The 576716-nt window shown below is 40.9% G+C and overlaps 4 protein-coding genes across 19 annotated transcripts; 2 read left to right on the top strand and 2 right to left on the bottom strand.

Annotated features, from left to right (window-relative positions):
• Positions 1-217706: 217706 nt before the first annotated feature.
• On the top strand, positions 217707-253674 carry LOC140730006 (NADPH oxidase 3-like). Its single transcript, XM_073050164.1, has 13 exons — positions 217707-217766; positions 224433-224649; positions 229225-229320; positions 229412-229522; positions 232205-232289; positions 233337-233482; positions 238292-238473; positions 241512-241641; positions 248839-248931; positions 249517-249770; positions 251520-251682; positions 252161-252307; positions 253546-253674. Exons 2-13 carry the CDS (start codon positions 224461-224463, stop codon positions 253672-253674), a joined length of 1725 nt encoding a protein of 574 aa, XP_072906265.1. The 5' UTR covers positions 217707-217766; positions 224433-224460.
• An 11292-nt stretch (positions 253675-264966) lies between these two features.
• On the top strand, positions 264967-341081 carry tfb1m (transcription factor B1, mitochondrial). Of its 10 annotated transcripts, none has more exons than XM_073051129.1 (9): positions 264994-265051; positions 272815-272965; positions 276172-276323; positions 276874-276982; positions 298655-298806; positions 299638-299757; positions 319465-319592; positions 320913-321190; positions 337368-341081. In XM_073051129.1, exons 2-8 carry the CDS (start codon positions 272833-272835, stop codon positions 321148-321150), a joined length of 1032 nt encoding a protein of 343 aa, XP_072907230.1. In that variant the 5' UTR covers positions 264994-265051; positions 272815-272832; the 3' UTR covers positions 321151-321190; positions 337368-341081. The 10 variants fall into 10 exon arrangements, with proteins under 10 accessions (XP_072907225.1, XP_072907230.1, XP_072907231.1 ...); XM_073051130.1 differs by lacking the exon at positions 337368-341081 and adding an exon at positions 327791-331896; XM_073051131.1 differs by lacking the exon at positions 337368-341081 and adding an exon at positions 331780-331887.
• On the bottom strand, positions 309009-309903 carry cldn20 (claudin 20). The gene is made up of 2 exons (XM_073050080.1): positions 309832-309903; positions 309009-309739 (listed from the first exon to the last, which is right to left on the bottom strand). Exon 2 carries the CDS (start codon positions 309669-309671, stop codon positions 309009-309011), a length of 663 nt encoding a protein of 220 aa, XP_072906181.1. The 5' UTR covers positions 309672-309739; positions 309832-309903.
• Positions 321516-573783, bottom strand: LOC140730534 (rho guanine nucleotide exchange factor TIAM2-like). Of its 7 annotated transcripts, none has more exons than XM_073051118.1 (27): positions 573556-573783; positions 508982-509037; positions 501341-501644; positions 427013-428233; positions 426323-426758; positions 423562-423734; positions 421938-422162; positions 406205-406390; positions 405596-405742; positions 396447-396605; positions 388392-388496; positions 386038-386116; positions 378999-379091; positions 377757-377993; positions 372393-372493; positions 351012-351191; positions 340622-340690; positions 338034-338159; positions 336270-336378; positions 333433-333612; positions 331763-331881; positions 330950-331058; positions 327397-327455; positions 327192-327297; positions 324280-324367; positions 323455-323612; positions 321516-323056 (listed from the first exon to the last, which is right to left on the bottom strand). In XM_073051118.1, exons 4-27 carry the CDS (start codon positions 428225-428227, stop codon positions 322455-322457), a joined length of 5061 nt encoding a protein of 1686 aa, XP_072907219.1. In that variant the 5' UTR covers positions 428228-428233; positions 501341-501644; positions 508982-509037; positions 573556-573783; the 3' UTR covers positions 321516-322454. The 7 variants fall into 7 exon arrangements, with proteins under 7 accessions (XP_072907219.1, XP_072907216.1, XP_072907218.1 ...); XM_073051115.1 differs by lacking the exon at positions 501341-501644 and adding an exon at positions 440700-440791; XM_073051117.1 differs by lacking the exon at positions 501341-501644.
• Between the last annotated feature and the right edge of the window lie 2933 nt (positions 573784-576716).

Genomic DNA, 576716 nt, shown 5'->3' with positions numbered 1-576716 from the left:
TAGATGCTCTCGATTTTGGAGGACTGTGCCCATGCTGCTTTGCAGCATCCTAGCATCACGTGTTTGCTTGAAAATCATATTCTTATAATTGAATACTGTCCTTTTAATATGCATATTACAGATTCTACAGTGTCATTTCCAACTTGTACCACACACTAGTCTTCAGCAGCTTCAGATCTGTGGCAAAACCCCTGGCTGCAGCTGCTATACTTAACAGTTGCACAATGATAATGGAATCTGGCGCTCATGCTGTTCAAGGTCTTATCTTCTGATCTGGCACTAGCCAGCAGCTTTTTCCAACATGTATAGTATGTCATAGCATCTTTAGAAATGAGGAAAATGGGTTTCTTCTTTTCTTCTACAATGTTTTTTGTGTGACAAGTGTTCCATCCTTTCTATGGATTAAATGGACAATTTCATTTAACCATTGAAGCTAAGGGATCAGCTTTGCCTATCTCAACCTTAATGTTGGGTTTAAACTAATGTGGCAGGGGGCGGGAACTGGAATGATAGAGCTGAGGTTGGAGTTGTCAGTAAAACGTAGATGCTGTGTATATGAGAGTGTCAGGAAGGACAGGCAGATGTTAAGACAAAGCTGAATGTCAATAGGATGAGTTGGAGTGTAATGTGGGGCAAATTGAAAAGGATGATGAATACAGGACTGAAGGTGTTATATTTTGAATGCACATCATCAACAGAATAAGATAGATGATCTTGTAGTGCACTTGGAGATTGGCAGGTATGACACTGTGGGCATCACTGAGTCGTGGCTGAAAGATCATCGTTGTGAGCTTAACATCTAAGGATATAACTTGTATCAAAAGGACAGGCAGGTTGTTGGATGGGGTGGAGTGGCTCTGTTGGTAACAAATGAAATCAAATCCTTCGAGACAGGTGACACAGGATCAGATGATGTAGAATACTTGTGGGTAGAATTAAGAATCTGCAAGGGTAAAAAGATCCTAATGGGAGTTATATATCTTCAAATAGTAACTAGGGTATGGGATACAAATTACAGTGCGAGGTAGAAAGGGCAGTGTTCTGATAGTAATGGAGGATTTCAATTTGCAGATAGATTTGGAATATTGGGTTGGTGCTGGATCCCAAGAGAGGGAATTTGTAGAATGCCTACAAGATGGCTTTTTTGACCCCCTGGTGGTTGAGCCCACTGGGAGAATGGCAATTCTGGACTGGGTTTTGTGAAATGAACCAGATTTGATTAGGGAGCTCAAGGCAAAGGAAACCTTATGAGGCAGTGATCATAATATAATAGAATTCACTGCACAGTTTGAGAGGGAGAAGATAAATTCAGATGTATCAGTATTACAATGGAATAAAGGAAATTACAGAGGCATGAGAGAGGAGCAGGCCAAAGTTGATTGGAAGGATGATGGCAGAACAATAATGGTTGGAGTTTCTGAGGGCAATTCAGAAGGTGCAAGATAGATACATCCCAAAGACGAAGATGTACTTTAAAGGGAAGATGAGGCAACTGTGGCTGACAAATGAAGTCAAAGACAGCATAAATGTAAAAGGGAGGGCATATAATATAACAAAAATTCATGGGAAGTTAGAGGATTAGGAAACTTTTAAATACCAACAAAAGGCAACTAATTTAGCCATAAGGAGAGAAAAGATCAAATACAAAGGTAACGAACACAACGCTGGAAGAGCTCAGCAGGTCAGGCAGCATCCGTGAGATGCTGCCTGACCTGCTGAGTTCTTCCAGCGTTGTGTTCGTTACCTTTGATCCACAGCATCTGCAGTTGTATTTTTGTGTTTTAAATACAAAGGTAAGCTAGCTAATAATATAAAAGAGGATATCAAAAGTTTTTTTTTCAAATACACAGTACTGTGCTAATTCACAAGACCATATGACCATAAGATATAGGAGCAGAAGTAGACCATTCAGCCCACTGAGTCTGCTCCGCCATTCAATCATGGGCTGATCCAATTCTTCCAGTCATCCCCACTGCCCTGCTTTCACCCCATACCCTTTGATACACTGCCTAATCAAGAACATATCTATCTCTGCCTTAAATACACCCAAAGACATGGCCTCCACAGCTGCTTGTGGCAACAAATTCCACAGATTTACCACCCTCTGACTAAAGTAATTTCTCTACATCTGAGTACAATAAGTACATAGAAACATAGAAAACCTAGAGCACAATACAGGTCCTTCGGCCCACATAGCTGTGCCAAACATGTCCTTACCTTAGAACTACCTAGGCTTTCTCATAGCCCTCTATTTTTCTAAGCTCCATGTACCTATCCAGGAATCTCTTAAAAGACCCTATCATTTCTGCCTCCACCACTGCCGTCGGCAGCCCATTCCACGCACTCACCACTCTCTGCGTAAAAAAACTTACCCCTGACATCTCCTTTGTACCTACTTCCAAGCATCTTAAAACTATGTCCTCTCGTGCTAGCCATTTCAGCCCTGGGAAAAAGCCTCTGACCATCCACATGATCAATGCCTTTCATTATCTTGTATCCTCTGTCAGGTCACCTCTCATCCTCCGTCTCTCCAAGGAGAAATGGCCAAGTTCACTCAACCTATTCTCATAAGGCATGCTCCTCAATCCAGGCAACATCCTTGTAAATCTCCTCTGCACCCTTTCTATGGTTTCCACGTCCATCCTGTAGTGAGGTGACCAGAATTCAGCACAGTACTCCAAGTGGGGTCTGACCAGGGTCCTATATAGCTGCAACATTACCTCTCAGCTCTTAAACTCAATCCCACGATTGATGAAGGCCAATGCACTGTATGCCTTCTTAACCACAGAGTCAACCTGCGTAGCAGCTTTGAGTGTCCTATGGACTCAGACCCCAACATCCTACTGATCCTCCACACTTCCAAGAGACTATTTTTCTATGATAGGTTCTTGATTAGCCAGGGCATCAAAGGGTATGGGGTGAAAGCAGGGGAGTGGGGAAGACTGGAAGAATTGGATCAGCCCATGATTGAATGGCGGAGCAGACTCAATGGGCTGAATGGACTACTTCTGCTCCTATATCTTATGGTCTTATGGTCTATTTTCTGGTTGGCTGCTGGTGATGAGTGGTGTGTCACAGGAGTCTCTGTTGTGACCAATTTTTTTTACGTTATATGTCATTGATTTGGATGATGGAATTGATGGCTTTGTTGCAAAGTTTGCAGATGATATGAAGATCGTTGGAGGGGCAGGTAGTTTTGAGGAAATTGAGAGGCTACAAGACTTAGACAGATTAGGACAATGGGCAAATTAATGGCAGATGGAATACAGTGTTGAGAAGTGTATGGTCATGCACTTTGGTAGAAGAAATGAAGGAGGTGACTATTTTCTAAATGGAGAGAAAATGCAAAAAATTGAGGTGCCAAGGCATTTGACAGCCCTTGTGCAGGATTCTCTGAAAGGTTAATTTACTGGTTGAGTCTGTGGTGAGGAAGGCAAATACGATGTTAGAACTCATTTCAAGAGGACTAGAATATAAAAGCAAGCAAAGATAATGTTGAGACTTTGTAAAGAACTGGAGAGGCCTCACTTGGAGTATTGTAAGCAGTTTTGGGCCCCTATCTTAGAAAGGATGTGTTGAAACTGGTGAGGGTTCAAAAGAGTTTCATGAAAATGGTTCCAGGATGAAACAGCTTGTCGTATGAAGAGTGTTTAATGGCTCTGGGCCTGAACTCACTGGAATTCAGAAGAATGAGGAATGAGGTAATTGAATGGTGATGGAGTGGATAGAGTGATAGAGTGGATGTGTCCAATAGTAGGTTTAAGACCGAGGATACAGCCTCAGAATAGAGGGGCATCCTTTTATAACAGAGATGTGGAGGAATTTCTTTAGCCAGAGGGTGGTGAATCTGTGGAATTCTTTGCCACAGGCAGCTGTGGAAGCCAAGACTTTATGTAGATGTAAGGAAGAGGTTGATAGATTATTGATTGGTCAGGGAATGAAGGGATACAGGGAGAAGGCAGGAGACCGGGGCTGAGAGGAATAATGGATCAGCCAAGATGAAATGGCAGAGCAGACTTGATGGGCCAAAAGGCCTAATTCCACTCCTATATGTTATGGTATTATGGTCTTATAGGTGGCTGTGGAGGCCAAGTCATTGAGTAAATTTAAAGTGGAGATTGATAGATTCTTGATTAATCAGGTCATCAAAGGTTGCAGAGAGAAGGCAGGAGAATGGGGTTGAGAGGGATAATAAACAGCCATAATGGAGTCGCCTAATTTTGCTCCTATGTCATATAGTCTTATGTTCTTAATGTTGTGACAACACTGTATGAAACTTTTCATACTTGCACAGTGACACAAATTTGAAAATTTAAATCTGGGAAATCCAAGTTGATTTCAGAAAACCAGAGCTACAAGAGGAGAAATAAAACAATATTTCATGAAAGTCATATAACATCCACTTTTGAAACCATCCTGGTTATTATCATCCTATTTTTGTTATAATTTATAGTCATGGCAATGTTCAATGTGGAAACATTTAATTAAAGCACTCACGTTTGAACAGTTTTCACCCTATGCTTCTCACTGTGGGGAATCATTTAAACGTTTGTCATCATCCTTTGACTAGAGTAAACTTACATCAAAAGAATAACATCAGCTCTTAGTGGACTGAATGGGACTGCCTTGCAAAGTGGTCATCCAATATAGATCACATGGTAAGCATCAAGCGCAGGACACTAAATAGGAAGAAGTGCCAGAGAATTGCTGTTTTGCCTGGAAGGACAACAAGGATTCTTGGATAGCAAGAAGAGACAAGGTAAAGTGCAGGCACTGCATTTCCCATGTTCGTTGGGGAAAGTGCTGTGAGAAGTCAAATGGTTGGTAGAGGTGGAAGAATAACCAGAGAGTGATGAAGGGATTGAGAACAGGAGATTGAGATGTTTGGTGAAATTTTGTTGAAAGTGGCTCTATAAATGACTGTTGAATGTGGAGGCTGGTGGTGTGGAAGGTGAGAAGGGAAGGAACCATTTCTTATTCAGTCTGGTACGGAAGGGAGTAAAAGTAGAGATGTAGGTGATAGTGCAGCTTTGGCTCTGACTCTGTTAACTCTGGTAGATAGGAATCTATGGTTAAGGATGAAAAAGTCTTTGGGCACTGATGTGGAAAATCTCATCATCAGAGCAAGTAGAGTAGAGATGGAGAATGTGAGAGCATGGAATGGAATCCTCACAGGAAGCAGAGTGAGACAAGGTGTGTTTAAGATAGCCATGGTTGTGAATTAATTAAAAGAAAAATAACTGACCGTGGCCAGTTATTGGACACTGGCCAAATCCATTAATATAGCACAGATAAAACTGGGATAAAACTGGATTGTTTTCCCATTCACCCTGAATATTTCATTATTGGCCATTTAACCACAGGAACATCACCTCAAGAAAATAATGTCTCATTTTGATAAATGAGGAGCTCTTATTAAATAGGATTCCTGTTTCAAATTTTATGATGATTGCATCATTAACTGAGGGGAGAAAATCCAATTCAGAAGATGTTCCATACACTTATGATTTGCAATTAATTCAGAACAGTTTGATAACTAGGAAACACAAAATGCTGGCAGAACTCAGCAGGCCAGACAGCATCTATGGGAGGAGGTAATAACGACGTTTCGGGCCGAAACCCTTCATCAGGAGTGAAGTAACATGGGATGGTCGAGGGGGGATAAGAAGTGGGGGGGAGGGATAAAGTAGAGAGCTGGGAAGTGATAGGCTGGAGGGAAATGGGCGAGGGGGAAGGTGGAGACTTATGGGAAATAAAAGAGAAAGAAAGGTAGGGCTGGGGGGAGAGATTATAGTGAGGGGGGAAAAAGAGAGAGAAAGAGAACCAGACTAAAATAATAGATAGGGATGGGGGTAAGGGTGGGGGGCAGGGGTATCAACGGAGGTCAGTGAGTTGGATGTTCATGCCGGCAGGAAGGAAGCTACTTAGGCAGGAGATAAGGTAGCCTAGGCGGGAGACCTGCGTGTGGCCTCATCTTGATGGTAGAGGAGGCCATGGACAGACATGTCGGAGTGGGAGTGGTCTGTGGAATTGAAATGTGTGGCCACAAGAAGATCCCGCCACTACTGGAGGACCGAGCGCCGGTGTTCGGCAAAACGGTCTCCCAGTCTGCGGCGGGTCTCCCCAATGTATAAATGGCCACATTGGGAGAACTGGATACAGTATATCACCCCAGTTGACTCGCAGGTGAAGTGGTGCCTCACCTGAAAGGACTGTCTGGGGCCTGGGATGGTGGTGAGGGAAGAAGTGTGGGGGCAGGTGTAGCACTTCTTCCGTTTGCAGGGATGAGTGCCTGGAGGGAGGTCCGTGGGGAGGGATGGGGGGATGAATGGACAAGGGAGTCGCATAGGGAGCGATCCCTGCGGAAAGCCGAGAGTGGGGGGGGAGGGGTAGATGTGGTTGGTGGTGGGATCACGTAGGAGGTGAAGTTACGGAGGATTATACGTTGGATCTGTAGGCTGGTAGGGTGATAGTTGAGGACCAGGGGGACTCTATCCCTGGTGGGCTGGCGGGGGGATGGGATGAGGGCAGAGGTGCATGAAATATAGGAGTTGCGATGGAGGGCAGAGTTGATAGTGGATGAAGGGAAGCCCCTTTCTTTAAAAAAGGAAGACATCTCCTTTGTCCTAGAATGAAAGGCCTCATCCTGAGAGCAGATGTGGTGGAGGCGGAGGAATTGAGAGAAAGGGATAGCATTTTTGCAGGAGACAGGGTGGGAGGAGGAATAGTCTAGGTAGCTGAGGGAGTTAGTAGGTTTGTAGTAGATGTCGGTGGATAGGCTGTCTCCAGAGATAGAAACAGAAAGATCTAGAAAGGGGAGGGAGGTGTCGGAAATAGACCAGGTGAATTTGAGGTGAATTTGATAACTAGGCATAGCTTTTAATATCCCTAACATATACGGAACACCAGTGCAGTACCTCCTTCAGTTTAATTTGAAGTACCAGCTAATGTCAAAGAATAGACCATATTTTGCCGCATTATTCAATAGAATCTGCTGTTAGTGAGACTTGTTGAATTTTTTTTGTACATTGTCTGCACAACAAGCTATTGAAAGTGTGAGCTGGTATCAGTGCAATGAGCATCAAAAGCCATCGAGTGACTGAGTGACCAGTTGTGCGGTTCCTTGCCCGATCGGTTGAACTGAGAAGAAAGTGTAGATCGGAGTGTGTGAATTCAGTGCAAAGTCAGGCTCAGAGAAAGATAGGCAGGACTGAAACAGGGAAAACAAAAGAGACAGAAAGGGAACAAAAATATTTCAATATGTAAATCTACAGCAAAATCTGAAACCTCACACACCACGCCACTCGGTTTAACTTCCAGTGCCTTTGAGAGAGATTGGCACCAGATAATGTTTATGCGTTGGTTAAAAGGATAATCAGACTAAGATGGACATGTTCACAAAGATGAAGATTGTTACAGGAAGGTAATAAAATAACTGACTAGCTGAGGCTGAGGTCTTGATCTCTTCCCCTTGTGCTGAGCTTTCTGTGAATCGGGCCCAGCAGATCCACATCTGAATCAAACATCATCTTCTGAGATTTTAAAAAGAATCAATACTGTATTATTTTCAGACCATTTGTAATCTATTACTCCAGACCAAAAGATCTTTCAACATGGATGAAACTGAGTTGAAGGCCAGTGCTTACATAAAGGCTGACTTTGTGTCATTTCTTTATTAATATATACTGAATTAATTGGAGCTTTACCCAAGTCAACCAGAAGCTGAACAGTGTTATGCTTAGATGTACAAACTAGCTGGATGAACTCAGCAGGTCGGGCAGCATCCGTTGAAATGAGCAGTCCAGTCCATGAGCAGTGTTATGTTTAGCCTGTACAAATTAACTTATACCTTCTCCCTCACTACTTATCCCTGCAAGCAGAACAAAAGCCATGCCTACCCCTACACCTTCTCCCTCACTACCATTCAGGCCCCCAAGTAGTCCTTTTAGGTGAGGCGACACATCACCTGCGAGTCTGTTGGGGCCATCAACTGCATCTGGTGCTCCTGGTATTGCCTCCTGTATATCAGTCAGACTTCATGTAGATTGAGAGATCACTTTGCCGAGCACCTTAGCAAACTCCACTTGCCAGATAAATCAGAATCTCCTCATGGCAACCTACTTCAATTCTACTTACTATTCCTATTCTGACAAGTCAGTCCATGGCCTTATCTACTGCTGCAATGAGGACTCACTTAGGTTTGAAGGAGCAACACCTTATATTCCGAATGGGTAGCATCCAACCTGATGGCATGAACATCAATTTCTCAAATTTCCGGCAATGGTCCCCCAGACCTCTCCTTCACCATTCCCCATCCCTGCTTCCTTCTCTCACCTTATCTCCCTACTAGCCCATTACCTCCTTCTGGTGCTCCTCCCCTTTTTTCCATGACTTTCTGTCCTTACCTATCAGATTCCCCCTTTCTTCAGCCCTTTATTTATTTCACCAATCAACTTCCCAGCTCTTTACTTCACCCTCTCCCAGTTTCACCTATCACCTACCACCTTGTACTTCTTTCCAAACCCCAACTTCTTACGCTGACTTTTCATCTTCCTCTCCAGTCCCGATGAAGCATCTCAGCCTGAAATGTTGACTGTTTACTCTTTTCCATAGACACTGCCTGACTTGCTGATTTTCTCCAGCATTTTGTGTGTGCTGTTTTGGAAATCAGCAGATTTTCTTGTGTTTGTAACCAGGAGTGTGATTTAGATTTGTCAGGAGATTCAGCACCACATTGCCTGGGTTGGAGCATTTTAGTTATGAAGAGAAGCTTGAGAGGCTAACACGAGGAAATCTGCAGATGCTGGAAATTCAAGCAACACACACAGGTTGGAGGAACAACACCTTATATACCGGCTGGGTAGCCTCCAACCTGATGGCATGAACATTGACTTCTCTAACTTCCATTAATGCCCCTCCTCCCCTTCTTACCCCATCCCTGATATATTTAGCTTTTATCCCCCCCTCCTCCTTTTTTCTCTCTCTTTCTGCCTATCACTCTGCCTGTTTTCCATCTCCCTCTGGTGCTCCCCTCCCCCTTTCTTTCTCCCTAGGCCTCCCGTCCCATGATCCTTTCCTTTTTCCAGCTCTGTATCCCTTTTGCCAATCACCCTTCCAGCTCTCAGTTCCACCCCACCCCCTCCGGTCTTCTCCTATCATTTCAGATTCCCCCCCCCACCCCCTACTTTCAAATCTCTTACTATCTTTCCTTTCAGTTAGTCCTGACGAAGGGTCTCGGCCCGAAACGTCGACAGTGCTTTTCCCTATAGATGCTGCCTGGCCTGCTGCGTTCCACCAGCATTTTGTGTGTGCAGCTTGAGAGGCTAGGTCAGTTTTCCTGGGGTGGAGAATGTTAAGAGAGGACATAATTGAGGTTGGTAAAATTATGAGGTGTTAAGATAGGGTAGAATGCAAGAATCTTTTCCCCTTATCAGAAGTGAATAAAATGAGAGGACATAGACTTAGAGATTCAAAGAGTACTTGAGGAGGAACTTTTTCATCCAGAGACTGGTGAGTACAAAGATTGCTTTGCTGGAGAGAGTGGTGGAAGCATATTTGCTGTCAACATTTAAGGGTTGTCTAAATGAGCACTTGGAACACCTAGATATTGAAGGATACAGTGCAAGTGATGAAAGAGAGGGTTAATATGGATGGGAACCTACCGGTCAGCATGACTATGCTAGGTTGAATGGCCTGTTTCCATGCTGCGCATGCAGTATCTCGATCACTCTACCTTTGGATCTACAAGACTACTGCTGGGTTCATGCTCATAACTGCAAAATAGATCCTTAGCGCTTCTGCATCCATTTAGTTTTCATTGTGTGAAGGCTACTGCAGTGAACTTCTTTTGATGATCTTTAACCTACATGACCACAGATATAATTCACTTTTAGTTTATTTATGTTCAAGTCATTGGTACCGACACATTGTCATAGACAGGTCAAACTGCTGGGATTAACACAGTGTTTCTCCCACCTTTGACATCAGCTCTCAAAAGGTTGCAACTGCATATTCTACCATAACCAGTTGCAAAATTAGGTCAATACATCTGTTAATAAATCAAAAGTTTCAAATTCATATAAAAATCCAAAGATAGAGATATACCATCTTTTTACATTACTTGAATTACTGCAATGAATGGGATGGGCATGAAACGTTCCCTTGTAACCACAAAAAGGAATATAATTTTAATAAGTACAGCAACCTCTTCAACTCTTTTGTCCCAACAACAACAGTAGTAAATCATTAACACAAGAAAGTCTGCAAATGCTGGAAATCCAAAGCAACACACACACACAAAAATACTGGAGAAACTCAACAGGTCAGGCAGTATCCGATGCAGCAAATGAATAGATAGTGTACGTTTTGGGCTGAGACCCCTCTTCAGGACAACAGTAGTAGATTGTTTAGGCCAATTTAGGTGATAGTATTCTAATGTGCTGATTAGGAGGGTCTGGTTAACGGTTGCACAACTCATCCACTCCACATGTTGTAACAGCTCTCTACTTCACTCTTAAGTAAATATTTTTGATGGTGTCTTACAGCAACCCCTGGAAAGATTGTTGTTCAGGCTGAGTGCAAAGGTGGTTTTCCTGGCTCCACTCAACCAGCATCAGCAAGGCTTAGGGCTCAGCTGCCTTGATAAAGGAATCTGCAGAAGGAGTTTCAACTCCATGTGCATGTTTATTTGGCTAAGTACCTATTTCATGCATGGCCCTGAGCTCTCTTTCTTCCTGGCTTCAACAATACCATGGAGTGCACATCTTACATCAAATACTTAATGCACTGACTGCTTAAGAGCTGTTTTTCTTCTTGTTTTAGTTGTATTGCTGCCAACATCATCTTCACTGAAGTTCTGAGAATATGAGATCTAATCATTGCAGACATCCCGGATGCTCTTCATCCTTTTGCCAATGTGCTCTCATTATTCTTTGAGACCAATTTCTGATCTTCAAGGTGAGGTCCCCCAGATGGAATTAGTTTTGAACATTACAACACAATGGGAAATCCTGGGGGAAATTGTTTGGGCTATCTGTGCGAGCAGAACGGCTACCTCTCCACGTTTCAATCAGTCATTAGATTCATAACCTTGATGTCGGGTATGGTAAATATAACTGAAAACATGAAGTAAAAGCCTTCCTTATTAATCTATGGCATTGTTACCTTCAGATGAGCAATATTCATAAAGGAATGGTTAAGTGCCTACCTGCATTTATGATATTCATTGTTAATCTTCCACATTTATCAGCCAAGTCTTATTATTTATGGAGCTACTACCCGACTTACATAACAAATTCCTTGCATCTCTGTGAACTGTTGCTAAACACTGACATCCATTTCAACACAATATTTGAAATGTAACAGTGTAGAACAGAAAGGAAATGGTGAGATCATGTTGAATTATATTTCAAACAAATTGGAGCTGTCAATGATTTGGAATACTCTTGAGATGAGCACCATAATAATGAATCTTGGCACCTTTGCAAGAAAGACACAACAGCTAACATGAGGACTGTATCCTTTGTATTATTGTATAATACCTGACCCATCAATTAATATAATAGACAGTGACATCATGATTACGGCTTCAATTTAGAGACTACTCACACAGGTCAAGATTTAAAAAAGTAATTCCTAGAAAGAACTTAGTGCAGCATGCTGTTTTCTAATCCCTTTTTGGTTTGCCCATTGGATTGTTAGTGGGATCTCAAATGCAGGTTTAATTTTGGTATCAAGCATCAAAGCAATTTTTTAACAGGTGGATGCTGAATCAATCCCTTCCTGGATTGCATTAAGCTTTCAGTATTTGTTACTTATTTGAATATCCAACAGACTTTAGTTAACCCCTGAACTTTATACTATTTTCCATATGTGGAATTACATTCAGGAGAGTCTGCGTTACTCCTGAGACTGCCAATCTTGTGGAACCTATTTCATTTATGATATGCGGTAAATTCCGCATGGAAAAATCAGCAAAGACATCTGCAGATCCTTCAATATTCCAGATAAAAATCTATTTCTAGTCAATGGAAGGCACTTCCATTTGAGGTAGAAGAGGGGGTGGTAAAAGTTTCTACAACTAAAAATTGGAAATATGGCATTTTATCTCTTGACCACTTGTGAAAAATTGCTGGTTAGGGTTATCTAAAATGTTTTGTTGCAACATTTAATAATAAAAATGTAGACTCTTAAAAGATTTACAAAACACTTTTGAACAATTAAAATATTCAAGTAAATGGAATTACTGAAAACAGCGTAACTCAACAACGCTGAAGTCAGAGGATCTGTCAAGTAAAGGGGCAACAGATGTTACTTTTGTTTAAATGATCTGATGATAACTCAAGTTGCTTGATAAATATAATGGCTGGAAAAGGTTGTGTAAAATGGACCACTGATCTTTTTAATGCAAGGGTTCACCACTGCAAAATTCTATGGCAAATGCATCAAATGGCTGTGAGTATTTAGTTCATATTGAAACCAGTTCTCCAGTGGTGTAGTAAGCAGGGAATGTCAAGAAGTTCATGGGAACAAGTCAAAGATAAGAGGTCATGGACCAAAAATATAACCCTGTTTCTCATTCTTTATATGGCAGCTGTCACGGTGAGCACTGGTAATGAATGAACCCAGGTGCGAGGAACGGCAGACTCCCATGTCGAGATGGAAACTAAAGGTTATACGTAGGAATTCCAACAGAGTATCGGTGGCACGACCAAGCAACACTGCGAGACAAGTCATCCTCAAAAGAAGGACTCCGCGATCTGAGCTAATCAGGAGTCCAACTTAAATGATCATAGAAAGCAGAAAACCCATGCGAGTCACAATTAACTTGACAAGATTAAACAGAAAGCATGAAGGCTTAATGACTCCAGTTAAGACAACAATTAGTAAACACAGGTGCTGGAGAAACGCAGAAGCCCAACTCTCCGCAGCACACTGCAGAGGTGACGAGAGATATATATTTAGGGTAGGGCAAAAGATGTTGTCTACTTGGATTTTAGTAAGACTTTTGACAAAGTCTCTCATGGGAGGTGTTGGGCTTGAAATTCTGCCCTGTGTTCGTTTAGGAAGAGAGACAACTTACACCGGAATATTACAAAACGTGGCTTTATTGCAGAATTCGTAACTGGTACAGCGAATCGACGGAGTCGCTGGAGAAGGCGTTCTGACTTCCCCTTACAATCTGCTCTTATTTATACCCCTTTTTCCCCCAGCACAACCCCCCGTTACATATTAGGTAATATCGGGCACTTGTGTCCATCTTATTGGCCTGCAGCCATATGCTCACGAGTTACCTGTTTCTTTTGTTTACTGAATCGCGTGACACTAGTAGTTTCGATGTAGCGGGGTCCCCAGTTTCGCTCCCCCTCCCTCGCATTCCAGCCTCCTAACATTATGTGTGTTACGTGAGCCACTCCTGACCTGTAATGGCAGTCTCGAATTAACCCCAACACTAATTAACCCCGACACAAATTAACCCCGACACAAATTAACCCCGACACAAATTAACCCCAACACTCCCTCCCTTGGCCTCCCAGAGGCCACATCCCCACATCCCTTACAATCTTTTCCGCGGCTGCCGGGATCAGGCAGAGAGGTGAGCGTCCCCCGGCACTCTTTGGCGTGTCCTCCCTATTTGCTTATCCTGATTTGTCCGACCTAGGGTCACAAAATATGGGTAGGGGTTCCCTAAACATCCGCAATTTTTACAAGTAGCATGCAACATTTCAGAAAACTTATTCAATAACAAATTCACAATCCCCCCCTTGCCATGGTCCATTTCAGTCCGTGTCCTCCCATAGCGCATCCGCTTTCCGGGAGGGCCGTGTCCTCCCCTTCCACCGGGAACAAGGGTGCCTGGTACGCCGGTGGAGGTCCATTCTTTCCAGTCAAGGCTCGATCTATAGTCCGGATGACTAGGGTCCTAATACAGGGTATGCAACAACAACCACACGTGATAAAGATAGCAATTTAAATAGACAGTCCTAGAGCCGACTGTCCCAGTAGGACCCCCCATTCCCCAAACGTACGTTTCACCCAATTCAGCACTGGGTTATTGACTCCTGATTGTTGCTTTAGCTCATTGGCCAGGGATCGCAATTTAGTCAAGCCCTTGGTTAGTGATCCGTCCGGGCCTGTATTGTTCGCTATGGTCATACAGCACATGTCACCAAACAGGGCGCACACTCCGCCCTTCTCTGCTAAGATCATATCTATGGCAATTCTGTTCTGCAGGGTCATTAGGGACGTCTGTGATAGCTGCTCGTGGACAGCTTCCGCGATGTCCCTGGTTAGATTAGCCAGCCTCTGAACGTTATAGTGGATCAGGTTGATCCGGTTGACATTTTTATTGGTGGTGATTGGGAATATGGCTGAAAAAAGTGGAAAGCTCTCAAAGCCTGCAGCTACCTCGTCTGCCAGTTTATATTCGTCCGGGATGTTTCTAGCCTGACCGATAGCATCGATCCATATCCCATCGGGGTTCCTTTCCCCCCTTTCAGTGAGCGCCCTCTTGTTCCTATACCACCTCCCGATTTCATCAGGGATTGGGTTGAGGGTGTAGTCCCCTGGATTCTTTGCCGCAATGAAAAGAGGTACATTTAGAGTGATCAGGGTGCAGGTCCCCTCCCAGTTTACAGGTAGCCAATTATATAGGACCCGTTTCCCACAGTACCACCAGAGGTCCGCTCTGCTGACAGTCAGCATGGTGGCGTTTTCGGTGCCAGTAAGACTGATCCAGGTAGAACACGCACTGTCAGGTAGGTTGCCCACTCTGTAGGGCTGATCCGACGGGGACAGGTTAGTAACGCAAGTGATGTTCCTGATCGGGTCCACCCTAAAGGCTGGTGGGGTCACATTGGCCGGGGCCATGGGGAAATAGGTTTCCCAGGACTTACACCCGGCAGAGGGGTTGGTTAGTGACATGAGTTCGAGGGCGCAACGGAAGGTGTCATTTCCTTCCTCGAAGGGGCTGGGACTCATGAGGAGTGTGGGTTTCCCCGTAGCACATACCCAGCAGTCCCCTATCGCTGCCTGGGTGGTGTATTGGACCACTCGGTCAACCCAGGCGTTTGCTTCCACGTACCCTGTCTCAATTGCAATATACTCCCGGGGAGTTATCTTATTCGTGTCCGAACTCTTTACCAGAACAGGGCTGGCTGTGGGACCCAATCCTGGGTCTGTGTGGGTTCCCAGATTGATCCGGATAATTCCCCATGGGTCTCGGCCTGTCACGTCCGCCCTTATGATCAGGTAGAGCACGCCCCCTGCCCCCTGTTCTTTGACCCGCGATGAGTGGAGCAGGTCTGTGACGACCATCCCTTCATACTAAAAGGGTTGTGTATTTCTTCCTTGAGTGTCAGGATTAACTCCCTGCTTTCTTCCCCAAACAGAGCCCCTGTAAAGGCTCACCTTCCTCTTAAACTCATAGTAGGGTTTGGAGGACCCTCGATTGTTTGGCCTCTTATCCAGCCAGGACTGGTCTGGGCCTGTCCACCACCATACATTTATCCATGCGCTACACTCCTTTACCCCTGGGTTCGGGTATCCCAAGGTGAATGGACACATGTAGACATTATACCCAGTCCAGGCTTTCTTGTCGCCCCAACAGTTGATCACATCGCACAGGTCGAACTGGAATGTCCTACCTGTATGAGGGTCCGCATTAAGGATGATATTCGCTCCGCACGCATCTCCTCCCCTTCCCGCTTCGGCCATCGGCGCCTTACCTAGGAGCATTACTCCTACCCATATCAGGGTTTTCCATGGCGTCATCTTCCTCGGCTTCCTCCTCCTCTATGTCGGAATCGGGATCAATCGGTCTTCCTTTCTTTGTCCTAGAGCAGTGCGAGAAATGGTGCCAGTTATTGTCCCCCTCCCTTCCTACCTTGAGTGTATTGTTTGAAATTTCTGTAACAGGGTACGGGCCATGCCATCGCTGCTCGCTCCAGGAGGAGCGCCCTGGCTGCCGCAGGTAGACCTCATCTCCTATTTTTAGCGGCAGCTCGGGGGGTGCGTCCTCAGGGTGGGCATTCCTGACTTGCTTAGCTATGAGCCTCACCATCTGGCCCAGGACTCTCATGTATTGGGTCATGTCCTGATTCATTGTCTCCCAGTTTTCCTCCCACCGTGGTGATGTGCGCGGTCCGGGCATGGAGCGCCCTGTCAGTATCTCGTGTGGTGTTAGAAAGGTTTCCCCATTCTTTTCTTGCCGCATGGACATCAGAGCCAGGGGGAGAGACTCCACCCAAGTGAGCTGGGTGCCTGCCATTACCTTTGCAATTTTGTCTTTTATGGTTCGATTTGCTCTTTCCACTAGGCCCTGGCTTTCTGGGTGGTAGACACTGCCGAACCGATGGGTTATCCCTGGAACACCCTCTACTCTGGCCAAGTGTTCGTTTTTAAAGTGGGTGCCATTGTCTGTACAGACTTTAGTGGGGACACCGTATCGGGGAATCAGTTCCTGGGTAAGGATGTTGACCACCGTCTCACCATCCTCCGCCCTCGTGGGGAAAGCTTCTACCCATCTCGAGAATCGGTCCACTACAACTAACAGGTATCGGTCGTTCTTGGGGGTCCTTAATCTTGCTCCCATGTCCGTGAAATCCATACAAATTTCCTGCCATGGTCCCGTGGGGTTGGGGAATTTGAGCATCGGATGGGGCAGTGGTTTCCGGGCATTGTGTTCATTACAGATTTTACATTCAGCTCTCAAATTTTCCATGTGCTCCTTCAATTTTTGAGCCCACCAGTGATTCTTTATAAGTTTTATTACCTTGGCTATCCCTATGTGGGTGGGCCCATGGATCTCCTTAAATAGTGACGGTAGTAATGCCCTGGGTGCTACTCCCCTCCCTCGGACCGCCATATATGGTGGTCCGTATCTCCCATAGTGAAGTGTTGTCGAGCAGCTCCCTTGTTAATCCACCCCTGACGCTCTGCTTCCGATGCTGCCCCCTGTAACTCAGCAAGGTGGAGCAGAGCATCCGCTTGGAGCAACGGAGCGACCTGTAAACCTCGGGATTCCGGCTGGGCCAGCGGGCGGGGTGAGCCAGGAGGTTCACAGTCTGAGGTGTCCCTCCCTGACCTCAGGGTGGGCATTTGAATTGCGGCTTTCGCCGCCCTGTCGGCTGCATCATTACCTCTAGCCTCGGGGGTGTTTGAGGAGCTGTGGCCTGCCACCTTTATCACTGCGACCTGAGTCGGCAAGCGGACTGCCCTTAACAACCTGCGGAGAGGTCTCTCATGCTTCACCGGGGTACCAGCCGCGGTCCTGAAACCCCGCCGGATCCAAGCTGCTCCCTCTATATGCACAGCCCCCCACGCGTAGTTAGAGTCGGTGTAAATATTGACTCGCAAACCCTCACTAAGCTCTAAGGCGCGCAGGAGGCCGTAGACCTCGGCCAGCTGGGCTGAGGCTGGTTGTGGGATCTCGGTCACCAAATGCTAGTGGCGGCAGCTTTTTTATTAACGTGTCCAGATCAGTACGGGCCCAGGGGACATACTTTACCCCCCCCCCTCCCTGTGTGGCCAATAGGGGACCCTGTAGACCCCGCCAGGAGACACCATCCCCCGGCGTGCTATCCCCGTCCTCCAAGGGGTCGGGTTCGTTAGCCTGACCTATGGACGGGCTGCCTTTTACCAGTGTGGCTCGCAGTCCAGACCCTGTGATTACTACCGAGTCCTCCTCAGGAGGCTCGGTCTGTCGCCGCAGCTCAGGGTCTCTCCTGCCACCTAGAATCGTGAGGGCGGCATGCTGGAATGACTGAGTGGGGAGGTTCGGAGGGCAGGCACCAGTCCGGCCAGTCCTCCCCTACCTTCGGGAGGGCGGCATGGGCTTTGTGTGCCCTCGCCTCCTCCTCTGTCAGGGCAGTGAGTTCGTTTAGTTGCTGGCTGTGCTGCGTTAGCAGGGTGAGCATATGTTCTCGGATGGGGTCCTCTACGTCAATAATATCACCTTTTATTTCCATCATAGGAGCTTGGACATTCTCCTGTGGGGCTGACGGGACTGATGGTGCTAGATCTGCTTTGGGTGGCTGGGGGGCTCTGCATATGGTGGAGGGGCCGTTACTGGGATATTGTGATGCGGGGCATGAGCGGCGTTAGACCATCCGGAGGGAAATGGTGGGTAAAGAGGCTGGTGGTCTATGATCCACTCTGGGTCTGCGGGGTCAGTCTCGGGGTCTGGACACGTGGCTGACTCCCTTGGTGTGGGGCGCGGGAGCACGGAGTTCCCCGGCGGTTTGTCCGCATGCGCCTGGAACCGGGACAGGAATTCCTTGAGATATACATCCTCATCCTCTAATTTGGCTACGGACTTGGATTTCCCAAAAAACTTTCGTTTTGCCTCCCCTCGTCTGTTTTCCATATCATTGAGGACACGAAGTTGAAATTCAGCCAGCAAGGAGAGGATCAGAAATGGTTGGTCATCGGCTGGGAACCATCCTTTGTCTCTCCACGCCTGAAGGCTTTTTTCTAACATGTGTAATTTCTTTTCACCTTCCTTTACTGTATTGTTATGGGAGATCGAGTGCCTGACGCTCTGGAGCACCTCTCCAGTGCGTGGTCTATTTGCAGCGACAGTGGCGGGGGCCACAGTCGCGGACTCCTTTTGGGTGAAGTCTGAATCAGGGGGATACGTGAGATGGACTGCCACAAACCCCAGTTCCGCGGTTGTACTTGCCGGATGGGCGGTGCCCGATAGGGGCACGGTTGTTAAAGGTCCAATGCCACGCGGAAAGTTTGATTGCATTGATCCCTTCTCAGGCCAATCCCGTGACTCCCACTTTGGGGTCAGACTCATTGTGAGCTCCGTCTTCCATTTGTGTGGCGGGGCCTGCTTTATTCCCTCCCAGGCAGGGGGCGGATTACCTAATTTTATCACTGTTCTGGCAAATGCTCGGGGATTCACTGCCAGGTTATCCAAAATTTTAGCCATGTGAACGGGGTCTACAAGGGTGCGTCGAACCTCACTTAGAAGGTGGTCTTTCTGATGGGGTGCCTGGTCTAGTACCTTAAGTACATTGTTGGGGTCCATAATGGCATTATCTAACAATAGCTGCGATGTAAGATTAGTGCCGTGGTTTAGGCTCAGTCGCCACCACGGGACACCAGGTTGTTCAACACGCAGGTGTCTGAGTTTTGGTAACTTAAAGTTGAAGTGTTCCATGGCTCCCCAGTGCACAGAGAGGATCAAAATGTGGGACAGTCGCCTTTCAAAACCTGACCTTCGCGTGGGAGATTTCTCCTCTTAACAACCGGTCTAAGGTAGGCGCAGTCAAAATCCCCGTGCACTAAGGTGTACCACGGAACACTTTCTCCTCCTCACTTCTTACCTTTTAATGCCCTGTTGGAGACCTCGGCGACAGGGTATGGACCATGCCACCGTTTTCCGTTCCAGGTGAGCTTCCCCGGGCCTCGGAGGAACACTTCCACTCCTACCTTGATGGTGTCCGACCCCTGCGGCTGCTCACTGTTAGTTTATTGAACTCGCACAGTTATCAATTTTACCATATTTCTAAAAACTCTCATATACTCTGTTACTCAACACACCAATGTCTGAGTTTTGGTAACTCGAAATTGAAGTGCTCCATGGCTCCCTAGTACACAGAGAGGATCAAATGTGGGACGGTCGCCTTTCAAAACCTGACCTTCGCGTGGGAGATTTCTCCTCTTAACAACCAGTCTAAGGTAGGCGCCGTCATTATCCCTGTGTACTACGGTGTCCGCAACTTAATTCTCCTCACTCCTGAGACTTTTATGCCCATCGTGGGCGGCGGGTACCCTCACTCAGAAGACTTTTCCACGGGCGGAGAATCTTCCTAAAAACAGATTAAGAATTAGTACTTACCAGTCACGATTCTGCACCGGGAATGATCTCTCCCAGGGTAATTTGGGGTTGGTGAGGATCCGTCAGCAGACAAGATCTAACTCAGTGATTTAACTACCTAGTGGAAGTCTTTGATATAACAGGCACTTCCTGACCTTAGTCGAGCTTGCGGCCGCAAGTTGTCTGCCGTCGGACCCGCCAGCCTGTGTTGTCTCTCCCTCCCCACGTCGGGGTCACCAAATGTTGGGCTTGAAATTCTGCCCTGTGTTCGTTTAGGAAGAGAGACAACTTACACCGGAATATTACAAAACGTGGCTTTATTGCAGAATTCGTAACTGGTACAGCGAATCGACGGAGTCGCTGGAGAAGGCGTTCTGACTTCCCCTTACAATCTGCTCTTATTTATACCCCTTTTTCCCCCAGCACAACCCCCCGTTACATATTAGGTAATATCGGGCACTTGTGTCCATCTTATTGGCCTGCAGCCATATGCTCACGAGTTACCTGTTTCTTTTGTTTACTGAATCGCGTGACACTAGTAGTTTCGATGTAGCGGGGTCCCCAGTTTCGCTCCCCCTCCCTCGCATTCCAGCCTCCTAACATTATGTGTGTTACGTGAGCCACTCCTGACCTGTAATGGCAGTCTCGAATTAACCCCAACACTAATTAACCCCGACACAAATTAACCCCGACACAAATTAACCCCGACACAAATTAACCCCAACAGAGGTTAATCCAGAAGATTAAGATGCATGGGATCGATGGAAAACTGGCTGTTTTGATTCAGAACTGGCTTGCACATAGACAGAGGGTTGTGGTTGAAGGGACTTATTTGAGCTGGAGGTCTGTAATTAGTTGTGGTCCACAGGGATCTGTGCTGGGACCTCTGGATGAAAATGTTTATGGGTGGGTTAGTAAATTTGCAGATGATTATTTTCTGGGCCTTTGACAAGGTGCCACACATGAGGCTGCTTAACAAGTTACAAGCTCATGGTATTACAGGAAAGATACTAGCATGGATAAAGCAGTGGCTGGTTGGCAGGAGACAAAGAATGGGAATAAAGGAATTATTTTCCGGTCGGCTACCAGTAACTAGTAGTGTTCCATAGGGATCTGTGTTGGGACTGACTCTTTTTACATTATATGTCAATGATTTGGAGGTTGGAATTAATGGCTATGTTGCAAAGTTTGCAGATGATACAGAGATAGATGGAGGGGCAGGTAGTTTTGAGGAAATAGAGAGGCTACAAAAGGACTTAGACAGACCAGAAAAATGGGTAAAGAAGTGGCAACACACACAAAATGCTGGTGGAACGCAGCAGGCCAGGCAGCATCTATAAGAAGAAGCACTGTCGACGTTTCGGGCCGAGACCCTTCATCAGGACTAACTGAAAGGAAAGATAGTAAGAGATTTGAAAGTAGGAGGGGAGGGGGAAATGCGAAATGATAGAAGACCGGAGGGGGTGGGGTGAAGCTAAGAGCTGGAAAGGTGATTGGCAAAAGGGATACAGAGCTGGAGAAGGGAAAGGATCATGGGATGGGAGGCCTAGGGAGAAAGAAAGGGGGAGGGGAGCACCGGAGGGAGATGGAGAACAGTAGAGGAGGCCAAAGATAGTCATATCAGAATGGGAATGGAACGTGGAATTAAAATGTGTGGCCACTGGGAGATCCTGCTTTCTCTAGTGGACAGAGCGTAGGTGTTCAGCAAAACTGTCTCCCAGTCTCCCCTACTGTCAATATGAAGCCACACTTAGTTTGGAGGAACAACACCTTATATACCAGCTGGGTAGCCTCCAACCTGATGGCATGAACATTGACTTCTCTAACTTCCATTAATGCCCCTCTTCCCCTTCTTACCCCATCCCTGATATATTTAGTTTTTTCCCCCCTCCTCTCTTTTTTTCTCACTCTCTGCCCATCACTCTGCCTGTTCTCCATCTCCCTCTGGTGCTCCCCTCCCCCTTTCTTTCTCCCTAGGCCTCCCATCCCAAGATCCTTTCCCTTCTCCAGCTCTGTATCCCTTTTGCCAATCACCTTTCCAGCTCTTAGCTTCATCCCACCCCCTCCAGTCTTCTCCTATCATTTTGCATTTCCCCCTCCCCCTCCTACTTTCAAATTTCTTACTGTCTTTCCTTTCCGTTAGTCCTGACGAAGGGTCCCGGACCGAAATGTCAACAGTGCTTCTCTCTATAGATGCTGCCTGACCTGCTGCGTTCCGCCAGCATTTTGTGTGTGTTGTTCGAATTTCCAGCATCTGCAGATTTCCTCATGTTTGCTAAAGAAGTGGCAGATTCTATAGATTCTATATTATAGATTCTACAGTGTCAAGAAGTGTATGGTCACGCACTTTGGTAGAAGAAATGAAATAAACAGAGAAAAAATTCAAAAATCTGAGTTGCAAAGGGATTTGGGAGTCCTTGTGCAGGACTCCCTAAAGGGTAACTTGCAGGTTGAGTCTGTGGTGAAGAAGGCAAATGCGATATTAAATTCATTTCAAGAGGACTAGACTATAAAAACAAGGATGTAATGCTGAGGCTTCATAAAGCACTGGTGAGGACTCACTTGGACCTCTTAATCTTAGAAAGGATGTGCTGAAACTGGAGAGGGTTCAAAGGAGGTTCACGAAAATGATTCCAGGATTAAATGGCTTGCTATATAAAGACCGTTTGATGGCTCTGGGCCTGTATTCACTGGAATTCAGCAGAAGGAGGGGTCACCTAATTGGAACCTATCGAATGGTGATGGAGTGGATGTGGAGAGCATGTTTCCTATTGTGGGAGTGCCTAAGACCAAAGGACACAGCTATAGAATAGAAGGCCGTCCTTTTAGACAAGAGGTAAGGAGGAATTTTTTTAGCCAGAGACTAATGAAGGAATATGGGGAGAAGGCAGGAGACTGGGGCTGAGAGGAAAAATAGATTAGCCATGATGAAATGGCGGAGCAAACTCAAATGGTCAAATAGCCTAATTCTGCTCCTACATCTTATGACACCAAGATTGATGGAGTTGTGGAAGCTTTTAGCAGATGTTTAGATAGGCACACAGATGTAAGGAAAATAGAGGGATATGCACCTGGTATAGGTAGGAGAGATTAGGGTTTGGATGTTTTTGATTTGCTTTTTAGCTGGTTTGGCTCAATATTATGGGCTGAATGGCCTGTTCCTGTGCTGTTCTACTGTTCTACGTACTATGTTTGAAGTATATATCTATCTATAAATAAATATACATGTGTGTGAGTGTGAGTGTGAGTGTGAGTGTGTGTGTGTGTGTGTGTGTGTGTGTGTGTGTGTGTGTGTGTGTGTGTGTGTGTGTGTGTGTGTGTGTGTGTGTGTCCCATTTACAGCCCTGAGATTGATTTTCCTGTGGGCTTATTCAGCAAATCTAGAGAATAGTAACTATAACAGGATCAATGCAAGATCAAGTAGAGTGTAGAAGACAAGAAACTGTGAAAATGCAAACATAAAAAATAGTAATAAATAATAAGAACATGAGTTAACAAGATGAAGAGACCTTAAAGTGAGATCATTAGTTGTGGGATCATTTCAAAGGATGGGCAAGTGAGCGTAGTTATTGCCATTTGTTCAAGAGCCTGATGATTGTAGGGTAGTAACTGTTCTTGATCCTAGTAGTCCTAAGTCCTAAGGCTTTTGTACCTTCTACCTGATGGCAGCAGAGAGAAAAAAACATGGCCTGGGTGGTGGGGTTCTCTGATAATGGAAGCTGCTTTCCTACAACAACATTTCATGTAGATATTCTCAATGAGTGGAAGGGCTTTACCTGTAAAGGACTGGGCTGAATCTGTTACCTTTTGTAGGATTTTCCATTCAAGGGCATTGGTGTTGCCATAACAGGCCTTGATGCAGCCAATCAATACACTCCCCACTACACATCCATAGATATTAGTCAAAGTTGTAGATGTCATGCCGAATCTCTGAGACTACTAAGGAAGTAGACGCACTACAGTGTTTTCTTCACAATTCCTGGGTCCAGAACAGAAATAGTAACACCCAGGAATTTAAAATGGCTAATCCTCTCCACCTCTGATCCTCTGATGAGGACTCGCTCATGGAACTTTGGTTTCCCTCTCCTGAAGTCTACAATCAGTTCCTTGGTCTTGTGTGACACCACTCAGCCGAATTTTCAATCTCCCTCCTGTATACTGATTCATTGCCACCTTTGATTTGGCCCTCAACAGTGGTGTCATCAGCAAACTAGAATATGGTATTGGAGCTGTGCTTAGCTCCACAGTCATAGATGTAAAGCAAGGAGCTAAGCACACAGCCCTCTGGTGCACCTGTGCTGACAGAGATCATGGAGATGTTGTCACCAATCCAAAGTGACTGGGGTCTACAAGTGAAGAAAGCAAAGCCAATTTCTTGGAGTTCGTTGATTAGTTTTGAGGGGATGATGGTATTTGATGGTGAGCTGTAATCGATAAAGAGCATCCTGATGTATGTATCTTTGCTGTCCAGATGTCCTAGGATTGAGTGAAGAGCCAATAAGATGACATCTGCTGTGGACTTGTTGCTCTGGTTGGAAAATTGGAGCAGATCCAAGTTACCCCTCGGGCAGGAGTTGATATGTTTCATCACCAACCTCCCAAAACACTTCATCACTGTGGACGTAAATGCAACTGGGTGATAGTCACCACACTCTTCTCACCGGTATAACTGAAGCCTGCTGGAAACAGGTGACTACCTCAGACTGTCGAAGCGAAAGGTTAAGGATCTCAATGAACACACCAGCCAGTTGGTTAGCACAGGTCTTTAGTACGTGGCTATTAGAAGTCTGAAACAGACTTGATGCTCGAGACAGGGCTGGAAAATTTGAAATAGACCATATAACTTGGGAACATTGTGCATATACATAACTTGGGAACATTGTGCATATAATTCAGGAGCTTTGCGCATATAACTTAGAAGCATTGCACGAGGCTTGGAAGCATTGAATACCATGGGAGACATTACAAACTTGGTTGATCCAGAGGACCTCAAAGAAAATCTTGAAGGTAGACCGGAGAAGCTCGGAACATAGACTTGGGACATAAACTGAATAAAGAAAGCATTCCTGCCTCCAGCCAACCGATGTCCAAACCACTGTTGTACCACCGCTGGGTCCATTGGAATGACCAAGTTCTTCTGTCATGGCGATGCTGGCAATGACTGAACCAAGGTGCGGGGGAACAGCAGACTCTATGTGGTGAACTACATATACCTGTCTGGACACGCCCCCCCCCCCTCCCCTGCTGACTGCTCCTGTGGCTCCTCCCACAGACCCCTGCTGACTGCTCCTGTGGCTCCTCCCACAGACCCCCTGCTGACTGCTCCTGTGGCTCCTCCCACAGACCCCTGCTGACTGCTCCTGTGGCTCCTCCCACAGACCCCTGCTGACTGCTCCTGTGGCTCCTCCCACAGACCCCTGTATAAAGGCGATTGGAGGCACTGCTCCTCCCTCAGTCTCCAGGATGTTGTGTGGTGGTCTTTTGCTGCTGATGGTGCTTTCTTCCAGCTAATTAAAGCCTATCTCGACTCACGTCTCCGAGATTTATTGATGGTGCATCACTCTATCACGGTGAGCACTGGCAATGACTGATCTGAGGTGCAGAGGGACAGCAGACTCCCATGTAGAGAAGGAAACAAGAGGTTATACACAGGAAAATCGGTGGCACATCCGAGCAACACTGTTAGACACATTATTCTCAGGAGAAGAAGTCTGCAATCCAAACTAACCAAGAGTCCAAATTAAATAATCATAGGAAGTGGAAAAATCATGCCTGTCACAATTAACTTGACAAGATTAAACAGAAAGCACAAGATTTAACAACACTTGCTGATACAACAATCAGTGAACACAGGTGCTCGAGAAACCCAAAGCTCAACACTCAATGGCACGCCGCAGAGCTTTATGCCAGGCACCTGATCCATTGTATATTTCCAGTATTGTTTATATTTATGATGTAATAATGCCCATTTTTAGGTTCACAAAATCTTTCCATTAACTTCACAGGTCAAGTTATTTCCCAATATTTGAGAACTGATTACAAAAAAAATTACTCCCCATAACTTATATCCTTCCTTTTCCAAGCCTTCCTTGACTGTATTTATTACTCTTCAATACACTATGCACATATTTTTCCCCACATTTCCCTTTATACAGCTGAAAGGACAGAAGATTCTAAGCTGTAGCATCCCAATTTACTCTTGACTGGTAATAAACTGCTTCCTGATAGCATCCACCACTATTCTAAAGTGTGTGTGAGTTGGTGCTGAGCAAGGGAAGCAGCAACAGTGGACGAGCAGAAGGTAAGCAGAAGTGGGGAGATGCTGCTGGTTATGTGTGGTAAAGCAATAACCTTTTGGGAAAGTTTAATACCTCTGGGAAGCTCAAGTAGTTCTAGTAAAAGGGGAGGGTGGAAATTGGTATCATTGATACAGTCATCCGATCTCTTTATAGTTCAGAGTCAAATTTTCTTTGATAAAACTAATATGAACTACTTTGAGCCATCTTTTTGTGTTCAAACTGTTACATATAAGCCAAGTTTGTGTTCTTGAATGTAAAATCCATTCATACACAATTTTCTATCAAGCATATATTATTGTATTTAGCATGGAACTTGCTGAAAAGTACAAACTGAACTTTCATGCTTCAAAAATTAATTTGGTTTTCTTGAATGCCTTTAATTGTTTAAAGGTGTTAAGAATTCCTTTTAAATTTTAATTTTTTAGATTATCAACGTTTCAGAATAATTCTTTAAAAATTCTTCACTGTTTCATTGATTTTGTTTGTGCTTTGAGTGTTTCTGAGTAGCGGTGCTTGCTTTAGCTAACTGAGAGATTCCTTAGCAACACACACAAAATGCTGGAGGAACTCAGCAGGTTAGGCTGCAGCTCTGGAGGGGAATGAATAGTCGACTTTTCAGGCCAAGACTTTTAATTGGGACTGGAGAGGAAAAGGAATGAAGCTAGAATAAGAAGCGGTGGGTGGGCAGAGAGAGGAGTATAAACTGGCAGGTGACACCTGGTGAAGGTGTAGTTGGGGAATGATGTGAGAAGCTGGGAGGTGATAGGTGGAAGAGATAAAGGGCTGAAGAAGGAGGAATCTGATAGGAGAGGACAGTGAAACATGGAATAAACGGAAGGAGGTTGGGAACTGGAGGGAGAGAATGAATAGATCTCAAGAGTGGGGGAGGAGAAAGTAAGACATGAGAGGACCACCACTGTCTTCTTTCAGTGTGTGTTCTGAGTCATTGCATAATTACATCATTCACATTCCAGCTGTGATGATGGGTTCAGCACATAATAATCAACCAAAACCGGCACCGGAGGAAATTTCTGGCCCATGGTATCATATAGAGTCTGGGACTCAGTACAAATGACAGCATTTTCCACCATTTGGATTGTCACTTTACATAAAGATCAGCAGTCATTATTCCTGTGCTCTTATAGCTTGCTGTAGGGATCAAGACCCATTTTGGTGGGCTAACAGTAAGTGCAAATATTTGACCAATATTATCATGCAAAACCAAGGGGAAGTGACACTGTTAGATGAAGTGTTCGAAGAACTCCTGTCTTAAACAAAATGCTGGTGAATTCAATAGGTCAGGTACTATCTGTGACGGGAAACAGATAACCAAATTAGGGCACCAATGTAGCAATACAGTTAGCGCAATGCTCTGACAGTCAGAGTTCGGAATTCAATTCTATAATGACTTTGTATTTTCTCCCTGTGATTGCGTGGGTTTCCTCCAAAGACTTACCAGTTAATAGGTATAGTAAATTGTCCTGTGATTAAGCTATTGTTAAGTAGATGGGTTGTTGGGCAGTGTGGCTCGTTGAGCCAGAAGGCCTGTTCCTTGCTCTATCTCTAGATAAATAGATAAAAATATCTTGGGTTGAGACCTTTCATTTCTCCTGTCTGCCAGGGGGTGTAAAAGACCCAGTCATACTAATTCATTGAAGAATACTGAAACTATTCCAAGGTCAAAAGCAGAAAATTACTCAAATGCTGCATAGGTCAGGCACTATCTGTGGAGTGATAGCAATTGGCTTAATATTTCTTGTCAATGGCCCTTCACAATAATTGGAAAGCAAAGGAAATAAAAGCATGTTTTATGTTGTAGAGAAGAGAGAATATCTGTGGTAGTGAGGAGAGCTGAGATTGGACTGTACCCTATCACAGACATTCCCTTTGTCTTTGACCTCTCGACCCAACTCCCCACTTGTTTGGTCACATTTCCAGTTCTAGCGGAAGGTCAATAATTTGAACTGTTGACGCTTGTTTCTCATTATTCTTGATAATGTTCAACTTCTGTTCAGTCAGTAGAACATGTATTGTGATGAAGTTTTAGTACCCTAGATCATTTTACATTTCATTCAGCATCTTTCATTATTAGTGGTTGGAGAACTTCATCTTCCACCAAATGTAATTCACGCCAATTAAAACTAGACAAAACCTGAATTACATGTCAGTTAAAAGAGTCTGGTTTATGGTAGTTGCTGCAATGCTTGTTTTGCACATTTTTACACAAAGAATTCATCAGGTTTCTAGCTCTGTACTGAAAAAGCTTCATGAAATTTCATATAAACTGGAATCTGCCACAGTGCATGAGGTGGAACATTTTTCAGAGAAAAGATTAAAGATTGTTCTCACTGAAAGTATTCGGGTATTGATTTCATTGGCATGATCTTTTATATGATCTTTTGGCAATCAGATATGAGCATGCATTTACTTAGGAGACAGCTACCAAAGTCTCTCACCCCAGAATTCCATTCCTACACATATCCACCTTTATGTCGCTTGTTCCATCTTGAAGGCATTTTGTAAAACCTCAGCCTTTAACAAAACACTTAGTCACCAGCCCCCTGGACCTCCATGGCCCAGAATCGATCTTTGTTTCATAGGACTCCTTTGAAGTGCTTTGGAGCATTTTGCTACATTATATTAAAGGGAAGTGTTATTAATAAATAGGAAGGACATCAACTAGGTTCTCAAACTCGCATGTGAATGTTTCCTGCAAATATCTTCTCGTGCTTGGCTGTTTAAAACGAAACTACCCGGGGAGCTGACCTGAGCTTTGCTTTCCGGTTCAGCAAGCAGCCGGTGGGATGGATGGAGTAGGTGCAAGATAACATCGAGAAATTAATATATGGCTCTTAAAATGCCATTTCAAGGAACTTTATAAGATAATGGATTTGAAAAGATATGAAAATCACTCTGCATGAACTTAAGACTCATTTCTTATCCACTATTGCAGAACTTTTCTGGTGTGTACATAGGGTTCGAAAGAGGAGCAGCTACTAAAACTGCTGACTCCCAGCAGCAGAGCTCTGGGCTCAGTCTTGACCTTGAGTTATATCTGTGTGCAGTTTGCATATTCTCCCTCACTGCATAGATTTTCCAAGTGTGCTCCAATATCCCCCCACATCCTGAAGCCATGCAGGTTGTAGGTTAATTGGCCACTGTGAGTTGTGTGGGTGAGTGGTAGAATCTGGGAGGAATTGATGAGAATGTGGAGAGAATAGAAGCAAATGGAATTAATGCAGAATCATGATAGATAGGTTGCTACTGCACTATAGAGTGGTTGGCTTGTTTCTGTTCTGTATCTCTGTATCGCTCTGTGAAATAGGAGCAGGAATATGCATTTGACCAGGGCTCATCTTCTTCAAACACCTTTTTCCTCCAACATCCCCATGTCCTTTTATTCCTTTAGCATCTGTTTATCAGTTATTCTCTTCCATTTGTTCATAGCGAGCGAATCAGAGGGAACAGAATTTATGTCCAGAGCCCAAAGTCAGCTTAGAAATGATCCATTCTTTCTCATCAGTTTTGGGGTGGTGCTTAACGTGAAGTTTCATTTTTTTAAAAACTGATTATCCACCAATTTTGAGATGGAAAAGGGCATAAGAGAGCCAGCTGAAAAGCAGGATCCCAATGTTTTGCTGGGTTATTTTTCAGCATGTTATCCTTTTCCAATTTTCACTCATTTGCAGTTCTTCTAGCCTGCTTCAAGGGAGGCACCAATTGTAACTTTGAGGTTTTATAGCCTTATTCGGAGTACTGGTGACTCAACAAATCATCAAATAGATCAGCAGGCAATCCTTACGTTGCAGACTACACCTCACTCTATTTGCACCTTTGTGGAAGGAACCTCACTTTGTGGGGTTTTAAACTCCCTATACCGATGACCTTGCTGGCGAACATACAGTATCTGGTGAATAAAATCGATGATCTCAGAGTTGTGGCGCTGAATCAGAGGAATATTAGGACCGTGTGTGTCCTTTGGTTCATGGAATCCTGGTCAACCCCTTCCATACCGGATGCAGCGATTCAGATTGACGGGTTTACTATACACTGTCAGGACAGATCTATAGTCTCTCAAAAGCAGAGGTGGAGGAGTATGCCTCATGATCAACTCTTAGTGGTGCACAAATATATCAGTGCTGTCCCAGTTCTGCTCACCAGAGCTGGAATATCCAGCAGTAAAATATTCTCCTTTTTATCTATCATGCGAGTTCTCTGGGGTCATTCTGGTAGCAGTTTTCATTCCACCTCAGGCAGGCTTTAGATGATCTGAACAATAGGATCAACATGCACAACACAGCGCACCCTAACACCTTCACCATCATTTTGGGAGATTTTAACAAGGCCAGTCTGAGAAAATCACAAAGCAATTACCATCAACAGATAACTTGCAATACCAGAGGAAACAACACATTGGACTAGTGCTACACCACCATCAAGAATGCCTACCGTGCTATTCCACACCCTCACTTCGGGAAGTCTGATCACCTGGCTGTACTTCTACTCCCTGAGTATAGGCAGAGACTGAAGACTGCAGCACCAGTCGTGTGGACCAAGAAGGTTTGGACAAGGGAAGCACAGGAATGCTTACAGGACTGCTTTGAATCGGTGCACTGGACTGTATTCAGGGATTCATCTTTAAATTTGGATGAATATGCTGCAGTTGTTACCGACTTCAGCAAAGACTACAAAGACTTACTGTGCATTCCCAAACCAAAAGCTGAGGATGAACCAGGAGGTATGTCATCTTCTGAAGGCTAGATCTGTGGCATTCAAGTCTGGCAACCCAGGCCTGTAGCAGAAAACCAGGTATGATTTGCAGAGGGCTATTTCAAGGGTGAAGGGACAATTTCGAACGAGGTTGGAGGCAATATCAGGTGCACAGCAACTCTGGCAGGGACAGCAAGACATTACTTCCTACAAAGCGAAACCCAATAGTATGAATGGCAGCAATGTTTCACTACCAGATGAACTCAACGTCTTTCTATGCCCACATTGAAAGGGAGAACACAACTACAGATGTGAAGATTCCTTCTGCACCTGATGACCCTGTGATCTCTGTCTCAGAGGCCAATGTTAGGCTGTCTTTAAAGAGAGTGAACCCTCGCAAGGCAGAAGGTCCTGATGGATTACCGGGTAAGATTCTGAAAACTTGTGCCAACAAACTGGCAGGAGTATTCAAGGACATTTTCAACCGCACACTGCTATGGGCAGAAGCTCCCACTTGCTTCAAAAAGGCAACAATTACACCAGTGCCAAAGAAGAATAATGTGGGCTGCCTTAATGACTATCGTCCGGTAGCACTCACATTGACAGTGATGAAATGCTTTGAGAGGTTGGTTATGACTAGACTAAACTCCTGCCTCAGCGAGGACCTGGACCCATTGCAGTTTGCCTATCGCCACAATAGGTCAATGGCAGACGCAATCTCAATGGCTCTCCACGTGGCTTTAGAACACCTAGACAACACAAAAACCTATGTCAGGATGCTGTTCATCAACTACAGCTCAGTATTTAATACCATCATTCCCACAATCCTGATTGAGAAGTTACAGAACCTGGGCCTCTGTACCTCCCTCTGCAATTGGATCCTCGACTTCCTAACCAGAAGAACACAATCTGTGCAGTTTGGTGATAACATATCCTCCTCACTGATGATCAACACTGGTGCACCTCAGGGGTGTGTGCTTAGCCCACTACTCTACTCTCTGTATACACGACTATGTGGCTATGCACAGCTCAAATACCATCAGTAAATTTGCTGGCGATACAACCATTGTTGGTAGAGTCTCAGGTGCTGATGAGAGGGCGTACAGGAGTGAGATATGCCAGCTAGTGGAATGGTACCGCAGCAACAACCTGGCACTCAGCATCAGTAAGATGAAAGAGCTGATTGTGGACTTCAGGAAGGGTAAGATGAAGGAACACATACCAATCCTGGTAGAGGGATCAGAAGTGGAGAGAGTGAGCATCTTCAAGTTCCTGGGTGTCAAGACCTCTGAGGATCTAATCTGGTCCCAACATATCGACGTAGTTATAAAGTAGGCAAGACAGCAGCTATACTTTATTAGGACTTTGAAGAGATTTGGTATGTCAACAAATACACTCAAAAACTTCTATAGTTGTACTGTGGAGAGCATTCTGACAGGCTGCATCACTGTCTGGTATGGAGGGGCTACTGCACAGGACCGAAAGAAGCTGCAGAAGGCTGTAAATCTAGTCAGCTCCATCTTGGGCACTAGCCTACAAAGTACCCAGAACATCTTTAGGGAGCGGTGTCTCAGAAAGGCAGCGTCCATTATTAAGGACCTCCAGCTCCCAGGCCATGCCCTTTTCTCACTGTTACCATCAGGTAGGAGATACAGAAGCCTGAAGGCACACACTCAGTGATTCAGGAACAGCTTCTTCCCCTCTGCCATCTGATTCCTAAATGGACATTGAAGCTTTGGACACTACCTCACTCTTTTTAATATACAGTATTTCTGTTTTTGCACATTTTAAAAATCCATTCAATAAACATAATTGATTTACTTGTTTACTTACTATTATGTTTTATTTTATTTTATTCCTCTCTCTCTCTGCTCGATTATGTATTGCATTGAACTGCTGCTGCTAAGTTAACAAATTTCGCATCACATGCCGGTGACAATAAACCTGATTCTGATTCTGAACAGGGCTGCTGAATAGTACTAGGTTCCCACTGCACTTGATTCTTTTACCCCCAGGGGCAATACAGCTGACAATAACCTCACACTTGCAGCCATTACTTTGAGAATTATAAACCACACAAATGGTATGGCCTGGAGGACCACTTGGTCTGTTGAGGTTATGTTAACTTCCTCATTGAGGAATCCCATTGTCACATTCCCTCCACTCTTCTCCTATGACCCCAAGTGCTCTTCGAATTCCCTTTTGAAAGCTCTGGTTATTTCCACCTCCATTACAGGCGGTGGGTTCCAGACAATAACTACTTTCAGCGTGTCCTTCAAGATGCCTGTCTATTTTCAAGGATCAGCAGAAAAGCCCTAGTTGCCCTTCAGAGGGGCTGCCTCATCCATATGTTCTGTACCAAAATAATCAGGGCACTGTGTTCCTGCAAACTCTTCAAAATTGCACTATTTGGTCTACATTTGCCTAGAAATTGGATTTTGCTGTATGCCACGATTGGCCACATTATCCAAAGTTAGTTTTTTCCTGGAATGGTGCATAATAAATAATCATTTATCTTCTATCTGGGTGACAGTGTGCATTTGTGGAACTGGACCCAGAGACTGGATAGTTCCAGTCTCAATCTGCAGTTACCCTCCTGACCTTTTCCCAGCCCCAGACTTGTATCTAATGATATCTATCACCACACGAAACATGTTGTAGTCCATTTTTACAAACACTGGAGCCCAGGCTCCAGTCAAAATCATCATTGAGTAATCATAGGAAAACTAGGAGCACAGCTGGTTAACATGAGAACCTGCTAACTTGAAAGGAGGCCAGCTTCAGAAAATACCCCAGCTCCACTACTGGAGAGTATTTGTTAAGTGTGGCTCTGCACATTCACTGTGTGGCTCAGTGATAACAACGCTGATTGTCGGAAGCCTCAGGAAAGGTACCACAGACAACTGAAAAAGGTCAGAGATGACAGCGCAGGAGACACAGAAATGTCCATCAGTGTGGACCCTGTACACAGAGAGTCTTTCAAGACACCAGATGGTACCCTCTAAGGCAGTACTAAGAAAAAAACAGTGTCAGTCTGTTAGATGACCTTTTCCTGTCTGCATTATACTCCTTCTGAAGCTGAAGACAACATTAACTCTCAGCTTCCTGGCTACTGGATTATCCAAAGTCACTACTACATCTCTGTCAAATTTCTTTCTTTGCTTTAGAAAAGTAACCAAAGCCAGGAACTCCTGGAGGAATACTGATTGATTTCAGGGAAGTGAAGGTTCTATACTGGGGTCTGGCCTATCTCAACATTCCTAGCTTCAGATGATGGCAGGCAGGCTTTGAGGCTTCCCTAACAAATCTGGATCCTGCAGGAATAGGAATAGAAAAGTTTCCTAATCCCTAAATATCTAAGTCATTGTGGAGCATGGGAAGATCTTTATGATGCCCAATGCAATATTTTCCAGCAGCTCCCATGTCTCCTTTATCCTTGGGGAGTCTGCTCTGACTGTCCTGTGAGATGGGTCATAGGCAAGCCTCTCCTTCTGTGGGTCTGACAACCTGATCACACTCCAACTACAGCACAGATACAATGTGCAGGAGTGTGAATTTTGGCAGAGAACACCACCAGGTCCTAAAGATGAGACTCTGTCATCTTCATCAGTCTGAGATGCACTGCCATACAAGCCAAGTGGGTACGGAGATCTCACTGGAGAATGAAGCTACTGTGTGACATGACAAACAGAAAGCAGAAGTCAGCACTTGATGGCGCGCAACCAAGAGGGGCAGCACATGCAGAAGTTCAAGAGAAGCTGGAGCACTATCAGTGACGTGAAGTGTATGTTCCTGCTCTTCAATCTGAGTTCAGGAGGGATGGGTTTAAGCAGTACCCTGTGAGAGATGTTTCTTCTGGATAGTCCCAATGAAAGCCGAGTGACCCTTTCCACACTTCAATATTTTCCACCATCACAAGACACCAGCAAGTAGCCAAGAGCGCTAAGTGACACATATTATTCCATCACATCCTGCTTTGCCAGTGCACTGCTTAAAATAAATCCATAAATTCATCCCTGCTTGCTTCAATGTCTTACTACAACATCTCTGTTCTTCCTGATGAACAGGCCTTGTTTAAACAAGACACACAAAATTCTGGAGGAGCTCAGCAGGCCAGGCAGCATCTGTGGAAAAAAGTACAGTCGGCGTTTCGGGTGTGTTGCATTTTGTGTGTGTTGCTCGGATTTCCAGCACCTGCAGATTTTCTCTTGTTTGGGCCTTGTTTAAAAGCAGTCCAACCCTACAGAATACACTTTACTCAGAGGAATTCCTCTCTGCTGCTGTTAGCAATAATCAACAGCTTTTATACTTTAGCTTGCTGAATAACACTTGCAGTTAATATTCACAATAGTTAATGGAGTTAAAGGTGACGTGTAGTTCTGATTGGCCAGGGAAATGCATTGAAGAGCCTCGCTACTTTGCAAGTCAAGGAGATCTACACGTTCAGAGATGTGAAAACCCAATGCAACTCTGAGTGAGGTTCACTTTAACTCATTGAACTCATTATCCTTTCCAAGATTTAACAATGTGGAAGAAATAATGATGCCCAAATGGTGGGCACACAACATTTCATATCTGTTCATATCAACAGCGATTGTTGCATGCCATGTTCAAGCAAACATCTCTGCCTCATGCTAACTCACTTGTTCCCGTCATCTTGAATCTCAATCATAATAGGGGTTTCTAGATAACAGATGTTAATATCCTTCAGCCACACACAAGACACCCTCTCTTAGAGATTGCCCTGTAAAGTACAGAAAGAGTACACCAAGCAGGACAGTAGAATTGTGCAGTGGGAAACAACTTCACCTTTTCAGGCCATGCTCATTCACTGCCGATGATATGGCGGAATGGCAACGATTTAACCATCATTTGCTATGCTGCTTTATTGCAAGTGTTTTCATTGGAAATGTGCCCGTCACTGCCTGATGCAAATTAAGGGCGAGATAACCTGACATGGCATCCTGACTAACAGGTATCATAAGGGTGAACAACAGTGCTAGCTGCCAGACCAGTAAATCCTCTTTGCCTACATACTGTAAGGTGCTATATCGCCAAAGTGAGAACATATTTGAGTGCTACATATACAGGTAAATCAATTGCAATGGTGTCGAATTAAATAACACATACAATGGAAAAGGGAATCAAGAACACAAGCCATTCTGCAGATGCTGGAAATTCAGAACAACACACTCAAAATGCTGGAGGAACTCACTAGGTCAGGCAGCATCTATGCTGGAGAATAAACGGTCAAAGTTTTGGGCTGAGACCCTTCTTTGGGATGGGAAAGGAAGGAAGTCGAAGCCAGAACAAGAAGATGAAGGGAGAGGAAGGAGTACAAGCTGGCAGGTGACAGCTGAGACCAGGTGAGTGGGTGGGGCAGGGGGATAGAGCGAGAAGCTGGAAGGTGATAGGTGGTAAAGCTAAACACTTTGATCTCTAAAATTGTCAGCTGCCATCTTTAGAAAGCTGAGCTTGGCAAAAAAGAAGAGGTCCCCAGCATAGGAGGTGAATATCCACCTCATTCCTTTTGAGTTCCTGCTGTTGCCCATTATGTCTACAAAGCTGTTTCCAAAGATCTGCCCCAGCCCAATTAGAGGGGCAGACTGGGATAAATAGGGGTGGGTCACATGAGTTGCCAGTGGTATCAGGATGATGATCAATGTTCATAAGCTACAGTCCATACCACCTCTCCAGGGACCAACCAGATGGTCAATTGTGCATTAATTATTTCAACCTTCAGAGAAGGACTGGGCCTGACAGAGAGGCCCCACATCACAGAGGCCTGGTCTCTAGGGTTGTCACTCCCCTTCATCCTACGCAATCTGAGTAGGATTCTTCTCCAAATGAAGAGGTGTGACAGTTGAGATACTTTTGTCTTCCTTCAAAAGAAGAGACGTGTTCACTGATGCCATTATCTCTGCTTGATTAGTCGAACACTTGCTCATCAATTGCATCTGCCCACTTCTTGTAAGGTTACCAAATTGCTTTAGTAGAGACTCTCTCTGAAGGAAGCAACTTGAGTCACTTCCACCTGCCAGGATATTCTTGTGCTTATCTAACTGCTTTGCCGTCTCTTGTTGTGAAGGACAGAACTTCTGTCCTGGCATGTAGCTTACTGTGAGTACGTTAATGCCCTTGACAAAATCTACCAGCTGCTCCTTTTCCCCTGCAGCCCCTCACACCTCCATTGCAGTGATACTGTGTTGCTGGGAAAGCAGACCAGCAAAGTGTCAGTCAGCTGCACTGTGCTTACTGTGGTGCCCTTAGAATCTGCAGGCTGCATTGTAGCATTTAGTTCTAAATGTGTGTCACATTACCACAATTGCACATTTTTTTGAACAATTTCACCATTTTTGGGTAACCCAGTGCAGTGTTAATCGTTCTATGGAGGCGTGCCATTTCATACTTCTCCATACATGGCACACTTCTTTTTGAACAATTTCACCATCTTTGGGTAACCCAATGCAGTGTTAATCGTTCTATGGAGGCGTGCCATTTCATACTTCTCCATCCATTGGCTTTTAGCCTCCCATTCTGCTGGCTTACTGCCCATTATAGCTTCTTCACTGTTTATATCATGTTTCCAAACTTTATGAACAAACAGATTAGAAAATTTTATTCTGAACTTTGTTATTTAGTCCACTAATATTTATATCCCCAAAGTCTCAAAAATACCTAAAAAACTTAGCATTGACAACTAAGTCAATAGTAGTGACTAACAGTGTGGTAGTATGATAAAGGTAATAAAGTTTTAACAAGGCATTCATGTTCTTGGGGCTCCAGGAATAAGCAAAAAAATCACAACTCACATCAGACCATACTCGCCCATTACCACAATGCTCAGTGACCGATATTGTCTGCCAACTGAGCAATATCTTTGTTTTAAAATTTCACAATCAGTCACATTAAAATGCCTAGAGCATCTTTTAAAGAAGCAGTACTGAGATTTGAAACACACAATTGAATTTATGGATGAAACAAATTTTCTGAAGGTACTGTATGTTAACATAACACCTTAATGCAATAAAGCATCTCAAAGGACTTTATTAGTGTGCCTTGATACATTAACAATTTGAAACATTGTTCTACCTTGGGAGTAGAACTTTAACATCACTATAAACTGTTCAGAGCTAAAGACTAAATTGCTGAACACCTCATATTACTTTCATGATGGAAATCCATATAGTAGATTTGAAAGCACAAACTGCATTTATCTGCGGCATCTCAGCCTTATACGCTATGATGTATATTGGTGATAATCCGACTATAATTACTATAGCTGTTTCCAGTGGTTTGTATTCTGGACTTCTCTATGAAAATGAGACGTAAACTCAAGGTTCTGGATCTTTAACACACCATGCTATCCTAAAATCTTCTTCAAAAGAAACCAGAAACTATGATTTCTGTAAGGTAACAGTCCAATTCATTATCCCAGCAGAGACAGCCATTGGATTTTTCTGCAATCTATAGATACGTTCTATTTCCCGATCCCAAGTAGAGCCATAGAGTCATACAGCAGGGAAATGTGCTTTTGTCCAACTGATCCATACCCACCAAGATTCCCATCGAAACTAGGAGTGTCGACAAAAATCGACACCAGTGTAGTTACATTGTAATTACATACAATTTATTGTAGCATGTAATATATACGGCAAACTTAGCCTTTAACAGTCTGGGTGAAATTTCTCTAATGAATTAAGGACCCCCTATACCTGCCCCCCCCCCCCCAGAATTCACCCTCACAAGCAATGTCAAATGAGCAGAGGCCTGCAAAACCCAGCCGAACCTACTCCTGCCTTCACAGGCAGGAATAACAGTCGATGTCAGAAGGTCTAGGGGTGGGCGGCTGTCCCCTCCGCGGGGGTTGTGCCACTTCCACTGGAGGATCCAGATCCAAATGGGCAGGCTTGAGACGATCCACAGAAACACTGTTGGGGTACCTCCAAGGTCCAGTGTAAAAAACTTATCCCCACTTCCAACAGGCCCAACATGACCCACGGCAGTCCGTCCACTCAACAACTGTCAAGGAGGCACGCACGGAGAGCGGCTTTAATTGAATGGTGGAACCACTCGAACAGACCGTTGGCCTGAGGGTGATAAGCCGTGGTCTGGTTCCGTTTGACCCCCAGGTCATGGGCAACTGCACACCAAAGCTTGGATATCAACTGCGTCCCTCGGTCTGAAGAGATATCTGATGGGTTGCCAAACTGAGCAATCAATGACCCAACGAATGCTCGTACCACCTCCGCGGCTGAAATGGACAACAGTGGCACTGCTTCTGGCCAGCGTGTGGTCCTATCAATGATAGTGAGGAGGTGAGTAAATCTGCAGGATGTGGGCATTGGACCAACCAAGTCCACATTCACGTGGTCGAAACGCCACTAAAGGATTGCAAAAGGAGCCTTGGCAAGTCAAAGCATCTTCGCACTTTGATACGCCAAACAAGCACTAGCCCAGTCCCTGACGTTCTTCTTCAGCTTGTGCCACACAAGCTTTTCTGTCACCAGTTTCTGCGATGCCCTATGACTGCATCGAAGACATGCCCCCACCAACTCGCTGGCACAATCAGCCTGGGTCACCCTGTTGACACATCACACACTGGTGAAACACCACTGTCACTGAAAGCAACGTCCACCAATTCCAACCCTGAGTCTGCCTGCTGCTCAGGTCCGAAACCTAGTCCGCTGCCATCTGAGCGTAGTCCACACCCAAACAGACAGCACCAGTGAAGGATCAGGAAAGGCAGTCAGCCACGAGGTTATGCTTCCCTGCGACATGCTGGATGTCCGTGGCGAACTCTGAAATAAAAGAAAGATGGTGCCGCTGTTGAGCAGACCAAGGTTCAGAGTCCTTAGCCATGGCAAATGTTAGAGGCTTACGATCCACAAAAGCCATTAACAAACGGCGCTCTAGGAGAAAACGAAAATGTCGCAGTGCCAAGCTTATGGTTGAATGTGCTGTACTTGCACTCACAGGGGCGAAACTGATGGCTAAAAAAGGCGAGAGGCGAGAGGTGAGAGGCCAAATGCTGTTGACCATCTGCTCATGCAATGTGCCGGCCGTGCAGTCCAACACGTCCGTGGTGAGAGTGAGCAGCGTGTCTGTGAGGAGGTGTGCCAGCAGTGTTGTGTTAGACAATGCCTGTTTAGTGTCCATGAACGTCTTGGACCTTTCCTCTGCCCAGTCCATGACGTGCTTGGCAGCTTTGCCCTTAAGGGCCTCATAGAGGGGGTGCATGAGCTGATCGGCTTTGGGGACAAAACTGTGATAAAAATTCACCATGCCCAAAAACTCCAGCAGGGCCTTAATGGTGACTGGCTGAGGGAAGCACTTAAAGGCCTCAACTTTAGCCAGCGGGGAACTGCCCCTGCTGCACTGACACTGTCTGAGGAAATTGATCACGGTCAGTCCAAACTGGCACTTTGCCGGATTGATGATAAGACTGTGCTGACTAAGGCATTCAAAAAGGATTCTCAAGTGTAAGACATCTTTGTCCCTCGAAGAGCTGGCTACCAAAATGTCATCAAGGTAAACAAACAGGGAAGGCAAATCCCTGAGAACACTGACAATGAGGCGCTGAAATGTCTGGGCCACATTCTTCAGCACGAATGGCATTCGAAGGAACTCAAACAAACCAAACGGTGTAATAACAGCAGTCTTAGGAATGTCACCCGGATGGACAGGGTCCTGGTGATAACCGTGAATGAGGTCCACCTTCGAGAAAATAATTTTCCCTGCCAGGTGGGCAGAGAAATCCTGGATGTGTGGGATTGTGTATCGGTCAGGGGTCGTGGCATCAATGAGGCAGTGGTAATAGCCACGTGCATGCCACCCGCCCCCTGGTTTTTGCACAATGCGGAGAGAGGAAGCCCACGGACTACTGGACCACCTGACAGTGCCAGGGCACTCCATTGTGTCAAACTCAGCCTTGGCGGCAGCAGCTTCTCCAGATCGAGGCACCTGGCGTGGGCGTGAACAAGTGGGCCGGTGGCAAGGGTGTGGTGCTCCACCCCATGTTTAGCAGTGGAGGAGGAGAAAGTGGCCTCGGTCAGGCCTGGGAACTTAACGAGGAGGCGGATGAAGTTGTCGGAGGCGGAAAGGGCGCTGGACAACTTGGAAGTTCCGGTGTCACTGAGTGTGCTGGAGAGGGAGTAGAAAGTCTCTGTGTTGACAAGGCGCCAGTTCAGGACATCAACTAGAAGGCTGTTGGCACAGAGGAAGTCAGCCCTCAGCAAGGGTGTAGACAATGCCACCAACACAAAATTCCAGTGGAACTTCTGCCCACTGAAGCACAATGCCATGTCAGGCTTACCAAAAGTCCAGATGGTGCTGCCACTTGCAACCTCAAGAGAGGGTCCATATTCCCCAGTTTGTATGTCCAAGTTAGACGTGCGCAGGATGCTCATCTGAGTGCCTGTGTCACAGAGGAAAGAGAGTCTGAAACAAACAACAAACTGCCTGACCTGCTGATGCCCATAGCAGCTAACGGGCACTGGTGGTTCCGTTTCCTGGCTCCTTGAACCTACAGGATGGGCAGCACTACTTAGCTCTCAGGCCAAACCTCACATGGTAGAAACACAGGGCGCGAGAGCATCGTTGAGCTGCAGTGATTGTCGTCCAACCGCATGGTCTCACAGGCCCTCTTGGTGATGGAAAACACCTTGTCAGCCTCTCTGGTAGAGCCCGGAGGTCTCTGAGGAGAGAGCCAGCCAGAGCCAACTGCACCTCACCTGGCAGTTGTTGCAGGAAAAGCTCCCTGAAGATGAAACAGAGCTAATGTCCACCAAGGAGGGACAACATGTGGCCCATCAACTGCAACAGCTTGGAGTCGCCTAAGCCGGGCAGTGAGAGGAGTCGATGGGCGAGTTCAGCTCAGAAAGTCTGAAAGTCTCTAGAAGGAGTTGTTTAAGAATCTCGTACCCGCCGACTTCCAGGGCGTGCTGTAGGATGCTCATCGCCTTAGGGCTATCTAACGCTGTGACAACATAAAATACTCCATGTCGTTTTGTGAGATTCCCCACACTGCGAACTGGGCCTCTGTTTGAGCAAATCAAATGGCGGCATGTTCCTGACAGAATTCAGGGAGCTTGACAGCAACGGCATTTGCAGTCATGATTGTAAAATGAGTGAAATCACTCAAGAATCGTCCAGAGAAGCATTGGGCATCCTATATATATAAATAAGGAAAAAACCCACCTCCAAAATGTAATAACATACAATGTAACACGAAACACACACGGCATACTTAACCCTTAACAGTCTGGGTGAATCTACCTAATGAAATTAAGGAGACCCTACTCTTGTCTCGTTTGCCTGCACTTGGCCCATATCCCTCAAAACCTATGCTATCCATTGTATCTGTACAAGTGCCTTTAAAATGTTTTCAATGTATCTGCCTCAACCACTTTTTCTGGCAGATCATTCCGTTTTTGACCACCCCATGAGTGAAAATGTTGCCCCTCAGATTCGATTTAAATTTCTCCTCTCCCACTTTAAATCTATGTGCTCCAATGCATGATTCCATGAATCTGGAAAAAAGATTATACATAATCAACCCTAATAATCCCCGTTAATGTCTTTAAACACTTCTGTAAGATCACAATGAAAAAACCCATATCTACTCAACCTCTCCATAACTAAGTCCCTTGATTCCCAGCAACATCTTTGTAAATCTCCTCTGCAGTTTTTTCAGCTGATGGCATCTTTGTTATACAGGGTGGCCAAAAAAGAACACAACATTTCAAATCCAAATGCAGCCTCATCAGCATCTTGTACAAGTGCAACACAAAATCCAACTTCTGTACTCAGTGCCCTGTCTGAAGAAGGCCAGCAAGAGAAAAGACTTCTTCACTATGTCTAACTGTGATGTCACTTTAAGGGAACCATGCACTCGTACTCCCAGGTCCTTCAACAACAATATTCATATCGAACCTTTTGCTTCAGTAGTTTTGCCTCACATTGAAGAGATACTAAAAATCTAACAAATTATTGAAGGCTATCATTGACTTCCAGACATTGGAGATGGCTATGATGTTACTCCATCAGCTGGTGAAGGATAATAGAAAATGAAGGCTTGACAGAGTCAGCTATTAAGACAGACACAGGGAAAAAGATTAACAAGAGTGTTCTAACACCACAAAGTTTATCCAAGTCTTTTTTTGTATTTGTTGGTTCATTTAGATTGAAACTCCACTGAAAAGATCGTTCCAGAACTCAGTCCATGCACTGGAAACTCATGTTTGTAATTGTCAAGCCTTTTCCATTTAAATAGCTCCTACTAACTGCAATCTCTTTAGTCATGAATTCTTATTTCTCAAAAAATGTTCAGGAAGCCCTTGAACTCTGTCTTTGTAATTGGAGGATTCAGTGAAGATGAAGGTACAATCCTAGGGCAGGTCTCCATAAATAAAGAGGAGGTACTTGATGTCTTAACAAGCTTAAAGGTGGATAAATCTCCAGGAACAGGTGAGATTCATCTCAGTCTGCTATGGGAGAAAGGGAAAAGATAGCTGAGGCTCTGGCTGAGATTTTTAAATCTGAGAGTGAATAGATGACTGGATGACAGCACATGTAATCCCCCCTATTCAAAAAAGGCTGCAGGGGAAAGCCTTCCTATTTATAAAACTAACATCAAAAGTAGGAAAGTCATTAGAAAAAATTCTGAAAGACAGGGTTAATGATCAGGAGGAAAGGTAGGGACTAGTTTGAGAAAGCCAGTGAAATCTTAGCTGACAAACTTGATTTTTTTGTAGAGGAAGCAAACTTTATTAACAGAGGCAGGCAGAAGATGTGGTTTACTTGGATAATTCCCATATGGGTGACTGGTCCAAAAGGTTAGGGGCATGAGATCCAGGGAAAGATGATAGATTGGCTCTGACACTGACTTGGCAACAGGTGACAGAGGTGATGTTAGAAGGCTGATTTTGTGATTGGATTTCTAAAAAATGATTCAGGTAAGGTTTATTCCTTCTAAGATCACTCAGTGGGCTTGGGCCCCTCTGGGCTTGCTTTCCTGTTAATCGCCCACATTGTCAAATGTCTGCTGCATGGCAAACAACATTACTGTTGCACATAAAATACCTTTCATACACTGACACAATGTTCACACAGAAGGATGGAATTTGAAAACACATTTTGTTGAACATACCATGAAACCTGATCACCATCAGCAATTGTTTGCACTTTAGTTCAATCACTAGCACATAACAGCACTCTATGGAATTGATTTTCTAGACCAATGTGTCACATTGAGTTATGTGCCTCATATATTCCATGTCATATCTTTGATCTTGACTGTGCAATTGTGGACAGAGATTGTGTGACCAGGTGTTTTCCCCACAGGAAAGGAAGGTGAAATCGGGTCAGATCTTTTATCTGCCTCCTAACAAGAAACGTCATTGGACCTTTATGTAGTCGGCCATTGAGTCATCTGCTGATCAGGTGAGGAGAAGAAAGTAGAATCATTTAATGGGAACTACACATTAACTGGCCACTTACAGAGGAAGATACAGAAAATGTGATGCATATTGAGGATTGTTCACATTGAAGTTCTGCCACAATTATTTGGACTCAGAAATGCTATTAGTCACAAAATAATTAGTGTAGTGTTTGTTGGTTGGGCAGTATTGGTATCAAGTTGAATCCGTGTGGGCATGAATATTTGTTATTCAAGTTATATAGGGAGGTGTGCTACCATGACACTTAATACTGTCTGCAGTGCTTATTTTACACCAGCATTCCAGATTATAGCTAATGCCATCTGTATGAGGGGCCATAGAAAGTGAATAGTCAATAACCTGTGGTTTTGGATGCTCTTCAGGATGTTGTCTTGAATAGAGTTTTTTCAGACTTCTCCAAGTGTGTTAAGTTAGCAGGTTAAGAAATACACGCTGACTTCAATCCAGAACAGGAGTGCTCCATTCTTCTCAAGGGGCAGTGTGACGGCAGAATGTGGAGAGAGCACAGGGGGCTGGAAGTGAGAGGAAAGGCAGGGAGGTGAAGGGTGTTCAGTAACAAGGATGTACCAGGAGGAAAGCCTCCTTGGTAAGTCATAGTGAGAAATAAGGTCTGGGGCTTCCAACACTCAATATAAAAGTAGTGTGGTACTCAAGGTTGAAATCATTTGGGTTTCAATTCTCAAAGAAAGAGATACTTACTGAAAGGCAAAAAGGATGTGGGAGAGTGTACTATGAGGTGAGATACAGAGGTCTTTCTGAAATTCAGCTGCTTCCCATCTGGAACCATGCTAAATTCACTATCTACCTTATTCCCAGATGGGAAAACTGGAAGCAGAGGTCTACAGCCTTGACACGTTGAGAGTGCAATCCAATGTATAAATGCGCCAGTGTATGAACCACACTCCATTTTTAACTGCTAATCCCTACCTGCTTCCTTTCCATCAGTTACATTGTGGGATTGTAAAAATGGCCCCATATTCCGAGTGGAAAGACTGAAAATGGCAGAAGAATCATGGAGGAATTTTTTGGATGCAATTATAATATCTTCTAATAAGACTGCACTGCTAGATCAGGTTCAAACCAGATTAAGTTCGCTGATGACATAGCAGTGGTTGGTCTTGTCAACAACAACGACAAGTCACAGAGGAGGAAGGGCATTTGGAGAATGGTGTGAGAACAACTTGAGTCTCAACGTGGACAAGATCAAAAAGATAATGGTGGACTTTAGGAAGGTGCAGTTGACCCTTCCTCACTGCACATACATGGCTCCTCTGTGGAGAGAGAGAGGAGCACAAATTCCTGGGAGTGCACCGAAACGTCGATCTCACCTGGCCCTTCAACGCCACCTGCTTGGTCAAGAAACCACAGCAGTATCTCCACTTCCTGAGGGGATTGAGGTGAGTGAGGCTTCCACCCTCCCCCCCCCCCCCCCCCCCCACCACCCTCCAGTCTCACCAATTTTTACAGGAGCACCATTGAGAGTGTCCTGTCCAGCTGTATCACCTTCTGGTACGGGAATTGCAAGGCATCTGAACACAAGTTGGTACAAAGGATTGTGAGGACAATTGAGAGGATCATCAAGGTGTCTCTTCCACCCATTAGAGATACTTAGCAGGAGTGCTGCATTCCCATCCGTCCAACAATCTCTTTGACCACCGCCCCCCCCCCCCCCCCATCAAGTAGGAGGCACCGTAACATTAGGACAAGAACTGGCATGATGAGATACAGGTTCTTTCTCCCAGGACATAAGACTATTGAATTCTCTGCCACCATCCAGCTCTCATCACACAGGAAGTGCCAGCAGACCTTAAGCCATAGGAACAGAATTAAGCCATTTTTGACCCATCGAGCCTGCTCTGCGATTCAATCATTTGGATTTCAATTCTCAAAGAAGGAGATGGCTGATCCTTTCTTTTTCCTTCCTGATCCCCACTCCCCAGCCTTCTCACTGTAACCTTTGATGCTATGGCCAATCAAGAACCTATCAATCTTTGCTTTAAGTACACCCAACACCTGGCCTCTACCGCTGCCTGTGTAACAAAATCCACAAATCCAGTATCCTCTGGCTAAAGAAATTTCTCCACATACTGGTGGCAATGTTACTATATGTGCTATATATGTGAGATATATGCACTGTATTGTGCACTTCTGTCCAGAGAAACATTGTTTCATTTAGCAGTATATATGTGTATGGTTGAATGACAATAAACAAAACTTTCAATTGAGAGATACTTTACAATGGATGTAATTTGGGGAACTAATGGGTTCTTTCATGGTAAAACAGTGTCATTTGTATCATAAATGATTTCCACTTATTCAATATTCTCTATATTCTAAAAATTCCTTAATCTTTTAAACCATTATCATTAAGTACTTAACCACTTTAGGCCACTACCTGGTTGTTGGTGGCCAAACAGGTCCAATTTAAGAAATGCCTGTCTATTATATTGTATTAATATCCGCTGGTTTTAAACTGAATGCAGCTATGCCAGAAACCCCTTTCCAGGGATTCATCAAACAGGTGTATTATCCCTTACATGGAAAATGCCAGTTTCAGTTATGGACCCAGGGTACTTACTTCTTTACTTCCACCACTATGGCTTGGGTTTTTAGGCTCAGGATCTTGCCACATTGTGAGAACAAACGTACACTTTAGGTAATGTTGTGTCCAATCAATAGAGGACACTTTGGGAGCCCTCTGTCTGCCTTGAGGGATTCAGAAATACCAGGAAAACTGGGGCCACAGTGCAAACACAACCAAAATTGAGCGTGTTTACTCTTTTCCGTCAATGCTGCCTGGCCTGCTGAGTTCGTTCAGCATTTTGTATGTGTTGCTTGGATTTTCAGCACCTGCAGATTTTCTCTTTTTTTGTTATCTGATTCTGATGTGGCCTTGTCTGCACCTACATTTAATGAGATTAAAGTCGATGAAGCAGATATTATTCATATAATCTGTAGTGCTTTTATTTCCATCTAAAAATGGATTGTCAAATAGCAAGCAGAACCACCACAGTCTGAAAGGCATGTAGATTGCTCTCTCTAAGTTCTTCTTGTCAAAAAACACTTTATTCTTCAACAATCAATATTAAATATTTACTGGAATGGTAAGCAGCAACATGTAAGGGGATGATTGCTGTTATGGAAAGCTGGATCTTCATGTGAAGAAACTTAATTTGAGTCCCGGTGTAGCCAGTGTGAAGATGCATTAATCCTGAGGCCAATTCATTATTCATAATGCACCAGCTGCACTTGCAAACAAGGACAAGGCAAGAGCATCTTTCCATGCAGCTTCACTGGGAGCTTGCTGGGTTAGGCTGTGGACTAAAACATTCATCTATTGTAAAAAAGTTTGTACAGAACCAAAAATTAATAAGATTTATATTAAAAACAAAAAATGGTGAAAACACACAGTAGAAACGATGGATTGGAAAAGGTTATGCTTAGAAAAATAGGTTGCACAGTGCTTGATTTCTCAGTGCTCAGTGAATCTACTCCGAGTGAATTGCATTAACAATCATTGGATGATACTGTGACACCCCTGAAGTTGGACAGGGGACTTCTGATCAGGATGCATGCTATCATCTGTAGAGCCAGAGGAGCCAACATACTTGACCACTGTTATTCCACCATCAAGAACGGTTTCCATGTCATCCCACACCCACACCTTGGAAGGTCCGATCACCTGCCTGTACTTCTACTCCCAGTGCACTGGCAGAGACTAAAGACTGCAGCACCAGTGGTGAACAGCAAGAAGGTATGGTCAAAGGAGATGGAGGAGCACTTACAAGACTGCTTTGAGTCAGTGGACTGGACAATACTCAGGAATTCATCTTCAAATTTGAATGAATGTGCCACTGTTGTCATCGATTTCATCATGACCTATGTGGATGAATGTGTGCTTTTGAGAACATTGTGGACATACCCAAACTAAAAGCCGTGGATGAACCAAGAGATTTGTACGTAGCCTGCTGAGGGCTAGATCATTGGCATTCAAGACAGGTATGTCCAGAACTATACAAGAAGTCCAGGTACAGCCTAAGAGCTAAAAAAAACAATTCCAATTGAGATTAGACAGGGAATTGGATGTACTTTAGCTCTGGAAGGGTATGCAGACCATTACTTCCTACAAAGCTAAACCTAACATCATGAATGGCTGTGATGCTTCACTCCCAGATGAGCTCAACCTCTCAAAACATGCTTTGAAAGGGAGAATAAAAATACACTTGTGTGAATCCCTGCAACATCTGGTATCTCTGAAAACCTGTGCCAACCAACTGTCTGAAGTGTTCCAGGACATCTTCAATCCCTCACTGCTGCAGGCTGAGGTTCCCACTTGCTTCAAAAAGGTGACCATCATATAAGTGTCCAAGAAGAGCAGTGTGGGCTGCCTCAATGACTATCACTCTGTGGCACTCATATCTACTGTGATGAGGTGCTTTGAGAGGTTGTCCATGGCCAGGATAAGCAAGGACTTGGACCTGCTGCAATTTGCCTTTCGCCACAATAGACAATACAAGCTCACTGGCTCTCCACTCGGCCCTGGATCACCTGGACCATAGTAATATCTATGTCAGGCTGCCGTTTATTGATTACAGCTCAGCGTTCAACACAGTCATTACCTCAGTTTTAATCAATATGCTCCAAAACATGGGCCCCTGCAAATGGATCCTTAACATCCTCACTGGGAGACCTCAGTCTGTGAGGATCAGAAATAGCATCTCCTCCTCACTGACAATCAACACTGGCGCACCTCAAGGGTCCATGCTTAGCTCACTGCTCTACTCTCTCTACACCCACAACTGTGTGGCTAGGCACAGCTCAACACCAACTATAAGTTTGCTGATGACACAACTATTGTTGGCAGGATTTCAGGAGGCGTACAGGAGTGACACAGATCAGCTGGTTGAGAAGTGACACAACAGCAACCTTCTGCGCAACGTCAGTAAGACCAAGGAATGGATTGAGGACTTCATGAAGGGAAAGTACCAGTCCTCATTGAGGGATCATCAGTGGAAAGGGAGAGCATTTTCAAGTTCCTGGGTGTCAACATCTCTGAAGATCTATCCTGAGCCCAACACGTTGATGCAATTACAAAGAAGGCGCGAAAGTGGCTGTATTTCATTAGGAGTTTGATGAGACTTGGTATGTCACCACTGACACTTGCAAATTTCTGCAGATGTACCATGAAGAGCATTCTAACTGGTTGTATAACCATCTGTTTTGGAAGAATCACTGCAGAGAATTGGAAAAAAGCTGCAGAAAGTTCTGAATTCAGTCAGCTCCATGTTGGGCACCAGCCTCCCCAGCATTGAGGGCATTTTTAAAAGGTGATCCCTCAAAAAGGTGACATCCATCATTGGGGACCTCCATTACCAAGGACATGTCCTCTTCTCATTGCTACCATCAAGGAGGAGGTACAGGAGCCTGAAGATACAGTCAATGTTTCAGAAAAGAGCTTCTTCCCCTTCACCATTAGATTCCTGAATGGAAAATGAATTAACCCGTGAACACTACCTCACTATTTTTTCTCCTCCCTTTTTGCACTACTTATTTGATTTGATATATATATATATATATATATATATATATATATATATATATGTATATAATTCTTATTGTAATTTAGAGTTTTTTATTATGTTGAAATGTGCTGCTGCCACTTAACAACAATTTCATGACATATGCCAGTGATATTTCACCTGCTTCTGATTCTGAACTGAGTGATGTCCCATTGCAGTGCACCTTTGATCTCCCTCCAAATGAAATTGCATCTCCCACAAAACACACAACCTGCTCAGATCTGCTCATGTTCTCTGTTATACTTCGATGTTTTGATTACAGCATTGGATGCATGTATTCTGATGGTCGAAGTACTTGTGCAAAAATTGTTCCTTCCTCTATCAGGGAATATTGTGACTTTACTTTCTGCACCTGCATACAATATTCTGTCTCACTAATCAGCCCAAAACTCGCAGTGGTCTGGGGTTATTTGCAGAACAGGACTCTTCAGGGCAGATGGACAACATGGGGCAGGGGAGCCACACACAATGAATCAACTCTGCCCTCTATTTTGCCTCACTGCCTTGCCACTTCTATATGGTTCCACGGCCATGGGTCTTTAAGGTCACTAACTTTTTCTGTGCATTGTTCAGCAAAGATACGGCAATCATGATGTATTGTATCTCTGCATCTCCCACACTCCTCTGTGGTATGAACTTGGACAAATGCTTCCCAATTTTACAAGGATAAACTGGCACTAGTGTGTAGTGTAACAAGTTACTGGCATACCTCAATGGGTCCAATCCAATTTTTGGGCATTTAGGTTTCATTAATTGCCTTTCATTCAGTGCAGTAGATGTTGGAAGTGAACAGCTTTCAAGTCATTGTGAAGCTGGGGGAGGGGCCAGTGAAGGAACTAAAGAAAGTGAAAAATCAGTGATCTAGCAGCCAACCAAGTGACCATCAATGTTGCAAATGTGACAGGCCAGCTCTGGTGATAATAGGGCAATGTATTGATAAAGAGATTGCAAAATGTCATGAGAAAGTGGGACTGGAGTGTAAGACTGACGGCCAGAGGTAGCCCTCCACAGAACTGTCACGTCATACCTATGAAGGAGGCTGGACTGGTGACATGCGATTGACAATATATCAGAAAGAGCGAGATGGGCCTGTCCCCCAAATGTCTGGCAGAATGGCTTTCCTGGCAGACATATAGCACAGATCATTCAGTAGGATGACTGATGAGTCTGGATGGAACTGTCAGCTACTTACAATGGGCTGGACTTCTGGGGTGTGTAAATATAGAGCATACTGGAGGTTTGGTCTTATCTTGTCCTCATCAGTCCTAAGATACTGTAATAACACAAGCCGGGATCGGATGACTCTATGTCTGGTTCTCCTAGTCATGACTAGTGCAGTGAGCCAACCTTCAACAAAAAGTGAAGTGATGAACAACATAAAAAACAGAAAACATGTGGGATAGAATCAGAGTCAACATTTCAGGCCAAGACTGGAAAGACTAAAACAGCTCAACACAATGAGCTGTCAGCGGGCCGTCTGGAGGCTCTGCGGGCGAGGGCTTAGTTTCTGTTGCCAGAGGCTAGTTGCCACTTGAACCTTGTTTCACTACAAGGAAAAGCTCAATGGCATATCCTCAATATCTTTGGGAATGATGCTCCCACTGGTAAGTTCACAGGGGCTACAACAGATAGTGTGCTGAGTCTCACCCAGCCCAGCATATTTATTTCTCATGTTTCATATCAGAGTTCCTTCCATCTATGCCAGCTTTGAGACATCCAATCAGTCAGATTCGTCCAGTTACTTCCCTGGAACCCATTCTCTCTCACATGCCCATCAACTCTGCTAACCTCCGGAATTCTCCCACAAGGGGTGATTGACATGTCCTTAGATGCAGGAGGAAATTGGAGCACACAGGAGAAATCCAAGCAGTCACTGGAAGAACATGCAAGCTCCACATGGTGCCAGAAACTAGGTACTTGGGAGCTGCTTTACATACTGCACATCTGTGTCTCCCCAGTAGTAATTTATGTATGACGACATAAATATGGTGGCATTAAGCATTCTTTTATCTCCCAAAGGGTCTTTATATATCCCGTGGGAGAAATTTAACCCCTCTCCTCTTCCCCTCTAGGAAGATAGTAAATCCACTCTGGAGTTGACTCCCTTTGAAGAGCTGTCATCATCTCAAGGAGACTTAACACCAGCTAAGATTCTTGCAAATTGGCATCAGACTAAAGGAAATCTTACAACTATAAAGTGTCTTTTATGTCCTCAAAGCACATTACTGTAAATGGAGTAAACATTGAACCATTGCCACAGTTGCAATATACAGTGTGAGCTCCATCAAAGTGCTATGCTAATAACCCAATGGTTTGATATTTTGTATTTCAAAGACAAGCTTTATGAAAAGAGATGTATGCAGAAAATACAATACAATCAGTATATTTTTCTCCTTACTTTCATTGTGTAATGAAAGCAATATATTCTCTGTACAAATCAGCAATGCCACACAGGTTGTCCTTTTAGAGTAATACACCCTTCAGATGTTTCAGTGGGTGTTACAGAAGAGCCAGCATCTCAGTGTCTGGTGGTAGCTGGACCTTCGATTCCAATTCTTCCTTACCAAGAGTTTGTGTTGGAGGTACCTAGTATATGTGTTCTTAATAAAGACAAACAGCATGGGTAAAAACACAAGCATGTATTAATTTACAGAACACTCCAGTCATGGCTTCAGCCGACACCTGCTCGTGTGACCAGCTCGCCAACTTCACTTCCGGTCCTGGGTGAACCGCCCATGTTGCACACTGGAAACTGAAGTTCTTTATTCTGTACGCACATAATAACACAGTACCAACACTCACTGCATCCCTTAATATGAGACCTGGCATGAGTCAGTTGGCAGCATTCCCATCTCTTTGTACCTAAATACCAACAAGTTTCAGGCAGACCAAACTGCACCTTTTCACCAAGCTGACGAATTTTCAGCAACATTTCATGTTTGCCCCAGTAAGCATCCTGTGGAATCCCCTATCGATCAGAGAGTCCTCTCTTAGGCGTCTATAGGAAGGACTATTGCATTATTTTCCAGGCATGTCAAATGCACAGCACACAAAAAAGATCATTTCGTCTTGAGGGCTGTGTGAATGTGGACTAGCCTCCAACCGTACAGGAAGAATGTGACAGGGAGGGTCTCTGTCACTGCCAAACAAGAGAGGTCTCAGAGCTTGTGGGTGAGTTCAGGCAGTCAGGTGCTGTTCTGTAAAATGTCAACAGTCTGCTCAGGGAACCAATCTACAGGATCCAGCATGTCCTTGTCCCACAGGGCTTACAGGATGTTCCGAGTTGACCATAGCCTGATGGACTTATGGTCAAAGATGCTTATCTGCAGACAGATTTCTTTACAAAGGACAGATATTTCCCTAAGGTCCCACTATTTCACAACAATACCAGGACAGGCGGGACCTCAGCAGATAGTGACCCGAGTTGATTTTGCATTTCAGTTCTAAGCACTGCTTGCCATATCCACACACAGAGCTGGTCACCAAGATAAGTCAAATTTGGATATGCCTCTGTGGATAGGCCTCTTTTTCCTGGAGACCCATCAGATTCACTCCATCTCGGATCTCCAGATGAAACACAAGATGGCTCAGCTGATACCACACTGCAGCACTGTGAGGTATGTTGCTCAGGAGCTGAAGGTAACTCCACTGCTCTTCTTCAATACACCGTGTACTTTACTTCTGCCTGAGAACACCAGTGCCACCCCTATTTAACACCGCATCAATCAACTGGCATTTAATCTGTGCATAATTACACTTGCTTTAGGCAATGCATGAGAGAGGATTCTTCCTGCCCTAAATGTAACTTTAACACACAGCATCAGCGATATGGCTGAAGCTGAATTGCTTGAATACTTATGCTGATAACTGAGCACAGATATTCCAAAAATATAAACAATGCATTCAAGCACAAAAGAAAGAAACAGGCTGTTTCTTTTTATAAACTGCAGTGGATTCTTCAATTGCAGTGTATCATCTGACTACCATGATTTACAACTTCATTTTCTATTCATTACAACATAAACAATATTATGCAGTATATTAAAGTCAAATTGTTATAACATAGGAAATGGGATTAAGTACATGGGATAGTAACATCTTCCAGTTAGTTTCCTACCCCTCACCCCACCTTTCTATTCTGGCATTTTCCCCCTTCCTTCTCAGTCCTGATGAAGGGTCTCAGCTCGAAACGTCGACTGTTTATTCATTTTCATAGAACCTGCCTGACCTGCTGTGTTCCTCCAGCATTTAATGTGCATTGCTTTGGATTTCCAGCATCTGCAGACTTACTTGTGTTTAGTATAAACATGTGCCTATTGGGAAGGATCAAAAGATTAGAGTATTTTCTAGAAGCTGGAAAGTTGTACAATGAGGTCAAGATATGTTGAACAAGAGTAATTGAGTTACCCTACATGACCAAACCAATAATTTGTCCGTCTATCATGAACACAAATCACCAGCCCATTATCCAAGTGCTGATATCATGAGCAGATTTGATAAGATAGGTGCTGTGAAAATGCTTCCACACTGTCATTGAACAAAACTAGGGTTCATAGATATAGTAAAATTAATTCAAAAAGGAATTCAGGTGAAGTTCTTTATCCAGAAATTAGCTGGTGTAGAACTCAAACCAAAAGCTTTTGTTAAGGGTTGAAAGATGCCCCAGATCATACTACTACCTCACAGACCCAGTGATCTGAGTTGATTCTGATATTGTGTGGAGATAGCATTTCCCCCCGTGACCTTTGAGTGCTCTCACATTCCAATGATATGCAGGTAGGTAGATTATTAATTACTGTCGATGGCCCTTTGTGTAGTTGGTGGAGTTGATCAGCATGGAAGAAGGAGAGTAAGGTATATGCCATCCATGGCAGAATGGGATTCGTGCAATGCTCCGGAGGTCAGCATTGACTTGAAGGCTGAGTGGTCCTTTCTAGAGTTTTGCAGTATGGAGAAAGAACAGTATCCATATCAACCATCAAACACTCGTTTATATTAATCCTACACTAATCCCATTTTATTTTCCCCATATTCCCATTAATTGGCTCCAGATACAACTGCTCACCTACACACTGAGGGCAAGTTACAGTGGTCTATTATGCTGCCAACATGCATGACTTTCAGATATGGAAGAAATCCCATATGTTCATAGGGAAAACATGCAAACTTCACATGGACAGCCTCTGAATTCAGATTCAAACTCTGGTTCCTGAAGCTGAGAGGCAGAAGCTCTCCCAGCTGCTCCACAGTGCTATCCTGTGATTACATGCTGTACATACAATGTAATTCTATGCAATAAACTAGGAGAGTTCTTTCACCTTGACCTTCCTGGACTTCTGTGGGTGAGGAGCTTTTCTATATTGAAACAGATGATCTTAAGGTCATATTTTAGTCCAATCAGCTGGACTGTGTAATTTTTATTTTATTTTATAAATAAACTCAGAAAATGAGGCAAATTATACATTGATAGAAAATAATTATGTATATGAAGGAAATATTTCATTTAAAAGCTGGAAAATGATTTTATATTAAATTCATGAGAGTGACTTTCAGAACTCACTCATCTTCCCTCATACAGGATTCACCTTCATTTACAAGCCTTTGAGGTTGGCCTCTGAGTATTCTCCAGAAAAGTCAAAAGAAATGGAACTGAATACAAATTAAATCAGAACAAAACGAACTGATGGCTTGGTGGGTAAATGTAGCACAGTGGCTGTGGAGGCAGGGTTATATTGATAGCAGATATGCAAAAAATGCAACAGCAGGGGAATGGGAAAAGGAATTGAAAGGACAAAGCAATGAATTCAATTAAAAAGGGGAGAAGCAAAGCAAGTAATTTCCAATTTAAAGCATGAGGTAAAGAAAAGGGCACCTTGTGGAGCTTTTCAATTAGCTGTCCTGACCAGGGCAATAAAATATTGATATAGCTCTCAAATGGTCATCCATTCTTTGGGGAGAGTTTTATCTTTAAAACCAATGGAAATAAATGTATGTGCAGAGGTGGCTACAACCAGTGGCTGACATTCAGAAACGCATATAGTGCCAGCAATCAAAGACAGACTTCTGCCCCCACAGGTCTTCCAAGGCTGAAGGACTCTGACCCACAGAAATAGTTTCTGCAGGATCAATTGATTGTGAGCTACCACCTGCAGAAAATGTCAATCAGTTTCTGAAAGGTTGATGGTGAAATCTGTAAAGCCCATGAAAAGCACTCAGAGAATCGAGCCTATGCGCACGGCGTCAGTTTACTTCATTGTCAGAAGGGCTTTTTTTTGGTCTTGTACCTTGTGCAAAAAGACAAGAACTTAGAACTCACAAATCACACACCAGATGCTACTAATTTACTGAATACCATAGTCTTGCAGAATGAATCATTGCTGATTGCTATCAGGACAGGGGCTCTTAAAGGGGAGTTGACCCCTCAGTCGCACCATTGCCTGAGTGATTGAGTCTGTGGTTCAGCACTGAGTGATGCCTGCATAGGGATGGGAGCAGGCTCCCAGGTTCACAGATGCTGACCTGGTCATTTTGGTCGATGAGGTCTATACCCATTGTCGGAGGATGTATGCAAGAAGCCATAAAAGTGAGACCCTTTCATTTTGAGAGCAAATGAAGGAATTTACAGTGAGGAATGAAGCATCATGCACCTGGCTGCAGAGCGAAAAGTTTCATTGTCTCACTCTTCTGGTCAAAGTTCATGGAATTGGCCACAAATCCCATTTTATAATACAGGAATTATCATACGCTACACCCTCACATCTCTCAGGTCTCAAATACACATGCTGCTGTTCAAATATGCCATCAATTTCATTCGCACAGACAGAACATGCTCATTAGTACTTTGGCTTCTCTTTTGCAGGAGAAGACTGCTCATAGGCAGACAGCCAGTGTGGAACCCCTGTAATCTGAAACACTTTTATCATTTAAAAAGTGTTCCAGCAAACAATGACCCTACAACCAGGCAATAGTGCCCAGAGGAGGACCAGAAACCATAGTACCTGACCATAGACCCAAAGCATTACATGCCTGTTAGCAAAAATATTTCTACTGTATCTGCTTTCCATTATACTTTGCCTCCATTTTCCAATTACACCCTGTTCTTGACTTACAATCATCATCCTCTAGCTGAACCTACCATTTCACTTCTCCCTACTGCATCCAGTGGGTTAGAAAGGTTGAAGGCATTTTGTCAGTGCACTCCTATTCCTAATAACTTTTCACTGACTATGTAAACCAAAGGCAGAATCTCCCTTACAGAGAAACAAGGGATACTGCAGATGCTGGAGTCTGGAGTGAAAAAATAAACGACTGGAGGAATTTGGTGGGTCAATCAGCATCTGTGGAGAGCATGAAATTGTCAATGTTTTGGGTCGAAGCTCTGCATCAGGACTGAGAGTACAGAGGGAAGATAAGCAGTATAACGAGGAGGGGGAAGGGTGAGACAGGACCTGGTAAGTGATAGGTGGACCAAGGAAGGGTGAAGGACAGTGGGCAGAAGGAGTCAGGTAGGGGGAGGAGAGGTGGTGGAGAGCTGAGAGACGAAGGCTAGTGGATGAATGGTGGAAGCAGACAAGGAAACAGAAGTAGATAGAAATATGGGGGGGGGTGAAGGTGGAGACAGAGGTTCAAGGGCAATAAGCCTTCCATTTCTGTTCCTTTTCCCATTTCCCCCTAGAGACTCGCACCACTCGTTTTATTTTCCTCTGCCGTCCATCTATTACCCACATAACTCACCATTGGATCCACTCTCCCATCTAGTTCAATATGCCAGGTAGGGGGAGGAGAAGGGGGTGGGGAGTTGAGAGATGGAGGCTGGTGGAAGCAGACAACAAATAGATAGAGATATGGGGGGAGGGAAGGGTGAGGTGGAAACAGAGGCTGAAGGGTGATAAGCTTCCCACTTCTGTTCCTTTTCCCATTCTCTCCTACAGTCTTACACTACTTGTTTCATTTTCCTCTGCCTCTATCCATCTATTACCCACATAACTCACCCATTGGACCTACTCTCCCATCTCATTCAGTATGCGCTTCAGCTGTTCCTTCATGGCTCCCATTATCACCTCCCTTCCTTATCAGACTCCAGCAATGTGCGCCCTCAGTTATCACCCTGTCTCCACCTTCACTCTTTTCTTCCCACCTTCTGGCTCCATCTGCATTTACCTATCACCCATCTGCTTCTGTTTTCAAGCTCCCCTCCTCCAACTGCTTCCATCTGACCATCATCCTTCACCTCTCCTCACTCCACCTACCAGACAAATCCCCCCTTTCCTTTCCCCACTTTGTACTGGATACTTTCCCTTTCCACTCTCAGTGCTGATGCAAGGCCTTGACCTGAAGTGTTGACAACTTTTTGCGCCCTCTTCCACCCCACCCCACCCAAGATGCTGCTCAATGTGCTGAGTTCCTCGAGTGGTTTGTATCTTTCTCCTTTCTTACAGGGAAGTGGCAGCCCTCGCTATTATCACCGGGAGTAAACTAAATGGGTCTTTTTTACCTTCAGAACCATCAGGCAGAAGACGATTTGGTCCAGTGGAATGGAAGGCCAGCAGGAACATCGATTCCAATCAGCAAACACTGAATTGTGAAGTGCCGATGGTTTGAATCTGTGCCTAATGCTACAGTTACTGGCATGTTTCACTCATGGCTCATTTCCAATTTCCCACAGTAAAACATGAACCAATATTACAGTCACTTCCTGTAAAAGAAACCATCTTGGTCCCCCAGAGAATCATATAAATAACAAACATGGTAAAGATTTTATTCAAATCAAATGATTCATCAGTATTATGGAATGAATGTCAGCACTGGCCCTCAATGGGTGTCAATTATTGAATATATTTAAATATATGGACCAAAGAATGCTCCCAGATATATTAGGAGACCTAACATATGTTTAATGCTTTTAAGCTTTGCTCTCTTTCTCTTTCATAATTCATCATGAATTAATTGTACATATATTTCCCAAGATTCAAGAATATTAAAAAAGCAATATTTATTTTAGGCATACATACAAAAATAAATATGATTCAACATTATTATTGAGTAATATTTATACACGAGTTTTAAAAGTAACTCTCCCTATGGACATTATTTTGTATTCTGTGTGTTTCCTCACTCATACAATCACATAGTTTTTCTTCAGTATTTTTGTATAATACATTCCAGTAAGTCACTTCCTAGTATTGCCAAGATACTTACAATTTGCCCTGTCCACTCTTGATGGATTTGTTCTAACATTTATGAGAATCCAGATTTCTGAAGAGTGTAAGAGTGGATCTGTTGAACAGCTTCTATCATTTATCAGTTGCCATCCCTCCGGGCTCTGTCCTTGGCCTACTTTCTTTTGTACCGTACATAAATGATTTCCCTAACGTTTGATCCAGAGCTAGTGCCTTTAGACTTACAGATGACGCTGTGTGATTTTTCATCTCTATGTTACGCTGGGCACCTTCTCAAATGGAATGTCATATTTCTCAGTGAAAGCTTTCTCCTATTTGCCTTATCGAAAGAAATAACAATGCCCACAATAAATGATTTAAGTTGCCTGCCTGAGTCTTTGAAAATTTATATAAATCCTTTCACAAAATTTTCAGACTTTATACCATATAGTGAAATTCTGTAAAATCATCTTGCTCTAGATATTTTTGACTTGTGTTCCAGACTATTTTTGTAGGAATGTCCTTACTTCCAATGACCTTGGAAGTATTTATACTTGGCACTATACAAGTGTAAAATGCTGTGGTGCCTGATATAATGAACACACAGTCCATTTCAGATTAGTTTAGCAATTGGTTCGATTTTGCATTTCCATGGTACATTTGCCCATTGGTTAAGTTGCAAAGAAGCTGTAATAATTTTGAAATCCTTGTATTACTTCATGCTAATGGCAATGATTTATTTTTATCAAATTAAATATATCATTTTTATCAGCTTCTGAGACCTTGTAGCTTGCTCAAAGGGTTAAACTGCTGTCTCTTGGCTGCATGCTCTAAACTTCACCTTGCAATTATAATTTTCAAATGCTTTCATAAGCCTAGACCTGATTAATAAATTAATTACCTTATTAATAACTCACACATAGTTCATCTGTTCATATTACAAAATTAGATCCAGCTCCAGCCTTAATTGCCTTCTTTCTAAAGTGTATAATAATAATTATAGAAAAATTAACCTTTACGTCTTTTACTGCTGGTCTCTGGGACTCACTGCCCACTGGCATCAAGCCACTTCCATCTTTATCAATATTTAATGTTCCATGCTGGTCACTGTTCAAATCCATATGCAATGATGATTGCGCTTTTGGCGCTTTTCCCATGCCGTTTAGTCTGCTTTATCAGCCCGCTCCATTTGTACCTGGCCTGTAGTATTTTACTGGCTTTGAATTGTGCTTTGTTTATGTGCCAGTCATGTTCACTCTAATGTTGCCAACAAAGGCTTGGTGTAATTTATTTGTTTTCTGCTAAATGGAGCTATCCTTTGGAAACTTTCACATAAATCAACAGGATATTGTTGCCAAGGGAGAAGTGTTGACAGTGGAGCACACGAATACGTGTCAGACAACTTTATGATTGTCAGAACATGGCCCCCTGTTGTGGGCTGCACTCCACTCAGATACTTCCAGTATGATTAGTTATGCCAGTTGCCAGCTGAGCTGCTAAATTTCCTCACTCACGGTGAACTGCATCAATATGAATTGTACTTTACATAGAGCTTATAGACAATGAAATCGCTTGGCATGAGAGGGGACTGTAAATCATTGGCAGTTTATATTTTGAATTGTTTGGGAAGCAGCCATCCAGTGGCTGAAGTACCTTTCCCTGAATTCCAGTGAGAATTCTGTCCTCCAGAGACACAATGAGCATAGTCTTTAACACAAAACTCCAAAGTAAAATATTGGGAGCAGAACTAACCATTATTCAGGAGCTTTTTCAACCTTATTAAAGCCTTTGACTCCATTAACTGGGAGTGACTGAAGTTCTCCATTTCTCAATGGAATGCAAGCCATAATTCTATTGAAGAGATCTACAAAAGAGCCACTCTCTGTAAAGAGCATTATCAACAAAGGCTATGCCATTGCTGTGATACTTTTTTCAGTGTGTCTTGCTGCTTTGCTGCACCTCTACTTTACTCTGCATCTTACTGGGAGAGAAGTTAATCATTAAAACAAGTGGAAGACTGTTCAGCCTCTGTGATTACACTCCAGAACCAAGGTCATCCCAACCCCAAAGTCAAGCTGTTGCATTTGTGTTTGATGATGGTTAAAGGCCATGTCCCAAGCCATCATCAACTCGTTCACTGAAACATCCGAGAGGATGGCCTTACAGCTGACATTGGTGAGTAAAGGTTCTCTAATAACCTAACCCAACTGTATGACACTGACTCCCACAGAAAAGGTCCGTAGTGAGAACTTGGAAAATGTGGGCTATTTCTCACATCTTGGTGGCTATCTCTAGTAAAGAAATTCACAATAATCTTCTATGATTGATTGATTGTTTAATGATCAATATCTTAATCATGGTGAAAACTCAGCAGCTGGATCTGTCCGCTTACATGCTTCAAGACCTAGATTACCCATAGCAGGCATCTTAATGTGCATTCTAATGAAGTAACACACAAAGTGATGGAGGAACTCACTAATTCAGGTTGCAGCTATGGAGGGAAATTGGCAGTCAATATTTCAGGTTGAAATCCTTTATCTAGACTAGTCTATGGAACCAATGAAGCCCCCCAGACTGATTCTAGGATGTGGCCACATTATGAGTATTTAAACACTAAGGGTACTGCATGTCAAGATTCCACTGGTCCCCAATGTTGAGAAATTGATGCATCATCTATCCCTTGTAGGTAAGCTTCTAGAGAGAAACAGCTTTAGAAAATGTTAATCAGCCAGTGGTTTGGACAAAATGTCCTTGGGGTCCACTGGGGAAAAAGAAATATTGAAGCCTCTGGAATATTCCCCCAAGCAAACTGCCAGAGTAATTTGATAGAATACCTGATTGTCAGAACATTCCAACAAGAACCAAGACTTTGTTGGCTGGAAGTGAGATGTTCTTTTTCCATCATATCCTTCACACACAGCATAAGACTCAAAGAAAATGCAAGCTGCTGCTGCAATGGGATGAGACTGTAATCCATCTCCTGCAGGGATGAGTATTTGCCAAGGTCATGAATAGGATACAATGGTCTTTGTTTAGGTTTATTATCATCAAAGGCACCTCTCCAATGTTTACCAATCCATTTTCCCTCCCACACCGACAACTTCCCTAAAGCTCTTTCCATTGCAAAGCATGTAAAGGAAGGGCCTTTCAGTGCACCATGGGAATTAGTTTCATTTATAACTTCAAATACCTTTGTCTTCGCAAGCTATAGATATGCAGTGGGAACAGATGAAGAAATGTTCCCTGTTCATGCTCACATCACCACATTTACAGAGGGTGAAGAATTTTCAGGCAAGCGAAATTGATTGGCACTTATTCATAATTATCTCATCACTAATAGGTTGCTTATTATGTTAATTACAAAGCTTAACTTTCTGGAGCAGTAATATTGTGCAAGTACCAGAAATATTGCAGCATCATGAAACACAGAGAGGTAGGGACAAAATATTGCTTCCACATGATTGTAACAGTGCAGGTTTGGAACTTTGGACCCCAGGATTTCCCAAGCTTCTGAGAGCTTACGAATAAAATTAACTTGAAAGCACAGTGCCATGTAATGGGGATTTAAGATTTGCCAGGAAAGTCAGGCAAGAAATACTGAAGGTGCTGTCCTGGGTGCCTCAATGTACAACACTTTTGTCCTCCAAGTGCCTTTGTCTGACCTCAAGTTGTGCAGTGTCTGGAGTAGTCTGGCTGGGAAGTACATATTTTAACATGGGTGGAGGAAGCCTGGGCTGGCTGACTGCTTGCTAGCACTGATGGCACTGTTGGACTGTGACAGTGAGATCAAAAATGTTGGGCAGAGCTCGTGGGGTCATTGTCACTACCTAGGAAGGTGTTGGGTGCTGTGTTAATTCTAATTGCTGAATACTTGAATAAAGGAAGAATTTGAGGTTGTTGAGATTGATCATCTCAGATAACCCAGTTATCTTCTGTTGTTTCAGCTGGTCAGAAGTGGGCATGTTTGCTGATGATTGAAGCAAGTAATTCCTGCATACTGCAAGATTTAGGCAATATTTGGGTATAGCCTGAGAAGTTGCAAATAACATTCAGGCCACAAACATGCCACATGGTGACTACTTCCAAAAGTAAGAGTCCAGTCCTTGATATTTGATGGCATTACATTGAATTCCACGGCATTGCCATCCGGGTCGTTATTGATGAGAAATTCAAGCAGACCACCCACATACAAAGCAACACACACAAAATGCTGGAGGAACTCAGCAAGTCAGCATCTATGGAGGGTTCTTCCATATCTATGCTGAGTTCCTCTAGCATTTTGTGTGTGTTTCTCAACATTTCTAGCAGCTACAGTATCTTTTGTGCTTATGGTCAGTCACATAACTAGTGCAGCTCTGAGAGAAGGTCAGAGGCTGTGTATCATGTGACAACTGACTGACTTACTGACATCCTGAAACTTTTCCACTATTTACAAGACACGAATCAGGCGTGTGATAGTGTACTTAGTGTACTTTCCATTAGTCTAGATGAATTTAGCTCCAACTACAGTCAAGAAGTCAACACTGATAAGGACAAACCAGCTCGTTTGATTGGTTTTTCATCCAACACTGTAATTATCCATTTCCTTCACTAGCAGTCCAAAGTGGCTGCAATGTGTATAAACTACAGACTCCACTCCAAATAACTGTCCAATCCATCCCAATTTCATCTCCCAAACAGCAAAAAGTTCCACCAAGGACAAGGGCAACAGACGCAAAGGAACACCACCATCTTGGGTTTCCCTTCCAAGTCACATTCACTGTCACTGGGTGTTCTCCTTACCCAACAGCACTGTGGGAGTAACTTCACCAGAAGGACTGCAGTTCATTTAGATGGTTTAATGGAAATTAGATAGGTAAAAATTGTTAGCTTTATCAGATCCTAAAAATTTGTGACTTCTGTATACATCGTTTATGCTATAACTTAGGGAAAAACGGTCTTTTTCATTTCTAGATCTTTGCTTTCTGTTTAAAAACATTGAAAGCTTTGCATGAGTGTTATGGGGTGGGGTGGAGAGAAAAAGGTCACCATCACATTTCCTGAAATTATAAGTCCATATAACTTGCTTAATAAAACAAAAAAATGTAGCTTAAACTAATTAGTTTCATCTTACATGTATTTCAAGTCCATGCTTGCTAATAGCTAAACTCCACATAAATCAAAATTCTTTCAAGGATTCTTAACAAGATGAAGAGACCCTGATGAAGGGTCTCGGACCGAAATGTTGACTGTACTTTTTTCCTTAGATGCTGTCTGGCCTGCTGAATTATCCTGGCATCGTTTGTGTGTGTTGCTTGAATTTCCAGCATCTGCAGACTTTCTCTTGTTTGGGAAAAGAGGCACAAGTTTCAGCTACAGTTTAAAGCTTCGGCATTCTTGACATATCTGTGGCAGCTTTGGGCCATTTAGGATCAAAATAGAATGCTTCTAACAATGAGTCACAGAACTAAGAATCCAAGTTTTCTGACATGAAAACATGAAAGGGTAAAATGGCTTTAAAGTCAAAGTTTTGATGTTGTAAAGAATTATGACCTAGAAATTCAGGAAAGAAGTGCTGATTTTCCAGCACAAATCTGAAAATTGTTCATCTTGATGGTGGAATGTGCAGAATGTGCAGGAAACTTCATCCAAGTAGGCTGCTTTAACATATTACACTATGGGGCTCTCTTCCACCCCATACCCTCCCTCCCAACTGTGCTAGCTCAAACCACTTGATGAAACTCCAGGCTACACCATCCAATCACACCCTACTTTTTTCAGCTTGTACCTCCAAGTTTGCTGCACCCCCTGCTTTGTCTCCCACAACAATGAGTTCTGAACTTTTGGTTGGCATACAGGGCAACGACCCTTTTACATACATTCAATGACACTGAAGATCTTCGAAATCTATGCATAGCTACTGTTCCAATTCTACTGAAGCAGTGAACTCATCACGGCTATGTTAACATGATAAAATGCAAGAACTATTATAATAAATATTCTAATTATGACCTACTGTGTTTCAATTCTGTGCATCTGTCAAAACCCAATTTCAAAATTACTTCACATTCCTTTTTGTTGATATCAAGCTCCAATCCAAGTTCCTTAAATTATTTTTATGCCTTTTTCCATCTGAGGGACCGATACACCCTCATAATGGAGACCTTCAAGACTCTGGCTGCTCACTGTAAGAGGTAATAGCAAAAAACAGCAGATGCCTCATGTCCAAAATACAAGCAAAAAATGCTGAAATGAAACACCAGATCAGGCAGCACCCTGTAGACAGAAAAGGAGCTCACAGTTTGGCTTCACAAGTTTTCATCAATCTTCCATGTGCAGATACTGCTTGACCTGCTGAATATTTCTACCATGTACTGTTTTTAATTGGTGAGCTGAAAATTTATATTAAAAAATAATGAGTAAGAGCTAAGTTAACTTATTTTAATTTTATACCCTAATAACAGTAATTAGTTATTAGCATCATGTAAATGTACTAGGCTGATCCATATTTTTCACTTTTTGTGAAGCACACATTTTTTTTGTCAGATACATGAACTGACAATGATCAAGTAACTGTTCAACAATGAGCTGCCAATGGCCATTTTTGGATTGGAACCTTGTTCAAAACTTCAGTTGTGTTTTGTCCTCAAGACCTCTACAAAACTTGAGCCTGGTGACTAACGGTTAAGTACTTAGCTTGTGTGCCTAAGTACAGCTCCAACCCATATGAAAGTTTGTTGATGACACCACTGTTGTAGACTGCATCAAAGGTGGTGATGAGTCAGCATACTGGAGTGAGATTGAATATTTGGCTGAGTGGTGTAATAACAACAACCTTTCACTTAATGTCAATAAGACCAAGGAACTGATAGTAGATTTCAGAAGAGGGAAACTGGAGGTCCATGAGACAGTAATCATCATCAGAGGATCAGAGGTGCAGAAAGTCAGTGACTTTAAATTCCTGGGTGCTACTATCTCAGAAGACCTGTCCTGCACCCATCATATAAATATAATTACAAAGAAAGCACAACAGTGCCTCTACTTCCTCAGGAGTCTGCAGAGATTTGGCATGTCATCAAAAAACTTGGAAAACTTCTATAGATGTGTGGTGGAAAGTGTGCTGACTGGCTGCATCATGGCCTGGTATGGGACACCATTGCCATTGAATGGAAAATCCTACAAAAGGTAGTGGATTCAGCCCAGTACATCGTGGGTAAAACCTTTCCAATCGTTGAGCACATCTACATGAAACTTTGTTGTTTTAAAGCAGCATCCATCATCAAAGATTCTCACCACCAGGTTCAAGAACACAAGAACAGCTACTGCCCTCAACCATCAGGCTCTTGAACAAAAGGGGATTACTATACTCATTTAAGGACTCTTATATTTTGTTGTGACATGCTCATTATTTATTGATATTTATTTATTATCTGCATTTGCTCAGTTTGTTTACAGTTTTACAGTTCTTGATACTTACAGTTTACAAATCCTGTTTACAGTTATTGTTCTATAAATTAACCAAGTATGCCTGCAGAAAAAGAATCTCAGGGTTGTATGTGGTGACGTGCATGTACTCTGATAATAAATTTTACTTTGAACTTTGATGGTCGAGGACAGGGCTGTGGGTGGGGACTAAATGTTCAGAGTCCCACATTGAAAGACACCTGTAGACTAGTGATTGATTTTCATGGAGGGAAACATTGGAGCTTTGTAAAAAGTGATCAAGGCTCAGGTGGAAGGAGGGGTTGGTATTGGAGTCATATGATAAAAGGACAGTTGGGGTGGAAGCATTGGAGACTTGTGATGAAACGTTTGAGTATGGGATGGAGACAAAAGATAAGCCAACATTACTGCACCTTGGGCAGCCCAGTGGTCCAGTAGTTGATGCTAGTGCTGCATTCCCCAGTGCCCTAGGTTCAAACGTGACCTTTGATGCTGTCTTTGTGGAGTTTGTGCATTCTAGGAACCTTTGGGTTTTTCCCCTGGTGCTTGCATTTCCTTGCACAAGCTAATGACATGCAAGATGGTAGGTTGTTGATTGGCTGAAAGGGAGAGAGATGAGAAAGAATGGTTACAGGAAAATAACTGGGAGAATGAGACTGATGAAAATGCTCTCAAAATTGTCAGCAACTCAGAGGGCCAAACAACCTCTTTCACTGTTATAAAAAATATGAAAATATAATTATAAAAATAGATGCCCTTCCTACAACAGAAATATATCCACTATACAAGAGTAAATCACTTCAAAAATGCTCAGCTAAATTTCTGCAGTGATATGAAACAATACTGGAAATGGTCATCACTTATGAAAAATCAATTTTCAATCACCTATCACAGAAAATAATAGTGTTCCATGATCAAATTTATATCCAATGTCTCTTTTCCTTCCCGACCACTTGTTATGGCAGTTACGTTGAGTGATTAGAAACATCCCAGAGGAGCTCCATTAATTTTCATGGACTAGACTGGGAATTGATTTGAAGCTGAGTGATTCCAGGAAATCATTTCACCAGTTTTGTTATCTGCCTCACTGATGAGAATTCACCCACATTATATGCAGATCATCATCAGATCACTATAATCACATCATACCCTAATACTGTCATAACTTACAAAAGTATTTAATTAAGCTATGTATGATAAAACCTTTATTAAGAAAGCTGCAATATTATACAAGTGATAGTCTAACCAAATGTTTCTCAATTTGCAGTGTCTAGTTGATTTCAGTTCGAAAAGTTGACTTCAGGTACATATACAGATGGAATTTTGGTTTGTTTTATATAACTAAACTCTTCATTGATCTGCAACATTTTCATTATATGAGATAGCACGTATCAAAACATATTTAAAAATAATGTATAATTTGAATTTTAATACCACCTACTCTTGACACTACTGTGTTGTAATCTGTCAAGATGCTGATGCTATCACATGTAATCACAGTAACTTTTAAAATTGATTTATGAGTAGTGTAAGTGAATGCACACATTTTTCCTGCCTCCTTACTCCACTGCAAATGATCATCTAAGTTCTTCTATCTCAAGATCTTACAACTTACACATTAAATGTCAACCAGAGAATTGGTTATCAGTTACATGAGCAATTTTAGATCTGATGATCAAAGACTTTGGCCAAAGAAGTCGGCTATAAAGAACATCTCAAGTTTGAAAACAAAAGAAAGGAAAGTTGGACTCAGCAGAAAATTTAAGAATTTAAGAACTTAAGGGCTTTTGCATCTGATGATACGGTTGTGAGAAATTCTTGGCTTTAACGGCATTGAAATTAAGAATGACTGGTCAGCCTGCTTGCTGCCTCTTGTCTTTCTTTGAGTCTATTTGGCTGAGTTTCCTGGGCTCCCTCCAGCCTTACTCTTTGGCTTGTATATTTCCCCGTCACTCTTCTGTCTCTCTGCATGCCATCTTTGTTTACTGTGTCTATGAGATCCATCATTTGCTCCTTTGATCTAACTCTCACTAACCTGCTAACAATATTTTCAGACTTCCATGACGGCCAACAATATTAATTGCTCACAACCGCCCATAGCCACCTCACTCCTCAATAATTCAACCTTTGACCTATCTGTGCCTGAACCGCTGATCACAATCCTCCCTCATCCATCCAAAGTTCTTGAACATACCGCAGTTTCAGAAATCGCTGTCATCAGACTTTTGTCTTTGCTACAGTACTGAAATGGCTACAATTAAAACCACTAATTTTATCTTTTGTGATGGCTTCAAAGCATAACGTTTGCAATCTCTGACACAGCTTATCTTCCATTTATTTCACAAACTCAACATAGGGAAAATGCTAGTAATGATAACAACAACATCAAACTAATAGAGCACTGCAAATAACTGTAAAGGTAAAATAAAATTTATAACTGTTGTCAACTAATATGGAAACAATTCAGCATTTTATCAACTTTACTTTGTGGTGCTCAAGATCATGTTTCTGGTTTGAACTTGTTTATTACTTAATATCATGTTAGAGTCCTAGAGACATACAACATGGAAACACGCCTTTCAGTCCAACTCATTCCTGTTGACCAGGATGTTGACATAAGCTAATCCCATTTACATGCATTTGGCCCATATCCCTCTAAACCTTTCCTGTTCATGTACCTGTCTAAATGTCTGTTAAATGCATGTTATTATGCATGTGCTCTGAAAGCTCTTTCCATATACTCACTACCCTCTGTGTGAAAAACGTGTCTCTCTGATCCCCTCCAATTCTTTCTCCTCTCAATTATGACCTACACCCTCTGGTTTTAAACTCAACTGTCCTGGGAAAAAGACTACCTATGCCCCTTGTAATTTCATAAACTTCTAAAATGTTACCCCTCAGCTCCGTCACCCCAGGAAAAACAGTCCCAGTGTATCCAATCTCTTAACACAAGACCTGCCATCCAGGCAGTACCTTAGTAAAACTTTACTGCACTCTCTTACTTATTTTATCACATTCCTCAATACTGTGACAATTAGAACTGCACAGAATACTCAGAATGAATAATTATTTCATCAATATTCACAAATAAATCAATCTTGTGGTTGAAGAATTCAGTGAAGGCGTAGGTGAAAATCCAATGCAGGTCTCCATAACTAAAAAGGAGGTACTCAATGCAACACACACAAAACGCTGGAGGAACTCAGCAGGCCAGGCAGCATCTATGGAAAAGAGTGAACAGTCGATGCTTTGAGCTGAGACACTTCATCAGGACTGGCCTGAATTGTTGACCTTTTACTCTTTTCCATAGATGCTGCCTGAACTGCTGAGTTCCTCCAGCATTTTGCGTATGTTGCTTTGGATTTCCAGTATCAGCAGATTTTCTCATGTTTGGAAGTACTCAATCCCTGGGCAGGTTTAAACCCCCAGGGCTAGATGAGATTTTTTCTCAGTCTGACACAAGGAAGGTACCAGATGATTGGAGGGCAGCAAACAAGGTCTTCCTTTTCAAGAAAGCAGGAGAAAGCCTGGTAACTAGAGTCCTGTGAGCCTGACATCAGTAGAAGGGAAGATACTAGAAACAATTCTAAGGTAGAGGATTAATCATTATTTGTAAGGGTAGGGACTTTAACAAGCCCAGTTCCTGTATGATCAATTTGATTGAATTCTTTGAAGAGGCAATAAAGTGTGAGCATGAGGATATGAAAGTCAATATAATTTGCAAGATTCTTGAAGGTGGCATAACAGGTTAACGATATAGCTAGAAAGGCATCTGGGATACTGCCCTTAAGCAATACACACAAAATCCTTTAGGAACTCAACAAGTCAGGCAGGATCTAAGGAGGGAAATAAACAGTTGTTTCGGGCCAAGACCTTTCAGGAAGATTGGAAATTTAGGAGGAACAATACAGAATAAGAAGGTGGAGGGAAGTTGGCAGGTGATAGGTGATGGGGTGGGGGTGATAAAGTAAGAAACTGGGAGGTGATAGGTGGAAAAGGTCAGGGATTGAAGAAGGAGGAATCTAATAGGAGAGGACAGTGAACCATAGGAAAAATGGATTGAGGAAGGGCACCAGAGGGAGGTGATGGACAGGTGAAAAGAAGAGAAGGGGTGAGAGGGAAAAAAGAATGGGGAATGAAGAAAGAGAGTATGGAGAGGGGGAGAAATTATCAGAAGTGAGAAAAATCAATGTTCATACCATCAAATTGGAGAGGCTGCCCAGAGAGAATATAAAGTGTTGGTTCTCCAACCTGTGTGATCTCATCATCACAGTAGATGAGGTCATGGGCCAACATTTCGAAATGGGAATGGGACATCAAGTTGAAATGGGTGGACACCAGGAAATCTTGCCTTCAGTGGCAGTCAGAGCAAAGATGCTCGACGAAGCAGTCTCCTAACCTACAATGGGTCTCAGCAAAGTCAAGGAGGCCATACTGGGAGCACTGGATACAATGGATGACCCCAACAGACTCGCTGATGAAGTGTGTCACTTCACCCGGAAGGACTGTATGGGGACCTGAATGGTGGTGAGGGAGGTGGTGCAGGGACAGGTGTAGCACATCCCACTTACAGACATTAGTACCAGGAGGGAGATCAGTAGACAGGGGAGTCACACCATCTCTGTACTGCATTCCTAGCTCTCATGCAGATAGCCTTGTGGTCAGCGTAATTGAGATTGACAAACCAGAGCAGACCTTTTCATCAATTAAATTAAGATAAGAAGTGGATGTAACCAGCCACAAAAATGCAGCTATTGTTAATTCTGGATCTCTGTCCATTTAGTGCAGCACTTAATTACCTGCTCAGGTTTTCAAGTGATGGTGGAAGTGGATTCATTGTTACATAGTTTAAATCATACAATATGACATGATTTAAATGTACAATTTTCCAGACATTGTACAGCAATTGCCTGAAGTCATAAACATTTCTTATTGATTTTTGATCTCTTCTCAAAGACATACTCAGTTGCTTCCGAGGCTTTGTGGCAAATGCTCTGGTGTATTCACCTGTTTAGAGTGTCAACAATATTTGCACAAAGCATTGTGCAATGAGATTCCTCCTTATGGGCTTTGAAAGAACTAAAGGATATGCACAAGGATATGCAGCAGGTCAAGCTGCACTAGAGGCATTCAGTGCGGTTGCCTAGCAACAAACCCACATACACAACCACAAGCACATGGATTTGTCAGTGGAGCTCTGCTTGCAGATAATCCAAATCATTGGCAATGAGTTCTGTCTGGGGCTGGGGCTCAATGATGATAGTACTCTAAGGACACCTGTAGGTAATGTCTACTATAGCACTGATGCTGCCTGCAGCAATACGATCAGCTACAGGTTGAGTTAATCTCTTTCTTATTCTTTCACTAACTCCATCTCATCGGGCATCAGGTACAGACTGGAGGACCATGTCACATAATACACACCTGATTTCCAAACTCCAAGTATGTTCTGCCAGAAACATCCTTGTCTAATCTTCTGGAAATATTGCACCTTTGTTAAATCTACTTTAAACATATTTTTGTTTTGTCAGCTCTAATTAGGCTTGACAGCTGTTCCACATTTCAGAAATTAAACTCACATTGTCAATCCAAAATTGTCAATACAGCAATGGCCAGGTAATTAAGTTATTACAACACCATCCAACTGACATTTAATCAAAGGCTCCATTGGAAAAGTTGTTCCCTCTTGCCAAATGGTGAATAATTTTGTGTCATATCTTCAAGACTTAGAATAGTTAACTGTATACTACCAAGCATATTAAGGAATTGATCACAAGAACTTTTATTATTTTATCTTTTTGATAGGAATAGAGGCAGGTCTTTTGGTCAAATTACTTCCAGTCAAGATGTCAGTGAGGCGCCATTTTCATCAAAAGTTAGTGCGCTATTTTTAAGTTCGTAGGGATGGCTTTGGGGACAGAGAGGGTAGTTGGGGGTCAGATTAGTGTTAAATGTGGATTAGTTAGAGGTCAGTGATGTTGATGGATGATGAAGAACATCTGTGGATGTCGGGCTGTCCCAGGATCAAATATCCATGTGAGTCAGAGGCATGAGGAGGCATGGGGGTCAGGCAGTCATAGAGCTTGGAGTTCTGGGTCTTGTTATTGGCTAGTCTGGGGGTCGATGCCAAAGACCACATAAAGTCGATTGGAAGTTCAGAAGTTGAAGCCCGATGGCTGAAGCCTAGAGAATGGAGCCCTGTCCTGGAGTTGGAAGACCCTTTGTGGGTGGAAGGGAAGAAAGGGGCTTGTTTTGCTGTTTGTGGTATTCTCTCTTTTTGTGTTTTGTGTTGTTCTGCACACTCACACAAACAAAGAATTTCCCTGTATATTTCAATGTACATGTGATAAATTAATGAATCCGATTCCAAGGTTATCCAAAATGTCTTCCACCATTTGTGCAAAAAGTACTTCTTCATCATACCCATGAGTCATCAAGCTTTATTCATGATATCCACCCTTGCTCTTCACTCCTCACCAGAATAAATTGTTTCCATGTATCTACCTTATTAGCTCTGTTTACCATTTAAAATACCTTGACAAGACAACCATCAATCTCCAAACTCAAAGGACTACAAACCAAGTGTGTGCAACTTACTTCCATTAATTATTTTAATGGGCCTAGCAACTTCATTCCTTGCTGTTGTATGATCATAGACATAGGAGCAGAATTAGGCCATTCTGCGCATCGACTTTGCACTGCCATTCAGTCATGGCTGATTTATTTTTCCTCTCAAACCTGCTCTGCTGCCTTCTTCCGCAGATTACCTCCATGTTCACTCCAATATATAATCTTAATCCACTGGCCGGCTCTTAAAGTGCAAGCAAGGGTTCCAGTATCATTGAGGATTTGCATCAGATGGTGAGTTGGGTTTGAAATTAATGAATTTTAGTATTGGTTGTTTCTTTAGCATTGTTTGTAAGACCAGAATGTGAGAATCCAGAGCCTCTTCAGCCTCTCCTGGCAAGTTCAACAGAAGTAATTTTTGAAGACAAATTTTTGAATTTGTGAGAGTATGGATTCGGCATGGTGAGAGTAAGCGTTCGGCACGGACTAGAAGGGCCAAGATGGCCTGTTTCCGTGCTGTAATTGTTATATGGTTATAAGACAGGCGGACAAGATTAGATGCTCCTCCAACCAGCTTTCAGATTAATTTTCCACATATGCTCAATCTAGCAAGTGTGCCCAGCATTTATTTTTGAATATATTGACTCTTCCAGATACTAACAAACAAACCTCAGAATTTATGCTAGTTGAGCAATTCTTTGTACAGTAATTTTAAAAAGGTTAATAGGTTCAGATCTTATTTCTTCATGTAGCCAGATGTACTTTATCACCACACTTCAAACTCAAGGAAAGAATTGGCATTAATATTGCTAGTTAAAATAAGTTTGGAGATATAAGAAAAGTAATTTCTATATATCTTAGAAATTACTAATACAAGACATTAATCAATCACTGATTTTTTTTCTTTTTGATAAAGAAATAAACTTTAAAACACTTAAGGAGGCTATATAAAATTCAGTATGGAAGATATTTCATCAGCTGACCTGTAAGAGTATTTTTCGGCTCATTAATGTGTGTGTATTTGGTTTTTCAGATATGTAATGATTCTGCAGATGAAGAAGAAAAGTGTAATTTTTTAATAGAACAGTTAAAGCATCGGGCTTGTGATATGCTGTACAAACAAAACACTAAATGGGAACTTTTTTAAAAAAAATGAGGTGAGAATTCCTCATATGCAGCAATATCTTAAACAAATATATTAATATTTCCTTTTTAGCAAAATCAGATAGATCCAGAGCTGTGTGCTCAGTCCACTGCTGTTCACTCTGCTGACCCACGACTGTGCTGCAACACACAGCTCGAACCATATCATCAAGTTCACCGATTACACGACTGTGGTGGGTCTCATCAGCAAGAACAATGAGTCAGCTTACAGAGAGGAGGTGCAGCGGATGACAGACTGGTGCAGAGCCAACAACTTGTCTCTGAATGTCAACAAAACAAAAGAGATGGTTGTTGACTTCAGGAGGGCACGGAGCAACCACTCTCCGCTGAACATCAACGGCTCCTCAGTAGAGATCATTAAGAGCACCAAATTTCTTGGTGTTCACCTGGTCCCTCAACACCAGCTCCATAGCAAAGAAAGCCTAGCAGTGTCTCTACTTTCTGCGAAGGCTGAGGAAAGTCCATCTCCCACCCCCCATCCTCATCACATTCTACAGGGGTTGTATTGAGAGCATCCTGAGCAGCTGCATCACTGCCTGGTTTGGAAATTACACCATCTCGGATCGCAAGACCCTGCAGCGGATAGTGAGGTCAGCTGAGAAGATCATCGGGGTCACTCTTCCCGCCATTATGAACACTTACACTACTCACTGCATCCGCAAAGCAAACAGGACCCCACGCACCCCTCATACAAATTCTTCTCCCTCCTGCCATCTGGGAAAAGGCACCGAAGCATTTGGGCTCTCATGACCAGACTATGTAACTGTTTCTTCCCCCAAGCTATCAGACTCCTCAATACTCAGAGCCTGGACTGACACCTTACTGCCCTATTGCTTTATTTATTGTTTATTGTAATGCCTGCACTGTTTTGTGCACTTTATGCAGTCCTGTGTGGGTCTGTAGACTAGTGTAGTTTTTTTCTGTGTTGTTTTTTATGTAGTTCAGTCTAGTTTTTGTACTGTGTCATGTAACACCATGGTCCTGAAAAAACGTTGTCTCATTTTTACATGTACTCTACCAGCAGATATGGTCGAAATGACAATAAAAAGTGACTTGACTTGACTAACTTCAGTTTCAGTTCCAGGCAGTATATCTACAAGTTTCAATTCAAATTCAAAAATTATATATGTACTATTTAACCCTTCTCATGACAATTCTCCAACATCACAACTCTTTAACAAAGTAAATCTCATTTAGTACACGGAAAGTCAATTCACAAGCTTGTAAAAAACTTGACCAAATGCCTTGGTATAATTTTGCAGAACTAATTCCTGACTGCACAGTAGGGATTTTGGACACTGGTCTCTACCAATATTGTCTCATTATAGCTGCTGCATGTTATAGCTGTAGCTTCAATAAATCTTTTATTGCTATTGTCTCTCCTCCAGGGGTTTCAGCTTGAGGGTTTCAAGTTAGTAGGGTAAAGGTGTTCACTACTAATTCCACTCTTAACAGTCATGTCTTCAGCTTCTAATCGTTGCTGTGTTTCTCTCCTTATCTGTCCTGTGTCCAACCCACCCCTCCCTTGCATAGAGCTTTTTCTCCCAAATTCTTTTTTTTTTAAATCAGTAAACGTTGTTTTCATCCCTTCGCAGGTAGAACTTTCTAACATTACAATTTTGGGTTTAATTAACCTGGGTTACATTATCTTACTCCAAGATCAGTTATTTGAGAGTGATCTCCTCATTCACTCTGTGGGCTGTCTAATGATGAGTTACCTGACTTCAATGGTGCAAATATTATTTTATGTGCTGTATGTGCTATATGCACTGTGTTTTACACCTCGATCAATGAGGAATATTGTTTTGTTTAGCTGTATATATGTGTACAGTTGAATGACAATAAACTTGAACCTGATTGAGGGATTAGCAGTTGAAAGGATGAGCAGCTTCAAGTTCCTGGGCATCAATATCAGAAACTTTCCTTCATCAGACCCTGAGGTGATTTGGTATGTCCAAAGGCTCCAGTAAATTTTTATAATGCGTGATGGAGAGCATTCTGACCGGTATGGAGCCTCAAATGCACAAGAGACTGCAGACAGCTATGGGCTCAGCCAGCTCCATCAAAAGCACAACCACCCCAAACCATCCAGCACATCCTAAGGGCTGGCGTCTCAAGAAGGTAGAATCCATCATTAAGCATCCTCATCAGCCATGGCATAGCCTCTTCTTATTACAAACACCACGGAGAACATATAGGAGCATGAAAACCCTCACTCAATGATTCAGAAAGAGCTTCTTTCCCTCTGTAGCAGATTTTTGGAATGGCCCTTGAATGCATGAACATATCATTATTCCTTTTTTTGCACCACTTATGTTTTGTAATGTATAGATTTTATGGCTTGCATTGTACTGCTGCCACAAAACACCAAATTTTATGTCCTATTACAGTGGTGATAAATCTGTTTCTGATATTCAGAGCCTTAAAACTTTCAACTGCTGATGTTAGCTGCTTCATCAATACTCTCCCTTCAATCATAACATTAGAAGTTAGGACTGATTATTACTCAATGTACAGCACCATTTAGGACTGGTTAGATAATTAGGTAGTCACATGGAAGTGCAGCAAGACCTGGATGCAAAAAGTCTGGGCAACTAAAACACGCACACGCACACCATGCAATGACAATATCCAACAAGAGAAAATCCAGCTACACCCCCTGACATTCAATGGCATTACCACCTCTGTATCTCCCACTATTAATATCCTGGACACTACCATTGACCAGAAGCTGAACTGAATGCGGTATAAACAGTGTGGCTACAAGAGCAGGTCAAAGCCAGGAACCTTGTTGTAGGTAATTCATCTCCTAACTCCACCAAAACCTGTCTACCATCAACAAGGCTCAGATCAAGGCGCGATGATTTAGATTTAGACTTGCCTGGTTGAGTGCTGCTTTAACAACACTAAAAAAACTTGACACCATATAGGACATAATAGCCGTTTGACAGACACCTCCTTCACAAGCGATCACTCAGTTCAGCACCAATGTATTAGAAATTTGTACAACCTACAGTATGTACTAATCAACTCACTGAGACACTTTGGACAGCACCTTCCAAACCCACAACCTCTGCCAGCTAGAAGGACAAGAGCAGCAAAAGCATGAGAACACAACCTCCTGGAAGTTCTCACACCACCCTGACTTGGAAAATATATCACCATTCCTTCATCGTGACTGAGTCAAAATCCTTGAACTCTCTCCTAAACACCTCAAAGACTGCAACGATCAAGCAGTTTCCTACCACCTTCACAAGAGGAATGAGGGCCAGGCAATTAAATGCTCACATCTCTTCAAATCAAAATACCGCTTCAGAGTCGATGACAATGGGATTCAAATATTTCCAGAGTTACAGTGAATGTCCAGAACAGACCCCACAAAATTACAAGTTCAAGATTGCCTTCCCAATGCCACTGTCTCAGCTCTGACAAAGAAAATGGCTGTGGTTGTATCAATGGGAGCTGTGAATGCAAGATACATTGGTTGTCTAATCACCGTAGAACCCATCCAGTTTTCACTTGGTTTATTTCCACATGAGGCTGTTGATCTGAACTGTCAGGTTATCGTGCAGGTGGCAAAGGTGAAAATTATTTGCTGTGAAGTTAAATATTTGTCAAAAAAGTCTTAAAGAACATGCTTGAGATTACTTAAAGCTAGGTGAACAAATTATAGCTGATGTGGAAAAGCAGTAACTCAAATAGAGCAAGGGAACTAGCAATCCTTCCCCGGAAGATTGAAAGGGTACGAATTATACCTCAATGCCTATGTACTTTATTTTCAGAACTTTTTGTGTTTTTATATGAAAAACATACTTATGCCATGGCTATTAGAATTTCAACAATGTTTCATTTAATAGGAAAATTCCTTCTGTTCTGTTCCAATACTGTCCTTCATTCTGTACCTCAGAAGGGTTATACCAGTGTGAATTCTTCCACTCTGTATAATAGCCATATTACTGTTTCTCTGGAAAGATTGCCAATTTAATGCTAATTAGAACCAAATTAAGGCTAGGCTCAGGGGTATGCTTATGCCCATTAGAAACTAGATTAAAGTGACCCAAATTAATTTTGTTCAGGATCGTAACAACCACCAGACAGAAGAAATTTTCATTCCATCGTTAAGAAACTTGAACCCAAATCTGAACTGGGAGTGAGAAAAAAACAAGATTTAAATTCCTCAAATGTCCTTTTATCTCCTGGCACAAGTAAAATCCAAGCAGATCATGAAAGTGTAAATGTAACGGAGGTAAATAAACAGAAAACCACATTGTCATACAGAAATAGAAAATTAAGGGAAACATTTTAAAAGCTGTTCAAAAGAGTTCAGGAGAAATATATTCTGATGAAAATCTAAAAACAACCAGTTCAGTACTATTGGTGAACAAAGAAACAGAGAAAAAGTATACAGTAAATATAAGACAGACAAACAACTGCAAAGAGATGAGGGAAAAGGTTGAAAACTTATGTGAAAGTATGACATGAAATTAAAGAACAGCATTAGCTAAAGTAAATTGTTTCACAGTCACATAACTAACAAAAGGACAATCAGGATAGATTTCCTAAATGCAGAAACATAATAGTAATGATGGGGACAAAAATAGTGTGTATATGACTTTAGAAAGGAAACAAAAATTCAGGACATTTAACATAGGAAGATAAAAATAACTGGTAAACTAGTTCAAAAAGATGAGAAGTCCCTGCTGTGGAAGGATTATATTTGTGTTGACGAAGAGAAGTTTGGAAAGAGACAGAAGGCAGACTACTGTTACAAATTCATTAGGTAGTGACATAATATTTTATTGTTGACAATATAAGAAATAAGAAGCATAAAGCAAGCTAAAATATGAAACAAAGAAGGGAGTTAAGGGTAGTTACTTAGATTGGTGACAGGCAAAAAGAGGTGCAAACAGCGATTGATGTTGGGGCATTGTTACACATCATTAACATAAATAATTTGGATATAAGAGTTACAAATAAAATGATATGATGTGCAAACTTAGAAGTTAAAACCATCAGGAAACATCAAAAGCTCAAAGATTCTTTTTTCTATAAATGTCTAGACTGAAGGATGCCATTATGAAGGTCTCCTAAATTATAAATAAGTTTGGCCTACAGAAATACTTTATCATGTGAGTGAAAGTAAAATTAGAAGACAAAAATGTCAGCTGATCATAAACACAGTTGAAAAAGAATTCAGGAGAAATGCCTTTATTCGAATAATGTTTAGAACATGCAACTTCTTCCTGCAACAAAAACTTAACCAGATAAAATAGTGTCTGGTATCCTTTGGCAGCTTTGGGCTGGACTCACTGGAATTTAGAAGAATGTGTGGGGATCTTATTGAAACCTACCAAATGTTGAAAGGACTAGATAAAGTGGATGTGGAGAGGATGTTCCCTCTGATGAGGTTTTCCAGAACTAGAGGGCACAGCCTTGAAACTGAGGTGCGACCTCTTAGAACAGATGTAAGGAGGAATTCTTTTAGCCAAAGAACGGTGAATCTGCAGAATGCTCTGCTTGAGAATGCGGTGGAAGCCAAGTTCATGGGTATACTTAAAGCAGAAGTTGACAGATTCCTGATTGGTCAGAGTATTAAGGGATATAGTAAGACAGCAGGTGTGATGAAATGGCAGAGTGGGCTTGATGGGTTGAATGGCCTGATTCTGCTCCTAAGCCTTATGGGGTCATGGCTTTATGGTTGTCTAAGTTCAAAGTAAATTTATTATTAAAGTACATATATGTCACCATATACTACCCTGAGACTCATTTTCATGTGGGCATTCACAGTAAGCACAAAGAAACACAAAAATCAATGAAAAAGTGCACACAGTGGACAACCGATGTGCAAAAGACTATAAATTGTACAATACAAAAAGAAGAAAAAAACAAAATAATAACAACAACAAAGTGAGCTATATTTTAACACACCTCCTATATACGGACATTTGAAATTATATGCTTCTTCATCAGTTAAGCAAAAGCAATTAATTCAAATAGTAGAACTATTTTTCAAAAGATATAAACATGAATTTTGGACTGGATAATTGCAGAACATTAAACACAAAGAAAGGCGCAATAGAGCTAATAGAATATAAAACAGAGCAGCAGGATACAATACAACCGATGGATGAATATGAAACATGTAAGTATCTGGGATATCAACAAGCAAATAAAATAGATCCTATTGTGATAAAGGAAAATCCTTTGACAGAATTTACCTCAAGGCTTAAGAAAATCTGCCAAACAGAGCTCAACAGTAAAAATATAACAAAGGCAATGAACATTTTTGCTATACCAATATTAACATATTCTTTTGGCATAATATCTTGGTCTGAAACTGATCTGGAAAAATTATAAAGAAAAATAAATGAAATGACAAATTTCAGAAAACATTATGTATATTCAATGGGCTTAGGTTTACACTACCTAGGACAGAAGGGGGAAGGCGAATAGCAAACATTAAAAATCTACACAACAGTTAGTAAAGATATATTTTCATCAACAAAAATAAGAATCAGCACTCTACGGCGCATATGCAATTCTGATGAGAAGTACACACCACTAAACTTAAATGAGAGCACAACCCAGAAAAATGAAGACCTGATCACTACTGAAGAAAAGGGTGACCCTCCATGGAAGTCATCCCCATGATCTGAGCACAAGATGTCGACAAGGAAGCACCAAAAATCTGGCTCAGAGCTGGAGATTTTTCCCCTGAAATAGAAATATTCCTTGTGGTGATACAGGACCAAGTGGTTAACACATAAATATTAAAAATATATAATGAAAGACTATCAAATTCAAGATGATAAATATAGAAAATGCAGAGAAAAATAGAAACAATCCAACATTACAGGATCCTGTAGCAGTTTAACACAATCTGATTACTTACGCAGGCACAAACAAATGGCAAACATCATTCAGCAAAATCTTGCTTTAAAATGCACTCATAAATGAAATTACTCCTTACTATAAATACAAGCCTGAGCCAGAATACCACAAAATATATTATGACCAATCAGCTATTACAGATAGGACAAGCCATAAAAACGATTCGGATATAATAATACAGAATAAACAAGCAAGAACAACTTATTTTATAGATATAGCCATTCCAAACACACATAACTTACAAAAATAAATAAGTAAAAAACACCAGAAATGTAGAATGTAAGAAGTAGAAATCTACAGCACATTACAGGCCCTTCAGCCCACAATGTTGTGCAGATCAGGTAACCTACTCTAGAAACTGCCTTGAATTACCCTACCACATAGCCCTCTATTTTTCTAAGCTCCATGTACCTATCTAAGAGTCTCTTAAAAGACCCCATTGTATCCTCCTCTACCACCTTTGCTGGCAGTGCACTCTACGCACCCACCACTCTGTGTGAAAAACTTACCTCTGATATTCCCCTTGTGTCTACTTCCAAGCACCTTAAAACAATGCCCTCTTGTGTTAGCCATTTCAAGCAAGAGTACCTTCATTACATCCTCAGACTCCATGCACACATCTCCACTATCACTCCTGATTGGTTGATTCTCGTACGGCTCATCCTCTTGCTCTTCCAACTTGTAGAATGCTTTGGGGTTTTCCTTGATCTTGCTCGCCAAGGTCTTCTCATGGTCCCTTCTAGCTCTCCTAATTTTCTTCTTAATCTCCTTCAATATGCTGATTTAAAAGGGGAAATTAAAAGACTTTGGAACATGAACAAGGTACACATTGTCCTGATAGTAATATCTACAACTGGTATCATCCCAAAGGCATTGTACAATAGCATTAAATAACTAGGGCTACAAGTAAGATCGATGTAAATCTTCAGAAAGCCACGATACTAAGCACCACTAGTATAGTCTGGAAGTTCCTAACAACTGACAACTGAGTGTGCTTGGCTATGCCTGTACCTCAGGTTTTACCTGCTTGAGCTCAGAAAAAATAAATTAAAATAATCATAGTAATATTAATAATAATAATAAAATAACCAGTTACATTAAAATTCATAAATAATAAATATTGAGAGAATGAATTGTAGAGTACTTGAAAGCAAGTCAATAGATTGTGGAATCAGTTCAGTGTTGGGGTGAGTGAAGTTATCCACGCTGGTTCAGGAGCCTGATGATTGATGGGTAATAACTGTTTCTGAACCTGGTGGTGCGAGACCTAAGACTCATGTAACTCCATCCTGATGGCAGCAGCGAGAAGGGAGTATGGCCTGGATGGTAGGGGTCCTTGATGATCGTGCTGCTTTCCTGCAACAGCATGCCTTGTAGAGGTACCCAATGGTAGGGAGGGCTTTGTCTGTGAAGGACTGAGCTGTATCCACTACTTTTTGTAGGATTCTCCATTCAAAGGCATTGATGTTTGCATGCCAGGCCAAGATACAATCTGTCAATATACTCTCCACTGTGCATCTGCAGATGTTTGTCAAAGTTTTAGATGACATGCTGAATCTTCACAAACTTCTATGAAAGTAAAGACATTGCTGTGCCTTCATTGTAATGGCACTTGCATGCTGGACATAGGACAGATCCTCTGAAATTATAATGCTGATGAATTTCAAGTTACTGACTGACCCTCTCCACTTCTGATGCCTGGTTTCCTCTTCTGTAGGCAATAATCAACTCTTTGGTTTTGCTGATGTTGAGTGAAAGGTTGTTGTGGCACCATTCAGCCAGATTTTCCATCTCCCTATTATATGTTGACTTAAATATGGAGCCATACTTAGCCTGGCATGTATAAGTATAAAGCAAGTAGAGCAGGGGATTAAGTATAAAGCCTTGAGGTGCATCTGTGCTGATGATAACTGGGGGATGGTAGATGCTGTTGCCAATCTGAACTGGGAAACAATCTAATAAAAAGTGACAGAAGCCACAGAATGAAACTTAGACAGTTTACTGACTTTAAAACATCCTCTTAAACAGGGTAAAGAAAATTGAGGAGACAAGCTGTAGAAACAGCGAGGTTTAGGGAGGGAAATTTAAAGTTTAGGACCTACTCTTCAATGGTGAATCAATTAAATTTCGGCTTGCACTGGAGCGCTGAAATGGATCATCATTGAATTGGAGGAGACAGACAAATAGGGAGGCTAAGAGATATGAAGAGACAACACTATGGAGTATTCTTAAAGCTAGTTGAGAATTGTGTAATTAGTGTTTTCAGACTAGAAGCTAATGAAGGTCAGTGTGTGAACAGATTCAGTGAGAATTGGGATACAGGCAGCAGAGGTTTGAATGAGCTCAGAAGAGTTGTAATAGAAGGTCAGATACTTGAAATGCAAAGTGACAAATTTGGGATAGTGAAAGGATCACAAGTAGCAGAGATAATGGTAAAACTGAGTTGCACCAATATACAAAAGAAACCTTTGCCCTTGTGAATTCTGCCCCTACGTGACTGGGCCAGGTATTTTGAATACCGAGAATGGAAAAATCATGGAAATCCAAAAATCCTAATTAAAAAAACAAAATTACTTTAAAAAGAAATAATTCACCACTGACATTAATTAAAGTAATACTATTTGGTAAGATGAAGTACAGTTTTAAAATAAACAGGCAGTTATAAATGCAAATAAAAACAGATTCAAGTTCATTTGCAACACAAAACAAAGTTGATAACATTTCAATAATTAGAAGATGAATTAAATCTTCTCGTAAAGTATATATAAATGAACTCCATGAATATGATTAAAAATCTTGTATCCAAGGTGCATAAATAACTTGATACATTTGGAACACAGTCTTAAAATACTATTTTTGAAGTTCATTTCGGGTGTTCCAATTCCACAGGAAAAAAATGCTTACTGTTCAGATTTGTCTGTTAAATTACCCATTAAATTATCCCAACTGATTTAACTGAACAAATGAAGGTATCATTTATTCAGCAAGAAAGCAAAACTGAATAGTTTGTCATCTCAGCTTGGTTTTCAAAATCACTATTCACTACTGAGAAAATAATGCAGAATCAACTCAATTGTTGCAACAATTCTTTACAAGCTTTCACTTTCCATTCAAAAGAACGTATGTGGAAGCAATGGAACTTTTTCCAAAGTTCAAAGTGCCAAGTAAATTTATTATCAAAGTATATACATGTCACTCTACACAACCCTGAGAAACATTTTCATGCAGGCATTCACAGTAAATACCAAGAAACACAATAGAATCAGTGAAAAACCGCATACAACAAACGGACAACCAATGTACAGAAAACAACACACTGCAAATACAAAAACAAAATAATAATTAATAAATATACAATAAATATCATGAAGATGTGATGGAGTGCCCTTGAAAGTAAGTCCATGAGTCGTGGGAACAGTTCAGTGTCGACGTAAGTGAAGTTGAGTAAAGTTATCCTCTCTGGTTCTGGAACCTGATGGTTGAGGAGTAATAACTATTCCTGAACCTGGTGATGTGGGTCCTGAGGATTCTGTACTTCAGCAGCAGTGACAAGGAAGCATTGCTGGATAGTGGGGCTCTTTGATGCTGAATGCTGCTTTCTTGCAACAGCACTCCTTGCGGATGTGCTCTATCCGTGACCGACTGTGCTGCATGCAGTACTTTTCGCAGGATTTTCCATTCAAAGGCACTGGAGTTTCCAATCCAGGCCATGATGCAACTAGTCAATATACTCTCCACCACACATCTATATAACTTTGTTAAAGTTTTAGATGACATTCTGAATCTTTGCAAACTCGTACGAAAGTAGAGGCTCTGCTGTGCTTTTGTTTTTGCAATGGCAGTTACTTGCTGGGCCCAGGACAGATCCTCTGAAATGATGATGCCAAGGAATTGAAAGTTGCTGATCCTCTCCACCTCTGATCCCCTGATGAGGACTGCCTCATGGACCTCCAGTTCCCTCCTCCTAAAGTTAACAATCAGCTCTTTGGTTTTGCAGACACTGAATGAGAGGTTGTTGTTGTGGCACTATTCAATCTCCTTCCTATATGCTAATTCATCAGCACCTTTGATATGGCCAACAACAGTTCACATCATCAGCAAACTTAAATATGGCTTTGGAGCTGTGTTTAGCCTCGTAGTCATAAGTATAAAGTGAGTGGAGCAGGGGACTAAGCACTTGTGCATCTGCGCTGATGGTGATCATGGAGATATTTTGACAGACATCAAAAATACTTAATAATCTGGTTTACAACAAGGGCCCATATGAGGTTTTCAGCAATAGACAAGTTCAGGCAAGGGCAACATAATGAAATGTTATAGAGATAGGAAAAATATTGCATGATGCTTTAGCTATTTAGTCTGAGGTCATCTAGGTCAACGTGACAATAAAATTGCAAATGGTCTGATTCAAGCACACACAATCATTAGTGGGAAGAATGGAGCTAACGGGAAGAAATCATAGTTTAGAGGAGAGACTGAAATGAATGGATTTTCCTGGCACTGGCCAGTGAATCCTGTTGAAATACCCAGCATTCAGCCATTTTAATGGCAGACAGCCATTGATTAATGTGCACCCACTCTAAGTTCAATACTTACTGACCAATGCTGTATCCAGCAGAATTCTCCATTGCTCAACTTGATATTAAATGCAGGACTGAACCCCAGTCTGAGTGAGATTTTGTTGGCGTAATACAGGGGAATTGACACTCTGATCCCGTATCCAGAGTTCTCCATCATTTTCAACAGGAATTATAACCTTGGGAGCAGAAAAGAAAAGGTAAGAAAAGCAACTTTTCAAAGGTATTTTAATTTTAGTTTAATGCTTTTAATTGTTTCAAATGTTTTAACAACATTAACTATATAGTTTTAACTATATTCTCTTGTTTCATTTTCCTTCAGTTTAACTAACTCAATTTTGTTTAATGTCAAACACATTTAAAATGGAATTAAAGCATTACCATAGTTTTACCTTAAGTTCAAACTGTAGGTTTCTCCAATAAGACAAAGTGAGGTGTTTTATCTTTAATGGAACCCCTAACACATTTTATTGAATTCCCAAAACCCACACCACAAAAGCATGCTAAAAACCTCTTACAAAATACACGTCAGATCAGCCTCTTAAACAAAACCCAACTCAATGTTGGTGGCTATGAATTACATACATTTCTTCCAGTTAAGTTACCCATATTGTACTGTCTCAGTACTTCTATATTTGTGTGCTGTAGCACTTACTTTTTATTCGCAGTTATTTTGTAAATAACACTATTCTTTGCATTTCTGGTTAGATGCTAACTGCATTTCATTGGCTTTGTATCTGTACTCGGCACAATGACAATAAAGTTGAATCTAATCTAATCTACACAGGCACCCCCCAAAATTCACTGAAACTGGGATTGTGCGTCTGTCTGCAGCTTGGGTCCTGTGTTCCATGGGTGGTGGAACCGCAGGTGCCTCTGGCTCATCCAGAGGTGTGTTGACATGCCCATCGTCATGTTGTGATGCCAGAGGCATGGCTGTGGAATACTCCAAATCTTGGTGGTGTGGCGACCCACTTTCTGCGCCGGTGAACTGGCTCACAAATAACCAGCACGCGGGGGGAGACTTTGGTAATGCACCTCTGATGTCACTTCTGCCCGGAGAGGGCGGGCGCTAGGGATTTAAATGCCAGCGCCGCAAAGTTTGAATAAACTAGTCTCAAAACGACTTACCGACTGCGTGTCGTTATTTCAGCGCTGTGTGTAGCACATCGCTACATTGGTGACCCTGACGGTCCAAACGGGATTTGGACCAAAGATGACTGACTCTTCATCTGTTCACGCAGTTTCGCTAAAACTGCCGATTTTCTGGATGCTGCGACCACGCGTGTGGTTTAGCCGGGCAGAAGCCCAGTTCCAGATTCGGCAGATATCCTCTGATTCCACACGTTACTACCACGTGGTGAGCGCCCTTGACCAGGAGACGGCCGCCCAGGTTGCGGATTTCATAGTCACCCCCAGAAGAAGGCAAATATGAAGCATTCAAAGCGCTGCTCATTGGGACCTTTGGCCTCTCACGGCGTGAGCGGGGTGCCCGCCTGCTTCACCTGGATGGTTTGGGAGGCAGACTGCCATCAGCATTGATGAACAAGATGCTGGCCCTGGCTGACGGACACAAGCCCTGCCTCCTATTCGAGCAAGCGTTCCTAGAGCGACTGCCCATGGACATACATCTGCTGCTGGCCGACGCAGATTTCAGCGACCCCTGGAAGGTGGCAGCCCGGGTAGATGTGCTGTAGAAAGCCAAGAGGGAGAGCGTGGCGTCCGTTGGTCAGATTACCAGGCCACACGCCCAACAGTGGACCAGACCAGGCCTGGCAGGGGGGCGCACACAACACAGAGGCAGGAGTGAGGAGGTCAGTGAACAGCGGGTTTCTATCACCAGTGGTGGGGCACAAAAGCCCGCCGTTGTCGCCCGCCCTGCAAGGGCCAGGGCCAGAGCCAGCTGCCGCTAATGACTGTGGCGGCTGGCCACCAGGACAGCTTCTTGTTCGTCCGGGACAAACAGTTGGGACGCTGTTTCTTGGTCGACACTGGAGCGGAAATCAGCGTCTTGCCCCCGACGGGGTACGACACCCGCAACAGGAAGTCAGGACCCACCCTGAGGGCCGCAAATGGCAGCACGATATGGACCGCACAGTGCAGCTGCAGTTCAGCGCCAGCCGGTTCACGTGGGACTTCACACTGGCCGCCGTGGCCCAACCACTCCTGGGGGTGGACTTCTTGCGAGCTCACAGCCTGCTGGTCGACTTGCAAGGGAAAAGACTGGTCCATGCCGAGACTTTCCAGACATTCTCCCTGGGTGAAGCCAAGTTGCCGGCCCCACACCTGGACTCCATCTTGCTGTCGGACAACGAATTCACCAGAATCCTGGTGGACTTTCCATCGATTCTGGCACCGTAGTTCACGGCAGCCATGCCCAGACACGGGGTTCAGCACCACATCCCGACCCAGGGACGACCCCTCCACGCCCGCACACGAAGGCTCCCCCTGGAAAAGCTCCACCTGGCGAAGGAGGAGTTCAAGAGGATGGAGGAATTGGGGATCGTACGGAGCTCCGACAGCCCATGGGCCTCCCCCCTGCACATGGTGCCCAAAGCAGCTGGGGATTGGAGACCATGCGGCGACTACCGCAGACTGAACGAGGCTACAACTCCAGACCACTACCCCGTGCCGCACATACAGGACTTTGCAGCAAACCTGCACGGGGCAAGAATCTTTTCCAAAGTAGACCTCGTCCAAGGATACCATCAAATCCCGGTGCACCCTGAAGTCATCCCCAAAACAGCACTCATCACCCCATTCGGCCTGTTCGAGTTCCACAGAATGCCGCACAGACGTTCCAGCGGCTAATGGACGCGGTGGGACGCGACCTGGACTTTGCGTTCATCTATTTGGACGACATCCTTATAGCCAGCAGTAGTCATCAGGAGCATCTGTCCCACCTCCACCAGCTCTACTCCCGCCTGAGTGATTTCGGCCTCGTGATCAACCCGGCCAAATGCCAGTTCGGTCTCGATACCATCAACTTCCTGGGCCACAGGATTACCAAAGACGGGGCAACACCTCTGCCCGCCAAGGTAGACGCGATCCGCCACTTTGCCCGGCCCAACACGGTCAAAGGCCTGCAGAGTTCGTTGGTATGGTGAACTTCTACCACCGTTTCCTCCCCTCAGCAGCCCATATCATGCGCCCTTTGTACACCCCGATGTCGGGTAAAGGCAAGGACATTACTTGGGATGAGGAGGCCGTGGCCACTTTCGTTAAAGCCAAGGAAGCCTTGGTGCACCCCAGAACGGACGTTCCGACCGCACTCACGATGGACACATCCGACACAGCAGTCAGTGGGGTGCTGGAGCAGCTCATTGAGGGGCGCTGGCAATCCTTGGCATTCTTCAGCAAGCACCTACCACCACCCGAACTCAAGTACAGTGCTTTCGACCGGGAGCTGTTGGCACTGTATCTGGCAATCCGGCATTTCAGGTACTTCTTAGAAAGCAGGCCGTTCACCGCGTTCACGGACCACAAACCGTTGACCTTCGCATTCATGAAGGTGTCCGATCCCTGGTTGGCTCACCAGCAGCAACATCTGTCCCACATCTCCGAGTACACAAGGGCATCCAGCATGTCTCAGGAAAGGACAACGTCGTGGCGGACGCACTTTCCAGACCAGCTGTCCAGGCCCTGTCCCTGGGGGTGGACTATGCAGCACTGGCAGAGGCGCAGCAGGCAGACGACGAGATGCCCAGCTACAGGACCGCAGTCTCGGGTTTCCAGCTGCAGGACTTTCTCGTAGGCTCAGGTGAAAGGACCCTCCTGTGTGACGTGGCTACCGGCCAAACTCGCCCCATCGTCCTGGCAGCCAGGAGGTGGCAAGTTTTCGACTCCATACACAGTTTGGCACACCCATCTATCAGGACAACCGTCTGGCTGGTCTCCAGCAAGTTCACGTGGCACGGACTTCGCAAGCAGGTCAGTGAATGGGCCAGAACGTGCGTGCAGTGCCAAACAGCCAAGGTGCAGTGGCACACTAAAGCCCCGCCGCAGCAGTTCGAACCCACCCACCGGAGGTTCGACCACATTCATGTGGATATCTTGAGCCCCCTTCCAGTGTACCGAGGAGCACGGTACATCCTTATTATGGTAGACCAGTTCACGAGGTGGTCAGAGGTGGGCCCGCTCACCGACACATCTGCCGATTCCTGCGCCCGAGCACTGATTGCAACCTGGGTAGCACACTTCGGGATGCCGGCCCACATTACCTCCAACAGAGGCGCCCAGTTCACCTCCAGCCTGTTGGGAACACAGCTACACCACACAACTGCCCACCACCCACAGTCGAATGGACTGGTGGAACGCTTCCACCGTCACTTGAAGACGACTCTCATGGCCCGCCTGAGAGGACCTAACTGGGTGGACGAGCTTCCCTGGGTCCTGCTTGGAATTCGCACAGCGCCCAAAGAGGATCTGCACGCCTCGTCGGCCGAGTTGGTGTACGGCGCACCCCTGGTCGTCCCAGGAGAGTTCATACCAGCCCCAAAGGGGCAAGCGAAAGTACCCGCAGCAGTCCTGGACAGACTACGCGAAAGGCTCGGCAACCTGGCCCCCGTACCGACTTCACAGCATGGACGGACCCCGACCCATGTACCCAAAGACTTGCAAAACTGTAAGTTTGTGTTTGTACGAAGGGGCGGACACCAGGCACCGCTACAGCGGCCGTATGAGGGGCCGTTCAAGGTGATCAACAACAACGGGTCCACGTACGTTCTGGACATTGGGGGGAGAGAGGAGGTTTTCACAGTGGACCGACTCAAAACAGCCCATGTGGACTTGGCGCAGCCGGTCGAGGTTCAGGCACGGCGGCGCAGAGGCAGACCTCCCAAACAGAGGCTGATCCAGACTGTGGACATTGGGGGGTGTATCGCCAGTTCTGGGGGGGGGGGGGGTTATGTGGCGACCCACTTTCTGCGCAGGTGAACCGGCTCACAAATAGCCAGCACGCAGGGGGAGACTTTGGTAATGCACCTCTGATGTCATTTCCGCCCAGAGAGGGCGGGCGCTAGGGATTAAATGCCAGTGCCGCGAAGTTTGAATAAACTAGTCTCGAAATGACTTACTGATTGCGTGTCATTATTTCAGCGCTGTGTGTAGCACATCGCTACAGTGGGCCAGTTTAAGGCAATCTACCGAAATACATTCAGGTTTAAACTCTTTTCTATGATAAAGTTCTTTTCTTTCCGTTCTAAAACGTGGAACGGACCATCATAAGGGGGCCTAAGGGGAAGCTGGTTTGCAGCATGGCAGACAAAAACAAGTGAGCTGGAATGTAGGTCAACAGGTACCTTAGAGTGCTGTATGCCATGAACTGAATTTACGGAGGAAGGTGGAATGCTGTTGAGAGGCTGACCAGGTGGTTCTGGCATCAGGAATGAAATCACCTGGCAACTCAGCCACGGGTGACTGCAGGTCCTCTTTTAGAGCAGTCCTGAGCCCCAGCAGGTCCCATGGGAGCCGGTCATGCTATTGGTCAGGGAAGTCCACAGACTGGCCTTTAAAGTGCGGTGAAACCACTCACTCCTTGGCCAGAGGAAATATCAGATAGGGATGCCAAACTGAGCAACCCAGGTGCTGATGAACACCTGAGACATGTCTGCGGCTGCCATTGATGCTAAAGGGACAACCTCTGGCCACCTGGTGGTACAGTCCACCGCGGTAAGAAGGTGCATGGAACTGCATGAGGGGGGAAAGGGCCAATAAGGACCACATTAATGTGGTCAAACCACTGCTCAGGGACATCAACAGGTGCCAGTGGTGCCTGAACTGGACAGTTAATTTTTGCCTGCTGTCACTCCACACAAGCTGCAGACCAATCACACATGTCCTTTCTGAGGCTGTGTCACACAAACTTGAGTTCAACCCATTTCTGTGAGGCCTTCCAACTTGGATGTGAGAATCGAAAACAGTCCATCTCCAGTTCGTGTGCACAACGGGGCGAGGGGAACTGTGAGACATCGCACAGGAGAGAAACTCCAGCCTCCTTGAACTTAATGTCAGCCAACTGCAGGCCTGACTGCTGTTCGGTGCACCTGGATCTCTGGGTCAGTAACTTGGTCGGCTGCCATAATCAACCCCAATATTTATGGCCTCAGCGGCTGGCCATGAGAAGCAACTGGCCACGGCACTATTCTTCCCCTTGATATGTTATATATCCGTTGTGAAATAGGCCAGGTGGTGTTGCTGCCACGCAGACCAAGGGTCAGACATTTTGGCCATCATGTACACAAGGGGTTTGTGGTCAATGAACACTGTGAAATGGTGACCCTCAAGAAGAAAAGGAAAATGGCGGCCATCAAGAAGCTCATGATCAAATGTGCTGTAGTTCCTTTCAGGGGGACGGAGCTCCTGAATGAAAAAGGAAAGCAGCTGCCACATGCCTCCGACCAGCTGTGTCCAGCATCCACAGCATAGTCCGAGGCATCTATTGTGATGGCCATGGGTGCTTTGGGAAATAGGTGCACCAGTAGAGCACCATATCATCAAATGCCCTGGTCATGTCTGCTGACCAGTCAAGCACTTGATTAGGGGTATTAACTTTAAGTTCACTACAGAGGGGGAGTAAAAGTTCAGCACCTCTCAGAACGAAGCTGTGATAGAAATTCACCATGCCTAAAAACTCCCATAGTTTTCTTTGTACAACAGGGCAGTAGGAAATCCATAGTAGCGGCTACCTTTGAAAGGGGGGGTTTTGAACCTGCTGTGGAGATACGATGGCCAATAAAGTCAATGGTTGACAACCCAAACTAGTATTTAGCAGGGTTAATAATCAAACCGCATTGGTTTAAGCACTCAAAAAGTATGCAGAGATGTGATATGTGTTTGGATTTGGACACACCGGTGACAAATATGTCATCCAGGTAAACAAAAAGAAAACCTAAGTCTCTAATTTAGAATCCATCAGCCATTGAAAAGTCTGTGCTGCGTTTTTCAGTCCAAATGACTTACATAAAAACTCAAAAAGGCCAAACAGGGTTATCATAGCTGTTTTGGGAATGTCCTCCGAGCACACAGGCACCTGATGCTAACCCCTAACTAGACTAACTTTGGAAAAAGTTAACTTTCTGGCTGAATGTGCCAAAAAGTCTTGGATATGTGGCATCAGGCAACGAACAGGTGTGGTGGCCTCATTAGGGTGTCAGTAATCACCATATGGGCGACCATATGGAGGGGTGAAACCCAAGGGGCTATACGATCGGCGTATAATTCCGAGTCTTTCTAATTTGGCAAACTCCACCTTCTGCAGTTGCCAGCTTTTCTGGGTCCAGTTTATGCATGTAGGCATGAACTAGCAGGCCAGTTGAGGGAATGTGGTGCTCGACCCCATGTTTTGTGACTGTCATGGAGAATATGGGCTTGGTGAGGTCTGGGAATTCGCCCAGAAGTTGAGTAAACTCAAATGCAATGATGCATGCGCACAGCAGAGTCTTTGTGGGGAACTTACTGGGGGAGTAGGGTAAAGACCCAAAGTCCTTAAGATCCACTAGCCAGCAGTTCTTAAGATCGACGAACAGTCCTTGGGCACACAGAAAATCTGCACGAGCAGAGGTCTAGCCAGGACGAAGTCCCATGTGTAAAGTTGCCCACTGTGTAGGTTTTCACAAATAAATCAAAGTGAGCTGTTTTATATTTAATGAAACCCGTAACACATTTACTGAACTCCAGAACCTGAACACAAAAGCACGCTAAAAACCTTTTTAGTAAAATACATCATCATGTCAGACCAGCCTCTTAAAGCAAAACCCCAAGTCAATGTCGGTGGTTGTGAATTACGTACAGTTCTCTCAATTATGTTACCCTACACAGCCACCCCCCAGAATTCACTAAAATTAGCTTTGTAAGCTGTCTGGAGATTGGACGAGCTCCCCGGCTCAGGTCCTGCGTTCCATGGGTGAAAGCGCCTCTGGCTCGTGCACAGGTGCGTTGATACACTCATGGTCATGTTGTAAAGCCATGGGCATTGCAGTAGAATACTCCATATCTTGGTGGGCTGGTCTAAGGGAATCTACCGAAATACATTCAGGTAAAAGTCTTTTCTCCCCATTCCAAAACACCAACAGGCCAGTTCAGGGGGCCTTAGGGGATGTTGGTATGCATCATGGCAGACAAAATCAAACAAGGAGGAATGTAGGTCCACAGAAACCCAGGAATCCTGAATGCCATGATGGGAAGCACGAATAGGTGAAAAGGAATTGAATTTACTGAGGGCTGTTGAGAGGCCGACCAAATGGTCGTAGCAGGAATGAAATCATCTAGCACTTCTAACGGCTGCCCACATATCAATACAGCCACGGATAACTGCAGGTCCTCTTTTGCACCAGTTCTGAGACCCCGCAGGACCCATGGGAGCCCATCATGGCAAAAGCCCTCAGAGCAGCTGTTCAGATAGGCCATTGGACTGCAGGTGATACACCACGGTACATTGTATGCTAACACTGAGGTTCTGGGCCATCACAACCCAGAGGTCTGAAATGAATTGGGCACTGTGGTCAAAGGAAATATCAGATGGGGTTCACAACTGATATCAGGTGCTGATGAATACCCGAGCCACATCTGTGGCCGCTGTTGATGCTAGACCTCTGGCCACCTGGTTGTACAGTCCACCATGGTAAGAAGGTACAAGAAACTGTGGGGGGGGGGGGGGGAGGGTGCAGAGGACCAACAATGTCCTGCATGCAGACTATTAGCCATTTTATCAAGCTCCCGATAATCCATCAAGGTTGCATTAGCAAGGACTACGTGAAATGAATCAGGCATTTGCTGCATGAAGAGTTCTTTAAAAATAAAACAAGGATTGTAATTTCCCAAGAGAGACAGCATGTGGTCCATTAGCTCTGAAGGCATACCTTTGCCGAGACTGGGTAAGGAGAGGAACTATTTGGTGTGCACAGACTCCAATAATCCAAAAGTCTGTAAAAGATGAGTTTTCAGTGATTGGTACTTCTTGTGTTCAAACAGATTCACCACTCTCACAGCCACGGAATTGCTGAGTAACACTACCATATAGAAATATTTGGAATTGTTGGCAGAGATTTCTTGCAGAGCGAACTGGGCCTCCATGTATACGAACCAAGTGACAGCATCTTGCTCCCAAATCTCCGGCAGTTTCAAAACAACTGCGTTGTTCGGCATATTCAATAACTCCGGAATCATCCTACAGCATCAGCATCACCAATGTAGGTTTCCGCAGATAAACTGAAGCAAGGTGTTTTATGTTTAATGAAACTCATAACACATTTAATTGAACTCCCAAAACCTATACAACAAAAGCGCGAGAATAACCTTTTACACAATAACATCATTACGCCAGACCAGCCTCTTAAAGCAAAACCCCAACTCAATGTTGGTAGTTGTGAATTATGTACATTTCTCCCAACTACATTACCCTACAAAACCAATATTCTCTAGGGACAGGGTGACAGTCCATTGCCTTTCAAGGCACTGTTGAACTTGCTGCCTTCTGCAACCTGACCAAGTGAGGTTAGGCAGACAGAAGTTGCAGGAGGTGAGTCAGGACAATGCACTGGGTCTAAACAGAACTGGTTTGATGTTCATGCTTGGTCTTTAGAGAAAATTGCTGCTCTACTGGTAAGGAATTTGGGACAAGGGAAAGGTTTCTCTGAATCAAAATCCTACACACTCATAAAATGAGTTTGATTTGTTACTCTAAACAAAATCAATTGGAAGATAAAGTAAATGAACAGATGAAGTAAATAAAGTGGATAATGAAATTGATTGCTGTGTTTCTTTGGAGAGAAGGAGTAGATTTGCTTAAACAAAATTATGTTTTGATTGAAAAACAAACATTCTAGGATAGCAACACACACAAAAGGCTGGAAAAACTCAGCAGGCCAGCCAACATCTATGGAAAAGAGTACAGTTGATGTTTTGGACTATTACAGAGTGTTGTTAGCGTTATTTAAAATGTTATAATCACTCTGAGCCCTATCTTGCTACCCACCAATGACCCAGATATCCCACTGCTCCCAATTCAGGTTTCCAGCAATTCACAATGTAAACATTTCAAGTGAAGAAAAGAATCTGTCAGAGGGTGCACAATGCATATTTTCATTCTTTATTAAGTTTTGACCACACAGATTCCAACTTCAACAAAAAGTAGTGGGATTTTAACTTGGTAGTAAGATGCAGGAAATCATTCAATGAAGTGAGACACCCCAAGTGGCTACACTGTGAGAAGATGAAATTTCAGTTAATTGTTTTCTGAGTGGGAAGAAAGGAAAATTGGGTACATTGAAAGAGCTACCTGTTTATTTCAAGAAGGAGAAAACCAGCCAAAGAGATGAAGTATGGAATGTATACCACAGACCTGTATTCCTTCTTACATTGAAAGAACATCGATCAATGTCTTATTAACTGTTGCTGGAAATGGATGTTGGCAAAAATCTCATTGATACAGTAACAGGGAGCAGAATAATTTTGTTTTTTGTTATCTTGGAAATGATCATGAAGGGAATATGAACAGTTTCAGTTCTGGCACTTGGTAAAAGATTCATGTCAAATGCAGTTTACTGCAGTAAGCTGACCATTAACTGCACAGATAAAAAGCCTATACTGAAAACAACATTAATTGTTGGCTTCTAATGCTACAAGAAAACATACAATATGTTTTTCATTGGTTTGGATTTTATCTGTTTGATAAAAGGTCTTTAAGTGGTATGTTGGTGATCCAAATCTTCAAAAATTACTATCTTCCAAGACAGGAGACTGAATTTCTACCTGTTGGTTGGTAACTATTCCAGTAAAAACTCTGTTACATTCCAGTGTTTCATTTCATTTGGCACTGGTGTCAGGACTCATTGTCAGTGACCAGTCCTTATTGCTGAGCATCCAAGGTAGCTCAACTGAAAATAGCACACCAGGATTGTTAACTGATGCACTGATCTGCAGGATGTGCTGTTCAAGGTACACGTCAGCTGACAAGAAGGAAGTGAATTCTTTTGTTATTGGCATTGCCCAGCACCAAGGGGAAGATTGCAGTACTGTACTCGCAAAATCAGGTTCTATCTCTGATGGCTGCTATTATTATTATTCTCAACTAATCCACATTATTTTATTTCACTTCACTGTCTCTACAATGTTAAACTAGTCAGAATTTATTTAACATCGGAAGAATACTTCAAGTTAAGTGAATATTTTCTTCGGGGAGGGGGTGTGTGTGTGTGTGTGTGTGTGTGTGTGTGTGTGTGTGTGTGTGTGTGTGTGTGTGTGTGTGTGTGTGTGTGTGTGTGTGTGTGTGTGTGTGTGTGTGTGTGTGTGTGTGTGTGTGTGTGTGTGTGTGTGTGCACATATAAGGAAATTCTAAACATCTTTATGATGAACAGCAATATTTTTAGGGAAGATTGTGCTGGTTCTTACCATAATCGATCAAAAGACAAAATTAATCTGGTGTTTAGTTTACATCTAAATAATTGTCCAAGAATCTCAGATTTATTGGATCACTGGTGACGTTGGTTGACAAAAACTTCACTTGGCTCTGCCGTTTCTGCCAGTGAGAACCTCCCTAGCAACGAGGCCCTGAAAGAACTTCCATATTGAGTGAAAGCAGCTGAACAATCCTAGTTACAAAAGAGAAATCTGTTTGGCCGCCGACCAAGTTCCACTATCTGACTGAGCCAGAACTGCCCATCACGACTTTCAAAGGACTTCAGAATGTTTTAGCAAAACTTAAAAACCTTCAGAAAAATTCCAAAGTTTCTAAAAACAAATGCAGTAAAAGAAAAAAAATTAAGTACTTTAAACACTAAAAGACATAAACATCTGAATACGTGCTCAAATACTTTAATGCACAATTAAGAACTGTAAAGAAATCTAAATTACACATTAAAGACATTTTTCACAAAGATTTATAGTAGCCTTTTTCTAAACCAAAAGCCCATCTCTGGTCTGTTTAAAGTTAAAAACACTTGCCTGAGGCTTCTGCAGCTTTCCTTTCAATTTAAAGCAAGTTGAAGAGGAAATGTCCACTTCCTGAGACTGGGCACAGAATTCCTGGGTGAGTCCATAATTTCCCAAAGTTACTGTTCCAACATTGAACTCTAAAGACTCGCAGACAGCGATTTACAGATTTTCACATTCACGTGCAAAAATGCATAATTACTATCAATCACATGAAGTTGTTGAGTGCTGTGAGCATTGTCAGCCATTACCTACAAAACCTGAACCTTTGTTCTCCTGATAGGAACTGGATGAACTGGATGAGTTGCTGCATGTGTTTCCATCACTTGCTAATTTTCTTTCTTGCAAATGCAGTTGTTTGTTTTTCTGGAAAATGGTTGAGACCACGTTGTTCTAGATCCCTGATATGTGTAAATTTTCCGTTGGGTCTTTGTTTGGATAAAAATTTTATCCACTCCTTTTAAAGTCAATGTTTTAAAGTCAATGGGAATAGTTCTGACTGAGGCCAGGATTTCCTAGACATACTACTGATTATACAAATGCAGACTGAAAACAAATTCAAAATTTTTCAGAATTGCTTTAGAAGGCTAAACAGGAAAACTGATTTAACCGTTAATTAATTTAAAATTTGATGCATCTGTGCAACTCAGATTGCCAGGTTTATGCTCAGGAAGAACTCAACATCCAAAAACCTCTAAATCAGGTGTTCCCAACCCTTTTTATGCCATGGACTGTTTCTAATAACTGAGGGATCTGTGGACCTCAAGTTAGGAATCCCTGCTCTAAATGAATAACTTAAGGCAGAGAATGGCTGCTCTAGATGGTTGAAATGGGAGGTGTCTGACAGAACAATTGTGCAGGAGGCAAGAAAGTCGCAAAGGTGTTTCATCCGTAACAGATCATCTGCACTTACAGATCATGCTTTATCACTTCTACCCAATGCATTGTTGTAATGATTTGATCTGTATAAATGACAAGATTTTCACTGTACCTCGGTACAGGTGACAGTAATAAACCAACTTACCAATCTAATTTACCCCTATCTCTTTCTAACATTTATCTGAACACTCCGAAGTCTTCTCAGTGAAGACCAATATCCCCTCTCTCCTTCATCACCACCTTGCTGTGTCAGCAGTCGATGAGATATATCACTGAAACTTTTACTTTAACTTACTGATTGTCCAGATACTTATTTATATTATTTCACAAACTGCATTCGCTTTTCACATTTGTCTGCACAGAACTGTAAAATCAAAAGCAATTGAATTCCCCCTTCTGAGAAACATTTCCATTTAGTTCCAACATGTGACTTGAATACCTATTTGCTTGTTTCATTAATTCTCTGCCTCACAATAGTTTTGCATTCCTCCACTGTTCTAATATAAATTTGATGAAAAGAGCATCTGCTTTTTAGTCACTCAAATGTTCTAGACTCAGCAATGACTTCAACAAGTTGGTACATTGATTCTGCCATTCTTATTTATTTTCCTTCTAGACTTCTGATTCTTTCCTTAACCAATAGCCGACTATTTTGCTGTGCATCACCATCTCTCCCGTCTTTAACTCTTTCATGGACTTTTGTATTTACACCTTTAAAAAAACTACTAAAACAGAATGGATATTAGATCACTATTAGATCCCAGAGTTTTGAAAAATGTTCAAACAATAACAGCCAAGTGAATTCAACACGAATACAAAGAATTGTTATCTCACAAATATCAATGAAAAGTAAACTGAAACAAGTTTGAAGGATTACTCAGTGGAATTCATATCCTCCGCTAGTGCTTTCAGCTTCTCCAAAACAATCTTTTTAAAATGTGCCTTCATCTTTGGATATTGTTCAAGTGTTTCATTAAAGTCTGTCTTTGAAATTGTATAGAATTTACATGGTGTTAAAGCTGTTACTGTGGCTTCCCTCTTCACATCAGTTAGGATGCTCATTTCTGTAAAAGTAGAGATGAAAACAAAGAAGAAAGAGCTTGGAATTGAAATCAAACAAAAAATTAAAATGACTGATCAGATGCCCAGATGAGATGACATGCCTGGAGCTTATGTTGGGCAAGTCTGGACTAACATAGAAGCCTGAAATCAGAGACCAAAGTGAAATGGAGAATTAAAATAACAGACAACTGGACCTTCAGGGTCACCCTTGAAGACTGAACAGAGGCGGTAAGCAAGGCATCACCCAATCTGTGTTTCGTTCTCCAATGCAATGGAGGCAATATTGCAAGCATTGAATGCAATTCTCTAAGTTGGAAGAAGAGTAATCACAATGCTATTTCACCATGAAGAACTGTATGGGACCCTGGATGGTGGACATGGAAGAGGTAAATGGACAAGAGTTGCATCTCGTGCAGTTGCACAGAAAATTTTGAGAAAAGGGGAGGTATCTGGTGGTTGAACTTAGAACCCTGTTGAAGGTGGCAAAAGGATAGGTTATCAGATGTGGTGGTTAGTAGAGGAGAATGTGAGGGAACCTTATCTTTATTATGTTTGGAAGGAAAGTAGTGAATTCAGAATTGAGGGAAATAGAAAAGTCATGGTTGGGAGTCTTCTCAGCATTAAAGGGAAGGAAAAAGAAATGATGAAGGTAAAACAAAAACATTGAATTAGAAAATCGCATCAGGAGAAATTGGGAGAATTGAATGAAATCTTTCCAGGAAGCAAGATAGGAAGAGGTTTTGTTTAGATAACTGAGAGAACTAGTGTCTTTATTATGGAAATTGATTACCAACTTATTCCAAGGCTGAGTTTGGAGATTGGCAAAATCTTCAAACCTGCTTACAAGATCATTATTGTTGTGGCTCAACAAAAGGCCCCATCTCTCTCCCCAAATCAGAAAGTAGCAGAGAAGAGGCTTCAGCTTCATTCCCCTAAAATATATTTTGAGCTGAACATGAAGCTGATATCTTCTTATCTGTTTTAGCTTTTGTGTCAATTTCTTTGGCCAAGAGTCCTCACCCTAGACTATAGATACTTCCACTCAGCTCCAGAATTCCCAATCTAAATGGATCCCTCTCAATAAACACTAACCCTCTTAATATTATCTGTTACTGACTGCCAACATAACATGGCTCTCTGAGTTTTTTCCCACAATCTTACTCATCCACGATCCTCAGAACTTTAAATCACTTTGTTCACTAGGGACCAAGTCTGATATCTTCATGAAAGGGTGGTGCTGTTGTGATTTTTCAAAGTGATCTCCACCTTGCAGACACTCTCAGATACTTCTTCATTTCTCAGACCTGACCATGATCTTTCCATTGAATATCAGATCATTTTCTCCCAAACAGTAACTGACCTTACTTCCTCAGGAAACCTCTTCATAACTTTTAGCCTCATAGCCCACAATTCTGCACAGCCCATTTCTCCTTCCTAGAATTCACAATCAGGAATGCATGCTATTGTCGCAGAAAAAATATTTCTTCCTACCTTGACTGTCCTTTTTCATTTTTCTTCCAGTCCCTTTCCACTTACATTCATGACACCTCTGAGGTTCCCCATCAGTTAAGTTTCCAGTTTCCTGATCACAACAGGAATCGCTATGGACGTCCTATCACTTTACACCTTCACCCCTTACCAAGATAATCTGAGGCTCCTTTACTTAATTCTTGAACAGGAACCCATCTAATCTCATAGAAATAGAACCTAGAGCAGATTAGCCCATCCAGTCGTTATAGCCTGCTCTGCCATTCTATACGTTCTTGCATTGAACAGCTTTTTCAACTCTACTCATTGTTCCCAGATCAATAGTGTATCTACAGGAATTTTCATGGGGCCAAGCTTTGCCTGTTTTTTCACTGGACAACAGAAAAAAATTATTGCTTCAGTTTTATTAGACAATGAAGACTGGTTCCTGTGCTCATTCAAAACTTAAACATTTTCTCTATCTTTGCTGTTAATTTCTATTTTACTTTCAAATTCACTGGTCCACTAATCCTTCCTTTCCTTATCTTGACAACTTCATTTGGATCTTAAGATTAGCAACCAATTTCATTAAAAGCCAACTGACTCACAATTATTTTAATCATTTCTCCATTCAGCTTGCTTTCTGTATGGACTCCATATCATTCTCCCAGTTTGTTCATCTTTATTATTTTCGCTGAGTTGAGATTTTCCACTTCAGTACCTTTAAGATGTCCTGATGTAGAGTCACAGCCCAAAAAGTCAACCATTCTAATCCCTCCACAGATGCTGCTTGGCCCAATGAATTTTTCCAACAGTTTGTTTTTGGTCCATGTTACATCTGTAGTTACATTAACAGACTTTTAGCACCATAAATTGGTGAGTTGTTTGGAATGTCTCCCTTCTCACTGAAACGGGGACATCTTTTTCCTTCCTTAAGGGGGGGAGGGAGGGAGGGAGGGGGAAAAGAGAGAGAGAGAGAGAGAGAGAGAGAGAGAGAGAGAGAGAGACACACACACACACACACACACTATGGTATGCCGAATTACCAGGTGAACGAGTAGTCTTTGGGGTACTGCAAGTCTGTGTATTTTTGATGTTTTGCTGCACGCTTGAGTGCTTGGTTGGGGAGGGATGCCATTGCTTTTTTGCTGGGGGGGGTTGTTCATTGCTTTGTTGCTGCTTATGCATGGGAGGGGGAGGTGGGGATGTTTGGAGTTCTAACATTTAACTGCCATTCATTCCTTGGGGCACTGCTCTGTTTTTGTGGATGTTTGCAAAGAAAAAGAATTGCAGGATATATATTGCATAGATTTCTCTGACATTAAATGTACCTATTGAAACGTATTGCAGGTCCTTTCAGATGTTTTCCTTTTGCTGTTGTCATCACTTGACTGATACCATGGATGACAGCACTCTCAACTGTTTTACCATGTCTTTGTTTTCATCAACTCTCCTCCCAGACGGAATAAGGTAAAGCTTCCATTTGCCCTCATCTTCTGTATCACCAGCTTCCACATTCTTTCTTGACAAAACAACAACTCACTTGCTGTTGCAAGGACGTGGCTGGGGACGAACCCAAGTGCAGGACACAGGCGCAGAGACAGAGTTGGGAGGCATTATGAGATAGGTATCCAGGAGTGTCTTTACACGGAGACAAGGTTCACAGAGAATCCAGGAAATGATGCAGAACTTAGACTGCCATTCCTAAAGAACCATGAAACAAGGTTACACATAGAAGAGTCAACCAACGAACTGGCAGCTCCTTGTTGTGATTCCAGGGTTTTTATCCTGCATTTACTGTTGGAAAGCAGGTGTGTGTAATTAGTGGAACTGGGAATGATCGGAAAGTAGACAAGGGGATTGAGGCCCAGTTACTGAAGTAATAGCAAGGTGGGGAATTGCCAGACGAGACCATGACACTTGCACTCTTCCACTTAGAAGTATTACATTCAGTACTTGTAATATTATTTCTTCTGTACTGGAGAGACTGGGTACAGATTTGATGACCCTGAACTTCCCCATCCCACTCCTATTCTGACCTTTCTGTCTTAACCCGTTACATTACTCCAGTAATGCCCAATGTAAGCACATCATCTTCCATCTGGGGCAATTGACAGCCTTTAGGATGCAATATTGAATTTAACAATTATAACAGAAAATACTTGAAACACTCACCAGATCAGAAATAGAGTAAATATTTTAGGTTTTACTTTCTACTAGTATAGTCCGAGACACTACATGTTTCCATTGTTTTCTGCTTTTACAGCATTAACAGTTTTTTTTAAATTGAACTTTACATAACCACCCTTTTTCTTTCTCAGGAGAGGCATCTGTACATCAGTGCAGATACAACTCTGCCTTTTTCTTTCAGTCTTTCTATTTCCATCATTCCTGCTTGCCTCTGCAACTCAATATTTCTCCAGCTCAGACTAGAAACATCAGCACTGTTCAGCTCCTCATAGATACTGCTTGAGTTGCCTGGTGCTTCCAGCATTTTCAATTTTTGCTCAGAAATTCAACCTCATACGGTAATGCAAAACACATTTTATAGGATACACAACTAGTTGTATTCTGTCTTTAAAGTTTATTTCTTTAACCTTGTGTTTTTCACTAGAAATAACATTTAAGCAATATTTGCCTCTCATTCTTAACTTCATTGCCAATCTTCAACAATCAGTTTCTCTGTTTTACATGTGATTAGATGGATAGATACTTTATTGATCCTAAAGGAAATTACAGTGTCAGTGGTATTACAAGTGCACAGAAATACAAATATAAGAAAAGAAATAAAAATAAGTTACCTCAAACAGTCTAACAGGAGGGGGTTATCACTTCCTCAGCTATAGGTTGACTCATCATAGAGGCTAATGGCTGAGGGTAAGAATGACCTCATATAGTGTTCTTTGGAGCAGCACAATTGTCTTCATCTATAACTAAAAGTGCTCATCTATTCAGCCAAGGTGGTATGCAGAGGACAAGAAACATAGTAGGGAATTGCCAGGATTTTCCGTAAGGTCCTTTGTTCTATCACAGCCTCCAATGTGTCCAGTTTGACTCCTATAACAGAGCCAACCTTTCTAATCAGTTTATTGAGCTTGTTGACATCACCCGTGTTGATGACATTGTCCGAGCACACCACCACATAGAAGATTGGACTGGCGTCAACAGACTGGTAGAACATGGGACGGAGAGGCCTGCATAGTCCAAAGGACTTCAGTCTCTTTTACATATCATTTGTGATCTTCTGCAGCACTCCACCTGTCCTTTTTCCTTAATTACACTAAATACAGTAAATATTTTCAGAATTAAGTTTATCTAATAAAGAAATTAATTTGCAGTTAAATTGTCTGAGTTGACCTAAAGAAATGTAAGGTGTTACTTGAACACAAATTGTTTCAATCTTTATTTTCTCAACTTTAAACACAGGCAGCAGCCTTGTGCAAGTAATGCAAGTTAAATTTTATAAAAGAGGTTCTTGTCTGGAAGTGACTATGCTCTCTAATATTTTCTAGCAGATATGTCAAATGAGTTTTATGAATATGATCATTGTTAACTAATAGCACTATTGTTTATGTTCAATAACCTGCTAGCAAGTTTGAGACTTTTGTGTTTGTAGAAAATACTGTTGCGTCACCAATGTGCAAAATGTATTTTAGGCCTGCAACTTGGATTTGCAAGGTTTCTTACTTTGCTTATGCGTGACCACTATCAAATCAAATTTCACTTCCAAAATGTTTAAGTAGGACATCTTTCTTTCTAATTTAGCATGAAACATTTGGAGGCACATTTGATTAGTTGTTGTTCATGTTGGGTCTAGGTTGAGAAATTAGTCTATTAGTAACAATTATACCAGTGCCCGGAAGACCACAATCTGTACGTGATGCACCATCAATAACTCTCGGAGACGTGAGGCGAGAGATAGGCTTTTATTAGCTGGAAGAGAAAGCACTATCAGCAGCAAGAGACCATCACACAACATCCTGGAGACTGAGGGAGGAGCAGTGCCTCCAATCGCCTTTATACAGGAGCAGTCAGCGGGGGGGCATGTCCAGACAGGTATATGTAGTTCACCACAGTACGGATCAGAAGTAACATCCCCACTTCACTGACAATCAGCACTGGCACATTTCAGGGGTGTGTGCTTAGCTCACTGCTCTACTCTCTCTGCACACATGACTGTGTGGTGTGGCACAGTTCAAATGCCATCTATAAATTTGCTGACAATACAACTATTGTTAACAGAATTTCAGATAGTGATGAGAGGGTATTCTGGAGCGAGATGTATCAGCTAGTTGAGCGGTGTTGCAGCAACAACCTTGCACTTGATGTAAGAAAGACCGAAGAAATGATTGTGGACTTCAGAAACGGTGAGACAAGGGAACATATACTAGTCCTCATAAGGGATCAAAAGTGAAAAGACTGAGCAATTTCAAGTTCCTGGGAGTCAAGATCTGTGAGGATCTAATCTGGACCCAACATATCTTTGCAGCTACAAAGAAAGCATGACAGTGACTATATTTCATTTGGAGTTTGAGGAGATTTGGTATGTCACCAAAAACATTTGTAAATTTCTACAAATGTACCGTGGAGAACATTCTAACTAGCTGCATCACTGTTTGGTATGGGGTTGGGCTACTGCACAGGAACAAAATAAGCTGCAGAGAGCTGTAAACTTAGTCAGCTCCATCATGGGCACTGGCCTCCATAGTATCCAGGACATCTTCATGGAGCAATGCCTCAAAAAAGCGGTGTCCATCACCCCCATCACCCAGGGAATGCCTTGCACTCATTGTTACCATTAGGAAGGAGGTACAGAAGCCTGTAGCACACACTCAGCAATTCAGGAACAACTTCTTCCCCCGCCATCTGATTTCTGAATGGACAGTGAACCCATGAGCATTGCCTCACTACTTTTTTATTTCTATTTTTGCACTACTTATATTTAACTACTAGTTACAGTAAATATATATACACACACACACGTATATATGTACTTACTGTAATTCATAGTTTTTTCTATTATTATGTATTGCATAGTACTGCTGCTGTAAAGTCTATAATTTTCACGATCTATCGCAATGATATTAAATCTGATTCAGATTCTGATAGGAAAAAGGTTCCCTCTCTCTATGCCCATACTTACAAATTAGAATTGGAAATCCCTGATCACAATTTCTGTAGGTCCTGCACAACAGTAAAAACAGAATACTAACCACAATTTGACAATCACAATAAAAAAGAATGAACTATCAGATAGTTTATTTTTTACAAACCTATGCAACCGGATTTAAGATTAGAAATTTAGTCTTCCACTCTGGGAAAATGGATTCAAATATAGCCCAGGTAAAGAGTGGAATTCTTCAGTGTGTGTCAGCCTTTACAAATCTATGGGAGATGTAACATTTTAAATTAATTTGTAGTAGATTTGGCCCAAGTATAAAGATACTTCAATTTAACTGTTTGTTTGACAATCATACAAGTTGTGACAGCAAATAAATTAATCACAATATAACTTTGGAATTAAAGTTTTAATTAATATTTTTGAGTTGTTATTATTATACACTGGCTTATTCCAATATACTTGTATGTTGGTTCTTGGCGTTATGCTGAACAATATGTGACAGTCAAAAATAAGAACTATCAATAAACTGCAGTAAGGAGTTATTAATATGGGTAAATGTTACTGAGCACTTGTTTAGTGAACAGTTTCTGCAGATGAACCCCTGAAGACAGAAATGTCTGACCAGGCACTGTAATCTTTGTGGGAAATATTCAGGGAGTGAGAGGTACAGATTATATTGGACTAATTGATATTCCTGCCTGAAGTGTTTGATGTGGCAGGCGTGTGAAGAGATTGTCAAAAAGAACTGCAGGGGCCAGCAAGATATTACAAAAAAGATGTCAGATCTGAAGAATCTGCTAAGGTAAGCTAATAACACCACATTGCATTATAAGCATTGCTACAAATAGATATGCAAGATTAACATTTTAATACTTTTATTTGGTAAGACTGGAAGAAGACAGGGTTGACCATTTGCAAAGCTGTCATAGAAGAACTAGGACATGGAATGATTTATTTGGAAGAGAACACTTCCCATTAGGATACCTGCTATTGTTACGATTAGAAAGTGTACATGACAACCCAAATGCAGACCAACACTTTTTAAATCAAAACCATATAAAATACGGTATACATTTTCAATTTGTAATATCTTGTATGTGTCTCAAACTGCAGTTGCAGCATCATGTCCTGATTACTTTCAGTATTTCTGTAATATCATTTGAAATAGAACAATTCAAGGCTCCACGATGAAACCATTTTGTAAACAACAGACCCAGAATGTATTGATGGAATAATGTTTATGAAACTGGACACTTTCCATATAGTTTTCATGCCATGTAATTTCTATTTGGAGTTAATGGAATGTTCTTTGTTTCGTGTTGTGGGAACTCTGAGAGACCTCCAGTCTGCACAAAATGCAACGAGCTGCAGCTCCTTAGAGACTGTGTTAAGGAACTGGTGCTGCAGCTCAATGACCTTCGGCTCATACAGGTTAATGAGGAGATGATAGATAGGAGTTACAGGGAGGTAGTCACCCCGAGGTTGCAGGAGGCAGGTACCTGGGTGACAGTCAGGGTGGAGAAAGGGAACAGACAGCTAGTGCAGAGTATCCCTGTAGCTGTTCCCCTCAATAAAAGGTAGACTGCTTTGGATACTGTTTGGGGTGGGGGTGGGGGTTCAGAAGGCAAGGGGAGAGAAGAAAACTGCAGTAGTGAAAGGCGATTCCATAGTCAGAAGATTAAAGAGAAACGTGGATAGATAATATTTGCCTCTCAGGTGCCAGGGTCAGCAATGTCTCAGATAATGTCCACAGCAATCTAAAGGTGGAGAGTAAGCAGCCAGAGGTCGTGGTACACCTTGGTACCAACAACGTAGGTAGGAAAAGGCAGGAGTTCTTTAAGAGAGAATATAGGGAGTTAGGTAGAAAACTGAAAAGCAGGATCTCCAGAGCAGTAATCTCTGGATTGCTGCCTGTACCATAGGCAAGTGAAGGTAAGAATAGGATGAATTGGCAGATGAATGTGTGGCTGAGGAATTGGTGCAGGTCTCTGGATAATTGGGATCTCTTCTGGGGAAGGTAAGGCCGGTTCAAAATGGATGGGTTACACCTGAACCTGAGGGGAAACAGTATCTTTGCAGATAGATTTGCTAGAGCTTTTGGGGAAGATTTAAACTAATTGGCAGAGGATGGGAACCAGAGTGATCAGGTTGAAGATGGAACAGTTGGTAGACAAGTTGATGCAGTGTGTAATGGGACTGTGAGGAAGGACAGACAGGTGAAAGGGCAAAATTGCAGCCAGTAGGATGAACTGAAGTGTAATATGGGGGCAAAGTTGAAAAAGTTGACGTATACAGGACTGAAGGTCTTATATTTGGATGCACACAGTACAAGGAATAAGGCACAGTAGCTGATTGTTTTGCACAGTTAGAGATAGGCAGTGCAGCATTGTAGGCATCGCTGAGCGGTGGCTGAAAGAAGATCATAGTTGGGAGCTTAACATCCAAGGATACACTTTGTAACAAAAGGAGAGGCAGGTAGATGGAGGGGATGGGGTTGCTCTGTTAATAAAAAATGAAATCAAATCATTAGAAAGAGATGACAGTTCATCATCATTGGAAGATGTAGAACACTTATGGGTAGAGTTAAGACACTGCAAGGGTAAAAAAGGGCATGATGGCAGTTATATAAAGGCCTCTGACTAGTGGCCAGGATGTGGAATACAAATTACAATGAGAAATAGAAAAGCCATGTTAAAAGGGCAACATTATGATTGTCATAGGGGATTTCAATATGCAGGATGACTGGGAAAATCAGGTTAGTGCAGGATCTCAACAGAGGGAATTTGTAGAATGCCTATGAGATCGCTTTATGGAGCTCCTCGTGGTTGAGCCCACTAGGGAAAAGGCAATTCTAGATTGGGTATTGTATAATAAGTCAGTTTTGATTATGGAGCTTAAGGTAAAAGAACCCTTGCAAGAGAGTCATCATAATATGATAGAATTCACCCTGCAGTTGGGTGGGGGGGGGGGGAGTTGGGAAGATAAAGTCAGATGTATCAATATTGCAATGGAGTAAAGGGAATTACAGAAGCATGAATGAGGAGAAGGCCAAAGTCGATTTGAAGGGGACACTAGCAGGGATGATGGCAAAACAGCAATGGCTACAATTTCCAGGGGCAATTTGGAAGGTGCAGGATAGATACATCACAAAGATGAAGAATTATTCTAAAGGGAGAGTGAGGCAGCCCTGTGTGACAAGGGAAGTCAAAGTCAGCATAAAAGAAAAAGAGAGGGACAGTAAAAACTAGTGGGAAGTTAGAGAATTGGGAAGCTTTTAAAAACCAACAGAAGGCAGGTAAAAAGCCATCAGAAGAGAAAAAATGCAATATGAAGATAAGGTAGCCAATAATATAAAAGAGGATACCAGAAGTTTTTTTCAGATATATGCAGTAAAGAGTAAAAGAGAGGCAAGAGTGGATATTGGACCACTGGAAAATTAAGCTGGAGAGGTTGTAATTGGGGTCAAAGAAATGGCGGACAAACTGAATCTGAACTTTGCACCATTCTTCACTGTGGAAGACACTAGCTGTATGATAGAAATACAAGCATATCAGGGGGCATAAGTAAGTGTAGTTGCTATTACTAAGGGAAAGGAGTTTGGGAAGTTGAAAGGTCTTAAGGTAGATAAGTCACTTGGACCAGATGGACTACACCACAGGGTTCTGAAAGAGGTGGCTGAAGTGATTCTGGATGCATTAGTCACGATCTTTCAAGAATCCCTAGATTCTGAAACGGTTCTGGAGGATTGGAAAACTGCAAAAGTCACTTCACTCTTTAAGAAGAGAAGAGGGCAGAAGGAAGGAAATTATAGGCCAGTTCAAGTGTTTGGGAAGATGTTGGAGTCTATTATTAAGGATGAGGTTTCAGGGTACTTAGAAGCACATGAAAAAGCAGATCAAAGTCAGCATGGTTTCCTTGAGAGGAAATCTTGCCTGACAAATCTGTTGGAGTTCTTTGAGAAAATAACAGGAAGGATAGACAGAGGAGAGTCAGTGAATGTTGCTTAATTGGATTTTCAGAAGACCTTTGATAAGGTGCCACACAAAGCTGCATAACAAAATAAGAGCCCATGGTATCATAGGAAAGATACCAGCATGGACAGAAAATTGGCTGACTGGTAGGAGGCACAGAGTGGGAATAAAGGGGGCCTGTTCTGGTTGGCTGCCAGAGATTAGTGGGGTTCCACAGGGGTCGGTGTTGACCACTTTTTTTTTCATGTTATATTTCAATGATTTGTACGACAAAATTGACAGCTTTGTGGCCAAGTCTACAGACGATATGAAGATAGGTGGAGAGGTAGGTAGTGCTGAGGAAGCAGAGAGTCTGCAGAAGGACTTAAGACAGATTGGGAGAATGAACAAAGAAGTATCAGATGGTATAAAATGTAGGGAAGTGTATGGTCATGCACTTTGATAGAAGTAATACAAGAGTAGTTTCTTTTTGAAATGGGTAGAAAATTCAAAACACAGAGGTGCAAAGGAGCTTGTGTGTCTTCATGCAGGATTTCCTAAAGGTTAACTTGACAGTAAGGAAGGCAAATGCAATGCATTCTTTTCAAGAAAACTAGAATAAAAGAGCAAGAATGTAATGCTGAGGCTTTATAAGGCATTAGTTAGACTGCATTATTTGCAGTTTTGGGCCCCTTATTTCAGAAAAGATATGCTGTCATTGGAGAGGGTCCAGGGACGTTTCACAAGAATGATTCTGAGAATAAAAGGTTTAACAAATGAGGAGCGCTTGATGGCTCTGGGCTTACACTCACTGGAGTTTAGAAGAATGAGCAGTATCTGATTGAAACATTTTGAATATTGAGAAGCCTCGATAGGGTGAATGTAGGGAGGGTATTTCCTAAAGTGAGTGAGTCTAGGACCAGCCTCAGAATAGAGGGATGTCCATTTAGAAAAGAGATGAAGAGGAATTTCTTGAGCCAGAGAGTGGTGAAAGCATGGAATTCATTGCTACAGATGGCTGTGGAAATCACATCATTGAGTATACATATTTAAAGCAGAGGTTGTTTGGCTCTTGATTACTCAGGGCATCAAAGGTTATGGAGAGAAGGCAGGAGAATGGGATTGAGAGAGATAATAAATTAACTATGATGGAATGGTGGAGCAAACTCGATGAGACTGAATGTTGAATGTCCTAATTCTGCTCCTATGTCTTATGGTTTTATCACAGAAAGCATCATGAATAAAAACATAGCTTAATCCTGATCAAATGTCAGCTGTGCCTCAGTTAGTAGCATTCTTGCCTGAATATGTTATTGCATTCCAGTCCCATTCTAGACATTTGAATGAAAATATGAAGGCTAATGCTCAAATGTAACGAACAGAGGCAATGTGTATTGAGGAGAGGCTGTTTATTTGGCAACTTTGTAGTCAACAGGATGAGTTGCAACATAAAAGGCAGACAAAATCAACACTGGTGAATACAGGACTGAAGGTGATTTCTTTGAATGTGTGCAGTATACGGAATAAGGAGATGAACTTGTAGCACTGTTGCAGATTGGCAGGTATGATGTTGAATCATAGCTGATAGAACATTATAACTGGGAGCCTAATGTCCAAGGATACACATTGTCTTGAAAGGACAGGCAGGATTGCCAGGTTTGCAGACAATATGAAGATAGGTGAAGGGGCATGTAGTTTTGAGGAATTAGAGAGGCTACAGATGACTTAGACAAATTAAGAGAGTGGGGAAAGAATTGGCAGATGGAATAGAGTGTCCGGAAGTGTATGGTCATGCACTTTGGTAGAAGAAATGAAAGGGTCGACTGTTTTCTAAATGGAGAGAAAATTTGAAAAACTGAGGCACAAAGGGCCTTGGGAATTCTTGTGCAGGATTTCCTAAAGGTTAACTTGCTGTTTGAGTCTGTGGTAAAGAAGGTAAGTGCATGTAAGCATTCATTTCAAGAGGATTAGAATATAAAAGCAAGGATGTAATGTTGAGACTTAATAAAGCACTGGTGAGGCCTCACTTGTGGAGTATTGTGAGCAGTTCTGAGCTCCTTAGAAAGGATGTGCTGAAACTGGAGAGGGTTCAAAGGAGGTTCACGAAAATGTTTCGAGGATTGAATGGCTTGTCATATGAAGAGTGCTTGATGGCTCTGGGTCTGTATTCACTAGAATTCAGAAGAATGAGAGAGACCTTATTGAAACCTATCGAATGGTGAAAGGCCTTGACAGACTGAATATGGAGAGGATGTTTCCTATGGTGGAAGAATCAGACCAGAGGACACAGCCTCAGAAAAGAGGGGCATCCTTTTAGAACAAAGATGAGAAGGAATTTCTTTAGCCAGAGAGTGATGAATCTGTGGAATTCTTTGCCACAGGCAGCTGTGGAGGCCAAGTCTTTATGTGTATTTAAGGCAGAGGTTGATAGATTCTTGATTGGTCAGGCATGAAGGGATACAGGGAGAAGGTTTAAAATAGGGGCTGAGAGGAAAATTGGATCAGTCATGATGAAATGGTGGAGCAGACTCGATGAGCCAAATGGCCTAATGGTCAAATGGTAATACTGAGGAGATGTTATGCTATTGTAGGTATAATATTTCAGATGAGATATTAAAAAGGGCTCTTTTAAGTGAATGGAATAGGTCCTTGGCTCAGTTCTAAACACAAACACCTATGTCAGAATGCTGTTCATCGACTATAGCTCAGCATTTAATACCATCATTCCCACAATCCTGATTGAGAAGTTGCAGAACCTGGGCCTTCTGTACCTCCCACTGCAATTGGATCCTCAACTTCCTAACCCGAAGACCGCAGTCTATGCGGATTGGTGATAACATATCCTCATCGTTGATGATCAATGTTGGTGCACCTCAGGGGTGTGTGCTTAGCCCATTGCTTTACTCTCTATATACACATGACTGTATAAATTTGCTGACGATACAACCATTGTTGGTAGAATCTCAGGTGGTGATGAGAGGGCATACAGGAGTGAGATATGTCAACTAGTGGAGTGGTGCTGCAGCAATAACTTGGCACTCAATGTCAGCAAGATGAAAGAGCTGATTGTGGACTTCAGGAAGGGTAAGACAAAGGTACAGATACCAATCCTCATAGAGGGATCAGAAGTGGTGAGAGTGAGCAGTTTTAAGTTCCTGGTCCCAACATATCAATGTCATTATAAAGAAGGCAAGACAGTGGATATACTTTATTAGGAGTTTGAAGAGATTTGGCTCGTCAACAAATACACTCAAAAACTTCTATGGATGTACTGTGAAGAGTATTCTGACAGGTTGCATCACTGTCTCATATCGGGGGGGGGGGGGGGTGGCTACTGCACAGGACCAAAAGAAGCAGCAGAGGGTTGTAAATCTAGTCAGCTCCATCTTGGGTACTTGCCTACAAAGTACCCAGGACATCTTCAGGGAGCAGTGTCTGAGAAAAGCAGTGTCCATTATTAAGCATTCACAGCACCTAGGGCATGCCCTTTTCTCACTGTTACCATCAGGTAGGAGGTACAGAAGCCTGAAGGCACACACTCAGCGATTCAGGAACAGCTTCTTCCCCTCTGCCATCTGATTCCTAAATGGACATTGAACCCTTGGATGCTACCTCACTTTTTAAATATACAGATTTTCTGTTTTTTGCATGTTTCAATTTATTCAATACATGTATACTGTAATTGATTTACTTATTTAATATTTTTAATTTAATTTATGTTTTCTCTTCTATATTATGTATTGCATTGAACTGCTGCTGGTAAGTTAACAAATTTCATGTCACATGCCGTTGATAATAAACCTGATTCTGATAAAGAAGAGTAGAGAAGATATCCCTTTTTTTTGCCAGAATGCATCCCTCTTTCAGTTATCTGATCACTATAACATTTCTGTTTTTGGGAGCTGGTAGTGGTCAAATTAGCTACAGCGTTCCCTGCATGAAAACAGTATTGCACTTCAAAATAATCCCATAAATGACAAAGTAGAGGTTTTGCTACATTCTGTCATTCATTACAAGGATTTCCCAGTGTGCTTTCCATACAATTATCTATGTTGAATGTTTTTTTTTTCTGTTGCAGTGCAAGGAAAAGAAGGACAGTCTTCATGTAGAAGCCAAACTCAAATGCAAGCCTACAGTTACAACTTCGAGTAATGGAGTCATAGACCAAAACAGCACTGAAGTGGGCCTTTCAGGCCAACTGGTCCATGCTGACCAGAATTCCCATCTAAGCTAACTTGTATACCTCTATTTGACCCATATACCCCAAAACATTTCCTATCCAAGTATCATTGAAGTATTGTTAATGTACCTGTCTCTACCACTTTCTCTTGCAGCTCATTCCATACACTGGCCATATTCTAGGTGAACATTTTGTTTTTGGTTCCCAATAAGTCTCTTCCCTCTCAACATAAACCTAATTCTTGATTCCCTGGCCTTGGAGAAAAGACTGTCTGCACTGACCTTATATATGCTCCTCATGATTTAATACATCTCTGTAAGCTGGTGCACATGTGATGCTATTAAAGCTCAGGGTGTCAGAGTTCAGAAGTTCAAATCTGACATCCTCTGTGAGGAGTCTGTACATCCTTCCCAGAGAACGCATCGGTTTTCTCCAGGTCCTCTGATTTCCTCCCATAGTCCAAAAATGTACAGGTTGACAGGTTAATTGGTCATTGTAAATGGTCCCATGATTAGACTAGGATATTATGCAGTATTTTATCTCATTCTAGGATTGGCAGAAAGATATTTTGACCTGTTTATTCCTCAGTGGAAAAATTGTATTTACATCACATTTTCACAACCTCAAGCCATCCCAAATTGCTTTACAACCAAAACAAATACAGTAGTAATGCTACAAGATAAGGCAGCCAATCGTCAGATGGTAAATTGGCACTCATCCATGTTGAACATCATCTGAAAGGTGCACTGAGAAAAACAAGCACACTGGAAGTGGACTTCAATATCAGTTGCCAAGAGCACAGAAACTACCCATAAATATAAAACTGAGAATGCCAATGATAATATGCAATTGAAAAATAAATTGGATTATAAAAATAGTACATAAAATAATTATGCTTTTGTTAACTAGTATGGCATAAGTTAGAAGACTATTAAGGATCATTTAAGACTAATAATTATCAAATTGTGGTCAAGACATTTTAAAATATAACTATTTTAAAAATATACATACTAATCTAATTGAGTTCACCTGTTGAATGGAGCTTTCAACTGCCAGTTCTTTGCCTCCCTCACATCCAGGAAGGAACAGAATATCGCCAGTCTCCAGACCGCGGTCCCTGCTGCCTCAGCTCAAGACATCGACTTGATCAGATGATTCCAGTCCCCAGATCCTGTCATCTATAACTCCAGTTCCAACAGCCATGGATGCCTTGAGATCACAGATACCTCCAGCTCCAACAACTCTGAACAGCTCCAGACTGGATCCCACTGTTGCCAACTCCAGCTCCAATGACCCTTGTTGCTTTCAGACCACAAATTATGTTTCTTCCAGCTCTGGCTCTAGCCCTGACCAACCACCCCCAGACTTTTCCAACTGCCACTGAGCCCCTGAGCTCCCCTGCCCCCACCATTACTTCCCAACCCCAAGTCTGTCAGGCTCCCCTGTCACCTCTTGGGTCCTTGGAAACACCATCTTCCTCTCACTCCACTTTTTCTGAACAAAACAACCCTTCCCTTTCCTCTGATGCCACCAACTCTCTTCCTCCCTCTGATCCCAGCTCTAATCTTTGCCATGTCTTCACCATTTCCTCTGACCTTCCCCTCTTTGAGGTGGAATGTTTTGTCTTCAGCAAGTGCCTTAGGTTTGTCCCCCTTTGCCCACATCCCAGGAGTTCCATGCCCACCACGAAGCTGAGCTGTTATGTTGCTTCTGTCTCCGAGCCCACTTCTGTGGCAAGAATTCTCCACCCCCAACCAACGACCCTTTCTTCCATCTCCAACCCTCTTTCTCTCTTGCACTCCCCACTATGGTTCTCGGCCTGTTCTGAATCTTTTCATCTCTAAATTTCAATGAGACATCAACCAGCTCAACTTCAGCACTTCTATCTCCTCTTCCAACTGAGTACACTGCCCTCCACTCTCTCCACACTAATCTGAACCATCAAGTCTGCAGACAAAGAGGGTGCTGTTGTGGTGCGTTGGACTAACCTCTACCTTGCCAAAGCCAGGTGGCAACTCTCAAACACCTCCTCTTACTTATCCTTTCAAAACAACCCTGCTCAGGTCTTTCAGAAAACTGTCTCCAACACATTCACCAACCTCATCCACTCTGGAGATCTCTCATCCACAGCCACCAACCTCATAGTTACTTTACCCCACACTGCTGGATTCTACCTTCACAAGATCCACAAACCTACCTGCCTGGGTAGGGCCATTGTTTCTCCCTGAATAGTGTTTGCCTCACTGAAATTGTGTCCTCATACATTGGGTCCATTTTATCCCCCTTGGTTCAGTTCCTCCCCACCTAGTAAATGCATGACATGATCTTGATCTCCTAAACAACCCAGATGGTGCTGGAGAACCATCAAGATGTTCTGCACACTATATACAATACTCCTAAATATACCTCTTTTGAATGACTATCATTGCATCTGCAGCATGTAATTTCCCTTTAAGCAACGTACTTTCAAATCAAGTAAATGATCTACAGATTTCACGATCTTCTGAAGGACTCAGCAGACCAAGCTGGTAAGGAACCTTTAAGCACATGAAGGTTCATCACCATGGCTGGAAGTGAGGCAGAAGAGATCCAAGACAGGCTGAAACACAGAGGGATGTGGCTCCTTCTACCCAACATCTTGTTAGTAAAGGTGCAGTCGCTGGAGAACAAAATTGAAGACCTGAGGGCAAGATTGCTGTTTCAGAAGGAAATGAGAGATTGTCGAGTTTGAATGAGATGTGGCTTTCTTCCAGCATGCCAGATACAGTGATCAGACCCAAAGGCTTCTCGATTCACAGAATGGACCAAACTGCTGATTCAGAAAAGGCAAAAGGAAGTGTGTGTTTCATGATAAACCTTCAGTGGTGATCCGATGTGGCTACTTTGTTGAACTCATATTTCCCTGACCTTGAACATCTAATGGTCAAATGCCATCCATTCTATTTACTTAGGGAGTTCTCCGGCATAATCCTGACCGCAGCTTACATACCATCAGCGGCTTACTGTAATCAAGTGCTTGAAATACTGCATGATGCCATCTCCAAAGATGAAACAGTCCATCCTGACACATTTCAAATCATAGTTGGAGACTTCAGCCAGGCTTGTTTGAAAAAACCCTACCCAATTACCATCAGAATATAACCTGTATCATCAGAGGTTCTCCCAATACACGAGACCACAGTTATATTAAGATAAGGAATGCCTACTGTTCCATGACCAGACTGTATTTCAGTAAATCTGATCACTTGCCTGTCCTTCTCCTACCTGCACACAGGCAGACGCTAAGGAGCAAAGGTCCAGAGATTAGGACAACAAAGAGGTGGTTGTGGAAAGCAAAGGAGCAGCTATGGGATTGCTTTGAGTCGGTCGACTGGACCATGTTCAAGGACTCTTCTGAGTATCTGAATGAAAACACTATGGTTGTCACAGAGTTCATTAAAACAGTTGTAGATGAATATGTCCCCACAAAATCATTCAGTCTTCTCCAACCTGAAGCCCTGGATGAGCCATGAAATCCACAGTCTGCTGGGGGAAGATCAGAGGCATTCAAGTCTGACACCAAAATAGTTATAAGAGTTCCAGGTACAATCTCTGGAGAGCCATCTCACAGGTAAGGTGGCAATTTCATCCTAAACCTGAATCAACAAAGAATGCTCAACAATTGTGGCGGGGCTTAAATATGTTCACTTCTTATAAAATTAAATCAAGTGACATAGGTGACAGCAGGACTTCACTTCCAGTTGAGCTCAATGCCTTCTATGCTCACTTTGACTGTCAAAACACAGAGGAACCATCATTAACTCCCAGAGCCACTGATGATCCTGTTATTTCAGTCTCTAAGACTGCCTTGCAGAAGTGTGAATCCATGAAAAGCATCTGACCTAGATGGGGGATCTGGCCATGCACTAAAAACCTGTGCTGATCAACTGGCTGGAGTGGTCACTTCGACCTTTAACCTCTCGCTTCAGCAGATTGAGGTACCCATCTGCTTCAAGCAGGCTTCAATTATACTGGTGCCCAAGAAGAGGGCAGTGAGCTTTCTCAATGACTATCATCCAGTAGCATATCCACTGTGATGAAGTGTTTTGAGAAGTTGGTGATGGAAAATGTCAACTCCAGCCTGAGAAACAACTTGGATATGCTCCAATTTGCTTACCAGAGCAACAGGTCCATAGCAGATGCCATATCATTGGCTCTTCACTCTACCCGAGAACATTTGGACAGCAAAAGTGCATACATCAGAATGTTCTTTATTGACTACAGCACAGCATTCAATATCGTCATCCCCTCAAAACTAATCAATCAACTCCAAGACCATGGCCTCAATACCTCCTCATGCAATTGGACCCTGGATTTCCTCATTTAGAGACCTTGGTCAGTTCAGATAAGCAAGAACATCTCCTCCCCAATCTCCATCAGCACAGGTGCACCATAAATTCTGTGGTTAGCCCCCTGCTCTACTTGTTTTATATCTATGACTCATTCAGCCCATTGAGTCCTCTCCACCATTCCATCATGCCTGATCCTGGATCCCACTCAACCCCATACACCTGCCTTCTCACCATATCCTTTGATGCCCTGACTGATCCGGAAGTGATCAACTTCCACCTTAAATATACTTGCCCTCACCACATTCTCTGACAGGCTATTCCAAAGATTTGTTACTCTCTGGCTAAAAAACTTCCTCCTTACCTCTGTTCCCAAGGGCTGCCTGTTAATTTTGAGGCTGTGCCCTCTAGTTCCGGATACTCCCACTAGAGAAAACATCCTCTCCACATCCACCCTATGTAGTCCTTTCAACATTTGGTAGGTTTCAATGAGATTCCTCCACATTCTTCTAAATTCCAGTGTGTACACTCCTGTTAACTCCTTCATTCCTGGAATCATCCTTCTGAACCTCCTCTGGCCTCTCTCCAAAAACAACACATCCTTTTTGAGATATGGGGCCCAAAACTGTTGACAACACTCCAAGTGCAGCCTGACTAGTGTCTTATAGAGCCTCAGCATTATCTGCTTACTTTTATATTCTATTCCCCTTGAAATAAATGTCAACATTGCATTTGCCTTCTTTACCACAGACTCAACCTGTAAATTAACCTTCTGGGTGTCTTGCACAAGGACTCCTAAGTCCCTCTGCACCTCTAATGTTTGAACCTTCTCTCCATTTAGATAATAGTCTGCACCATTGTTCCTTTTACCAAAATGCATTATCATACATTTCTCAACACTGCATTCCATCTGCCACTTTTTTTGCCATAGTTCCAATTAGTCAAAGTTCTGCTGCAACCACTTTGCTTCCTCAACACTATCTACCCCTCCACCTATCTTCGTATCATCTGCAAACTTTGCCACAAGACTACCAATTCCATTATCCAATTCATTGACAAACAACATGAAAAGTAATGGTCCCAATACTGACCTCTGAGGAACATCACTAGTCACTGGCAGCCAACCAGAAAAGAACCCTTTTATTCCCAGTCACTGCCTCCTACCTGTCAGCCATTCTTCTATCCATGCCAGTGTCTTTCCTGTAACACCATAGGATTTTACCTTGTTAAGCAGCCTCATGTGTGGCATCTTATCAAATGCTTTCTAAAAATCCAAGTAAATGACATCCATTGCCTCTCCTTTGTCCACCATCGTCAAAGATTTGTCAGGCAAGATTTCCCTTTACAGAAACCATGCTGACTTTGACTTATTTTATCATTAGTCTTCAAGCATCTCGAAACCTTATCCTTAAGAATAGACTCCAACACTTTCCCAACCACTGAGTCAATTGACCAGGCTAACTGGTCAATCACTTCCTTTCTTTTGCCTTCCTCCCTTCTTAAAGAATAGTGTGACATTTGTAATCTTGCAGACCTCTGGGACCATGCCAGAAACAAGTGATTCTTGAAAGATCATTACCAATGCATCAATTATCTCTTGAGCAACCTCTCGCAGGACTCTGGGATGTCGTCCATCTGGGACAGGTGGACTATCCACCTTAAGACCATTGAGGTTGCCTTGCACTTTTTCCTTTGTAATAGCAATGGCACTCACTCCAGCTCCCTGACACTCACAGACCTCTAGCACACTGCTAGTGTCTTCCATAGTGAAGACAGATGCAAAGTACCCATTAAGTTCATCTGCCGTTTCTTTGTCCCCCATTACTACCTCACCAGCATCATTTTTCAGTGGTCCAATATCAACTCTCACCTCCGACTCATTATATAACTGAAAAAATATTTGATATCTTGCTTTATATTACTGGTTGGTCTGCCCCAATAGTTCATCTTTTTCTTTTTTATAGCTTTTTAGTTGCCTCTTGTAGACATCCCACCTCTCCCGGAAGTTCTGGGAGTCTCCCGCGTATTGATAGCAGCTCCCTGATGCCCACAAACTATATACAATATCCCGGAAATTAACTTTTTTGAGAGCGAGCGAGAGACAGAGACAGAGAGAGACAAAGGGAGCAAGTGACAGATGTAGTGACAGAGTGACAGAGAGAGCATCCTGATTGGTCTCTCTTTGTGCTAAGTAGACCTATCAGTTTTCTCTGTGGGCGGGCTTTCCAGTCGATCTCTCTCTCCCTCTCTCTCTCTTTCATTGTCCATCAGTTCAGTTCAGTTTAGTGTCCTGCAGCACCATGGCAGAATGTTCCAAAGAAAAAAAATATAAAACGTACTTCACCCCAGACTACATTAAAGTGTACCCCTGCCTAATAGGGGTCAAAAATAGTGACAGTGTCACTCGATGCTCTGTTTGCAACAGTGATTTTTCTATTGCGCATGGTGGGTTAAATGGCTGTAAAAGACACGTTGAGGCAAGTCTAACAGGTGTCATTCGTTCATTAGCATAGCTAACGTTATTTAAACTAGCTGGCTAGCTGCTAAGGTGCTACTCTATTGATCTCTATTTGGCAGAGAGATTTCCAAATGTGATCAAGACAGATGCAAGAGAACAGCTCCACTTGGAAGTCCTGGATTATGTCTCAACTAACCTTGAAGGACTGGTACCAAACTACAAACGTTTGCCAGTTGATGAGTTCTGGGGGAAGCTGTCCAAAGTAAAATCTGTGAGCACAGGGCAGTTGAGATTCAAAGAGCTCTTCCAGTTGATGAAGCTGCTTTTGGTGCTGCCAAATTCTAATTGTGATGAAGAAAGGGCATTCAGCATGGCGCGTCACATTAAGACAGAATTCAGAAGTCAGCTGTCTCACAAAACAATTGTGAATCTGATGTCTTGCAAAATTACAAACTCATTGACACAGACTGCTATGAGGTTGAGACTTCTGGCAAAATGCTCAAATCTGCCAAGCAAGCCACATCACAGTACAAGGAAAGTTTGCAAAAGAAATAGAAAAGCTACTTGCATTAGCATTTAGCTATTAGCATTGAGACTGCAAACAAAATACTCAACAAGGAATATATATATACATGTGTGTGTGTGTGTAAATAGTTTCAATATGTGATCAAATAAATTGTTGTGTTCTTTCATCATCAAATGTCCTGTATACATACACCTTTGGAGGGGTGGTGGTGCTACCTCCCTGAAATGAGTTTTTGCAGGGTGGGATGTCTGCTCTTGTTGGATTTTTAAAAGCTTCCCAATCATCCAACTTCCCATTCACTTTTTCTACCTCATATACCCTTCCCTTGGCTTTCAAGCAGTCCTGAACTTCCTTTGTCAGCCACAGTTGCCTACCTCTGTCATTTGAGAACTTCTTCCTCTGTGGGACATATCTATCCTGCACCTTGTGAACTATTCCAGAAACTTCAGCAATCTCTGCTCTTCCATCATCCCTGCCTGCATCCTTCCCCAATCTCCTCTCTCGTGCCTTTGCTGAAGAGTAAATGTTTGGCTGAAGAGTAGGAGCAGAGGGCAGGGATTCAGGTTTCTGCAAAATTGGGACTTCTTCAGGGGCAGGTGGAACCTGTACAAAAGGGAAGGGTTGCACTTGAATCCGAGGGGGACCAATATTCTTGTAGGCAGGTTTAATAGAGCTTTTGGGAGTGGTTTAACCTGATATGGCAGGGAAGGGGAACCATTATGAAAGAGTTGATGATGAGCCAACAGGTTTACAAATAGATGATGGGTGTAACATGAATATAAGAAAGAACAAGCCAATGATTGGATACAAATGCAGACAGAGCAAAGAGTTAAATTGTACCACAGAGACAAAATTCAAAATGGCAAAGAATGCAGGACTGAAGGTACTGTATTTAAGTGCACATAGCATTCGGAATAAGGTGGATGAACCCATGGCGCAATTAGAGATTGGTCAGTGTGAGGTTGTGGGCATTAGAGTCATGGCTGAAAGAAGACCATAGTTGGGAGCTGAAGATCAAAGGATATACTTTGTACTGAAAGGACAGGCAGGAAGGCATAGTCGGTGGTGTGGCTCTGTTGGTAAGAGATGGAGTTACATACTTTATAAAGAGGTGACATAGGGTTAGACAATATTGAATCTGCAAGGGTAAAAAAAAATTATGGGAATCATATATAGGCCTCCAAATAGTAGGGTTGAGATGGCAAAGGGAGCTGGAAAAGGCATGTAATAAGGGTAATGACACAATTATAACAGGGGACTTCAATATGCACGGGGATTGGAAAAATTAGATTGGTGTTGGATCACAAGAGAGAGAATTTGTTTAATACCGCCAAGATGGCTTTTCAGAGCAGCTTGTGCTTAAGCCTACTCAGAGCAAAGCTATCTCAGATTGGGTGTTGTGTAATACCCCAGATCTTTGGGAGATTAATGTAAAGAAACCCTTAGGATTTACCCAACACCTTATTCTATTCCTATCTTAACTGTTGTCTGGCAGAGGCAGCAATCCCAATATTACTACCTTTGAGGTCCTGTTTCTCAGCTTCCTTCCTAACTTCCTGTATTCTTTTTTCAGGACTTACTCTCTTTTCCTTCCTGTGATATTGGTACCAATATGTACTAAGACCTCTGGCTATTCACCCTCCCTTTTCAGGATATTGTGGACATATGCAGAAAAATCTCAGACCCTGGCACCTGGGAGGCAAGCTATCAGCCATGTTTCCTTTTTGTGTCCACAGAATCACCTGTCTCCTGACTATAGAGTCCCCTATTTCTGCTGCCATTCTCATCAGTTCCCTACCCTTCTGATCCACAGGGCCAGACTCAGTGCTAGGGGCACAGCCGCTGTTGCTTCTCCCAGGTAGGTCATCTCCCTCAACAGTACTCAAAATAGAGTACTTATTGTTGAGGGGGATGGCCACAGGGGGTGCTCTCCACCATCTGACATTCTCCCTTTCCTCTCCTGACAGTCACCCATTTACCTGTCTCCTGTAGCCTTGGTGTGACTACCTCCCTGTAGCTCCTGTCTTTCCTCTGCTTCACTCTCCCTAACAAGCTGAAGGTCATTGAGCTGCATCTCCAGTTCCCTAACACTGTCTCTAAGGAGCTGCAGCTCGATGCCCCGGCACAGATGTGGCCAGCGGGGAGGCTGGGAGTCTACTGGAAATCCCACATCTGACACCCAGACCAAAACACTGGCCCTGCAGACACACTCTCCAGAGTTGAATAAGAAATAAGGAATGAACTTACCTAGCCGCCTGCTGTTCTCACTGAAATCCCGTTGAGCCACAGCCTTACTACTCTGACTCTGATAACAAACACTCCAATGTTGGCCTCTCCGCTTGGCGGTGCCTCTCCCTTACTGGGTGCTACACCTGACCACTCATCTCCTCACTCAGCTCAGTAAAGGGCCCCAAACAGTCCTTTCAGGTGAGGCACCACTCACATTCAAATCTGTGAAAAGGTGAAAAGTTTAAGGGGAACATGAGGGGAAACTTCTTCCCTCAGAGGGTCGTGAGAGTGTGAAATGAGCTGCCATGCAAGTGGTGGATGTGAGCTCAATTTCAATGTGTAAGAAAAGTTTGGATAAGTGTGTGGAGGGCTATGGTGCTGGTGCAGGTTAATGGAAGTAGACAATTTAAATAGCTTGGCACAGACTAGATGGACCGAGGAGCCTCTTTCTGAGCTGTACTTTTCTATGACTCTATGTTGGGGTCAGAAGCTGTTTCCAGTGCTCCCGGTGTGGCCTCCTCTAGATTAGTGAGACCTGACGTGGAATGGAGAACCATTTTGTCAAGTGCCTGAGCTCCGTCCAAAAACATTGGAATTCCATGGTGGCCAACCCTTTCAATTCCTATCCCCATTCTCATTTCAACATGTTGGTCTGTAGACTCCTCTTCTGCCATAATGAGGACCCTCTCAGGCTGGAGAAGCAACGCCTCATATTCCATCTGGGTAGTGTCCAACTTGATGATATGAACATTGATTTCTCCAACTTCTGGTATTTTCCCCTCCCCCTTCCCTCTTCTTAATTTCTCCACCATGGCTTCTTACCTCTTCTCCTCATCTGCCTATCTATCACCTTCCCCTGCTGCTCCTCCTCCTTCCTGTTCTCCCAAGTCCACTCTTCTCTCCTACCAGATTCCTTCTTCTCCAGCCTTCTTCATCTCTCAGCTTCTCACTTCTTCCCCTCCCCCACCCACCTGGCTTCACCTTTCACCTTCTAGCTATCCTCCTCCCACACTCCCCTCATTTTTTTTATTCTGTCCTCTTCCTTTCCACTCCTGATGAAGGACCTTGACCTGAAACGTCAACTGTTTATTCATTTCCATAGATGCTGCCTGACCTGCTGAGTTCTGCTAGGACTGTGTGTGTGTGTTGTTCTGGTAATTATCCAAAGATAATCAAAGCATCAGAAAGTACTCTATGGGCTTATTGTCTGTGTTTTTAATAGCAATATAGAAACAGATTTAGGTTCTCAAACAGGTCCACCAATGAGAACAAGGCAGACCTGTACCTTCATCCACATTCTTTAGCTACTATCGATCAATACCAGATTTAAAAATTATTAACGGAGCCTAACAGAGATATCGATACATCTCATCTTCTGTATGAAGAACTATTTACATCTTATAGGGAAATAGTTTGGATGAAATTTGTTTATTGTTGTACAGTCCAAAGAACTACAAATTACAAGTTTTCAGTAAAATGCCAAGTAACATACAATCCATAGATCAGATGCAAAACAAAAACCTAAAATGAAAGTTATCAGAGAAATTGTAATGCCAATGATAACTTAAATTTGCTTCAACTCAGAGCTATCTTGTCCTTTCCACAAAGCTGGATATGGTTAAAAAGATTGTCAAGATTTTACCATAAAACATAAGATATAGGAGCAGAATTAGGCTAAAAAAATTCCTCATCTCCATTCTAAAAGGACGTGCCTCCATTCTGAGGCTGTGTCCTCTGATCTTAGACTCCCCCAACATAAAAAGCATCCTCTCCACATCCACTCTATCGAGGCCTTTCAACATTCAATAAGTTTCAATGAGGTCATACCTCATCGTTCTGATCTCCAGTGAGTAGAGGCCCAGAGCCATCAAACGCCCTTCATATGACATGCTTTCCAATCTCAGAATCATTTTTGTAAATTTCTTTTGAATGCTCTCCAGTTTCAGCACATCTAAGATAAGGTGCCCAAAGCTGCTCTCAATACCCCAAAGTGAGTGCTTTATAATGCCTCAAAATTACATCCTTGCCTTTATATTCTAGTCCTCTTGAAATGAATGCCAACATTACATTTACCTTCCTCAACACCAACTCAACCTGCAAATTAACTTTTAGGAAATCTTACACGAGGACTCCCAAGTTCCTTTGCTCTTCAGATTTTTGAATTTTCTATTTAGAAAACAGTCAACCCTTTTATTTCTTCTACCAAAGCGCACAAGCATACACTTCCTGACACTGTATTCCATCTTCTACTTCTTCTCCTAATCTGTCTAATTCCTTCTGTAACCTGTCTGCTTCTACAACACTACCTGCCCCTGCAACTATCTTTGTATCACCCACAATCCTGGCCACAAAGCCATCAATTCTGTCATCCAAGTCATTAACATATAATGTAAAAATAAGTGGTCCTAACACAGTCACCAGCAGCCAACCAGAAAAGGCTCTCTCTGTTGCCAATCTTTGCCTCCTGCCAATCAGCTACTGCTTTACCCATGCTAGTATTTTTCTGTAATACCAAGGGCTCTTAAGTTGTTCAGCAGCCTTGTGTGTGGCACCTTGTCAAAGGCCTTATGAAAATCACATACACAAAATCAACCAATTCTCCTTTGTCTATCCTACTTGCTATTTCTTCAAAGAATTTCGAACAGATTTGTCAGGCAAGATTTTCCCTTGAGGAATCCATGCTGACTATGGCCTATTTTATCGTGTGCCTTCAAGTACCCTGAAACCACATCCTTAACAATTGACTCCAACATCTTCCCGATCACTGAGATCAGACTAACTGGCCTATAATTTCCATTCTTTTGCCTCCCTCTCTTCTTGAAGAGTGGAGTAACATTTGCAATTTTCTATTCCCCTGGAACCATGCTCGAATTAATTGATTCTTGAAAGATTATTACTAATGCCTCCACAATCTTTTCAGCCACCTCTTTCAGATTCCTGGGGTGTAGACCATCAGGTCTAGGTGACTTACCTATCTAGATCAGTTTCCAGCGGTCCAATATCTACTCTCACCACCTCTCTTTTATAGATTATGTTCTGAAGAAACTTTTGATATCCGCTTTAATGTTATTAGCTAGCTTACCTTCGTATTCCATCTTTTCCTTCTAAATTACTTTTTTAGTTGCCTTGTTGGTTTTTAAAAGCTTGCAAATCCTCTAACTTCCCACTAATCTATGCTCTATTATAAGATTTCTCTTTGGCTTTTATGTTGGCTTTGACTTCTCTTGTTAGCCACAATTGTGTCATCCTGCCTTTAGAATACTTATTCCTTTTTGGGATGTACATATCCTGTGCCTTCTGAATTGCTTCCAGAAACTTCAGCCATTGCTGCTCTGCCGTCATCCCTGACAGTGTTCTTTTCCAGTCAATTTAGGCCAACTCTTCTCTCATGCCTCTGTAATTCCCTTTACTCTACTGTGATACTGATACATCAAACTTTAGTTTTTCCTTCTCAAATTGCAGGGTGAATTCTATTATATTATGATCACTTGCTCTGAAGGGTCCCTTTCCCTTATACTCGCTACTCAGTTCTGGTTCATTGCACAACACCTAGTCCAGAAGAGCCGATCTCCTAGTGGGCTCAACCATGAGCTGCTTTAAAAAGCTGTCTCATAAGCATTCTGGAAATTCCCCTCTTGGGATCCAGCACCAACCAGATTTTCCCCAATCTACTTGCATATTGAAATCCTCCATGACTATTGTAACATTGCTCTTTTGGCATGTATTTTCTATCTCCTGCTGCAATTTATAGCCCATGTTCTTACTACTGTTTGGGCATCAGTATATAACAGTATACGAGTGGTGATAGATAAGCTCCTGGCCTAAGGTAGAAGGAGTCAATTTTAGAAAACCTAGCACATTTATTTTTCAACATAGATCCTTCCTACATTTACAAACTTAGTCCAGCAGTCGTGGAGCATACAGATTTTGGACCTCCAGAAAGTGTCCACAGTGGGGTGATAGATAAGTTTGTGGCCTAAGGTAGAAGGAGATGAGCTATACAGCTCTCGTTACATGCACATGCAGATCAACTCTTTGAGTGATTATGCAGAAAGTTTGAAGTTAATAACTCATCGGGTGATTGATAAGTTCATGGCCTAAGATAGAAGGAGATGAGTTATTAACTTCAAGCTTTCTACATAATCACTCAAAGAGTTGAACTGCACATGCATGTAACGAGAGCTGTATAACTCATCTCCTTCTACCTTAGGCCAAGAATTTATCAATCACCCATCTGTGGACACTTTCTGGAGGTCTAAGATCCATTTGCTCCACGACCGCTGGATTAAGCTTGTAAATGTAGGAGGGGACTATGTTGAAAAATAAACATGCTAGGTTTTCTAGAATTGATTCCTTCTACCTTAGGCCACGAACTTATCAATCACCATTTGTATATCAGGGTCTTTTTCGTATTGCAATTCCTTAGCTCTACCCACAATGACTCAATACCTTCTGACCTTATGTCACCTCTTTCTAATGATTTGATTTAATTTTTTTACCAATAGAGCCACATCAAACTCTGACCCACTCAAAACAATGGCCGTGCCACTTGCACTTACTTTTTAAAGATTTGCCCATTCTAAAGTATCCCACTCAGTGATTAGTCACAGTCCAACTCCGAGAAATTGTCGTGAAGTTCTGCCATTTGATCTTGAGTGCAGACCTGATTGAAGAGGGCTAGTACATTTTCAACATGTACTATCAAAGCTAAAAATCTACAAAAAAGAAAATGCTATTGATCCTTATTTTTGTATATATCTGAATGGCCAGTCAAAGTTGAGAGAGGTGTAAACATAACGACAATTAAATTTCAAAGTACTGGATGTATAAAGGAATTGCTAGTGCACACAATACCTAGGGGTTAAGAATGCCAGGACTTTATCCCAACTTCTACATATTTGGAAGTAAGAAAGTGTGTTAATTGGATTAACATTTATTTTATTGTTCTGGTTTTCCTTTGATGAATTATTATACCTGGCTATTTTAAACAGATTTTTTTGTGTCACATTTGAGCAGTCTTATCTGGAACAGCACAATCTTTATATTTAATTAAAATACATAAAAAGGCGGAATTACTTTCTCCACATTTAAAACTGATTCTTTTTACCTCCTATTTTATATAACACTATGTCATATAAAAATCTGTATGTAATATGCATTAAAAGTTTATTAAATACATTACCGATCTTGAATTGTGATGACAATGGAATTGTTTGGAGTTATTACTCTGAAGTTGACAGAAGATTCAGGAATGTTGAAAACTCGAAGTTGTTGCCTACTTCTGACAATATGTGCAACGGGATTCAAGGAACAACGGGGCAACTATATATAGTCACGAAGATGAAAAAGTTGTTTTCATCCTCTTGTCTTTCCCAAGCAACTGTTTTCTATTCACAAACAAACATAGCTTTCAAACTTGATCAGCATGTCTTCGCAATTAGAAATTTCCTCCTTCAGACTGTTCTGGCTGACCTTAAAGGACTGGTATATTTTTTATTAATATTAATTATCCTATTTGCACAGGCATTGCCTTCCCTTCTATGTGCTTTTTAATGTTAATCTATGCAAGGATAGATTTCTGCACATATATCTGTAGCAAAGACAATAAGACATTTATACTGTAACATAGACACCAAGTAAATGAAAGATGATCAAAGTTGTAGGTGAGTCTTAAGGAAGGTCAGAAGGGTGAGATAAAAGGTGAAAATGCACAATCCTTGGGAATAAAATCACAGTGGACAAAAAGATCTCATGACAATTCCCCACTTATATTGTGACTTTCATAATATCAGGCCTCTACTCGAGGAGGCCAAATTATCTCATCCCATATTTCAGAATGTCACCAGCACTCCTACTCCCAGGGCCTGATACCTGCCTTTCAGCTTCTTCTAGGTCTGTTTGTTCTCTCTTGGCCATTTCTGCAATCTGTAGCCTTCCTCTTTGCTGCTGGTGGTGCTTGAATTCCTTCCACCAATCCCAGACCAATCTGTCCTTATAATAAATATTGCAAACAATCACATCCCTAGAAAATAGAACAATGATCTGCTGTGTAATAAGGGATGCATTGACAAAAATGCTAGTTCATGACTGTTAAAACACTCCTCAAATGTGACTTGAATGATCCAGTTACAGTCAGCAGTTTTGTCCTGATTTTAGCATTACAATATTTCATTGTTTTTTCTACAGTTGTTATGTACAATACAGTTGTAGTGTACAAATGTAGGAAATTGCAAGAACTGCTAAATATGTTAGTACTTTTGACCAAACGAAACTTTACCCAAAGCAAAACACAGACTGACTCAGGAAAATTGTTGTATGCAATTTGCAATGTGCCATTAGACCAGAGCTTTAAATGGAATGTCTGTTTTACATATATTGGTCAAAAGTTACTTTCAGAAGTTACCAACACCTGCACTGCAACATATCATTACCTCTTTAGCATTCAGATGATACAGTGGTACTCTACAGTATGTCCGGGGATTTAAATCCCTGTTATTTGCTATTGACTATGGGCTATTGGCATTTAACATTTCTACTGGACACCTACTGAGACTCAGAATTTTAGTTGAACCCACAGAAAATGGCAGAAAGCCTGCTGTGCTGGGTCTCCAATATGTCTGGGTTTTCTAACCTGACCAGCAACAGGTTGTAGCTCTGATTAAAAGTTCCTGACAGGTAATGTATGGGCATATAAAGTAAACCATGTACTGTCCCACTACCCTTCAAGCTTTGGGGAGATCAGAACAGAGGAGTGCCAGAGGGCATATTGTTGGTGTTATTTCACTATCTGTGGTCCATGGTCGCTGACTCTATCTGCTGAAGAATCTCAGAAGAACACCGAGAGAAATTTTCAGCCTTTACATAATGGCTTATGGAAGCTAACATCAGTCGCATTTGTGCATTCAGTAAGTCACAGCACTTAACATAATGGCTAACATGTTGTATCACTGATGAAAGGCAATAAAGTTTCCTTCAACTGAAATGCCAGACATTGATCAAATCCATGTTATCGACAACAGATCAGTTTCCATCTCTTCTAGCTGCAAGCTTTGGTGCTCCAAGGCTGCACATTTATAGTAAGTGTCAGGTCAGTGCCTTCTTTGTCACTGTCTGTTCACTCAGTCATGAACACATTCTCAATTATGAGTTCTTGACTATCTGAAAGAGTTAAGGTAGGAAAGTCAGATTATCCTTATACCATCTGAAGCCTTTAAATCTGAAGAATTCATAGGATGATAGGGAAATGGTTTCTGAGGAAGATAAAATATGAACATACTGTCCAGTATCCAATGATCTCAGTGATCTAATCAAATTCATTGACAACTGGGACTATAGTTGTCAGCATTTTACTTTCAGGCCACTGAGTCATGGATATTGGCATTGTTTCAGGTCACTAGTCACTGTTACCGTTATTGATTTTGACCATTCCCCCCCCCCCCCCACCCCGAGGTGTAAAGCACACTTTATGTGGCTAGGCACAGCTCAAACACCATCTATAAATTTGCTGATGACAAAACTATTGTTGGCAGAATTTCAGACTGTGACAAGAAGCCATACAGGAGTGAGACAGGTCAGCTGGTTGAGCAGTGTCGCAGCAACAACCTTGCACTCTAGGTCAGTAAGACCAAGAAATTGATAGTGGACTTCAGGAAAGGGAAGTCAGGGCAGCACACACCAGTCCTCATCGAGGGATCAGAAGTGGCAAGGGTGAGCAGCTTCAAGTTCCTGGGTGTCAACATCTCTGAGAATCTATCCTGAGCCCAACATATTGATACAAGTACCAAGAAGGCATAACAGCAGCTCTATTTTAATAGGAGTTTGAGAAGAATTTGTACTGTATATCACCAAAGACACTCACAAATTTCTACAGATGTACCGTGGAGAGCATTCTAATTGTCTGGTATGGAGGGGCCACTGCACAAGATTGGAAAAAGCTGCAGCAAGTTGTAAACACAGCCAGCTCCATTATGGACACTAGCCTCCAACATCCAGGACATCTTCAAAAGGTGGCATCCATCATTAAGGACCCCCATCACCCAAGACATGCCCTCTTCTCATAGCTACCATCAAATAGGAGGTACAGGAGCCTGAAGACACACACTCAATATTTCAGGAACAGCTTCTTGCCCTTCTCCATCAGATTTCTGAATAGACAATGAAGCCATGAACACTATCTCAGTATTTTTATTCCCTCGCTTTTTGCACTACTTATTCCAGGTGAGGCAACACTTAACCTGTGAATCTGCTGAGACTGTCTATTACATACAGTGTTCACGATGCAACCTCCTCTACACTGGTGAGAGCCATTGTAAATCGAGTGACCACTTCATTGAGCACCTCCAGACCATCCGCCACAAGTGGGACCTCCTGGTGGCCAAACATTTTAATTCAGATTCCCATTCTTGTTTGACGTGTCAGTTCAAGCCGCTCTTGTGCCCAGATGAGGTAACCCTCAGGATGGAGGAGGAACTCTTTATATTCCATCTGAGTATCCTCCAACCAGTTGGCAAGAATATCAGTTTTGCCTTCCGGTGAACCAATTCCCCACTCCGACCTTTTACTTCTTCTCACCTGCCTGTTACTTCCCCCAGATCACCTCCTTCTTCACTTTCTCCTTTGGGCCACTTTCCTCTCCTATCAGATTCCTTCTTCTCCAGCCCTTTACCTTTCCCACCCACCTGGTTTCACCTATCACTGTCCAGTTCGCCCCTTTCCCCTCCCTCCACATTTTTATCCTGACATCTTCCCCCTTCCTTCTCAGTCCTCAAGAACGGTCTTTGCCTGAAACATCAATTATCTATTCATTTCCATTGATGCTGCCTGACCTGCTGAGTTCCTCCAGTATTTTTGTATGTGTTACTTTAGGTTTCCAGCATCTGCATACTTTAATGCTGGTGGAACGCAGCAGGCCAGGCAGCAGCTATAGGAAGAAGTACAGTCGACGTTTCAGGCCGAGACCCTTCGTCAGGACTCGGCCTAAAACGTCGACTGTACTTCTTCCTACAGATGCTGCCTAGCCTGCTGCGTTCCACCAGCATTTTGTGTGTGTTGCTTGAATTTCCAGTATCTGCAGATTTCCTCGGGTCTGCATACTTTCTCATTTTTACTTATTTATGTTTTTACATATACTCTCTGTAATTTATAGTTTTTAATATTATGTACTGCTGCCGCAAAACAGAAAATTTCACAATGCCAGTAATATAAAACCTGATTCTGATTCTGATTCGTTCTCCCACCACTCAAAAGTTCACTCCATCATTCACAAACCTGTAGAGTGTCTTCCCAATACTTAATGAAGGAAGTAAGTCCCTCCCATTCAAGAGGTGCTAGTATGCGTTAATCTGTAAAAACAAGCTTCCACTGCAAGACATTCATGAGCATACTGTAGATCTTCAGGATACAGGCTAGGGCAATAACTAGGTTTGTTAGTGCTGCTTGAATGGATGCTCATCATGATTCTAGACTGTTCCACAGCAACGGCAGCACACTAATCTGAAAACATGGGGGTGTTTGCAAAACCTATAGGGAAATACGCTTTTTAAAATCTTTCTTATGAAATATTGAGAAGTGCCAGAAATGAATGTTCTAGTGGTAAAATGTTAGGTGCAGAAACGTTGTCTTTGGTGTAGGATCAGAATTAAATGAACTTCAATTAGAACAACCCAGTTCAAGTGAGCTTAATCAATGTTTATAAAAGTAGCCTGTGACTCAGTAAATGTAAAAGTGAGAATAGTTTTACTCAATTAAATAAGAATATCACACAAATTAAATTCTGGATTGCAAAGCATATTGTAAATGTTAAAATTACAAACTACAAGACTTTCTCCTTTTCAGATCAGTAAATTCTAGAGTGGGTGGACTATTCTACTGTAAATTAGTAGTTAAAACAATGTGTATTGCTTTAAATCAAGATTAAATACAGAAACAAAGTCCTGCCAGCATGTCTGTAGTCATCTGGAATGATTAATTCTTTTCGATATAGATTGAATTAATTTGAGTATGTCTGTGGAGCTGCTGTCAGGACACACTTTTCTCTGTTCATCTGTCCTCGGGTTCCTTTCTGCTAAATTTAAAATGAAGCTGAACTGTAATGCTGCATGGCAGATAGTGGATCATTGCTTTGATAAACATCTAAAATGCTAATGAACTGAGGCTGCAGCTTGAATTCATGAACAACTGACTTAACACAAAGCTTCAAAAATGCATACCAAATAAAAAAAATCCTACAGTCTACTTTGTTTTCAATATGACATTTTCCCTTAAAAACATATTTGCACATCAAACAGAAGTGGCTTGAAACTGATGAGGTTTCAGATTGCCCTACTTGGCATGCAAATCATATCAGGAGCTCTCATTAGCATAAATGCATGAGCAACTCTAAATGCTTTTAATTTCCAATCTCAGCCTGCACAGAAGTAATTTGTCAATGTCAGAGTGAAATTCTGAAGCAAAAAAAAGGAGCAAGATTCCACAGTAAATTGGAATCATACAAATTTCGGATTTGTTAATTGACTGATGCCTCAGTTCAATCAGCTGCCTTGAAGGTGTAAATAATTCAATGTAAGGTTGGAAATAAGTGTGATGTGGATTTGGAACGGTGCATTAGCATTCACTGTTGCAGTGACTATTACTGCAACATTCTGAAACTAAATTCCAATTTGCATTATCTTACCCAATTCAAATGCTGTAGGAAATAGCTGACTTGTTTTTTTTAAATATGTAGCAACACATTTTTTAAGTAACAAGACAATTTACCACTACAATTTCACACATATACTTCCATGCATTTACTACTGTTTTATATATTTATATATCTGATATCCAAAGCATTTACCTTTTTGAAATAAAACATTCAAACAATGATAAATTATACACACAGGCAATAAATGCATAATTGAAATAATTGCCAATAATTATCTGCCATAAAGACTTTTGAAATCCTTGCTGGTTATTCTCATATATTTTGCCCGGTCCTGAAGGAGTGCATCCCAAGATGCTAAAGTGGGTGGTGACTGCAGAGGGGTTATGAATGTCCTCCATGATAAAAAGCTCTTGCCAGATGACTGAGGAATGGTGATTATGACATTCTTCATCAAAAATGGGTGTTTGCACACAGGTTTCGTAGTTTAATGTTTGTGATCAGCATAATTTTGGAAACAGAAAAGATCAACGGGCACTTGGGGCTTTGAGTCAATTATGAGTCAACATGGATTTATTAAAGGCCAATCATGTCTGATTAACCTGAATAAATTTTTGACTGAGGGAACAGTAAAGTTAGCTGTTGGAAATGCAATGGATGTCTTCTGTATAGATTTTCAGAGGACATGCATAACGGTTAGCAAAAACGGAGATGATGGAAATGAGGAAGTCAACAGAAAAGACTGGCTCAATGACAGACGGCAAGAAGTTGGGTTAAATGCATATTTTTCACACTGCATGATGACAGGAAATGGTGTTCCTCAGCAAGCCAACGCTAGGACCACAGCTATTTTCAATATGTACTAATGATTTGGCTATAAGTGTAGAGGATAGCATTTCCATATTTGAAAAAGTCACTAAACTTGGCAGTACGGTATTCAACAAGGAAGTAAAGAGAAAGTGGCAGATGAAATTCAGCAAAATATGAAATGATACACTTCAGCAGAAAGAATGTGTAAAACCTAGACTATTATGCACAGTTCTAAAGCATATGCAGGAACAGAGAGATCTGGGTGTGAAAATCTTTGAGAGGTGCAAGACATGTTGAGAATCTAGCCAAGAACGCACATAGACAAAAACCCAGCTTTATAAATTGAAGCATGAATACAAAATGTGGAGAGATTGTGTTTAATTTTTATAAAACCTCATTTCTGCCACTACCAGAGAGTTATGTCTAGTTTTGGTCGCCCAACTTTGGAAAGAACGTGAAGCTTGCAGGGAAGGTGCAAAACACATTTCAGAATCAGAACTAAATTTGTTGTCACTCACGTAAGCCGTGAAATTTGTTGTTTTGTGGCAGCAGCACAGTGCAGGTGTAACAAATTCCTATAAGTTAAAATAAAAATAAATAGTCAACAAGAGGACCAGCAAGGTAGCATTCATGGACTGTTCAGAAATCTGATTGCAGAAGAAGCTGTTCCTAAAACATTGACTGTGGGTCTTCAAGCTCCTGTACCTCCTCCATGATGATAGTACTGAGAAGAGGGCATGGCCTGGATGGTGAGGGTCCTGAATACTGGATGTCACCTTCTTGAGGCACCATCTTTAGAGGATGTCTTGATGGTGAGGAGGTTTGAGCTCATGATGCAGATGGCTGAGTCTACAACTCTTTAAAGCCTCTTATGATTCTGTGCATTGGTGCAAGACAGTGATGCAACCAGTCAGAATGCTCTTCACAGTACATCTGTAGAAATTTGCGAGAGTCTTTGATAACACTCAATCTCCTCAAATTCATTATGGAGTATAGCCTTTGGTGTGCCCTTGTCATGATTGCATCCATATGGTGTGCCCAGGATCGATCCTCTGAGTTATTGATGCACAAGAACTTGGAACTGCTCACTCTTTCCATTACTAACCCCTCAATGAGGATTGGTAAGTGGACTTCCTAAAGTCCACAATTAGTTCCTTGGTATTGCTCATGTTGAGTGCAAGGTTGTTGTTGTGACATCACTTAATCAACTGATATATTTTGCTCCAGAACACTTCCTTGTCATCATCTGAGATTCTGTCATCAATGGTGGTGTCATCAGCAAATTTATAGGTGGCATTTGAGCTGTTCCTAGCCACACTGTCATGAGTGTCTCTCTAGAAGAGCAGTAGACTAAGCACGTATCCATGAGGTGCACCACTGTTGATTATCAGCAAAACAGAGATGTTATCAGAAACCCATACTAGCCAAGAATTCAGTTGCAGAGGGAGGTCCTGGTTTTGAAGCTTGTAGATTGTACTGAGTGGATGATGGTGTTGAACACTGAGCTGTAATCAAAAAACAACAGCCTGATATAGGTACTGTTGTTATCCAGGTAGTCCAAAACCCAGTGGCAAGCCAATGACATTGTGTCTGCTACAGACCTGTTGTGGCAACACACAAAGTGCAGTGTGTCCAATTACTTGCTCAGGCATGAGTTAATTCTAGCCATCGTCAACCCCATAAATAGATTTGAAGTGGAGAGAATGAACAATTTCAAATTGCTGGGTGTCAATATCTCTGAGGATCTAACCTGGACCCAACCTATCGATGCAGCCACTATATTTCATCGGGAGTTTGAGGAGTTTTGATTTGTCACCTAACTGTGGAGAGCATTCTGACTGGCTGCATCATCATCATCATCTGGTATGCAGGGGGAGGGGGTTGGGGAGACCACTGCACAGGACTGAAGTAAGCTGCAGAGAGTTACTAAATTAGTAAGCTCCATCATGGGTACTAGCCTCCATAGTATCCAACCCAGAATTCTACAAGAAGTCCAAGCACGAACTATGGAAGGCTCTTCAAGGAGTGGTGCCTCAGAAAAGCAGCTTCCATCATCAAGGACCCACACCACCCATTCTCATTGTTACCATCAGGAAGGAGGTATAGAAGCCTGAAAGCACACACTCAGAGATTCAGGAACAGCTTCCTCCCCTCTGACATACAATTCCTAAATGGACATTGAACCCTTGAACACTACTGAAGCAAGGTTTGAGACACGTTATCAAACTGGATTGAGAACTGAGCACAAAACACTAGACAAAATCACTAGTAGGGTTTATGATTGAGCACTGAACCTCTGTTCAGGTTCTCTTTAAATACTCAATTGTTGGCACCCAAAACATGATTACCAATTATCCAGACCGTCCTGATTCCTTAAAGGGGCTGCACCAGCTATCTGTACTCTGGAGCTGATGTGATTGGGAGTGTCTCATAACAATTCTTCCTTTCAAAGCCTGCATAAAAGGCATTGAGCTCACTGGGGAGCAAAACATCACTGCCAAATACGCTGTTAGGGTTCGCCTTATAGGAAGTAAAGGCTTGCAAACACTGCCAGAGCTGACGTGCATCCATTGTCTCTAACTTCACAGGGAATTGCCATTTCAATCTCATGATGGCCTTCCATAGTTTGTGCTTGGACTTATTGTAGAATTCTGGATCACTGGCCTAAAACATCACAGATTTGGCTCTCAGCAGGCTGCAAATCTCCTGAGTAATCCACAGCTCCTGGTACAGTATAGCTAAGTTTGAAAATTGGAATTGGGGTAAGTCAGTCAGTGCTTCATATCTGCTCCCTCATTCACTATGATCAAAACTACTCATCTACTTCACCATGTTGTTCCTGGTTTCTTCCCATATTGATTGATCTCATTCGTACTAAAAAATAAATCTGCATCCTTCTTGGATATATTTAATGATTTTTCCTCTGCTGCCTTCTGTGTTAAAGAATTCCAAAGGTTCATCACCCCAAGAGTGAATAAATTTCTTTTGATTTCCATTCTAAATCGTAGTGACTTCTGGTTCTCAGCTCCTCAGCCATCATGAACATCTGTCTAAATTTTATTGGTTTCTATGACACCTCTTTCTTCTAAATCCAATCCTTCCTTCCTTGCACATTTGTCTTGCAATCCGAGGAGTTACCCTAGTAAATTCTCTTTATAAGATCATAACTGCACACACACTCCAGATGGGGTTTCATCAAGAGCCTGTGCAGCTGCAGTGCACTCTCCATCCAGTAATCAAATTTTCATTCACTGAAGGCAAAAATACTACTTGCTTTTCTAAATGCTCATTGCAGTTGAATGCTGGCTGTCAGTGACTGCTAAACAAAGGCACCCAATAGATCTTACTAACTTTCTAAATCTATCATCATTCAGATTATAATTGCCCTTTCCATTTTTAATACTGCAACTGATCCTGTCTGTATCACACGCCAACCTTGCATCCACCTCAAAGTTCACATTCAAATCCCCCTCCCTGCCAACTACTTTTGCGCCATCTGCAAACTTGGAAATATTACATTCAATTTCCCCATCCAAGTCACCAGTATGTATTATGAATAGTTAATACCCCAAATCCACATGCACTAATTTTGCACACAAATCTTTATTAAAGCATATGCATTAATGATCTTGATGATGGGGCGGTAAATCGGATTAGTAAGTATGCAGATGATACTAAGGTAGGTGGCGCTGTGGATAATGAAGTAGGTTTTCAAAGCTTGCAGAAAGATTTAGGCCAGTTAGAAGAGTGGGCTGAACGATGGCAGATGGAGTTTAATGCTGGTAAGTGTGAGGTGCTACATTTTGGTAGGAATAATCAAAATAGGACATACATGGTAAATGGTAGGGCATTGAAGAATGCAGTAGAACAGAGTGATCTAGGCATAATGGTGCATAGTTCCCTGAAGGTGGAATCTCATGTGGATAGGGTGATGAAGAAAGCTTTTGGTATGCTGGCCTTTATAAATCAAAGCATTGAGTATAAGAGTTGGGATGTAATGTTAAAATTGTACAAGGCATTGATAAGGCCGAATTTGGAGTATTGTGTACAGTTCTGGTCACTGAATTATAGCAAAAATGTCGACAAAATATAGAGAGAGTACAGAGAAGATTTACTAGAATGTTACCTGGGTTTCAGCACCTAAGTTACAGAGAAAGGTTGAACAAGTTAGGTCTTTATTCTTTGGAGCGTAGAAGGTTGAGGGGGAATTTGATAGAGGTATTTAAAATTATGAGGGGGATAGATAGAGTTGACGTGGATAGGCTTTTTCCATTGAGAGTAGGGGGAGATTCAAACAAGAGGACATGAGTTGAGAGTTAGGGGGCAAAAGTTTAAGGGTAACACAAGGGGGAATTTCTTTACTCAGAGAGTGGTAGTTGTGTGGAACGAGCTTCCATTAGAAGTGGTAGAGGCAGGTTTGGTATTGTCAGTTAAAGTAAAATTGGATAGGTATATGGACAGGAAAGGAATGGAGGGTTATAGGCTGAGTGCGAGCCAGTGGGACTAGGTGAGAGTAAGTGTTCGGCATGAACTAGAAGGGCCGAGATGGCCTGTTTCCATGCTGTAATTGTTATATGGTTATATAGTTATAAGATATGTAACCTGGGGTCATCAGGTGTTTCAGGTCTTTCAACATTAGACATCCTCGCCCAAAGACCTAGCCATTGTTGATCAGCCCCAGCTTATGTTTTTTTTCCATGGACCAAGATAATGAAAAATGTATCACTTTGAATGTTAGGGTGCTGGTATGAGGGCAGTGGGAAAATTATCCCTCTTGTGCTTGTTGATCCCATTACTGGAGATTCAGTGTCATTCGACCCTGCCACATTGATCTGGCCCAAGCCTTCATCAACCTGGTTCAACACTACTTGCCTTTATAAACCTGGTATGCATTGGAACACATAATCAGTGATGTTACCTGGGGTCATCGGGTCGTTTGACATCAGACACCTTTGCCCAGGTAATACAGCCAGGGATATATAAAAGTTAACATATGAGAAGCATTTGATAGCTCTGAGCCTCTACTCACTGGAGTTTAGAAGAATCGGGGGGAATCTCTTTGAAACCTACTGAATGTTGAAAGGCCTAGATAAAGTGAACATGGACAGAATGTTTCCATAATGGGAGAGTCCAGGACCAGATGGCACAAACTCAAAATACAAAGATGTTCCTTAAGAACATACTTGTGGAGGAATTTCTTTCGCCAGAAGGTGGAGAATCCGTGGAGCTCAATGCCACAGACTGCTGCAGGGGCCAAGTTGTTAGGTATATTTAAAGCAGAAGTTGATGGGTTCTTGATTGTAAGGGCATCACAGGATATGGGGAGAAAACAGGAAAATGGGGTTGAGAGGGAAAATAAATCAGCTATGATTGAATGGTGGAGCAGACTTGATTGGCTGAATGGCCTAATTCTGCTCCTATGTCATATGCTATTATTGATATTGTACAGATCTTACAGAGGTAATATTAAAAATGTACTAAATTTGTATGCACACATATATACCTAGTCATGATAATCCAGTCTGCTTTGTAGCACACATGATGCAGTCACCAATTGTGGTACTATGTTAACTGAGAACCATTACCAGATGGCTGTAGATGACAGAGATAATCAAGATCTGAAAACAGACCATTAACCTGCCCTCCACTAAGTTACAAGGACTGCCAGCGCCAAAATGGATACAAATCTGTTTTCCTTTCTCGGGAAGAGAACAATCATCTTCCCATCTTTGCCACACTGTTAACACCTTAGTTGCATGTCAGCTGCTGTCCAGGTCAGGATAGAACACTATGAATCTGGACCCTCTTATGTCCAAGTTGCTCCAGGTTTAACTTCTAAACAAGTCAGCAGTCATCCACCAGTCATGCAATAGCAATGAACACATCTTCAGAATTATGCACACTGGACTGGCATCAGAATAATTAGTTACCTTTGTATCGAGTATGCCATTACATCACAATCTTGTTCACAATAAATTTGGACTGGAATATCCACTTTGTGGTACATTTACTTTTGTTTTGTGTCAAAATGAACTGTGATAGTCATCGATAAAGGAAAAGTAATGTATGAAATGTTGATGAAAAGAGAACTGGGATTATGGATCTTTGAAATATACTCACTAGGTCTTCATGAGGAGATGTGTTAAAATAGGCTGCTTTAGTTTGCTCCTCATTTACTTTTTGTACATTTTGTTTTTCCTATTTATGCAATTCAGCTATTCATGACATTGCTGATGACATTATGACACCACACACTTCTGATAGTTAGCAAATAACTATCATGAAAAGATTTCTGTTAAGTACAATCTGCTTCCTCCCGAACCGAGCTACTCTTTTGTGACACCAATACTCTGCTGCAGTTTAAGTGGAAGCATAGTTTTCATTTTCTGCACGATGCCTGTTTGTGAGTGCTGTGTGCACCAGTCATCAATCATCTCCACAACAGGTGTCCACTTGCTACCATTCGATTTGCTTTGGTCATTCAAATGCAGTTGGTACAGCAGACTGCTATAGAATGAAGACATCATGACAACAGATAGGATAACAGGCACAGGCCTGTATGATTTGTTGTTTATAGTGACAGATCAGATAGAGGGAAATCAGAATATCTTTTGGTACTCGTTTCACATTATTGACATGCTAAGCTTGCAAAATGACGTGCGTGTAACAACTAACACTGGAATGCCTTCAATCCCTGCAAAGACATAAATTCCTACCCCTAACTGTTTATGAAAAGGAAAAATAAGCAAATTTGACTTAAAGTAATGGTGGCCTTCCTAACATAACAACTGGCTTAGGTAACCAAGTTCTTTGCCATGGTCATCCTTACACCACATTAAGTGCCACTATTTAAATTGCCTAATTTGGAATTTTAAGTCTTGGTCATCTACCTACAGGAAAGATGTCAATAAATTTGAAAGAGTACAGAAAAAAATTTACAAGGACGTTGTCAGGACGTGCGGACCTGAGTTATAGGGAAAGGTTGAACAGATTAGGACTTTAGTCCTTAGAAAAATGAGGGGAGATTTGATGGAGGTATATAAAATTATGAGGGGTGTAGATAGGGTAAGTGTTAGCAGGATTTTTCCACTGAGCAACACACACAAAATGCCAAAAGAACTAGCAGGTTAGGCTGCGTCTATAGAAATAATGTTTCAGGCTGAGACCTTCTTCAGGACTAGAAAAGAAGGAGGAAGATGCTGGAATAAAAAAGGTGGTGGGGTGGGGAGGAGAAGCAGGACCAGCTATAAGGTGATAGGTGAAGCCAGGTGGGTAGGAAAGATAAAGGGCTGGAGAGGAAAGAATCTGATAGGAGAGTAGAGTGGACCATAGGAGAAAGGGAAGGAAGAGGAGCACCAAAGGGAGGTGATAGACAGGTGAGAAGCAGTAAGAGGCCAGAGTGGGGAAGATATGAAGAGGAGAGGGAGGGGAGTGGGAGGTAATTTTTTTTATTGTAAGGGGAAATCAATTTTCATGCCATCAGGTTGAAGGCTACCCAGACGGAATATAAGGTGTTCCTCCTCCACCCTGAGGGTAGCCTCATCTTGGCACAAGAGGAGGCCATGGATCAACATGTTGGAATGGGAATGGGAATCAGAATTAAAATGTTTGGCCATTGTGAAGTTCCGCTTCTGGCGGATTGAGCGGAGGTGCTTGATTAAAAGGTCCCTGCAATTTATGATGGGTCTCACCAATGTAGAGGAGACCGCATCAGGAGCACCAAACACAATAGATGACCCAAGCAGATTCATAAGAGAAGCACTGTCTCACCTGGAAGGACTGTTTGGGACCCTGAATGGAGGTGAGGGAAGAGGTAAGCAGGCAGGTATAGCACTTCAGCTATTTGCAGGGATAAGTGCCAGGAGGGAGATTAGTGGGGAGGGATGAATGGACAAGGAAATCTCGGAGGGGGGAGGGGGTTGGAGGTAAAGATATGTTTGGTGGTAGGATCCCTTGAAGGAGGAGGTTGTGACAAATGTTGTATTGGATACTGAGACTCATGGGGTGGTAGGTAAGGAAAAGAAGAACTCTGTCACTGTTAAGGCTGTGGGAAGAGGGGGTGAGGGTGGATGTTCGGGAAATGGAGGAGATGCAGGTGAGGGCAGCATCAATGATGGAGAAAGGGAAGCACCACTCTTTGCAGAAGGTCTCTGATGTCTTGGAAAGGAAAGCCACATCCTGGGAACAAATGCAGTGGAGACGAAGGAATTGAGAAAAGAGAATAGCATTTTTACAGGAGACAGGGTGAGAAGACGAGTAGTCAAGATAACCATAGGGATCAGTAAGTCAATAAAAGATGTAAGTTGACAGTTTGTCTTCCAAAGATGGAGTCAGAGAGGTGTCAGAAATGGACCAAGTGAATTTAAGGGCAGGGTGAAAGTTAGAGGCAAAGTTGATGAAATTGATGAGCTCAGCATTGGTGCATGAAGGAGCACTATTGCAGTCATCAATGTAGTGGAGGAAGAGTTAAGGAGGATTACTGGGAAAGGCTTGGAACATGGACTGTTCGACGGGAAAGGCTTGGAACATGGACTATTCTACGTAGCCAATAAGCAGGCATATCTGGGGCCCTGTGGGTGCCCATGGCAACTCCTTGAGACCTAAGAAAGTGGAAGGAGCCGAAGGAAAAATTGTTGAGGGTGAGGACCAGTTCTTTCATATGGAGGTGGGTGGTAGTGGAGGGAAATGGTTGGTTCTTTTATTGAGAAAGAAGCAGAGAGCTTTAAGGCCTTCTTGATGGGGGATAGACGTGTATGGGATTGGAAATCCATGGTAAAAATGAGGCAGTCAAGGTTAGAGAATTGAAAGTTACTGTGGAGAACAAGAGCATGAGATGTGTCATGGATGTAGGTGTGAAGGGACTGAATCAAGGTGGATAGAATGGAGTAGAGGTATGAGGACACAAGTTCAGTACGGCAGGAGCAGGCAGAGGCAATGGGCCTACCTGAATAGTCAGGAGGTAGAAGAAAGCAGTGTGGGGTGTGTGAACTATGAGTTTGGTGGCAGCGAATGGGAGTTCTCCAGAGTTGATGGAGACAGTTTTCTGATAGCCTGGAGTGGGGTCCTCTTCAAGGGCTAGCTTTGAGGAGGTGTCTGAGAGTTGCTGCCTGGTCTCAGCAAGGTAGAGGCCAGGTGTTCTATCAGAGATTGAAGCTGCTGAAATGGTCACACTACAACTGTATGCCGTTTGTGAGTTTGATGGTAAGGTTGGGATTGGTGCGGAGAGTGGATGGCAATGCATTCCGAGGAGTTAATGTTCGAGGAGGAGAGAGGAGGACTGAAGTCAAGACGGTTGATGTCTCATCAGCAATTCAAGATGAAAAGATCCAGTACAGGCAGAGAACCAGAACATGGTGTCCGAGAAAGGGTGGGGGGGGGGGGGGTGTTGGAGATGGGAGAAGGAGTCATCAATGCAGCATGTGGAATTCTTACCAAAGAAGTGGGCTCAGGGACGGAGGTGACAGAAGAAAAGCTAGGCACTGTGGCGGATGTAGAACTCACTGAGGTACAGTTGAAGGGTGACAAAGGTAAGGCCCTTACAGAGGACAGAATGTTCCACCTCAGAGAGGGGAAGGTTGGAAGGAATAGTGAAAACATGGCAAGGATTAAGGATCAGAGGAAGGAAGAGGGTTGGTGGTGCCAGAGGAGAAAGGAGGGTTTGGGTGTTCAGGGAATGTAGGTGGGAGGAAGATGGAGGCTCCGAGGACCCAAAAGTGACGGTGGAGCCTGAGAGACACAGAGTTGGAGAGTTGTGGTGGGGGAAAGGGCTGGATGAGATCAAAACCGGAGATCATAGGTTAAGCGTGAAAAGTGAAATGTTTAAGGAAACATGAGGGGAAACTTCTTCAGAAGGCGTGAGAGCTTAGAATAAGCTGCCAGTGCAAGTGGTGAATACAGGTTCGTTTTCAACATCTAAGAGAAATTTGGGTAGGTACATGGAAGAGAAGGATATGGAGGGCTATGGTCCGAGTACAGGTCGATAGAATTAGGCAGAATAACAGTATGACACAGACTACAAGGGTCAAAGGGCCATTTTCTGTGCTGTAGTTTTCTATTGGAGATTGACGCTGCTGAAATGGCTGATATTGGTGGCAATGTCCTTGTTGATACACAAGGATTCCAAGGTGCACTGAGATTCATATAAATGCATTGTTCACTGAAAACGCACAGACCGGCACCCTATCTCCTCACTCCTCCAGCAGATTTTCCTCCTGCATGTCCTCATTACTCATTCTCCCAGCCACAACATAACATTTCATCCTAGGCAACTGATTGCTCAGAAAACTGGTGAATAAAAGTGACTGCAGCAACTGCCTCACCAGCCTTTGTGGGTTTCTGCAACTTGAATTACCGGTACCTCAATAAACCATCAAAAACTTTGATTTTGAAAGTTATTATACAAAGGTACTTTTTTTAAGTTGGATATTTAAAACTTAAAACAAATAGGTTGGTGAGTAGAGCTCTCTACAGGAAAAGTCTTTACCTTGAGCCAACATTCAATGCATGTGAATTGAAAATTTGCACATTACATAACAGAACCTCTTCTTTCAACAATTTTGAACCTTTATAGTTATCATTACCGAGAGTTTTTTTCTAAGTTTAATTAACTATCTGAATATAATTTCCACTGGCTGCTGTTCTTAGATTTGGACTTGTGTCTCCAGATCCAAATTAGACCTATGGATTACTTGTCCAATGACAAATCACGTAGCTACTATACTCACTTTAATGAGTTCATGTACATTCATTTTAAATAGCAAAGAAATAATAGTGCCAGACAATGGAATAAGTTTAATAGTCTCATCTAACACCGCATGACATCATTCAGCAGTTAATAAATCAGTCGCAGGCTATACACCATCTCTGTAGCTTGTGCTGGCTGAGCTGAGAGCTGTCTCTTCTGCATGGAAAGGTGCAGGATGTAGTGTGACACTACAGATCTCACAACCATCTAATGAATATCGCATGACTCCTTCAAAGCAGCCCAGCAAGTGAAGCTGTTGATTTAGCATACCAGGTATATGTCAGAGGGGAAAAGCAAGGACAAAAATTCCATTACATTCCCTATCCTCACCAACCACCAACAAAACATAAAGAGTTTATGGATGCTGCTGTGCATGTTCTCAATGCCTCTCAAAAAGCTGGTTTACTTCAATTTCTGCCTGAGCCTGCAGTGGCCAGAATGTTTTCAGCAAGCTCCCTCATCTGCAACAAGCATTTTATGGCATATACCCACCCAGCTTTTCTATGTTAATATATGAGGCTTCTGCCTTAGAACTATGACTCCAGGCTCTGCTGAGTACTATTCTGGACCCTACAGAAGTGTGCCTCAACAGTTTTAGATTTTTTTCTTTAGGTAATACTCTAAAATATATGGCATGTTAGTACCTGAGCTAATGTGAGCAAAATGAAATGGCATATCTTCCTCAACATTTAGTCTGAGTCTTTGTATAATATCCAGCTTGGTTGTACTTCCTGGTTATTGGAATATCCTAGATGCTGTATAATGTTGTCATGAGAGTAGGAAACAAAATAGAGAATCAAAGTTCAAAGTAAAATTTATTGTCAGAGTACATATATGTACCACATACAACTCTGAGATACTATTTCCTGTGCACATACTCAGCAAATCTGTCGAATAGTAACTATAACAGGATCCATGAAAGCGAGCAGAGTGCAGAAGGTAACAGACTGTGCAAACGCAAATATAAATAAATATCAATAAATAACCAGAACATGAAATAACAAGATAAAGAGTGCTTCAAGTGAGATCATTGGTTGTGGGATCATCTCAATGGATGGGCATGTGAGTGTAGTTATCCCCTTTTGCTCAAGAGCTTGGTGGTTGAGGGTTAGTAACTGTTCTTGAACCTGGTGTTGCAAGTCCTGAGGTTCTTGTATCTTCTACCTGATGGCAGCAGCAAGAAAAGAGCATGGCCTGAGTGGTGTGGATCTGTAATGATGCATGCTACTTTCTATGGAATGCTTACTATCTGGGAAAGATGCATGTATTGATAGGGAAGTGAAATGTGAAAATAAGGATCATGTAAGAGGCTCGTGTAATCCCCACAGGATTGATTCAGCCTGCTGTTACCCAAGACCACTGCCCTCATGATAACAAGAGCACATCTCTCCTTTCTGCTACCTTTGGCTACATGTTATGTTCACCTGCAAGAGATTTATGCTGTGGTGATGGTACTGGCAATCAAACATTACAGATTCAGAGCATTCCCAAAGCAATATTGTTAAATTAACTACCTCAGCTGCTTTCTGATATGAAGTGGGTACATTTCCTCATAATTGTAGAATATTCATTTGTAACTCCTCAGGTAATCAAGCTGCTAGATTTCATTTGGACTGGCAAGTGACATTTAAACCAACCATGCTCCACAGTCTAAGTACTTTTTCTTGATACCCCTACAAACAACACTGTGTTCATTTACAATTGGTCTTAAATTTAAGTGGTCTATATAGGTAGGGTATTAGAAATAGGGCATTCTGCAGCATGAATCTCATTTTCAAATTACCAGCATGGCTCAAGAAATACTCATCACTTGCCTGGACAAATGTAGCTCTGACAACATCATAAACCAAGACAAAGCTACCTGCATGTAATCTGTCCTTAAGTTCAGCATGAGTGTCATATAAAAATGCCTAGCAGCTACTTACCAAGGCTTTTTTAATGGTACCACCCAAACCTGGCCTTTAACTTCCAGACTGACAAGAAAGCCACTGCCATGAAGTCCCATTCTAAGTCCTCATTTCCTAACTTGGATATTAATTGCTGTTTATTTATCATGACTGAAACTACTCATAGAAGAACAGAGTGGGGTATTTTCACCAAAAGAAAATGGCTGTTTGATGTCACATTCACTCACATCTTGCCTTGATATCAAGGATAGCTGCTTTCTGAAGAGTGTTATAAAATACTTCGGTAAATATAAAGTACTGCGAGAGTGAAGGAACTACTAGCCTTTAGATTATGGGGTAATTTAAATCTGCTGCTGCTGATGTCTACATCAACTCATGGGTTTCACGTTTGGAATTACAGCAAACCAGGAATGAAAATTAACAATTTTAATGATTAAGAAAGATTGTATCCAATACCTAATATTAATAGACAAGTTGAAATGCACTACATTTTAAAAAAGATTTTTTTAAATTTAGAGATACAGCACAGTAACAGGCCCTTCCAGCCCAATGATCCTGGGCCATCCAATTGCATCCATGTGACCAATTAGCATATTAACCCCTCTGTCTTTATGAGAGACAACAGGAGCACCCAGAGGAAATCATTGCAGTCATGTGGAGAATGTAAATACATACTGCTGGCTCTGCCATGCTAACCGCCAAACTGCCTTGCTTGTTTTGTGTGTAAAAGAAGAATTATAATGATGTATGTAAAGTTACATTTTAAGGACAAAGTGTTGACAAAGTCTGGCTTGGCCTCATGCAGCAAAGCAAATATTTTAATGATTTTTATGATATTCTCCTCAATTCACCTGACATGCCAGTGGAAATGACCATGAAGTATCACAGCTGGTAGAGGAGAGCTGAATCACCGATACCAGTGTCTGGATTTACAAGTTAGATATTAAGTTACAGAAATCCCAAAAGTTACCATCATAGTCATAGCTTCAAGTTAGTTTTGCTGATATTGCAACTACATAATTTAGGTCACTATTCTAAGTACCATGACAGCTTTAATTATAGTTATTGTATCACTTTTAGCCTAAGTTACAACTTTTTTGAATCAATTAATATATTTTGGCAGGTTTATAATGTAATCACATAAACTTACTTTGATAATTTTTCAAGCAAAAGCTAAATGTAACTGCATGAAATGGTTTCATTCGGTATTTTAAAATGATTCCCATGAACTTCAAAAAACAAGTATTTTGAATGTTTTAAAATACAACGTAATAAGTTCACACACAGGTGAATATTGTAATACTGAAATCTAGGTATTTACTGCAGTCATCATCTGTGGAGCCCCTTTCATAGATTCATGTCGTGAAAATTAACTTTTGATATCATCATGAATATTGGCAACAGTACCAATACATTTGTCACAAGTGTTGAAATGGTCATTTATGGTATGCAAGCCTTTTCAAACCTTTTCATGATAGATTAATAAATAGAAATATGCCTTTTTCTCTCATCATCCAAGTTTCTACTGGATTTATAAGTAATTATTCATCATCAAACTCTGACCCACATTAATGTCCTTCCAATTTGCATTTCTGGCAGAAATATACAAAAATAAATGAAGCAGTAATGCATCTGATGTCACCATATGCACCATTTTTCTATCATTATCCCATCACTTATGTTCAATGGTAATCATACCCATTTTTAAATAGCTAGGATATGAAAAAGAGCTGAAATTAAATTTTAAAAAACATGTATTTCAGTATTGTGCAGAAAATATAAATTGTCAATGGTTCATTTGATCCAATGAAGAATTAATATTTTCTATTTCTTCATACTGTTTCAACTGCTTATTATGTATTCCACTTCACTTTTAAATTTGATAGAACAACATGAGTTTGTTCTTGCTGCACACATAACAATTGTTAAAATTTAACATTTCTCATAAGTACCAACTGAATGGAAATCATTGACAGATAATCTGGAAAAGTAGGGACTAGCAGAGAAGAGCAAGCGCCTTTCAAAGAAAGGACTGACCACATTTAAAGAACTTGAGTTTTGTCATGAGGTAACTGTGAAGATGGTTGGTGGCAATGTAGTCGATATTGTAGATTTGACTTTCAAGAGGTATTGTCCACAATTTCGATCTGCTCGTTAAACTGAATTGTACAGAGGAAAAGGCTTTTGGAGTCAATGAGCAATGAATACTGTTGCTTGGTAGAGCATGAGCCTATGTCAAATCTAGATCTTCAAATACCTTTAATTCAATTGACTAAAGGATGTGCTGGCACATTGAATGCGATGGTGAAAATGTTATTGATGCCTAGCTTTTCTGAGAAGCGACTCCTGGGATATTGGAAGTGGTCCATATTTTCCTGTAAATCTCTCCTTGCACTTACTTAAGTATCTCCAGAGCAATACCATCCTTTCAGAGAGGCCAATATGTGGAAAATGGTGTTTTCAATTGTTCTGGCATCATTACAACATTCAATGCTTAATTAGTTGGATAGAGATTTAGATTCATGTTTCAAACACTGAGTTTGAATCCTGTCATCGCATCTGGGGATTTAACTGATTTCAATTAATTAAATGAAAATCCAGAACTAAAAAACAATTGCCATTAATGTTAACAGGAAAATCATTGGATTATTGTAAAATCCCAGTTGGTTTTGTAAGATATTTTGATATTTCTCCCTTGTGTTGTTTTCCCTTGAGTGTTGAAGGATGATGGGAGACCTGACAGAGGCTTTTAATTATGTGAGGCATAGATCGGGCAGACAGTCAGAACAGCTCAGAACCATCAAACAGGGTGCCCACGCTATTAAGGTTAAAGAGAGGAATTTTAAAGACAACATGAGGGGAAATTTTTTTTAATGCTGAGAATGGTAGGTGCCTCGAATAAGTTACCAAGGGTAGTGGAAGCAGGCAGTTTAGTGGAGGTTAAGAGGGTTTTAGATAAACACATGGATATAAAGGGAACGGACAGAAATGGATAATACACAGGAGGATACTTATTATAAACTGATAACAAGACTGACACAACTTTGTGGACTGAATAACCTGTCCAATGCTGTACTATTTTATGTTCTGAGTAAATTGGTTCACCTTACTTGGTTGAACTTACGTGTGACTTTAGATCCAAGATGATGTTTGACCCTCAACTGGCACTTGAAATGGTGGCCTTGCAAGCCAGTTATTTGGCTTGCATCTTTTAAAAAACTTCGACATTCTGTGATGCTTCTTAAATATCCTTCATTTTAAAATAGTACTCTGTTATCTAAGCTCTCAAATCAAGCATAGTGAATCCTAAGGTATCAAGAATGTTCACTCTTTTCCAATTTGATTCTTTCTGCTACCCACCCCACCCCCAGTGCTATTCTACAAGAGTACCGCCCCATTACCCAGAGGCAGCAAGTTTCTTTTCTCAAACCAACTCCAGCAGCACTTTATCTCATCACAAAAATGGCACTTATTCTTTGTTGTAAATAGCTTAAGATCTTGGGACAAATTCCAAAGCAAATTTCCTTTAAATTATAAACTAAACATTTAAAATGCAACTGTTTCAATGCAGGTTATCCCATTACTAAAGTAGGGAGTTCCCTACACAAAGCTCAAATCAGGTTAAGAGTTTTCAGAAGATAGTTAGGCAAGCACTTTGTAGTAGTAGTAGTAGTAAAAGGATCTTGGTACTTCAGAATACAGTAATGTGTCAAATCATATCAAGAAATACAAGCAGTAAAATGCCTGCATTTCATTTCATGATATTTACACACTTACGTCAGCGGTCGTGGAGCATACGGATCTTGGACCTCCAGAAAGTGTCCACAGCAGGGGTGATTGATAAGTTCGTGGCCCAAGGTAGAAGGAAATGACTTACACAGCTCTCGTTACATGCACATACAGGCCAACTCTTTGAGTGATTATACAGAAAGTTTGAAATTAATAACTCATCTCCTTCTACCTTAGGCTACAAACTTATCAATCACCCATCTGTGGACACTTTCTGGAGGTCCAAGATCCGTATGCTCCACGACCGCTGGACTAAGTGTGTAAATGTAGGAGGGGACTATGTTGAAAAATAAATATGCTAGGTTTTCTAAAATTGACTCCTTCTACCTTAGGCCACAAACATATCAATCACCCCTCATATTCTGGCCCTTGATACACAAAAAAACATTTTATTTCAGTTTCACGAGGAAATCTGCAGATGCTGGAAATTCAAGCAACACACACAAAATGCTGGTGGAACACAGCAGGCCAGGCAGTATCTCCAGGGGTGTCAAACTCATTTTAGGTCACGGGCTGGATTGAGCAAAATGCAGCTTCATGTGGGCTGGATCAGTCGGACGCTTGTGAACGCAGCTTTCGTTGCCTCCATTTTTTCAGCCTGCTCTCATGTGTCTCAGTCTCTGCTATAACTACAAAGTGTTTCACTTTACAAATTCCGTTTCTTATGAAGAAGACTGCCGAGCAAGACTGCCTAATAAACACTAAAAACCTTGAAAACCTGGTACCTGAATAAACTCAGCATAAGCCATATCATACACCATAGGCGCTTCGATTACTGGGGCCAGCTTTAATAGTAATTAGGTATTATCTCGTGGGTCAAAGATAATTCCACCGTGGGCCGGATTTGGCCCGCGGGCCTTGAGTTTGACATATATGATCTATAGGAAGAAGCACTGTCGACGTTTCCGGCCGGGACCCTTGTTCAACCAGCATTTTGTGTGTGTTGCTTTTATTTCAGTTTTGTCAGTTCATCCTTTGGCCACAAGATGGAAACAATGTTCTAACAATGAAAACTGATTGATCACATTTTTGTTAAGAATCTGTTTTGACAATATTAAAGAATCTGTTGGTGATCCCGTATAAAAACAGCTCCCCATCCAAATAAAATAGTTGCCTGATACACATCTTTCCTTAACAATCTGAACAAGTCATTGAAAGAAATCAATCAGTCTTCATGTGAAACATCACTATAAAAGTTTGTTCACTGTTTAGTATGAACATAATAACAGGACACTTAGTAAATATATTAGACAGCCAGTGTGATTTGATGAAAGGGAATTCATGTTTAAAAATCTATTTGTTTTTCTGAGAATATAATGGTAAAGAGGAACTAGCAATATTGACATGGATTTCAAACTGTTATTGATAAGATGCCAGTAAAGAGATTGTGATATGAAAAAAAGGCAAATAGTTCTGGCATTGTATAGCATGAAACAAGAATTTGTTAAAGAAAATATAATACATGGGTTACATTCATTTTGGCAAGTTACAAAGAAAATACATCATAGAAAGATGACTTTAACCCAACCAGTCAATAGCTGCATTCTTGCTTCATTTGAACTTTGAACCATCTTTCCCTGTTTTACTTAATTAAAGCACTTTGTTTTCACCCTTTGGTCTTGAATGTTTATTTTATGTTTTTTATTTATACTTGATGTCCCACTTAATACTTGTTTTTAAGTGGAATGCAGTTCGAATTGCAAACACAAATTTTATACGTTGCTTAAAAAAAAGTATCCATTGTGCCATTAAATCAGTATCTCAGTAACATTTTAAACACATTTTTCTTAGTGTCCTGCCATTTATTGCTCCAACCCAGAATGTATTTGGCTTGATATATGAGTCTGCTGCTGAAACAAGCAGCTATATGGTCTGGGATTAAGTATGCAGAAGGCAACGCCTGTGCCAAGATGGAGGGCAGAGACACCAGAAATAGGAAGTCAGATGATCCACCCTTGCAGAAGAGGTGTCATCTTGCAGAACCATGTTTTCGGAAGGCACTTCCCTCAAATGTCAGCCTTAATCACTCTAAATAGTAGCTTCTAACTCTCTGCATGAAAAAAGTCATTGGAATTTCCTGTGTTATTTATTGTAAACTTCATTACATAGAAGGCCTAGAACTTTGTACTTCTTTACAAGTGAAAATGGTGTTTCTATGTTCAAAGTTCCAAGTTAATTTATTATCAAAGTACGTATATGTCATTTTCTTGCTGGCATTTGGAGTTGATGCAAACAAAGACAGCAGAATCAAGGAAAAAAAGACACACAAACAAACACCGATAATTAACCAATATGCAAAAAAAAACTGTATAAATACAGAAAGAAGAATAAATAAATAAATAATGTTGAAAACATCAGTTGCTGAGTCCTTGAAAGTGAGTCCATAGGTTGTGGAATCAGTTTAGTATTGAGGTGAGTGAAGTTATCCACGCTGATTCAGGAACCTTATGGTTGAAGGGTAATAACCGTCCCTGAACCTGGTGGTGTGGATCCTTAGGCTCCTTTGCCTTCTTTCAAATGGCAGTAGCAAGAAAAGACCATGGCCTGGATGATGGATGATGCATTCTGGTGACAACACTCCTTCTGGATGTGCTCATTGGTGAGGAGAGCTTTTCCTGTAATGGTCTTGGGTGTATCCACTACTTTTTATAGGCTTTTCTGTTCGTGGGCATTGGTGTCTCCATACCAGGCCATCATGTAACCAGTCAGGATACTCTGAACTGTATATCTGTAGAAGTTTGCCAAAGTTTTAGATGACTTATTGAATCTGCACAAACATCTAAGGAAGTTGAGGCAATGCTATGCCTTCTTTGTAATGGAACTGATGACACTGTAACACACACAACACGCTGGAGGAATTCAGCAGGTCGGGCAGCAACCGTGGAAACAAACAGTCAACGTTTCGGGCCAAGACCCTTCGTCAGGATGTTGACTGTTTGTTTCCATGGATGCTGCCCGACCTGCTGAGTTCCTCCAGCATGTTGTGTGTGTTGCCTTGACCCCAGCATCTACAGTGTATTTTGTGTTTACTGATGACCCTGTGATCTCTGTCTCAGAAGCCAATGTAAGAACATCTTTCAAGAGGGTGAACACTCACAAGGTGCCAGGCCATGATGGTCTACCTCATAGGGCTCTGAAAACTTGTACCAACCAACTGGCAGTTGGTTCAGGGACATCATCAATCTCTCACTGCTCCAGTCAGAGGTTCCCACCTGCTTCAAAAGGGCAACAATCATACCAGTGCCCAAAAAGAGCAGGGTGAGTTATCTCAGCAAGGATCATCCAGTTGCACTCATATCTACTGTGATAAAATGTTTTGACAGGTTGATTATGGCTAGAATCAATTAGCACTGCAATTTGTCTATCGCCGCAGTAGGTCTACAGCAGATGCAAGCTCATCGGTTCTTCACTCGGCCTTGATCACCTGGACAATAGTGATACCTATGTCAGGCTGCTGTTTACTGATTGCCGCTCAGTGTTCAACACAGTGACGCCCTCAGTTCTAATCAATAAGCTCCAAAACCCGGGCATCTGCACCTCCATCTACAACTGGATCCTCGACTTCCCCACTGGGAGACCACAGTCTGTGTGGATAAGAAATATCATCTCCTCCTTGCTGACAATCAACACTGGTGCACCTCAAGTGGTTAGCCCACTACTCTACTCTCTCTATACTCTCTCTACACCCACAGCCGTGTGGCTAGGCACAACTTAAATGCCATCTATAAATTTACTGATTACACAACTACAGTTGGCAGTATTTCAGATGGTGATGAGGAGGCATACAGGAGAAAGACAGATCACCTGGTTGAGTGGTGTCGCAACAACAACCTTACACTTGATATCAGTAAGACCAAGGAATTGATTGTGGACTTTAGGAAGGGGAAGCCCAGGGAATAAACACCATCCTCAGCAAGGGATCAGCAGTGGAAAAGGTGAACAGTTTCAAGATACTGGGTGTCAACACCAACTGAACATCTCTGCTAGACCCAACATACTGATGAACTTAAAAAGAAAGCATGTCAGCAGCTATATCTTATTAGGAATTTGAGGAGACTTGGTATGTCACCAAAGACACTCACAAATTTCTGCAGATGTGCCGTGGAAAGCATTCTAGTTGGTTGGATCTCCATCTCATATGCAGAAGCCTATGCACAGGATCGGGAAAACCTTCAGAATATTGTAAACTCAGTCAGCTCCTTCATGGGACCAGAGGCTGCAAGTAAGGAAATCGATGATCCAGTTGCACAAGTAGCTATTGAGGCCTAGGTCTTAGATCTCACTGATTAGTTTTGACAATTGAAGTGAATTGACTTTATTTCTTACATCCTTCACAAACATGAGGAGTAAAAATCTTTATGTAACTTCTCCACCTAAGTGTGCAATGTGAAATCATAGTAATTCATAATAATTTATGATAAATAGAACAGTCAATGTAACATAGAAATGCACTGAAATCAACGGTGGAAGAAGCTGTCCCAGAGCCTGTTGGTCCTGGCTTTAATGCTGCGGTACCATTTCCTGGATGGTAGCAGCTGGAACAGACTGTGATTGGGGTGGCTCGGGTCCTGACTTTGTAAATGTCCTGAATCATGGGAAGGTCACAACTACAGATGTGCTGGGCTGTCCACACCACTCTCTGCAGAATCCTGCGATTAAGGGAGGTACAGTTCCCATACCAGACAGGATCATAGTACTGAATGCAGAGTTGGAGTCAATGAATAGCATCCTGTTCTATGCACCTTCACTGTCCAGATGTCCATGGCTGTCTGAAGAGCCAATTAAATGGCATCTGCTTTTGACCTGTTGTGACAATAGTGAAAGTGGAGCAGATCCATGTACTTCTCAAGCAGGATTTGATAATGTTTCATGACCAACCTCTCCAAGAACTTCAGAACAGTTGATGTAAGTGCTACAAGATGATAGTCATTGAGGCTGGTTACCATGTTCTTCTTGAGCACCGGTATGATTGAAGCCTGCTTGAAGGACCAGGGTATGAAAGACTGCCGAAACGAGAAGTTAAAGATGCCAGTAAACACTCCAGCTAGTTAATTGGCTCAGGTCTTCAGTACTTGCTTACAGTACTCATTCTGTTTTTTCTCTATCAAAACCTTCCATACATTAAAAAAAAACATTGGGCCTTTCTCCCGCCCTTCGCTTTCCAAGAAACCAGTTTGTCCATTTTTTTATAATCTCTTTCTGATCTCATCTTTGTAAATCTTTGCTCTTTACGTGTTCTCCACTCCTTCAATATATTTTTACAAAGACATCCAGAATTCTATGAGACATGTTCAATATAATTTGTTCAATACAGATCCCAACCATCTGGAATTAAAGTTTATTCATTGTTTTGTCTTTTTTAGTTATGACTTTATTAATCTGTGTTACTACTTGCTGTGATTTATGCATACCTTGATCAAATTTGTTTAATTTTCTATATTCAAGCACCAAGCATTCATGAATTAAGTGATAAAACCTGATAAGAGCATATGAAATAGTATTTTGACTAGGCCTCTCCATCATTCAAAAGATGTTTGGCTTCAGCTTCATTTTCCTGCCCAATTCCTCAAACTCTTTATTTACCTGTATTCTAAAATTCTATCCCTGCCTTGAATGTAATCAGCTTCAACAGCTTTCTAAAGCATTACAACTTCCTGGAAGATCTTTTTTCTTCATCTCAGCATTGAGTAGAGTTGGAGTCCAAGCTGTTTACTTCTTAGATACAAGAGGAAGCATCCTTACAGCTAAGAGGTAAGGACCCTGCTCCCCAGCTCTACTTAGAAACCTCCATCTGTTGATCAATTGTTTAATAGTTGAATATGTGTAATATATTATTCACAACCACACAAGACATATTTTCATGCAATATTTTCTCTCTTTTCTTGAATCATTTTTTTTCACCTTCTACTAAGCTTCTGAAGATTTGTAGAACATATTGCTGCTACTATATAGCATAGTTAGCACAGTCCTGTTGGGAATTAATTTCTGGGCATAAGTAAATCATAAATACTATGGAATGTGAATGTAGCATGGATCACAAGTGATAAAATAATGCACTTTTCACTGGGGCAGATCTTACACTGCCCTGAGATTGCTGGCTCTTTAGAGCAATGTTTCCTTCAGCATGGTTCAGAGAGTGGATGTCCAGCTCCCAGAACATTGGCAAAGCCCAAGTCATCACTGGGCATCTTCTGGCATAAGCACAGCTCTGATAGTTCTGAGTTTTATCAGCTGTAGAGCAGCTGTTAAAATTGAATATATGAATTCATATTCAAAAGAGCTCAGAATCCATTTAAAATACAAACGATGTTAATATTTGCTTATAATTTAGAAATTAAAATACTAAAAACACACATTACTAAACATTAAAATGACTGAAGGCATTTAAACTAATTTAATGGAATTCAGTAAAAGCTTTACTTATTTTTCCCCCAGTTGTTAATTTCTCCCTTTTATTTCAGTAACCCTGCTGAACTTTTACCAAGCAGGTGAATTTCTCAGCCTAACAGCTGGGAATTCTGTGGAAATTCACTTAATTCCATTGGATTCCATGATTGGTATAGCACAGGTTCTCCATGGCTGGTGCTTTGCTGAGCAAAATGCTTCACTTCAGCCTTCATTCAAGAATAGCCCTGCTATGTGCAGCATGTCCTGCTATGTGCAGCTAGGTCCACACAGATCTACCTCATTGTACCAGATAAAGCTGAGTATCTACCAGTTCCAAGCAATTATATTCACTTTGTTTATAACTCATTTTCAATTGCTACAAATGTTATCACATGCATCTATCATGCTGGAAGATATGTTCAAAGTTTCTGACCTACCTCCCAAAAATGCTCCATCTGTCAACTTCTTTGAAAATGTATATCCTTCCATGAGCATTGTACCTTTCTCAATAAACAGCATATAGTTTCCAACTGCACCTTTGCGGAAAAAGACCTCACCACCTTGAGAAATGTGGAATTTTAGTTTACTGAGCAAGGCTATCATGAAGTTCTGATCACAATCTTTGAAAAAAGGAACATTTTCCACCAGGCTACTGCAGTTATGATGGATTACTTCCTGGAATATACAACAAGAACAATAATTTTATTGTCTGTAAAATAATTCATTAATGGTTTGCATTTGATATGTATGGAATTCTGAGAATACTGGTGTTCTTGTCTATCCCTGCTTTGTCCATGAAGAAATTGAATATTATCATACAATATAAAATATTATATTATCAAATATTATCATGGTATATTGTCCATGAAGAAATGATAAATGGTATATGGTAAATCATTCAATGAAGCATCAATAATCAACAATAGTGATAATAATTGCTTTTATAGAGTTCCCGTAATATGGTAAAACATACCATTGCACAGCATAGGGATTGTCAGACAAAATTTCATACTGAAACACCAATAAACAATAGGACAGCAATTAACATCTATAACTTTAGTGAATAATCAAAGTGCATATCTCATTAAAGACTAGAAAATTAAGGAATTTAAGGGTAAGGAAATTACGTAAAGAAAGGCAAAGTAGTCAAATCAAACAAAGAGAAGGAAGAATAGATTAAGATGAAAGGTAGAAAAGTATCAGGAAGACAAAGAAAAGATATTAACAACTCTACAACAAATGACTACATGCAGAAATGTGCCAGTTAAGATTGGCCAGCACTGCTTTAAGAGTGACCACCTAATAAAAGGGAATTTCACTGTTAATTAAGCTCTGAATTCCTTCTACCTCTGCAATGTAATTAGTGTGCAGTAATTGGTCTCCAGCATTTTTTTAAAAATTGAAGTTAGGAGGAAGACATCATTTGTGAAAACTGAATGCTGGAATATCAAGTTCCTAAAATTCATAAATTGTGCCACATTATATCTTCTGTTGAACTTGCTGGTTCAGTTCCATATTAACAAGAACATATTTCATGAATTCAAGTAGAATTATCCAATAAAGAACCAAGCTCTATCAAACATACTAAATGTTTTTACAGTTCATCAATTACCTGTCTAAGTGACTCTGAAAGCTCCCCTAGGATAACTGCTTCATCAAACCACTTCCCTTTAAATTGCTGGGCGAGCTGATTTAAGACTTTCAATCGAAGTTCCGTAGGTATATGATGGTGACGCAAGAACTCCTTATACTCATGGATCTAAAACAAATGTAAAAAGATAAATGTCATGAAAGTCTGAACAGAGAACTTGCTTTTTCTAATGAAAAACATTTAATAAACAGTGGTTTTCACAATGTCACTTCTCCGTCGTACGAGAAAACACAACTCCTTCGGATTTAATGATTAGAATACTCCAAAAGCAAGCATGTTCCTTTTTGCTAAGTACTGCATTCCAAATTTATTACTACCCTTTATTCAAATCTCCAGCAGTCTTTTGTGATCTGAAAAGTATCGTGAAAAATTATGCAGAAGAAATTAATTTGTTGCAGTCTAAAAACCATGCTTTGGTTATAAAGTGAGGAATTTCAAAAGAGCACTTTTAAAGCAACATTGTTACCTCGTCATTAAAACCAATTTAAATTTATGCTTCTATTCAAACCCCAAATGCTAAAATTAGTTACTTGAAATACACAATGCAATAAAATTAATGTTCCTTACTCATCTGAAAACTCTAAATCTTGTCAGTAATAATTACCAAATGATTGGCAAGAAATATATTTTTCAAGAACAAGATTAAATTACACCAATCTATATAAGGTTATTTGCTCACCAGCAGGTCCAGCAGCACTTACGTCATATCATCACTGAAGTTGAATACTGTTAATCATTTGGGCACAAGTGAGATTCCCAAATTAAACACAAATCACTGTTCATTTATAGCTGCATTATCATGTTGTAAAAATCCTCTATCTAATAACAGTGTGAGAATACCATCCCCATAAAAACAGTCAAACACAAAGACTATGGAATAAATTGCCTCAGTTATTTTTCCATACAAGCCATCCCGGTAAAGATTTTCCTGGGTGGAATGGGGATGAGGGTGTGGGCTTGGAGCAGGTAGAAGTGTGACTTATGATGGGAACATCAGGAGATAGTGACAAGAATAGTTTTCATGATTGGGCAGTGATCTGGCAAAGGGAATATAATGTGGAAAATGTGGATGGAGAAATCAGGTGCAAGTCTAGATAGATATAGTATCATGTATACATAAATTTTATATAATATATAAAAAGTGGCATAGATAGAGTGGATAACCAGATACTTTTATCCCAGGGCTGAAATGGCTAATCAAGGGGGCATAATTTTAAGGTGATTGGAGGAAAGTATATGGGGGATGTTAGAGATAGGTTTTTTTACATATAGAGTGGTGGGTGCATGGAACATAGTGGTGGCGGTAGTGGCAGATACACTAGGGGCATTTAAGATACTTAGACTGACACATGGATGTAGAATATGGAGGGCTCTGCAGGAGGGAAGCAGGTTAAAAGGTCAGCACAGCAATGTGGGCTGAAGAGCCTGTACACTGCTGTAGTGTTTTATGTTACATATTTATTTATGCCAACTTTGGACAATTGTCCTCAGGACTGGTAACATCAAAGGTTACGGGGAAAAGGCAAGAGAATGGGGTTAAGAAGGATAATAAATCAGCCATTATGGAATGGTGAGCACTTGATGGGCCAAATGGCCTAGTCTTTGTACTATGTCTTATGGTTTTACAGCCTCTGTGGCCCAGTACCACCATAAAATGTTGACCTTCTGATCGTCAAAACAACAATGAATAGATAACATACCGCATGTAGTAATTCCTTTTTTAAATTCTTTTGCTCATCATAACAAAACTTCCAATTTCCAGATACACTTACATTTACATTTCTTCCCCTCATAGGCATCAGGTATCAGAACACTTCCATCAAAATATAGACAACACCACAACATCCTACACAAAAGTCCTTATTAGTATAGCAGACAGGTTTACATCTACATACTGCAGAAAAGGTTGCCATGTTTCATGAAAACTATTTGTTTTTGAGTGTACCATATGTGTCAAAAAGTCCAAGGGAACGTATTCCATGATTAATTTATGCCAACCAAAAAGTCCAAGGGCCTTATCGGTTTCCAACAAATGTTCTTCCTCGCACAAAAAGTCAGGATGTTAAGAAGTTTTTTCTGATGTGCATTAATAATACAACTGCTGGGGAAGCCTAAGAGTAAAGACACCGGGTTCAGTTCAAGCTCCACCTTCAGAATCTTTTCCATTTCACCCAAAATATCACTCCAGTATGCCTGAAGTTTGAGAAAAGTCCAAAAACAGTGGGTGAAAGTTCCAGTATTTACTTTACATTTAGAACACATTGGAGAAACCCCCGACTTAAGTTTCAAGAGATGATCTGGAGTCAGATGGGCTCTATGCAGAATTTTGAGTTGCAATGCTTTAGTTCTATTACAAACTGAAATCTTTTTTGCATTATCACCGATGTCTTCCCATGTTTCAGCTGTAATTTCTACTCCCAGACCCTTCCCAGCTGCTCAGCCTCTCCACAAGAACATTCCTTTAGGATGCTGTAAAAAGTACTAATGGAGACTTCACCCTTAGAACAAAACACCCTCTTTTCTATGTCAGAACTATAGAAATCAGTTAACAATGATGTTTTTACTGTATATAATCTCTTATCTGAAAGAAACAAAAAAGATCCTTGCTGGGTATGTTAAATTTCTGTACAATTTGACCAAAAGACATCATTGTTCCTTCATCAAACAAATCTCCTAGATGGAAAATACCCTTAAAAATCCAAAGTTTAAAACCAGAATCCATTATGCCAGGCTGAAAATCTGGACTGCCAGTTAATGGAGTGAAGGGTGATATTTTCACTGCGTTGTCCTCAAATTGTCGTACCGCCCTCCAAGCCCTGACTGTATTAATTGTTACTGGATTGCGACAATATTCATTAACTAGTTTCATCTTACTGAGGAAAAGCAAATTAATAAGAGGGCATTTTGCTTCAATGTCCAGTCCAATTGAGGAGGGGTCACTGCAAACCCAGTCAACCACACATAAGACAAAAAGGAACTTCACTGATATTTTTTGATGTTTGGAAAATCGAGACCCCCTAGACTACTGGGAAGCTGTAACTTAGACATTTTAATACAAGGTCTTTTTTTGTTCCAGATGAAAGAAACAAACCAGCCATTTATTTTTTTAAGTATTTGTTGGGTAAAAATGACTGGAATCATTCGTATTGGGTAGAGCAGACGAGGAAGAATGTTCATTTTGAGCAAGGATATTCCGCCAAGCCAGGAAATGGGAAGAGTGCTCCATCACTCAAGATCCTGTTTGATTTTGTCAAATAACTGTATAAAGTTTGAACAATTGATCAAACGTAGGTGCGATAGATATGCCTAAGTAAACAAAACCTGTCTGCTACCATTTAAAGGGGAAAACACCCTGAGTGTCAGGTACCTGCTGCAGATTCCCCAGAGGCATAGCCTCTGATTTAGTAAAGTTGATTTTATAACCTGAAAAGGTGCTAAATGTATTGATGCATTGTATAAGGTGGTGCACTGACATAGCAGGATTTGATAAGAAAATTAGAACATCATCCACATGCAATATAATTTTATGTGACTTTAGTCCTATGTCTGGAGCAGATATCTTGGGGTCTCATCGAATAGCCTCAGCCAATGGCTCGATCACAAGTGTGAAAAGTAGTGGTGATAAAGGGCAGCCCTGCTGGCTGCCCTCTCAGAATACTAAAATTATCCGACATAATACCATTAGTGAGAATCGCAGCCAAAGGGTCATTATAAAGAACCTTCACCTACTTAATAAAATTATTGCCTAAACCAAATCGTTCTAAAGTGGAAAAAAGATATGACCATTTGACACGATCAAAGGCCTTTTCTGCATCTAAGGAAACCACCAAGCCGTCCACTGCCTGTTGCTGACATGCCTGAATCACATTAAGTAATCTTCTGATATTGTTAGATGATCTATGGCCTTTTACAAAACCCGTTTGATCCTCTTATGATAAAAGGTAACACAATTCCTAATTGCAAAGCTAAGGTTTTAGATAAGATTTTAAAGTCAACATTTAACAATGAAATAGGCCTGTAGGAGGCACAATCTTCAGGGCTCTTTCCTTTCTTAAGAATTAGGGAGATATTAGCTTCTCTCAGTGATGGTGGGAGGAGACCACAATTAAGTGCATGATTGAACATGTTTAGCATAGGCTCTGATAATAACCCTGTGAGCTCTTTATAGAATTCACTTGTGAGTCCATCAGGACCAGGGGCCTTCCCACTATGGAGCTGTCCCACAGCTTCCTGTATCTCATGTATAGATAACGGAGCACTGAGTAGGGACTCTTGTTCAGAAGAAATGCCTAGGAGATCTAAATTCCTGAAAAAGGACTCCATCCTTGATTGTCCATCATTACATTGCTCAGGTTGATACAGTTTAGAATAAAAATTCTTAAACACGACATTAATCATTTTAGAATTACTAGTGAGGGCTCCTGTCCCATCCCTAATTGAAGCAATAGTCTAGCTAAATAAGCCAAACATCTACTTGGTTTTGCACCATGTTCAAACAATCGTTTAGCAAATGTCAATTTTCTTTTGGCTGCTTGCGTAAGTAAAGAGTTTAGTGTACAGCATAGGGCTGTGATATTCTGTAACTTGGCTGCAGAAGGCTTATTAATATAATCCTTTTCAGCTGCCGCAAGCCTTGCTTCCACTAGGCGCTGCTGTTCCACAGCTTGTCACTTCTTGTTAGCAGAGTAGGAGATAATTCATCCCCTTGCATAGGCCTTAGTGGTTTCCCAGAGCATCGATGGACTACTAGCTGATTTGGAATTAATAGATAGGAAAGTTTGGAATTATGAAGTAAAGAACAGTAGTCTATAAATTTATTATCTTGTAGAATAAAAGGATTCAGCTTCCAATGTCTAGATCGTGCTGAATTATCTTTGGGCTTAATATTTAAATATACTGCTGCATGGTCAGAAATAGTGATATTTCCTATTGTGCAGGACACAATTAAATCTAGGAGCATTTTGGGGGTTAGCAAAAAGTCTATTCTGGTGTAACACTTGTGTGGATTAGAAAAAAATGTGAAGTCTTTGTCTGAGGGATGTAACAACCTCCAGACATCCACAAGTCCTAGTTCTCCACACAAGCCCATGATTTGTTTGGACTGTGAGGAGAGCAATAAGGGACCACTAGGCACTCTGTCCGTCAATGGGTCCATGAGACAATTAAAATTCCCACCTACAATAATGTTTTGTATTGAAGAGATTGTAAATTTGGAAAAAGCATGTGTTAGGAATTTGAAAGGGTGGGCTGGAGGGCAGTAAACATCGAGAATACCATATTCCTCTCCATATATTGAAGCCTTAACAATCACAAATCTCCCATACTTACCCTTAATGCAGTCTAATAACTTAAAAGTTAAGTTCTTCCTAATTAAAATGGCCACCCCTCTACTCCTGGTAAAAAAAGATGGAAAATAGACTTGATCAAATCCACTCTGTTGCAGTTTTAGTTGTTCTTTATCATTTAAATGTGTCTCCTACAATAAGGCTATATCCACCCTTTCCTTTTTCTGGTTTAGTAGGATTTTCTTTCTCTTGATTGGTGAATGACTCCCCTTAATGTTCGAAGTGCACAATTTTAATATATTACTAGTCACAACCCTTTATAACAATCATGTGACTCCGGAGGAGAAGAAACCCGACTTAAGATCAGCTGGGCAGCAATAAGTAAATAAAAAAACACACACAAAAACAAAGTGCCAACAGCGCTGAACAACAGGACTTACCCCACACTTAAAGGGGATATCTGAACCTTCTCTAGCACCCCATATTCTGCCCCACTGTTAATATGGCATTTAACACAGTCAAAAATGAAAAGGGCATAATTTACCAATCCACCGATTTGTTACCATCATGTTTAAACTCCTTCAAGCTGGAGCAGCACCACTAATTTAAACAAATAATGAAACTGTATTAATCAAAACAAACACGTTACCCATCCTATAAGATATCTTGCCATCAAGTAATGAAAAGGTAAAATAAAGCAACCATTGAACATGTTATCATCCATAACATGTACATATCCATAGACCGTATACATTCTTTAGACCAATATATCCACAAAAGTTTTAGCTTTGCCAGGAGAATCATATATCTTGGTGGTCCCATTGTAGGTGATTTTCAGCACCACTGGGTATAGCATAAAGTACTGGATTCCGGACTCTTTTAGCTGCTTCTTTACCTGGTCGAATTCCTCGCACTTCCAAATAACGGCTGTCAAAAAGTCTTGAAAAAACATAAGCCTGGATCCCTCATGTATTAAAGCCTGGGCATCAGTCCTGCGGCATCTCGAAGCCTCCATCTCTCTTTCTTATCACTGAAATTATGGAACCGCACCAGGACAGGTTGAGGGCATTGGCCTGGGCCCAGTTTTGACATCAGCATACGGTGAGCTCTTTCCACTTTAATGCATCCAGCCTTGGTTTCCAAATTAAGGAAATTGGGCAGCCAGCCCTCAAAAAGCTTCGCTGGTTGGCTGCCTTCTGTACCTTCAGGTAGACTGATGATTCGTATGTTCCTTCTCCTACCTCTGTTCTCAAGATCATTGATATAGTCAGACAGGCTTTGAACTTGCTTTTCTAGAGCCCGGACACAGCTTTGGGCCTGATCGGTTATAGTTTCTACCGTGGAGAATCAGTCCTTGGCCTCAGTCATTCTTGTATCAAGATTTTGAAGCTCCAGTGTGTGGTTTTGGAGTGTCAGAGAGAGTGGAGCCAGCTTCTCGTCGATCATTTTGGATATGTTCTCCGTAACTTCCTGAATTACTTGACGAAAAGCAGGGTCCAACGTGTTAGCATAGCTAGCAGCAGCTAGCTCCTCAGCCCCCGGCAAGCCCTCTGTGCAGTCTATCTTGGCTGCCTTTTTAGTACCTTTCGATGGCATGGTGTTGAAGCAGCTCGAAAAAAATACTCATCAATGTTCATGTCATTAAATCCGACACTTGGGCATTTTAAAAAAAAGTTAAAACGGATAGGTTTATATGCAAAATTATCAGTGTTGCAGTGCTGAGCTCAGCAAAGCAGACCTTTCACTGCGCCGCCATCTTGAAAACCCCGCATGTAGTAATTTCAATGCTGCCATACTTTCACAAACAAAAACAATTAGTACAGCAACTACCATTTCAGGGCAACGTTAGCAATCTTTGTATCTCACCCTCATAGTTATGTTACATTGTATAGTGCTTTCCACTGGAGTAAACAATTTGCCTGGAAACATAACCAATGCAGTTCGCAAGGTCCTGGAGACTAAGATAGAGAGGCATCATGAGTTCCTCTGTATAATGATCCAGGAAGCCCTCCTGGAAGGAAACAGCAACCAAATTGATATCGTTCAGAGAAGCTCTAAAGGCATGAATACAATGCCAGAAGACATGGTAAAGGTCAGTAACAACATGGTCAAATCTGAACTCCCAACAATGCATATTCAGCCTTGAATATTTCTCCAGAAAAATAAATTGCCTTGACACAGTCTCAAAAAAGGTAATCTTGGCTGGAACCTAATATTCAAATTCTCCATTTCCAAATCTGTATGCTACTTTCCAAGCATCATAACTGCACTTCATAGATTGTACATTGTGCAAAGTTCTCAAATATGCAGATAGTTGTATCACCAAAGAGCATATTATACAACATGAACATACTTGCCTCTCTGCTGAAGAACAATCTGCCATATAACATCTGCCAGCGGCAGACAATGGTGGAACAAGCTTATATCCAGTTTCACAGCCACTGAAGAAGAAAACTAGGGACAGAAACACGGAGATACCTGAAGATGGTAGCAAACTCAAATGTGATCCACTTTCTCACACTTCACTTCACCTCATCTCAAAATCTTTGCTGATTGTCAAGCTTCAGAAAGATAATACATTTAACCCTTATTTAAGCACCACTCCCTCATTACAGCTCCATTCTTGTGCTTTCTTTCTCCTTTCAGATAGTTAACATACAAGGCAAGTGGTAGTAGACAAGCATAGAAAGTAAAGGAGAATACACGCCATCGGTTGATCTGAGAGTCATCAGTTTAAGAAACTGGCACGTCATGTTTGGCTGAAGTTAGCAGAGGCAGGATCTGCACATCTGGGGGAGAAAGTGCAAACCTCACAACGGGCCATACCCATATACACAGCAGATCTCCAAGGTTAAAAAGCCTCTGGCATGTTGAAACAATACAGGTTAGGAAAGTCATTTCCATCAGAGTACTATTTATGGACTGCTGTTCCATCTTCACTACCATAATTCCAAGCAAACTCCTCTCCAAACTTCACCCTTGGACTCTACTCCTCTCTTTGCATCTGGATCCTTCATTCCCTATCAAGTATACTGCGACAAGTAAAGATAAGTAGCAAAAGCTCTGCCATGATTAAGTTCAACACTTGTGCCCCACAAAACTATGTCCTCAGTCCCCTGCTTTACTCCTCATACACTCATGATGGGTAGATTCTGCTCTATTTTCAAGTTTGCAGATGACACCACCATAGTAGGCTGACTTTCAAATAACATTGAGTCAGAGAGGAGGATGGAATTAGAAAGTCTAAAGGCATGGTTTATACTTATGACTGTAAAGCTAAGCACAGCTCCAATGTTATATACCATATATGTTTGCTGATGACACAACAGTTGTTGACTGAATCAAAGGCAGTGGCAAATCAGCATTCGAAGGGAGACTGATGATCTCACTGAGTGGTGCCACAACAACAACCTTTCACTCAATGTCAGCAAGACCAAGGAGCCGATTATTGACCAGGAGGAGGAAACAAGAGGTCCATGAGGCAGTCCTCATCAGGGGATCAGAGGTGGAGAGGGTTAGTAACTGTGAATTCCTTGGTGTCAGAGGATCTGTCCTGGGCCCTGCATGTAAGTGCAATTATGAAGAAAGCTCCTCTTCTTCCTTAAATATTTGTGAAGAATTGGCATGAGGTCAAAAACTGTGACAAATTTCTATAGATGTGTGATGGAGGGTGTACTGACTGGTTGCATCATGGACTGGTATGGAAGCACCAATGCCCTTGAATGGAAAATCGTACAAAGAGAGTGGATACGGTTCAGTCCATCACAGGTAAAGCCCTCCCCGTCATTGTGCACATCTATACAGAGCGCTCATCAAGCACCCCTACCACTCAGGATATGCTCTCTTCTCACTGCTGCTATCTGGAAGAAGGCACAGGAGCCTTAAGACCCACACCACCAGGTTCAGGAACAGTTGTTACCCCTCAACCATCAGGCTTTTGAATCAAAGGGGATGACTTTATTCAGCTTCACTTGCCCCATAATTGAAACATTCCAATGAACTCACTTTCAAGGACTCTTCATCTCATGTTCTTGATATTTATTGTTTATTTACTTATTTTTCTCTTTTGCATTTGCACAAAGTCCTTTGCACATTAGTTGCTTGTCCATCTTGTTGGATGTGGTCTCTAATTGATTCTATTGCTCTTCTTGGATTTACTAATTATGCCTGCAAGAAAAAAACCTCAGGGTTGTATATGGTGATATATATGTACTTCGATAATAAATTTACTTTGAACTTTGGTGTCACGACGAAGCAAAAGAGCTGGTTATTGATTTCAGGAAGGGGGGCAGTGCACATGCCCTTGTTTAGATCAACGGTGGTGATGTTGAAAGTCTTGAGAGCTTCAAGTTCATAGGAGTGAACATCATCAATAGCTTGTCTTGGTCTGACCATGTGGATGCAATGGGCAAGAAATTACACCTGTGCCACTACTTCCTCAGGATGTTGCTATGGGCTCTCACCAAGTTTTATCAATGCTCCAAAGAAAGCATCTGCATAGAATTGTGTATACAGCTCAGCATATCACAGCAACCAGCATCTCCCTCAAGGACTCTGACTATACTTCTCGCTACCTTGGTAAAGAGGCCAGCATAATTAAGGACCCCATCCATCCCAGACATTCTCCCTTCTCACTGAACAAAAGATAAAAGATCATGAAAGCACGTGCTAAAAGATACAAAAGCCTGAAAGTGTGTACCAACAGGCTCAAGAACACGTTCTATATATTTGTTATAGGACTATTGACGGTCCCCTTATACAACAAGATGGACTCTTCACCTCTTTATGGCCTTGTACCTTATTGTCTGCCTGCACTATATTTTTTCTGTAACTGTAATACATTATTCTGCATTTTGTTATTGCTTTCCTTCTGTAGTACCTCAATGTACTGATGTGATGAAGTGACCTGTATGGATAGCATGCAAAATAAAGTTCACCTACATGTAACTAAAGTACATGTAACAATAATTAGCAACTTTAGATCAGTAACTTCAGCATAATGATAGGGTCTAAAGACTGGTTTGGTCAGGCTGGGTTGCATTAACCTGCAGTCTGGGAATGGGGAAAAGATAACCCAGGTTCTATGTCTCCAAAGGTCCAATCAAGATAGGTTTTGCTGCACAGCATTCAGGGACAACCAGAAGGCAGCTCTGAATATGCGCAACAAGTAATTCTTGTGACGCCATGTGTAAATGTTGCTGATTGCTAAGGCACAAAGATACTATTACTCAGTCACTCCATAGAACCCCTGTGGACCTGAATATCAGCAAAGTTTGTCAACTGCCAGAAGACAGATTGCTGGATTATCAAGACATCCTTACATCCATTCAATAATGGAATCCATTGTCATATGATGGCAGTTTGAGTACTGACAGTAGAAATCAGACCTCCCACTGCAGCTAGTTTCTCCTACTTGGAAATGAAAGCTAAGACTTCAACCTTTAGTTACTGTACATTGTTCAGAAGAAGCAGTCGTTGGCATGTTATTGGCCACCAACTTCTGAATATAAACAATGAGCTCCTGGTGAAGCCATAGGCAAAATTGCAGTTTGACTTTCCAGGTCAGTTTCAATTCACTTAGTTCATTTAAAAAATACTTTCAACATGTTTTTGAAACAACAACAGTACCTTTTCTTTGTAAGCACGTCTACTTGAATCAGAATTGGCAACCATTGATGTGACTTGAGCTAACAGCACAGCATACATGATAGAACCAGTTAACATGCTGAGGTTTAGAATCCAGATTTCAGAAAATTCTAAAACCAAAAAAAGTATTTTAAGAGGACTCAGTAATTATGACAGTAACAAACGCAGGTTAATTGATAAAACATAATAGTAGATATAATTAAATTTGATCCAAAAATTAAGACTTTTTAAATCATTCATGACTCATTACCAGATGATTCTGTGAACAATTATACATATGTACAGATTGTCTGTGTAGTTGGTGTTTCCTCAAGGTGCATATCCCACCAACAAAGGCAGAACTGGAGAGTAGAGCAAAACCCCTCAGTTTACAAAAGAACAACTGGAGTTTAACTGACTAAAATCACATTCCTTACAACTATGCAGTAATGAAATGCTTCATACCACTTGTTCAGCAGGGATTATGATTTCCTTTATAGCACAGAATCAAAACTATCTGAAACTGAAAAACATTAATTCCAATATACACTAGTCCCAATTGTAAGCCAAGGTTTATTATTCCATAAAATTGCTCCAAAGTATTATGGAACTGGGATGGCTATCTGATTACCAAATTCAATCCTGGACTAATTTGATTCTATATCTTTATTGCTTGCTGTACCATTCTGAAAAAAAAAACTTGGGTTCTCAAAGGAAGATATAAAGTTCAAGAATCTTAATTTTACCCTGCCTTTTATGCAATTGACTGTGTTCAATCCACCCATTGGAAATTGCTTTTTTCCATCTAAAATTCCACAAAGTTTGTTCATGCTTTAATAAATCAGCATTTTCTGCTCAAAGGAGAACAACCCTGTCTTCTATTACCATTCCTAAATTGTACAAGAATGATGGTGAGCCAATTCCTTCAACCACTGCAATCTGTCATGAGCTGAACAATTACAAAAAAGGAAAGGCAATGTATCGCCAAGGCATGATGTAACTTGAATTGATGGTGCTCTCATCAATTCAAGAGTGGAGTGACATTTGCAACTTTCCATTCCTCTGGCACCCTGCCAGAGTCCAATGATTTTTGAAAGATCATTACTAATGTTTCCACAATTATTACTGTTACCTCTTTCAGAATGCTAGGGTGCAGTTCACCTGACCCGGGTGACTTATGTACCCTTTGGTCTTTCAGCTTTTTGAGCACCTTCTCTCTTGTAATAGTAACTGCATTCACTTCTCTTCCCTCGCACCCTTCACAGCTGGCAGACTGCTAGTGTCTTCCACAGTGAAGACTGATGCAATATACTCATTTAGTTCATCTGCCATCTCCTTGGCCCGTTATTATTTCTCCGATCTCATTTTCTAGTGGTCTTATATCCACCATCATCTCTCTTATTTTTTACATACTTGAAAAAGCTTTTACTATCCACTTTGATATTGTTTGCTAGCTTGTTTTCATATTTCATCTTTTCCCCCCAATGGTTCTTTTAGTTGCTTTCTGTAGGGTTTTAAAAATTTCCCAATCCTATGAATTTCCCACTAATTTCTGCTCTATTGTATGTCTTATCTTTTGCTTTTACATTAGCTTTGACTTCCCTTGTCTGCCATGGTTGTACTATTTTTTTCATTTGATTATTTCTTCATTTTTGGAATACATCTGTCCTGCACCTTCCTCATTTTTCACCAGAAACTCATGCCATTGCTGCTCTGCTGTCATCCTTGCCAGCATCTCCTTCCATTTTACTTTGGCCAACTCCTCTCTCATACCGCTATGATTTACTCCACTGAAATTCTGCTATGTCAAACTTTCTCCCTATCAAATTTCAAGTTGAACTCTATCATATTGTGATCACTGCTTCCTAAGGTTCCTTTACCTTAAGCTCCCTATTTACCTCCAGTTCATTACATAACATCCATTCCAATATAGCTGATCCCCTAGTAGACTCAACAACAAACTGCTTTAAAAAGCCATCTCATAGGCATTCAACAAATTCACTCTCGTGGGATCCATTTCCAACCTGATTTGTTGAAATCTCCCATGAGATTCAGTGATGGCCACAATGTCATTCCCAACAATCTGTAAAAGTGCAACAAGGCCATCCATCTTATTTCTTATATTCCATTCAATAAGATATAACACTTTGAGTGCTGTATTTGCTACCTTTTTTGATTCTGCATCCCTAATGAACTGATACTCACCCTGCTGGCTGCAATTATGACCTATCATCTGCCTGTCCTTCCTGACAAGTCAGACTGCATGCTCTCTTTGCTTTTTTACCATCCATCCTATCCAGAGTCCCTTCAGTCCATTCCCACCCTCCTGTCAAATTAGTTTAAACTGTCCCCAACAGCTCCAGCAAATCTGCCAACAAAGATACTGGTTCATCTCAGGTTAAGGTGCAACCTGTCATTTCTGAACAGGTCATACCTCCCAACAGGAAGTATACTTGCACAACAGTTCCACACAGAAGCCTTAGTTCCCACACCACCATATTGATGGAGCAGTTATTACCCTTCTCTGAACCTGGTGGTGTGGGAACGAAGGCTTCTGCACCTCTTTCCTAATGGCAGCAACATGAAGAGAGCATGGCCTGTATGGTGGTGGTGGGGGGTCCTTGATGATGGATGCAGCTTTTTGTGGCAGTGCTCCTTGTAGATGTGCTCAGTGGTGGGAAGGACTTTTCCTGAGGTGGACTGGGCTGTATTCACCACTTTTTATAGGCTTTCCATTCTTGGGCATTGGTGTTTCCATACCAGCTTGCGATGCAACTAGTCAGAATACTCTCCACTGTACATCTATAGAAACTTGTCTAAAGTTTTAGATGACATGCCAAATCTGTGCAAACCTCTAAGAAACTAGAGGCGCTACTGTGCCTTCTCTTTACGGCACTTAAGTGATAATCCTCTGAAATGATAATGCCAAGGAATTTTAAATTACTGACCCTCTGCAACTCCACTGAAGCTTTAAGCCAGAGATTTTGAAACCACTGCTGCTCCTAAATCATTTACCTTTGACACCATTTTCCAAAAGGATTAATACATGAAGATCCAAAAACGAACATATTTACAAAACTACATAATTACATTCACAAAAAAGCTCAGTTTCATATTTAAGAAAAAGTTGATTTGCATAAGATTATATACCAAGCACTTGCCAAACAAAATATAAACAGCTGTAGGAACTCATCTGTGTAGGAAAGGAATTGTCGATGTTTTGAACTCTGCATCAGAACTGTCAGTGAAAGGGGATGATAACCAGTAAAAGGAGAGAAGGGAAAGATTGAGACAGGGGCCAATAGGTAATAGAGGGTCCAAGGAGAGGTAAAAGATGTTGGCCAGATGGAACCCCATGTGGAGGGTGATGCACCATCAATAACTCTCTCTGAGACGTGGAGTCGAGATATCGGCTTTTATTGACTGGAAGAAGGAACAAGCAGTAGTTGATCACCATACTACATCCTGGAGAATGAGGGCCGGGCTCAGGCCTCAATCGCCTTTATACTGGGGTCTGTGGGAGGAGCCACAGGAGCAGTCAGCAGGGGGTGTGTCCAGACAGGTATATGTAGTTCACCACAGAGGGGAAGGATGTAGTTGGGATTCAGAAGTAGGGGGTGATTTGTGGAAGCAGACAAGGGAGTAAAATAGAAGCAAAGTGGCATTGGGTGGTGAGGGAAGGGTGGGGGTGGAGACAGGTGCTGGACAGTTAGAAGCAGGAACACTAAGACTACCAGTGCAGCAATCTTTAGGAGATTGCACATGACTTTGATAGTAACATTTCACTAAGTGACCTCTCTCAACATTTACCAGTTAAATGGATGAGTAACGATGAAAGGTTGGTGTAATAGTAAGCACTGGGGTGAGGTGAAGGGGTGGAATGTGTGGGTAGTTGGTGCATTGAACTAGAAGTGGGAGGGGAATGATAATAGGTAATGACGAAGGGGAATGGGAAAAAGAACAAAAATGGGAGAAATGGGGGTGGATCGAAAGGCAAGAAATAGGAGAAAGCAGGAGAAAAGGGTTACCTGAAATTGTAAAATTCAATATTAAACCCTTTGGGTTGTAGAAAACTGAGGCAGAATATGAAGTGTTGTTTTTTCATTCAATAAACTTGCCCTGCCTGCAGTTTTATCTAAATTCTGCATATAGTTAGCACTATCTGCACAGGTCATGTATTTTCAGGGGACTAGCAGTACCAAAAGGCATTATAAACCCGTTATGTTCACCTGCTTACTTAATATCACAATATAAAGTCCATTATGCATAAAATAATATAGTTGCTGCCTGACCCATTGAGTTTCTTCAGCACTTGTTTGTTGTCCAAATTACAGCAGCAGAGTCTCTTCTGTTTGTTGAGACTGCAATTTATTCCCACCAGCTCAGAAGGTGCAGCAAATTGTCAACCTAGATTTAATTTGGGTGGTGTATGAAACCATAACCTTAATTTGAATATAAGCATGTTGCAAGCAAACATTTAATGGCAAAATACAGTATTTTCTTTATCCAAGAAAATGCCCATTTTTTAACAAATAATGTAAAATCCAGCACTGAAAGTTGATAACTATGTGTTCGAAAACTTAAAAGTGAGTAGGAAATACACCAGGAAAGCTGCACTCCATTTGCTCAGTACTATCAACTTTGATCAAAGGTTGTATTGAAATCCTTACAGAAATTCAATGAGTTGATAACTCTTTGAATGATTACATGAAATTGTAGCTATATAGATTATTTACTTTGTCAAACCCCTGTTGTATGCAGCTCTTCATGCAATTATTTTGGAGATGTCCAGAATTATTTATAAAAGTATTTTATGTTAGGAGCAAAAGGAAATAAATTTATTTTTCATCATCCCTTTTCAGTTTCTCTAAAATCATTGTTTTCAGAGTCATAGATACTGTCACTGTAAACTTTCTCAGTTATCATAAGTTGCTTGTTTTTCTTGATTACTGATATGAAAGGATTCAAAAATACAAGCTTTTTACCTTCAGGAATCTGGAGAGCTGCATAATCAAGACACATCATGTGACTCATAGCCCTGAAAATAGCAAACGTATATTGCACTCTTATGGATTCATTCTGTGCAGGGAATTAACAAATGCATTTTCAAATGTTAAATATTGTTCACTTATTGGTTTAGGAAAAATGTTCACACAGAAATAAATATAATGTTATTGGTATTCTGGCTCCTCTAATGCAACTCTTTCAAAAGCATTAATGCCAAATGGAATTACTGCAAAACAAAGTACCCAATGAAAACCCTAACTTACCAACAAACATTATAGAATCCCAATGTCTGCATCAAGATAGATTTGGAAAATGCAAGAGTATTGCAGTTAATTCTTCCTTAATTTTACAACTTCAGAAGAACTAGAGAAAAGATAGGAAGTTGCACTGCAAGGAGCTCAAAAGGCTGTCCAGAGCAACTGCCTCATGTTTCTGAAATCTAAAGCTGCTTTATTGTTTAAAAACTGTGAGACAGTTCAATTTTGAATTATTTTTAATAGAAAGTAATTTCTAAATGGAAGGTTAAATATTCCCATTCTGAAATTGTTTCCAACTTTGAACTGCTAGGGTTTTAGCTGAGAGGTTAAGTAAACTTGAAAAAGAGAAAAGTGATCCTAAGAAACAATTTTCTGACACTCAAGATAACTTTTAATGCAAGATTACATTTCTTATTATTGCGTATTATTGAATATACAAATGTACAACACAAGAACAGGCCCTTTGGCTTACCATGTTTGTGCCGACCATAATGCCAATTCAAACTAATCCCATCTGCCTACTCATAGTCGATACCCCTCCACCCTCTGCCTGTTCATGTGTTTGTGTAATTGCCTCTTCAACACTGCATCACGTCTGCTTTCACTATCTTCCTAAACAGCATATTCCAGGAACCTACCTCCTTGTGTAAAAAGCTTGCCTTTAAATTTTCCCTCACACACGATAAAGCATTGCATGTTGGTATTTAATATTCCTATCTTTGGAAAAAGACTGAGTACAATATTGATGCCTCTCATAATTTTATACACACTTATCAGGTCTCAGTCTCCAATACTCTAGAGAAAACAATCTAATTTATCCAATCTCTAATCCAGATGCCATCATGTTTAACCTCATCTGCACCCTCTCCAAAGCCTCTAAATCCTTCCTATAAAGTATTAAGCCATTGCACGCAATACTCTAAATGTGGCATAACCAAAAGTGTTATATAGCTGCAATATGACTTGCCACTTTTCACACTCAACACTGGACTAGTGAAGGCAAGCATGCATAAGGCTTCTTTACCTCCCCATCTACTTGTGATACCATTTTCAGATAACAATGGACTTATATCCCAAGATCTGAATGTGCATTAATACTCCCTAAGATGTGAATTAAAATCATGTGCAGTTTTCCCATCCTTATTCCTAAATGATTTGCATACTGCTGCATCCTTTGACAACCTTCCCCACCATCCACAACTTCACCAATTTTATGTCATCTGCAAACCTACTAACCCACTCATCTACATTTTATTTCAAGTCATTTGTATACTTCATAAACAACCAGGAATGCAGCATTGATCGTTCAAGTAAACCACTTCATTATTACTCTTTATCCTCTATGACAAATCCAATTTTGAATTTAATCTACCAAAGCTCCATTAATTCCATCTGTCCTGATCACCGGAATCCACCTATCAAACACTGTCAAATGTTTTACTAAAGTCCATGTAAAACACACCTACTGCCCTACCGTGGTCATCTTTATCCATTCTTCAAAAACTCAAATCAGGTTTGTAAGACATGATCTACCATGCACAAAGCCATACTGGTTATCCAGGCTCTAATTTCATATGCCTGACCTGTGATAGTCCTTGCATTGAAATGTATACTCTTCAATTCATCAGTCCCACCACCTTCATTAGCCTTGCTCTGAGAGACTTTATACTCCTGAATTTTAAAGTGATTCAGAACAAAACAAACTGATCATAATTGCACATGACTTTTATGGTTGGAATGCAAAAGATAATTAAGAATCTAGTTAAAAACTGGCAATGGCCCATCACTAGGTTTATTGCACCCATGTATAAATGTGAATAGTGCTCCAGGACTGGCACTCAGTTATTGTTAATCTTAAATAAAAATTCAGGAAATAATAAGACAGGAAGGCTAAAATAGATCATGCCTAAAGGAGGGTACAAAGATTGTGAAGATTCAACACAGTCCAATCAGCACACCGAAGCTGCATTGCCTGTTATGATTATGATTTCAGCGTTCTGTCACACTTAATTCAACATTGCTTCCTTTATCACTGTAGGGGTTACAATTTTGTGAATAATGAGCACCTGATTAAACCTGCTTGCACTGTTTATGATCAATCTCAAAGTCCAGATGCATTATGACAGCACCTGTTAGTCTAATCTTTCTAGTAATAATTGGAAGTTAGTTGGAAGCTTTTGTACATTTCAGGGTGAGCTTCATGATTTTTTGATGTTATACTGTGAGAACGATAGGTATGAGGAGAGATATCTTCATCTCCATGGACCTTCCACTATATTTCAGGAATATCTAGGTAAGAAGTTGAGATTATTCCGGAGATTAACACCTGGTGTCAGAATTGTGTAAGCAGATCCCAACAGGCATCCAATACCACATTACATATCTATTGCCAACTAGTAAGTATAAATTTTCCTCCAAATCCTTTGCACAATAAAGGCATTGGAATGTGAAAATGAAGAATTTAAAACCTACCAGATAACTAAGGATGTGAAGCTTAACTAGTTTATAAGATTAATGCACATCTTACCACAAGACCTTGGATAGTCACCCAACTCTTTTCTGGAAATCCTTGTAGCATCACTATTAGAAACTGTAAACAGGCATTCCAGTGACAGAAGAGAATAGCAACAACAAACCAGTAAACTAAGTGCAATACTCTTGTCATACCCATATCCCAGTCATGTATCTGCAGAAAATTTAAAGTGATTAGAAATTTACTTTCATGGAAATTGTGCTTTATTGCCAAAGCATTTCATATTTAATCAATTATCAAAGTAGCAGCCATTCTGCACATATGAAATAATAAAATAAAAAATTTCAATGGGTATCTCAGCCATTCAAGCCTACTCTTGCAGATCACTGCTAATCTGTGTCTCAACACTGTTTACTTGGTTTTGGTTACTGTACTCAATATCCTCACCTTATAAACTTCAAGCAAATATGGTATTGAAAATTCCATTTGGTAATGCAACTTTATTATTTTTATCTCTCATTTTGCCTATCAATCTATTACCCTTTTATTGTTACATTTTGTCTTTGTCTTCTATATTCCAAGCAACTGTCACACATTATACAACCGATTTAAATGTCTTTGTTGCAAGATTAGTTCCAATTTCCTGTACTTGATTTTTTCCAATTATTATCTTCAGGTACTTATCAAATACTTTCCTGACGCTTACATAAGCACCTTTCTTCATATATCCCCATTCATCACCTCAAAACAGTCAGATATCACTGGGACATCAAAATAGAATGAAAGGACTGACTAAACACTTTTTTGCTTGTTTATCGACATTATTTAACAGATTGTTGAGGTAACTCTTCTTCAAACAGATATTTCAGTTGGTAGAAAAAAGCCTCAGGTTTAGTAACACTCACTTCATTACTACATCATACTTTTAGTAGTGCACTGAAACATTGGCTTAAATTATGGGCTTCAGTAGCAAAGTAGCTAAGTTACTGGACTGGAGTTAGATTTGTTGGACAATGGTCTGAATCCAGCTATATCAGTTGCAGATTTTAAGTGAAATTAAATAAGCTTTTTTTGTAAAACTAGTCTCTGTAATGGTGACAATAAAAGAAAATCTATTTAGTTCACTAAAAATCCTCAGAAAAGTAAAGGAAATATGCCAAGCTTATTCAAACCACTTAGTGTTATTAACTCTTAACTCCTCAGTTTTAGAGCAGTGGGAGGGAACAATTTATGCAACCTTTGCAGGAATGTCCATTTCCCAGGAATAAATAAGAACAAACAAAATATTACCACGTTCTGTTGTGATATTGATTTATGAAGGCATATCCAACCAAAGCAAATGAGGACTGCTGGTCTTTAAATGATTTAGTGAATAAAAATAGGGATCAAACATTAGAAAATTATCTAAGACCCATTCCATCCCTCTGCACTTTTGGTTTCACCCATTTATCTCCATTCTGGATGGAGGTGCGGTGATGGTGAGTAGATTGCCCTAAATTTCCATTACATTAACCTCCCTATTCAATGGATCGCTTTTCACAATCACCAAATATATCTTTCTGTCTCCTCCCTTTTAGTTTTATGGAGTTATCATTCCCTTAACAAAACCCTGGATCACTCCTCAATCAAAGTCAATACTTTCTCCTCTTCAAAAAAATTCAAGCCTGGTCATCAGCATTGATAGAAGAAAAAAGCTATTTGACCTACTTAATTAAAAAAGACTCTTACCTCTTTCCAGTACTGCATATAGCGCAGAAGGTTTGAGGAACGCAATAAACGTAGTAAACTCACTATTCTTGTTAGCTTAATGATACGAACTAATCGAGAAGTAGCATATCCTAATTCAGGCACATCAAGACCACCTGCATACTTTTAAAGCAAACACATGTTAATACTCCAACAGGAATTAATCTTAATACCCGATTGAATGCCCAATGGATATATCGGTCCAAAAGTTGTTTGAGCAATAGCTGCCGTTAGTTAAACTTGGCCTCTTGCCTGAAGAATTTAATTTGTTTGCAAATTGGTTAGGGTGCAAGCTGATAGCTTCAAAATTCCAAAACTGTAGAGATTGAAGAAATATGAAATTAGCAGTGCAAAGACTAAAAAAATAAGAACACAAGAATCAAGAGCAGGAGCCAGTTAATCAGCCCCTCTAGTCTCCTCCACCATTTAGAAAGATCATGGCTGTTCTAATCTTAGCCTCAAGATTCAACATTCAGGGTTGCTTAACACAGGTGTAAAGGAGAACAAAATAATTGTTTCTCCGGATCTGTTGTAGCACAAAAATATAAATGAAGAAAACAATAATAAAAACACAATAAATATGTGAGATAGCTTACATACTGTACATAGATTGATTGTATGCCTAGAGTGATGCCAGGCACTATGTTGGGGATGTGGAAATGTGGGTTAGTGGGTGGAGGAGTTGATCAGCCTTAGGGAAAGTAACTGTTTTTGAGTCTGGTAACCCTAGCATAGATGCTATGTAACCTTCTCCCTGATGGGAGTGGGACAAGCAGTCCATGAACAGGGTGGGTGGGATCCTTCGTGGTGTTTCTGGCCCTTGTCTGGAACCTTTCTGTACATAAGATGGATAGACTGGTACTAATGATGCATTAGGCAGTTCTGATTACCCGTCTCAGAGCTTTCTTCTTCGTTACACTGCGGTTTCTGTACCAAATTGTTAGGAGGCTCTCCACTGCGCATCTGAAGAATGACACGTGCATAGATGTGCAATTTCCAGATCTCTTCAACCTCCTCAGAAAACAGAGGCACTGATGATCTTTCCTCAGTGTGTAGAATGTGTTTGGGGACCATGTGAGGTTATGTGAGATGTTCAGTCCCAGTAGTTTGAAACTGCTTTGCCACTGATGTAAAGAGGGGTGTGAATGGTGTGAGTTTGCAAGTTCTCCTGAAGTTGATTACCATCTTCTCTGTCTTGTTGACATTGAGGAAGAGATTATTTGTGTGACACAAGGACTCAAGCTCTTCCACTTGCTCTCTGGAGGCCATCTCCATGCCCCTGCTGGCAGCCCAAATGGTTTTATTCTTTTAGAGGTAAAATAACTGTCCAAAAATTGCTGAACTCTATCCACCAGGTATATAGAATAACTGTAGTCACGCTGATATGCAGCGAGTGAAATCAACACACTGAGTCGAGCAGGGCCTGGTTGAACTGTTTACTCTTTCAATCCGCGCACGCTTCAGTGCCCACCCCCAGCCTCCACCGCCCTTTGTGGGGCGGAAGTGACGTTGGCATCCGGGACAAGGTCTGCCCCGCACTCAGAGCCCTCTCAGCTGCTGCTGGCTACGGACTTGCCCGCGACTGTTGGAGCCGGTTCGCTTGCCACGTGTGGGTGAGCCGCCACATGACCCCCCCACCCCCAGAACCGGCGCTAGGAGGCACAGAGTCCACAGCCTGCACACCGTCAGTTCTTTTAGGTGACAGGCCTCATCGTTGTGGGGGTGCCACTGCAACTGGGCGTTCCAGGTCTAGATGTGCCAGTTTGAGACAGTCAATGGTAAAAGTCTCTTCACGACCGCCAATGTCGAGAACGCAGGTCATCCCATTATGGCGCACCACCTTGTAGGGTCCTTCATATGGTCGCTGCAGGGGTGGTCTGTGTGCACCTCGGTGAACGAAAACATACTTGCTCTGTTGTAGGTCCTTGGGCACGAAAGAGGGTGTTGTTCTGTGATGGGACGTCGGGACTGGGGCAAGCGTTCCAAGCCACTCCTGAAGTTTAGTTCGGACTGCCTTAGGTGTGTCCTCCTGGCCACGGGGTGCTGGCACAAACTCACCGGGAACTGTGAGCAGGGCACCATAAACAAGTTCAGCCAATGATGTGGCCAGGTCTTCCTTGGGTGCCGTGCGGATGCCAAGCAGCACCCAGAGGAGTTCATCAACCCAGTCTGGCCCTCGGAGGTGTGTCATTAAGGCTGACTTCAAGTGCCTGTGGAAACGTTCCACCGGGCCGTTTTACTGCAGGTGGTAAGCAGTCGTTCGGTGGAGCTGGGTTCCGAGGAGTTGTGCCAGTGCAGACCACAAAGCCGATATGAACTGCACACCCCTGTCTGAAGTGACGTGGGCTGGGAGTCCGAACCGTGCCACCCAGGTGGTAATCAGGGCTCTGGCGCATGTCTCCGTGGCTGTGTCAGCAAGTGGGATAGCTTCTGGCCACCTCGTGAACCTGTCCTCTCGCTCCTCTCGAAACCGGCAGTGGGCTGACAATGTCTACATGGACAAGTTCAAACCTCCTATGTGTTGGCTGGAAGGGTCGCAGTGGGGCCCTCATGTGCCTCTGGATTTTGGAGGTTTGACAGTGCGTGCATGTCCTGGCTCAGTGCCCGACCTGCTTGCATAGGCCGTGCCACACAAACCTATCTGCGATCAGCCAGATGGTCTCCCAGATGGAAGGGTAGGCTAAACTGTGCAAGGTGTCGAAAACGTGGCGCCTCCAAGCGGTCGGGACAATGGGCCGAGGTTGCCCAGTGGACACATCGCAAAGGAGCTCCTTATCTTTGGGCCCAATGGATATGTCTTCGAGGCAGAGTCCTGAGACTGCGGTTCGGTACGCCGGCATCTCGCTGTCCAGTCGTTGCGCCTTAGCTAACGCTGCATAATCCACCCCCGGAGACAGAGAGCACACTGATTGGACGAAGGTGCGTGACAGCGTGTCGGCTACCACGTTGCTCTTCCCAGAGATGAGCTTGATCGTGGTGGTAAACTCCAAGATGTACGACAGGTGGCATTGCTGGCGGCCCTACCATGGGTCCAACACTTTGGCAAACGCAAATGTGAGGGGCTTGTGGTTTGTGAAGACCGTGAGCTCCCTCCCTTCCAGGAAATACCTGAATTGCCGGATGGCAAGGTACAGAGCCGGCAGCTTCCTGTTGAAAGCACTGCTCTTCAGTTCCGGGGGTCGTAGGTGCCGGCTGACAAAAGCGAGCGGCTTCCACTGGCCTTCAATGAGCTGCTCGAGCATGCCGTTAACTGCCGTGTTGGAGACATCCACAGTGAGGGCAGTGGGGACGTCGACCCGGGGGTGGACCAGGAGCGTGGCGTTTGCTAGCATGTTCTTGGCTTGTTCAAAAGCCGCCGTCACTTCCTCCGTCCAGGTGACCTCTTTGACCTTGCCGGACATCAAGCCGAAAAGGGGCTGCATGATCCGGGCCGCTCTGGGCATGAAATGGTGGTAAAAGTTAATGATCCCAACAAATTCCTGCAGACCTTTAACAGTACTGGGTCTGGCGAATTGGCGGATGGTTTCAACTTTTGCCGGCAGGGGCACAGCTCCATGGCGGTCGATCCAGTGTCCCAAGAAGTCAATGGCGGGTAGGTCGAACTTGCACTTGGCGGGGTTGATAGCCAGGCTGTAATCGCTTAGGCGGCAGCAGTGCAGGCGTAAATGTGCTAGATGCTCCTGGCGGGAATGGCTGGCGATAAGTATGTCATCCAGCTAGATGAACAGAAAGTCCAAATCTCACTCTACTGCGTCCATCAGGCGCTGGAATGTCTGTGTCACGTTTTTGAGCCCGAACGGCATCCTGAGGAACTCGAACAGGCCAAAGGGGGTAATGAGGGCCATCTTGGGTACATCGTCCGGGTGGACTGGGATCTGATAATACCCTTGGACCAGGTCAATCTTCAAAAAGATGCGCGCCCCATGCAGGTTGGCTGTAAAGTCCTGGATGTGCTGTACTGGATAGCGATCGGACGTGGTGGCTTCGTTCAGCCTCCTATAGTCACCGCATGGTCTCCACCCTCCCACGGAGTTGGGCACCATATGGAGTGGAGAGGCCCACGGGCTGTCGGAATGCCGCACAATCCCCATCTCCTTCATCTTCTTGAATTCCTCTTTCGCGAGGTGGAGCTTGTCGGGTAGTAGCCTGCAGGCCCGGGCATAGAGGGGAGGTCCCTGTGTGGGGATGTGGTGCATAACGCTGTGCTTGGGGTCTGTTGAGGAAAACTGCAGCGTGATGATAGATGGGAACTCCCATCTAGATGAGACATCAAGAAATAGTTAAGTGCTGGATATAGAAAGTCTAGGAAACAGAGAGCATCTTGAATGTGGTACTGAAGATCTGCATGTTTATGCTTTTGGGCAAGCTATTTCAGTAAAGTTACAGCACTGGCACTTACCCACCAATGTGAAAATTGCCAAGGTATCTTATGTTCATAAAACATAAAAAAGGACAAATACTAACTAATTAATTATTGCTTAAACAGCCTACTCTCAGCAAAGTGATGGAAAAAGTAATCAACATTGCTATCATATCGTACTCAAGAATGTTTAACATGGGTTTTGGCAAGACCAGTCAGCTCCAGATCTTATCATAACTGAGAATTAATCTCTCAAAGTGAATGTGATTGCCCTTGACAGCAATGCAACAATTGACTGAATGTGGGATAAAGAATACTGAGCAAAACAGATGTTGGTGGGCATCAAACAGGAAAACATTCCAGTGGTTGGGGTCATACTTTCAAACAGGAAGATAGTTGTGGTTGTTGAAGACAATTATCAGAGCCCCAGGATGTTAGTGCAACAGCAGTGTCACAGCAGCATCCTGGGTTCAATCATCTTCAGCTACTTCATCAATGACCTTCCTCCCAAGTCAGCTAATAGTCACACAGTGCTGAGTTCCATTTGTTACGAATGTGAAGCAACTCTGAGACTTTGAAGGGTACAAAGTCACCCCCTCCTTTTTGAGAATCGCAAGATCGCTATTATTTCGGGTCTGGGACCCAGGAAATGAGAAAGAGACATCCAGAATACACAAGGTTTGGAATGTGTCCTGACATCAGTGGAATGGAACCACTGATAAAATGCCATTGTCTCTTGGAGACGGAATTGTGTATTGAGTACTGTACTATTCATTGAAACCCCTCAGGGGACAACCAGAGTGGTCTAGTTGAGGGATTGCATCATCCCAACCTGATTGACATCTGAGACCCCGTGAGTAAGGATAAAAGAGGGGTCTGGGGAACAACCCTTTAGACGCACCAGGAGAAACGCTAGAAATCCCGTGACAGCGTTTTATAGCAAAAGCCGCTGGGGCTTGTGTGCATCCTCCCTTGCCTGGGTGGCGAGCTCACCACGGAAGAACGGTTTAGCTAAAGGAGAGGTCACAATTGAACGGCCACGGCAACGAGACACCTGACGGATCGAAATCATAAAGGAAGGTTGGAAAAAAATCCGTAGCGGTAACTGTTCCCATCCTATCTCTCTCTCTCTCTCTCCAACAATTGCAACACAGCGGTCCCCAACGGCTGCAGCCTGCATGAACTGAGTGAACTTTATATTTCCATCGGACAATACATTATCCCCTAGTCAACGATAGAGCTTATTTCTTATTGATTATTATTATACCCGCACTTTTAGATTTAGTATTGATGACGTATATTATCTGTATATTTGCATTGATATTATTTTTGTGTATTTTTACTAATAAATACTGTTAAAAATAGTATCATCAGACGTCAACGGACGTCTCTATCTTTGCTGGTAAGTGACCCAGTTACGGGGTACGTAACACATTCACAACTCCTCATGGAATAAAGCAACCCATGGCTGTATGCAGCATGATGTAGGCAACGTCGAGGATTTGAGTAAATAAGTAGGAGGTTACAATTACGTCTGCAATATGAGAGAGTCTAATCACCAATTCTTCACATTCATTGGTACTACCATCTCTTATTCGCTTATTATCGATATCTTGAATCACCAATGAATAGCAATTGAAGTGAATCAGGATGAAGAGCAGATCAGGGACTGCATATCTTATGATGAAAATCTCACCCTTGACAACTTAGGGCCTTTTCACAATCAACAAGGCACAACAAGAAACTTTGATTGAATACTCTCCATTTGCCTGGATGAATACAAGGTTTAAAGTTCAAAATACATTTATTATCAAAGTATGTATACTATATACAAACTTGAGATTCATCTCCCTACCTGCAACCACAAAACAATAAAACCCAATAGAACTCATTTAAGAAGAGCACCGTCAAACACCCAATGTGCAAATAAAGGACAAGTCGTGCAAACAATAAAGAGTAAGCAAATAATATTCAGAACTAAAGTTCAAGAAAGTGAGTTCACAGCCGCGAAGCTAAACACTGCAGCTGTCCAGGAGCCCAATAGTTGCAGGCCACAGCATCAGTTCAGTGCAAAGAGTAAACCTTGCCAAGCAGCGAGCTGAACACCAGCCTGTTCCTCACCTCTGGCCCTGACACCCTGACCTTTTCAACTGACCTGGTGCTTAATTCAGCCAAACGTAAGCTCGTCTCAGTTCTGTTGCTTCGAATTGGCTCCATGTCTGCTCCTGCAATGGTTAAACACTGGCTCGTTCCTCACTCTCCAGCCCGGGTCCGGACCCTGCCACTTGAATTCGGCCTGTACATGCCACACTGCAACCGTCCTGCATCTTCGAGACTTCACCTCACACCACAAAAATGCCAGGTCGCACAGGCGGTTCAGAAGCTCAGCTCCAAGAGAGAAGCTATAGGCTATTGATTGCAGTTATATTTTTCCAGAAAAAAATGTGATTAGTAGAGGAGTCAGACAATACCAACAAACCTCAAGAAGCATGACACCATTCAGAACAATGCCACCTGCTTAGCTGAAGCCTATCAACCACCCAAATTATTCATGGAAACTAAAAACGCAGGACCTCAGGGGTAGTAATCTCTCGGTTGCTGCCTTTATCATGTGCCACTGAGAGTATCAATAGATGATATGGCAAATTAATGTGTGACAGAAGAATTGGTGCAGGGAGCAGGGTTTGAGATTTGTGGATCATTGAGATCTCTTCTGGGGACAGATTACATTTGAACTCGAGACAGACCTATGTCTTTGCAGGCAGGTGTGCTTGAGTTATTGGGGAGAGTTTAAATAAGGTTGGTATGGGGATGGGAACCAGAGTGTTAGGTCAGATAGTGGAGCATTTGGTGAAAAGGTGGATACAATGTATGGAGACTGAGAGCAAGGATTGGCAGTGGATAAGTGCAGTCAGTTGGGTGGGTTGAAATGTGTTTAATGCAAAAAGCATACAGAACATGGTATGAACAGCACATAGACCAGTACATGGAATTACAATGTTGTGACCATGACCAAGATTTCACTGTCATAAGGATAGGATTGGCTGCTTAATGTTCCGGGGTTTAGTTGTTTCAAAAGGGATAGGGAGTAAGGTAAAAGGGGAGTCAGGGAGGTGGAATTGCTAATCAAGGGTAGAATCATAGCTGCAGAAAGGGAGGATGACATGGGGGGGTCATGTGAGTCAGTGTGGGTGGAAGTTGAAAAGGGTGCATTCACTCTATTGGGATTATTCTAGAGTTGCCCCAGTAGCAACAGAGACACTGAAGAGCGAATAAGTTGGCAGATTTTGGAAAGTGCAAAAATAACAAGAGTTGTTATCATGGAAGACTTCAACTTCTCTAATATTGATTGGCACCTCCTTACTGCAAAAGGTTTAGACAGGACAGAATATGTTAGTTGTGTCCAGGAAAGATTCCTGACGCCATATGTGGACAGGCCAACTAGAGGAGAGGCCATAGTAGATCTAGTACTAGGTAATGAACCTGGCTAGGTGACAGATCTCTTGGTGGGCAAGTACTCAGGAATAGTGACTGTAATTCTCTGACCTTCAGCACAGCCATGGATAGGAGCAGAATGGTACAGAAAAGTATTTAATTGGTGGAGTATTTAATTCCAAAACTAAATCCTGAAAACCTAAACTGAAATAGCATTTAATCTGTAAGTATTATTCTGACAGCGATACACTGAAATTTGCTATTTCAGTGTAGAAGACTGCGTTGCTGCAAAATGTTACATAATTCAAAGTATTGTAAGTACCATTATACAGATTTATATTATCATTATTCATGAATTTTATAAAATACTAGACAACGGGGTGACCCAATGGGGCACCCTTTGAGAGAAAGGTAGTGCAGTCTGATGTGACCAGAATGAACATTAAATTTTCTTGAATGCTATTGGTATTGCTTTGCTTTGGAAATAGAAGAAAAAAAAAAGTTTATTAAAGAAGAAAGACGCGTAGCAAGGCAAATACAGCTCCTCCTTGTTTAATGAAGGACATTTCTGATGGCAACATTTCTGGTTGATCCGGCACCCTTGTGCCTCTCACTGTCATTCTGGAGACATGCAGTCCTCTCATGTGCCATCTCTTCATTTCTTCTGCTGTTTGTTCTTCATCTCTGATCTTGGAGACGTGCATTTCTCAGCTCCTTTGTCTCTTCCTCTCTCCTCCTTCTGAGCCTGTTGTTGCCATTTTGGAGATGTGCATGCCTCTCCTCCTGTCTCTTTTTCTCTCATCTTTTTTGTCCTGACTCTTTGATCCTGGAGTCGTGCGGCTCTGGCCTCATCCGATTCTTGTTCTCTCCCTCTCCTTGCCGCTTCCCAATGATGTTCGGCATCATCTCTTGACCATAATGTCCCCCTTTTCTTTCCATGCAGCATAACTAGGCTGACCATATTTTTTTTACCCTAATGCTGGATGGAAGATGTGAAGGAAGCTGATTGTTCTTGATGATGTGATTGGCGCTGTCCTAAATGGACATGATATAGTCACCGCTGTCCTTTGACTGCAGCAAAGGGTTTTCTGGGGGTCCCAAAGTATGTCATTACAGGTTACAGGATGTTATGTCACGCTTAAATTTAGAGAAGATCCGATGTTCAGTTTTTGAATCTAATCAAGATTTTTATACATTGCGGGGGCCATTTTTGAGTTATTTTCAAAACCTTTGATTTGTTGTAAGAGTACAGATGGTGGCTAATAATATATTTTATTATATGATAAGGTTTTTTTCCCTTTTTTCTTGCTTTTCCAAACAGCTCTGACTTTGGTAGTAGGTTTAGATTTTTCTTCTGTATAGCAAAATTATTATTATATTTCAATATTATGATTTAATTTTTATGAATACAGGGATTTGTGATTGTAACTGTATTTTTAATACAATGTATTTGGTACTGTTTTTGGACATAATATATATCTTCTTGTACTCTGTATTCCTTTAAGCAGAAACTAATAAAAATATTGAAAGAGAAGAACGTTATTACAATAAGATTTAATGATCTCTTATTGATGAGTGGCAGTTATATCTGTCCCAATCCTGCACGTGCTGTTGGTGATATGTGACCACTCGAAATAGAGCTGCCCTGCCCTTTTGCTCCGGTTGGTGTCGCTGCTGAGGCTGGTCGTGCACATGCGTCATGGTGTCGTGTCCCAATTTCCATGATGGCGGATCGGCTCTCCGGTGAAAGCCAGCCTGTTGATTTTGGCGAATAAGCAATTTTATACGAATATATAACCCTGAACTTTGCCTGCATTCTGTAAGTTAGCGCATTTTAAGTCAATTTAGCCAAAAAAAAGTGCTGCTGTAATGCACTGCTTGTGCTAATTGGAGGTCACAAACAGACAGGGCATGAGAGTTTTAGTAGTATATAGATATTCCTGATTTCAATTAGTTCCAGGATTAAGAATCATTCAAGCAAAATTGCTCCAATGGGTCCCATATTAAGAATAAAATCAATTTTCTGCCTATTAACTTGGATCTTATGGTAAAATATCAACTATTAAAGAACTTCGAAGATTTTAAATGAATTGTTATTAGATAGCAGATATCAGCATTCAAGCAATAATGTCATCTTTTGTTTGGCCACATAAAAATATAGCCAAACTTGGTAAGAGCAAAAGAAGTAAATTACTTTGAGTTTAAAATCAAACTTAAAGTCATATCAAACTATCCTACTTCAAATTATAGGTTAAAGCAAGGTCTCACAAAAATGTATAACTTACTTTTACAATGAGAAACACATAGTCAACAGGCATCAGAGCAAGGAGATCCACAATAAACCATGTTTTCAGATAATGGTTTCTGATTTTCTTTCGATCCAATATAACAACCTATTTATGTAAAAGAGGCACTGAAATTTAAAATTGTGACTTTTTCCAATCAACTAACAAAATCAAACAAAACAATGGCAGATGTTTCACAAAATTTCACAAGGTAAATGTACCAATACACAGACTTTACACTCAAGTTGTTAATCTCTAAACAACACTCCTTCCAAAAGTAAACTTTAGCAGAAAAAAATTGTCTACTATAGTCTATATCAAAATAAGGTTAATCTGTAATTCATCATCTTTGGACCATTTGCATGCAGAAATAGAAAATGTTCTGTAGGTCAGATAGCAGACTTAATGTCTTAGGCCAATAACTTTTCACAAGAACTCATTTAGGTTTTGCATTTAGGACTGAGGGCCCAGCTGGAGGGCTGAAACAGATAGACCCATCAATCTTCCAAATCAACAAACATAGAAGCAATGAAAACCAATACACAGGGTGACCTAAGATAAATAAATATGGCCAAATTTATTAGTTTTTTTTTCTAGTAATCTGTTTGAATTTGGCTGGTTCACCTTCAGAAACTACCTTATATATAAAGGCCATCCCAGGGAATTAACAGGGTCTGTTATGAACAAATACCCATATCAATTTTATCCATAAGTCAGAAAATGCACAAAATTACTCTATAAGATAACCATACCTCTCCAGTACTGTAATAAATTGCATCAAAAACACAAAAATTTAAAAGAAAAAACAACTAGCTGAGGTGATGAAAGCGGAAACTGCAAACATATGCATGTACTTTTGATATTTGAATTGAATAATATTAAGGGAGCTTGTTCATCTCTACAGGTGTCTATAACTCAGGTGTTTGTAATAGAGGACAGCCTGTATTTGGTGCTTGGGACTATTCTGGAGTTATGTAAATATAGCAGATATTAATTCAAACAAAACAAGACTTCAATTCTGATTGTAAATATAAAGAATTTCAGGAGGCTTGCAATAAGCCTTTTTTTTGTAAATTGTAATCAGTAAATTGAAGTAAAAAAAAAATTGGCTGCTCCACAGACTAAGAGATTGCATATGACAATGGGTTTGTGTTAATTGGCCTGTGTCAAACCAGGCAACATTGCTAAATTATTTGTACCATTCTGTGACTTGAGTGCTAACTCGCAGACCAGACTGACGTTGTCACTTAGCACGTCAAACATGGTCACAGGTATAGGCACTCAACAGTTTTTGTGTATTTACCATACTTGTGTACTCAGAGACAGCCCTGACATGAATACTGAATAATGATTTCTATAACACCAACTTTAGTGTCTCTCTGGTGACTTTGATGACAGTCCTAAAATCTCTCTGGTCCCATTTATCTGCTTTTGGTAAATTCATGTTGCTGCAGTACTCATGTGCATGTCCAAATATCTTTTAAACATTATCATTGTACCTGCCTCTGCCACCTCTTCTGGAACAAGAAATATGGCCCCATGTACAAATATTATGGTGACCAAATATCAAAAGTATGAATCTAAATGCAATTATCCTAGCACTTGGGAAAATTTCAAAATCAATTAAAAGACCATAAGGCAGAGGAGTAACATTAGACTGTTTGGCCCATCAAGCCTGTTCCACTCATCGATCATGGCTGATTTATTGTACTTCTCAACCCTTACCTTCTCTCCATAATCTTTGACAAATCAAGAAGCTATCAAGCTCCACTTTAAATATCCCCAATAACTTGACCTCCACAGTCATCTGTGGCAATAAGTTCCAAAGATTCTCTAACCTGTGGCCAAACAAATCCCTCCTTATCCCTATGTTAAATAGATGTCATTCTTTTCTGAGACGGTGCCTTCTGGTGTTAGACTCCTACATTATAGGAAATACCCATTCCACATCCATTCTATCTCAGCCTTACAATATTCCAATAGGTTTCAATTAGATCCCCTCCTCATTCTTCTAAACTCCAGTCAGAACAGGCCCAGAGACATCAAACGCTCCTCGTACGTTAACCCTTTCATTCCGGAATCATTCTTGTGAACCTCCCCTGGACTCTCTCCAATGCCAGCATATCCTTTCTTAGATAAGGGGGACAATCCTTCAAGTATGATCTGACCAGCGACCAATCCGGATATTGGAACTTTTGAGAGGAGGGGATTTCTCTCAGGTCCACTGCCCCAGTAGAAATGTTAGTAGAGGGTTGCTGCAGCAAAAAAGAGCATTGATTAGCAACCAATCTGGACATCAGAAGTTTTAAAGAGGGAGAGATTTCACTCAGGTCCTCTGCCCAAGTAGAAAAGGGTGCAGCCAGTTGTTACAGTGAAAAAAAGTGTTGGCCACCAACAAATTTGCATTTAGGACTGATTTGCGAGAGCAAATTAAAGGAAGGAAGGGGTAAGCTCAGTGACCATCATCACAGTGGCCATTGTCTTGAGTCAAAAGGGCAATATTACAATATTCATGGGGAATTTCAATATACAGGTAGATTGGGAAAAATCAGGTTGGTGCTGTCTTCCAGGAGGGGACATTTCTAGAGTCTACGAGATGGCTTTTCAGAGCAGCTCGTGGTTGAGCCCACGGGGGGTCAGCTCTTCAGGATCAGATGTTGTGCAATGAACCAGAATTAATTAGAGAGCTAAAGATAAAAGAACCTTCATAATATGATCAAATACATCCTGAAATTTGAGGAGGAGGAGGAGCTAAAATCAGATGTACCAGTATTACAGTGGAGTAAAGGAAACTACAGATCCATGAGAGATGAGTTGACCAGAGTTGATTGGAAAAGAACACTGGCAGGGATGATGGAAGAGAAGCAATGCCTGGAAATTCTGAAAGCAATTCCAGAAATCCTTGCTGAAATCCATATATACTACATCTACTGTTCTACCTTCACCAATGTGTTTAATCACATCTTCAAAAAATTCATTCAGGCTCATAAAGCACGAGCTGCCTTGACAAAGCCATCGCTAATCATATTATGCCTCTCCAAATGTTCATAAATCCTGCCTCTCAGGATCTTCTCCATCAATTTATCAGCCACTGAAGTAATACTCATTGGTCTATAATTTCCTGGGCTACCTCAACTCACTTTCTTGAATAAGGGAACATCCACAACCCTCCAATCCTCCAGAACCTCTCCCGTCCCCATTGATAATGCAAAGATCATCGCTAGAGGCTAAGCAATCTCCTCCCTTGCCTCTCACAGTAGCCTGGGGAACATCTCGTCCAGTCCCAGCTATTTATCCAACAATGCTTTCCAAAATGCTTCCTCTTTCTTAATATCTACATGCTCAAGCTTTTCAGTCCACTGTAAGTCATCCCTACAATCGCCAAGATCCTTTTCTGTAGTGAATACTGTTACGTACCCCGTAACTGGGTCACTTACCAGCAAAGATAGGGAGGTCCGTTGAAGTCTGATGGTACTATTTTTAACAGTATTTATTGATAAAAATACACAAAAATAATATCAATGCAAACATACAGATAATATATGTCGTCAATACTAAATCTAAAAGCGCGGGTGTAATAATAATCAATAAGAAATAGCTCTATCGTTGTCTAGGGGATAATGTATTGTCCGATGGAAATATAAAAGTCACTCAAGTTCATGCAGGCTGCAGCCTTTGGTTGGAGAAAGACAGATTTTTAGAACTTGCCAGCTTTTCCTTTTTATGATGTCAATCCTTCGAAATTTCATTGGTGGTGATCTCTTCTTCAGCTAAGCCGTCTTCCGTGGTAAGGCCCCAATCCCAGCAACGGGAAAGGACACACGTGGGCCCTCCACCGGCTGTCACGGGATTTCTAGCGTTTCTCCTGGTGCGTCTAAAGGGGTTGTTCCCCAGACCCTCTTTTATCCTAACTCACGGGGTCTCAGATGTCAATCAGGTTGGGATGATGCAATCCCTCAACCAGCCCCCTCTGCTCATTCCCTGAGGGCTTCCATGAATAGTACAGTACTCAATACACAATTCCGTCTCCAAGAGACAATGGCCGTTATCCATGGCTTTGTATCGCGGAGGCCAGGACATATTCCAAACGTCTCTCTCTCATTTCCTGGGTCTCCTGACCTGAATTAATAGCGATCTTGCGATTCTCAAAAAGGAGGGGGCTACTTTGTACCCTTCGGCCCCTCACAGTTGGGGCACAGTCGTAACAATACTGAAATAAAGTATTCATTAAGTACCTCTGCTATCTCCTCCGGTTCCATACACACTTCTCCAGTGTCACACTTGATTGGTCCTTTTCTCTCACATCTTATCCTCTTGCTCTACACATACTTGTAGAATGCCTTGGGGTTTTCCTTAATCCTGCTTGCTAAGGCCTTCTCATGGCCCCTTCTGGCTCTCCTAATTTCATGCTAGCCTTATAAACTTCTAGACATCTATTATAACCAAGTTTTTTTGAACCTTTCGTAAGTTCTTTTTTTCTTCTTGACTAGATTTACAACAGCCTTTGTACACCACAGTTCCTGTACCCTACCATCCTTTCCCTGTCTCATTGGAACATACCTATGCAGAACCTCATGCAAATATCCCCTGAACATTTGCCACATTTCTTCCGTACGTTTCGCTGAGAACATCTGTTCCCAATTTATGCTTCCAAGTTCCTGCCTGATATTTCCCCTTACTCCAATTAAACGCTTTCCTAACTTGTCTGTTCCTATCATTCTCCAATGCTATGGTAAAGGAGATAGAATAGTGATCACTATCTCCAAAATGCTCTCCCACTGAGAGCTGACACCTGACCAGGTTCATTTCCCAATACCAGATCTAGTAAGCCTCACCTCTTGTAGGTTTACCTACATATTGTGTCAAGATACCTTCCTGAACACACCTAACAAACTCTACCCCATCTAAACCCCTCGCTCCAGGGAGATGCCAATCGATACTTGAGAAATTAAAATCTCCCACTACACCAACCCTGTTATTATTACACCTTTCCAGAATCTGTTTCCCGATCTGCTCCTCGATGTCCCTGTTACTATTGGGTGATCTATAAAAAACACCCAGTAAATTTATTGACCCCTTCCTTTTCCTAATTTCCACCCACAGAGATTCTGTAGACAATCCCTCCATAACTTCCACCTTTTCTGCAGCCGTGATCTCTGATCAACAGTGCCACGCCCTCACCTCTTTTGCCTCCCTCCCTGTCCTTTCTGAAACATCTAAAGCCTGACACTTGAAGTAACTATTCCTGCCTTGGACCATCCAAGTCTTTGTAATGGCCACAATATCATAGCTCCAAGTACTAATCTACGCTCTAAGCTCATCTGCTTTTTTCATACTCCTTGCATTAAAATAGACACATCTCAAACCATCGGTCTGAGCACGTCCCTTCTCTATCACCTGCCTATCCTCCATCTCACACTGTCTCCAAGCTTTCTCTATTTGTGAGCCAACCGCCTCTTCCTCCGTCACTTCAGTTCGGTTCCCACCCCCCAGCAATTCTAGTTTAAACTCTCCCCAATAGCCTAGGCAAACCTCCCCGCCAGGTGGAAGGATAGAGCCAACAGAAGGACTTAGTCAGATTGGAAGACTGGGCAAAGTAGTGGCAGATGTAATATAGTATAGGGAAATGTATGGTCATGCACTTTCGTAGAAGGACTAAAGGCATAGACTATTTTCTAAATGGGGAGAAAATTCAAAAATCGTAAGTGCAAAGGGACTTAGGAACCCTCATGCAGGATTCCCTGAAGGCTAATTTGTAGGTTGAGTCTGTGGTAAGGAAAGCAAATGCAATGTTAGGATTCATTTTGAGTGGAATATAATATAAAAGCAAGGATGTAATGTTGAGTCTTTATAAGACCATAAGATATAGGAGCAGAATTAGGCCATTTGGCCCATCAAGTCTGCTCCACTATTGCATCATGGCTGATCCAATTTTGCTCTCAGCCCAAATCTCCTGGTTTCTCCCTGTAACCCTTCATACCTTGACCAATCAAGAATCTATCAACATTTGTCTTAAATATACATAAAGACTTGTCCTCCACAGCTGCCTATGGCAAAGAATTCCACAGATTCGCCACTATCTGGCAAAAGAAATTCCTCCTCATCTCCATTCTGAAAGTGAGCCAACTCTATTCTGATGCTTTGTCAATAGACAATAGACACTAGACAATAGGTGCAAGAGTCAGCCATTCGGCCCTTCTAGCCAGAACCGCCATTTACTGTGATCATGGCTGATCATACACAATCAGTACCCCGTTCCTGCCCTCTCCCCATATCCCTCGACCCCGCTATCTACAAGAGCTCTATCTAACTCTCTCTTGAATGCATCCAGAGACTTGGCCTCCACTGCCCTCCGGGGCAGAGCATTCCACATATCCACCACTCTCTGGGTGAAAAGGTTTTTCCGCATCTCAGTTCTAAATGGCCTACCCCTTATTCTTAAACTGTGGCCTCTAGTTCTGGAGTCACCCATCAGTGGGAACATGCTTCCTGCCTCTAGCGTGTCCAATCCCTTAATAATCTTATATGTTTCAATCAGATCCCCTCTCATCCTTCTAAATTCCAGTGTATACAAGCCCAGTTACTCCAATCTTTCAACATATGACAGTCCCGCCATTCCAGGAATTAACCTTGTGAACCTACGCTGCACTCCCTCAATAGCAAGAATGTCCTTCCTCAAATTTGGAGACCAAAACTGCACACAATACTCCAGGTGGGGTCTCACCAGGGACCTGTACAGCTGCAGAAGGACCTCTTTACTCCTATACTCAATTCCTCTTGTTATAAAGGCCAGCATGCCATTAGCTTTCTTCACTGCCTATTGTACCTGCATGCTTGCTTTCATTGACTGATGTATAAGAACACCTAGATCTCATTGTACTTCCCCTTTTCCTAACTTGACTCCATTTAGATAGTAATCTGCCTTCCTGTTCTTGCCACCAAAGAACCTCACATTTATCCACATTAAACTGCATCTGCCATACATTTGCCCACTCACCCAACCTGTCCAAGTCACCCTGCATTCTCATAACATCTTCCTGACATTTCACACTGCCACCCAGCTTTGTGTCATCAGCAAATTTGCTAATGTTACTTTTAATCCCTTCATCTAAATCATTAATGTATATTGTAAACAGCTGCGGTCCCAGCACCGAACCTTGCGGTACACCACTGGTCACAGCCTGCCATTCCAAAAGGGACCCGTTAATCACTACTCTTTGTTTCCTGTCAGCCAGCCAATTTTCAATCCATGTCAGTACTCTGCCCCCAATACCATGTGCCCTAAATTTGCCCACTAATCTCCTATGTGGGACTTTATCAAAAGCTTTCTGGAAGTCCAGGTACACTACATCCACTGGCTCTCCCTTGTCCATTTTCATAGTTACATCCTCAAAAAACTCCAGAAGATTAGTCAAGCATGATTTTCCCTTCGTAAATCCATGCTGACTCAGACTGATCCTTCTACTGCTATCCCTTCAAACTTTCCCCTTCACCCTTAACCCATGACCTCTGGTTTTTTTCTCCCCTGGCCTCAGTGGAAAAAGCCTGCTTGTATTCACTCTATCTACACCCATCATAATTTTATATACCTCTATCAAGTCTCCCCTCATTCTTCTACGCTCCCGGGAATAAAGTCCTAACCTATTCAACCTTTCTCTGTAACTCAGTTTCTCAAGTCCCAGCAACATCCTTGTAAACCTTCTCTGCACTCTTTCAACCTTATTAATATCCTTCCTGTAATCTGTTGACCAAAACTGCACACAATACTCCAAATTCAGCCTCACCAATGCCTTATACAACCTCACCATAACATTCCAACTCTTATACTCAGTACTTTGATTTATAAAGGCCAATGTACCAGAAGCTCTCTTTACGACCCTATCTACCTGTGACACTACTTTTAGGGAATTTTGTATCTGTATTCCTAGATCCCTCTGTTCTACTGTACTCCTCAGTGCCCTACCATTTACCTTGTATGTTCTACCTTGTTTTTTCCTTCCAAAGTGCAATACCTCACACTTGTATGACTACAGCATCATGCCCACCAATCTCTAACTGCGCTACAAGATCATCTATCTTATTCCGTATGCTGCATACATTCATATATAATGCCTTCAGTCCTGTATTCATCACCCTTTTTGATTTTGTCCCCATGTTACTCTTCAAATTATCCCACTGATGGCAATTTTGCCCTATTATCTGCATATCCTTCCTTACATTCTCACTACATACTGCATCTACTTGTACACCAACTACCCCATTTGCTCTTTTACTCCAGTTTCTATTCCTGTCAAAGTAGTTGAAACACTCCCCAACAGTTCTGGCAAATCTACCTGCAAGGATATTGTTCCACCTTATATTTAGGTGTATCCTGTCCTTCTTGTGCAGGTCAGACCTTCCCCAGAAGAGACCCAAATGATCCAAAAATCTGAAAGCCTTCATTCCTGCACCAATTCCTCAGCCATGTATTAATCTGCCAAATCTTGCTATTCTTATCTTCACTGGCACAAGCAGTAATCCAGAGATTACTAACCTGTAAGTCCTGCTTTTCAGCTTTTTACCTAACTCCCAATATTATCTCTTCAGGACCTCCTCTCTTTTCCTATCAATGTCATTGGTACCAAGATTTCCCACTTTAGAATACTGTGGGCCTGATCTGAAACATCCCTGACCCTGGCACCTAGGAGACAATCTATCATCTGGGTGTCTCTTTCATATCCATAGAATCTTCCATCTGCTCCTCCAACTATGGAATGGCATCACCACTGCATTCCTCTTCTCCTCCATTCTCTTCTGAACCACAGAGCTCGACTGTCACTGTGGTTTCCCCCTGGTGGATCTCCCTCCCAACAGTATTCAAGAGGTGAGAGGAAGGGGTGGAGCAAGATGGCAAGTGATAGATGGATCCAGGTAAGGAGATATAAAAGACAGATGGAGAAGGAAAGAAGATTAGTAGCAATAGAGGCTGGGAGGTGATTGGTGAAGGCACAAAGGACATAGAATGTAACCTGAATGAGGGACTTCAATGTCTTCTATTCAGATTTGGTTTGGGAGAATCGCCATCAACCAAGCTGGCTTAGCCCTGAATGATAAAACTGCCAAACTGGATGCAAGCTAGGTATTGAGTGAACTAATATGAAAGGTAAGCAACTTTACTTCTTTCATCCTCACCAATCTATCTGGTACAGATTAGTCTGCCCAGGATAGCAAGAGTTGAATGCAGATTTCCTGTGGAAACAACATCCATTTTAACAGCAAGAATATTGTGCTGAGTGGATTGATTAAAAACCAATGTCAATAATGGGTCAGAATGAGCACATGGCCCATTAATAGCAGCAAAAATGCACTCCCTAGTGCATTCTCATTCATTGTATGTCCTACGCTTATTTGACTTTCCAAATGCCTCACCTTAGACCTAACTGTATTAAAATCCATTTGCCACTTCTCAGCCTACTTCTCCAGTGAATCAAAATTCCCTTGTAATCTATGATTGCCTTTTTCACAATCAACAACACATCTGCACCACACCTTTGAGTTTATTGCTAAGTTATTTTTTATTATTCCTGTGGTTTGGAATTATTATACAGATGGCTCAAGAATGGCCACAGGCTCTCTGTAAGGAACATGTATCACTGATCACAGGAGTTTTAATTTGTGTGATTGTATCTATTTCTCTACATCTCAAATTGCATCACATTTGATGAATTCATCAATTAAAGTTCCACTGAGGAAATTTTGGATTGGATTTAAATTATAATTTGCAAGTACGTTACAATTATCTTAACAAGAATTGACATTTTAAGAACTATGACACAAAGGTAATAATAATTAAAAGTACACAATTAAAGAAAAATGTTAGTTTAAATATTTTATTTTATTATTTCTCTAAGCAATTTTCTATGAATATTTTAAAATTTTATTCATACCTCCAGCTTTTCATCCACATATCCAATGTAGAAATTTAATATCAGATCAATCATAGCTATAACATCAGATAATACAATGTACAAGATCCAAACAACTCCTGTATAAATAGGCTCAGTGAAGAAACTGACTCCAAGCGGAATTATGATGAAATTTACAAACATCAAAACCATCATTGTAAGCAGCCAATTCTGTCTGCAACAAAAAAGGTTAAAAGATTTACTTTAGTGCAAAGAAAGTTTCAAATCATGTACAGTAGATTCTCTCAAAAACGTAGAACATATTTTTCCAACTTACTTTGATCATAACTCTTTAAATTTTAAGATGGCTGTGAACAAGGATAAGGATAGACCTGTTGGGAGATTTGGTGGGCCTTAAACCCCAGTAAGACAGGGACATGCCTGACCTATCACATGAAGTCAGCTCTGGCAGACTGGGCAGATATGATCAATAGTGATTGATTGAAATGGCCAACGACCAGGAAGGCGATTCTTTAAAGCTTCATGGAGAGTGAAGGGCATGACAAGAAGTCATAGACATATAGTGCAGTCAAGGAAGACCCCTAGTTTGTGATGACTACTTGCACCACTGGACCCAGACTTCCGAGATTGAGAGAGTGGAGCTGCCCTAGTGCAATGGCTTTTCCACTTTGAAAACTCTCCCACATAGTTCTCCTGTCACTGATGGATATGATGGACAACCACAGTGGGAGAATATTAAACTGGGTAGAGCAACAGCTTTTTCTGGGCAAATCCACGTTTGACATATAGAAGGTGTCTAAAGGCCAAATACACAGAGTACAGGACAGGTATGTTCTAGTAAGAAGGAAGGAAAGACAAAGATGACAAGGTGAGCATACCTTTGATTACAAGTAAATCTGGCTGAGAAGAGTAAGGAAGCACATGTAAGTTTTCGGAAACTAAGATTGATTGGAGCCCTTAAGCATGATAAAGAAGCTAGAAAAGAACTCAAGAAAGAATGAAGAGAGCGAGGATGGCCCATGTAAAGTCCTTGGCAGGAAGAGTTAAAGAGAATCTCAAAGCATTACATCAAGAGCAAGTAGATAACGAGTGAGAGGATAGGACCACTCAATGATAAAGAAAGAAATGTGCTTGAAGGCAGAACTTTATGCTAGTATTTGCCAAAGAGAAGGATGTTGAGGACAGTGAGGTCAGTAAGGAGCATGTTAATATGCTAAAGCATTTTGAAATAAACAAAGAGGTGGCTTTGATCTCTTGAAGAACATTAAGATGAATAAGTTCCTAAACTCTGGTGGGATATACCCCAGGTTATTATGAGAGACAAAGATGACAATACTGGTTGTTGACCATGATCTCTATGTCTTCTCTAACTACAGGCAAGGTCACAAAGGACTAGCAAGTAGCTAATTTTCCATCATTCAAGAAGAGACATAGGGGTAGTCCTGGAATCAGTAGACTAGTGAGTCTCATACCAGTGGTAGGGAAGCTATTGGAGGGGATTCTTAGGGACAGGATTCGCGAGAACTTGGAAAACCATAGCCTAATTATGGACAGTCTGCATGACTTTGTGTGGGGCAAGTTGTGTCTTACTTCCTTGATTGAATATTTCAAGGAGTTGATAAAGATGGAGATGTAAATGAGTTCTTTGTGAATTTTAGTAAGATATTTGATAAAGTCCCTTGTGGTAGGCACATTAAGGAGATTAAGATGCATGGGTTCCACGGTGAACTGGCAGTTTGGATTCCAAATTGCCTGTTGGGTAATGATCGATGGGACTTATTCCTGCTGGAATTCAGTGATTAAGGGTGTTCTGCAGGGTTCTGTATGAGGCCCTCTGCTGACTTGAATAAAATATGGATGAGTAGATCAGTAAGTTCGCAGGAGATACAAAGAATTGATAGTGCAGAGGATATAGATCAGCTGCAGAAACGGGCAGAGAAATGGCAGATGAATTTTAAAATGTGAAGAGCTGCACTTCAGAAGATCACATATAAAGGGATCCTTAACTGTTTTGATGTGTAGAGTAGTGGTCGCCAACCCGTCGATCGCGATCGACTGGTCGATCTTTGAGACTTTCCCAGTAGATCCCGAAAAAAAAAATACACAAATACTGTTGAGAGATTGTTTCCGGGTTGCGGGGTTTTAGTTCCGTTCTTTCTGCCCAGTGTGCATGTGTGTAGCTCCCCCACACTACACAGTATACTTCAGTGGTCCCAAACCACCCGGCCACAAGGAAACAATATGAGTCAGCTGCACCTTTCCTCATTCCATCACACCCACTGTTGAACTTGAACGCACACGAGGTCATCAGTTGCCTAAACGCAGTGACACCCTCGCACCAGGGATCACTGGTTGGCCTCAGGTAACCGGCGGCCTCGTGCGGCCAGTGGGAAGTGCCGTTGCTACTGGCCTGGAGTGTGGACAAATGGGCGCCGCCTCTGAACCTGTTTACCACACCTAATGCTCGTGGGAAACCTGGTGCTAAAATATTCGCAGAGGACCTAATTCGGGCTCAGGGTTTCGTAAGTAGTAGAGCAGCTACCTCGCTGCGATCTACTGAAAGTCATCCCTCGAGCCAAACCTTTGTCGGCTGATAGATCCTACAAGGGGGGCGGGTGTGCCCTGTTGCACTCCTCGCTTGGTCGGTCACTCTCTCTGGACTGCGACTGCTGCAGCCCCGGCACAGAGACCTCTGGCCCTGTCCTTATCCTCTCACCCACCCATGACCAGCCACACCTGGCCAAGGCGTCTGGCGGGCGGCTGGAAAGCTGGAGTTCAGGCCCAGAGGCTGTCCAATGAGGCAATGAAGTCCTCAAAACTGCTTCAGTACACTGAGTCCAAGCACCCTGCACTTAGAGACAAACCTGTTGAGTTTTTTCCAGCAGAAAAAACGTGAGCAAGCGGGACAGAAGCTAAGTGCCGAGGGCCACGAAAACTAAATAGTGGAATAGACTTAACATAAGGAACCTGCTTTGAGTTCCAGTCGTGTTTAACACCGCCACCCCGCCCCCCCCCCCCCCCCCCCCGGCCGGTCCGCAAGAATATTGTCAATCTTTAACCGGTCCGCGGTGCAAAAAAGGGTGGGTACGTGTGGTGAACTAGATATACCTGTCTGACTGCTCCTGTGGCTCCTCCCACAGACCCCTGCTGACTGCTCCTGTGGCTCCTCCCACAGACCCCTGCTGACTCCTCCCACAGACCCCTGCTGACTGCTCCTGTGGCTCCTCCCACAGACCCCTGCTGACTCCTCCCACAGACCCCTGCTGACTGCTCCTGTGGCTCCTCCCACAGACCCCTGCTGACTCCTCCCACAGACCCCTGCTGACTCCTCCCACAGACCCCCTGCTGACTGCTCCTGTGGCTCCTCCCACAGACCCCCGCTGACTGCTCCTGTGACTCCTCCCACAGACCCCTGCTGACTGCTCCTGTGACTCCTCCCACAGACCCCTGCTGACTCCTCCCACAGACCCCTGCTGACTCCTCCCACAGACCCCTGCTGACTGCTCCTGTGGCTCCTCCCACTGACCCCTGCTGACTGCTCCTGTGGCTCCTCCCACAGACCCCCGCTGACTGCTCCTGTGGCTCCTCCCACAGACCCTGCTGACTGCTCCTGTGACTCCTCCCACAGACCCCTGCTGACTGCTCCTGTGGCTCCTCCCACAGACCCTGCTGACTGCTCCTGTGGCTCCTCCCACAGACCCCTGCTGACTGCTCCTGTGGCTCCTCCCACAGACCCCTGCTGACTCCTCCCACAGACTCCTGCTGACTGCTCCTGTGGCTCCTCCCACAGACCCCTGCTGACTCCTCCCACAGACTCCTGCTGACTGCTCCTGTGGCTCCTCCCACAGACCCCTGCTGACTCCTCCCACAGACTCCTGCTGACTGCTCCTGTGGCTCCTCCCACAGACCCCCGCTGACTGCTCCTGTGGCTCCTCCCACAGACCCCTGCTGACTGCTCCTGTGGCTCCTCCCACAGACCCCTGTATAAAGGCGACTGTGGGCTGCTGCTCTCCCTCATTTTCCCCAGGATGTAGTGTTGTTTATTCTTCCAGTCAATAAAAGCTGATATCTCGCTTCCTAAGTCTCAGCGTGAGTTATTGATGGTGCATCAATTTTATTGACTGGAAGTTAAAACATGGAAACCGTTTTACGCCCAGAACGTTTAGATTTGGACCCCCAAGACCCTGAAGCAGCTCTTGCCTTTGAACACTGGCTTGTATGCTTCCAATCATACTTGGAGGAGGTTCGTGCCACCGACCCAGCTGTTAGGCTCAGACTTCTCCTCTCGAGGGTCGCCCCAAAAGTTTATTCATTCATCAGGGACCTCTCGACCTACGAGGGGGCGCTTGACGCCCTCAAAAGACAGTACCTGCGGCCGGTGAACACAGTTTATGCCCGGCATCGCTTGGCAACACGAAAACAGCGGCCTACGGAGTCGACTGCTGAATTTCTCCGAGCTCTACAGGCACTCGTGCGGACTTGTGACTGCAAAACGCTCACAGCGGAACAGCATGCGGAACTCTTGGTCCAAGACGCCTTTGTGACCGGAGTCAAGTCAGTGTATTTGCGCCAGCGGCTGCTGGAAAAAGCTGATCTGACCTTACGCTCAGCGATAGAGACGGCTGATACGTTGGAGGCTGCACAGCTGTACGCCGAGGCGGTCCAGCCGCGCGATTCCCCGGTTCCGAGCGAATTCGCCAACGCCGCTGCCAGTCGCGGTATCACGAACTCCTCGAACTCGCCAGGCATAAAACTTTGTTACTTTTGTGGGCTTCAGAAACATTCCAGAAACAGCTGCCCGGCTCACGAAGCGACTTGTTCCAGCTGCGGGAAGAAGGGCCATTTCGCCAAGGTCTGTAAATCTAAACCGCGCCCGGGGTCGAGCAGCGCTGCATCTGAGACCTGGGGGCCGCCATTTTGCATGCCCGGATGTGGACAACCATCTTTGCCGGCGTCGCCATGCCCCGCCCCTACCTACCCGTGTGCGACCTGGGAGCCGCAATCTTGCATGCCCGGATGTGAGCGGCTATCTTTGCCGGCGTCACCAGGCCCTGCCCCCGACTCGCCCCGTTCAACGCTGGCTACCGTGACCCTCGATCAAAGCGCTCCGCACCAGCTCGCAAGGTCGATGATGGACATTCTGGTGCAGGGACACAGGACTAGCTGCCTGTTTGACACGGGCAGCACTGAGAGTTTTATTGACCCGGCCACAGTGCAACGCTGTGGACTCGTGACACGGCCGGCATGTCAGAAGATCACCTTGGCTTCTGGGTCGCATTCCACAGACATCCGGGGGGGTTGTGTAGTGACATTGGTGGTGCAGGGCACAGAGTATCGGAACTTTGCGTTCCTGGTCATGCCTCGACTGTGCGCACCTGTGCTGTTGGGGCTCGACTTCCAGAGCCATCTCAAAAGTGTGACTATGGCATATGACGGGCCCCTCCCACCACTCACTGTCAGGAATCCTCAGTTTGGTGGGACTTCGCCATATACTCCGTTACCACACGCACATACACACCGAACCACACATCCCGCCCAGCACCATGCCGATAGCTGTGCTACTGACACTACTTGCAGCCTCTCCACCCTCAAGATCCCTCCCCCATCGCTGTTCACCAACCTGACCCCCGACTGTAAACCGGTGGCGACTAAAAGCAGGAGGTACAGCGCAGGGGACAGGGCCTTTATTCATTCAGAGGTGCAGCGGCTGCTCGGGGAGGGGATCATTGAGCCGAGCACAAGCCCATGGCGGTCCCAGGTGGTTGTTGTTCGGACTGGGCAGAAAAATAGGATGGTTGTGGACCAAAGCCAGACCATCAATAGATTCACGCAGCTTGACGCGTACCCCCTACCCCGCATCGCGGATATGGTCAACCAGATAGCTCAGTACAAGGTGTACTCGACAATAGATCTGAAATCCGCTTATCACCAGCTCCCCATCCGCCCAGAGGACCGCCCCTACACCGCCTTCGAGGCGGGTGGCAGGCTCTATCACTTCCTGCGCGTCCCATTTGGTGTCACAAATGGGGTCTCAGTCTTCCAGAGGGAGATGGACCGGATGGTGGACCAGTACAAACTGAAGGCCACATTTCCCTATCTAGATAACATCACCATCTGTAGTCGCGACTGGTCGGATCACGACGCCAACCTCCAACGATTTTTCCAAGTGGCCGAAGCTTTGAACCTCACTTATAACAAGGACAAGTGTGTGTTCAGAACCACACGACTCGCTATCCTTGGGTATGTCGTGGAGAACGGGGTCATTGGCCCTGACCCCGACCGTATGCGAGAACTGTTAGAACTCCCTCTTCCCACCACTCTCAAGGCCCTCCGGCGGTGCCTGGGTTTTTTTTCCTATTACGCCCAATGGGTCCCCCATTACGCAGACAAGGCCCGCCCCCTGGTCAGGTCTACCACTTTTCCCCTCTCTGCCGAGGCCCGCGCGGCCTTCAGCTGCATTAAAGGGGACATTGCCAAAGCAACGATGCATGCGGTGGACGAGACCATTCCCTTCCAAGTAGAGAGTGACGCCTCTGACGTCGCGCTGGCTGCTACCCTCAATCAGGAAGGCAGACCAGTGGCGTTTTTTTCTCGTACCCTTCAAGGCTCTGAACTTCGGCACTCCGCAGTGGAGAAAGAAGCCCAGGCCATAGTGGAAGCTATTAGGCACTGGAGGCACTATCTCGCCGGCAAAAGGTTCACCTTGCTGACCGACCAGCGCTCGGTTGCGTTCATGTTCAGCAACCAACAGCGGGGCAAAATCAAAAATGATAAAATTTTGCGATGGCGAATAGAACTCTCCACCTACACTTATGATATCCTGTACCGGCCTGGCAGGCTCAATGAACCCTCTGATGCCCTATCCCGGGGAACGTGTGCTAGCGCACAGCTCGACCAGCTGTATGCCCTTCATGCCCATCTTTGCCATCCGGGGGTCACCCAATTTTACCATTTCATTAAAGCCCGGAACCTGCCGTACTCCCTGGAGGACATCAGGACGATGACCAGGGACTGCCAGATCTGTGCTGAGTGCAAACCGCACTTCTACCGTCCTGACACTGTGCAGCTTGTCAAGGCCACCCGCCCTTTTGAGCGACTGAGTGTTGACTTTAAGGGCCCCCTTCCCTCCACCGACCGCAATGTCTATTTTCTCAGTATTATTGACGAGTACTCGCGATTCCCCTTTGCCGTTCCCTGCCCCGACACTACTACCACGTCGGTAATAAAAGCCCTGCGCCAGCTCTTCACTCTGTTCGGATATCCCTGCTATGTCCACAGTGATAGAGGGTCCTCCTTTATGAGTGACGAGTTGCGCCGGTTCCTGCTAGCTAGGGGCATTGCTACTAGTCGAACCACGAGTTATAATCCCCGGGGGAATGGCCAGGTGGAGAGGGAGAATGCCACAGTGTGGAAGGCCACACTTTTAGCCCTTAAGTCAAAAGGGTTGCCGGTCTCCCGATGGCAGGAGGTCCTCCCTGAGGCACTCCACTCTATCCACTCCCTGTTGCGTACGTCCACTAATGCCACCCCTCACGAACGCCTATTCTCTTTTCCCAGGAAGTCTGTCACTGGGACCACCCTACCAGTTTGGCTGACGTCCCCGGGGCCAGTGCTGCTACGTAAACATGCGAGGAGTAATAAGTACTCCCCGCTGGTCGAGAGGGTTCACCTCCTGCATGCTAATCCCCAGTATGCCTACGTGGTCTTGCCTGATGGGCGGGAGGACACGGTCTCTGTCCGCGACCTGGCGCCCGCCAGAGCAGCAGACCACTACCCCGAACATTCCACGGTAACTATGAACCCTGTACCCGAGGTGACACCGCACACACCGTGCCACACCCAGACTCCTCACGACGCTCATGTACCGGGCATCTCGTACACGTCTATTCCGGGGACCTCGCACACACGCGAGGGATCCCTGACACCTCCAGTTGGGACTGAACCAACCCACTCTCCGCCTCCAGTGCAAACACCACCTCCGGCACCTGTGCAATTGCAGCCGGAGCTACGTAGATCGCAGCAAACGATTCGACCACCTGATAGACTTAACCTGTAAATATACTTGGGGACTTTTTTTAAAACAAAGGGGGGGTGAATGTGGTGAACTAGATATACCTGTCTGACTGCTCCTGTGGCTCCTCCCACAGACCCTGCTGACTGCTCCTGTGGCTCCTCCCACAGACCCCTGTATAAAGGCGACTGTGGGCTGCTGCTCTCCCTCATTTTCCCCAGGATGTAGTGTTGTTTATTCTTCCAGTCAATAAAAGCCGATATCTCGCTTCCTAAGTCTCAGCGTGAGTTATTGATGGTGCATCAGTACGCCTGGTGTTTATACATTATTTTTACTTCCGGGTTGTGGGGTTTTACTTCCAGTCTTTTCTGCCCCGGTGTGCATGCGTGTAACTAATTGATCTGGGGTCGATCTTGCCTTTCACTAAGGCCGAGGTAGGGGATCTTGGGATTAAAAAGGTTGGTGACCACTAGCGCAGAGGAATCATGGGGCCCATGTCTATTGTTCCCTGAAGGTGGCTACTCAGGTTGACAGTGTATAGCATACGTGCCTTTGTTAGTCAAGGCACTGAGTTAAGAAGCTAAGTTTCTGCTTTACAAAATCAATGGTTAGGCTGCATCTGCAATAGTATTGCATTCAGTTCTGGATGCACCAGTGTAGAAAGGATAAGGGCATGGAAAAAGTTTACTGGAATGCTGCCTGAAGTTGAAGGCATGTACTATATGGAGAGATTGGACAAAGTTAGATTGTTTATTTTGGAGGAACGGAGCTTGAAGGGAGACCTGATAGATGTTTATAAGAATAAAAAGCATTAACAGAGTAGATAGCCAGTATCTTTCTCTCCCATGGTTGAAATGTCTAATACTTGTTGTCATGCATTTCAGGTGAGAGGGGATAAGTTCAAAGGAGATATGTGGAGCAAGTTTTGATTTTACCAAGAGAGGTGTGGATGCCTGGAAGGTTCTGTAGGGGTGGTAGCAGAGACAAATATGATAGAAGCATTCAAGAGACTCATAACTAGGCGTATGAATATGCAAAGTACAGAATATATGGGCTGTCAGTAAGCAGTAGGACTTAGTAGAGTTAGGCATTTAATTACTACTTTAATTAGTTTGGCCCAACAGCACTGGCTGAAGTACCCATTCCTGTGCTCTACAAGTCTATGTTCTACATTTAGAAAAACATAGTCCATTTTATTGTAGTTATGAAGCACCTTTTTTTTTACAATTCTTCTAATTTGGAAAAATGTACTTTGTATTTTTATCTAGAAAAAGATACTGGGCTGATTGTCAGCAATACATTTGGATGTTAAAGATAGTCTATGTGGCAAAGTTAGGTTTTCAGAAGACCACAAAATGAGTAACAGGAAAAGGAATACTCCATTCAGGCCTTCAAGCTTACTCTGCCATCTAAAAAGTTGATCTGACATTCCTTGTCCAATTTCCTGAACTTTCTCAATAACTCTTGATTTCCTTACTGATTCAAAAGGCTCTCAGCTACTTGAGAGAAGAAAGTGTTCCTATCTCAGACTTAAATGTGCACCCCTTTACTCTAAGGGAATGCATCTTATATGAGGGGAACATCTTCTCAGGCTTTATCTTGTTGACAAGAATGTTAAACACTTCAAAAAAAATCCTTCTTATTCTGCTAAGCTCCCTTAAATAGTCCTAAATCTTTATTCGTAGGACAACTCCTCAATACCAGCTTTATCCAGGCAAAACTTCTTTGAGCCACCTCCAATGGAATAAATCTTCCTTAAATAAAATTGTTCACAGTACTTTGGTAATATACATTTTGGACAAAACCACATATGCCAACCATCAGAAACACACCCAGGATGGTAAAATTGATGTTCTTGCTGTGGCCTCAACACCACACTGAGAGTCACCATTACTTCAAATTTATTTCCTGTTGGAGCTATAAAGGAACCTTGAAGCATAACCTGAGACTTGCTATGACACCTGGTCAAGGATGAACCAACTCTTGAGTAAAGTTTATTCTGTAAATTCTCTACAAAATTTTCCTGAAGTATGAGTGCCGCTTTCCTCTTTACCATCTACCCTGAAATTCACTTGGAGAAGGGAAGTAGTTGGTGATCAGCATCTTGAAGTAGGGCCCTTTGAACTGAACAAAAAATGAGTAGCGGTCACAAGCCAGGTAGCACCAGGTATTCCAGAGGGTCAAGAGGATGACAACTAAAAGAAAACATGCATCTTGTGGGGAGTTCCAAACATTTCCCCTCCTTTTGAATTTCCCTCCAGGACCTTCAGTAGCAAATCCAAGAGACCTTACATTCTCACACTGGATTACTGAAGCACCCTGCAAAGAACAATTCCAAGCCAGCTAGCACACTCCACATCTTCTGTGATAGTAAGTACAAAGAGTCCATATACAGTACATCTACTCTCTGGTAAATAAAATACATACAGTCTCTGGTAAATAACATAGGGATAAGAAGTGGAAAGAGTGAGTAATTTCAAGTTCCAGGGTTTCAAGATCTTAGAGGATCTAACCTGGTCCCAATATATCAACGCAGCTATAAAGAAGGCAAGACAGCGGCTATATTTCATTAGGAGTCTGAGGAGATTTGGTTTGTCACCTAAAACACTTGAAAACTTCTGCAGATGTACCATGGAGAGCATTCTAACAGACTGCATCACTGTCTGGTATGGAGGGGCTACTGCACAGGATCGAAAGAGGCTACAGAAAGTTATAAAATTAGTCAGCTCCATCTTGGGTATTAGCCTCCACAGTATCCAAATATCTTCAAGGAGCAGTGCCTCAGAAAGGTGGCGTTCATTATTAAGGATCTGCATCACCCAGGACATGCACTCTTCACATTATTACTGTCGGGAAGGAGGTACAGAAGTCTGAAGGCACACACGCAATGACTCAGGAAAAGCTTTTTCCCCTCTGCCATCCAATTCTTAAATGGTCATTGAACCCATGAACACTACCTTACTTTTTAAAAATTAGTTCTGTTTATGCATTATTTTCAATTTAACTATTTAATAGATGTATATACTTAATGCAATTGATTTACTTTTTTTTTCTATATAATGGTGTATTGCATTGTACTGCTGCTGGTAAGTTAACAAACTTCACAATGTGTGCCAGTGATATTAAACCTGATTCTGATTCTAATATGTTTGCATAAAAACTATACCTTATCCACACTAACTGCCAGCCTGCACACTTCCAGAATACATCACCAGATGTTAAAACTTTTACTTCCAAACTAGACCAACTTATGAGCAATACATCATTTAGTACTACCAGAATGCTTTTGAAGTGTGAATTCCTATGTTAAATATTAATTCCCTTCTCACTCCTGCCGTGATCCTGCTATCTTTGTCATAAACAAATATTGGTTCTGTCAGCAACTCCCACATCACTTCAATAAATAATTTAAAAAAGGTACTCTTATTTTGGGTCAAATTATTCTTGCAAAGAACCAAGTCTACTAGTGAACATATTCAGTAAAATATATGCCTCTGATCCAATGAGAAAGGACATAACGTTGGATGTGGTTGCAGAATAAGATCAGTCTGGTGAACCACATGTCAAAGGCAGAATACGAGCCGAGATTAAATAAGGTCTTAATTATTAACACAGAGGAGCAAGGGGAAACCTAAAACAGGACCTAAAATGCAAGAGGGCTAATTTCAAAGGGATGAGAGGTAACCAAGTCAAGAAAAGTGTAAGCAAAGATTGGAAAATAAGACCATAGCATAATAAGTAAGTTTTAAAGAGAACAAGCTAGTCACATTGCTTCAAGAGGAAAGAAGTAAGATACCATTTAATCTCCAATATTCCCAAAAAGCTTCCCCAGAACAATTAGGGAAAATGATGATAAGCATTCAGAGAAGTTCAAATTGAGGAAAAGCAAGATTAGATCTGTTGAAGGCAAATAGCATTTGATTGAATCTGTTTGGATTTTTTTATGCATGAGATGTTATCAGTTTGGAATTTCACTAACAGGTTGATAAAATGTGACACTAGGGGCTGGGTTGCAAAACTAATGAAAATGGAATTAAGGGATTAATAGTAGCATGGATGGGAAATTGATGTAAAGGCAGAAAACTTGGAAATAATGTACTAATAACCAGTTTGTTTCCATAGTAGAGCAATGACAGTTTGTACAGTTGTTGGATGAATGAGTAGACGTGGTTGATAAAATCGAACAGCGGGATGTACCACATTACAGATTTAATTTTTAAAAAATACAAATTAATTAGCACAGATCTAAAGAATGTACAAGGAGATGAGCCCTAGAGCACATGGCATAAGACCCTGAAAATGGCAGGTCATGTTGAAAGATTGTTTAGTAACACATAACAGAATATAAATGGATGAAACCTGATAGAACATTCCTTAGGCTAGAACTGGGGCACTGTGTCTAATTTGGTATACCACTTCCAACATGTAGTATGGAAGTAATTTAGCAGGATGGTTCCAGGGATTTCACCCATAAGGTGAGATCAGAGAAGTTGGGGTTGCTGCCTTGGATCAAAGGGAGCAGTGAGGGGATTTGACAGAGGTGTATAAGATCATGACTGGTTTACATATTGTAGGTAAAAACAGCTGTTATGGGAAGTTTGATGCCCAGGGAAAAGAAAATTAAAATATGAGGCAAAATGTACAAGTGGGAAAAGCATGTGCAAAACTCATGTTACACAGAAAGTAATCATGAAAGAAAATCACTGTTTGAAAGGATAGTAGAACCAGTATCATTCAGTACATTCTAGAGGGAAATAGATGGACAATGAAAGAGAATAATTTGCAGGATATGGAGAATCCAGAAAAATAGTGCTGATATGATTGTTTTCTGCAAACTGTCCTCCTCTATCGCCGAAATTATGGGTTTAGGATGCATGTGTTTGAATAGCACAGCAAAGTAACTGTAGTAAATGGCATACAATGGAGCCGTGTATACTGATAGTGGGGTGCTTTGTACTAGGTAATGTTTAACTTCTTGAAAGTAAGCACCATATCTGTAAAGAAGGCTGACTTTCTTCTGGTACTAAAACCATCAGGAGCTCTTGGTTTATCCCTCTTATTCTGCTAAAAATAGCTATACACTTTTTCATGATTGCCTTCACTAAATCTCAACTACTAGACAGCACTATTTGAAATAAAAGAACAGGTCCAGAACTTACAAAAAGATTAAACGAAGTAGCACAGCACCAAGAAGAATTGATCAGATATGGGCATCACTAGCAAAGCCAACATTTATAGTAATACCTATCAGCTCTCTGTCAGTCAGCCACAATTGGAAGATACCTTTATCATGCTATTACTTCAGGATTTAGACTCAATGAAGTAATGGTAATAAATATCTAAGTTTGAATGGTGAATCAGAATCAGGTTCATTGTCAGATTTATTGTTATAAAATTTGTTGTTTTGCACAGCAGTACAGTGTAATACAAAGAAATTACTGAAGTTACAATAAGAAATATACAAAAATGGCAAAACATTGAGCATATGCCCTCAGGCTCGAGACATCTTACTTGATGATAGTAATGAGGGCATGTCCTGGATAGTGAAGGTCCTTAATGATGGACGCTGCCTTCTTGAGGCATCGCCTTTTGAAGATGTCCTTGTTGGTGGAATGTTCCTTGATGGAGCTGATTGAATCTACAACTATTTCCAATCCTACGCATTGGAGCCTCCATATCAGGCAGTGCTGAAGCCAATCAGAATGCTCTCACAGCCAAGCAAACACTGGAGGGCAGCACTAAAACCTCCGGCAAGGACTTCGACACTTCTCTCCTGGGCAGCTGCAAACAGGCGATATTGTGTCCTGAGGCCTAGTCCTCATTACAACCGAGGCCGCACAGCTTCCACTATTCCACAATAAACTAGGAAACTGGACTTGCAGCATTCTACATTACCAATGTCCAACAGGGCCTTGCAATCACAAGGAAAGTGATTAATACAGGCACTTGCTGTTAGACTACACACTGCCTTCACGCATCAACACTAATGCCTCTCCAACAACACAGCCCACACCAAATCTAATTTCTCCACCAATGAACAACTCGCTGATGGGGTAGATATGAAGTACTTTAAGGCCTTAATGTCCAGCAGGGTCTTGTGATGGTGAAAAATACATGTTAAAAAAAAAGACAATAACATCTTTGTTTGGTCCCTTAGAAGCAGCCGTGCCTGAGCGCACCACCATTTTACCAAATGCAAGTGCTTCTTGACAATATCACCAACATTTTTTGTCATTTTTGCTGTTGGTTAAGGTGATCAATGAGCTGGTAATGAGAATCAGAGTCAGAATCGTGTTTAATATTTTGTGAAATTTGTTAACTTTGCGGCCGCAGTACAATGCAAAACAGGCGGTAGAATTTATTCATTGTGCTTTTTGCTAGCAGGACATTAGTCAGGTGCAAAGGACTTGGACAAAGCATCCTGCTTAACTGTTAATCTATCAACTACCCTAAACATTCACTCCCTCTATTACTAGCACATAAAATGTAGCTCAGTTACTCTCCCAAATCACTGACAACACCTCTCACACACTAATCATCAAGAAGCACAAGAACAGAATGCCTTTTGAACATGACTACCTGCAGGTTCCCTCCAAGTTACACACTATGCTCTTCCATCTTCACTGCCACCTTCTGTTACACTGGTACTAAATCCAGGTACTATCTATCCCCACACTGCAGTATTTCAAGAAGGCAGTTCACACTTGTCTCCTCAGGAGTAACATGCTAATCTTGCTGGCAATACACAGATTGCAAAAATGAATTAAGAAACTTGGATGCCATTGGTGAAATAATTGTATTGCAACAGCTTGGTTAGAGCAAAGCTGCTTCAGGATATTGTCTAATCCTAATGCCCTATCTCTGTTCAGTGCCCTCCAATATCTCTTGCCATCATTTGGTATGAATTAAATCAGTTTTCTGAAGAGAAAGATCTCAGATCATCCATACACAACTCATGGAAGCATATGTGCATATTTTAGCTTGGTCTGTAGCATTCATGCTTTTAAAATTACTCCTTCTATTAGTTGCCAAGTTCTCCATCATCATTCATAACTGAATGTAACCAAACTGCGGGGCTATGATCCAACCCACTTAGCTCTATCTGTTGCAGGTAATTTTTGTTCCTAAGCTTGGCTACGTGGCTAACTTTCACCACCCTTAGGTATACCTGGTCTTACCCATCTGCACTCATTATTGAGCCAGAATTGATTAGCCCAGCCTGTCTGTAATACTGGATTGAGAGAAACACCAGGCTATATAATTGCTGATTTAGTTGCTGGGTGACCAAGGCTCAGGGTCATGAAGGAAACTCAGTTGGAACATTCAGCATTCACAACACTGGATTTAAAACTCTCCAGGCAGATTGTGAGGAGATGATCTTCAAGTAGCCTTATCTAGCGATGGAGAAGTTTAAAGACAAACTTGTTAGTGTGGAAATATTTAACATTCAAATAGGAAGCAACAGGGAGCTCAAGATGGCCACTGCTAATTGAATGCAGGTGCTGTGAACTGGTCGCCTGGTGTGCACTTGGTCTTAATGATATTTTTGAGGGCACATTGAAAGATGATGCTTTTGGAAATACATGCAAATCTTTGTTTCACCTGGAAGATTTCTTGGATGGTGGCAGAATAGGAGGTTTAGAACAACTGCTGCAACTCCTGCAGGAAGGCAGGGAGTGGTGAGTGATGAGCAGACCAGGGAATCATAAAGAGATTGAACCCTGCAGAAGGATGGAGGGGAGAGTGGGAAAGAAAACTGCCAGTGAAATTCCTCTGCTGCTTGAAGAAATGACAAAATATGATGTGAGACACATGTTTATGACGTGAAAAGCAAAGACCAAGATCATTATTGCTATTCTATTTAGAGGGGGAGGTGTTAGAGCTAAAATGTGGGAAATGGAGGCTCCATCAAAAAGGAGAACATTTCAGATCAAGAAACCTGAGACCAGAATATGTTAGGTGCTGTTATTTCTATATTGGGGAAAAGGAAAACAAATTGTCCACTTTTTTTACATGGTGGGATACAATGTATGAACAGAGCAGGGTTCATAGCTTAGTTCCCATTTTAAAAATCATACTTGCCACAGTCAGTTTACATATTCATGTTTTCTTAATCTAAAAACATATGGCTGACGGAAGATGGTAAAAGGACTAGATTCAGTTTCTTCAATTTTTTTGTATATTTTTCCCATTTCTTCACAGCAGGTCAGGAAAATATCAAACCACATTGGATGCTGAGGAGATTTATTTTAATCCTTTGAGGGAAAAAACCTCTGTGATGTTGCAGTATTGGAAGATCCGGGTTGTTTCCTTTTGACCAGAAATACATCAAAAGTTAGATTTAATGGGGATATTCTTTAATGTTTTTAAAACAATCTATGCTCATTCAGAACTGGAAGTGAATCAAGTTCAAGGCAATGAGCAACAGAACAAGAGGCAAGATTATTGTGTTTTGGAACAAACAGGTTCTAAAGTAATTTTAAGATAATCAGATTGATCAAGAAACAGCCTCTGATAGGTAGATGTCTTATCATTCAGATTTCAACAGCACTGGTAAAGTTATAAAATTTCATTTGCAGTTAGCTTGTGGGGATTGTCTTTCAACTGTTGCATTTCACGTGGGGAAGATTATCCTGTAAACCAAACTTAGGATCCCAATAAGAATAAAAATACAAGATGGTATGTTGGCTTGATGACTGCAGCTTCAGTTGGTGCTGATGAGAAAACTTGGTCTCTGATTTTGAAAGTGTACAAATTGCAGCCGAGTTAGTCTCCTCTCTTTTCCATCTCCTCAAAACAACTCTCCAAAACCTGCTGAATCCCAGTTAGGGTTTCTACCTTTAAGATGAAAATCACTCCTGCTCTTACCTAAACGTGCTATTAGGATGAATAACAAACTCATCGGTGTGAGCTGTCTTCGAATGATCTTTTCGCATCGACGCCTCGGCGCCCTGGAAAGCATCGGGGCCAGTGTTGAGTCCCGTTTTCAGCTGGGGAGTCGTTGGCTTTTTCCAGTGGGCTTCGGCCCAGCTTTTTCTGGCGTCGTTGGACCTGTGAACTACCTGACCCTGACCTTCTACAGGCGCATTCTCCAACTGCTCCTCCATAGTTGGCAAGCGCCAAAGTCACGGCGACCTGATTTACACTATTTCAGATGGGACGTCTTTATCAGAAGGAAAGGTAAAGCAGTCGTTGGTAACGTCGTTATATAACGATCCCGACCTGTATTCACCACATTCAAACGCCTAGGCGTGTGACGTCACTGCCCATGGTAACAGTGGCCCGAGATGGAGAGCTTTAGGGTGTTGGTAAGTTTTCAGTACTTTTCCTTCAAGTTAGTATTCGATTCTTTTCCCAAAGTCGCCGTTGAATTTTCTATTTCTAGTCTTGCCAGTAGTACGTACCGGATCATTACTTCTCTCTGCTTGAAGTTTTTTTTTATGCTTTCTCCCCCGTAATGTGAGATTTGTTGTCTGATATTAAGGTCCTCCGCCAGCGGGAGTATGCTTTATTCGTCTTGGTCCCTTGTGGTTTTGAATATTCCAAGCATTTAAAAAATATTCTCTGCTTTAAGAAGAACAGTTCTACGTCTCTGCTTAGATGACACAACTGAAGCCCCCTATACCTGAAGCCATTGTGGATTTCTATCCATTTGTGAAAACAGCATTGGTAAGAGTGGATGATTGTCTTTATGTTATTTCTGTTTGCCTCTTTAGGCTGTTCGCTTTGTTAGGTACGTAAAATAATCCCAAACAATTAGCAACTGTTACTTTGACACATTGATCCTGAAGTCACGAGGTGTTAAAATACATTCTTGCAATCACACTTAAAGTATTAAGTAACACACAGAAAGTGCTGGTGGAACACAGCAGGCCAGGCAGCATCTATAGGGAGAAGCACTGTCGATGTTTTGGGCTGAGACCCTTCGTCAGGACTAACTGAAAGGAAAGAAGAGATTTGAAATGGGGAGGGGGAAATCCGAAATGATAGGAGAAGACAGGAGGGGGAGGGATAAAGCTAAGAGCTGGAAAGTTGATTGGCAAAAGGGATACAAGGCTGGAGAAGGGGGAGTATCATAGGACGGAAGGCCAAGGGAGAAAGAAAGGGGGAGGGGAGCACCAGAGGGAGATGGAGAGCAGGCAAGGAGTGATTGTGAGAGGTGCAGAGAGAGAGAAAAAAGGGGGTAATAAATAAGGGATGGGGTAAGAAGGGGAGGAGGGGCATTAGTGGAAGTTAAAGAAATCAATGATTTCTCTAACTTCTGTTAATGCCCCTCCTCCCCTTCTTACCCCATCCCTTATTTATTTGTTTGTTTGATTGTTTGTTTATTTATTAATTATTCCCCCTTTCTCTTTCTCCTCTCTATCCCATTCACAATCACTCCTTCCCTGCTTCCTTCTCCAGCTTTGTATCCCTTTTGCCAATCAACTTTCCAGCTCTTAGCTTCATCCCTCCCCCTCCTGTCTTCTCCTATCATTTTGGATCTCCCCCTCCTACTTTCAAATCTCTTACTATCTTTCCTTTCAGTTAGTCCTGGCGAAGGGTCTCAGCCCGATACGTCGACTGTGCTTCTTCCTATAGATGCTGCCTGGCCTGCTGCGTTCCACCAGCGTTTTGTGTGTTGCTTGAATTTCCAGCATCTGCAGATTTCCTCGTGTTAAAGTATTAAGTGCCACTATCATGACCCTCCTCAAATTTCCAAACACTACACACACAATCAAATCAGCTTTGAGGTAATGCAGATGGTTTGGAATCAGAATGCAAAAAGCAGTAAATACCTGTCTGATATTTGATTAAAAATGTGCTAATGTAGTCGTTGGATGCACAGTAACTCTTCATCTCATTCCCATTCTGACCTATCTGTGTGTGGTTTCCTAAACTGCTATAACAAAGCTCATTGTAAGTTTGAGATACAACACCACATCTTCCTGAGTCCTGATGAAGGGTCCCAACCTGAAACATTGACTATATCTCTCCATAGATTTTGCTTGACTTGCTGAGTTCCTCTGGTTTTGTGGGTATTGCTCAAGATTTCCAGTCTGTGGATTCGCTTGTATCACACAGATGTCCATGCACATTATAACCTTCTGGATCTGAGTCCCAAGTTAAAAGCCAGCAGAAAATCCCCACATCTAATTCTTTTGTCCCACCTCTCTTTAATGCACATCCTTGGCTACTCCAGTTTTACAAACTACCATTCTCATATGGTATGGGAAGAATCATGCATTCAAACCCCAGACTTGCAGTATAGAAACAAGCTGACACAAGTAATTTCTAGAGTAAAGTGGGAAGAACCAATCTAGTTGCAACGTTTCCTGTCATATCAGGTCTTAAATTAACAGCTCTTAATGGGAGCTTCTGCTCATAGTGAAGCTAAATTTCTTGACTTAAACAATTTTGGCAGAATGGATGAGGGAGCTGTTTGATAGTTTGGAAACCCACAAAAACTCATTTAAACAAACAGAGATTAAAGATTATCCTGTCAGCACTTTTCAATTCTTTTTAACGACAGCCTCATTGGCAATACTGTTTTAATTCATGCCAGGCATTGTAAAAGCAATTCCATTTGGCTGGTATCCAAACAGCATCTACTACTTGTGTAGTAGGACTATAGATTGCAATGATACAGATTGGAAATTAAAACATGTTTTTATGCACATATCAAACAAGCAAGTGATTTTTACCTAGGTGTCAATGATCATCAACCGGGTACTTGGTCCTGACACTTAACCCGGCAAATAAAACATAACATCAGTCACGCGTATAATAACTACACAAGTTGTGCTCCTCACATATCTTCTCAGAACATAAATTTTTGACACAATATTTGAAACTTCTTCATTGACAAATCACAGTTATGACTCCAATGTATATGTAAAATTCTTTTTTTTTTAAATCTTTTTTTTTCTACAAACAAAAAAAACAGCACATCCACAAAAACCACGACCTTAACAAAATTAAATTAAATATTGAGCAGCAAAAGGGAGAAAAATATAAAGGCAAAAGTAACCATACACAGCAGAGGTGCACCACACCAATAAACCTCAGTCCTCACCCCGTAAGAAAGTTCAATACAGGGCCCCATATCCTTTCAAAAATGTAAAATTCTAATGTGTAGTTGTTCACATATTGTAGTGCAATCTCCAAACCTTAGTCAGAACCCAACTAGTTATTAGTATTAAAGAAAACACAACAAAGGGAATGAAATACAAATTTCAGACAAAGTGTTTGGATGTCACTAAAATATCTGTAATAAAAGTTATCAACATGAGTGCAACAAAGTTAGAAGTATTTTGAGTTTTTTGGGGTGCAGTAAAAAAAAAAAGATGTAAATCCATTAAGGTTATCTGATTGTTTGAAAATCCTAATGGCTTGGGTTTTTATGGCTCACTGGGATATGATTTTCATGCCCTCTTTAAAACACTGGGGTCCTTGGTTCTGCACTTGAGCTCATTTCCCACGCTCACATTAAAGTCTCTAGGACTGGAAAGAAAGAGGGAGACAGCCAGCATATAAAAGGGTGTGGAGCAAGAGCTGGCGGGATAGCTGAATTTGTGTGAGAGAGGGGCAGGTAGGTGAGGTAGGGAAGTGGGAATGATGTAAGAAGCAGAGAGGTAATATGTAGAAGTACAAAAGGCTAAAGAAAATGGAATCTGATATGAGAGGACAGTGCAGTGAAGGAGGTGAGTTGAGATGCAGAACCAAAGGGAGGAAGGTGTGGGTGATGTGTAGATCAAGAGGGGAGGGGAAAGAGAAAAGGTATTGGGGCTGATGGGGTAAGTGAAAACAAATGGGGGGGGAGAAGAGAGTGGTATCAGAAGTTGGAGAAATCAATTTTCATGTCTTCAAGGTGAAATATGAGGTGCGGTTTCTCTTTCTTTCTTTTTCAATCTTTTTATTGTTACCAAGATAATGAATATACATAGTGTTGGTACATAATTGTTAAAATTACATTGCCAACAGAAAACATATATAATTACATATTCAGTTAGTGCAAAGGAAATAAACCTCGCATGGATGTTCAAAATACAAATGTAAAGTTAACAAAAAAGAAAAAATTGAGTTATCCAAAAAGACAAAAAAAGAGAAAAAACCAAAAAAGAAAAAAAAAGAAAAAAATATATATACCCCCCCAAAAAACTAACCTAATCAATACTAAATAAGATAAAAAGAAAAAAAAACAGAAATAAGAAAGAGAAACATGGGCTGTTTATAACATCGAAAAATAAACAGGATCATTAGTGTCGCCAACTCCGAACCTCCCTACATATATTAACACAGAAATAGGTTTGGAAAGGGGTCAACTCACATCATATGAAAGTGTTGAATAAAAGGTCTCCAAGTCTGATCAAATTTTGGTCATTTGATTTTTAAAACTAAAGGTATTTCACGATTTTGTGATTTATTTTTGGATAATTGTTTCATGTCATTTGAACAATTATCTAATAAATATAATTTACCTAGATCTCATTTTTTTTTAGATATTTACAAGTTAGAAACTTTTTAAATACCGTCCTTCCTACTTTCCCGAATATATACTCTATGGATAATTTGGAAAATTTTTTAGATTTAACTCCTTTGCAGAAGGGTGCAACAGCATCTATTTATAACATAATTATGAAAATTTGTTCAGATGTATCTAATAAAATTAGAAATGATTGGGAAAGGGAACTTAAGCTTACTTTACCTATCGAAAAATGGGGAAATTTTTTTTCAATTAGTTAATTCATCCTCTATATATGTTAAACATTCGTTGATACAATTCAAAGTAGTGCATAGGGCTCACATGTCTAAAGATAAATTAGCTCACTATTACTCTCATATAAGTCCAATGTGTGACAGATGCCATTCTGAGACTGCTTCTTTAACTCATATGTTTTGGTCATGCTGTTTCTCTAATCTGTGTTAGGCTTCATTTGGCAGTAGAGGAGGTCATGTCTGTGTGGGAATAGGAAGTGGAATTAAAGTGGCTGGTCACTTGGGTCTCGCTGATATAGAGGAGGTCATACCCTGAGCGCTTTACGTGATAAATGACACCTGTGTATTCACAAGTGCAGTACAGTTTCACCTGAAAGGTCTTTTTAATGCCCTAAGTGATAGGGAGGGAGGATGTGTAGCAATAAGTATAACACTTATAACGTTTACTTACTATAAGTATAACATTTGCAGGGAGAAGAATTAGTGGAGAGGAATAAGCAGACAAAGGAGTCACTAAGAGAGCTATTCCTTTGAAGGGAAGGGAAGAGAAGGTTGTCTGCTGGTGTAATTGCATTGGAGATGCCAGAGTTGTGGAGGATGATAATTTGGATATGGGGGCTGTTGGGGTGGTAGGTGAGGAGAAAGAAGACTTTATTCATTTCATTTCTGGGGGGAGGGAGTGAGGGCTGAATGAGAAAAGGAGTGGGTAGGGCCCCACTGATAGTGAGGGATGGAGCCCTGTTTTCTACTCAGATATCCTGAAATAGAAAGACATCATGAGAACAGTTGCAGCAGAGATGGAGGATCTGAGTGAAGAAATAGCATCCTTGCAAATGACAGGGTGGGAAGAGGTGCTGTCGAGGTAACTGTGAGAAATAAATTAATTTGTAGAAAATGTTGGTGGATAATCTGTCTCCTGAGATAGAGTTCAAGAAGGGGAGAGAGGTATTGGACCTGGACCAAGTACATTTGAAGGCTGGATGGAAGTTGGTTGTGAAGTTGATGAGATCGACAAGTTCCACGTGGGTGCATGAAATGGCACCAGTGCAGTTATCAATGTAGCAGAGAAATATTTGAGAATGTTGCCAGAGCAGGTTTGGAACATGGATTGCTTCACCTATCCAACAAAAAGGCCCATGCAAGTGCCCCAGTTATACCTGTACCTTTGGTCTGGAGAGAGTGCAAAATGCCAAAAGAGGAGTTGCTGAGTGTGAGTACTAGTTATGTCAGAATTGTGTCTGTTATCCAGAGAGACGCGGAGTCCTTCCTGATGGGGGATAGAATTATACAGGGACTGGGCACCCGTGATGAAAAGGAGGGTGTCAAGGCCAGAGAACTGAAAGTCGTTGAAGTGGTGAAAAACATGTGAAGTGTCGTGGATGTAGCTAGGAAAGGACTGAACCAGGAAGGACAAGATGGCGTCAGGATATGAGGATATAAGGTCAGTGGGGCAGAAGCCGGCATAAACAATGGGCCTACCAGGGCAGTTAGGTTTTTGGATCATGGGTATGAGGCTTAAGGAACAATGAAATTGGAGACTGCATACAGAAGATTTTTAGAGGTTTTGGTGTGGGAATACATTTCCCTGCTATAAATAAAAGTCATAGTTCATAACTTGTCAATAAAAATAAGTAACAAATACACAGCATTTCTTAATTATAATTGAAAACACCAATGTATAAATCACTTGAAATGTAAGGTTCTCTTCTATATTGTAATAGCATTACTTATTGAAAAGTCAGTCCAAGCAGGGCTTTGGTACTGCTGAAACAATGAAGTTATGCTGCAAATGTTTTTTTAATATTTTGGCTGATTCTAAAAGCAGCAGGAAAGCCCTTTACAAATATTCTAAGGGCATTCTCTGACTTTGAGGCAAAATTAGATTATTTTTAATATATTCTTGCAGAAATACTCTCAAAATGAAACATGGTCAATTATTATAAATAGAATCTAATTATTGATTTTTGTCACTCAATTGAAAACTCTTCTTCAGAAAATTTTGCTCAGTTCTAGTTATCCAGTTATCTGAAGGATTGGTTGGACTAAACTTGGAAAGTTGGGTCATTAATTCAGAGATTTAGTGGTGTGGCGAAATTCTGAGAATTGAGTTTGTTTCTTCTAGGCTCTGGATATAAATAAACAGATGTAATTGAAGGAATCATTAAAATGCTAAAGCTGAGAAATGGTATAATGAAATAACCGAATCTGAACTAAAATTGCAAAACAGCTGTTAAGTACAAAATAGACAAAAGTGTATCTTTTTTCCACAATTGTGAAATAATTAGCTATCAGAAGTACTGACATGAGCACTGCGAACTTCTGTGGTGTGCCATAGAGCTTTGGGCTTCTAGGTTTCTCCAGCACCTGTGCTTAATAATTGTTGTCTTAAACCCTCGTGCTTTCTGTTTAATTCTGTCAAGTTAATTGTGACTTGCTCGGGTTTTCTGCTTTCTGTAATTATTTATTGTGGACTCCCGTTTAGTGCTCTTCACGGTGTCCTTGTGTTTAGAACTATTTGTCAAGTAGTGTCACTTGGTCGTGCCACCGATTTTGTTGAAATTCCTCTGTATAACCTCTCGTTTCCATCTCTGCATGGGAGTCTGCCGTTCATTCACAACTTGGTTTAATCGTTTTCAGTGCACACCAGGACAGGTCTCTGCAATCAATGGACCTAGCAGAGGTGCAACAGTGGCTTGAACATCAGTCCGTTGGAGGCGAGGGTGCCTGCTTTACTCAGTTCGAATCCCAAGTGTCCATTCTGAATGCCCCAAGTCTACGTTTGGAGCTTCTCCAGTCTTGTTCAAGATTTTTTTCAAGGTTCTCTGGGTTGACAAAGTTTTTTGGGTGTCCCTGGGTAAGCAATGTTTCCAAGTTATATGTAACATTCTTTCTTATTTTTTCTTGTGTGTGGGGGGAAGGAGGATTTGGAGGCCAATTTCATAGTGCTTTTGTTTTTTTAATATGAGGAGAGGGGTTTTTGGAGGCTAATGTTGTTGCATTTTGTGTGGAGGTAGGAGGGTGGTGGTGGGGCGGGGGTTGATGATCATGTTGCTGTTCTTCTTTGTGCATGATTGGGGGTTTGCTGTTTCTGAACTTACTTCCCTGGTTTTATGACTAGCTGGAGAAGAAAAATCTCAGAGTTGTATGCTGCATACACACTTTGATGATAAATGAGTCTTCAAACCTTTATTTTGAATTTTCCAGTCCGGTCTCAAGAGCTTCAGATCTGACTTGGGTTTTTTCAGCCTCATCCTGAGTTTATCAGGGCTCCCTGGGCTGTCAGGTTCCAGTCTTGGGGAGGGAGGTATTCCCATGAGCTCAGCGGCGTGCTGTTGAGCATTGGGCTTCTGGGTTTCTCCAGCACCTGTACTTACTCCTTATTGTCTTAACTAGAGTCATTAAGCCCTCGTGCTTTCTGTTTAATCTTGTCAAGTTAATTGTGACTTGCATGAGTTTTCGACTTCTGTGATTAGTTAATGTAGATTCCTGTTGAGAGCTCATTGTGGAGTCCTTGTGTTTAGAACTATTTCTCAAGTAGTGTCACTTGGATGTTCTGTTGGAATTTCTAAGTAGAACCTCTTGTTTCCATCTCTGCGTGGAAGTCTGCGGTTCCTCACACCTGGGTTCATTTGTTGCCAGTACATTTGTGATGAGTACATCATGTTAAACTGAATTTTCCCTTTCAAAACAGAATTAAAAGCAAAAAATATGAATTTCTAACTTCACCATCTGAGGTACTCGGGCAGGTCAAATAATTGGTTATTGCAGAACTTACTCACATTTCATTCCCCTAAATTAAAAAGCCCAGAAGGCAAAGCTGGATATGATTTCCCAAAACCTCTCTGGCATATACAAATGAGAATAGGTAATATACAGAATATAACGTTTGGAGAGTCCACTTACCCACTGATAAATTGTACATGTATCATTTTATTGTGGAAATGAGCTGCACTGAATCCCTACTGACACAAAGCTTGAGCTTAAGTTAATATAAAAATTCTTGTTGAGATGCTCTGAGCAAAATGACCTTTGCTATCTTAGTCTTTGGTAGGGTACTTGAGCAATGGCTTAATTTCTAAGTTTCTGTATTCTCCAAGTGTGTACAGTTTCGACAACAATTTTGAATCATTCAGAAAACTCATTTTGGAAAATGTTAAATGCAAAAGAAAAATGAAAGTGACTTTGGCATTTTCAATAGTGATTTTAAAAAAAACATTTTAAAAGGCAATGTAGTCTCCACATAATATTATACCAGGAGGGGGCACAACTCTATTTCATAACTGCAAAGCATTCATTATGAATGTATGCTAATTCAGCCATACAAATTTTTCTAGAACTTTCCAAAGTATCCACAATCCATAAAACAAATTTTCCATAAATACGTATTTACATTTAAATTGCTCACTGTGGCCTGTGTAGTCACTGTATAAATGCCAAAATTGTTTCAATATATTATTTTAATTAGTAAAAGATGTGACAGGGTAATTCAAAGAGCCAGAATAACAATAAAAAAACTCACAAAGAAAAGAAAATCAAAAGATATGGTAAAGGTTAAGATGTTAAGAAGGATCTTAAAGGAAGGGAAACAGATGGAAAGGCAGAAAAGTTTATAATTTCTCAGCATGAAGATGGTTGAAGGCATGGCAACTAACAGTATCACACAGCAAGTGCAGAATGCTCAGGAGGGCAAAGTAGAAAAGAAGGGAATTTTTTAGTATGGAGGCATGGGTGTGGTGCAGTTTTAAAGCTATTAGAAATCAGTAAAAAAGCTAGGGCAAGGCAATGGAAGGATTCAAACATTAAATGCAATTAACTATAAAGTATAATTTAGAAAACTAGGTCTGAATAATGCACAGATTCAGCAGCAAATTATTTTGATTGTAATCTAAAATAATGTCCCTCATTGTTACCTAATGTTTTGATATTAGCCCTGTCACCCCCATTTTCCCTGGCCCTTTTGCTTTCATTCCCCAGTACACACAGACTCTCAAACAAAAGCAACGAACAAAGTCAGGGGACAAAACACCTTGAGAGGATCATTTATTAACACTTTGTGGGAACTTGTTGAAAGTGACTGTGTAAAATACTCAAAGGTAAACAAATTTGGTTTTGTCTGGTGAGTGTTGCTTCAAGCAAAAAAAAGGAATAAAGTGAGTCATTCTGAATAAACTCTTATCGGGCTTCCAGCCGAGTAATCAATACCCGTATCTGGCGAAAAGACCAAGATGAGTTTATTCGTTATATATGCTTGGAAAGAACCTGATCCTTTTTTTTTTTGAGTCATTCTGGATTTTGTTTTAACACAAAATGGACACTGAGGTAAGACTTTATCTGATTCTATTTTAAAGCACAGAACATTGAAGTTAGAGGACAGCGACTGATGAGAGCACATTGAAGGAACATTATTGTTTTCACACCTTGTTACAAATATATCATGGACTTGTAAAGGGAATTCTAAGTGAAAAAATAAAATTTTTAATTTTACAACTTTCCATCTTTATTTTAAAATGTAATCAGCTTCCTAATATTTACTGGGGACTTAGACAACTAAATTCTGCACTGATTACAAGTTCCATAATTCCTAAAGATGCAAAGTCTTTGTACTAATATTGGTCACCCATGACAAAAGTTTCATTGTAATTCCCACTTTTAACATTATGAATAGTAAGTTTGTGGATGGCCCAAAAGGTGGGATATTTAGGTTGGCATTTAAATAAGGAAGGCATAGAAGGACACGGGCCTAGTGTAGGTAAAAGGAATTAGTGCAGATGGATAAAAAAGATGAGGTGGGCTGAAGGACCTGTTTCTGTGCTGTACCACTCCATGACAATGACATTGTATTAAATGACAATTGGAAAAACAAGCATTATCATATAGATAATCATAATGAACAGTCATCTGTTTCAATTGATAAGCACACAAGCATATTTCATAACAAATGATATCACATGACTTCCACTTGCACAGATGGAACAACTAGAAAATATACGTCTTTTAAATTTGACAGCAGTCTGTCATCTGCTGAATGTCTGATGTAAAATTTGTTTGTAGGCCTGTTTGTAAAAGTGTATCGTCAAAACTGGATTATGAACAGCTTGTGTATTCATGTATGAAGCTCAAAACATTGACTTTTTTTACCTAAAGATGAGAATGTAACTGAGCAGTAGTAGCACTTTACTCCCTACAGCATAATTTTAGTAATACGAATGCCATACTGCCCTACAGAACCTATCCCACTTAACAACTTCGACATTCTTGTGGCCTTCAGCCAGAGGCTGGTGAATTTGTGGAATGTATTATCACAGACTGCTGTGGAGGCCAGGTTGTTGGGTGTATTTAAGGCAGAACTTGATAGGTTCTTGATTGGACGTGGCATCAAAGGTTATGGGGCGAAGGCCAGGGAATGGAGCTGAGGAGGGGAAAAAAGCCATGACTGAATGGCGGAGCAGACTCGATGGGGCAAATGACCTAATTCTTTTCCTGTGTCTTATGGTTGTATGGTCCTATTTCAGAATAATATTTGAAAATTTTGTTTTAGCTGTTGCAAATATAAGGAACTAAATATTGAATCTTCAATTCCACTTCAAAAAAAGTGAATCTTTCGTAAGAATAAAATGATTAAAGTGTTATCCAAATGGCAGACACTGTCTGATGTGTCTTGCTAAATGTACCTACTCTGAATTTCCTGGAAACTTCATTTGCTAGGGATGAATAAAAACATGTATGTTAGACAGGTAAAGATGAAACTACAATTCCCAGAATGCACTTTGAATACTGCTACAGTTTAAGCCACAACCATTAGTTTTGGGTGGAGAGCAAACAAGACACCAATTGTAAGGGAGCAAAGAGCAGGTTAGTACAGCAGCTCAACAGCATCAATGGCAAACTGGCTTGTGAATGAAGCTCCAAAGCTCACCATATTAGTAAGTTTCATGTTTGTATTTTTAAATTGATAAATATATCTTTAGTATAAAATCGATGCTATAAAATTTTGTGTTTTAAACAATTTATTCACAAAATAAGCAGAAATTTCATTGCACTACGTTAGTATTATTTAATTAGTTTGACAACATAACTGCTCTCATCTGTTTAGGAAAACTATTTCAGATAGAATATAAAGCTACAAACCAAACTATTAAGAAATGCATGTAAGTTACTGAAAAATAAAAGCTATGTGTTCACATCTTTTTAGACAGTATTATATCCAGTTGTCCTTTATTTGCTTCAACAAATTGTGTACAATTTGAAGCTGATTGCTAGCATCTCATAATGAGAAATACTTGATAGATTAAGCATAATTGACTAAAATCTTCTTTACTGTAATTTTCTTACTCCTCACAATTAGCCAGTGAAAATAATTAAGATTATGTCACATAATATTGTATGTCATTATTTTAAATCTGTGGAGTAAAAACTATTTTTCTTGCAGTTGATGTGGTTGGGAGTCAATACTTTGCTATTTGGCTACACTTTCTACCTGTATGAGTACGGGGAAGCCTATATTTATACACGTGCACTTCTTGGAGTAAGTAAAACTCTGCTGAAATTTAATTATCTTTAAAATTACTTTTATTTTATGAGTAAGCTAGAGGTATCTTTCTGATCTTTCCTATTAGTCCGCACTAGCTTGGTCAAGAGCATCTGCCACATGTCTCAACTTAAACTGTTTCCTGATACTGCTGCCAATCAGTCGCAATCTCATTTCATTCCTGAGAGGATCATGCAATGTATGTGCTATTTCTTTAAAGTATCCTGGGGTTAATACTACTTGAGATGTATTTTTACCCGTTACCTATGTTATTGTTAAAATTAGTTATCACTTCATCTGTAATGATATCCATTTAAATGTTCGAGTGTGAGAAATTCAATATGATGTCTTATACCTTTTTAAGTGTTTTGTTTTGGTTGCAATGCTAAGAAATTATTAAAGCTGAATTGTACAAACTAATTAGACTAATTTGTAAGTTAAGAGAGTCAGTTAACAACAGAGTAAGTTAACAAACAAGAAAGAACTCACATTTGAATAATATCTTACATACTCCGAAATGGCTGAAATGCTTTCCTCTGTTCTAGAAAGAGATTTTGCTTTTCCTTTGTGTGAACTCCAATCATCCTTTTACATCCCAGTGTAAAGGTAATGTGCAGTAAATAATCTGCTGGAAGAACTCAGTGGATTGAGCAGCAATTGACTGAGAAAAGGAATTGCCAATATTGTGGGTTGAAATCCTGCATCAGGATCATTCCTTTGCACCCACAGGTGCTCCTCAACAGATTGAGTTTTTCTGGCAGATTGTTACTCCACATTCTAGCATCTGTAGTCTCTTGTGCCTCCGTAAAAAGTAAGATATGGATTACACTACATTCAAAAGAAATTACTTAAAAATGTATCCTTAATGTACTAAAGTGTCAGCTTGGATGATCTGCTTAAGTACCTGGTGTGGTGCTTGAATACATTGCCTTCAACTTTGACGAACAGGAGAATGTAAAGCTGATAGTGGTCATGTCAAATATTTTCATAAATTATTCAGTTCCAGTTTATAATGAACCCTTTCAATATGTAAGAACAATGCAATGCCTGAAGACCAAATGCCTTCTATGTAAAGATGAGTCTGTCACTCAAAAAATACCCAGTGTTTCACAAGTGCTACATCCACCATTAATCTATCTACATACATCCAGATGCAATGTATAACTCAACTTAGCAAAATGTAAAGAGTACCATTTCTGTTCCTAGATACAGTAGAAAAAGTCATAAACACCTGTGGGTAGGAATTCAATAGTTTTACTCCATCCATTGTAATGCTTAAATTGACTTTTAATAAGTGGCAAGACAAATGAAATCTAAAGCGCTCTCCAAAACTGGTAGCTGTTTTTGTCAGTATGTAACATTAGAAATGGCAATATGACTTTTTCTTCTCCAAATGAACATGGTTGTCTTACCAAAAAATTATTGCAAATTAAGCTGCAGTAACTTTTTGATGAGACAACTATGTCCATCATGTTATTCTATGTAATATTCATAAAATGGATGCCAAATTACTTAATTTTTCTTTAAGAGTGTGAGAGGTAGATTAGAAAATTATAGATCTCCTGATTTACTTCCTAATTTGGAGCAATTAATAGAATAGTTTGTTAAAGTGAGGGTGACAGCTCTTGGACAAATTTAAGCTGATTAGAGAGTACCAATAAAGTCTTGATATGAACAACTAATGTTTAATAAAACTAACTGAAATTTTACCTGAGTAATTAATGTAGTGATGGGGTACTGCCTGATCTGCTGAATATTTTCTGGTAGAACATCTTTGAATATTATTTATGTGAACTCTCAGAAGACTCTGTAAGCTAGCTAAGTGAAGCAACTTGTTGACTCGAGCAGAGAACTGATTAGAAGTGCAACAAGAGATGGAGATAATACATCAAAATTGTCAGCATGTGTGCAGTAAAGGATTCATGCTGGATCTCAACTCATTTTCTTTACAAATAATTTAGATGAATGAACAAGGAGCAAAATAACTGGGTTTATTAATGACACCAAGTTTGATGGTACTGAAATTACAAAGGGATATCATCAGAATAATTCTGTAGGTAAAATTGTTATAGACAGACTTCAATATTAAAACAATTGGGAGACTACCCACCTTAGATCTGAGAAATATTGAAGTATTTTGTTGATGGGAGGTGTGAGGAAATCAGGAGGAACACAAAAACTTAGTTTTAAATCTAGAAATCTTTGTGCAATAAGGCCATAGACTATCCAGGGTCACCTTCAAATGGGAAGTTTCCTTAAAAGGCTTGGTAACGATTAAAGTGCAAGCTTTACATGTCTGCACTTTGGGGAAGCCAGCATTACAAGCAAAAAATAACTGCCCCCTGTCCCTGTGTTTTTCTCTCCTTGCAAAGGGACTTCAGTGACATTTGCCACTCAGACTGAGATGTAACGAGATCAACTGAAGTAACCTGGAATAATCCAAAGGTTCAGAAGTGTGATTGTAACTTCATTCTCCAAAGGCAAAGCAGTTCCAGTGAACATGTTTGTTCATAGGTGTCAGTTAGGAAGAAGACAGCAGTTTGAATGTTTTAAATAGTGAAGTTTCCAGGGAATCAGTGTTAATAAAATATGGCTGTTCTGTGAATAGATAAGAACTGTCTTTTTTTTTAAGGTCAATGAAGTGATAATCTCACTGCAGATGCAGTATTCATGTTGCACTAGTTTTGGGGGAATTTTACACTGGAAATAAAAATCCCACTCTGAAGTCAGATAAAAATTCAGCTGAATTTTCTGAAAGTCACTAACGCACCCAGAAGAGTCCATATGATTATAATACCCCCAAGTTAAACCAGTATTTAATTTTATAATTTTGAGCAATGTATTCCAATTGGCTAATTTCTGTTTGGGCTTCTTATCCCAGTCTTGTAGAAGTAATATTCGAAGGCAGCTGGATAAAAACATTGGATTTCATCAAGTTGTTGCCTACATGATAATCCTACAGACAGGTGAGGTATTTGACAATTACCAAAAAATTCATTTGTAGGTGTACTAAATAGGTGCTGTAATAATGAATTACAACCTGAATTAAAATGATTTGCTGGTGTTGGTTTGTTTGTTATCTTGAAACTTGGTCCTATTGCCCATGTGTTTCTCCTGTCCCTGCATTACATTCAATTGCTGTAAAAAAAAAAACACCCACTTCTGATGCATTACCTGTCACAGTTCTGAACTTTGTCAATGATTTGTTGCATTAGTAATAAAATCCAATAGCATTTATTCAATACTTATGGCATTTATAGTGAGGTAGGCGTGGAGCAGGGAAGATACTGCAACAAGAATTACAGATCCTCGCTTGGAGTAAGAGCAATACAGCATGGATTTGGGTGGATGTAGATAGGGTGAGTGAGCTAGGACATTTTTGGGATGAGAGAAGACTTGATAGAGGTGTACAAGAAAATAAGAGGCATAGATCGAGTGGATAGCCGGGGATGTTTTCCAAGAGCCTAATACAAGTGGCCATAATTTTAAGTTGATTGAGGGAAAGGGGGGAGGGGGGGGAATATCAGAGGTAAGTTCTTAACACAGAAAGTGGTAGGTGTGCGGAAAGCCCTGCCATGAGTGGTGGTAAAACAAGATACATTAGGGACATTTAAAAAGGCTCTTCGATAGGCACATAATGATAGAAAAATAGAAAGTTAATAGGAGGGAAGCTGTAACATTTTGTGTACTAAAGTGTGCTGTGAAGTATGTTGGGTGTATGGAGCCGTATCTTTTCAAGATTACGAAGTCTGTTTGCTATAGTATGAAGCAAATCAGAGTGCCATAATTCTTTCTTTATGGGAAATTTGCAAATTGAGCAATGCTAATAAATAAGTATCTAGGTGTCTGTCTTCTTCTCAGAGGTTACTTTGAATCTGCAGCAAAATGCTTGACTTTGCAACAAGAAATCTGGGATGGTTTGTTTTTAAACCATTAGACCGTTGTGTATGTCTATTTCAGTTATTTAACTACCAAAAAAGATGTAAATGAAATATTTGTTTTCCATCATTTAGTTATTCATATAATTGCTCATCTGTTCAATATTGAACGATACCATGAAAGCTATTCACCTGCTACCAGAAACTTACTGACCCGGCTTTCTAGTATCGGGACAAACTCCAGTGAAAGTTACCTCAACCCCATCAGAACATATGACACGGTACGTTGCCTCAAAATTCAATGGAAAATGAAGAAACAGAATACAAATTTCTACAACTTTATCACTCATTCAATTAAATGGCATCTTAATTTCTCTTACAGTCTTGTTTCTGCCCTTTATTCACAAATATAGATTATTCGTTTTAAGTTTATTGTGCAGCATCTGCAGAGTAATATTAAAACTAGTTTTACAAACATTTGTAACTAATTATCAAATTAATGATAAGATTAGCTGATAGAAACAGTATGTGACCTCTGCTGGATTTTGCAATACTGTTAGATCCTTGTTTCATGAAACTGATAATGAGTTGATTTACTTTAGCGAAGCTTTTTAGCAAAGTAAAGTCTTCTAAAAATTTATAGTTGTGTAACTTTCATCTACATCTAACTTTTCTGAAGTGTCAGAATTTATCCAGCAGTAAATTTTCTATCAGTGACACGGATAAAGATGCTTCAAATCACTTTGTCAGTTACAGATTTCTATAAATTTAATAGAAATTGTAATCAATTTGTTAGAGTTTAACAATTCTACGATCAAAGAAGGACTAATTATGAAAGTATTATCATAGAATAAAATGTATTGCTCTTGCTTCTTTGCATTTTCTGGGAATAAACTAAGTTTAAAATGGTGAATCTGAATTATATTCAATGATGCTTCAAACTGAATTGCATTTCTAAATTCTCTTGAAAAGGTGAACAAATGAAAGAGATCAGTTGAAAAAGTCAATCATCCTCATTAAAACCAGAAACACTCGGGGGGGAGGGGGGTACTCCGCATCTTTGCACAGGAAGGCAGTTAAAGTTTCAGCTCTTTGTGACCTATCAATAGAACTTAGAAAGATAGACATGCCCAGCAGGCAAGTCAATGTACGTTTGTAAAAAGGAAAAAGAAACAGCAGTCTTGATATAAACAGAAAGAAAGAGCAATTTATCTGAAGTTGGAGAGATCACCATCAATTCCAGCAGCTGCAGTGTGCCAGTAGAAAGATGAGGTGGTATCCCTCAGGCTTGCATTAAGCTCACTGTAGCAGTGTAGGAGGCCATAGGATGGTGAGAATCGGAGTGTAAGCTTTGAGTCACTACTGCTGACTGATCACAGTGTTTTGCATTTGGTCTCTCCAGTGCAGAGAAGGCCACATTGTGAACGCTGAATGTATTAGGTTAGATTGGAAGAAGTGAAAGTGAATCACTGCTTCACCTGGAAACTGTTATTACTAGTTTATAGGAGAAATATATATAGAACTGTTATTATAGGAGAAAAGATGGACAGATAGATATTACATTTCTTCTGGTTGTATGGGGAAATGCCATGCACTGGTTAGTGGAAAAAGAAGAGTAAATTATGAGTCAGTAGAAATAGAAAAGTAAAGGGAGTGATCCCTTCAGTAAGCTGTGAGGGGAGAGAAGACAAGATGTGTGTGATAGTGAAATCATGTTGGGACTGGTGGAAATTGCAAAGGACGATCTGTTGAATGCATAAACTGCTGGAGTAGAAGATATTATCCAGGGAAACTCAATTCTTGTGCTGTTCAGGAAGAGAAGGGTTGAGAGTAGATATACAGGTAATAGGTGAGATCTGGTCAAGGGCTCATCCACTGTGGTACAATGGAAGTCACAGATGAGGCAGAAGACTTTACAGAGGGACCTGTGGAGAATGTCTCTTTGTTGGACCAAACCTGGTGAGGATGAAGGAACTGAGGGAATTGAATGGAGACCTTTTTGGACTTGTGGAGGAAGAAGAATAACCAAGGCAGCTATGGGAGTATATGAACTAGGCAAATGGCTGGTGGAGGGAAACTCCTTGGGCATTTGTTCAAGGAAGAAACAAAAGGGTCTCTGATCTCTTGATATGGGATGGAGGTGTTTATAGGGGTTATACGTACATGGTGGGATGAGCCATTTAGGATCAAGGACTGGACCAGGGAGAGAAAGAATGGAGTCAAGGTAGGGAGATGTACATTCAGTGGATGGTAGGTTAGAGTGAGGGAAGGAAATAGAAAAATCAAGGTAATCATTGTCCTGGTGACAGTTAGCAATGAATAGATTAATGAATGTATAAAGCCAGAGGAAATAATCCAGGTGAACTGAGAATGCTGGAGACAGCAGAAAGGATCCATAGTCTGGAAAATGAAATGTTTATTGTTACTCTTTATTAGACATAACTTATTTCTATCTTCTCAGTGCCAGGAAGTCTCCCAGACTTGATAACTCTTTCTCTTCCCATAGACTCTGCCCAATTTACTGAGTCTTTACACAAACAAGAGAAAATCTGAAGAATCTGGAAATCTGAGCAACACACAAAATGCTGGAGGAACTCAGCAGGCCAGGCAGCATCTATGGGTACAGTCAATGTTTCAAGCTAAGACCCGTTTTCAGGACTGGAGAAAAAATGCTGAGGAGTAGATTTAAAAGGTGGGGGAGGGGAGAGAGAAACACAAGGTGATAGGTGAAACCTGAAGGGAAAGGGATGAAGTGAAGAGCTGGGAAATTGATTGGTGCAAAAGATGTAGGGTTGGAGGAGGGGGAGTCTGACAGGAGAGGACAAAAGGGCCTACCAGGGATAAGGTTCCTCTTGTCCTAACCTACCACCCTACCAGCCTCCGCTTCCAGAACAGATTTCTTCACAACTTCCACCATCTGATAGATAGATAGATAGATAGATAGATACTTTATTCATCCCCATGGGGAAATTCAACTTTTTCCAATGTCCCATACACTTGTTGTAGCAAAACTAATTACATATAATACTTAACTCAGTAAAAAATATGATATGCATCTAAATCACTATCTCAAAAAGCATTAGTAATAGCTTTTAAAAAGTTCTTAAGTCCTGGCAGTTGAATTGTAAAGCCTAATGGCATTGGGGAGTATTGACCTCTTCATCCTGTCTGAGGAGCATTGCATCGATAGTAACCTGTCGCTGAAACTGCTTCTCTGTCTCTGGATGGTGCTATGTAGAGGATGTTCAGAGTTTTCCATAATTGACCGTAGCCTACTCAGCGCCCTTCGCTCAGCTACCGATGTTAAACTCTCCAGTACTTTGCCCACGACAGAGCCCGCCTTCCTTACCAGCTTATTAAGACGTGAGGCGTCCCTCTTCTTAATGCTTCCTCCCCAACACGCCACTACAAAGAAGAGGGCGCTCTCCACAACTGACCTATAGAACATCTTCAGCATCTCACTACAGACATTGAATGACGCCAACCTTCTAAGGAAGTACAGTCGCCTCTGTGCCTTCCTGCACAAGGCATCTGTGTTGGCAGTCCAGTCTAGCTTCTCGTCTAACTGTACTCCCAGATACGTGTAGGTCTTAACCTGCTCCACACATTCTCCATTAATGATCACTGGCTCCATATGAGGCCTAGATCTCCTAAAGATCTGTAACGGGATCCCACCACCAAGCACATCTTTCCCTCCCCTTCACTTTCTGCTTTTAGCAGAGATCGCTCCCTAAGTGACTCCCTTGTCCATTCGTCCCTCCTGGTACTTATCCTTGCAAGCAGAACAAGTGCTTCACCTGCCCCTTAACCTCCTCCCTCACTACCATTCAGGTCCCCAAACAGTCCTTCCAGATGAGGCGATAGTTCACATGTGAGTCTGTTGGAGTCATATACTGTATCTCGTGCACCCGGTGTGGGCTCCTGTATATTGGCGAGACCCACCATAGATTGGGAGACTGCTTTGCCGAGCATCTACACTCTGCTGCCAGAGAAAGCAGTTTCTCCCAGTAGCCACCCATTTTAATTCCACTTTGCATTCCCATTCCGATATGTTTATCCATGGCATCCTCTCCTGTTGTGATGAGGCCACAGTTAGGTTGGAGGAACAACCTAATATTCTGTCTGGGTAGCCTCCAACCTAATGGCGTGAACATCGATGTCTCAAACCTCCAGTAATGCCCACCCCCCCATTCACCATTCCCCATCCCCTTTTCCCTCTCTCACCCTATCTCCTTGCCTGCCCATCGCCTCCCTCTGGTGCTCCTTCTGTGGTGAACTACATATACCTGTCTGGACTGCTCCTGTGGCTCCTCCCACAGACCCCTGCTGACTGCTCCTGTGGCTCCTCCCACAGACCCCTGTATAAAGGCGATTGAGGCCTGAGCCCGGCCTCATTCTCCAGGATGTAGTGTTGTTCATTCTTCCAGTCAGTAAAAGCCGATATCTCGCTTCTTACGTCTCAGAGTGAGTTATTGATGGTGCATCACCTTCCCCCTTTTCTTTCTTCATGGCCTTCTGTCCTCATATCAGACTCCCCCTTCTCCAGCCCTGTGTCTCTTTCACTAATCTACTTTATCTACTAATCTACTCTAACCCTCCATCCCTCCCCCTTTAGGTTTCACCTATCATTTTGTGTTTCTCTTTTCCCCTCCCCCACCTTTTAAATGTACTCCTCATCTATTTTTCTCTCCAGTCCTGCCGAAGGGTCTCGATCCAAAATATTGACTGTACTCTTTCCCATAGATGCTGCCTGGCCTGCTGAGTTCCTCCAGCATTTTATGTGAGTTACTGAGTCTTAACCCCATTTCCCACTTTTTTTTAGATGTCCAGCTATCTGTAGTTTTTTTTTAATCTTTAAGGTACTGGATTAACAAATTAAATAGCAGAATAGTATTAAGGGGCCATATACTGTTTGACTGGCAAATGTTTGTTTCTATTTCCTGTGTTTTTACTATAAGTTTCATCAAATAAAATTGTGTAATTTCAAATGTATCTTATTACATAAGGTATTTAGCTTGAAAAAGATAGCAATTGTTACTTACAATGGGTGATTTTTGCCCATATTCATTGAATCCTCAATTAATTTCTAGAACCCTACAAAAGAACTCCTACGTAGTACAGCAGGAGTGACTGGCATCATCATTACTGTGACTCTTGTTCTGATGGCAACTTCATCTGCACAGATTATTATGAGGTCATTTTATGAAGTGTTTTGGTTTGCACATCATCTCTTCATTATCTTCTTTATTGGTCTCATCATTCATGGTTCGGGGTAAATGCATTTTCTACTTATTAAAATATGCCAGCATCTGACATGAATTGTCTACTTATTTATAGTTAATGAACAATGTGGGATGCAATTATAATTATAAATAAATTTTTACTACAGTTAAATTCATGCACAAAAATATGTTCATAGTACAATTAGATCATGCAAATTATGTATCTGTACATAAAAGCTTATTAGTTTATTTATAGTGCTGGGAAAGTTGTTTTGATAAATGCACCTTCAAGAAAAATGCGTACTGTGATGTCTACTGGGGTGAACTGGCTGCAACCAGCAGTTGCAAGGAGAAAAGGTAAAGGCAAAACCCTGCTATAAATTCAGAGTGATAGCTGTCACTACATCAATCCCTTAACTCTACGTAGAGTCTGATGAAGAAACCTGGTAGTGATGAGATTCCAAACATGAAAGGAAGTGCACCTCTGTGACATGGATGTTGCATGGATTGCAATCCAATTCATTTTAAAGAGGATTTCCAACCAGGAGATTAGGAAGAAATTTTAGTTATTTATTGTTGACCTAATAGTTTTAATTTTACTGGTCTTTAAATATTTTGTATTTACAATGATAATATATTGTTATTTTAAAATATAAAATAATTATTTTAACATAAGCACATTCTGAGTGTAAATTGTGCTGCATTCTAAACACATTGTTGTTAACATATTTACATAGAGGTAATCTTGTCCATAACAATTATAACTCTTTGAAAAACTCAGCATCTATAACATTGAGTACAATATGGTAGAACATAAATAGCCCGAATCTTAACTTGAAGGTCAGAATTAAAGAGTTCTATCTGATAGGTCTCTTTGACATTTCTCTTTGGAGCACACTGCTGCTTGAGGGAGATCACTGATATTCTCTGCTCTGGGAAAAGACAACTCATTTCCTTCTGCTTTGACCAACAGCAAGAGCAGTTGGATTCACAGAATTCGAGGACTTCCTAATTATGCAGGTGTTTTGAGGGCACTTCGTCAAAATCTGAAATCGCTCTTACCATTTTACTGTTCCTTCCAATTTTAAATCACCTTAGTAATGCCTTGCTAATCCTGATTTGGAAAGACCAGTACATGAAGGGGTTTCTGTTCGGAGTGATACTTATGTTAACAAGCCATCAAAAGTAGTATTGTTCACTCTTAAGGGAAGGAATTCTGTGGTTTAATGTAAATGATCAAAATACTATTTTAATTCTTTTCAACAAGTACTGTTTTATTTTCAAGGTGAAGAAAAGTTATGAGGAAAATATTATCATACTAAGGAAGAATTAAGCAGTTATCCATGATTGTTTTATGGATGAAGACATTTACAAAACCTGATTCATCTATTTCTATCAAGACTTAGGAAATACAGAAACCAAGTATTAAAAAAATATTACTGGAGGAGTTGCTGAGCTTGCAAGCTAATAATAGCAAGGACCTGATTGTTTACATTCCAGAGGTTTGAAAGAGATGGCTTTAGACATAATAAACATTTTTTATCATCTTCCAAAGTTCTACGGATTCTTGAATTGTCCTGGCTGGCAGTAATTATGATCCTCTCATGTTAGAACTAATGGAGAATTACTAACTTATTAGCCTAATATCAGTGATATAGAAATTACTGAATGCTCTGTTAAGTCTATAGGAATAAAACATCTTGGGGGGAAAAAAGGTAAGGATTGTGTAGAGACAACTATGATTTTCAAAGGAAAATCATCTTTAATGAATATGCTGGAGTTTTATTTTGAGAAGATTACTGGCAGAATAGTTGAGGAATGTGGTGTATTTGGATTTTCCAAAAACCGGTTCATCTTTGAAATTAGGAAAGACAGAATTTGGGATAATGTATTGATATGAATTGAGAATTGCTTATTGACAGAAAGCAAAATGTGTGAATAGTTTGTTCTCAGGTTGGCAGGAAGTGAATGCAAAGAGGCTTTAAAGGAATATGGGCAAGTTGAGTGGATGGCAGATAGAATATAAATGAAAAAAATGAGGTACACATAACAGAAAAACTGAGTATTTATCCAATGGTGAAAGGTGAGGGGGTACTGATGTTTAAAAGGACCTTGATGTGGTTGTGCATAAATCATTGTAAAGCAACTTAAGTAGCTATATTGTCCTTATTTACAAGAAGATTTTAATACAGGGCTATAAATTCTTACTGTTTTGGGCCAAGAGAGGCATACTTGACATTTGGTCTCCCTGCCTAATAAAGACGTCCTTGCCATTGAGAATATGCGGTGAAGAATCAGTAGGTTGGTTCTACGAATGGCTGCATGAGGAGAGATTGAGTACAGATGTAATGCAATCTCCAGAGTTTAGATAAGAGGTGATCTCATTAAAACCTAGAGAATTCTTAAGGGCATTAGAAGGCAAAATACAAGGAAGATGCTTTCTCTGGCCAAGGAACCTAGGAGCAAAGATCACACCTTCAAAGTAAGGGCTAAACTATTTAGGAGTAAAGCAATATAAAATTTCCTCTCTCAGACAGCAGTGAAACTTGGAAATTCTCTACTCCATCAGGCTGAGGAAGCTTGGTTATTGTGTGCGTTAAAAACACAGATCAACAGAGTTCTGGACATCAAGAAAATCAAGGGATGAGGGGATAGGATCAAAAGATGTTGCTGAAATATAATATCAGTCATGACGCTAATAAATAATGGAGCTGGTTCAAAAGGCTGGATTGTCTGCTTCTGTTCCTATTTCTTGTGTTCTGATATGGACATTGCTTTACCACAGCAGCCAATAGAAATTATACTATTATGTTATTAGTATGTAAGTCAGTTGGTAATTTATGAATTTTCTTCACAAAAATAATTAATTTACCTGCATTAAAAATAGTTAACCTAACCTTCAGCTAAATGTGTTTGGTGTCAATAATAACAAAATGTATTAAAAAGAAAATCCTGAAGTTAACAGTGGTTGAAGTAATTTTAAAAATTTTGGGAGTCGTGCATCAATATTTTAAAACATAGTTATTAGTTTTGAGTTCTACAATACTTATAAAGAGTAAAGAATTAAATTAGTCATCCTGTGATATAGGCGTATTGTTCGCGGACAAACTTCTCAGAGTCTTCAGAACCACAATGTTACGTACTGCAGGGACCATCATGAAGAATGGGGAGACATTCCAGAATGTCCTTTACCACAATTTTCTGGAAATGAGCCAGTGGTAAGTTTATGTCTTTTAAATAATGGATCAGTGTTGATAGATCTTTGTTTTGGATTTGTTAGAAAGGTCCTTTGGTCTGTATGATACTAACATAGTGCAATTGTTTGCCTCAAAAATTTTGAGAACATAATCCACATTAGTGGACAGGGCAGGAAAATCGGCCATAAAGTGTTGACTTGTCCAGTGCTCCTTTGACTAATACTCATAAACCAATGGTTTGATAACAAAACATTGGATTTTCTTGATAATCTCCACACATTACTTTATTTATTCTTGTTTTTATATACAATTTTTGACAGTATTTGAACTCACAACTTCTAGATTACCAGCTAACTACTGTAACCTATTTTACTGAGGTATACAAGTTAGTGTTGGTGCGTTGGTCTTGTGATCTGAAGGTCGCTAGTTCAAGCCTCAGCTAAAGCAGCGTGTTGTGTCCTTGAGCAAGGCAATTAACCACACATTGCTCTGCGATGACACTGGTATACCAAGCTGTATCGGCCCTTGTCCTTCCCTTGGACAACATCGGTGGCATGGAGAGGGGAGACTTGCAGCAGCATGGGCAACTGCAGGTCTCCCGTACAACCCTGCCCTGGAAACTTTCCAAGGTGCAAATCCATGGTCTCGAGACTAATGAATGCTGATTTATTTATACAAATTAGAAATACAGAACGTCTTCATTTGCCTTAATTACGAAACATTTGGAGATTAAATACTTAGAGCAAGGGGTTTAGATGGGGTGGAGTTTGTTAGGTGTGTTCAGCAAGGTTTCCTGACATGATAGATAAGCCAACGAGAGGAGAGGCTGTACTTGATCTGATATTGGGAAATGAACCTGGTCAGGTGTCAGCTCTCTCAGTGGGAGAGCATTTTGGAGATAGTGATCACAATTCTGTCTCTTTTACCATGGCATTGGAGAGGGATAGGAACAGACAAGTTAGAAAAGCGTTTAATTGGAGTAAGGGGAAATACGAAGCTATCAGGCAGGAACTTGGAAGCATAAATTGGGAACAGATATTCTCAGGGAAATGTATGACAGAAATGTGGCAAATGTTCAGGGGATATTTGCGTGGCGTCCTAAATAGGTATGTCCCAATGAGACAGGGAAAGGATGGTAGGGTATAGGAACCGTAGCGTACAAAGGCTGTTGAAAATCTAGTCACCAAGAAAAGTAAAGCTTACAAAAGGTTCAAAAAACTAAGTAATGATAAGATTATAAGGTTAGATTATATGGCCAGCAGGATGGAGTTTAAGAATGAAATTAGGAGAGCCAGAAGGGGCCATGAGAAGGATTTGGCAAGCAGGATTAAGGAAAACCCCAAGGCATTCTACAAGTATGTGAAGAACAAGAGGATAAGATGTGAGAGAATAGGACCAATCAAGTGTGATATGGAACCGGAGGAAATAGCAGAAGTACTTAATGAATACTTTGCTTCAGTATTCACTACGGAAAAGGATCTTGGCGATTGTAGCGATGATTTACAGTGGATTGAAAAGCTTGAGCATACAGATATTAAGAAAGAGCTTGTGCTGGAGCTTTGGAAATCATCAAGTTGGATAAGTCTCTGGGACCAGACGAGATACACCCCGGGCTACTGTGGGAGGTGAGGGAGGAGATTGCTGAGCTTCTGGCAATGATCTTTGCATCATCAATGGGGACGGGAGAGGTTCCGCAGGATGGGAGGGTTACAGATGTTGTTCCCTTATTCAAGAAAGAGAGTAGAGATAGCCCAGGAAATTATAGACCAGTGAATCTTAATTCAGTGGTTGGTAAGTTGATGGAAAAAATCCTGACAGGCAGGATTTGTGAACATTTGGAGAGGCATAATATGATTAGGAATAATCAGAATGGCTTTGTCAAAGGCAGGTCCTGCCTTAAAGCCTGATTGAATTTTTTGAGGATGTGACTAAACACGTTGATGAAGGTAGAGCAGTAGTTGTAGTGTACATGGATTTTAGCAAGGCATTTGACAAAGTACCCCATGCAAGGCTTATTGAGAAAGTAAGGAGGCATGGGATCCAAGGGGATATTGCTTTGTGAATCCAGAATTAGCATGCTCACAGAAGGCAAAGAGTGGTTGTAGACGGGTCATATTCTGACCAGTGGTGTGCCTCGGGGATCTGTTCTGGGACCCCTTCTCTTCATGATTTTTATAAATGACCTGGATGAGGAAGTGGAGGGATCGGTTAGTAAATTTGCTGATGACACAAAAGTTGGGTGTGTTGTGGATAGTGTGGAGGGCTGTCAGAGGTTACAGTGAGACATTGCTAGGATGCAAAACTAGGCTGAGAAGTGGCAGATGGAGTTCAACCCAGATAAGTGTGAGGTGGTTCTTTTTGGTAGGTCAAATATGATGGCAGAATATAGTATTAATGGTAAGACTCTTGGCAGTGTGGAGGATCAGAGGGATTAATGGAGTCTGAGTCCATAGGACACTCAAAACTGCTGCACAAGTTGACTCTGGTTAAGAAAGCATACGGTGCTTTGGCCTTCATCAACTGTGGAATTGAGTTTAAGATCTGAGAGGTAATGTTACAGCTTTATAGGACCCTGGTCAGACCCCACTTTGAGTAATGTACTCAGTCCTGGCCACCTTACTACAGTAAGGATGTGGAAACTATAGAAAGGGTGCAGAGGAAATTTACAAGGATGTTGCCTGGATTGGGGAGCATGCTCTATGAGAGGTTGAATGAACTTGGCCTTTTCTTGAAGCAACAGAGGATGAGAGGTGACCTGATAGAGGTGTATAAAATAATGAGAGGCATTGATCGTGTGGATAGTCACAGGCTTTTTCCCAGGGCTGAAATGGCTAACACGAGAAGGCACGGTTTTAAGGTGCTTGGAAGTAGGTACAGAAGAGATGTCAGGGCTAAGTTTCTTATGCAGAGAGTAGTGAGTGTGTGGAATGGGCTGCTGGCGAAGGTGGTGGAGGCAGAAACAATAGGGCCTTTTAAGAGACTCCTGGATAGGTACATGGAGCTTAGAAAAATAGAGGGCTATGGGTAACCCTAGGTAATTTCTGAAGTAAGTACATGTTTGGTACAGCATTGTGGGCCAAGGGGTTTGCATTGTGCTGTAGGTTTTCTATGTTTCTATTGCAACCTTATACATTAGCTGCAACATTGTGCATTATTTTGTCACCTTACTTTAGAAGGCATTTGAATCAGTCCAAAAGAGGTACACTGCAATAATTCCTGGGGTGAGATATTTGTCCCATCAGAAATGGCTAAAGAAATTAGATCCATATTTCTTGCAGTTTGAAAGAATAATTTTTATTATTGGATTCGGGTAATTTAAAACTGATTTGTGTCTGAACTTCTTGCAGAGAGTAGCAAGGCTCTGGAATTCTCTTCCTCAGAGAATTGTGGAGGCTACGTCATTGGGGATATGCAAAGAAGAAATACAGTATATTCTCAGCAATCTGGCATTCCAGGGAATGGAGGGTAGTTGCTATGTGAAAATTGATCAAGCATAAACATTACAAGAATTCTATCGTAAGCCTTTATATGAAGTGACTAATCTTCAAAGAGCAGGTTGTTACTGAAGCCTATAGCTGCAAGTAAATAATCTAAAATATCTTTTCACTTATTTTTCATGGTGCTTGAAATAAATCTTCATGTTTGAGACAATTTGCATAAAAATAATTTGCATAACATTTTAGAAATTTTTGACACTTGTATGAGAATTCCAGAAACATAAATATCAGGTACATTTTTGAAAGATCAGTGAATTAATGGCTGTGAGGAATTAGCATAGAAGAGGAGGTAAGGCCTGGGCCAAGTCATTGATGATACTGAATGGTAAGAAAGGATGAAGGGATTGGGTAGCTTACTTCTGCTCCAGTTTTCCTATATACTATGTTAACTGCAGATTTCAGACCTCTGAGTCATTTTGCCAAAGTTCATCAGAAACAGTTGTATTTCTAAAACCAGTGTAAAAACCTTCAGCATTTTGCCAAGGGCCCACCTTCATACCACTTTGCACATCAACTCAACCTTCAGTAGCATAAAGCCTTCATTTTCTTTGCATTTAATTTTATTCTATTAATTAGCACCTGTTCATGTTCTTATTTTTGCATTCCATGCCAGCTTTTCGTTTGCTTTTTGTTCAGTCAATAAAGTGTGAAAGAGAGGCGAGAGTAGATATTGGACCACTGGAAAATGATGCTGGACAGGTATTAATGGGGGACAATGAAGTAGCAGACCAACTGAATAAGTATTTTGTATCATTCTTCACAGTGGATGAAACTAGCAGTATGGTGGAAGTCCAGGTGTCAGAGGGCATGAAGAGTGTGAAGTTACCATAACTAGGGAGAAGGTTGGTTATTGGGAAACTGAAAGGTCTGGAGGTAGATAAGCCACCTGGACCAGATGGTTACACCCCAGAGTGCTGAAAAAGGTGGCTGAAGAGATGGTAAAGGCATTAGTAATTATCTTTGAAGAATTCGGTTCAAGACTAGGTTCTGGAGTGGTTCCAGAAGACTGGAAAATTGCAAATGTCACTCCACTCTTCAAGAATGGAGAGAGGCAGAAGAAAGGAAACTAGACCAGTTAGTCTGGCCTCAGTGCTTGGGAAGATGTTGGAGTTGATTATTAAGGATGTGGTCTCAGGGTACTTAGAGGCACATGATAAAATAGGCTGTACTCAGCATGGTTTCCTCAAGGAAAATTCCTTTCGGACAAGTCTTTTGGAATTCTTTGAAGAAATAACAAGCAGGGTAGACAAAGGAGAATCAGTTAATGTTGTGTATTTGGATTTTCAGAAGGCTTTTGACAACATGCCACACATGAGGCTGCTTAACAAGCTACAAACCCACGGTATTACAGGAACCATTCCAGCATGGATAAAGCAGAGGCTGATTGGCAGGAATTAAAGAGTGAGAATAAAGGGAGCCTTTTCCAACTAACTGTCGGTGACTAGTGGTGTTCCACAGGGGTCTGTGTTGGGCCAGTTTCTTTTTGCGTTGTATGTCAATGATTTGGATGATGGAATTGATGGCTTTAATGCAAAGTTTGCAGGCGATATGAAGACAGGTGGAGGGGCAGGGAGTTTTGAGGAAGTAAAGCGGCTACAGAAGGACTTAAATTTGTAGAAGGGGAAAAGAAATGACAGATGGAATATAATGTCAGGAAGTGTATGGTTGATGCACCATCAATAACTCTCTTTGAGACGTAAAGGCGAGATATTGGCTTTTATTGACTGGAAGAAGGAACAAGCAGTGGTTGACCACTATACTACATCCTGGAGACAGAGAGGCCGGGCTCAGACCTCAATCGCCTTTATACAGGGGTCTGTGGGAGGAGCCACAGGAGCAGTCAGCAGGGGGCGTGTCCAGACAGGTATATGTAGTTCACCACAATGGTCATGTACTTTGGTTAAAGAAATGAAAGGGCTGACTATTTTCTAAATGGAGAGAAAATACAAAAAACTGAGATGCAAAGGGACTTGGTGCAGGATTCCCTAAAGGTTAATTTGCAGGTTGAATCTGTGGTGAAGAAGGCAATTGCAATATTAGCATTCATTTCAAGGAGAAAGAATGTTGAGAGTTAATAAAGCATTGGTGAGGTCTCACGTGGAGTATAGTGAGCAGTTATCTCAGAAAGGATGTGCTAAAACTGGAGATGGTTCATAGGCAGTTCACAAAAATGATTCCAGGATTGAATAGCTTGTCATATGAAGAGCATTTGATGGCTCTGGGCCTGTACTCATTAGAATTCAGAAGAATGGGGGATGACCTCATTGAAATCTATCAAATGGGGTAAAGCTTTGATAGAATGGATATGCAGAGGATGTTTCCTGTGGTGGGAGAGTCTAAGACCAGAAGACACAGCTTTGGACTAGAGAGGCGTCCTTTTAGAACAGAATTGAGGAGGAATTTCTTTTGCCAGAGAGTGGTGAATCTGTGGAATTCTTTGTCACAAGCAGCTATGGAGGCCATGTCTTTGTGTATGTTTAAGGCAGAGGTTGATAGATTCTTGATTGGTCAGGTCATGAAGGGATACAGGGAGAAGGCAGGAGATTGGGGCTGAGAGGAAAATTGGATCAGATGATGAAATGACAGAACAGACTCGATGAGCCAAATGGCCTATTTCGTCTCCTATATCTTATGGTCTAAATAGAGATACGTTGAGTCTGTGCAATGTGGATTGCATGGTTGAAGAACTGGCTTTTACAAAGGGGTATTAGGGGTGTCTTAGGAACAGAGAGTGTTGAGGAAGTGTCCATTTTCTTTTTAGTCCTTTACCTTTTTTCTATTTTATCATCTTCCTTCCATAGTTAAAGTAAAAATCTATTGGGCACGAACGCACAGGAGGACTTTGAAATAGTGAGTATCTGTGTTGTGGCCTATGTTTCTGTCAAGGAGAGTTGATTAGCTTCATCAGTGTGCAACGTCAGGATACCTACTGAGATAGGGAACTTGCTTGAGATCAAATACAGTGCACTTCATATCTGGTTCTTCAGCTCCATATTAGGCATTAATTGCCACATCTGCCATGGCCCCACTTATTTGAATAGTCTCACTGACCTGCAGAGAAAAAAGGATGAAGATCAGTGCTTTTGTTTGCTTTCACTTCGTTTATATTAACTAATATTAACATTAATTAATTTTAATGTATTCTATCTGTTTATGATATTTAATTTTAGAAATAATTTCATGTTCTTCAATTGTTCCTCATAGTCTGTGATCCTTTCAGACAGAGGGGGAAAAACCTTCAGGGCAAGAAAGGTCTCAGGGTAGTCCAGGGTCAGGCTCTGCTGCCCGAGTCCAGTTGGATGGGTCTGCTCCATTCCATGCAGAGTGACACCTGCAGGACATCGGGTTCCTTGAACCTCTAAAGTTAAGTGTGACGATAGGATGAGTGTGGGAGTACCCTCTGAGCGAGATGGGATGTCTGGAATGTGATGCCCCTGATTATTCCAGTGTTATTTGAGCACTTTTCAGCGTAAATTGCCAACTAACAATGCGTTTCGATAATGTATCACTACTAGCCTACCATGAAGGTAATTTCTGGCCCAGCCTTTACCGTGTACTTTGTAGAGTTTGGCTTCTACATATCCTATTTAATTAAAGGCGCAAAACCAAATACTTTTCAGGATGGCTCCTGGACAATCAGAGAGAAATGAGGCATTCTCTCTCTGGTGACCATTTAAAAGCCTTTTACTGCATTTGAATAATTTTATGTACTTTTTTTCAGAGCTGGAAGTGGGTTTTGGGTCCAATCTTTCTATATATTTGTGAAAGACTGATTCGATTTTTCAGATCCCAGCAAAAAGTAGTGATTACAAAGGTAAACTTTAATTTGCAACATCTTCATTTTTTTCTGGCATACTTATGTATAAACTTGTAAAACTTTTGTCCTCAGAAATTGTCTTGATTGTATTGATTCTCGATACTTGATCTTCTCTTCAGTAGGCATCCTTTTAAAATTTATTTTTAACAGGCAGACTAAGAAATGATAGGTCCATTGCAGCTGATGGCAAATGGTTTATTGAGTAGTTCCATGATTGATGGGTGTTACTTCTGGATTCTGAAATGGCAGAATGTTACAAGGTGTAACTGCAGTGTTACTGATATTGACAGATTACCGTTCTTGGATGAATGAATCTTGGCCATAGTTTAACCAGTACGTTAAGTAGTGAGATAGTAAACATGCATTTGTAAACCAAATTATTCAGTTCACCATCAAAGCTGAGAGCAAAAATGAAGATGTGGTAAATCAGGAAGTAAATCAAAGGTAAACCTCTACAGTGATTCTTATAAAACTGAGAATTGTTACATCTCTAAGAGCAGATGAACTCATTGACTTTGCTGTGAGAACCCATAAACTCAATATATCAACATTAAGCATAATATTCATTTCTTTACTGGATAGGTGATCGTACATCCCTCCAAAGTTCTTGAGCTCCAGATGAAAAAGCAAGGCTTTAAGATGAAGCCTGGTCAATACATCTTTCTGCATTGTCCTTCGATATCTCACTTTGAATGGCATCCATTCACACTAACTTCAGCATCTGACGAGGAACACTTTAGTATCCATGTTAAAGTACTGGGAGACTGGACAAGTGCTCTGTATGATGCCTGTGGAGCTAATCTGAAAGGATTTCGGGAACCATGGAAGATGCCAAGGTTTACATTTTGAGATTTTCTGAATGTATCTTGTTGATATCATTTAATATAATTGATGAAAATTTAGCACATTAAGTAAATTTTAAGTTCTAAGCTCCACTTCCCTTTTATTTGATTAACATGTTGACTTAATCTGTAAACAATTTTCTTGTCGTTCATCTGCTGCTGAAACTCTCATTCATTTTGACTTGACCGTATCAATGGATTTCTCAACAGTTTCCCACATTGTATTCCATAAGGGTCATTTTAAAACACCACTGAAACATCAACTCTGTGCTTGTTGATAACATCTAATATATTGAAATGTTTTTTTTAACTTCTTTCTTGTTTTCAAGTCCATCCAAGATCTCACTTAGCAGTTTTTCTATAATTCCTCCGCCCCCTTTCATCACATAACCATCCTGTGCCAGAAATCTGGAATAAAATAGAAAATGTGGAGCACCTATTTTCAGTCTGCAGGAGTGACACTCTGGTTCAAATATCTAGCACTTTAATTTATCATCCCACTCACATTCTGGTTGAGGAAGAGTACCTTGTCTTTCATCTGGGCACATGCAGTTATCTCCATTCAATACTGCATTTTCCAACTTGCTCATTTTTTTTTGGCTGTATCAAAACTGTCTATTTCTGCCTGTCACAAACGAGAAAATCTGTCAATGCTGGAAATTCAAGCAACAAACACAAAATGCTGGAGGAAATCAGAAGGCCAGGCAGTATCTATGGGGAAGAAAAGTCCTGCCAAAGGGTTTCAGCCCGAAATGTTGACTGTACTTTTTTCCATAGATGCTGCCTGGCCTGCTGAGTCCTTCCAGCAGAGTGTGAGTGTGAGTGTGAGTGTGAGTGTGAGTGTGTGTGTGTGTGTGTCTACCTGTCGTCATTTTGGCTTTATATTTCTTAATGTTTCCTTATAGTCTGGCCTGCTGGCCATGTCTGGCAGCCTCGATATTAACAGCGCATGAGATGGACAATCAAAACGTGCTGTAACTGCACTCTCTGACCCTATCAGGAATATTCTGTCTGTTTTACTTGTCTTTTTCACCTGAAAAATAACTTGGTTTTCTCTCTTTTCTAGTTCTGACAACTTTAAGTGTTTCTCTTTTCACAGACATTTCCTGACCTGCTGAGTGTTTTCAGCATTTTCAAATTTTAACCTTTTAGAAAAAAAACTTCCAAATGGTACAACACAGGAGAGTGACTTAGTGTGTTCTCTTTCCTCAAAAGGTAACTGTTCAGTGATATACATGTCAGGGAAGATGTCTTTTGTAGACATTTCAATGCCTAACACTCTTTGTGCTATACTGTACAGAGATTGTGTTACTTCAAACTATTATTAGCTGTTTTGATCTTGAGTTATTCCATGTTACATAATCAAGTTTGCCTTTATTTAAATTTTTTTAAAAGCTGGAAATGGTAAATCAGACATTTGTGTGAAGAGAAACAGAATCTTAATGCAGGGTCTTCATCTTGAAACATTAACTGTTTCTCTTTGCATGGATTCTTCCAAACAGGCGAGGGTGTCCAGAGCTTTACATTTTAATGTCAGGTTTCCAGCATTTGCAGCTTTTTGCCTCTTATGTAAAAGAGTCCATTTAATATGGAATTGTATCAGAAGTTTGAAAAATGTTTTGTGATAAATTCTTGTTAAAGTAACTGAAGATGAAGTGTTCCAGATAGCAATGGTGAAATTGGGGTATCCATACACTTAAAGGCTCCAAGCTATTATGTATATATATTTGATATGCTTCACAGAGTGGCAGTCGATGGTCCTTTTGGAACTGCCAGTATTGATGTGTTCTGTTATGAAGTGAGTGTGCTGATTGCTGCGGGAATTGGAGTAACCCCCTTTGCTTCTATATTGAAATCAATTTGGTTTAAGTACAGTCACCAGACTGTGATGACTAAAGTAAGACGGGTGAGTTTTGTAAATGCCTTTTTTTCATTTGAAAAGCATACTGAGAATATTATACAAATCCTCATGATAACACAGTGACTGAATAGTGGCCATTCAAAGGAATTGGGGAGTAGTCACTCATGTTATGCAAAGAGCACATTCTAAATGGAAAATGTGTACTAATTAATAATGAACAATATAGTCATGTATTATGAGCTTGTACTACAATAGTCACAATGATATTTTGAGGAAAATGAGTTAATTCTGATAGATATGAAGCACAAGGAAATTATTTTTGAATAAACATAGAAAACTGGGAAGTAATGTCATGAAGGAAACATAATGGAAGTTTTTTTTAATGTCTTGAATAATTTTAATGCATTTCTTTCTTTTCTACAATTGCTAAATGCATGAGGGAAGGTTCTGTTCCCCTCTTAATCAATTTTCCTTTTTGATAGTTTTGAAGTTTATAGTAATGCATTTCTATTATAAAATAAAGGTCTACTTCTATTGGATTTGCCGAGATACTCATTCATTCGAATGGTTTGCTGATCTTCTACATTCTCTGGAAATGCAAATGATGAAGATAGGAAAGAGTCAGTTCCTAAGTTATCATATTTTTCTTACAGGCTGGGATGATTATCAAGTGAGTGAGAATTTATTGTTCCACTTTCATAACTTTTCAACAAATGATCTCTCTAAAGATTAGTTTCCTCATGTTTATAACCTAATTGAACAACTTTTATATAAATAATTTCAACCATACCACTTCATGTTTATATGGAATTTTGGACCAAATTCTAATCACTTTTCTGCTTCTCTCTGATTGCAAGAATATTCTTTTAAATCTCTTGTTTTACTTTGGTTCTAATTCTATTCTCATCATTCCTCTCTCCCATCTCCATATGATGCATCCACTTAATTCCTTTTTTCATTAATCTGATTCAGATGATTACATTTTGCTTCACATTGACTTTCTGAAACTGGTTACATCAAAGTTAACCTAAGGTTTAATATTTTTGTTAATAATTGTGTACAGAAGGATATTGCACAAGAGAAGGATCAATCAATCAAAAGAGGACGGCATGGTAGAGTAAGTTAGTGCAACGCTTTATAGCCCCAGTGATCTAGATTCAAGTTCCGCTGCTAAGTATAAGAAGTTTGTACATTCTCCCCATGACTGTGTGGGTTTCCTCAAGGTGATCTGCTTTCCTCCCATGTTCCAAAGATGTTAGGGTTAGTAAATAGTAAGCACGCTATGGTAGCACTGGAAGCATGGCGACACATGTCCCCAGTTTATCATTGGAGTCTTTAGGTCATTGACGTAAGACAATACATTTCACTGTGTGTTTCATTATTTCAATGTACATGTGACAAATAAAGCTAATCTTTAATCTGTGTCTTTTCACCCCAAAACACATCGTTACCATATGCATTCTCCTGATCTTTAAATGCATTGAAAATCTCTTGGGCAGTAATAAGAACATATCCAAATGTAAAATTAACCATAAATTGCTGTGGAACAAGTTTTGACCAGAAACACGTGGATTAGGAATGAATGGAGATTAAAGATCCATGATTTTTAGATTTGGAGCTCAACTTTGAACCTAAGCGGCCAAACTTGATATTTAATCAACAAATTTAGTAGATGGATATTTAGATGCTGGTAATAAATCAACATGGTGAATATGGGATTTAAGAATTGCAAGCCTGGGAACTACGTGAAATGAACCTAAATCTGAATTATATTTAATGTTGTGCTAGGGCTGTATGGTTTAATATTTTTGTTAATAACTTGATAAAGAGAAAATACGCTGTAAAATGTAAAACTGAAGAACTGCAGAAAATTAGTTTTATAGTGGACTGATTGTTGTTTCCTTATAGGCTGCCTATATTGCTTTGCATTATGGAGAGAATGAAGATGTAATCACTGGACTGAAACAGAAGACTTTCTATGGTAGACCAAACTGGAACAATGAATTCAAGTACATAGCTGATGATAACCCTGGGTAAGGCCTTTCATGTTCTGATGCTTTGATAATTATAATAATTTGAATGTTTAATAATTATTATGATTTTTTATAGGGTTGATCACATTTTGTAATCTACATGACAATAAAAATGCAGCATTATAAGAGTTTTTGTACAAACAATGTGGATTTGTAAATAGGAAAAGACACTACACTGTCATCATGTAAAGTGACATTGAGTGGATACATACTTCAACTAATTTCTGTCAAGCTAGATAGGTATCTTATGGATAGGGGAATCAAGGGATATGGGGACAAGGCAGGAACCGGTTATTGATAGTAGATGATCAGCCATGATCTCAAAATGGCGGTGCAGGCTCAAAGGGCCGAATGGTCTACTTCTGCACCTATTGTCTATTGTCTATAAATTGATAAATGGAACCTATGTTTTCATGAGGTCCAGCATAAAATAGAAATCACTATTTGTAAAATAGTGATCAACCTTAAACTCTGTTACCAAGAATCAGATTGGTTATAAATTGCCTTTTGATAATAGAACAAAAGGACAGAGAGATTCTATTTAAACACACAAAAGGAGAAAATAAAACTGTCTCTATTTTCAAAGATTCAACTTTGTTTTCTGTAATATTTTAAAAATATGTAACTGCTATTTTGATTTCTTGCTCTAGTTGTGTATTTTACTTATATCCATTCTCACAAACATTTAAGAATACTGATACTTTAAAAAAATAATAAAATAACCAATAATCTCTGAATTGCAAAAAATACTCTGGTAGATTTCAGATGAAAAACCAATTGCCCTCAAGGTATTTAAAAATTGGGCTTGTGAATAGGACGATCTTCTTTCTATCGTGAAATGAGTGCAACATTCTGAATCCTGTTCCTAGTGCATACAATGTCATTGCAAAATATCTCCTGTCGTTAGGAAAAAACTAACCATAAGATAATGATCACAGTAACAAAAGAAATATTGGATGCTTGTGCTTCTTTGCGCTTTGGGATTAGGAGATGGCTTTGGAACGGAATTCCTGCATCTTACTCAACCCCTATTTTGAGTGTTATTACTAGAATTCTTCATTCTGTCTCACTCTCTCACTCACACACACCTCTCAGATTAAAATACATGTATATGTGGGAAACTGAGGTGAAGCCATATTAGCAATAAATGATGATGTGTGTGATAGTGGCAACCTGTTATACTATTAATTTGTAGGAACAAGTCAGAATCTGTTTTGTGGAAAATGGGTAGCAATGCAACTTTGAGAGTGAGGTATGCTGAGGATGAAGTGTTTTAATGTACAGTCAGGTTCAGCTCTTTTCTTTCTGTCTTGGGAATGTCATGTCATATAGGAGATATCCAGAGCTACTTTTTTTATGTTCTGGAGAACAGAATAAAAGATATTGTCATATTATGCATTCTATCCCAAAGTCTGAATTATGTTTGCAGTTAAACAATACATACTATTTGACAGCAAGTGGTATTAGTTTATTAAATATTTGTTTTAGAAAATGTCCTTTTATATGGAATATCCCTAGAATTTAAGAAAATGTTGCTTGTTATTAAAGGAAATAATGTTCTTATTTGCCAAATAATTATCAATCACATGAGGAGAAATTATAGCTGACTTTGAACTATCCCTGGTTACACTGTTTTCAGCCTAGAAGCAGCCTTGTTTAATGGATCAGCTTACACATATTGTTCATTTACGTTAAGGTCACTGATCTGGATTATTACTTTTCCATGAAAGTTATGTAGTAACAGGATGTAAGTGAGTGTGAGGTGTTACAGCTTGATTGAAAGAATAAGGAGAACTCTTGAATAGTAAGAGTACATGGAGAAAAGTGAGAGGACAGAAAACAAGAGCACTTGTTGGATATATGCACAAAACCGCTGAAAGGAGAGACAGAATAACTATTTTAAAAAGCAATTTATTCAGTCTCACAGGCATGGAACTGAAAGGCAGGGAGGTTATGTGAAAATAACAAGCTTGTCAGGCATTATGCTTTTTATAATGTGCCTCTGGGATATCTTCCTTTTTCCTTGGCTATGGTATCCACTCTACCATAGTATAGAATCTCTAAATAAAATAACATACTTCTAATACAATTAACACCGAGAACATGAGTTGCAAGAGTCCTTGAAAGTGAGTTACAGGTTGTGGAATCCGTTCAGGGTTGAAATGAGCGAAGTTATCCATGCTACTTCAGGAGCCTGACGGTTGAAGAGTAAGATATGTTCCTAAACCTGGTATTGGTCCCAAGGCTCCTGTACTTCCTCCTCAATGGAAGCAGTGAGAAGAGAGCAGGGCCTAGATGGTAGTCCTTAATGAAGGATGTCGTTTTCTTATGGCAGTGCTCTTTGCAGATATACCCAATAGTGGAGAGGGCTTTACTGGAGGTGAACTGCTCTGTGTCCACCACTTTTTATAGGCTTCTCCATTCACCAACAGGCATTGGTGTTTCCATACCAGGCTATGATGAGATTTGTTCAAAGGTTCATTTATTATCAAAGTATGCAACTTGAAATTCTTCTCTGGATAGCCAGGAAACCAAGAAAGAAAAGAAAGGCAGTACATGCTGGAGGAAGTACAGGACAATTACTGAAAATCTGAAACAAAAAAAATATACCTAGCAGATGGGGCAGCATCTGTGGAGAAATGTTTTTTAAAAACTGCACTTACTGAGATAATAATACATAAAACAGAATGATTTTTGACACAAACAGGAAAGACCTTCACACCTATTACCTAGATGACTCCAGAACCATTGTACCTCTTGGATGACTTGGTTTGCACCTTGACACAGACATTCCCTCATTTCTATTTACCCCTCCCATTTCTGCAATTTTAGGTATGTTTGTTTTCTCACTTGTCCAGTACTGATGAAATTTCATGACCTAAAATGTTAAATGTGCTACCGTTTCGATAGAATGCTGCCCAAGTTGCTGTGTATTTCAAGCACTTTAAGCTTCTGTACAATCTTGCATTTCTAGAGACCTTGAAGTTCTAATCTTCATCTTCTTAAAGCCTTGAACAAACTTCAATAAAATGTTCCCAAGGATGATATCAGAACTAAGAGTATACATGTACCAGGGGCACTTCTAACCAGAAAAAAAGATGTTGCATTGTATAAAGGATTTTGTAAAATGGGCACAATTATAGGCAAATCCAAAATTAGATGATATAAAGATAAGAAAGTATTAATAAATCCAATTGGAAATTTATAGAAATTTTATTTTTTCCAAAAACTAAGAGAATTTTGGAACAGGGAGAGGTTAACACAACCAGCATTGCTGCCTTTAAAGAGAAGCAAATTCAGTACATCAGAGGAAGAAATCGAAGAGTACATCAGAAAACAGATTTGGCTTGATCATAGAAGACAGAGGGTACTGATAGAGGGGTGTTTTTTTTTCTGATTGGAGATCTGAGACCAGTACTGCTCCGCAAGGATCGGCAATGAGTCATCTGTTATTTGCGATATCTGAATGGTGGTCTGATTAATAAGTTTGCAGACTACATGAATATTGGTGGTGCTGTGGATAATCAAATGACATAGCAGAATATACAGTTGATCAGTTGGAAATTTGACAGTAGAAATGGCAGGTGGTGGTTCATCCAGACAAGTGTTAAGTTTGGGAGATCAAATGCAAGAGAAGTATGCTGTAAATGGAAGGACCCTTCAGAGCATTAATATAAATTGGAATCTTGGAATGGAAGTCCATAGCTCTCTGAAAGTAGCAACACAAGTGGATAGGGTGGTGAAAAAGGCATAAGCATGCTTGCCTTTATCAATTAGAACATTGATTATAAAAGCTGTGAAGACATATTGCAAATTTGTAAAACTTCAGGCCACTTTTTGGAGTATTATGTACAGTTCTAGTCACCATACTATAGGAGGGATGTGGAAGCTTTGGAGAGAGTTCAATCTTGTGCAATAACACCACACCCCATACCAGATGGCGATGCAGCCAGTCAGAATGCTCTCCACAGTATGTTTGTAGAAGTTTCAAAGTGTTTTAGCTGACATATCAAATCTCCTCAAACTCCTAATGAAATATAGCCACTACCTTGCCTTCGTTATAGCTGTATCAATATGTTAAATTGCTCACTCTCTCCACTTCTGATCCCTCTCTGAGGATTACCGGTAGCTTGTGTTCCCTCATCTTACCCTTCCTGAAGTCCACAATCAGCTCTCTGGTCTTGCTGATGTTGGGTGTAAAATTGTTACTGCGACACCACTCAGTTAACTGGTATACCTTGTTCCTCTATCCCCTTTCGTCACCATCTGAAATTCTGCTAACAATGGTTGTATTATCAGCAAATTTATACATGCTGTTTGAGCTATGCCTAGCCACACAGTCGTGGGTGTAGAGAGAGTAGAGCAGTGGGCTAAGCACACACTTCTGCAGAGCACCAGTGAGTGAGGTAGAGATGTTATTTCCAATCTGCACAGATTGTGGTCTTCTAGTTAGGAAGTCAAAGATAACTACCTCCCCAACTCCCCACAACACAAACATTTTCTTTTCCTCTGTCCCATGGGCAGGAGATACAAAAGTCTTCCATCTAATTGTCTGTATTGCACTTTTTCTTTCTATAACACTTTACTCTGCACTGTTATTGTTGTCCCCAATATTACCTCAAAACACCGTTGCAGTGAAATGATTGATATACATGGAATGCAAAACAAAACTTTTCACTGTGCCTCAGAACATGTGACCATAATCAGAATCAGAATCAGAATTTAATCGCCAAGTACCTATGCACATACAAGGAATTTACAAGGAAGTCAACAATAATAGTAATGACAAACATGAAGCATGGAACAGAGAGATATGTGCAGCATAGTTTTGCTTGGATCGTGCTCAGCACAGACAGGGTGGTCTGAACTTCCTGTTCCTGTACAGTATAGAATCAGAATCAGGTTATTATCACTGACATTCAGTACGTTATGAAATTTGTCATTTTGTTGCAGAGCAGTGCAAGACTTAAAAATTACCACACAAGTTACAAAAATAAATCTCTTCTCCGAGATCTTGACACCTGGGAACTTGAACTGCTCACCATTTCTACTGCTGATCTGTCAATGAGGGCTGGTGTGTGTTCTCCTAACTTCCCTTTTCTGAAGTCCACAATCAGTTCCCAGGTATTGCTGATGGTGAGCGTTGAGTTGTTGTTATGACGCCACTTAACCATCTGATTTATCTTGCGCCATCTTGTTGCTATCTTAGATTGTCAGATGGTGTGTAAGTTCTGCCTAGCCACTCCATTATGAGTATATAGTGAGCAGAGCGCAATTAGTTAAGCACACATCCTTGAAATAAGTCTGTTGATTGTCAGTAAGGAGGTGTTATTATTGATCTGCACTGACTGTGTCTGTCTGTGACTGCTATTCTATGTTCCATGTTTGATATGGTAGTCAAGCAGGCATGAACATGCACTTGTGTAGCTTTAAAATCTGTATTGGTCTGTTGAGAATGGCGGGGTGGAATGGAAGCTGTATAGGTAGTTTATGCAATATGACACAGTTTGTTCTTCTCTTTAATATTAACAGCTGTGTGCATCAACTGTTCTATGCTATACTTGATACATCTCAGAATAGAACCCTACCATAAGCATGAATTGAATGTGGTGCATTCAGTCATATAATTAGTTACAGGATGTTTCCTATGATCCAGCTGAATCTCACTCAACAGGAACTATAGTCCAAGGTTTAATGTAGCAAAGAAAGGACCAGACAGTGTATTTTTTCATTGACTTTATACTTGATAGATAACGTGCTATTCTGTATGAAACAAGTGATTGTATTCTGATGGCAGCTGGGTGCAATGATGTACTGGGCTGCTTTTGCAAGTCTTTTTTGTAATATTTCAGCAACTCGCCTTTAATAGTTTCTGATCTGAAAGTACAACTTTGAATGCCAACCATAGAAGAATACAAGATGTCTTTGTTCTGAATTGGCTTTAACTGCCTTTTACACAGGTCCAGCATTGGTGTGTTCTTCTGTGGACCTAAAGACCTTTCTAATGTCCTGCATAAAATGTGTAATTACTATTCGTCTCTTAATCCCCACGGTGTTCAGTTCTACTACAATAAAGAGAACATCTAGAATGAACCCAGCTTTTAAGAAGTGATTATTCTCCAGGTTGGCTTAAATCCATACAGCTAAATTATATGATCCCTGCAGTTGGTTGATGGCATTGCAACAAGATTAAAAATACAGAAATGTGATGATTGTATTATGTGTGCTATGTTACATAAGTGAATTTAAGCTTTTTAAAATTGGAACAATACTATGAATATGCATAAATAAATATACAATAAAAATCTCAAAAATGATTTTAAAACTGGCCTTTTCCTTTCTCTGGTGTAAATATGACTTATCTGAACATAATTGCTGGTATCACACTTCTCTAATCAAATATTGCTAAATGAAGTTGAGAGATTATTAAAAATGGCAGCTATTCTATGTGTTCAAAGTCTACCCAGACTCTCTGGTGATGTAGTTGATGCTGTCATCTACATTAATGTACCAGGATATTATATATGTACTAAAAGTGTTTATATACTTTAATAAATATAGACATATTAAATAAAGTTGTATCATGAGTAGCATTTTTTTTGTTAAAATATGAGTGGCTAATACCAGACTTAGGGCTCTAGATGATATACCAAGTTAAGATGCAGCTTGCATCCTGAACTCCAAATCTCACTTTGACTCATTCACTACTTACATTTTGGTAGCTGATAAAATATTGCAGTGGGACTGGAGCATTCTCCTGCTCAAACTCCATGAGATCTGGCTAATTGTATCTTTGTTAAGAGCACCAAACTTCTTGGTGTTCACCTGGCGGAGAATCTCACCTGGTCCCTCAATGACAGCTCCATAGCAAAGAAAGCCCAACAGCGTCTCTACTTTCTGCCAAGGCTGAAGAAAGTCCCTCCCACCCCCCATCCTCATCACACTCTACAAGGGTTGAATTGAGAGTATCCTGAGCAGCTGCATCACTGCCTGGTTTGGAAATTGCACCATCACGGTTCGCAAGACCCTGCAGCGAATAGTGAGGTCAGCTGAGAAGATCATTGGGGTCTCTCTTCCTGCCATTACAGACATTTACACTACACGCTGCATCTGCAAAGCAAACAGTATTATGAAGGACCCCACGCACCCCTCATACAAACTCTTCTCCCTTCTGCTGTCTGGGAAAAGGCACCGAAGCATTCGGGCTCTCATGACAAGACTATGTAACAGTTTCTTCCCCCAAGCTATCAGACTCCTCAATACCCAGAGCCTGGACTGACACCTTATTGCCCTGTTGTCTTGTGTATTATTTATTATAATACCTGCACTGTTTTGTGCACTGTATGCAGTCCTGGGTAGGTCTGTAGTCTAGTGTAGTTTTTTTTCTGTGTTGTTTTTTACATAGTTCAGTATAGTTTTTGTACTGTGTCATGTAACACCATGGTCCTGAAAAAACATCTCATTTTTACTATATACTGTACCAGCAGTTATGGTCGAAATGACAATAAAAAGTGACTTGACTCGACTTACCTTTACTCTTGAATAGAGCTGCCTAAAAAAGGTTATAAAATTTAGTCCTGAAATTTTCTGTTGACATAGCCTCTACAGTTTTGTGCAAATAAATATTTGCTGACATCATCCCTGAATAATCTAACTGTAATTTTAAGATTATGACTAATGGGCCCATTGTTCTGAACTCTCCTACTTGAGGAAATAGCTTATTTGTATTGCCCAAAACGTCGACAGCGCTTCTCTGTATAGATGCTGCCTGGCCTGCTGTGTTCTACCAGCATTTTGTGTGTGTTGTTATTTGAATTTCCAGCATCTGCAGATTTCCTCGTATTGTCAAAAGCACCTTGATCATCTCATTTCTACTCGTATACTTAAGCACATGCAACTGGCCCTAAATTAATCCCCATTAGCTATGTCATTATGAATAATCTGCACTACCCTCAACAGCTTGAGCTTTTTCAGATGTGTTTAGCCCAGAACTGTGTTTCAGATGAAATCTGATTATAAGACTGTGGAATAATATTCACCTTTTTCTATTTTCACCTGCGTGGAATGTAAGATAATATATTAATCTAAATTATGTATTTTGCCTTATTGCAATTTCTTAACTGGGCAATTAAAATTTAAGAAAAAAACCCTTTTCTATGGTTCTTGTACTTTGCCATTTTGAATTCCACCTGCTACAGTTTTGCCCACTATCAATGTCCCTTTGCAATTTAAAATTTATTTGTCCCGTTGAAATTTCACATATGACAACAGTGACTAAAGTTCAAATACAAGTAATTGGCCATTATAAACACAAGAAAATCTACAGATGCTGAAAATCCAAAGCAACACACAGAAAATGCTGGAGGAACTCAATGGGTCAGGCAGCATCAACAGAAAAGAATAGATAGTTGGTGTTTTGGGCTGAGACCCTTCTTCAGGTCTGAGAAGGAAGGGGGAAGATGCCACAATTAAAAGGCAGGATGAGGAAAAGAAGACTAGCAGGAAGGTGATAGGTGAAGTCAGGTGGGTGGGAAAGGTCCAAGGCTGGAGAAGACGGAATCTGATAGGTGAGGAGAGTACCATGGGAGAATGGGAAGGAAGAGGGGACCCGGGGGGAAGTAATCTAACTTTCAATGGGAACCACTTGAAAACCGATGTACTAAACTACAGTTATTCTCCATTTTCAAAGTTCACAACATCACTCCATCATACATCCAAATTCGTCACAGGGTCAGTTCAACTTGACAGCAAACTGGACCTTACATACTGGAAACCCCTTCATTCAACAAGGTTTTCTACCAGTACTCACTCTACCCAAGATCAACAAGAGAGTGGAATCTTCTGCCACCAGACCTGTGCAGTATTTCTGACATTAATATTTTTAAAGATAGACTCACTCAAATAAATTTAGGGGATCTAGGCAAAAAAGCTCACTTTACAATTTAACTCTCACGCCATTCACACTGACTACGCGTTATAACAGCCATCCGGCAGTGCTTGCGCAGTAGCAAGCAGAATAGGTGAGAAGAGGTAAAAGTTAGGGTGGGACACCGAAGTCATGGGGGAGGGAGAATTGTTTAATGGAAGGAGAAATTGATATTCATACTGTCAAGTGTTGCTCCTCCATCCTGAGTGTGGCCTCATCTTGGCATGAAAGGAGGCCATGGTCCAACATGTTGGAACGGGAATCAGAATTAAAATGTTTGGCCAGCAGGAAGTCCTGGTTGTGGCGGATAATGGTGAAGATGCTCAACGAAGGGATTCCCCAATTTACGATAGGTCTCACCAATGGGGAGGAGGTTCCATCAGGAGCACTGGACACAATAGACAACCTCAGCAGATCTGCAGGTGAAGTGTTACCTCACTTAGGACTGCCTAGACCCCTGAATGGAGGTGAGGGAGGATATGCATCGGTAGGTGAGGAACTTGGTTGAATACAAGGATAAGTGCCAGGAGGGAGATTAGTGGGAAGGACGAATGGACAAGGGAATAATGTGTTGGGTGCAGAGGCTGTTGGGGTGGCGTGGGGTGGTAGAACAAGAGAAACTTTATCACTATTAAGGTGGATGTATGGAAAATGGAGGAGATGTGGGTGAGGGTTGCATCAATGTGGAGGGAAGCAAACCCTGTCCTTTAAAGAAGGAGGACATTTCTGATGTCCTGGAATGAAAAGCTACATCCTGGGAACAGATGTGGTAGAGGTGAAGAAACTGAGAAAAGGGAATAGCATTTTTGTAGAGTCCAGGGGTGGGAAGAAGTATATTTGAGATAAGTGTGGGAACCAGAAGGTTTATAAAAGATGTTGGTTGACAGATTGTCTCCAGAGATGGAAACAGATCGAGAAAGGGGAGGAGGGTTTCAGCAATGGACCAAGTGAATTTAAGGACAGGATAGAAGACAATTATACATTTTGGGATGCCATGAGTATTGTTAGATTTGTTTTGGGATACTCCTTAGAATATTTATTATAGTTTTTTTAAACTAATGTCAGTTGCAGTGCCTGGCTTGCTCTGAATACTAGACTTCAGAGCATTAAATATAGCCAAAAGTCCTGTGCCCACTCAGGATTCATGCAAATTTACAGCAAAGAGGGAAGACTCAGGTCATTATATCAACATTGGACTTCGATATAATCCCATTTCCCAGCTATTGAGACCCAGCATCCAAGTGATGACGATACTCAATGAAATTCAACAAATCATCAGATCCCTGGTACTTTTACACATCCTGAACTGCACACTTGAAGCTTTAAGAAACTAACTACAAAGGCTCTGGAACAGAAGTGTTAAATCTAATTGGTCCTTACCATTCTATTTTTCATTTTGGTTGTTTGATTCTGTATGCTAATTGTTTTCTGAGCAAATGCAATGTAGTTGAGTAATGACTCTCAACTGTTCATTTGCATATCTCTTAATGTTTCTAACGGCATGATATATAGAATGACATATCTACTTAGTAGATGTAGCACTACAATTCCAATCCAGCTTAATCATTGATAAGGTCATAGAGGCTGATATTTGCAGAAGTTATGGGAGAGAAGTTAAAATGAGAAATGAAACAGAGATTAGATTAATACAGAACCATAATTCCTTGAAAGTGACATCACAGTTAGGGTTTTAAAAAAGCACATTGGTGTTGTATATTTAATAGGTTTGAATAGGTACATTTAATGTCAGAGAAATGTGTACAATATACTGTATTTCTGTTACATTGACTGTTCTGTTTATTATAAATTACAATACTATGATTGCACATTACACATTTAGACGGAGACGTAACGTAACATTTTTACTCCTCGTGTTTGAAGGATGTAAGAGATAAAGTCAGTTCAATATAATCGACATTCAGCAGCGAGCAGGGTTGCCAGTTTTTCTCGTCTACACTCTCCTCTTGCTTGTAATGGTGAGCGTGGTACTTGGAGAGGAAAGGTGTCAAGGGATAGTGGCCTAGTTCAGACACTCGGGATTAGTGTACCTGGGCATCATGGTTGGCATGACAACGTGGGTCATGACAAAGTGTCTGTTTCTGCGCTGTATGCTTCTGATTCTATAGTTTTCCTCATGGGATCTGCCATACAGTTATAGTACTGTAAAATTACAAATTGTCCAGGGAAAAATAATCAGCAGTTAAAAGGAAAACGCTAAGCCATACGCACTTCGCACCAACCATTGCGAAAGTGCAAAATCACCAAAACCCGCCCCCCGCCACTGCACATGCGCCCTGGTACTCCCGCCCATCGACGCAGTCTAAGGCTGTGATTGGACAGTGTTGTCATTGCCCTTTGATCTGAATGGCCAGCGATATTGACAGTCAGTAGCGTTCTAACTGCGGATAAAATGGCTGATCGGTAATTGTTGCACGCTTCTGCAATCGAAGTTTGTGTACGGTTTGTGGTGAATTTTAGTTTGGGGCTGAGTGCCGGTTAAAACCCGATTCATTCGGCCTTCGTGATGGGTTGTATTGCTCGGTGAGAGTGTGGTGCTGTTATCCCCTCTTTGGCAGCGAGCGGAGCGTCTGCAGCATGGTGGGGAGTTCGGTTTTGTCAAAAATGTTCCAAGTGAGGGTTCTTGGGCAAAGAACAATTGAGGAGACCATGAATGATGGGGAGTAGATACTGAGTGGTTGCAACTGTGAACATTGAGAGGAAGAGGGCATTGTGTGGGCATTGAATAAGGAGCGTTGTTGGGGAAATAATTGTGGTTGGAATATGCATAGTGTGGAAAAGCATGGGAGTGGAAGCAATTATACTGGATGTGGGATGAAAATCCAGAAGATTAGGACACTCGAGGAGAGGAAATGATGACGGTAATAGGTATGAAAGAATGGACCCCAGAGGGGCTAGAGGAGTCTGTGCTGGTAGGAACACGGTGGCTGGAGTTGAGGCATTGCAAATGGGTTGAGTGCATTGGAGAGGAAGTGCACTGAGTGCTTTGAAGGCCTTTGATTAAAGATTTTGAATCTTCAAGGCAGCAAAAGTTAAGAATCTTTCATTTTAAAGAGACATGGAATTTGGAAGGGAAGCTGTTCATGATAAACCATGGCTGAAGGGTTCTGTAGGAAGTATGTCAAAGCTTTGAGGAGGTTTCACTCATAGTTAAATTTGACACTTGCCTGCATTCCACGTGATTTCAATCAAGCTGTATACAGACTTAATCTCTGACATCTTCTTGCTGAGTTGTAAGGCATTACCTTTGTGTGAAGTGGACAGGCAATCAAAGCTGCCAGCCCAAAATTGAGCATCAGTAAGCTGTTGAAAACTGAACATCAGCAACATATGCAGTATTTCTCCATCTTATGGGAGATGAAGTAATGAAGTCATGTCATGAAGTCAAACTTACTAAAGTGGAGAGTTGAAGATATCTAAGATAAAGTATGATTTCATTAAAAAAAATAATGCTAGGGCTCTCCACAACTGATTAAAAATAGTAAAGCTCTGCACTATTTTCACATTTGCTCCAGAATCTGGTGGCTATAGTAAATAAATTTCTGGGCTCTACTGGGATCTAGCCATATGTATTAAGGGAAGATATTGCTAGGGTTCTGCCTGAGTTGTTTGCATTTTTGTTTTGTCACAGCTAAGGTAAACAGCAGGGAAAAGCCTTGAAGCTACAGCCCAGTGAACTGTACGTTAATGGTAAGGAAGTTGTTGGAGAAGAGTCTGAGGGATGGATTTATGTTCTTTGGAAAAGCGGGGACTGATTAGGAAGAGTCATGGTATTCTTCAGGGAAGATCATGTCTCTCAAATCTGATTAAATCTTTTGAGGAAACTGATGAAGGTGGTGCATTATTGACCACAGTAACACTTTTGACAAAGTTCTGCATAGTAGGCAGAGTTAAGACACAAGGGATTGGGGTGTGTTTACAAACTGGATCCAAAATTGTCTTTGTGATAGGCATAGTGTTGTGGTGGATGACTGTTTCTCTGTCTGGAAGTCTGAAAAAAAAGTAGAGCACACAAGGATTGGTGCTATTTGTAGCAGATATAAATAATTTATATAAGAAACAGGAGCAGGAGTAGGCCATCTGGCCCATCGAGCCTGAGTGGAAAAGTAATCTACAGTGTTGGGTGTTGATGTGGAAGGAATAACAGATCTAAAATCAGCAAGGGCTAGTACTTAAGGAATGGGAGCAGAGTAGGCCATCTGGCCTGTCGAGTCTGCTCCGCCTTTCAATAAGATAATAGCTGATCTGGCTGTGGACTCATCTCCACCTACTTGCCTTTTCCCCATAACCCCTAATTCCCCAACTATGCAAAAATCTATCCAACCTTGTCTTAAATATATTCACTGAGGTAGCTTCCACTGCTTCATTGGACAGAGATTTCCACAGACTCGCCACTCTCTGGGAGAAGCATTTTTTCCTCATTTCCGTTGTAAATCTACTCTCCGAATCTTGAGGCTATGTTCCCTAGATCTAGTCTCACCTACCAGTGGAAACAACTTCCCTGCCTCTATCTTATCTATCCCTTTCATGATTTTATATGTTTCTATAAGATCTCTCATTTTTCTGAACTCTAGTGAGTGCAGTCCCAGGCGATTCAATCTCTTCTCATAGGCTAACCCCCTCGTCTCTGGAATCAACCTGGTGAATTTCCTCTGCACCGTCTCCAAAGCCATTATATTCTTCAAGTAAGGGGACCAGAACTTCAAGTAAGGGGACCAGAACTCCAGGTATGACGCAACCAGTACCCTGTATCTTTGCAACAAAACCTCCCTGCTCTTAAATTCAATCCCTCCAGCAATGAAGGCCAACATTCCATTTGCCTTGGGTATGAACCTAATTGCTCTGATTTGTAAATTTGCAGAATACGTGAAACTTAGTGGAGTTGTTTATAGTGAAGAAGGTTGTTGAGGGATACAGCTGGACATTAGATTAGCTGGAAGGTTGGGCAGCTGGTGGCAGATGGAATTTAATCCTGACAAGTGTGAGATGATGCTCTTTGGAAGACAAATTATGGTAGGTTATTGTAGAGTAAATGGCAGTGAAGTTGCAGAGTAAGTTCATAGCTCTTGGAATTTGATGCAGGTGGATCAGAGAATCACTCCGAGACAGGTCGAGTCACTCCGTCGTTTGGGACATTTTACAACTGTACAAAACTTTTGTTAGAGCACAGAATATTTTGTAAAGTTCTGGTCACCAGATTAAAAGACATGGTTGCAATAGAGAGTGCAGAAGCAATTCATCGGGATGTTGCTGGGAATGGACGAATATAGTTATCAGTAGAGGTTGAATAGATTAGATTTATTCTCACTGGAGTATAGAATTCTGAGGGATAATCTTCTAACATGAAAGGGATAGATAGTCTTCCTCAGGGCAGGGAGTCTAGATCTAGAGGGCATAGGTTTTAAGGTGAGAGGGCAAAGAATAAGAGGGAATCTGAGAGAGAAATTTTTCACAGAAGGTGAAGGTGGTCTGAAATGAACTGCCATAGTTGGTAGAAGCAGACATAATTATAACTCAGAAAAACATTTGGACAGGTGCTTGGGGAGAAACAATGTAAGAGACATGGGTGTAAAACTGGCACATGGGATTAATATTGCTCGGCATCATGGTAGGCATGGATGAGGTGGACTGTGCTTTATAGTGTTCTTTGAACTAATCCGAAGATGAGTTTGTTATATTATAGAGCCTCCAATCTTTTAGAGTTCATTGTGTGAATATGGAGTTTCAGTCCAAAGTGGCAAGGTCACAATCTTACAGTTTTCAGCAAATATTTTCACCCCACTTGATGTTCAGAAACAGGAGAATGGGGTTAAGGGATAATAAATCAGTCACGATGGAATGGTGGAACAGACTCAATAATCCCAATGGCCTAACTCTACTCCTGTGTCTTTGGGAAACAGTATAAATAGAATACAGTAGAGCCTAACAGGCTCTGATACTGGAATTTATCCAATAATGTAGATTTTCAGGTGTGTTGAGACACAAAATGGTTCAAATCCAGCTATTGAATTACTCCCCAGTCTGTGTCTCAATCATCAACCTGATGATGAAAGGACTCAAGTGACACCAATCTTCCTGGCAGTGTTCAATGAAGTACTTTCTGCACAACCTAATCACAACCCTAATCCAGAAATGATGGGCTGCATTTGTTGTGAAAATAATGAGAATAACAGCACATTCCATTGCAGGTGTGCACTGAAAATTCAGGATCTATCCATTCCTTAATGGGAATAATCTGTCAAGCAGCATTTCTGTAACTGCAAATTACCTTCTCCAGTATAAAATCTATTTAACTGTGGTTCATAAGGAATGTTTTAGTAAAGAAGTTAACTCCTTTCTACCTTTTTTATAGAGTTATATATAATTACAACACAGAAACAGGTCCTTCTGCTCATGTTGTCCTTATCGAACCATTTAAACTGTCTACTCCCTTCGACCTGCACCGGGACCATAGCCATCCATGTACCTATCCAAACTTCTCTTAAGCTTTGAAATTGAATTCACATGCACCACTTGCAGTGGCAGTTCGTTCCACACTCTGACGACCCTCTGAGTGAGGAAGTTTTCCCTCATGTTCCCCTTAAACTTCTCACCTTTCACCCTTAACCCATGACCTCTAGTTGTAATCCCACCCAACCTCAGTGGAAAAAGCCTGCTTGTTCTATACTCTATACCCCTCATGACTTTGTATACCTTGGTCAAACCTCCCCTCAATCTTTTATGTTCTAATGAATAAGTCATCATGTTTTCAATCTTTCCTTATAACTCTGGTCCTCCAGTCTCAGCACTATCCTTGTAAATTTTCTCTGTACTCGCTCAACTTTGTTTACATTTTTCCTGTCAGTAGGTGACCACAACTGCACATGATACCCCAAATTTGGCCTCACTAACATCTTGTACCACTTCAGCATTATGTCCCATATCCTGTATTCAAATACTTGGATTTATAAAGCCCAGTTTGTCATAAGCTATCTTTATAACTGTATTTACCTGTATTGCCACTTTTAATGAATTATGGACCTGTATTCCCAGATCCCTTTGTTCTACCACAATCCCCGGTGCCCTACCGTTCACTGTGTAAGACCTACCTTCTTGATACTACCAAAGTGAAACACCGCTCACTTGACTGCATTTAATTCCACCTGCCATTTTTCCAGTTGGTCCAAATCCTGTTGCAAGTTCTGATGGTCTTCCTTAGTGTCACCTGTGGAGGTGCTGATCCAGTTTACCACATTAATATCCAGATCATTGATATAGACAGCAAACAACAATGGACCCAGCACCCATCCCTGTGGCACTCCACTAGTCCCAGGCCTCCAGTCAGAGAGGGAACTATTTACTATCACTCTGGCTTCTCCCACAAAGCCAATGTCTCATTCAATCTTCCAACCTCATCTTGAATGCCGAGCAACTGAACCTAATTGACTATGCTCCCAGGTTTGACCTTGTCAAGTGCCTTGCTTAAGTCCATGTAGACCACATCCACTGCCTTGCCTTCATCAGCTTTCCTGGTAACTTCCTATATGATTGGTTAGACATGACCTACCACGCATGAAGCTATGCTAACTATCCTTAATTGCTTCATATCTATCCAAACATTTGTATATCAAGTCTCCTGGAACATCTACTTTCCCACAACTGATGTCAGACTCACTGGCCTATAATTTCCTGGCTTTTGTTTCGAGCCTTTTTTAAATAGTGGAACAATATTGCATTTCAACATCCAATCCTCTGGTACCTCCCTGTCTCTACCGATGATTTCAATATATCTGCCAGGGCCCCTGCAATTTCTGCACTTACCTTCCATAGGGTATGAGAGAACATCTTGTCAGGCCCTGGGGATTTATCCACCTTAGTTTGCCTCGAGATGGCAAGCACTTCCTCCTCTGATATCTGTATAGGATCCATGACCTCGCTGCTAGTTTGCCTCACTTCTATAGACTCTGTTCATTTGCCAAACATGTCCATGCAAAAAATTCATTTAAGATCTCCCACATCTCTTTTGGCTCCATGCATGGATTACCATTCTGATCTTCCAGAGGATCATTTTTGTCCTTTGCAATCCTTTTGGTCGTGACATACCAGTAGAATCCCTGAGGATTCTTTTCACCTCTACGAGAGCAACTTAATGCTTTCTTTTAGCCCTCCTGATTTACTTCTTAAGTGCTCCTTAAGCACCTCATTTGTTCCTACCTGCTATGTGTTTCTTTTTTATTAACTGGGGCCTCAATATCTCTTGAAAACTAAACTTAGCTGTTCTTGATTCATTAATTTCCAAATATTTTTTTCTTGTAGCTCAAGACAAAGATAGCTTGTATGTGGCATTGTGTTACTTGAATATGAATACCCTTCAAGGAACAATTTGATATAGAAAATTGGAGGGGGGGGGGGGGGTTGCAGTTGGTGGTGGAGAGAGTCGGCAGCTTTAAGTTCCTGGCTGTTAACTGATGTCATGGGCCCAGCACATAGATGCAATCAGAAGGAAAGCATATTGGTGTGTTTTATTTCTTGGGAGGTTATGGAAGTTCAGGTTATCATCAGACACTCTTTAACAAATGTTTACATATGTACTGTTGAATGTATCCTGACTGGGTTGGTCTGTGGTCTGCAGAGAGTACTAGAGTCTGCCCAGTACGTCAAGGGCTCTTCCCTCCCGACCACTGGTAGTATCTACAGGAGGTGCTGCCTCAAGAAGGTTACAACAATCAGCAAAGATTCCCAACATCTGACCCACGCAGTCTTTTCATAGCTGCCTTTGGGGAGGGTGTACAGAAACCTGAAGTCCCACACCACCAGGATCAAGATCAGCTACTTTCCTTCAGCCATTCAGTTATTGAGCCAACCTGTAAAACTCTAAACACTTCAATTATTTTGCACTAAAATGGAATTTTTGTTCTTATTAACAAAGTTTATGATTTATGTTTAATTTGTTTTTCTTATGAATGCTGCTTATGATGTTCTGTGACTGAAGTTGCTGCAGGTAGATTTTTCATTGCACCTGTGCACGTTTTTTTGTACATGACAATAAAATTCGATTTGCGTAAATTTAAAAAAATAGTGATGTCACTTCCAACAAAGTTTATTTCCTTAATTTTCTAGCATACATTTTTACTGTCTATTTAGTTCAGTTATTTGGGATGTGTGCACATTAAGTAGTCGAATTCTTTTGAACGCACTTTGTTCTTTTCCCAGATGATTCCTTTCTGTTGCGAGGAACTGTTATCATTTGTGAAATTTCAATAGCTCTGAATGTAAAACCATAAGATACAGGAGCAGAATTAGGCCATTTGGCCCATTGAGTCCTCTTCACCATCGAATCATGACTGATTTTATTTCCCAACCCCATACTCCTGTCTTCCTCCGATAACCCTGAAGCAACTTAGCAATTAAGAATATATCAAACTCTATCACTAATAAACCAAATGACAGCATACAACACCCTCTAGCAACAAATTCCACATATCAACCAACCATTGGCTGAAGATAGTCTCATCTCAGTTTTAAAGGGAAGTGTCTTTATTCTGAGATTCCTCTGATCCCAGACTCTCTAGCTAATGGAAGCATCCACTCCATGTCCACTCTGTCTAGGATTTTCAGTATTTGGTAGGGTTAAATATGAAGTCATCCCTGCTTCCACCCCAACCATCCTCTGAACTCCCAGGGCAGGCCCAGAACCATCAAATACTGCTCATATCTGAAGTCTGTCATTTCTGGGATCCTTCTCATGAACCTTTAAAGCAACAACTGTAATGAGCACATCTCGTGGAATATTGGTACCAGGATAATTTACTGGAAAAAGCTGTGGTTTGTTACTGCTCAATTAAGTATCACAAAATGAGCACTAGTGTACAGGTCCATTTCCAAGGAAATGTGACTTATGGTATGGAAAAGAATGAAAATGTTATGTTATTTTAAGTATGTTAAGCAGCATCTGTTGAAAGAGAAAAACTGCTAATATCCAAGGTTGGAAGTAGTTTTAGAACTGGGAAGGAGTAGGTCCCTTCTACCTAACCTGCTGGTCAATTAGATTGTGGCTGATCTTTTACCTCAGCAGTACCTGGTTTTTAATTATATAATCTAAGGGACTGTGATTTTGGCCCAAACTTAGATGCTAAACATTGCTTTAGAGACTGTAACTGAAAGCATTCTAGTGGAAATTTTGAATTTAGTAAGATTTCCTTGTGTTTTTCATTAATCTAGGAGTAAGGATATTGGACCATGGCTGCAAGAGGAAAAATCCTTTCTTTCCGTTTGCCTCCTCTTCCAACTATTGGAGAAATTATCAAATTGTATAATTTGAGAGCAGAAAAGCAGCTTTCTCAGAATTTCCTGTTGGATTTAAGATTGACAGGTAAGCATGGATTTTAAATTTTAGTTTTAAGTTATCTCTCTTAACAGCCCAGGGATGTGCATCTTCCTGCTTTTATGTCTAGAATGGAGACATTGTACAGTATTTTGATAAATTAATTTGTTCAGTGATATTGCACCTCAGGTAATTTGTGGAGTTAATGAATATGTGTGTAAACATTCAAAAGTGAAATTGCAAAAGGACTTAATATGCACTGATTTATATCAACTTGATTGGTTTTACGATTCTCCTTAAATGTCAGTGGCACTGTATCTTAAACCAATCTGTTGATAAGCAATTCAAATGGCTTGAGTGGAATTTTACCGAGTTTTTGCAACTTTCGTTAATTGTCTGACACAAATAACAAATTAGTTCTTTGAGGAAACCACCTGTAGGAGATATCTTGCAAAGTTTCTGTCCTGAATAAAATTCATGCTTATTTTTCCATGAATTTAATTTTTCTCATTAATGGAATGAATAAGTCATTGAATTTGAGTGCTGCGTATGATTGGTCACTGCTAGAATTGTTTACTGGCATAACACTGATATATATAAGTTCTCTTTGAATAATGTCAGCTGAATCTAAATTATTTAAAACTTCATATCAGTTTCATGTCAAAAGTATTTCTTTAGATGTGATTTATCATTTTCTGTTTTAGAACAAAGGCTTCATTACTTTCTGTTTTGTCAGGTATTATCCATCGTGAAATCAGACAAGCATGGTAAAAGTTTATATCAGCAAGTGTTTAACTGAATTGGGAAAATATCTTAAAATTTCAGTATTTTCATTTATTAGGATTTTAAAAAAAAAGAGAAATGAATTGTTTTCCTCAAATTATATTCTATGTCCGAATGTAAAAAGTTTTATTGATTCAGAACACATTTTTATAACTGTAAAATTTGAAGATATACTAAGTGGTAATAATGATGTAGGATAATTGAATGATTTATTTTGCTCTATTTTAAATTTGAATGTCTGAGTCAAAACACAAGTGATAAATGTGCATATTAAGAGTAGTTTATTGGTTCTCCTCAGATTTCACTTGTCTACTTTGTTCTGCTATTGTCTTTTTTTCTGTTACAAATCTCTGTGTTCAGTTTTACAATGTAAGCAGTAGAGAAATGTTTTGTATAGTAATTCCTCCCATCAGTCCAGGTACATGCTGTGTCAGATTTGTTTCCACTAATTAACTTCAGATTCTCAAATGTAATTTGAGTATAAAGCAGACCACGGTGCTACTTATGAATTTAAAGGCACAACTCCTGTCTTTACAACAGAGATAGAATTATTTCTGCAGATTGTAGTTCATTATTTCTGCTGCATATTCCAGCTTCACCTGGAAGCTATTTATGGCCATGAATTTCTGAACATTGTGCTATGGAGTGCTAAGATATCATGCAAACTTTGGTTGCCTGCGGAAAAGAATATTTGAAGATTCAGATTGAATGCCATCCCTACCATATAACTTTCTGAAGTGCAGTGATCTTCCACCTTTCTGCATGTTTCAGGGTCAAGGATCTCTTATAGAAGTGCCTTGGAGAAGCAGCCTCAGTGATTTCACAAAATCCTTCAAATCCACCAGTGGATTAGGTGAATTGGCATTGGTGCTCTTTCCCATGTCATTGTCCTCAGATTTGAAGCTATGAGCAGAAGCTCTGTCAGCTTCAATAGGTGGCCCACTCTGTCCATACGTCTGATACCTGTCTCCCAAAACTGTTAGCTCTAATGTGGCAAGCATTCTAAAGAAGACTGAGAAACTGTTTTAATAATCTTCTCATAGATGTCTTGAAAAAATATTTTTAAAAAATATGAAAAATGGAATCCTTGACCTGATTCTGCTGAGATGGACAGAGAAGTATTTGAACACTGCTTGAGTCTCTCTGTCAGGAGCACATGGAGTTTAAGTGCAGACAGTGGGATAATCCATTCAAATCTCTCTTCTGCCCTGTCCTTTTGATATTCAACATCATTCTCACTTCAATTAATGTGCATTACTACATGGAAGTTAAAAATGTACTGCTGGTCACATTTTACAGTGGAGATCAGGAATTAAGTGATATGAATATTGATGCCTTGGAACATATTCACATTATAGAGGAGGATGTGTTGCTGGTCCTAAAGCATTATTACACAGACAAATCCTGGGCCTGGTCAGATGTATCCTAAGACATTGTGGGAAGCTGGGTATGAAATTGCAGGACACTGGCCAGAGATATTTATGTGAGGTACCGGATTACTGCCTAAAGCTACTAATATTGGAAATTTTAAAATGCCATTTCAGTGGTTGGTAAATTGATGGAGAAGATCCTGAGAGGCAGGATTTATGAACATTTGGAGAGGCATAATATGATTAGGAATAGTCAGCATGGCTTTGTCAAAGGCAAGTCATGCCTTATGAGCCTGATTGAATTTTTTGAGAATGTGACTCAACACATTGATGAAGGTAGAGCAGTAGATGTAGTGTATATGGATTTCAGCAAGGCTTATTGAAAAAAGTAAGGAGGCATGGGATCCAAGGGGCCCTTGCTTTGTGGATCAGAATTGACTTGCTCACAGAAGGCAAAGAGTGATTATAGATGGGTCATACTCTGCTTAGAGGTCGGTGACTAATGGTGCATCTCAGGGATTTGTTCGTAATTTTTATCAATGACCTGGATGAGGAAGTGCAGAGATGGGTTAGTAAATTTGCTAATGGTATAAGAGTTGGTGGTGTTGTGGATAGTGTGGAGGGCTGTCAGAGGTTACAGCGGGACATTGATAGGGTGCAAAACTGGGCTGAGAAGTGGCAGATGGAGTTCAACCCAAATAAGTGTGAGGTGGTTCATTTTGGTAGGTCAAATATGATAGCAGAATATAGTATTAATGGTAAGACTCTTGGCAGTGTGGAGGATCAGAGGGATCTTGGGGTCCAAGTTCATAGGACACTCAAAGCAGCTGCGCAGGTTGACTCAGTGGTTAAGAAGGCGTACGGTGTATTGGCCTTCACCAACCGTGGGATTGAGTTTAAGAGCCGAGAGGTAATGTTACAGCTATATAGGACCCTGGTCAGACCCCAGCTATAAAAGATGATAAAAGATTGGACTGAGTGACAATGTGAAAGTTACATCCATACAACTTTTATTTAATTGGTTGTTTAATAATATTCATATTATAACATTGGGATTAAATATGAATATTATTTTGATCAGCACCAAAATGTCCCTTTCAGATAAGATAGTTCGGCAAGCTGGCAATTTAAGGAACTCGTACGTCTGTGAAGTGGGCCCAGGACCAGGAGGCATCACTCGATCAATTCTCAATTCTGGTGTTGCAGAGCTGCTTGTGGTGGAGAAAGATACCAGATTTCTTCCTGGCTTAGAGGTAACATGCAATTTTTAAATGACTTGTAATACAATGAATTAATATAAAGGAAGCAATGCTGTGTCCATGATATAGAAACTTTCAAATGAAACCTGATAAAACTATCAGCACAAATCCCTTCTAAGATTGTGTAGTTAACTCAGTGATATGCAGTTTAAATGATAATGGAAATCCAAACTGGGAGGTGTTGCCTGAACTCTAGAAACAGATGGAATAAATAAGATACTTAATGGTGTCCACCAGAAAGATGAGTATTTGATAAAGCATTACAAACTTTGGATAAATATTAAGTCTTCTGACCAAACTGATCCAACCATTAAATATATGGGCAATATTCTGATTCTTTCAGTCTATTTACACAAAATTCTATAGCTAACAACTAGGGAAAACAACGTGAATGTTAAATTGTGTTCAGATATGCAGTACTTTAGACGGACTTCCTTTTTTTCCTGTTAGTGTCAAGTTATATTGAGGTTGTAATGCTTGCTTCAGGTTTTGCAATGTAAGTTATTTTGGAATATATTGATAAAGGACCATTTTGTTTATATAGTTGCTGGCTGAAGCAGCACCTGGGAAAATGCGCATTGTGCATGGAGACATTCTGACCTATAAAATGGAAAGGGCTTTTCCAAAAGAATTACAAAATGAATGGGAAAATGGTAAGCTCTTTCTGGTAATATGATGTTATATTGTTAACTTGACAATTATGTTATCAGTCTTGAGATTTGTACTTTAAATATTCTGCATGATGAAAGAATATCGAAAATGAATTCTGAATGCTAACTGGTATCATTGGCTCAATGGATGCCTTGCTGATTCTCAGCAATTGAGATACTCAATTTTTTCTGAGACTGGTTATTGACTTGCAGGTTGAGTAACTTCCTTTTCGTATTCAGTTTCATTCTCAAATTTTTAATTATGCTTTTAGTATAATTTTTATTTTTTCAAATACAGTAATGATTTCAGAAGTGTTTTCACAATATTTGTCAAGGAATCTTAAAATATGAACACAAAACACTTGAATTCCTCTGTTGTTATATTAAGTTACCCTATGTCAGATATTGCAGATATAAATTCAGTTTTCAAATTACTATAAATCAGTGAATCTGCTTCATTAAAAATATCTTGTCAAGATTAAAACAGATTTAAATGCATAAAATGACCTATTATAGAACACTTGTAAATCTAATCACCAATGAGAGGGAACTTGATGACAGTGAGGACAATATGAGTGAAGTTGATGGAGTATGTTAATATTAATGGAGAAGAGGTGTTGGAGTTGTTAAAATATATTAGGATGGATAAGTCCCTGGGGCCTGACGGAATATTCCCCAGGCTGCTCCATGAGGCGAGGGAAGAGATTGCTTAGCCTCTGGCTAGGATCTTTAGGTCCTCGTTGTCCACGGGAATGGTACCGGAGGATTGGAGGCAGGCGACTGTTGTCCACTTGTTCAAAAAAGGTAGAAGGAATAGTCCGGGTAATTATAGACCAATGAGCCTTATGTCTGTGGTGGGAAAGCTATTGGAAAAGATTCTTAGAGATAGAATCTGTGGGCTTTTAGAGAAACATGGTCTGATCAGGGACAGTCAGCGTGGCTTTGTGAAGGGCAGATAGTGTCTAACAAACCTCACAGAGTTCTTTGAGGAGGTGACCAGGTATATAGATGAGGGTAGTGCAGCGAATGTGATCTACATGGATTTTAGTAAGGCATTTGACAAGGTTCCACATGGTAGGCTTATTCAGAAAGTCAGAAGGCATGGGATCCAGGGAAGTTTGACCAGGTGGATTCAGAATTGGCTTGCCTGCAGAAAGCAGAGGGTCGTGGTGGAGGGAGTACATTTGGATTGGAGGGTTGTGACTAGTGGTGTCCCACAAGGATCTGTTCTGGGACGTCTACCTTTCGTGATTTTTATTAACGACCTGGATGTGGGGCTAGAAGAGTGAGTTGGCAAGTTTGCAGACAACACAAAGGTTGGTGGTGTTGTGAATAGTGTAGAGGATTGTTGAAGATTGCAGAGAGACATTGATAGGATGCAGAAGTGGGCTGAGAAGTGGCAGATGAAGTTCAACCTGGAGAAGTGTGAGGTGGTACACTTTGGAAGGACAAACTCCAAGGCAGAGTACAAAGTAAATGGCAGGATACTTGGAAGTGTGGAGGAGCAGAGGGATCTGGGGGTACATGTCCACAGATCCCTGAAAGTTGCCTCACAGGTAGATAGGCTAGCTCAGAAAGCTTATGGAGTGTTAGCTTTCATAAGTCGAGGCATAGAGTTTAAGAGTTGCGGGGTGATGATGTAGCTCTATAAAACTCTGGTTAGGCCACTATAGGAAGGATGTGGAAGCATTGGAAAGGGTACAGAGGAGATTTACCAGGATGCTGTCTGGTTTAGAGAGTATGCATTATGATCAGAGATTAAGGGAGCTAGGATTTTACTCATCTGGAGGATGAGAGGAGACATGATAGAGGTATACAAGATATTAAGAGGAATAGATAGAGTGGACAGCCAGCGTCTCTTCCCCAGGGCACCACTGCTCAATACAAGAGGACATGGCTTTAAGGTAAGGAGAGGAAAGTTCAAGGGGGATAATAGAGGAAGGACTTTTACTGAGAGAGTAGTTGGTGCATGGAATGCACTGCCTGAGTCAGTGGTGGAAGCAGATACACTAGTGAAATTTAAGATGCTACTAGACAGGTATATGGAGGAATTTAATGTGGAGGGTTATATGGGAGGCAGAGTTTAAGGGTTGGCACAACATTGTGGGCCGAAGGGCCTGTACTATGCTCTAGTGTTCTATGTTCTATAAACAGTGCAGTTATAGAATCCAGTAATGAGAAAGTACAAAGGGCCTCAGTCCGAAATGTCGACTGTTTCCTTAGATGCTGCCTAGCCTGCTGAGTTCCAGCATTTTGTATGTGTTGCTTGGGTTTACAGCATCTGCAGATTTTCTCTTGTATGTGAAATAGTGGTCCTGTTTGCTTTTGGCTTTGCAAAACATAGAAAGAGGACCCTGAACAGCCTAACTTTCACTAAATCTAACCTTCTGATTTTCTGCCTGTGCCACGTGACAGTGAGAATAGGAATAGAATGAGGTGGAGGATAAATTTGTGGCTGAGGGAATGGAGCGGGGGCAGGGATTCAGATTTCTGGATCATTGGGACCTCTTTTGGGGCGGGTGTGACCTGTACAAAAAGGACGGGTTGTACTTGAATCCCAGGGGGACCAATATCCTGGCGGGCAGGTTTGATAGAGCTGTTGGGAGGGTTTAAACTAGTTTGGCAGGGGGCTGGGAATCAGAATGTGGGTGCAGGGATTAAGGTAGAAGGACAAGGGCATGATGCTAAGAGTTCTGAGTTGATGAGGAAGGACAGACAAGGGACGAAACATAATTGTAGCTAGTTAAAGAGGTTGAAATGTGTCTGTTTCAATGCTAGGAGTATTAGGAACAAGGAGGATGAACTGAGAGCATGGATTAGGATGTGGAACTACGATATTGTGGCTGTTACTGAAACTTGGTTGGAGGAAGGGCAGGATTGGATGATGCAGGTGTTTTAAAAGGAATAGGATGGGAGGTAGAAAAGGGAGGTGGAGTGGCATTGCTGGTCAGGGATAGTATCACGGCTGTAGAAAGGGAGGACGCTGCAGAGGGAGTGTTCACTGAGTCGGTCTGGGTGGAAGTCAGAAATAGGAAAGGATCAATCACTGTGCTGGGAGTAGTCTACAGGCCCCCAAATAGCCCTCGGGACACCGAGGAGCAGATAAGTAGGCAGATTTTAGAATGGTGCGCAAAATACAGGGTAGTAGTTATGGGTGATTTCAACTTCTGTCATATTGACTGGCACCTCCTGAGTGCAAGGGGGATAGATGGGGCTGAATTTGTCAGGTGTGTTCAAGAAGGATTCCTGACACAGTATGTGGACTGGCCGACAGAGGAGAGGTTATACTGGATCTAGTTCTGGGTAATGAGCCTGGTCAGGTGACAGACCTCTTGGTGGGGGAGCATTTTGGTGAGAGTGACCACAACTCCCTTAGCTTCAGCATAGCTATGGAAAGGGATAAAATCAGACAAAATGGTAAAGTGCTTAACTGGGGAAGGGCTAACTTTGAAGGGATGAGACAGGAACTAGCGAGAGTAAATTGACTTCAGTAAGGCCTTTGACAAGGTTCCGCACGGAAGGTTAGTTAGGAAGGTTCAATTGTTAGGTATTAATATTGAAGTAGTAAAATGGATTCAACAGTGGCTGGATGGTAGATGCCAGAGAGTAGTGGTGGATAACTGTTTGTCAGATTGGAGGCCAATGACTAGTAGTGTGCCTCAGGGATCTGTACTGGGTCCAATGTTGTTTGTCATATACATTAATGATCTGAACGATGGGGTGGTAAATTGGATTAGTAAGTATGCAGATGATACTAAGGTAGGTTGCGTTGTGGATAATGAAGCTCTCTTCAAAGCTTGCAGAGAGATTTAGGCCAGTTAGAAGAGTGGGCTGAACGATGGCAGATGGAATTTAATGCTGATAAGTGTGAGCTGCTACATTTTGTAGGAATAATCCAAATAGGACATGCATGGTAAATGGTAGGGCATTGAAGAATGCAGTAGAACAGAGTGATCTAGGAATAATGGTGCATAGTTCCCTGAAGGTGGAATTTCATGTGGATAGGGTGGTGAAGAAAGCTTTTGGTATGCTGGCCTTTATAAATCAAAGCATTGAGTATAGGAGTTGGGATGTAATGTTAAAATTGTACAAGGCATTGGTAAGGCCAAATTTGGAGTATTGTGTACAGTTCTGGTCGCCAAATTATAGGAAAGATGTCAACAAAATAGAGGGAGTACAGAGAAGATTTACTAGAATGTTACCTGGGTTTCAGCACCTAAGTTACAGGGAAAGGTTGAACAAGTTAGGTCTTTATTCTTTGGAGCGTAGAAGGTTGAGGGGGGGACTTGATAGAGGTATTTAAAATTATGAGGGGATAGATAGAGTTGACGTGGATAGGCTTTTTCCATTGAGAGTAGGGGAGATTCAAACAAGAAGACATGAGTTGAGAGTTAGGGGGCAGAAGTTTAGGGGTAACACAAGGGGGAACTTCTTTACTCAGAGAGTGGTAGCTGTGTGGAACAAGCTTCCAGTAGAAGTGGTAGAGGCAGGTTTGGTATTGTCATTTAAAGTAAAATTGGATAGGTATATGGACAGGAAAGGAATGGAGGGTTATGGGCTTAGTGCAGGTTGGTGGGACTAGGTGAGAGTAAGTGTTCCGCACGGACTAGAAGGGCCGAGATGGCCTGTTTTTGTGCTGTAATTTTTATATGGTTATATGTTTAAGTTGGAAGCAGATGTTCAAAGGGGAAAGCACAGAAGTAATGTAGGAGTTTAGGGACCACTTGAACTGGGTTCAGGATAGGTTTGTCCCACTGAGGCAAGGAAAAAATGGTAGGAAAAGGGAACCGTGGCTGATGAAACACGTGGGGCAACTTGTCAAGAGGAAAAAGGAAGCATATGTTAGATATAAGAAGCAGGAAGTAGGAGAGGCTAATGAGAAATATAAGGTAGCCAGGAAGGAGCTAAGAAAAGGACTTAGGAGAGCTCGAAGGGGGCATGAGAAGGCCTTGGCATGTAGGATTAAGGAGTTCTATGGCGTTCTATGCGTATGTGAAGAACGTTCTATGGCGTTCTATGCGTATGTGAAGAACAGGAGGATGACGAGAACAAACGTGGGACCACTAAAGGATGAAGAGGGCAATATGTACCTGGAGGCGGAGGAGGTTGGGGAGGTCCTAAATGAATACTTTGCTTCAGTATTCACAAGTGAAAAGCATCCTGATCAGTGTGAGGTCTAAATAGAGCAGGCCTGTGTGCTGGACAATGTGGAGATTATGGAAGAAGAAGTGCTGGATCTTCTTAAAAACATCAAGTTTGATAAATCCCCAGGGCTGGATGTGATACACCCCAGGTTGTTGTGGGAATTGAGAGAAGAGATCGCTGGAGCATTAGCTATGATCTTTGAACCCTCTTTGGCTACAGGGGAAGTGCCGGAGGACGGGAGAATGGCAAATGTAGTTCCCTTGTTTAAAAAAGGTAATGGGGAGAAACCTGGGAACTATAGACCGGTGAGTCTTACATCGGTGGTCTGCAAACTACTGGAAAGGATTCTTAAGGATAGGATCTACGAGCATTTGGAGAAGTACAATCTACTCATGGATAGTCAACATGGCTTTGTGAAGGGAAGATCGTGCCTCACGAGCCTGATTGAGTTTTTTGAAGAGGTAACAAAAGAAATTGATGAGGGTAGGGCAGTGGATGTGGTCTTCATGGACTTTAGCAGGGCATTTGACAAGGTCCCTCACGAGAGACTCATCCAGAAAGTCATGAGGCATGAGATAAGTGGAACCTTGGCTGTTTGGATAAAAAAATTGGCTTAAAGGAAGAAAGCAGAGGGTAGTCGTGGAAGGAAAGTATTCTGCCTGGAGGTTGATGACTAGTCGAGTGCCGTAGGGATCTGTCTTGGGACCCCTGTTAGTTGTAATTTTTATAAATGACCTGGATGTAGAGGCGGAAGGATGGGTAAGTAAGTTTGCGGATGACATGAAGATTGGAGGGGTTGTGGATGGAGATGCAGGGCGTCGAAGGTTACAAGAGGATATAGACAGGCTGCAGAGTTGGGTAGAAAAATGGCAGATGGAGTTCAATCCGGATAAGTGTGAGATGATGCATTTTGGAAGGACAAACCGGAAGACTGAGTACAGGATTAATGGTCAGTTACTTAAGACTGTGGATGAACAAAGGGACCTTGGGGTTCAAATCCATACATCCCTCAAGGTCGCTGCACTGGTTGATAGGGTAGTTAAGAAGGCCTATGGGATGCTAGGCTTCATTAACAGGGGGATTGAGTTCAAGAGTAGAGAGGTCATGTTGCAACTCTGCAAATCTCTGGTGAGACCACACTTAGAGTATTGTGTTCAATTCTGGTCACCTCATTGTAGGAAGGATGTGGAAGCTATGGAGAGGGCGCAGAGGAGATTTACCAGGATGTTGCCTGGTTTGGAGAACAAGTCATATGAAGCAGGATTAGCAGAGCTGGGACTTGTCTCTTTGGAGCGTAGAAGAATGAGAGGGGACTTGATAGAGGTCGACAAGATTATGAGAGGCATAGATAGGGTGGATAATCAGTACCTGTTTCCTAGGGCACCAATAGCAAACACCCTAGGGCATATGTACAAAATTAAGGGAGGGAAGTTTAGGGGAGACATAAGGGGTAAGTTTTTTTACACAGAGGGTTGTGAGTGCCTGGAATGACTTGCCAGGGATGGTGGTGGAGGCTAAAACATTAGGGGTATTTAAGAGCCTCTTGGACAGGCACATGGATGAAAGAAAAATAGAGGGTTATGGTGTAGTGTGGGTTTAGTACTTTTTTTTAAAGGATTATATGGGTCGGCACAACATGGAGGGCTGAAGGGCCTGTACTGTGCTGTAACGTTCTATGGTTCTTCCAATCACTCAAAATTGTTCATTGCTTAGGTACCTTATGGGGCTATTATTCTATCAGATTACAAAATTGGAGGAGAATGAAATGCATAATATTTCCATTTATCATGTCAGTTTGTAGAGAGTTGGGGCAGAGCGAAGCTTAATTGTACATGCTGACAATCTGTGTGATTATAAAGAACCATTCTAGATGTATTAACTGTAACTTGTAGTCAAAAGCTCAGTTTCATGGCTGCATTGCAGACTAGGGTCTCAATGTTTAATCTATTCTCCCAGGGGTGCACACATTGCACTCTGGTGGTAGTTAAATTGTTACCTTTTTTGATTGTAATACTGTTGTTGATTTAATCCTCAATCATTGAAAAATATCTTGTATTTACATAACAAGTTGACAAATCAAGGATATCATTGGGAGGAATTTCCGAAGTATAATCACAGTTGTAATTTAGGGAAACCTCTGGCCAGAATGGAACCAAGTAGTCCTTACCAAATAACTGAATTCCTAATGTTCAGATATCATTTCAGCTATTGCTAGAGAATCACCTGCAGTGGATTCTTCCGCATCTTTTACCCTAAATCTCTCCTTGGATTTCTCCCTACTGTTCTACCATTTATGTTCAGTCTCTTTCTAGTAACATATAATCACAAAATACCAAATTCCAAGAACATGCTCTCTGTACCAAGTTCTATCTCTCAGCCCAGTATTTGAACAAGCTTTGAAAATTAAATGAATAATGATATATTCAGAATCAGATCTATTGTCAGTGAAATTTGTTGTTTTGCAGCAGCAGTTACACTGCAATACATAAAGAATTACTGTAAGTTATGATAAGAAATATAAAAAAAAGTCAGGCAACAAGTAAGGTGGTATTTCATGGTCCATTCAGAAATCTAATGGCAGAGGGAAGAAACTGATGAGCAGAGGGCATGTCTTGGATGGCAAGGGTCCTTGATAGATGCAGCGTTCTTGATGCTTTGCCTGTTCAATATGTCCTCCATGGGAAGGCTAGTGCCCATGATGGAGCTGGCTGTGTTTACAACACTCTAGAGCTTTTTCCAATCCTGTGTGTTGGTGCTTCCATCCCAAACGGTGATGCAACCAAATAAAATGCTCTTCATTGTATATCTTTAGAAATTTTCTAGTCTTTGGTGACATATCAAAACTCCCAATGAAATATAGTTGCTGTTGTGCCTCCTTCATAATTGCATCAATAAGTTGTACCCAGGATAGATCTTCAGTGATGTTGACACACCAGAGCTTGAATCTGCTCACCCCACTGCTGACACCCCCCCATGATGACTGATATGTGTTCTCCTGACTTCTCCTTCCTGCAGTGCACAATCAGTTCCTTGCTCTTACTGACATTGAGTGCAGCATTGTTGTTGTGACACCACTCAAGCAGCTGATCTATCTCACTCCTGTATGCTTCCTCACCATCATGTGAGTTTCTGCAAACAACAGTTGTGTCATTGTTGAATTTATAGATGGTGTTTGAGTTGTCGCTAGCTACACAGTCATAGGTGCAGAGAGAGTAGAGTAGTGGGTTAAGCACATGTCATTGAGTGCAGCAGCGTTGATTGTCAGAAAGGAGGAGGTGACTGTGGTCCCTTGGTGAGGAAATCAAGAATCCAGTTAGGATAGAGGCTCAAATTTTAAAACTTGTTGATTAGTACTGAAGGGATCATCATCATTATGTGCTGTGTCATGTGATGTGGGCGATCATGGTCTTCCATTTCTGTTTAATCTGAGGAGATTTATTAAGCCCTCCAAAACTTTTGTCTGTCCATCCCTTGATGTAACGGATGATTGTCATGCACTGTTGACTGCAACTTCTTCCATCAATTTTTCCTGTTACGAACCCCGTAACTGGGTCACTTACCAGCAAAGATAGAGACGTCCATTGAAGTCTGATGATACTATTTTTAACAGTATTTATTAGTAAAAATACACAAAAATAATATCAATGCAAATATACAGATAATATACGTCGTCAATGCTAAATCTAAAAGTGCGGGTATAATAATAATCAATAAGAAATAAGCTCTATCTTTGTCTAGGGGATAATGTATTGTCCGATGGAAATATAAAGTTCACTCAGTTCATGCAGGCTGCAGCCGTTGGGGATTGTTGCAATTGTTGGAGAGAGAGGGAGAGATAGGATGGGAACAGTTACCGCTACGGGGTTTTTTTCCAACCTTCCTTTATGGTTTCGATCCGTCAGGTGTCTCGTTGCCGTGGCCGTTCAAATGTGACCTTTCCTTTAGCTAAACCGTTCTTCCGTGGTGAGCTCGCCACCCAGGCAAAGGGAGAACGCACACGAGACCCACCGGCTTTCGCTATCAAACGCTGTCACGGGATTTCTAGCGTTTCTCCTGGTGCGTCTAAAGGGGTTGTTCCCCAGACCCCTCTTTTATCCTTACTCACGGGGTCTCAGATGTCAGTCGGGTTTGGATGATGCAATCCCTCAACCAGACCACTTTGGTTGTCCCCTGAGGGATTTCAATGAATAGTACAGTACTCAGTACACAATTCCGTCTCCAAGAGACAATGGCCGTTATCAGTGGTTCCGTTCTGCTGAGGTCAGGACACATTCCAAACCTTGTGTATTCTAAGTGTCGCTCTCTCATTTCCTGGGTCCCAGACCCGAATTAATAGCGAGCTTGCGATTCTCAAAAATACCCTTCGGCCCCTCAGAGTTGCTTCACATTCATAACATTCCCAACATTGCAAAATGTAAGAGCTTCTCTTTCCTCGGTGTGTCCCCAAAATTCCAGCTACCATTTCTGGATTGATGATATCAGCTCTCTACTTATTCTGACTTTTCGCTACACTTCTTCATTTGTTACTCTGTCTTTCCATGATATTTTCATCATTCTTTGCCAAAACCAGATTTCTGCAGCTTCAAGTCTTCCCTCGTGTTGCTTTGATATTGTCCAACATTCGCCTCCATATGCTAGTGTGGAATAAATGTAGCACTGCAGCACTCTTTAGTTTTGTACTCAAAGAAATTATGTTATTCTTTAGTGCCTTGCTCAAACATGCATTTAGCAATTCCAGTCCTCCTCATTAGCCCTACTGTCAAATGTTATTGTGCTCCCTAAGTACTTGAACTTCCATGTTCGTTTAATTATTCTTGTTGCCCACTTTCAGTTTACATTTCAGTATTTCTTTCTGCTTTGTGACAATCATACATTCTGAGGGGATAATGGTGTTGACAACCCAACCAAGTAAAATTATGTAGATTAGAGTGTGTAAGCTGTTTAAAATTAGAGTGCATTGAAATTTCTGGAATTCCAGTAATGGAAATTCTTTTTAAAACAGTGAATATGGACTTCCAGTCTCAGTTTTTATATAATATGAAATGATGGCAGTTATATTTCACAAGAATTGTAAAATGTCTTTGTATGAGTTGACTTTTTGGGCATTTTTGGTTTTTTGATGTGTTTGTTTAATAAAATTGAACTTGGTGGAATTCAGCATTTCTTTCATCAAAATACTAGTTATTCATTCATGTTCATCTGTTAATATGTTTTAGTTGACCAAGTGAAGGAGTAAAGTTCACAGAATAATGGGATAGAACCATAGAACATTACAGCACAGAAACAGGCCTTCTGGCCCTTCTTGGCTGTGCTGAAGCAATAATTTACCTACTACCGATGACAAACTTATCAGCCTATAATTTCCCTGATTACTTTTGGATCCTTTTTTAAACAATGGAACAACATGAGCTATCCACCAGCACCTCACCCGTAGATAACGCCATTTTAAATATATCTGCCTGGGCCCCTGCAATTTCAAAACTAGTCTCCTTCAAGGTCCGAGGGAATACCCTGTCAGGTCCTGGGAATTTATCTACTCTGATGTTCCTCAAGATAGCAAACACCTCCTCCTCTTCAATCTGTATAGGTTCCATGACCTCACTACTTGCTTGCCTTATTTCCATTGACTCCATTGATTTCCATTGTAGTGTACCTCAATTTTCAGAAGGCATTTGATAAGGTCCCACATAGGAGATTGGTGGGTAAAATCAAAGCTCAGGGCATCGGGGGGAAGACATTGACATGGATAGAAAACTGGTTGGCAGATAGAAAGCAAAGGGTAGCGGTGAATGGGTGTTTCTCGGAATGGCAGGTGGTGACTAGTGGGGTGTCACAGGGCTCGGTATTGGGACCACAGCTGTTTACAATTTACGTCAACGATTTGGATGAAGGCATTGAAAATAACATCAGCAAATTTGTTGATGATACTAAGCTGGGTGGCAGGGTGACATGTGATGAGGATGTTAGGAGAATTCAGGGTGACTTGGATAGGCTGGGTGAGTGGGCAGATACTTGGCAGATGGCGTTTAATGTGAATAAGTGTGAGATTATCCACTTTGGGAGTAAGAACAGGAAGGCAAATTATTATCTGAACGGTGTAGAGTTAGGTAAGGGAGAAATACAAAGAGATCTAGGAGTCCTTGTTCATCAGTCACTGAAGGTGAATGAGCAAGTGCAACAGGCAGTGAAGAAGGCTAATGGAATGTTGGCCTTTATTACAAAGGGAATTGAGTACAAGAGCAAGGAAATCCTCTTGCATTTGTACAGAGCCCTGGTGAGACCACATCTGGAGTATTGTGTACAGTTTTGGTCTCCAGGGTTAAGGAAGGACATCCTGGCTGTAGAGGAAGTGCAGCGTAGATTCACGAGGTTAATTCCTGGGATGTCCGGACTGTCTTACGCAGAGAGGTTAGAGAGACTGGGCTTGTACATGCTGGAATTAAGGAGATTGAGAGGGGATCTGATTGAATCATATAAGATTATTAAGGGATTGGACAAGATAGAGGCAGGAAATATGTTCCAGATGCTGGGAGAGTCCAGTACCAGAGGGCATGGTTTGAGAATAAGGGGTAGGTCATTTAGGACAGATTTAAGGAAAAACTTTTTCTCCCAGAGAGTTATGGGGCTCTGGAATGCACTGCCTCGGAAGGTAGTGGAGGCCAATTCTCTGGATGCTTTCAAGATGAGCTAGATAGGTATCTTATAGATAGGGGAATCAAGGGATATGGGGACAAGGCAGGAACCGGGTATTGATAGTAGTTGATCAGCCATGATCTCAAAATGGCGGTGCAGGCGCGAAGGGCCAAATGGTCTACTTCTGCACCTGTTGTCTATTGTCTATTGACTCCATGCCAGTTTCCTTAGTAAATACAGGCGCAAAAAAAACATTTAAGATCTCCCTCATTTCTTTTGGTTCCATGCAGAGCCGACCACGCTGATCTTTAAGAGGATGAATTTTATCCCTTATTATACTTTTGCTCTTAATATACCTATAGAAGCTCTTTGGATTATCCCTCACCTTGACTGCCAAAGCTACCTCATGTCTTCTTTTAGCCCTCCTGATTTCTTAAGGTTTTTTTTGCACTTTTTATACTCCTCAAGTACCTTATTTGCTCCCTGTTTCCTATACATGTCATACATCTCTCTCTTCTTATTTATCTGAGTTTCAATATCCCTAGAGAACCAAGGTTCCTTATCCTGGTTCACTTTGCCTTTAATCCTGACAGGAACGTACAAACTCTGCACTCTCAAAATTTCTCCTTTGAAGGCCTCCCACTCACCAACAACATCCTTGCCAGAGAACAGCCTGTCCCAATCCACGATTTTTAGATCCTTTCTCATTTCTTCAAATTTGGCCTTTTTCCAGTTTAGAACGTCAACCCGTGGACCAGATCTGTCTTTATCTATGATCAAGTTGAAACTAATGGTGTTATGATCACTGGAACCAAAGTGTTCCCCTACACACACTTCCGTCACCTATCCTAACTTGTTTCCTAATAAGAGATCTAATATTGCATCCTCTCTAGTCGTTACCTCTATATATTGATTTAGAAAACTTTCCTCAACACATTTTACAAACTCTTACCCATCTAGACCTTTAACAGTATGGGAGTCCCAATCAATATGTGGGAAAATTAAAATCTCCTACTATCACAACTTTATGTTTCCTGCATTTGTCTGCTATCTCTCTGCAGATTTGCTGTTCCAATTCTCGCTGACTATTGGGTGGTCTATAATACAGCCCCATTAATGTGGTCATACCTTTTCTTTTTCTCAGCTTCACCCATATGGCCTCCGTAGACAAGCCCTCTAATCTGTCCTGCCTGAGCACTGCTGTAACATTTTCCCTGACTAGCAATGCTAACCCCCACCCTTCATCAAAGTTTAAAATGATTTTATTATTAAGCTAAAGATTATTATCAAACATCGTAAATCCAAGAAAGCTGTTTACCAAAAACAGAAGACATCAAATGGGGGAAATGACTTGTACAAACATTTTTAAGATTGGAACCAGAGAATCATATCAGGAAGTGGGGGGATTGAGAGGAAGGGAGATGTCATGACCAGTAAATCTGCAAGGAAGGCCAGCCAGGAGCAAGATAATAGATACAATGGGATGGACAGGTGAAGTGTGTTTACTTTAATTCCTGAAGTATTAAGGATAAGGGTGAAGAATTGAGGGCATAAGTCAGTACGTGGAACTGTGATGGTATACCCATTACAGAGACTTCATTGTAAGAGAAGTAAGAGTGGATATTCAGTATTTCAGGGCTTCAATGTTGAGAGTAAATGTGTGAGAGAGAGAGAGAGAGGTACAACACTAATTTGTGGTTTTCATCAGTTCCAATCAGAGCTTTACGCGGGACATAATAGAGGGCTCATCGTCTGAGTCCATATGTATAGAACTCAAAAATAAGAAAAATACAGTCACTCTAACACGAGGAAATCTGCAGATGCTGGAAATTCAAGCAACATACACAAAATGCTGGTGGAACGCAGCAGGCCAGGTAGCGCTTATAGGAAGAAGTACAGTCAATGTTTCGGGCCAAGACCCTGACATAGTCCTGGCAAAGGGTCTTGGCCTGAAACGTCGACTATACTCTGATAGTGTTATACTATACATCCCAATAGCCAGCAGGACATTAAGGAAGAGGTATGCAGTCAGATTTGGGAAAGGTTTAAAACCAACAGGGTTATTGTGAGTGACTTCAATTTCCTCAATATAGACTGGGACCTCCTTTGTGCATGATGTTTAGACAGTGAAGAACTTGTTAGATACATCCAGGAGAGTTTCTTGTATCAATATGTTGATAGTCCAATAACAGCAGGGGTCATACTGGAGCTGGTGTTGGATAATGAGTCTGGACTGCTGACTGGCATTTCAAGTGGGAGAAAATTTAGGGAATAGTGATCACAATTGCTTAAGTTTTAAGATGGCTATAAATATAGATTTAGTGGGAGATTATTAAATTGGAGCAGGGCAAATCATGAACATATTAAGCATGAGAGCAGTTGGGAACAGCAGTTTTTGGACAAGTCCACATCTGACATGTGAGGCTGTTTAAGATTCAGTATTCTTTATTGTCATTCTTCAGTACCCAAATGTAAAGGAGAACAAATGGATTATTGCCCCAGATCTGATGTAGCATAAAAACACGAATAAGCAGGGTGTACACAAGATTAGCTTGTATACATAAACTGATTACATGCACGTGAAGAGAGGCTAGGTACAGGAGTACCTGTACGTAAGGTGACTGACAGAAAATGATAAAGCAACAAAGTGACTTTGCCAAGAGGAATTCTAGGGAGCAACAGGGCATATGTAAACTATGTCAGTGTAGGTATGAGGTGTGGAGTGTAAATGTAAAAAGGCAGTGTATGAGAGGATGAAGGGTGCTGAATGGCTGTGGAGAAGAATGGCTGATATGTATGGAGTGATGGTCGGGTAGGTTAATGGGTGGAGGTGTTGATCAGCCTGGTAGCTTAGGGCAGGGTTTCCCAACCTTGGGTTCAAGGCATGAAGAAGGTTGAGAACCCCTAGCTCAGGGAAAGTAACTGCTTTTGAGCCTAGTAGTCCTGGCGTGGATGCTACAGAGCCACCTGCACAAACTACAGGACAGGTATGTTCCAGTAAGAAGGAAGGACAAAGATAGTAAAGCAAGGGAAGCTTGGAGTTTGAGAGAAGCTTTGAAATTAGTAAGAAGAGGGAAGCTTATGTGAGGTTTAGAAAGTTAAGATCAAGTGGATCCCTGGAGGATTATCAAGTAGCTAGAAGGGAATTCAGAGAGCCAGAAGGGTCCATGAAAAATCCTTGGCAGGTAGGATGAAGAGAGTACCAGGACAGTCTACACATACATCAAGAGCAAGAGGATAACTCGGGAGGGTAGGGCCACGAGATGGGGAAAGATATAGGTGAGATTCTAAATGAGTACTTTGCATCATTATTTACCAAGGACAGTGATGTGGAGGATAGTGAGATCAGTGTGGAGTGCGTAAAGAAGGTGTGTGGCATGCTTGCTTTAGTCTAGGCACTGAGTTCAAGAATTGGGAAGTACTGTTGCAGCTTTCTAAAACTTTGGTTGAGCTTCATTTGGTGTATTGCATTCAATTCTGGTCTCCCCATTACAGGAAGGGTCTGGAGGCTTTAGAGAGGGTATAGAACAGTTACCGAACAGTTGCCTGGATTAGAGTGCATGTGCTGTTGTTACGTATCCCGTAACTGGATCACTTAGCAGCAAAGATAGAGAGGTCCGCTGAAGTCTGATGGTACCATTTTCAAACGTTTTTATTTATAAAGGGGCACAAAAGTAAGGTTAATACAAACATTCAGATACCATAAGTCGTCAATACTCAATCTAAAGCGCAGGTATAGTAATAACCAATAAGAAATAAACTATCGTTGTCTAGGGGTAATGTATATATTGTCCGCTGTATATCTGAAAGTCTCTTGCGGTCACTGCAGTTCCACCAGCTGCCGTCTGTTGTGGTGTTGCGTTGGTCCACTTTTGTTAGAAAAAAGAGAGAGAGATAGAGATTGAATGAAACAGTTACCCGACAGGTTTTCCAACCTTTAGGAGTTCGGTTCGTCAAAGTCTCGTTGGGAAATGGACGCTCATTTGTGGCCTCCCCTGTAGCTAAGCCGTTCTTCCGTGGTGAGGTCGCCAATCCCAGGCAAGGAAAAGACGCACACGAACCCCACCACCGGCTGTCGCTATCAAAACGCTGTCGCAGGATTTCTAGCGTGTCTTCTGGTGCGTCTGAAGGGGTCGTGTCTCCCCCCCCCCCCCCCAGACCCTCCTTAATACTTCCTCACGGGATCGCCGGTGTCAATCTCTCTCTCAACCAGCCCACTTTGCCCGAGGGCTTTACACGTGGTCTTCATGAGACAATAGCCAGGGTCGCTTTATTCTGCTTCCCGGGGGAACGTGGTCTTCAGCACGTCTCCCTCTCTCTCCCATTTCCTGTGTCTATTCAGCACGTCTCTCTCCCTCTTGGGTCATTGACCCCCCCCCCCCCCTTCACTAGGGCTCTTGCGATTCTCGCAAAGGAGGGGGCTGGTATCATAACACCTCCCCTCTTAAACGTTTTTTTACCAGCGGTTAAAAAACAGTGGTATAGAGTCTTACAGGATTTCTTTTTTTTATAAACCTACCACCATACACAAACTTTTCTTTTCACAGAGTACTACTGTTATACATTCAAGTCAGTACCTAAACAGTTAACGATTACAGTGTCCCTTTCTTTAATATCTTAACATCGCGTACCGTACTGAAAATCTTGTAGCATCAGACTTCAATTAACCGTCGCCTCTTTTCCGGGGAGTCCCCCCGTGGGGAACTTGAGTAATTTGGCGTGGTGAACTCTTGCCCGTCTCGTTCATCGGGGTCATCTTATCAACATTTCCACCCAATTCTGTAATGTTACCCAGGCAGCTAGCCCTGTTGTCAGGACCATGCAGGCTGATGGGTTTCCGTTCGAACCTTTCCCTCAGGCCGCATTTAAATTTCGGCTCTTGAATAACAACAGCGTGTGGGGCACCTTTATATTCCAAATCAACCTGTAACCGATGCGCAGGCACCGCGTTCCCAAGCCCTCGTTTCTGTAGCTTGGTTGCTTCTTCTGACACCAATCTAACCTTTAAATTTTCTTCATTCGATTTGGGAACTACAAACTTCCCGTTCCCTTCAATAATGATGTTTATTCCCCCATGGTCGAGTTCCACTTTAAGGTTCACCACCCCTTCGTGTACCAACACCTGGGAACCCTCCCTTCCCCCAATTACCAGGGTTAACCCTGTCTTCACTGAACCCAGTCCATCTGACCCACAGGGACTGCATTCCTTTTCAACTGACTCAAATACCTCAGACCTTTTCTGAGCTCCATTACTAGGTTCAGTACCACGTGCATCCACATCTTGGACACACTCAAACGGGACATCGGCCTCTTCCAGGCTTTCAATACCCGTACCCTTTTCAAATTCTAACTTCCCCTGATCCTCCCAGTTCCTCTCTGGGCAACTCCCTTCCGGAGTAAACTCAACCCCGCGGGCTGAAACAACCTCGTCTGCCAACCCAGCAGACCTCTCCAAGGTAATGGCATCCTTTTCATCTAGGACTGCCTTCATCTCATTCTCGGGAACACCTTGATAACTCTCAACTTCTTCAAACAGGGCTGCCACCCCCGACAGATCATCCATGTCCAACTCTGGACCTTTTAACAGCTTTTTCCGTCTCTCATCTTTATTTCCTACCTCTAGGACCTTTCTCTTCGCTAAGGGCAGATCTCGCTCCTCTCCCTTAACCCCTTTCACTTTACTACTCTTCGGTTTACCACCCTCAGAACCCTCGTGGTACAGGGTCGGTAGGACCGTCTCGGCCAAATTAATACTGGCCAGATTTAAACTGCTCGCTTTCTCAGCTGCCTTTCTCGACAGGCTGCGAATGCTCGCGCCTGTGGTACAGACTGGAGATGCAAGGGGCGGGGCTGCAATCCTCACAGGCTGTTTGAGCCGTGTCCAAACCTGCCCCCCGGCTAAATCATTTCTGAGGAGGACGTCCGCGTCAGTTCTCGGGAATTCTGCTGGCACCCCTATTTCGACTGGTCCAGATACCAGCTCACAATCCATAATTACCTGATGTAGGGGCACCATTTCTATTCTTGTACCTATCCCCTTCACGGCGACCATTCCCCTTCTCCGACCGAAATCTAGTATCTCACGGCGGATCAACGACAGCTCCGCCCCAGTGTCTCGCCAGATTCGGACGGGAATGGGTGGGTCTCCCCCCTTCACGGACACGGTTCCGGGTGACAGCCAAGTCTCTGACCCTTCTCGTACTCTGTCTACCTGGGGCTCTCTCATCGATTTACTGATTACCACGGCACACCCGATAGGGACCGCTGCTCTCCCTTTTCCTGACTCCTTTCTCGGAGCAAAACACCTAGAGGCAATATGTCCTCCCTTCCCACAATTAAAACAGGTCAAGCCCGGAAACCTCGGGCCGCCTGGCCTTTCCCCCTCAACCTTACCGCTAGCTCCCGGCGGGACCTCTGCCTCAGCCGGCGGACTTTCCCTACCATTCCGATGGTTTCTCGGGTAACCTTTTGGCGAGGAAATCTTTATCCTGTGGGTTAGGGCATATTCATCTGCGAACCTAGCAATTTCTGAGATGGACTTACTCGCCTTCTCATTCAAATACATCCGGATCTCCTCCGGAACACACCCTTTTAATTCCTCAATCAGAAATAACTCCCTGATACGCCCATAATCCCCGTCCACCTGTTCCGCGGTGCACCAACGGTCCAAGAGCACACCCTTTTCATAGGCTAGCTCGGTATACGTTTGATTCCACCCTTTCCGTAAATTTCTGAACCTTTGCCTATACGCTTCAGGTACTAGCTCGTAATTCCGGAGAATGGCCTCTTTTACTTTGGCATAATTCTCCGCTTCCCCTTCCTCGACGGCCAAGGCCGCATATGCTCGTTGTGCCTTCCCTTTTAACACACTTTGTAACAACGCCACCCACTGCTCTTTGGGCCACTTTTGATTTACTGCCACCTTTTCAAAAAGCAAGAAATAACTATCAACATCCGACTCTTCGAATGGAGGTACTACCCTCAACTCCCGACTGACATTAAACCTCTCCTCTCGATCTAACCCTAGATCTCTTCGCTCTTTCTTTAACTTCTCCATCTCCAAGTCATGTTCCCTCTGTTCTCGTCTCTCCTCATACTCTCTTTGCTTTTCAGCTCGTTCCTTCTCTTTCTCGGCTCGTTCCTTCTCTTTCTCGGCTCGTTCCCTCTCTTTCTCGGCTACTTCTAGCTCTTTTAGCTGAATTTCATGCTGTCTTTGCTTTTCAGCTTGGTCCCCTTTCACCTCTAACTCCTTTATGTGGAATGCCTGCTCCCTTTCTTTCTCTCTCTCAGCCGCTTCCAGCTGCTTCATTTTAAGTTCATGTCCCAACTTTAATTTCTCCAACTCTAGCTGATCCATTCCACTCACTGGTACTTTTTCAGGGATATTTTCCGAGACCCCAGCTTCAAACACTTTCTTCCCAATGTAATACCGAGTTATGGCCCCTTGCACCTCCTGCTTTTGCATGGACGACCTCACTTCTGCGAGGTCCAATCCCTTCGCCAAATTTAACAAGTTTGATTTGGTGGCCGCCTCTAGCGCCTCTACAGTCGGGTTTTTCATAAATTCATCCACGTCCATCTTTGCTGGTTTCCCGTCTGGCTACCCGCGTACCAGATCCAAATTTTTTTCTTTTTTTTTGACTTACAAACTCAATTCACTGCCCTCCCAATTTTGGTTTCAAATCTCAAGACGAGGCACCCACGTTGTTACGTATCCCGTAACTGGATCACTTAGCAGCAAAGATAGAGAGGTCCGCTGAAGTCTGATGGTACCATTTTCAAACGTTTTTATTTATAAAGGGGCACAAAAGTAAGGTTAATACAAACATTCAGATACCATAAGTCGTCACTACTCAATTTAAAGCGCAGGTATAGTAATAACCAATAAGAAATAAACTCTATCGTTGTCTAGGGGTAATGTATATATTGTCCGCTGTATATCTGAAAGTCTTTTGCGGTCACTGCAGTTCCACCAGCTGCCGTCTGTTGTGGTGTCGCGTTGGTGCACTTTTGTTAGAAAGAGAGAGAGAGATAGAGATTGAATGAAACAGTTACCCGACAGGTTTTCCAACCTTTAGGAGTTCGGTTCGTCGAAGTCTCGTTGGGAAATGGACGCTCATTTGTGGCCTCCCCTGTAGCTAAGCCGTTCTTCTGTGGTGAGGTCGCCAATCCCAGGCAAGGAAAAGTCGCACACGAACCCCACCACCGGCTGTCGCTATCAAAACGCTGTCGCAGGATTTCTAGCGTGTCTTCTGGTGCGTTTGAAGGGGTCGTTCCCCCCCCCCCCCCCCCCCCCACCCAGACCCTCCTTAATACTTCCTCACGGGATCGCCGGTGTCAATCTCTCTCTCAACCAGCCCACTTTGCCCGAGGGCTTTACACGTGGTCTTCATGAGACAATAGCCAGGGTCGCTTTATTCTGCTTCCCGGGGGAACGTGGTCTTCAGCACGTCTCCCTCTCTCTCCCATTTCCTGTGTCTATTCAGCACGTCTCTCTCCCTCTTGGGTCATTGACCCCCCCCCCCCCCCCCTTCACTAGGGCTCTTGCGATTCTCGCAAAGGAGGGGGCTGGTATCATAACACTGTAAGGAGAAGTTAGTCCTGATTTAACCCTAGCCTAATCACGGGAAGATTTACAATGACCAATTAACCTACTAACTAGTACATATTTGGATTGTGGGAGAAACTAGAGAAAACCTACACATTCCATTGGGAAGACGTACAGATTCCTAACAGATGATGTCGGAATTAGACTTTGAGCTTCGATGCCCCAACATCTGCTACACTACACTAGCCTCTAACATGTTTACCATGGAGGCTTTTAAGAGGCTCTTAGAGACGTGAATGTACAGAAAGTGGAGGAATATGGACCTTATATAGGCAGAAGAGATTAATTTAGTTGAATTATTTCAAGAAATGTTGAGAGGTCTTCTAAAAGGGTTAATGTCTCATCTCCATTCCTCTACTTACTTGAAGAATTTAGATCATCCAATTTATATTAATATGAGATGGAAACACAGTAGCTTTTAGATGGCAGGCTCAGCAGGTGAGGCAGTGTGTGATGAACATTTTCACCATCCTGCATTTAATTTGAGATTCCCAGTGTCAATGAGTTTTAGTTCCATTAATATTTTAATGTTCTGATTTATTTTTCAAGAAATATTCTTGACCATTCCAGAAATTTTGGAGGGTTTGGAGGGATATGGCCCAGGTGCAGGTCAGTGGGACTAGGCAAAAAAATGGTTCAGCACAGCCAAGAAGGGCCAAAAAGCCTGTTTCTGTGCTGTAATGTTCTATGGTTCTATGGTTCTAAAAAAAAAGTATTGTGATTCTATCCAGACAGCTTTTGTATAGAGACTTCAGCAAGGAGCAGTTTTATCACTAATGAAGCAGATGCCAATTAGTATAGACTTTTCTTTGATTTTTCCAAGTGCATTGTCAAATATTTAAGTGAAATTAGTGGTATTTGTGGATGTGATGTATATTGGCAGGTAAAATTCAGAGTGGAACAGTGTGAAGTTAGATAGTTAAGAAACTCTGCATTTAGGATTTGGTTATGTTCCAATTCAGAATCAATTTGTTCCATCAGGAAGGAGGTCTTTTTGTGGGAGTGAGTACTTCCCAGCTCTACTACTATTAATGTGTTTCCAGTTCTAAGAAATCACTTCAGGATTCAACTTTCAGACAATGTATGAGCAATGCTAATTTACCAACTTTACCAGTGATGAAGGTACAAAATAAAAGGCTTTCATTAGACTTTCAATCATTGGTGAAGATTGTTAATTGGTGATAAATAATTTCATTTTCACTCTTTTTAGTACGTGGTTAATGAAGTTGATTATCTGGATCTTGGCTCTATTCACTGATTCATCCTTTGTTTTCTTTTTGCATTGATAGGATTACCAAATGTGCACATCATTGGTAACCTTCCTTTCAGTGTTTCAACACCACTCGTTATTAAGTGGTTGGAAAATATTGCAAATCATGACGGACCCTTTGTCTTTGGGAGAACACAGATGACCTTAACTTTTCAAAAGGAGGTTGCAGAGGTAAGGTTTTTGATTTTTGCTTTGCAGTGTTTTTTATTAATGCTCATACTAACTATGTCCTATGTATATCCTTTTTATTCTATTATGTTATCTTCAGATTACTCTGGCTTTCATCCTCTTTACTTTCAGTTAAGATATGTTCTTGTTAATCTCTGTGCCATTTTTGGCTACTCTCTATCACTCCTCTCTCAAATTTTAGCCTTCTTTATTTAATTTACCTTTATTCCCCCCTCACCTCAGTTACTCTTCTGTCCATGTGCTTCCTTTATTTTTACTCCTCTTGGTTAGTTAGTTTGTTCGTCAAGTATCTACCAACATTTTCAAATCTCCCCTAAACACACTGCTGTTGCACGTCCTTGTTACTCCAGAAACACTTGCCAAACCTTTGGCCAACAAATGTAGCATGTGCAAAGTGACATACAGAAAATACTAGATAAGCTCTGCAGATCGGGCAGCATCTATGGATGGGAATAAACAGTCAATATTTCAGGCCAAAGCCCTTCATCAGGACTCAATCCAGATGATGTGCAGGTCTCACTCCATTCAGATTGGAAGCTTACCATCTGAGTTTAATTCTCAGAACTCCCTACCCAATATTGCTATGCTCAAAAGAAGAGGAAGACATTCCTGTATCATAAATTTTCTCTGACTTGAATTTAGTAGTTTGTTTGAGCAGTTGGGGCAAAGGAATAACTGCTTTTACTTAAGTGAGACACAAATGTAAGGGACACATTTCAGATTTATCTAGTTATAACATAAAATTACTATTTCTGTTCACACAAGCAAGAAGCTATGCCTTCAGATATTAGATTTTGAAACTTCTTTTTACAGCGTCTCACAGCAAGTACCAGCAGTAGGCAAAGAAGCAGATTGTCCATAATGGCTCAGTATTTATGTAATGTGAAAAGCTGTTTTACAATTCCAGGAAGAGCGTTTGTTCCAAAGCCCAAGGTAAAATACTTTTGGTATTGTTTTAGTGAAGAATCTCTGATGTATGATTGCATTTTGTGCACTACTTGTCTTGATATGATCAATATAAATAGCATTCATTAAAGCTAGCTCCAAGACAGCATTATGGATGGCTGAATGTAAAAGTATGTTTATAATTTGTTTTCACTAGCACCTGTGGCTCAGAAAGAGCCTGTTTAGCCTTTTGTGCCAGTTCAATGAAGAGTTGTCCATTAAGGACTGTACCCTAGTTTTTTGTCCATAACATGACAAATTATTTCCTTCAAATACATGTCAAATTGGTTTTTGAAAATGTGCATGAGATTCAATGAATAAACTTTTTTTTAGTAGTACAACCTAAGGTTGTCCTAAGGTAATTGTTCTTTGCCAGTTTTTGCCAGAGTTTATTTTGTTAATTATTGTAAATTTATGACATCTTGATACAGACCCATTTGACAAGAGAAAGAGTCTCTCCCTACTTGTTCTATCTAAGCTTCTCACAATATTGAACAGCTAGGTTCGGTTTCCTTTTGATCCTTCCAGCTCTGAGGACAATTCCATCTTCTTTCCTCTATTGAGGTCTCTAACTCTGGGAGTAGTTCTGGAAAATTTTCCTCAATTTTTCCCAAAAATGTTGTGCCCAGAAATGTCCAGGGTGTTTTTAATACTTCAGGTTTTTTAGTTTTTTGTCCTCATTTATAAATCTAAGTCTCCCATATATTTTCTGAACTACTTCCTCAACTTCACTGTTACTTTCAAGCACTTGCTTCCTGTTAATTGGGACAGCTGTTTATTTGGGACAACTCTTACAGAACAAAAACTAAATTGAGGAAATAGCTGAGATTCCTTTTTTGGGGACACTATGCTGCTTAATTTGGGCAGGAAGATATCTAGCTCCTATATGCCTTTTATTCTTACTACTTTCTGAGCTTTTCTGCTTTGACTGAAGTGTTTTCCAGTTTTGCCTCTGGATCATCTTAAGGTTTTTTAAGCTTTTAAAGAAACTGATCAATGGTCTTGATTTCCTACTTTGCTTCAGAATGTGTACAGTATTGACTTCTAGTTCTCGTATTTGTCACTGATGAAGTCATCTCCAATCTTGATACAGCTCATTTTTGAAGGGATGTGGTTTTATCCCTGTAATTTTCCCATGAGAATGTTGTTAGTGTATGAGTTGTCGGTCTAAACTACTATTATCTTGTACTGTTAGTTTAACATAGCTTATTAGTAAATTACATAATACTGTCTTGTTGCTTATTTGATGGAAGTGAGAACAGTACTGGAGATAAATAGATAAACTCTTCAGTCTGTGCAAAAAGAATCTTGCAAAATAAATCTGCAACCATGGGGGAAAGCAAGGGCTGAAAAAGAAGAGCACTTACATTAAGAAAGAATGTGAAACAGTAAGATGTCAAGAGGCAGGCTTTATTGTTGAACATTGAGGGAAGGAAGTAGAATAAGTCTGAATTGGTAGGAAGGGCAGGATGAGATGTTATATTAGTGTGCTGCTGATTATTTTCCAATCTTTTTATCCCTAGCATTTGCTTCATTTTTATGAACATAATGGTATTAAAATACTGTGGTGGAATTACAGTGGATTCATTTTAATTGGGACCACTACATTTTGGCCCAATGAGGTGGATGCCCCAGTTAGCTGAATTTTCATGGAAATAGTTAAAAAGTTATTTAAAAAAAACAAAACTGAGTAACAAAACACAAAATACACTGCAGATGCTGGGGTCAAAGCAACACGCTGGAGGAACTCAGCAGGTCAAGCAGCATCCGTGGAAATGAACAGTTCATTTCCACAGATGCTGCCCGACCTCCTGAGTTCCTCCAGCGTGTTGATACTGAGTAACAAATTGTGTATTTAAAAGAAATACAAAACAAATTAGAACACAATACCACCACAGTACTATAAAATGGTGTTTTAGTTTCTAATAATTACAGTATCATGTTCTTTTGAGTGACTGTAAGTTATCAGAATTAGCGCAGACAGTAGTGCAGATAATGGACTGCCTTCATGCAATGCTTTTGACAATTGCATCCTTCAAATCTTCATTTTCATAACATTCAAGATGATTGTTGATACCTTCAAATTCTTCATAGTACCTAACTTGTTGAAGTGGTGAAATTGTTTCATTTTCACTGCTAACCATTTCTGGCATCTTCAAGCCTGAATGTTTAAAACCGCAGTGAGCAAAACAGTTCTGAGTTGTCTTACTGCTTATTTCTCACCAGCTGTTAGTGACAAAGATCACTGTGTTTTACATACAAACACACGCAACTGATGATATTTAAAAACTGTTCACTCGAAGCGCGGTACAGTGTCTAATGGCCACATACAAGTGCATATGACTAATGCTATTTAGAAACTATTTGTTAACAGTCTCCTATCCCAGTTAATGGAATAGTGTTCCAGTAAATGAAGGGAATCCAGGCTATTTCTCTGATTTGTTTTTGTTCTTTAAGATTTATCTCAAATAAGTGGCTGTCACAATTAACTGGAATCCATTGTATTTGGTAATTTTCTAGCTCCAAGCTGTCAGCAAATTATGAAAGAATGTTTAAATCTGTTTTATAGCTAGTTTCCAAGTTTATTCCAGTAAAATGGAAGGTTTTGCTGTCTGACTGTGACACAGTGTAAACATGAAATATACTTCTGAGAAAGTACTACCAAACCTGATGAGGTCCAATCTCCTTTCCTCAGTTCCCTGTGGAATACAGTATCACACCATGCCTCTTGCACAGAAAAAAACTTCACAACTCAAAGATGCATCCCACTCTGGATGAAATCCTTTGTATACTTCTGATTTTTGGAGACCACTGCTTGACCTGAGCAACATTGCAAATTTGAAACTGCTGCCTGAGAAGCAGGCCCCAGACCCAAGCAGAATATGCCATTTCGGTGACATTGCCTCAAGATTCAGGGGAGAAGATTTAGGATGGAGATGAGGAGAAACTTTTTCCCAGAGAGTGGTGAATCTGTGGAATTCTTTGCCCAGGGAGGCAGTTGAGGCTTCTTCTCTAAATATATTTAAGATACAGTTAAGTAGATTTTTACATAGTAGGGGAATTGAGGGTTATGGGGAAAAGGCAAATAGATGGATTTGAGTTTATGGATAGATCAGCCATGATCTTATTGAATGGCGGGGCAGGCTCGATGGGCCAGATGGCCTACTCCTGCTCCTATTTCTTATGTTCTTATATTTACTTCTGTGCTGAGTATCACACCCTAGTGCTGACATTTGGGGGGGGGGGGGCGGTAGTTATCTTGATACAGTGCTTGAAGATAAGCTTTGTAAGACTGTCAAAATTCCCCATTCACTCCCCTTGCTGAGTTTCACACCCAGCTGTTGACGCTGAGTTAAATTTGAAATCAATACCTCCCATCCTGGATTAATCACCTAATTTACTCTCTCATCTGTACCTACTAATATCAAATTAAACTGACCTAGATAAACTACTCGGCCAAATGGGTACAATTTTGTCCAATCCGATATGAACTTGAATGTTTCAGCAGAACGGTTATCTGACCTGAACCTGGAACATGCAGTCAGGTCTTTTCTAGTCTGTTTCGATAGGCAAGCCCTAAAAGGCACTACTCAGCATGTCAGGCAGTTTTAGAGAAGAAAGAGAAAGAATATGTGTTTCAAGTTGATTAATGTTTATTGCCTTCAGACTGTGCTTAAACATTGCTTTGGTCTTGTGAAGTATGGGCACGGATTGCTTTGTTTGTTGAGGAACTGCACATGGAATAGGACAATCAACAGCAAAGATGCCCAGTTTTCATTTAGCGGTGGAAGGTCATTGATGAAACAAATAATGGAATTGATATCCTGGGGCTGGGATAATTGACCTTCAACAATGATAGTCAATCTTCCTTAGTACAGGGTGTGACTGCTAGCAATGTGTTTTCCACTCTGATGCTCATTGGCTTGAGTTTTTATTTATCTCATGGATTTCACATTTGATCAAATGGTGTGTTCATCGCTAGGACAGGCATACAACATGGAAACAGGCCCTGTTGTCCAACTCTTCAATGCCATTTAGGTTGTCCACTGAGTTAGTCCTACTGTCCACATTTAACCCATACCTTCTAAACCTATCCAAGTACTTCTCTAGATGTCTTTAAATGTTGTTAATCTGCTCACTCTTTCTTGCAGCTCATTCCAAATGCACTCCACTTATTAAAAAACATTTTTTTTTGCTCAACGTAACAAAACTTTCAATTTCCAGATAGATTTACATTTACATTTCTTCCCCTCACAGATATCAGCTATCAGAACACTTCCATCAAAATATAGACATCACCACAACATCCTACACAAAAGCCCTTATTAGTATAGCAGACAGGTTTACATCTACATACTGCAGAAAAGGTTGACATGTTTTATGACAACTATTTGTTTTTGAGTGTACCATACATGTCAAAAAGTCCAAAGGAATGTATTCCATGATTAATTTACGCCAACCAAAAAGTCCAGGGGCCTTATCAGATATCCAGCAAAGTAAAATGTTCTTCCTCGCACAAAAAGTCAGGATGTTAAGAAGTTTTTTCTGATGTGCATTAATAATGCGACTGCTGGGTAAGCCTAAGAGTAAAGACACTGGGTCCAGTTCAAGCTCCACCTTCAGAATCTTTGCCATTTCACCCAAAATATCATTCCAGTATGCCTGAAGTTTGGGACAAGTTCAAAAACAGTGGGTGGAAGTTTCAGTATTTACTTTTACATTTAGAACATATTGGAGAAACTCTCGTCTTAAGTTTCGAGAGATGATCTGGAGTCATAGACTCTATGCAGAATTTTGAGTTGCAATGCTTTAGTTCTATTACAAACTGAAATTGAGGGGTCCCTGCAAACCCAGTCAACCCCACATAAGATAATAATGAACTTAATTGATATTTTTTGAAGTCTGGAAAATCCTGACCCTTAGACTACTGGGAAGCTGTAACTTAGACATTTTAATACAAGGTCTTTTTTTGTTCCAGATGAAAGAAACAAACCAGCCATTTTTTTAAAAAAGTATTTGTTGGATAAAAATGACTGGAATTATTCGTATTAGGTAGAGCAGACAAGGAAGAATGTTCATTTTTAACAAGGATATTCGGCCAAGCCAAGAAATGGGAAGAATGCTCCATTGCTCAAGATCCTGTTTGATTTTGTTAAATAATTGTGTAAAGTTAGCTTTGAACAATTGATCAAATGTAGGTGTGATAAATATGTCTAAGTAAACAAAACCTGTCTGTGACCATCTAAAGGGGAAAACACCCTGAGTGTCAGATACCTGCTGCAGATTCCCCAGAGGCATAGCCTCTGATTTAATAGAGTTGATTTTATAACCTAAAAAGGCGCTAAATGAATTGATGCATTGTATAAGGTGGTGCACTGATATAGCAGGGTTTGATAAGAAAATTAGAACATCATCGGCATACAATGTAATTTTATGTGACTTTAGTCCTATGTCTGGAGCAGATATTTTGGGGTCTCGCTGAATAGCCTCAGCCAATGGCTTGATCACAAGTGTGAAATGTAGTGGTGATAAAGGCAGCCCTGCTGGCTACCCCTCAAATCCTAAAATTATCCGACCTCAACAATAGTGAGAATCGCAGCCAAAGGGTCATTATAAAGAACCTTCACCCACTTAATAAAATTATTGCCTAAACCATTAACAATTAATACAGTCAGGGCTTGGAGGGCGGTGTGACAAATTGAGGGCAACGCAGCGAAAATATCACCCTTTACTCCAATAACCGGCAGTCCAGATTTTCAGCCTGGCATAACGGAGTCTGGATTTAAACTTTGGATTTCTAAGGGTATTTTCCATCTAGGAGATTTGTTTGATGAAGGAACTATGAGGTCTTTTAGTCAAATAGTACAGAAATTTAACATAACCAGCAAGGATAGATAGATAGATAGATACTTTATTCATCCCCATGGGGAAATTCAACTTTTTTTTCCAATGTCCCATACACTTGTAGCAAAACTAATTACATACAATACTTAACTCAGTAAAAAATATGATATGCATCTAAATCACTATCTCAAAAAGCATTAATAATAGCTTTTAAAAAGTTCTTAAGTCCTGGCGGTAGAATTGTAAAGCCTAATGGCATTGGGGAGTATTGACCTCTTCATCCTGTCTGAGGAGCATTGCATCGATAGTAACCTGTCGCTGAAACTGCTTCTCTGTCTCTGGATGGTGCTATGTAGAGGATGTTCAGAGTTATCCATAATTGACTGTAGCCTACTCAGCGCCCTTCGCTCAGCTACCGATGTTAAACCCTCCAGTACTTTGCCCACGACAGAGCCCGCCTTCCTTACCAGCTTATTAAGACGTGAGGCGTCCCTCTTCTTAATGCTTCCTCCCCAACACGCCACCACAAAGAAGAGGGCGCTCTCCACAACTGACCTATAGAACATCTTCAGCATCTCACTACAGACATTGAATGACGCCAACCTTCTTAGGAAGTACAGTCAACTCTGTGCCTTCCTGCACAAGGCATCTGTGTTGGCAGTCCAGTCTAGCTTCTCGTCTAACTGTACTCCCAGATACTTGTAGGTCTTAACCTGCTCCACACATTCTCCATTAATGATCACTGGCTCCATATGAGGCCTAGATCTCCTAAAGTCCACCACCATCTCCTTGGTCTTGGTGATATTGAGACGCAGGTAGTTTGAGTTGCACCTTATCACAAAGTCCTGTATCAGTTTCCTATACTCCTCCTCCTGTCCATTCCTGACACACCCCACAATGGCCATGTCATCAGCGAACTTCTGCACATGGCAGGACTCCGAGTTATATTGGAAGTCTGATGTGTACAGGGTGAACAGGACCGGAGAGAGTACGGTTCCCTGCGGCGCCCCTGTGCTGCTGACCACCTTCTTCTTCGTTTCAGATAAGAGATTATATACAGAAAAAAACATCATTAACTGATTTCTATAGTTCTGACATAGAAAAGAGGGTGTTTTGTTCTAAGGATGAAGTCTCCATTAGTGCTTTTTACAGCATCCATAGGGAATGTTCCTGTGGAGAGGCTGAGTAGCAACACTCCACTTTAAGAATGAAGGAGCTGCTCCTGATGTTCCTTTTATATGTGTCGCCTCTTAAAGCAATGCCCTCTTAGTTTTGGACCCTCTCCCTGGGAAAGTGACAACATGTTTTCACCTTGTCCTTCCTGATTTTGTATATCTCTGTCGGATCACCTCTCAAGCTTCTGCATTCTATGGAATAAAGTCCTACTCTATACACAACTCTATTTAGAATTCAGTTGTCTAATTCCAGACAACATCTTGGTAAATCTTTTGTGCCCTCTTTCAAATTTAGTAACATCTTTCTTATAGCTGGGTGACCAAAACTGTACACAGAACTCACCAACATCTGATTTAACTACAAAGTAAGCTTCCCAACTTCTCTACTCAGTGCCCTAACCGATGAAGGTCAAAATGCCAAACACCACCTTCAGCACCGTATCTACCTGTGACATTGTAACTCTTTAAAATGTATCTTTGGCTCATGTTTGGATTAAGCGTGTGATGAGCTCTGAAGTGAAGCAGTCCTGGCAAAAGCTTTACTGTTCATTAATCAATAGGTTATTGGTGAGTTCCTTGATTGCAATATCAGTGAGAGTTAAAGCAGTGGTTAGCTAGTTCGTTATTGTCTTGCCTTTTGTGAACAGAGCTTGGCTGGCCAGTGCTTCAAGTTGTTGGATAGATGCCAGTGTTATTAATGAACTGGAACAAAATGCCATTTTTCACAACACTGATCATTGGTAAACATTTGTAGCAAGCAGACACAGACACCCGGCTGCTGTCTGTTGATATGGAAAGCAATTCTTCAGTCCGTGAAAAGAGGACCCATGGTATTTTATGTGTGCAGCCATGAACTATAAGGTCCAAGATCTGGTTGATATCTTGGTTGTTTTGGAAGCTCAAGGGATACACCAAAACCAGCCATATTTGACCACTCTTCAACCCACAATATGGCGCCTTAAAGAACAGTCTAAGGTTGCACAAAATTCTCCACTTAGGAGTGTCGTTTTGCAAAAAGCCTTTGGATGAAACTGTGGTTAAGAGATGTGTGATTATATCACAAACTGTTGTGGTCGCCCATTGGGTTGGTTGCAAAACGAAACTGTTAATTGTAATGCTAGGCTATTATCAAGTGCCACCCATGGAGTAGAGCAAACTGGAATCCTCATTTAAACTATAGCTTCCCTTTAAATTGTAGATGAGCGGTGTTTCATTCTTGGGTTCAGACTGATTTCCTGCGTTTGGCTTAATGTTGTGCATTTGGCTTCATAAATGTTGCATAGTATTGATGTCTGCTGTGCATGTAATCATTTACACAGAAATATATATTTAAATTTGTTTGCTTGGGCAAGAATCAATGGGTGATTGTTATTATACTAATGAATTTCTTCTTCTAAGATTTCCTGGTTACCATTTTATATTGTGAACCTCTTGCTTTTCCTTTCCCAACAAGGGTAAACACTTTGTCATTTTGATAAAACAGTTATGAATTTTAATAACCTGTATTGTGTCGCACTCTTGACTATTTTCAGGATTAATCAGACCAACCTGTTCATCCTTTACTGATATTATGTTTGGATAATTTTTGCAACCAGCCCAATGCCTCAGTATGGGTTTCACCAGTAATAATCCTTGCACCCGCACTGTGCATGATCAAAACAAAGTTCCATAGAAAGTCTTTATTTTTGCAAGGTGCCATCTACTTCAAATTATATAAAGTATGATATATGTGTATTCATTTAAGGGAGTAATTTGATTTTCATTTAATGTGTAATGAAATAGTTTTGCAGGATCCTTTATTTAAGTAGCATTGCACTTATTTTAGTAGTATTGTACTTGTGTAACAATGCCCTCAGATTAATATTTTATACGTCACTAGAAACAAATATTTGTTATTTGTACTAATCCAAACCATGGCTTTTGACCTATTTGTTTGAACTGCTTCTCTTATTTGCTTTGGAAACTCAGTTTTTGGAACTTTCATGTGTAACATGAAATATAGTGCATTTAAATCAATACTCCAGTTTTTGGGAAACTTACCGACAAACTTTTATTAGAGTTTAGACTGTTACACACTTATTACAAGAGTTGATACTAAATGACTTCTACATGCAAGTCTTCAATGCGTACAACGGGTAAACTCCTAGGTAAACTGAGCGAACAATATTTTTGATCATTTTCCAAACAGCTAATTTTGTGATGTACCTACTCATGTTCTTTTCACACGTAATCTTGCAGGGAATACTCTGTTTTGTGTCCTAAAGACAAGGGTTCAGGGAAATGCTCTCTTTTTGAGAGTGTGATGTTTTCTCTTTCTGGTTCCTTACTGCAGGATGTACAGAAAATTACCCCTGAAATTAAAGAGCACCCTGAAGAAATGCAGCCAACATATATTGCTCCTCCGGTTTCATATCTATTTTCTTCTGAGATACTTGGTTTGACGTAGTGGCTTATTAGCTCAGCTGTGAAGCAGGACAGTGGAACTAAACATATTACACTAGCAGTAATGAAACAGACACCTCCTGCAACAGCAGCACAATGTTTTGTGTGATTATTTCCTCCCCATCTTATGCACTTCATGCCAGGCAAGGCAATGCTGATCCCCAGCAAGAGTGTTACACATGACAGAATCATCATAACTTTGAAAACTTGAATATATACAGGCTGGGAAAAGATGGAGAGGTTAAACGTGCAGCTGAAGAGCCCTGTGCTATACCATGTGCAGTCCATCCAGAGACCTTGCATGTGTGTTGTCGCAGAGATGATATTTGAATTTGCTGAGGTATTTATTTTCCAGTTTGGCATCCCTGTGGTTGCAAGTATTCCTAGGAAAGCAAATAAAGACAAAGAGAGAGCAACAGTCTGCAGTGCTGCTGAAGCCATTGTATTGTATCTGGACTCCAGTTCTCAATAGGAGGGAACAGAATTAATCGGGCTTTTCCTCTGTTCTGCTGAAGGGAATAATAGTTATCACAAAATGTGGATTAAGGCTTCAGTTACATGAAAAAATATGATTGTATTTAATAGAAATCAAAATCCTTACCTGTAGAAATTGTATCCAGCTTTGCAGTGATTAATTGTGAATAGGTTCAGTAATACTGCACGGGCAGAGGTTCTAAGCTCAGCTGCCTACACGACAATGAATTTACAAATTAGGGGGAATAGATCAATTCATGTGACATCACTAATTTCCTTGGCAACGAGGCTGCCTGCTTTGAAAATACAAATTTGGCCAGTGTAACAAATTGTTTAGTTTATGATCGGAGCTCTTTTCAAGTCTGACAATCTGATAACGACTGTCCGTTTATAATGTACTATTGAGATATTTTGTCTTGTCTTTTAAATGTGTGGAAACTGCATTATTTTTGTTTGTATTTTTTAGTTGTAAATGCAAGAAAATAGGAGCAGGACTAGGCCACCAGTCTGTTTGCTATGTAATACAATCATGGCTAATCTATATTGCCAGAACTCATCAATCTTTCAAATATTTGTCCCTCACCACCTTAAGTATATGTAATATGGCCAGTAGAAACCACAACTTTGCTTATTATACAAGCCATATATCTATTTTCGGTCTTTTGGAGCCATGTATCAATTTTCTGTCTATTGTTTCTGTGGGGCATATGAGGATCATTGGTCATGTGGGTTGGGGTGTGGTAGAAGCAAATGAGTATTGTTTTGTATGTATGCTTTGTCCTAGTTGTTCAGTGTAATCTAGTTGAGAGAGGCAGCGGAACGATTTTTTTGTTGACCGCTGATTTAGTTTGACCGCTTACTATGCTTATTGGAATTTTGTTCAATCACTATTAATACACTATTGGAATGCTAATTTAGTTCAACCACTTGCTACGCTAATTGGAACACTATTGGAACGCCAATTTAGTTTGACCGCTTAGTTAAACTAATCGGGATGTTATTGGAATGCTAACTAGAGAGCTAACTTCGCTTAAATACATTAGTTCAATTGCTACCTTCATTACTTCACTAATTGGAATGTTATATCATTAATATAGTTTTGTTACTTTTTCATCTCTACAAGGTCTTTGTCTTTGTAATAAAATATCAAAAGTACCCTCTTTGACTTTGGAACTTTGCATCGTGCATCGTGCATCGTGCATCGTGCTGTGTCGATTTCCTGGCTTAGTCTCTCAGTGGTTTTGGTTTGTTTTAAAGTAATCCATTACACCGCTATCTGGATGGAGTGAATATTGAGAATGAAGTTAGTTTCATCTATCACCACTTTGCATAATCTTCAGAATGAGTGCAGAATCTAGGTGATTGGAGAAGAATCATTTATTTTAGGTACTTTAATTGAGAATACTAACACTTTTATTTGGGTAGATGAGACTTCTTCAGCTAGCTGTCATACATTAGAAAGAATGTGAAGACTGCAGAAGGTGTAGCTGAATTTTGTTAGAATGGTGTTATGATCTTTTTATATATTCAAGGGATGTGGGCTTCACAAGCTGGTTCAGCATTTAATTCCCCTGGAGAAGTTGGTGAAGAGCTTCTTGAACCTCAGCAGTCCTTAAAATGTTGGTATACTACAGTGTTGTTAGGGAGAGAGCTCCAGGATTTTGATCCAACCGTGGTGAAGAAATGGTGACGTGTTTCCGAGTCAGGGTGGTGTGTGGTTTGGGAGGTAACTTTCAGGTGATGGTGTTTGCATGTTACTGCTGCCCTTGTTCCAGCTGGTAGAGACTGTGAGTTTGGAAGATGGTATCTAAGGAGTCTTGGTGAGTTATTGCAGTGCATCCTGTAAATAGTACAAACCGCTGCTTCTGTACATTGGTGGTGGAGTGAGTAGATGATTATGAATGAAATGGTTGTCAGATGGATGCATATCTCCTGTGTGATGGTGAGTTTCTTAATTGCTGATGCTGCATTCATTCAGCCAAGTAGAAAATATTCCATCATGCTTCTGACTTGACCCTTGTAATTGATACTGGGCTTTGAAGAGTTCCTAGGTAAGTATCTCACCACAGGATTCCCAGCCTCTGACATTCTGGCTACTTTAATTCAGTTTCTGGTCAGTGGTAACCCACAGCATATTGATTGCAGTAGTAATGCCAGGGGGGGATAGCTGGAATTTCTCTTGTTGATTATTGCCATTGCATAGCACTTGTGTAGCTAGACAATGACAAATATTCCACCTATCATTCCAGACCTTGATATTGTCCAGATTTATTGTATTTGGTTCTGGACTGCTTCGATCTATGAAGACTTTCAAATGGTGCTGTATCTTGTGGAACCATTAGTGAACATCCCAACTTCTGACCTTTTGATTGAAGGAATGTTATTGATGAAGCAGACGAAGATGGTTAGGCCTTGACATTACCCCGAGGAATTTCTGCAGAGATGCCCTGTGGCTGAGGTAACTGACCACCAGTCACCACAGCTACCTTCCTTTGTGCTAGGTATGATTCCAACCAGCAGAGGGTTCCCCAATTCTCATTGATTCTAGTTTAGCCGGGGCTCTGTGATGTTCAATCAAGTGCCACCTTGAAGTTGAGGGCACTCACTTACATATCATCTCTGGGGTTTGGATCTTTTGTACGTAATATAGTCTCTACAGCCCCGCAGAAATCAAATGTAGATTGAGTAAATCATTTGCAGAATAACTCTATTCAATGTTCTGGGACCATCCTGAATTTCTAGTCACATCATTTTAATGAACTGTTGCACACCACTCTCCCTGTTTTCTCCCTCTATCCCTCTTTTCTCTTCAAATCTGTAACTTTAAACACTATTGCTTTTTCACTTTTTCAGTTTTAATAAAAGATACTTGACCTCAAACATCATCTCTCTTTACCTCTCCCTGTCTAACTTGCTGGGCGCTACTAACATCTTCTGCTTTTGTTTTGGAATTCTGATCCCTATCCCCCTTCCTTATTTTGTGGAGAACAAATCCATCTTCTTCCCGATTTAATAACTGAAATACTGCATCCTTTATGCATTCCAAGGATTCTTCTTGAGCATAATAGCACAGCAAGTGCCACAGTTCCCAAGGAAATGTTGGATTGTGAGTAGCGGGAGAAAGAATTCAAAAAAAGAGATCAGGGCAGTCAGGACTTTCTGAGCGCCACAGTTCCTAAGGAGCTGTTGGATTGTGAGTAGCAGGAGGGAGACTTCCAAAGAAGAGAATCAGGGCAGTTGGGACATTATGCACAGCACAGTTTCCAAGGAGGCATTGGATTTTGTGTAATTAGACACTTGGCAAGGGCTAATAAAAATAAGCTGGGTTTCAGCAGAGTGGTCATTGTATGAGCAGGCCATTGTTAGAGTGGAGAGTTCAGGCTTTGACTCGAGACTTAGGCAGGAAGGAGTGAAGGCTGTAGATGTTTTTTTTATTGTTCAGTTTTCTTTTTTTTTAATTGCACAGTTAGAGCAGTGGAGATGTCAGGCAGAACAGTAGAAAGCTCCTCTTGTGAAGTGTGGGAAGGCAGGGAGGCCTCAAGTGTCCCTGATGACTACACCTCCAAGAAGTGCATCCAGCTGCAACTCTTCTATAGGCCGTATTAAGGAATTTGTGCTGGAGCTGGATGAACTCCAGATCATTCAGGAGGCTAAGGGTTTGATGGACAGTCAGGAGGGGGAAAACGGATAGGCAGCCAGTGCAATACCCCTGTAGCCATTCCCCTCAATAACAGGTATACTACTTTGTATACTGTTGATAGGAGGAGGAGTGGAAGATGACCTAACAGAGGAAAGTCACAACGGCCAGTCTCTGGCACTAAGTCTGGCTCTGTGGTTCAAGCAAAGGGGGAGAAGAGGTGAGCTGTAGTGATAGGGGATTCATTGGTTAGGGGAACAAACTGGAGATTCTGTAAATGAGAACAAAATTCCTGGATGGTATGTTGCTTCCTGGGTGCCAGGGTCAGGGACAGCTTGGATTGAGTCCATAGCATTCTTAGTGCGAGGGTGAGCAGCCAGAGGTTATTGTCCACATCAGTACTAATGACATAGTAAGGAATGGGGACAAGATCCTGCAAATTGAGTTTAGGGAGTTAGGTACTAAGTTAAAGAACAGAACCTCTAGGGTTGTGATAATTGCTACCTGTGTGACTTGCTAGTGAGGCTAGAAATAGGAAGATCGTACAGTTTAACATGTGGTTAAGGAAGTAGTGTAGGAGGGAGGGCTTCATATTTTTGGACCATTGGGCTCTTACAGGGAAGATGGGACAGTTTACACTTGAACTGGAGGGGGACAAATATCCTTGCAGGAAGGTTTGCTCATGCTGCAGAGTTACAGGGGGATGGGAACCAGAGTGTCAGATCAAGAGTGATGCTGGGGAAAGATGTTGTTAAGCTTACATAAGTCAGGAATTGAAAGGTTGAGTATGGTGGGCTAATGTTCTGAGATGTATATTTCAATGCATGGAATATTGTAGGAAAAACGAGCAAGCTTTGTCATGGATCAGCACATGGAAGTATTACATTGTGGCCATTAGTGAAACTTAGTTGTAAGAGGGGCAAGACAAGCAGCTCAGTGTTCCAGGACTCCATTGTTTTCCACATGATAGAGTGGGAGGAATGCATTACTGGTCAGGGAAAATATCACAGCAGTGCTCAGACAAGACAGGTTAGAGAGCTCATCTACTCAGGCTATATGTGTGGAACTGAGGAATAAGAAAGCGGTGACTACGTTAATGAGATTATATAGACCATCCAGCAGTCAGTGGGATTTAGAGGGGTAAATTCATAGAAAGATCACCGACTGTTGCAAGAAACATAAGGTTATGATAGTACGTGATCTTAAATTTCCATAAATTTAAAATGTTAGACTCCCAAACTGTAAAAGGACTGGATGGGATGAAAAAAAATCCATATATTGCTTGGGAGTCCCAAGCAATAAAAGGGCTAGGTGGGATAGAGTTTGTCAAATGTGTTCAGGGAAGTTTTCTTAATCAATACATAGAGGTCCTAACTAGAGAGAATGCAATACTAGATCTCCTATTTGGGAATGAGACAGGGTAAGTGACAAAAGTTTGTGTAGGGGATACTTTGAATCTAGTGATGATATTGCCATGAGTTTCAATATAATAATGCTGAAAGATAGGTCTGGTCCTTGGGTTGAGATTCTAAATTGGAAAAAGGCCAATTTTGATGGCATCAGAATGGATCTGGCAGGTGTGGGTCTGGACAGGTTTTCTGGCAAAGGTGTATGTGCTAAGTGAGAAGCTTTCAATAGCTAATGTTGTTCCATTATTTAAGATAGGAGCCAGGTATGATGCTGGAAACTATAGACCGTGAGCCTCACAATAGTGGTAGAATGTTACTGGAGAGAATTCTTAGGGATGGGATTTATGAGCATTTGGAAAACCATGGTCTAATTGGGGAGAGCCAGCTTTGCTTTGTTCGGTGCAAACTAACGATTGAGTGTCTTGGAGGTGATAAGAGTGATAGATAAAGCTATGGATCAGAATCAGATGTCATGAAATTTATTGTTTTGCAGCAGCAGTATATTGCAATACATAATAATAAGTAGTGCAAAGAAGAGAGGCAAAAATACTGAGGTAGTGTTCATGGGTTCATTGTCCATTAAAAAATCAGATGGTGGAAGGAAATTAGTTGTCCCTGATGTCCTGGGTGGTGGGGGTCATTAATGATCAAAGGCATTGCTCCTTGAAGGTGTTCTGGATGCTGGGGAGGCTAGTGCCCATGATGGAACTGGCTGAACTTAACACTTTTCTCAGTTTTTCGGCAGTGGCTTTTCCTTACCAGATGGTGATGCAACTGCAAGTGTTTTTGGTGACATACCAATTCTCCTCGAACTCCTAATGAAATTTAGCCACTGCCGTGCCTTCTTTTTAATTGCATCGATATATTCAGCAATATATTAGATCTTCAGAGATGTTGACACCCAGGAACCTGAAACTGCTCACTACATGTTGTTCTTGTTGCCTATGTGGATCTTAGTAAGGCATTTGACAAAGTCCCTTTGGGAGGCTAATACAGAAGATTAATTTGCATAGAATCAATAGTGAATTGGCCATTGGGATTCAGAACTGACTTGCCCATAGAAGACAAAAGGTGGTGGTGAAAGGGACATATTCTTGTTAGAGGTCTCTGATTACTGGTGTTCCACAGGGACCTGTACTGGGCCCTCTGCTGTTTGTGATGTCTACACATTACCTGGATGAACGTATAAATAGGTGGGTTAATAAGTTTGCAAATGATGCAAAGATTGGTGGTGCTATTGATAGCATAGAAAACTGGCAAAAAAAAACAGTAGAATTTAAGAGAAATTTCAATAGGTACACGGAAAGGAGGCCTGTGGTCCGGGTTCAGGTCAATGGGCTGGGTAGATTAGTAGTTCAGCACAGACTGGATGAGTTGAAGGGCCTGTTCCTGTGCTGTCGTGTTCTGGGTGGTAGAGCTGTTGTCTCACAGCTCCACTCAAGACTATTTATTCCTGACCTCCAGTGGACTTACGTGTAGATTGTCTGATTTCCTCACACATCCAAATGACTTGCAAATTAGTAGGTTAATAGGTCACTGTAAATTGCCCTAACGTGTTGGTAAACAGTAGAATTTCGTGGTAGTTGATGGGAATGTGGAATGAAGAGAGGGATTAGTGCAAATGGGTGCAGACTCAGTAGGTCAAAGGGGATATTATATGCTCTGTGGCTTATGTTGCCACTAAATATGGGAAGCAGATTTGATTCAGTATCCCAGATGTAGTGTAACAAATGCTGTACTCGGGTTCAACACAACCTGTATGTTCTATACACAATGTAAGTGTCTTTTACAAATCCTCCAACTCTCACAGTTATGTTGATTGTCGCCCTGTCATTTGTAAAAATACTATTCCCTTCTCTCAGTTCCTCTGCCTCCACTGCATCTCTTCTTAATACTTTCCATTCCAGAACATCCAGAGTTCTTATTTTTCTTCAGAAAGTGACATTTCCCTCCTCACCATAAATGCTACCCTCACCCACATTCCCTCTATTTCTCACACATCTGCCCTCAAACCATCAGTCCCACACCCCTGCTCTCCACTGACATAATAGGGATAAGGTTCCCTTTGTCCCCATGTACAATTCCCCATATCCAGCGCATTATTCTCACAACTCCCACCATCTCCAGCAGGATCCTACCCACCAGATATTTCTTTACACCCCCCCCCCCCCAAACTTTTCACAGATAAGTCCAGATAAGTCCTTATCCATTCACCCCACTCCACAGATCTCCTCCTGGCACACATCTCTGCAAGTGTGGCAAGTGCTACACCTGCCCCTACTGTTCACCGGCATTCAGTGCCCCAACCACTCCTCCAGGTTCTGGCGAGACTGCTGAGATCATTTATTGTATCTGTGCTCCAAGCGTGATCTCCTTTGTCAGTGAGATTCGATGCATATTGGGGTACTGCTTCGTGAGCACCTTCTCTCTGTCTGCCACAACAGCCAGGATCTCACGATGGCCACCCATTCCTCCGGCAACATGTCTGTCCTTGGCTGTCTCTACTGCCACAATGAGGTTAGACACAGGTTGGAGGAGCAACAGCTCCTATTCCATATGGGTAGTCTCCAATCTAATGGCATGAACATTGATTTCTCTATCTTCCTGTAACCACTCCCTTCTATTTCCCTGCCTGCCTTTTTATTTTTCTCCCATTCTGATTACCTTTTCTCCCCCTTCTCTTCTGCTCAACTGGTCATCACTTGCTTCTGGTTGCCCTCCTCCTTCCCTTTCTTTCATGGTCCACTATCCCACTCCAATCAGATTCCTTTACCTTTTCCATTGATTACCTCCTGTTTTCCACATCATTTCACCCATCACCTTTCCCCCTCACCTGGTCTCGTCTATCACCTGCCAGCTTGTACTCCCATCTTATTCTGGCTTCTGCTCCCTTCCTTTCCAGTCCCGATGAAGGGTCTCGGTCCAAAACGTTAATTTTTATTCCCCTCCATTGACGCTCCACAGCCTGCTGAGTTCCTCCACCACTTTGTGTGTCCTCCATCTGTTCTAATATTCCAGTAATAGTTATTCAGGATTGTGCAGGGTGGAGAAATGAAGTAAAATTAACTGGTTAAGTTGGGCTAAAATAATTGATTTAATAATTCCATGTCTTTTCATGATTTTTGTTTCTTTTTAAATTTGTTTTCTTCATTTGCAGAGATTTAAAATTATGCAGTTGACTGTTAAAGAACTGAGGAAATTTTGAATTGTTTTCTGCTGGGCAGAAAGGTTGAATCTGTCCTAGGTCAGGTCCATTTTTGGAAACATTAAATACATGGCACTTGATTGGGAAGTAGTGATTTACTACGTGCTTCTCAGGGACCTACACTAGATACTGAAAACAAATATACTGATACAGCAAGAGGATTTGAGTGCAAGAACAAGAAATATACGTGACTATCATGAGAACACACTAGCAGTACTGTGTGATTTTTGCCTCCTTTTAAAAAAAGGATAAACCCTCCTTGTGGGACAGCATATGAGGGGAAATTAAGTCAACTAGGTTTGTATTCACCCATGCTAAGAATGAGGGGGGGGGGTCTAATTAAAACTTATAGAATTTTAACAGGGCTAAAACATATTAACATTCCTTGGGGTGTCTGGCATGAAGTGTCACAGGTTGAGAAATTTCCTTATTTGGAGAATGATATATCTATGGAATTCTTTATCACAAGTTCTGTAGAGACCAATATAGCTGAATATTTTTGAGGAGATAATAAATTTATAGACATGAAAGACAGATACAGGACTTTGTGATATGGTGCAACTCAAACTACCTGCGTCTCAATATCACCAGGACCAAGGAGATGGTGGTGGACTTTAGGAGATCTAGGCCTCATATGGAGCCAGTGATCATTAATGGAGAATGTGTGGAGCAGGTTAAGACCTACAAAATATCTGGGAGTACAGTTAGACGAGAAGCTAGACTGGACTGCCAACACAGATGCCGTGTGCAGGAAGGCACAGAGTCGACTGTACTTCCTTAGAAGGTTGGCATCATTCAATGTCTGTAGTGAGATGCTGAAGATGTTCTATAGGTCAGTTGTGGAGAGCGCCCTCTTCTTTGTGGTGGCGTGTTGGGGAGGAAGCATTAAGAAGAGGGACGCCTCACGTCTTAATAAGCTGGTAAGGAAGGCGGGCTCTGTCGTACTGGCAAAGTACTGGAGAGTTTAACATCGGTAGCTGAGCGAAGGGCGCTGAGTAGGCTACGGTCAATTATGGAAAACTCTGAACATCCTCTACATAGCACCATCCAGAGACAGAGAAGCAGTTTCAGCGACAGGTTACTATCGATGCAATGCTCCTCAGACAGGATGAAGAGGTCAATACTCCCCAATGCCATTAGGCTTTACAATTCAACCGCCAGGACTTAAGAACTTTTTAAAAGCTATTATTAATGCTTTTTGAGATAGTGATTTAGATGCATATCATATTTTTTACTGAGTTAAGTATTGTATGTAATTAGTTTTGCTACAACAAGTGTAGGGGACATTGGAAAAAAAGTTGAATTTCCCCATGGGGATGAATAAAGTATCTATCTATCTATCTATCAGATGAGAGCAGGTCAATGATATTAAGAGAGATGATCCTATTGAATATTGGAGCAGGTTCAGTGGTCATTTGGTCTATGTTTTGATGCTTTTGTAGATAATCTGATTTTATTATTTTCCTTTTGCACCAGTAACTGCATGTTAAATCTAAGCTTTGTTTCCAGGTTGATGTAGGAGTTGTACATCTGACTCCGCTTGAGACACCACAGATTAAGCAGCCGTTCAAACTTGTGGAAAAGGTCGTGAGATGTGCCTTCAGCTTTAGGAGAAAGCACTGCCGCCGAGGAGTTGAGTAAGTTAGAGACAGGTTATCGCTGTAAGTTTTTGTGAACAGAGAAATTTTGATCACATTTAGACGCAATTGATACTTTTGCACATTTGTTTGTTCAAAACTGAATCAGAATCTTTTTAATGCTGCAATTAACAGTAGAAATGATGCCTACTTATTTGAGAACTGTACTACTTCCTCCTTGCTTTCCAGTCCTTGTGAAGGTCTTAGCCCAAAACATTGGTTGTTTAATCCCCCAGCATAGATCCTGCCTAACCTATTGTGTTCCTCTAGCAGTTTTTGTGGGTGTTACTTTCGAATTCCATCATCTGCAGAATCTCTTACGTTACCCATATTTAGCCTTGTTTTGTTCTCAATGACCCATTTACAAGCTACTTTGCACACATGGAAATGCACTGTAGAAATGACTTTAATCAGGACCAATGTTAAGATGCTTGTACATGGTTCTCAAAGAAGATTAGGGACTTTGTTCATGTATTTATCAAATGCTCACCTGGTCTGGTAGCATCTATGGAAAACTATTGTTTCAAGTTGAGTATTTTTCATTAGATTCTGAGGTAATTGGCAATAGTATTAACTTGTTGCTCTTTCATGGGTCTGGCTGTTTTCAGCATCAGGAGCTTCATAAATCAATGTATCGAGTACAAGAGATAGGATGTTATTTTGAAGTTGTCTAAGACGCTGGTGAGGCCTAACTTGGAGTATTGTGTGCAGTTTTGGTCACCTATCAACAAGAAAGATGTAAATTAATTTGAAAGAGTACGGAGAATTTACAAGGGTGTTACCGGGTATTATAACGAAAGAATGGGAGGAGATTTAATAGGCATATAGATGGGGTAAATGCAAGCAGGCTTTTTCCACAGAGGTTGGGTGGGATTACAGTCAGAGGTCATGGGTTAAGGTGAAAAGTTTAAGAGGAACATGAGGGGAAACTTCTTCACTCAAGAGGGTTGTGAGAATGTGGAACAAGTTGCCACCACAAGTGGTTCATGGAAGTTTTGTTTGGATAAATACATGGATGGTTGGGGTATGGGGGGCTCAGGTGCCGGTGCAGGTTGATGGGAGTAAGCAGTTTAAATGCTTCAGCATGGACTATATGGGGTAAAGGACTTGTTTCAGTGCTGTACTCCTCTATGATGACTCTAAACAGTATTTGCATTAGTCTTTTAAACAGGTTTTTAATTGTTTAAATTGCAAAATACCATAACTTGGGAAGTATAGTTGGTTTTAAGAATTGTTTGAGTAATTGTCGTTTAGTATGTTCTGAATTTTTAGCAGCAACAAAATAATAGAATTACATTTTGAAATCTTTGCTTTTTCTAGAACTTTATTTCCTGAAGCTCAACGAGCACAGCTAACAGAACGGATGTTTTATACTGCTGATGTCGACCCCACACTCTGCCCAACTCAACTTTCTATACCTCAGTTTAGAAATCTTTGCAATGTATATAGCCAGCTTTGCAACGAGAATGTGGATCTTTTTTCTTATAACTACAGAGAAGAATTAAAACAAAAGCGGCTTCTTCGTAAAAACAAATCTCAAGGGAGTGAAGATTGCTAACGTTGGACATCGGGCCTTTGTAATGTCAATCAAAGTGCAGGTACTGAAAATTAACAATAGCTTTGGTCAACAACACACACAAAATGCTGGGGGAACACAGCAGGCCAGGCAGCATCTATAGGGAGAAGCGCTGACGACGTTTCGGGCTGAGACCCTTCATCAGGAGCTTTGGTCCTTGGTTTTTATGACGGGAAAGAATCTGGTAAAAGTGATTGGCAGTTAATGCACTTGTGTGTGTTTTTTAAATTTAAATAATACACCTTTTTAATCTCATGTGCATTCCATGAGTTTTTCCCTCATGGTAAAGCACTGAAATGATAAACTGGTTTGCAAGCTGAGGTTTTAAAAAAGACACTTGATCCAAATGACTGAGCATGGCAGATAATCAACTTATCTTTTTAATTGGATCTAAACATGTGGGTATAATGTGTTTTGACAATAATATTTTGTTTTAAAGACATCGAAAGGAAATGAATTAGAGAGCTTCTTGAATACAATATGCATATTTATTTAACATTGAAGTACTTCCTGCATGTTTAATGTCAAGTAGTCATTCACCAGAATATAAAATATAACCCATTAAAACCAATATTACAATGCAGTGTGTAAAATTACAATATACACAACCTCCAGTTTTTATAGACAAAAGAAATTAAGATGCCTAAATAGAAGAATGCTAGTATTAAGAGGCATATATTTTACTAAAGCCTGGAGTGCTGAACATAATGTTAAATAAGTGGAGCCCTGTGTTAGGCTACCAAAGGATAACTTTGCCAAAATTGATTAAACAAAAGACACACATACCATATTTAGAAACTTAAAACAAGACGCAATGGAACAAATTTCTTTGATAATTCTGGTGCTAATGTAAACCATTATTTTCCATCTATAAATAAAATTAAGATTTACAGCCTATTATTAAAATAAGCAATTTTACTTTTATTGAAAATATTACTTTTGGTGTTCTTACCGGCCTTATTTGCAAATCTACATATAAAACTAGTGTCTTATAGAAACCAAACAACTTTATTAACCATAATGGATAATAAATAATTGACTTCTGTACTTAATATTTTCTTGAACGAAAATGTTTTAAACATCTACATTTGAGGCTGACTGTGGTCTTAGTGCAGATGGCATTAAGACAAACTAAACATTGCTTTCCTTTATTATGTTTCTCAAGTCTTTAATCTTAAAATCAACTGGACAAAACAGCACAACTTAAGTCTGAAGAAAAGACAAAATAAACTAACTTCAATTTCTGGTAAACTCCAAAGCCTGAATTGGGCACTGCTTCCTACAAACTAAGGCTTCCCATTACTTTCAATGTTTTCATAAAAGCAATCTTCATTAACTACAGAAGTCAGGCTCTGTATGCTAAATTCCCTCTCCAGCACAGAATTCAAATCAATATTTGGCCCATCAGATTGACTATCCAGAGATCGGTTATGCTTATGCATCACTAACAGATCCCCTTTGTTCTTCTTTGTACTTGTACTTTTTCTTTTGATGGGACAAAAGTGACCTCGCGTTAACCTAAGATGATCTGTTTGTTCTACCTCTTCTGTTTGTTGACTTGATAGCTGCTCCAAGGCAGCTTTAGTATCAATCTGCATTTTTTCAAATTGTACCTCAATTTCATTTGTTGAAGACTCATTCTTGGATTCACACAAGTCATCTTCATCACTTAAAATGTCTGATTCCTTTACTTCACCTTCCTGGGCACTGTGTTCCCTCTTTGTGCATGATAGACTGCTGTGTTCCAGGCCACTCTCTGAGGTATGGCAGCCACTGCTTAAAGTTCCACTGCTCAGGCTACATTCATCTGAATCGGTGTTGCGTCTCTCAGAATCCTGACACCAAATAGTTGGGGAACGTTTGGCTAACCTTGATGCTCGATTTGAAGCTGAAGTAAAGAAATAATGAAATATAATTATTGATTACACATGGATGTAAAGCAGGATATGAGCTAAGTTGAATTTTAGAACAACGTGCATCATAATTTGAGAGACTTCTCGTATCTATTGCATTAAATGAACCTTGGAGGCCTGACTCAACATTGATTTGAATATTTAACCTTCTTATGCTGAGGATAAAAGTAGTAGATTGCAGAAAAATCTAAAACCATTGGTGGAACACTCTTTCAACACACAGAACATTCCTCAAGCAACATCTATACAGCAGATGCAAAGGTAATTTTAATCCCAGTATTCAAGAAAGTGTGATTAGAAGACATAATTAAGCACAATTTCTTTTTTTCTAAACAGAAGGGCCAAGAATTTGGCAGTTTATCTAGAGTCTTACCAATTTTGGCAGAGGATGGCACTCTGTTTCTTAGAGGAATCAAATGTTCTCTGTTAAATTTTTCAAGTGGTCCTTCTGACTTGGTCATATGCCGACGAACATTTTCCCTCAGAATTGAACGTATCACTTTAATGATATTTGTTTTACCCTCAGGATCACTGCAGATATAAAGGAGTTAAAAGAAATAACTATTGTTGCAGAAATATATATAAGACTACATTTTCAAAGTATTTTGGATTTACATTGTCAGCAGGAGGTCTTGTCAGTTTGCATGTTAACAAAGTGTTCTGTTGCAGGACTTGTGTAGAAATCTTTACCAAAGGTAAAACTTAGTGGCAGTAATGAAAAATGTAGGGGTTGACATTTGGCAACTTTTATAAAACATATAATTAAACTGTCTATGTTAGACTAACTTAAGACCTAGAATTGAATCCATTTTCTTGGCCCGATTAAAAGATTAATGCTAGGATATTTTGGAACAGGAGGAAGCTGAAGAAAGAATTGTTTAGGTGTATTTATCTTAAAAAGAAGTCAGTAATCTAGGAAAAAACATTTTAAAATGACTTGCCATTGCAGGATTAAAGAGGACAATGATTCTTTCATTTGGAGAGTAGAATCAGTCTAGTTAATGTGTTAATTGCACTTGCTCTGAAGAAAATGCAGCTTTGTGCGTGATTTGCATTGGTTTCTGAAAACATTACTACCGTCAAGGGGGCATGGATAATCTTTGATCTGAGGTAGACTCAAAAGGAAGGGAGCCTGTATGCAAGAACTTTATCCATTCTGATCTCCCTCTCCCCAAATAATTTCAGTGATTGAAGTTACCTGCTACATAGTTGAAATATTGTTTCAGGTCGTCCTTCTATTTCAGATTTGGTGTGGATTAATTCCCAGATGCAGTTAGTATCTGTCCCTGAACCAAAAGACAATGATCATTCTAGAAGCATGTAGCTGATTTTTAAAAAGCCTTAACAGTCCCATGATTAGAACTGTGTAATAAACTGTTTGCTAGGTAGTTCAGTTTATATAGTATTAGCTGGTTATCAAAATAGAAATCTATTGGTAGCATTTCCATTCACCATTGAATGTTCTAAAATTAAGCTCTAGGATGTTAGAGTAAATTATCTTGAACAGCAATGGGATTAAGTGAACTTACTTATATTGGTACAAGATAGTAGCAATCAAAGGAAATTGATTATGCCATTAGATACCCACCAACAGGTTATGAAAAACTGTAGATTACCTTGTAATCTTTATTTTTGGATCTTACTGTGGACAGTGAATGGGGAAGGGGGCCTAAATGTGGTGCAGGTTTGCAGAATAGATGATGCCTGACTGGCAACCCATTTCACAATGAGTTCAATTTTCTTCTCTTGACTTTTGCTGTCCCTGAAGACCAGTTTCTCCCCATACTTTATGCATCCGTCATACCCGACATAGAAATAAATATCTTAGAACCACTGCATTGGAGGTTAACACTACACTCAACTCTTGACTACTGTGTTTGTGCCTGTGTAACAACGATGACAATACAGGTGTTGAATATTCTCCACTACAAACAGCTAATGCAGCACTGTGTTTGTTTAACAGAAATAGAAATCCAGGAGGGCCCAGGTACCAGACTGGGTTTGTGGTAGATGGTGAGAAAATCAATTTATCCTGCCCAGTAAGAATGAACACATCACTGAGAGGCATTGTTGACCACCTTGAGCAACAGATCTGTACTCTACCACATAACCCAGGATATCCTTCAGGCTTCAGCCGCCTAGCTGGAATGATACTGTTACAAGAACATCCCAGGAGTAGCAGCATATATTATCTAAAAATAGGCTGCTAACCTTATGGATCTACAATATGGGGCTACAGAGAAATTTAACATGCTAAGGAATCCAGAAATGCTACACAGGTTGGATTGTTGAAATCCTGTTGTTTTCATGGATGAGTGATAATTGGAAGGAGGCTGCTTTACCACCAGCTTTTGCCCTAGTGACTTGTAGAACTTATCAGTGTAAAAATCATGATCATAGTGTTTGCATCAATCCTGAGACAGAAGTGCAGAGTGGATGATTCCTTAAAATCTGCTTGAAGCCAGTTTGAATAAACAGCCATTTTAGGCTGAGATCGTTCTTCAGGACTGAAGAAAGGTCTCGGTCCAAAACATCAACTGTTTATTCATTTCCATAGATGCTGCCTGACCTGCTGAGTTCCTTCAGCATTTTAGGTGTGTTTCTCTGGATTTCCAATATCTGCAGAGTCTCTTGTGTTTGAGCCAATTTGATTGTATCTGTAGGATATCAAATAATGAGAAAGCCAATGTAATAACTGGAATGCTAACAACTGGCTAGTTGTAGTGTAGAAATCATCCACTTCATTTTGTCATAGTGGTATTAGCTGAGAAATAACTAATGAAAGATAAACACGAGGAAATCTGCAGATGCTGGAAATTCAAGCAACACACACAAAATGCTGGTGGAGCGTAGCAGGCCAGGCAACATCTATAGGGAGAAGCACTGTCGACATTTCGGGTCAAGACCCTTCGTCAGGACTAACTGAAAGGAAAGATAGTAAGAGATTTGAAAGTAGGAGGGGAAAATGTGAAATGATAGGAGAAGACCGGAGGGGGTGGGGTGAAGCTGAGAGCCGGAAAGGTGATTGGCAAAAGGGATACAGAGCTGGAGAAGGGAAAGGATCATGGGACGGGAGCACCAGAGGGAGATGGAGAACAGGCAGAGTGAGAGAGAAAGAAAAAAAAGGGAGGGGGAAAAAAACTAAATATGTCAAGGATAGGGTAAGAAGGGGAGGACGGGCATTAACAGAAGTTAGAGAAGTCAATGTTCATGCCATCAGGTTGGAGGCTACCCAGCTGGTATATAAGGTGTTGTTCCTCCAACCTGAGTGTGGCTTCATCTTGACAGTAGAGGAGGCCATGGATAGACTTATCAGAATGGGAATGGGACGTGGAATTAAAATGTGTGGCCACTGGGAGATCCTGCTTTCTCTGGCGGACTGAGCGTAGGTGTTCAGCGAAACGGTCTCCCAGTCTGCGTCGGGTCTCACTAATATATAAAAGGCCACACTGGGAGCACCAGACGCAGTATACCACACCAGCCCACTCACAGGTGAAGTGTCACCTCACCTGGAAGGACACTGACTTCTCTAACTTCTGTTAATGCCCCTCCTCCCCTTCTTACCCCATCCCTGATATATTTAGATTTCCCCCCCCCCTCCTCTTTTTTTCTCTCTCTCTCTCTGCCCAGCACTCTGCCTGTTCTCCATCTCCCTCTGGTGCTCCCCTCCCCCTTTTTCCCTAGGCCTCCCGTCCCATGATCCTTTCCCTTCTCTAGCTCTGTATCCCTTTTGCCAATCACCTTTCTGGCTCTCAGCTTCACCCCACCCCCTCCGGTCTTCTCCTATCATGTCGCATTTTCCCCTCCCCTCCTACTTTCAAATTTCTTACTATCTTTCCTTTCAGTTAGTCCTGACGAAGGGTCTCAGCTCGAAACATCGACAGTGCTTCTTCCTATAGATGCTGCCTGGCCTGCTGTGTTCCACCAACAACTAATGAAAGATCATGGTTTAGTATAGAATACCTTGCAATACAATTTAAATGGTAGATTTTAAGATCTGAAAAGGATCTGTAAAAGTGCTCAAAAATGTTGAGTGTTTGGATGGTATTGTCTTAATCCAATTCGTCATCAGCACACAAATTCATTCTATTTATATTAAAATTGAATTACCTGCAGCATTTCCCATCCGGACCTGAAGAGCTGATAGTGGAATCAGCCATTTGAATTTAAACTGATCAGTATCACCATAGATACAAGTGGAACGTGGTACTGTTCCCTAGAATTAGAACAGGTTTCAGGAGTCAAATGTTTGAAACACAAAAAGAATACCTTTCTGTAATCAAACCAGGCCAATTTCTTCACTCAGGTCACTTACTGTTTTTTTCTTAAGCTTGTAAATTTCCTTGTAGACCAATATGATGGCTCGTCTAAAAACTAAAGAAAAAAATACATGTCAGTTGGAAAGCTATGGGCAACGTGAACGAGGAATTCCTAGTAAGTGTGAATCATAAGCTTGCATTGATCAAGCCTCTCTGTCCTTTGTACACACCACTCGTCGCTACAACTAGTCTTTGGATCGGCCCTGACTGACTGAAAGAATTGGAGAAAAAGTCAAATTAGGTGCAAGCAAAGTTACAGTTCTCACTACTAACCCAAAAAAAAACAGCAGGCAAACTTTAATTATTATTTCTTGCAGATTTTTAATTGTCATCGTCTCTTTTATACTCAGCATGGACATTCATCTTATGTCCACCTCTCCTTTTTATCAGCAGCTTTAATCTCTTGGCTCTTCATTTTGAAGAAAAAACATCCACCCAAATACAGAATGATTCCAGCATTTGCTGTTTAACTCTCAAATGAATGTTGGATCAGGGCACATTTTGAACTCTTTCTGAAGTGTCTTTTTTAAAAAAAATAAAGTGTATTATTCCTCAGATCACTCAGTGATTCAATGGGAAAGAGGATGCTGCACACAGATGAGGAAAATTCAATGTAAAAGACTACAATTGTAACAAATATGGTGCCCTGACTGGAAAAGTAATTTTCAGTGTTGGGAGTTGTAGTGGGTATTCATGTGGAAGGAATAACAAATCTAAAACTAGAAAAGGCAAGTCATTTCTCCCCAAAATATACACATTGTGTTAGGATAGAATTGGACTTCTCATCAAAAAGTTTTATCGGTATTCTGTGTTCAGATTTATAAATAAAGTATGCTCTCCTTTGATAGCAAGCAGCTGCCAAAATAAGTTAGGAGTCCAAGGGATAGAACAATACAGCATAGTACAGGCCCTTCGGGTCACAATGCTGTGCCGACACTTAAACCCTGCCTCCCATATAACCCTTATATTCCTCCTATACCTGTCTAGTAGTCTCCTAAATTTCACTAGTGTATCTGCACCAACCACTTGAATGAAAAACCTTCCTCTAATATCCCCCTTGAACTTTCCTCCCCTTCCTTTAAAGCCATGTCCTCTTGTATTGAGCAGTGGTGCCCTGGGGAAGAGGCGCTGGCTGTCCACTCTATCTGTTCCTATCAATGTCTCTCTGCAATCTTTGACAATCCTCTACACTATCCACAAAACCACCAACCTTTGTGCCGTCTGCAAACTTGCCAACCTACCCTCCTACCCCCCATATCCAGGTCGTTAATAAAAATCACATAGAGGTCCCAGAATCGATCCTTGTGGGACACCACTAGTCACAACCCTCCAATCTGAATGTTCTCCCTCCACCATGACCCTCTGCTTTCTGCAGGCAAGCCAAATCTGAATCCACCTGGTCAAACTTCCCATGCCTTCTGACTTTCTGAATAAGCCTAACGTGTGGAACCTTGTCAAATGCCTTACTAAAATCCATGTAGATCACATCCACTGCACTACCCTCATCTATATGCCTGGTCACCTTCTCAAAGAACTCTATGAGGCTTGTTAGACACCATCTGCCCTTCACAAAGCCATACTGGCTGTCCCTGATCAGACCATGATTCTCTAAATGTCTCTAAGAATCTTTTCCAACAGCTTTCCCACCACAAACGTAAGGCTCGCAGGTCTATAATTACTCGGACTATCCCTACCACCTTTTTTGAACAAGGGTACAACATTTGCCTCCCTCCAATTCTCCGGTACCATTCCCGTGGACAACGAGGACATAAAGATCCTAGCCAGAGGCTCAGCAATCTCTTCCCTCGTCTCGTGGAGCAGCCTGGGGAATATTCTGTCAGGCCCCGGGGACTTATCTGTCCTAATGTATTTTAACAACTCCAACACTTCTTCTGCGTTAATATCAACATGCTCCAGAACATCAACCTCACTCATATTGTCCTCACCGTCATCAAGTTCCCTCTCATTGGTGAATACCAATGAGAAGTATTCATTGAGGACCTCGCTCACTTCCACAGCCTCCAGGCACATCTTCCCACCTTTATCTCTAATCGGTCCTATCTTCATTCTTTTGTTCTTCCCTGGAACAAGGCCCAATTTTCCCTGGAACATGATGCCCTCCCTCCTGCACCAACTCCTTAGCCAGGTATTTAGCTGCATTATCTTCCTATTTCTAGCCTCACTAGCATGTGGCACGGGTAGCAATCCTGAGATTGCAACCCTGGAGGTCCTGTCCTTCAACTTTGCACCTAACTCGCTAAGTTCTCTTTGCAGGACCTTCTGCAAAGATGAAGAATATTATAAGTATTATAATACAACAGGTATTAATATTGAAGTAGTAAAATGGATTCAACAGTGCCTGGATGGGAGATGCCAGAGAGTAGTGGGGGATAACTATTTGTCAGGTTGGAGGCCGGTGACTAGTGGTGTGCCTCAAGGATCTGTACTGGGTCCAATGTTGTTTGTCATATACATTAATGATCTGGATGATGGGGTGGTAAATTGGATTAGTAAGTATACAGATGATACTAAGATAGGTGGCATTGTGGATGATGAAGTAGGCTTTCAAAACTTGCAACAAGATTTAGGCCAGTTAGAAGAGTGGGCTGAGCGATGGCAGATGGAGTTTAATGCTGATAAGTGTGAGGTGCTACATTTTGGTAGGAGTAATCAAAATAGGACATACATGGTAAATGGTAGGGCATTGAAGAATGCAGTAGAACAGAGTGATCTAGGAATAATGGTGCACAGTTCCCTGAAGGTGGAATCTCATGTGGATAGGGTGGTGAAGAAAGCTTTTGGTATGCTGGCCTTTATAAATCAAAGCATTGAGTATAGGAGTTGGGAATATAATGTTAAAATTGTACAAGGCATTGGTAAGGCCGAATTTGGAGTATTGTGTACAGTTCTGGTCACCGAATTATAGGAAAGATGTCAACAAAATAGAGAGAGTACAGAGAAGATTTACCAGAATGTTACCTGGGTTTCAGCACCTAAGTTACAGAGAAAGGTTGAACAAGTTAGGTCTTTATTCTTTGGAGCGTAGAAGGTTGAGGGGGGACTTGATAGAGGTATTTAAAATTATGAGGGGGATAGATAGAGTTGACGTGGATAGGCTTTTTCCATTGAGAGCAGGGGAGATTCAAACAAGAGGACATGAGTTGAAAGGGGGCAAAAGTTTAGGGGTAACACAAGGGGGAACTTCTTTACTTAGAGAGTGGTAGCTGTGTGGAACGAGCTTCCAGTAGAAGTGGTAGAGGAAGGTTCGATATTGTCATTTAAAAAAAAAATTGGATAGGTACATAGACAGGAAAGGAATGGAGGGTTATGGGCTGAGATGCGTGCTGTAATTGTTATATGGTTATATAAGAAGAAACATTCAGCAAAATCACTGTTACATCTTCAGTTCTTGGAGCCATCTGCCAGTATGAGAATTGTTGATTCATACCTCATTGGAAATGTGAAGTTCTTGCTTACTAAATTTAGAATAGAAAAGTCAACTCCCATCCATTTCCACCCCTTCGCCCCGCCCCCCAGTGTGGCACTCACCAAATACAGTCAGTTCAGGATCTTTTCTCATTCGATTCAGAGATGGGAAAGGGTTTAACCAAATTACAGAAGAGTACAACAAAAGCTCTCCCATTGAAAGTTCTGTGACCTAAAAGAAAATGAGGGAATTTAAGTTGCAGTACAGAAATCTTTGTTAAAAAGAGCAAAACATTATCTTGGGGAGTTAGATTCATTGTTCCGATTGTATTTTGTAATATCAGGTTTAAAGAAAGCTAAATTTTTCCAAGTGTTAATAAGTTTGAATTCAGCCATTTGCATTGTCAGCCTTTAATATAACTCTCTGCCACAGAAGGTTGTGAATGATTATCTGTGTATGCTTATCCGGTAGAAGTGGTAGAGGCAGGTTCGGTTTTGTCATTTTAAAAAAAAAATTGGATGGGTATATGGACAGAAAAGGAATGGAAGGTTATGGGCTGAGTGCAGGTAGGTGGGACTAGGTGAGAGTAGGCGTTTGGCACGGACTAGAAGGGCCGAGATGGCATGTTTCCGCGCTGTAGTTGTTATATGGTTATATTCAGGGCTGGCATAAACACAAAGCGCTAGGCTGAAACGCACAGTCAATGTTTTGGATCAAGACCCTTCATCTGGACTGGATTTTTACTGAGGGCCAAAGATCATGAAAGTCAAGGTGGGAAAGTGAATTTAATGCTGAGACTTTGCCTTGTCCTTGTTATATCACTCAAGTGGATAAAGAGTGTAATAGGGAATCACTTATGATTGTTATTTTTGTAAACACTGCACTAAAACATAGAAGGCCTAGAAAAGAATAAACATCTAAGCAAAAGGTTTTACCTCTTTCTTCGTTCCAGGCTGTTCTGCAATCAGCTGATCAAAGACAGTTCCATAATCCTCATAGATTTTCTGCATCTCATTGATGTGACTAGCAACTTTCTCCATTGCCTTCAGTGTTTCTGTGATTAAAATATTCAGCAAAGTCACAATTATCATATATCGTTTTAAAATTATTTTGTGTTTGCCATGCCTTTTAAATGACTGATAGTTTTTCATTATTTGAGACTGCAACGAACAAGGGATGTAGGGTGCATATCTCAGGAAACAGACCCTTCTGGAGAAGGAAGTGGTACAGAAATGCAACATGATTTACTTTTCCATTGACTTCAATGGAACAGAAACATCAAGAGCTGCAGGTTTGCCTACATTAGATTTGGCAACAATCAGGCAAAGCTCCTGCAAAGCACAGTGACTTAAAACTTGCTGTTTTTTGAAAGATCCATTAACAATATTGCTTACTAATTTCCCAGTTTGGGTCTGCACCAGTTTCTACAAGAATGCATTGGTTCAATAAAAATTATCTTAAATGATGGAAGATTGGAGGGTGATATAAAATTCACGCTTGAAACTCAACATTTAAAGTGTAGAGCTAAAGATAACAATTCATCTCCCATCATATTCTTAGACTGTTGGAATTGTTTTCACTTTGACAGAAGATATTTTAGTCTTCAAAAAATTAAATGTTGGCATAAATACATCTACAGTTGATGGGCTGTCCAGAGGGGAGATCCATTACTTCTTGTAACTGAGGTACTTCAACAACATTCATGGTGCTTAAAATAAAGGACACTCAACATCTTCAAACAGACTTTTGTGCTCAGCCTGTAAATGTTCCACCTCTTCCTAGTGTCGAATCATTGTGTCCCTTTGATGCCATACTTGTTCAAACTCTGCTTGTTCTGGAATTCAGCTCTCTTATCCATTCTTACCTACATACAGTGGCCACTTTGTTAGGTACACTTGCTCGTAATGCAAATATCTGATCAACAAATTGTGGCAGCAACCCAATGCATAAAACCATGTAGATGTGGTCAAGATGTTCAGTTGTTGTTCAGACAAAATATCAGAAAGGGGAACAAATGTGATCTAATTGACTTTGACTGTAGAATAATTACTGGTAGCAAATAGTGGTTTGAGTTTCTCGGAAAGTGCCAGTCTCCTGGGGATTTTCACTTGTAATAGTCTCTAGCATTTTACTTCAGATAAATACTGTGAGGTACATTCAGCTAATCAAGCCAGTCATATCCCTACATTAAGTTTCCTCAGATTAAAATGATGAAAGTTTGGAATTTTAAAAAATCTCTTTAATAATTAAATTAACCAGTTTAAGCTGTTAATAGACACTTTGAGATTCAAACCATCGTAAAACAAGAAAGCATTGGAACTTCATCTCTTGTAATTGAATGCCTTAAAAATTTAATATCCAGTTTAATGAGGGCTCTGGAAGCACCCCTACCATGCCACAAAACACTGCAGGCACCTTCCACTCTTTCATGACTTTGACAAATCTATCCACCACCAAGAAAATTATGATTTGGTCGTACACCAAATGTGTACCTACATACCTACCATCGCTGGGAATATTTTAAAAAATGCTTCTGAATGAAACCAAACTACTCCTTTGTGAAAGATAATTGTGTCTTCATTTTTGGCATGCTTTCAGTACTAACCTGTTAGATGATAGTGCTCTTCACTCTCTGTATCAGTTAGAGATACTAGCTCTTTCAGTAGTAACGGATATTTCAAAACTCTCTGCACAGGCTTAATTAGATAAGATTCCAAGGTAAAAGAATGTTGCTTTGTTGGATTTCGTGCATCCAAAAATTCTTTAAAGGCTTTGTCAGTTTTAGCTGGAATTCAACAGAAGAAAATAAACTTTTTGACAATACACAGAGGAAAAAAAGTGAGACACAGCACAGGTTTGTTTAAAAAAAAAACAGATTTGAACAGAAATACTTAAGAATGATATCAAGCACACAAACAGCAACTTTATAGAAAAGATCTACTTTATGAATGCATTGGCTGATTATTTTGATACTGTTTACAAAATATTTTATAATATGAATACTCTCATTTAAATTTCAGTGTAATAGAAACATGAATAATTTACATAAATATAATTATCAGTCACTATTGTTACAGTTTTCAAACTTTACTGCATCTTCCCACAACACTGACAGTGGTTTTAAAATAGTTGCTATGTGCTGAAATGATAAACATGCATTTGTACAGTGTCTTTTAATTTCCTCAGTTTCTTTACAGGGATGAGAAACATTCATGAACACTGAATATTAATAATCTGTTGACATCACATTAATCATGGCAAAAAAATTACTAATGAAGGTCTCTTTATAAAGAAAACAACATTTTTTAAATAATGTTCAGTTTTGCACAATGTCAAGTTATTGCTGGGATCACAATGAACTCCCTACTGTAAGTGACTAAGCTGGACCAGTACATTCTTTTCCAAGTGAATTTCCATGCCATTTCTCCCACTGGCACTGAAAACTGAGCTCAGCAGTTGCTGTTATCTCCATTAACACTCATGGGCAAAATTGAGTCACACATTTTGCATATTTCTCAAACTAGAGCAATGTAAATTAGGTTTCTCTTGGCTGGTGCCAGTACAGAACCTTTAAGCACAATTTCTGCCATGCCACTACCTCTCAGTACCCACGATGTAGCATAAAGTTAGTATCATGAATATGGTGGCAAAGGCAAAGCCAGGGAGATCTATCTGAAATTTAAGGCATTAACTCAATTAACATTGAATTAAGACAAGTAAACTCTTCTCGGGCCTCCAGCTGGGTACAGCTTGATTTTAATGGACGTTTCAATGACAAACTCTACAATTTTCATCAGGGATGATGCTGAGGCATGTCTTGTCTGATGGTATATATATCCCTGTCATCTGTCCCTCCAGATTGGTTAGTCCTCATCCAATCAAGTTTTCCAAGCAAATCTCAGTTTTTACTTGGAGTGAGAACTTTGTCTTTGTTGAGATTCTTTTTCTTATTCTCTGGTTTTATTTCAATAGCTTCCTTCACTAGGTAGTCCCAAAAGCCACAGTAGTTTTGTGTTGTTGAAATCAATCTTTTGGCCATGCTATGTTCTGCTACCTCTGATTTCTCCGGGTAACACTTTGTGCTCCTTGACGCAGGTTTCCACTGTGTCAGTATACACTAATCTGGCCGATATACGTTGCTCCGCATTCACAGGGAATCCTGTAAATGCCAGCTGTCCTGAGTACCAGGTCATCTTTGACCCTCATGAGCTGTGATTTAAGCCTCCTTATAGGTTTGTGGATGGTATTAATCTAGTATTTCTTCAGGATCCTAGTGATCCTTCCAGAAACCTTGGAAATATAGGGAAGACAAGTGGTAATGACTGGTTCCTCATCGTCGTTAGATTTCCTGGTTTTTCCGTTGGCCCAATTAATTTCCTTGACCTTGTAGCCATTCTATAATGACATCATGTGTAATCATCTTACTTTCTTGTGGGAACTCCCTAGGTCCAAAATAGCTTTTAGAAGGTTTCTGTGCCATGCAAATGGCTTTTGGGACTGTCTGGTGAAGGAAGCCATTAAAATAAAACAAGAGAATTTTTTTTAAATAAAGACAAAGGTCTTGCTATAAGCAAGAACTGGAATTCAATTGTAAACACGATGGTTCAGCAGAAACCTGATTGGTTGAGGACTAACCAATCAGGAGGGACGGATGACAGGTATAAATACCACCGGACTAGACATGCCTAGCTAGACATCATCCCTGATGAAGATGACAGTGTTTGTCATCAAAACGTCAGTTCAAATTGATACCTGTATCCAATTGGGACCCTGAGAAGAGTTTATTTGTTATATACATGGGAAAGCATTAGTTCCCTTTTCATTGAATTACAAACAGTGTAAATGGCTGGGATTCCAAGCAAGCTCCTGTATGGCTGATTGATTCTTTGAACAGTCCAGGAGTGAAGTACAATGGAGAAACCATCATCTTACTTCCTGGTTATCCTTTCAGATGCACCAGCAGTATTCCCTGATTTCATTCAATTGCTGTAGGACTACAAGCACAGGAACAGAGCAAGTTATATTTTATTTTAAACTTGAATTGTTTAATGATTTTCATTGTTTAAAATTATAAATGCAATCAAACTAATGCTTCTGAGTGTCAGGGTCATTTGAAAACATTATTAAAATGATAACTCTCATTGGCAGCAAAGCCAGAGCTAAGGCACAACACCTAACAAGAAGCACCTACTTTTCTTGGTTCTGGGACCAGTGAGAAATGCCTTCCAGCCCTTATAAAACAATGGGGTATGCACACAATCTTCTGTATGGGGCCCCACTCGGGCAAAAAAGATCAGTGCTTATTCATCACCATAAATTCAACTAAATTCAGTCATACTATAACAATGAATAATATGCAGCATGAGCCAGTGTTGCAGTTAAACCCCACATGAACTCAATTGTTTAATTAAAATCTATTGTTAACATTTATTTATACCTTACCTCTTTCCAAAACTTTCTGGGCCTTTCTGTGGTTTGCACAAAAACCACTGTAAAGTTTGAAGTGATCAGCATAATACAAGAATGAACCACCCAGGGAAAACAAGAGTTTCTGAAACGGAAACAAATCAATTTAATATTAGGTGAAAACTGCCCAATTATCCTTCCAACAGAAGGTATGAAACAATGATTATATCCACACATTGTCATGTACAAAAATGGATCAAAGAAACAGGTTTAGAAAAATTGCTCCTTTAATTTAGACTTTTGTAAACCAGGGGGCCACTTGAATGCAAGAAATGAAAATGACTTCACTTTTCCTCTCCCTTTCTGAAGCTATGAGCTGCTGTTGTGACATTTGAGGATTAAAGAACTGGCTCTCTGATATCCTGACAAGTAGCAACATCTAGATGCAAGTACAGTATTGAAAATATATTTTGCCCCAGACTACTTACAGTCTAAACATGGACAAAACTTATAATAATCATTATGTGAGGCAAGAATAACGAACTCCTTAAAAGCTAGGGTTGTATTATGCAAATTTGCATTTATGCAAATGATTGCATAATTTCAGGTCCATTCATAACTCCTCAGATAATGGAGGCGTCTATGCCCAGCTATACTAAGATCTGGGGCATATTCATATTTGGTAGTAACAAATGTACCATTTTCACAATGCAAGTGAATTGGTTACCCCCAACAAGCCCCTTTTATAGCAAGTCCAAACCAGCAGCAAGCTGGAGATTAAGTTGCAAACGTCACATAAAAATTATGGCTACAAGAGCAGCTGAGAAGTTGATAATTGTGCAGCAAGCATTCTTACTCCTTATAAACCTTTTCACCCACAAGGTACATTTGTCCAGATGAGTGCAGCTCCAAAAAACTCACGCCATCTCAGGAAATGCAGCCCATTTGACTGGTACCTCTAAATCAACCCCCCCGCCCCCCCACCACCACCAAAAGTCATCCTTTCAATACTAGTATAAGCTTCATTGATTGCATATCCTAAACTTGCAATTCAGCACAAGGGATGTTTTTAGTTCTTCCACAAGTCACACATCATTCTACCTTGAAAATATATCCCTATTTCTTTTTTCCTAGCTTGATCAAAATCCAGGAATCATCAAACATCACACACCGGCATCGTCACGACATGGATTCAAGAAGGGGCTTCCGACAAACTCTTAAGAGCATCTCGTGTTAGGTGATAAATAGATGCCTATACCCAATAGAAATCACACCTCTTTCCATACATCAACATATCTATAAAACTCAGTATACCATTGCACTCTTGCATGTATACTTGTGAACAGGAACTATGGGCAAAATTAAGAGAGGGCATGGATTCCTGTCACCATACAAGAAGTGAGTTCTAGTGTTCTTAATAACTTCAGAGTTTTCTCCAGATCCAAGGTACTACATCTGAGCTGGACATAAATGGAGACTACTTTATTATCAGAATGAAGAGTGATATCAGACTGTACCATAGCCACTTAATGAAACAATTTGCACAGCAGAGTACAGATGATACAGTTTTTAGTAGATGATAAGGACTATAATGATAATTCACACTCACAGACTAGATATTCCAATGTTTCTTTAGTTCTTAATTATAAATACTCTGTTTAGAATTAGCTAAAGGGCCTAATATAACTATTCATGCTTTGTCAACAAGAGTCAGCACAGGTTATTATCAAATGATATATCATAACTATTTTAAACTTAATTTTTTTCTTATTATATGTGCAATGTAATTCCCTCACATACTTTAAATTGGGATGGAGTCTCTAGCTTGTTGAAGTCAGGTGATAAGGCAATACCATCCTCAAGTGTCTGCAGAAACATCTTCTGAAACTGGAGCATTTCTGGCAGGCTCCCAAAGAGCGACTCCATCTGCAAGAACAAGGAACTAGCAGAAGTCTTGTACTCGGTTCCATGTAAGTACTCATTACTGTCATTTGTCTGAGCATCAGAGCCACAGGAAATACAAATCAAACTACAGGATGCATAAATGCTTCATCAAGATTGCACACAGGGTTCACATTAACCTTAATTAGCAGCAGATTTTTACTTGCGGCTGTCATGACCACTGTCAGCAACAAAAGGGAAACAAAGTTAACTACCAACCAGCATAATGAACTGCAAACTAAATAATGGAATTAAGGCATCGAATATCACTGAATTAAAATGTTCACCGGAAAAAATAATCTAGATGCATTTCAACAAGGTGGCTGACATGAAAAAAAACCACACTGGCAAACAATTTCTAAGATATAACCGAGATAACCCCTGCTGAATTCATAGGGAAGGGCAATCTATATTTCTATCTACAATGTTTCATATCAATGCGTACCCCTAAATTTGGTCCTGTGAATTTACATCAGTTATCCTGGTGCTTAATTGTTTAAAATGTATTTACTTGTGCCTAACTGCTTATGCCCATAGTGTTAAATTATTTGTTTCTCGCACCCTCATCCATTTGCTAGAGATCACCTTAAAAGCATCAGGTGGCCATAACAAAGGAAATGATTCATTTGAATACCTTGTGGTCATGAATCACACAAAGGTTAAATTGCAGCCACAGTAAAATAGTTTGGGAAGCAAACCTTTAACAGTTAAGGGGTGAATGGTTAGTCAGATTCACTAGAATATTGCCCCGGGGTCAGATTGGTGTGTGAGAACAGCTCGAGTATTGGGGAAGGAGGGAGCTGTTCGGAAGGGGCGGGCTCTACTTGAACCATGCTGGCACCCAGGAGTGAGCGCAACAGATTGGAAAAGTATGGATAAAGTAAATGAGAACGCGAGTGCAGGAGAGTTTACTGAAGTCTCCAGAATAAAACAAGACAGAACATTTAGAATGTGATTAGATTCTAACTTCAAGTCAAATTTGACAAGAGGGGTGGTGAATATAGAACTGAAAGTGTTATATCTTAACTCATGCAGAATACAAAGCAAGGTAGACTGGTTATCCTGACTTCAGTGTTTATTAAGATTTTAGAGTCCATTATTAAGGATGAGGGTTTGGGATATTTGAAGGAACACAATAAAATAGGCTGAAGTCAGCATGGTTTCCTTAAGGAAAAATCTTGTCTGACAAACCTGTTGGAATACTTTGAGGAAGTAGCAGACAGTATTGACAAAGGAGAGTCAGTGGATATTGCTTATTTGGATTTTCAGAAAGGTTTTGACAAGATGTTGCATGTGTGGCTGGTAAACAAGATAGGTGCCCATGGTATTACAAGAAAGGTACCAGCATGGATATAAGATTGATTGACTGACTGACAGGAGGCAAAAAGTAGGAATAAAATTGGTATTTTCAAGTTGGCTGCCAGTAACAATTGATGATCCTTATAGATTGGAAAGGATTAATGTATAAGGGGTGTTTGATGGCTCTGGGCTTGTACTCACTGGAGTTTATAAAAATGGGGGAGGGAGGTGAATCTCATTGAAACCTCTTATCAAACATTGAAAGGCCTGAATAAAGTAGGCATGGAGAGGATGTTTCCAATTCTGGGAGCGTCAAGGGCCAGGGGCTCAGACTCAGAATAAAAGGACGTCCCTTTAAAATTGAGACAAGGAGGGAGTTCCTTAGGTAGACTGCTGTGGAGACCAAGTCATTAGGATTATTAAAACTGGAATTTAATAGGTACCTGATTAATAAAGACATCAAAATTTATGGGGAAAAGGCAAGAGAACAGGGAGAGAGGGAAAATAATTCAGCTATGATCAAATGGCAGTGCGGACATGATGGGCCAAATGGCATAATTCTGCTCCTGTGTCTTATGGTCTTACATATAATAATGTACAGAGAATGCTGTCAAAGGATGCAATCATTCAACTGCCAAAAATTTATTTTGCATCCTTGTCCACAACAGGTTTCACTAAAGTTACATTTATATTAAAGATTTTGTCAAATTCATTTACTACATCACTCTAAAAATACACTCATGAAAATCACCATATAGTTTCGCAAATAAGTTTTGAAGACAATCAGATTCACGGTTGACCACAGAAGCACCTGAAACAGTCAGCTAAGGCCTCCTTTGGGCTTGTATTGTTCTGAGTTCTAAATGCAACCAGGTGCAGACTAAAATAAGGTGGTCACAATAATCAAGAAAACAATGACTAAAACTTGCACAATCTTGAAAGATGCGACGCGATTAGCCTTAACACCATTTTTTAAATGCAGCCATCACTCAAGATCTACAGTCACGCATTGAAAACCTATGTGTAAATATAGACTACTGTGAAATTCTTTAGTAGGATTTGGGCCTACAGGCCATGTATTTTTCTCTGCACGGTCTGAGCAATTGTGAAATACCAGATGTCTGAAAATAAATGGTTAAATTTCATACCTCATCTTGTGTAAGGAAGGTCTCATTTTGCAAGGGATCCAGATAAACTTCGAACAGACGGCTCAAATCCTTCAAAAGACAAATGTTCCATTACCCTTTACTCAGCTTTAGGGTGATAAGTTATTTGACAGAATGTTCATACATTCTATTATTACTGAAGTAGATTTATTAAAAAAAATAAGGGTGGCTTCTAACAAACCTGTAGCATTCAGTCATAATGTACAATTCATTGCATCTCTAACTACAAAAAATGAATACTGATTCTACTTTCAATGAAGAAATACTACTAACGCTTTCAGAATTGCTGACTTTGATGACCACAAAGAGAGAACAGTATAACATGGAAAGTCTCAGAACACCTACAAGCGGTGATTGATAAGTTCATGGCCTAAGGTAGAAGGAGTCTATTTCAGAAAACCTAGCACATTTATTTTTCAACATAGTCCCCTCCTACATTTACACACTTAGTCCAGCGGTCATGTAGCAAATGGATCTTGGACCTCCAGAAAGTGTCCACAGATGGGTGATTGATAAGTCCATGGTCTAAGGTAGAAGGAGATGAGTTATACAGCTCTCATTACATGCACATGCTGTTCAACTCTTTGATTATGCAGAAAGTTTGAAGTTAATATCTCACCTGTTGATAACTCATCGGGGTGATTGATAAGTTTGTGGCCTAAGCTACAACGAGATATTATTAACTTCAAACTTTCTGCATAATCACTCAAAGAGTTGACCTGCATGCGCATGTAACAAGAGCTGTATAACTCATCTCCTTCTACCTTAGGCCACAAACTTATCAATCACCCCATCTGTGGACACTTTCTGGAGGTCCAAGATCCGTATGCTCAACGACTGCTGGACTAAGTGTGTAAATGTAGGAGGGGACTATGTTGGAAAATAAATGTGCTAGTTTTTCTAAAATTGACTCCTACCTTAGGCCACAAATGTATCAATCACCCCTCATATGTAGCAATATTACAGCAATTTGGAAATCACTCCAGTTGTAAGCTGAAAGTAAAAATATTACATTGGATTTCATATTTTTCCAGCAACTATTAATGTATACTTATTATTTACAACATAGAATTCAGAAAGGATTGGGTTCCAAAGATTTCCTAAAAACATTTGAAAAATGGACTCTATCGATCCTTGACCTTGTGTTGTTTTAAAAATGGGTAGTGAGCTCAAATACAACCAAATAAATTGGATGATGGATTACCTTTTCTGCTGCAGTTTGGACAAAAACTTGAAAACACAAAATAAATTTTGTAATTTTACTCAAGCCATGAAACTCAATGATTCAATTAATGCTCCAAGATTGGCAAAATGGTACACGCAAGACCAAATCTAATTTAGGACTGAGCCATGTTATTGAGCAGAAGACATTTAATTCTGCATGACTTAAGATGCTCAACACAACCAGTATGGGATGTTTAAACAGTCAAAGTTCTATTTCAAACTTCAGTCACTTTGAATGCCCAAAATGAAAACCTTTAAAATGGGATCTGAAATAACATTTCTTAAAATGAATGTTTGTTCTTAGCTTGAACAGCCCTTAACCATCAAGCTCTTGAACAAAATTGAGATCTATTGAGATGAGCGATCTCACTTTAAGGATTCTTTATATTGTTATTTCATGCTCTCGTTACTTACTGATATTTAGTTATATTTACATTTGCACAGTTTGTTGTATGCTTTACCTGCTCTTTTATTGATCCTGTCTATTAGTTACTATTCTAAAGATTTACTGAGTAAGCCTGCAGGAAAAATAATCTTAGGGTTGTATGTGGTGACATGTATGTATTCTGATAATAAATTTAACTTTGACTTTGATGACTGTATAAGGCCTTTTCTGTATATTAGCATATCATCCATTAGAGTTATTAGCAGTTTCCCAATTAAACTACACACTTTGCAAGCAGCAAGATCATGATCTCATTTTGTTCACTGTAGGAAATTAATGAATACTTCAGAGGTAATGTATGAAAATTTGAGTACAAATTAAAACACACCAACATTGAAACAATAATCTTCTTTGCAGCTAGTCAAAATCAAAAAATGAGGAACTAAGTCTCATCTTGGCTGGAAGATAGAAGTTTAAATGCATGATGTGAGAAATTCTGAACAAAATGCAACAAATCAGGCAATTCCACTGTTTTCTCCCTCTTGCTTCTGAGAAACAGGAAACGTGGGCAGTAAGATTTAAGGAGTAAGACATTCCACTATTTTTCAGGATGCTAGCTGAAAAATCTCAGGCAATGATTTCAGCTTCCAAGACATGGAGAACAGGAGGTAGTTATGGTGATGAATCACAAGGGAAGGGGTATCCTGCAGTGGAAAAACAAATCAGATACAGACTACTGAACTTAAATAAAGTATGAATATGGATATCTTTGAAGTACAAGGAATGAGCAGAAACAGAAAATACAAATTGAAATTAAGAAGCAAAATGAAAAGGAAATAGAAATTTTAATTGAAAGAATCAAAATATAGTGAAGGCATAAGGACAATGCAACAGGGGTGATACAGTACACAAGGCAGAGGGAAAAATTAAAATACTTGTTTAAAAAAAATAAAGAAAAAAATAGTCAAGTAAATCATATGCATTTTATTTGAGTATCGTGACAAAACGAATAGCCATGCATGATTACAAATCACAGATTAAATTATGGGATGCAGATGTAAAAACCACAAAAGTAAAACTCAAGTATTTTGTAACAACTGCCTGAATCCCAAAATGAAAATACTATCATATAATGATTCACAGGTGTTTAAAAACACCTATTACATTGCACCAGCATAAACAGCCCTGTGTAGCTGATGAGTGATGCTAACTGCAATAAACCATAGGCAATCTGCAAGTATATTACATTAATTTGCACATAGCTCATGACACTGTATTTTTACGATAAGTTATTTGATGTGGGAAAGTAATTTAAATAATTAAATGTTTTTTGATTACTAGATATCTTTAATCAAAGTATCAGATCTAACGTGCAAGGTTGAATTGGAAAACAGACACTTGGCTACACAATGAACTAGAGAAAAGCAGATGAAGACGACCACCTCCAATTGTCCTGCTGAAGGGTCGGCTGTACATGTTCCATAGATGCTGCCTGGCCTGATGAGTTCCTCCAGCATTTTGTGTGTGTTGCTCGGATGTCCAGCATCTGCAGACTTCCTCTTGTTTGTCACCTCCAATTGTGGAGACTGCTTTTAAATCCAGTCCTAGCTTTCTGAGGTCAGGTTTCTATTTCACTCAGATGTATTCGATTGGAATTAACAGTTCTTTATTGTGTGGAAAGCTTCTATCCTTGAACTATCTCTCATCCTCATTTAATTGGATGGGTTTGCTGGTTGCATCAAAGCTTTGTAGTTAGGTAAGGATTGATATAAGTGCATTTGTTCCTGAAAGCTCAGTTTTCTTGTTTCATGACAAATCAGTGTATATGTAGTACTTTTCACTAACATTAACATTTTGCCTATCGTATTTCATCCAGGTGGAGAAATAGTTAGCCAATTTGCTTGAGAGGCATTCTGGAGTAACTATTATTAGCTTCATGGTATCTGTAAAATTATCCTTTAATTGTCCTTCAGAAGAATGGCTGACTGGCAGGAACAAAGGAGGCCTTTTTGTGTTGGCTGCCGGTGACTAGTGGTGCTATGCAGGGTTCGGTGTTGGGATCACCCCTTTCCACATTATATGTCAATGATTTGGATGACAGAATTGGGGGGTTTGTGATCAAGTTTGCAGATGATACAACAATAGGTGAAGGACCAGTTAGTGTTGAGGGAGCAGGGAGACTGCAGAAGGACTTAGATTGGGAGAATGAGCAAAGAAGTGGCAGGTGGAATACAGTGTAATATACAGTGGTGGCTAGAAAGTTTGTGAATCCTGTAGAATTTTCTCTATTTCTGCATAAATATGACCTAAAATGGGATCAGATCTTCATGCAAGTTCTAAAACTAGACAAAGAGAACCCAATTAAATAAATAACACAAAAAAAACACTATACTTGTTTATTTATTTATTGAGAAAATTGATCCAATATTACATTTTTTTATTGGAAAAAGTATGGGAACCTTTGCTTTCAGTAACTGCTGTGCCCCCCCCCCCCCCCCCCGTACAGCAATAACTTTAACCATATGTTTCCAATAACTGACGATCAATTCCGCACATTGGCTTGGAGGGATTTTAGACCATTTCTCCATACAAAGCTGTTTCAGTTCATCAATATTTCTGGGATACCTTGCATGAACAGCCCTCTTCAGGTCAAGCCACAGCATCTCAATTGGGTTAAGATCTAGATTCTGACTTGGCCATTTCAAAGCACAAAGTTTCTACTTTTTAAACTTTCTATTGTTGATTTACTCTTGTGTTTCAGATCATTGTCTTGTTGCATCATCCAACTTCAATTAAGCTTCAGTTGATGTACCGCTACCCTAATATTCTCCTGTAAAACGTCATGATACAATTTGAAATTCATTGTTCCGTCAACGATTGCAAGCTGTCCAGGTCCTGAGGCAACCCAACCCATGATGTTCCTTCCACCATGCTTCATAGGTGTTATGAGGTTTTGGGGTTGGTGCACAGTGCACTTTTTCCTCAAAACATAGCGGTGTGCATTTCAGCCAATAAATTCAACTTTTGTCCCATCTGTCCACAGAACATTGTCCCAGAAGTGCTGTAGAACATCTGGGTGGTCTTTTGCAAACTTAAGATGTGCAGCAATGTTTTTTTTTTGGAGAGCAGTGGTTTGCTCCATGGTGTCCTTCCAAGTACACCATTCTTGTTCAGTGCTTTTATTATAGTGGACACATGAACAAAGAGTTTAGCATGTTATAGAGATTTCTGCAGGTCTTTTGCTGTTATGCTTGGGTTCTCTTTTACCTCCTTCAGCATGTGCTTTTGATGTGAACTTTGCAGGATATCCACTCCTAGGGAGAGTAGCAACGGTACTGAGTTTCTTCCATTTGTAGACATTTTCACTTACTGTGTACTGATGAACACTCAGCTCTTTAGAAATGCTTTTGTAGCCTTTTCCAGCTTGATGCATCTCCTCAATTCTTCTTCTAAGGTCTTCTGCAAGTTGTTTTGATCAAGGCAAGGTGCACATAAACAGATTTTTCATGAGAAGAGCAAGATCTATCAGTAACCTGACTTGGTGTGTCTTTTTTATAGGACAGGACACCTCCACAACCCACACCTCCAATCTCAATTCATTGATTAGAACACCTGACTCAAAATAGCTTTCGTAGAAGGCATTACCCCAGAGGTTCACATATTTTTTCCAACAAATGTGTGTAATATTGGATCATTTTCTCACTAAATAAATGAGCAAGTATAATGTTATTTTGTGTTATTTATTTAATTGGGCTCTCTTCATCTAATTTTAGGACATAGGAAGATCTGATCACATTTTAGGTCATATTTATGCAGAAATGGAGAAAATTCTACAGGATTCACAAATGTTCTAGTACCACTATATGATTGTGCACTTTGATAGAAAGAATAAGGGTAGACTATTTTCTAAACAGGAAGAAATTTCAAAACTCTGAGGCGCAAAGGGAATTGGGAGTCCTTGTGCAAGATTTCTTTAAAGGTTAACTTGCAGGTTGAGACAGTGGTGAGGAAGGCAAATGCAATGTTAACATTCAAGAGGACTAGAATATAAAAGTAAGCATGTAATGCTGAGGCTATATAGGGCATTTGTCAGACCATGCTTGGAGTATTGTAAGCAGATTTGGGGCCCCTTATCTAAGAAAAGTTGTGCTGGCATTGGAAAGGGTCCAGGAGGTTCCTGAGAATGATTCGGGAAATAAAAGGGCTAACCTATGAGGAGTGCTCGATGGCTCTGGGCCTGTACACACTGGAGTTTAAAAGAATGAAGGGGGTTTCAATTGATACATATTGAATTTTAAAATGCCTAGGTAGATTGGATGTGCAAAGAATGTTTCCTATAAAAAAGTTCAAAAGTAAATTTTATTATCAAAGTATATATACAGTATGTCACCATATATAACCCTGAAATTCATCATCTTGTGGCCATACTCAATAAATCTATAGAAGAATAACCATAATAGAATCAATGAAAGATCGCCCAACTAGGCAGAAGACAACAAACTGTACAAATACAAAAGGATGAAATAATTGAAATAAATAAATAAGCAATAAATATCGAGAACATGAGATGAAGAGTCATGAAAGTGAATCTTTCAGTTGTGCAAGCATTTCAATGCTGGGGCAAGCCTTGTACCGATGGTGACCCTGGAGGAGATGTTGTTGCCAATCCAAACTGACTGGGATCTGCAAGTGAGGAAATCTAGGATATAATTGCACAAGGGAGTACTGAGGCCAAGGCTTTGAAGCTTATTGATTAGTTTTGAGGGAATGATGGAATTGAATGCTGAGCTATAGTCGATAAAGAGTATCCTGAGGTATGCATCTTTGTTGTCCAGATGTTTCAAGATTGAGTGAAAAGCCAGTGAGATGGTATCTACTGTGGACATGTTACTCCAGTAGGCAAATTAGAGTGGATGCAAGTCATCGCCAACCTTTCAAACCACTTCATTACTGTGGATGTAAGTGCTACTGCATGATAGTCATTGAAGCAGATCAATGCTCTTCTAGGGCACCGGTATAATTGAAGCCTGCTTGAAGCGGGGGGGGGGGGGGGTACCTCAGACTGCCAAAGTGAAAGGTTAAAGGCTCAGTAAACAGACCAGCTCGATGCTCAGCACAGGTCTTTAGTACTTGACTAGGTACCCCATCAGGGCTGAACGCTTTTCGTGGGTTCAGTATCCTGAAGGCTGTTCACCCATTGGCTTCAAACACTAAAATCACAGGATCATCAGGGTAAGTGAGAGTTTCTGATGGTTCTTACATGTTTTGATATTCAAAGTTAGCTTAGACACACTGAGCTCATCTGGAAGCGAAGCCCCGCTTCATTTAACTTCATAAGAGGGGATCTTATTCAAGTCTTGCCACAACTGCCAAGCATCCTTAATTGATTCACGTTTGGTCCAGAATTGCCACTTCATACAGAGATTGTACCTAGACCTCTTGTAACTTTCTTAGTCAGCAAATTTTGGATCTCATGGTTCATCCAGGGCTTCTAGTTGGGGAAGACTCTGAATGATTTAGTGAAGTTACACACGTCTACAAAAGTTTTAATAAAGTCTGTTTTTACCATGGTGTATTTATTCAGATGAACCCTGGAACACAGCCGAGTCCACTGACTCGAAGCCATCCTGGAGTCATCCCTCTGCCTCCCACAATCATCTCTTTGTTGTCCTGGTCTCTGGCACTTTGCTCTTTAGCCTCTGCCTATACGCAGGTAGGAGAAGGACAACAGAGTGATCAGATTTCCCAAAATGTGGACTGGACATAGAACGGTCAGCATTTCTTTTAGTATAACCATGGTCTAGTATGCTGGGACTGCTGGTGCTACAGGTTATATGCTGATGGTAATTGAGCAGGGTTTTCTTCAAACAAACCTGGTTGAAGTCTCTGTGTATGATCTGAAATGCATCAGGACGGACACTGCGTTATGCAATTTTGCGAGCGCTTGATTATAGTTGGCCGGTGGTGGTATATAAGCTGCAGTCAGGATCATAGATGAAAACTCCCTAGGTAAATAGAGCGGGTGGTATTTGACTGTTAGGTGTTCCAAGTCGGACGAGTTCAACAAAACTGCCACATTGGAGCACCACCAAGAGTTTATCATGAGCACAAACCTCCTTTTGCCTTTTCCGAATCAGCAGTTCAACCCATTCTGTAAATCAAGAAGCCTTCAGGTCTGATCACTGTATTTGGCGTGCTGGAGAAAGCCACATCTCAGTCAAGCATAGAATATAACAGGCTCTCATTTTTTTCCGCAACAGCAATCTTGCCCTCAGATCCTCCATTTGTTCTTCAGCAACTGCATGTTTGCCAACAAGATGCTGGGTAGAGGAGGCCTGATCCCTCTGCATTGCAGCCTGTCTTGTAATCCCCCATCCCCTCCTGTCTCGCTTCTGGCCATGGTGATGTACCTTCATCCTCCTAAAGGTGCCATACCTGTCCGGTCCGCTGAGTCTTTCAGGTAATTGTGAGATCTGTAGTTCGTTAAGTTGATTTAAAAGGACATTGCTTAGAGGGAAGTTACATGCTGCAGTCTGTGATGAGAGTAATTCGAAAGAGGTAGATTTAAGAATATTTAGAACTATTGTCTGCAGCCCATGGAACATTGCCAATGATCCTGTTGATCTTCCCCACTGCAGTGTGGGAGTCTAGGTCCGTAGAACAGAGATGAGAAGGAGCTTCTTTAACCAGAAGGTAGTGAATCTGTGGAATTCAGTGCACAATTGACTATGAAGGCCAAGTCATTGGGTACATTTAGAGTGGCGGTTGATGGGTTCTTGATTAGTCAGGGCATCAAAGGTTACAGGGAGAAGGCAGGAGAATGGGGTTGAGAGGGAAAGAATCAGCAATGATGAAATGGTGAAGCAGACTCAGAGTCATAGAAAAATACAGTGCAGAAACAGGCTCTTGGCCCATCTAGTCTGTGCTGAACCTTTTCAACTGCCTACTCCTATCAACCATAGCCCTCATACTCCTGCCATCCACACTTCCCTTAAACATTGAAATCAAACTTCAATGCAGCACTTGTACTGGCAGCTCGAATGGCCTAATTCTGCTCCTATATCTTATCGTCTACTATCTTCTCTTTCTTTTGTATTTTACATCTGTCTTGATATTCAAATGTTTGATTAGTAGATTAACAGCACAAAATAATTGCAAAGGAGATGTCTGTCCACTTCTGACTCCCTCATGCCAGTGTGAATCTAATGATATGCATAACATTCTATATAAAATCCACTGTAACATGGTTTTCCTTGGTTATTCACTAGCTTCCCCATTCTTTTGTTTATTTTTACTTTCAATTTGCTGATCAAAGGCTGGCTCTTCTCTCTGTTTTTGTCAGTCATTCATTATTTTTATTCTTATTACATTACAATTATACTTTATGCCAGATAATCAATTTTGGGATTACAGACAAAAATTTAAAAACATCTTTTCCCATATCCTGTATTCTATTTCTGCATACCGAGGGATAAATGTGTTTCTGACACTCAATACTGTGATTATCATTGACTGATACATACAGTACCTTCGCTCTACCCAATAAAACTAATGAATACTGACCTCCTCTCTCGGCTCAAGTATCAAAAGAATTTCTCTCACCAATCTTCGGATCAAATACTAATATTTTTGTAAATCCCCTTAACAAGAATAATTGTATGGTTTAACCTTCAATTTTACAAAAATTTTGATTATTGATAATATTGCAAGTGACAGAAGATTTCAAATCTTCTTTATAGCTCACTCCCCAGAGATCAACGTATCCCATCTGGAGTAAGTAAACGCATTCCCCTCAAGATGGCTGCCCAATTTAGAATTAAATTACTTGCTCAGCTATACTGCTCTTTAAATGATAAAATCTCATGGGCTTTGTGTCAGGATTTATATTATCCAGCTGCAAAGCTGTATTAGTTTCAAACATCGACAGGTGAATGCTTCAATCATGGACTTCCACCACATGTTGCACCCCAGTTACAAATGTTCATTGGAACAGAAACAGCTATAGTCTCAGATAATACAAATATTAATCAAACAGACCAAAATATCACATGCCTTCATTAAATATTGCCCTATTCAATCTATATATGAAATTACAAATCTGAAAGGTCAAAAATAGGCACATCTAAAGAAAAAATGTAATACCAAATAAAAAAGGCTCAGTAAAATCAATCTAGATAGATTGTGGTGCAACAGACATGCACTTGATCTTTGCCATTCCCAATATATTGAGGCCCTTCACAGCTGGACCACAGTCAATCATGCTACTTGAGCCTCTCTCTGGGTTTATCTGGGTTTAATGAATATACCAGCTCTGGTGTTTGGATGTTTGGAAGGTATATAACCATAATTACATTGTCTGATAAGATATTGTGTAACAACCAATCTAATTAGAAATTAGGTATTCTTGCCAAGGCATTAGTTGGAACACCACAAAGTGATTCAGTATATTTGGACAAGGGAGTGGCAAGAGCTGCTTTTCCATTCCTATCACAATTCAGGAGTTCCTACAGTAAAATACATTATGGAAAATAAAATTGAGATCAAATATAATTACCTTCAATATTAAATAGTTTTCTAACCGTCTGTTGAAGAATGGGGAAATCAATGAAATACTCCAATAAAGAACTGGATCTCAGCAGATATCAGAGCAGGGTGATAGTCTCAAGAAAAGTGGTAAAGAGCAAACTATTTTACAAAGTTTAGTAAAATTTAATTTCATTAACAGCAATATATGCATTGCATATATTTAACCTCCCCACATACCTTTACATAGGACTTCTCTGTGTCTATCAGTTCATGGATCACTTTCCGAAGTCTCTCTGCATCAGACAGATGCCGTGCCAGTGGCCGAAGAGGCTGATCAAGGCTCTCCTTCTGCCCAGCCATATCAGTAGGATGCAGTTCATGTAAACTTCGACAGAATGTGCTAACCTGCTCTGCACTCTGGAGGAAGGAATAAAAATAAAGGTGAACAAACCCAAGTTACAGGCTCACTACCCCAATTTTCTGACCTGTACATTCCAGTTATATTGAAGTGATATAGATCTGCATTACCAAGGAGATATTTATTCTATGAAACCCTTCACAAATGAGAAAAAGTATGATTAAATGAAAATGGAGTAACAACGTCGAGGAAATCATATGAACTCTGCTAATTTAGGTGATCCTGAGCAAGGTGTACCCGAGACATAGCGGCCAAAAGATTTCCTGCTTCACTGTCATTCAAACACCCCAGCTGAAAATGAAGGTGCAGGACTGGATCTACTTTATTGCTGCCCTTTCTGCTGTGGAATAGCCTAACAAAACAATCACGCATTGAATAATAGGAAGGCACACGGGGTACAACTACAGAGTAATCGACATCTTCTGAATAAGATAGGAAAGGAAAGAAAAATAGTGCGCTCGTCTTTCAAAAGCTGTGTTTAATTTCAATGAAAATCTATGCCCTACTAATCAGCTTTTCAGTGGAATAAATATCTCATATTCCTTAATCCTTCAATTCCAGTTGTAGTTTTAATTCAGAAATGATAACCAAATACAGTCTATCCAAACTTCTTCAATTAAAATAGGGAGGAATAAACAGTGATTCTCATTAATTACTTGGTACCTTTCATTTCTTACATAAAGCAACAATGATTCTTTTGGCTTTTTAATACTTCTTGCATTCTCTGTACCAAATATTCAATAAAAAATACCTGGGTGAGAATTGGGCCCCAGCCTCTAAATATCCACATTGGTTTCTCACCGTTTCACTCCACTTCAAAGACAAAGACAATGAACTGCATACACAGCAGTGTGTGGGGAAGCACACTGTAGCACACCACGCCCTGTCTAACAATGCCCATGGGACCAAAGTCTTTTGCATAACAAAAAGGTACATCTCCCTGAATACTGAATAAAATGTAAAATAGAACCAAATTCATATTATAGAGAGCTAAAAGACTTGTCCTTTATATTCCTGTTTATAATCTCATGCATATTTTAATTATGCTGCTAAGACTATTACTGATATTAACGAAATAGCAATATCTAAATATATCCCTCAATTTAGCTGAACTTCTGTATTATTCAAATGCAGAACTAGAGATTTTTCAAATAACTTTGCAGATGGAAACTAAGTGACCCTGAAATGACATTGTTCAGGACATGATTTTCCATTTCTGTCTGCAAACAGCTCCTACTCTCAAGAGATATGCATAGGACCTCCAGATCATTTTGATACTAGCAATGTCACCCAAGTTGTATGCATTGGAGTCTTTAGCCTTGTGGGATTTCATGTGGATAATACAGGCAAAGTAGCGTCGGAAAGTGCCAAGGTAGGCAGATAATGTTTGGAGGGTGAGTTTCGTGTTAATGTTGGCTCATTCACTAATACACAAACAAGGACCCTACCAACAAGTTATACAAAACTGTTTTCAGTGAAGGTCCACAGAAGACACTTGATAAGATGGACAATTTCTCATATCTTTGCTCTAAGTGATACTACACAGGAGGAAATTCATCATTTTAGATGCCAACACATCTAGCCATCTGAAAAAAAAATTGATGACCAAAACATCAAATGCAGGAAAAAACTCACTGTCTACCAGTCGGCTGTGGTCTTGGCCCTCTTTAATATTTCTAAGGCAATGGAAATCCCACTGGAGGCATCACAAAGCACTGGATGTCACCAGTTTTCTCTGCCAACTTCTTTGTATCCAATGATAGGATAGGCTAATCTTCCTCTTCCAGGCCAAATCCCAGCATCAAAGCAATAATTATTTTCACTCTTAAGTAAACATCTCTTTTGCATGCCCAACATCAGATGCCTAAAACAGATACACTGTTCTGAGCTTTTTCACTGAAAGAGATTATGAGGGTGACAGAGTAAAGTTTCAAGGCCTTTGCAAAACATCCTTGAAAAAATAGTGCAGCATGGGATTTTTGTGACCATATGAATTGGAAAGGTTCATACAGGGCATTGCTTCAAACACCGGGTACATGCATTGGAAGCACACAGTGTCACAAACTCCCTACTTGGCCAGAATCATACAGAATACTTCTGGCTATTTGACCCAATTCAACCACAGCCAAAATTAGGCAGTCTTGCATATTAACCCCATTGCTCAGCAATTGATACATAGTCCTTTATGCCTGACAGGGGTTCCCAACCTGGCGTCTACAGTGCCCCTCGGTTAATGGTTGGGGGGGGGGGGTACATGACAGAAAAAGGGTTGGGAAACCCTGATCTAGACTCTTTTGTAAACATTGTCCGCAACCCAGCTACAATGACAGTATATTCTAGGCTTACACTCTCTGGATGAAGAAAGCTCCAATCATTACTTCTCTGAATCTGTTTTCCCTAACCTAAACATTTCCAAATAATCATTAATCATCTCTATTGGAATTGTTCCCAGTATTTTTCCCACCACTGACATCAGACTCACAGGTCCATAGTTACCTGACTTTTCCCCATTACTTTTTTGAAAATGGAGACCTCAGTTTCTTCCAGCAAAGATTTTTTAAAAATCTTAGGCAGAGCCCCAGCTTTACTATCAAAGCAGTTTAAGGTAAATCACAACCATTCCTAGATGGTTTTCCACTTTTAAACCCGCCAAGGCTGTGAGTACCTCCTCTTTATTGATGGAGAGCTACTCTAGACCTTTACTGACTCCATCACAAAATTCTCCAATGACAATCTTTATTTACATTTTGATACTGAAGAAAAATATTAATTTAGGGCCTTGCCTGTACCTTGTGGCTCCATACACATTGATCCCATTGCCTTTAATGGACTTGATTTTTACCAGATTGTTCATTATTTATTTATTTAGAGAACCAGCAGGAACAGGCCCTTCTGCCCCTTTAAGCTGGGCAGCCTGCAACCCCTAATCTAACCACCAGACAATTTACAATCACCAATTAACCTACTAACTGGTATGTCTTTGGTACCAGAACATCTGGAGAAATTCCACAGACTCCATACAAGTGTCTTTCACAAACATAGAAATCCTTTAGATTTACCTCATTTCTGTCCACTGCTGATTCTCATGACCCTTCCTTGCCTTTCTAATTTTTTTTCTTAAAGCCGCAAGGCATAGGAGCAGTATTAGGACATTCAGACTATCGAGTCTACTCCACCATTTCTTCATGGTTGATTTATTTTCCTTCTCAATCCTACTTTCCTGCCTTCTCCCCGTAATCTTTGACACACCTCCTAATCAACATCTACTTAAATATATCCAATGATTTGGTATCCACAGCCACCTTGTGACAATGAATTCCACCTTCTCACCACCTTTTGGTTTAAGAAATTCCTCCTATTTTTGTTCTGAAGGGCTGATCTTCAATTCTGAGGATGTGCCTTTGGGTCCTACACATTCTCACTAATGGAAACATCTACTCCATGTCCACTCTATCTAGACCTTTTAATAATTGGTATGTTTTAATGAGATCCTCCCCCACTATTCTAGTAAACTCCAGTGATTACAGGCCTAGAGCTATCTATCACTCTTCGCATGTTAACCCTTTCATTCCTGTAAATCTCCTCTGGACCATCTCCAAAGTCAGCACATTCTTTCTTACATGTGGGGTCCAAAATTACTCACAATACTCTATATGTGGTCCAACCAATGCCTTATAAATCCTCAGCATTACATCTTTGTCTTGATATTCTTGTCCATGAGTGTTAACATTGTATTTGCTTTCCTTACTATTGACTCCCAGGCCCTTTTGCACATCCGATTTCAGAATTTTCTACCCTTATAGAAAATAGTCAACACCTTTATTCCTTCTTCCAAAGTGAATCAGATTCAGAATTAATATCACTGGCATATATCGTGAAATTTCTTTATGGCAGTACAATGAAATACATGGTAAATAAATATCAAGAAAAAACTGAGTTACATTAAATAAGTTAAAGTAAGTAGCACAAAATAACATAAATAAAAAGTAGTGAGGTAGTGTTCATGGGTCGAAAGTCGATTTAGAAATCAGATGGTAGAGGGGAGGAAGCTGTTCCTGAATCACTGAGTGTGTGCCTTCAGGCTTCTGTACCTCCTACCTGATGGTAACAGTGAGAAAAGGGCATGCCCTGGGTGCTGGGGAACCTTAATGATGGAACCGCCTGTCTGAGGCACCGCTCTTTGAAGATGTCTCGGATACGATGGAGGCTGGTACCCATGATGGAGCTGTCTAATTTTACAAGCTCCTGCAATTAATTTCGAACTTGTGCAGTAGCCCCACCCCCCAAACCAGATGGTGATGCAGCCAGTCAGAATGCTCTCTATGATACATTTGTAGAAGTTTGAGTGTTTTAGTTGATGAACCACATCTCCTCAAACTCCTAATGAAATATGGCATACACTTGTCCATATAGCATAATAACCATACATTTCCCTATGCTGTCTATTCCATCTATCCCTCCCTACATTATTCATACACTAGATGGGCCTCCACTGTTACTAGTCCCTTATAAGTATCACATTTCTATTTTTCTCTTTATCTAACCCTCAGAATCCCTCAACATCCAGGATTTCTTCTATTTGTTTTCCCTGGCCTTTACCCTTACAGTAGTGGTCACCAACTCGTCGATCATGATGGACTGGTTGATCTTGGAGACTTTCCCATTAGATCCCGGAAAAAAAGAAAAATAAATACACAAATACTGTTGAGAGATTGTTTCCAGGTTGTGGGGTTTTAGTTCCGTTCTTTCTGCCCAGTGCGCATGTGTGTAGCTCCCCCCCCATCCCTCCGCACTACACAGTGTACTTCAGTAGTCCCCAACCACTGGGCTGGAGGAAACATGAGTCAGCTGCACCTTTCCTCATTCCCTGTCACGCTCACTGTTGAACTTGAATACATGCGAGGACATTAGCCAAGCGCGTCAGGGATCACTGGTTGGCCTCAGGTAACCGGCCGGCGGGAAGTGCCGATGCTACCGGCCCGGAGCGCGGACAGACGGGTGCCGCCTCTGAACCTGTTTAACATTCCGAACGTTTGTGGGGAACCAGGTGCTAAAATATTCACAGACCTCATTCGGGCTCAAGGTTTCATAAGCAGCAGGGCAGCTACCTCGCTGTGATCTACTGAAACAAACTTTTGTCGGCCCATAGATCCTACAAGGGGGCGGGCGTGCGCCCTAATGCATTCCTCACTCGGTCGGTCACTTTCTCTCTGGACTGCGACCACCGCGGTCCCGGTACGGGAACAGACGCACCTGGCCAAGGTGGCCAGCGGGAGGCTGGAGTTCGGGCCCGGAGGCTGTCTAATGAGGCAATGAAGCCCTCAAAACCGCTTTGGTACCCTGAGTCCAAGCACCCCGCACTGAAAGACAAACCCTTTCAGTTTTTTTCCAGCGGAAAAAACGTGAGCAAACAGGACAGCAGCTGAGAGCCACATCAACTAAATTGCGGAATAGACTGGACATAAGGAACCTGCTTCGAGTATCGCTGTATTCCCGTCGCGTTTAACAACCTCCACTCCCCCACTGGTCCGCAAGAATATTGTCAATAATAAACCGGTCTGCAGTGCAAAAAAAAGAAGAGTGGTGGCCCCTGGTGTTTATACATTATTTCTACTTCCGGGTTGCAGGGGTTTACTTCCGGTCTTTTCTGCCCCGGTGAGCATGTGTGTAATTAATAGATTTGGAGTCGATCTTGCCTTTCACTGAGGCTGAGGTAGGGGATCTTGGGCTTAAAAAGGTTGATGACCACTACCTTACAGGAATAGGTTAGCATTGAGCGCCTGCTATTTCTCCTTCACGTGCTTCCCACTAAGCAGACGTAGACCTAACTACAAGTAGATGATCCCAGTCTGCCTTTGCAAAGTCCTCTCTTATGTTCATCAATTTGGCCTTTCTCCAGTCTCAGACCTTTGTTGCTGGTCCATCCATACATAGCCTTTTCCATAATCACATCAAAATATACAGTTGTCGTCCTACCTCCAAAATAATCTCCCACTGATACTCCTTCCACCTGATCAGCCAGTCCCTGAAATAACGCCCAGTAGTGCTCCTTCCTTCATTGGTCTATTTACATACTGTTTCAAGAAGCTCAACTGAACACCTCAGAAAATCCATGCCTTCTGAACCTTTAACGCTAAGGCATCACAGTTAATATTTAGGGAAATTGAAATCCTCCAGTATAAATCTTATTTTTATTGAATCATTATTATTTTTATGTTCATATCTGTTCCTGTGCTGACTTGTTGGGTGGTTTGCAACAAAGTGAGAACATCTTTTTGTTTTTAATGTCTATCCATATGGCCTTATTTGAGGAGTTTTCAATCATATCCTCCCTCAAAAGAGTTTTGGCCAACAGTGTAATACTTCCCTGCCCATCCTTTAACCATGCCTCTATGACAATATTGTAGATTCCCATGCTAATTAGAGTTAATCTTCTTTGTACTGAAAGAAGTGCAATTTAGCTTTGAATCCCATGGACTTGTTCTGCCTACTGGGTTTACCCTAGGTGGTTGTCCATCTCCATGTGAACAGCTACTCTAAATCTTTCCCCTGCCAACTAAGTTTAAACATTGCCCAACAGCATGAGCAAACATGGAGAGGGTTTCGTCCCACCCAGCTTGTAAAGGTCTCACTTCCCCCAGAAACAGTCCTGTTGATCCAGGAACCTCCTGCATCATTCCTTGAGCCAGACGTTCACCTGGCCTATCCTGCTAATCCAATATTTATTAGCTTGTGGCACTGGAATCAATCCAGAATTACAACCTATGAGGCCCCATTCTTGGCTACCTGGCCTCCTAAATGCATGTTGCAGGACCTCATCCCTTCTCCCATGCATGTCATCACTAACTACATGTTCTATCACCTCTGGCTATACATCCTCCACCTTGAGAATGTCCCATAGCCTCTCCTAGATACCCTTGGTCATAGCACCTGGGAGGCCACTGATTTGGAGTCACTTTTCTAGCCCAGAAACACCAGTCTGCAGTATTGACAATAAAATTCCCAACCACTACTACTCTTCTGTTCAAGGATATGTGGAAGGATGCCCACTGGACTGCAACTGCAGTCTCCCCTAGGAGGCCAATAACCACCCCCCCCCACCCCCCTCCCCTGCTCCCATGTTATCCAGAACAATGCATCTATTGTGTCTGGCATTTCCATCAACTGTGAAGTCCATTGTTCCACATTGGCTTCATCAGTTACCTCAGAACACAAAGAACTGGAATGGGCATCAGCCTCCATCTAGGAACCAACTTAGATAAGAGTGCAAGTATATTTCATATCGATTTCCATCAGCTGCCCTCTGCAAAAAAAACCCAAAATCTTGACCAACCAGCTATAATCAATAGTTAGAGAATGATTATGAACAAGTTAACCGCCATATATCCCTAAAGAACATAGAGTAGAAATGTCTTGTGTGCAGGACGTGAAAGATAATGCATCACATGTATTTGACTTTGTTTATAAAATTTAGCTCCTTTAAGCAATAGTTGATTTTTATCAGCAATATTCCAGTAACTCTGGCTGAGAAGTGATTCAATATTATGATACTAGTTGTGATACTCACTCCCCAAGTAGCAGACACAACACTGACCCTTGTGGAACAACACTAGTCACTGGCGGCCAACCAGAAAACATCTCCTTTATTCCCAAGCCCAAATCACTCACATATGTTAAAAACAGCAAGGTTCCCCGCACCGATCTCTGTGAACCACCACAAGACACAGGCATCCAATTACAAAAACAGCCCTCTGCCAACACCCTCTGGCTCCAATTGCCAAGCCAATTTTGGATTCGACTTGTCCTGGATCACATGGGTTCTAACCTTTAGCACTAGCATCCCATTTGAGATCTAATCGAAAATCTTACCAAAGTTCATGTTAACCATACGTACTTGAACTGTCTTTATCAACACATTTATCAAAAAAATTCAGTGGATTGGTTGGAAAGACTGCCCTGGAGTGAAAGAGGTGGGGAATGGCATTGCTGATCACAGCTGCAGAAGGAGAGATTATCCATTGAATCAGTATTGGGGGGGGAAGTCAGAAACAGGAAGGGAGCAATCACACAATTGCGAGTATTAACTCATCTTCCCATAGGGGAATGTAAACCATATCAGTTTTACTTATTTGTCAATATCCTTGATACTATAGAATTTTGATCTAAGTACATCGTAGGTTATACTCTATTTTATCGATAAATGGCTTTCACTGACCATGAAGATAAACTTCTGAGAAACAACGCAGTCTCTTGCAGCTCATTTATCTCATTAACTGGTAGTAGATGAATCCTTGTGCAGATATGATTTAGTCAGTGCAGCTGAGGGTGAAGTAAGGTTTATCAGTACTGATCATTACCAGGTGCTCTATAATACTGGCAGGCGGTTCGCCCATCTGCGATTTTCAAGATATATGGCAAAATAATTATTTCATTTCCTATTACTGTAACTGCAATTATTTCAACTTTATTGACCCAGTGACATTGATTCTCAATGTTTTTATGTCAGTTAAGATGCAGTGTGCATGTCTGGAACCTAAAATTAAAGTGAAAGAAGAAATATGTTAACCTTTCTTCTAAATTAAATTCAGGACTGGTAGCAATTACGTTGACGTGCTGTTATGGCACAGCTGTGTAGGTCAACCTTCTGTAACTACCACTCATGAACTACTACACTACAAAATCTCACTACTGACTTCAAAACAAATGGACGATCTTACTCCGGCTCACGTTTTGTCTTATTTTGTTATACAAGGCATAGCTAATATTGGCATTACATAGATATTTAGTAAATTGTAGCACATTACATTTATTAGAACTGTTACACCCTGCATCCTTTTGAAATCATTCAAGATGACAGTTTTTGGTTTCCTATACTGATGCTTTTCATCATTTGCTGGTTTGCCTCCCTGCTGATTTTTTAGCCTTAAATGAGCACTGACTTCCCTCCACCCCGCACAGTGTATCTTGTTACATTACTGTGAATGGCGTGCACTTCTCTGATACCCACTTCCACCTTAGAATGTCTGTTGTCATTTAGTCCCCTCCTCCAAAATAAACCCAAGTATGATCCTGTCCTGACAAATAATTGGACCAAGTCAAAAACACAACTTTTTGCATTTATATGGTTATCTCAAGTGTGTAAAATATCCTAAGGCAGTTTGCAAATCAAACAAAATTTATCAAATATGGGGTTTAAGGGATATCTTCACAGAGGATAGGGAGGTGGAATATTTTTGCCGAAGTTCAGAGCATCTAGTGCTGTGGGAACCTCTACAGCAGAGGAGTGAAGGTGTGCAGGGGCCGACACCGGAGAGGTGAAGCTATTATAGCTGCTTTTGGCTGAGGTGGGAGTAGGATGAAACCATGGAGTGGGAGAGAATTTTAAAACCGTTATATTGCTTAAAACTGAGTTGAAAAGGCCAGTGAATACAGGGACGTCTTGTAATGATGTGCCACTGAAACGTGGGTAGGATTATATATCCAGCTTTGGACTGGACTGCACAGATCCAGTTGACAGTGGGCTCTGCTTGGAAATATTCACAATAGTGACCTGGAGGTGAGGTGCTGATGCATGGAGCTCCCAGTCTATGCAGGCTGACCTTCCACAAGGTTGTCCTCACTTACACCCACGACCTTGGATGCTCAGACAAATACCTGCACTGCTTTCAAAGTCACAATTATCCTGGCTCTCAAATCCCCGCAGGCCATTTTGGTTTATCTACTGCACTGCAGGTCAATAAAAGCTCTTTAATAGTAAACTCAGAATCTTTCGATCATGCAACATTTGCACTCACACAGACCATTTTTTTTTGCAGTAAGTTGCACTCTACCACAGTGCTGTTTACATAGGCAACTGGCGCTTGATTCAAAGCTGTAGTGCAAAGTGAGAGCTCGGAAGTATGAATTTTTTGCCATGGAACTTAACACTGAAGTAATGCAAATGATGCGCAACAAAGAATATGGCAAACATGCTTGCATATCTCCAAAGCTCTCACTTCTCTACTAGGCTGACAGCAATGGAGCTAGACTGAGCACAATGCATTTTACTTAATGGATTTAGATCGGGGTTCCCAACCCTTTTTTATGCGATGGACCTATACCATTAAGCAAGGGGTCCATGGACCCCAGGCTGAGAACCTCTGATTTAGATAAATGGATTCTGCAGCTTTGCCCTTGTATCTGATAAATGACATGCAATTATAATCTGCAGTATATCTTTATGTAATGTTTCCTTTGAACTATGCACACAGTATCTGTGGTTTTAAGGAACTAATTTTTCATTTTTCTAGTTAGATTATATTTAATTGAGGCAATATAGCAAAACAAAAGTGATAATGAATTACACTGTTAAGGATGCACTGCCTGACAATTTGGCGGAAAACAGGATTAGAAACAAAATAAGGAAGGGTATGAAATTTGTGCTGGGAGTTGGCACAGAGATAGGGGTTGGTGGTGGGGGAGGAGGAAGAAATGTGTGGGAATTCAACAACAGAGAGAATTAATTAATGTAATAAGATGCACAGAAGTGAGGGAATGAATGGACTATGCAGTAGAATTCTGTGCCTTTCTATTTTACTGCTTTAAGTCACCATCTCTGTGAAAGGTGAATTCATTTGAGCTACTGTCGATTGTGGTCACAGGTGCACAAACGTATAGCATGACTTTTATGGTACATGACTAGTTTTAGGCCAGAGATACAGCTGCTCTTTGCAAATTCCAGTTACTTACATGATTTTATTTTATTAAAGCCAGTTTTTATTTTCTTTATGGAATATAACTTTTCTCCATGGAACACTGATAAAGGCAGATTCAATTATAGTAAACAAGCCCAGTGAGCAAGCGTTAAGCTGAAGATCTTACCCATACAATATCTTGAGTAAAGCAGAGAGACCACAATACCCAACTAAGCAAACATGCTGTTCTTGTGTTACCTAACAATCTTGATAATATCAAGATGCATCAATGACCAATGCTATTTGATTCCACAAACAGAACATTTTCAGTTTACGTTTCATCAACAATATTGCAATTACCGTTCTCCAAAACCAACTTAGTGCACTAGCAATTTGGAAAAGGCTTTTTTGCAAGGCAGATGAAAAAAACTCCAAGCAAATCATATATTAAACAAGAGTTGACTTTTTAATCCCTTTCCTTTAGCTGCCTTAAAATTCCATTAACCATTCCTGTATTCCTTTGATAAACACAAACACTTTGAAATTCAACTTTAACTTTCAGCCAGTTCCAAACCATGTATTGTGCATTTTGAAGCATCTATAAGACTGCAGCTGAAATTACAGCTGTTATGTAAGCCAAATAAAAGCATGCTTTTAAAATCTAACTAAAAGATTATGTCCAAAGTGTTGCAGTAATTGCAGGCATTAGTCTCAGAAGGACATACATTCTTCCACCGTGTTATGTTAAAGAAGTCCCATTTGTTGACAGGGACTAGATGATTTTTTCATTTATTTCAAATGTAACTTTGTTGGAGACAGTAGGCATTAAAGAAATAAAAGAAATGTTTTTATGGCATAGAATTGAGTTTCCAAAGGAAGGAAATAAGCATTTGAGCATAAACAATCCAATTCACAATTGCAAATTTTGAAGTCAATTAGAAGTGAATACTGCTTGAAATTAATATCACCTTTTCTATATTAAATGTTCTATTTTTCTTAGAAACATGAACTGCTTTAACATTAAGATCTTCAGTGCATTTTTGGCCCAGAAATTATATGGCACTTCTTGTGAAAGGCAATCTAGGTGCTGAAAAACTCTGACTGTATTTAGAAAACACAGCTGTAAGTACTGCAGTTTTTATTTATTTTATTTTTATGCCTTTATTTATTTATTAAAATAAATAAAGACATGACATTTTGAATCGTGAAAACATCAGGTCAATCATGCACTAAAGGAAATAGCCCATCTGCCAATGGAAAATCTGTACACATTGCCTGAATAGAAAATCTGATTTCAGGAGAAATGTATGATGTGGATGGTTAATCACGGGAAAGAATAATTGCCTTCTCCTGGAGAACAGAAAACCGGTACAGTACTTGAAGTCAAAATTAGACAAGTTTGCATGTGTATACTTGAAGACCTGTGGAATTTACATCCACTGCTGGGAAACCTAGAAAGACCAAAAACAGAGACATAGAAACATAGAAAACCTACAGCAAAATACAGGCCCTTCGGCCCACAAAGCCGTGCCAAACATGTCCTTACCTTAGAACTACCCAGGCTTAATCATAGCCCTCCATTTTTCTAAACTCAATGTATCCATCCAGGAGTCTCTTAAAAGACTCTATTGCTTCCACCTCTACCACTGCCACTGGCAGCCCATTCCACGCAGGCATTACTCTCTACGTAAAAAACTTACCCCTGACATCTCCTCTGTACCTACTTCCAAGCACTTTAAAACAGTGCCCTCTCGTGTTAGCCATTTCAGCCCTGTGAAAAAACCTCTGACTATCCACACGATCAATGCCTCTCATTACCTTATACACCTCTATCAGGTCACATCTCATCCTCCATCGCTCCAAGGAGAAAAGGCCGAGTTCACTTAACATATTCTCATAAGGTATGCTCCCCAAAGCAGGTAACATCCTTGGAAATCTCCTCTGAACCCTTTCTATGGTTTCCACGTCCTTCCAATAGTGAGGTGACTAGAATTGAGTACAATACTCCAAGTGGGGTCTGACAAGAGTCCTATATAGCTGCAACATTACCTTTCGGTTCTTAAACTCCATCCCATGATTGATAAAGGCCAATGCACTATATGCCTTCTTAACCACAGAGTCAATCTGCGTAACAGCTTCAAGTGTCCTATGGACTCAAACTCCATTATCCCTCTGATCCTCCACACTGCCAAAAGTCTTGCCATTAATACTATATTCTGCCATCACATTTGACCTACCAAAATGAACCACCTCACACTTACCTGGGTTGAACTCCATCTGCCACTTCTCAGCCCAGTTTTGCATCCTATCAATGTCCCGCTGTAACCTCTGACAGCCCTCCACACGATCCACAACACCCCCAACCTTTGTGTCATCAGCAAATTTACTAACCCATCCCTCCACTTCTTCATCCAGGTAAAAGAACTAAAAGTTTAAAAGGTTCTTGATTAGCCGGGGCATCAAAGGGCATGGGGTGAAAGCAGGGGAGTGGGGATGACTGGATGAAGTGGATCAGCCCATGATTGAATGGCATAGCAGACTTGATGGGCTGAATGGCCTATTTCTGCTCCTAAATCTTATGGTCTTATGGTCTAAAATACTCCTCGCATTGAAATAGACACATCTCAAACCACTGGTCGGAGTGCGTCCCTTCTCTATCACCTGCTTATCCTCCCTTTCGCACTGGCTGAAATTCAAAGAAGTCTGAGGTAGACAAGAACTTGAAATGGTTCCTAGCTATTAAGATTATTAGACAGTATTTCTAAGCATTTAAGAAGAGCAAAGGTTAGTGGAATTCAGGGAATGGCAGACAAGAAGAGATCAGTTGGAGAAGTGCAGAGAGAAGCAGTATGCAGCTAGCATACTTGATGCTCTTTTATGGAAGGATGGGGAAGAGTAGGATTCTTGCTCCTCATGCTGGAAAAGCCTATGGTTGTTGATCTTATGCCTATTTTCTTCAGCTCCCAGGCTTCCCAAATCCGGAGAAATAAATATTAAAGCTACTAAATCCATTTTGCTGACTGAGCCTGAAGTTCCATTTACACATTACAAATAGCTCAACTATCAGTAGGGGGCCAAAGTCACTCCCAGCCCTAATAAATGCAGCATTTAAAGTTGCCAGAGTTATAGGATCATAAAAAATTATGACACAGGTGGTGGCTTTTTGACTCATTGCACCTATACTGGGCTATTTAGAGGGACCTTGCTAATCCTTCTTTCCAATAAAACCTTCATAGTCCTGCAGGTCAGGGCTTTTCAAAATACACATATCAATATCTTATAAATGTGGTGATCATTTTCATCTCCACCACCATTCCGCTGCGAATTTCATACTGGACCAATCTCTGGTGAAAAAAAGGCTTTTCCTTTCCCCTCTTAATCTTCTATCAATTACTTCCAACCTATGCACATGATTTGAGACCTCTGATAAACAAAATGAATCCTTCCTGTTATTTCAATTAGGTCTTCAATTTATTTTTGTTTGTTTTAAACTTCAAAGCTCCACTCAGCCTCAGTTTCAAAGAAAACCAACCAGGCATATTTAATCTTTCCTCATTACTATGAGTTTCTAATCCTGGTAACATCCTCCTTAATCTCCTCTACAGCCTTTCCAGTGTAATCATATCGTTTCTGTAACATGGAGATCAGAATTATGTGCAATGCTTAAGCTGTGATCCAACCAGTGTTGCATTCAGTTCTAGCATCATTTTCCTCATCGAATAATCTATATATTGTATATTTTATATATCTATAGCATATACATTATTATATCCTGTTCCTTTGCCAGTGAAGGAAAGCATCTCATCTAGCTGTTTTTTCTTAACTGGTCCTATCTTTCAGGATCTGAAGACACAGACACAGACACACAGACACAGACACACACACACACGATTCCTCCACGCTTTTTGATATCTTTTTCCTTTGCTTTGCTGTGTAACATTTTTCGGGGTTAAATTCAATTTGCCATTTTCTGTCCAACTGACAAGATCATATACATCTTCCGTAAGTCTAAAGTTCTCTTCCTCGCAATTAACCACACAGCAGCTATTGCAACATTTGTCTTGCCTTTTATAACCATTTAGCTTCACAAGTACAATTGAGAACAGTGGTGAACACTGTAACCAGAGAGAGGGAGCAATGTTTGTTGCTTCTATCACACAGATACAGAGAACAAATGTGAAATGATTGTCTCACACATCAACATATATTTTCCCCCTTTTAGGTGCATGGAAGAAAGGATTTACTCTAAATTATTGAAGATTAGTATCCTTAGTATAGTGCTAAGCTGAATTGAGTATTAAGAACTAAGAAACAGGATCAGATTGGGTCAGATCTAATATTAGCAATGAAGAGAGATTTGGCTGAGTCATCAGCAAAAGCAATTTTAAAAATTGCTCATTTTACAAAATGTGACCATTACCAATGCAATCACCATTACTGCATTGTCCGAATTACTTTTGACAAAGTAGTGTGCAACATCTAGAGTGGGGAACACGCAGATGGTGGTGTTCATGCACCTTCTGCCATTGACCTTTGGTGACGGGATCAGAAATTCAGAAAATGCAATTAGAGAAGACAAGGTAAGCAAGGGAAGTGCACATTGGGGATGGTTCACATGGCAGTCATAGCGCAACAGTGACGGAAGGAAGCAAAGTTCAGCATGGTGAAGGTGTGCGCATCAATATGTTGCTTTGTCCTAGTTGCTGTTGAGCTCCATGAGTCGTTGGTTCTGCACTCATCCAGGTGAGTTCTATTACACTCCAGTTTGTGCCTTGAAGATAAAGCACCGGCTTTGGAGTGTCTGGAAGTGAGTCACTTGACACAGCGAATCGACTGAGTAACAGATCTCAATGTTGCCAGATCACTCATGCTCCTACTGTCGTCTTGCCAGCATCTTTTAAGACTGTTATTCAGACACATTCTCTTTCTAGTTGTCTTTTTGGTAACAAAAATTGCCTATGTACTGCCTGAACTTGCAGACAATAGGGAAAGTCATGAATAAAGGCCAGCACAGCATTGTGGGCCAAAGGGCCTTTACTGTGCTGTAATGTTTTATGTCCTGTGCTGAATAACCATGCCACTGACTGGATTGACAAAACAAATGCAGCTCTTAGATGTGTATCATGAAACACTTCACTCTGTAACAAAGCATACCTCTTCCTCAAACACAAACATAGGGGACTTGGCTAAATACAATGTTATGTCCGAGTTTAGGTGCTCTCATATGGTGGGTGAAATTGAGGCAAAGACTAAGGTGAAGAGAGACTGAAAATTATATTCTAATTTGAAGCGCCTTTGTTTTCCAAAGAGGTTGAATGTGTTGGACTGAGTTTATCAAAATGCATAAAACAATAAAGGTGTCCCTGTTAAAGGAATTTACTATAATTGATCTCATCATAAGGAAGCAAAAACAGCCGAGTTTGTGCCTTTCTTGAACTACGCCTATGAATCCTGCAATAAACTTCCAGAGTCTGGAATTTGGCCCAAGTTCTAACTACATTATGAAAATGAAGACTGCAAATTCTGCAATACCAGGCACCAGACCATCTTCTGTGTCTCTGTCCATCCAATCCACCCTCTGCAAAACAAACCAATCATACCCCTGAACTACAATGCACAACTGGATGTGAATTTCAAAAGCACTCCACAGACATGATTCAACAGCCAATTTAAACGTTAATTTACAAGGTATACTAACTGTTTATGCAGGTCAAGTTGTGGTCCACTGCAAACCCGCCTTATAAGAAAAAGGATATTTCAATTTAATGCAGTTCTGACTACTTTATCCATTGATCAGTTATATCAGTTTCTCAGCCATCCACTCAAAATTAAAGTACTGCCAATACTTAATAACTATGATTATGAACAAGGTAGCAAGGTTGGAACTGGCATTCACGTGTCCATTCCCAAGAACTATTCAAATCTGAACTGTTTGTAAATTGCCAATGAGCAGAAAGAGCATGCGGGACAGGATTCCAGAAATAGCTGTGAGAGGAGAGTGTGGGAAGAGCGTGTGTGACTCAGTGAGTGAGTGAGCCTGCTCAGCACGATCCAGCCCTCTGGTCCCCCACCTCCCAAACAGCCATTGTTCGGTATGGGGCATCCATTTGAAACCAGAGAGAACCTGTATGCTAATGTCTTCAAGTGGTGGGAATAAAAAAAAAACAATTCTAAGTAAAATTCTATATTATGTATCAAAATTACAACAAATGCAGAAACAATTTTGAAAATATTGAAATAAAATTCCAATGCAAATTCTGATTGGGGTACATTATAATTATTGCATTCTCTTCTGCTCTATCAAAATTACATGTGAAATTTGTTGATTTGTGGCAGCAGTACAGTGCAAAAACATAAAAATTATAAAATAATGCAAAATGGCTACAAGGTTCTCAACCATCCTAGATTACCATAAAATTAAACACTAGCAAGATTTACCAACACACAGACATCAACTCCTTAAATGGCTTTAAAAATGTCTGTCTTAATGTTAATGAGACAGACTTTCTTGCAGAATGCAGACATAATTCATATATATTCACCTTATTCAACATTGTTTTTTTTCTGCTGTGATGCAGTATGGACCCTTGTCCATCTTGCTGCAAAATTAGATATCCAACTACCTCTTTGCTCATAAGTATAAATTTTACTTCTGTACAAATTAACACTGCCTCACCCTGTTCTGCTGTAATATCACACGCCACAAAAACAACACAGGAAACACATGAAATAAATGAAAGCATACTGTAGAGAGGTGTTTAAAGTAACAACTCGGTCATGGTAATAGGCTCATGTTTGTAAAGAGACATGAACACATTTAGAAACCTACTTTTATGCAGAGCAGGGTTAGTAGCTAAATACCCTTCAGAAAAACAATCAGGAAATCTGCATATCAGCAGCTGCTAATTTGTGAGTAAAATTAAACCTGAAGGCAATTTAATTGCTTTTTTAGTTAATTAATATTTTGTTAAACATTATTTCAACAGTGTTGAGACATGTTCTCACCTGTGTTACTATTCAAAGGTCCATTATCAAACAGAGAAAAAAAAACTCTCAGCTGCATAGTCTGTCTGGCTGAATCCAAAAAGTCATCTAACATCCACCGTGTTTTCTTATGGATTGATTGCAAAGACAGTCACTGAACATAAACAAAATTAAAAATTGCAGCAATACAAGAACTTCCTCCTTGCACACTCCACTGCCCATAATAGGAAATGGGTTGCTGACAGATTGCCTCAAACACAAATAAGCTTCCCTTTTGTCATGTCTAATATGTGTGAGGATGCTACACAGTGTGTGCAACTTTGTTAGCTTTCGGTCATTAAAATAATTTTGGATTACATATACGAATCCGAAGCCTTGATGTACATTTAACCGAGCTGCTGCATTCAGGTCACCCAAAGCAACTCTATTTTTATTATTTGCCCCATGTTCTGCTAAACAAGTGCAATCCTGCTCCGACAGCAAATTCTAATTGTACTCATTGCTCGAAGGCTCTACCAGTGGAGCTGACAAAGCCCAAGTTTGGCTTTGACAGTAATAGGTGCTTTCAAATGATAATGATACACAAAATTACACAGCACTCAGTGGCAGCACTACAGTCAGAAACTACCACACAGCTGCAACTCATCAAAATAGGTTTTATTCGGATTGCATGTGAGAATCCAAATTAGCAGCTCTCTTCCGCCTTTCCTTTCCCGCCCTCTTCTCTCTCTGTGACACTCCCCTTTTTGGTTCTTTGGCTCTATTCTTCAACAGGCCTCCCACAACACCCTCTCCCCACCACTCCCTTAGCTGCCGACTGCTCACCGCAAATTCCTGACCTCTAAAACTGTCTGGGAGAAATTTTGTGGTGAAATCACCCATGTTCAATTTCTATTGCTGCCTCAAACTCACAGAGCATCTGGCTCCCATGTTCCACAGGATCAATCTCAGACACTGAATTTACATGCTCAGGGCTCTGGTCCCAAATCCCCAGGGGATCATTTCCCAAGAAGCCTCTCACCCACAGTCTCCTGCACGGTCAAGAGGACAAATGAGAACGTTGTCCTCCTACATGGGCCAAGGTCACCTAGCTGTAAGGGTGAATTCTGGAGGCAAAGCTCCAAGTATTCTTTGCTTCAGAAAATAAATAGTGAAATAGCATTTATAATGGTACTAGTAACCTTTAGCCTATTCATTGGAAGGGTGCTGATGCCCACTGTAAGTGTCTGCAGTTTCCAGAATGGTCTCACCAGTGACCTCAAAAACCACAGAACTAAAGCGGAAGTGCGGCGTGTGGCTATGTGGTTAAGGCACTGGACTAGTGATCTGAAGGTCGTGAGTTTGAGTCCCAGCCAAGGTAGCGTGTTGTGTCCTTGAGCAAGGCACTTAACCGCACACTGCTCCAGTCCAGTGAAAATGGGTACCAGCAAAATGCTGGGGGTTAACCTCACGATAGACTGGCGTCCTATCCGGCGGGGGGGGGGGGGGGGGAAGAGAGATAGTCTTGTACTCTCAGTTGCTTCACGGCACGGAAACCAGCATAAGCACTGGCCTGATGAGCCTGTAAGGCTCAGGACAGATTTCAAACTTTAGCTGAAACGGAAGTGTGGGTCACCCTGCCTTTGTCAGACTGCCTAAGGGACATTCCCAAAAAGCGATGAAAAGCTTCAAATTGCATTAGCTGAGGGAACCTAAGTAAGGACGAGATGGTAGCGTAGCGGTTAGTGCAACGCTTCACAGCACCAGCGATCCGGCTTGAATTCCTGCCGCTATCTGTAAGAACTTGTACATTCTCTCCATGACCTTGCAGATTTCCTCCTGCTGTTCCAGTTTCCTCCCACATTCCAAAAAGACTTGCGTTACTAAGTTGTGGGCAGAAGCCTGGATCATTTGCAGACTGCATCAGCACGTCCTTGAACTGTGTTGGTCATTGATGCAAACAATACAGTTCACTGTATGTTTGGATGCTTGTGTGACAAATAAATCTGATCTTCTCTAATCTGAACTTATAATACCCTTGCTGTCAGTACAGAAAAATCATCTTTAATAAACAATTTTACCAATCCCAATAATTACTACCACCCAAAGTTGCACACAAAACTAACACTACTATGTTGTTATTTTTTCAGTGTCATTGCATCTAATCCTGGAGCTCTCTCCCTAATAGCACTGTGGAATTATGTTCACCAGACTGTAGCCTTTCAAGCAGCACCCCACTATCACATTTGTAAAGGCATTTACGAATGGACAATAAATACTGGGCTTGCGGAAGAAAAACATCCGAGCTTTGGACATTTAATGACTCCAAAGTAGCAAAATCTGGATATAAAGTCAACTTCAATAATTGCAAGGCATCGAAATAAAACCTGGAAATATTCATGTTAGGTGGCACCTGTGTCAACATTGTTGTATCATATATCTTTCATCAGAACTGTGAAAAGTTGGGGGTAAGGCAAACATTAAGATGCAGAAACAGATGAAAGGGAGTAAATACCAAAAAATGAGACAAGGAGCGACTGAACAACAAACATAATGGTAGTGTTAGCTGAATGAGAATACTAAAGATCGGAAAATGATAAAAGATGTATATGGCAGAAAAGGAAGATGGAGAAGGTGAAGGAATCTTCCAATTACCATTAGTAGGAGAGAGAAAAAAATCTAACATTGGAAACACAATTAAGTTTGGGATGGCTAATAACGGCTATTGAATTCAATGTTTTGTTTCATAGGATGTTTGTTACAGCAGTTGCCATTCACACCTGCATCTTTATTGATTGGATGCAGGATTTAGTATTAAATTGAGAGGGTCAGATGGCTCCAAGTTTGTTCATAGTATATGATACAGAAACTCAACTAAGCCAAAGCATCCTAGAGACCTGTATTCAGTAAAGCAAACAACCACAATTTCTGCTCCTGATTGCTTACCGCAGCTGCAGTTTGCTGAAAAGGTTTGATATTGTTTAAGACTGAAACATTCATCAATCAGTTTGAGGGCACAGTTCACGTTACATCTGACCTCTAGTAATCAAAATCTTTTTGGAGGGATTGTGGTTGGAAAGAGTTAACAAACAGAAACATCACATTCAATGTTCGAGCTATTTGGATTCAGAAAACCTTACAGAATAAAACAAAGACTCTGCTCTCTTTATGAAAGGAAGCAACGAGAATATTGTTAGTTAGAACAATTTTTTTCCTAAGGTACTTCTCATGTGAACATGAGCATTTAAAGACACTCATGTCAAGAGGTGAATGGGAAACTAGACAAGTATAAACCACAGCAAAAAGCAAGGAATTGAAACAAGGAATACTTAAGTGCCTTCTGGAAGTATTCAAATTCCCCATACTCACATCAACATTTACCCCTGCAAATGCTAAGTATAAATTGGAGCAGTAATCTTAATAATCAATTTGATTCAAATATGCTACCAGGAAAATGAAATAAACAATGAATCCTCACATATTAATCACAGTCCACCACGGTATCAGTTCAAAGTTTCAACTTAAACTTGGCTTTGTCAGTGGTATTTGAAGCCGTCGACTTACCTTTAGAAACGCTTCTGTATTTTCAGCCTGATACTGTGACTCCATATAGTCTGTTGTGGCGCTTTTTTTAATAGCTGGTACTGCCGGTACACTAGTGAAGTCTGAAATACATTCAAGAGTCAAACATTTTCCATGTAAAATCTCTCCCAGTTCTATATTTAGTTTAACTGTTCATTTAATACAATGCTGATACCCCTCACAATTCAGACTCTTAATAATAATTATTTAGAACAAGTTATTAAATAAAGATTGAAGACAAATGATACTCTAAGAGTCAGCAATAAAATATATCAAGTGGAGGAGGAAATTGAGCAAGTTTTGATCAAAGAAAATTCGTGCATATTGAATGAAGTTTTCAATAAGTCACACATTCACTGTATTTGAAATATGAGAAAAATTAAAAATGGCAATCATTACATGACTGTATCAACCAGTTGAGCATGTATAAAAGATAAAAATTCAGTCCATATGCTATAGACATAACCATAATGAAGCATTGTGTCTTTGTGATAGACCTTCACTCCAGTTTGCATAAATAGTTTTTTGCTTAAATGGCTCCAGTCAGCATTAGACCAGTACTTAGTTATATACAAATGTCGAGCAATCTTATTCAGTTATCTCTGTGCAAAAGTACACAAAGACCGCTGCTTGGCTGCACCTTCTGATATAAACTAACATTCATTTGACTCCTTCAAACACAACAATTGTTAGATAGATTTAAGTAGGCTGGATAATCTGAGATAATGACAAAAGTGGTAGATTCTTTTAACCTATAAAATGTTCCACATTGTTTAAACACATCAGAACTAAGAGGCATATGCATGATATATCTGCCTTACCTACTGTGTGTGGGCAAATGGGTACCTTTTTGTTCAACATCTATTTCCACTTACTTGCATGCAGATACTAGACAGATAACAGAATGGTAGGCTCACCACTTGGTGAGCTAGCCAGTTGGATAGAAAATTGGCTTAGTAGAAAGAGTCAGAGGGTGGTAGTGGAGGTTTTGTTTAGATTGGAGGTCTGTGAACAATGGTGTGCTATGAAGATTTATCCTGAGTCCACTGTTATTTGTCTTCATCTTCTTCCTCTATTTCCGGCAGTTTAAACGCATCTAGGCGTATTACTGCCCTCCGCAGGATGTACAATTAATTACAGAATTTCAAGAAACTCAAATTCTCAAATATAGTCGCACGTAGAAACAGAATTAGTAAACTTTTTAATCAGATGGTGGTTCTCTTGGTGGCCAAACAAAGATTTAACAGAAAAACAAAATACATTTAAGTCAGACAGCCTCTTGAACAATATTCTTCTTTCAATTTTATATCGATTACAACTCAAAACATGCTGAACTGTCTCTGGACTACCACAGTCACATAATCCAGTTGGATGTCTTACTATTATCTTGAAGTAATAGTTTAGCCCGCAATGCCCCAACCTAAGTCTTGTTAATTTCACCATATCTCTATGACTTAAGGAGTAACAGTCTGAGACCTTTTTAACTAGAGGGTGACTAGAAAAGAAATGCCTTCCCTTTAATTCATTTTTCCAATCCTCTTGCCATTTCTTCTCTATGCCTTTTTTTTATCCTACTTCTCAATTCTCCTCTGCCTAGGGGTATTCTAATTCCTACTTGCCCACTCTGTAAGGAAGAATTTGCAATGCCATCCACAATTTAATTTCCCTCCACCCCAGCATTCCCAGGTATCCATGTAAATCTAACTTCACAACCCATTTTCCCTATTCTAAACAAAACTAAGAGAATTTCAATAACTATGTCAGGACGAGCTTTTGATGTATTCCCTTTTATAGCCTCTAAGGCAGCAGCAGAATCCGAACAGATGACAACCCTGCATGGTCGAGAGTTCTATCCACCATAAGGACCAAAGGATTGCTAATAATTCCGTTGCAAAGACAGAAACACCATCTGAAACCCGGTGACCAATCTCAACTCCAAGTGAGACATGGACATCCCAAATCCTGCCTTACTGCTCTCTGGGTCCACTGAGCCATCAGTAAAACTCTTCAGATAAGATCCCCATTTATTATTTAAATATTCATTTACGATCGACGCTGTTGAAATTGCTCTACTTCCGTGAAGCTGAAAAAGGAGGAATAGGTCTACTTCTGGTTCTGGCAAAAGCCAAAAAGGAATGGGTGGGTAAGCAAATTTGGTCAGCTATGTCTTCCTCAATCAGTTTCAATCTCACAGCCCAGATATTAACCAAATCTAAAAATGGATGTCTTTTAATTTTATTTTGGCACTCCAACGTCTCCTGCAAAATACACTTTATTTGTCATCTATAGATAAGAATGCAGGTGACATGATTAGTAAACTGGATGACATCAGATATGGTGGCATAGTGGACAGTAAATAAAGTTACAACATGATCTGGATTAACCTGGGCAGTGAACCAAGGAATGGCAAATAGAATTTAACGTGTACAAGTGCAAAGTGTTGCATCTTGGCAAGTTAAATCATAGCAGAACTTGTACGGATAATAGTCCCCTGAGGGGACAATATTTTGCGAGTTTGCCTTCTTTGGTCAGTGCACTTATGAGAGCTGGGATATTGCACTTCAGTGCGATCACGTTTGGAGTCCTGTGTGCAATTCTGGTCATCTGGCTACAGGAAGACTATCATTACGTTCTAAAATGTGCAGAACAAGGATGTTACTAAAGCTGGAGGGCTTCAGACATGAGGAGTCTGGATAGGCTGGAACTTACTTCCCTGAAGCATTGGAGTTGACCTTAAAAGGAGATATAAAACATCAAGGGGCAAAGACATAGTGAATGGTCACAGTCTTTATCCCCATGGTAGATACATCTAGAGGAAAGAATTTTACAGTGAGAGGGGATCCTAAGGGCAGATGTGGTGGAGGAATTGAGAGAAGAGGACAGTTTTTTTGCTCTCAGAATGATGTTCTTCATTCCAGAACTAAGGAGATGTCCTCCTTCTTCAAAGAAAAGAGCTTCCCGTCCTCCACCATCAGTGCTGCCCTCACCTGCATCTCTTCCATTTTGCAAGTCTCCCCTCATTCCATCCCCCCGCTACCCCACCAAGGATAGGGCTCCTCTTGTCCGCACCTACCACCCCACCAGCCTCCGTGTCCAGCACATAATTCTCCCCAACTTCTGGCATCTCCAGCAGGATCACACCACCACACATCTTTCCCTCCCCCCCACTTTATGCTTTCCGCAGGGTTGCTCCTAATACAACTCCCTTGTCCATTTTCCCTCCCCACTGATCACCCCCCAGGCACTTATCCTTTCAAGTGGAACAAATGCTACACCTGCCCCATTCAGGGTCCCAAATAGTCCTTCCAGGAGAGGCGACATTTCACCTGTAAGTCTGTTGGCGTTGTATACTGCGTCCAGTGCTGCAGGTGCACATCGCTGAGAACCAACGTAGATTGGGAGATTGCTTCACTGAGCACCTACACTCCATCTGCCAGAAAAAGCGGGATCTCCCAGTGGCCAGCCATTGTAATTCCACTTCTCATTCCCATTCCGATATGTCAGTCCATGGCCTCCTCTACCTCCACGATGAGGCTGCCCTCAGGGTGGAGAAGCAACACCTTATATTCCATCCGGGTAGCCTCTAACCTGATGGCATGAAATTCGATTTCTCGAAATTCCAGTAATGGCCCCCCACCTTCTCCTTCACTATTCCTCATTCCCTTTTTCCTCACTCATCTTATCTTCTTACCTGTCCATCACCTCCCTACCATGGCCTTCTGTCATTTCCTATCGGTTCCTCCTTCTCCAGCTCTTTATCTTTCACCAATCAACTTCCCAGCTCTTTACTTCACTCGGTTGGCTGGTGACGCAGTGAGATCAGCACCGGGCTCGAGAAAGGAGGTTCACAAGTTCGATCCAGTGACAGACCGCTCCAGAGCACGCTCTCCATCCGTGCCGGGTTGATGTTGAGCTCATAACTCAACCTCAGAAAAAAACACTGCCACCTCCAGTTTAAATTTCCATGCAGAATATTGTGGAGGATCAAATACCCAAACCCAAAACCACCCCTCCCCCTCTTAGGTTTCACCTATCACCTACCACCTTGTACTTCCTCTTTCTCTCCCTCACCTTCTTACGCCGACTCTCAACTTCCTTTCCAGTCCAGATGAAAGGTCTCAACCTGAAACGTCCACTGTTTACTCATTTCCATAGATGCTGCCTGGCCTGCTGAGTTCCTCCAGAATTTTGTGTGTGTTGCTTGGATTTCCAGCATCTGCATATTTTCTCTTGTTTGTGACCAGATATAATTAATAATTGTGAAATTCTTGTACTGTTACGAATGTGCCACAACTCTGAGGGGCCGAAGGGTACAAAGTCGCCCCCTCCTTTTTGAGAATCGCAAGATCACTATTAATTCGGGTCTGGGACCCAGGAAATGAGAGAGAATCACAAGGTTTTGGAATGTGTCCTGGCCTCAGCGAGACAAAGCCCCGGTTAACGGCCATTGTCTCTTGGAGACAGAATTGTGTATTGAGTACTGTACTATTCATTGAAGCCCTCAGGGGACAACCAGAGTGGGCTGGTTGAGGGATTGCATCATCCCAACCTGACTGACATCTGAGACCCCGTGAGTAAGGATAAAAGAGGGTCTGGGGAACAACCCCTTTAGACGCACCAGGAGAAATGCTAGAAATCCCGTGACAGCGTTTAATAGCGACAGCCGGTGGGGGCTCGCGTGCGTCCTTTCCCTTTGCCTGGGATGGGCGGCCTCACCACAGAAGAACGGCTTTAGCTAAAGGAGAGGCCACAAGTGAACGGCCACACCAACAGGACTCCCGAAGGACCGAAATCATAAAAAGGAAAGCCGGCAAGTTTCTCAAAATCTCTCTCTCTCCAACCAAAGGCTGCAGCCTGAATGAACTGAGTGACTTTTATATTTCCATCGGACAATACATTATCCCCTAGACAACGATAGAGCTATTTCTTATTGATTATTATTATACCCGCACTTTTAGATTTAGTATTGACGATGCATATTATCTGTATGTTTGCATTGATATTATTTTTGTGTATTTTTCCTAATAAATACTGTTAAAAATAGTACCATCAGACTTCAACGGACCTTTCTATCTTTGCTGGTAAGTAACCCAGTTACGGGGTTCGTAACAGTACATATAAAGATAACATTGTCTGCTACTGCTTGTTACTGAAATGTAGAATGGGCCTGAACTACTTATTATATCAATAATTTAAGGGAAAGCAGAAGATGGTGGTTTAAACATTGAACCCTGAATCATTCCTTGCATGAGGTAAATATAATCCTTTAAATGTACATCATTGCACTTTTGTAGCGTGACTCGGCTTACAATTACTGTTTTCCTAGTTAAAAGTTGAGAAACTCACCAGGAAGGAAATGGTTGTCAACAAACTCCTCCAGCAGTTTTGATTGGTCAGGAGGAAGTGGAGTTATCTGAATTAATGAGTCATTACTTTCTGTTGTTCTTTGGTTCCAGTCTGAAGAAAATCTCCTGACAGTAAGTATTAAGTGATTTTCTGCAAACAAGGATTCAATACTTCTATGGTGTAGATTCGTAACCACTTCTCCGTTTATTATTAAAATTTCATCTCCGACTCTTGCACCTAACAGAAAAAAGAAAACATAATTCAGGGTGTCACCCAAATCATCAAATTGATCTTAACATCAGGCTGCCAATGAAGCTACCACAAATAATTGTTTTACTTCATATTTTTCCACCTATTTCTAAGTAACTTTTATTCAAATGATTAATATTATTAATAATAGCATAATCATTATGCCATAGAAACTGAGGTATACATACTGTTTACTGAAGTCATTTATGTAAAAATTTTGTTCAAGTGTTGCCCCATGAACACACAAGATTTTTATTTCCTTCTAGCCTCAGTTTCTTGCAGATCTCCAACATGCCACAGGAACAGTATTGAAGATGTAGCACTTGATAACTGTCTCAGAAACTGTTCATTCAAAGAATGAAAAAAATACCACAAACTACAGTAAACCTCTGATCATCTGCTATCAAAGGACTCAAGAGTGCCAGTGAGGCCTATGTGCGCGGCTGGAGCTGGGAACTGGGATTAGGAACATAGCTAGGATTGTGCAGGCCCCAGCTGTGGCTGAAACTGGGGTCTGCAGTGGTTTTTCTGACCAGCTGTCTATTTCCAACCCCTTTAAACACAATGATTCAGTGAAAGAATTATTATACAGAAAAAATAAAATAAGATTGTGTTGGTGAATTAATAGCAGTAACATCTGGTAGTCCAGAAAATCTTTCAACCCAACTCCATCAAAGTCTTGAGGCTGCTGGATTATTTTAACTTTTACTGTATAATTAGCATGCAGTGTCTCTCTTTTGGAATCTTATTCCAGACACTGATCTTCAGCAAACTGTTCCACTATGAAAGCATTGCAGCCAGTGGTCACCTCATTCACAAATCGCAGTACATCTGGTTCTGTACTCTCTTTAAGGTATTGCAGGACAGATACCACCAGTGGAATCTCTGATGGAGGCACTGAACTATAAACACAAACTGTGTCATATTACAGTACTGAATGTAGCCATTTTTTCAAACATAATACTTCTCATGGATAAAGGCAGTCAATAATACCTTGTTTATCGGCCAGTCCACCAGGAAGCACGTCACTCACAAACAGAGAATTGTGCTGCTGCTTTCCATCTACTTGACCAGCCACAGCGAAACCTTGTAAACAGGAGAATAAGTAAAATATCCACGTTAGAAATAATTGTTCCTCTATGATATTGCACTTCAGGTATAAACAGTACATGCCAGGATGCTGCCATTCTGACAATATAAACAGATCATTCCCAAGCTAGCAAGTTTGTAGGAATATATTATATAAATTTTATAGGATTTCTTAGTCATAAACTATATCCCACAATATATAAAATAAGCTTCTTTGGAATGATGTAGATGTAGATGACCAGGATTTCAACAACTCCAAATCCTCCAATACAGCAATCACAGTTTACCTAATAAACTGGAACCATAAAGAAAAGTAAATGGCTTTCCTAAACCAAAAGAAAATGTACCTGATGAGAATAATTTGGCAATGAAAGGAAGTTACAGTGAGAATATGAAGCATTTCAACAACCATTTCCATCTTTGGACTCATTGCTTATAGATTGAAATACATTCCAAAGATTTACAACCACATGGAGTGATAATACTCTTCCAAGGCAGAACAGGGATGACGGGGTTAATTTCTGTCAGCCATACCTGCTGGCCACATTTGCTGAAAATGAACAAAATTAATCAGCAAGGACTCAGCTCCCCCTGCTGTCTTTCCATCCTCAGGTTCCAGACCAATAGCAAGCTCAATCTGGGACATAACAAGTGCAAGTACCAGACTAAGCCCATGCTCACATTCAACCCAATAAAGGACCAGGTGCTCGGGAACACTATTTTAAGCTGTTACCATTTCTGCCACAACCTCCTTCCTAAATTTATTCTCATTAAATATGGCTCCCATGGCTATGGTTCGATTACTTGACCAATAGCCAGGGGACTGAGACACAGAAGCAGAAATCTGTGCTCAAATCTCACTATGACAGCTGGGGAATTTGGAAAAATAAAACAAGTGTTAGTGATGGCAACCATGACGCTCCTGAATTTCTGTAAAAAAAATATTCTGGTTCACCACTACCCTTTAGGGAAGAAACCCCACCAAGCCTGTTCAAGTTGTGACTCCAGACCCACCAACATGGTTGACTGCATTCTCCAGTCAAGGGCTCATCAGGAGGGGCAACAAATACCAGCAGCAATGATCTTCCCCTCCTGAGATTGAGAACTTGGAACTCCCAGATCAAACGAATAAATGATTTTTTTTTGTTTAAAAAGGTGAACAGTGAGGAAATATGTACAGATAACTAATTTAGGGAGATAATGTGCCCTGAAATCAAATTGCAAACAGGCAGATTTCTGAGGAACAGCACCAGCTTTTACCACCCTTTCCCAGAATGACATTCAGCAGTACAGTCAGTGTTTAGCAGTAGGATATCAGGAACACTAACAGGGAAAGAATATATTGTATTCTCTTCCTCGGCTCACTTATAAATAACAAACTTAATTTAAAGGAGTCCACACAAAAAGGCCTGTGAGCATATGCAGATATATCGTCTATTCTGAATCACATGCCAGAGCTTTCCTCTCCTATCATTCATTTATAAAAATTTAGGTTACATATACAGTATTGTCATTCCTGTAAAATTGCAGTTTTGGCCAAATTTGGGGAAAAAAAGCCATTTCTGTTATTTTGGATATCCCATGACACGTCCAATTAATCATAAAAAATCAGTCACGTCACTATTCAATTATTTACATTAGAACATCTGCTCTTCTAATTAAAGAGAAAAACGAACATGATCAAAGCTCAAGAAAGCATATGATCCGATGATTCCGACATGAATCAGTCCAGAACACCTGCCAAGAAACTGTTTCTACCTCAGCATCCTTTTGTTCTCTAACCAAAAATACTTTTGATCACCTCTCAAATACAATGATAATCAAAGACACTTTACCCTGAAGTAATCATCAACGGCAAATATTAAGCGCTCCAATAAAGACTTTTTTTCCCTTGCCTAAGCAGATCTCCTTCTGGGAATGAACAGAATATTAGGGCAACAACAGCATTGCACGTTACCCCCATGAACAAAAGGCCAGGGACTTCAAATCACAAGCAATTGCTCATCACTATGATAGACTCAGAACTTCAATCTCAGTGAGGAAGATTATAGAAGCTTTATCAAATTAATCACAACACAATGTATTATCATCCGCATTTTGCTGACTGCAATTTAAATTTGTTTCCACTTTACTGAAGTGTGTAAAAGAGTAACTAAACAGTGAACATGTGGGGGAAATGGTTTAGTTGGCTCACTATGTGTTTTGGAATTGTGGCATTCTGAACCTCCCAGATTTTGGGATAGTCAACAGAAGATTTTTGCCTATTTCAACTATTTAGAGCTAATTGTGGTTCTATTATGAAATACAAGCTTCCAAGTAAGTTTGCCTTGTGATACTAACACCAGAGTGGAGATGGATGGATAATTCTCTTGTCAATTAAGCTCACTGAAGTGACTGACAGCAATTATTTTTTTATTATATTAGGCAATTATATTCACATAATTTATAAGCACTCTCTCTCTCTCTGCATTTTCCTGGAGATGTTGGAGTGATTTTTATTACATTTATTCTTTAACAGTACATTTCTGAATAACCTGCCTCAGCTTGCAAAAAAAAACTGCTTAACATAAATCATACATTGGTACTGCCAATAAATATTTGGAAATTCCCTGTTAAAGCATGATGAAATGATAAATGGAGACAAAGCTAACCATCCATAAGTTGGGATATGAGCTCAACATAATAACAGCAATTAAACAAAAAGATTTCTTCATGTCCAGAGGAAATAAAAGGATCAGATGTCTTCTGCTCTCTTTCTGAGAGAGCCATGTTAGTTATAAGCCAAAACAGCAGTATTTTGGATTCTGTGTTTGCCAATGCTAAGTAAAACATTAGGTTCAATCTAGTGTCTCAAATGGGAACTGACAATGGTGGAGAGAGACAGTGTGTCATACAGTTTCTCCTCAACTGCAGCCAACCCCATTTCTGTCTTTTATTCTCTCCCCATCCTTACGGCACATTTCAAAGCATCTCTCTGACTTCTCTCGGCTCTGATGTAAGGTTACCTGCAATATCAACTATGTTTCTCTCCCAAGAGATGCTGCCTGGCCTGCTGAACATTCCTCACAGCTTCTGTTTCTATTTCGGATTTCCAGCATCTTCACGATGCTATTTCTACATTGTCTCAGTCGTGACCAGGCAACAAAAAATTTGTATGGAGCAAGGAATGACAGTAATTCCTGACAGCATTATTAATGTACAGTGCCTTATAAAAACTATTCATCCCCTGGGAAGTTTTCATGTTTTACAACATTGAATCGCACTGGATATGATTTGCTTTTTTTTGACACTGAAAGACTCTTCAGAATCAGATTTATTATCACTGGCATGTGATGTGAAATTTGTTAACTTAACAGCAACAGTTCAATGCAATTCATAATCTAGCAGAGAGAAAAAATAAATAAATTAATTAATAAACAAGTAAATCAATTACATATATTGAATAGATTAAAAAACATACAAAAACAGAAGTACTGTAATATTTTAAGAAGTGAGGTAGTGTCCAAAGCTTCAATGTCCATTTAGGAATCGGATGGCAGAGGGGAAGAAGCTGTTCCTGAATCGCTGAGTGTGTGCCTTCAGGCTTCTGTACCTCCTACCTGATGGTAACAGTGAGAAAAGGGCATGCCCTGGGTGCTAGAGGTCCTTAATAATGGACACTACCTTTCTGAGACACCGCTCCCTAAAGATATCCTGGGTACTTTGTAGGCAAGTAGCCAAGATGGAGCTGACTAGATTTATAACCCTCTGCAGCTTCTTTTGGTCATGTCCAGTAGCCCCTCCATACCAGACAGTGATGCAGCCTGTCAGAATGCTCTCCACGGTACAACCAGAGAAGTATTTGAGTGTATTTGTTGACATGCCAAATCTCTTCAAATTCCTAATAAAGTATAGCCTCTGTTTTGCCTTCTTTATAACTACATCAATATGTTGGGACCAGTTAGATCCTCAGAGATCTTGACACCCAGGAGCTTGAAACTGCTCACTCTCTCCACTTCTGATCCCTCTATGAGGATTAGTATTTGTTCCTTCGTCTTACCCTTCCTGAAGTCCACAATCAGCTCTTTCATCTTACTGATGTTGAGTGCCAGGTTGTTGCTGTGGCACCACTCCACTAGTTGGCATATCTCACTCCTGTACCTACCACCTACTATCCCACCAACCTCCGGATCCAGCATATTATCCTCCGCAACTTCCGTCACTTTCAACAGGATCCCATCACTAAGCACATCTTTCCCTCTCTACCCCTCTCTGCTTTTCGCAGGGATCGTTCCCTCCGCGACTGTCTGGTCCACACGCCCCTCCCCACAGATCTCCCACCTGGTACTTCTCCCTGCAAGCGTAAGTGCTACACCTGTCCCTACACCTCCTCTCTTACCACCATTCAGGGCCCTTCAGAAGAGCCATAAGGTTTGGCTAACTTTAAAAATGTTGAGAAGCTAAACAGAAGCAAAAGTACATGGTGATATACCTATCTCGAGAAATACTTATTATAATGTGGATTTTATATTACTTAGTTGTTATTCTTTATTCTCTCACTTACTCCTTTTTCCCCACCAAAATGAGAATATATATATGTGTATGTAATGTATGTGTGTATATGTGTGTGTGTATGAATGTATGTATGTGTGTGTGTATATATATATATATATATATATATATATATAGTACACAGGGAAATCTTTTCTGTGTAATGGATTTGTTCACTGACTTTTATGAATACTGCATTGGTGGCCCTCGCCTCAGCCTTGGAATCACATGTTCGTTGCCATTTTTGTTGTTATTTGCGTTTCTTGGTTCTCATTTGTTCAGGGTGTAGATCGATTAAGTTTTATTCTAATTTTAATGGTATATTGACAGATAAATACAGATGGCTAAGGATAAGGTAAAATTCATTTCTTTTAATGTCAATGGGCTATTAAATCCAATCAAACGTAAGAGAATTTTATCCAATTTGGAACAATTTGATTCATACTGGGAAAAATGGTTTAACTACATAATGCCTCATAGGCCTGATTTTATTCTCACAAATCAATGAATCTGTTGTAAAAAAAAAAATCACTCCCTACTTGTACATATTTCTTTCCTTTTGCTTGTTTTTTCTTTCCACTCTTTTCTATGAGTGTATACCCCAGATAAATACTTTGTGGAGATTTGTGATATATATGATATATATGTACAATGTCTGAAATACATCTTATGGAAATGTTTGTTTGATGATGAACTTCAATAAAAAAAATTATTAAAAAAAAGCAAAGAGTAATGAAATTTTAAAAGTGGTGAATATGCAAGGCAAAATTGGTTCTAATAGGACCAGTGAAGAAATTAAAAATGGAGCTTGAATAAACTGTTAATAGTTGTAGCCGAACTATTAACTGGGCAAAACAAAAGTAAGAACAGTGAGAGTGATTTGAAACCGCCATACTAAGGCTACGTCCACACTACACCGGATAAATCCGTAACCGAAGCTTTTTCTCTTCGTTTTTACTCTCCGTTCGCACTAAAACGGCGTTTTTGTCCCCCAAAACTGGAGCTTTTCAGAAACGCTTTCCGGGGTGTGTAATTTTGAAAACGCTGCTTGGGCAGATCAGTGTGGACGGGGTAACCGGAGAAATCTGAAAATGCTATCAGACAACAGCGTGCCATTTCTTTGTTTTCTTGAATGCAACCTAACAATTTCAGAACAGACGGCAACAAGACTAAAGCCAGAAGAGTTAGAAATGTACTCACCAAATACTTTGACCCATAACTTACTTAATAAATAAGTATACTCACTTTGCCCTGTTTTCTGTCCTTGCTCATATGAAGGTGGTTTACCTATTTATGCAAGTACTTCTCTGACAATAGATGTGTAACAGCCTAGAGTAACATTGTATGGAAATACAAGATAACACTGATGCAGGCATGTTTTATACATTTAACAAGGTGCTTTATTAATGAATCAGAGTAAGTCAGTTTTTCAATGTTCATCGTCAGCCGGGTCATATTGTCCGTGAACCCGGCTGTTGGTTGCCTCCATTAGCTTCAGTATTTTTTTTTACTTTAAGTCCTCCTGCATGAGAGCCAACAGCTGCCCGTCGCTTAAGTTTTTCTAGTCAGTAACTGAACAAACACAGCGAGATTCGACACCAAACATGTCGCTTGGTTTCAGTAGATGTGTCCTGCGCATGCGCTGTAGGAGGAGATTCCCCGAAATATCCGTTTCAATGTGTACAGAGATATTTTTAAAAATGCATAGTTTGGACACCTATCATTTTTACGCGAAACCGGCATTTTCAAAATTATCTGGTCTAGTGTGGATGTAGCCTAAATGTTGAATCTAAAATGTTCCACGGTGACGAAGTGAAAGATGAGGTGTAGTTGCTGAGGGAAAACAAGAGACTGCAAATGATGGAATGGAATTTAAAGCAAAAACAAACTGCTGGGTAGTCAGTTGCTCAAACTTCTGTTCAGTTGCACAAGAACAGGTACAAGAGTGTATTTGCAAATGAGTGTCTTAATTTCAACTCCATTATTAAAAGCGACAATTGATGGATTCCAGAACCCACAGAACAACCACCAATATGGAAATTGTAATATCAATAGCACTTAGGCTGATAAACACCAATATCTCCAGAGATAAATTTCAAGGTTTCCACTACACTCTGGATTATCCAATGATTTGCATTTCTAAACTCACTTTGAACATAATTTCTTAAATTTATCTTTTTTTGTTCTCCACAATGGCAAATTATTTAAGAATTAGCATATTACTGGTCATAAATTTAAATTTACGCAATGGAATTTGCATTTCCAGTAATTCATTATTGATATAACTAAATTCAGGAAGTTCAGCTTTCTATTAACTTTCTAGTAACCTCAAAACAGTGCAAAACAAGAGTAAGAAGCTGCTTTTGTTACTGTGGTGAATGAAACAGGAAGAAAATGCAAAGTCATCACTTACCAAAAGCAGTTTCAGATCCTTGCCTTTTAAGATGCATATGGTAAATATTCATGGTGACAATTTCTATTTCATCAAACAACTGCAACAATAAAGAAGATAAATTTATCGTTCCACATTACTCCTAAAAGCTATGCAACTATAGACTATAGTCACTATAGACAAATGTTTTTGAAAAGTTTTGTTTTTTTTAAACAAGACATCCCAATTTTTCAATATCATTTTCTACAGTTGAGAAGAGTTGACTAGATTTTATAAGAAGTAAACAGGGGTTATCATGCTTTTCATGTTATAAATCAGTAATCTTTAAAGGCGCTGCAGAAAGGAAAAGCCTTGGGCTTAGAGGTGATTATAAAAAACTGAAGCGAAGAGAAGTCCAGATGAAAGAAGATAAAGAGGAGGAGGAATAAAAGATAGATTTTTGTAGTAGATGACCAGGAAGAAACAGGATAATCTATTGCTAGAGATGACCTGACTAAATGTAGCAAATATAAGATTTAATCTGACAAAGATAACCCTACAGGAAAACCAGCGGAGGATGAATTAAAAATAAGGTCCTGAAATGAAATTAATTCACAAAGATACAATGAATGATGATAATAACCATATTTTCATGGTGGTACAGAAAGGGCAAAATCCAGACTGAAGGAATGTCTGATTAATCAAAAAGTTACATTCTATAAATCTGTATTAACAATTCATTTAATTCCTTAATACAAAGTTAGCCAATTTCAGCCAACCAACTACAGGCAGTCCCCGGGTTACATACGACTTCCGTTCCTGAGTCCGTATTTAAGTCGGATTTGTAGGTAAGTCGGAACAAGTAAATCCGGTATTATTTAGCGTCAGTTAGTCAAACGTTTGTCTTAGTATATAGTATATATTTTACCTTTCTATGCATATAAAACACTTAAGAAACATACGTATTCCAATAATTAAACCACTGCGTTGCTTAGTAATAATTGTAGCTTTCATTGGGGCAGGGCTTTTCACATGCTCCATTTATTCTCACTTTATCCATTATCCTTTAAAACTGTTCCGATTGTTGACCGACTGTAGCCTAACACTTTTCTAATGACCGATGGCATTTCACCTCTTTCCAAACGCTTTATTATTTCCACTTCATTTTCAATCGCGATCACTTCCTGTCAACGGAACAGAAACACTGCGGACATCTGGTCCCGACCTCTGCCGGCTCCCGAGGTCCGCTGGGTCTTAAGAACTACCGCACACCGTCAACGGAACAGAAACACTGCGGGTGGCGGGTCCCGAGCTCCGCCGGCTCCCGAGGTCCGCTGGGTCCTAACGACCACTGCACTGTGACAGGCTGAATGGGACAAGTGGGGACTGTGCTGGGTTTGGGTATTTGATCATCCACAATATTCCGCATGGGAATTTAAACTGGAGGTGGCAGTGTTTTTTTTTTACAAGGTCATGTTGCGAGCTCAATATCAACCCAGCACGGGAGCAGTCTGTTACTGGATTGAACTCGGAAACCTCCGTTCTCCAGCCCACGCTGATCTCACTGCGCCACCAGCCAACCGGGGGGGGGGGGGGCGGGGTCAGGGTGAATCTTACTAAGAAAATTTTAAGACAAATACAAAGTTAACACTCAATACAGTGTCAACGGCAACGACTTGAAATGGCGGACGACGTTCTCCTTCCTCAGTTTGTAAGTACGAGTTGTCCGTAAGTCAGACGTTCGTAACTCGGGGAATACCTGTATTAGCTTCAATGCCACAGTGAACAACAAGTTACTTTCCCTCAGTTTTTGGCATTCTAAAACTAAAAGGAGGAGGACTCATAGTTTTGACTCTGTGAGTCAAAAGACTATGATTCAATTTGCATTCAAGTTCTTTAGCATGTAATCAAGCCTTACAGTTCAATGCTGTGCTGTTTTGTTGAACATGTTTTTGAACATATCAAAACTGTTTTTGATACTAACAAAAAGTACCTCTTGAAAGCCAGGGGAGGAACAAATAAACCATTTATCACATAACCAATACCACCATAAAATTATCAGCTTGTCATTCTACCCAACTTGTGATTCAAGAATGTGGAGATCCAGAATTAGCAGCCACATTTGCCTGTAGAACCCTGACACACCTCTATGATGCAATATGGCAAGTTGCAATTTTTTCTTTCCTTTTGATTAGTCTTTATTATATTTTTACCATAAAGTGCTGTGGATGCATGAAAATATCAAAAAAGATTATCTTGACAAATGATTTATAAAATATTAACGGAGAATGGCTAGACAGCCATTGACATTCATAGAATGATACCTTTGTAGCATGATAAGTATCTTCAAGAGGGGGACAAAATATTTTTCTGTAAAATATTATGCCAAGTATTACCTGGTCCTGTATGTAGTCCAATCGATTAGGAATGTAATATTCCATATTTTTGTGTACCATTCTTCTGAGATGAACATTGTAATGAACTGGATTCAGCTGTTTCATCTGCATGAGAAAGGGGCATTTATTAATATGTCTTCACTGGCAAAAATTCATAATAAAAATTTGAAATAATCAGGCCCAAGAAATTTCAGTTCTTTACACTGCCCAAATTGCAAAGGGAAGTGATAGTGAATCAGGAAATCTTGTGTTATGTTACCAAGGCATGAAATACCCCATAAAATAAATCAGGTCTTTACCATATGATATGAGTTTGCCGTGCACAAGCTGATTGCTCTTGCTACTACATCACAATAAAATTCAGAGTGCTTAACAGATTGAATTTTGGAGCTTGCATGGGCTTCTGCTGCTCCATTTTTTTTTTAAAAAAGGAAAAGTACATGCTCCAGAATAGCAAGTATGAAATCTGACACAGTGAGAGTGAAAAGAAACAAAGCCTCCCCCCACAAGATTCTGTACTCAATGCCCCACCAGTGGAACTTCCATTAATCTCATAGAAAGTTCCTTCAAAGATCCCTCTTCTTTTCCCAAAAGCATTTACTTTCAGAAGAGTTTATTAGGGTTTCAGGACTTTTAGCAGCAATATTATGAACTGGCAGAGCAGCTAATCACATAAAAGAATTCAAAAAAAAAAAGAAACCAAAAAAAGCACGCTACTGTCAGATTTTCTAGCTATTTTGTGGATCTAACTCATGAGATTAAGGTGGCATAATGTTCACAAAACATAAAGTTAGTACCTTTTTTAATTGGTCATAGTCTTACTAAGAATTATGACATGGCATGCCACTTACACAATGAAATAAAACGTAATCTGAGCACCTCATGGCAAGATTACTTTGGGAATCCTTAAACTTTCATCACTCCTCTCATAAAACACATGGTCCTGCTGCAAAACAGTCCATGGAGAGGATCAAAATCATCAACCAATTGATATTTCTGAATTACACTGTGCTTAAAAAACATGGTTGCTGTTATTTTATCAGATCATGATAGTGACCGCTGATAGTTTCTCTGTCACTTTAATTGCCAAGTCTGGGTAATCATTCCAACAGGAACACACCCTACGTCTTTTTAAGGACTGAAATTCAACTTTGACAGGTTGTACTAATGGATGCTTTGCTTAACTTCTGTGACCAAAGAGGAATTTCTTCCACATTTAGTCTACAAAATTCAGTGGTCAATGTGAACTGGCCTTGCTTTTCATGGTGCCTTCACAGTTCGTCACTCAACCATTCATCGTTTAATCAGATTATTGCCGCAAAATAAAAGGTAAAACTGAAGAAACAAATTAATCAATTGTCTCCAAAATAAAACAAAAAGGAGCAAGTCGAAAATTAATTTCTCAATAAGGCAGTGAGAGTTTTACTCTTTTGTTGAATAATGTGAACATCCACATAACAATTAATAACTTTCTCAGGACACAAAATGTAGCACACAAACTCTTCATGGGATGACTGTCCTTTTGGCAATGGCAATTACCCAAACAATCTCACTCATGCAGTCAGAATAGCATAGGGAACACACAAAATGACATGCTCTCCAAACACTCACCAGAGTTGAATGGCAAGAATGAGATAGTCAGCTCGGAAGTAGTAGATAGTAGAAATCACTGAGAAAACTATGGAGGTGTCCTTGTAACACTGGTTGATAATTGGTCAGAAGGTAGGAAGAGATAGATTAAGAATAACAGGAAAATACTCTCACTGGTAGGATTTGACAAGCGATGTTACCTGGTATTTGTATTAGAATTCTGTACTCAAATTTATACAATAAATAAGACCAGGACAAAGGGGCAGAAAATTGTACAAGTTTCCAGACTGATTTAAAGTTTGCGGCCACAATATATGGGAACAAGATATATTAAGGAATTCAGGGATAAAATCAGGAAAAAATGGAAATACAGAGCAGGCTGGTCAGCATCTGAAATGAGAGAAGCCTGGTTAATGTTACCAATGTAGATTCCAACTAGAACATTGTACACAAAAAATTAACCTCTTCCAATTAATTTGATGTTGTATCTTACATATGTTAAAACATTGTGGTAGATTGTGCCAAAATCTTAGTATTCTTTGGATCAATAATCTTCCAGATTCATTTATATGGATAATTTTTATATTGATGAGATCTGATTTTCGATATATTCTCTATTTCTATCCTGATAATCTCTAACAAAATCTTAAGGACTTCAACAAAGTTAACTAACAAACCTCTTTTTTAAAATCAATTGAAGTCCTAAAAGACTTACTTGTTCTTATTACTAAACCACATTTAAATTATCATCTTAAATTAGAACCATGCAGTTGTACTCTAAAAGGTCTAATCAAGGTTCCTTACAAGTTTGTCATGAACTCTTTTCCAATTATAACCCATCAGAATTCCCTGGTTTCCTTTTATTATTGTGGGGGGAAATGTCTTATTGATTGTTATAGTTGGACAAACAAAGAGTTTTGTCAATACCTCACTGAAACTGATTGGAGCTATCTGTGGCTTCCTTATACTTCCCAACAAGTGCAAAACTTCACACGAAACATTAAAACTTATTTGAAAACTATAAGCTTGCTGAAGCCCTCTTTAATTTTGTTGAATTCTTTCTCAGTATTAACCTTCAATTTGATTCAGTCCAATTCTTATAAGCTATTTGTTTGTTCTATTTATATTGTGTTCAATAATTTGCTAATACTATTTCTATTTCATGATTTTTGGTTGATTTTCCCATTTTCCTCTTGGGTATTTTTACTTCTTTCAGCATGGTTATGTTTGTCATCTCACCTTTCTACCAAAGACACTCTTCACTTCCTCCCTTTTTGAAATATGCTTTCATTTTTAGTTAATTTGGGTACTTTAGCAGACTGTATTTTCCTGAGCTGCATTGATCCTTCTTCTAAATAATCTGCACAACTATTGAATCCAACAAAATTAATCTCAAATGATCTATCCCAATCCCTTTCACAGCTTCTGAAAGTTCACGATTTCTCTCTTAGTGTATTAGTTGTCTTGTTTGACATTTTACACTTATTTTTTGCACCTATTTTGAACATTATGATTTCCATTGTAAAATTATCTGCTCTGCCAATTTAGTTCATTCCCCATTAGTCGGTGAAACTGTGATTCCACTTTTGCTTATATACATAGGGCAAGAGATTTAAGTTCATTTTCTCCTTTGTCCACATCTTTCTGGTTTCCTTAGCCCCATATGGGTATCATACACAACAGGATCGTACCATCAGTGCTGTCACTGGCTAATGGGGAAAAATTGCTGATAAGATATGAATGATGGCAAAGCAGAGGCTTTTTAATAAAGAAATTAAGCATTAATTCAAGTGATATCTTAGGTGATCGGTTACAATTGTACCTTCCCATAGTTACAGTTTGGTAGCCTTAATTGTGATTTAGAGGACCGGGTCCAGAAGTTGAAGTTTAGTGAATTGAATTTAACAAACCATCCCATGATCTAAATGATCAAAACACTAGACAGCTATAATGGTTTTGGTGTGACATACTTTATCAGGCATATGACGGAAGTCATAGAGTCATAGAAAAATACAGCACAGAAAAAGGCACTTTGGCCCATCTAGTCCATGTGAAACCACTGAAACTGTCTACTTCCATTGACCTGCACCAGGACCATAGCACTCCATAGCCCTACCATTCATGTACCTATCTAAACTTATCTTCAATGTTGAAATTGAGACTGCATGCACCACTTGTGCTGGCAGCTCATTCCATACTCTCAGGACCCTCAGAGTGAGGAAGTTTCCCCTCACGTTCCCTTTAACACTTTTCACCTTTCACCCATGACATCCAGTTGTAGTCCCATACAACCTCAATGGAAAAGCCTGCTTGCACTTACCTCTTGAAACCATTCATAATTTTGAATACCTCTATCAAATCTTCTCTCAACCTTCTGCATTCCAAGGAATAAAGTCCTAACCTTTTAACTCAGGTCTTCCAGACCTGGCAACGTCCTTGTAAACTTTCTCTGTACTCTTTCAATAATATTTGCATCTTTCCTGTAGGTAGGTGACCAAAATTGCACACAATACTCCAGATTAGGCCTCACCAATGAATTGTACAACTTCAGTATAACATCCTATCTTCTGTACTTAATGCTTTGATATGTGGAGTCAAATGTGCCAAAAGCTTTCTTTACGACATTCTACCTGCACCATCACTTGCACTGAATTATGGGCTGTATTCCCAGGTCACTTTGTTCCACCGCACTCCTTCGTGCCCTGTCGTACACTGGGTAAGACCTACCCAGGTTGGTCCTACTGGAGTGTAACACCTTGCACTTGTCTGCATTGAATTCCATCTGCCATCTTTCAATCCAATCTTCCAGCTGGTCCAGATCCCACTCTAAGCCTTGATAGTCTTCCTTGCTGTTCACTACTCCTCCAATCTTGGAGTCATCCGCAAAGTTGCTGATCCAGTTCACCACATTATCATCCAGATCATTGACATTGATGACAAACAACAACGGAGCCTGTCCCAATCCCTAGAGTCCTCCACTAGACACAGGACTCCAGCCAGTGAAGCAACCATCTACTATCACTCTCTGGCTTCTCCCACAAAGACAATGTCTAATCTCAACTTGAATACCAAGCGACTCAACTTCCTTGGTCAACCTCGCATGTGGAACCTTCTGAAAATCCATGCAGACAACATCCACTGCCTTGCTTTCATCAAATTGCCTGGTAACTTCCTCAAAAATCTCTGTAAGATTGATTAGACATGACCTGTCACACATGAAGCCATGCTGACCGTCCTTTATCAGTCCGTGTCTATCTAAAGACTCATATCCAGTCCCTTAGAATACCTTCCAATAACCTTCCCACTACTGATATCTGGTTTACCACTCTATAATTTCCTGGTTTATTTTTAGAGCCTTTGGTAAACAGCGGAACAACATTGGCTATCCTCTGATCTTTAGGCACCCCTCCTGTCACTAAGATGATTTAAGTATCTCTGCTAGGGCCCCGGCAATTTCTGCACTTTCCTCCTGAGTGTTCTGAGGGAACACCGTATCAGACCCTGGGGAATTATCCACCCTAATCTGTCTTAAGACTGCAAAGACCTCCTCCTCTGTAATCTGTGTAGGGTCCATGAAGTTGATGCCACCTTTCCTCACTTCCAGGGACTCCGTGTCCTTCTCCTCTGTCTGGACAAATTCTTGATTTCAGTTTTTCTGTGAGCATTCACAATACTAGCATTAGTGGGGGTTTTTTTACAACTCTAAGACTGTAAGTCTTTGTGCATATCTTGCGTGCAGCCCTTAAAGTAAACTACAGCCCATATCAAAAATTAGTGTCATAATCTACCATAATACAAGCCTTGTAATTTAAGAGATTGGAGCTCTTTTGCTAAGGCTACAGAACTATCGCAATTCATTTTAATTCAGGAAATAATGGAGTTGAGAAGTTGAATTTCCTGCTCTATTCCATTTGGTTCAGCAACAAAAACTATTTTTGACACATTTTAACAGATCAATACTGTACACCAATTCATTTTAGCCAAAAGAGAAAAACAATTGAAAGGGAAGAGACAATCAGTAATGAAGGGCCCATTAAATTTTTTAAAAATTATCAGATATAGCATTTATAATCATATGCAGTGTCACACTGACAACTATCATAGCGTGGTTAATTGATTTGAATTGTTACCTGCATAAAAGGTCATTCCAATTCTTTCACGTTAGGTTATAATGCAAATGATTGCTCTAAACAGTTCATGACATTCTTTGCAATACCACTACAGTATCGGACATATTCTGTCATCAACAGATTTTGTCAAAGCAGAACTTGTGGCAATTCATGAATGACAGGTTACAGAAAATTGAACAGCAGCAGATATATCACTATCCATCACAACAGGAATGATTGCTGGCTGTGCAGATTATAGATGCTACAAAAGCTGAATGCCAAACAAATCATACAAAAGTTTCAGCCCTGCAATTGATTGACAGAAGCATGTTTCCTGAAAAACAAGAGGTAGTTTTGGTTTTTAACTATCTTTCTCTTTTCAATTTAGGTTCTTTCCCTTCTTATCTCTTCCCGTCTCTCTTGTAGGGGTTGCAGTTTGACTTGCCCAATGCCCGTTCCTCAATACAAGATGAAACTAGGCAGGTACATAGATGGGCAAGGAGGGAGAAGTGGAAGCTATCAGTCGAATGAAGAGTAAAGATTTGGATAATTCTGTTGCAAATCGTATTGTAAATCTAAATCTCCAAGTAATGCAATCTCAAAACCATTTTATATACATACGCGAGGAAGATGCTGGAATTCCAAAGCTGGGTTCCTCCAGCATTATGTGTGCGTTGCATATTATGTACATGGTAGCTAAGGTCAAACTACCCAAACAGCTTAAATGCTGTTAAGCTATGTGAGCATCCAAATGTCACCAGGACAACAATTACAAAAGAAGTCAGCATCCAGTTATCCTAATGAAAAACAGTGCAATTCAATGAAAATCTGGTGCAACAAACACCTATTTTTATGATCAGTCATGTCCACTATGCCTGTTAATATGAATCAAAAAAACTGTACTACTGAATACCCCTGAATAATTTCATCCGAGGACAACAGAGTAACCTTATTCCTGCTCAAGTCCAATATATTCTAATACGTGCTGTCAGAAGCAAGAATCGCAGGAGGCCGCTTAACCAGTGGTCAGGATCTCTTCTATACAAGGGCAAACCAACTAGTTCCATTTTACCACACTCTCACCAATGACAAAGGAACTCTGGTGTATTTTAACCTGTCTCAGGTCACTAATCCCCAGCTTAACCAGTGAACCCTGCAAAGATCACTCAGTTCAGTAATAGAACACTGGGATTTTAATGACTAGTGTGTTTCATAGATCGCTTTCCCACAATATGCCTCTAGTTCAATACACAGATAATACAAACGACACAGGCACAAAATGCAAATGATGAAAGTAGCAAGAGTCTGAGCATTGATAAACTTTAATAAAGATAGATCAGAGAATAGACATAATTATACCACAATCATAAGTAAATGATGGACTATCAAGTTTGTGCCACTGTCTGTCAGGATACTAATAGTAATCAGTAGCCACCTTAACTCCTTTCTCTTCTGACATCCATTCTTCCCCCAGCACCTAACTTACCCCTATCAATCCTGCCAACCAAATGGATTTTAGTAGTATTAATGGTGTCAAGTTTGTAGAGGACTGAAAGACAATTCAAACACAATTACTTAAACTAAGGATTCAGAATGTCCAGCATAAATGACACCTAGCATAAATCAACTAATTATGCCACCTTACAGACCTAACAAGTCAATGGTATCACTGCTTTTATGAAGTTATTTTCAGTTATTTTATGTTGCTTCACTCAGAGTTGGCACCCTATCTATTGTGGTGTAAAATGAAACAAGTGGCTATCACTCCTGAATACTTTTAAAGGAAATGCATTTTAAAAATCTGATCAGATTTGCTGCTGGATTGAACTAGCTCACGTTACTTTTTTGGTTGATGGAATGCAAGTTCCTGCCAACTTCAAAAGGAAAGAGGATTCTTAAAATAGGCATAAATATGGATACAATTTGTGCTTAAATATGAATTCCATTCAAAGCAGAAACTCTAGCCCCTTCTTTGTCAAAGTACTGAATGTGGTAACAGCTCATTTGCCAAAATTGATCTTGCTATTAGCCATCATGAACAACTGACCAGAAATTGCTGCCAACATTTGGTTGTCATTATGGGGTGACTAAGTCCCCCTTGATCAATGAGAAGAGTTACCTGACTGAACAGCAGGACTTTATTCCGACTTAGAGGAATGTCATAGAAATGACAATAAGGTAATATCTCATAAGCAAATCACACAAGCAGCAAAGCGCAGACCACAACATTACATCTGAAGAGCGGAGAACACAAGAGGAAAGTGAAAACTCAATATCGCTCTGGCACATTCAGACACATTCTTTGTAAACTTGGCAAGCTCATTTAAAAGTGGTTTTTCTCCTGAAAGTACAATACCTTGCAAGCCGCAATGAGTACATCCTCCACGGTCTGATGTGCTTTAATGGCTATGATCGCTGCTTGGTTGTCAGGGAAGCAGACCCGAGCAGTGCTCTCTGAAGGACAGTCCCAGGCTGATGCTGGAAAGTGGACACTCAAAGATCCATCAGGCTCGGGCTGAAATAATATCAATTAACTACAAGTTAATTGTTCAAATGTGGTTAACTCCTAAAACATCTCCAGGTTTGCTTTAAACTTATTTATTTTGAGTTTTTATAGTTAAAAATACATTCTGAAAAATTAGATTCCTTTGGTGAATTTCACAACTAATTAATATGATATAAAGACAATTTTTTTTGTATATGTTCTGCAAGATTAAAATTGTAAAGGTTTGAATATGCAGTTTAGCAAAATATTCCCAGCAACCTACCAAGGACCCAATATGGCATCAAATGGAAAGCAATTCTAATTTGGAAGTCACATATTACTTCAGAATCACCCTTCTTATCACACTCACATTTGCTTCCAACTGAAATTTCATTCATTGTCAATTGTTAAGTATTATTGATAAAGTTCCAAAAATTATTAGAAAAGTAGAAAGTAGAAAACATGAGCAAAACACAAAATGCTGGAGGAACTCAGCAGGCCAGGCAGCATCTCATATCGTCATACCTCGACTCTGTTTTATCTCCCCGGTTCAGTCTCTTCCTCCCTACATTCATTACACCTCTCACGCTCTTGATCTTTTCAAGGGTTTCAAGTTCCCTGGCCCCATCACCTTATATATGGATACCTATAGATGTTCAGCCCCTCTATACCTCCATCCCCCACCAGGAAGGCCTTAAGGCTCTCTGTTTTTTTTCTGGACACCAGACCCCTCCACCACCACTCTCCTTTGTCTACTGGAACTTGTCCTCACTCTCAATAATCTCTCTTTTGGCTCCTCCCACTTCCTTCAAACAGAAGGAGTAGCCATGGGCACCCGCACGAGTCCCAGCTATGCCTGCCTGTTTGTCGGCTTTGTGGAACAGTCCCGCACTTTTCCTACGCTATATTGACAACTGCATCGGCGCTGCTTCCTACATCCATGCTGAACTCATCCACTCTGCCCTCAAATTCACCTCCCTTTGCTTTCTCGATCTCACTGTCTCTATCTCCGGAAACAGCTTATCCACAGATGTCCGTTACAAACCCACGAACTCTCACAGCTACCTGGAATATACCTTGTCCCACACTACTACTTATGAAAACACCATCCCCTTTTCTCAATTCCTCCGTCTCTGCCGCATCTGCTCTCAAGATGAGGCCTTTCATTCTAGAACGAAGGAGATCTCCTCCTTTTTCAAAGACTAGGGCTTCCCTTTCTGCACCATGAACACTGCCCTCAACTGAATCTCTTCCATTTCACACATCTACTCTTACCCCATTCTCCCACCAAGAACAGGGTTCCTCGTGTTCACATCTATCACCCCACCAACCTACACGCTCAGCACATAATTCTCCAAAACTTCTGCCACCTCCAATGGGATCCCAACACCACTTTCTCCCCACCCCCCCACTTTCAGCGGTGATTGCTCCCTATGCAACTCCCTTATCCATTTGTCCCTCTCCACTGATCTCCCTCCTGGCACTTGCAAGTGGAACAAGTGCTACACATGCCCCAACACCTCCTCTTTCACTACCATTCAGGGCCCCAAACAGTCTTTCCAGGTGAGGCCACACTTCACCTGTGAGTCTGTTGGGGTCATATACTGTGTTCGGTGGTCCCCGTGTGCTCTCATGTATGTCGGTGAGATCCGACGTAGATTGGGAGATTGCTTCACCGAACATCTACACTCCATCTGCCAGAAAAAGTGGGATCTACCAGTGACCACCCATTTTAATTCCACTTCCCATTCACATTCTGATATATCCATCCACTGCCTTGATGAGGCCACACTTAGGTTAGAGGAACAACAGCTTATGTTCCGTTTGGATAGCCTCCAATCGATGGCATGAACATCAATTTCTCAAACTTCCGGTAATGCCCTCCACAAAGACCCTGCTTCCCCATTTCCCATCCTCTTTACCCTCTCTTGGATCACCTCCTTGTCAACCCATCGCCTCCCTCTGGTGCTCCTTCTTCCTTTTTCTTTCTTCCATGGCCTTCTGTCTCTTTCACCAATCAACTTCCCAGCTTTTTACTTCAGCCCTCCCCTCCAGGTTTCACCTATCACCTTGTGTTTTTCTCTCTCTCTTCCCTCCAACTTTTAAATCTAGCTTTTTACTCCAGTCCTACTGAAGGGTTTTGGCCCGAAACGTTGACTGTACTTTTTTTCCATAGGTGGTGCCTGGCCTGCTGAGTTCCTCCAGCATTTTGTGTGTGTTGCAGAACTTCACATATACATTGGCAACACTCAGCACTGTCTCTCTTGATCTGCTGTCACCTCCAAATAGTCGATGTGTCTTTGGGTGTGGAAACATACTCAGCAATACCGAGCGCAGGAAAACATGGCTTTTGTTCTGAGGAGCTACCCAAGAGCATTGGTGAGGACAGGGGGTAGACATTGTTTGCACTGACTTCAATAAGGCCCTTGTTAACAATCCAGGATGGTCCTGAAGATTGGAACACATGGGATACAGCACAATCTACTAAACTGGCACGAGGTAGGAAGCAAAGGGTGTTGGTGGAAGCTTCTTTTTCCAGATTGGAGGCCTGAAAACCAGTGATGTGCTTTATTGTTTGTCACATAAATTCATGATTTGAATGAGAATGTAGGCAGCATGATTAAAAGTTTGCAAACTACAGAAAACTGGTGGTATAGTAGAGAGTGAAGATTAATTGGGATAGTAGGCAAAGGAATGGTGAATGCAATTTAACTCAGCTAAATGCAAAGTGATGCATTTTGGGAAGTTAGACCACAATGGGATACACAATAAATAGCAGGGCCCTGAAGAGTGTTGTTGAACTGAGCCCTTGGTTTACAAGTATATCCGCAAGCAGGCAGAATGCATGCTTGTCTTCATCAACTAAGGCACTGAGTCTTATTGGGACATCACGTTACAGCTGCTCATTAGGGTAACTTTGTTTTTCCACACAAAGGTTTGCTGGTATCTGGAATGAACTACTAGGTGGGGGGGGAAGGGGAATGGAGCCAGGAACAGTAACAGCATTTAATAAGCATCTGGACAGGTGCTTGGATTTATGCATTAACGTAACTGTTGTGATTTAATTCACAAGTAACTTATTCTAATACTTGTCAAAAGTATATCCCCTCTTGGAATCTGTGTTGCAACTTAAAAACTTCTTTTGATGTACAAGATAAAAGGAGCCCTGGTTCTCTTATTAAACATGTATTTATCTTTACAGGACCTGACATCTGGTTATAAGAACCAAGACAAATTCAGTCAAGGGAAATAGTTTGGCACACACAGAAACAAATGCATGAAGGCTTAAAATTCAGACTTCCATAAACTGAAAAGGTGTCTGATCAAATGCAAAAAAAACCCTCATTGTATAGACTTCAAAGACTTGCTCTACAATTAAAGGCAGAAGTGTGCCAGGGTTTATACATAGGTCACCTTTTATTCTCCCACTTCCAAAATATTACAGAAAGAAATCTTGCTGTGTACTAGTCCCTACTAAAAGAGAGCATAGAGGAGGGAATGATTTTGAGGACAGGTGTCCAGTTTTTGTGTGCTCATAACACATGATGGAAAGCTGGTGAGAGGCCATGCACCACATGACCACAGTCCAAGCTGGAAGTCACCCTGTGTAGATGCCACAGCTTATTAAAATCAGAAATTACAAATAACCAGGCATTTTGTTGTGTGTAACTGAAATCTAAAAACCCTGTAGAAATTCATGAAGTGCACATATTGAGAATCCCGTTTCATCAAAAGAGTAGTTGTATGGCAGACTCGGGTCACGAGTTGCTCCCCTTTAAGAAAATGGAAGAGAGAATGCTACACCAGTCTACAGGTACAATGGAAAGGCAAAAGTCCTTAGACTTCCACTCCTGACTATCTTGTTGGTGAATATACAGTCTCTGGAAAATAAAACTGAAGACCTAGAGCAAGATTGCAATACAAGAGGGACATCAGGGACTGCTGTGCATTTTGTTTCATGGCAACATGGCTATTCCCCCCACTTTGGACACAGTGCTGCAGCTCGAGGGCTTCACCACTCTCCACAAAACAGGGTAGCTCAGTCTTTTAAAGCAGAGGAGTTGGACTCTGCTTCATGATTAACTCATCACGTTGCACGAACTTGGTTCTGTTCAGTCGTGCTCAACCAACCTGAAACATCCAGCGGAAGGTTGTCCATTTTATCTGCCAAGAGAGTTTTCTGTAACCACTCTGGTAGCGGTGTAAATTCCACCTCAGGCAGACACTGGAGGAGCTGAGCAATGTTATCAGCAGGGTCAAAACTGCACACCCTCATGCCTTCTCTATCATTGCAGGAGATTTCAACCAGGCCAGCTTGACGATGTCTCTGAACAGCCACCCTCAACATATCACCTGTGGAACCAGTGGACCCAACACACTTGACCACTGTTATACCACCACCAAGAATGCGTACCATGCCATCCCATGCCCTCTCTTTGGAAAGTCCAATCACCTGGCTGTACCTCTACTCCCAGCATATAGACAGAGATTAAAGAGCAGTGGTGAGCATACTGGACCCAAACCAAAAGCCATGGATGAACCAGGAGATTCATCGTATTGATGGCTATATCTGTGGCATTCAAAAATGGTGTTCCATAACGATACAAGAAGTCCAGACACGACCCACAGAAGACAATTTTAAAGGCAAAAATCAATTCTAATCAATATTAGAGAGGGAATCAGATGTACATCTACTCTGGTAGGGTTTGCAGGCAATTACTTCCTACAAAGCAAAATTTAACATCATGAATGGCTGTGACACTTCACTCACAGATGAGTTCAATGCCTTTTATGCATGCTGTGCAACAGAGAATACAATTAAACCTGTGCAAATCCTTGTAGCATCTCGTGACCCTGTGACCTCTGTCTCGGAGGCTGATGGCAAAATATCTTTCAAGAAGGTGAACCCTCGTAGAGCATCAGGCCCTGATGCTGTACCTGGTAGAGCTCTGAAAACCCATGCCAACCAACTGTCTGGAGTGTTCAAAGACATCTTCAATTTCTCACTGCTGCAGCTGGAGGTTGCCACCTACTTCAAAAGGATAACTACCATACCAGTGCCCAACAAGAGAAGAGTGAGCTCCCTCAATGTCTATCGCCTAGCTTGCATGTCTACTGTGATGAAATTATTTGAGAGGTTGACCATGGCTACAAACAACTCCTGCCTAAGCAAGGACCTGGACCCACTGCAATTTGCCTCTCGCCACAGCGGATGCATTCTCACTGGCTCTCCACTCGCCTTGGATGATCTGGACAATAGCAATACTACGTCAGGTAGCTGTGCACTGTATTCAACACAGTGACACTTCAGTTCTAATCAATAAGCTCCAAATCCCAGGCCTCTGTACCTCCCTCTGCAACCGGATCCTTGCCTTCTCATTGGGAGAGATCGGAAAAAACATCTCCACCTCCCTGACAATCAACACCACCGAACCTCAAGGAGTGCAATGTGTTGCATTTTCGGAAGTCAAATCAAGACAGGACTTTCAGAGTGAACAGCAGGGCCCTTGGGAGTGTTGTAGAGCAGAGGGACCCTCAAGTTCAGGTACATGGTTCTGCAAAAGTGGAGCCATAGGGAGACAGTGTGATTAAGGTGGCTTTTGAACGCTGGCCTTCATCAGTCAGGACAATGAATATAAAAGTCGGGAGTTCATGATACAGTTGTACAAGATGCTGGTGAGACAGACTTGGGAGTATTGTGTTTAGTTTCTAGTCATCCTGTTATCAGAAAGGTACCATTAAGCTGGACAAGAGTGCAAGAACGATTTAAAGGATGTTATCAGAACCTGAGTGATCGTGTTTTAGGGAGGCATTGGACTTTATTCCTTGAAGTATAGGAGACTGAGAGGTGATCTGAAAGAGGTGTATAAAATCATGATGGGATAAGTAGGATGAATGCACTCAGTCCTTCTCCCCAGGTTAAGAAAACAAGAACAACAGAGCATAGGTTAAGCTGAGATGGGAAAGATTTAATAGGAATTTACATGGCAACTCATTCTTTACACAAAGAATGGAATGAACTGCCAGAGGAAGTGATTGAGTCAGTTACAGTAACAGCTTTAAAAGTGAATTGAATTGACTTTATTACATAAATCCTTCATATACTTGAGTAAAAATCTTTATGTTACATCTCCATCTAAATGTGCAATTTATAGTAATTTATAATAAATAGTAGGTACAACAGGATAGTCAATTTAACATAGAAATACAGTTGTATCAGCATGAATTAATCAGTCTGATGGCCTGGTGGAGGAAGCTGTCCCGGAGCCTGTTGGTCCTGGCTTTTATGCTGCGGTACCATTTCCCAGATGGTAGCAGCTGGAACAGTTTGTGGTTGGGGCAACTCGGGTCCCCAATGATCCTTTGGGCCCTTTTTACACACCTGTCTTTGTAAGTGTCCTGAATAGTGGGAAGTTGGAGAGGTACACGTGTAGGAGAGATTTAGAAAGCCGTGGGTTAATTGTTGGCAGATGGGACTGAATTAGATGGCTGAATAGTGGGAAGTTGGAGAGGTACACGTGTAGGAGAGATTTAGAAAGCCGTGGGTTAATTGTTGGCAGATGGGACTGAATTAGATGGACATTTTGGGTGTATGGAGCAGATGAGCCAAGGCGCTTGCTTGCATGCTGTATGACTCCATGACTCAGTTACAAGTTGGGAGGTTTGACAGGTGGGGTCACTGCGAAGGACCCAGCTGTTCACTATCTATCCCAATGATTACAGCCCTGAGGTAATTCAAGAGGTTGAAATGTAATTTTTCCAACTGCCGAGTTTGCAAAACAGTTTGGCAGTGTTGGCCACCTTTGCCACTCACCATGGTTGAGACTAATCCCACACCTCAGCACCACATTCCTGCACCAACACCTTCATCGTTACATTCTACCAACAGCAAATCTTCTTGTATTGAATGTACAATTTTTGGTCTCCCTAAATGCTTGTTATATATCCATCTTAAATTTCAGTGACGTGTTTACAAGGACACCATGACCCTCAATCCCTCACCATTTAAAATACACGTTGCCTTCACCTTTTACCAAAGTGAATGACCAAGCTGCCCATTTCATTTGATCCATATCAATCCCACAAAGCCTCTTTGCTTCCTCCTCACAGCACATATTGCCATCCAGCCTCATATAATCAACAGTTCTAGTTATATTACACTTGGCCTGCTTGTCCATATGCAAGCAGCTTGGTAGGGTCATGGCGCAGTACTAAAATAATCAGACCAGTAATCGAGAAGAAAGCCCATTAAAACTAAAATTGAGTTAACAGACTAGAATGTGGAATTTAAGAAAAATCATATGACAAACTACCGGACTGTTGTAAAAATCCCATCTAGTTCAATCATAGAACAATGAAATCTACAGCACATTACAGGCCGTTTGGCCCACAATGTTGTGCTGACCGCATAACCTGCTCTAGAAACTGTCTAGAATTTCCCTAGTGCATAGCCCTCTATTTTTCTAAGCTCCATGTATCTATCAAAGAGGCTCTTAAAAGACCCTATTGTATCCGCTTCCACCACCACTACCGGCAGTGCATTCCACGCACCCACCACTCTTTGTGTGAGAAACTTACCCCTGACATCCCCTTGGTACCTATTTCCAAGCACCTTAAAACTATGACCCCTCTTGTTAGCCATTTCAGCCCTGGGAAAAGGCCTCTGGCTATCCACACGATCAATGACCCTGTTCCTCAGTGAAGGAAATCAGCAATCCTTGTTGATCTGACACATGTATGATTCCAGCAACCTGCCTCCTCAAAGGCAATCAGGAATGGTTAGCAATGCCAACATCCCCTTAACAAGCCACAGTGATGTAACAGTTAATGCAATTGTGTGTGGGTTTCCCCCCAGATACTCCAGGTTCCTTCCACAAGCCAAAGACACAGTGGGTCAGTTATATGGTGATCGTAAATTGCCCTGTGGTTATGTTAGGGTTAAATCGGGGTTGTCAGGGCTTGCTGAGGGTCACTACTCGAAGGGCAGGAAGGGCTAACTCCACACTGTGTCACTAAAAGAATAAGCAAATCACAACCAATACAATGATGGTCATGGAATTCACCCAGAAACTAACCGAGTGCTAGCTTGTGAGATTTACTCTGTGAGGCATTACAATTTCAACTTTCGACGAGGTGCAGTACACTTTGACTCAAACGACAAAATTTCACAGTTTATTTATTGTAATTTCTGTGCTTGGATGAATAAATGTATAATTGCTAGCTTCTATGCCTTACAAAATAACTATGTTTTCATCAGTTTAGATACTGTATGCTTGCTTATCCAGAAATGAAATGATAAACAGTTCAGCAGTTCAGAGACAGATGAAGGATGTAAATCAGTGGTGTAGGCGACTGGGTTAAAGAAAAAGACTGTTGCTTCTCTGTGCAGGGCATTGTCAAGAGGCAGCATGCAGGAGTGAAACAACCAGGGACCAAACATCCTGTAGAAACAGCAGACCAAACAAATGTCAGAGAATGGAGAGACAGGTGAGGAGATGCACTGAAAGCCATTGCCAACGATCCTCTGTTGTACCAGAGCAGTTAGAAATGCATTTGCTCCAATATGAACAATGGGGAAGAGGGACACAAGGTTAACATGGTCAACTACTTCAAAAAGCTACAAAGTTGCATTAAGATTTGTGATTGTCATTATTTCTTCAAAGCAGGTAACTGGAATACAATGAACAAGCGTCAGATGAAAGTTCATCACCTGAAAAGTTGACTGTTTCTTTATCCACAGATACTGTCCAATCTGCTGAACATTTCCAGCATCTGCTGTTTTATATAACAACCATAACCTCACTGTTTTAGCTAAAAACAAACATTTTGCTCCAGAAATATTGAGTTACTCATAATGATCACAACAGGTGATGAATAATTCTCTCCAATATACAGTGCAGCCATTATAAAAGTTTAAAAAGTCTATTAAACAAATCACTTGCTAAATTCTTAGTATATACAAGTAAATGCTATTCTTAAGGTATTTCTCAATTATTTATGTTTCAGATCGTAAGACATACCTGCATAATTGATGGTCGCTTTTCCTTCCCTTTTCTTCCCAGATCATCCAATCCCTTTAACGAAGAAAATATACCCTTTTTACTTCTTATTCGCTGAGACAGGGACAGTGTTCTTTTCCTGAGCGTCGCTTCATCTCTGGAACAATTCTTCAAAAAGAAAAGAGACAATAAGAAAATGTGCAGATGCTGGAAATCATTCCATAGATGCTGCCTGGCCAGCTGAGTTCCTCCAGCACTTTGAGTGTGAGACAATACAATATTTCACTTTCAATATCCCTACAGAATAACTTGCTTCTTTCATACAGCAATGAAATCAGTCAGAATGTTTGCCATGGTATATCAGCAAAATTTGCTGAAGTCTTTGGTGATACACAAAATAAACCTCTTCAAACTCCTCATAAAATCTAGCTGCTGGCATGCCTTTTTCATAAGAGCAGAGTGGGCAGATTATTGGTGAAAAGCACAGTTTACTAGCAGATCTGTTCCACATAAAACATTATACGTTCAATTCTACAATGTTATTCCATGATTACGGCAAGGATAGTACTAAACAAGCAAACAGCTGGCTGTGGAAATGATCAACTAAACAAGATTTTAAACGACGCTTACCAGAGCATGAAATGAAGAGACAGAGAAGATGCCCAGCCTGCTTAGTGCCAGCTTGGAAGGCCGGCTGGCTGCTGCAAGGAGACTCTTGGGATTAGGCAGTTCACCTCCCTGTAGGCTGGCCAGGTAACAGCGCATCCGAAACAGATCCACATTAAACTTCTCCAGGTTCTGCTCCCACTGCTGGATCTGATTTTAAAGCATTCAATGGATTAGTTATCACATGTTTCAATTCACATGACATTTTATTTATTTGCATTTACAGTGGATTCCGGTCAATTGGGACACATCAGGACCAGTACATTTTGACCCAATTAAGTGTCTGCCCAATTAGCCAAAGTTTCATGGAAATAGAAGATATAAAAAAGACAAACTACCATTTAACTAAGTAACACATTATATATTTAAATGAAATACAGAACAAATATGAACACTATCAATACTACGACAGTACCATAAAACTCTGGTCCAGTGCCTAAATATTATCAATGGAGAAATTCATTCAGTAGAACGGTACGCTGCCACATTCTTTTGATCGACTGTAAATGAGAATATCAGCACAGACACCTACTGTAGGATAATTGTTTGCCTTCATACAATGCTATCCATGATTATTTCCCCCAAATCTTCATTTTCATTGTAACATTCAAGAACATTGTCAATACCTTCAAATTCTTTGTAGTTCCTAACTTGTTGGAAGTAGTGAAATGGTTTCATTTTCACTCCAGGCCGTTTCTAGCATCTCCAAGTCTGAATGCTTGAAACCACAATGTGAAAAAGTTCCGAATTGTCTTACTGCTTATTTCTTGCAAACTATCAGTGACAGACATTGCTTTTTGAGCAAAATCACATGCAACTGATGCTATTTAAAAACTGTTTGCTCTGAACACGATGCAGTGTCTAACAGCACACAAGTGACAATAGATAGAAACCGTTCAGCAACAGTCTCCTGCCCCAACTAAGCTGCACAGTGTCCCAAAAAACCAAAGGAATCCTGGCTAATTTTTAATATTAGTTTTTGTTAAGAGTTGTCACAAATAAGTAACTGCAGTCATGAACAAGTGTGTCAGCCCAAAATGTTGACTGTTTATTCATCTCCATGGAGGAAAATAAACCTGACTTGCTGAGTTTCTCCAGAATTTTGTGGGTGCTGCTCAGGTTTACGGATGGCCCAATTAACTGGAATCCACTCTGCTTGTCAAAATAGTTCCTTCACTGAATCTGCAAAACTTGGTCAAACTCAAAGATTCCAAAATATTTTCAGCAACTCCTAAAATCCTTTCTTTGTAGCAATCAAACTATCAGATGTCAACACAACTTTAATGGCTAGTAAACATGTCTTGGATCTAATAAATAACCCTGATCATCAGTTGCTTACCAAAATGCATGTTTGACAAATAGTAATAATGTAACTATTAATGCAAGCCTGCTTTGTACTGGTAAAGATGGTCATCCAATCCAAATATTCAGTCCCTCCCCCACTGGTGCACCAAACTACAAAATGCTATTGATTAAATGCATAGCAGCATCTTGCCAAGGCTTCTGCAACAGTACTTCCAATGAAGTAGACAACTAGAAAATTACAAAATTACAACTAGACACATACAAAATGCAGCAGGAACTCGGCAGGCCAGGCAATACCCAAATGCCGCCTGGCCTGCTCAGTTCCTCCAGCGTTTTGTGTGTGTTGCCCAGGTTTCCAGCATCTGCCAACTTTCTCTTGATTGGAGCGCAGAAATTATGTCCAACATCGTTGGTGGTGTAAAGTGATGCATTTGAATTCATTATTCCTGCCAAAATAAAAGGAGCAGGGCTTTAATGAAACATTTTCTTTGTCCTAAATTGCTCCTAGGTCATGCAGTTCTGCTGCTGTTAAGAACAGTAAGGTATGACAAACTTCTTCTATCAATTCCCAACAAGTCACAAACTGCCTTTTGCCCGACAGCTACACTTGCAGTACAGTCCCCATGAAGCAGGTAAAATGACACAATAAGTGATTGAACTGAGAGGTATTTTTTGGATGCTGCTGTTGTCATGGAGACTGCTGACTGGAAAACTAGAAGAGCTGTCTGCTCTTCAACTATTATAGAATCATTGTTCAACACTACCTGCGGCCTAGGGCCTTACCAATCTCTTCACCCTAAATACAGGAACAATTCCTTCTTCAGCACCACTTTTTAAAGTTCTCCCAAGATAAAATCACTCATTTGGTTGGTAGACTCAAGCAATCAACCAATGATGAGCTCAGAGTTGTAGAAAGAATAGAGGAAGTCATTTGTAGAACTGTTTTCACACAATTGTTGTGACATCGAGCACCTGGTTCCAATGATAATTGAGACAGGAACCATGTGATTTCCCCCAAAAAACATCCCTGATAAGGGTGACCAATGGGAAATCATTACCAGCTTTATGCTGAAATTCACTCACTTCTATTGTAATATCCCACCTGCAAAGTTTGCGCTCAATATCAAGCCTCTTGCAATCATAAATGTCAACCACAAAATATTTCAATTTCTATCTACAATGGATAATATATTTTAAAAAGGAATATGCTGCAAGAAAGTATAAACAGAAAATTTATCTTGAAAAGCAAAAGAGAACTCTGTAGCTATATAAGCCAATTCACCTCGAAACAGTATGCTTCCTTTTTTTGTCTCTATACAACAGATCTAGACAATTCAGTCAGATTCTTGCATCCAAATATGCAATAGTTTATAAAAATAAAGCAAAACAACTTTACATTAAAAAAAAGAAAAAAGTTGTAACTTTAGAGATGATTTCAATGTCTGCATTATAATTAAGCAATAACCAAAATTACAAAAATACTACAACTGCCAAGAAAATGAAAATCTGTTGCTGTCTGGTATAAAATCCTTTTAAAATGGCAATGTCTTGCATTTTGTTGAACAATTAATTAGGGAATATGTGGATTACTGGAAAGACAAGCATTAGTTGCTCAACTGCCTATAAATGAAGTAGTTGATTGATCATTTGTGTGTGCAGTTAAGAGCCAGTCATATTGCTACAGGCCTACAGTTACTTACAAAGTAAGCTGTGTGCAGCCAAATCAGGCATGAATTAACCAAGTAAAGCTTTTAAGCAAATAGCAGTTTCATAATATTTATTTCGATATTTAAAATTTAAATTAAATTCCTCGGATGCAATGCTGGGGTTTCAACTCGTATCTCTGGCTCATTAATCCATGGATAAGGCACAAAATTGTCAAGGATAAACCAGTCAATGGTTTACTGAATGTCAGATTTCAAGGCTTAAAGTGCAAAGGTTTTGTATTTAACATCAATTTACAAAAAGCACAGAGCTTTTATTTCACACTGGAGATATCAATGGAATTAATATTCCACTTCGTGTATCACTGGTTTAAAAACCAGGAGACAAATGAGTTCCCAAAAATGCATTCATTCACTGCCAACTGCTGCAGATTACTTATTCTCAACTGAACCAGTAGATGGAGCTGCCCAATGATCAATATTTAGTCTCTATATCTAGATAGTCTCTAACGACCACCTGCACACTGAATTTTCAATAACGATACCTGGCATATGTGACAGGGTATCAAGGGCATTATTGACTACATAAAGAAAAACTGTGCCAGTGATGCCTCTCCCCGACATTCTGAAAAACACCGAGCAGCCGCTAACAGCGGCAGACGTGAGAAGGACTCTACGGAGAGTCACACCTGGACCAAACAACACGCCAGGCCGAGTACTCAGGGAGTGTGCACACCAGCTCACTGACATCTTCAACACTTCACTTGTCCAGGCTGCTGTCCCTACATGTCAAATCAGCCACCATTATCTCTGTACCAATGAACTCTACACCTTCAAAACTAAATTATACCACCTGACAGAGATGGTGCAGGCACATATCAAAAAGTCCATTCCTGCCACACTGGACATGCACTAATGTGCTTACCAACACAGCCACTCTACAACAAATGTCATTGCATCTGCCATTCACCCAGTCCAGACATACCAACAAAACAAAGGCACTTATGTCAGAATTCTGTTTCCAGATTTCAGTTCGGCTTTGACCTTTGTCCCACAGATGCTGCTGAACAAACTTCTATTCTTCAGTCTAAATACACCTCTGTGTAACTGGTTGTTGGACTTCGTAACCAGCAGATCTCAGACACTCAGGCTGCACAACCGCTCCTCCCTCTCTACCATCCTCAACATGGATGCCCCCAGGGCTGTGTGCTGAGCTCATTATTGTAGACTTTGCTCATGTATGACTGCATGCCCAAATAGCCGAGTTATCACTTTGTCAAGTTTGCTGCTGACATGACACTGGAGTGGGGCTCATCGCCAACAACGATGAGACCACTTACAGAGAGGAGGTAGAAAAGCTCAAGGCCTACTGCCAGGCAAATAACCTCTTCCTCAATGTCAACACGACAAAGGAGACGGTTACCGATTTTAGGAGTAATTGCACCACTCACAGCCCTCTTACATTGCCAGTATGTCAGCAGACACTGTGAGCAGTTTCAGACTCCTGCGAGTACACATCTCGACCAACCATTCATGGTCCCATAATTGGGAAAGCTCACCAAAGCCTCAACTTTCTGAGGAGGCTGAAGAGAGATGGATTATGTACATACATGCTCAAGTCCTTTTACAAATGTTCAGTAGAGAGCATCTTAACAGGAAGAATCCATAACAAGGAGTCAAAACTCAAAACTGTCCAACACATCACCAGCACCAGCCTACCCACCATAAAGGACATACGATACTGCACAAAAGTCTGAGGTGCATGTATACAGCTAGGGTGCTTAAAACTTCCGCACAGTGCTGGACTTGATCATGTGGAGCAGAGAGCAAGTTTGAAAACCTGGCAGGAGCAAAGGATGTTGGGAATCGCGAGGGTGGAATGCTGAGGGAGGGGTGTGGGACAGGTGGCAGAGCAGGAGTACTGGGGCAGGGGGAGGGGAGACAAGGGTGGGGGCAAAGTGTGGACACACCCAACCTGAGAGACCAGGTAAGGTCATTTCATTCCGAACAGTTGGTTTATTGATCGTTACAGAATGTCTCTCTGGTGCTTCCCACTCCCTCCCCCTTCCCACTCTCAGTCCATGATAGAGACCCATTTTTAAATCAGGATTATCACTCACATGTCATAAAATTTGTTTTTCTCGGTGGCAGCAATGCAGTGCAATACATAAAATTACCACAGTACTGTGCAAAAGTCTCAGGCATGCCAGTTATATATATGTGGCTACGACATTTGCGCAGGACTGTACAGTGCTTAGAAAAAGTATTCATCCACCCGCCTCAGAAGTTTGCATGTTTTATTGTTTTACAACATTGAATCACAGTGGATTTAATTTGGCTTTTTTGACTCTGATCAACAGAAAAAGACTTTCATGTCAAAGTGAAAACAGATCTCTAAAAGTGATCTAAATAATTACAAATATAAAACACAAAATAATTGGTTGCATAAGTATTCACCCCCTTTAATATGACACACCAAATCACCATTGTTACAGCCAATTGGTTTTAGAAGTCACATATTAGTTAAATGGAGATCACCTGTGTGCAGTCAAGGTGTATCAATTATTGTAGTAAAAATACACCTGTAACTGGAAGGTTCAACTGCTGGTGAGTCAGTATCCTGGCAAAAACTACACCACAAAGACAAAAGAACACTCCAAGCAACTCAGTGAAAAGGTTACTGAAAAGCACAAGTCAGGAGGTCAATCCAGGGAAATTTCCAAGTCACTGAATATCCCTTGGATATTCAAGTCAAGTCAATCATCAAGAAACGGAAAGAATATGGCACAACTGTAAATCTGCTTAGAGCAGGCCGTCCTCAAAAACTGAGTGACCGTGCAAAGAGGGGGCGAGTAACCGAGGCCACCAAGAGACCCATGACTACTGTGGAGGAATGAGAAGCTTCAGTGGCTGAGATGGGAGAGACTGCACATACAAAAACTGGGTGCTTCACCAGTCGCAGCTTTATGGGAGGGTGGCAAAGAGAAAACCACTGTTGAAGAAAGCTCACATGAAATCTCAGCTAGAGTTTGCCAGAAGGCATGTGGGAGACTCTGAAGTCAGCTGGAAGGTTCTATGGTCTGATGAAACCAAAATTGAGCTTTTTGGCCATCAGACTAAACACTATGTAAGCCAAACACTGCACATCATCGGAAAAAAAACACCACCCCTTACAGTGAAGTATGGTGGTGGCTGCATCATGCTGTGGGATGCTTCACTGCAGAAGGCCTTGGAAGGCTTGTGAAGGTAGAGGGTAAAATGAATGGAGTAAAATACAGGGAACCCCTATAGGAAAACCTAATGCAGTCTGCAAGAGAAATGCCACTTGGGAGAAGATGTGTCTTCCAGCAAGAAACTGACCCCCAGTATAAAGCCAAAGCTACACAGGATTGGCTTAAAAACAACAAGATTAATGTCATGGAGTGGCCAAGTCAGAGCCCAAACTTCAATCCAATTGAGAATTTGTGGCTGGACTTGAAAGGGCTGTTCACTCATGATCCCTATGCAATCTGACAGAGCTTGAGCAGTTTTGTAAAGATGAATGGGGAAAATTGCAGTGTCCGGATGTGCAAGCTGATAGAGACCAATCCACACAGACTCAAGGCTGTAAGTGCTGCCAAAGGGGCATCTTACTAAATATTGACTTAAAAGGGGTGAATACTTGTGCAACCAATTATTGTTTTATATTTGTAATTATTTAGATCACTTTGTTTTCAATTTGACACAAGAGTCTTTTTCAGTTGATCAGTGTCAAAAATGCCAAATTCAATCCACTGTGATTCAATGTTGTGAAACAATAAAACTTTTATAGGTACTGTATATACAGTAATGTGCCAGAAAATGGCTGGGAACATCATGGAGGATCTCACCCACCCTGCTCATAGACCGTTTATGCCATTCCCATCAGGGAGGAGGCAATGCGGGATCCATGCCAGGATCCCAAGGGGAACAGAATATAAAAGCAAGGAGATAATGCTGAGCCTTTATAAGACACTACTCAGATTGCACTTGGAGTGTGCCAACAGTTTTGGGACCCATATGTCAGAAAGAATGTGTTGTTTTTGAAGAGAGTGCAGAGCAGGTTCACGAGAATGATTCCAGGAATGGAGGGGTTAACATACAATCAGCATTTGGCATCTTTGGACCTGTACTCGCTGGAAGTTAGAAGAATGCGGGGGATCACACTGAAACCTACCGAATGTTGAAAGGACTCGATAGGGTGGATGTGGAGAGGATGTTTCTTACGGTGAGGGTATCCATAATTAGAGGGCACAGCCTCAAAATTGAGGGGCGACTTTTTAGAACAGAGGTAAAAATAAATTGTTTTTAGCCAGAGAGTGGTGAATCTGTGGAATGCTCTGCCACAAACTGCAGTGGAGGCCATGTCCATGGGTATATTTAAGGTAGAAGTTGACAGCTTCCTGATTGGTCAGGGCATCAAAGGATATGGTGAGAAGGGGGTTGAGTGGGATCCAGGATCAGCCATGGTGGATTAGCAGCGCAGACTTGATGGGCAGAATGGCCTAATTCTGCTCCTGTGTCTTATGGTCTTACGGATGTTAAACAATCCTAAATCATAAGCTCCAATAATAACCAAATGATATAGTGACTTTGATTTGAAATGTATTTATCCCATTTCCAGAACATAATATTTCTTCATCTGGAGATGTAATTTGCTCTTTCCAGATTCAGATGTGAATTACTGCTTCATACAACAGATAAAGAAACATTGATCAAGCAAAATGTCATGAGTAACTCTCAGGAAATATTTTGAAAGGTAGAGTATATAATGTGATGTTATGTTCTTTTTTTTAAATAAAAATTTGTACAGTTTTGCTTTAAACTTTATTTCCCAACATTTCTGAAATTCGCATGCTTCATCTGCATGTATTTAGCCATGTTGCCATAGTTTTGGATTCTTTAAATGACATACCATTTACATGCCTCTTTCACTCCTCAACACATAGAATGAAAGCAGCCCTGATTGTGTTCATACATGCAAAATTCATATTTTATAAATAAACTAGTCACTTTGGAGTTCAAATCAAACTGCACAAAGTTTTAAAATATGTTCTGCCACAGAAGTAACTGTACACAGAGAAGCATTTAAATAGATTTCATTGCATCCCGCATCCCTCTAGTCTCTGTCATGGGGGAGATCTAATCTGAATGCAAGTCTTTTTAGCAGCACATTGGCAGACTTGCTAATCACATCTAAAGCAATTTCTTTTTTTTTAATGTCAAGATGCTAGAAGTTTTAATTCAAACTGATCATCATATGGAGGGTTGCTGAAATGCAAATGCAGAGCAGTTCTGCCTACCCCTATACCAGCTCCACAGTAGCTTGAAGTTGGGAGGCCTGCACAACAAGAAACATCAAGTGGGATACTTTAAAAGTTCCTGTAACATCTGAAAACTCTCTGGAACCAATTTCAGATGTTAGACCAGGACAGGCACTTTTTAGGGCAGTTCCAGTCCACAGGCTCCACTAACGAGCTTTATATTCCTTTACATTTTTGACTAATTGAGAAGTTGAAAGATTTTAGAGGTATCTTCCACCACCTCTCCACAAACTCACCACCCAAAACTAGTAACAATCTTTTCAGGGAAACAAGAGCGTCACCATGCAACAGTTTGTTCTAACAAGGCACATAAAGACATCATTCATAACGCTGCGGGATATTATGTCTATATCCATGGCAAAGAAGGTATATGGAAAAATAGCTGACTCAATGAATGCAAATAATACATCTACTTTTTCCTTTAGCAGAAAAATCCACTGTTTATTTTTGTTATGTTTAGTTCCAACCTGAGTTGTTAACATGCTCAAAATAACATTTAAATTTGAATGTAAAATGCATTTTCTTTTTAACCAATCCAGATGTACTGAATGAGTCACAGGATACAGCAGCATACTCTCCCATAATACAAAACAGATTGCTGAGAATGCAACAAAATTGTACATTTGATAAATTAGCCTCAAACACAGTGTGCGAGGAGAAAGGAAAACAATACAAGCCATTCTATCTCTTGTGCTTGCACCCCAATCCAGTTAGGTTATGGCTAATCTGTTACAGTAAATGCAACATTAACTTTTGAATCTGGTATTTCTCACATTACAGAGGATTCCATCAAGCTGACTGTAGGTTCATGAGAGATCTACAGGAATTTGGGAATTCTGATTTATAAAGCTATTAAGCTTTTTTCTAGTTTGCAGTATTCAATGCTGGATCTCATAGATGCTAGAGCAATTCATAAATATTTTGAATTTAGCCACTTATTAAGGACCCATTCTAACCATATTTTATTTAGACTTAACCACAGAAAGAGTTGCTAGGATCCAAAAGAAATGCATATGAGATCCAAGAGAGGGAATGCAGAGGACCTGCTCCAGTTCACTCAACAGAACTGCACTATTCTGGTGTAATTAATGGATGGTTCTACAATATTAAAAGATCCTGGGTATTATCTGTAATCATTTGATCATTTCTCGATCATTACATTTCAAAAAGTAGTTCAGAAATGAAAACTTACTCAATATTCATTTTCATTGTTTGAATTGGCACATGACATTAATAGAAGAATCTTGCAGAACACATACTGTGGCAACGATTCTTTCCAGCTGGAAAAATAGGCTGAAAAATGGCAGATGGAACTTAATGCAGGCAAGTGTGAGCTGTTGCACTTTGGGAGGGCCAATCAGGGTAGGACTCGCATGGTGAGCGGCAGGGCGCTGAGGAGTGCGGAAGAACAGAGGGATCTGGGAATACAGGTCCATAATTCCTTCAAAGTGGTATCACAGGTAGATAGGGTCGTGAAGAAAGCTTTTGGCACAATGGCCTTCATAAATCAAAGTACTGAGTACAGGAGTTGAGATTTATGTTGCAGTTGTACAAAACATGTGTTGGCCTAACTTGGAGTATTGTGTGCAGTATTGTTCACTTACCTACTGTAAAGATGTCAATAAGATTGAAAGAGTGCAGAGAAAATTTACAAGGATGTTCTCAGGTGTTGAGGACCTGAGTTTTTGGGAAAGGTTGAATACATTAGGACTCTTTTCCCTAGAATGTAGGAGAATGAGGGAAGATTTGACAGAGGTATATAAAATTATGAGAGGTATAGATAGGATAAATGAAAGCAAACTTTTGGGCAAGACAAGAACAAGAGGTCATCAGCTAAGGGTGAAAGGTGAAATGTTAAAGTGGAACATGAGGGGAATTTCTTCACTCAGAGGGCGATGAAAGTATGGAATGAACCGCCAGTGGAGGTCGTGGGTTCAGGTTCGATTTATTTGGATAGGTATATAGATGTGAGGGGTACGGAGGGCTATGACCCAGGTGCAGGTCGATGGGTCTAGACAGATTAATAGTTTGATGAGGCGAAGGGCCTGTTTCTGTGCTGTTGTGTTCAATGACTCTCTGGTTGGAATGGAAGATAATTTATTCTTTGGTGATGATAGGTTTACTGGTACCCACCAGAGCATTTATCTGAACAGAATTCAGGAAGACAGAACTTTTAAAAGACCATATTGAAGTGACATAAGTGGAATTGGGAAGAGGGAGTGTACAGAAAGGAGGTATGAATAAACTAAGTGGGTAAGAATATGGCACATGCAATCATTATAGAAAATATAAATGATAAAAAATGTACTTGAGCATTTACTGCAATTATAAAGGACCTTGGTATGATTGCATCAGGTGTCCTGGGTACAGTTTTGGTCCCCTTACCCATAAAAATATTTGCTAGACTGCTTCAAGGCTTTTCCTTGATAAATAAAAGAAATTGTAGACTAGAACTGCAATGTCTGGTATTCAGAAGAATGCCAGGAAATCTAATGGAAATTTGCAACTTTCTTCCAGGGCTCAATATAGTGAATGTAGAAGGGATGTTTTCCCTAGCTGAGGCATCGAGAACAGAGCTCACAGCCTCTAAGAAAGCAATGGTTGCAGTTAGGATTGAGAAATAGACACATTCCTTCACTTAGGTGCACTGAATTTTTCAAATACTCTTTCTTCCACAGGATTGTGAAGGGCCAGACATTGAATTCATTTATTACACACATTGAGATATATAGGGGTAGTGCAGTAAAGTAGCCTTGAGCTGAAGGTCAGTTGCGATTCTGATGAATGGCAATTCAGTCTCAAAGGCAAAATGGCATATTTCTGCTCTTATTTTTGTTTTGTTTTTAAATTGGCTTACTGTGTTTTGCAATGGAAGGTAACAGGACAATCAAGAACAACCAGGCATTTCCCAAAACAGATTGATCTGTTTGTTTCTGTAGTCTTTGGAGCTTAGAAGAATTAGGGGAGATCTTAGTCAAACAAATAAAATCCTACAGGGTTTGTCTGGGTAAATGTTAAAATAGAAACATAAAAACATAGAAAACCTACAGCACAATACAGGCCCTTCGGCCCACAAAGTTGTGCCGAAAATGTCCCTACCTTAGAAATTACTAGGCTTACCCATAGCCCTCTATTTTTCTAAGCTCCATGTACCTATCCAAAAGTCTTTTAAAAGACCCTATTGTATCCGTCTCCACCACCGTCACTGGCAGCCCATTCCACGCACTCACCACTCTCTGCGTAAAAAACTTACCCCTGACATCTCCTCTGTACCTACTCCCCAGCACCTTAAACCTGTGTCCTCTTGTGGCAACCATTTCAGCCCTGGGAAAAAGCCTCTGACTATCCGCATGATCAATGCCTCTCATCATCTTATACACCTCTATCAGATCACCTCTCATCCTCCGTCACTACAAGGAGAAAAGACCGAGTTCACTCAACCTATTCTCATAAGGCATGCTCCCCAATGCACCCTTTCTATGGTTTCTACATCCTTCCTGTAGTGAGGCGATCAGAACTGAGAACAGTACTCCAAGTGGGGTCTGACCAAAGCCCTATATAGCTGCAACATTACCTCTCGGCTCCTGAATTCGATTCACTTGAGGGAGAACAAAGGCACAAAGCTACAAAGTAAGAGGTCACTCATTTCTGGGTGGCAAATATCCAGAATCCTCTGCCCAAGCGTGGTGGTGGTGGTAGTTGCCAAATGATTAAATGCATCTAAGAAGAGATGGTTCAATATTTGAAAGATCAGAAAATTACTGGTATGGACAACTGGCACAGAATGAATTGAGGTCAGCATAGATCTGCCATCACACACAAAATGCTGGTGGAACCCTTCGTCAGGACTCGGCCCGAAACCTCGACGGTGTTTCTCCTTATAGACGCTGCCTGGCCTGCTGTGTTCCACCAGCATTTTGTGTGTGTTGTTTGAATTTCCAGCATCTGCAGATTTCCTAGTGTTTGATTTATCAGCCATGACAGGGAAGGCTTGATGGACTCCTATTTCCTTGTGATTTGAAGTCTATGAGAAAAGCAGTCATGTAGTGAAGTTTCAAAATTCAAATGCTTTACAAATCAAGCATTCTATTTCTAAAATAACTTTTACTTTTGCCAAATAAACTGCAAATATCTTGTTATTTTAATGAGAAATAACCCAAATATTGGATTAAAATTTAGCTACTTTCCCTCTTTCAGGCATATTTTGTTATTTGGGTGTTATTTCAGGTGACTCAGAGGTATCCCCGCATTATTCGGGAGGACATCCAGAGAAGGACAATTCACAAAGGGAAGTGAAATCTGAAGTTTGATGATAATTGAATATTTTCCTGTTTCAAAATTTGATCGTTCTAGGTTAGAAGTTCATCTTGCAGCTGTTACGTCTGTACCTCCAAAACATAAAAACTAATTAAAAGGGAAGCATGGAGCTGGGAATAACTTGTGTACATTCTTTGTTTTACTTTAAGCGAGGCACACACTTATGATATGGTGGTATCACGGAGTATGTAATACACACATCTTTGATAGGTGAAACTTGTGGTTGTTGGCAATCTCAGGCTCTGGAGCTTCCTCCTTGGTGGGTTTAGGAGTTGATCCTCGGACTACAGGAAGTGGTTCTGACAGCTCTGGATACCTTTCTTCTGGATGTGTTGGCATCCTGAACAGTGCATGGCAAGCTTCACTGGACGAAGTGCATCATAATGAATGAGTACAGTGGCTGATGTCACCATTTCACTTTCTTTTTGGAAAGCCACCTCACACTGCTTTGTCTATTGCCATTTCTTCCTGATCTGTAGTAACGAGTTCAAAAGTTAGAGAGAGCACAGTGGCCAGAGTTGACAGGAACCTGTCACAGTAATTGAAACATCCTAAAAAGGACCGCGACTGTGACACGTCCTTTGGCCTTAGGGCATCCAACACTGCTTGAATTTTCTCAGCACACTTGTGTAATCCTTGTGTGTCAATAGTGTGACCACAGTAAGTGTCGCTTGGTTTAAGGAATTCACACAGCACGTCATGCTCTGAGCCCACAGTCTAATCCTTTCAACTGTCTTAGAATTTTGGAGCTGTTCCTTGTCATCCTTGTACCAGCCCTTTATAGTGATAAAGCATCTGTTGAGTGTTTATGATGAGAAACACCTTGGACTCTTCTTCCATCACCATCTACAGGCAGGCCTCAGCTAAGTCCATTTGCTGAAATGCTTCCCTCCAGAGAGATATATAAAGATATCCTCTATCCTGGGCAGAGGATATTGATCTACTTTCAGTACTGGATTAATGGTGATCTTGAAATCACCACAGATCCAAACAGACCCATTCTTCTTGGCAACTGGGACCATTGGAGTTGCTCATGGTCTCTGCTCATCTTTGGACAGAATTCCTTCAGCCTCCTTGTAATCTAACTCACCTGAGGCATGTGACATTTTTATTTAACACTATTTTACTTTGAAACTGTATATTTGAGTTTTCCCAATGCCATTCTTGAAGACTGCTGTAGGCATCATCCAGTACTTTTTGTAATTTACTTTCAGTTGACTATTTCAGGGGATGTGGCATGCAAATAGCAGTTGGCTCTCCAATCAAGATGTAGTTGTTTCAGCCAATCACAGTCCCACAATGCTGGCGCTCCTGGTTTTACTACATACAAGCCCAATCTGGCTTGTTGGTTGTTGCATTTCACTGTTATGGATGTATTCCCACAGGATTTATCCAATCTCCAGTATAAGCTGGATATCTGCAGGGCTTCAGTACAGTATCTTTGAAATGCCATTCAAACTCATTTTGTGGAATGACTGAAACAGCTGGGCTAGTGTCCAATTCCGTTTTAATGAATTTCCTGTTCACTTCTAGTGTAAGCCATTTTGAATGTCTATTGTCAAGATTTCACACTGTAAATCTCAAGGCTGTCCAGTCCTGTGTCACTTTCATCACTACCAAATTTTTCATCAACAGCATACAGCGAAGTGTTCTTTTTGAAGCTGGAATTTGACTTTTTCTCTTATTCTCTTCTCTGTGCAGTCCGTTTAATTTCAGTCTGCCTTATATGTGTCCTACTTGGTTGCATTTTTTGTGTTTCCTCTTTAAAACTACATTGGCCTGGTGTATGTTATCCCCTGCCACAATGGCAATGCAATTTGTTCCGCCAAGGAGGCCTCCATTTAGATGCTATAATTTTATTCACACTCACTTTCATTCTTGAATGCAACTCAACTGCATCCCTGTCTGCTGTTTCCATTGATACAATAATTTCAATGACTCTTTTAAATGTAGGTTATGCTTCAGTTAGGAACCGTTTTTGAATGCTTTCTTACACGACTCCACAAACTAAACAATTTGACAATGCTCAGACAACTTCTTCAATTCAGCCACGTATGTTGAAAAGGACTCCACTTTCTTTTGATTATACTTATGAAACCTAAAGTGTTCTGCAATTGACAATGGTTTTGGATCTAAATGTTACTGCATCAGAAAAATTGTCACTTGTAATTTGCTTCAAAATACTGCTCAATTCACTTAGTATGCAACATCCAGTTAATTTTTGTGCAATCAAATGCATCTATCTTTCCAATGTAGCCAACCATTTTAAGAGTCAAGATTCAATTTATACATTCAAAGAATGTATAAATTATACACCTTGAGATTTGCTTCCCTACAGGTAGCCACAAAGCAAGAAACACAAAATAACTCAATTTTTTAAAAAAATAAAAAATTCTCTGACCACAGCTTTGCACTTTGCTCATCTCAATGAGCTTCAAAATGTACTCACAACTTTTATCTTCGCAATCTTTCAGCCAATGTTTCAGATCTCATTTAGGACAAAATCTAATCTCAACTCCATTTGAATTATTTTGGCCAACAGTGTGCACTGGTTTTTGACTTCTCCATTATGAGAAACAAGCCTTTCTTGTTTATCGAATCCAGGTTTTTCAATTTTACACCATCATTCCAAACAACCCCAGCCAGCTAGTTTCTAATTTATTGAAAGACTTCACCAACTCAGTAATTCCTCGATGCGGTCACATTTTTGCTGTCATCTGGTGACCAACAAATTCTGATACAAGTTCCCTGTTCTGATATTATTTACATCAGTCATAAAAGCAAGCATCTCTTAATTTTAACAGCTTCACTACTTTGGAGATCTGTTTGTCTAGATGTTCGGTTTCTTATCATTTATTATGCATTTCCCTAAGGTTGTGTACCCACTACTTTGAATGGCATCTACTATTTTTCTTAACCTGCCTGAACATTACATTCGAAAGCTTCTTGCTTCTTATAACTAACAACTTGCTTCTTCACTGTTAACCGCACTACCAATACACATTTATAACAGCACACAGTATATATAAAGTTTCTCTGTTCCCAGAGAACAATAAGATTTAAGTATACCTGATTTTCAATTGCCTTCCTGTTTTTGGGATCATTTACAATGGACAGCTGCAACTCTGCCATTTTCTTCATTTTTCCATCCATATCAATTTTTTGCATTAAGCTTTTAGTTTCATTTTTTAATAGCTTGACAGTATCTTCTTTGCCATGCTGCTTTGCAAACACCGATGCACACGCAGAGTGTATTGCTGTTATCCAATTTTCAAGATCAGTTTGGCTTGTAGCCTGAAAACCGAACCAGAGAACAATTAAAACATAGAACATGAGTGTCCTGTAAACTTCTGAAAATAACCCTTCAAAAATTCTGATGTTAAGATTAAAATGAAATTTAGATGTGCTGCAGAAAGCACTGAGGGCAATGACCATTTTGTTGTAAAATTTTATAAAACAGTGTACTGAGGTTATGGATACCACCGAACAATGAAGATATTGCTTCCTGAATACTTCTGTGTGTACATTATATAGTTTGGGTTGCTGATAATGAAAATCACCATGAAATTTTCCTTACATGCTCCATTTTAAAAAAATTAACTTTACTTGTTATTTCAATTCATAATTCAAGACAATTAAAACTTTGCCTATGATGTAAGCTAAAAATTTCTGCATCTTTTCCAGCCATGACTAAGCATGCTTAGGCAGGGAGGATGCTGCATGACAGGATAGAAAGCCTATAAATTTCCATGATTTCAATATCTGAGGTAGGTGTTTTCTCAGAATCGCCAATGCCAAGATTAAGGAAGACATTTTTGTTGGTCCACAAATTAAACAGGTCAATGACAGGCAGTTCGAAGACTTTCTAGTGAGACTGGAGAAAATCACATGGAAGGAATTCATAGATTATGTTAAAAATTTGTACTCAGACACTGAGTACAAATGAAAATCATCAATAAAACATTTTGGCTTAGTTGAACTTTCCAGAGTGTCAGCACTATTATTCAATTAAACATATTATATTCAATAAAAGTTAATTTCTTGTTTCTCAAAATTCATACGTGATACAAGTAGTCTGAAATTATATTTGTGTTCAACTTCAAGCAGTCTATCATAAACAAAAAAACTGTGGAAAAAAATTTGTTGTCCAATCTATTCACATAATTCAAGACAACTAATATGTCATTGCACTTCATGCATTGGGAGATGGTAGACAGAAGATTGAATGAATCCATGAGAAATGGTCGTCCTAATTTTTTGTTCTGTTTTACAGTTTAATAATCATTTGTTACCTTGTCAGATCTTTCTAAAGTTCAGTAAAACCAGAATGTTATTGCTCGTACAAAGAGTGTATTCAATTCATTTATCCTGTCATTTGGAAAATGCAGTTTAACATAAAACCCTGTTAATTTTTTTATTGATATACAAGACCAGATTTTCATTTAGCCTCCCTAGGTTTTGTTTGCAACATGACTATTAATTATGAACATCAGCCTTTCTCACTTCTCATGATTTTAATTATGATACCCATGGAACACCTTGGGCCACTGAAAGGGGTGTGTGAAAGTAATTGTTATATTCCAGGAATTTTGAATTATTTGGCTTTGCATTTGCCAGTCTAGCTGATCTCATTTTCATAGGTTCCCATTTATATGCTAATTAAGATTAATCTTTAGTAAATAACAATAAAAACCTGAAATAGGACAACATCCCCGAAGGCATTACTAAGACAGAACACATTCTCTTTCTTGGGATGTTCAGGTACAGGCTGTACAATGCTATCCTCAGCGAACAAGGCGTATCTAGGCACACTGCTCTGCTCCATGAAGTTTTTCCCATTGGCCTCATAAAATAAGAGAGTACAACCTTTAAAAGGGAAAGCAAAAAAAAAAAGCATTAATTAAAATGCTATTCCAACGTTTTTGATGAAGAGAACAACAGTATGGAGTTTTGATTTATTCATCTTTTTCTAGGTTAGATCCTCCTCTTCCATGACAGTAAAGTTTTAAACAGGTTCCCTTCAAAATTCTTGTAGACTTGCATCCAGAACTCAATAACCACAACATTTACATCAATAGTAATTATTTCTTCTTATCAAAAGTAAATTGACCGAAGTAGCTGAAGTGTTTTCTGGTACCCATTAGTAGTGAATGATAATAATATAGATATATCTCTGTTCTAAATGATGTGTTACATGTACTACTTTACCCTGATGCCTTGCATGACTTATGTAGGGAGGTGTGCCATGAGTTAACAGCACCTTTAACATTTAATCTGATCCCATAATTGGTAGGTTGATCCCTTCTATATCATATAACAATGACAAAATATCCACATGGAGATCGAGATCAAACACTTGACTAAAACATAGGGTATATTTTAAAAAGCAATTACGTGCCAGATTTACAGGTCAAGGTAGCTCCAGTGGAAAATCTTGCTGGTTCAATGAATTGATGGGCTGATCCGGCAAAGCCAAATGGGTTTTAAGAAAGGCAAACTAATTTTCAACTAACTGCTGATTTTTGAAGAGATTATTTAATAGGTAGATAAGGCAGTGTCAATGAATATTATGAAGACGAACTTCCAGAAGGCATAATGTTTGATATAACAAACTACTGGCAAGAATAACACAGCATAGTACTTAAAACAGCCTTTCAACTAAGACGGAAACAGGAGATGCTGTGAGGATATAAATACAACAATCTAATTGTAGGACACAATAAGTGACGTGCACACAGCTCTTTTCAGATCCTCAGATTTATCCTGTAATTATGAATGATTTGAATGCAGTACAAGTTCAGACAAGTTATATAAAAACAGAAATATACGATTCAATCTACTGGTAATTTAAATCAAGTACCAATATATTATTTTTCCAATTGTGCAACAAAGTTCAGATTCATGATCCAGGAGACCTACAAAAGCTACATTTTGCAATACCCAAACAGAGTTCATAACTATTTCTCAAACTTCTGGTAATGCCCCTTCACCATTTCCTATCCCCTTTTCCCTCTCTCACCTTATCTTCCTCCCACCCATCGCCTCCCTCTAGTACTCCTCCCCACTTTTCTTTCTTCCATGGCCTTCTGCCTCTTTCACCAATCAATTTCCCAGCTCTTTACTTCATCCCCTCCCCCTTCAGGTTTCACCTATCACCCTGTGTTTCTCTCTCGCCCCCCACCTTTTAAATCTACTCCTCAGCAATTTTTCTCCAGTCCTATCGAAGGGTTTCGTCCCAAAATGGTGACTGTACTGTTTATGAGATGCTGCTGAAGACCTCAATCATTTTGTGTGTGTTGCTCGGATTTCCAGCATCTGCAGATTTTTGCTAGTTTGTGTTCAAATCCAAAATATGACATTATATTCCAAGAGGTATGCTATTTTATCAATAAAACAACAAAACAGATATCCCACTATTTGTCACTTCATCTGCTTAATGTGTACTTGATGTTGCACTCGAAGAAGCACACGATACTTCACAAATCAACCAACTGATTCCAGTGGCATGGAAACCACAATGACTGGAGCTGATGGACTTGTTGCAGCCTTCATCCGCCTTCACAGCCCTTGAGTTTGAAGTAACTTCGTCCACCTGTTCCACCATTCAGGTCTTCGTTGGATTGTTCTTTGTCAGGGACCTCACCCTTGACCTTACCACCATGGGTGACCCTACCAGGAGCATTGCTCCAGACGGCATCGCTCTTGGGATCTCAGGACCACACAAGCTTCCCCACCATGACAAGGTGACAATCCACAGAGAATCTTCTGGTAACTAGTATTTAAATATGACAATATCTCCGTTTAAATTCCTATAATCTTCAGATCTCCATGGCTGGCATCCTATCCAGTTTAGCAAGGATGCTTGCAGCAAGAGCCTTGACATTTGTTACTTTGCTGAAGCTTAGTGATCACAAAGGATTTATCGTTTAGCTTTCCACATCACCACCATCCAAGAAAAATATTATCATGTAATATTTCAAGTCTAGTGCTGGGCTTATAAACCTTTACTTACACAAACGCTAAAGCAATATACTTACTGCTGCCAATCAAATACACATATTTAAATTACATTAATTCTCTTAGGCTCACTTTTAACACTTAAGAAAAACTTGGACAGGTACATGGATGAGAGGGGTATGGAGGGATATGGTCCAGGTGCAGGTCAGTGGGACTAGGCAGAAAAATGGTTTGGCACAGCCAAGAAGGGCCAAAAGGCCTGTTTCTGTGCTGTAATGTTCTATGGTTCTAGTGTAATGTGATAGATTTAAGGTGCTCTTACCATTCAGCCATTTATATGACTACAGTCACAATTGATTAGATGTAAACTATAGTTCAGTTAAATTAATAATTATTCAACCATTTTCCATTCATGTGTAAATATGAAATTATGATTCAGAAATTAATGTTCAGAGAGTCCCAACTGCAATGTGCTAAATCTGGATTTTAATGGTTACCTTTAAGAGAAACCCAATACTGTCGCCACTTTCTGCGAGGTGCAAGTTCCAACTTCCTTTCCTTCTGATGTGTAACAAGAGGTTTGAAAGACAACCAACCAGCCTTTCGTACACATCCTTGTTCTTTTTCAAACAACAAATCCAGCTGCTCTAAAGAGCTGAAGGAGTCGCTGCTGGTTTCCTCACTTCCTGTGGAGGGGTCCCTGATATCCACAGATACATGACCCGTTTCCAGCTCGCGCATGAAGTTTTCATAAATGCTCTGTCTCAGGGCATCATTGCCCACTGCATTGGCAGAGTTACTTCTGGGAGGTAAAGTATAGCTGAAGCCTGGGGACCACAATGAGCACGAGATCTGTGAAGGAGAGCTGTTGTCTGCAGTCACTCCATCAATTCCACTGTCACAATACTCATTTACATCCTTGGATCTTGAGTCCTGAAAAATTGAAAAGATATTTGAAAATTATTTCTGAAGCTTATTTCAGAAAGTTAAACAAGTCTTATTCATCACAGTACAGGAGTCCATTTCAGACTTGTAATAGTTGTAGATATAAATTAATTTGAAGCATATTTGAAGTGATCTATTGTAAAAACTCTGACATCAAAACACTGCTCTTGCAATAACATGTACATTACTTGTTAATTTACAAATGCACCTTCAGGCTGTCATCAAATAGAACCGTTCCTCACCTGTAACTTCCTTTTCTTTCTTGTCAGGCTGCCAGTCCACGCACTTAAGCGCCGCATTCGACTTTTTAAGGCAGCTCGTGAGGATCCATCCTCAGAAAAGTGCCTAGGTTTTCGACACGGGAGTGTATAGGAGGAATACTGCACGGGACCTTGGTCTTCCTCATCAGATGGCACATTAATGCATTTGGAAAAGTCATTCTCAAACAATTTGCTGGTGTTTAAGCCTGCTGTGTTTCTGGTATGAGGTGAAAAATCATTTCCTGAGGGCATGCAATGTCCCACCCCTGTGTCACTGTACATTGCTTGAAGAGAATAGAGGGATGACTTTTGGAAGGGTTGCTCGTCATTTGGTAAAATGCTTTCTTGATTACGTGTCTCAGTAGTTCTCATAGTAGTGTACACGTTATCAAAATCATTGGTATATGCACGGTGACCCCACTGCAATTCAGACCAGGAATATTCAGAGCTTAATGAGCTACCCTTGCTCGATTTTAATCTCTCCTCATCAAGTGGAAGTCCCTGGTCCATTGCACATTCTTTACTGGTGTCAATCTGCACCTCATTTTGCTTGCCGGTACCCGATTCCATAGCAGAGGAGTACCTCAGCAGCTGAACTGGCCCTGGGGGATCGTGGCAGGTTGGGTTGTTGCTACTATTGCCAGCACCACTGTGAAACTCCACCCTTATGTTGCTGTCAAATCGTCCCAGTGTTTTGATGAGAACCTTTGGACTGTATTCTCCTTCTGGTTTCTTTGACTGGGTTATGTTTTCCAGAAACCCATGCCCATTTAAGACAGAGCCATTGCATTCCAGACTTTTGCTCAGACCATCTGTTTTGTCAAGAATGCAAGGAAAATTGTTCCCAGATAATAAAACAGATTCATTGCTACAGTCACGTTTCTGCACGTGACTGAGGTGACATCTGCTATGAGTGTTGCTATTGCTCATCATTAAAGAGTCACATTGCCGTGAAACCGGGAAACGCGGGTTATTTTTATGCTGGGAAAGGCAGTTCCTGCCCAGTGACCTTGCTTTATAACTTATGCTGTTGCCACCATGACCCCAACCAAAGGAAGATCGAGACTTTTCCTCCTTAACGTGGACACTCCGAATTTTGAGGGCACATGTCTTCTGCCTGCTGACAGGCATCGACTTCCCCTCAGTGTTGTTGCCTTTAGTTCCCTGCAGGTTATACTGGCTGTCCGAATTCCCCATCTTGCACTGAAAAAGGAAAAAAGGGGCAATTAGGGGCTCATCAGTAAAACAGCAATTACAATCAATGCGGATGGCTTTGTTTTCACTATTTCACACAATATAGTTTTAAACCATCTTCCATTAAATTCTAAATTCAGGGATAGCATTTCATTATTAATGGTTAAATCAAGTTTGTACAGTAAAAAAAATTTTCAATATCAATGAAACCAGCTTTGCATGAAAAACATGCATGGAGAAAATGATGTAAATGTTACCAGAGGTTTAATCATGCTTTATGGTATGCAAAGGAACATTCTTAGGAGAGTCTATTTACAGGACACACAATTACATATAATTTTATAGATTAGCTTTCTTCACATTTCGCAACTCCAGTTTCTGACTCAAAAGCCAGGTGTACATCACTGCCCCATAACTACTGAAAACCATATAAACACATCCATCTGGTATACATCTTGAGAACGGATGTTTTCCTATCCGCACTGTGATTTCCTGTTGTCACTATTCTTTTTGATTGAAAGGTTTTATGCCTTTTATAATAGAGCAAACGATTAAAATTAGATTGTGTAGATTTTTAAGCATATCCAGTGAACACCTTCACATGGCTGCCTGAAGAAATCAACCAAACACAGATTCCAATCTAAACAGACAACTGAACACACAATGTTGATGTTATGCTGGAGGTCTATAAGACATTCATGAGGCCGGATTTGGAGTTTGAAGTGCACAAATTACAGGAAAGATATCAATAAGCTTGAAAGATTACAGAGAAAATTTACAAGGACTTGAGGACCTGGGTTATAGGGAAAGTTTGAATAGGTTAGGACTTTATTCCCTGGATCACAGGGGAATGAGGGGAGATTTGATAGAGGTATGCAAAATGATGAGGGGTATTGACTGGGCAAATGCTTGCAGGTTGGGTGAGACTAGAACAATTGGTCATAGTTTCAGGGTGAAAGGTGAAATATTTAAGGGGAATCAAAAGGTGGTGCGAGTGTGGGGCAAGCTGCCAGCGGAAGTGGTAGATTAGAGTAACATTTTAACATTTAAGAGAAGTTTTGATGAGATTCAGACTCGGATTCACTTATCACCCATACATCAAAACATAACACGTTCCAACACCATCACAGCATGCCCACAATGTTCAGTAGAACAACACAGAACACAACGAAACAGACCATAGAGCAAGAAAATAACAACAAAACACGTCCTGTTCCTCTCTCCCACCCACTCGCACACACACACTGTCCTCCGACCTCAGCGGACTCGTGGATTGGCTGACATTGGCCTTTGACTTGCCCACTGGACTTGCAGACTCAGGGCTTTGGCCATCAGATCTCCACTTTCAGACACTTATCTTCGGTATCGACCCAGGACTCGGCGATGACAAAGAATGAGGACCCACGATGATTGCCCCCAATCTCCAGACTCACCGATGACCAGAACACTAAATGCTCGGCCTCCAACTCCAGACTTGCCAACTCATGTACCGAGGGAGTGACTGGCCCTTGAGGCTCGGGCCCGCACAGAACTCCAATCCCAGATCCTTCATCCCCGCAGGTCTGCCGGCCCAACATCTGACCACCAATGCCCTTCGGCACATCTCCATGTTGCTGTTCATCCAATGCAGAGCGGGGGCCTAGACTCTGGCCTGACCTCTAAACACTAATCTGATCTTTAGCTGTTCCTTATTCCTATCCCTTAACCCTAACCTGACCCCTATGTCCCCCAAACCATCCCAACAAACCTAAAAATAAAACCAAAGTTACCCGAGCCATGACTGCAGCTCAGCGCCACCTCGACTGGAACCTGTCCTGAGAGATGAAATGTGGGGCAGAGAGGGCTATGGTCCAGGTTAGATGGGACTAGACAGAAGACCAGGCCAGCATGGACTGGATGGGCCAAAAGCCTGTTTCTGTGCATAGTAGTCTATGCTTTTATCCCCAAATAGCATTGCATCAGATTACTCAAAATTCTATGACTCCAGTACAATCAGGTCTTTAGTTGCACTGACTCAGCTGATTTTTCAGATAATCAGATGTTATACTATTAATATTCCAACATATTTATTTCATGTTTTAAAAAGATATTGGACAATAACACCCCAGTAAATTTGGTAAGTTTCAAAGGACCTGGCCATTCAAAACAGACGAGTTCAGGTTATTGGCGAGTGGAAATTGCAAACTTCACCTTATAAACGACGTGCAAAGTTGGAAGGTTAATAAGCTGCTGTAAATTCCACCTGCATTGCAAGGGAGTGGCAGAATAGGTTATAGAGAAACTAGTATGGTGAAAACTTTCTTCTAATTTGTTCTGAATGGACAAATACCTCACTTTGAGGCTGTGACCCCTAGTTCAAGACATGCCAGCCAAGACAAACATCATCTATGCATCCATGATGTCAATTCCTTTATGAATTTTGTACATTTTTATTGCCCTAAATTCAACAGATACTGGGTCAGTCTGCCTAATGTCTCCTCAAGCAACAAAACTGTCATCTCAAGAACTAATCTGGTGAAATTCACTGCACTCCCTTTTGTCACCAGTGCATCTTTCTATGGGGAGGGTGAATTGAATAGAAGTGTATATAATGTTCTAAAAGTAGTCTCACTATGGCCTTGATGAATGAACCAGGATGTTTCTCATCCAATGCCCTTTAGAAGCCAACGTACCACTTGCCTTTCTAATCTCTTGCTGTAGCTGCATCATAACCTTCAATGATCTGTGTCCAAGGACAACCCAACTCCCTCTGAATACCAACACTATTCAATCCCACACCATTTTTAAAAAAGTTTCCCTTTCTAGCTTTTTTATTCCAACATGGATGACATCATATTTACCTGATGTCTGCAGTATTCCTAATTTCCACTCATTTTCATCTCCTGGCCGGGGTTAACTCTAGGAGTGGTCTGGTTGCTCACCTCACTGCTCTGCTCCAAATGTAAGCTGCTTCAAGACAAGTTGAGCTGGTCTGAAATTTTTTCTTTCACAAATATCCTTTTCTTTAAGATCCAAAACAAAAATTACTGCAACTATTTAGTATATCAATGTTGGCAGAATAAAGGAAAATAGTGATGTTTCGAGAATATCCCTTCATCAGAACTACACCTTACACACAATCTGGCCTACAGAAATTTCCACCTGCCTAATTTTCCACTCTCTGAAATTTGCACCTGCGATGCATCAAAAAGACACTGGCAGTTTTATTCAACTTGTTTTAAGACATGTCATTGTTCAGATTTGCATTGATAGTACACCAAATGGAATTTGCTGATCTCAAGTGCTGTGTAGACCAAGCTTTGCCTTTTGCCAGTGATGGAAAAGGGAATGTGGGATGCCACCCAGGCTTCCACAATTAATTAATTAAGTTTACTGTTTCCATTGAAACTAACTGAAGAGGACACAAGATAAAATGTGGGGTCATGTATCTTTCCCCCTTTTAGCGCTCTACAGCAGAAAAACAGGAATCAGATGAAAGCAAGACAACCAACCATGCAAAATGAAAAATTGTAAAACTAAGGAAAGTTCATTAACCCAATAAAATTAAACCTGTTCTTCTGTGCATAGATCTTGCCTGTCGTGCCAAATATTTCCTCTGTTTTTCTATTAGCATAATGGATGGGCATAATAACTTCAGCATCGATAACTAAACCCAATTCATTTGACCCAGAATTCTACACAGAAGTACAGTTTCTGTGTATAGTTTCCGCCAGTACCCTCTCAGGAATTTCAATTTCCTCTTGTTCCAAAAACAATGGAATTATTTATAACACTGGTTCTCTTTCAGGTTTCATACTATTTGCATCTGTATTTCTATCATTTTCCTATTAATAGAACTCAGCAATAACATTTTCGAACAAGTATGGTCTGTTGCAAAGTTACTCTGATGCAACATATAGCTTGTCGATGATACTCAAATACAACTATATTAACCTTTTCACTCTCCATTATCTCCCATCCATTCTGCCACACAGAATATCAGCACACAGCATTCCAATACTTCGGCTGTGATTACTTGTGCCCAAGGCATTCGAACCAGCTCCTGCTACATGGGAACACATGTGCATTCAACAATTATTAGACAAGAAATTTACTAGAAACAATGGTCATATTTTCTGTTCCTGATAAAGGGTAAAGTAAAAACGTCTCTTCCAGTGAAAGCAGTGAATACAGGGAAAATAACCCGGTTTGAATTAGCATCCTTTCCAGACCACACAACTTTGCTGACCAGCTGTAAAACATGCAGTTCTCCAGCCCTCCTCTCAGTATTTGTTTGTAATTAATTTTGAGATTGAAAGATTACCTTTTAGATTGGAAATGAGCATGCAAATATTTATGCTTTAATATAATCTTGCAATGCAATGCATATAGAAATTCCAAGTGACAGCAGATGGAGCAATCAAGAACAATCTGCTGAAGCAAGTCAGCAGGTCAAGCAGAGTCTGTATACTTAAACGCCAAAACTGCTCTGTTCTGGGTTGAAACCCTACATCACGGTTGCTGCTGGGGCCTGACCTTAATCATCAACTATTCCTTTGTCCCCACAGATGCTCTATCTGCTGATTTTCTTTGCATATTATTTGTTGCTACATATAGAGCTGTTGATCAAACATTGATGAAGAAGAACAACGTTCATACTAATACAATTATTTCACCTGCTTTTTAAGATTTGGGAATAAAACAATTCCTCAATCCTGATACTCTAGGATTGATTATTTTGGATTTGGGCATGATTTTCTGGAATTTATTGATTTCAAAGCTGAACATATCCCTGAGATCCAAAGAGACCCAGCTCCAACATTCAAACCCATTCCATTAATGATTCAAGGCACCATTGAGGATTTTTTAAAAGTCACAACCAGCCTGTTTGTAATTTGATTTGTCGGTTAAAGAAACAAAATAACCCAAATAGCAGAGTTGTGAATCACTATAATTTACTGAAAATGAAAGCAATGCTTCAATGGTCAAAGGTGACCTCATGCTTAATCATCGATTGTAATCTGCTCTATTCAACGAAGGTTTACTCCAAATAAATTTTTTGAATACGTGTCAGTTTAAATCAAATGTTGTCTGCAAGAAATTTATATTTTCCTTACACAATTAAAACACAAGGCTGTGGCAGGTCTATAGCTAATAGTAGCCACCAAGGCAAGTGGGATTACAATATGTTACAAAAGTCTGCTCTGTAGTCCTCTAGCTCACTGGTTCTTAACTTGTTTCTGCTTCTGGCCCACTTGTGACTTTCATTTACCTCTGTGGCCCCCCCACCCTCCATTAGTTGCTAATTTTTTTTTGTTCAACTGTAATAATTACAGGGTATTCTAATATTCAGTCATTATTTAAGTTTAACAGGCTATAGGTATTATATATTAAGTATAATGTTACTGGTGTATATGGAAAATAAAACAATTTCAAAGCTCTGAATAGAACAATATATATCATATTCTTCCAAACAGCAATGAAAAAGTGTTTAATATTGTTACTTTGGGTATTCAGTGAGATCTTTGGGACTAGTGCAAACCAGTGAGTTTTTGAATATCTGGTTGCAACTTGATTAAAGATAATCGAAGATCACCTCTTTTCACAGCCTCAAGATGGTTACAAGCTTATGATAGCAGATGAAGAGCTTGACAAGAACCACATTCAACTAGATAAGAGGTGGAAATTCTAATTTTAAAAAAACAACTTTGATTTCTCTCAGAGTTGTTGAATAAGGATCTAGTGCTTAGAGTGAGACCTTCATCTTTGTTAAAATTCTTTTTCTCTAGTTTTATTTCAATGGCTTCCTTCACCAAGCCATCCCAGAAGCCAACTGCACGGCACAGTAAGAACTGGAATTTGATTGTAAACAAGGTGGGACAGCCAAAACCTGATTGGATTAATACTAACCAATCAGGAGGGACGGGTGACAGGGGTATATATACCACTAGACTACACCTGCCCAGGTAACATCCCTAACAAAGATGGGAGAGTTTCTCAACCAAACATCCATTAAAATATAAACCTGTATCCTGCTGGAAGCCAGAGAAGAACTTATTTGTCATTTTAAATAACACTAGTCATCCAGACATTTTGCTGACTGTGTTTGAATTTTGCTTGAGCTGTTATATCACGCTGCAGCTCAATAAGACATTCTTGTGATGTGGTGTCAACATTATTCACATTCACCCCAACTGAATCCACCAGTTAATCTGGAAAATGCATCCCCAGCAGGTGTCTGAACTGAAATTCCATATCAGTGTGCACTTGTTTCAAATGATCAAGATATTCAATCAGATCATCATCTTCCAATTCTGTTTTGAGTGGCCAGTGAAGGAGATGGCATGAAATCGTGACGTCCAATACCACCGCTGAAAGGTCCAAGTTTTCCAAGGAGCCCAGTGGACTGTCCTCTGGGGTGTGAACAGTGATTCATGTGTGGTCAAGTAGGAGCAGAGGTAACGATTGACATACTGCACCACACCCACACACACACAGGCTAAGTGGTACAGCTGCCTGATTGGCATCATCTAGCATAATCCCCTATTTATTTCATTCAGAATTGTAAGTAATTTACATATATTAATTATTTTTTATTTATGTATTTTAGCAATGTCACATTTACATAGTGAACTTATCATGCCCATTCAGAAGCTCCTGTGGCTTCCAGTTTCTTGTATCCTACGGAATCCAGCATGGCCCCCTGGGGAAGGGCACATGGCCCATCATGCTAACTGGTAAACTTCCTGCACCCTCCCCCAACCTAAACTGAGATTGTTAACCTTTTAACTCAAACAAAAGGTCAGTGTAGCGTACAACTGGCAGACTTCCCTAAAATCTTTGGATGTGTCTGTAAATTGATAGACATGGGTAGCAGAAAGCTGCATTGCATCTGGTGAGTATTCAATGTTTCATATGGGCTTCCTGGGAGGGAAGAAGAGTTTCTACACATACTATTGCTTTAATTAATTCGTACAAATTAAACTGCACAGTTCAGATGTGTGTCATGTCGAAAGAACAGCTTTATACCACTTCTAAATTCAATGTTATATGAGTCACATGGCTGTTTACCACATTAATTTTCCACTGCTATGTTTAGTCTCAACACAACCTAATCACTGGGGCCTTGCAGTGCACTTGATATATTTAATAGGCACATTAAAACTTACACCATGTATGTCTGATTCAAATCTAATACTTGCTATTCCACAATCCTAAGGAAGAGTGGAGCAATCATCAGTTCTTTCTGACGAAGAGAATAAAAATACATATTTCCAACAAGCTTCTCCAACATAATGCAGCTGATATTTATCTATAGTTTAAAAGATTTCTATATCAAGAACAAACTTTTCAACTTCTTGTATTTTAATTAATATTACTAACATCCAGTTGGTTCATGCTTGAGTTGCTTAGAAACACTGAACAGTTCAGGCAAAAACTTAATGATGCTGATATTTCTTTGTAGTTCAGCAACAGGAATTTTGCTTTGCTTTGGATCCCAAGATCCTATCACAGGTCAACAAATTTTGCATTCCCAGAAGTGGGTCGAGTCTCCGCCATTTCAAATTAAACAAGGCAAATGCATTAGAATGACTGTTGCATCCATGGAAATGAGACGCTAGGACTTAAGAACTGTTTAATCAGCCGTTATCTCCAACGTTAGATAATTTTTATATCGATTAATTAAAATGGACTGTCCTTTCTTTAAAACAGCCTCAATACCACAAAAAGTGAGAAAAAAAGATGCTTTAAAGTGTGATATGTAAAAGCAGAGCCTGATTATATGTGAGCTGTAAAAGCAAATCCACACCTCCAACTGACCAAATAAGATAGAAGAGTGATTTTGAATTTAGTATGTCACCCATTTCAGAATTAATTTCACATCAGGGACATAATGGCATAGCCTTGCCATGATGTAGATTTTTATCTCATACATTCAGCTCAAGTATTATACTTTAGAGAGACAATGTAATCAATGTCTTCCTGCTGAGTTATTTTCAGATTTGAAATACTAATTCCCATGTAGTGTACAAATCCCACTATTCAACAGTCCATGTGGTCACACTTCTTGTACTACGAGTTTTAATAATTTAATTAAATTTTCTCCTAAATCATCGTTCTGGTTCCTCTCATCTAACAGTTGACCAACTCCATCAAGTTCTGGCATTGTTACCTATTTTAAACAGTGTAATATCTCAGGAAAATATCGATATAACCAACACCACAAGCAAATACCAGAGCCAATGCCCCATGAGTCATTAGCATTTTCCCAAAATGGGTTGAAACATAGATCATATTTTCCTTTTGTTATTTATACCCAACTCATCCCCAGATTCTTGATATAGAGAAGACATCATCCACCATAACTTGCCAGCTTTGATTCTTCTTTCTTGTGAACTGAAGATGACCATATACGGCAGATGTTTAACACTGGGGCACACAGAACAGCCAGGGATGTCAAGATGTGTAGATGCCACTAGTTGGTTCATACATGGATGACTAATAACCACATTGTAAGAATTCACAGCACTCTCAAGATGAGGCAGACAGTTATGTGGAGTGATATTCAGAATGTTTTGCAATCCATTAAGAAACTGATTGAGATGGGGGTAAGGGTTAGGAGGTAGAAGGATGAGGACTGACAAGGAAAATGACTGTCTCAACAGAACAAGCAAGCAGCATATGAGACTGAATGATAAAGATGTAATAAAGTCACTTATTTGTATAATTAATGCTGATCGATTGCCAAGTAACACAATAAACCTCCACAAGGATTGTAATATTCAACATACATGCAAATGAATGGGCATGAATTATTTTTAAACCTAATTACAGCTCTGGAAGAATGAATCAATTCTCAGCTATTGATGCACTTTACTGTAGTCAGTCTCCTGATGATGTACATTCATCCACCTAGAAGGATTACCAAGTTCTATTTCCATATGTTACTTCATACTTCAGATTTTCAATGCCAGTTTTGAAGCTATGACTATTCAACATCCATTAGTGATATAAACTCTATCACCTTCTTAAATGAATGTCCTGGAATTAGTCCAACAACTGCCCCCTCCCAAACATCTTCCGGTCACGCACAGCATTCTGAAACGCACAGAACAGTACAGCACAGGAACAGGACCTTCTGCCTATGCTGTTTTGCAAAACTAATTGAACTACTGATTTATGTTGAACTAAACTAATCCTTTGCGCTTACACAACATCCATATCCCTCCATGCTCTGCACATCCATGTCTTTCTTATGAACCTTTTGAACACTTCTATCATATTTGCCTGCACCACCACCCATCAGCACATTCCAGGCATCCACCACAGTGTAAAAATCCTACCCCACATATCTCCTTTCAACTTAAACCCTCTCATCTTAAATAAATGGCCTCTAATATTAGATATTTCAATAATGGGCAAAAAAGACACTGGCAATTTACTCTTTCTATGCCTCACAATCTTATAAATTCTGGCACGAGAACATACGACTTCAGGATTGAAGGACGTCCTGTCAGAAGTGAGATGTGGAGAAATTACTTTAGTCAGAGGGTGGTAAATCTGTGGAATTTGCTGCCACATGCAGCTGTAGAGGCCAAGTCATTGGGTGTATTTAAGGCACAGATAGATAGGTTCTTCATTAGCCACGGCATCAAAGGGTATGGGGTGAAAGCAAGGGGAGTGGGGATGACTGGAAGAATTGGATCACCGCATGATCGAAGGCAGAGCAGATTCGATGGGCCGAATGACCTACTTCTGCTCCTCTAACTTATGGTCTTATGGCCTAAATCTCAACCAGATCTCCCTTCATGCTCCACTGCTCCAGAGATAGCAACCCCAGATTATCCAAACTCTCCTTACAGCCCATTCCCTCTAATCTAGGGAGCATTCTGATAAACATCTTATGCACAGCTCGAAAGCCTCCACATCCTTTCTATAATGGAGCAACCAGAATTAGATATAACACTCCAAACGTGGCCTGATGAGCATTTCACAAAGCTGCAACATAACTTCCGGGCTCTTGATCTCAATGTCCCAATCAAGCAAACCCGCCCAATGCCTTCTTTACCATCATATCAACCACCACAGTCACCTTCAGGAAGCTATGCACTTGGGCACCAAGATCCCTCTGTACATAAACACTTACGGGCCTGGCTATTAATAGTGTACTGCTCCTTCACAACAGATCTCCCTAACTGCAAGGCATCACTTTTTTTATATATATATATATCAAGACATCCTTTGGTTTATTGTGCTTTCTGCAGTTGCACCCATCACTTAATTGCTCTAATTGTATTCTAATGTGCTTTTTCTGCTCAAGTATTTATCTAACCTTTTCTTTACTTCTGTGAGAGGCTTGGATTCAACATTCACTTGTCATGATATAATCTATCCTCTCATAGCCACTTCCATTATGTTCTGCACACTAATCAAAATTCAGGCTTTTTAAAAATCCAATTCAGCGTAAATCCTTCCCCACTTTCTCCAAAACACTCGTCAAAGTTTTGAATACTTCTTTTGAATTCCTCCATTTTATCCAAATGTCAACCCAATTTTGTAAACTCGGTGTTGTTGGCCAACAGTGTGATCTATAATAGCTGAATCTTCTTCACACAATTCAATTCATATTCAATTCAAACTTACATTTATTATCAAAGAATGTATAACCTTGAGATTTTTTTGCTTATAGGTAGCCACAAAACAAGAAACCTGAAAGAACCCAATTAAAGAAGAAAAATAAAATACCAGCCCCCGATGTGCAAGAGAAAGGAGGAAAAAGCACAAGTCGTGTAAACAATAGCAGCGAACAACATCCCAAACTAAACTGATACCCATTTCATAACATTCTGTGCTAACTGTCCTTTGCATAAACAACTCTTTCTCTTGACCTGAATGCAGTGAAAAATCATATTTAAGAACATTACTCACTGAAACACCAAGTCAGCCAATGAATTGGAGGTGGGACTACACAACATTTCATGGCAAAGTAAACATGTACAGAAAATAAAGAACTACTTAAAGTGCAGAAAAATCCTGTCCCAATATATTTTAAAGGTTAGTTAACTATGAATTGTATATATAATCAGTATCGATCATTTAGAACAATTTGGTCACCAATTCAGTCATCACTCTTTGAAGCTTGAAACTAAATGACGTTGCCAAGGCAACATCCAAACTACAGTTTACAGGTCAGGCAACTCATAGTTCCATTTTTTGTTTACATGGCAGGATATCTTTTGGTTCATTGTGGTTGCAAGGTTTGATGTCACTGCACATGCCAAGTAATCTCAGAGCACAGTACACCACGTGTATGGAAATGGGAGCAATAGTTTCAGCCTTGGACCTTTGCTCAAACCACAAATGGTCCATGCCCGAAAGTATTAAAAAAAACCCTTACTGATTGTTTTTTTTGGATAGTTTACAGCATCATGGGCAGACATTCTTGTGAGAAGTCAAATGAAAATTTACAGCTCAATCTTTTTTAGGAAAAAAAACCACATACAAAATGCTGGAGGAACTCAGCAGGTCAGGCAGCATTTATGGAGAGAAGTAAATGGTCGAAGTTTGGGGGGGGGGAAGAAGGTGGGGGGAGGAGCAGGACAAGCTGGCAATTGATAGGAGAAACTAAGTGAGGCAGGAAAGAAAATATGCAGAGAAAAGGGAAGATTGGGGGAATGAATTTGAGAGAGGACCATGGAGGGTGAAGGAATGGCAACAATGATGGGGCAACTCAGTTCAGGGGAGAAATCACAAATTAGCCATCTTGCACAGCCAAAAAATACACTCATTTGGGAGACAGCAGTCAAATTTGGAGAGAAAAATGAGGTGAGAGTTTGGCCAGGTGGTGGGGCAAGGATTTAGTTTTGAGGAGCAGCAGTGATAAGTTTCCAAATATTACTAGTATAACAAATTGACATCTAGCTCAACTCAAGAGAATAGATTTACATGCAGGCTAATGGGAATGTTCTGAGAGTCAGCATAGACTGGGCTGTGTGGCCTCTGTGTTCTAAGTAATAGAACTTGAGGAACAACTGGCATCTTTTAAACCAGCTAGGGGTAATGCACATAAATGTTTGTGTCCAAGGCAGAGAGAGAGCACCTGGCCTCTTTCTTGATATACAATGTCCTGAAAAAAATTCTGAACTGTGTACAAGTGTAATCCCTCACTCCCCAGAATGATCTTTTTGCGTGACCTTGTAGACCATTCAACCTAACTAATCAATCAAGACAGCAATCTTGGGATAGACTACAGAATATTGGAAACATCCAGCCTGAGGACTAGAATGTTTCACTGATGGTTCAGGATACAAGAGAATGCCATAACGTTTTCCCAAATCTCTCTCTCTCTCTCACACACACAAACACACACACACACACACACACACACACACACACACACAAAGCATTTGCTCAACTGTCGGTTCGATATATAATATTGTTGCTAGCCATGCAACACTTTCTCACTAATTACTGTAAGTGGACAATTTCATCTTACCTTGTACCTTCGAAGGTGAAGGTGTCCCTTTCTCTTAGGAACACATCTGCTATGAGCATCAAAGTGTATGCAGCTGCAATTCATCATTTCTCCTGTAAACACAATGTGAGGCCAAAATCTAAAATGATTCTTTCTAGTTGATGAAGGACAGCTCTACTGAATGTTAACGAGAAAAGCTTCCACTGGGGTTCTGACTAATACCGCGAAAGTACCTCCCACTCAGCTTGTGCAGAGAAAGTCCGTGAATCCCAGCAATACGATTGCATCAAAAAATTGTGACACTGCAGACCAATGGGTCAGAGACAGTTTGATACGTCCAAAGAAATATACAGCCGCGGTTAGCCTGCAACTGACAGGCAATCAGGTGGAAAGTGAGTGAAGTTCAGTCAAAGTAGACTAAAGACTGACAATGAATTCAGGAAACTTTCAATCGCAGTCATGTATGACAGTACAGAAGTTTATCTTGTTTAGATACCTTGAAATGCTGCCCAAATATTAAGTGGCACAGTGAACACATTCAAATTATAGCACTTTAGAAATTGGTTAGGTAAGAGCAGAATCTCCCTCCCTTTCTCTACCACCTTTCATATTTGTGATCTAGAAGAGACTACAATTCTCATATAATCTGCCTGACTGGCTTCAAATAAGAAATTTGCAATAGCAAAGGGCATTTCCAGTTGGGTGTAATTTAAACAACATACAAATTGAAACCCACATTGGGATATTTCCTTAGGGAGCAATCCCAGCTTTGCATGTGTACTCAGCACACAGTCTCTGCAGGAACTGTCAAGCTGAATTATATATTAAAAATATGGAGGATACAGAATTCTCTACGATGGCACATTACTCAAAACCAAATATATGACCTGAAGTCTCTCACATAGAATGATAAGAATTCGTCAGACTTACTGATCTGTTCGTGGGCTGTGTACTACTTTTAAGAATGTAGTACACACTTGACACGATTCAAATTGACACAGCTGAACAAAGAACAAAATAATTGCATCTGGTGCAGCCTCCTCTACATCGGCGAGACCCGACGCAGATTGGGGGACTGCTTCGTCAAGCACCTTCGCTCCTTCCGTCACAATAGACAGGACCTCCCGGTTGCCACCCACTTCAACTCTGCCTCTCATTCCCATCTAGATATGTCCATACATGGCCTCCTCTACTGCCATGACGAGGCCAAACTCAGGTTGGAGGAGCAACACCTCATCTACCGTCTGGGTAGCCTCCAGCCTAGTGGTATGAACATTGAATTCTCCAATTTCCGGTAATTCCCTCCCCCTCCCCCCATCCTAGGTCCCTCTCTGCCCGTCTCCCCTTTCAACTTTCTGCTCCTTTACCTCTACAGTTCTTTCATGCTTATCCCCTCCACCCTTTATCCTTCCTCTGATTGGTTCTCCACCTGGCGCCTCTAGCCCTTCCCCCTCCCCTATCTCTATTACTGGGCTTCGGCCCTCTCTTACCCCGCCCCCCCATTCCTGATGAAGGGTCTCGGCCCGAAACGTTGGCTACTCTTTTCTCACGGATGCTGCCTGACCTGCTGAGTTTTTCCAGCGTCGTGTATGTATTCAAAGAACAAAATAATCCTGTCCAGAGGCTTTTGGATATTCATTCTTACCCCTAATGTGAATCCTTGGTTTTCCGCAAGAAGAGATCCAACTCTCGAGCTCAGAAAGCAGTGATTCGAAGTGCTTTGCTGCTGGACTAGTGAGTAATGCACACAGCTCAACTGCTAAATGCTGGAAAACTTTCTGCACTGAACGTATTTTCATTAGTTACACCCTGTGTTCAAATTTTTCCACTGGTAGAGTGAGAGAGAGAGCGAGAGAGCAAGCGCAAAATACAGGCCAACCGAAGTGGTTTTCCATCACTCGCCTCAAATGATTCCCCCAGACAGCTTGCCATAATGTCTCACAGTCCTCAGGGAATACTCGTATGACTAGGCTGTTGTATGACCCTGCATTCCTGAATTACCACGAGAGCTCAACCAGGAAAGCTTTCAGAGTCCTAACTGAACAGCACTTCAGAGACTTTTGCTGTTCTGTATTTTGTGTTCAAAAGTCATTTGTATCCCTGCAGGTTGAACTCATTTCCACACGCACAAATCTTCAATAGACACGTTTTTTAAAAATAGAAGCAAAATCGCTCTCAGTCGCAAACAAAGGTGTGGTTCATGTCCAAAAAGTTGTTCATTTACATATTGAAGTGCAATCTCAATTAGATTCTAAATAAGTTTTATAATCTATTTCTGTGATTTTTTTCCACCACACAGACTTTTTAAAGATGGAATTTCTAAGTATTTTAAGAATTTAAGAGCACTTTTCAAAACAAAATTAGACTATTTCTAAAAATAGAAACATCCATTTTCCTTCTGCTGACAGAGCAGCAAGGTTCACTGCCAAAGCACTGCTCCACACTCCAGAAAAGCTGTAAGGAACGATGGCAGAGCTGGAGAGACCTGGGTTCAATTCTGACCTTGGGGGATGCCTGGGTAGAATTTGTACATTCCCCATGATCCTGGGGATTTTTTCTGGGCGCTGGAACTCCCTCCCACATCCCAAATTCAAACGGGATGGCAGGTAAATTTCCCTTGTTTGTATTTGAGTTGCAGAATCTGGCCAGGCAGTCCCCAAGGTCAGAACTGAACCCACCCAGGTAGAACCTGGGGAGATTTGATCAGAACGTGAAGAAGGGGAAAACTAGATTAGTGTGCAATTTCTATAAATAGGTGATTGATAGTCAGTGTGGACTCAGCCCGAAGATCGAATGGAAGGTCAGAAAGTCAGAGGCCAAGTCCACTTGGAAATCAAAAGCCCTACGTCTGCAAATCCACCAGTCCACTGGAGGCTGAAGATGGCCTGTCCTGGGGTTAGAACAGGGGTTCCCAACCCTTTTTATGCCATGGACTCCCACCATTTACCAAGCGGTCTGTGGACCCCAGGTTGGGAACCCCTTGGAGGCAAGTGTATTTATGTGGGTATGGTTTTGGTGTTACTGCTTTGTTATGTTCTGCTGAGCATTGTTGCCCCTAGCACATCCTTGGGTATGTCGGTTGTTGACACAAACGATGCAGATGTTATAAATACAGTAAATTGGGATCTGAATCGGAAACCTTTTGACTCATTGTGTTGAATAAAGAGAATGGTTTTGGGGGATGGATGGAATGAAACTAGCAAGTTGGTCTGGTAGAGAGTTGGCATGGACATAATGGGGCTCCTTATTTGCTGTAACCATTCTCCATGTCCTGTTATCTTGCCCTGTATGCCCAAATCTTCATTTTGTTGTATGCAATTCCCCTATGCTTGATCATCCCAAGTGGAAGTTTGTGATCCTGACAAAATATAGCAATTTTGGCATAGCAGTTTAATCTGATTTACAGGAGATCCAATGGCATTGCATAGGGGTAATCAAGGCAGTTTGCAGTGTGTTATTCTGCACCCGAGGCTCAGTGGTGCAAACTGAATGCAAGAATGTGTGGGATATGAGAACATCACACCTCGCTACCTGGTGTGGGTAAATCAAGTCAAGTCAAGTCAACTTTTATTGTCATTTCGACCATAACTGCTGGTACAGTGCAAAGTAAAAATGAGACAACCTTTTTCAGGACCATGGTGTTACATGACACAGTATAAAAAACTAGACTGAACTACGTAATAAAAAAAAACAGAGAATGTGCCTGATGAGAGTCACCAGTTGGAAAAAAAATGTAAAAGCTGCCCAAAAGTTGTGAAGATAAAAAGCATTTACAAATAGACAAATGGAAACAAACATGTATGTACAAAAATGTACCAATATACAGAAGATTTCTCCACCACACACTTTGTCTTTAACTTTCCGACATAACTATTCACCAGCTGTCAAATTCAACCTTCACACCTCTCTAGCAAAGCCAGACTGAGGGTTTAAATCTGTCTCTGCTTGCTGGGGTCGGGGGAGATAGCACATGACCAGACCATAATAACATTTCAAATGCAGAACTGGAATATTTTAAACAGGGATTCTAACATCCTACAGTTTTATTCCACAACAAATGCCTTAGGCTATGTCCACACTAGACCGGATAATTTTGAAAACACCGGTTTCGCATAAGAACAATAGGCATCCACACCAAGTGTTTTTGAAAATACCTCCATCCACATTAAAACTGGTATTTGGGCAAATCTCCTCCTACTGGGCATGCACAGGACACATCTACAGAAAACAAGCGACATGTTTGGTGTCGAATCTCGCTGTGAAAGTGCACGTTTGTCCAGTTACAGACTAGAAAAACTTAAAAGGAAATTGCCAAACAACAGACAGTTGTTTGCTCTCGCACAGGAGGACTCAAAACTGAAAAAAACAAATACTGGAGCACATGGAGGCAACCGACAGGGAGTTCACGGACAGATGGGCCCGAATGAAGACAAACATCGAAAAACTGACTAACTCTGTTGCATTAATAAAGCACCTTGTTAAATGTATAAAACATGTCTGCATCAGTGTTATCTTGTATTTCCATACAATGTTACATTAGGCTGTTACACATCTATTGTCAGAGAAGTACTTGCATAAATAGGTAAACCACCTTCATATGAGCAAGGACAGAAAACAGGGCAAAGTGAGTATACTTATTTATTCAGTAAGTTAAGGGTCAAAGTATTTGCTGAGTACATTTCTAACTCTTCTGGCTTCAGTCTCGTTGCCGTCTGTTCTGAAATTGTTAAGTTGCATTCAAGAAAACAATGAAATGCCGCTATCTGTTCCAACAAGTCATGACAGTGTTTTTAGAAATCTCTAGTTACCCTGTCCACATTACTCTGCCTAATCAGTGCTTTCATATTTACACACTCTGGAGGGTGTTTTAGAAAAGCTCTGTTTTCAGGGGAGGAAAACACCATTTCAGCGTGGACAGAGGGTCAACGCGAAGAGAAAAGGCTTCAGTTATGGATTTATCCGGTCTAGTGTGGACGTAGTCTCAGTTAAGCCCAGTGTACATGTGCTCAGATGAATATAAATGAATAATGCCTCCCCCCACTCCACCCCAGTGGTGTTGCCTGCGTAAGGTGTAGTGCACCTGCTCCCACTAACCCATGTTTTCATCCCAAACTGTCCCTCGGGTTTTTTGGGGCCATTCTGCTGTCTACAACTGATGAAACAGTGTCTGAGTGAAAATAAATGTAACTGTTTGGAATGCCTGTGTCCTGAATCCTTGTTTTTTTGAGTTATAAACCAGTAGAGCACGCCAACTGAAGGGATTGTTTTGATAAGCCAAGCTAGCGATTGTTGGGGTGTTTAAATGGTACATTCCCAAGACCTGCAGAACAGGAGAGTAAAGTATGTGAACTACTGGGAAAACTAGACCAGGGACAGAATGAAGAGGAGTGACTACTGAGACAAAGAGGCAAGGTTAGTGGGAGAATTTGCATTGCCAACCTGTTCTGTCACAACACCCCCTTCCCCCCACCACAAGGTAGACAATCAGGAGAGATAGCCTGCCTTATGACGGACGTTGAAATGGAACGGTTGTAGAGGCAGGTACCATCTCATGATGTGTGCTCTGCGGTCTTTCAGGGAGTGGATCCAGATGAGTGCTTTGTACTCGGTCTCCGGAACGGAACAGGTAATACTGGAAGCTCTCCAAGTCCTATTTTAAGGCAGGAGTGGAATACCGTGTCTCCCGTGGTAGCAGCTTCCAACTGTTGAGAAGGAAGCTCTCAAACTGCAAGAGCACTGTCAGATTTTGCTGGGTGGAGTGGGCGCTTCAGAAACAAATAGGTGCCCTGGGATTGGTCTTCATAAGTTAGCCCATAGTCTTGGAGGTTTTGCCCAAACTACTCTAGAATTGGTGGAAACCTTGGCTAATGCAGAAGGAAAGCCCCCCACTCCATAATGGCCTTTACAATGCTGTCACTTACCTTGATCATCATTACAACCTTTACTTTGCTTCCGCACCCTTGTATTAATAAATTATTAATATCAGTGTAACTACTGAATAAATCAGTATACCCCTCACCTACATCAGCACAGGAACAGACCCTTTGGCCCATTATGTCTGTGATGTTAATCCAACCTAGTCTGCATATGGTCTATATCCCTCCATTCCCTGCCTATTCACCTCCCTGTCAAAATGCCCCTTAGATATTGCTGTTGTATCTACGCTGATCACTTCCACGTTCCAGCCATTTACAACTCGGGGAATCAATTGTCTTGCAAATCTCCATTAAACTTCCCCCTCTTCACTTTCTAGACCTAGGCTCTTCTGGAATTTGAAATTTCTACCCTGGGGAAAAAAATACTCTGCCTATCTAACCTATCTTTGCCTCAAGAGGAAAAAGACACACATTTGCTCACATTCCCATGAACCTCTTTGTCAACCCTTTCCAAAGCCTTTGCATCCTCCCTGTAATGCAGTGACCAGAACTTCACACAATACTTCAAATATGGCCCGGCTAAAGTTTTAGGTTACTGCACCATGATTTCCCGATTTTTAATACTCAACACCCCAACTGATGAAGGCAATTACGCCATGTGCCTTCTCTAGCACCCTATCTACTTCTGTTCTCACTTGCTGGGAGCAATGGACTTGGATCCCACTGTGCATCAAATCTCCTAAGGGTCCTGCCATTTACTGTATACTTCTCTCATATTTGATCTCCAAAATGCAGCACCTCACTTATTTGGATCGAACTCCATCTGCCATTTCTCTGCTCAAATTTCCAACTGATCTACGTTCTGATAATCCTTTAGCAAATTTCCTACAACCCTCCACAACTCTGAAAAGTTTTATCTCTTCTGAAAACTTACTCATTCTCCTTATATTTTCAGCCAAATTATTTATAACTACAAACAACAGAGGTGACATCACCAATCCTCATGGAACACCACAGGTCACAAACCCCCTCCATCACAACCCACCATCTTCTATGGCCAAACTAATTTTATCAAAACTTTATACACCTTCACCTTAGATCAGTCCTGTGGGACTTTATCAAAAACTTTACTAAAACCCATTTATCACCCACACCAATCATCCTTGTTATCTCTTCAAAGAACTCAAATCAATTTTGGAAGAGATCACCTCCCCTGCGTAAAACCAGCTTATCCCACCAATAAATCAATGACTTTTGAGACTGAGTAATATTCACATGTACAAATTAAATCCCAAAACTTTCAAAAGTGTGACCAATTAATAATTATCTTTCACAACTCTGTATCCTCCACATATTTAATACCTAACAGTTTGACAGGTCCTGAGGATACTACATGCCAGAACACCATGTGAGGACTCCAACATAGTGCTGTTCAACCACCTTCTAAACTGGAGACTACCCAAATTTGCAACCAGTATCCTAATTCTCACAAAGTACGATTCACCCAGCTCATTGATCCACATTGTGCCCTGTTTAAATAATGTCTCAAATTTTAAACATTTCTTCTCCTCTTTCAAATCCCTCCACAGGTCACACAATTCCCTCTGTGATTTCTCTGGCCTACAGTATTCCAATATCTGTGCCTTTCTCCATTTCTCATTTATTTTGCAGTACAGATCTGTCACTCCATCACAAGCAATCACATCTTCTATCACCAAGGCTTCAGGCACTCGAATTTCCCTCTTAATATCCATCTCCTCCCTTCCCTTTCAGTCTATCTTCACAAAATGTAAACCTAGTTCTTGCATTTAGGTAATGAGACCTTCATTTAACAATTACAGTAAGCCTTGATTCAGAGCAAGAAAGCTGTGGGTAAACGGCTAAGGATTTCTGGAGTGAAGGCAGTTTTACTACTCGGGGTAAAAGAGAGGCAAGACCGCGCAAGGCACTTGACGTCAGCCAGTAGAGCGGGAAAGGTTGAAAAAGAAGACCGCCATATCCAGTGAGCAGCGGAGTGAGAGGGAGGAAGAATGATAGGGTATTGGCTCAATGGGCTTAGGTGGTAACGGGACTAGGCGAGGTAGGTTTACCTGTGTTAATTGCAGAAAGGAAGTAGTATGTGTGTGAGGCCGGTTTTCTGTGGTCGGTGTCAGACGTGGGAGGTTCTGGAGTCTCCCAGCCTCCCGGATGGCTATATCTGCACCCGGTATGTCGAGCTGCAGCTCCTAAGGGACTGGAGTTAGGGAACTGGAGATGCCGCTCGATGACCTTCATCTGGTCAGGGAGAGCGAGGAGGTGACAGGAAGAAGTTATAAGCAGATGGTCACCCCGGGGCCGTGGGAGACAGACAAGTGGGTCACAGTCAGAAGAGGGAAGGGGAAGAGTCAGGTACTAGAAAGTACCCCTGTGACTGTACCACTTGACAATAAGTACTCCTGTTTCAGTACTGTTGGGGGGGACAGCCTACCTGGGGGAAGAAACAGTGGCCGTGCCTCTGGCACAGAGTCTGGCCCTGTGGCTCAGAACGGTAGGGGACAGAAGAGGAAGGCAGTAGCAATAGGGGACTCGATAGTTAGGGGGTCAGACAGGCGATTCTGTGAATGCAGGGAAGAAACTTGGATGGTAGTTTGCCTCCCAGGTGCCAGGGTCTGGGATGTTTCAAATCGTGTCCAAGATATCCTGCAGTGGGAGGGAGAACAGCCAGAGGTTGTGGTACATATTGGTATCAATGACATAGGGTAGGAAAAGAGAGGGGGTCCTGAAAAAAGACTACAGGGAGTTAGGAAGGAAGTTGAGAAGCAGGACCACACAGGTGGTAATCTCGGGATTACTGCCTGTGCCACGCGACAATGAGTATAGGTTTAGAATGAGATGGAGGATAAATGCGTAGCTGACAGATTGGAGCGGGGGGGGGGGGGCAAGGATTCAGATTTCTGGATCACTGGGACCTCTTTTGGGGCAGGTGTGACCTGTACAAAAAGGACGGGTTGCACTTGAATCTCAGGGGGACCAACATCCTGGTGAGGAAGTTTGCTAAGGCTATTGGGAAGAGTTTAAACTAGAATTGTTGTGGGGTAGGAACTGAACTGAAGAGACTGGGGAAGAGGCAGTTGGCTCACAAATAAAGAAAGCTTGTAGACAGTGCGAGAGGGAGGATAGGCAGGTGATAGAGAAAGGACGCGTTCAGACCGAAGGCTTGAGATGTGTCTATTTTAATACAAGGAGTATTGTGAACAAAGCAGATGAGCTTAGAGCGTGGATCAGTACTTGGAGATATGATGTGGTGGCCATTAGAGACTTGGATGGCTCAGGGACAGGAATGGTTACTTCAACTGCCAGCTTTCGATATTTCAGAAAGAACAGGGAGGGAGGCAAAAGAGGTGGGAGCGTGGCACTGTTGATCAGAGATAATGTCACAGCTGCAGAAAAGGGAGACGCCATGGAGGGATTGTCTACAGAGTCTCTGTGGGTGGAGGCTAGGAACAGGAAGGGGTCAATAACTTTACTGGGTGTTTTTTATAGGCCGCCAAATAGTAACAGGGACATTGAGGGGCCAATAGGGAAACAGATCCTGGAAAGGTGTAATAATAACAGAGTCGTCATGATGGGAGATTTTAATTTCCCAAATATCGATTGGCATCTCCCTAGAGCAAGGGGTTTAGATGGGGTAAAGTTTGTTAGGTGTGTTCAGGAAGTTTTCTTAACACAATATGTAGGTAAGCCTACAAAAGGAGAGGCTGTACTTGATTTGGTATTGGGAAATGAACCTGGTCAGGTGTCAGATCTCTCAGTGGGAGAACATTTTGGAGATAGTGATCACAATTCTATCTCCTTTACAAGAGCATTGGAGAGAGATAGGAACAGACAAGTTAGAAAAGCATTTAATTGGAGTAAAGGGAATTATGAGGCAGGAAATTGGAAGCTTAAATTGGAAATAGATGTTCTCAGGGAAAAGTACGGAAGAAATGTGGCAAATGTTCAGGGGATATTTGTGTGAAGTTCTGCATAGGTACGTTCCAATGAGACAGGGAAGTTATAGTAAGGTACAGGAATTATGGTGTATAAAGGCTGTAATAAATCTAGTCAAGAAGAAAAGCTTACAAAAGGTTCGGAGAGCTAGATAATGTTAGAGATCTAGAAGATTATACGGCTAACAGGAAAGAGCTTAAGGAAGAAATTAGGAGAGCCAGAAGGGGCCATGAGAAGGCCTTTGCGGGCAGGATTAAGGAAAACCCCAAGGCATTCTACAAGTATGTGAAGAGCAAAAGGATAAGACGTGAAAGAACAGGACCTATCAAGTGTGACAGTGGGAAAGAGTGTATGGAACCGGAGGAAATAGCAGAGGTACTTAATGAATACTTTACTTCAGTATTCTCTACGGAAAAGGATCTTGGTGATTGTAGTGATGACTTGCAGCAGACTGAAAACCTTGAGCATATAGATATTAAGAAAGAGAATGTGCTGAAGCTTTTGGAAAGCATAAAGTTGGATAAGTCACCGAGACTGGATGAGATGTACCCCAGGCTACTGTAGGAGGTGAGGGAGGAGGATTGCTGAGCCTCTGGTGATGATCTTTGCACCATCCATAGGAATGGGAGAGGTTCCGGAGGATTTGAGGGTTGTGGATGTTGTTCCTTTATTCAAGAAAGGGAGTAGAGATAGCCCAGGAAATTATAGACCAATGAGTCTTACCTCAGGGGTTGGTAAGTTGATGGAGAAGATCCTGAGAGGCATGATTTATGAACATTTGGAGAGGTGTAATATGATTAGGAATAGTCAGCATGGCTTTGTCAAGGGCAGGTCGTGCCTTACGAGCCTGATTGAATTTTTTGAGGATGTGACTAAACACATTGATGAAGGAAGAGCAGTAGATGTAGTGTATATGGATTTCAGCAACACATTTGATAAGGTACCCCATGCAAGGCTTATTAAGAAAGTAAGGAGGCATGGGATCCAAGGGGGCATTGCTTTGTGGATCCAGAACTGGCTTGCCCACAGAAGGCAAAGCGTGGTTGTAGACGGGTCATATTCTGCCTGGGGGTCAGTGCCTCAGGGATCTGTTCTGGGACCCTTACTCTTCGTGATTTTTATAAATGACCTGGATGAGGAAGTGGAGGGATGGGTTAGTAAGTTTGCTGCTGACACAAAGATTGAAGGTGTTGTGGTTAGTGTGGAGGGCTGTCAGAGGTTACTGCGGGACATTGATAGGATGTAAAACTGGGCTGAGAAGTGGCAGATGGAGTTCAACCCAGATAAATGTGAGATGGTTCACTTTGGTAGGTCAAATATGATCGCAGAACATAGTATTAATGGTAAGACTCTTGGCAGTGTGGAGGATCAGACGATCTTGGGGTCCGAGTCCATAGGACATTCAAAGCAGCTGCATAGGTTGACTCTGTGGTTAAGAAAGCGTACGGTGTATTGGTCTTCATCAATCATGGAATTGAATTTAGCAGCCGAGAGGTAACGGTGCAGTTATATAGGACCCTGGTCAGACTCCACTTGGAGTACTGTGCTCAGTTCTGGTCGCCTCACTACAGGAAGGATGTGGAAGCCATAGAAAGGGTGCAGAGAAGATTTACAAGGACATTGCCTGGATTGGGGAGCATGCCTTATGAGAATAGGTTGAGTGAACTCGGCCTTTTCTCCTTGCAGCGACAGAGGATGAGAGGTGACCTGATAGAGGTATTGATTGTGTGGATAGTCAGAGGCTTTTTCCCAGAGCTGAAATGGTTGCCTCAAGAGGACACAGGTTTAAGGTGCTGGGGAGAAGGTACAGAGGAAATGTCAGGGGTGAGCTTTTTCTTAGAGAGTGGTGAGTGCGTGGAATACTTTTGGATAGGTACATAGAGCTTAGAAAAATAGAGGGATATGGGTAAGCCTAGTAATTTCTAAGGTAGGGACATGCTTGGCACAACTTAGTGGGCCAAAGGGCCTGTATTGTGCTGTAGGTTTTCTATGTTTCTAAGCCTGTATTTGCTGAATTTACAAGAATGAAAAAGATCTGATGGAATTTTAAAGGGTTTATGGGATTCAAAAAGGCTTAAAGTAGAGAGGATGCTTCTTTAACGGAAAAGACTAAGATGCAGGGGCATTATCTCAGAACAGGGAAAATCCATTTGAACAGAAATGAGAAGTTCCTTCACACAGAAAGCAGTGAATCGCTGACATTCTCTATCCTAGAGGGCTCCACTCACTGAGTTTGTACAGAGGTTGATACAGGAACAAAAAGACATGAAAGGGAAGGGTGCCAGAAATTGGTGTTGTTAGAGGAGAACTTTTCTAATCCCGATGTCCAATGACCTATTCTTGCCCCAATTTGTTATTAATAGTTTATTAATGCAGGTTTTGGGAAGCAAAGTGAAGACTGAATGGTGACTTGCTTTCCTGGAGTCAATGGTGGAACTGGGGAGATTTTATGCAATTAAAGAGTTAGATATGCAGTACAGTGTTGTTATTAGTGGTATGTGGGGAAGAGGTTAGATGAGAAGGGCTGTCAGGTAAATCAGGCTGAAATATTATGAAAGCACTGGGGAGGGGGGGAACAATGACTATGGCAGACAAAAAGCAGAGGGCTCTTTCAAGGGCCGTTTTTGAATGAGGTTGGAGGCGACATTGGATTTACGACAACTCTGGCAGGGTTTGCAACACATTACTTCCTAAAAAGCAAAACTCAATAGCATTAATGGCAGTGACCAGATGAACTCCGCGCCCTCTAAAAGGGAGAACACAACTACAGCTGCACCTGATGACCCTGTGATCTCCGTCTCAGAGGCCGATGTTAGACTGTCTTTAAAGAGGGTGAACCCTTGCAAGGTGGAAGGTCCCGATGGAATACCTGGTAAGACTCTGAAAGCTGTGCCAACCAACTGGTGGGAGTATTCAAGGACATTTTCAACCTATCACTGCTGCAGGCAGAAGTTCCCACTTGCTTCAAAAAGGCCACAATTATACCAGTGCCTAAGAAGAATAATGTGGGCTGCCTTAATGACTACCGTCTGGTAGCACTCACATCGACAGTGATGAAATGCTTTGAGAGGTTGGTCATGACTAGACTGAACTCCTGCCTCAGCAAGGACCTGGACCCATTGCAATTTGCCTATCGCCACAATAGGTCAATGGCAGATGCAATCTCAATGGCTCTCCTTGTGGCTTTAGACCACCTGGACAACACAAACACCTATGTCAGGATGCTGTTCAGCTACTATAGCTCAACATTTAATACCATCATTCCTACAATCCTGATAGACAAGTTACAGAACCTGGGCCTCTGTACCTCCCACTGCAATTGGATCATCGACTTCCTAAATGGAAGACACAATCTGTGGGGATTGTTGATAACATCTCCTCCTCACTGATGATCAACACTGGTGCACCTCAGGGGTGTGTGCTTAGCCCACTGCTCTACTCTCTGTACTCATGTATCTGCAGCTAGGCATAGCTCAAATATCATGATAAAATTTGCTGATGATACAACTATTGTTGGTAGAATCGCAGACGGAGATGACAGGACTCACAGGAGCGAGATATACCGACTAGTGGAGTGGTGTCACAGCAACAACCTGGCACTCAATGTCAGTAAGGCGAAAGAGCTGATTGTGGACTTCAGGAAGGGTAAGATGAAGGAACACATACCAATCCTCAGAGGGATCAGAAGTGGAGAGAGTGAGTAGTTTCAAGTTCCTGAGTGTCAAGATCTAACCCGGTCCCAACATATTGATGCAGTTATAAAGAAGGCAAGACAGTGACTATACTTAATAAAAAGTTTGAAGAGATTTGGTATGTCAACAAATACACTCAAAAAGTTCTATAGATGTACTGTAGAGAGCATTCTGACAGGCTGCACTACTGCCTTGTATGGAGGGCTACTGCACAGGACTGAAAGAAGCTGCAGAGGGTTGTAAATTTAGTTGGCTCCATCTTGGGTACAAGCCTACAAAGTACCAGGACATCTTCAAGGAGCAATGTCTCAGAAAGGCAGCGTCTATTCTTAAGGACCTCCAGCACCCAGGGCATGCCCTTTTTCTGTTAGCATCAGGTTGGAGATACAGAAGCCTGAAGGCACACACTCAGTGATTCAGGAACCCATGAACACTCCCTCACTTTTTTTCACTATATATTATTTCTGCTTTTTGCACGATGTTAATCTATTCAATATACGTATACCATAATTGATTTACTTGTTTATTATTTTTTTCCTCCTTCTTCCATATTATGTACTGCATTGACCTGCCTCTGCTAAGTTAACAAATTTCACGATATATGCTGGTGATAATAAACCTGATTCTGAAAAAGCAGAATTTCATTTTGAACAGGGCAGGTTGTCAGAAGTCTGCTGGAAATTCAGCCAGCATGTTTGTTGCCGGATACCCGGATCTATTTTCTTCCACAGCTTATGATATGGGCCCAATGATCATATACCCTCACCCGTTGCATGAGACTCATAGCAGACTGCCAGACTTCAGACACTTTTCATTCTCTGGGTTGCAAACAATTGCTGTCATAGCCCCACAAATCCTCGCCCCGCTGCATGCTTCACTTCTGCAGCTCTCCAGAGGCAGATGGCAAGGATTATTCTTCTCCATTTGGATCAATGGTTGAATTGTTGTGCATGTCTCAGAGAATAAAGGCAGAACAGCCTAGACAGTTAATAAAGTACACCCATTGTACATGTGCAGACTGTAATCAACAAAACAACTTCCCCCAAAAAAGGTATAGCTGCAAGCTTTTAAAAATATATTGATTCAAAACTCAAATACACATGGAGACACATTTATTATGGCAATTAATACAGAATCTGTGCATGAAAAGATTGCATCAACTTCAAAACAAACACTTTAAAACCAAATGTGGTACATTAAAAGTTCACCTTCTTGTGTGCTGGCTTACTTTATTTATATTCTGAGTTGTTCCAATCCTAATGATTCATACATGCTTTGAACAAATAAGCAATCAAATTAGGCTGATGTGGTGCAACTAATTTTTCACAGCTACGATGTTATCAACACTCTACACTTCAGATCATATGGACAACAAATACTTTTTGTACTTGCAACTCCTACAATGCATTAGCAAATACCTTCAGTTGATCTGTGAAACTGCAGTATAGAAAGCTCACCAGTAGGGGATGCACGATCATAACAAGCTAGCAAAAAATTATAATCGTGCAGTTGTACAAGATCATAAGAAAAGTTGATCACAAAAATAAAATCTTTCTCCATCATGACGAACATTCTGATTCAAAGTGTTGTGATTGACTTTCACCTAGATATGTTCTTCAGTTCAGCATCAAGTATTAACCAACCTACCACTATAGAAGTAATTAGAGAGGATTTGAGCGCATTTGGAAAGGCATTGCTTGCTTAGGGACAGTCAGCATGAGTTTGTGCAGGGTGGGCCATGCCTTACAGACAGAGTTTGACTGAGGAGGTGATAGGGACATTTGATGATGGTATGGCAGTAGACATTACCTGCTTGTACCTTCGTAAGGCATCAAGGTCCCTCACAGAAGGTTGATTCAGAAGACGTACGAGATCCAGACTGAATTGTAACTTTGGGTTGGGAATTGGTTGCTCATATAAGACAGAGAGGAGGGGTGAGCAGCTGTTATTCGGGCTGGACGCCTTAGGCCAGTGTTGTTCTGCAATACTGGGAATTGCATTGTTTGCGATATATATCGATAGATAACTTGAATGAAACGTCAGCAAGACAAAGGAGTTGATTCAGGAATCTATCTGTCTTGTATTGTGCCCAGCACACTGTGGCTCTACTTCATTAGGAAATTGAGAGGAATTGGGATGTCAATACATCAGGTATTCTGACCGGCCACACTGCAGCCTGGTGTGAAGGCTCCAATGCACAGGATCACAAAAGGCTGCAACTTGTAGACTCATCACAGCAAAACCCTTCCCACCAGAGGACATCTTCAAGAGGCAGTGCCTCAAGAATGTGCCATCCATCATTAAAAGACCCTCACTACCCAGGAAATATCCTTTCCTCATTACTCCATCAGGGAGGAGGAACAGAAGCTCAGAGACCCACACTCAATGATTCAGGAACAGCTTCCTCCCCCTCCATCATCATTGGATTTCTGAACGGTCCATGAAACCATGAAGACTGGCGCACTGCTTCTCTTTCTCCCATGGTCCGCTCTCCTCCGTTATCAGATTCCTTCTTCGCCAGCCCTTTTCCTTTCCCACTCACCTGGCTTCACTCATCACCTTCTACCTGGTCCTTCTTCCCTCCCCCCCAACTTTTTATTCTGGTGGCTTCCCCCTTCCCTTCCAGTCCGGAAGAAGGGTCTTGGCCTGAGACTTTGACTGTTTATTCATTTTCATGGATGCTGCCTGACCTGCTGAGTTCCTCCAGCATTTTTTTGTGTGTTACTTTGAATTTCCAGCATCTGCAGAATCTCTTGTATTTATCCCTATTTTTGTCTATTTTGTAATTTTACACCTTTCCACTGAACTGCTGCAGCACAACAGATTTTGTTATGCAAGACAGCAACAATGAATCACGATTCTGAGAACGTACAGTAGATCGTAGATGACACCAAGTTTGGTGGAGTTGTTCACAGATGCAGATGAGTTACAGATATGGACAGAGAAATGGCCAATGGAGTTAAATCCAGGCATTTTGGGAGGTCAAATGAAAGGAGCAAGTATACAGTTAATAGTAGGTCCCCTAATAGAATTGCTCCATTGTTCAATAGATCTGCCTATGCAAGTGGCTAAAGTGGTAAAGGGGGTAAATAGCACGCTGGCCTTTGTTGGTATAACGGTAAGGAAGTTGTATGCAGCTATTTAAAACTTTAGACTTTTTAAGTGGTGTGCGCAATTCTGATCACCTCCTCAGAGGAAGGACATGGAGACGGATGGAAGGATGTTGAAGAGATTTCCCAGGATGCCGTCTGGATTAATGGGAATGAGCTGTAAAATTGGACAAACTTTAATTGCTCTCCCCAGAACACTGGAGGCTCAGGAGAGACCAGTCAGAGAATTTGAGAGGTGCAACCTGGGTGGACAGTCAGAACCATTTCTCCATGTTGAACCCGAGAGGACATACTTTTAAGGTGATGAGGGAAGAGATTTTATTATATAGAGATGGTAAGGGTCTGGAATGGATTACCAGTAGTAGTGGATGCAGGCAGTTTGGTGGAGTTACTGAGTCTTTTAGCTAGACATGTGAATATGACGGGAATGGTGGATACACCCAGAAGAGGACATTTAGTACAAACTGACATCAAGATCAGTACAACACAATGGGTGCAAGGGCCTGTCCAGTGCTACGTTAAACCTCTTCTGCATGCTCACCAGGCCTCCAATCATGGGCTGACCAGAATTAAACTGACAGACAGGGTTTGTTTCCCTGGAGAGAAGGTGGCAGAGGAGTGGCCTGATAGAGGTGCACAAATTTAAAACAGTGTAGATGATCAAAGCATTTAAGAAGCTTTGAGATTAATTTATTTGAGTCGCCAAAGCATAAAAGGCTAAGGACCTTCAGTGTGGGTAAATGGGATTAGTATAGATGGTCAGCATAGACATGATGGGCTGAAGGGCCTACTTTTGAGACTCCACAGCTATAACACAATGGGACAGGTGGCCTGTCTAAAATCCACTTGTTATGTGCTTGTTAAGACCAGGTTGGGTGACTTTTTGAATGCAGAATACAACAGATGTCAATAGGTTTCAATAGGTACATTTAATGTCATCTTTATTACCAATAGACCCATCACAATAATTTTGAATTAGATTCTTATGTCCCCACAGGTTCTCTTTATCTTTCTCCACAGGCTTACATGAACTGCTCAACTGCAAGATATACAGACATAAGATAATTAAATCTTTTTTGTCCTTGGTTCTGATCAATTTTAAAACACATCAAAAACGCAGTATTACAAATGTCTTTTTGTAAAAGCAACAGGGAATACTAGCTGATACTCTGAGTGCAGTGCTTAGAAATGCAATGATTATTTAACAGTGAGCAACACACACAAAATGCTGGAGGAAATCAGTAGGCCAGGCAACATTATGGAGATGAATAAACATTTAACATTTTGGGCTGAGAACCCTTCATCAGGACTGGAAAGGAAGGAACAGAAACCAGAATAAGGTGGTGGTGGGAGGGAAGGGAAGGAATATAAGCTGGCAGATGATAGGTGAAGCCGGGTGAAGGAGGGGGTGAAGTAAGAAGCTGGCAGGTGATAGGCGGAAGAGGTAAAATGCCGCAGAAGGAGGAATCCGATAGAAGAGGACAGCAGACCATGGAAAAAAGCAAAGGAGAAAGGGAGCAAAATGGAGGTGAGGAGAAGAGGGGTGAGAGGGCAACCAGAATGGGGAACAGAAAAAGAGAGGAAGGAAGGAAGGAAGGAAGGAAAAGAAATCACTGGAAGTTAGAGAAGCCCATCAATCAGGCTGAGGGCTATTCCTCCAATCTGAGTCTGGCCTCGTCATGGTAGTAATGGAGACCATGGACAAGCATGTCAGAACGGGAATGGGAAATCAAATTGAAATGGATAGCCACTGGGAGATCCTGCCTTTTGTGGTGGTCAGATTGACAACGTGGTCCCTCAATCTGCATCAGGTCTCATTGATGTCGAGGAAGCTGCACCAGGAGTACCAGATATAGTAGACAACCCCAACAGATTTGCAAGTGAAGTGTCATCTCACCTGGATGGACTGTTTGGGGCCCTGAATGGTGGTGAGGGAGTCACACTTGCAGGGGTAAGTGCCAGGAGGGAGATCAATGAGTAAACAAAAGAGTTAGTTACACAGAGGTTGTTCCCTACGGAAAGTGGAGGGCGGGGGGGGGGGGGGGGACGGAGGAAAAAAGATGTTTAGTGGTAAAATCTGTTGGAGGTGCCAGAGGTTATGGAGGAATGATGTGTTGTATATGGAGGCTGGTGGACTGGTAGGTAACCCTGCCCCTGTTATGACAGCAGGAGGATAGAGTGAGGGTAGGTGTGCAGGAAATGCAGATGAGGGCAGCATCAATTGTTGGGGAAGGGAAACACTTTTTTAAAAAAAACAAAGTGGCTATCTCAGATGTCCAAGAATGGAAAACCTCATCCTCATAACAAATGTGGCGGAGACAGAAGGAAATAGCACATGCACATGTGACAGTGTGGGAGGAAGTATAGCCAAATAACTGCGAGAGTAAGTGGGTTTGTAAAAGATGTCAGTGATCTTGCTGTCTCTAGCAATGGAGAAAAGGTAGAGAAAAGTGTCTGAGATGGACTAAGTAAATTTCAACCATTTTATTGTTGCTGGATTCAAATTCATCTGCTACCAGATTAACACTCATCACTTTACTGAACCATTTGGAAACCAAGGAACTAACATTGATTGATGCTGAATTGCAAACTTTACTCAGTTGTGGTACCACTACCTCCATAATTGATTGTTCTGACTTCAAAGTGCATCCAAAAGATTTGAGCACATAATTCTTTTTCCGGCATTTCAGTGTAGTTCAGAAGCAGCACCAAATTATTTAAATGAACCGTTAAATCAAGATCTCATTTGCCTCTCAGATGATGCAAAACATGACACTGTTGTGAAGCATGGAAATTCTCATGCAGATAACATCATGACTTTGCAGGACCCCACAGTCTGCAAACTAGCTGCCACATTTTCCCACAATACAACATCATTAAAACATGTTGGTCATCCTGGCACCTAAACGCGACTCAGTATAAATGAAAGTACTTTCTTTTGGCACCTACTTGCATCAGACTATTTTTGTGAACAGACTATTCCCAGAGATACTGCATATTTAAACAAGTGACAAACCAAACTGCATTTAAACTTTGTCATGTTCTTATGAATGAAATGCAACATACATACAGATCTGATGAGAATTGTGTATTTTTGTTACAAAGCCACACACTTGAACTAATATCTTGAGACATACAAGAGTTTAAGGGATTAAACAATACTTTCAACCAGCTGGAGAACCGAGAATTCAGAGTTGTCATTTCAGGGCAAGGGATCAGCTTACATGAGGAAATATTCTTTTACAAAGAGCTGCGAATTCTCTGTCTCAAAGGCTCAGCTGTTAAGTGCATTCATGGATACATCCCACTGAAGGTAAATAATCTAATTTCTCCGTAGTTCCTTTCTTACCTTAACTTCACAAGGGATGTCTATCCTGAAATCAGGAAAGTAAACCAGGAAACCACCTCTCATACCCCATCTTTCCAACAGCATATGACGCACTGCAGCATTTAACATCATTCCATTTTCAGCCTTTGCTCCCCTCACGTTGAGACCCATTTTTTCTCAAAGCCGCCCTCTAGTTCAGCAGCTGAGACCAGAGTCAGCAGGGGTGAGGTAATTTTACTGAAAGTCTATCACCTGTCTGTAAATTTTTCCCATGAATAGACTTTGTAATGTAGCAATGTCAATTTAAAATCTAAATCAATTACTATCAGAGCAGTATAAACTTTTTTTCCCCAAAAAACTTGGTTATTCCACCTAATATTCATATGGTGGTAATTCAGGAATGAAAGAATTCCTTAATTTGCTTTGTAGCTCCATTACCAAGTTTGAAATCAAAAGAAAATCTGAAAATGGATGGTTTTTTTCACGTAACCAATATCCCCATAGGAGTTAAAGCACTAGCATATTAATAAGGACACAGGTGCCATGTTATTAATGCACAGCAGGCAGCTTTTAGCCACTCATTAACTAATTCAGTGTTCTTAAAGCAATAACTAAGTGTAATATATTTATATAATCAAAAGTTAATCAGATGATGGAGACAGTCTGTCCTAACGACTTCATGTTAAGACTTTTTGCACACCATTATCATTCACTTACTTATTCTATATCTGGAAGATCAACCAGAGGTTTTATTTCAAGGGTAAGCAAAATATAATGATTTTTCCCAGAAGATCTTTGTAAAAAGTATTTGAGTATTATCCAAAGAAGATCTGGTTAAAATACAGGAAGCACTATGTAAGTAGGTGTGGGTTGGATTCAGTGCAGAAAAGACAAAATGCAGTTAAAAATATACTTAAAAACACACTCATAAATTTACAAAAATGAACTAACACTGTGATGCACCATCAATAACTCTCGGAGACGTGAGGCGAGATATCGGCTTTTATTGACTGGAAGAAAGAACAAGCAGCAAATGACTACCATACTACATCCTGGAGACTGAGGCTGGGGCTGTGTCTCCAATCGCCTTTATACCGGGTTCCGTGGGAGGAGCCATGGTCAGTGGGAGGAGCCACAGGAGCAGTCAGTGGGGGGGCGTGTCCAGACAGGTATATGTAGTTCACCACACACAGATTCAGTAATTCCGTATTTATAACTAAAAAGGCATTTCTTCAAATAACAGCAAACCAGATTCTCAGTCATCCATCTACAAGCTGTCCACTTTTAAGCTGATCAAATTTCATAACTAAATAGCTTAATGATTCACTTTAGTGTTACAAAATCTACTCGAGCCCTAACTCAATGACTGCACTTACACTTCAGTCACAAAAGCAAATGACACAATCCCCCTACACAGCAAAACAAGGTTGTGTTAATTCCAATGTTACAATGGAGGCAACCCAACCCTGAGGAACTGTTCACAACTTTTTATTTTACACTCAGTTTACATAGCATACATGTAATTGAAATGACCAATGTTTGGGTTTAATCTTGGAAACATGAGCACTGATAAAACTTTGAAGGAGCTATTTATGTAACAGCAACATATTTTTCTGTTATAATGTTGCCTAGGCCATATCTTAATTTGACCAACCAGAGAAGATACCTCTGTCTGAGGACAAGCAAGCTATGCCTTCCACAGGCAAAATTAAACAAATCCAGTACCCAAGCATAGACACAAGGTTACAAGGAGATTGGATTTTGATCCATTTGTTCAATTGCAAGAATCCTATTGGCAATTTAACATTAGAGCTAATACTGTTGTTCCCTGAAGGTAGATAATGGATATGATCAGGGAAAATTTTACATGCAGTAAATGATTCAGAAACTAACAGTTCTCTTCTGGTGCTGAAGTCATCAGAAACTGAAAACATTCCTTAGAGTGTGCAACAAATGCCCTTCCTTCAGGTGGGGAAGTTTAGTCTTAGACACGTTTTCCAGCACTGACATTTGTGCTCACAACTTGTGCCAAACACCTGCAACCTGAGAAATTTAACCCTCTGCCAGGTGGTTGTGCAAAAGTAGTACAACCGGAAAGGTAGTACTTAATAATGCCTGAGTAGGTGCAGGTAATGAAGTCCAAGCTGGATTACTTTAAGAAGAAGCTTTTACCAAATGTGGTTAGCAAACAGAAGTACATCAACTAGATGTTACATGCAAACCATTATCCAAAGAGAATGTTGTTTAATAACACCATATGAAGCCAGCATTAAAAATTACCTTCAATTAATTGATTGATTGATTAAAACTACAGATCAAACCAACTACTCCACAAATTGTCAATTAAATAGCCAAAGCACATTTCTGTAATACACTCCCTAATATTCTGAATAATAGTGGATTTGCTTTGATTTATGCCAAGTTTATGCATGGAAGCTTCAGCGCAATCTCAACTTGGAAAATGTCTGCAAGTTCTGCCACAGTTTGCAGAAGTTTACAGTTTACAGGCACAGTTAATGAAAATTAAAGTGCCTGTAAAAAGTATTCACCCCCCTCGCGAGTGTTCATGTTTAGTTGTTTTACAACATTGCATCACAGTGGATTTAATTTGGCTTTTTTTTAATTTGAAAGACTCTTTGTCAAAGTGAAAAGAGATCTTTACAAAATTATCTAAATTAATTACGAACATAAAACACATAATACTTGATTGTATAGGTATTCACCTGCTCCAGGTCAGTGTTTAGTAGATGCACCTTTGGCAGCAATTACAGCTTTGAGCCTGTGTGGATAGGTCTCTGTCAGCTTTGCACATCTGGACACTGCAATTTTTCCCTATTCATCTTTACAAAACTGCTCAAGCTCTGTCAGTTTGCATGGATAGATTGTGAGTGAATGGCCCTCTTCAAGTCCAAACACAAATTCTCAACTGGACTGAGGTCTGGACTCTGACTTGGCCACTCCAGGACATTAACTTTATTATTTTTAAGCCATTCCTGTGTAGCTTTGGCTTTATGCTTGGGGTCATTGTCTTGCTGGAAAACGAATCTTCTCCCAAGTCACAGTTCTCTTGCAGACTGCATCAGGGTTTTCTCCAAGATTCCCAGTATTTTGCTGAATTCATTTTACCCTCCACCTTCACAAGGCTTCCAGGGTCTGCTGCAGTGAAGCATCCCCACGGCATGATGCAGCCACCACCGTGCTTCATGGTAGGGATTGGTGTGTTTTTGATGATGTGCAATGTTTGGCTGACATGAAACACAGCATTTAGTTTGATAGCCAAAAAGCTTTATTTTTGTTTCATCAGACCATAGAACCTTCTTCCAACTGACTTCAGAGTCTCCCACATATAACACCATATAACAATCACAGCACGGAAACAGGCCATTCCGGCCCTCCTAGTCCGTGCCGAACTCTTAATCTCACCTAGTCCCACCTACCCACACTCAGCCCATAACCCTCCACTCCTTTCCTGTCCATATACCTATCCAATTTTACCTTAAATGACACAACTGAACTGGCCTCTACTACTTCTACAGGAAGTAGAAGACATGCCTTCTGGCAAATTCTAGCTGAGATTTCACGTGAGCTTTTTTCAACAGTGGCTTTCTCATTGCCACCCTCCCATAAAGCTGCGACTGGTGAAGCACCCGAGCAACAGTTGTTGTATGCACAGTCTTGTAACTCCTCCTGAGTTGTCATAGGTCTCTTGGTGGCCTTTCTCACTCGTCCCCTTCTCACATGGTTACTCAGTTTTTGAGGACGGCCTGCTCTCGGCAGATTTACAGTGGTGCCATATTCCAAAAGATATTCATTGACTTGGAAAGATTCTTGTATGCATCTCCTGACTTGCACTTTTCAATAACCTCTTCGTGGAATTGCTTGGAGTGTTCTTTTGTCTTCATTGTGTAGTTTTTGCCAGGATGCTGACTCACCTGCAGTTGGACTTCCAGATACAGGTGTATTTTTACTGATCAATTGAAACACCTTGACTGCACACAGGTCTCCAAAAACCGATCTCTATTTAACTAAAACTTCTAAAACCAATTGGCCGAACCAGTGATGTTTCAGTGTGTCATATTGGGGGGGGTGAACACTTATGCAATCAATTATTTTGTGTTTTATATTTGAAATTAATTCACATCACTTTGTAGAGATCTGTTTTCACTTTGACACAAAAGAGTCGTTTTCTGTTTATCTGTGCCAAAAAAAGCTAAATTTAAATCCACTGTGATTCAATGTTGTAAAATGATAAAACATGAAAACTTCCGGGGGGGGGTTGAATACTTTTTATAGGCACTGAAATTAGTACATAAGAGAAAATCACAAATTTATAATGGCAAAAACTTTGCTTTGAACAGGAAGTCTTAAATAATCTCCTAATTCATATACTATGGAATGCACTGGACTATCCGATTTGTACTTCTCAGAAAATTCCTCGTTAGTATCTTTGCCCATCGATGGAAAATTAATAGGCCCAAGGATCATTCGGTGGTGAACAGACATCACACAGGCTCATTCCTTTACAATTGGTGAGAGTCTGGAAAACGGTGGATACATGTAGCATTGATAGTGAATGCCCTGTATTTTCAAAGAAGTTAAATTCCGTTGTGTGCTAAACTGGGGGGGAGGGGGTCCGACGAATACAGAAGTTAGGATACAATGGCAAAGGTTTATAGAAACAGTTGTAAGCACAAGAAAACAGGAGAAGCAGGTCAACTCAGCTGCTCAAGTTTGCCAAACCCTTCACCATGAGCATGGTTGATTTATGCTGGGTAAACCTCCTCGTAGATGCCAGTCCTCCATAACTTTCACTCAGTTCCTTTATTTATCCATTCCAATATTCAATATATCTGATCACCAGGCTTCCGTCACCCTCCACCGCAGAAAATTCTGAAGATTCACTGCCCGTCAGAGAAGTTTCTATGCACCATAGTTCGAATGGACGAGCCCACATCGCTTTCTTTGCAATTCTCCCACAAGTAAGGAAGAAAATCTCTTCAGCTTCTTTATGAATTTATTTGTGTGAAGAAGGTTATTCCTGATCATTCTAAACTCCAATGAATACAGGCCCAAATTGCCTTTCCTCTTTTATTTGATTCATAAATCAAGTTACCTCTGCAAGTCTAAACATAACCTGCCTTCCCAACCTTGGAACATTTTGGGTTTTGTAGATGGAGGAGAGTTTCAGAAAAGCCTTGAAAACTGCAGAGACAACAGATTATTTGCCCTTGTGGGAGAATCTAAAACTAGGAATTTCTGTTTAAAGATAATTGCCTGTCCACAATACAGAAATGCAGTGTGTTTGTTTTCTCAAAAGGCATAGTTTGTTGGAGTTCTATTCCACAGAGGAGAGTAGAAGTAGAATTTTATGGATGTTTAAGTCAGAGTTAGAAAAATTCTTCATAATTCTTCATAAGTGAAAGGTTACCATATGCCGATAGGCATTTGAAATTGAGAATGCCATCAGATCAGCTGTGATATCAAATGATGGAGCAGGTTCAAGAGGCCCAGTGGCCTATTCCTGCTTCAGATTTCCAGTCTTTACGTTTTGTCCATTATTTTGGTCATCAAATTACATCCAAGATACTCGACAAAAGATTTTGCTTTGATATGGAAAACTTGCACAACCTGAATAATTTACAGTGAAAGTATTTTTAAACAAAAAGGAGCAAACTTCCTGTCCGGTGTTAATGGTCAGTTTTAAGTAATAACCAATTGCAAAGATGTCATTTATGACAAGTGGAATGGGACTTTTGCATCACCTGAGGATAGAACTTTGGTTTAATGGCCTATCCAAAAGAACAGAAAATCATTAACATAATGCAAAATTCATCCACATCATATACATCTGTAGATCAAATAAACATGGCTAGCCCCATCCTGTATAAGAAACTGAACATATTTGGTACATGATCAAAAAAAGCTTGCTTTTGCATTTGCGTTGACAGCCACTTACATTTGAGAAAAATTCTTCAACTGCAAATGATTTGAACATCCTGTGATAATGAAAAGCACTACATAAACACAAGCTACACATATCTGCAATTGCAAGACACAAGGGTGTATAGTTCTGTAATTTCCTTCCTATCACTATGCCCCAGCTCGCCAAACCTTCAGCAATCAGTTGTTCACATAGCTTTGGGAAAGAGCCCTGCTCTATAATATAGGGACCCATGGGTAAACAGGTATTATTGCAAGTTACCGGAAAGGATTTCCTGTTGTTGATGCAAGATTTAGTTTCAGAACTTGGCATGTAATCAATATTTTCAATAAGTTGAGACTGACCTCCGAATTTAAAAAGTGATATTTGTTTATCTAGTTCAGCAGTACTCACAAAGAAAAACATTAAAACCTTATTCACAAAGTCTGCCAGCTACCCAGAGAGCAACTGGACATTCTAGCATTGCATAAATAATATGGGAGGTGATGCAATGAAAAAATCAAAATCTCAAAAAAGTCATTCCTGTTCAGTCAACGTCTTTCACGCCTAATGTGGAAAGACAATGAATAGATGAAGCATGATCTATGTTTCTTTGTAATATAATTGATATACAATGGCACACTTTTTAATATTTTACTCCTCTGGCAATTGGTCAGGTAGAATTGGTGTTGAGCCACACAAAGCACAGACTCTTGCTCAGTTCTTTCACTATTGTTACTGGACCACAGCCAATATTGTAACGGGAAGTTAACAATGGAGCAGCCATGCTCGCCCACTCCTGATAACTAGTTACTGGCTATGTTTTACAGTGAGGGTCAATGGATAAGGCTCAGAATCAATCACCTACAGTTGAAGAACTGGCAATGATTAATATAGATGATTAGCAAATACAGATGAATTGTATCAAGATAATCAATGCATAATTTTCTCAACAGAAGTATTACTTTATTTTGAACAAAAACAGTACAAGTCGCACTGATATTCCAAATATTCTTAAAGATAAAATTAGTAGCAGCTTGAACTAAACAAAGCAAGTTCTAACAACGCACACAAAATGCTGGAGGAATTCAGCAGGCCAAGCAGCTTCTAGGAAAAGAGTACAGTTGATGTTTAGGGCCAAAACCCTTCGGCAGGGCTTGAGAATAAACTAGGGACTAGATTTAAAAGGTGGGGAGGAGGGGAAGGTGAAACCTGGAGGGGGAAGGATGAAGTAAAGAGCAGGGAAGTTGATTGGTGAAAGAGACAGAAAGATTATGGAAGAAAGAAAAGGAGGGAGGAGCACCAGAGGAGATGAGGTGAGGGGGGGAAGGGGGATGGGAAATGGCGAAGGGGGGGCATTACTGGAAGTTTGAGAAATCGATATTCGTGCCATCAGGTTGGAGGCTACCCGAAAGGAATATAAGGTGTTGTTCCTCCAACCTAAGTGTGGCCTCATCACAACAGTGAAAGAACCATGGACAGAGATATTGGAATGGGAATGCGAAGTGGAATTAAAATGGGTGGCCACTGGGAGATCCGGCATGTTCTGGTGGATGGGGCGTAGGCGCTCGACGAAGCAGTCTCCCAATCTAAGCTGGGTCTCACCGATCCGGTGGAGGAATAACACCTTATATTCTGTTTGGGTAGCCTCCAAATTGATGGCATGAACATTGGTTTCTCAGACTAGTTTGGCAGGAAGTAAGGAATCAGTGCAGAAAGTGGAGCAATTGAGGGGAGGGTAGATGTCATGACCATTAAGAACAGGCTGGAGCAAGGTAATGGGGGCAATGGAATAACCTGGTGGAGGTAATATTTTAATGTTAGAAGTATGAAGCGTGCTCCTTTTTCCACAGCAGAGCCCAAAAAATACAAGGAAAAGTGTCAGCTGCTGACATTTTGCTCAGTAAGAAGGCTAAGTCATTGGGTGTATTTAAGGCAGAGATAGATAGGTTCTTGATTAGCCAGGGCATCAAAGGGTATGGGGAGAAGGCAGGGGAGTGGGGATGACTGAAAGAATTGGATCAGCCCATGATTGAATGGCAGAGCAGACTCGAAGGGCTGAATGGCCTACCTCTGCTCCTATGTTTTATGGTCTTATAGTACTTAGTTGGACCATCTTTCAGTTATCTTTGCCAGTTGTCTTTTTTTGGATAAGTCTCTATTAGCTTTGCACTATGTGATGGAGCAAGATCTGCCCATTCCTCCTTCACAAAACTGCTCAAGCTGGGCCAGGTTACTTGGCGAGCGGCAGTGATCAGCAATCCTGAGGCCTTGCCAGAGATGTTCAATTGAGTTAAGGTCAGGACTCTGACTGGGCCACTTAAGGAGATCAATTTTCTTTATTTGAAATAACTCCATGGTTGCTTTGGCAGTGTGCTTTGGATCATTACCCTGCTGAAAAACTTCCTCCACAGATTAAGCTTTCTGGCAAAGGCTAACTGGTTTTTATCCACGATCTCTCTGTATTTAGCAGCTCTCACCTTCCCATCAATCCTGACCAAATTTTACCCCTGCTGCTGAAAAGCATCCCTGCAGCATGATGCGACTCCACCTTACTTTACAGTAAGGATGGTGTTACCAGGCTGATGCACAATATTAAGATTTACGTCACATGTGCCGCTTAGTGTTGAGGACAAAATGTTCCACTTTAGTCTCATTCGACCACAAGACCTTCTTCCACATCTTCTAAGTGACTCTTTGCAAAGTCTTGGCGGGCAAGCATATGCAATTTTTTTTAAAGCAGTACGTGGCATAATCTAATACTGTGATTCAGCCAGGTCCTGAAGGGCTGGCAAGTAACTAACAGAAACAGGGATAAGCCTGAAAGCTATAGACTAACGATTCTCACGTCTCAAGTTATTAGATTCTTGAGAATGGGACTTATGAGCATTTTGGATAACAATGGCCAAATTAGGGACAGTCAGCATAGAATTGCACGGGGCAAGTCATGTTTTACTAACTTGAATGAATTTTGAGGAAGTGATGAAGGTAGAGATCTAGAAAAGTTCACATGGATTTTATCAAGGCATATAACCGATGGCTGTCAGGAGTTTGTACATTCTCCTTGTGAGCGAGTGGGTTACCTCCCACAGTCCAAAGACATATTGGTGGGTAGTTTACGAGAAATGCTGTATTACGGCAGCAGTGCATTGCAAGACATAATAAGAAAAAAGATCTATAAATTACAATACATAAAAAATATTAAGTTAAATAAGTAGTGCAAAAAAAAGAGCAAAAACAAGTTTTTAAAAAAAGTGAGGTAACGTACATGGGTTCATGGCTCATTCAGAAATCTGATGGCAGAGGGGAAGAAGCTGTTCCTGAAACACCGAGTTTGTTTTTCCGGCTTCTGTACCTCTTCTTTGATGGTAGCAATGAGAAAGGATATGCCCTGCATGATGGGCATCCTGAATAATGGATGCCACCTTTCTGAGCAATCACCTTTTGAAGATGTTGTTGATGCTGCCGAGGCTAGGGCCCATGATGCAGCTGGCCGAGTTTACAACTTTCTGCAGCTTTTTCCCAGCTCCATGCAGTGCTTTCCCAACACCAGACAGTGATGCAACCTGTTAGAATGCTCTCTACGGTACATTTGTAGAAATTGGCGAGTCTTTTGGTGACGTACCAAGTCTCTTCAAATTCCAATTGAAATATAGCTGCTGCTGTGCCTTCTTTGCAACTGCATCCGCTTGTTGGCTAGATTTTCACAGACGTTGACAGCCATGGATTTGAAGCTGCTCACCCTTTCCACTGCTGGTCCCTCAATAAGGACTGGTGTGCAATTTCTTGACTTCCTCTTCCTGAAGTCCATCATCAATTCCTTGATTTTACTGACATTGAGAGCAAGGTTGTTGTGACCTAGGGTAGGATTATACTGAAAGCTGAGCTGTAATTGATGTCAGTATTGCTGTTGTCTAGCTGTGCAAGGCTGAGTGGAGAACCAGTGAGACTGTATCCACTATTGACCTATTGTGGTGATACATAAATTGCAGCAGGTCCTGATCTTGCTTTGACAAAAGTTGATTCCAGCCATGACCAACTTCCTCAAAGCATTTCATCACAGCAGATTGTGTGCAACTGGGTGACAGTCGTTTAAGTACTCTGTCCTTCTTATGATTGTCGCCCTTTTGAGGCAGGTGAGAACCTATGACTATTGCAGTGAGAGATTGATGATGTCCTTGAACAGTCCCATCAATTGTCTGGCACAGAGTTTCAGTGCCATACCAGATACACCATCATGGCCTGATGCCTTGGAAGGGTTCTCCCTCCAAGACAGAGAAATCAGAGGGTCACCAGATGCTACAGGGATTTGCGCAGGTGTAGTTTTATTCTCCCTTTCAAAGCGTGCTTAAAAGGATTGAGTTCATCTGAGAGTGAAGCATCATAGCCATTCATGACATTGGGTTTCACCTTGCAGGAAGTAATGGCCTGCAAACCCTGCCAGTGCTGATGTACATCCGATTCTATCTAACTTCCATTGGAAATGTTTGTCACTGCTAAAATAGCTTTCCATGGGTTGTACCTGGACTTTTTGTATAGTTCTGGATCACTGGTCTTGAATACCACAGATCTAGCCTTCAGCAGACTACAAGTTTTATTGGTTCAGTATAGCTTTTGGTTTGGGCTTGTCTGGTACATTCTCGAAGGCACAAACTCATCCAACACAGGTCTTGATGAAGTTGGTGACAACTATGGCGTATTCATTCAGACTCAAATATGAATCCCTGGATATTGTCAAATCCACCAACTCAAAGCAGTCCTGTAAGTGCTCCTCTCTGCCTCCGTTGACCATACTTCATGGTGCTGCGGTCTCTGCATTTTAATCGTACCTTCATTCTGGCTCATTGTCCACGCTTCCCTTTTCTTAAGGGGGTAATACACTCGTGGCCTGAGTAGGCAGTCCAGGATCCGGCAATTTTGAGTATAAGTAGATTCTTTTAAACATCTGCAAACAATTTTGCTTACATGGCTGTGAGAGTGGATTTCAGCTGCAGTAGTCCTGAATGGGAATATTTGACCATTCCCATCAGAGCTGAGTGCCGAGTCACCACTTATTGCCACTATCTTGTGTAGCCCAATTTATGTTTTTATTTTTACACACACAGTGTTGGGTGCCTTAAATGCTCTGCCAGGGTTGGTGATAGAGGCAAATACAAAGAGGACACGGTATAGGCAGAAAGGATTAGTGTATTTGGGCATGTGATAACTAACTTAATTAGTTATTTTGAGCCAAAGGGCCTGATCCTACGATATACTGCTCCATGTTCTCCAAAATTTTAAATTCCTGTGTATACTCAAATCTGAAGGAATAGTTAACTGATTGCTCCTTAAAAGACTTGCTTTAGGAAACACCTCATAGCTGTTACTGTGCAGAACAGAACATGTTCAGTTTTTTTTTAATCATTTGGTGCTCACAACTCCCCAGACTTTGCCATGTGGAAACTATCAGAATGGACATCAATTTCATCCATTGGAGACTGCATCATTAGCCAAAGTGAAGCCCAAAGCACTCCTTCAATCTCACGCTGACAATGTAATACTGTTAAACAAACAGCCTGAAGGTGTCCACATTAAATTACACCATATGCCTTTGAACAGACAGTATGTGGTTGAAAACATCTGGCACCTGCTCACGTTTCCCCAAACAGAAATCGCCACTGATCACCATGCTTCAGAGCATCAGTATTTTCAGAACTCAGACAGCAACGCTGCAATGGTTTGCAAAGGGAAAATGAAAAGATTTTACAAAGAGAGACTGTGATTTCCCATTCCGAAAGAACCAGAGAACTACTTTCTCATTTAAAGACTACTAATGAGGTACCTAATGATCTTTAAAATAAATGAGGAAGCTGGATGATTTTCTCTCCTGTCAATATTGTTCATCATTTCCGCATCTAAAAGCTTAGCTATAATTTCTCTTTACATTGGTGGAGGAGGGGTGTGACAAACAAGGGAATGACTGATGGTCAATAGAATTAACAAGTGACAAGAAATGGCAGTTCCCAGTGGAGTTTCCACTCTCCACCTAGAATAAAATTATACACAGAGATGCAATTTGCCTTTCTTTGTATTATAATTATCTATATTTCATATATATGAAGCTTAGATTACAGTTTAGTACAAAATGACAACATTTTAGTGACTTCAAAATATATGTTAAATTATGGGCGTCTTTAGAAAGTGTCTTTGCATCCACCCTGATGAGATATCCAGACTTAGTTCAACCATAGCAAAGAATTCCACCTTTCTCATTCTGGGTTAGAGAACATGGAGTTGTAATCCTCGCAAAGGCCAATCAATGACTCTGCATCCCAGGCAAGTGTGGTGCATACTTCCCTCCTAAAATGAACTAAATTACCCTCCTTTGGGTGAAAAAAAATAAAAACCTTAGACGATGGGGCTACATTCTATATTGCCGTGGGCAATACTTTGCTTCACTTCCATCCTCCAGCCAGCATCATTACCTGAAGCAAATTATTTTAACAGCATACTAATACTACGGTGGTTTAGTGTCTGTGAAATCAATGTCTTGCCATAGCAAATTTGCTGTGATTGACAAAACCAATTCCCAATGTTTTCTATTTCATATCATTTCAATATCAATCATGCTTGTGGAATCAAGTCTGAATTTGCAGGATGGAGCAAATTAAAATGAATACCTAAGTGTTTTTCTGTAGTATTCCTCCAACTGAAACTAAGGTAACATCAGCAAGTGCAAAACAAATACTTCAAGTTAAGAACCAGATTTCTATTCATTCAATTAACATCATGGAAACAAAATACAATTATTCCATTTGTCTAATACGAAGCATTCAGCATTCCACACAAACAGAGGGACTGCTTCCACCTCAGGAAAAGAATGCAATTGAGTATTCATGCTGTGACATGAATTCAGGATTCATTACAAACTGAGTACAATTAATCCTCTTGGTCCCAAAATCAAATGCCTCTCCAGTTAAGAACTCAAAAGAGTAGTAAGCAAATTTTCTGCGACCATTACATTGGGGAAAGGGTTTTCACAGGTGCCTTCAATTTATATTTGCACGATCATGTTCTAACTCAAACTCACTGTATGAATCTTCCAAAACATGAGATCTGCACAAAATATCCAAGCCTCAGAAGTGCTGTAACACAGGGCTCAACTCATCTTCTTTGATCTGAATTGAGGAATTCTCTCACCTTGAACTTGCAGAAACGGAAGTTAGGGACATGGTAACGTGTATATTTATTTTACCACAATTTATTCTAAATCATTTTGGAATTGAAGAGTACAAGCAATCAGACTTTAGTTCATCGGTTACTTGGTAACTGGAAGATTCTATTGTTGGGGAGCATCTGGATTGAGTTAATCCCCATACTAGCTTGAGCATTTTGTCTAAAAATCATGAGTCTTTCAACTGCTTGCATGGATCTCCGAAGGACATAACACTTGTGAAAACCAGGTACTGTATCATATTACTATTTTTTCTGGATTATTATTATTACAACTGCAGTGCTGGTTTTTGACTCATTTTTTTAAAGTTACTTCATTGCAAGTGCCGTGAACCACACTACAGCTCCATTGTAAAGTCCAGAAGGCTCAAGCACTGGATCGACACAAGGAGCCACTGCTGATGCCTCCAAAGACACGTACAGGCCCAAGGGGAAGTTGATTTGTGATGCCAAATGAACAGGTGTAGCTCATGCAATGTGTTCAAATTGTGGTCCAAGACCACTAGTGACACCATAGGTGCATCAACAATCCTGGCCCCAAAAATGCTGTCCCTACTGGTATATTTTTAATGCTCAACTTTCATTGGTGCTGCATGCAAGCACCTTAGTGTCATATATCCTGCACAATGTAATAGCCCCAACAAACAATGACATAGTTTTAATATTTTAAATTAGCTCATTGATTTCATTTCCAATTTATGAATCTGCTTATGAATTTGAATACATTAACCAGGGCTATTTGCATTGTTGATGTTTGAACTGTGCCACAAGTTCAGGAAATCAGAAATCACAGTAAATTTGATTTGGGTTGGAACTATAGTTTGTATTTCTGTTCCCCACAGTTTCAGTAAATGAATTGGTTCTAATGCGCAAATCCCAGTAAATTATAACCCACTTATATCCCAATTCTGCAGTGCAAAACAAACCTCATGTATTTAAAATTCTTGGGCAATGCAATACGTAGGCAACCAAAGCACTTCATTCCCGAGTTCGCCAAGTCACTGGTGTAAGCAGAAACAGAACAAGAGCTGTAGACCAATGCATTCTTCTGAATGAATAGATTCCATCAGATTATTACACAATTATTCAATCATTATTTATGGTTTATACTTAATCACTTGAATGGTACAAGTGGAAAAAGTTTACAATATAGTTTAATAGAAATTTATGTCACTTACTTGCTGCCAGAACTATCCCAGTGATAGTCAGATGCACCTGCTTGCACATTGCTCATTTAACAAGGTGCATTCAAAATAAAGGGCAGAAGCTAGTACCATTGACCAGTGTTAAAACATGCTACAAGTTGCCAAGCAAAATGAACAATTCATGAGCGTATCGACCTTTAAACCATAGCAAAATATCATACCAATAACAAAATAAAAATTAAGAAATCACCAGAAATAAAGATTTAAAAGAAATAAAAAAATATTCCTTTACATATTTCCCTAATGGCTTATCACAATGCACACAACCTGAAAGGAATATGACACTATCTTCATGAGTTTAAATTTTTCTTTTGCTTAGGGCATGCATTTACACACTTATGGCATTTGATGATGAAAATTCACATAAATCTGTTGACACCACCCCACTGGTGGTTTGCAGTCTGCACGCGTGTGCAGGTTGGAACTGAAATCAGGATGAAAGGAAGTTTCAAGTGGGATCTCTCCTTAACAGATATAGAAACTATGAAGCTGCTGTTTACCTGGATTCAGAAGCAATAGAATTGAAACCCAAATTTTGCTGCTGACTGCTACAAAATTTATAGTCGTTAGCTTTCGTATAAAATGCCTAATTGGCATCATCAGGTTTTCAGAGGTAAAACTCTGGAATGTACATAGTTGAAGACAAGATGTGGCTTGACAATTATGGTGACACCCTGTTTAGGTTTCCAAAGGAGGCACTGGGAGAGGAACTAATGAATGGATAATTCCTGCAGAACTGTAATCCAGCATAAGCTAGGGTGTGGAATGAGTCTAGAGAGCAGAAGAGGTACAAATGATTCGAATTCTTCAGCACCTGGCTATACTAAGTAATTGGTAAGCCATGTTTCAGCCGATGATATTGACGTGACCTGACAGCCAGCTATTTTGCTGCACTTCAATTAAATGCAACCCTTCCAAAATGTGCCAGAATTTCCTTCAAAAGTAACTGTTAATCATTCGCTGCATAGAGAATCCAACTTCTGTGTTTAGTTTAATTATGTGTATGTCTAATATAGAACTGTCACGTACATCAAGCAATGGTTCAGAATTTTTCATTGCTGAATAATGAATTACACAACCAGGGAATTAGGTGCACTTGGGGAGTAGCATTGAATTTAAGCTGCAGATAATGACTGAATTAATAAACAGATTTAACTCTGAGTTTTCAGTCATGGGGTGAATGGAGAGCAAACACCACATAGACCTTTTATCCATGAAGAGCTTGGTTACCTTTTATTTTAGAAGCCGCTTCCCACTGAGATACCCAGCTAGGATATCAGAATAAGATCCTGAAAGCAGATTCAATGTTACTCATTAGCATTTTCTGTTTAGGGGGACCATAACATATTGTTTAAGGTTAATAAAATTTGCTCTTTCTTCTTGGAAATAATATTAAATACAGCAACTGGAGTTAGGGAGCTCTATTTAATGTTTATTTTGAAATAATTCAAAACTAATCTTTATCACTTCTTCCTTTCAGAATAGGAAATTTTGATGTAGTCAAGTAAAATTTCAAAACTGTTGATTATATTTAAAACCAAACAACTGAATTCACGGCTTGATATTTCCAAACATGAAAACATGAGGGGTGGGGGGAGGGGGGAGCTGGATTAGAATTAGTAACCAACGAATGCTAACAACTGATTAAGCTACGTGCGTAAGAAAGCACAGCACTGAAAATCGGCAATGCTTTCCTCAGCCCATTAATTCCATATCATAGTTACCAATAAAAGCAGCATTGCTTACACAATCCTTATCATAAAATGGACGTTGTAAAATATTGTTCAAATCAAATTTACCAAAGGGCAGATTCTTCTTTCCTACAAACCACCACTGGTGACTCTGCCCTTCGGCATCTCTCTGTCAAACCCTTTCCACATTTCTCTTCCTGTTGTACATTTCTCCTACGGCACTGCACAAACTGCTGATTAGATCCTTCCTGTTTAGGCTACTCAATGCCCAGTGTGCTGTTTTCATATTTAAATATTGCCTAATAACATAGGGGGCAGCACTCATTGACAAACAGCAGTTCTATTCCCTCACTTACTTCCTTTCTTACTCAATTCTCCTACCACCCATCAGCACTCAAGGCAATTTACACCGGTCAATTAACGACCAGCACGTTCTTATGAGGTGGGAGGTAACCAGAGCTACATTGTAAACATGCAAACTCCACACAGGCAGCACGAGAGATCTGCATGAAACCCAGGGTTGCTGTCTCACTGTGTCATCTTGCTAATAGGTCTCCCCATCTCCTTCAAATTTATCACTGCTTATCTGAAGGCAAAATCTGTATTTTTCTATGTTTGTAAATCTTTATCGTGTTGCCCATCTAGTATTTTCTTCTCCAAAATACTTGAATGTCATTTGCTTACCAAAGTCCATAATTTTATTTACTGGAATTCAGCATTTCAGTCTGTTCAAGCAAACTCCTCAGCAAGAATATAAAAACAAATTTCCAACTGATATTCTATATTCTCAACCTGTCTGCAGCATTTGGCATAGTTGATCTCAACATTCAACCAATTCCCCTTCCCATTTCATGACCTTTAGCCTACAGTAACAACCTCTATTTTGCCCTCCTTTAGAAGAAAGCACAGCATCTATTTCCTCAAATGGACAATATCCAACTCTGCCACATCATTTACATCTGAGCCTCCTCATTTTTTCTAAACCATATACTTTATTCAAAGGAGAAAGATAAAGTTCCACCATTGAATAACTCTGAATAAGTCTTCCTGCAGGCAGCCACAGAACAAGGAAACACCGTGGAACCCATTCAAAAATATATCAAACACCCAACACGCTAAAAAAGAACAAATCGCACAAAAGACAAAAAGCAAGCAGAAAGCACATGGAATATCAACACAAGGAAAATCAAACTCATTATTCTGATTCTCCATCAAAAAATTCATTCCAAGCTGCCAGAATGACCCCATGCTCTGATAAACTTATATTAGTCTTTGAAGTGAGCTTTTAACCACATAGTCACGCCAAAGTTACTTTCAGCTCTATAACATTCCCCAATTTACACCACTCCATAAACCCACTTCTGAAACTTAGGCTAACAAGCATAAGTGTGGCACTTTCCCCATTCATTTGTTGCTGCTTCTAGTACTTACAGCTCTGAAGCACGCCTGGAGGACTTCCCTGTTCTATTTTCCCATCTAACATTCTGTTTTCCATGTCCTAAAAGGCACTGTCCATCTACCATCTACTCATTCTTGCAGCTCTACTCTGGCTCCCATTTAAGGCCATTTAAAAAAAACCTCATCCTGGTTTTCAAATGCCTCCTCTTTCCCAATTCCTGTCTATCACAAGTCCTAGCACTGCCTTGCTTCTGTCTATCCACGTGCTCCTTTCTTATAACTCCCAAAGTTTTGCACATTTTCATCTCCAATTGGCTTCCTAGTGGAGATAATCTACAGGACAAATGGGAAACTATTCAATGTCTATAATTTTTTTACTCCAGAACTAAGGTCACTCCAATCTTGACTGGAAACCTGCACTGTTTTGGGAGCAAATGTGCAAGTGAATATTTCGAGTCAAGCTCCAACTCATAATCAATTATTTTGCTAAAGATCAGCTCTTATACTTTACAACCACTAGACAAAACACCTGCAGTACATGCTTTTGCCGGAAGGATTCACATCTGACCTTTTCTATTCTTACTTTATATTTCAGAATCTACAAATGTTTCACTTTTTGAACTGTAACACATGTAATATAAATAAAAACCTTGTGACACTGTTCAAAGTTGAAAGCTCACAGTAAATTATCGAGGTACATATACATGTTAACATACACTATCTTGACTTTCATTTGCTTGCAGGCATTTACAGGGGAAAAACAAAATACAAAAGAATTTTACAAAGAACTACACATAAATGAAGACCCACACACCAAATGTGGAAATGGAGAGAAACTGTGCAAATAAATATAATACAGAGAACATGATTTATAAGTGAGTCTGCAAATCGTAAAATCAGTTCAGAGTAAAGTTAAAGATTCAAGGTACATTTGTTGTCTAAGAAGTACGTATAGAACTCTGAATAAGTCTTCCTGCAGGCAGCCACAGAACAAGGAAACACCGTGGAACCCATTCAAAAAAATATCAAACACCCAACGCGCTAAAAAAGAACAAATCGCACAACAGACAAAAAGCAAGCCCACAGCACATGGAATATCAAACATCAAACCAGAAGTATTCAGCTCAGTTTACCGTTGCCCTGCTAGCCCACTGCAGGCCGCAAGGCAAAGCATTCTTCGCTGAAGCACCTCAGACTGCATCGTTAGCTCCAATCAAACCACTCAAAAACAGCAAAAAAAATGTAGCCAGAATCCAGGAACACATGCAACATGAACTCCAAAGTCCCCAGCCTCTCCGATCAATCCTTGCAACGTGGATCCCAAGACCCCTGCACTTTCGTTCGACAGCAGCTAACGATAGGGAGAGGAAGACCGATCAAACGCTGGCAGATTGTGCTGAGCACTTGCCCGTCCTCCATTTTCATCCTCGTAAGCAGCAACCTTGCATGACACCTCAATTGGAGAAAAGCAATGGAGTTGATAATGGGCTCACACCTTCAATGCTTCAAATGGAGGGAAGCAATGTCTCCAGGCAGCACACTGTGGATGTCTTCAGAGACAGCAAAGCACACATCGCTCAATCAGTCCATAAACACACCATCAAAATGTTCATTACAGGCTCCAGTTGCACGCAGCTTGAGAACCATACCTGAAAGCACAAGTAGTGAACGTAGCAGTTTCCCGAAATGTCTGCAGAGCGTCACTGTTGGTTGAATTGCTCGCTGGCAACATCTTGAAAATCCATGTCCGTTCAAGAGCCTGATGGGCATAGGGTATAACTGCTCCTTACCCTCTGGTGTGGGACCTAAGGTTTCTGTATCTTCTACCTGGTGGCAGGAGTGAGAAGAGGACATAGTCTGGATCCATCCAAGTTGTGGAGCATCAAATTCCTGTGTCCAATAGAGATACCCATTTCTGCAATATATCCTCATGCCTTGATATCAACATGAAGTGATTTTAATATTAACTAACATCTGAATGAATAACAAACATATGATCTATTTTTCTCATATGAGATTTTATTATCAATTTACACTCTTTATCATGAGAAATGATTAAATACCCCATATCAGTGTCTACCAATGATTCTCATAACCAGGCTCAGGGAGAATTTGCACATCTTATTCTCACACTGTGCAAGGGTGAAGTACCACACTCCAGAAATATCGCAAGTGTGGTCTTCCTTCGGATGAGGTGAATAAAGATTAGATGCATTAATCTCCCCTTCCCTAAGCAATGGCAATAAGCATTTAATTGTATTCAACTCTCAGCATGCAAATGAAGTAGATTATGTTCAGTTTTCAGCGTTTCAGCAACTTTATTCTAAACACTTCTATTTTAAAACAGCAACGCATACAAACATAAGCCATTAACCTCGGAATTTAACCACTGAACTTTGGAAACTCTTCACATTTTAGGCAACTGAAATAAAACACACTCCTCAGTTCGCAGTTACTATTCAAGAACCAACCTATTCTCAGCTGAGGAGAGATGAAAGTACAGAAATAGATTGCAGCCAGCAAAACAAGGTAATAAATTCACCCTATTTGCTTAGCATGATGCTTTGTATATTTATCTTAATTTCATTTTATGAATTTTGGATGTGTCCGATGCCATGGACAGTAAAATTGAGTCAGAGTAATACAGCACAGAAACAGGTTCTTGGGCCAAACTGCTCCATGCCAACCAAAATTCTCATCTAAATTAGTCCCACTTGCCTGTGTTTGACCCACATCCATTTCAATCTTTCCTATTAACGTATCTGACCAAGAGTCTTTGAACTGGTGTGAATGTACCTGCTTGATTCATTCCCTCTGGCGACTTGTTCCATATATCGATTACCATCTTCATGAACATTCTGCCCCACTCTCTCCCCTCTCACTTCATCGATGCCTCCTAGCACTTGATTTTCCAACCCTGAGAAAAGGACCCTTACCTATGCCCCTCTGTATGAGTGACATTAATTTGAGTGCTCTGCCAGATGGCAAACAATATTCTGTTTTGCCACCTGTCAGAGGACTCCTGAGGAGATTCATGACTTCACTTAGCAAATGCAAGCCAATGAAAATCGAGGTACAAATTGTCAACTGGATAACCTATGCAACTTCCTCAACAGCGCTAATTGAATTTTGAGTCACATCGGTTTCAGGATCAGTGTTGGAAAGGTCACAAAAGTCATGAATATCTTTCAGTGACATCTTTATAGCTAGTCAAATTGGCCCATATTAAAATACAAATTCATCACTGCTTAGGAATATCATTCAAAATTTAAGCTGGATCTTGAGGGCTTCTCTTTGGTCTTTTGATTTGGCTATTATTTCAAACAATTGTGAGGGTTTATTCTTCCTTCTAGCTCTTGCAATTACAAAAGGCATTAAGATAATTGCATTCGATGCTGCAATGTAATATTTACAAAGAATTCTTGCAAGCCCCTCTAGCTTACATGGATGATGACCAACAGAGCAAATCTGAACAATTTGCAATTCAATATTCAACTCAAACCTATTTGGTGTAAAGTTAAACAAACCACTTAAGGTCACCTCCTTGTAGTGAAAATAACAAATGTTTAAAAAAATCAGACACCTGAAACAATGGCTTCAAGTGCCTGCATATAATTCTGCTGTACAATAAAATATGGATATGAAATTGTTGCTTTTAAACCTGGATACGAGAGAATGGACGAAACAGAAGAAAAGCTTTTAATCCTGCCAGTGAATCAGGCAGCTAAGATTCTATAATCTATTGGGCAGTGGAGAATGGAGGGAAGAATATTCATGAAAATTGAGAGAGTTGGGATTGACAATGGGCTAAGCTATGTACCACAGATTCACTCAGTGGCCACTTTATTAGGTACACGTGCTTTAATCAGCCAATCGTGTTGTAGCAGCTCAACGCATCAAGGCATGGAGGCATGGTCAATGGATCAGGTATTCAGAACAAACATCAGAATGGAGAAGAAGTGTGATTTAAGTGACTTTGACCACAGAATGATTGTTGGTGCCAGACAGGATGATTTGAGAATCTCAGAAACTGCCGATCACCTGGGATTTTCATGCACAACTGTCTTTAGAGTTTACAGAGAATGGTGTGGAAAAACAAAAAACAATCCAGTGAGCAGCAGTTGAGTGGGTGAAAACACCTTGAGGAGAGAGGTCAGAAGACAATGCGCAGACTGGTTCAATCTGACAGAAAGACAACAGTAACTCAAATAACCACACATCACAAACGAAGACCATCTCTGAATGTGCAACACATTGAACCTTGAAGTAGATGGGCTACAGCAGCAAAAGACCACGAACATACAGAAATACACTCAGTGGCTGCTTTACTAGGAACAGGAAGTACCTAATAAAGTGGCCACAGATGGTCTCAAAACACCACATCTTTCTGGCAATCTGAAGTCGACTGAATACTATAACTGAATATACTGATTACTGTATATAATCTGTTCTTGAACCAGCTCTAACCTGACAGAAGTTTTCTGGGGGAAGATATTTACCTAGCAATATTATTGCATTCCAAGTAGGACACCAGAAATGGGCAGCACTAAAGTGGAGAAAGGTCAGATGCATCTGCAAGAGTCAGAGCTTCCCTACAAAATCTGGACCATTCGCTTGACCACAATCTACAACCTCAACAGAAGAGTGGAGGGGGGGGGGGGGTGGAGAAGAACAGGTCATCAATGCATCAAATTACTTACTTTCCTTAAACTGCTAGATTGTTGACTTCACATTATGTTACACCAACTGGGGCTAAGACTGCCGGTTGCCCAAATGTCACAGCCTAAACTAATCATCAGAAATCATATTTGTTTTCTCAGACAGAAGAAGGGCTTGTTCTCAAATTCATGAGAACTCAAATTCATTGAGAAATGAGATTTCTCAAATTCAAAATATTTCCAAGGTTTTAAGAAATTTTATAAGTAATGATTCCACCCTTTACTTTTCTATGACAACTTATAATTACTACATGGCAAAATATTTATAAATTATACATATTCTACACCTAGTTCAAATAAAGCACTGAAGGAATCAACATTAATTGATACTCAGAAAAAATGAAAGCCCTTGAGAAATTGGAGTTAAAGACAGGAAAGCTGAGGGTAATGCCTGAAATGACCCAGATGTCGAGGTTTTTATCTGCTCCACCAAGGGATTTAAACAGTAGGACAATTTAGAGTGGGCGGGCACCTTTCATCTGAGTTAGGGAGGAGGATGTGCAGACTCAGGAGGGCAGGATAGTGTTTGTGAGGAGAATGGAATGGAGTGGTGGAAGACAAGGGCATGCCTTCAGTATTTTATTGCTATGGACCTCACAGTAATTTGCCTCTTCACAATGGATTAATCCACCTCTTCATATACAGTGATTTATCCATAATGGAAAGCAAACACACCTGAGTTTTATTTGGCTCTGTCACGATTCTCCCGTTTTATGGCACTGACATTATTTAACCAACCACACAAGTCTTCTCCCATTATGACTAAATGTCGAATTGTGCCTCGAATTGCAACATAATCCCACTACCCAATATTCCTAACTATAGCAGTACACTTGAGACACAAAATCTCAATTACCAGTTTGGCAGTTACAATAAACATAAATGTTCTTCCTTTTCACATTTACTCTTTCAAAGCTGGTAAAAAAAATAGCAAGTCTATCTGAACTGCATAATGAATAGTTGCATTAATGTCTCTGCATAAAGTTTCCAAACTGTTCCAGTGTCATATTTAACTTCTTACATTTCAATGAGTTTGTGAATAAAATGCCTTCATGATGGAGCAACTTTGCTTACAGGCACGCTCTTCAATCTTCCACTGCTCAATGATTCAAATGCTTTCTGAGACTCTTCCAGTCAAGACGTCGCCTAGCTGCAGATCTGCTTGAAATCGTGTCTCAGGTTGAGTTAAGTTTGTAGGGATGGTTCTGGGGACAGAGAGGGGGAGTTGGGGGTCAGGTACTGGCTTAGGGATATGGATGTGGGGGAATTATTGGTTAGATTAGAGGGATGTGGAGCAGTTAGAGATCAGGCCTTTGTTCCACACTCGGTACAGTGATCTGAACATGCAGACGGTGAACATCTGGAGTCTTGGCATCCACTCTGCGATCTAAGGACCAGACGTGGAAGTGTGACAAAGGACATAAGTGGGTGTCGGGCTCTCTCAGATCAGGGGATCCCGGGATTAAATGCCCATGTGAGGAGTCCTGGAGTTCGAGTTCCCATCATTGGCTAGTCCGGGATCAATACTGAAGATTGATCATAAATCTGGAATTTGAATCCGATTTGCTCTTATTGTGTCTGTTTTGTTGCGTTCTACGCTGTTCTGCCGAGTATTGAGAGCATGCTATATTGGCGCCAGCATGTGTGATAACACTGGCGGACTGCCACAGCACATCCTTGTCAGAATTCACATGTCCACGTGTATGTGAGAAATAAATCTGAATCTGAGCAGAATCTGAACCCAGTTTTATTAAACTTGTTTAATTATACTGCAATATTTGGGTCTTACTAAGCATTACTTTGTTTACTGTTAATTTATTACCTGTAAAGATGCAGATACACAGAAGTACCAGGCTGAGAACAAAAGATTAACAAAAAAATCAAGAAACTTTAAGTTGTATTATGAAGTCAAATTTGGTAAAAAGCAGCAACTGTCATCTACAATTGTCATTCCAGCATCTGCAGAAACTCATGTTTACAATTGTCATCTGCATTTGAAATTGGGTTTTCAAACTGCCAGCCACATTGTCTCGAGTATTGAGGATCCACATTTCATAGGGCATCAGGTAAAAGTATTATATTTACAACCATGTGTGATAACACTGGTGAACTGCCAGAATTGTCAGAATTCACTGTATGTGTCACATGTCCATGTGTATGTGAGAAATAAATCTCAACCCAGTTTTATTAAAATTGTTTAATTATACTGCAAGACTAAGGAGCTGGTGGTGGACCTGAGGAGGGCTAAGGCACCGGTGACCCCTGTTTCCATCCAAGGGGTCAGTGTGGACATAGTGGAGGATTACAAATACCTGGGGATACGAGTGGACAATAAACTGGAATGGTCAAAGAACACTGAGGCCGTCTACAAGAAGGGTCAGAGCCATCTCTATTTCCTGAGGAGACTGACGTCCTTTAACATCTGCCGGACGATGCCGAGGATGTTCTACGAGTCTGCGGTGGCCAGTGCTATCATGTTTGCTGTTGTGTGCTGGGGCAGCAGGCTGAGGGTAGCAGACACCAACAGAATCAACAAACTCATTTGTAAGGCCAGTGATGTTGTGGGAGTGGAACTGGACTCTCTGATGGTGGTGTCTGAAAGAGGATGCTGTCCAAGTTGCATGCCATCTTGGACAATGACTGCCATCCACTCCATAATGTACTGGTTAGGCACAGGAGTACATTCAGCCAGAGACTCATTCCACCGAGATGTAACACTGAGCGTCATAGGAAGTCATTCCTACCTGTGGCCTTCAAACTTTACAACTCCTCCCTCGGAGTGTCAGACACCCTGAGCCAATAGGCTGGTCCTGGACTTATTTCCACTTGGCATGATTAACTTATTATTATTTAATTATTTATGGTTTTATATTGCTATATTTCTTCACTATTCTTGGTTGGTGTGGCTGTAACGAAACCCAATTTCCCTCAAGATCAATAAAGTATGTCTGTCTGTCTGTCTGATCAATTCTTCTCATCCAAATGAAGAGAACTTGTCTGTTAGCAATTGTTGCTGCATTTACTGGCTACCAACTGGAAACTAGAGTCAGCTGTTAGGATTTCCTACCTAAAGCTTTGTTGCTGCTTTGCCCTATACAAAGCGAGCTCAAAAGGAGAACATAAACTTACACACTGATAGAAGTCTGGTCATCACACTGAGAAGTAAAGAATATTCACATAGCTGGAGACAAATGAGACAGCAGATGCTGAAATCTGCAGCAACACAGCAGGTCAGGCAGCATCTGTGGGAGAAATGGACAATTGATGTTTTGCCTTCACATGGGCTGGTAAATGTTTACATATCCCATGCATTCTGAGGGAGATATTACCATGCTTCTAACGTCAAGGAAGAAGGTTGCGGAAAAAACTCAAATTAATCTCTCAGGATTTGAGGAAATAATTGCTTCGAATATATTGGTCTAAAATTCAGAATTGTGCACTGCTAACATGTGTATTTATTCCGAATACACATCAGAAAAGCACTAGCACATGGCATTATACAGAAAGCTCTTTTTAAATGCACAGTGACATCACCAGTTTTCACATTGCAAGTTCCCACAGCTATGATAGCCATCACTCCTTGAAGGTTATTCAAAGATTCCCCAAAAACAAAAGAACAAGTTTCTTTTTACCAACAATAATCACTCTATTCAACATGACTTATGTTCTCCATATTTAAAGGAAATCATGTTTATGAATATTTGTTTCTACCCATATGAAACAAGCTCATTTATGATTAAAGTTGATGTACCAGAAAGCCACTTTTAAGTTAGAGGTGTTGATAATTGAACCTCCAAGAGCTATTCACTTGATACTTCAACTAACAAAGTGGGAAGCATCACATGGAATCGTATGACAATAATCTTCAAACCTACCTTCAGTAGGTAATACATTGAATATATACAGTGGATTGTGGTCAATTAGGCCATCGGTTAATTGTGGCGACTTATTAGGGGCAACACTTAACAAAAACAAATCGAGAAAATTGTCAGGATTCCTTTCGCTTACTTGGGGCAGGACATCGTTGCTGAACAGTTTCTAACTTGCATCAGTCGCACGAGCTTGCGTGGCCATTAAAGAGCGTCAATGAGCGAACAGTTTTTAAAATAATGTCAGTTATGTGCGTCTGTGTTAAAAAAAACTGTGATTACCTTTTGTCACTGACGTTGCTGAGAAATAGGCAGTAAGCTAACTGCCGACAGTTTCACACACTAAAACTCTGGCTCACTGGGGCAGCCGTTTAATTGGGTCAAAATGTACTAGTTCTGATGAATCCCGATTAACAAGAATCCACTATTTTTTTTGTGAAGTGAAAGAAGAATTGCACAAAAAGATGGGAAATTTGTCTGTCCAGCCACAAGCTGGGACATTATGAGTGTGTAACCATACTGTTAAGTTGAGAGCATGGTGTTTCTAGATGCCAAAATCATCCATCTGTGTAGCAATTCAAAAAAAACCGAGTGGTGCACATTTGGAAAAGACATCTGCAATAACAACCTTCACAAATTGCCTGCCAAATAAAAGAAAATGATATTCAAATATTTGAAGAGCATTTTAAACATACCTCATTCCCAACTCTTAACTGCTGAATCAAAAGTTGTTCACACCACAGAAACACTTTCATCTCCCACTGGTGCTTTGATGAACAAAATATTCAAATACTTGGTGAAATCGTTATTCAAACTCACAATTTACTTTCCTGGCAAAATCTATACCCTCCCATTGTTTTAATTAAATAGCCATTTTAAATATGTTAGACTTCCTGTAGGGGCTCTGTGTTTGGAGGTTAAATTTCCAAAATCTTAAACCTCTTAGCTATTCAAGAGAGTACCGATATTACAGGAAAATTCTTACTGCAAACAAAAACATTCAGCACTCAGGGTTTTCACATCCAAAAGAGGAACCATTTAGCCTCAAACTGTATTAAATATTTTTTAGCTATCATATTGAAAATGTTGGAAGGAACTCTGTCTGTTGCCCTAGCGTGTTTTCACTTTGCCAAGTATCTGTCTAGCCTGTACATGCTGATCAGGTGCACATTAATTAATATTCTCCTGTACTAATGACAAACAGGAAATTTCTTCCCAGATCAGCTCAAGGCAATGAGTTAACCAGTTAAAAATAGTACCAGTGTTGCTTTCCCTTTTTCCTTGCAATACAACTACAGTGAGACCCACCTATTGATAAAACAATGTATGCAACATCATTGTAAGATAATCATTGCCCACAGCTGCTTGGCATTTGGCACCAAGCAGCAGCAAGCATCCAGCTATTTCAATTAAGGCAAGAGATGCAAATAGTCTGCTATGCTGCCACTTACAAAAGAGCCCTTCAAAAGGGAGAAACTGGAAAGAAAATTAAAGAAGGGTGCGTCACAAATACAAATTTCATGCATCTGTCCAGCATTCTAATGACCAATTATTCAATGGCCAATTAAAAAGTCATTAGAAGAGAATAGCAGGTGCTTCTCAGTAAGTGAGCGAACAGCTTTGTCTTAATGAACGAAAATGCAAAAGCCACACATTCTGCTGGGGTTCCACCAAACAAAAAGTTAATGGTCTGTATTCACAAATGTTAGTGCTAATTTAAACACATTTCAACTTGTCACCAGGAGTGAGCATTACGCTGCCTGAATCAATTTAAGCACAAGAAATACTCATGTCATTTACACTGTGATGAGAATTTACATAAATTAAGAGGTTTCTCAAAAGAAACGATTAAATTCAATGATACAAAGGACAAGTACTTTTTTAAAAAGTTCAAAATTTGCAATAACTTGTTACTTTTCATTTGTAAGAGTAGGTTTTGCTATTTCAGTTATTACAAAGCTAGTTGTTTTATTAAAAAAGCATTGCCCTACTGAAAACACTGGTTTTGGTAGAAAGAAATGTGGAAGTGGTTTCTCATAAACAAATGATAATTAGCAAACACAATTAAAAGGTGCTTGCTAACAGACTATCTTTGTTAATGGTGCCACTGTGCATACAGCCATATTCTTCACTAAGTCATAAATACAAACCTATCAATATATTCTATGCTACCTATTCCATTATCTATGTATTCTAGCAATTCTATTCATAACAGAAAGGGTCTATGCCCAAATACAGAAATTATTTCCTTGGAATTTAACAATAAAACTGCTTACTTCATTAGATCAAACAGTCCAGATATAGTCTATGCTGGACTTCCCGCTGAATGGGAAGTTGCTTATTTGGGACAACTCTTAAACAATAAAAACTAATTGAGAAAGTAGCCAGGATTCCCTTTGATTATTTGGGACACTATGTTGCTTAATTGGGGCAGGAGACTGTTGAAGTTTCAGATAAATGCACTTGTGTGGCCGTTACGAACGTTAGACCATGCTTAGAGCAGACAGTTTTTTTAAAGCGTCAGTTGTACGAGCTTGTGTTCAAAAAGCAGTGAGTTTGTTGACTTCATCAAGTTAAAAACTACGATGAATCTGAAGGTACCTTGAATGTTACAATGAAAATGAAGATTGGGGGATGCAATTGTCAAAAGTGTTGTATGAAAACAGTCCAATGTCTACACTCAATGTCTGTGCTGTTTTGTTCCTTTTACAGTCAGCCAAAAGAACACAACAGATGAATTCATCCATCGATAACTATTAGGAATTAATACAGTTTTATAATACTGTAGAGGTATGGATAATGTTCTAATTTGTTCTGTATTCCATTTAAATACATAAATTTATCACTCAGTTGGATGGTTTATACCTCTTTAATTATTTCCATGAAATTTCAGCTAATTCGGCCAGAATGTACTGGCCCCAATGTGTGCCAATTAACTTGAATCCTCTGTATTCACACCAGCAACATTTTATTTTAAAATAAAAATACTGCCATCTCTCCATTCTCTGCTCCCATGATGAGGAGTGTATGTTAAGTGTAGAAATCTGCAGCTCCCACATTAGGCCCCTACAGTCAGAGCAACGGCTTCAACTGAAGGAAATTACCTCATGAAGGAATTCCACAGCAATTTTAAGTGAATACATTTCCTGAAATAATATTTGCCTGACGGTTATGCAAAGATCAACTCATGCAAATTGTACACTGATGGAAGAAACCCAGAGGGAATTGAAACAAAAAGTTCAAGGGCTGTTAGAGCAATCACAAGTGAATTTGGGACTCTAGTGTTACTGCGTTGCCTTCGCCTGAAACAAAGCACTCAAATATTGACCTGCACCTAGACATTACTTATTGATTGGATCCTTCCATCTTTGTAACAACAAAAGATGACTTGAAGATATTGCGAATTGCACACAGTGAGTGTGTCTGGAGGCTGTTTATTCCACTTGGATGAAAGCCACAATAAGCCACAGACATCTAAACCGTATTCTGCAAACGACTGGCTCCTCATTGTTGTGTATTTAATATTTCAGTAATATTGTAAACACATTGTTTGATTAAGCATTCTTTGTTTAAATAATTCACATGGGTTATATGCAAAAAGTTCGTGATGGCATTCATCATTACACTACCATGCCTTAAATACGTGCCTTACTAAAAGTAAAACAAAGAGTAGACGCATTATTCTGGACTCAGTGTTTTTCTTTCAATTAGTTTTATTTTTCAGAGTTACAAAACTTAACAGTGGCAACGAAGAAGTTTTAAATCAACTTAAGACTTGTTGAAACACAGCACATTTTTTTTTGGAAGGGGCAGTCAAGTTTTAAAAAAGGCAAAAAAACAGATGAAATTCATACTTTAGTGCATATTGGTGATGATAATAAATTTTTAAAAAGTGGAAATGGCTACCTATATCAGAAAGATTGCACAGGAGATAACTGGATATTGTACACTGAGCAAATTGAACAATATTTTGAAGCAAATGAAGCAGCCAATAAGAAACGACTGACTGCTTTGCTGAGTGTACAGGTAGAGGAGCATACAGTTTGAGTAGAAGGTTAACTGCTCCAACAAAAACAGCCAAAATGAACATTGCAGGAACACTTGGAACCAAAACCATTGTTGACTGCAGAATGCTTTATGTTTTTATAAGTGGAATCAGAAGGAAAGGGAGTCCATTTCAGCATATGTGGCTGAACTGGAGAGATTTCTTAAGCATTGCCAGTTCAATAACAGGCTTAATGATGCACTGAGAGATCATTTAGTTTGTGGAATCTTTCAAGAATGCATTGTAAAACAGTACACAACTGAGGCACAACACACTTCAAAGTGCAGTTGAAATCACTGTATCAGTGGAACCCACATCCAGAGACACAACTGAGTTGCATTCAGGAATGAAGGTGAGCATGAACAAAATTGCAACCTCTAAATAAAATCCTGCCCGGCCAAACAAATTGTGTTATTGTTGTAGCAGAGGCTCACGTATACTAGACCAATGCAGGCTTAAAGGTAATACTTGCAGAAAATGCAATAAAGTAGGACACATACATAGAGCATGTCAGGCAGTCAAAAATAATTGGACTGCACAGGGAAAAGAAAAAGCTAAAATGTCAAGTTGCAATTTCAAAAGACGGCCTAATCTGCAGGCTGTTGATATAATATTTGATAACAATGAGAATGACACAGGACTGAGTTTTACAATGTGAAAAATAACAATAAACAAGCAATATAGCATACACCTCCACTACAGCCTCAAATGTCGTTGATGTGTTGAGGAGCTTCTTCTCAAGGACTGATGTTCCAGAACACTTAGTCAAGGACAATGGACCACAGTTTGTGCAGAAAAATTCAGTCATTCCCGAAAATGAAAGGAATAAGACATATTACATCTGCACTGTATCACTGTATCACCCAGATGGCTTGGTGGAAAGGTTTGTTCAGAGTCTAAAGAATGCCTTGCAAGTAACATCAGCAGAACACACTATAGTGACACTGAAGCAGAAGCTCACCAATTTCCTCCTTGCATATTGCAATGCAATACACTCCACAACCAACAGCTCACCAGCTATGCGGTTCCTGGGCTATTCCTTGTGCTCATACTGGGATCTCCAATCTGAGGAATATACAGTACAAACAGCTGAGACAAATGAGGAGATCCCTAAACAAGGAGATTCGATGTTTCACTCTTGGACAAGCAGTCCCGCCAAGAGACTACAGAGGTGATCAAAAGTGGCTACTTAGAATGCTTAAGGACAGAACTAGGCCACTCTCCTACACAGTGGAGATTGTGTCTGATATCATCTGGAGATGACACATTGATCAGCTGAGGAGAGCAGAGTCAATTGGTCTCTTTTTGACATAAAATAATTCAATTGTTTACAATTGTTCATGTTATGCCAGCGTCAGTGTTTTTGAAATAAAAACCTCTGTACTACTAACATATGCATTAAATGACATTTTACAAATGTGGTACAAGTAATGATAGAGATTATGTCCCAGGAAGCAGATAGCACTGGGTCATTTTGTATTGTGTGACTCTTGCAGAATTTATAAAGAAACTACAGAAGACTCACTATTATACGAATCATGCTTATAGACATTAGGTTGGTATATTACTTCATGTGATATGTATCTGATCTCTCAAAACGAAGGGTTGTCACAAGGCAAAAAATAACAGCTGAACTATATTGTTCTTTCTTCTAGTTGTAAAATTATAACAAATTCAATCAACTCTGATGCAAATCTATCTTTCAGGTGCTGACTGGACTGCTGGAAATTGCCAATATTTTCTAATTTAACTTTACTTTCAGGCATCAAAGCCATTTAAAAAAAATTCAAAACTGACACTTGCTATATCCACTACAAACCCCTCCCCCTTCCTGCACCCTACCCCCAACTAAAACCCAATGAAAGGCTGCAAAAGGGAAGGCTGAATAATAGGAGCAGGATGCAGTTAGCATTTTTGCCATTTCTGGTATCACATTTTAGATGGAAAATTATAACTACAAAACTCGAGACTAAAAACCCCAGGGTAAAACACTAGCGTAATCTACAACAGCTGTCAAGGAAAAGGGTCTACAGTCTTTGATTTCTAACCGTAAATGTGAACAGCAGTGTTTGAAGCTATTGCTTCATATCACTAATTCAGGGGCATTTAAACATGATCGAAATGAACAAAAAGACTGGAACAGATGCCTGGCTGTTAAGAAACCCTCAACCCATGGAAAAACTTGTAAGTAAATCTCCACCTACCAACTGAAAGTGACTGGTGGACAATTATGACTGTTCATTTAATTAGAAGGTTGATGGATTTCATATCCCTGGAGAACATGATGTTCTTATAATTATTTCCTAACTGGTCTATATCAGGTAGAATGAAAGCCCTATCTGAACTCCAATCCTCTTTCGCCCCTTAGGACTTTTACTTGGCAATACTTTGAAGTATGGCAATTATCCAATAATACCTTGCACATGCAGATATTATAGAAAACCAAGAATACATCTGGCAGAGTAGAAGCACCTTAACACTAAATGGTCGGGGGAGAGTTGCACACAACAGCTTGGAAAATTATGGATATAGTAAAAGGGAAGGAGAGTGCATGAGAGGTTACATAAGTCTCCAGAATAAATAAAAAGACAAAATTTTAGAAAGGACTAACAATTTAACTACCAGTAACATGAAAACAGAATTGAAAAGGGTGATGAATACAGGACTGAAGGTGTTATATTTGAATGCACACAATATATGGAATAAAGTAGATGATCTTGCAGAGCAGTTAAGTCATGGCTGAAAGATAATTTTAGCTGGGAACTAACATCCAAGGATACACATCACATTGAAAGGTCAGGCAGGCGGGTAGAGACTGTGGGGTGGCTTTGTTGATTAAAAAAAATGAAATCAAACCATTGGGAAAAAATGACATAGGATCAAAGGATGTAGAACTCTTGTGGGTAGGATTAAGAAACTGTAAGGATAGAAATGCCCTGATGGGAGTTACAGTAGCCATAATGTGGGGTAAAAATTACAACAGGAAATAGGAAAGGCTTGTAAAAAGGGCAATGTTCCTATAGTGATGAGGGATTTCAGTATGCAGATAGACTGGGAAAATCAAAACAGAGTTTGTAGAATGCCTATGAGGTGGCTATTTAGAGCAACATATTTGAGCCCACCAGGGAAAAGGCAATTCTGGATTGGGTGTTGTAATGAATTAGATTTTATTAGGGAGCTTAATGTAATGGAACCCTTAGGAGACTGGGAGAGAATTCACTCCACAGCTTGACAAGGAGAAACTGAAATCTGATGTACCACTGTTACAGTTGAGTGAAGGTATGAGAGAGGAGCTGGCGAAATTGATTGGATGGGGACAGGAGCAGGGATAACAGTAGAGCAGCAGTGGACATTCAACCACTGGAAAGTGACACTACAGAGGTAGAAACAAGAAAAAAAAAGTAAGATGAACTCAATAAGTATTTTGAATTAATCTTCACTGTGGATGACACCAGCCATATACCAGAAATTCAAGAGTGTCAGGGGACCGAAGCGAGTGTAGTTGCTATTACTAAGAAGGTGCTTAGGAAGCTGAAATGTATGAAGGCAGACAGGCACCTAGACCTCTTAGACTGCACACCAGGGTTTTGAAAGAGGTAGCTGAATAGATTGTAGAGACATGTCAGGACACACGAGATTCTGGAATGTTTCCAGAACTGGAAAATTCTAAAGTCCCTTATTAAGGATGAGGTTTCGGGGTACTTGGAGGCACCTGATTAAATAAGCTGAAATCAGCATGGTTTCCTTCAGGGGAAAACTTGTCTGACAAATCTGTTGGAACTCTTTGAGGGAATAACAAGCGGTATAGAGAACACAGAGTCAGTGTTGTTTACTTGGATTTTCAGATGGTATTTGACAAGGTGCTGCCCATGAGGCTTCTAAACAAGAGTCCATGGTATTAAAGGAAAGATCCAAGCATAAACAGAAGATTGGCTGGCTGACACAAGGCAAAGAGAGGGAATAAAGGAGGCCTTTACTGGTTGGTCACCAGTAACTACTGGTTTTCCTCAGGGTCAGTGGTGTGCCCACTACCTTTCATCTTGTATGTTAATGAGGTGGATGATGTAATTGTGGCCAAGTCTGTGAATAGGTGGAGGGGCAGGTAGTGTTGATGAAGCAGGGTATCTGCAGAAAGACTTGGACAGATTAGGAGAACGGGTGAAGAAGAGGCAGATGAAATACAGTGTACATCCATGCACTTTGGTAGGAGGAACAAAGGCATAAACTATTTTCTAAATGGGGAGCAAATTCAGAAATCAAAGATGCAAAAGGACTTGGAAGTTGTAGTGTAGAATTACTTAAGAGTTAACCTGCAGGTTGAGTTGGTAGTAAGAAAGGCTAATGCAATGTTAGCGTTCATTTCAAGAGGACAAGAATATAAAATCAAGGATGTAAAGCTGATGTTTTATAAGGCATTGGTCAGACTGCACTTGGAGCACCAAGAGCATTTGTGGATCCCTTACCTAAGGAGAGATGTGCTGGCATTGGATATGGTCCAGAGGAGGTTTACAGGAACTATCCCAGGAATGCAAGAGTGAATGTATGAGAAGCTTTGGTCCTGTACTCGCTGGAGTATAGAAGTATGATGGGGGGATGAGGAGGAATTTCTTTAGCCAAAGGGTGGGGAATCTGTGGAATTCAATGCCACAGGTAGCTGTGGAGGCCAAGTCATTGAGTATATTTAAAGTGGAGGTTGATAGTTATTATGTTTTGTAACTCCAAAACAAAAAAAAATTGAAAGGAAAACACAGAGCCAGGAGATAACTAGTATACATTCTTAGTTTTCACTTTTAGTGAAGCACATATGTATAATAGTGTGGCATAATGACACATGTACTTCATATATATAACCGTAATGAATATTTAAACAAAGAATGTCTAATCAAATATATTTTAAAAATTACTCAAATATTACAGATATTAAAAACACAACAATAGGTCCTTGACTAATAAGGACAAAGGTTATGGGGAGAAAGCAGGAGAACGTGGTTGAGAGGGATAATAAATTGTCCATAAATGAATGGCAGAGCTTGATGGGCCAAATGGCCTAATCGTGCTCATGGCTGATAGCCCATCGTTTTGCAATGATAGCCATGTGATGCTGACAAGAATCATATTGAAGAATTTGACTTTAATCCTCCTGGCTCTTGTACTTGGTTTTAAAAAAACTCAGGCTAAGATTAGTTGACCAAAAAACAGACTGATAATTGAAACTTTTAGTTCATATCATTCAATAATCTGTGTTGAATTTCTCTGCATAACCGCAGAGTAAGACACTTAAGGACTCTGAGAAAGTCTTAAGATGACAAACCTAAAACAAAAAAAAGATTAGAAGAAACTAAAAGAAATCGATCTTAGCTGAATTATATGGTAACCTGTTGAGAAAGCATCTAGATTAGAATACCACGTACAGGTCTGATACTTACAATTTAGGGAATACCACTGAGATTGTTTGAACTGACATTTGGGTTTGGAGGATGAGGTAGGGGAGGACAGTGCTATTCATCCTACATGGAGAGATTAAGCCAAGAAAGAGTGGTAATTTCACACCTGTTTCATAGTGATGGTGTAGATTTGGATCAGAGCAGGGTCCTGATGAAGGGTCTCAGCCCACAACGTCCACTGTTTACTCTTTTCCACAGATGCTGCTGGCCTGCTGAGATCCTCCAGCATTTTGACAGATTAAGTGCTGCTTTTGTAAAAGATCAGCCACAGTCTTGTTGATTAGTAGAACAAGTATGTGGGGCAAAATGACCTATTCTTGCTTCTAAAGCTAACAATAAATAAAAACCCAAACTGTTATCCATTTGTGAAACTGGAAGGTGAGAAATACCCACATATCATTTGGGGGAAGGCAAGCTCAAACTCCAGTTTGTAGGAAAGACATTGGTGTATATATTTAGTCACAAAGAACACATTCTAAATATCAAAGGTCAAGGTGTTAAGCACCATCTTCCAAGTTCCAAGCAGAGAGAATTGTCCACTTTTTGTAAAGTGTTACCAAACACTTGCTTTCTTGCTGTACGAGTAAATGTGTTGTAACTGAAGTCATAGTAAACACAATGATACCTTAAATCAGTTACCCCCAAGGGGGCGGTTACATGTCCTAAGGAGGTACTAGGGAAATAAAAGTTGTCGGGGGGGAGGGGTGCAGCTAACGGCACCTTAACATGAGACACAAGATCTGATCAACCATTTCTGAAAAAAAGAACGAGGCACTGGAACACAGGAAGAACCATAGCTCTGCAGGTGGTGAGTACTTGTCGTCACAACCCGCCTGAAACTCGGCAATCTCATCCAACCTCACCAACAAAACAGACATTCATTATCAGGGATGCATAAATTAGCAACCAGGGTGCCCAACAGTTCCCCTTGACTCACAGCATGAAACGAGTTAAGGAATTTAACTGTTGGTAAATCGAGTACACCCTCCTAACTTTCTCTACAGAAAACAGCTTGTGCAATGATACAGTCCTGGCTGGAATCAAAAGGTGAAATAGAGCCAGTGAACCTGCTGACCCCTCTTGAGGTGTTCAAAGTGCCCTCAGCTTCACACGTGAGGTCAAGAACCATCTTTGGGGAATGAGCCTTTACATGATTGGTTAATAGTGCTAACTGGAATAATATAAAAAGCAGCTTGCCAAACACCAGCTCTATCCACACTGAAGGCTGATTTATACTTGTGCGTCACATCGACACTGTAGGTACCACATACCCTACACCGTAGAGTGACGTGCACCTGTCCAGAAAAGTTACTCACGCGTCGTGGTGACGCAGACCGCATCAACTGTGATTGGTCTGCTTGGTAGCATCGCACTTCCTCCTACGTATTTCCGATTGCTTCTCCGCCATGTCTGTAGGCTGTGCGTACACCAATGCGAAACAGATTAACCAAATCGTCAAATCTACCTGCCGACATGCGAAAATGTTTGAAATGCATTTCCTCGTCCATGTGTCTCACAAAGAAACTCAACACAGTGGATTAAAAACCCCACCGCCAACTAGCGTTTTGGCGCAAACCAACGCACGCTCGCTATGGCATAGAGCAACACAGAAGTGAAAATCAGGGCTACGGTGTATGCACAAGTATAAATTAGCCTTTACACTCAGATACCAGTTTGAATCCTTGTCAACGTAATTTTTGCTGTTGTGATTGCTTTCATCTTCACCTCACTGTTCCTTTGCGTGCCTCTACCATTGTTCCATCAATTCACGGCTGTCATCAACATCCGTCAGAATTTCCCAGTTGGTGTTAATTTTAATTTAGCCCTGTTAATGATGGATAAATACATACAGTGTGATCTCTATGAGTCTGAAGGCAGTGAAGCCTTGAATTCTAATCCTGCCAAGAATCAGAAACCACAGAAAGTGCATCAGTACAATGTCACATACCCAGAGGATGGTTTTATTCCATTCCTGCCAGATCAGTGATGCCCCATGTGTCTTATTTGTAATACTGTACTGTGCAATGAAGCCACAAAACCATCAAGATTGCACGAACACTTCTGTAAAAGACACCCTGAATAGGCTACTTATGGTGTTACTCAGCTCCAGAAGATGAAAGAAGCATTTGGAAAACATTGCACACTCAAGTCATTTGCCAAGAAAGCTAAAAATGACTTTCATCGTGATCTCATTGCTTCTTGTAACATTACCAAAATGATAGCAAAGTGTGGAAAATAAAAGATTAATAATTCCTGCTGTATAAGAAGTGATCACCACTGTTCTCAAAATAGATACCAATATTTTAAAATCAATTCCTGCGTTATAGCTCGTCATACTGACGAAATAAGTGAAGACAATGAGTATCAAATAAGCAGAGCTGCAAAAACAGAATTTGGGATACAAATGGATGTCAACTGTGCGAGACAACGAAGCATTGCTAGTGGCACATGTACTGTTTATCAAAGGTGGAAAAGTTTGTAAAGAGGTTCTCTTTTGTGAAAAGAGAAAACAAATATCAACGGAGTCAATGGAGAAACAATCTATGATGAACTCAAAACGTACATCGAGGATAAAAGTATTCTGATTAGGAACATGATTTCTTGTGCAACAGATGGAGCACCATAAATGACAGGTTGCCACGATGGTTTAGTGGCATTTCTGAAGAAAGAAATTACAAGCCTCTTTGTAATCTATTGTGGAATTCATTGTCAACATCTCACAGCCAAAAACCTCAACCAACGTCTTTTTTCAAGCATGACTCTTTACAATACTTACTATCAACAAAATTAAAACTCATCTATTGAATAGCAGAATATTTCACCAGTTATGCCAAGATAACAATGAAGAGTTTGAACGCTTGCTTCTTCACACTGAAGTGCGTAGGCTGTCAAAGGGCTGCTGCTTAAAGCATTTCTTTGATCTTTCTGATATTGTGGTTGAATTTTTTCTCAATGTCAACAACAGCCTGGGAAACAAGACTGAACTTCTAAGTGGAGATGTAGCATACCTAATGACCTGAATGACAAAGTGAACATTCTAAATATGAAACTGCAGGTGAGAATTTCAATTTAAACCAGGCAAAAAATGCAGTGTCCACTTTTATCAAAAATTTGGAAATATCTCAGCAAAACATTTGGAGATGAGTGTTCTCATGGTTTCCCTGCATGGAAAGTATGGGACTCTCTTTCATAGATGGTGATTTGCAGGAGTACTGCTTACATCCGCAGTCACTGAAGGATTTTCAGAATCGATTCAAGGATTTGAACAATCTGGAAATTCTGGACTGGGTAATTAACCCATTTCTTTGCAAAGTGGAAGAACAGAAAGAGAGCTTGCAAGAAGAAATTATCGAAATTCAGAATGATGAAGAAGCAAAAATGCTTTTCAAAAATGTCGGGCTTTGTTGTACGTGGCTAGACTGTATTATGAAGTTTCCTGGTCTTTGGAGATGTGCCAAACTGCTCTTCATTGTATTTCCATCCTCCTACCTTGTTGAAAGAGGCTTCAGTGCAGTGAACCACATACTCACAAAAAACAGAAACTGTTTGGTCATTTTTACACATGGGGACTTAAGGCTTTTGCTGTCACAACTTGAACCAGATATTTCAACTCTTGATGAAACCATCAAGCTCAAGGATCACATTGATATTGAAGCTGTTGTACAGTGCTCATGTACTGTGTAAACTAGGTTTAAAGACAAATAAAAATTTAAAACGGAATCATTTTTCTCATGTTAGCATATGGTAGACATGTTTTTACGATGGGGGTGCTGGAAAGTATATTGTGCTTAAGAGGGGCATTGGCGTGTATGAAGGTGCTTTAGGGAGATGTTGGGCTAAAGGAGGTTGGGAAACACTACCTTAAATGATCTGTAGGACTGTAACACTAATCCTCTATTTCACCTGCACATCTGGCATAGCGCCTCCAAACATCAAGAGGAAATTAATTGGTGAAAATAAATACCTGAATTTAGATTAATGCCAGACGTTAGTTGCATATTAAGCAACACACAGCCATGTGTTAATAACAGCTCTTTGTCGTCTTTTACTTCGTTCCAGGTAGTCCCTCAGGACAAAGGCTGACCTGCTTCTATTCTGCTTTTGTAGATCTGGAGATGCCTGATGAGACTAATGTGTGAACCACAGACACTTCCCTAGATGGGGTAGGAAGTGGACAACAAGGTAGGTAAATAGACAATTTGAGAGTGAATCCTCCGTCCACCCCTTATAATGGCTACAGTGTGATCTCAAATCTGGTCCTGAATGTTCTGCTTCAATCAGTGATTGTTGATGTTCCCTGATATCAGTGGCATTGTATTTCAACACGGCACTGAACTGCAACCTCCACTGAGCTGTGGCTCAGAATTAGTAGTTTTTTTCTATTGGCTTTTTAGTTTGGGGAACAGAGAGGGGAGTTAGGGGTCAAGTTAGGGATGTGGGGTAATTAGATGTCAAGCTGGAGTCCAATTCTCCTCTCCACGTTGAAAGGTTAGTGGCATTGGCAGACTAAGCCAGATTGTCCAGCCGGATATTGGGGTGGCAGGTGCCACAAGCCGCCATCCCCACCCCACAGATCAGCACGTAGTTGGCAGGTTCTGCAGTCAGAGCTCTGTAGGACAGGAGGAGAAAGTTCTGCTGACCCGCTGTTACCACTGAGAGCAGAATTCAAGGCCTGATGATCGGGGTCTCAACACTGGTGAGTGCAGAGTTCAAGGTCTGGTGTTCGGTGATCAGTGGGTTCTTACGGCTGACGCTGCAGGTTGAACTGGAAGTCAGAGCCTGTTGGGTGAAGCCCACGTCTGCAAATCTCTGCTAGTCCACTGGGAAAGTTGAAGCGCAATGTCTGTGAGCTTGAATCCAGTTCCGAGTCTCTGGGGTTGGAGTACTGTGTACACACATGGAGAGGGAGGGAGGAAGGGAGGGAGGGAGGAACGGGGCTTGTTTTGCTGTTGTTCCTTCATTGCTTGTTGTGTTCTGTGTTGTTCTGCCGAACATGGTGAGCACTTACGTTGGTGCCGGAACAAGTGTCGACACCTGTGGGCTGCCCCACCACCCTCTTGGTTGTGTTGATCGTTAACACGAAGGATGCTGTTCACTATATGCGCCGATGTACATTTGATAAAGAAACATGAATCATAATTTGTCAAAGAGCTTTGATATATCTTTAAACGTTTTCTCGACCCACCTGAGAATCTTTTCCTGTGACAGGGTTCAGAAAAGAGGGTCAGTTTTTGGGAGCCTGGTGTCACACACATGATAACATCGCCTGTCCAGCCGAAGAAACTCTGTGTAAACGGGCTTCATTTGTGGCGATTTTGCTCTTTGAGAGGCTGCCAAAGCCAATTTACTTAGCAATCCAGTGAATTTGGAGGATTTTGTGGAGAGAGTGTTGGTGGTATCTTTACAGTGCCCTGAGGGCCCGTTCTTATCTTGGGATCAGGCAGACAGTGATCACTGCGCAGCCAGTCCACCATGAATTCTGAAGTCTTCTGAAAAATAAAACAATCAACCAATAGGTTGTGCTGGCACATTGAATGTGATGACAAAACATTTCACAGACTTTTATTTGCCTTCGCCTTTAAGATGGGCCCAAATATTTTAACCTCAGATGACCCACATCACATGGTACTTCTCAGCTGCCTCCTCTCAACAGTTGTATGAACTTCTTCTAGAAGCACCATGAATATTATCTTCACTGTGACAAAAGTTTGTAATCGATAGCACTATTGACCACATCATTGGGTTCTGCTACAATCCCCTCTGGCTATGAAATTAGGGAAAAACTGGCAACTGCCCCAAAGTTCACAGTACAATACATTATAAATATGGCAGACCCTAGGCAGACTGTCATGGATCAACTTTCTGATGCATTTACACAACAGACAATTGTATCCATTAGGAAAAACAAGCCATGAATTATCTCCTAAACTCCTGCAGCACTAAAATAAGCTTTGGCAACCCCACACCATATAAAATAACGGGACAGGCCACAAGCTGCAAGGTTCACTCTGCTCTGAAGTCCGCAAAGTGGTTTCACTCGTTTTTTTTTTTTTTTACACACTGATCTACTTCTGCAGATTTCCAATGCCATTTCTAGAGCCCACCGTCGGTGATTAATGACTCAGTGTTCCCACGTTTACCTGAATGGTGAAATGTTTTGGACTATTAGACTGGGCTTTCTCCGCCCAAAAGGTATAACCACTGAAAAAGGTGGAACAAGATTATTCAAGTTCAAAGTAAATTTGTTTTCAAAGTTCACATATATAACCATATACAACCGTGAGGTTCGTTTTCATGCAGGCATACTCAGTCGTCCAAAAACCATAATAGAATCAATGAAAGACTGTACCCGACAGGACAGACACACAACCAATGTGCAAGATGACAAACTGCAAATACAAAAAGGGAAAAAATAATTACAAAACACAAGCAATGAACAGAGAACATGAAATGAAGAGTCCTTGAAAGTGAGTGCATTGGTTGTGTGAATAGTTCAGTGATGGGGCAAATGAAATTGAGTGAAGTTTCCCCACTGTTTCAAGAGGGGTAATAGCTGTTCCTGAACCAAGAGGTGTGGGTCCTGTGTCTTCTGTACATTCTTCGTGATGGCAGCAGCAAGAAGAGAGCATGATTTGGGTAGAGGAGATTGCTGATGATGGATGGTGCTTTTTCTGCAACAGCACACTGTACAGGTGCTCAATGGAGTGGAGGGTTTTACTCATGATGGACTGGGTCATATCCACTACTTTTTGAGGGACTTTCCATTCAAAGGCATTGACATTCCCATACCAGGCTGTGATTCAACCAGTCAGTATACTCTCCAACACACATCTATGGATATTTGTCAAAGTTTTACATGTCATGCTGAATCTTCAGAAACTTCCGAGGAAGTAGAGGTGTTGCTGTGCTTTCTTTGTAATTGCACTTACATGCTGGGCCCAAGACAGGTCCTTTGAAATAATAATACCTAGGAACTTACAGTTGCTAAACCTCTCTACTTCTCATCCTCTGATGAGGACCGGCTTATGGACCTCTGGTTTCCTCCGCCTAGTCAATAATCAGCTCCTTGATCATGCTGACACTGAGTGAGAAGTTGTGGTTGTGGCACCACTCAGCCAGATTTTCAAACTCCTTCCTCTACGCCAAACTGCATTATCAGCTGTGTACCACCTTGGGCTGGCAGAGGATATACACTGTCTTGCACAACAGGGATGATTTCCAAAAGACTCTTCATTCATATATAGACACTCGAAAAAAAAATCTGCTTATTTTCCTGGATTTTAAGCTCTGTTTCGAAATAGTAGGCATTTCTACTTTTGACAGATTAAAGAAATAATAGTTTTGCTATCCATCTGACACAAACATAACTTGCCCACAACTTACTAACTCATACACCTTTTGGAATGTGGGAGGGAACCCAGGGATTTGTTAGTTGTTGAATTATGGACCCTCTTTATCAGGAATGGTGCGGCTTTCCCTACATTGTTTTATCATTTCTAATCTTTGGGAACCTAAACATATGCAGAAGAAACAGAATTCCACAGTACAAACCTTCTGCCAACAGATGCAGCAAGATCACAGTGGGTCCATTTGACCCCAGTAAGCAACACAAGGATCCTTTCTCTGCTTGAATTCCTAAATCCCAGAGAGAAAATTGTAGAATCCTTATGTTTAGCCACTGAAGAATGAAAAGCACTATAGCAAGGAATTCCTTTTTAAATAAGAGTCACAGTAAAGCTCAAGTTATATCAAAATACCAAATAAAGTTCATGTCACAAATGACTAACACATGCAACTTTTAAAAACAGTCTGCTGGCTATAAATAGAAATTCTTTTACATGTTTCTGAACACTATCGGAATACATCAGTTCAATAGTTCAAAATCCATTTTAGCATAATTATTGCATTGGCACAATGATGGTGATATGTAACTACGAGGCGGCACAGTGATTACTTGTTGCTTGTTGAAAACATCCTTGTCAGTATGAATGGAGCAGCTATTAAACTGATAATACAATCAGTCAACTCTGTGGGTGCGGCACGATGAAAGAAAAAAAACTTAAGAAAACTTCAACTTCATGTAATGAAAGGGGCACTTAGGGGAGCAGTTCTAGAACAGGCAAGGTTGACTTGCTCTTCGGTCTTGGCGATTTACTTGCACACGTTTCGTCACCATGTGAGGAGACATCGTCAGTGCACTGTTAATTGTGGTGCTTCCTCCGAATGCTTGGCCTTTATATACTTTTCAATCAGTGGACCGGACATCATTTCAGAAACTCAATTATGTTGTGGGGAAGAAACCTCGTTGTTGATTGGTTGTGTGGCAAACTTTGTGCGCTGTAGCCTAGAATTTTGCCTGCATTGGCTCATAAATAGGATCGGGGTCTGTGTTAAGCAATATATAAAGGACACAATAATCACCACGTCTCTTCGCAAGTTAACAAAACGTTTGCAAGTAAATTACCAAGATCCGAAGACAACTCAACCCAACCACCAACCATCTTCTGAGTTATGGAAGCACTAAAACTTGCATGCCTTCATAAACCAGTTGCTAGAACTAGGAATGTAAAGGCATCAAGATGATACTAAATTTAAAGAATTACATTTGTAGACTTCAGAAGTTTACCAGCATCAACAGATTCAATATGCATCATCATTACAAAGTATTTTAGTAGTTATTAGCAGTTTGTACACTGTCACAAAAATACTAAAAATGTTAGCAAAAACACACCGTGATTTATTGCACTTCTCAATAAATCCTTTTATGCATTTGGTTACATTTACAAACAATCAAAGGAGACACGTCAATAAAGCGTTATACTTATAATGATATGCAATAATCAGAAATATATCAAATATACCAAAATATAATCTATTTAACATTACTTTTAAGGACTTGTGTTGACTTGTTTTTTTTTGCAGAAAGCTCAGTTTGTTACAGGACTTTTTGGGTTTTCAATTTAAGTGTTTAATTAAACTCCCAAAATGTGCAATTGTATAAAAACCTGAAACTAAGCAAAAACACATTGCCTGTTTTGGAAGATCTGTTTAGCTAGGATTAATCTGATTGGTTAGAATCTCAAGCACAACCATAAAATGTGAATCCATTATTTTAATTTCATTGGTCGTATACATTCCGGTGAAGGTAAATAAATAGGCAAAAATCAATTTAATTGCAGCTGTTGGCCAAAATAAAACATTAAATTTTTGGAACTTTCCTTTAAAAATTAGTTTTCCCATCTATATTGAAAAGTCAAATTTTAGATCAGCAAATCTTATACAAAATATTTCCATAACCTACACCTGTCACATGCATGTTCTTTAATATTGAAGTATTTCACAGAGTAGAGGGATCCCAATTACTCACCAAATAGACAGGTAGAAACAAATAACAAGGGATCACTTTCAAAGTAGGGAAAATACTTCTTTAATTGTTAGAAATTTTTAACTTTTATAATTTTTTTTAAAAAATGAGAACATTGAAACAATGTGAAATGCATCGCTTGCCTCAATGACTAACACTGCGTGCAGATGGCAGCCCACAAGTGTTGCCGTGCAAACAAATTAGCAACCTGGACGTCTTTTGTATGTGGGAGGAATCCAGAGCACATGGACAACACCCATGCGGTTACAGAGATAACGTACCAGAGACAGCAGCAGGACTTAAACCCCAATCTTCCAATTGTTATAAAGTACAACGTTAAATATGTTTGATTTGGCAAAGGAAACAAAAGTAAGGTGGTATTTTCAAAATGGCATGCATAGAGTAATTTGCTTTGCAGCTTCATAGAAATTCAGTTATTCTGAGAAACTATTTACTACAATTATCATACTGGAAACTTCTAGAATGGGAAGCATGTAAAGCACAAGAAGCCAAATGCACTGACTGAAACTTAAAAATAAAATTGCTTGAACATATTTTTTACTGGAGGCCATCACCACAGTTACTTTCCTACTTTCGGACTGTCAGCAATGCAACTAGCTGCTGGGAAATTCCTGAGTATTCATAACCAAGCCTGAACGGTTCTCAAAAAGGAATGAACAAACAGGTTCTTCTCCAAGGGAATAGACAAGAAAATATCAATGTAACTCTAGAAGGTACCAAACAAAAATGACAATAGATGGGTAATATACAGCACAGTTGATAGGATTAAAGTGACAAAGAAACATAAAACAGATTGAGTAAACAGACAAAACTCGTACAGATTTCAATGAAAGCAAATGTGAGGTCAGTAACTTTTGAAGAACAGACATGGGTATCAATTAAATGGTTAAAGCTGCCAAGCAAAAGAGGTTTCCAAGTGATTTAGGGGTTCTGTACACATGAACATATAGCAGTTAGGTACGAAATATAAAGGAAGCTCTAATGAAATATTACTCATTGCATTGAAGTGCTAGAATATATTGGAAAAAGAAGCTCAGTTCATGTATAGTTTTGGACAATAGCATTATAATAGATATGAATTTCAAACATGTGTAATACAATATTATAATGGTGTGAAGGATCAATACTTACAAAAGCTAGTGGGCACGTGGAAGATTAATTGATAGTGATATAGAAGCTCCTGAAAGGAAGTAACACAGCAGCATAATGAGGGTGACCATACAACATCTTGAAAGGAGACAGATCATTTAAGTTACTCTACAGCTGCTCTTTTGATTCCTTTCAGAATCCAAAAATACCACAAACTGATTCATGCACCACCCCCATTTCCCCTTTCACTGGCAGGAAGATTTGGAATTTAATTTGGTACATTAAAATGAATGTTTGCTCATTCAGCGGTGAATCTGGAAAGCAAAAGTCTAAATCCATGATTCAATAGGATATGGAGCCAAAGGTCTATAAAAAATGGATGTCATGATCTCACTGACTGAGAGAATATGCCCAAAACACTAAATGGATCTGACCAGATCTTAAACCAAAATACTGGAGGTACTCATCAATGCAGGCAACAGCTATAGACAAAACTGAACAGTTGATATTGCCAAATAAGGCCCTTCATCAGATCTCAGCCTGAAACATCGACTGTTCATTCTCCTCCATAGTTGCTGCTTGCATTGCTAAGTTCCTCCAGGTCGGTCTCAGTCTCTCTCTCTCTCTCTCTCTCCCCCTCCCTCTTCCCCCCCTCCGTCTCTGAGTGTGTGTCAATCCATACACCAACATCAATGATCTACTCCTAAAACACCATCACTTTAGATTAGTCAATTCACCAGAAATCAAGTCTGAACATTCATTGTTGCCTTAGTCTACAGAACCTTTGGATTATAACTGACCCAAGACCAACACAGGGAATTTTGCCAAGACCCAACTCTATGTCAAAGGTCAAAAAAATTACAAGTCCTTGTGCTTGGCTTAGTTTGTGTGTCTTACTGGCTCATCAGTAAATGCACTAATCCTCAGTACGGTGGGGTGTAGTGAGGCTGACTGAAGTTTGCAGGAAAGCCCTAAACAAACTGGAGTTGCCTATGCTGCCCACTCTCCTGGCAATTGTCCAGCCTAGCCGGGAAGGAACAGGTTCAAGTTACAACTCCAAGAACGTAGGCTCAGGAGAGAAATCTTACAGTTGGGTCCTGAGTAAACATCCATTTCAGTGGACCTCAAATGCACAATCTCAGAAGTAATCTAAAAGAGGCTGGCATCTGCCAGAAACTGGGACTCCATTCAGCAACAAATATTCCAGAAGATATCAAAGGATGTGACGAGTGATTATCTGATGTGAAGAGATCTGATCGTTAGGCAGACAAAGGAAAAATTAGTTTAAAGTAAAAGCAAAGAATAACAAATAAATTATATGCAAAGTGAGTAACATTAAGTGAACTAATTTACACTTCAAAATTTCAATACATCATTAAAGCGTGTATTTTGATTTTGATTCTGCAGCATCTAAGTATTATTTGGCAAGAACAGCTTTGTCAATCACACAATCACCATCCTTCCAGTTTTAGACAAGCAGTTTGCAGAATGCCTTCAATTGTCCAGCTAATTACAGCAGGAAAGTGGATTGCCCCATACCTGATCAGTTGGTTTTTCACCCATTCGTCCTTCAGTAACACACAGCTTTAAAAATAAAACCATGTAGCTACTACACAAGTCTGTACTGTTCTTAATTATAGAAATAGATTTCAACTTTAGGTTTGAATTACATGAGAAAAAAATGTGGATGTAGTTCCTGGCAGATTAATCCCTTAGCAAAGATTATATACTCCGTTTAATATAATTGTCCAGATAAAATGTAATTACTATTTGTCACAAAGATGTATGAATTATTTTTCTCACTTTTCAAGCCATCAAATTATCCCAGAAATTGTGGGTTTACTTTTGGTTCAGCTTTGTTACAGAATGACTTAAATAGCTCATTGTAACATTTTAAAGTTAAATTTCAGCAAGAAGATATTGGCCCTAATAAAAAAAGACTGACAGCTTAAAACATTTTGAAACAAATACTGAGTCACTGTATCCAGCAGGGAACATTTAAATGAAGGTTATTTATAATTGCAAATATTTAATTCTGCAAACAGGACAACCTGGGGAGGGTGGAGGGCTGATAACATACTTCAACAAACTTTTCAGCCGAAAGCCATTTGATATCAGATGCAAATTTGTTATCTTAGAAACCACACCAACCAACCATTGATTAAAATAAAAACGGATATGGGAACATTTAAGTCTGCTAGGCACATGGAGACTAAAATTTTATAATGCATGTCAAATTACTAAACTTAAGTAGTTCATGGCTTTGATGATACAATATGTCTACTTCATCAAAGCATTCCCTCACACTGAGAGCAAGGACAAAATTTTCAACACCACTGACAAGATGATTACCTTAATGGAAGTGGAGCCAGACTTCTTTCTCACACCCACATGATTCACTGATGACTCTAAAAGGTAAACACACAAATCAGATTACAGCTCATACTTTACTGGATCTGAAACCAAAACATTTACCCCAAAAATGTAGTATACAGCTTTATTCCTGACTTGAATCTCCCTCCAAAAGAGAAGTTTGTACTGTAGTGGGAATCTTGCTGATTATTTTTAAATCAAGTTAGGCAATCTCAGCTCTGTTAATAGAAAAGGAAAGATCGGGAGTCACCAGATGAAAGCCAAATTTGGCATGACTACATAATCCTATTCCCTCCACCACAATACAGGGCCAATATTGTTTCAATTCTCAACAAAGAACAACCAAATGGGAGAAAATTATTTAAGACTGCTGGCACCACTAGACCACCAAATTATTTCTGTAACAATATATACTCATTTCCCTTTTAGAACTAAAATGGATTTTATTTTTACTCTTGCTTCATACTAGGATTGATTCCACTAGGAATCATTTTACCCAAATTCTCCTTTTGGTTGATAATTCATTAATCAATAATTTTGTCTTATTTATCCATTTTGAGCTCTCCAAATTTTTCCTCCACCCTAACTGGCTCAAAATCACTTCACCAATTACCTGTACACTGAAGTTAAAAGAAAGAATCTAATAAAATACTTTAAAAATTAAATGTGAACAATATTATGCATTCTGTTGATGGTAGTATCCTAAGGAATATATGTGAAAAGCATCACTGCCCCTCAACTCTTGGTGCATTAGAGACTACATTCGAATTACCCTGTGATATTTTTCAGTTACATCTAAACAGCCGGTGCTAATTTGATGTTGCAGATCATGATCTCCACACAAAAGGTCGAAGCAAGTCTGCGAGGTTCCTCAAGTCTAAGGCAAATGTCCCTAACTCCACCCCCTCACCTCAGCTCATACTCCTACCAGTTCTTTTCACAGACATCCATCTGGTCAATATAGACAGAGACTCATGAATCAGTATAGCTCAGCAGTAGTTGCAGGTGACCAACTGTTTGAGCCAATGGGGGTGATGTAAATCAGCCTGCACACCAGCTCAGGCTCACTAAAATCAATATGCTAGTGAGGTGACAATAAAATGAGGTACTGAATTATCAAGGAAAGAAAAAGCATAAAGCTTCCAGCAAGTTGTTTTCCAATTAAGAAGAAATATTATGGTGCTTAAAATAAACATTGCTTGAGGAGTCATATTTTCATTCAAAGCCAACAGCTTAAGATTACACTTTTCTTGTGAAATAAGAGCATCAGGAATTGGACTGAACTTTGAGTTAGCTTGCCAAGTATAATCTGGCATCTATAAAACCCAAGCAGTTTCAATTCAATTCAATTTGATATCGTCCCACGATAAAAGTTGCAGTTTGAAGCTCAGTCATCAGTGACAATTCTATTTTGTTACTGCCTGGTAAGCTACTTGCCAAGTGCAATAGGATACTCAGCACACCATAAAGGGTTAAGATAAAAGGTTCAGCAAGCACATTGTTAATTGATCTTACTATGAAACTTTTGACTCAAGCTTCAATCATTCCTGTTGGGAAGCAGTAATTGTAACCAATTCAGTCGTGTTTAATATGATCAGAACACTGATATTTGACAAAAAATGTCTGAAGCACAGACTTTCAGGACAGTGCTCATTTGTTCTGTGTACCAAGGCAAGACACAGTCCAGACTTATTCTGAAACTTCAGCATTTCCTGTAATGTTGAGCCATCAAAAAAAAGTAATCTTTACTACAAAAATAAAAGTACTGCACAGTGAAGTACAAAACTACATAGTATTCTGAAAAATCAAACTGCCCTACAGTAAACTCAGGTCTGATTGAACAACTGATACTTAAAGATCTCCTATAATATAAATATATCCAAGCATCTGTAAGAAATGCTACTTTTTAAGATACTGTTCATTCAACAGTTGCAGTTTAGTGAAAAATATGTCAAAGGCTAAATTAAGCTGTTTTCCCATGAAATCCAACCAGGATGCCAACAGCTGAAAAACCTCCAACACTTTTTCTCCAGGGGTGATATTTATTTAGCTTTAAAACGGGAAGTTCCCATCACAGCTGATGAGTTGCGCCCAGCCCCTCTCTGCTGCACACAGCAATCAGTATACAAAAGTCAAAAGATTCCATCATTTAAGAGCAAGAAATGAAAACCATTGTTGGACAAAATTAATTACAAAAACAGAGCAAGGTTAATGCTACTATGGATCAGAATGTTTTTCATCAGTAGTACAGATCTGTACTAATTAACTAATTTTAGCTAAAATTTAAACTTAACTAATCTGTAGTTAAATAACCTATCAGAGCAACTTCTGCAATGTCAGCCAACAGCATTTATAATTTATGAAAAAGTTGGTTTACAGACAGTTTCAACCTGTAAAATGGTATGTTACAGATAACTTTGCTCAGATTTTAGAGGCTGCATTGATCTGATTTCCCTTTCCTCATAATTTTCAAAGTTCAAAGTAAGTATATGTTACCATGTACAACCTTAAGATTCAATTCCTTACATACACTCCGAGTAGAATTTTATGAAAAACTATACATAAACAAAGACTGACAAACATTAATGTGCAAAAGGCAGCAAGCTGCACAAGTGAAAAAATGCCGAGCCCATGAGATGTAAAGAGACCTTGAAAGTGAGTCTGTAGATTGTAGAATTAGTTCAGAGTAACAGTGATCCTGATCAACAAGGGTGCCTGATGGTTGTAAAGTAACAACGGTTCCTGAACCTGATGCGAGACCAAAGCTACTTGACGGTAACAGTGAGAAGAGGCCACGACCCGGATGGCGGGGTCTTTGATGATAGATGGGTTTTCTCGCGGCAGCACTCCTTGTAATGGTGGTGAGGGCATTTCCTGTGATGGGACTCAGCTGTATCCACTACTTTTTGTAGCCTTTTCCATTCATGGGTATTGGTGTTTCCATTATGCAGCCAGTTAGGATACTCTCCACTGTGTCTCTATAGAAGCTTGTCAGAGTTTTTGTTTTCTTTTCATGCAAAAACCCAGCTCTTCTCTACCATTATTCATTATGCACTGCCTGGGTCCTCTCAGGAAGTCTCTGGATTATTTTGAATAAAAGGCATTTCACTGAAGAAAGATCATCTCAAATGTTCTAATTTCAATTATGTTTCTCTACTTCCTCTCCTGTAAGTTCTACTGCTCGCCAAATTTGAAATCATCAACACTGTTTTCAAATTACTTCATGGTCTCATACTCTGCTATAGTAATAAATTCAAGGCCACAAAAAAAAACCTGCATTTATATAGCACCTTAAAATTGTAAGAATACTTCTGCAGGGGAATTTTGAATGATGAGACAATTTGACCTTGGTACATGAGATCATGTGGGAGGTGACCAAATAATTGTCAACTTGAATTGTGAGATGCTTTTTAGCCAAGTCAAATTGTTAATTTTTAAAAAAATTATTGAACAATGGAAAGATTGTTTCATTAGGCCTCCCACAATGTATTATATATGGAACTTACCCTGTATATTACCCACTAGGATGTGTTAAACCAGTAATATATAATGTAATATATAAATGCATACACAAGAACACAATTCTAAATTACACAATTTCTAATGACATCCATTCACACTGCAGTCACACATTATAGGACAAGAATTAATAGCTACAGTTCAACTCCATTCTCAAAACCACAGACATACATGGTCAGGTGAGTCCTATGTATACACACAAATACAGATATAAAGTACCAACAGCGACAATGCCTCCACTGGTACCAGAATCAGATATATACCCTTGCCAGATTCAAAAACTAAATAACTTCACAGCAAAGTAATTACTTCACAGAATGTCTATCTGCTTCTTCAGTTTTTTTTAAAAGTAGATTCTTCAATCCACACCTCAAAAGCACCTTTAATGCATTGCTGATGTACATTCTCAAGGGTAAAGAGCAATGAATGGATGAGATTTTGCAAGATACTTGCAGAACATCTGCAGCAAAAGATATCAAAGTAATATCAGATATCACTTCTGCAATGAATTAAAACAAAGAAAATGACAGAATAAGTAACATCTCTTGGGGTTATTAATCTGTAGGTAATGGAAATTTCCACTGCAAATATCTTAATGCTAAGGTGTCCTTCAGAACTAAATTTTCACTAGTTTTTGGTACAATTGTCCTATTTTTGCGGTGGGCTAAGAGATTTCAAAAAAACTCCAGCAGACACCAACTCAGAGTATGCAAAAATCTGTAAATGATCAACACAGAAACACTACTTCGAATGGCCTCAGCAGCTCTGTAGCATTTTAGTGCCATTACAAGTATCACAGTCTCTAATTTACCTTCAGTTATGTCACTAATCTGTGACTTGTTCCTGCTGCTACATATAAACATCGCCAAGACTGTACGAATAGGAGGCTTGGCAGGGAGAGCACCGAGAAAGTATTGCCTAACAATTTGACAAATCCTAACTTTACCTGAAAATTGTGTATATTGTTAGTAAGATTATATAAATCAATGGTAATTAAATCACGAATTTAAATTTGCTTTAAATTGTGAGCTCCATATTAAAATACCAGAAGTAAATGCTACAACTACCAAGAGCTGTTTTTGGAAAAGGATTTACACTTACGAATGTTACATTGTCCTTTCAATGTCAACTTTGTTATACTCTGTGGCTTCCACATATGCTCCTTGCATTATCAATTCAATAATTGAAAGATGGTCCGTTGACAATTACAGTACAAATTTATGAGTACTGGACAATATTTACCCACATTTCATGCACAAAGTGTATAATAACTTGTACAAATAGTGGTATATGCAATGTGAATGGTTATTTTAACACCATTCAAGCTGCTTCTAAAGTGAGCCAGTGGGATGTGTATACAGTGTGCGTGGAAGCTTCAGTTGCAGTGATAAGCCCTTTCATCTCTTTCTCATACCCCACCCACCCAGTTATCCCCAAAGGTAACAATACCATCCTGGAAGTAACTGCAGGAGACTTTGCATAGATGGCAGTTATTTATTCAAACGGTAAGTCAGCACCCTATGAAAAGTTTCAGTGTGTTTACAGCATGGCTCCCGTCCTTACTAAGCTTTCACCTTCTCCCATTATCAATAGAGAAAAGCAAGTATTGTGGTGACCCACTTCCCAGCGCACTCGAACCGGCTCGCAAAGCGGCGCGCGCCGGCATTGAGGCAGGTCCCAAAGAGGGCGCCAAGCCTGCTTCACCAGCAGGGGGAAATGCCCGCGCGCGGGACAGGACTGTGAATACGCGCCCCCTACAGCATTCCCGCCCAGGGAGGGCGGGATCAGGAAGGCTTTAAAGCGAGGCCGCGAAGTTCGAATAAATCTCTTTTGCAACTGCAGCTCACCGACTCCGTGTCGTTATTGCAGCGCTGCGTGTAGCACACCGCTACAGTATCACCATTTATAGCTGATATTGCATTCTTCAGAAGAAAGCGGGAGATTGATTATATGATGTACCACAGGTCGACCAGTATTCCACACTGGGTGCTAAATATAAACTTTTGCTTGCTTGTAAAGCTGGTCTCTCCTGTTTGCTGTTGATCTACCAGATATTACTGCAGGTGGATCTGGATCATAACTAAACCAGCAGTGCAAATCCATCAACAATTAGGTGCGCTCCAGCTTCCTAATAAATATTTGCATCCAAGTGTGATACAAGATGCTGGAAATGCCATAGAGCCACAACCCAATAATGGTTAAAATTCATGGATAATAAGACAAAGTAGTGCATTTTTTTCATCATTTTGAGAGCAAGCCCTGCACAGCTTAGAACATGTGGCTCAAGTAGATAACAAGGTTACAAAAAAAAAAGGTGAATAAACTGGCCATTTTAAAGTCATGGCACAAAACAAGTTATAAGCATAAACATTAAAATAAAGAGAATTTCTTATACAATATTTCTACAAAGGCATAAATTGCTTATTTCTACTGCTTTTAAAACATTAATTTTACATGAGTTAAAAAAGCAAACATTCACTTTCATTGCTTTTAACAACAGTCCAAAATGGCCATGCAGTTCCATAACAGAAGCTAGCACTTGGAACTTACAGTTTCTCATTGAAGTATTAGTGACTTTTGTGCACAGGACCATTAATAAGCTTTTAGAATACATCAGATGCACACCTGTCATTTTTGTGTGTCAGCTTTCATGACAAAATGCAAGTTAATTTACCCTTTCCAAGTGCTCTTAACCACAAAGATTAAAACTTTGCGGTTTAAGATGCAAGGTGGCAGACTAATAGCACCTGACGGATAGTGTCACACCAATAAGTGATTATGAAGCCAATTTGGCAAACTGAAGATCTGAGTATCCTCTTTCCTGCTCCTTCACAGAAAACAATAGGAATTTCCCAACACTATACAGCACCTCCAGATAGGCCCAGTAAACATCCTCCAAACAAAGACTTGCTGCCACCTCTTCAAGATTCCAGCTGCAGGTCTTGCCTTACATGCCACTGCTACTTTGAAAGAGTAAAAACACAATTAAGTATGAAAACAGGGGAATTCACTGAGACAGGAAGACCTGTACAGAGCAAATAAGTTAATGTGTGCACAGGTCATTCCAACAGAACAACAGCCCTGTACAAGCATGCATTCACAGCTGGTGAACACATGGGGGCAGGGGTACATACACAGTATCAGCACTGAAATCAAGAACACAACCCACAAGAATACAATCGCAACAATGTGCTGAATGCCTCTAGTGGCACTGTCCTCCAGTGGACAGCACTCTCCCCGAATTCTGTCAACCCAAAATATGAAGGCTAGCTACAAAGTTTGCACTTGGCAGTGTCTTCCACAACTTAACTCTGTATGGGGAGGGGGAGATGCAGACCATAAATTTTAAGACATAGACGCAGAATTAGGCCCACGATGGCTGATATACTATCCCTCTCAACTCCATCCTTCTGCCTTCTCCCTGTAACCAACTAAGAACCTATCAACCTCTGCTTTAAATATACTCGATGACTTTACCTCCACAGCTGTCCATGGCATTGAATTCTACAGATTCACCACCCTCTGGATAAAGAGTTCCTCCTCATCTCCTTCCATTCTGGTTCTAAACTCAATCACTATACGAAACATCCTCTCTACATCCACTCTATCTAGGCCTTTCAATATACGATAGGGTTTCAATGAGATCCACTCTCATTCCTCTTCTAAACTCCAGCAAGCACAGGCACAGAGCCATCAAACATTCCTCATACGTTAAAACATTTCTTTCTCCCCTTTTGTTTTGTGCAGACCAAAAACTACTGACATATTGAAAATACTCATATTAAAGAGAATACAAATTGACCCAGGTCAGATGACATTTGGAGTACTGTAGCAATTTTGGGCTCCATATCTAAGAATGGATGTGCTGGAATTGGAGAGGGTCCAGAGGAGGTTTACAAGAATGGTCCCAGGAATGAAAGGGTTTACATACAAGGAGCATTTGATGACTGGGCCTGTACTCGCTGGAGTTTAGAAGAATTGGGAAAATCTCATTGAAACCTAACAAGCATTGAAATGCCTTGATAGAGTGGACATAAAGAGAGTATTTCCTATAGTGGAAAAGTCTAAGACCTGAAGGCAGAGCCTCAGAAAAGAACAATGTCCCTTAAATCAGAAATCAGAAAAATTTCATTGGCCGAAGGGTGGTGAATCAACGGAATTCATTGCCATAGATAGCTCTAGAGACTGTCATTGGGTATATTTAAATTAAATATGGATAGGTTCTTGATTAGTATGGGCATCAAAGGTTTAGGGAGAATGGTGTTGAGGATGGAAATAAGCCAGTCAAGATCGAATGGCTGATCAGAACAATGGGCCAATTCTGCTGTAATGGCTTATGGTCTTGTATATTTTAAAGCATTTCTCAACATATCGATAATTATGAAACAATGTTTTATTGTATTCACTAATAACTGGGTACACATTGGTTTAATTATGCTCGTGAAGCAGTTTGATATTGTAACAAAGAAATGGACAGATAGTTCTCAGGAATGGAAGCCTTACATAACCAACTGACTGCCTGTAATGTCAGCTCCCTCAAGGCACCAACATTCAGAAACAAAAACAATAAACTTGCTTAATCTATGCTTTGTATAAAGAGATATCTAATTTTCCTCCTTAGAGGATTTGGTGGACACGTTAAACAATAAATTGTTCTTCTGAATAACATGCTTACATATGCAGCTGCTGATTACTCATAAAGTACATTGTTGTCCATCTCAACTGGATCTCCCAATAGGCTTTCAGACAAAGCCATCCATTAATATCAATGACGTTTCAATGTTCACATGCACTTGCTTCTTTGTTGTGGTCCACTTCCAATTATGGATAGTATAATAATTACATTGTGTGCCTCTGCTTCCCTACAGTATTGCACACAGCAGTCTTCAGAGACATAGATGTCAATCAAACAGATGCAGTCTGGATAACTTTGATAAAGTTTCGCTGCAGGCAAACAAAATATCCACTGTGCAAACACTAACCTCCTTAGCTGTCAATTATAACTAAGGCAATTGATAACACTCCTGCAGTGATAGTTATAAATATATTTTCCACAGGTCAGATGGGATCAACACATGGGGAAAATTCACTGCCACCAGCCTACAAAACCCAACAAAAGGAAAGGAAATAATCTCCATGTAATCAAAGCAATTGAGTTCATGAGTACAACTACCCAATAATTTTCAACAAGTGAAGCAGGATGGCAGAAAAAGAGTTAGAGTTAAAACGTTTCTAAAAGAGATGTGCTGGAATAAGATAATAACACTTTCTGAAGGAGTACTTCCTTCAGAAGCTCCAGCCTGCCAGATTTGGCTCTTAATAATTCATCTGTGCATAAACCACTACGTGCAAGATTTAATGAAATTCTGCTGATGAAATCCTGAAAAGCCATTGTTTTCCACTACAGAATTCATCATCCTCAGACACTTCCTTCCTGCTGTTTCTGTATTTGTGTACATCTCAACCAGGGTTAAGGATTAAGGATTTGTGAGCTAATCCATTGATTTGGGTGTAAATCTCATAGCTGACACTCTGGTGCTGAAATGAACAACAATGCACCATCCGGTGTTCCATTAAAAGAAATACTAAAATGAGGAACATCTTATCCCCTGACCAAGTGTTATCGTTCAACTAACATATTATGTTTCTTATCACATGCCTGTTTGTGTAAAGTTGCACATTTCCCACATGATAATTGTGACTGCACGTCAGTACCAGAGACAAAGACCCAAGGCAAGATTTTCCTGAATGGTGTGAGTCATTCAATGATGCTGAAACTATGGCTATGGTAACTGAAGTGATTCCAATATCTGTGGAGCTATCTGCTTAATAGATTTATGAGGCTCCAATTACTTCTGAAATTACTCCATTTCCACAAAAGGTTTATTGAAAGTGAGGTGCAACATTGCAGCAAATCATATTCAGACTGTTGGGGCAAAGATGCAAACTTGCTTGAAGCTGGTCTTCACTGAGAATGGTTAGCATCTCAGCAAGGTGGAGATAAATTTTGAAGTTGGTGTTTCATGGTCCCTCTCAAATGATAGAGAGAAAGACCAGAATAATTAAAGGAACTTATACAGTAGCTAGTGTTGCTTGCTACATTTTTCTTGGAGTTGTCATATGATGAAGATCTTGTCCATTGTGCCTCTAGATGGACAGAATGCAATCTAATTTACAAAACAGTTCTTTGGCTGCAAGGAGGACATGATGGATGAGTATAGATGGCAACTTTCATTTTGGCAGACAGCAGGGAGATCACAGCCGGACTCACCTCCTTGACTCATTATGGTCATGATTATGGAGTCTCCAGGGTCCCTTCCATCTCTCAAAATGCCAGGGACTTGTGATCACGGATTTGTGCCTGAAGTTCCTTCCTGTCAAATTTTAGGATTACACAGGGAAATCACCTATGCTCAATACTTTGTTATTTCTAGGTTGAGAAATGGCCCCCTTGACTTCTGTCAAAGTCTAGCCCACACAGTTTGTGTCAAATATATATTTCTGTCAAGTTCCTTATTGCTAAATTTTTAACATTTCACAATTTTCCTCCTCTCACCTTAAGTCTGACCTCTAGGAAAAATACTTTTTACTATCCACTCTATCTACTGTATGCCCTCTTAAATTTCTACACTATCAGGTTGCCCCTCAGTCTCCAATGCTCCTGAGAAAACAATACGTTTGCCCAACCTCTCCTTACAGCTAATATTCTCTGAACTAGGCAACATTCTAGTTAAGAGAGTATTGATATTAAGATAAACCTCTTTTGTACCCTATCCCAAATTTCTACATCCTTCCTGTAATTTGTCAACTAGAACTACATGCCATACTCCAAATCCAAGTTTGAAGTTGAACATAAATTTATTATCAAAGTAGATTATGTCACCATATAATACGCTGAAATTTATTTTCTTGTGGGCATTCACAGTAAAACAAAAAAAAAATACAATGAAATCACTGAAAAACTACCAAGAATGACAATGTGCAAAAGACAAAAATGCTCACATAAAAATAAATAAATAGATAAATAAAGCAAGCAAGCCAAAGACACACTTTGTAGAGTCCATAGGTCCAAAGTGAGACCACAGGTTGTGAAATCAGCTCAGAGTTGAGGTGAATGAAGTTGAAGAGCCTGATAATCGAATGGTAAATATCACTCCTGAACCTGGTGGTATGGCACCCAAGTCTCCTGCACTGCTTTCCTGATGGCAGAAGTGTTAAGTGAGTATGGCCTGAATGGTGGGGGTCCTTTATATTGAATGCTGATTTTTTGTGGCAGTGCTCACTGTAAATGTGCTCAGGTGAGAAGGGCTTTTCCTGTGATGGACTGGGCTGTATCTATGTCTTTTGTAGGCCTTTCCATTCTTGGGCATCGGTGTTTCCATACCAGGCCATGATGCAACCAGTCAGAATACTCTCCACTGTGCATCTAGAGAAGTTTGTCAAAACTATAGATGTGGCCTAATCACACGTTTATAGAATTGCAACATGACGCCCCAAACTTTAACATTAAAGGCCCCAACAGACCATGGATTTTCTTTTCAGGAGTCCTGACAAAGGGTCTTGGCCAAAACACTGAATGTTTACTCTTTTCTCTCAATGCTGCCTGGCCTGCTGAGCTCCCTCTGCATTTTGTGTGTGTTGCTTGGATTTCCAGCATCTGCAGATTTCCTCTTCTTTATGGATTTTCTCTTACTGCCTATCTACTTATGGGAGTTAAGGATTTGCACCGTAAGATCCCTTGGTACATCAGTGCTCCAAGGATCAGCCTGCCAAAGGGAAGCACGTTGAATGCTTTACCGAAGTTCACGTACACAACCGCCACTGCCCATCTTCGTCAATCCTTTTAATCAACTCCTCAAAAAAACTCCATCAAGATTGTAGGACATGACTTCCCTCACACAAGCCTTGCTGATCATCTCTAACAAGTCCACGCTTTCCCAAACACATGTAATTAGCTCTTCAAACTTTTTGTCATACTCTTCAAAATAGATGCCAATGACAATGGATTTCAGGACCATTCATAAAATGTGAATACCTTAGCTCCTCACAGATGACTCACGGCCTGTGCTAGAAGAGTAAACTATGGTTTGCTGTTGGGGGGTGGGGGTGACACATGGGAGAAGAAGTACCAGTCCTGTTCCTATCCCCCTGCCAAATTAGCTTAAACCCACCCAAACAACTCTAGCCAACTCGCCCGCAAGGATATAGGATTCGGGTGTAACCCGTCCCAGTGTACAGGTCATCCCTTCCCCAGAAGAGATCCCAATGATGCATAAATTTGAACTCCTGCCCCCTGCACCGGTTCCTCAGCCACACAATCACCTGCCAAATCATCCTATTCTTATCCTCAATGGCACGTTGAGGTCCTGGGGGTCCTGTTTCTCAGCTTCCTAACTAGTTCCATAAAATCTCTCTTCAGGACCCCCTCACCTATCAACATACCACACGGAGCACAGAACACTGCCTCTGCGGCCAATCACACTATAATACACTGTACTACTTGCATGATCATGTAAACTGCAGATGCAGTATTTGGACTGCAGAGGTTTTCTTGATGTCTTGAGCTTGTCAATAGAAAGCCATGCTCAAGTATTTCATCAAGGACCTACTGAAGTTAATGATCCTCCTCCCACTACTGGAAGATCGCATCCCTTCCCACCCTGGTAAAAACAGCCCAGGAGAATCAACTGAATTCCCTTTGGGACGTAGATCAAGACTTCTTCAACGTGAAGTGGAAGTCCTCCTTGGCTCTGAAGCTTCCATGGAGCACGCGCTGCTGTCTGTAGCATATTGACTCCGTGTTGGAGTGAACTGAAGGGTAATGAGACAGTCGCTGATTTGACAGGGGGAGATGCTGAGAGATCCCAATGGTACATACTTGATGGCAAAGGGATTCCTCCTCCGGTTTACCCCTCCAGGTAATAGGGCACCCAGCACCTTGTTACTTAATCTGTTCATTTCCTGCCCAACACATCTCTCTCAGAGCAGTGATGTCGATGTCAATGCCACTGGATCAGTGAACGCCAGGGTAGCATAACACTATGACAGCACATAATGTCAGAGTTCAGGTCTCACTTCCAATGTCGTCTGTAAGGAGTGTGCACTTTCCTCACCGTGAACGCGTGGGTTTCCTCCTACGTTGCAAATATGGCTAGTAGGTTAATTGGTGGTTGTAAATTGATCTGTAATTAGGTTAGGGTTACGTAGCTGAGTTTCTGGCCGTAGAGGTTCATTCATTGGAGCAGAAGGGTCTGTTCCACACTGTATCACTAACTTGAAAAAATTAAAATAAATAATTTTTTTTTTGAAAAAGCCATGATAACAGGGCAAGTTTCATGTCTGTCACTGTTGGGATTGTCCATGAAGATCGCTAGGGCCCTGCATTTCACTCCAGCTTCAAGTTCAGACAACTCCAGTAGTCAATATGCAAATGACACTTGCAATCTCATGCACTTGTTAGATCAAGCTGCAGGGAATACTCTATTTATTAACCAAAAGATGGCATTGAGAATCTTGAGTCCACAGATCAAGGGTTTCCAAAATGAAGTCCATGGACTCCTCAGTTAATGGTAAGTCTCCATGGTATGAGTGTTGGGAACCCCTGCCGTAGAGTCAAAGTTGTATTCTTGCTCACACCAGGAGGTGCTGATTGCTCAGACCTTCAGTAATCAGTGTTCTATGTTTGAATTAAACCATGTACTTTTCTTCCCACATCTCAAATGCTTCTTTGAATCCCAATTCTTGAACCAGTTCAATAACCACTGTTCCTTCTATGCTGCCCAGTGGCGTGGCCACACAGCGTCTGAGACGTTCCCATCCATAGAGCCTCTGTTGGTGTGAAGCTGCAATTTTCTTTTATATAATGTTAATATAATTTCAAAATCACGCTAATATAATTTTGAAATCTATGTTAATTAATTGCAGGTCATTTTACAGTTATATTATGTGTTAATATAGTCCATAAATTTTCTAAATAATGAACATACCACGTCCTTTGCTTTGAAGCATTTTCGAGCTTCAACATATTTACATTGTAACAATATTCTAACTAGAAATACTGGCAAATTGCAACAATAAACAATCTTACTAATCGAAGTAAGATGGCTATCAAGACATTTTGCTGTTACTGCTTTAATGAGGAATTATGAAGTTTTAATCCAGTATTGCAAAGAGCAAACAAGAGAAAATCTGCAGATGCTGGAAATTCAAGCAACACACACAGAATGCTGGAGGAACTCAGCAGGCCAGGCAGCATCTGGAGAAAAAAATACAGTCGACGCTTTAGGAGGACAAGTTCATGACAGTAACGATCCAATCGACAACTCCAGCCAGAAGACCAATTCACAATATCAAGTGGCAATAACTGTCCTTAACATAGAAGATTCCTTCAGAAAGTTGTTTGAATGCAATTGAAGCACAGCAGAATGCAAAAGCAAAACTTCACAAGTTATGGTCACAGTATCTTAGCAATACTATTTACTGCAGTGAAGAAGTGACACATCTGCTCGCATCTATACTTTCTGACATTGCTGCAGCATCTATTATTCAATTGGAATAATTGTATCAATCGGATAATACATTTCTTGATGATAAGTTTAGAGAATGGCAAGCTATTCACTGTTACTATTGCAAACACAACCAAATTTTTAATTTGGAAAACAGAACGTTGTACAACTGACAAAAAAATACACTGCTATGAATATGAACTACGACAAAAGCACCACCTCAAAAAAAATGTAACAGTACTGTGAATTCAAATTTGTTTCTGTGGAAGTTGAGACTGGTTTAATTAAGACATTCACTGATGGTAAACTATGTTGGAGAGTTGGCAATTTTTGTTGACATCATTGGAACATCTCATTTCTAGTGCTGACTATGAATGTGGATTCAGGCTTATGAATTCAATCAAATGTAAACCCAGAAACAGACTAGAAGTGGAACAGTTGGATGATCTAGTGAGGATTAAAATGGATCTTTCAACTGGATGTGAAATTAATCTGGACAGTGTTTAAAGACAATGGATTTCTAATAAAGTCAGACAAGAAAAAGTTCACAAAACTTGAAAAGCTTTCATTGCTGTACTGTCTTTCATTATACCCTTCCATTAATAAATCAAAAAGTATGTCATATTTCAATTTTCATTCTAAATATTCATAGTATACATATTACAAACAAAACATTTAAAGTACTGCTCAGTTTTCAGGCTGCGTCAAAACTTCCTGCTCAGATCAATGGTTGGTCCTCGCAGCTGTTCGAAAAAGGTTAGAGGGAACATTGTCAATAACCCCCTGTAAACTTTCTCCCAATTCTCATTGTGTTTAGTTTCCTTTTTAAGCACCATAAGGTGCTTTAATGTCTCATTTAACAATGCTTGTGAAGAATCACCTAAAAGTATGTGTACACAGGACACAACTTTGACAGACAATAATAAAAGAAAATTCAAACTATCATCCAGCCTGAATTTCCATTTGGCTTTAGCAGGACTTGAAATTCTGAAGACAGATTACCATTGTACTTCTAGCGAATAGAGTTACTCCTCAATAGTTTCCTGAGAGTTCCTAGCATGCCTTCAAAAATATCCTATATCCTATATCCTGTAAATCGATCCATGCAGTTTTTTTTTACAAAGACCAGAATCTGACTATTTTGGTGACTGCAGTCCTGTATTGTCAGAAGGCAAATGCTCCATACAAATATACCATATTCCACTGAATTCTTAGGAGATTCGCCAAACCATATAGATAAATTTGACAAGATTACATTTTTATGTCAAACATTGATAAGCTTCAATTTAACTTTCTAGAGTTTGATTTGTGCAAAATATTTCTATAGTTAAGAAATACAAGTTTTTTTTACAAGCACTTCAGTAACTGTAACAAAGGGCTTGAAATTTCTTTTTGCATGTGTCACCTTTTTCTTTTGTCAGTGTATCTTTACTGACGAATAATGAATCAAAGCTGATCTGACTGTTTTGCATACATTTTTAATTTTTTTGTATGAATACAAATGTGAATACAAAATACATTAAGTCCCCAAACCCATGAATTCCACACCAACCATCAACCATCCACTTACACTAATCCTAAATTAATCTCACTTTTTTTAAAAATCCAGCTACTCCCAGATTTAACCATTTATTTATATACCGTGGGTAATTTAAATGGCCAGTTAACTTATCAACCCACATATCTTTGGGATGTTGTAGGAAATCAGAAAACGGGAGGAAATTCACACAGTCATAGAGAGAGTGAGTAGGACTGACGCCAGCCAAAGTTAGATCTGCCATTGCATCTCCCTAACAGTATAGTGAGTCCACCATCACACATCAAACTGTGCAACTATATTTAAATTTGACAGCAAAATATAAATACCAAAAAGTTGGTTTTTCACACAAGAGTTAAGTAAATAGAAAAATATTGTCAAGCCTGTACAGAGAAAAAGAGGGAATAACTTTTATTTTCGGTTTAACTGATTTTATTTGGAGCAGCACTGAAAGGATTCAGATTAACTTCATGTCATGACTATGAACAGGAGCTAGAATCTCCTGCACTCGTTGATATTTGCCGCCACCACCACATGACTGAAAGGTGAATAGAACAGGACTGGATTTCATTTGCGGTAACTCTCCACCCCTCCCCCAAAATCATAAAGGATGGCTGGTTCAAATAGGTGACTGCCATCTGTTGATAGTTTCCTCAGCCAGAAGTTAACACCCTCTGGAGACATAGTCGGATGAAAGCTGTTCAAGAGAGAAAGGGATTAAATTTTTTTTTTTACAAACCAATACAACCTGACGTAGTGCTGAGATAATTTTATTTCTCTTTGGAGATTTTAATACCTTAATCATGCAATTGTGTTTGATAAAATGTAGAGAAACGCCAATACCAGCACACAACAGGGAAATGTAAACTCCCTCTTTGATTACAAATACATTTCCCCAATTCAGAACCCTCAACATATGCTACAACAGTGTGGTTTTCAATCTTCAAGCCAACTACATTGTTCTTTAAGTGTGTATTCTTAAATATTCACCATAGCAAAGTTTCAGATAGCCATAGGTTTTCTTTCAGTTATTCAAATCCAGGAAGGATATAATTGCTCCAATTTTTTTTAACACCCAAAATAAAACAGACTTTAATCAGAGTCAAACACATCAGCATAATTGAGTGTTCCACCATAGAAGAAAGGGCTCTCACTCAGGACCATTCTTTTTCTCACACTTCCACTCTCCCCCAGAGCAAAGGGAGGGTTCCTCTCCTCACTTTTCAAGCCACCAGCCTTCAGATTCAATGGAGTTTCCTCCACAAATGCTACTGCCAACAAGATGACATGCTACCAAGTATTTTGACAAATCTTGAAGAAAATGGGGAATAAAGAAAAAAAATTCCACTCATTGGAGACATCCTTATCAAAAAGGTTTATGGTTGCAGAGCAATCATTCAGCCCTGCAAGAATTCCTCTGGGTGGTATCATAGGTCCAACCATATTCAATTGATTCAATGACTTTCCTTTTATTATTATAGGATTACAAGTGGTGATGTTTACAATCTCTTAAATAAGACTATAAGACACAGGAGCAGAATTAGGCCACTCAGCCCATCAAGTTTGATCCACCACTCCATCATGGCTGATTTATTTTCCCTCTCAGCCTTACTCTCCTGCCTTTTTACAGTAACCTTTTTGGCAGCCTTACTAATCAAGAATCTGTCAATGTCCACTTTAAATGTACCCATGACACGGTCTCCACAGCTGCCTGGGGCAGTTAAGGTCTCAGTATAGATACATATGCAGAAATACCAATGCAACACCCAGGCTTCAGCAAGGTGGCAAGTAGCATTGACACTGCACAAGTGTCACAGAGCCGTCCCTCACCTCCTCAAGGGCAGCCACATCACTTTCATTACATTCACTGATCAGAAATGCAACTGGAGCATCTGGACTATAGAACATTCTGGCAACCTTGCAATGATCAACCAGCTGCCTACCTATTTGAGGTCACCTCAAAGTTTAATGAAATACTGATCACTGGCTAAGATGAGCACAGCTAATAAGGCTACATTAACTCCATACTTTCTAAGACAAAGCAACTTTATAACTGATTTATTACCCAATGAAAAGCTATAGCGGCAGTCCCACCAACACTCATGCATACATCCAGGGAGGACTTGTACTGGCTGCAGTGCGGTACATCTATAAGATATACTGAGGAATATGATAGCTTCTTCAACAGCAAATCAGCAGCTTCCATTACAAGCAATAAGACCACTTTGAAGCTCTTCTCCTAAGTCACGGGTCATTGAACCTTAGATATACCTGTTATTTCTACATCATTCCTGCATTGCTGTACACAAAACACTGTGCTAAAGAAAACTTCATCGCATAGAGTGCAGTATTTTAAGCAACTCAGCTTCTCCTGTCAATGACTACTGATATTTCCAGTAACACCTATATCCTTCAGAAGAAATCAACTTTTCAAAATTCATTCAAGATGTTCTCTGCCAAGGCAAGAATGATGGCACTCAAATGGAAATCTATCATGTTCACTTACATAGTGATTTCTATCCCACTCACTGAAACAAAAATAGAAAATTCCATAAAAACACGCATGACCAGGGAGCACCCAAAGCACAAAATCCAATGCAAAGGGCAATTAAATCCGTTATTGGGATTGTTATTCCAGAAAATAAGATTCCCATTAACTCAATTTGCTTTTTCTTCATATTCATGATACTTTGCAGTATGAAGGATACAAAGCTATTCTGAAATTGTTTTAAAATTAATGCCTGGAAAACCAAGGATTTTTTTTGAAAACAGTACACAGTGACCTGCCAGACTATCCAAAGCCCTGGAGATCTAGTAGGCCTGGCTACAGGCCCAGAAAAGGCATTCCAGCACCATTTGTAAATTTAGAGGTGAATGGGACAATTCAAATATTTTATTTCATAAAATTAATATTAACCCTGATGAGTTTTGAGAATATTAGTTAGCCTAAAGAGAGACCAGAACATTTTCTAGTAGAGAAAAACCTTACTACCCAGACTTGCTATATACAATTAGGAGACAACAGAGAAACTGCAACAGCTAGAAAGAATTAGGTTTTAAAACCAGAACAGACCTTAAAGTGCCAAACTTTGAATTGTTTGGTTGGGAATAACATTTTGATTTGGTATTTCTTTAAGTCTTACAACACTGTATTTCAGGGGTGTCAAACTCATTTTAGGTCACGGGCCGGATTGAGCAAAATGCAGCTTCATGCGGGCCGGATCAGTCGGACGCGTGCAAACGCAGCTTTCGTTGCCTCCGTTTTTTCAGCCTGCTCTCATGTGTCTCAATCTCTGCTATAACTACAAAGTGTTTCACTTTACAAATTCCGTTTCTTATGAAGACTGCCGAGCAAGACTGCCGAATAAACACTAAAACCCCTGAAAACCTGGTACCTGAATAAACTCAGCATTAGCCATATCATACGCCATAGCGCTTCGATTACTGGGGCCAGCTTTAATAGTAATTAGATATTATCTCGCGGGCCAAAAATAATTCCACCGCGGGCCGGATTTGGCCCACAGGCCTTGAGTTTGACATATATGCTGTATTTGTTTGATCTGCAGAAGATACAGAAAGTTATGATGCACATATGCTACAAATTATTTTACTTAACATAAGTTTCTTGAGAGTTTTGAACCTCTGAGATACTTACTGGTGTTAAATGAACATTTGTGTTTGCCTTGGGTGGCGGGGTGAAGACACATCTCTACTAAAAGAGGTACAAAGTGCACCTTCCCTCCGCTAGGTAGGTAGGCGAGGGTGTAGGTCACCCTTGAGCAAGGTGAAGCACCTGCTTAGCTCCCAGTCAGGGTCACATGAGGCCATGGGAGCAGGTGGTGGATAATCTTATGAGGCAGATAATCTCTGAAATGTATTGATAATGGATGGGGTCACCCAACTTGCAAAGACACTGCCCAGAAGGCTGTGGAAAAACAATTCTGCAGAAAAATTTGCCAAGACCAATCATGGTCATGAATAGACCTTGATCAACCACATCACATGACACGGCACATAATGATGATGATGCTGAAGACATCTTTACCTATTTAGTTAGCAACAATTTAAAACTTCTTGGCCTTTTGCCCATTTTCTCAATATTCATGAATAACGGCAATGATGGTTAAAAAAATCAGGAGCTCAATACAGTAAGCAGTAGAGTTGAAAGCAATAAAGCTTGTCTATTCAGCTTCAATAACTGAAACAAGGAAGCTGCTGGGCTGGATGGAGACTCGGTGCCGAATGAGCTATCAGTAATACAAACCCAACAGATCTTCAATATTTGGTTTAAAACTTTCAATTATCCCAATTTGAACTGTGAGAGAGAGTCAATTTGAATATCTGCCACATTTTTCTTGACATCAGCCCCAAATGCCTCACCTGTTCTTTGGCAGAGAGCAGTGGTAACAGTTTCTCTCCATGCACTTCCTTAAGTCACTGAATAGCTCAAACAGATGGCCCCCAAGCTTCTGCATTTATAGTGTACAATTTTGGTCTGAAAAAGCACCAAAATATTTTGTTTAGGTTTACCTAAAAGATAACAGAATTTATTTGGAAAAAATGGCTGCATTCATCTAAGTTTTGAGAACGACATCTATCAAACCAATTATGAAGTAAAACACAGAAAATGGATGGCATTCCTTTGTTAGATTGTCACAATAATGGTGCACTTAAAATGTTTATTTTAAGTGCCTTTAATGTTCCTTTGTTAGATTGTCACAATAATGGTGCACTTAAAATGTTTATAGCCACCACATGTACAGAACAAAAGCTTAGAACTGGGAGTGACCTAATAGCTCAGATCATGATCAGTGTGGTAAGACATTCCCTTTGGGGAATTCCTATGGTTATAAGACAAGGACAACTTCACTGCTGTACTAAAATTAAAAGAAGAATTCACCTTCAGACTTAAGAATTTTCTTTTAGACAGAGGGTAGTGAATCTGTGGAATTCAGTGTTATAGATGGGTTTGAAAGCCAAGTCACTGGATATATTTGAAGTGGAGGTTGCTAGGTCCTTGATTCATCAGGGCATGAAAGATTACAGGGAGAAGGCCAGTACATATATATTAAGATTCAATTGCACTTAATATTCTCTCATGGAAAAGTAGAAATACAGAAGTCTCCCATTTAACAGCCTAACCATTAATCAGGAGCCGTCTCCTTCTGCAAAAAAAAACACAGAACTTCTCCAGTTAACTGCCTATAATCCTATTTCATAGAAAAATGATCCCAGATGCAACCTTTTAAAAGTTCATCCCTCTCTCAGTCATCAGGAAAGATTCATCAATGGCAGCTAGCTTGCTCAAGTTTCTCTCTTCCAACTCCATTGCCACACCCTTAAAGCAGTGACACAGTGCTCTACCATCAGAATCACTTTACAGCCTGTTCCAGTGCAGCTACTCACTGTTATCAGAGAAGTTCAATAACAATGCAGTGGAACCAGAAGACACAGACTTTACGAACTGTACAAAATTGCATGCTATAAATAGCAAAAATAAAACAAATTATCCCAAGAAGTTAGTCAATTTTTTACCCCACCCTCATATTCAACAATAAAGTTGTGTCATGATTCACAAATGATTATTATGGCCTTTTCCGGTAAAAATGGCAGCTTTGTCATGCCAATTTCCTCTTTAAAAACTTCAGCAGATGCATTCCCATTGGTGAAACCAGAAACAATTCTCTAAATTGCAAATTAGCATCCATAAAACCATACAGTAATAAAACTAATTGTCAAGAAAATATTGCCTACAAATGTATGTTAAGATGCACCATTAGGATAATATGACATGAATTTTCTCTTCTTTTACCTATTTTGTTCCAAAAACTACTTCTTAAAAACATATGTCAAAATTTCCAGATATGAGATAATGGTTTTCAAAAAGGAAGTGAAAGAATACATGCATGTGTGTACCTATTGTATCAAATGGCAGAAAGAGGACAGGAGTGAATTAAAACACCATTTAATTTCTTTCAAACACTATTAATTAGCTTGCATCATAAGTGAAGTGATGGCTAAACAATGGGAACATTGATGTGTTTCTGGCACTGAAAGTAAAGGTTCAGACCAGGTCTACCATGGTTTTTAATTTCACTACTCAGTCAGATTGGCAGAGATCAATTTTTGCTACTTATATGATTCACATATATGTACAGTGATAATAAATCTACTTTGAACAGTCATTTACACCCAATTAATCATGGTCTCTACCATACCACAGACAATCCTCATCTTTCCCTCTCTACAATTTTGAAGACATTATTGTCTCAACCTTTCCAGTTCTGATGCAGGTTCATTAACCTAAACATTAACTGTCTTCCTCTTTCCATAATGATGCTCATCCTGAGCATTTCCTGCTCTTATTTGTCAACTGCAGCAATTTGCTTCTCAATTGAAGCCTCATTCTTAACATGCAACGGAACAAGAAACCCAAAATTACGCATTTCATAAACGCAAAAATCAACAACAAAAAACTGATTCACAAGTACTTCACACTTTGAAAGCTACCCAGTAAGTGGCACTTCTGTTGGGGAACAAATGTTACATTGAAACATAATAATTCAATTGTCAGGATTACTCTTCAATTTGTTTTTACACATTTGATTGAAACGATCTCTTCTCCAATCACCCTCCAGGGTACAAACCGGTTACAATAAACCTGACATTGCTCTCAGCGCCAACCACCGGAGAAACCTTTCACACAGAGCCAATTCTGGTGTGCCTGACCTCTCAGTCTGTGTGTAAAACCAGGACAGTTAAATAACTTAGCTTCTCATGAATGACATTTTATTTTGCTAAATAATATTGCGTGATTTTGCAATGTAGTCAAAAGCTCAGACAGAAATTTGATCACTAAAAACATTGAAAACTTAAATAATACAAACATCTTTTATTCATCAAACTTAATCTCAAAACTTCACAGAAACCTGGAATTCCTAAAGCTAGAGCATTTCTAAGTGATTGCATAATCTTCAGGATGTAATACCATTCATTAAAGCTTCACCACATGAATATTATTCATTAAAGACAACAAATATTTAATAGTAAGCAGAAACAATGAGGAATTTAAAAAATTTGTTGCAATACCTACCTGAAACATTTTTTTAAAAGCAACACATTTAAGAATAGCTATGACAAAAAAATATTTTATTTCTGTTGACTCGTACGTCCATTTTCCACCAGCATTCCCACCATCTGTCCTCCTTTAACCCTTTCTACTACAACCACTCGGTTCTGCCTCCAAGATACATCTTACACCAAGACCTCATGATTATAGATTTCACCTGGGCATTTAATCTAAAATTCATGCTCTGCACAATTCTACTTCTACATTCCTCTTAAGGGAATCAACTCATTCATCGCAATGATTCAGTCCTTCTGGAGTGCTCTGGTAAATCAACACTTTACATCTGTTTCTAATATTCCCATTTGCTCACATTTTGATTACTTTAACTGATGTATTTTTAAAGAGTTCTGGCTAGGGAATAATCACAATGAACATTTTTCTAAACAACTATGAATCTATCCTCTCGGATAATTGGCTCGAATCAAGTATATTTATCACCATCCTACTAAACATGAAAGAATGAAACCTGAGTGCCGACAGCCAAGTTAGCTAATAATATGGAAATAAAGTGCATTATATAAAATTAGATAGGATTTGAAATGTCGTACCATTTACTAGGAAAGAGGAGACATGAAGAATGGGAGACAAAGATATGGAGTTAGAAAAAAAATCACAAGGTTTCAGAGGACTTTGAAGAGCAAAGGAAAGGTTAAGCAAGAACAAGGTCAACCATTTCAGAATGCTCAGATTGGGAGTTGTAGGGCTGAGTCTGTAAAGTGATTATTAAACAACATGACTTTTAATTGATTAAAGTGGAACTAGGATATCAACTGACAATCAACCATGCCAGATTAGAGGGGCTCAATGCAGGTTAGTATGTGGGTGAATTGAATATATTTGGCTATATTGGAATTTGTGAACAGCTTGATGTGGGCTTGAACCGTGTTCAGTGTCAGGTAGGAAACGAAGATTCTATAGCCAGTTCAGGTGGGGCAATAGAAACAGCAACAGGATGCAAAGTTTCTGCCGAAAACAAAATTATTCATCTTTAGCCTTGCCAGTGCTGAGCACAGGAGAGTGCTGCTTTATCCAGAAAAGAACTGTAGAATGTAGTGTGTGTAAAGAAGCTGGCAAATACAGTACTTTACTGATAATGCAGCTGAAGACAGCACAGTCAAAGGAGTAAAGAGTAGGAATGATATCAAGGAGCAGGCACAAATAAGTTGAATTCAGGACCATGAGAAGACCTGGCATCACAAGAGAAAGTAATGAATAACCAAGCACTATAAAGTACTATGCTAAAAACACTTGATACAGTTTACTAATACTTGCTACTTTTACTGAATACTCTCAGAATGGTTACTTTTTAATTATTGAACTAAATTTAGAAAGCTGACAATATATGCAGTGACATTACAAAAGATCAATAAAAAGCAGTAATGTCAGTAGCTATTTTATTTTTTCTCTCTCTCTGCTAGATTATGTATCACATTGAACTGGGGCTGCTAAGTTAACAAATTTCACGCCACACGCTGGTGATAATAAACCTGATTCTGGTCTTCGACTCAGCCACATTGGAAACATCCTTTCCACAACCACTCTATCTCAGCCTTTCAATATTTAGTCAGTTTCATTGTGCTCTTCCCTCATTCTTCTGAAGTCCAGCAGGTAGATCCATCAAATGCTCTTCATGTGTTAACATCGTACACCTCCTCTAGACCCTCTTCAATGACAACACATCCTTCCTTAGATATGGACCTCCAAACTACTCATAACACTCCAAATGCAGTCTGACAAGCCGGCTGTGCAAAGTTCAAAACTGAAGAATAAGAAACAATCTTAAACACCAAATGTTAAAAGTTTACAATGCAAACTACACTATGCAAAATTATATCTATGAAATTTTAATTGTAAAAAGAAAAATTGCTTGATTTTAACAGATTTGACTGCTAAAGTTGGATGCGCACTACCGCAAAATAAAATTGTCCGTAACTATTAATAAGAATATCAGTGCACTGAACCTAGTGGCTTACAATTAAATAATAGACCATATTTGCAATTCAAACTATCTTTTCTTTGAATTGTCTGTCTTTCTGTGTCAGCTCCCAAATGCTGAACTTCTACCCGAGCCCACACATGATCTCAGCAAATGGCCACACTCTCACAGCACTGCATCTCCACAGTAAGAGCAGATTCTGTTTAGTTTTCCCAAATTCCCAAGTCCAGGAAGTTGTTCAGGAAATACTGTCAGTGAAAGCTGGTCAGCCGGGAACTGTGTTCTTGAAATGCATGTACACGGTGCTACATACTTCCTCTAGAAAGATGGACAGCAGAGTTACTAAACATTTGAAAGAAAGATCAAATTCTTTTAGCACCAACTCAGTGGGCTGTTGAGTTAAATGGATCCAATGATAGTAAGAAATCAAACTGCACAGATGAGGTTAGATGATAAAAGGTAGGAAGCTGGCTCTATTGAACATGCAAATTAGATGGCCCCAAAGTTTGCCCATTGCTGTAAACACTTCGTGATAACGTGGAAGGGCCTTTCAGCCCAAATGTACAAGATGCATGGAGGTAATCACAATGACAGATAAGAGAGGAATGAAAGTTGGAATTAGAACACTACTTTAAAAGACACCTTAAAAAAGGTGACATAAAAACTTCTCAAATAATTGAAGGACAAATTGTGAGTTGCAGTTGCAGGATAGATCAACCACAATCCTACTGAACAGCACCTATTCAGGAAAATCCTACACACTAATAGCTGTTTGCTGTGTGGGTGTGTCTAGGACACATTATATTTCTTTATGGAACTGAAGTGACAGATGTTCAAAGTTCAAATTTCAAAGTAAATTTATTTTCAAAGTACATATATGTCACCATATACAACCCCGAGATTCATTTCCTTGTGGGCATACTCAATAAATCCATATTAGAATATTAACCATAATAGAATCAATGGAAGACCACATCAACTTTGGGGTTCTACCAGTGTGCAAAGAACAACAAACGATACGAATACAAAAGAAAGAGATAATAATAAATAAATAAACAATAAATTTTGAGAACACAAGATGAAAAGTCCTTGGAAGCGAGTCCATTGGTTGTGGGAACATTTCAATGATGGGGCAGTAAGGCAAACTGAAGTTTTAGCTGTCATGCTGAATCTTCGCAAACTCCTAAGGTAGTAGATGTGTTGCTGTGCTTTCTTCAAAATTGCAGTTAAGTATTGGGCCCAGGAGAGGTTCTCTGAAATGATAACACAGGAGTTTAACATTGTTAACCCTCTCCACCTTTGATCCTTTGATGTTCATGGACTTCTGGTTCCTCCTCCTGAAGTCAATAATCAGCTCTTTGAACTTACTGATACTGAGCAAGAAGTTATTAAGGCTGCGGGATCAGACGGCATCCCAGGGCGGGTACTCAGAATGTGCATGACACAACTGGCAAATGTTTGCGAACACTTTTAATCTCTCCCTCTCCCAGTGTAGAATGCCCTCCTGCTTCAAAACATCCACCACTGTCCCTGTACCTAAAATACTCAAGGTAACATGTCTGAATGACTGGTGTCCTGTTGCAATCACCTCAATAATAAGCAAATGTTTTGAAAGGCTGGTCAAAGACTACACCTGCAGCATGCGGCCACCCACACTGGACACCCTACAATTCACCTACCAACACAACCAAAGTCATCACCCTGACACAGTGGTGTCAAGAAAACAACCTCTCCCTCAATGTTGCAAAAACAAAGCAGTTGGCTGTGGATTGCAGGAGGAATGGAGACGGGCTAACCCCTATTGACATCAATGGATCTGGGGTTGAGAGGGTGGACAGCTTCAAGCTCCTTGGCATCCACATCACTGAGGATCTCACGTGGTCTATACATACCAGCTGTGTGGTGAAAAAAGCATAACAGCGCCTCTCTCACCTCAGACAGTTGAAGAAGTTCGGCATGGGTCCCCAAATCCTAAGTATTTTCTAAGGGCACAATTGAGAGCATCCTGACTGGCTGCATCACTGTCTGGTATGGGAACTGTACTTCCCTCAATCACAGGACTCTGCAGAGAGTGGTGCGGACAGTCCAGCGCATCTGTAGATATGAACTTCCCACTATTCAGGACATTTACAGCAATAGGTGTGTAAAAAGGATCATTGGGGACCCAAGTCACCCCAACCACAAACTGTTCCAGCTGCTACCAACAGGGAAACGGTACTGCAGCATTAAAGCCAGGACCAACAGGCTCCCGGACAGCTTCTTCCACCAGGCCATCAGACTGATTGATTTACGCTGATGCAATAGCATTTTTAAGCTATAATGTCTGTTCTGTTTTATATCTTACTGTACATATTATTTATTACAAATTACTATAATTTGCATATTGCACATTCAGCAGGGACATAATGTAAAGATTTTTACTCCTCAGGCATGTGAAGGATACAAGAAATAAAGTCAATTCAATATTGAGTGAGTGAGTGGCACCACTCAGCCAGATTTTCAATCTCCCTCCTGTATGCTGATTCATCACCACCTTTGATTTGATCTATAGCAGTAGTGTTGTCAGCAAACTTGAATATGGCTTTGGAGCTATGCCTAGCCACACAGTCACAAGTGTAAACCAGAACGGGGGGCCAAGCACACAGTCCTCTGGTGCACCTGCGCTGATGAAGATTGTGGAGGAGATGTTGCCAGTTGAAGCTGACTGGGGTCTACAAGTGAAGAAATCAAGGATCCAATTGCACAAGGGGGTATTGAGCTCAAGGTCTTGAAGCTTATTGATTGTTTTGAGAGGTTAATGACTTTGAAAGTTGAGCTGGAGTTGATAAAGAGCATCCTTATGTATGCATCTTCTAGGGTTGAGTGAAGAGCCAATGAAATGGCACCTGTTGTAGACCTGTTGTGCCGGTAAACAAATTGAAGTGGATCTAAGTCACTTCTCACGCAAGAGTTGATATGTTTCATCACCAACCTCCCAAAACACCTCTTCACCGTGCTACTGGGCAATAGTCATTGAGATAAGTTTCCATGTTCGTTTAGGCACCAATATAATTGAAGCCTGCTTGAAGCGGGTGGGTATTTCAGGCTACCGAAGTGAGAGGTTAAAGATCTCAGTGAGCACTCCAGCCAGTTGATCAGCACAGGTCTTTAGTAGTTGGCCAGGTACCCCATCTGGGCCCGATGCACCCTCCTGAAGGCTGCTCATGTCAGCCTGAGAGACTGAAATCACATGATCAGTGCTTTCTGCCTTTTCACAGTAAGGAAGCCCGTAAATGCAGGTGCATATATACTCAGTGGCAACTGTATTAGGTACCTCCTGTACCCACTCAGAGCACACTTGTGGTCTTCTGCTGCTGTAGCCCATCCACTGAGAGGTTTGATCTGTCTGTTGCACATTCAGAGATGCTCTTGTACATACTAATCTTGTAACGTTGCTGGTGCTTTCCTGTCAGCTTGACAGGACTGACCATTCTCTTCTGACCTCTCTCATTTGCAAGGCATCTTCGCCCACAGAACAGCTGTACACTGGATGTTTTTTTGTTTCTCACACATTTCTCTGTAAACTCCAGAGATCGTTGGGCATGAAAATCCTAACAGATCAGCAGTTTCTGAGACCCTCAAACCATCCGGTCTAGCACCAACAATCATTCCACGAGTCTCTCAGATCACATTTATTCCCCATTCTGATGTTTGATTTGAAAAATAACTCAACCTCTTGACCATTTCTGCTTACTTTCATGCACTGTGTTCCTGCCACATGATTGGCTGACTAGATATTTGCTTTATCAAGGTGTACAGGTATACCTAACAAAGCGGTCACAGTGTATTTTTGTTGTTTCACAAGGAAAGCTAAAATAAAATGACACACAAATGGTTAGCTTATTTCGGATTCAGAATCATTTGTCATGTACAGCAAAGGTACAGAGGAGATGTCAGGAGTAAGTTTTATTTTACGCAGAGAGTGGTGAATGCGTGGAATGGGTTGCCAGCGGCAGCGGTGAAGGCGGAAACGATAGGGTCTTTTATGAGACTCCTGGATGGATACATGGAGCTTAGAAAAATAGAGGGCTATGGCTAAGCCTAGGTAGTTCTAAGGTAAGGACATGTTCGGCACAGCTTTGTGGGCCAAAGGGCCTGTATTGTGCTGTAGGTTTTCTATGTTTCTAAAGTGCAATTAAATTCCATGTTCACTTGAATTTCTCACAGCATGATAATAAATTCAATAATCAATAAAGCAACCAGCACAAAATCATGCAAAGACTGGTGCAGTCTGAAGTAGTGCTAAAAGACTGTCCTTTAAGACGGTTTTAAAGAGAGTGAACCCTCACAAGGCAGAAGGTCCCAATGGATTACCTGGTAAGGCTCTGAAAACCTGTGCCAACCAACTAGCGGGAGTATTCAAGGACATTTTCAACCTCTCACTGCTATGGGCAGAAATTCCCACTTGCTTCAAAAAGGCAACAATCATATCAGTGCCTAAGAAGAATAATGTGGGCTGCCTTAATAACTAGCACCTGGTAGCACTCACATCGACTCCTGCCTCAGTGAGGACCTGGACCCATTGCAATTTGCCTATCGCCACAATAGGTCAACGGCAGACGCAATCTCAATGGCTCTCCACACGGCTTTAGACCAGTTAGGTTTCTGTACCCTCCCTCTGCAATTTCCTAACTGGAAGACCACAGTCTGTGCGGATTGGTGATAACATATTCTCCTCGCTGACGACTGACACTGGTGAACCTCAGGGTGTGTGCTTAGCCCACTGCTCTACTCTCTGTGTACACATGACTGTGTGACTAGGCATAGCTCAAACACCACCTATAAATTTGCTGACAATACAACCATTATTGGTAGAATCTCAGGTAGTGACAAGAGGGCATACAGGAGTGAGATATGCCAACTAGTGGAATGGTGCCACAGCAACAACCTGGCACTCAACATCAGTAAGATGAAAGAGCTGATTGTAGACTTCAGGAAGAGTAAGATGAAGGAACACATACCAATCCTCAGAGGGATCAGAAGTAGGGACAGTGAGCAGCTTCAAGTTCCTCGGTGTCAAGATCTCTGAGGATCTAACCTGGTTCCAACATATCAATGTAACCATATAACCATATAACAATTACAGCATGGAAACAGGCCATCTCGGCCCTTCTAGTCCGTGCTGAACCTAGTCCCACTGACTTGCACTCAGTCCATAACCCTCCATTCCTTTCCTGTCCATATACCTGTAGTTATAAAGAAGGCAAGACAGTGGCTATACTTTATTAGGAGTTTGAAGAGATTTGGCATATCAACAAATAGACTCAAAAACTTCTATAGTTGTACCATGGAGAGCATTCTGCCAGGCTGCATCACTGTCTGGTCTGGGGGTGGGGGGGAGCAGCTACTGCACAGGACCGAAAGAAGCTGCAGAGGGTTGTAAATCTAGTCAGCTCCTTCTTGGGCACTAGCCTACAACGTACCCAGGACATCTTCAGGGAGCGATGCCTCAGAAAGGCAGCGTCCATTATTAAGGACCTCCAGCACCCAGGGCATGCCCTTTTCTCACTGTTACCATCAGGTAGGATGTAGAGAAGCCTGAAGGCACACACTCAGCAATTCAGGAACAGCTTCTTCCCCTCTGCCATCTGATTCCTAAATGGACATTGTGGACACTACCTCACTTTAAAAAAAAAAAAAATGCAGTATTTCTGTTTTTGCAGGTATTTTAAAAATCTATTCAATATACGTAATTGATTTATTTGTTTATTTATGATGTTTTATTTTATTATTATTTTTTCTCTCTCTACTAGATTATGTATTGCATTGAACTGCTGCTGCTAAGTTAACAAATTTCACATCACATGCCGGTGATAATAAACCTGATTCTGATTCTGAAAAGACAATAATGCAATAACCAAGAGGTAGAATTAAAGAGTCCGAGAACCTGGCATTACCATTGCGAGGGGGGTTCTGAACGAGCAGTTGGTTCTGATGCCGTACAAAAAAGAGGAAAGAACTGTTCTCAAGTCTGGACGTTTGGACTTTCAAGCTCCTTTATCATCTCCCAGAGCGTAGAAGAATTAAAAGGAAATGACCAGGCCACCCTTGGCAATACTGTGAGCCTTGCTGAAACAAAGCACCATGAAGATGGACTTGATGAAAAGTAACAAGCCCACTGTGAACTCGCTGTCTTTCCTACTGTGGAATGTACATCTGTGGACATTTGAGTGAATCCTCTTTGACAAGCCAGATCTACTCAGATGCCTAAGAAAATAAATACACGGATGTGTCTTTCTGAATCACTGCATCATTGTGAAACAACCAGGTGAGGGATGGTGATATGTATTCCTGAGTCACATGCTACAGTAATGAACTATTGAGCTTGGTTGTGCAGAGTTCACGCTCATCCACGTAGAGCTGGGCTTCCCAGCCGGAGGTCCACTGACCCCTCGGTTAACTGCAAGGCTCCACTGCATAAAAAGGTAGGGGCCCCTGAGAGACTGCCGCTCGTGAAGCAGATTTTAAAATCTTATTTTCCAATTCAAGCTTACATTGGGTAAATATGCAACATCACACTAGTATTATGACATTTTTAAAAAACAATTGGGATTTAAAATGCTATACTGTTTTCAGATACACGTTAACATTTAGCTTTTATAAAATGGGCCAGTTTTGGAAGCCCTCGAGCTATTTTCATAATGTGTTTCTGATGTACTGTCCTGATTGCAATGATGAACACCTCTGCTTTGAGGATCTTGACCTCAGCTGGCAACACCGACTGCTGTCCGAGTCTCCTCCTCTCCCACAGTTCCCACCACGGACACCTCAGGCTCCTCACTTGGCAACCAACCTGAGCAAATCCTCATCACCAAGTTATAAAAGGAAACCCCTACAGTTTTATAAAAGCGATATTATTATATTATCAAATGTAGTGAACCGATATTTATAGAAAAATACACATCTCTCTCTATACATTGAGGAATATAAACTCCTGTGGAATTTATTTGGAGCCATGGTTGTAATTCCAGTCAGAGCTCGAGTGATGGTATTAGCTCAGTAAGAGAATATCTACAATGCCCAATACTGGATCTAGAGAATCCGGGATTTTCCAGATGGTTCCCAGATCAGGACAGAGTAAGCTCTTGGCAGGGGAGCTCTCCTCGACAACTTACATTCAGCTCCCAGTGGAGAGGTGGGGACAAGATACGAGTCAACATGTCTACAGCTCCACACTGGATAGTACTTGTGTGCCATCATCACGCAAACAAGAAAATGAACTTTACCATCTACTTAGAAAAGCAAAGTAGAATAGGAGAGAAGTGAAAGTATGTTAAAGTTACCTGGGGAAGAGGAAATGATAAAATGAATGATACTGGCAGTGAGCCACTATTCTCATTTATGGAAGGAAGGATTCAAATACCTGACAGGCAGCTTTTCAACATTACTTAACTTGGCACCAGGTTTAAATTATAAGTCTTCACAGAGAGCACTACACAACGTTTCAATGAAAATTTGGTAGAAAGCACATGTAACCTAAAACTTACATTAATTTCTAAACCAAATATAAAACATCTTCCCATTCAGAAATCAAATGCTCTTTGGCAGCAATACAGAGGAGTGGATTTTAAAACTAGTACTGCATACCATAACTGCTTTTAAAAAAGAAATAGGGTTAGAATCTATTACATAAAATAGCAACTGCCTGAAATGAATACAAGGACTTTGTCAAACAATTCATAAACAGTGACATGCATCTGTACAAGACATGGATTAAATATTTTTGTTGGTGCTGATCAATTTATTTGCTAGTGTTTGTGTCAAATGGGAGCAAACAACTTATTTATCCCGCTATCCAGCTACATGATTGACTGATGTACCACTGATGTACCACTGTACCACTTGTTTCCTCCAATTCCTTCATGTTTACAAAGAAAGCCATTCAGCCCAATATATCTGTGCCTGCCTTTCGAAATGTCAAAACTTTTAAACTTTAATTTCCTTTATTAAATTCTTTAGAATGTTGAGCTCCACTTTTAAAACACATCCTTCAAGCCCTGAACAATAGAGGAAGGAGGTCACGGTCCTCATGCCTCCCCCATCAGTCAATATCACAGCTACTTTTCTCTACCAGTTCCCTATATCCCTCAATCTTTCAAGTATTTATCTATCTCCACCTTAAACTTACCGACCGATCTGACCTCCACCACTGAAGGGCAGTGAAATCCAAGGTTCATAGTCTTCCCAAAGATATTTTTTCCCTCTCTTTCTTTAAAAACACACCTCAGTTTTACATGACTAGCCTCTTCTACCCTATTCAGAGTGAAGCCTTCTTGGTCAGTCCTTATAACCGTCTTGCACTCCTGGTTTCTTTCTAGAGTTTTTCCTTCTCCACCATCTCTCAAAGACATTCTTCCAGCAAAGTGGCACACAAAATCAGAAGCAAGGCTTATTTAGTGATTCAGTTTCACCATCACGTCCATTTGGAATGTTGCATCTTGAGAAGGGACACACAATTTGTCCTTACCACTTCAGTGAGCTTGTAGCTGAGAACCTGGGTTCGGACAATACATCAACCAAACTCTTCAACGAGCTAGCTTTTCAACCCTGGGCTTGCTACAGCACCTGCTACAAACCAACTTTGATGAGCTCACAGGTGTCTCTAATTCTGAATCTCCTTTAAAATTGCACTATATAGATCTGATATTCCCTTTTTATTAATTCAGACAAAATACACCACTCTGCATAAAATTACACTCAAAATTTGTCCATTGATTAATACAAGCTGCTAATTTATCTCCATGCGGTATTTTAAGTAATCAGACCCACCCTTCCATAAACAAGGTGATTCCTACTAAGCTTTTCAAATACATAATCCTCTTCTTTCCCTTCCATTTCTTCCCTAAAGCCACATTTAATCATCTCGTGTACTGACTTCTGATCCAATTCTATGGGTTCTGAGGTGATGGCAAGGCCAACGTGTAACCAAAAGGCACTGCTGCTGGTCAGGTAGTGAGTACTTTACGGGAGAGACACATGCATGTTTAAGCTGCAAATACTCGATAGTCCTGAAAGATCCACGTATGCCATGATCATTTGAGAATCCCGAGACCTCTTGCATTCTCTCCGCCCACCACCCTACATCTCCCCTCCACAACAGAAAGTGGAAACCCAGAAGGCTGACAGAACTTCTGTTTATACCAGAGCACAAAAACTTTCAAGTGAAACACTGTTGCGGTAATCAACGTTCTAAAATTACATTACCAAGGATATATAATTTCTAAATATTTCAGACACTAAAATTGTTTTGTAATATTATCAATGGTTTCTACATTGTTACTTCAGTTCTGAACCACTCTTTAAATAACATCAATTTATATTTTGTGATGAGGTTAAATTCAAAGAATTAGTTTATAACACCTTAACTTTGCAATAGTTTTGTTACCTAGGAACATCTCGACCACAGTAAAACATATGCTAGGCTGCTGTTTATTGATCACAGCTCAGCGTTCAAGGCCATCATCCCCCTCAGTATAAATCACTAAACTTCAACCTTGGGTCTCTTTAGGCCCTTATGCAACTAGATTCTAGCTTCCTTATCGGGAGACCACAGTCAGTAAAGATTGGTAACATCATCTCCTCCTTGCTGACAGTCCACACAAGTGTACCTCGAAGATGCATGCTTAGCCTACAGGTCTGCTCCCTACACCCGCAAATGTGTGGCTAAGCACAGCTCAAACATCATCTGTAAATTTGCAGATAACACCACTGTTGTTGGCAGAACTTGAGATGTACAGGAGTGAGATCGATCAGCTGGTTGAGTGGTGTCGCAACTGCAACATTGCACTTACCATCAGCAAGACCAAGGAACTGATTGTGGATTTCAGAAAGGGGAAATCAGGAGAACACACACCAGTCCTCATTGAAGTGAAAAGGGTGAGCAGCTTCAAGATCCTGCATTTAAGAGAGGATCTGTCCTTGGCACGACACACTGAAACAGTCATGAAGGCGGCACACCAGCTCTTCCATTTCGTTTAGAGTTTGAGATTTGCTAGATCACCAAAGACTCCGGTAAATTTCTACAGATGTACACCGGAGAGCTGGTTGCATCAGCACCCGGTATCGAATATTCAATGCACAAGATCAAGAGTGTTGTAATCTCAGCCAGTTTCACCGCAGCCACAATTCTCCCTGCCATCCTGTGCATCTCCGGAAGCAATGCCTCAGCAAGGCAGTATACATCACTAAGGATTCTCACCATCCTGGACATGACCTCTTCTTGTTATTACCATCAGGAAAGAGGTTCAGGAGTCAGAAAAGTTCAGTGATTTGTGGGCTGCTCTACTCTTCCATCAGAGTGCTCGATGGTCTGCAAACCCCTCATTGCCCCATTTTTGTACTATTTATTTTGCAATTTATAGCAATTTTGTCCTTGTATTGTACTGTTGCTGCAGTAAATGAATTTCATGCCACATTAGACAGTGATAATAAACCTGATTCAGATTAAATTAAAATATACCCCACATTGAGAAATGGATATACAGATACAGTGCTTTTGTAACTTCAATTTTATTTGGTGCTACCAACTTCAGCATTGCACAGATACTTGACAACTAATCCATGACGGCAACAGAATTACATCAGAGTATGTGAGACACACAGACTGGGAATATCATTACTGCTCACACATGAGCTCCAATAATAAACATCTCTGAACTTACATGGGTGGATTCATATTACTACAACTTATCCATAGTAACCATTTTATCCAAAAAAAACAAGGTTTCAATAACAAACCTAATATGCATAGTAATTGCTGTACATCAAAGGTGCTAAGCAACCATAAACATTGGCAGCAATATTCAAAAGGCTTATGCAAGCATTGCATCCAATCACATTTCTCACCTTTACTACTCAGCAAGTGTTTAATTTTTGTGAATGACTCCACTAGATTATAAACATGTGCAAGTGTGCTTCATATAGGAAAGTTCAGTCATTGTCCAGTACATTCCATAAAATGCAGTCGCTTCTCACTTCAGAAACAACAGGACTGATTTTCACCTGCTAATGTACATTCCGCACATTACAAACTGGATCCTCCTGAACAGGACAAGACTTCACTTGGAAGCATTGTGCCTGTGCACAGCTCCACTTCATTAGGAAGGCAGTAAAGCTGACACTCCCATTTTTAAATCCTCTCTGTCTCAAAATCACCACTCAGCCCATGGATAAAAGCTCATCACAAAACAAGCCAGAGTTGATGCACAATATTGCTCTCTGCCATCCAAATTCTACAATTCTCGTGTGAGAAAAGTTTCCTGATGCAGTCCCTCAGGATTGAGGATGACCAGTTTTCACCAAGAGAACAATGTGACTGTGTAAATTTCCACTAATGTTTGCTGGTCATTGCACACCAACTACAAGGGCTTAGCACAGCTGGACCTAGGTCCAATAGTAAGGAGAACCAAGACAATTACAGGCTAGGTTATTCTACACAGACTCCCTCCAGGTATGTACAAACATACTCTTGACCACAATGCCCCTAAACACAAAGACTTCATCTTCCACACATTCTCTTCTTTTCACTCCCTCCCTCAGACTGCTTCCACCAGTGTTCACACTCTACTCCCTTTCCCTTCACTCACCTCCTCCTCCTTATTCAACCCTTTCCCCCTTCCTCCTCCTCTTAAATCCCAGCACCTCTCTGCTCCCCCTATCTCCAGCTGCTCACTTACTTCAAGAGAAAGGTCACCAATGAATCTCTTCAGAAGGTCACCCCCAACAGATCTCAGCAACCACACCACACAAAACCTGCAGCCATGCCCAGAACCAAGACACCTTCAAGAAAGAGTAAGGAGAACCTGCTGCTCTGATGTTGCCCAACGGTAAAAAGCTGGGTCCTAACATGCAGTTTCTCAGTGGACAGGTACAGATCCATCCTGCAAGAGTGGGCCACCATTTTCAAGAGTCACAAATAATGAATCTCGGGTCAAGGTCTGGCAGCAGGCACTTTCCAATCTTCTGGAAATCTCTCTCACTCCCATGTTCCTTCTACACTCTCCAGGTTCTTCCCTTAAACCATTCTTTTCTTATTTTTATAATGTCTAGCACACAGTTCAACTAATTCATAGTACCCAATGAACCATCCACCTACCTTCTGCACAACTGTCCCACTACCCTGGTCCCCTTTCTCCTGCTCTTGTTCTACACTCCCATGGTGACTCTTGCCCCTCTCCATAATCCTGATATCACTGCACCCCAGTACTTATCATCTTGGCCCTAGACTTAACTGGACAAGGCATACTGCAATATGCCTTGTTTTGAACTTTATCACTATATTTATTGGAAGTGAAACGTTTTTAGAGCCATCTGCAGCCTTGTCAGTGACAGAACAAGTTTGTTTAAGGTTTGAAAAATAGATATTCATCTTAAATAATATGAGCCAAAGGGTACAAAGAGTATTATAAAGGGAAAAAGTTGAGAAAAAATGTTGGAAAAGGAAAAACTATGTTTTGATTCTAATAACACACACAAAGTGCTCGTGGAACGCAGCAGGCCAGGCAGCATCTATAGGAAGAAGTACAGTTGAAGTTTCGGGCCGAGACCCTTTGTCAGGACTAACTGAAAGAAGAGATAGTAAGAGATTTGAAAGTGGGAGGGGGAGGGAGAGATCCAAAATGATAGAAGACAGGAGGGGGTGGGGTGAAGCTAAGAGTTGGAAAGGCGATTGTCAAAAGGGATACAGAGCTGGAGCAGGGGGAGGATCATGGGACAGGAGGCCTAGGGTGAAAGAAAGGGGGAGGGGAGCACCAGAGGGAGATGGAGAGCAGACAAGGAGTGATTGTGAGAGGGGCAGAGAGAGAGAGAAAAAAGGGGGAATAGATAATAAGGGAATGGGTAAGAAGGGGAGGAGGGGTATTAACGGGAGTTAGAGAAATCAATGTTCATGCCATCAGGTTGGAGGCTACCCAGACGGTATATAAGGTGTTGTTCCTCCAACCTGAGTGTGGCTTCATCTTGACAGTAGAGGAGGCCATGGATTGACATAACAGAATGGGAAAGCGAATTCTAATGATTTCTTCACCCATTTTATCTCAGAACTATTTGAATTGCTTTCTGAAAATCCTGATGGTTTGCCATCTGTTTCACCAAGTGATATTTGCCAATTTTTTATTGACTCAGTGGACCCTAATACACACTCTGCCTTCACTGAAAAGTTTATTAGAACTTGTATATCACATCCAAGAATTTGTAAAGTCAGCATCAGTACCTAATAAGTACCTCTACTCTGCAAAACAGTGGAGAGTTTATTTGGCAGTTAATGCTCAAATACAAGTTTTTTGAAGTTCCCAGAAGTGATGTACTGGCGACAGAATGGAGCAAATCAAGGCACTTTGCATTTCACAACTATGCTTCCTCACCACAGGCAGCTGGAAGATTTTTATGAATAATTGAGCATGTACATTCAAGTCAATGATTTTGGCAGTAATATTTGAGCTGTAGTATTGTAATACAGAAAATGAAAATGGAATTCACATGAAATTGTTGAAGACTAACAGCAAAAGGTTTGCAAATAGTAAATACAATTTGTTTGGTTCCTAAATGAATGATTTTTTTAAAAAACACAAATTTGACTTTAATTCACTAACATGCTTGATCAGCTACAGAATACTGGGTAATCCCAATTACCCGTGTGAATTTGAAGCTGACAAAATGAAGAATGTTTCAACTTTAACTCCTCTGCAATGTCCTTTTCCCGACAACACAGAAGCATTCAAACATATTTTGCCAGGTGTTGGATTTTTTTCTGTACTTTGAAGTAATTGAACATAAAAACTATGGCAAAATTATCTTACTAATCCTGGAGTCACACTGTGAAATGGCAGAGTCCAAAACATTTTCTTTGAAAGTTCACTCACATTACAAATTAAATGTCACAAAAAGCAATTGTTGAATAAAACAGAAGATACGTAACTACAGTACAAACTAGAATATATCTATGCTGATTCCTGCAAGTTAATTGAGAGTCTATTATTAATTAGCTGTTAAACATCCATCACAAATAGCCCAAGATGAAATCTGGGCAATAGTCAATTGTGCAACATCAGAGTAGGTTTTCTAATCTACATATCCAGTTACTTTTTGCTTTCAAATACACAAAGCCTCAGTCCAGACAGAACCTGGAGAGTCTCTATGAACGGGATTGAATAATAGTTTGTTAATTGGTTTGATTGGACAAAATCAGTCGACATTAATCACATCAATTTCCCACACAATCATTCCAGTTTTGGGAACCGACAAGTACCTGAATTTTCAACACAAGGTTTGAAAGGAAAGTGAACCAATGGTTTATCATAGATGAGAAGCTAGACTGGACTGCCAACACAGATGCCTTGTGCAGGAAGGCACAAAGTCGACTGTACTTCCTTAGAAGGTTGGCGTAATTCAATGTTTGTAGTGAGATGCTGAAGATGTTCTATAGGTCAATTGTGGAGAGCGCCCTCTTCTTTGTGGTGGCGTGTTGGGGAGGCAGCATTAAGAAGAGGGACACCTCACGTCTTAATAAGCTGGTAAGGAAGGCGGGCTCTGTCGTGGGCAAAGTACTGGAGAGTTTAACATCGGTAGCTGAGCGAAGGGCGCTGAGTAGGCTACGGTCAATTATGGAAAACCCTGAACATCCTCTACATAGCACCATCCAGAGACAGAGAAGCAGTTTCAGCGACAGGTTGCTATCGATGCAATGCTCCTCAGACAGGATGAAGAGATCAATACTCCCCAATGCCATTCGGCTTTACAATTCAACCGCCAGGAGTAAGATATGTTAAAGTGCCAGGGTTAGGACTCAATGTATTTAAGTAAACTACTTAAGAACTTTTTTAAAAGCTATTATTAATGCTTTTTGAGAGGGTGATTTTAGATGCATATCATATTTTTACTGAGTTAAGTATTGTATGTAATTAGTTTTGCTACAATAAGTGTATGGGACATTGGAAAAAATGTTGAATTTCCCCATGGGGATGAATAAAGTATCTATCTATCTATCATCAGTTTTAGAATCACACAAATCAGAAGACTATTTAATACAAGTCAGTTTTAATTTTCTGGAGAAATATCAGATAGTTCAACAAGATACAGAGATAAAATGGAAATGTCGTTAAACTATGAACTAAAAAGATTGGTCTCTGCTGAACAGACAAACTTTGAAGAGTTGAGTTTTATTTTTCCTTTCCAAGGTTTCTTAAAGAAAGGTTGAGAAAATAACTGAAGGCACAGAACCAAAAAGGGCATCAAGATGAACAGAGTAAAAATGGATTGCCAGAGCATAAATAATGAAAGATTAAAAAGGAGAGTGAGCATGGAACTCTAGCATTAATTGGAGTTCAAGCGGTAGGAAACCAGACTAATAATAACTAGTGATAACAACACCAGAGGAATGTATAACGTCAATCTGCAATAGTTATGACAAGGAGGAAAATGACAAATGAAATGGGCAACTACAAAACTAAGTTTAGGAGATGGAACAGTGCCATTTATCCATGTTACAAAGATGATCTGGAGGTCTAGAAACCCATGGAGGTGGATCAATCTGCAGCGCCTGATCCAGTGCACCCTTGGATGTTACAGAAGCACTTAATAGAAAACGTATTCGGAACTAGAAGGCTGTGCGTGAACGGCTAAGGATTTCCGGAGCGAAGGCAGTTTAACTACTCAGGGTCAAAGAGAGACAAGACTGCACAGGCACATGACGTCAGCCAATAGAACGTGAAAAGTTTAAAAAGACCGCCATACCCAGCAGGCAGCAGAGCAGTAGGGCTTTGGCTCAACGGGCTTAAGCGGTAACGAGGCGAGGTAGGTTTACCTGTGTTAATTGCGGAAAGGAAGTAGTATGTGTGTGAGGCCGGTTTTCTGTGCTCGGTGTCAGATGTGGGAGGTCCTGGAGTCTCCCAGCCTCCCGGACGGCCATATCTGCACCCAGTGTATCGAGCTGCAGCTCCTAAGGGACCAAGTTAGGGAACTGGAGATGCAGTTTGATTACCTTCATCTGGTCAGGGAGAGTGAGGAGGTGATAGAAAGGAGTTACAGGCAGGTGGTCACACCAGGGCCACGGGAGACAGACAAATGGGTCACAGGAGAGGGAACGGGAAGTCAGGTACTAGAGAGTACCCCTGTGGCTGTACCACTTGACAATAAGTACTCCTGTTTGAGTACTGTTGGGGTGGTGCCTACCTGGGGGAAGCAACAGTGGCTGTGCCTCTGGCACAGAGTCTGGCCCTGTGGCTCAGAAGGGTAGGGAAGGGAAGAGGAAGGCAGTAGTGATAGGGGACTCTATAGTTAGGGGGTCAGACAGGCGAGTCTGTGGACACAGGAAAGAAACTCGGATGGTAGTTTGCCTCCCAGGTGCCAGGGTCTGGGATGTTTCAGGTTGCATCCACGATAGCCAGCAGTGGGAGGGAGAACAGCCAGAGGTCGTGGTACATATTGGGACCAACCACGTAGGTAGGAAAAGGGAAGAGGTCCTGAAAAAAGACTACAGGGAGATAGGAAGGAAGTTGAGAAGCAGGACCACACAGGTGGTAATCTCGGGATTACTGCCTGTGCCACACGACAATGAGTATAGGAATAGAATGAGGTGCAGGATAAATGCGTGGCTGAGGGATTGGAGCAGGGGGCAGGCTTTCAGATTTCTGGATCATTGGGACCTCTTTTGGGGCAGGTGGGACCTGTACAAAAAGGACAGGTTGCACTTGAATCCCAGGGGGACCAATATCTTGGTGGGGAGGTTTGCTAAGGCTACTGGGGAGAGTTTAAACTAGAATTATTGGGGGGGGAGGTACCAAACTGAAGAGACTGGGGAAAAGGCGATTGGCTCACAAGTAGAGAAAGCTTGGAGACAGTGTTTGGAGGGAGGATAGGCAGGTGTTAGAAAAGGGATGTGCTCAGAGGGACTGTTCGATATGTGTCTATTTTAATGCAAGGAGTATTGTGAACAAAGCGGATGAGCTTAGAGCGTGGATCAATACATGGAGCTAAGATCTGGTGGCCATTACAGAGACTTGGATGGCTCAGGGACAGGAATGATTACTACAAGTGCCGGGTTTCAGATGTTTCAGAAAGGACAGGGAGGGAGGCAAAAGAGATGGGGGTGTGGCACTGTTGATCAGAGAAACAGATCCTGGAAAGGTGTAATAAAAAGAGTTGTCGGGATGGGAGATTTTAATTTCCCAAATATCGATTGGCATCTCCCTAGAGCAAGGGGTTTAGATGGGGTGGAGTTTGTTACGTGTGTTCAGGAAGGTTTCTTGACACAATATGTAGATAAGCCTACAAGAGGAGAGACTGTACTTGACTTGGTATTGGGAAATGAACCTGGTCAGGTGTCAGATCTCCCAGTGAGAGATAGGAATAGACAAGTTAGAAAAGCATTTAATTGGAGTAAGGAGAATTATGAGGCTATAAGGCAGGAAATTGGAAGCTTAAATTGGAAAGAGATGTTCTCAGGGAAAAGTATGGAAGAAATGTGGCAAATATTCAGGGGATATTTGTATGGAGTTCTGCATAGGTACATTCCAATCAGACAGGGAAGTTATGGTAGGGTACAGGAACTGTGGGGTACAAAAGCTGTAATAAATCTAGTCAAGAAGAAAAGGTTCAGAGAGCTAGGTAATGTTAGAGATCTAGAAGATTATAAGGCTAACAGGAAGGAGCTTAAAAAGGAAATTATGAGAGCCAGAAGGGGCCATGAGAAGGCCTTGACAGGGAGGATTAAGGAAAACCCCAAGGCATTCTACAAGTACGTGAAGAGCAAGAGGATAAGACGTGAAAGAATAGGACCTATCAAGTGTGACAGCGGGAAATAGCAGAGCTATTTCATGAATATTTTACTTCAGTATTCACTAGGGAAAAGATGGTGGAGCTTTTGGAAAGCATCAAGTTGGATAAGTAGCCGGGACTGGATGAGATGTACCCCAGGCTACAGTGGGAGGAGAGTGAGGAGATTGCTGAGCCTCTGGCGGTGATCTTTGAATCAATGGGGATGGGAGAGGTTCTGGAGGATTGGACAGTTGCAGATGTTGTTCCTTTATTCAAGAAAGGGAGTAGAGATAGCCCAGGAAATTATAGGCCTGCGAGTCTTACCTCAGTGGTTGGTAAGTCGATGGAGAAGATCCTGAGAGGCAGGAATTATGAACATTTGGAGAGGTATACTATGATTAGGAATAGTCAGCATGACTATTCCTGATCATATTATACCTCTCACCACTGGTCACCGATCTCCATATTCTGCATGGAGGTTGGTGACCAGTGGAGTGCCTCAGGGATCTGTTCTGGGACTTGATTTCTCGTGATTTTTATAAATGACCTGGATGAAGAAGTGGAGGGATGGGTTAGTAAGTTTGCTGATGACACAAAAGTTGGAGGTGTTGTGGATAGTGTGGAGGGCTGCCAGTGGTTACAGCAGGGCATTGATAGAATGCAAAACTGGGCTGAGAAGTGGCAGATGGAGTTCAACCCAGATAAGTGTGAAGTGGTTCATTTTGGTAGGTCAAATATGATGGCAGAATATAGTATTAATGGTAAGACTCTTGGCAGTGTGGAGGATCAGAGGGATCTTGGGGTGAGAGTCCATAAGACACTCAAAACAGCTGCGCAGGTTGACTCTGTGGTTAAGAAGGCGCATGCTGTATTGGCCTTCATTTATCATGGAATTGAATGTAGGAGCCGAGAGGCAATGTTGCAGCTGTATAGGACCCTGGTCAGACCCCACTTGGAGTACTGTGCTCAGTTCTGGTCACCTCACTGCAGGAAGGATGTGTAAGACATAGAAAGTGTGGAGAGGAGATCTACAAGGATGTTGCCTGGATTGGGGAGAATGCCTTACGAAAACAGTGAGTGAACTCAGTCTTTTCTCCTTGGAGCGACAAAGGATGAGAGGTGACCTGATAGAGGTGTATAAGATGATGAGAGACATTGATCGTGTGACTAGTCAGAGGCTTTTTCCCCAGGGCTGAAATAGTTGCCACAAGAGAACACAGGTTTAAGGTGCTGGGGAGTCAGGGGTAATGAGGAGATGTCAGGAGTGTTTTTTTACTCACCCGAGTGGTGAGTGTGTGGAATGGGCTGCCGGCAACAGTGGTGGAGGCGGATATAATAGGATCTTTTAAGAGACTTTTGGATAGGTACATGGAGCTTAGAAAAATAGTAGGCTAAGGGTAAGCCTAGTAATTTCTAAGGTAGGGACATTTTCGGCACAACTTTGAGGGCTGAAGGGCCTATATTGTGCTGTAGGTTTTCTATGTTTCTATGTATGTGAGTGCAGTAAAACATGGAGAAGATACTCACCATGATTTCACCAGGAATGGAGGTCTTTAATTACAAGCAGAGTGTGAATATGCTGGGATGATTCTCACAGGAGACTGAAGTTTATAAAAATGCTGGGCATACTCAGAGCCTTTTTCCAAGGACAGGGCATAGGTAAAAGCAAAATTGTGAGTTTGTGGTGAAAGAGTACTTCCTTAGAAAGTAATAGGCATGAGGAAGAAACTGCCCAAAAAGTGCAGTAAAGGCAGATACAATCAAGAGATTTTATAAAGCATTTGGCCAAGAACATGCATATATGGAAACAGAGGGATGTGGGTCAATTGCTGTAAAATGGGATTTGTGCAGTTTAGGTCAATGGATGGATTAGTCTGAAGGGCCTGTTTCATTGTTGTATTACTCCGAGTGATGCAGGAGATTGCTTTGGCCCTGCCAGAGATTTTTGCTGAGATTAGACATGGATGAGGTTCCAGAAGATTGGATGATAGCTAACACGGTGTCTTTATTTAAGAAAGTTAACAGCAATAACTCAGGCTACTGCAAGCCAGCGAGCCTCTTGTCTATTAAAAAGGTTTCTGAGAGACATGATTTATCTGTATTCCGAGAGGCAAGGACTGATTAGGGAATAGTCAGCATAGCTTTGTTTGTGGGAGATCGAGTCTCTCAAATTTGATTCAGTTTCTATTGAAAAGGGTGACCAAAAGATTGATGCAGGCAAAGTGGATACTGTCAACGTGAACTTTAGCAAGGCTTCTTCACAAAGCCCCACAAGGGTTGCAATACACAGGATCCAGAGTGGATACAAAATTGTCTTGGTGGTATAAAGCAGACGGTGTGAGAAACATCTGCAGAAGTTGGAAATCCAAGCAACGCACACAAAATGCTGGAGGAACTCAGCAGGCCAGGCAGCATTTATGGAAAAGAGTACAGATGACGTTTGGGCCGAGACCCTTCAGCATGTGTTAGTGGAGGGTTGGATTTCAGATTGAGGCCTATGACCAGCAATGTGTCAGATTTCATGCTGAGTCCCTGTTGTTTGCCATGTATACTAATGATCAGGATGAGAGTGTAGGTGGCATGATTATAAATCAACTAGAAAAGTGGGCAAGTGAATAGAAGATAGAATACAACTCAGACAAATGTGGAGTGATGCATGTTGACAAGTTAAACCTGGGCAAAAATACACAATGGCAAAGTCCTGGGGAGTGCCGTTGAGCAGAGAGACTTTGGTGTTCCAGTATACTGTTCCCTGAAAGCAGAAACACAGATAGACAAGGTGTTGCATGCTTGCCTTCGTTGCCTACAAGATTGAGACATATTATAGTTGTACAAAACGTCCGCTGGGCCACACTAGGAGAATGGTGTGCAGTTCTGGTTGTCACACTGGAAAGCTAGAGGGTGCAGAAAGAAGTCATAGAATTGCTGCCCTAATTAAAGGGGAGGCAAGTAATGATTTTTCCATTGAGAGTAGTTGCTATCTGGAATGAGCTGCCAAAAGTAGTTGTGGCAGAGGCATGTGGAATTATTGCAGGCAAGTGGGTTAAGCATGATGGTCGGTATAGACAATGGATTGGACGGCTTGTTTTTTATGCTATGCAACTCTATGACTCTAATATTAATCAGAAATGAAAGAATGGGCTCCAGTATGGCTCAAGTATTATGTTTGGAATACATTCATAGACTATTCTATGAAGTCTCTGAAGTTGAAGTTGACTTATTATAGACTAATTATTGTACTGAATAAAAACAACATCAAATATAGATCTCAAGGCTCAACAATTGCAGTGGTATATACACAAGGGTCTTTAGCAACACAGATTTAGGCAATTTTCAATGTAATGCAAAATTATTTCACTCTTCGTCTTCCAGAGAGACACAATGAATTTACATAAATCTAAGACAGACAACATTGGCAAAATACAGCTTCTGATCTGTTTGATTTCAAAAACATTGAGAATAGTAAGTCCCAAATTAATCATGCCATACTTTTAAATTACATTCTGTTAATATTACCACAGGAAGTTTTCTAACTGTAAACATCAGGTAATTTATAAAATATAATTATATGTCACCGAAGTTTATCACCTTAACCTGTAACTCCCTGTTGTATCAAGAGGATTGGAAATCAACATGAAAAACATCTCCATATTGTTCTTTATACTGAAGGCAAATAGGAATTTTAAGGAATTCAAGGAAAGAAGTTTGCATCTTGGAAAGCAGCGCAAAATGTTTGCCGACTATATTGTTCTGCCTCTTCTATGTATTATATGGACCAAAATAGCTTCTTACAAACTAAATTTCAAGGAATGTGAAAATAAACACAAAAGCTACAAGTGCTTGGGAAGGCACAGGCAGCATTCCATACAAGGCAAAAAAATCTGCTCATGCAGCTCATAAAATATGTAGTATCTTGCAGTGGTGGCAATTACCTCTAAATTTAAACCACTTTGAAAAATCTATATTGTTGTGAAGTTTAAACAAAATTCAAATCAATGAGGTCACCTGCCAAATCTAACCACCTCAGTCTCTCCTCGGCTGTCAGAAATTTAATCCTAGAGTCAGAGTCTTTGCCGCACACTTGCTGCACTGGTCTTCAGATAAGAAAAACAAAATTGTGCACAATACTCCAGGTCTTATCATGTTAAGCCCATTAATGCAAATTGCCTTCTGAACAGCCCACTGCAACTTAACAGCTTTCTCCCAGAAACTCGGCTATTGGTGAGGTAGGAATGCCTGATAGGCTTGTGAACTGGGCAGCATGTTTCTCCCACTCAAATTGTGTGGACTCTTGACAAAATAGATGAAGTTCTATTCTTGGTTCCATTCAGAAACCAGCTTCTCCATTTTGAATGGCCATAGCCAAGGGCTCGTTCTCACAAGCTGGTGGCATCTTACCCTCCTTCTCTCAATGAGGCTTTCAGAGAATACTTCGGCTGATCACCAGCCATAACTGAGTTCAGAGTGTGTTTTGGCAGCCTGATTGGTCATGAAAACAATGAGGCCTGTCCAAAGCAGGATCTCAGTCAAAGGTCGCAGTCTCAGTAAGAGTGATCAGCTATATAGCACTGAGGGAGAAGAAACTTCTATTCCCCGAGTGGTAGAATGAAGGGCCAATTAATTCAGGACCAAGTTCATCATTTTAGGGCCTCATTAGTGGGATTGTCAGACCTGACAAAGAACGTCAGTTTGCTCATTCCATGAGTGAATTTGAAGTATTTTCAGGAGGTGCCATTGGTAATACCATTCCTGCCCCTTGGGATGCCTACTGTAGTCAGTCCACATCTCAAAAACATGTTGAAGAACATGGAATGCTTTTGCATAGTAGACTAGAAGCTTTTTACTCAGTTTAATGTCTTTATCTTCAAATAATTTCATATCCTGTGCATGTTTTTTTTAAATCTCCTGTCCCCTTTCTGTTTTGTTGAGCGAGGGCAGGGATTGCTTGTGGGGTGGGTCAATGTACTGTTAGTTATCTGTGTGGGGGAGGGGTCAATATCCTGTCAGTTATTTGTGGGGGAGGGGTCAATATCCTGTCAGTTATTTGTGGGGGAGGGGTCAATATCCTGTTAGTTATTTGTGGGGGGGGGGAGGGGTTGTTTGGGGTGATGTTCTTGTTCCATTTAGTGTGGGGAGGCGGTTCATTCTTTCTCTCTGAACAACTTTCATGTTCTTTCTTTGTTTTGTGGCTCTCTGGAGAAGACAAATTTCAAAGTTGTATATGGATACATGTTTTGATAATAAATGGGCCTTCGAAATAACTTATCAGAGACTGCTAAAGACTGTACTGAAACACTGATGATGGTGAATTTCATCATCTGTCTATACTCAGAGGTGGCTCCAAAGACAAGGTGTCGTCATGCACTGATGTTCAGAACTATTCTCCTGTATGCTTCAGTGCCTGAATTGATGACTAAAGTTCAGCCTCCAAACGCTCACATTTGTAACTGCTGTCTGTCTGCACACTGCCGCTTGATGACCAAAGCTGGAGTGGCATTGACTCTGGAATTGAAGCAGAGATTGAATGGTCCCCCATTTGTCCTGTGGATTATCTCTATTCCAGTACAACATTGCACTGCATAAAGAAAAATTGGGAGAAGTCTTGGAGTGGCAATGCAACCATGCCCGACACCAGCTTGCGCAAACAATGGGTCTGAAATGGACCCTCTGGTTAAGGCTGTGTTTCAACAGGCGGAATGTGTAACAATCCTTCTCATTTGATGAGTCAAAGACCCTGTATTGTGGTTGACATTGCTGCGTTTATTTCTGAATTGGGCCATCTTGCACCCTCATCCATGGGCAGCAACAGTTAGGAAGTGAAACTGCACACTGGGGCTTTATCATACAAGGATGAAAGCAAGAGTCGAGACATTCTGTTCAAATTATGTAGAGGCCTGGTGAGACCACCTCTGGAATAGCATATTCACAACCCCTTCTGTAGCAACTGAAGCTTCACCAGATTGATTATAGGGGTGGCAGATCTGTCACAGACGGAAAGATTAAGGACACTGGACCTGTACTCTCTAGAGCTTAGAAGCAGTGATCACCTTGAAGTTTACAAAATTCATCTGGAGCTTGAATTCTAAAAGGGTGTGCAGTTGTAACTCGGGTGTCCACACCCAGGGAGTTACAGCCTCAAGATGATAGGTTGGCTACTCAGGATAGACAAGAGAAGAAATTTCTTCACCCCCTAGAATGGCAATACTCTGGAATTCTCTACATAAGAGGTTTACTCACTGAATATACATGAGCAAGTGAACAATAGATTTTCACATATTGGGGTATATGAAGTTTACAGTAGAATGTTGTGCATGGTAGCAGATCAGCCATGATCTCACTATATAGTGAGGGAGGCAAAAGGGCGAGTGGCCTGATTGTCTTCGCTGAATGCATGAAGTCAACTAACTTGACCAGATGAAACAACCATCAAGAAAGAGTAAAACAAAAATAGCAGTTGAAAGTTCTCAAACTAAATTAAGACAGTAAATCAAAGCAGTACACATCTGAAAATAGAGATCTTGTAAAAGGGGTGAGGAAGCATCTTGCTCCACCAATTTGTTTAGTGGGATATCATTTGCATTGTTGCCACTTATGAGGCAGAACTTCAAAAGTATTTAAGCTGATATGGTTAATCAGCAATTGCAGAAGATGGTCATTATTCTACAATAGCTAGATACGCACCCCAGAATTAATTACAGTTTAAATTAGCACATGAAACCCCTGATCCATATTGGCAGACATACAAGTCTGATCAACCCTGATTTAACTCTAATGACTAAGTTAGTATACAACATTTTTAAAAAATTGGACAGCAAATATACAGCTGCAGAAAGAGATGAGAACTCTGTATTTCTCACAATTAATAAAGCAGCAGCTTTGGTTTTCAGGTGTTCCATTCGGTTTGTATTTCTCTGGTAATTACAAGGGTGCCTCTTGTACGATAGCTCTGGCGACTATGTGTTCATTTGAGATTACTCTTTCACCCAGCCACATGTAAGGTTTGACACTCTGAAACCAACGTTAAAACTTTATTCAGGTTTTTTTTAAATATATAAATCTAAATCAGGTTCAACCGGAAAGAATAACATGACACAAAGGAATGCACAAACTGTGAGGTAAATAAAAATTGGATTTTATCAACAATCCAAACTGCTTTTCTATACCAACAGTTACTGGAAGCTACTAAGTTATTGCCGTTCAGCTCTCTTCAGGTTTAGTTTCCTAGAGATTTAAAGATAAATTTATACTCAGTTAATTTTGTTCATTTAAAACAATAAGAAAGAGAATTGAACATCTGTACGCTTCAGATGTAAACTGTATTGTCATAGAATGCTACAACAAACAGCAAACAAAAAGTGCAGGGCAGACGCAAGTCGATTTAGTCTACGTTAACCTAATTATGCTGACATGCACAAGAATGTTAATTGAGTATCTTTTTTTGAAAAAGAAGCATGTCAGGTTCAATCAAAAATATAATGATGTTTTAAAATTACAAACACACACCATCATTAGTGTTTGGAGCACTGCTGGCTAATGCAAGGCTCAGGCAAGAACCGTCTTCAGGGACTATCAGAATAACAGAATACAGTTCTGACTTGACTGAGGGATTCTGTTGTTCTACTGTGTTAATGTAATTGCTGGACAAAATGAACAGCATCAAATAGTTAATGGTTAATGATTACTAAAATCTTTCAAGGATTATTCTGGTACTACTTCTCCAAAACAATTAATTTCTAATATTTGAATTGCACAAGCAATAAGAATCCTTTTTGCTAACACATCTTCCTCAATTGCTAAAGTAAATTGAGTACTAATAATACTGAATTGAGGGAGAGGCAGAGATAGCTGTGATGCCAAGTTGGAGTTCTGTTGGTCACTTCAGACAAATGCAGGAACCTGTTCAACCGTAACATCAGACAGAAAATCTGCATGTACTTGCTCCACAGTACTGCAAAGAACAGGAAATCCAAGTTTAATATAGCAATCTACTGGTGCCTTTGAGCAGCACCAAGAGTGAACATATTACAGGAAAGAAATCAGCATAGATGTAAACGATTTATTGTAAGATGATTTTCTGGAAGAGATCAAGTGCAATAATTAGACACGGTCCACAGCTCTTTGCCAAATCAGTAACACACTATCACACTCCAAGGAATAAATGTTGTTGCAAAGTATCTATACACAAACAATTTATTTTGCTTCCTGTTTGACACAGAAGCAAGCATTAGAAAAACATTGGACTCTACAATGCAAAACAATTAAAGTAAAGCAACATAAACTCTATTTAGTGGTCCAAGTGAAATACATTTTAATTAATAATTCAGGGAAATTTACATTTGATAAAAAATTGTTTTTTGTGTGACTATTAAGGTATTATGGAAAAAGACAGTAAATCAAATACTATTTTTGAAGCCTGTCCACATTTCCTGCTTTATCTAAGAAAACTCTGGACCTATACTTTAAAACAAAATGAGAAACCATGAAAGATCTACAATAACCTTCCAATAACACAGAATTAATAGTTTATGAAACATCACCTTAATGAACCAAGATTGCAATCTACTTCCTACCAGAAGTTGTGAGATGAGCCATTAGCACCTTTAACTTGCCCATCAGCCAATCATTATGAATGCAATGCCTTAGCACCAGCAAGTTATTCACTACAGAATCCTGAAGCACCAAGAGGTCAATTCTAAACATGGTACCTTTGTTGGTGCTATCTAATCACCTTGTCTTTTCCCATTTCAGAACTTTGTAACTTTACTCTCCAACACCTTTTTTTTTAAAAAAGAAAAGTTACTATTGAAACCGACTTAAAAATGTTCCTAAAAGCTCATGTATGTTTTCTAAATAAAGCTCAAGGAAAAGAACGCCACAAATGCTTCATTAATATCTTCAGCAAGATCAGACAATTTTGGAAATGATAATTAGATATCTTAGATTTTGGCTGAGTTGCAATGCTCTTACTTGGAAAAGCACAGCGTTACAATTCAAAACCCCAACAGGAGACATCCAAGAAAAGCTTGTGCACACCATCTTTCAAATTTAGCTTTGCATCTAGATTGATATAGAAGATACACTGGTATTTTTCACCATAGATTGGCACAGATTTTTCAGTACCCTCGGCATCAGTTATCCTGTCATCAACATCACCAACAGATAAGGTACCACTTTGTTAATGTTGTTTGTGGCATTTGCTTTGTGCTAATAAACCACCACATTCCGGACAATTCTTTCATTAGTTGCAATTAAATTTAAACTTAATGATAGAGCTGACAGTCAGTAAAATCAAACCAAATCAGAACTACAGTGAGGCCTGAGTAAGGGTGAGGAAGCTGAGAGGGGAAGGAAACAGAAGCCTATTCTCATCTGAATTGAGGACGATTCAATTCCATTCCATTTGTATAAACTCTGATGTTTCTGATGAGGGAATTGCCGATTCATTCAGCTGGATAGTCAGATCAGTTGTTAAGTAGTGCCCTCCTACTGCTGTTTTATGCTCAGATTTTTGGTGCTTCTGGTACTTGAACCTGGAGTTCTCAATTGCTCTTCCTCCAATTTAAATGGTCAAGGACCAGCTATTCTCAGGAGTCTGTGGGTACTTACATACAGCATGACATTTTAGAGTAGAAAAGCAGCAATTTTTATTAATGACCCTTTGGCAGAGGCAGCAACAGTCTGATCAATCCAGGTCTTCCCCCCCCCCCCCCCCCCCCCCCCCCACATCTCAGTGCAAGACCTCAACATGTCACATGTAATGAAGTTTGTACAATTTGAAAAGAAATTCTGGTGTGCTGGATTCATAATACCACCAAATACCTAACCTGAAAATTCAATTCGTAGATTAAAAATGCATTCAGAACTCAATGGTATTTTGGAAATTTTCTCAGCTAATGCAATATACTCATAAGTACAATACAGCAAATTTCAACTTTATAATACCTCTACATTGATTTTTTTGGGGAAGAGGAAAAAATTGTTGGAAAAAATGTTACCCCTGAAAATTTCAGAATATTAAATCCAAGTGCAATTAAAATTGTTTTGAGTGTAGCGCTTTACTTCCAGTCACATCAATATCAGAGAATTTGGATTTCCTCCAGGTGTCACTTATTACCAAGCTTTTGAATGAAATATTCATCTGCAGTCTTTGTGGGTTTTGGGCTGAACACAGGAAATCGGGCGATCTGGGTAGGTACAGGGCTGGCATGGTGTTGTTGGGCCAAAAGGCATGGATCCATTCTTTATCACTCTATGATGCCAATTGTCCCTTTTGCGTTTAGCAAACCACTTAGGAAATGATAAGCTAACCAAGTTATGTTTTCTAACTTCAAAACTTTAAACTCAAAGGAAGACACGTGTGTCTGAAATGTGAGTCTAACATCGTGCTTACTTTAAGTGAGGTGCACACATATCATGTGGTAGCATGACGACATATGCAATTATACATATAACCCGTAATAAATTATTTAACACAGTGCTTAAGATGACATATGCAATTATACATATAACCCGTAATAAATTATTTAAACAGTGCTTAATCAATCTTTTTTATTTATATATATATATATATATACACACACACACACATATACACACACACACACACACACGATTACTTAAATATTAAATACACAACACTCCTCCCTGCTTAGCTATAAATGCCAACTCAATATAGAAGGCATCTCAACTCTATATGCAGTATATTACTATACCAACATCCACGGCACAGTAAATTCTAAACTGTCTCATTCAGGCCTAAAGATTTAATTACTGTGGAGGCTTTCTTACTCTTGTTGGATACCACCTTTCCTGAAAAGGGAGTTCACTGGAGTACTTGCTTATTAATCCTTCTATCGCTCCCTTTACATTCTGATCTCTCCTCTTGGTTTCTGCATCCAAAATATCATCTGATGAATCCTCTATTTTCATACCTCCACTGACTCATTTCTTTTTCACCTTCCATTCATCCAGCTTGGTTTGGTCTTTCCATCTACTTTTACGAGCAACTTTTAGTCTCTTCATTGAAGTTCATGCAATAACCTTAATGCAAGCAGAGTAAGATTCTGGTTCTTTGTACTCACAAAAGTTGAATGCTTACAACTTTCCTGAGGCTCCTTGAATTCTCTTCCAGCTTAAAACCAAAGCACATTTCACACGTAAATCCTTGGTGAAGTTGAACGTTGAACACATGTAAAGCTGTTGTAGTTGGACCTCTGCTTTAGTCACTTCCATGTTTCTTCTGAGCAGTGTGGTCTTTCCTTGGTCCAATACGCTTTCCATCCAGAGGCAAAGAGGCACCAACACCTGTTTGCCCTCTATTGGGCAATGGTTCATGGTGTTCTGCATGGAGACAGTTGTGGCATCATCTAGTACCTTTCTTAATTGGATTTCCTTTGACTCTGTTACAGGGAATGTGATATGCCAACAGCAGATGGACCTCTAATCAAGCTGTAGTTGTCTCAAACAATCACAGCCCCACAATGCCGGTCCTGCTGTTTTCACCACATTCAAGCTCAGTGTGGCTTGTTGGTTGCTTCATTCCCACAGGAATTATCTTTTCTCCAGTATAAGTTCTTAGCTGGATATCTGCAGGTTTCAGTTTAGTATCTTTGAAATGCCATTCAAATTCACTTTGTGGAATGACGAACAGTTGAGCCAGTGACCAGTTCCATTTTAATTAATTTCCCATTCACTTCCGGAGTAAGTCATGTTGCTTGTCTAATGTTAATTTTCACTCTGCAAATCTTTAGGCTACACAGTCCTGTTTCACTCCCATCATTATCAGATTTTTCATCAACAGCATGCAGATTACTGCTGCTTTTGAAACTCCAACTTGACTTTTTAGCTTTTTATCTTCCCTGTGCAGTCCATCTATTTTTGTCTGCCTGACATGCTCTTTGTATTTGTCCTACTTTGCATTTTCCGCAAGTTTTGCCCTTAAAAATCTGCATTAGTCTGGTGTATGTGAGCTCCTGTCACAATGGTTCAGCCGGGCTGGTTTCTGTTTAGATGTTTCATCTTTGTTCACTCACTTTCATTCCTGACTGTAACTCAATTGCAACTCTGTCTGCTCTTTCCATAGATACAATTTCATCTGCTCTTTTGAATCCAAATTGTGCCTCAGTTGGGATCCGCTTTTGAATGCTTTCTTTTAAGATTCCACTAAACAATTTCTCAGTGCATCATCAAGCCTATCATTGACCTGACAATGCTCAATCTCTTCAATTCAGCCATGTAGGCTGAAATGGACACCCCTTCTTTTTGACTCTAAAGCATTCTGCAATCAACAATGGTTTCAGCTCTAAATGATCCTGCATACTTTGACAATATCAGCAACACTCCTGCTGGTTTGGTTAGAACAGTCAAACTTCAAAACAAACTGTATACCTTTAAATACAATGCACTCAGCAAAATTGGTACTCATTTCTCATTGGCTATTTCATTTGCTTCAAAATACTGTCACTGAGCCAGTTAGCTCGTGAAATAAAACATGCCAATATTTCCAATGTAGCCAGCCATTTCTGCTCTTTTATTTAATAATTATCACCTGGTGCTCATTCTTTATGAACCAGTGAACTCTTCCGTTTTCTGACTTTTTTTTAAAACTCAATTATGTCTTCCCTTCCGAAGAACACACGTTGCACTGCTTGCTTTTAAAAATTTGACCATCTCTGCTCGTGCTGGGCTGCATTTTTACTCACCATTTCTCACCGTGCTTTTCGTTTGAACACCTCGCTGTGCTTCAACAGGTCGGTAACAATCTCGGGTTTGTGTAAAAAGTACCTCATTGCCACTGTTATATTTTGTAACTTCAAAATATTAAAACTAATTCAAAGGAAGACATGGGAGTCCGAACAGTCAGTCTAACCTTGTGCTTACTTTAAGCGAGGTGCATGCATCACCTGGTAGCATGACAATGAATGTAATTCACGTCTTTACATATATATATATATATATAAAACCCAAAATGAATTATTTAACCGAACAAGAATGAAAACTGCAAGATTATACAAATAGTAAATATACAACAAACCACATAACCAATGACAAGACAGTTTCCACTCTTTACTCCTGTAGTCGGGTGACTATTCTCTCAGTACAAGACTTCAAGCAGCTCTCAGGAAGCTGCATTTTTTATTGACAAGCAAGCTCTTCCGCTGCCTCACCCAGCTGAATCACTTTGCATGAAATGAAGAAACTTAGCAAAGCGCTTCTGCCAGCTATTAGCACTCAAAAGATGACATGGACATAAACCAGGAGCCACTGGGTAAAAATTACCATCCAAGCCTTTATGAAAGAAAGGAACAGATTTGTATCATTCTATACACAAGGGCATTTCTTTCAGTGGCGAACAGAGGAACAACAAATGAATACAATGCAAGAATGTTAGAACTAATTTTGCAGTTTCCTCCCAGTATTATAAATTGGTACAATCAAAAAAGCATTTTAAAATAGTCCAGGTTAATATCATGTGTTCCTGCTAGTAAGTATTCTGTGCTTAAAGAAGATGTACTTAAAAAGTCAGTGTGATGGATGTATTACAACTTCCTTTAGACTGGTTAAAATTAACTGCATTTTCCCTTGCGTAAATGGGCTTGATGGCTCAGCCAATGTCAACTTATTTATGTAATCGAATATTAGTCCAGATGCCTGAGGGAAGGAGTTAAATGAATGCAGGATGCTTCCCCTGAGAGAGAAGAATTTAATATAGAAGTCAAAAGTGAACTGGCAGCAATGAACTGGGAATCGAGCACTCCACTGGAGTGCTAGGACAAGCATTCATCACTGATGTGTAAACTGGTAGTTGTCATTCCATTTGTCTGGGCGCAGAGAAACAAAGCGCAGGTGATTAGAAGGCAGAAATATTTACAGGTCAATGATCAACACAACTTGATATGTACAGAGATAATGAAGAATGTGTAGTTGATAGCACTTGCTGCATCTATTTTGCTGAGAGTGGTGTGTATGGAAATCACAGAACAGTCAGTTACAGGAGAACTCCATCCCAAACCAGATTGGACAGATGTACTGATGTAGTAAAATGCAAACACAAATGTGAAACATTGTTGAATAAATAAAGGATTGCCTATTATGTGTAAAACTTCTTATGCTATCAATTCTGAATATTCTGCCAAAACAACAGATTTATTGCAAATCTTTGTTGTGCCTCTTTGACCGAGATTCTAATGAAACACTGGAATTTTCAACAGTTTGCACTGCAACACATTCAATTCTACCTTCATTAAAATTCAAGCATTTTGATGTTTTCTACACAAGCCTGACACTCACTAGAAAATGCTTATTAATTCACCTTTCCATTCTTCACCCTGTTCCATTATTCTAGCTTCACCACAATTAAACAGATTTCCAAACAAGATACAAATGAAGAGGAAAGATCTGTCCCTGCCCTGCAACAATTAAAATTATGTGCAAGAATACTTTTGTTTGCCTTGGTCATTTACCTCCCCCACCCACACCCCACCCGGAATGGATGTAGTGTGGCGACCCACTTCCTAGCGCACTCGAACTGGCTCACAAATAGCCAGCGCGCCGGCACAAAGGCCAGTCCCAAAAGGGCACCAGGTCTGCTTCACCAACAAAGGGAAAAGCTCGCACGGGACTGTGAATACGTGCCCCCTACAGCATCCGCGCGCGGGACAGGACTGTGAGTACGTGCCCCCTACAGCATCCGCACCCGGGGAGGGCGGGATCAGGGAGGCTTTAAAGCGAGGCCGCGAAGTTTGAATAAAATCTTCTTTAACTGCAGTTTACCGACTCCATGTCGTTATTTCAGTGCTGCGTATAGCACACCGCTACAATTGGTGACCCCGACGGTCCAAACGATATTTGGACCGGAGATGAACGACGCTGCATCTGTTCATGCGGTTTCGTTGAAACTGCCAAGCTTCTGGACGCTGCGACCTCACCTATGGTTCCAGCAAGCAGAAGCCCTGCTCATAAGGACTTTCGGACTCTCGCGGCACGAGGGGGCTGCCCGTTTACTGCACCTGGATGGTTTGGGGGACAGACCTCCATCGGCTTTAATGAATGAGATGTTGTCTCTGGCCGGAGGACACAAGCCCTGCCTCATGTTTGAGCAGGCATTCCTGGAGCAGCTGCCCGAGGACATACGCCTGCTGCTGTCCGATGCGGATTTCAGTGACCCCCGGAAGGTGGCAGCCCGGGTGGACTTGCGGCACCCGTACGGTGCAGCTACAGTTCGGCTCCAGCCGGTTCACGTGGGACTTCACACTGGCCGCCGTAGCCCAACCGCTTCTGGGTGCGAATTTTTTGCGGGCTCACAGCCTGCTGGTTGACTTGCCGAGGCAGAGACTGGTCCACGCCGAGACTTTTCAGACGTTCTCTCTGGGTGCAGCCCAGTTGCCAGCCCCTCACCTCGGCTCCATCACGCTGTCTGACGACGACTTCACCAGGGTCCTGGCGGATTTCCCATCGGTTCTGGCACCGCAGTTCGCGGCAGCCATGCCCCGACACGGCGTACAGCACCACATCCCGACCCAGGGACCACCCCTCCACACCCGTGCTCGAAGGCTTCCCTCGGACAAGCTCCGACTGGCGAAGGAGGAGTTCAAGAGGATGGAGGAATTGGGGATCATACAGCGATCCGACAGCCCATGGGCCTCCCCCCTGCACATGGTGCCCACAGCGACAAGGGGCTGGAGACCATGCGGCGACTACCGCAGACTGAACGAGGCTACAACACCGGACTGCTACCCTGTGCCGCACATACAGGATTTTGCAGCAAACCTGCACGGTGCACAGATCTTCTCCAAGGTAGACCTCGTCCGGGGATACCATCAAATCCCGATGCATCCGGACTATGTCCCCAAAACGGCACTCATCACCCCGTTTGGCCTTTTCGAGTTCCTCCGCATGCCGTTCGGCCTGAAGAATGCCTCACAGACGTTCCAGCGGCTAATGGACGCGGTGGGACACGACCCGGACTTTGCATTCATCTATTTGGACGACATCCTCATAGCAAGCAGCAGTCGTCAGGAGCATGTGTCCCACCTCCGTCAACTCTATGCCCGACTGAGTGAATACGGTCTAACAATCAACCCGGCCAAATGCCAGTTCGGGCTTGACACCATCGACTTCCTGGGCCACAGAATTACTAAAGACGGGGCAACCCCTCTGCCCGCTAAGTTAGACACGGTCCGCCATTTCCCCCAACCCACCACAATCAAAGGCCTTCAGGAATTCGTGGGTATGGTAACTTTCTACCACCGCTTCCTCCCTTCAGCTGCCCGAATCATGCGCCCCCTGTTCGCCCTGCTGTCGGGTCCAGGCAAGGACATTGCCTGGGACGAGGAGTCCGCCGCCGCTTTCATTCAAACGAAGGAAGCCTTGGCGAACGCCGCGATGCTAGTGCACTCCAGAATGGACATCCCTACCGCCCTCACAGTGGACACATCTAACATGGCAGTCGGTGGGGTACTGGAGCAACTCATCGAGGGTCGCTGGCAACCCCTGGCGTTTTTCAGCGAACACCTGCGACCACCCGAGCTCAAATACAGTGCCTTCAACCAGAAACTGTTGGCGCTATACCTGGCAATCCGGCATTTCAGGTACTTTTTAGAAGGTAGGTCCTTCACCGCGTTCACGGACCACAAACCGCTTACCTTTACATTCACGAAGGTGTCCGATCCCTGGTCGTCCCGCCAGCAGCGACATCTGTCCTACATCTCCGAATACACGACGGATGTCCGGCATGTCTCGGGAAAGGACAATATCATGGCGGATGCCCTCTCCCGCCCTAACATCCAAGCCCTGTCCCAGGGGGTAGACTATGAAGCACTGGCGGAGGCGCAGCAGGCAGACGAGGAGATCCCTAGTTACAGAACTGCAGTCTCCGGTTTGCAGCTCCAGGACCTCCCTGTAGGCCCAGGTGAGAGGACCCTACTCTGTGATGTCGCCACCGGCCAGCCCCGTCCCGTCGTCCCGACACCTTGGCGGTGACGCGTTTTCGACTCCATTCATAACTTAGCGCACTCCTCCATCAGGACAACCGTCCGGATGGTCTCCAGCAGGTTCGTTTGGCACGGACTCCGCAAGCAGGTCAGTGAATGGGCCAAAACGTGCATGCCCTGTCAGACGGCCAAGGTGCAGCGGCATATCAAAGCTCTGCCGCAGCAGTTCCACCCCACCCACCGGCGTTTCGACCACATTCATGTGGATATCGTGGGCCCCCTGCCAGTGTCGCACGGAGCGCGGCACCTCCTCGCTATCGTGGACCGGTTCACCAGATGGCCAGAGGCGATCCCGCTCACCGACACCACCTCCGAATCTTGCGCCCGGGCAATGATCACCACCTGGGTGTCCCGCTTTGGTGTACCGGCCCACATTACCTCTGACAGAGGCGCCCAGTTCACCTCCAGCCTGTGGTCAGCTATGGCCAGCCTTTTGGGGACACAGCTGCACCACACAACTGCCTACCACCCACAGTCGAACGGCCTGGTGGAACGTTTCCACCGTCACCTGAAGTCGGCTCTCATGGCCCGCCTGCGAGGAGCTAACTGGGCGGACGAGCTTCCCTGGGTCCTACTCGGCATCCGCACGGCGCCCAAAGGCGATCTGCACGCCTCGTCGGCCGAGTTGGTGTACGGCGCACCCCTGGTCGTCCCCGGGGAGTTCATACCAGCTCCAAGGGGGCACGAGGCAGAACCCGCAGCAGTCCTGGGCAGACTACGCGAGAGGCTCAGCGACCTGGCCCCCATACCCACTTCGCAGCATGGGCAGAACCCGACCTGCATACCCAAGACCTGCAGAACTGTACGTTTGTGTTTGTATGAAAGGGTGGGCATCAGCCACCGCTGCAACTGCCCAACGAGGGGCCGTTCACGGTGCTCAGGAACAACGGGTCCACGTTCGTGCTGGACGTTGGGGGGAGAGAGGAGGTTTTCACGGTGGACCGACTCAAACCGGCCCATGTGGACTTGGCGCAACCGGTCGAGTTTCTGGCACCGCAGCGCAGAGGCCGACCTCCCAGACAGGGTCCGGCCCAGACGGTGGACATTGGGGCGTGTATCGCCGGTTCTGGGTGGGGGTTATGTGGCGACCCACTTCCTAGCGCACTCGAACCAGCTCACAAATAGCCAGCGTGCCGGCACAAAGGCCAGTCCCAAAAGGGCGCCAGGTCTGCTTCACCAACAAAGGGAAAAGCCCACGCGGGACTGTGAATACGTGCCCCCTACAGCACCCGTGCGCGGGACAGGACTGTGAATACGTGCCCCCTACAGCATCCACGCCCGGGGAGGGCGGGATCAGGGAGGCTTTAAAGCGAGGCTGTGAAGTTCGAATAAAATCTTCTTTAATTGCAGTTTACCGACTCCGTGTCGTTATTTTAGCGCTGCGTGTAGCACACCGCTACAGTAGCACCATTTCCACAGGTACCTCCTGGGTAGCTTGCAAAGCTTGAACTCTTAAAAAGTATTTTGGCCTGATCTGCATTTCAGTTTCAATATATGTAAAATCTCAGTTCAATTACAATTTTGTTATGTTGGGAGTGTAAAGAATGTATACATTCTTTAAGAATTTTTGGATTCTGGTGTCAAATGAAACAAGAAATGTGTGATCCAAGACTGCTTTAAAAATACAGGATCACAACAGCAGAACTTAAGCCAAAAGAATAGGTCACAACAAAAACAATTTAACAGTGAGCTGCACTGAACACAAAAACAACTTTTGAAATTAATTCCATTTGTTTCCGAGTTTTGTTCAATGCTGAATTACGTAACAGAAAGAACTGAAACTGCAGTGGACCAAGAGGATAGTAAAACACTTTGAAAGGATAAAGGAAGGGGTAAACAAAAGCAGATAAAATTAGTGTTGAGAAATATTAACTGCCAAATGTCAGGGAAAAAGAGTGAGGAGAGGTAATATAAACTCAAGACATAAATATGAAAAGGATGCAGATACAGAGGAAATCCAAGGAGCAAACATGCATAAATCATTGCGACAAGCAATACTAATTGAAAGTTAAAATAATAGGCAGAGGTGAAGTAATAAAAGGAAGTTAATGGTAAACATTTATAACACACTAGGTGCCGTGTAGAAATCAGCGTGTAGTTCTAGGCAGTGAGATTTGCTAGAATTGGACAAGCTGAGGTTATTCTTCATGGAGCAGAACAGAATGAAAGAGGTCATTAAAATCATGAAGAGAACAGGCAGAAGTGTCCAGAATCAAAATAACAAGTGAACCAAATGCTATGGAAGGACTTCTCTCTAATTTTAATTGAAACAAGTGGTTAGGTCCAGAATGCATAGCCAGGGCTATTAATGGAAGTAGATTCGTTCGATCAATAGACACAGAATGCTGGGTCAAGCAACATCTTAGGAGTGAAATGGACAGTTGACGTTTCAGGGCAAGACCTTTAGTCAGGCCTGAAGAGGGCAGAATTCAAAATGAAAGGGTGGAGGGAGAGGGAGGAACACAAGTAGGCAGGTGAAAGGGTGGGAGTGGAAATGATGGGAGAAGCTGGGAGATGATTAAGTGGAAGTGTCAAGGGTTGATAGGGGAAGTCAGTTAAAAAAAAGCTGGGGAACTAGAGGAAGGAAAAGGTGTGGGTGATGAGGAGGGAGGGGTAAAAGAGGTAAAGGGGCCAGAGGGATAAGATAAGATAAAGAGCAGGGAAGGGGGAAACAGAGTGAGCGGTTACTGGAATTTAAGAGAAATCAGTGATGAGTCTGGCCTCATTGGGGCAGCAGAGGAGGCTGTAGAGAACATGTCCATGTGGGAATGAGAAGCAGAATTCAAATGGGTGCCAACCAGGAGGTCCTGGCTGTTACAGCAGGAAAAGCAAAGATGTTTGACATTTCAGTCATGGCGATCAAAGGGAACTGTGTAAGTAAAGAAATCTATGGAAGTATGACAAATAACAAAGGAGATTGCTGTCATACAGTGCTTGCACAGACTTGAGGAGCTGAATGATGTTCCCAAGCTGAAAACTTCACATTTGAATATTAGTTTTTTTTCAATTCCAGATAAAGTTTGAACCTCACTTGCCAGCTTAGGTTATATCCCGATGGATAGAGTTCTGCAGGAATAGCAAAGGCTTTAACATCACTACCCCTCCATATAAACAGATAAAGATTAAACATATAATCTGACTTCATGAGACCTTTATATAAATCTGAACACTTTCCAGCAGATCTATAATTAGAAATACTGACCATCTTATCCTTTTCACAAGACCACAGGCCCTGGTCAGACCACATCTGGAGTTCAAACCATCACATCTTGGAAAGATATTACTGGTCTTGGGAGGAGAGGAACATCAGTTCAAAGCTCCACGGACTGGTGTCTCTGACACTGTGAGGCACTAAGTCTAGTAACTACACTAATGTGCCACCCTATAATTCTTAGGATATTTGCCATAATTTTAAAATTAGAACCAGATACAAAAAAATAAAAATGTATATTAAATCTAAAATTCATAAAAATATCAATGTACAAGAATACAAAGAGCATGAAGTAAAGTCAAGGAAAATGACAGTGTATTGAATTAAGTGGCACACACATGACGTGCTTCTGTTCTAAGCACTGAAATTATATCTTTACATTCCAAGTGCTGAGATTAGTTAACTCACCACAAATTTGGCGTCAAACCCAAGACTTTTCTTCTCCATATGCTTCAATATTGCACCATATGGGCTATTTAGAGAGAGCCCCAACACCTATTCATTCTCTCCATTGGTGAGGTGATGGGATGCTAACGAGGTATTCAAATGCACAAAATCCATCTGAGTCACTCTGTCTCAAAACACAGAGCCACACAACTGCGAGTATTAATGCTCACCGATTCTCTGCTCATTAATTAGGCAAGACTCATTAGTCTAGCATTCTGTCAACAGTATTAAGCCTTATTCGTCCAAAGTTGAGCGATGAATCGTAACAACGTTCACGAAGAAAACATGTTAAAAGGAATTATCTTAACTTTGATAGAAATATTTGAAGAGTTGTACTGAATTTCCCGACAACTGCTATATACACACACACACCTTTCAAATAGTAAAAAAATGCAGGCCCGATAAACTTAAGAGTTTCAGTTTAAAACGTATTTTACAAGAAATTATTTTATTTCAAAATTAGAACATAGGGAAGGATGTACCCGAAACAAAGAATGTCACGGTCCTTCTGATCTTTTACGAAAGTTTCAAACTGCACTTCTTAAAAAAAAACTCAGTTTAAAAAAAACATTTAAAAATAAACAGCATGTCGGCGAGATCATTCCTACACCACCCAAGACTGTAATATAGATCTAATTGGAATAATGTGTCCTGATGTACTGCCACGTTCTTCAGAGTAGGAATTTCCTCTCGGCACGCACCATGCAGACCGCTGTCACTGCATTACTGTCCCTGGCTCCGGTCCGTCCACTCCACCACTTTCAAACACACTTCAGACTTAACACCGACTCTTTTTTTCTCCATCCCGCACATTCACAATCATTCAAAACAAAGTGCTGGTAAAACTTGATAGGGCATTCCAAGCAGCGCAGAGAGAGAGAGAGAGAGAAAACAGCTCTTTAGAAAAATAAACCGCACGAACGAATAGGAACTGTTTTCCACCTCTTAAAAACACCGCTCTCTGTCCTTGTAGTAAGAAATAAACACCGATATGATTTCAGCCCGACGGTTCTGTGAAAACAGAGCATCGCATCTTAAAATACCGGAGGAGCAGGGAAGAGCTCCCATCCCCCACAGCCGCTGCCCCTTCGCCAGGTAACGGCTCGGTTTCCGCGGCTCCCTCCCTGGGCACACACACACCTCGCGTCACTTTCAAGCAGTTACTCTGCCGAAGGTAAACAACGTGCTGCAGTCCGGGGAGGGGGTCGAGTGCACAGTAACCTTCTCGGAGACACCCCTCCCCAAACAAAGCGGCTCCGCCTGAAACTCGCGAAGACTGTTTGTCGTAATTAGGCATTGATGACCAGGCTGGCTGGCAAACGACGGAATCTCCGAAAGTTTGAAGGATTGAAAAAAACAATGCACAACGTCCTGAGGAGCATGGAGACTGGCAGCCGCCTGGAAAGGAACAGTGGAGTGGCAACAAAGGGAGCTTTTGAAAGCAACAAAGTCAGGGCGCTGCGGTAACAAATCTGGTGTCAAACTTACCAGCTGCCGAAAGAAACTTGCAGACTTTCACCAAGGGACAGATATGAGAGGCACCTTTTCCCTTTCTTTCCTTTCACGTAAGGATGGAATACATGCCTCACTCAGTCGTACAGTAGGTGTCCCAATGTGTACGCCCAGCCATTCACTACCGGCCTGATTTTTTACCCCATACTCGCCAAAACTTCCCCCGACAATGAGTCCACGGTAGCCCCGGCACGCGAGCGCATGTCCACATGCTCATTGGTAGCTCTGAACTGTCCATCATCCGAACTTGCTCTCCCATTTGTTTGAATTGCCCTCATTCCCGCCCTCCCTACGTATAACGTCATGCACTGAGAACTACAGCTGAGTTTTCTTGCATATGAAGTGTTGCGGATTCTTGGGTGTTACTGTATTTCAAATCAATGGCGATTCATTGTACCGTGGGAAGATGGACTGAACCCAAGTTATTAGGTGCCTTTACCAGCGTTTTCTCACCTTTCTTGTTGTTTAAATCTCCACCCCACCCTTTATCAGCATATTCTTTTGTCCTCTATAATTGTTTGTACAGGTTCTGCTTGACCGTCAGTTATACAAATTGACACCTTTATCCGGTAGTTTGCATATCTTAAACTACCTTTGTGAAAGCACTTTTGTGATAAGTGCGCCTTTTTATTGTACCCCTCACGTTTTAATTCCACAACAACGCACACACCAAGTGCTGGAGGAACTCAGCAGGTCAGGCAGCCTCTATGGAAATGAAGAAACAGTCGACGCTTCGGCCGAGACCCTTCTTCAGGACGGGAAAGGAAGGGGGAAGACGCCAGAATAAAAAGGTGGGGAGAGAGAAAGGAGGACCAGCTAGAAGGTGATAGGTGAAGCTAGGTGGGTGGGAAAAGTAGAGGGCTAGAAAAGAAGCTGAAAGGAGAGGGATGTGGACGATGGGAGAAAGGGAAGTGTCCATTATTAAGGACGTCCAGCACCCAGGGCATGCCTTTTTCTCACCGTTACTATCAGGCAGGAGATGCAGAAGCCTGAAGGTACACACTCAGTGATTCAGGAACAGCTTCTTCCCCTCTGCCATCCGATTCCTAAATGGACATTGAACTATTGTACAGTACCTCATTTTTTAAATATATATTGTCTTTTTGCACGATTTTAAATCTATTCGATATACGTATACTGTACTGTACTTGATTTACTTTATTATTATTACTTTATTTTGTTTTTTTCTTCTATATTATGTATTGCATTGAACTGCTGCCGCTAAGTTAACAAATTTCAGAACACATGCCGCTGATAATAAACCTAATCCTGATTCTAGTTCTGAAGAGGCACCAGGGTGAGGTGATAGGTAGGTGAGAAGAAGAGGTAAGAGGCCAAAGTGGGAAAAAAAGAGAGAAGGGGGAGGGAAAAGAAGATTATGGGGAGGAGAAATCGATGTTTATGCCATCAGGTTGGAGGCTACCTAGATGGAATATGAGGAGATGCTCCCCCATCCTGAGTGTGGCAAAGGAGAAGGCCATGGACTGACAATATCGGAACGGGAATGAGGATAAGAATTAAAATGGTTGTCCACGGGATATTTCCTCTTTTGACGGACGGAGCAGAGGTGCTCGACGTTAGCCAAAAGTGGAATTTCCCAGCGCCAATCAAACTTGTTTGAACAGCCCTCATCTAGTTCTAACATTTGATGAAAATTCCCAGTTCTGAGGAAGGATCACAGACCCGAAGCACCGCTTTTGAGCAGATGGTGCCAGGCCTGCTGAGGTTTTCCAGCATTTTCTGCTGTTTTTAATTCCAACATGTGTTGCTTTTATTTCACATTTACACCCAATGTTCTCAAGCAGTCCCACAAGTATCGGTTACATTGCACTGTGGTGGCTTGTGAGGTGACTGGGAAGGCCAATGTGGGAACTGCAGAACTTTCCACAGATGGTCCAGGAGCCGCCTGACAGGATGCCTGGTTGCATTCCATGTTCTCCACATGAATAATGAAGCACTTCTATCTCCAATGCATCATCTGCCTCTAGAACCTTTGATAAAATAGCAAGAAAAAATGTTATTTCAATGTATTGAGATGAGAAAGGAGTGATGTGGATATGACATTCACTGAGTGACAAGAAATAACCACCAGCGATAGGTGAAAGTTTTTCACATTGCTGCTGGTAGTCGAGAGTCACAATTTTTTATCGGCAAAAACGATTGTAGCAGATATATATTCAGCCATATAATAGAAAGTAATGGACAAAAGAAATGAAAGAAAGAATAAGCCATCTTGATCTTGTGCCTGCTCTACTATTCATTGCCATGGAGTTCTACGGGTGGAAGCAGGCCTTTTGGCTCCACTGGTTCATGCAGTCCAAGATAACCCATCACACTAATTCCATTTGCCAGTGTTGGACCCATAACCTTCAAGACCTTTCTGATCCAGGTACTTCTCCAACTGTCTTTTAAAAGTTGTCATTGTGCCTGCCTCAACTACTTCTTCTGGCAGCCAATTCCACATAGATATCACATGTTTAAAAAAAAGTTGCCCCTCAAATTCCTCTTAAATCTTTCCCTCTCACCTTATACCTCTGCTGTCTAGTTCATAATTCCCAGCTCTGAGAAAAAGATTGTGCATTTACCCTATCTCTGCCCCTCGTGATTTCCTACATCTCGAGAAGATCACTGCTCAGTCTCCTCTGCTCTACGTGATAATGTCCTAGTCTGTCTAACTTAGTCCCTCAAGTCCTGGCAGCATCCTTGTAACTCTTTCCAGTTTAATAAAATCCTTCTATAGCAGGGCAATCAAAACTGAACAAAATACTCCAAGCGTAGACTCGTCTGTGTCCTGTACAACTACATAATGACATCCCTACTTTTATGCTCAATCCCCTGACTAATGAAGGCCAGCATACCAAAGGCCTGCTTCTTCAATTTGTCTTCTACTGAATCCACACTTGGTGAACCATGTACTTGTACTCCAAGGACCCCCTGTTGTACAACAGGAGCATGCCATTCAGACCTTGAGATCTCCCTATATCACCTTTAAAAGTCTCCCTCTTGCCCGTGGTCCGCAAACAACTCACTCCGTCAACCTTTGCAAACTTTTGTCTCCTCCCATCAAAATTTGTCTTGCCACAATTTAAAACTTGAACTTGTGCACCAGTTCTGTTCCTTAACATAATTACAGTATT

This window comes from Hemitrygon akajei, chromosome 7 (genome assembly GCF_048418815.1).
Source record: "Hemitrygon akajei chromosome 7, sHemAka1.3, whole genome shotgun sequence".
Classification (NCBI taxonomy): Eukaryota; Metazoa; Chordata; class Chondrichthyes; order Myliobatiformes; family Dasyatidae; genus Hemitrygon; species Hemitrygon akajei.
The sequence above is the reverse complement of the archived record's forward strand: the minus strand, read 5'-3'. Positions and strand labels throughout refer to the sequence as shown.

What these genes read in the sequence shown, in the direction of transcription:
- LOC140730006 (XM_073050164.1), top strand. Translation starts at nt 224,461, where the DNA reads ATGGACCTAGCAGAGGTGCAACAGTGGCTTGAACATCAGTCCGTTGGA. An exon ending in AGTTTTTTGGGTGTCCCTGG is followed by an intron (nt 224,650 to 229,224) that starts GTAAGCAATGTT and finishes TTTTTCTTGCAG; the next exon opens with TTGATGTGGTTGGGAGTCAA. An exon ending in TTTCTGGAAATGAGCCAGTG is followed by an intron (nt 241,642 to 248,838) that starts GTAAGTTTATGT and finishes ACTTTTTTTCAG; the next exon opens with AGCTGGAAGTGGGTTTTGGG.
- tfb1m (XM_073051129.1), top strand. Translation starts at nt 272,833, where the DNA reads ATGGCTGCAAGAGGAAAAATCCTTTCTTTCCGTTTGCCTCCTCTTCCA. An exon ending in ACAAAATGAATGGGAAAATG is followed by an intron (nt 276,983 to 298,654) that starts GTAAGCTCTTTC and finishes TTGCATTGATAG; the next exon opens with GATTACCAAATGTGCACATC. An exon ending in CGTTTGTTCCAAAGCCCAAG is followed by an intron (nt 299,758 to 319,464) that starts GTAAAATACTTT and finishes CTTTGTTTCCAG; the next exon opens with GTTGATGTAGGAGTTGTACA.
- cldn20 (XM_073050080.1), bottom strand. Translation starts at nt 309,671, where the DNA reads ATGGCTTCAGCAGCACTGCAGACTGTTGCTCTCTCTTTGTCTTTATTT.
- LOC140730534 (XM_073051115.1), bottom strand. Translation starts at nt 440,786, where the DNA reads ATGATGAATTGCAGCTGCATACACTTTGATGCTCATAGCAGATGTGTT. An exon ending in GTATTGGGTTTCTCTTAAAG is followed by an intron (nt 423,735 to 426,322) that starts GTAACCATTAAA and finishes TCCCTTTTAAAG; the next exon opens with GTTGTACTCTCTTATTTTAT. An exon ending in TACTCATTGCGGCTTGCAAG is followed by an intron (nt 388,497 to 396,446) that starts GTATTGTACTTT and finishes TTTCTCATGCAG; the next exon opens with ATGAAACAGCTGAATCCAGT.